Source organism: Pieris napi, chromosome Z (genome assembly GCF_905475465.1).
Source record: "Pieris napi chromosome Z, ilPieNapi1.2, whole genome shotgun sequence".
Taxonomy (NCBI): domain Eukaryota; kingdom Metazoa; phylum Arthropoda; class Insecta; order Lepidoptera; family Pieridae; genus Pieris; species Pieris napi.
This window is the reverse complement of record NC_062259.1, coordinates 4,556,993-4,996,553: the sequence shown is the minus strand read 5'-3', so window position 1 is coordinate 4,996,553 and position 439,561 is coordinate 4,556,993. Positions and strand designations below refer to the sequence as shown.

The 439,561-nt window shown below is 33.2% G+C and overlaps 18 protein-coding genes and 4 long non-coding RNA genes across 45 annotated transcripts; 11 read left to right on the top strand and 11 right to left on the bottom strand.

The window, feature by feature from the left end:
- Positions 1–5,632: 5,632 nt before the first annotated feature.
- LOC125062676 (lipase 3-like) lies at positions 5,633–7,091 on the bottom strand. Its single transcript, XM_047668745.1, has one exon. It carries the CDS (start codon positions 7,074–7,076, stop codon positions 5,640–5,642), a length of 1,437 nt encoding a protein of 478 aa, XP_047524701.1. The 5' UTR covers positions 7,077–7,091; the 3' UTR covers positions 5,633–5,639.
- Positions 7,092–14,288: 7,197 nt separating this feature from the next.
- LOC125062878 (ATP synthase subunit beta, mitochondrial-like) lies at positions 14,289–16,520 on the top strand. Its single transcript, XM_047669107.1, has one exon. It carries the CDS (start codon positions 14,377–14,379, stop codon positions 16,111–16,113), a length of 1,737 nt encoding a protein of 578 aa, XP_047525063.1. The 5' UTR covers positions 14,289–14,376; the 3' UTR covers positions 16,114–16,520.
- Positions 16,521–19,379: 2,859 nt separating this feature from the next.
- LOC125062605 lies at positions 19,380–30,269 on the top strand. Its single transcript, XM_047668639.1, has 7 exons — positions 19,380–19,567; positions 24,362–24,523; positions 26,682–26,862; positions 27,234–27,485; positions 28,568–28,642; positions 28,877–28,992; positions 29,943–30,269. Exons 1-7 carry the CDS (start codon positions 19,400–19,402, stop codon positions 30,120–30,122), a joined length of 1,134 nt encoding a protein of 377 aa, XP_047524595.1. The 5' UTR covers positions 19,380–19,399; the 3' UTR covers positions 30,123–30,269.
- A 4,707-nt stretch (positions 30,270–34,976) lies between these two features.
- Positions 34,977–58,318, bottom strand: LOC125062814 (V-type proton ATPase 116 kDa subunit a 1-like). Of its 2 annotated transcripts, XM_047668982.1 has the most exons (15): positions 58,094–58,318; positions 57,391–57,567; positions 55,282–55,442; positions 54,809–54,974; positions 52,297–52,473; positions 51,340–51,552; positions 49,873–50,023; positions 48,233–48,394; positions 47,731–47,939; positions 44,709–44,818; positions 43,893–44,017; positions 38,664–38,899; positions 38,231–38,438; positions 36,421–36,595; positions 34,980–35,249 (listed from the first exon to the last, which is right to left on the bottom strand). In XM_047668982.1, the coding sequence occupies exons 1-15, from the start codon at positions 58,208–58,210 to the stop codon at positions 35,114–35,116; spliced, it is 2,523 nt and encodes an 840-aa protein (XP_047524938.1). In that variant the 5' UTR covers positions 58,211–58,318; the 3' UTR covers positions 34,980–35,113. The 2 variants fall into 2 exon arrangements, with proteins under 2 accessions (XP_047524939.1, XP_047524938.1); XM_047668983.1 differs by lacking the exons at positions 38,231–38,438; positions 38,664–38,899 and having other exon boundaries at positions 34,977–35,249.
- Positions 58,319–60,894: 2,576 nt separating this feature from the next.
- On the top strand, positions 60,895–69,218 carry LOC125062402. The gene is made up of 3 exons (XM_047668303.1): positions 60,895–61,025; positions 62,007–62,293; positions 68,601–69,218. Exons 2-3 carry the CDS (start codon positions 62,015–62,017, stop codon positions 69,090–69,092), a joined length of 771 nt encoding a protein of 256 aa, XP_047524259.1. The 5' UTR covers positions 60,895–61,025; positions 62,007–62,014; the 3' UTR covers positions 69,093–69,218.
- Positions 69,219–78,922: 9,704 nt separating this feature from the next.
- LOC125062675 (flightin) lies at positions 78,923–79,967 on the top strand. Its single transcript, XM_047668744.1, has 3 exons — positions 78,923–79,084; positions 79,157–79,375; positions 79,456–79,967. The coding sequence occupies exons 2-3, from the start codon at positions 79,176–79,178 to the stop codon at positions 79,760–79,762; spliced, it is 507 nt and encodes a 168-aa protein (XP_047524700.1). The 5' UTR covers positions 78,923–79,084; positions 79,157–79,175; the 3' UTR covers positions 79,763–79,967.
- A 6,676-nt stretch (positions 79,968–86,643) lies between these two features.
- LOC125062783 lies at positions 86,644–91,337 on the top strand. The gene is made up of 3 exons (XR_007119329.1): positions 86,644–86,800; positions 90,234–90,405; positions 90,733–91,337. It is a non-coding gene; the product is annotated as an uncharacterized LOC125062783 (long non-coding RNA).
- A 5,850-nt stretch (positions 91,338–97,187) lies between these two features.
- Positions 97,188–99,090, top strand: LOC125062483 (protein TRACHEARY ELEMENT DIFFERENTIATION-RELATED 7A-like). Its single transcript, XM_047668464.1, has 2 exons — positions 97,188–97,281; positions 98,110–99,090. Exons 1-2 carry the CDS (start codon positions 97,264–97,266, stop codon positions 98,722–98,724), a joined length of 633 nt encoding a protein of 210 aa, XP_047524420.1. The 5' UTR covers positions 97,188–97,263; the 3' UTR covers positions 98,725–99,090.
- Positions 99,091–101,982: 2,892 nt separating this feature from the next.
- On the bottom strand, positions 101,983–117,250 carry LOC125062482 (protein grindelwald). The gene is made up of 5 exons (XM_047668462.1): positions 117,104–117,250; positions 110,131–110,339; positions 106,940–107,005; positions 105,545–105,678; positions 101,983–105,430 (listed from the first exon to the last, which is right to left on the bottom strand). The coding sequence occupies exons 2-5, from the start codon at positions 110,330–110,332 to the stop codon at positions 105,125–105,127; spliced, it is 708 nt and encodes a 235-aa protein (XP_047524418.1). The 5' UTR covers positions 110,333–110,339; positions 117,104–117,250; the 3' UTR covers positions 101,983–105,124.
- Positions 117,251–119,638: 2,388 nt separating this feature from the next.
- LOC125062481 (period circadian protein) lies at positions 119,639–150,465 on the bottom strand. Of its 7 annotated transcripts, XM_047668456.1 has the most exons (28): positions 150,357–150,463; positions 150,039–150,168; positions 148,311–148,422; positions 147,694–147,777; positions 145,265–145,422; positions 143,994–144,085; positions 143,537–143,593; positions 143,165–143,296; positions 140,385–140,460; positions 139,757–139,975; positions 138,272–138,500; positions 137,708–137,819; positions 136,892–137,005; positions 135,766–135,915; positions 134,795–134,928; positions 133,893–133,985; positions 133,215–133,358; positions 132,332–132,509; positions 131,876–132,011; positions 131,406–131,498; positions 131,159–131,260; positions 130,807–131,036; positions 127,625–127,762; positions 126,859–127,011; positions 125,440–125,565; positions 123,707–123,808; positions 122,370–122,513; positions 119,639–121,113 (listed from the first exon to the last, which is right to left on the bottom strand). In XM_047668456.1, exons 2-28 carry the CDS (start codon positions 150,067–150,069, stop codon positions 121,015–121,017), a joined length of 3,438 nt encoding a protein of 1,145 aa, XP_047524412.1. In that variant the 5' UTR covers positions 150,070–150,168; positions 150,357–150,463; the 3' UTR covers positions 119,639–121,014. The 7 variants fall into 7 exon arrangements, with proteins under 7 accessions (XP_047524412.1, XP_047524415.1, XP_047524411.1 ...); XM_047668459.1 differs by lacking the exon at positions 150,039–150,168 and having other exon boundaries at positions 150,357–150,465; XM_047668455.1 differs by having other exon boundaries at positions 150,039–150,440.
- A 1,937-nt stretch (positions 150,466–152,402) lies between these two features.
- On the bottom strand, positions 152,403–152,948 carry LOC125062541 (keratinocyte proline-rich protein-like). Its single transcript, XM_047668544.1, has one exon. The coding sequence runs from the start codon at positions 152,946–152,948 to the stop codon at positions 152,403–152,405; it is 546 nt and encodes a 181-aa protein (XP_047524500.1).
- Positions 152,949–154,745: 1,797 nt separating this feature from the next.
- On the bottom strand, positions 154,746–158,425 carry LOC125062548. Its single transcript, XR_007119290.1, has 3 exons — positions 157,715–158,425; positions 156,449–156,616; positions 154,746–154,935 (listed from the first exon to the last, which is right to left on the bottom strand). It is a non-coding gene; the product is annotated as an uncharacterized LOC125062548 (long non-coding RNA).
- A 6,636-nt stretch (positions 158,426–165,061) lies between these two features.
- LOC125062465 lies at positions 165,062–244,145 on the bottom strand. 2 transcript variants are annotated; one of them, XM_047668429.1, is made up of 17 exons: positions 243,604–244,145; positions 221,249–221,392; positions 198,288–198,353; positions 194,599–194,735; positions 192,322–192,512; positions 191,909–192,037; positions 190,507–190,627; positions 182,762–183,040; positions 180,431–180,629; positions 178,296–178,424; positions 177,374–177,608; positions 174,113–174,295; positions 173,457–173,653; positions 173,022–173,155; positions 172,258–172,344; positions 169,659–169,826; positions 165,062–169,325 (listed from the first exon to the last, which is right to left on the bottom strand). In XM_047668429.1, the coding sequence occupies exons 1-16, from the start codon at positions 244,076–244,078 to the stop codon at positions 169,671–169,673; spliced, it is 2,862 nt and encodes a 953-aa protein (XP_047524385.1). In that variant the 5' UTR covers positions 244,079–244,145; the 3' UTR covers positions 165,062–169,325; positions 169,659–169,670. The 2 variants fall into 2 exon arrangements, with proteins under 2 accessions (XP_047524385.1, XP_047524386.1); XM_047668430.1 differs by having other exon boundaries at positions 180,437–180,629; positions 243,604–244,144.
- Positions 244,146–250,734: 6,589 nt separating this feature from the next.
- LOC125062469 (RING finger and SPRY domain-containing protein 1-like) lies at positions 250,735–267,267 on the top strand. 2 transcript variants are annotated; one of them, XM_047668438.1, is made up of 11 exons: positions 250,735–250,846; positions 251,095–251,152; positions 251,225–251,406; positions 252,559–252,739; positions 254,540–254,710; positions 255,174–255,381; positions 256,844–257,103; positions 258,351–258,565; positions 260,519–260,663; positions 262,444–262,559; positions 264,260–267,267. In XM_047668438.1, the coding sequence occupies exons 3-11, from the start codon at positions 251,228–251,230 to the stop codon at positions 264,345–264,347; spliced, it is 1,563 nt and encodes a 520-aa protein (XP_047524394.1). In that variant the 5' UTR covers positions 250,735–250,846; positions 251,095–251,152; positions 251,225–251,227; the 3' UTR covers positions 264,348–267,267. The 2 variants fall into 2 exon arrangements, with proteins under 2 accessions (XP_047524394.1, XP_047524393.1); XM_047668437.1 differs by having other exon boundaries at positions 250,736–250,846; positions 258,348–258,565.
- Positions 267,268–271,462: 4,195 nt separating this feature from the next.
- LOC125062699 lies at positions 271,463–292,186 on the bottom strand. 2 transcript variants are annotated; one of them, XR_007119311.1, is made up of 6 exons: positions 291,924–292,186; positions 287,478–287,556; positions 285,030–285,095; positions 284,833–284,910; positions 284,512–284,577; positions 271,463–274,265 (listed from the first exon to the last, which is right to left on the bottom strand). It is a non-coding gene; the product is annotated as an uncharacterized LOC125062699 (long non-coding RNA). The 2 variants fall into 2 exon arrangements; XR_007119310.1 differs by having other exon boundaries at positions 271,463–271,536; positions 291,924–292,183.
- Positions 292,187–303,899: 11,713 nt separating this feature from the next.
- On the top strand, positions 303,900–304,528 carry LOC125062701. Its single transcript, XR_007119312.1, has 2 exons — positions 303,900–304,238; positions 304,324–304,528. It is a non-coding gene; the product is annotated as an uncharacterized LOC125062701 (long non-coding RNA).
- Positions 304,529–307,780: 3,252 nt separating this feature from the next.
- LOC125062698 (flotillin-1) lies at positions 307,781–336,117 on the top strand. Of its 3 annotated transcripts, XM_047668775.1 has the most exons (12): positions 307,781–307,919; positions 308,007–308,143; positions 320,746–320,912; positions 321,310–321,489; positions 321,587–321,670; positions 324,285–324,503; positions 325,272–325,432; positions 326,342–326,450; positions 326,620–326,745; positions 330,156–330,326; positions 335,110–335,213; positions 335,475–336,117. In XM_047668775.1, the coding sequence occupies exons 1-11, from the start codon at positions 307,894–307,896 to the stop codon at positions 335,176–335,178; spliced, it is 1,449 nt and encodes a 482-aa protein (XP_047524731.1). In that variant the 5' UTR covers positions 307,781–307,893; the 3' UTR covers positions 335,179–335,213; positions 335,475–336,117. The 3 variants fall into 3 exon arrangements, with proteins under 3 accessions (XP_047524731.1, XP_047524732.1, XP_047524733.1); XM_047668776.1 differs by lacking the exon at positions 335,110–335,213 and having other exon boundaries at positions 307,783–307,919; XM_047668777.1 differs by lacking the exons at positions 307,781–307,919; positions 308,007–308,143 and adding an exon at positions 319,332–319,548.
- A 1,346-nt stretch (positions 336,118–337,463) lies between these two features.
- LOC125062697 (sulfhydryl oxidase 1-like) lies at positions 337,464–342,549 on the bottom strand. 5 transcript variants are annotated; one of them, XM_047668772.1, is made up of 3 exons: positions 340,687–342,549; positions 339,646–339,689; positions 337,464–337,630 (listed from the first exon to the last, which is right to left on the bottom strand). In XM_047668772.1, exons 1-2 carry the CDS (start codon positions 342,372–342,374, stop codon positions 339,656–339,658), a joined length of 1,722 nt encoding a protein of 573 aa, XP_047524728.1. In that variant the 5' UTR covers positions 342,375–342,549; the 3' UTR covers positions 337,464–337,630; positions 339,646–339,655. The 5 variants fall into 5 exon arrangements, 3 of the variants coding, with proteins under 3 accessions (XP_047524728.1, XP_047524729.1, XP_047524730.1); XM_047668773.1 differs by having other exon boundaries at positions 339,651–339,689; XR_007119308.1 differs by having other exon boundaries at positions 339,646–342,549.
- Positions 342,550–345,272: 2,723 nt separating this feature from the next.
- Positions 345,273–350,005, bottom strand: LOC125062449 (palmitoyltransferase ZDHHC16). 4 transcript variants are annotated; one of them, XM_047668387.1, is made up of 5 exons: positions 349,831–350,005; positions 349,029–349,176; positions 348,759–348,950; positions 347,844–348,099; positions 345,273–347,415 (listed from the first exon to the last, which is right to left on the bottom strand). In XM_047668387.1, exons 1-5 carry the CDS (start codon positions 349,881–349,883, stop codon positions 346,919–346,921), a joined length of 1,146 nt encoding a protein of 381 aa, XP_047524343.1. In that variant the 5' UTR covers positions 349,884–350,005; the 3' UTR covers positions 345,273–346,918. The 4 variants fall into 4 exon arrangements, with proteins under 4 accessions (XP_047524343.1, XP_047524344.1, XP_047524345.1 ...); XM_047668388.1 differs by lacking the exon at positions 349,831–350,005 and adding an exon at positions 349,573–349,818; XM_047668389.1 differs by lacking the exon at positions 349,831–350,005 and adding an exon at positions 349,672–349,808.
- Positions 350,006–350,226: 221 nt separating this feature from the next.
- Positions 350,227–364,577, top strand: LOC125062448 (E3 ubiquitin-protein ligase UHRF1-like). Its single transcript, XM_047668386.1, has 16 exons — positions 350,227–350,555; positions 350,896–351,058; positions 351,454–351,742; positions 351,966–352,106; positions 352,520–352,722; positions 352,903–353,003; positions 353,683–353,881; positions 355,638–355,726; positions 356,549–356,633; positions 357,633–357,759; positions 358,116–358,265; positions 358,842–358,980; positions 360,603–360,867; positions 361,541–361,713; positions 362,997–363,095; positions 363,425–364,577. The coding sequence occupies exons 1-16, from the start codon at positions 350,406–350,408 to the stop codon at positions 363,572–363,574; spliced, it is 2,523 nt and encodes an 840-aa protein (XP_047524342.1). The 5' UTR covers positions 350,227–350,405; the 3' UTR covers positions 363,575–364,577.
- An 858-nt stretch (positions 364,578–365,435) lies between these two features.
- LOC125062400 (proton-coupled amino acid transporter-like protein CG1139) lies at positions 365,436–411,841 on the bottom strand. Its single transcript, XM_047668301.1, has 8 exons — positions 411,690–411,841; positions 377,324–377,400; positions 374,178–374,306; positions 370,951–371,223; positions 369,775–370,135; positions 369,246–369,427; positions 368,237–368,412; positions 365,436–367,987 (listed from the first exon to the last, which is right to left on the bottom strand). The coding sequence occupies exons 1-8, from the start codon at positions 411,756–411,758 to the stop codon at positions 367,668–367,670; spliced, it is 1,587 nt and encodes a 528-aa protein (XP_047524257.1). The 5' UTR covers positions 411,759–411,841; the 3' UTR covers positions 365,436–367,667.
- A 16,004-nt stretch (positions 411,842–427,845) lies between these two features.
- Positions 427,846–435,224, top strand: LOC125062740 (protein angel homolog 2-like). 5 transcript variants are annotated; one of them, XM_047668843.1, is made up of 11 exons: positions 427,846–428,005; positions 429,288–429,668; positions 429,836–429,966; positions 430,143–430,291; positions 430,460–430,621; positions 430,871–431,085; positions 431,830–431,919; positions 433,084–433,210; positions 433,723–433,928; positions 434,747–434,954; positions 434,989–435,222. In XM_047668843.1, exons 2-10 carry the CDS (start codon positions 429,403–429,405, stop codon positions 434,892–434,894), a joined length of 1,494 nt encoding a protein of 497 aa, XP_047524799.1. In that variant the 5' UTR covers positions 427,846–428,005; positions 429,288–429,402; the 3' UTR covers positions 434,895–434,954; positions 434,989–435,222. The 5 variants fall into 5 exon arrangements, with proteins under 5 accessions (XP_047524799.1, XP_047524800.1, XP_047524797.1 ...); XM_047668841.1 differs by having other exon boundaries at positions 427,848–428,005; positions 430,137–430,291; positions 434,989–435,217; XM_047668846.1 differs by having other exon boundaries at positions 427,850–428,005; positions 429,613–429,668; positions 430,137–430,291; positions 434,989–435,211.
- The last annotated feature ends 4,337 nt before the right edge of the window (positions 435,225–439,561 follow it).

Here is a 439,561-nt window from a genome sequence, read left to right as displayed (position 1 = left end):
AGACTACTAGAATTGAGTACTACCGTTTATATGAAAGTAATCATACAGACAATATATTATCAAAACATGCATGTTTTGGTTCACACATTATACCACTTATACTTACTTATTAATTGTGATTCATGAACCTTAATATTAGTTTTTAGTACTTTCATTTTAGATTGTAGTTTATTAACTTCTTGCAGTTTATGCTTAGTATTTAGTTCTCCATACTAGGGACGCCTGGATGAGATCGCTAGCATCATTTATCATTTATGTTGCGTGTTTATATATGTACTATTAATAAATAAAACATAAATATTTGTAGTGTCAGAATGCTAAATCAAAGCAGAAAGAATTTAATTATGTATAAGATTTTATTAACTATAAACATATCTATTTGTTTTATATACTATAGTTATCATTAAATTAAACTATGGATTCACCTTCGATAAAATAGTAAATTTAAATTTAATATTGTATTTAATATCCTAAGTAATGTACAGTTAAATTGAAATTAAATTTTACAAGTGTTTTTAAACGTACAACTTGTTAATTGGAACTAACACACTTTTCACTATAGTTTTGAACGGCGCTTAGTGTGACATGTCGTTTTAACGGATCCTGCCATGAAGCGGCCTCGCGGGAAATCATTGTGTATGTCCAACATACAAAGCCAACATAGGTACATGCTCTTACGGTGTCCTCTGTTAGGAAATTCACACTGCACTTTTTAGGTATAGTTAATAATACCTGCTATATTTTTATATAGTAATTCCGGGGCAGTCCTGCCTAAAATGAAATGAGGGTGTGAGAAATCACTTTTGTTTAATACCGTATGGTTTATACGTGGTACAAAACTTTTAAGTTTATTAATATCATTCCTAGTTGACATCGTATCAGCAGTGGAAGTAAAAATATATAATGGTACAGATACATCATTTAGTGGATATTCAGGTGGGGAGGACAAGCCATAGGCCCTGGAATTATTTTCGATTCCATAATCAAACATTTCAAAACGATTAGATTGTATCATTTGAAAATAATGAATAAGTGTCTTCTCTGAACCTCCTGACGTTGAATTGACTAAAAGTTCGTCCATCCTTGACATCACAGTCATGCCGTATTTTAAACAAAGTAGAGAATTCGACAATAATACTTTGTTTCCTTTGCAATATTTTTCTGTAATGCCTTTCAATGATTCATCTTCTTTCAATAGTTCTTCTTGGTTTCTCCCGATGAGCATTGTTGAATTGTAATTTTGGTGATAAACGTCTGACATATCTTTTAGTGGTCCCTTGATGTCATTCATGAATACTAGAGGCGCCAAGAGGACTGCACTTTTTATCATTTTATTATATTCGGGTAATAGAGAAAGTAAAACAAGTAATGAAGTACCACTAAGCGAGTAACCCAGAAATGCAATGTCAGCATGTTCCGATTTGGTATCATACAAATATTCCAAAATAGCACGGAGATCATACACACCGATTTCATGAAAAGTGAAATCCCAAAATTCTGCTGAATTGACACTTCTAGAAATGTGTTCTTTGGAAAATTGATTTCCTCTGGAATTAGCTAACCAAACTTCCAACCCAGATTCCAAAAGTATAAATGGTAGCGAGTCTTTAGGACCAAGAAGCAGCCAGTCCATAGAACAACCAAATAAACCATGATGTAATAAAACTATTCTCCTTTTAATACCAAAGGAATTCGGGACCCTTGATGTGAGCTTATGTATTTTTAAAATATATCCATCAGCAGTCAACACTTTATGGGTTTCTATCTGGTAACCATAAGATGCAATAGCAGATCGAAAAGCCATCACAATAACACCGTCCGATACTTTGCTTACTTGTCCTTGTTCAGTCATATTATCTTTGAATACTTTTTCGAAGAAATTAGTAATGGCTGATTTTAATTTACGCCCCTCTACTTTGAGTGGAGATAGTGTTTCGTTAACAAACATTTTAACTTTTCACGTTTGTGCAGAAATTTTTTGTAAAGTTTTTGATTGACTTAAAGGCTGCGTTATTCTCGTAAACGAAATTAAAGCATATAATGAATAGATATAAGGTTTTGACGTTCATGACTAAAGCAATGTAACAATGATAACAGATAACATAAGATCAAGTTTATATATCGACATGTATTAATAATTTTTATTCAACAAACTTTGTTCTTGAGCGTAATGTATATACAATATTAGATCATACGTTTTAAATATTGGACTAAAATTATCGATACATTATACGTGGCTCAAGTATTGTTGTAACTTATTAGCACTCAAATATACAAATAATCTAAATAACGGCTAAGTCACCAATAAAATTGTACCAGATTTATAAAACCACACAGGCGATATCTTTTGGTGAAGGTTTTTGATTCTTATATTTAAATCATACTATGCCAATTTAACCCATTCAACAGATCAAATAAAATTTATGTTTTCAAAAACTCAAAATGGTCCAAATAACGGTTATATATCCTACTCGTCGCCGATTACAAGTAATAAAAAAATATATACTAATTCCTTCGTACAAGTGTTGAATAAGATTTTGTCTTCCCTACATAGAGTCCTCGCTTGGCTTTAGTCACTGTATATCTAGCTATTGTCGAGAAATTGGAACTAAAAATAAAAATGACAATTCAGTTGCGTCACAAGTTAGGTATGGGTACTGGGCGCTGATTGCATCTCGTTCTTTGAACACTTTCTTTCATAGACAAGTTGATTATCAGACTGGACACATGCGTAGATTTTTTGATCTAAGATATAAAATCGAATACGCGCGGAATATAATTATCGCTAAGTCTTAACTCTAAGTCTCACTGGTTTCCTCACGATGTTTACGTTCAACGTATGAGAAAGTGTTGACGCCCATAGAAATCCATTAATGGGTTGAGAGAGAAAAATAGTTTAATTTACATGCCGTGTTATAAAAATGAATTGCTTAAAATTGTGAAAAATTGAATGATATTCTAACATTAGCATCAAAATACGGTACGATCGTACCTGTTTCGTTAAATTAAAAAGTTTCCGAATAAACAATGTGGCTTGGTTAATGTGCCCAGACCAGAACAAAGACGAATTTGTTTTGCAAATTGCCTCGGATTTTATTTGTTGTTTTTTTTCTAAGCACTCTACGGCGGGTCAGCATCTTTTTGATGATTTCAAATAGATCTTAACAAACATTTTTTTATATATAACAAAATTTAGTGATTACGTAATTTGATAATGTTTTGAGCGTTTAAAATTTTAAAACTGTTTTCCTGGATTACGTCGATAAAATGTTGTCGAACACTAATAGTATATTTGCAATTACTGCCTATTTTAGTCCGATTACAAGCATTTTAATATCATTAGAATGCTCAGTGAGATACAGATACATACAGATTATGTTTATTATATTTGTTCGAAAACAGTTAATGAAACAACGTAATATACAAGTAAACTAAGCATTCACATAGCACGGTTATAGCTAAATACTCAACCTACTCTTTTCATCGCCGTGTAACCACAACTTGACGGAAAGAGACGTAGGAGTAGTTTAAAAAAGATGCAGTTATGATATTTTAGTTTTAATGAATACGTAGGTAAACATCCAGCCGTGCGAAAGGTCGTTAGTACGTTAATTGCTTAGAAAAAAAGTTCATTATTACCCAATTAATACTTAAGAATCCTAGGCTAAACTTAGAACTGCGAGGCGTGCAAAAGGTCGAAGGTAAAACTTTCGTTGGGTGTAAATATTAATACATCGATGTAACGGATATTAAGTTATCGAAATATCGTTTTAAGTAGGTAATAGTTTGCGTATCAATTAAAGTTTTATTTGCAAGTGCAAAACTCGCGTCGTAGATTCGTATTAAATTATATTTGATGTAGTATTGCATTTTGTGTTCGTCAAGTGGAAACGTAGCAACAACAAAGTTCAAAAGAACTTTACGTAAAAGTGACTTTCAAGATACGTCAATTTGTTAAAAATTGTCGTCAGGAATTCGAATTTTCACATCCGCTTGAAACTTATAATTGATATAGGAACTCGAACATCACACATTCGAAAATATTACTAGCATTTTGTTAAGAAACATATTTAAATCACCAATTTACATCCAATAAACTTGTAGTTACTGAGGCAGAAGTATAGTACCTAGATAAATACTTACATTTCTATTGCTCACATAATCAATATTAGTAAATAATGCAAATACCAATTGAAATATTATATATAGCTTTTAAAGCGCATTAGTTACTGCATCTGTTTAATTTTATAGGTAGTGGTCCTTCTGTGCCTACCACTCATCATTAAAAATATTAAAATGGTACACGGTAGGTACATCTTACGGATGATAGTCGACACTGCTCCGACATCTCCGCAGGGCTCTGTACCTGATAGTTTTTGTTTAACTACTTTTTTCTTATTTTTACTAATTCTACTAACATAGATCTTAAGAAACTATTGTTACTAACTTACTAATCAATCAATGGACTGTATTTGTCTGATTAATAAAAAAATATATTTTTATTATTATTACTTCATAGTTCGGATGAGGACCTGCAGCTGAGTTTCATCATAGGACCAACAATATACGAAATACCGGCCGTACCCATCACCTCGACGTCCGTCGTTCCACACCTGAGCGTTTTATCGAGGACTTCTTGCCACACACTGAATGCTTTTTAATTTAGTTTTTAAAAGATAGCACTAATTATTAAAAGGCCGGAAACGCACTTTCGAGCCTTTTGGCAATGTATCGCTCAGCATCAGGTGAGCCTCGTGCCCTGTTCGTTAAAGTTTTTTTCGAATCATATATGAAAGTTATCTGACGCAAGGCAAGGATTGCTTTAGGACAACTGTGTTGAGGAAAACAGTCCCTTCTTATCGACACAATTAAAATATTATAATGATAGGAAACAAAAAAATAAAACTATACTATTTTCATAAGTTCGAAGACATGAATGAATCACACGTTCAACCAATACTACAAACGAAGCATTGGCTGGTTTATGAATTATATAAATACCTAATAATTTGTTTTGAAAAATCATCTTAAACTTCCAATTTACAACATTATAAGCGCGTAATAATAATATATTCCCGATAGACATGCACAAAGGAACTTAAATACAGTTCAGTTCACTTCAACAGTTCTTAGCTTATATTAGCAGCCTCTGATTTATTCCGTTCATTTTTATCATATTAAATTACTTGATAACGTCAGCTCTGAGATCAGATTTATCCTAAGAGCTTTGATAGGAAATTATCCGTGCAAGTTTGCCTGAAACATACGCATCTAAAAGTTTTCTCATCTTTCGAGATTACTAATAAAAATGAAGACGTTTCCTATATTAATCTGATCTTTAATTAAAGTTGGGTTATGGTTAAATAGTTTAGCTTGCCTAATATGATGAATGCATGTCTATAGGCTGTAATTAATGTACAAAGGCCTTTTTTATGCTTTTAAAAACTGTTTTCCTAAAATATTTCTACTTGAATGAAAAGCATTTATGGAGTATATTAACTGTGAAAAATATAATAAGATGTTTATGATAATATGATATGGAATTTAAACAATTGCTATTTATTATTAATGGGATAATTAAAGAATAAATTATAAATCAATTTGTTTTATTTATTTTAAATAAATAGCACTTACAAATATCACACTTCATTGATTCGTGTTGTGTTAAAATATAAACCTGTTGTTAAAAAGTCTACCACTTTGCTGAATACTAACTCAGCTGCATTGTGTCCCCATATAAAATCTGTATGATTTAAATTCTTGTCGTGGATCACATAGTGATCTATAGGTTTCTGTATGCTGAAATACAGTCTTAAAACATCTGCCACTGTTGCTAGCGTATCATCGGTTGAGGATATTAAAGCGATAGGCACTGATATTTGACTCAAAGGATACTCTTCAGTTTCATAATTAAACTTGTGAAATTTACCGGTTTTTATCAACTGCGCATAATGTAGTACTGTGTTAGTTGAACCACCAGCAGGAACATGATACATCAATCTCGCTAGAAAACTTCTATCTAAATATTCTGTGTCGCTTGGTATCGCTCCTGTGAAGAAAAATAATGGATTGCAACAGAATAGTTCAGGGCCTTGACAATATTTACTAGAAATCCAGTGTGGAACTTTCCTCTTCGGTATGAATTCTCCATTTCCCAGTAGTTTTAATAAATGCAAAGGTGGATTAAAGGCCATCGCTCGAAGTATTCGAAGAGGTCCCTCTGTATTTGACAAAAACGCTAGTGGAGCTAAAAATATTGCTAGTTTAAAACTGCTACTATACTGTGGCAACGAAGACAGTAATACTAAAAATGCCGACGCGCCCATAGAATAGCCAATATAATTGATTTTGCTACTCGTATTTTTAACAGTTTTCATATATTCTATAACAGCTGGTAAATCATAATACCCCATTTCGTGCCATGAAAATTTCCAGAAGTCTGTACTATCTACTTGTTTGGACGTGTGCCCGCGAGAGTAATAGTTCCCTCTAGCGTTGGCCATCCAAACATCGTATCCAAGGTTAGACAGTATATACGGTAGAGAATCTTCTGAACCTAGTAAAATCCAATCAGCTGAGCTACCCAATAAACCGTGGTGAAGCAACACTGTTTCATTGTTACAATAACTTTTGTCTCCATCTCTTCGACATGGCGAAACTAAGCGATGTAAAGTTAAAAAATAGCCATCCTTCGTCAAAACAATGTGTGATTCAATGCGCTTTCCGTGAAGTGTCGCCAGCTGCGGGGTCGACATTAAAGCAGTTGGATCAGATTTCAAAGTTAAATATTCAGGCGATTCTGTCTCACTTTCAGCCGCCATTTCGTCGACGAAATCACTGAACGCCTTGTTAGTTCTTGACTTTCTGTAATTAGTTAGGGACAAATCGTTTTCCTTTTTATTAATCATGTCGGGGAAAAAAAAATCCTTCATTTTCACACGAAACGATTTAAACGCTACTTTTATTGAATGTGAAAATTGATTCATTTTGTCACTAATTACGTCGATAATAGCATATGAATTAACGCAATGATTGTGGTAAAATAGAAGGATTGCAGACACTAGAATAAGCTTCATTTTAGTACTGTACGTGCGAAGGCCTCGGTTAATACTACAATCTAAATTTGGTTATGCCTATGACATCATATAAAGGTGATGTAACTATTGTATAATTTCTAAAACAATAGAAGATAACTAATGAAATATGTTTACATTGTTCAATTACTATTACAAAATTGTTTAATAAACTATTGAAATTAAACGATCAGTGAGAAAACTCCACTATCAAAAGTTTGTATGCCAATTATCCAAGCGTAATACGAAAAATATTAACATCGCATCTCGCAGTTATTCGGAGTGAGGTGCTACGGATGTTCAGAAGTTTATTTTTTAACGACGTAAACAATTTAAATCTAATGCAATATGCAAGTGGAGGTGAGTCAACCTTCCTATTGCACCCTCTCTCAGCAATATCGTTAAAAATTTATAATGAAAATAAGTAAGATTCGTCCTTTTCGAGTAACATACCTATTATACGCATACATTTTGCCGTTTATGCTTTACATAAAGCGAATATAGCAAAATCAAATTTATTCATATAGTTAACACCAAGTATGCTTATGGACGTCAACAGAAATAAAACAGTAATTGCAGTTGAATTTACTAATTTTAATTAACAATGTGTAATATAAATATAATAATAAATATAAATAGTCAATGGTGATTTTCAACAACTGAATGTAAGTGATTGGTCAATTGATACCTTCTCATGGTAGGTTAATAAATATAAATAACTTTCAATGGTATTAAAGACCGTGTAACTCAAAACAAATTAACCATACTATAAGAAAATATGGGCCAGTATACCTTATCAAGCATAATACTATTTTATGTAAGACTTGTCTAAATCTTAAATAAATTGCTTAAGTAACTGTTAATAGTCGCTTGTGAGACATAAGAAAATATATAGGGCTATTTAAGGAAGTAGCAAAAAGGTTAGTCGACATCAAAGGAGACCGAAGAGCTGGCAGCTACCGGACAAAGAGTTAGTCTAGATATTTAAATGGGAACGCTGCTAGTATCTTCGGAACCTTGCCTAAAGGTACTCCTTTTAATAATATATTTTTTAGTTAGTAATTGTTTTTGTTATATTAATTTATGTTAGCTGCATAGCAATTAACATTTCATTATTAGGTATATTGGCTTATATACGACTAAAGTTTATGTATTACTCTATAGCGGTCATGCGGAAATGGAATAATACACCAATAACACTCCATACATTGAGTTTGGAAGCAAGTGAAATTGGGCGGATTTACCTACGAACACGGCTCATATAAAATGCACCACAGCACCTTTTGCCTCCTATCTCGCTCCCTGTTTCCCCCCATTTATAAATGATTCCAGCTCAATTCCACCGACGTCCGCCGTTATATTGTTTGACTTTTTGACCACTGTCCGTGTTTTTCTATTATTTAATATAAAAATTACTTTTAGCTTTAATTGATGTGTTGACAAGGGACACCCAGAACTCGGCGGTATTTTAAATGTAAACGTCTGAACAAATATTTATTTGATAAAATCTGAGACCCAGACCTAAAAAAAGGTTGTACCGCTACTTTTATGTATTTAATAACTTCGTCTTCGTTTATATATTTTCTGGAGTTCAGAGTAATTTTTTTAAAAGTAAATGTATCAAATGTGTGTAAATATAAAAATATCTTACCACCATATGCTAACCGACATTAGCGCTAAGCCCTTTGAACTACGCATGTCAACATATTCCCTTTCTAAACTGATCTGAATCTAAATAATAAAATCCTATATCAATAAGTGATCCAATTAGGTACTCATAAATAGTCATCTGAGGAAACTCTATTTGTTTTCTCAATACCCTAAGTACAGGCTCTGTCGTACAATAAATTATATGTTATATTAAAGCTGCTTGCCAAGCTTCTAAATATATACGATTATCTAAATGCTACGCAGATTCACCCTTCATTGAAATCTGGTATCAGCCTTGCGATTCTGTAACTCACTTTTCGAACTCTCACAGCGGTTTTCACACGGCGGTCGCGCTCAAATCAATCGTAAAGCAGTCATAGTCGCTTCGAAAAGTGAGTTACAGAATCGCAAAGCAGGATCAGACCATAAACCATAAATTTTGCTACAATTTTTTTTCACACAAAAACACAATATATATAATTTATTTGTTTGCACCGACTATTGACAGTTATACAACATAAAGATAACAAAATAAAAGAAACAACAACAATAAATGTTTTAAAGAAGTATAGTAACTCTTCTAATATTTTACTCACAAATTTATATTCTATTTTTTAATAAAGCACGCCAAACACGGCGAACAATTTCATCGTTCTATTAATTACCGGTACACACCCGTATAAAACGTCTATTGTATCTAGATTTTTTAAAAGTAATAAAACCGTATTTTACATGAAGTCCCGGGCTTGGTTCATATTAAAAATTCCATATGATTTTTACGTACTAATAAGTGAAGGTAAGACATTTTTTTATTTATTTCCCACGCAACGTCAAAAGATTTTATATTAAAAGGAAAATGTTGCCATGTTATTAGTATTTTATTTTCGTCCTGTTGTAGATATCAAATAACTTCCCTAATGTTGGATTTAATTAAAACAGCACCATTGAGAATTTAATTTAATTAGCGTCAAATTTTAGGGATCACCTCCCTTGTTTTTATTCGTATCGAGTCTTTTAAGAATATCTCTTAGCTAATGGAGTAAAAAAAGTAATTTACAATAATTAAACCAAGTTCAAATACCGGTCACCATCACTTAGGTATACTATATATATATACCCTGCAGGTATACGTGGATAAAAAACTACTGATGATGATACTTTAATAAAACTTTTACTGTTCTATAAGCTGGAATATACCAGAATCATCTCGATTTTTCTCGATCACTTTTAGTTTCCGAACAAATTGTGGACTATTTGTGTCGCATGATCATAACGTTCATAAAACTTTTTTGTCTGTTTTGATAAATTAAGATGGTAAATAAAATCTCCAGTCGAAAATAAAATAAAATGAACTACCGAGATTCGTTAAGTATGCACCCCTGATATCCTTTTGAACCTTTGTGTCAGACAAAGAAGGCTAAATGTGTACACATTTCTACTTCGGTTTCGGGCAAGCCTTCAGTGCCTGGCATCTGCAACGATTGTTAGCTTTTGAAGTGCTGGTGTCTTTTCTGCTGTTATCTTTCACCGTACGAGCTAATAAAGTTGAGTGTCAATATATAGTCAAATCGCAATAAAGCAAAAATAGTTATATATATATATATATATATATATTTTCATACATATATTTTATTATAAATTGTCTAAATATAGTTAAAGCTTGACTAACAAAAATAAAAGTTTGATTAAAATAATAATCAACATTCTCATTCCGTTTTCAATCAAACTTTTAGAGCGGCTCTGGAAGTTTCGTTTGAATCCACTACACGATGTATCCTATAAAACTATATAAATGAGTACTTCTGACACCACACAATAACAAGTAATTTGAATTTTCGAGTATAATGTAAAATCATGATATTAAAACATGCAACTTTGGTTAAAATAACAAATTTATATTTTTTTCTGTATGTGATCGAGCTAATTTTATGTGTGGGAATTATGATATGCAATTTCTTATTTTTATTGATAATTGCATTAATTTATGTACATAATAATAATAAATAATAAAAACTTTATTTATGACAAAAGGGTTGTGACGAGCTACATACTTTTATTATTTTAATCTCTGTTTAAACATTTAATCTATAAGTTTTATTCTTATAGATTGAATGTTTGTTTTATATGGTAATATAATTTGAGTGTCATGTATTTTAATTTATTACTAGATGCCTCCGCGAACTTTATGACGCCTTAATATGTTTTTACTTAGCCTACAAATAAAAACTATATTTTTTATAATTAGAAATGGAAAGGAATAAAGCAAAAAAATACTTCAATTGGTCCAGCCGACTTCGAGGTTTGCGCATCATAACGGCGTTGGTATGTGACGACCCCATCGCCCACTGGTGCAGTGAGAGAGATTCCCGGAGCCCACCCCCATCCCCAAGAAATATAAAGGTGCGAAAAAAAAGAAACTACCTACGAGGGTACCACTCGCGGTGGAGAATCCCCCGCCGGGCATACTCCATCGGGACGCTTAGCACGATGCACCGGCTGCCCTTCGTATTCTGGGAGGGGCAATTCTGCGCTCTTTCACCAACACAGGTCAAAATTGCAATTTGTGCCGCGGGCGGGAGTTTGCGTGTACGTCAGAGAGGATATCTGTTCTCGTCGCCTCGGGACGCTTGAATAAAAGGACCTATCCAACCGATGACTGCGCGTAAACGGTTGCCATCCAAGATTCTACGCGTGCCTGTTGATGATGATGAAATTAACCGGCTCATAGAATACATCAAAACGCCTAAAGATTCCCTGCTCGTAAAGGTTACTCGCTCGACCGCTGAAATCGAGATACTTGGCGATTTTAACGCCCACCATGCCGACTGGCTCGGCTCTAAAACCACTGATCATGCAGAAAAATCAAATTAAAAAAAAAACAAAAATTACAAAATACCATACGTATCACCTCGTACACCCGTACCACCACGCGTGCACCACCACTATTTAGAACCAGCTGCCGAAGTATTTCAACCAATTTGACTTAGGGGCCTTCACAAAAAGAGCGCACCAATTCTTAAAATGCCGGCAACGCATTTGCGAACCTCCTATGTGCTAGCGAGTTTATTTGAGTGTCTATGTGCGGTGGTATCACTTAACATCAGGTGAGCCTCCTGCCCGTTTTCCTCCTTTTACAGATTTCATTCTCATTCACATTTCGAAACGAGATGACAATGTTTTAACACCATATCAGGTTAAAAAAAGGAAAATAATTGAATAACATGAAATAATGAGATAGAAGATCTATCTGTAAAAAACACTATGCGCATAAGCCTAATAAACGCATCTATGCAAAAAAAATATTGAAAATATGTACCTTCATTTGGAGTAAGTTCAAAAGAGTGGGAAAAGCATTCGCATTCTACCCTACATTCTGTATATAACACGGATGAGATAACAAATCACTACATAGTATAAAACAAAGTCGCTTTCTCTGTCCCTATATCCCTATGTATGCGGATTTTGATGCGGTTTTTTTTAATAGATAGAGTGATTGAAGAGAAAGGTTTATATGTATAATAACATCCATTATATATAATAGTGGAGAAATACTGTTATTTTTGAGGTTTCCAATGTGATGTCGTAAATAATTACATTTTTTCCGCTTACCATTGCAAACGCAGGCTGAACCCTAGGAGATTTATCAAAATAATGTACTAAGTATTGTACACATTGAAAAGGTCTACAGAAAACTGCCCGATGTATGTCTAACTCTTATGGATATCCCACAATATTTTTTTTTGTCATTTACTGTTTACGACAAATAATGGCTAATTTTCGAAGCGATTTTAACCAATATAGCATTAACCCTCATACAATTAAACACCATAAATACACTGTTGATTTAATATATGGCCCTTTACAGTATATGATTTAAATGAATATTTTCGAAGTTATTACAGATTAAAAAATTGCGGGACGTAGCCTTTGCGGCGGTACCGGCCGGCGCGGCCGGGCGGCGGGAGCGTGCCTATTAATAGCGTAAATATTATATTCTTCTCCGCTCCGAACAGAATAAGTAATAATAATATCGGATAAGTTATCCAATAACAATAAATATATTAAATAATTTTACGAATGCAAACGCCATCTGTTGACAAAATTACGCACCATTTTTACATGGAATTCGTATCAGTTCAAGAAATTCCTATTTTGAAGTGAATGAGGAGATGCATAACCAGGCTTTAATCTTGATCGAAGACATGTGTTACCTCATCAAGAAATGTTGTATATCAGAAAGTGATTTAACATGCAGTATCGCAATATTGGCGCTAGAGAGAAGAGGCCTAATGTGTAAAACTGTCATTCTTCTTTCGCAATCGGAAGCAACAGAACATTTCTGTATTTCCAAAAAAAAGTTGTATTAATGAAATCCTAAATTAATTTTTACTAAAGTTAACACGATATTATACGACTGTTAGGCGGAACGAAGTTAGCCGGGTCAGCTAGTATCATAAAATACGGCGGTGACGAATCAACGTATCCAAACAACTTACCTCAATAGTCAATATCCAACGCAAGCTGGTTAGAGTTGGCATACTATTATCAAAATATTTTCTCCTAATTAATTATTATATAATATTAGTTTAAGTTAGTTTAGTTTAGAAAAATTATATACAAAAGCTAATTATATGAGTAATAATTCCACAGTAATACGAAACATACGATGCCTAAATAATAATAATAATACTTTATTAATTTAAGGAGATAATGTATACATTTCTGTATCTGGAGGTTAAATACCAAACAAATTTGCTCTCGCATCATAATTTGGGGTGAATATTAAAAATAATACTAAGCACAGGGCCCGTCATGTAATTAGATCGACACGACCAGCCAAATTAGTTAGTAAAATATGCATAACGTTGTAAAGCTTTCTTTGACTTAATATTAGTGACGCTTAAATATTCAAAAGGATTAAAAAGATTAAGGAGCAGGTTTAATTTAAATAATACTATGCAAATTGTTTGCAAATAAATTCGTTTAACATTAGAACTTATTTTAAAAATGGAAATAATTTAAACGAAGAATGTCTTATTTTATGAAGAGTATTATTTTTTTAAAGAATATTGTATTAACTAAATATATTTCAAATTTATTTGCTAAATTCATGTCGTAATGGGCACTGTATTAATATATTTACACTGTATATGTAGTGTGGACTGTTTCCGCACCTAAGTGCTCAGTCTGTCCGTTATAATATATTAATTAACCAGTATTCATTGTATAACAAATATTGCATCAATAAATTTGAAATTAGACTGTTTGCTTCAGGTGTAGTATATTTGTGTCTTATAGAACACGCTCACACCCCTCAACCCTCGACCACGAAATGGCGTGCTCATAAAAAATTAAAGGTAAGAACAAACTATTGACCCGTTTTGCTCGCTGCGCTCCCATTGGTCCAGTCTCAACCTATAATATAGCTATAATCAGAATAATCAAGTCCAGGAAATTCAAGGAATGTTTTTGTAATATGATTTTTTCTATTCATAATGGAAACTTTTACAAAGTCGATAAAGTAATTCGATAACAAATAAACATCAAAACACTAATGACATATTTTGTCACTTTTGTGAATCGAAGTAAATATTAATACAACCTATTTTTCTTACATTGGCTCGATTTAAAACTCGAAACGTGCGTGGAAAAAATGTTTAATTCACAACGACTATATTATCTTCGAAATATTAATAAACGATTTAAGTCCAAATCAACAAAAGACAGCGTGAAAAATTCACAAATAATATCAAACAAATCCACAAAAATCAAGTATGTAAGTGCCAACGATGTGAACAATTTAAAACTATCAAATAAATCCAAAGGGTTTGCCAAAATAGGTGCATGTGTCTATTTAAATATTCCAAATGCAAAATATGGCACAGATAGTTCAAAAGCAGAAAAACCAAGCTCAAAAGCAGAAAAAACAAGTTCAAAGGCAGCAAAACCAGCCGGTGGTCCTCCAAAAGCAGCAGGAGCAGGTGCAAAGGGTAAAATAATTGCTGTTATTGGTGCTGTCGTTGATGTTAAATTTGATAAAGACTTACCACCAATATTAAATGCCCTTGAAGTACCTGGTCGGACACCAAAACTAATTTTAGAAGTAGCACAACATCTCGGTGAAAGTACGTGTCGTACTATAGCTATGGACGGAACAGAAGGTCTGGTACGTGGTCAACCAGTTGTAGATACTGGAGCTCCTATTACAATTCCTGTTGGTGAGCCCACGCTTGGTAGGATTATTAATGTTATAGGAGAACCGATTGATGAACGAGGGCCAATAGAAACGGATAAGTTTGCTCCAATTCATGCCGATGCACCCCCTTTCGTTGAAATGTCTGTGGAGCAAGAAATTCTTGTCACTGGCATCAAGGTCGTTGATTTACTGGCTCCCTACGTAAAAGGGGGTAAGATTGGATTATTTGGAGGTGCTGGTGTTGGAAAAACGGTTTTAATTATGGAACTCATCAATAATGTGGCCAAAGCTCATGGTGGCTTTTCTGTATTCGCAGGAGTCGGTGAACGTACAAGAGAGGGTAATGATTTATATAATGAAATGAAAGTTGGTGGTGTTATCAAAGAAGACTACAAGACTTCCAAAGTAGCTTTAGTATATGGGCAAATGAATGAGCCACCTGGAGCTCGAGCCCGCGTTGCTTTAACAGGTCTAACTTTAGCAGAACACTTTAGAGACAAAGAAGGTCAAGATGTATTATTATTCATAGACAATATTTTTAGATTTACTCAAGCAGGATCAGAAGTGTCGGCTTTACTTGGTCGTATTCCGTCTGCCGTAGGATATCAGCCAACATTAGCTACAGATATGGGTACAATGCAAGAAAGAATTACGACCACCACTACTGGTTCTATTACAAGTGTGCAAGCAGTATACGTTCCAGCTGACGATCTGACTGATCCTGCTCCGGCCACCACATTTGCCCACCTAGACGCCACAACGGTACTCTCAAGAGCGATTGCTGAGTTGGGAGTATATCCTGCTGTAGATCCCTTAGATTCAACATCCAGAGTGATGGATCCTAATATTATAGGCGCCGAACATTATGGTGTAGCAAGAGGTGTTCAGAAAATATTACAAGATTATAAATCTCTGCAAGATATTATTGCAATTCTGGGAATGGACGAGTTGTCAGAGGACGATAAATTGACAGTGGCGCGTGCACGTAAAATTCAACGTTTCTTATCACAGCCTTTTCAAGTAGCTGAGGTATTTACAGGTCATGTTGGTAAAATGGTTAAATTAGAAGAGACAATAAAAGGGTTCAAGAGAATTTTAGCTGGGGAATTGGACAACATACCAGAAGCTGCTTTTTATATGGTAGGTACAATCGAAGATGTTATAGCAAAGTCACAGTCATTGGCAAAGTCCTAAATTGACTTTGATTGAATTGATTCATTGAACTTTGCCCAAGAAAGTATTTGTATTTTAATAGTATAATTAAATTATTTGTTATGACTATTGTATATTTTATCGTATAAAAATATTCTCAATTTTCGCGTTAGAGAAATGAAACTCGCTTATTCCAAGAATCCAATGTTTTATTAAATGTAAATCGTTTCAGTAGTGGGAGCATAAAATCAAATCAAATGAAAAGGTCACTGCTATATTAAATTTGGATTAAGATTAAAATACGTTATTAAAGAGTTACCCTCCCACAAACAAATATTACATTTCTCATACTAAAAGTAACGGACATTTGATCGGTACATAATAGCTCTTTATTTCTTTCCTCCTCTCCCTCACGAGATATTTTATGTTTCAATATCTGCGTGGACTTATTAATTTGAGCCTGAGGGGTCCATTCCACCCTAACAGCAGTGTTTTATACATATAAAATCGATACGGTGTTTTTCTTTTTATTACCTGCACATCTATAGATATATATTCCTTGTCTTGCATTTATTTAAACACAAAATTAACTACTAATGTGTCTCTTTTTTGTATTTCTTTCAATTAACGATTCATAATAATTACAGAATTTAATTATTAAGTTGCTGGATTTATTATGTAATTTATATTGTCCTACTGGCTTCAGCGTGCGACTCTCATCCCTGAGGCCGTAGGTTCGATACCCGGCTGTGCACCAATGGGCTTTCTATGTACCTACTCATTTAATATTCGCTCGAACGGTGAAGGAAAACATTGCAAAGAAACCGGCTTGCCTTAGACCAAAAACGTCGACGGCGTGCGTCAGGCACGAGGCTGATCACCTACTTGCCTATTATATTGACAAATGATTTTGAAACAGAGTCAGAAATCTGAGGCCCATATCTAAAAAGATTGTAGCGCCAGTGATTTATTTTATATTGGTTTAAGGTGACTTATGATATTTTTTTCATTATTTGTAAACCGCGTGAGTAGTTCCGTCATCTTAAATCCAGGGAAATATTGGGTTACACACATTTTTTATTGTTTTACACGTTTTGTTTTTCCAGAAATTCGATCCCGTGCATTTAGGAAATAATATTACTTTTATTAGTGATTCAATACGTTAAAACGCTGCAGGTCATAATATTTCATATTCAGGTAAAATTTAACACAATATATACAATACAATAATTCAATACAACCTTTTGGTCGCAGAGCCAGCGCAGTGAGTGAGGTGAAATTCAATAAAATACTATTAAAATTAATACCGGCACTTTAATCGCATTTCTACGGATCCATTACATTAAAGATCCGAATAGTATACAGACTGTTTAGAGGGGTTGACCTGTTAGGCTAGCGACACACAAGTCGACCAAAAGTTGCGCAACAATAGGCATACTTATTAATCTCAGCACAAATAAAATAAGTAAATTAATATAATACTACTTTACTTTAAGTTAGTTAAGATAATAGCAACTACACAACAGTGGAGCTATCCAAGAGAACAATAGACACATTATTGTATTTGTTTTAATATTTTTTAAGCCGCTTGGCGAGCAGTTCCAACCGGTCTTATTTTCTGACTTAAATGCCAGATTAGACATCCAAAGTTCTCGTGCTTAGTAAGCCAATTTTATGGAAGATATTTCAATAATCGAAGAGCTAATATAGCAAAATTAAGATCGCGAGGAATGAAAAATTAATCTTGAAATCTTATCGCATTGGAAATTACAGAGTACTAGCGCTGCTCGGGAACATTTTTATGAGTTTTTAATTTAATAAAATCCTATTAAATTTATTTAAACAAGTGTAAATTAAACTAACAAGTAAAATATTATGTTTTCTTTGTACGTGTATGCAACTCTTAAGCGATATTTTGTCATGGCTACCGAACAAATGATATGTGTATTTAATTAAATGTTGTGTGCACGTGTTTCTTGAACATAATATTATGTTTTGGTGTTAGTAGGCTTATGTTTAAAGTAACATAAATTTAAAAAAAAAACATTGTTTTTTGGCGTATACTGTTCGGTAATAAGTGTTTCAGGTGGCTGATTGGAACAAGTGAAGAAGAAAACAATTCTAGGAGGTAGGTAGGCTGCTTTGACACCTTTACTTTGTAACTTTATACTTTATGCCACGAGCCTTGCCAACAATGAAATTGACAGGGTTTAGTATGAAAATAGATTACTCCCACGCGAAGCTCACTAGAATTGTGACGTTAATGTGTACCGCCTACCGACACTTCATTTACACTTTGCTTATAGCCTGGAAACAATACAAATTCTGAAATTTGTCTATTTCATAAATATTGATTCACGAGACCACAACCTAGATTACTTTTATTAATTTGAATTGTTCTTTATATAATCATGTGGCAGATTATATACATTAATCTCATATCAGTTAAAATTATCTTTGAACAAATAAAATCTTCAAAAAAGCGTCAATAATCCAAGTACATAACATAGCTAGAGTATAGGTAACCAACGAAGGTTGACGTATAGGGCAATAGTAAGAAATGAAGAATGCGGGAAACTGTGTACCATTACGCTAACACGCTTTCATATTCCTTTTATAATTGACATATCTATTTAGTAAATCCCAAACAGTTGATTCTTATTTAAAACTAGCTGACCCGGCGAACTTCGTACCTAGCCTAACAGTCAATGAATGTCGTGTTACTTTTTAGCTGAACTAATTAAGGCTTTGATGAACGTAAAACAATGATACAAAATAATATATTTATATAGATAGAAACAAAAAAGTATTTTATTATGATGGATGATGATGAAAACATACATACAGAATGAGAATAAAAAAATAAAAAATAAAGAAAAATCATAGACAATCATAGAATAATCATAGGCTCAGCAACCAGGCCATAAGCTCCAAAATGCACAAACCGTGCCAGAGCCATAAAGGAAGAAAAAAAAAAGCTCAAAAAAAAAAAAAGTTGTTACACTATTTGACAGGATTGGACAACAAATGTTTGACATGTAATAAACAAATCAGCATCTATTGAAATGATTAAGTATTCATTACACATATCTAGTTTTCATAGTTTTTATGACTATTCTGCTATTCGGGACGGAAACAAATCCAACAAATCAAAAACCATGGCAATCGGTCCAGCCGTTCTCGAGTTATAAGTGTTGTAACAAACACGACTTTCTTTTATATGTATAAGATATTCGTTTGCGATTTCATACAGGCACAAAAAAATCAACCTGACATTTAGATGTCACGTTTTTATAGTGACGTAACTTATCAAATATTTTGGACAAAAATGTCTTTAAGAAAGGTAATGAAGGGTGTACCCTTGGACCCGCTGCCGGCTAAAGGGATTCTATATAGAGATGAAGATGCGCTTACCACCTGCCAACGAGAGTGTGTGGCCCGGCTTGGTAACACCCTTCAATTGGAGCAAGAGTCGTATCTTTCCAGACATCCAGAGGTATTGATTTGATAATTTAGCTTTGGTTTTAGCAGACTTCCTTATGGTCCATCAAGCAATTTTGTGTAATTTATATATAAATATTTTCTAACCATGACTTTTTTGATTAACGATATGGAATCTCTTTGATAATGAAATTGGAAATGTACTCTGAAAGATTGAAAGTACTCATACAAAAGCGTCATTTTCGTTCATACAAATTAAAACATTAAATTTTCCACTTGTCATAAATCATAATACTGTTTATGACTATTATGATTATTCGAAACAAATCTTTTTTGGATTACGTATAGTGTCTCGCTCTATTCTATATATCTATATATATATAAATGTTATGTTGGTTTGTGTACGCTTCAAAAACTCAAAAAGTTCTGCACCGATCGAGCTGAAATTTTTGCATGATATATAATCCGCATCAAGGATTGGTTTTATCTTTTTTTTATTTTTTCATTTTCTTTCCACAAGTATTGCAAAATAAAACTTATATGAAATGTATTCTTTGTTTTGTTTCTCATTCATTCAATCACATTGTGCCACAGCGAAGCGTGGTGGGGTACAGCTAGTATTTTATATTAAACTAACTTATCTATATAACTTTCGTATTACCAACTTAACACGAACTCTAAATATAATAGCAACAACCTTTTTTGTGAACTGCTACACCACTGGAAATTTCCACCTATTGATACTATACATCTTCGACCAGTCTCCATTATATGGTAACACCCCGCTTACTATAAAATTTCAATCGTGCCCTCCATGTACCTTTCAACCTCTCGGCCCGTACCATACAGTAGGGCTGTACACTGTACAGTAGGGCTTCAAGGCACCGAAGGTAGTAGTCGCCTAATAAGTATGCATGGCTACGCGGCCCTTCGATAGAAATAACCTATTTAAAAGAGAAATAATTGTTATTTCTGTAAACATTGTGCTTTAGTTTCCCATATCACATTTTTATCTCTTGTAAAGTAAACCTGCCAATCTCATGATAAAATTTCACTGTCTAATGGTTTCATAAATTATCTGTAATGGTTACAATAAACATAAGTTTGAAAACAACAACTTTGAACTTGCGGTTTAGCATGCGATTCCCTGATAATCGTGCGTTTGAACCTGGGTGCACCATTATTTTTCAAGTAGCTAGTTATGATAACATCGTAAGAATAGCAGTCTAAAAACCAAAATCTATAAAGTGTGACACTGATTTCCATCCGCCTTGACCGGGGAAGGGGTGGACCTTTACTTCGTACTTCGCTCACTCCAGTGAGCTTCCGTCCTGCCATTAAGGCGATTGACCACCCAGCGACGGCCCAAGCCGAGGTCCGAGTTTCGCAGGAGACACCCTTGCGCAACATGAAAGTGATACATGAAATATTACAATTGATTAAATCATCAAACGCGATCAAGGGCTAATTGACTATAGAAATAGCATTATGCTAATTAGGAATTTAGTACGCTTAATTGCATGACGTATGCGAACTACTAGTGCTAATATAATATTTAATACTATTTATTGTATTCACTTAGTGGCCAATTAGCAGGATTAATAAATGAATGCATGCTGAACTCTAAATTGTATCAACCTTCATTTAACTAATTTCAATAATTGATTTCTTTGGTCAATTATTTCAAAAAGTGTTTTTTGTTTTATAATTCGTGAGTATAAAGCTCAGAAGTTATTATGAAATAAAGATTAGTGATATCTAAAATATAAGAGAAGTAGGGAAGGGGATGACGGGTCTGGGCGTTACTGCATACGATTTTTTGCATTTTCTGAGAAGATTTACTATTGTAATATATATATATATATTTTTACCATAGGAAAGTAGAGATTTCAACGAACTGAAAGCACACCAACTTTTTGAAAAAAGCTGAAATTTTGACGTCAGAATTTTCGATTGAAAATTAGGGTGTTTTTTCGATATTAATTCAAAATAAGGTGAAAAAATAAATATTTTTAATCAAATAAATTACAGTATATTTGGGACATACTTAATAAGGTAAGTTTTCACCAAATTTCGTTTAAAAAAATAAATTTTTGTAAAAGATAGAAATAAAAAACCAAAAAGTTGGTTTTTTGAATTTTTCACATAAATTTTGAGGTTATGTGAAAAATGTGTGAATACAAAAGTTTTAGATCTTTTTATTACCTACAACTTTGCCCTTTAGTTTTCTTCGATAGGACTTTTAGTTTTGCCGGAAATCGAGATAAACCGTTTTTTTACCCTTAAAACTCCCCCCCCTGCCCCTTCCCGACCTCAGATCGACCGTAATTTATTTTTCCTTTAATTTTGATCATATTCCCCTGCTTTTCTAATGAGTTTCATCCTACTGTAATTTTTTTTGGTTTCAAAAATTATCGGCACTGGTCTATAACGTCAATTTGTTCATCAAAGAGAGGTGTGGTCCTTTGAAACTGATATTTGCATGTTATGAATGATATCGTAGGCTTTGCACTGGTTGTCCATTTTGATCTATTTTAAATGTTGTTGAAATACAAATACTACGTACAGTATTGATTCTATTTGATGCTGGCTTCGTGTAATACTGAATTTACCTGCAGTGAAATGACATGTTTATTTTATATCCAGCCTTAGTTATGGTACTATTAGTTTTTTATTTAACAGGAGGCAAATGGGCAGGAGGCTCACCTGATTTTAAGTGATACCACTGCCCATGGACACTCTCGATGGCAGAGAGCCCGTGATTGCTTCCCAGCTTTATAGGATCTTTGTAACCTTGTTTAACATAGAAAAATAGTTTATCAATTGGATTTCGGAGTTACAAGATCTTTAAAAGGAACACAAAATTATATTTCTTTGTGGCATAATTTTTGGATAAAAAATAATTTAACCAACTTCAGAAAATATAAAATAACTACGTTTGATTTGAATCGATCTTATATAATAAGAAAATAAACATTAACTTCGACGATCAAGGTACATAGGCTTACTAAAAATACACCTAATTTACGCCAAGACGAGAAGAGTGAAGTATGGTGACGTTTGGGAGAGAGCGTACATTTAATTGTTTGCGAGCGTCAAGAGTTTTGCGTGTTTTATACAATACTAGTGACCCGCCCCGGCTTCGAACGGGTGCAATGCTGATACTAAATTCAAAGTGCTATAGGGAGAACCGCGGCCTCCCACGCACTATTAATAGGCACGCTACCGCAATTTTTAAATATGTAATATCTTCGAAAATATTAATTAAAATATTATGCTGTTAAAGGCCAAATAGATCTATATTAAATAAACTATGTATTTAAGGTATATAATTGGATAAGGATTAATGCTGTATTGGTTAAAATCGCTTCGAAAATTAGCCATTATTTGTCGTAAAAAGTAAATGACAAAAAAAAGTTATTGTGGGATATCCATAAGAGATAGACATATGAAGTTTTCTGTAGACCTTTTCAATGTGTACAATACTTAGGTAGTACATTATTTTGATAAATCTCCTAGGCCTGCGTTTGCAATGTAAGCGGAAAAATTGTAATTATTTACGATATCACATTAGAAACCTCAAAAATAACAGTATTTCTCCGCTATTTAATGGATGTTATACATATAAACGTTCCTCCTTTTATCCTGTGTGTTCTTTTTTATGTTGTATAACTGTAAATAGTCTTTGCAAACAAGTAAATTTTATTTAATAAAGTTATTAATATTAATGTTTAAAAAAATGGAAGAAGTAATAATGATTCTTTAATGCTTAGTCTCGATTAGGTAATTTATATACCAAAAATTAAGCTCTTCTCTAAAACAATATTGATAAGTACGATGCAATAGAGACAATTTACAAAGTTAAGAGCGTTCAAATCAAATTATTTAAAAGATTTGTACTTATAACCCGGGATAATGTAATATTTAAAAATTATACACAAGTAATTGGGGTAAATGCTTTTTTAAGCTACTTAATTAATAAATATTCAAGTTTTACAAAATAAAATTATAAAAATACTGTTCCAGTATAATTATTTTGCACCTACCATAAATATATATCGAGACACAAACATAATGAATCTAAAACAACTTTATATTTATCACACATGTATTCTTGTAAAAAAATTTATAACAAGTTCTCTCCACACTAGTTTAGCTTTCTCTAAACCGCCACGTGTACGAAGTATGCGTCGAACGAGTTATCTTGCATTACCTAAAGTACCTACGTACGAACTACGGCAAAAAAATGTTTACCTACGAAGGCGCACAGCTGTATAATAAACTACCCACAGATATAAAAAATATTACTTCTATCAATTCATTCAAATCGAAGCTAAGTGAATATGTTAAACAAAATTACTTTTAAATTCATTTCTTATAATTACTTTTAATTCATATTTCTTTGTTTACTTTTATTTTTAAATTTATTGCATGTACGGCTATATTTTATTGTGATTATTTTAAGAACGACTACAATGTTATGTTATCTAGAGTATTATTCTCATGTAAGTGACATTTTTGTCTTTTTTGAGAAATAAAGTCTTTAAACCTAAGCATAAGGTAATTGCGAATTTCATGAAGACGCTAAATTTTTTACATGCCTTGAAATTTTTTATTACTTTCTGTGCGGAAAGAGGTGTGATGCAAACCTATATAATTCTTATTAGAGCTTCATTGAGCAAAATCGTATGAAGTATCAATATGATTACTGTCGCACTAAATAAAGGTAATTTAGCACTTGCTACCTCAATTCTCACGACAGTTCTCTTTCCGCAAAGACACTTCTCCTGTGAGTACGAGTAGTTGTTGCCTTAAACACATATTTATTGAATATACGATATCCAAACAGATACCGGCAATACTAGAGACGTTTGTTAGTAAAATGACCAGAGAAAACAAGCGGAAAGGTATTTTAAAGGAAGCAGCGGAATATTTTACGAAACCAATAGAAGAACTTGAATCTGAGATCAAAGAACACCTCAACATTTCGGAGGGAAGTTCTTTCATTAAGGTGTGTATGAAAATTATTTCTACTAATCTCAAAATACTGTATAAATAAAACGATAATATAACTAATTGATTACATTAAATTACAAAAATATAACTTATATATTTAACAGGTATCATAGATTTCAGACCAAGGCCTGCCTATTTATTAAGTAAGGTAGTCTTAAAATTTTTGTTATCAAAAAACTACGCACTTCATGGCTGGACATTTATTTTATGGCTAGAAATAAATAGTAAAAGCTTGTAAAGGGTATTGATAGTAATAACATTAAGAACTGTAAAGCCTGTATAAGGTCAAGTGACAATAGAATTGGCATATCAAAGGTTTCTGTAGAATGTCAGCTCTCTCGGTTCTCGTTAAGTACATAAGACGCTTAATAGCTAGAGTAGACATCAAACGTTTTCTGACGTCCAGTATATTCAATAGACGAAGGAAATGCAACCCCAATTAATTGCTAGTACAGGTTGTAAAGGTAACTTTGAAGTGAATTCTATGGAATTGCAATAGTCAAGTTCTGCAGCAATTTAAAATAGTATCAATTGAATAGTATTTAATTCGTTTATAGGGATTCATTGCTTTTTTACGAATTTTCTGTAAAATGGGAACGGTTAATATTGAGTCCGGCCGAGTGCTAGATTGCGCTCGCTAGCTAGTTTTTGTGAGGATCACTTCAGTGTGCTCTTCAGTTATTGCACCTAGTTCTATTGAAGTAGTGTTTCGGTGAATATTATCAATTTTTTTTTTATTTCAGGTAAAAAATTATGATGACTTGGAAAATAAGTGAATCTATAATAATTTGTTAAAATAGTCTAAGTGTAACTTTAAGAACAGCAGCAGCAAGTTCTAGGTCCTTCTGGAACTTTATCTGACTCCCCAAAGCCCGAGAGGCTTCTCATGACTTTAGTCGAGACTATTTATTTATTTCCTACCTTTACAGTAATTAACAGTTAATACTAATCTATATATATAAAAAGAAAATGGTGTTCGTTTGGGGCTCTTTTTTAATTCCAACGTTCCTTCATTTTTTTATTTCTGTTTTACTTTTATGAAAATTTTTCCCGCTAATAAAAACAAAAGAGGCTTCCTAGAACCGCAAAACGTCAACATCTGTTAAAAACTCGATTTTCGAAATATTTCAATTTTCTTAGCGGGAAGTTAAAAAGAAGAATAATAAAAATATGAAAAAAAAAAATTAATGAAACATAAAATTTATTTTAATTCGTCCAGCAAAGCGGGCGCGAAACGGCTAGTACAATATAAAAGTAATTTATATAAAAATTCATCTTCATCATAATATAAACAAAACAAGAAAACATAAAATCTTAACCTTTTTTTATAACTAATTATAAATAATACAATTCTTGTGAATTCAGCCAGTGTGCTACTAAATATATTCGTCTCACATGCAATAATATTCAGGGTGCGCAAGACACGCGTAAATGGCGCTTCACTGAATAAATTCGTACGCGCTCGAGGCACTGCAAGCAATTGCGACCGCTTACCACACAGAGTTTGATTATTTGGCACACGCAGCTCTCCGACATTTCCGAATTATACATTCTACCTCTAAGGACATTAAAAAAGTATAATATCATAGTAAGGTCCCTCCTTACCTCTAACTTGTTGTATCCTACCATACCCAAGACGGACAAAGTTGGATACATGGGTAAAATGGGTAAACTCCAAACAATCACATGTAAATGTATCTCGTAAAGTTCTTTTGAATACGCTTGTTTGTTTAAATTTGTTTTTTCTTTTTGAGGCGAAGAGCTCTCGACAAATGTGTACAGATGCACAAGATTTTTGTGGGAAGCTTTGATTTGTTTTGTTATACAAGCTACTTTACCAATCTGTGTGACATCTAGAACTTTTTGCAATGGCCGTGGGTTTGATATTAGCCGTTTAATGTAATAAGTCAATAAATCCATCAAAAGAGCTTTTAACGATACATTTAGTTAAGCTTTTATCTTGATGGAATTACCAAATTAAAACTTTTTTGTAAGCTTCTATGACATTTCAACGTCGCAACTGTTATTTATAAAAATATAAATAACTTATTAAACTAAGCTATTTTCACTAAAGCGCTGAATATGCTCTATACATTACAAGATAAAAACCACATAACAGAAATTAATGAGTAAATTAGTTTTATATATTCCAGAAAGACGCTAACCAATTCAAATATAACGATTTAAAGCTGATAGATGATATACAGAAGATTATCAATATAAATTATCCCGGAGAACCGTTCAGAATTCTAACACCAGACGCCTCCACAATTAATACGGCATCGTCATCTTTTGTATCCATTGCTACTTCAGACACCACGTTACCAACTCCAGGTATCATGTAAATTAAAAAAAAAAATATTTTTTTAGGTATTTATTTATTTTTTAAACATAGAACACAGATTGAACTCTTATTGGTTATGCTGTTTTATAATATAAGCTTAAAATAATTTATATTATTATAGTATCCTGATTGATTCAGACACAGCCCAATCTACTTTAAAAAATCAAGACACAAAAATATACCTGTTTCTTGCCTCGTTAAGTGGATTATCTCTCATTTTGGAATAATTGTTCTGTATCTTCAGAAGTGCGTGCTTCTAACTTCTAAGCCTTACTTTTCTGTTAAGTCCGATAAATAAACAAACAGTGGTTCGTAGTGATATTTTTCGTCAGTCAGTTGTCGATTTACATTTTATTTTCAGAGCCGATACCAACCCCGGAGCCAACACTTTCAGAAACATTATTTTCCTTGGTGTCTAATACCGTTGATAAAGCAATATTTCTTCACGTTGACGAACCAGCCCTACGCTACGATACGGCTTATGTAGAACTGAAGAAAGCTGTCGAAGAAGCTATGGAAGTACCTGTTATTGAAATCAAGGAAGATATTGCTGAGTTATATTATAATTCATATAAAATGTTTGAGCTAAATATCATGGAGAAGGAACGTATCAGTGAGATTTATTGGATTCTTTTTATATCTATCAACCCAACACACTTTATGAAATTTTTTCGTATCTTTGACTTTTTACATAATCATATTATTTTATTATATTAATTCATTATTAAGTATTTAGCTTGAGAACATTATCAAGGGTGGTGATGGGTTAGCCATCTATCAGTTTGGTAATTTAAAAAGAAGAGAATCATGTAACTTGTAAGTTTTAAAACTGTCAGATGTCCTGAAGATATATATTATTATAAGGGTGGACTTGTTGGGTGAAGATGTTGCAACTTATAGACAGGGTTATTGGTAATTCGATTTATTCCTGTTAAGAGGTGGTAGGGGTGTAAACAATGTGATGTGTGTGTGTTACGTATAAACGGTATTAATAATATCGTTTTAAATGTCGCATTATTAAGTTTGGACGGATAATTGTTGTTTATTAGTTATAAATAACCAGCATTAAATCCTCTTTGAACCAGATGAGAAATTAAATTTAAAATAATAATTATTTTCATGAATGTTTGATGTTGAATTTTTGACTTATTAAAAAAGCTAAAACTCTTGATAACTCAAAAATGGTGCATTGTCGCATGTGGGGCTTAAAATTATCACAAATACTTTTTAGCACCTCCTAACGTATGTCGAATTACCAAAATAATTACATATAAAGTCGCATTTATCTTGGAGATATTTAAAAAGCTTATCTTGGGCAAAACAATTAAATTAAACATATTATATATTTTTTCTCTGAAGACCTTAAAATAAGTGAGCTAATAGCTCTTTATACAGTAAATACAACATTTATTAACTTTTATGCACCACCCTTAGCCGATATTTATATTAAGATGATAGTTTCTAGAGGAAAGAAGAAAAATAATTGCCAACCTCCTTTTTTATGATTTCTATATTTGAACTATAATGTTATATAACTGTCACATTCGAATAAAGAGAAAATTTGCCAAATAAGTAGATACTATTTAAAACACGTAGTTAGACGTTCATAAAAAAGGACACAAATACGTTAGCAGTTTCCATCTCTCGCTCAAAGTATAACCTCGTGGTATAAATAATAAATACTGGTTTATTCAGCCGCTGAAATCGCCTGGGAGAAAAGAATGCGCAAGAAATTGAAGAGAACACTTAGGCGTCAGAATAATTTTAAAGGTTATTAATTTTCCTGTCAGTGTTATTTGTCAAGAACTGTATTATATATTTATAACAAGTAAAATATTAAAATGTCGCCGGAAATTATTTAAATGTATTTGGCTAATTAAATCTAATGATAACGACCATTTTTACTGTCGGTAATATTGAAAAAGATATGTTTTGTAACTTTTTTTCTATGATTTGCTATAAAAAGCTGCTTTTCTTTCGTGAATAATATTTGATTTTATCAAGGGTATGAGACTCCGCCTACACCAAAAAGTGTCCTTTCATCGCACGAGAGTTACAAAAAGCCGCCACCGCGTCCGTGTGTTTGTCATCCACAATTCGCTTATAACCGTTACCCGAAGGTATATTAAAATACTTGTCAATGTAGAGAATTATATTCTTTAAGAAACTTGATGGCTGAATATCTACATTCAATACGCAATATCGATGTTCATCCATCCATGTAACCTTTTGAGATATTTATCTGGAAGTTATTCGATAAAATATTTTTATTAATTTTGATATATGTAGAAAATCGACTAGAGCAGTACTAGCGGCCTGACTCGGCTTCGCACAGCTTGGATTTTTTTGTATTTTGGGAAATAACCTTTTTACTTAAGGTTCTTTAATTACATTATTAGATTCTAATAATAAAAGAATTAAAATCGGTTTAGTAGTTTTTGAGTTTAATTGTTTGTACCAATGTATGTATGTATAATATAGTATACTACATATATAGAATTTCGCCATTATGTTAACACAATCTGAGAGAAAGAGACGAAAGATAACTTGTGTTAAAAGAGTTTAATTAGGTCTCTTTTACTCTGATAAGGAAAACGATTTGAGTGAAAGAGACAAACGAAAACCGTGAAATAAGACGGAAGTAGTTTACGAATAAAGTGTTAAAAAAATTACACATCTATTTTTGAAACACTTAAGAGTATCATGTAAAAAAGAGATACCGGCGAAGCAATGGAAGAAGTATTGACAATGTGAACTGTCGTGGATTATATTTTTTTATGGGTGCTATTAATACGGTACGGTTTTAGGCCAAAAATCAGCAGCTTGTGTCAGGTACATTAGGCCTCAGGTAGCCTGATCTGAAAAAGGAATTATCAAGAAAGACATATACGAATATACTGTCAAGATCAAGGGTGATAGCGCCTTGTTTACGTGTTGTGAAAGGGCGGGAATCGTTTTCGTCGAGAACTCCGAATAATATATATTTAGCGTAGTAATGGTATAAAAAAGTAATAAAACAAACAATTGAATTGTGATATCTATAAATAAATGTTAATATTGTGGTTTTCAGGATCGCTTTGGAATATATCTGCCAAGACAGGCAGGTTATAGTGAGGGCAATATCACGGTAACACCAGCCGTTTCTATAGAGAGTCTTGATGAAATTGCGGACACTAAGTCAATAGTGAGTAAGAAGTCCGCAGTTTCGGCTAAAAGTACAGTCAGTAAGAAAACTACTTTTAAGGAGTGACGCAAGTACTAAAAGACGTAGCGGCTGTGTATTGGCTTTAACATATATTATTTCTATAAAAGAAGTTATAGCTTATCTTTAATGTTGTGATTTGGCCTTTTCTTTTTATATGTTTGTTTGAATAATATTAAAACGCATGTCTGCAAAGTCGTTTTTTTATATTTTTATATATGTTAGCTTGTTAAATATACATTTCAAATAAATTTTAATTCGGTATCAAGGGAGGACTTCAGATTGACATGTAGTTTGTGATATTATTGGAATTGGAGGACATTTGTTTGTATGACTGTCGACAAATTTACGGGAAACTACATCCTCTTTAATTTAAATAAGGTAAATTCTTAAAAAAAAACAGTTAAGTTTAATTTGTACGAGTATTAATATTTTATCAGATGTGGCTATCCACGCGTATAATTTAGTTTAAAAGTTGACAGGTATTTGGAAGTTGGTTAATTTTTCGAAATTGATTTTATGCTTAAATAATTCTAAATGTTATCAGAAACTGTAAACTCGTTCGGTAATTAATTTTGAATAATTTAATTACATTAAGTTATATCAGCTACTTAATTGAACAAAGTGTTCACAGGAAAAACATTTGTTGGTTAGCAATAATTTACACGCCCTTGCTCTTAGCTAATAAGAAACCATAAAACCTGAGAAATACATCTCAATTAAATCCTTGAAAAAGTTTCACGCATTTAAAAGGATTTTTACATTGACTTGAATTTGGTGGTATTAATTGTTTCATCGCCTACTTGTTTACTTTGCCAAACATGTAACTTCTTTTTTAATAAAAAAAACGTGTGGCACTCGGGGACTGCCGCGGTAAAGCTATTGCATAACATTTTTTATCAACTTATGCAGTTATAATTATTTACTTATTTTTTATTTATGCAGTATTTGTTTTTCTTAGATATTAATTCAAGTTTTTTCTTTGATATTATTTCAATCTACCACTCTACCAGACTCAGACTAAAACGCCTATATAGTCTGTCTCACTTTAACGCGTACCGGCTGCACCGGCCGCGCTCACGCTACGTCACCGATCTCGTCAGAGAGATAGGAATGCGCAGTATACGTTCTGTCCCACTCTAACGCGTATTTGCCGCACCTATATTACGTCATCGTATGTTAGGTTTTTTTCGTTACGGAATTTCTTGATTTGGTCGCCGCGCTCAAAGCCCGCAATGAAATCTATGCAATAGCTTATATATATATAATATTATATAAAAATGCGTCAGACTTATTCAACTGAACCGTTCTTAACCTCTAAACATTATTCAAACATCGTGCGCCTCTCAATAATAATTGTCACAATAATTAATTCAGACAGATATTCACTACATTTTAAATTAAAAATAATAATCATAGTAATTGTAACTTAATGAAACATACTAAATCAAATGATTATCTTATGTTTTAATAGCTCCGAATTTGTTTAAATATGATGTTTTTTTTTCATAGAAGAGTGGGCAAACGGGCGGGAGGCTCATCTCATGTTAAGTGATACCGTCGCCCATGGTCACTCTCAATACCTGGGGGCTCGCGAGTGCGTTGCCGTCCTTTTGAACACAACGCTAGCTTTATCAGAGAAAAAAAATATACACAGTGTATTGCTAGGTTATTATTGGTGGGTGGCTGCTTATGTTACGCATTCGGATATTGAATGAAACCTTGCAATACTTAAGGCTTTGCCTTTAATATTAATCAGTTTAAAGGTGTCTTTCTGCCTTCCAAGCTGTAATCGTGTTTCCACGGGAATCGAATCTAGAGTACTCGGGGAACCACTAGCAAAAAGGTTTTTTAAATTAAATGTTGCTATAAAAATATTTTATTTTATAGATTAGAATGTTTCAAATATTCTCTCTCTCTCTCTCTCATAAGTAATCTCTTCACATATTTTTTTTTCTTCAAAAGTTATTCAAATACTATAGGTAAACACTGCATATAACGGCGATAATTATAAAAACCCTAACAATGAAAAGAAGAAATGAAAATAATAATCTGCTTAGCAAATCGCTTAGAATTTTTCTCTGTCTCCTCTAAGCCGTATTGTCTGGCGTATAATTCTTTCGTAAGTTATTTACATGGAAGACAAAGGTTTTGCAAAAAACAAAAACCGTTTAAAGAAGTTTATTTTCATTTAACTTATTATTATTCTCTTAAACATGTCACTAACATGAGAAAAACAAGAAGATAAAAAGTAATAATGTATCATGCCGCCGTCATCCACTAAAAACCTTCACAGGCGTGTTCGGAACTGGTATTACTAGTGGTACTACTATTTCCCATAGCTCTGAAAGCTGTTATGAAGCTCCGAATAAGTTATATTTGTGCGATATTCGATGTACAAGTGGAAGTGAAGTTATATGTAAGGCTCGCGTAAGTTGTGTAAGCTAACGTTAGTTAAGTTACAATATAAAATCAAAATTACATCGTGAAACAAATATCCAACTGTCCGTGGTTTATAAAAACATCGGAGATTCATGAGCACCTCAAAATCAGGACTGTCAAAGAGGAGATCAAGACCTGGATGGAGTATGAAATACAGAAAAAGGCTAGAAATGCATCCTAATAAGCTTGCCACGCATCTAACCATACCGGACCTAATAAATAGGCTTAAAAGGCGACAAATCCTAAGTCTTGATAGACACGGTTGAAAGAGAGGAGCAGTCTCGATGGAGATTTTGCTCTGAACGCCTAACAGCTCTCAACATATCTGCTCATAGTCTAGCTGACTGATTGCAAGATAAAGACTTATATAAAAAAATAGTTATATATATATATTTTTGTTAATAATTAGAAGCATAAACCAAAATATGTTAGCAATCATTACACACTTGAAGCCAAAATGAGCCATAGTTTTTCCCACACTCATAAATTGTAATATAACATTCTCGTTTCCGATAATGTCCAATAAGTGTCACTTAGATTTAAGAACTCTCAATAAGTCAAGTTAATCCAGCGTCGCAACCCCCCTACCCCTAATTTTATTTAAGTTTAAGCTCATGTTTTAAACGATTATAGCCAGCTGACACCCAGCTTCAAACAAAGAGTTTCAGTTAATATATATTTGAACATCCTTATAACAACCGCCACCGAACTCAAGTGATTGGTTATTTTTTAAGTATGTTGGTTATTTGTGCGACTACTTACAGTAGGGCCAATTTAATAGATCACATTTGTCATCTGTCAGCTATCTGTCACCTGTCTTATAGCTGTCTGACAGCTGTCTTATATATTTTAGTCTTATAACTTATGGCCACATTACCTGCGTAAAACATCGATTTACACTTCAAACATTAAATGTTCCATTAAAAAAAAATATTTTTTATTTTTGGTAAAACAGGAGATAAATCTTGTGAAGAAAGGGTTCGATAATCATGAAAGAATGGTTTATAACAAATCAATTTTAGTTAAGTCCTGTAAGTAACTCAATGGACACTTCCTAAATTTACATTTACTGCCCGTTCTCAAATCAAGAACGTAGAACGGACGAGATCTGTTAATAAACCCTCCGTCACTCTTTTGAATCTCCAAGATTTTTCTACAAAATATTTGTAACCGCCTTTAACCATTACATAATGCTCTTCATGTAAAGTTTATGTTGTTATATTTATATGTTATTATATTATGAAAAATTAATAAATATGAACCAACCCGTAACAACGAGTACGACGTATGGCCAGCCATTGGTTTCTGATGATACGATCTTGCGTATCTATCAATTATTAATTAAGGATAAGGCTAAGCGCGCACGGGTTACTTTTGTCACCGTCACATTAAAGTTTTTGTCATTGTGAGGTCATGTTTCTAAAGCGGATTCCGCTCACGAAGGGTGATAGTGACAAAACTGTGTGTGTGTGCGCGCGCGCGTGTCTGTCTCTCTCTCTGTGTGTGTATGTGTGGGCGAGTAATATTACTTTTCTCTTCCAATGCTTTAATTTTCAAATTCATGTCAAGTTGTCTTTCAGTTTTTTATCTGTGCTGGTCTCTTTTCCAATTCTTCAATAATGTCATTATCAATATCGTCTTCCTGGATATTCACGATCTGTGTAGATGATGACGCCATTTTGCGAGCATCAAAGTCAAGAATCGGAAGACAAATGCGAACAAACGACGCTGAGACGACAAAATCATCACTCGTGCGCGCACTGCTATGAAAATCGAGCAAATTTTTTCGAAAATTTGTTTAAAATAAACGAGAGATCATAAAAGTAAAGTAAAATGTTGTTTTGACCGGCTTGTCATGAGCATTGCCGAACCCGGTCAACTTTGGAGCGCTGTAACAGCGATTCCAAGTAACGAAATTTAAAAAAATTATAGACGCATATCTTCAGAAATAGATCCTCGACAAAATTGTTCTGACATAATTTATTGATAATTTAAAAAGAAAAAAGTTATTAAGCAAAATAGGAAATTACTTAAAACTTATTGAATTTTGAATTTATGATAAAAATTCACACAGACTTAATTGTAGGCAAAGTGATTTGCTACAAAATATGTCTTTACAATTTTCTTGTACGATAGATATTAGATAGTTTACGAGATATAGCCAAAAACGTATTTTCATCCCTTTTTCTAAGATGGCGGCCGGGGGACATGGGCGCCAAACCCACGAAAAACCTATAATTTATTTACCGATAATTTTGATCGGATATGCATAACATGAAAACTAATTAGTTTTACACTGTTTTATTCAGAGTATAAATTTATTTATTTCTGGTAAATTATATTTACTCTGTGATGAACAGAGATTGGTTTTACATATTTCCAACAACAGGGTAGATATCTTAAGGTCAATAATTAAATTAAGAATCAGATAATTGTTTTTATTCGTTAAAAGTTAACTTCAAATAAATCTAATTAATATTTCATAAAGCTTTTAAAATAGGCTTATTATAAAAGAAAACTAAAATGTATTTTATTATAATCTTAACGTAAACATAAAATAATGACTTCCTTAAAACTCCTAGGACAAACTAGGGCACTTAATATTCAGTTTTCGCTCTCCTCTTACAAATGCCTTCTTTGTCATCTTTAGCATCGCCAGATAATATGGAACGAAAGTTAAAAGGCTTAAAAGGATAGCCTCCACCATGGTAAAACTTGCTCATAAATTCAACCCTGGAATAATATTTCATTACAAAACTTACATTGGTATTTTCATGGAACAATAGGAAAATCTAATGATGGCTTAGTATCAGATTGGGAAACGGGACTTAACACGAACTATGATTTTCGCATTCAATACTGGTTTTTACATAGAAATTAATACATAAAGATCTAAGTATAGAGAATAATTTATAATGGAACTAATTTGATAGAATAAATGTTATTACAGTACGCCACCGTCACTTAGAATAAAATATATTTTATAATATACTAGGGGTGTTCAATAAGAAGTGATAATGAGTTTGACGCAATTATTTTTTATTAAATATTAATTTAGTTTAAACTTTGTATCTGTTTTTTTATAAATTTTAAAGGGGATTTTATCCCCTTTAAATTAACTTTTTCCTGATTCTGTAACGCAGCGACTACTTCGTCATCATAATTTAATTTATGACCCCAAGTTCCTTAAGCCGCGGAAATAATATCACTAGGAGCTTGTTCTGGAGAATATGGAACGATGTTGGAATGTCTTCTATTTAAAGAAAAACAAAAGAGAATATTTTGTTTTTATTATTTTAATCTAATGTCTGCCTGCCTGCCAGCATTTTTTTTCAAAGAAGGTATCGCATTATTACTATTTGTTGAACACCCCTTATCTTTCAGGATATAATATAAATTTACTCCCATATTAATAAAAATAAATCAGTCTTATTGCGCCGTCTTAACTGAAGTACTCATTTGTCTTGTCGGTGTTTACACAATTTGATAGAAAGATACGAAAGAGCACTTAGATAAAAGAGTGCAATTAAACTCATTTAGTTTTTATGAATAAGGTTTATTCTATTTTTTTCTTGTTTAGTAACAGTTTCCTTATGAAAGATGGATGAAAAAGACCATAAAGCAAATGGAGCAAAAGTCGATCAAAAATGCGATGGAAGGACGACCTTTCAAAGGCTTTTTTCAGCCAGGTCAGCCGACCTAAAGCTTACTTCAGGTGGTCCGTGCAAGAAAAATATGGCATTCCTTGGAAGAGGCCTAAACTCGTACAGATATTTATTACTAAATTTTTTTTACTAAATTTTAACCAATAATTGAAAGATCTAAATATGTATAACAAATAACCAAATGTATATACAAATTTTTCATATACAGTTCATTTTATTTATTTATATATCTTACTAACCAGTGCAGCCTGAGTGTGTGAAGAAAAGCCGATAAACCTTCCATGATTACCAAAATTGACAACGTGAATACAGCCCAGATAGCAAATATGAAAAATATTTTTATCGGACCCATAGAACTTGTATCGCGAAGTGCTAATTTTGCGAAAATCATCACCCACAGCATTTCTGATAGTTCTGAAAAAAATTGAATTATCTTTTACTAAGGAGGTCTCACAAAAATCTATTTTTAAAAACCAGAAAAATCTATGCATACAATTTATTAAAAAAATATTACAATTTAAAACTGGTTTTTTAGCTTTCATTTTCTACTATTTTTACCAAACTATTTATAAATTACACATTATTATACACCTATTTTAAATCACCAAAGCGTCATTAATTTATAATATGTGCTCGTTACTGTTTAGCCTGATGAAGCTGATAGCCTAGCTGGATCTTTTGTTTAATTTGAAAGAGAAACATAATACTCGATACTCTGCCCGGTTTCATACAAAAGTCTCTCTTAGTCAGAGGAAATAATTTTTACTTCATTTTCTGTGTAAAACAGACTAATTGGTATTTTTGAAAAGAAAATGTTCATTTACGTAGAAGCCTCTAATTTGAAGACTTATGATCAATTAATAGCTTTCTGCACTTCGTTAGGTAAATATTTTACTTGGCAGCAATGTATTTTTAAATGTTTTTTGTCTTGTGTATTACGAGTTAATTGAATTAAACAATAAACTACAAGCTCCCTCCTTATCAAAATGCCAAATCGTAAAATGACTGCTTTACGACTGATTTGAGCGCGACCGCCGCTGTGAAAACCGCTGTGGGAGTTCGAGAAGTGAGTTACAGAATCGCAAGGCTGTTGTCAGTTAGGGTTTCAATTGTGCCATGACATTTTAGGATTATTCATAATTTATGTTTTGTTTTGTGTTTTGTTTAATATCTACTATATAAAAATAAGTCGGGTTTTCCTTCCTGACGCTATAACTCCAGAACGCACGAACCGATTTCCACGGTTTTGCATTCGTTGGAAAGGTCTCGGGCTCCGTGAGGTTTATAGCAAAGAAAATTCACGGGATCACCAAACGAAATGTTACATAAAACGAAGCCACCTGGTGGCGAAACGGAGTTCGCCGAGTTTGCTAGTTAATTATGTAATTCATGACATAATAACAGTGGTGGTTACGACACATTTGCACCAATTAATTTTTCTGTGTGTTGTTTGAAACACTTGCCTAAGTTAAACTTCGAAAGGAAACCGGCATGTCAATATTCATAGTTTGCACATAAAAAAGTACTACCATATACGTCTTAGGTAGTTTATATAATTGAATTTTTTAATAAACTAGTCTAACGTTTTATAATAAGGAATCATGTGTCACCTATAGTTGTATAACTAAGTTCAGTGAAAATAATAATTATAATCATTACTGCCATTTGTTTTGTTGGTTTTAGGGTTTAAGCATTTCCGATATAATAAATATTTGTATGAGATATAGTCAAAATGGCGCTAAACCTTCACACCATGCGCTTTTGGACTGGTTTGAGATCGCGTACTGACATAATATGTAAAACCACATTTACACTCAGCCCTGTTGGAAGGGGAAGTGAGCAGCGTGCGTATTCAAATAGATCACTCGTGCTCATGCCTACATAGCCATGCTGCGAGTCTTTCGGTAAAGAGCTGAGTATAAAAACTCACTGGCGAATTTTATATTGCTTGCAACTTTTATTTTATATAATTTTATATTGTTTGGGAAAATGAGACAGCATGCGCATATATTGTTTCGTAGGCGTCATATGAATGTAAATTTAACTCACGTTCGTGGGCTAATGACAACGCCCATAGACGCAGATATGAGGCGGTATGCGAGATTGTACTAAGAACAAACTCAATTGTATGAACAGCTTGATGTATCATCAATTCTCCAAAAGAAGTTGAATACTTCTCAATCTCATCTAGAATTGATTGTTCTTCTTTTTTATCGGAATCAATGCGTTGGTATTTTCGAAAGTTGCTTATTTTCTTCTACAAAAAAATATTGTTTGTTTTTAATTATGTTAAATATCAAAGTGGTATAACCGTAATTAAATTATTTAATTAACTTATTTTAGATAAAAAAATTAAGGATTAAACAACCTTAAAAGGAACTTTTATCATATTTAAAATTTTGACTAGGAATTTAGGAGTTACAGATAAGACAACATCAAATAGAATCATATATACAGATAGTATAGTAGCTTAAAAACTAACCAGTGCTTCTTCTTTTCTCTTCTTGTTGTATCTATTAAGGTATACTGGGGATCCAAACAGCAAAATAGGAACACAAACCAAGGAAACCAAAACAAGAATGGACTGTAATCCTTCCTGGCCCTCAAACATATAAGCATCACAATCTTCCTCTACAGGCTTTGAAGTCGATGCAAGCACCATATCGATAAACAATATAAGGATAAGTGGAGCACAACCTGCACCAGTTTTTAAGTCGGCTGGAATGAGAAGAAGTTTTTAATTTAAACGCCTATCAACTTTTTTAACAGTATTTACTGATGAACCAAATTTACCGTCGAGACCCCCCAAAACTTAACTAACATCAGAGCCCATTGACAGATAAGATGGCGGACGTTAATAATCAGCGCTTTAGTTTTATTTGTTGATGAGATAAGTTTGATTATTTTTAAATGGACTTGATTTAAAATGTAATGCCTCCGTGGAGGCCTGACAATTATTATATTTATGTTACGGAAGGTTACCATTCACCATGCCTACTGCTGATTGAGGACAAATCTATTTTTTTTATTATTATGAACTATCAATTACTTAAGATGTCATGTCTAGCATGGTGTAATGGTCGCAGCTTCTTACAAACATTGTGTAAAAAAACTTGGCGATTAAAAAGGGTAGTGGTTTTGTACAACAAGCCTTCCATCCAAGCCTGTTTATAAGACAGAGAAGTGTATCGGTTGGAAGTTTACTGCCTACCAGAAATGAGGAGAAGGAACCACAAAGCTCTCAAGAAGTAGCCTGCGATACCAACTTGCCTGAATGGCAAACGGCTCCAGTAAATAGAAAGCCGAATAAAAAAAGGAAACTCTCAAATCAGTCCCCCGAAAGTGTAGCTACTTCGAACATGTTCGATGGACTAACTCTCGTTGAAGAACCTACCCAAACTAAAGGAAAGAAGCCCAGCAATTCACCTCCAATCATACTATATGGAATCCAAGATGTCAATAAACTGACGGAATTTCTCGAAACTGCAACTGAAAAAACCACATTCAAGTTTAAGATAGTAAACAAAACACAAATAAGAATTATTAGTGAAGATATAGATGTTTACAAAAAACTTATTATAGCTGTAAGAGAGAAGGGTCTCATTGGTCATACATTCAACCGAAAAGAAGACAGAAACTACAGACTGATAGTAAGAAACTTGCACCACACTACTCCACTTCATGTTATAAAAGCTGAATTTGAGAAAACGGGAAACATAGTAGTTGGAGAGATTATCAATGCCAGATTTGGGCCTGATAAAAAACCTACCTCAACTTTCTTTGTAAACCTGCAACCTAGTCAGCATAATAAAGCAGCTAAGGAAATCAGACATATTTTCCACCAAATTTTTACTATAGAAGACCCAAAAAAGAGGACCATTATAGTTCAGAGTCAAAGATGCCAGCAGTATGGTGATAGAAACAAGTGGGCTAGGTCTAAACTCGAAAAAGCAAATGCCTTTTCTAACCATCTGGCTAAGGTATTTGTCCCAAATGAAGCCACTCCTGGGTCGGATGAGGCAGAAATAGATGACATTCTCCAGCAGGATTTCCAATTGCATTTGCCCTTGAAGATAGTAACACCAAGGGAGGTCCAAAGAACCATACAACAAATGGAGAATAGGAAGGCACCAGGTTTTGACCTCATTGACAAAAAGGTTCTCTCCGAATTACCTCGTAAGGCTTTAACTTACTTGACGACCCTATTCAACCGGATTATAAGTGCTGGATACTTTCCAGCGCTGTGGAAGGTCTCTCAGGTGATTATGGTCCATAAGCCCGGGAAATCGCCACATGACGTCTCATCTTACCGACCTATAAGTCTTCTCCCGATCGTCTCTAAAGTACTGGACAAGGTACTACTACGACGGCTCTCGCAAGCTATGCATGAAAATTCTATAATTCCAGATCACCAATTCGGGTTTAGAGCTCAACACGGCACTACCGAACAAACTCACAGGGTGTGTAAATTCATAAGCATTCATAAGCAATAGCCTTGAGCTAAAAGAGTACTGCTCCTCAGCTTTTCTGGACGTTTTACAAGCATTCGATCGGGTTTGGCACAAGGGGCTCTTATGCAAGATCAAGTCACTTCTGCCTCATACTTTCTATGGAATCCTAGAGTCTTAAATCACCGATAGAATATTCCAAGTGCAAGAGATGGATTGTACATCAGGTTTTCATGATATACTTGCAGGGGTACCTCAAGGCTCTGTACTTGGCCCAGTGCTGTACACCATATTTACCTCAGATCTACCGCGTACCTCTGAAGTCAACATTGCAACCTATGCAGACGATACGGCAATCCTAGCTTCGAGTAAACAACCCGAAGAAGCCACGTTAAAGCTGCAGCGAAGCCTCAATGAAATAAGCAACTGGTTCGATAGGTGGAGAATTAGGGTGAACACTAGCAAATCAGTACAAGTGACATTCACTCTGCGAAGAAAGACATGCCCCCCTGTAAACCTAGGAGGAAAGGAACTGCCCCAGAGTGACACAGTTAAATATCTTGGACTGCACTTGGATCGTAGATTGACATGGCAAAAACACATCGAAACAAAACGGCGTGAGATCAACATTAAATATAAGAGGCTGTACTGGTTACTGGGTAGAAACTCGAAATTGTCCATCGACAACAAACTCCTTATCTACAATTCAGTTATAAAACCCGTGTGGACCTACGGGATACAATTGTGGGGAGCTACATGTGACTCTAACAAAACTAAAATTCAAAGAACACAAAACTACATCCTTAAACAAATAAGCAACGCGCCTTGGTTCATAAGAAACGCCGAAGTACATGAACACCTGGGCATACCTACAGTCAAGGAGGAAATAAAAGTATACGCTCAGAAGTACAAGACTAGGCTGGAAAATCATTCTAACCATCTAGCTGTTCAACTCACCCTACCGGAGTATATAAACCGACTCAAAAGACGAAGAACCCTGGAGCTCAGCAGCATTGACTGAGCAATATTATTATGATAGATATTGTATTGTCTTTGATTAACATGACGGAGTAGCCATGGGTTCTCCAGTGTCACCTATAGTCGCTGACATCTTCATGGAGGACTTTGAGGAGAGAGCTCTGGCCAATGCCCCGGTTAAACCTCGACTGTACAAGAGATATGTCGATGACACATTTGTAGTACTCCCCAATGACAAAATATCTGCATTTCTAGCACATTTAAATTCAATACACAAGAACATTAAATTTACTGTTGAACAAGAAAACAACAACCGTCTGCCCTTTTTAGACATTTTAATTATACGCAAAGCAGATGGCACACTAGGTCACACAATACACAGGAAGGCAACCCACACAGATAGGTACCTCAATGGTGAATCCCACCACCACCCTTCACAACTGCTTTCAGTCGGTAAATGTTTGTTTCAGAGAGCCCAACGTCTTTGTGATGATGCCCACCTCGAGGAGGAACTACAGCATGTCAAACAGGTGCTACACCGAAACAAGCTGCGCATCCCCCGGCTGCATCACAAAAACAAAAACAAGACACAAACAGTTCCCCGCCAGCCAGCCTACTTGCCATATGTAAAGGGAGTTACAGATAGAATTAGCCGGATCCTAAAACGAGCTTCTATTCATACAATTTTCAAGCCGCACAAGAAGATTCAGCAATTCCTAAGACCAATCAAAAGTAACACCCCATTGCAAGATGCAGGTATATACAAACTGGATTGCGACTGTGGCCTGTCTTACATAGGGCAAACTAAACGCAATATGTCCAGCAGACTCAAAGAACACATTGCAGACATAAGACATAGACGACACACAAAATCAGCAGTCTGTGAACACATACTAGATAGGCCTAATCACTACATACGCTTTGACCAACCGAAAGTACTTGCGAAAGAGAAAAGATTCTTCCCAAGATTGGTACGCGAAGCCATTGAAATCAAAAAACACCCCAATTTCAATAGAGAAGACGGCCTAAAATTGTCAAACACCTGGGATCCAATAATATCCAAATTAAAATCTCAAAAAGAAACACAATCCGCGAAAATAGAGGACACCGTGAGCCATTTTTGCCAAAACCCTCCATCTTTTAGTCGATACCAACTCCGGGGCAATAAATACAGATAATTCAACTTTCTCTGCAGCTGTGATACTTTTTGACATTCAACATCTTTTGTCTTCAGTCACCGTGACCACGCACGCTGTAAAGCACGCGAAACGTCGGATAAATTTAAAATTATGTTAAATAGTTGTAAATTTATAATAATACATAACTTCAATCCGGTCAAAATAGTGTTTTATTCAAATGATAGATATTCCTAATGAGGAATATCTCCACCCGCAAATCATCCTACAACTCATCTGCTCATAGTCAGAAGACTGATTGCACGATGCGCTCTATTTAAAAAAAAAAAAAGGGTAGTGGAGAGTTTATTCCCAGTTTTACTACGCCCTTGATTTGAGAACTGTTGAGTTAATGTAAAATAAAGCATTTAATATGTATTTATTTACTAACGTTCATTTATTCATATAAATAAATATTTATTTAATTACCGTACGTAGAATTTTTTGTAAGCACAATCCTAATATTGTATTGAAAAGAAATTATGAACATAACTATAAGAGTAGGTAAATCAGACTGTGTCATTTCCCTCACCGGCGTCTCGGGAAATGCAGCTGACGTCTTATACATAACGTCTCGTGAACTATAACTGTAGGTATACTACAATACTTTGAAAATGTTTAACCTGTATTGGGTTTTGTAACTTACCCTTAGTACCTAAATTCAAAAGCCTAAAAATCTGTTGGAAAAGGGAATGGATCCAACAGTTTGATTGTTGTATTGAAATTTTATATAAAATAGATGCGTGTATTCAGTTCTAATTAGAATCTATAAAGTGAAACGAGAAAGAAAAAAATGTGAAATAACATCGTAAATGCTATTACATATTTCCGTCCCATGTTGATACCAACTTTTAAAATAAAGTATTCAAGTATTTTTATAACACCTTGAATGATTTTTAGCTGTAACTCGGCGTTAACTTTTCTAACACATTTCATTCTACAATCTTAAGTAAACGCGTAGTAGACGTTAACGGAACCAACGTGTTGCCGGATTTAAATTTCGAAACCTCCAGGCTCCAATGCAATATTGGTTGCAAACTCTCTTTAGTTATTTTCAAAAGTGCGTAGAAAAGCCACCTTTCAGGGTAACGTATAAGCTAATTGACTTACTTGTTTTTCCGCTGTATAAGAACCACTTCATATACATCAGAATAACCAACCATAAAAAGAGACCACACAAAAATAACATCTGCGGTATGAACTCCAAATAAATTGCATAGTGCCGTTTGAAATAGCTGAAACACCATATATGAATAAAAATCTATCATATTGACAGACAGGCAAACATTTATGAAAATATTTTTAGTTACATTCACACTATATGCAAGCAAATACGTAAAATCAAAATAAGAGCGATCAGAATATATTATATTTAGAAATCCTAAAGCAACATATGTATGTTTAATAATTGAATAATACGAGAAAAATATGACATTCAAAATCATTTATAACTTTGATTTACATGAATAACTTTAGTAGGTATATAGAAATGAAATTGAATATGAGACAAATACAAAAGAAAGGACATTTAGTAGCAAGAAAAAATATTTGGAATACCGATAGACTAAAGATGCTCTTTATCTATTTTATACTGTGTAAGCTATTGTGTGTAAGCTTTTCAATAATTTTTGTGCTTAATTAAACGTAGCAAGTAAAAAGAAAACGATACTAAGTAACGTACTTAATCAATTAGTAACTGTTTAAGATTATGAAGAAAAATATATGTACTTCATTTAATTCATTTTTCACATTATATAATAATCATGATTGTGAGCAGCGTAAAGTTGGTGTCCTCTTTCTTTTGAGAACTCCAACATGTATTAATGTCAATTGAGTCAACGGTACTTACTCGTAATATACAAATAATTGTGCCCGTCAACATTCCTTGGGGCAGCAACGCAAAATATGCAATAAATAAATACTTACAGATGGTTAAAAAGACTCAGCGATAAACCAAATATCATATGGACAATTCCTATTATAATAGACAGTTTCATCTTGAGTGAGTTCAAAGCCATAATTTTATTTTTTGCCAGCTGAAAAAAATATACAGGCTATCATACACTATAATTGTATATTTTGATTACTTACAACTAATTATGTGCATTCATAAATTATAATAATGTATACTAGCGCGAACGGAAAGAGAACAGTCGCAGGATTCGTCGTCGCCACAGCTCTATGTTGACAATAGCAGCTATCATCTTGTTATATATAAAAAAGTATTGAAACTATATAGTATAAGATCCCGCTATACAACGACCTTCACCGAGATGCTTATTTAATGAAACTTATTTTATATTTAATTTAATATGTCAATAAATATAATCCATTTGGGTTGCCTAGCAAATTTCAGTCCAGAGTATGTTTAATTAATATTTAAAAAAAAAATTTTTTTTTATAATTTGCATGTAGTAAATTTTTTTAACTTTTTTCAATCAATATTTTTAATCAGGGTAGTATTATATATGTATCACTATAACCTTCTTTTATACTAAAGATGTATATATACTTTAGTGTCACATAAAAAATATACACATAAATAATTAATTGATTAAAAACAACCTAACTTTTGCATATTCTATGGGCTTCATACTTTCGATTGGTATAGAATTTATCTAATAATCATACCGGTGAAATGTTTAAAAAAATATATTTTTTTTAAATTAATTAAAAATACTCTGGACTGAAATTTGCTAGGCAACCCATATGGATTATATTTATTGACATATTAAATTATATATAAAATAAGTTTCATTAAATAAGCATCTCGGTGAAGGTCGTTGTATAGCGGGATCTTAGACCAATAAGTTCGCAAATGGCGCTACGAGTTCCCTTTCCTCTAGTCTGTGCTATATGCACAAATGTATTTTGTGTGTCGAATTGTCGATCTATCAATTTGACGTATCAGTGTCACTGCATCGCTGAAACGAACTTGAAATCTTGTAGAGTAAGATCCCAGAGCGATAAGACACAACTTATTTTCTAAAGCATAGAACCTTCGGTTCTAAGTAGTCTCTCGTGTACTTTTTAATACCTGTACGCTTGTGGAGTTGGCTCGGTGACACCTGCGCAGGTACCAGATGAGAAAGGTAACTAAAAATCAGAGTTACTTAAGTTAAATTTTAATGACTGATTTTTATATATATTATGTAGAATATTACTCTGAAGTAATATCAAAAAAGTCAGACGCTTTCCATGGGCCAGAACTTTTGTCAGACGCTTTAAAGCTCTACAAAAATAAATGAACTTAATTTATTTTTCTGATATTTTTCTTATAAATGTCTGATTTAAGAAAGGTAAACAAAGGCCATTTAATATAATGATGAAGAAACATGAATATCAGCGAGCTTTTATGCGATTCGGAGATCCAGAGTCGTTCACCGATCGAAACTTACAACAAGATATTTTCAACCAAATACAAAAATTTATGTGTGAAATTTATAATGTTTCTGGTATTATTGACGTTGATGCTGCCCGGCTTCAGCTGTTTTTAAATAATTACACTGTTTCTGATATTAACGAAGAATTTAATCAAAAACATTTAAAAAATTTCGATGCAAGCAATTTACCACCATGCAAAACTGAGTTATTTCAACAATTTCTCCGAGCTAATTATATTACCAGCATATGGAATAATGCAAATGAAAAACGACCGTCTACTTTTACTCCTGAAAACGATGGATGGACGTTTGAAGAGAACCAATATCATTTTTATTGGTTTGATGGTGACCAATTACCAGGACTCGTTAGCGAATCACTTCAAGAATCAGGTACCGTACTTTGATTTCTAGTTTACAATGTATTTATATTTGGCGTTCTATATTTTTTAATTTTTTGTCTTTTTGTTTTTACAGAAGATGCTACCAGCAACAATAATATAACTAGTGATGATGAGGATGATGACTTGAGTGGACAGTATCGTGATGTACTTAATGATGAAAATTCAAATGATTATTATGACAATGATGAAGATGATTAAGAGACAATCAAAGTATTTCATTATTTCATCATAATTAATTATTTTTATACTAAAATTATTACAATTGATATCCTTTTTTAAATAAAATAAAAATTATTCTTTTTGAAAGACAATTGCTCCGAAAAAATTCATTTTTCCCTTTATATCTGTAATATATATAATTACTTTTAAAATGATTATTATTTTAATTAAAATTTTTATCTCATTTAAATAGATATGCAAAAATATGAAATTGAAAGCAGTAAGTATTTTTCAAATATTAAGGTATTTTACTCTGAAACGCATGTATACTGCTCTCGCGCTCATACTCATAGTTGAGTAATTTTTGTGTTTAGGGGATGTTTTGTCATTACAATTTGTCTGACTGATTAAAAATAACTTTGTAATATTTATTTGAATAACATATATAAAAATCAGACATTTAAAACTAAATTAAGTTCATTTATTTTTTGTAGAGCTTTAAAGCGTCTGACAAAAGTTCTGGCCCATGGAAAGCGTCTGACTTTTTTGATATTACTTCAGAGTAATATTCTACAAAATATATACAAAAATCAGTCATTAAAATTTAACTTAAGTAACACTGATTTTTAGTTACCTTTCTCACCTGGTACCTACGCAGGTGTCACCGAGCCAACTCCACAAACGTACAGGTATTAAAAAGTACACGAGAGACTACTTAGAACCGAAGGTTCTATGCTTTAGAAAATAAGTTGTGTCTTATGGCTCTGGGATCTTGGACTATTGAGTTTAGTAAAATAGCGATAATAATAAAACAAATACGCATTTAAAGCATTTAAAGTTTCTTTTTAAATGTCTAGTCAACCAAAAACAATTATACATTTTATTTTTGCACAGAGATATACAAAAGTAAATCCCTTTATGTTAATTCTCAACGTCAACCAATCTATTCATAAATATTTTCCGACAACTTCGTCAGTATAATCGTATAAAGCTACTTCAATGTACCTTCCAAATGGGATCCACACCAAAGATATATGGGCTATTAGTCTCAAAAACTGGGTTTAGAGTAATATATTGATTTTTCTCTATTTCCTCGCGCGTAAATGTATTCTTCCAGTAAGGCGTCATTAAAGTGATAGGTTTCGAGAAATACTCGTTGTATAGAAAACCAGTGAAGAGCGTGAACACACCCATTAGCAGAATTACATACCGGCCTGAAACAAAAAACGACCACTCATGTTATACCTGCTCAAGTGGGAGTAATCGGGATTTTCTTGTAATCTATGTATATTGCAATTCTCTACGTATTTTTCTGGAAAAGCCTTTTATAAATATCCAATTGTTTTTAAGAATGATAGGTAAATATTTCATCGTTTAAATAATTTATATTTACTAACTATTAAAATGGCATATGCCTAATTACAATTGTAGTTTCATTTTTGCTAATTAATTCTAGTTACATTTGTTTTAGCATTTCATTTAAAAACCTCAAGAATCTAATACTTACCGCCGAAAAAAATATTCCAAATTTCATTAGTAGACGGCTTTCCTAAAAACTTTTTTTCGGATTTAACCATCCACGCGCCAAATGCAAGTAGGATCATACCGTGACAAACATCCCCAAACATCACAGAGAAGAGGAACGGGAACGTTATAACAGTGTATAGTCCTGAATAAAGAAAAATACTTTTAAATGTAATTGCAGTGTTAGCCAATTAAGCTTGCTATTCTGGCTGTGTCCCCGGCTGTGGACAATGAATATTTCTGTCTAGGTTCACAATTAATAATCTATGCAGCGTAGAAAAAATAGTGAAACAAGTATTTATAAGACCCAAAAATTAAAAACGTGTGTCAGGCCTGGAAGGCAGAACACGTACAACTTGCTATAAAATCAGAATTATCTGCTAGACGGATGCAGGGGGATAAATCTTCTAAATATATAATAATCTATAAAGATTGATTAGATTTTGGTTGCATGTCCAAGATTCTGCATCGCGCCTATTTAATGCTGGCCATACACACTACGGTCTACCGGAGAGGTAATCTGTGCAGGTATGCCTTCGCAGGTCAACCGAACAATGGTAGCGTTATTAAATGAATTGAAATTTGAACCAGAAGATTTTAAAAACTATCTTCGAATTGACGGGAAAACATACCTTAAATTACTTGAAATGGTTACTCCTATAATAAAAAAAGAAGACACAGTTATGAGAAATAGTATTTCTAAATCAAACTTAAAACAAAAGTAATAAATGTAGATACATTGCCGATTACTACCGGTCGCCTGCGCAGGTTCAAAAACCTGCACAGGTCTATTCCCACACACATTCCGGTCTACCTGCGCAGGCATACCTGCACAGGTGGACCTCTCCGGCAGACCGTAGGGTGTATGGCCGGCATAAGGACCTCTCGAAAACACTTCAGTCCATTACACAAGACGCAAAATTAATATAAGATTTACAAGATATTAAAGTATATATTTGTTTAAAAGAACGGGTTTTGGTTACGAATATGCTTTTCGTAAGAATGATATTAAATTCCCTCGTTTTTATCAATAAACTCCAAGATTACAGTAACAGTAATATTTTTTGAAATACAAATTATGTGAACGTTTGCATATGGTGATATCACTATGAAACTATGACTATATCATAATATATTTGTTTTTAATAATTTAATTAATGTTATTATTATTAATTACGTAATATGTCATATGAACCATCGTGTAATGGTTGCAGCTCCTTACAAACGTTGTGTAAAAAAAATGGCGATTAAAAAGAAGAGTGGCGGAGATTTTATTGCCAGTTCTTCTCTTCCGTTCTACCCTTGATTTGACAACTGGCAGTAAATGTAAAATTAGAAGCAATAATATGTATTTCTTTACTGACAAGTCATAAGTGTACATTATGTTACCTATATGATTAAATGATTTTTTACTTTACTTTTACTTTATCACTATGACTGATAAACCGTGTCCGTGGAACCACAGTGTCCAAGCTTCCTTTGTATTAGAATATTCGAAGGACTGTCATATATACTTGATAGCCAATCTTTCTGTCGTTCCTTCAGACCTGAGTAGAGCCAAATCTCTGCCTTCCCGAAGTTATGACATTCTATTTTTTCTGCGTTTTTAAATAGATTTTTTACCTGGATTAAGCTCTCCATACGTAGAATCACCGTAGGCATTAATAAGTGCTTGAAAACCTCTTGTAAATTTGTTCGTTCGGTGATAAGTTGGAGGAGTCAGTGATGTTTCTATTTTTGATATAAATGAAGGAACGTTTGATTCCATTTCTTCCTGTAAATTTAATTATTTCTATAAAACCAGAATAAAACTTCTCCTTTTAGTACGGCGCCATTTATCGGCTCCCATATTAGTAACTAGCAACTCACGCAAATTGATGATAGTATTCTTAAATATTCTATTAAATTACCACTAATCACAAAGAACTTAAAATTAAAACGCTTTTGACTAGATCTATGGAAACTACTTAATATTTTAAAATCTATCACTGACAAATATAAAAAAATTAAAAACTCTACTCTACTCTTATCTATTATTTAAACTACGTCCTAATTCATAAAAATTAAATCAGTACCGTTTTAACTGAAGTACTCATCCCTTCATGATAGCAATAAAACAATTTGACAATTTAAAAGAGTACTTGAAGACATATTTAATTTTTATAAGGGGGTTATACAGTAGCACTATACCGCTGTGAGGCTTGAACTATTAAAGAAGACATGCCTTACATCGACAAGATGTCAAATTCAAATTCAAAAATCTTTATTCAATAACAAGTTACATTTTTAACAGATATTGGAGCCCCTGAACTAAGTCTAGGGAGACCTGTACATCAGGGTACTCCGCTCTTCCAATAGTATACCGAAATAGTAACTTAACAATTTTTGAAACAAAAATACTATACTATAATGAAAAACAAAAATCTAAGACTAATTAGAAAACTAAATATATAGGTTTACATTCGTACGCACCAGAATCTTAAGGAAGGGATGGATGGGATGGGAGGGTGGTAGTGTAAAATAGTGTAAATACTGTAAATAGTGATTTGTGCTTGTTGTTGTTGTTGTAAAAATTCAAAAACAAATGAAAGGATCCTTTAACGAATTGGTATAACACGAAAGTTATTAATACAACACGGAAAATCGCATATCTGGGATACGTTTTGCGTTATCATAGATACGACTTGTTGCAGCTCACATCCGGCGAGGAACTGTTACGTTAACAATTTAATCTTGTCTAGCGCAAGATTAAGTTGTTACCGGACAAACTTTAGTCATAAAGTGGCACCTAAAGAAGATAGTTAAATTACGTTCAAACTAACGTTAGCGCTATAACGTCATGTACTAAATTAAAGATTGAATGATTTTTGTTTCCAATATAGATGATATCCGCGTGCTTTACTATCGCTTGTCGAAAATTGTTGTCAAAATCATTTATTCATTTAGGTAACAAAATGTATACTTATGAACGTGAAACAGAAATACATATTAAATGGTAAATGCTTCTAATTTATCTAATTTTAATTATATGATCTAATTTTATATTATCGGTACTAAAACGGACTTTTCAATAAGTAGTATCATAAATACCGAGCAGGTTTCCAGTACTTCTTTTACAATGGGCAAATCTAAATCAGGGACCCAACATTGACCAATAAGACACCTTCTTGTAATATCAAGAGTAAACATATTCATAGTATGATATATCGCCTTCGCTTTTTTTATTTGAGCTATCCACGTACTATATTGTTTTGCAATTGTCACTAACGCTTTACATCGATGATATTTTGTCTTTCTAATAACCTTAAAATATATAATAAATTTAAGAGCAGCACCACCCTAGTGGCTTGAACTCGATTTTTTCAACCTTCGCAAATAACAGTTGCGCATAATGAAAATATCGTGTTAAAATCTGCATGCCTGAGATCACCTACCTGTCTATAAAGAAAAATACAGTATTACAATTATCATAAAATCTCGTATGACTGCACTGTAAAAGCGATACCAATTTCCAATTAGTGTCTCGTTAATTGCCCAATAAACCAAATATATCGAAGTGCTGATTGCCGATTGTACTTATAGTTATGACGTCACTAACAGCTAAAACCAATGGAAATGTATTTTTTTTCATTCTGCTGCACTGATGCCGTAAACTTATAATAACGTGGTAACCTTTCGGTAATCAGGATCTAAGTTACGGGGTAATTATGATGTGCTATAAGAAATAGGTCACATTCGTATAGACTACTAACGAATACTAACACTAACTGGCCAAGAATTATCTAATTATATATATACTTTTATTAACTGCTTAAACACCTAATTGAAAACTATAACCGTACTAACTAGCTTTGCTTAAAAAATATTCGTAGCAACCATCGTCATTTGGAACTTTCGAAAGCTCAAGTTAATGTAGATCTTACCTACTATTTAAATCAAAAGCAAAATTCAATTCATAATGAACAATTGTTTCTTGAATAATTATTACACATCTATTTTAAATTTCTCAGTTTGACATAATAGAAAATTAAAATTAAAATAATTTACTTTTTCTAAGTCTCCAATGCGAACGTCAAGTTTATGAAGCATATCCATCCTCTCGTCAATTGTCTCTGGGCAGGAGTAGACGTTAACTCTGAATCCATTGCATACTTTTTCCATGCGGCTACTCAAAGCTTCGCCTTGAAAGACTGCTAAAAAAGCTACCTTACGTAGCTCTTGACCCTGTCCATATTTAATTATTTTAGGAATCTAACAGGTATATTCAGTATTGTTAATTATATATATACATGAACATACTTATTACTTCGTGTATTCTATTATCTACTATATAAAAATAAGTCGGGTTTTCCTTCCTGACGCTATAACTCCAGAACGCACGAACCGATTTCCACGGTTTTGCATTCGTTGGAAAGGTCTCGGTCTCCGTGAGGTTTATAGCAAAGAAAATTCAGGAAAAATTTCAACAGAAAAGTGGGATCACCAAACGAAATGTTACATAAAACGAAGCCATCTGGTGGCGAAACGGAGTTCGCCGGGTTTGCTAGTTGATTATAAATGTTAATTATTAGTAATACTTAATAACGCACCAAAAGTTGCAGAGACTGCAATGAAGCTTACAAAATATACTCGTGATAGGTGCGTTTAGAGCGCAGAGTGGGCTGTGCACACTCTAGATCGTTAGACTATAGTTGGACAATGTTTACCCACTCTTGGATGTTAGGTTGACAATTAGAAATTCTGAAGATACCTTAGAAAATACACACAGGCCTAGCGCCCCGAAATAATCCGCCACTTTTGCTGATATTAATATGTTTTAAGGTGGAGCAGACCGCTTGAACGAACTTATTGAAACTAATATTCACTGCAACTTAGGTAACATTTAATGGCAAGATGCCCAAGCGTGTTTGCGATTTGTGTGTGATTTCCTAAACTTATTTATTTTTCTGTTACATGTATTTGTGTCAATACAAATACAACAGCTATGTAACACAAATATCTAAAGGCATCATCTACAAATATGACATTTTTTATTTCTAAAAAGACAGATGACATCAAATATTTCCCAGCTAGGAAGTTTTTATTAAAATATTCAACTGTCGTTTAAGTATTTTTCCCAAACAATTCACTGAACTTCCTCAAGTATTTCAAGAACAAAATTAGCCAAATCGGTCCAGCCATTCTTGAGCTTTTGTGACGTTTATCTCGCACAATAACAGTATGTCATTTATATATATAAATATACATTACAATAAATTCATAAATACGATACTATGAAATTTGTTATCATCATACAGACACTTTGTAAATATGGTAACATACTCGGTGGCATAGTAAGTAGTAACTAATGAACGCAATACTACAACGTATCATTGTTATGACGTGGTGTAAATTCTGGATTTGATTCTTTACGAAACAATACTTTTTGGGTTGGTAATACGTAGATGTATCCGTCCCATACTCTACAAAAGTTCTACGGACTTAAAAACTTTCATCGCCCCTATTATTTAGCCGACGAGACCTACGGTCATTAGGACCGGAGGACTGGAGATATATTTCAATTTTGGATCTCGAATATATCTCCAGTTCTTTAAAATTTCCATCCTCCATAGAATCCAAATTTCGTAGTTTCTCTTTTCAGCTTTACTTGCTTTACTTTTACAGAACTCAAATACAAGATTATAAACATTAAATAATAATGTACAGTAAACTTGTATAAAATCTATTTAATATCTGCAAGCCATCATCGCTACGTCGTTATTATGTTTGTGTGAGGTCAGACACAATCACGACGCATGTAACGAATCCTATCGAGTTACAATCCATTAAGTCGTGTCGACAGCAATGTATGTAACCCTTATTGTTATACATTTACTATATTATTTAGAATAGAAAGGATTTATTTATGTAAAAGTGTAATAAAATTTTATAGAATTAAGGTTATAAATCGGGTTGAATTTGTATTTGAAACTGCCAAATAGTTCAGATTTAACAAGTTACATTTTATAAATAAAATTCTTGGAATAGTCAACAGTTCATCGTAAATTGTATCTGACTATAAGGACACACATGTACCTGTTTTGGCACATGTGTGTCCTAATTAGTTAAATTATATTGGTTTTACCGTCCCAAGTTTATGATCCTCCCCTATGCATGTGAAAATACAATTTGCATAATGCTACTAATATTATATATAGTATTTTGTATATTACTAAAATAGCACTCAAGAATTCATGAAAAAAAATCAAAATCAGTTCAGTTCTTTGTGACATTGCAACCACCAAATTCTAGTAATCTACGCTATTATTATAATTTAATTACGACCTATTTCATTATGAGTATGGCAATACATACATAATATTTTGATTTCACTTTATATTAACGTAAAGTTTTTTTTCTTCTAATTGAGACGAATCTCAAATAGTCTGAGTGTCAATGTATGCATTTTAAATATAGAATTTTTTGTTTTTTTCTTGTTTTCTATGTCATGTGTTCTCTGTAAGTGTTTGTATGTGTTTCGTTAATGTGCCTTTTAAAATAAAATAAAATAAAACATTACAGTCTGTGGATCTTGCAGGAAGGCATCGTCAGCAGCTTGTCGATAATAAATATTTCCTCGGGAAACTCTCCACAACATCATTTCAAAAGGAAAGCACCTGCTCCTTTGAACCACACCGCACATAACTGTGAGGTGACCGGCGGATCCGTCACCTGCTGATGAGGCCCTAACAAATACACGTTATATTTTATAACACCTTTGTTTATGATGGATGTTTTCTAGATTTTTTCAATATTTCCTACATGCCCACATTTTTTAAAGCTTGAAAGTTTTTTAAAGCTTTAAAGTTCATTAATATAATACAAACCATGTTATTGTGATTCTAAAAATGATTACAACAAATACAACTATGTTTCTTTTTGCACTCTGAATTTCACTGAAACGCGGCACGCGGTTAATCTAGTTCGATGAATAAATTACTGACAATTATTTTCATAACTATATTCATTCTAAGTACCCACTAAAATACTTACTTTCCAAACAACGATTCAGAAGTGAGCTCGGTATCACCAAGTAAATTTCCAATATGCGTTAAAACATAATACATCTCGCTTAATTCCAAATAATTCTTAAGAAGAGCCACTTGGTTGTCAGACAAATCCTGCACTTCACTCTCCCATTTTTCTAGCAAATTCTAAAATTCAATCATTCTTTAAACAATAATAGTTATTCGTAACCTCAAGGTACGTTAGGCTTTATACTAAAATAGATTTACAGGCAAACAAATCCAATTTTCTAAGAAACATAATCAACTTCATGCGGTTTTTACATTTCTTGTAGAAAAGTGTTTGAAAAATTGAAGATAAGAATCAAGAGAAATGTGTTGATAAGTTACTGTTTAAATTCAATATGACAGATTGTAATTATTTTGATATCGTACTTCAATGGAGGCAAATTGAAAAATTAAAAATGAGAATAATTGTAATAATCAGAATCATCAGTAGCTTCTCTGATACTTAGTGTATTTAGTTGTACTTACCCGCCCCGATATAGCTTATGCAGTGTCATATTATTTAAGTCAATTCAATAATGGTAATAATTATGTGTTAAAGAGCTTTATGACAAAAGAGCATTGAGATATTTAAAAAAAACACTAAAAATATTGAACGAGAAAAATTGTCTTGGAGTTGTAGTAAGTAAAAATGCATTGCGCATTCTAGCACAGAAGCCGAATGTATAAATTTCAGAGCATTCTTGCAAACATTACCAATAAATTTATAAGATTATAAATTATAGCGACAGACATGAAAGCAAAAACTATAACTTAACCTTGTTTTTCATAATAAAACAAAGCATATCAATGTCAGAACCCATTATTCTAGGGAACATTGTTAGTGTTCATTCTTTGTGTACATCATGCCTGCAGAGTTGTTAAGAGCTTAGGCACTGTAAAACATAAACATTTGAATGCTTTAGGAATTGTTAAGGTACAATTTTTGTTTAAGTAAATTTCTGTACCGTTATCAAGCAGTCTCTATTTTACAGTACCGCCACCTGTTTCATTCTATTCTGTATATCTTATAATAAACACCACATGACAATTGTTCCATTACCAATAACAATTATTGTAAGAAGAATTATATAATTTTTTTAAATTGCATATTTCATTTATTATTTCTATTTCTTTTTATTTTTAATGTATTATTACATTTATTGAATTGAAACTTCTTTAGGCGCATGAGGGTAATTTTTTTACGGATGAAACGCATTAATAATAATATTAACGTCACGAAGATGTGCAGCGTTTCTGTCGAAGAAAAGGGAGAGAACGATTGAGATCGATTGAGAGAGAGTGAGAAGGGCGAATTACCTTATAGAAATTCTATTTTTTAAATTAAAATTTCGTAAAGAGAATTTATGAAATATTAGTATTTTATATTTTATGCAAAATAATTTATTGAAATCTCAAATGACAAATTGTAAATTAAAATGCCACGTGTTTTTATTATCGAAGAAATAAATTAAAAAAGTTAAATTTATTGTTTGTATTATTTTTCGACACTTTTAATATTTTAATGACAATTAAGTTCATTAAATTCCTAACATATCTTCCTTTTCCCCTTCCTCTAAGTCTCGGAAATCTAAAGTTTCAGGTTTGTATAAATATGAACAAGATTTAAGATTTCCCTTCTGACTATTACTCTGTCAATCTACTATTTTTTTTTAAATAATTCTGATGTTCTTCTAACACACACTTGTTATTGATGCACACGCATGAATTGTGTTTTTTTGTATGTTCTCTGGGAGTGTCTGTATGTGTTTCGTTAGTGTGCCTTATAAAATAAATAAAGTTCCAGTTACGTCTGATGCGAAGCCACGCACGTTTTTCATTTTATTATAATTCATATTGGCAACTATGTACTCTTATAAACGTCAATATTTAAAAAAGTAAGGTCTAATTTTACATTTACTACCAGTTACCAAATCGCGGACGAGCAACGGTGGACAAAAACTGGCAAAAATCCCCCACAAGTATAGTGGTGGATGATATAATAATCTTGCTTAAGTAATCATATAATCGTACTTGAGTAGCGAAGTCACCCTTCATTACAAAATTCGTCCTAATCTATCTGTATACATACATCAAGGGACTTCATTTCGTTCAATGGCAGTGCCTGTGGCTCCACTTCCAATGGGGGAATATCGATGTTATCCTTCATCATCTCTCCTTGCATATATATTAGTTTACGTTCCATTTCGACGCAGCCACATAGCTCCATTATGTAACTCCGGTTAAAGGCTTTGACATCCGGTGTCATCTACATAAAGTGTTAACTATTGTCATAGGGGCCTCATAGCCTAGCGGTCTTATTAAGTGGCAGCTAGATGAGGGGTACCAGGTTCGATTCCCGGTTCGAGGACAAGTTTTAATTTAAATTTGTTCTCGGCCTTTGGGAGGGTTGTGCGTTACCGGGCGAGTACCTAAACCGTACATGGAGGACACGGTCGAATTTCTAAAGACAAGCACGAATTATAAAAAATCCTATACTTGACGCTGGCTAATGCACAAATCGTGCCAGAGCCATAAAAAAATTAAAAAAACTATTGTCATTGAAATATGATTTAGTAAATTCTAAAAATATACTTATAAAAAACGTAATTTAGATTTTATTTTCAAAATTTTGAATGTATGGTGAATTTATTGCTACGTAATCCCTAATTAAAATGGTTTATAAAATATAAATGACCAGTCGCGCGATGCCGGGTCAGATCTCTAGTAATAAATAATTTATCAGTTATATCTATAGAAATGCCAATCAAAAGTATTTTTAAATTATAACTTACGTCGAGAAATTGAACGTTTCCCGTTTCTCCCAATCGAGATAATACCTCGAACGCGCATTCTGGCTGAATAAATATTTCACACAAAGACATAAGATCGCTCCTTAGCATACAACCCATTTTTATTATCTAATTGAATTGATGATGATGATATTAATTTATGCCATATGGGAAAGGCAAAGGACTCATTGAATTGATATTAAGATATATTTTGTTAAAAAATTTTCAAACGTCAACTTTGATTATACTTTTTAAATTCAAAAAAGGTTTTATATTTATTAGAAGCGTACTTCGACTTTTGTTTTAATATTGCTGAGGGTATATCTGTGTAATCTGAATATTTTGAATCACAATCCAAATATCTGGTTTAGAGTGTAATTCTTATAACGTTCCTATTAACATCACATAATTTCAAGCCAAGCCAAGTCAGAGTGTGATTATGTGTGTCAGCTTTAAATTCCCTCATCAGCATTTATTATACAAAAATAAGCATTACAAACACACAGAAAAACCTAATTATCCGCTTGAATTTATTATGTTGTGCTTAAAGTAATACATAATACATATATAATTTATTTCATCCGTCATTCACCTTGATCTACCGTGATTGCGTGTTGAAGTGTGCGCTCCTATGATGCTATACTTCTTTTATTTACTTTGTTTTATCGAATAATCCAATGCATGTAGAGCAAGATGTAATTGTTACATCTCCTTACAGAACAAAATATTTTGCTATTTAAAGTGGTATTTTTAAGACTAGCGATAAATATAATGACATTTGATTTTTTGATGTTATAAAGTGAAAAAAATATTTGGGAGTCTAGAAAAATGCCAAGATCCTAAGATCATAAAAAAATTTCCTCGTTTTTCCCAAGATTATGGAATCCTGGGAATCAAAAATCAAAAACACCTGAGGTCATAATCAACCGTCTCGCCTTTGTTATTGTTAATTGCATTAACACGTGTGCCATTTTTCATTCTTAGATTACATTGCCTGTAGGAAATTTTGGTCTCAGTTACTAAACGCACCACCGTCACCTATCGTGTATTATCAGTCGTAAACAAACTTTGAAACTGTCAAGATGGCCAGTAAAAGAAAATCGTTATGTATTATGTATATGTGTTTAGAATAATTTACCCATTGATAGTAATAAAATTAGAAATTATTGTAATTGGTAAAATTTGTTTTTTTTTTTTGTCTACTGTCTCGTCCCTATAACGAAAAAAATGCTTGGTCCCTTGAAATTCGTTAAAAAGAGTTTACCCTGTATATATGTAAATAATACCTAAAGTAAAAACGTCTTATTTAATAGTATTAAAAAATATTTTGCATGCTATTGCTTGCTATATCATAGAACATAATTTCTGGAAGCTTCTCGTTCTAGAAGTATTTTAGACATAACTTGCTTAGTCACACAGTCAAAGCTTATATCAAAGTTAAACCTTCTTGATACTGAAATTGCAAGTTTAGAACTTCTGTTTGCTTTAACGGTAGTTGAACCAAAATTTAATTAAGTTTATTCAACAGGTGAGGTTATGACTAACAGCTTTTATATTGAGATTAAAATATGGCTGTTTACATGGAGTTTAAATTAGACTATGTAAGTAAAATTATAAATTTCATCTATTAAAAACGATATTAAATATTTAACCCATAGATCATACAAATGCTTAGTCGAGTTTTCTCGATTGGTTCTAAATATGTAGAACAAAAGCACTATTTATGGCGATTATTGTTAATTGTGTTTACGCTGTGATATAGGCAAAGAAATTTCCAGTATAAAAAACTCCCAATGTCGCCACTCATCTCTTCGAAGACATTCTCCTTAAAGCCTCAGCTAGAATCGGAATACTGGGCGTTGACATATCGAATGACGTTCAGTTTCGTGGTAATTCGGAAGGGAAGGCTTAATTAGCCTTTAAGAAGCTTGGTGTGCTCAGCAAGGCGAGAAGGTTCTTTACTCCAGACCATCGCTTGCACCTCTATAAAGCGCATATTCGGCCCCACATTGAGTATTTTTCTTAACACTGCGCGGAAACTCCTTTCGCTTTTCCATATTCAACGAAGAGCGAATCGTTAACGACCAGTCACTATTCGTGCGGTCTGGTCCCTGGGCTTGCGTCTAGATCTGGGCACATTCAGAGGAGTTGTAAATCCCCTACAATTCCTCTGAATGTGTCAATTATTAAAAAAATATTAATAGGTTTAAGTAATTGCGGTTATAAATTATCAGACAGATTCTTAGTATATTTCAAAATAGATGTTAAAAGTAAGAAGGTTTCCAAGAAAGCACCTTCCCTTTTGTGAAGGATAAATTCAATATTATTCTGTTGCGTCAGGAAACCCAATATGTATTCGTGCTATTTTCATGCTAAATACGGCACAGAGGCAAACTAACAACTGGAATATCAGTTTCAGTGAAATCACTGCATAAAATCTTAACTAAACCTCAAGGGATATTTTTTCGTTTGCTAATGCATTAGTGCCATTTAAATTGAGAAATTTTGGATTTCACTGGAAGCGGATTTGTTCGCGCTAGTTTAAAGTCAAAATGTAACTTGATTTGTGTTTGTATGTGTAATGTGTATGTGGGGTAATTGAAATGATAATACATTAATATTATCTAATCAGTAGTAGCTTCACGTGTAGCGTAAAATGCGTGTATGAATTGGATCAGTCGACATATATAAAGGAAATCTACGACCTACATTTGTGTAACAAAAATTTGTTAAAACTTGACATGTGATTTCCGAATGCCATGACGCACGCGTCTGCGCATATTGGTTTTTCGAGTAGTAAAGCATTCGGAACAAAAGTCAGTATATTTTGGTGTTGCTCACGGTTAAACATAGTATCGCCCACGCACATTGCCTGTCCCCACATCGCCTGAACTTTCAGTTCCATCTTACATCTCGCGGCACAAAGACGCAACAGGTTAGTTACTTTTCTCCTACTTTTTCGGCAATTGCGATTAACTATATGCTGCGCGATTATCCGTTTACATTTAATCAATCGTGTTCCAAATTCAAAAATATTAAGATAAATCTATATTTAACTTTACTGGTGTACTTTCCATAAGTACATAACAATAATTTAGTTCAGACAAAAACCGGGTTTCGATACTAAAAATATCCTCGTATCAAATGTTTGCGATATCTATTTTGAAATTGTACCAGTGTACGCTGCTCGCGTAGTTCGAGATGACTCAAAGGATGATAATCTATTGTATTTACTTTCATGTCTCATAATAATCATACCTTAAATTTGAATAGTTGAAACTTTGAATATTGTGCGGTCGTTTACATTCATAAGCTGATTTTGAATGAAGCGTTAGTTATTCTCCAGGAATAGTGTGTAGGCGTTGTTTTCGTATTTTGGAATGTGTATTCATTTAAACACATGATAAACATTAACGTTATATTGTGTATTACGTTGTCGTGTTTAATGTGTTTTTATTAGTCGTTTACGAGTTTTGCAAAACATCTCTTTTATAGACAACGAAGAATAACGTGTAATGTATATATTTAATACGAGTACAATCTGATACTCTGCTAGTTCTTGCTACGGTTATTACATATCTATAGACAACTTGTCAAATTTCAATTCTACTTCACATCTAAACAACGAAATTGAAATGCCAAGCTCTCAAAATCGGTAACATCCTTGAATGGAATAGAACACTCACGTATGACCGAGTGGAAATATTTGCATTTGACATTTTTTTAATAGTTAAATTTAGTAATAATTTAAGTTTTATCACGGTAGCGATAAAATTGGATTTTCCAAAAACTCTGAATGAATTTAATTCATTGAAACAAAATATTTGCTGGACTGATGCTATTTACAAAATCTTAACGTGATTTACTAAATAAAACATTCCGAAAAAGCTATTCTATTATACTTCGTTTTTTTCAGTTGTAAAAATGAGTCGTGTTGGTAGAACTAGGCGCACACGTGTCTATGACTGTAATTATAACAAGGGAGAGAGTTACTACCGACCCGTGCTGGATCGTTTGGACGGAAAAGTCCCCGTAGCAAAGGAACCTGAGAGGGATCAAATCAAATCTGATGTCGAAAACCGCATCAGGACAGCTCTGGATGACATCGACACCCCAGCTGAAAACTTATTTGACTCAAGAGGTGGTCGTGTTCAGCGTGGAAGACCTCTATCGTCTGCTTTGGAAGACGACCTGACTGACGATGTAAGAATATTCATTTAAACTTACCAAAAACAATGAAATTCCTTAATATTAGTGACGAACGAACTTTTTTTTATTAATTAACGATATTTTCATTAGGATTTATGCCACATTAAAATCAATATAATATATGTTATAATATTTTAGTTTTAACTAACTAACGCATCGGTAAAGGTCTATCATAATACAATTTTCCTTTTAAATGTGTAATTATAATTTATGTTAAAGATTTCTCGTAATAGATTCAAATATGGCTGTACACGATTAGGTTTCGATTACACTTAACCAGCTTTGGGATATAGAAACAAAGCTGATGGATATGATTTTTCAAAAGATTTACGATGAACTCCGTTTTTTTTAAAAAAGTACCATCTAATATAGGAAGACTGTTTTACTGGTGTAAAACTTATATCATATACGAGTAGATATAATAGGTTGTGTCTCGCTATTTACCGACCGGGCACATACATACACACATATATTGTATTGTTTCCTTTATGGAAAAGTGGAAAAGGTATTTTTATTCCAAAGTAGGAGTTTATTAATAATCCACAGCTTTTTTTAAAAGATTTTATTTAAAATAAAAATATAGCTAAAATGGCTAAAACCAAATATACAAAGAACATAATGTACTAATAATTTACTTGTTGGGGTGTGTGTGGAAATTTGAAATACGTGGTGTATTAGTGTGTGCGTTTTTAGATGATCATTGATCATAAAATTCATACGATTTGCTTATTTCCTTTGTAAATACGCGTTTGGAGATAACATGGAAAACGTCGAGGCTCGATTACTCGAATAATAAATCATTAAATATATAAATAAATATAAAACAAAAATCAGTAACTAATTAAACAATAAATTAAAACAAGCTTTTAAATTTAAATAATAAATTTATGTAGTTTTTAGTTGTATGCTTTCTATTTTCTGTTGCGGTCTGTAACGTATTAAAATGTTATATTTTAAATAGTCAATATTGCAATATTTGTAAGCGATCGAATTATCAGCATGGAGCGTGTCCTGGTTTTGTTTTTTCATTCGTCCAATACTCCAAAACTCAATCACTAATTATGATTTTCCCATCAAATAAACTGATCGAAATTTGGCAGCACTCCTGTCATCTTGAAATAGTTGACTGACATTTAAAAGCACTCTGTTCAAATGGAAATTGAATTTGCGTTGGGATATTAATTACAAAAATAGTTTTTGTTTGTTTAAAAATTGTTTTTATTAGGCTGTTTGCTTGGTTAAGAAGTGTTAGCTATTTGTGCCTTTGGGCGTAATTGTTATTTGCTCATACGGTGAAAAAAAACATCGTGAGGTAGCCAATACGCTTTGGAATATCGACAGCGTGCAACAGGCAGAAAGGGTTTATCCATTCTTGAAGGGTATTTTACATAATCAATATAAACAAATCAATCCAAGATGACCTATGACAAGGCCGTTAAGTCATTCACGCCCAAAATTAATAATGTATCCTTAATCTAAGATTATAACCAATCTTGGTTTGTATCCTATCTAAAAATCGATCTCCAATCTGCATGCCAATATAACAAATCTGCTATCCGATTGTTTATTCGACGAAAGATTTCAAGCTATCTTTTGCGTGATCCTTCCCTCACTATAGATTTTTGGATTAGCATGATTGTAATACCAAGCTTAGATGGAAAAAATTGGATTAGGATTGATTAAAAATTTCGGCCCTCAAATTCCGAGCGCAAGAGGAATGATTTGAGTTACGGCAAAACTACATCAGGTAATAAAGATTGCAGCCCCGATTACAATATTGATTTTAAATACCGCGTGATCTCAGGGTTCTGACAGCAGCTTTCGTCTATTGAAAGAACTATCACTATCACTATTGTTAGTTATAGAGAACCGTTCCAGAACGTCGAGCTTCCACTTGTCCCCTTATATATTAAAAACGCCTTCACAGATATAAAAGCGTTTTAAATTATTAAGTCGTTATGAGAACTTTTCAGCAGTCGTGGTAGCGAGAGACATGAAACGTCGATCATTTCACTTGAGTATTATTTCATTGTTTGTATTGCGTAAAACAAAGACGATTTATGTAGGTATAACAGATACAATAATGTAAACTAAAATAAAATAACTCTATTCCCAATTAGGACATTCGGCTTCAAATAAGGTTGATAAAAACGTTTATTTTGCTTATTATTATTTTTTATATTTATTCGCTTCTCAGTAAAACAAAGATACGATAAATCCAATACATACATTCTTTTATAAATAAACAATAAGAAATGAACAATTTCTAGAATTCGTTAGTAAACAACAAATGCTTTAGTACCTACTTTATTACACAAATCAAATTTTATATATAATTGAAAATTAATTTGACTATTAAAATCATTTCTCATAGCTTATGAATATGAAATATTTGAAAAAGAATTGGTCATTCGTGAAAACCCTTTGAAACTAAATATCAGTCAATAATAATTGGTGCGCTATCGCGTATGAAAAGGTGATATCAATTAAGTTAAACCACAACATGTGCATAGCTTACAAGTGTAGTTCGTATTTGGTTAGTTCAAACAAACACAGTCTGCTACAACGTGACTCAATAACATTATTTAAATGAAAGCAGATGAGTTTATTACGAAGCCCCTGGTTATTTTGTACATTCAATATGTGGGGTTATTTGGTTTTGAAACCAATAAAACCTTTATTGATTCACTGACCATTCAGCTATGAATAACTACCTTATTTACGTAAGCCTGAAATTAACCGTTGCTCAATTGGAATCGGGTATTTATATTTTTGCCAAGTATATAAAGCTTGATGTTAGTGCAATTCTCAACGGTAAGATCTCATGAAATCGGTAAAAATCATATTGCCGAATGTCTTGACTCAAGTAGGTTATCGTAAATATGCATTGATATACAAAATACTTACTACTTAATAGATGTTGTATGTATTTAAAATAAGCAGACGATGTTAAGAACTCCTTATTAGCTATTACGGTCTTCCCACCGTAAGGTCAAGACAACTTATACTTATAACATTTTTTCGATTGGATTTATTTAAGTACAAAAACACTCTTTTGTGCCTACCATAAGTACTACAATAATGGTTTCGGTGATCGAATCTAGCACTTTCACACTGAATTTTCTAATTTACAACACATTAAACAACCACATAATTAGTCATAAGATAAAATGACGAAACTAATTATTATACTGCATTGATTTTGAGTTTTTAATAAACTGGAACGGCGATTGCAATGCAAAGTGCAATCAGGGAATGTAATACAAGTGAAATTCTATTAACATGGAATGGGTTTGTATATTGGAGCTCTCGTAGTTGTATCTAAATGTCGGTTTAATACAAACAAATTATCTTGTCTTACGTTATAAAAATAACATGTTACGATGTCAAAGCAAGATTGTTGTATAAATGTTCAGAAAACACAACGATATTCAGTTACCAAATTATAATGAGTATTTAGTTCACTGCACATGCAAACTTTAATTAAGGCAAATAATTTATTTCATAAAATTGATATTCCTAGAAAGTTCGGTTAGTACATTGAACGTTAACAATTCTACGAACACTATTAAGCGCAAATTAATAATGTACGTAGAATTACACCGATACAAAAAACTTTTTGTTTGATTAAATTTGACATTATTGGTATACTGCTATAAGTCAACTACTGTTACTAAAATAATAAAAGCCTAAAAAACGAACGAATCAATAAACTCAAGGGTCTTAAAATATTGTGGAATTCGATCCTGAAAATATCGAGGCGAAAAAATCTGATCGGAATAATATTTAGTAAAATATTTTCTAGGCACTAATAGGATTACTAACACGTGTATGTGGTACCCGTCTACACAAGTACGTAGGTAGTGAATAACATCTTTAAATATCTATGCATAATATGGGATCTTTTTACTCAAAACTTTTTGAGCGATATGTATTTACATGTGTTCATATTATAAGGGACCGGTCTTTGTTACCTGTCCGTTTGCATCTCTTTGAAACACTCAGTTCCAGTGTCAATGAAGTACTTCAAAGTTACTCTGTGAAAAGTGTTGTTGAATTTTATTTATTTCCTCTGCGTTTTATAAATAGAACTATATTATGTGTAAAGCAAACGTAATTGCAGCAACCCACATATAAATTATTTTTAACACATGATTGAATTATTCAATGCGCATGTAGTGCTGGAAATAGATGTGATTTGAAAATACATTTTTATTTTAGTGTCAACAAATGGAAAAAGAATAATAAATCGAAATCTAATAATGGTTATAATCTTTTTCCTGAGTATCGGGTCTGGATAAAGTCTTTCTTTAGACCCACTGAATCTATAGTAGGGATATAATTTTTTTTATTATGGTTTGTTTCACATTAGTACATCCAGAAGACTATTTGTATAGACGTTTTGTGGTCATAATAAAAAACACTTAATAGTTATCTTATGATGATAAACTAATATTTTATATTACATTAGTAGAATAAATTAATGCACTGTTTTACGTTATTGTATCTTTTGGTTGGTTAAACTAAAATAGTGTTAACTGCTAAATTTGTTAGAAAATATGATTTTTTTTACTTTTAATATACCATTTAACAAATTCACCGTTGTACTGCCTACATGTATGTTATATATGTTTGTTTAATAATGTTGGCTATTTGTTACCGTCCAACTAATTTGTGGTACACGTGAATTGCGATTAATGGCCGTAACAAATATGTCTCTTTTTAATTGAAATGATTCAATCCTTTAATTCAGTTGATTGATATCAAAATGATTAATTACTAAAAAAAAAAGGCTGTTGATCACCATCCAAATTAGTTCGTTCCTCGGGATACTTATCTATTACTTATCGTTAAGTGGCGGCCTCCTCCGATTACTTCTATGTAACTAAGAAAACACTTAAATTAATGTATTACACTTTAAAATTAATTTTTGTTTAAATATTTAATAAGTAAGTAGATATAATTAACATCACAATAATTTATGGCTCTCGTTTTCTAGAGATATAGGACTAGGAGATCAACCATAATTTCTGTATTAACGGAGTCGAACTTTACTAAATCCTTCGACTATGTTCAGTTACAAAACCGACCCTACTCTAAATTGATGATTGCGTCAGTGAAAAAGGTTTTTCATATCTAGTTTTTCATTGCTTTCACTTTACAAATATAAAGATATATAAAAATCAGTGATGCTAAACTCTCTTTTTTTCCTTTCTTTCTTTACTTTTTTTAAACTGTAAGTCGTTTACGATATATGACTTACCGTACGTGTTGAGTGTTAATTGCGCATACGATAAATCTTAGATTTTTTAACTCGGTGGAACATGGTAAAGGTTTTAAGGATTTCATACCAAGACTGTTGCATGCAAAATGTTGAATAAGACCGAATATGTTCATCTGCTTCAATCTAAAAAGTATTGGACGCATTACTCGCGACCATTTCATAGTATTTTATTTCAATCAAACTTTAATAGCGCATAAAGTAAGAAACAAGTTTTGATTAATAATCCACTTAGTAATTATTTATAAAAGAAGTACTGAGTTACTAAACGCCAAGTTCCTTTTATGAAGATCTACTCGTATATAAAGTTATGTTTCATCTGCATTTGGAAAGGGTCTTCAGCGGAATACATACAATTATATTATCAACAAGGTACATTTAACAAATAGTTGAAGGAAACCGTCTGGACGTTTAAATGGTCGACTGGTTCACTTAAATCGTTTAAAGTTTTACAAGGTAAAAAGATTCTCCACGAAGGTAGAATAATTGTTTAATGTGGGCCTACATACGGAAGAAACAGTTGTATTCTAAATTTGTCTATTAATTTTTCTCTATAAACAACCGTAATAAATAACAAGATAATAATAAAGATATAGCACGTTTCTTCTCTTATGATACGATCATTCACTTTGTTATAGGATAATTTTTTAATGCAAACTGTACGACATGTTCTAATCAATCCATCATGTACCATAAAAAACTACATTGAATTTAATATTCTTACTTGACGTAAAGGTGTAAATTAAATACTGGTGCGTATTCTTGTTACCTCAGTAAGCTTCACGAACAATTTAATCTGGATTCCTTCGCGTGATTGATGGTCAGTTGTATGTGACACGGGCGTCCGTTGGTTGATCTTTAACAATTGGACGATAAAATTAACTATCTCATGCAAGGCACACTCACCTACATATCGTACGCATCAAGCCAAATAGAAATAGAACAGGAAAAACTTACATATTCCAAACTATTTGAATATGTGTATCGTAAACGTAATAATCTTGATACTCTTTATTACAGATCACTGAATCGCTAAAACGTCTCCGCGCGAGTAAGAAGGTATCTCGATTCTCCGATGATATTGATTTTGAGAGCAACGTATCAAACCTGGAAAATCGCATAAAAACCAACTTTATTACGGACAAGATCCTTGAAACTGTTGGTATTGGTCAAAGTGAGGTATCTAACGCAAGAAGAGCTCTGAAAGAGAATGAAGATCGCACAGAGAAACGCATAGCGCGTAGAATTAACGAAGAGAACTCACTGACTAAGTGGACAGCGTTGAAGGACGTAGATGAGGAATCCGCTGCCGTACAAAGGGCCAAAGCCACCAGGGCGCGTCTAACTGATCTAGAGGATGAAATGTCGGAACTGAGCGAGCGAACCGCGGCTAGAGAGAAACGTGCCGCTCGCCTTAGAGCCCTCGTCGCAGACACCGAAGCTGACACAACTGTAGCCGCTTCAAAAATTACGATCCGAGCTGAACGAGAGAAGAAACAAGTCACCTTTTAAGAGGAGTCATAGATTCGTAGCGATCAGATCTTAGAAGACTTAAAGATAAGCAATTTTTTATGCATTTCTCAATTCTGTCGGTCTCTATTATATATGTTGTGTTATAAAATAAAAATATACTTATTCTGTTGGTTTTATTACAAGATTAGTATTATTTTAGCTGTAGTAATTTAGATACTTTATATGACATTTAATTATTGGCTCTTCTTCCTTCTGTATACTAACTATTAAGGTTTTCGTAAGATTTATTTTAAAAAAAGTTCAATTGTTGCAATATTACTATTTCATGTTTATGTTTTTTATATGATTTAACTTTTACAAAAAAATGGCAAATTATTTAATTCGTTTGTGTCATTAATGAACTCAAATTACTTAAACTTACCGCCTCAGGGTTTCGCTATTTAATATTTAATAAGGTCGTCCAATTTCAATTTTCTGCGAATCAATTTATTGAAGTACTTTAATGGTTTCGAAGGAAGCCCAGTAGGTAAGACAGTAACAGATATAGAAGTGTTTTTGCTCCATGACCAATATAGTATATTTATGTAATGTTCATTTACTTACACCGGTTGTGCAGCGACCCAAATTAATCTGTGGCCTGTGACACTAGAAAACGCCACCTTTGCTGATCATCCGCTACCACTTGCCAATCGTTCACGACGTCTTTCGAGTCGGTATGTGATGTGCATTTTAATTATTTTCACATAACAAAAATGCTTCAAAATAAAAGCGTTATTCATCAATAGTATTTCATTTTAAACAAAATTGCCAATATACTCTCCACAAACATGGATGTAATAATTTTATTTCCAATATACAAATATACAATACTGTATATTATTATGATGTAGATTAAGAGTATTGCATAATATGAAAAAAAAATGCACTTTATTTCTACTGTACTTGATATACATAAATATATATTTTATTACATTGCTCGCAAGTGCGTTGCCGGCCTTTCAAGAATTGGTACGCTCTTGTCTTGACGGGCCCTAAGTTGAATTGGTTCGGAAATACTTCAGTGGGCAGCTGGTTCCACATGATGATGGGTGGCAAAAACTGCCTTAAGAAACGTTTACTATACAAGAATAAGAGTGGAAAGTTAGCGTCAGCGGTTTCACAGGTTAAAAGATATTGGACATACCCGAGTCATACTTTGCGCATAACTTCGAGTCTGAATCTCTTATCCTTAATTCGATTCACCTGCGTGAAATTTATACTTATTTATATACAGTAGCAGTAATGCAATTTTTACATAATATTATTAACCTACATAATAGGTAATGAATATTGTAAAATATACTATATATTTATGAAGTAGGAGGTACGTACATTTATATATATAGTTTGCATACCGCGGGGCATATCTAACAACATAATCAAAGATTAATTAAAATATTCTCTTTCATTATGAATACAATGTAAAAATGCCAATTGCAGATTGCCTCTGTAATTAACTATTACCTGTGTTGTATGTTATTCCTATGCTTCGCGATATCTTATATCTACAAAGTATAAAACAAAAATGAATTCCCCGTCTGTAATGTTAGATCCTTTTATGTGTGTATTGTACGTCAACATATACACATAGTTATTAGAGAGGAAATATATACGTATATAAATTTCTATGATATAAAAAATTTTTGCTTCTCGCCTTGTTGTGTCCAGAAGTGTTGATGATTCAAAACTTAGCGCTAAGAATGACTCCTGTATGGATTATTCAATACGTTTCTGGCGCACGTTTGGGCAAATTAACGGTACGCTAAATCAAGCAGAAATAAATTCAACAAAATAAACAATTTCGTCAAATACAGTTTTACTTATTTGTCCAATGTAAATACTAATAACTCATATGAGAGTTCGCAAAATTAATATCCGGTTTTTCCAGGTACTGAAACTGCAATTAATAAAATGTATTCGAATATTATGTTTTCAATCCTTGATTAAAATTTTAATTACAGCTTTTCTATAAACTACGCTTGAAATTTAAATAAGGCAAATTTATTCCAACAACGCATGTAGCGTATGGCTTCTTTAACTCTACTATGACTGATAAGGTATGGGGGCCAGGAGACTTGGCGCTAAGTAGACTTCCGCATGTAAAAAAATTATTTCAATATATGTATCTTTTACCTTTAATTCCCAATATCTATGTAAAATGTATACATATGTATTTATATGTACGTTCAGTAGCAGTTAAGTTCAATTAATTAGACGTAGAGTGTTTCAAATTTACGTAAATAATAATATGTATTATAAAGGTTAAAGTCGAAAGTATTCCTCAAATATTTATTGTCTTAAGAAGAAACATAATTGAAGTCGGAACTTAATAAGCAGAAATAAATCTTCCCTCTAGCAAGGCATAAAAAATATAACTAAAATCCGAAATGAGACATCTAGTGGCACGAACAGAAAGTTGCATACGATCAAAATAAAAATCTATCGAACAGAATTAGTTTCAGATTTCAAGCATGACAAGAGATGGCGTTATTTTCAAATTTCGAATTTCAGTCAAATGTTCAACGCTCAATAGCAAATTATGTTTGAGTTGGTAATAAGAGGTATAATAAAAGCGCTGAAACTTTAAGACGTTCCCATCAAGATTACAAGGCAGTACACGAATCGAAACAATGAACGAGCGAAGGCGTTCGTTAAGGCTTTCATTAAAAGTTTCACTTGTGAAATAATTCGAGCATGTTGATAGGTAACGTACATATAATGTTATATTTTTAATATGGTAATCAATACTTACGAGACTTGAATTTTTCAGGAAATACTTTTCTATTTGCGTGGAGGAATAATATAGGTGTCTCAAGAACTGAAATAAATATGTCAAACAACACCATCAGTTAATACATTACTATCAAATATAAGATAATAAATGTTTACAAAATCTATCTATAGATAGACAGTGGAGATGTATATACCAATTAATAAAAAAAAGGAGATTGACTTTATGGTCCTATTTAATTCTAGCGTGACTAGAACTAACCAAACCTAAATCATTGCTAAAAGTATTGGTTAATTATTTGACTTATTAATAAAATTATTAATATGCCTGAATGAAGCTGTTTTATGAACCTGAGTTTCTTACAGGCCGCTTCAGCACATACGAGCCCAACTTTCTTTCAACTAATGAAAACAAACCAACAGAGGCGAATTATGCGATGGGAAATATGCTCCAACTAGAAATCGAGCAAACTATTAAAAACTACTGTCTACCACATTTATTTTAAGTTGTATAATACCTTGTGAATTGGCGCGTAAAGCGAGGCAATCAGATTGAAGCCAAATACATCAATATTTTTGTTTCAGTGACACCGATCAGCTGACAGACTATTGTTGTTCATAATCATTAAAACTCTAGGAACACATTGCATACATCTGAGAATTCGCACACAACTAAATATTGTTCTTTATAATATGAGACTTTTTGTGTAATATATATCTTTCAAAATCGTTGGATAGATTAGCTTCTACCTTTTTTTCGCTTTGTAAGATTCTGAAAACCATTTTACCGGATTATTTTTCCGACCCAAATATCGGCCAATAGAATTGCACCATTCGACGTCACGTGGTACAACCTACATGGAATACCATGTAATATAATAATACTGATAATTTTTTGTGAAAATTTTCTCTGGTCGTTGCTTCAAGAAAAGTATTAAGTACTTAGTTGTTTTATTCATTATGAAATTCTTATTTGTTAACTGTACATTTCGTCTCATGGTGCAATTCTATTGGCCGACATTTGGGTCGGAAAAATAATCCCGTATTATAAGTGATAAATCTATAAACGCTTGGACCAACGGAACGACGTATCATGTGTGACAGCACGTGTTGGTATAGAATAGTTGACCATTGATCACAATGAAATAGGACGCCATCGCGTCGTAATCTTTCGGCTTACAACCTCGAACAACGTGGTTTAGAAGCTACTGTCTAGCACTTACAGATGGTGGTATTGGACTAAGTACTTTAGGAATAAAGTAACTAGAAAGGTAATAAATTGAAATTACATTTCTAGGGCTTTTCAATTATGTCCATTTTATAGGGTATTACAGATTTACTTGAATACATATTTCTTTGATTATATTTCTAAGAATTCGGCATTATATTTTAGCTTTAATAGAACTCAAAATCTAATTGATATGCTTAGAAACCTGATATAAAGTAATACCCTGATGAAATACTTAAAGAATTTTCGATAGAAACTGCTGAAGCCATTCAATATAGGTACATCATTTATTAATCTGTAATTCACGGCAAACATTTTTGGAATTGAAAATACCTATTTCGTTTTAACTTGTTGCTAATGCGAAATAGGTATTCTCAATGCTTGAAGTGTAAACTATATGCGTCTATTCATCGAGAACAACATACATGTACATGAAGTACATGAAGTGAGTCTCATAGATCCGCCTTTGAGCCAGGTATACAATATACACTATACAATTTTAGGTGAAAAGGAATGTGTTTGAATTTAATAGTACATGTGTTACGCTTTATTTGTACCATATTTACTATTAATAATACTAATTTACGACTTATGTGTGTTAGAATTAGCGTTTGAACCCCGGCTGTGTACCAATGGATTTCTGCGTGCGGTATTTCACTTAATTATACGCTAAAGGAAATCTGGACTGGCGTATTTTGAACCAAAATCTCGATGCCTAAAGAAAACCACATCACTGAGGTCAACCAACAAGGATTACATATAAATAAAAAATTAATCACAGTATTGAATCGCGTACATATTTGATAGCGTATATTTCAATAATAATATTTTTGTTATTATATTGAGAAAACCCTACAACAGTTTACCTCATGGTCGGATCGTGAATTTGTGGGGCTCTGGGTAATAGACGCTTTTGTAAAAAAAATCGACCGAAAACAAGCGCCGGGGATAGATTCATCATTCCATTCGATAGACCTTTTGATTGTTTTTTTTTTAATCTTCAGATTTTTTTTTAATTTAATTAATAACCATAAAAATTATTTTATTTTATTGTTAGGGTTTACAGTGGGGACTGGGGGCACTCTGTACCCCCGGGGCCCTGGGCTGCAGCCCAGATTTTGGCAATGAAAATTCGAAAACAAAAGTGATCCTATTTCACATACCTACCACGTTCAAGTAGATTAATACAATCGAATTAAGGTTTCCCTAATGAATTCTTATTATGTTATTACTTATTACTATAATAAAAAACAAAAATAATCCTGATCCGATGTTTGCTTTTTAGCCGGCATACTTCATAATTCAAGTTAAATACATACAAATTTTTAATAAATGTTATCAATCGGCGTTTAATTGCTTGCGTTATTCAGACACTAAGTAATGAGTTATCAGTGTTTATGTACTAAGTTATTAGTTAAGTTTTAACAGTTGTGAGAATGGAATGCTGCAGCAGCAGGGATTTCCGAAATTAATTGATGGATTACGCATAATGTGAATGTAAATTCATTCGAACGCACATTTAGCGTGTAACTAGTTCCAAGAATGCATCTAAATTACTCATCGAACACATATAATTTGTACGTTAGTGAAATTTCCCGCTGTCATAATTTGTATTAGAAATGTGTGAATATTATTTGAACCTCACTATATAATAAATATTGAGCAGAACAGTGTTGGTATAGTGGCTTCAGCGTGCGTCTCTCATCCCTGAGGTCGTAGGTTCAATTCCCGGCTGTGCTTTGGACTTTCTTTCTATGTGCGCATTTAACATTCGCTGGAACGGTGAAGGAAAACATCGTGAGGAAACCGACATAACTTAGACCCAAAAAGTCGAGGGCGTGTGTCAGGCACTGGAAGCTGATCACCGACCTATTAGATTGGTAAATGCTTATGTAAAAAAAAAAAAATCTGAGGCCCAGACCTAGAAAGGCTGTAGCGCCACTCATTTTTATTTAATTAATATACTGCATCTTTTAAGGTCGACTTCAAACTTAATTGTTTTTACAACTGAAAGTATTGCAACTGACAGGCGTGAAGAGCCAGGTTGTTCAGTTTAAAGAATATATATTTTTTCATTTCTTGGGTTAGAAATACTTACTTATATTTATTTTACTTTTTTTACGTGAATTACAATCTATCCTTTACAATAATCATGGCTAATAAGTAATATTATGTTGACTTAATTTTCTACAACACTAGAGAATAGCTACTAAGCTACTAAACTAAGGTAATCTTTATTGACAGTCTTAGTGTTCTAAATTTTTTGACACTATGTTCGTGTGTCCAAGATACCGCACTTGTACTTATATTCGCTTTACTATTCACTACACTAGTTTTATTAACTCAAAAGGTATAGTTCTCTTTATGCGTCTTGTTTCTGTTGTATCATGAAGTTGGATTGCCTCAGCATGGTTATGTAGCCTTATTAAGTAAGCTAAGCAAACAGTTTCACCGGATTTAGGACTATTTATAAAGGTTATTGATAGACGCTTACATAATCACCACTTTGGAATTTTTTGCATTTAAAATTATATTCAAATCTGACCTACAAATTTGTCACAGCTTTTTTTAGACTTATGGCTGCATGCTATATAGTGGGTGATGCAAGCTTTGGTGATAAATAACGACTGACTGATAAATTCATTTTTATAAAACGGGGGCAAACGGCCAAGAGAATTACCTAAATTATTTTACCCCGTCACCAATGGACGGTCACTCTGCCAGAATGATTTCAATTGCGTCGTAGGTCATTTAGAATCGAGCAGATATTATTTCACCATATTTGGGTAGTGTACTACAGCGAACATAGCATTTAAATCACTTTGTTTTAATGTATATTTTCTCGAGATATGAAACAATTTCCTTCGGGCGAAATGCATTTACTTGGCTTCTGAGTAAATTGACTGATTGGTTCTTCCTTCCGAGTCGGCCATCTTGGAAATCCCTTAGACTGTAAAAACTTTTTCCATTTAATTATAACATAAATTTATATCTTCAGTAGTGATTCTTTCGACTAAAGTTTTTAGGTTTTGTTATGGTTATGACACAAAATAATAATGACAGGAATTAGCTAGAAAGTACCGGAGACTTGGCTAAATTGTATTAATTTTAATTAAACTTACTTACTAATTCAGTAAGATTACACTCAGTAAATTCTCTTTTAATGGGTTGGTAGGGTTTAAAGGCCGATTATATACTTGCTGAAAACCATATTTAATGCAACAAACGTATCCGTGAACTTTTTTCGGAATTCTATTATGAAGGTCGATAAAAAATATGATCTATTCGAAATTATTTTTAGATAAATAGTAGGTACTTTGGAAAGCGAGAAGCAATGTTATTGAAGTAAATAAAATAATGCTATAAAATTTAGCAAGTTTAAAATAGTGAGCAGCTGTAATCCATGAGTGACGGTAAACGTGTCAGACGCATCGCTTGTGCCAAAAAGAAAATAAATTTTCCGACATTTTAATGTAATTTACTTAACCGCTGAATCATTTCCTTAATCTGGTTTTAAACTTGTCGGGAGTTGCGTGGGCTCTTGTGTCGTTATCTAATACTAGACATTTATTTTAGTATCTCAAATATAATTATCAAAGTCTGACAATTGTAAAGGAAATGCTACAAGCATTTCGGACACTGTTACAGGGACAAAAACATTTCAAATTTATTCGAGTGTTTAGTTTTTTTTTATTATTTACATGTACTTTTTAGTAATATTAATTTTATATCCTTGATATCATAAATAAATTAAAAAGGCTTTTTATTTATTTATTAAATAAGGATAGGCTAGTCGGTGGTGCACTTCGAATACCGACGTCTCCACGAATCGACTCTCTCAAAAAACCTATAGTAAACTTTAGATATAAAGAGAAATGCGATGTTCTCATAAAGAATGAAGTTAATTCAATTTATTATAATATAACATAGATATATGCTATACCGTTCATTTATGTACTTCAATTACATTCGGGTACTTCAATATGAGGACATAACTTGTGTCCTTTCATGGGCGGATCCATGTTGCTCATGACTCCCTGGAGCCTAGATAGTGTCTTGCAATCACCAGCCTTTATGTATATATAAATTAAAACTTTCGTACATACATTAAAAAAACCACACATATGTTAATTCTGGATTCCGCACTTTTGTTGGTTTTGAAGAAAGTGGTTAAAGATGAAAGAGCCCGTCACCCATGAAAGAGAAAATATAGATTTATTATATTTTACATCACTATATTAAAGAAAAATCGCTAGTGCGCTTTTGCTGTTGTGTTTTTAACGGTAAATTAATTATCGTAAACAAATACTATTTTTTACTATATTTACAAAGCATGTATTATATACCTTCACCTGCATCAGACAAATTCAGTTAGAATCGCGTAGATTTAAAAATGCCCGATGGTGATAACACCATTTTAAATTACAGTTTTTCTCGTTTTTTGCATTTAATCCCTGACGCAACCATAGCAAAATTAAATTTAGGACTGCTTAAATCTTAATAGAGTGAAAAAACTGCAGTAGCGATGTGTTTTTGATTAAAATAGATTTTTTTTTAAATTAGATTATGCGTCTTTAAGAATAGCTTGTTACCGCCGCCATGACTTATTTAAGTAACGTATGATACATCAACCAAGGACTATTTTAATTTGGGGAAACCTTGATAAGGGAACTCAATAATATTATTGCAATAAAGTGATTATAAATAAAATAGACACCCAAAAGTGTCTGGTTATGAGTCCGCGTTTTGGGATACTATTCTCATTCAATTAATAGGTTAACCTGAGTTGGTATTGGAGTTGCAAACGTTATTTCCGTAAAATATTGCATACCCGAGGCTGCACTCGGAGAATTAAGCGTTTTGAAATGCCCTGACCTGATCCTATTGTGTTCGCTTCCCTAACATCGCCTTCATTTAATACAGCTACTGGATTTATTATACATTAAGCAAATTAACGTCGAGAGGATTACAAGAGAATATTGTAAACTTGAAATTTTTTTCTCAATAGCACCTCCAACATAGCGGATGAACAGAAATTCCCTCTGTACACAAAGCGATTTTTGTGCGAATAGTACGTGACAAACAAATACCGTACATGTTTAATTACTTTTTGTTTTGTTTGATTTCGATACATGAACATGCTTTATGATATGAAATATAATTAGCCACCTTACTTACTTGATCTATGAGATAGCCTGGATGTCATTTAAATATTTTGCCCGCTAACTGAAGAAAATATAGTTGAATCAGACGCTGTCCCATTCCGGTTATTTTAAAATTTTACTTTTAGCAAATTACAATTTTCTTTCACTTCAAACAGATATTTTTTCAAATCATTTATATATATGTTTATTTATTTATTTAATTAATATCTATTATATTGTCTCATAGGATCTCGTTCTACGCAAGTAAATCCCGTAAAGACAAGATACAATTTTATACCAGGTGTGGAAACTGACATATTGTCTCACACCTTTCATTTTATAAACTGGCAGTATTGCTGACCATGTTTATGACATTTATGGGTTCACAATAGATGATTAATCCTAACTAATCCGCCTCTGTCGTTTAATTAACGAACACCTGCTGAACTCATACATGACGTGAGTCTATTGTGTAACTTAAAAATAGACAAGAGCACAAATTACGAATTGAAACTGTTATTTAAAATCTCGACAAAACCTGGCTCTTTTCCACCCGTTTTTCGAAAGAATATGTTTTAGAATACACTAATCGTGACTTCTATTATGACAAAATGAGTGTCAATTGACAAGTATTTTTCTAATTTTCCACGTCCGAATACATGAAAGTGAGAAATGAAAATTGGCACAACAATTAGCGTGAAAATTTTTGATGAACGGCTGTGTATTGACAGAACATCATTGGCAAACGATAGGAGCGTGCCAATGCTAGCAGCGCTTGCGACAGCCAGGTGGGGTCGAAGGGAGATATATCGAGAGGCTGCCGAAGTTCCTAGGGGACGGCACCAGTCGCAAACGAACGATAGACCAGTTCACACGCTTTTTTAAATAAGGTGGGATTAGTGTCATGATAAGAGTGATTAATTTATAAAGTGAATTGATAATAATATGCAGTGAATTTTTAGTTTTTAAGAGCCAGTCAAGATGTGGGATGACGTTGTAGAAGAAGAAACAAAGGCTGCGCCTGCCGCTGATGCAGCCCCAGCTGAGGGTGCAGCACCCACCGAAGGTGCTGCTCCTGCAGAAGGAGCCCCCGCAGATGGTGCTCCTGTAGCTGATACCCCGGCACCTCAGAAGCCTGAAGATGACAAACCTAAGAGACTTGTCTGTAAACATTGGGTCAGGTAAATGGATTTTTGTTCAGTACGCTTTTAACATTTTAAATTTAAGGCATATTTTTAATTGGATCTATTTCTTGTCACAGGCCGAAGTTTTCCACATACAACTATCTCTACGAATACCAAAAGAATTACTACGATGACCTGATTACCTATATAGATAAGCGTAATAGGGGCCTGCCCGTGGAGAGGCCAAAGCCCCAGACATGGGGTGAACGGGCCCTCCGCTCTTATTACTCCCAAAGCTACAACTACGACGTCGCCAGATCAACAAAACAGGACAGATATCTTCTCCAGCACATTTCTGTTGGAGCAAAGTTCCACCGAGCTCACACCAAGTCCCTTATCTCTAGGAAGTATTCTAACCTCGGGTTTAACACAGTTTCTATCTAGCTTCGCTAATACAACACCGCTTAACGTTGCTTCGCGGACCCTAGTACGATCCTATCGTGACCTTAATATTAATTTTACAGGATTTCGTTATCGTGATTCAACAAGCCGTTAAAAGCGATTCTACATTAAGTTCAAAAAAGTCCGCTATTTCCACTCTGTCAATATCTGTTGATTATGGAGAAGACAATAAATGCTAACTTATAAATGTATTTTTCTTTGCTTGCGTTACGACTGACATAGCTTGTATATTTTTATGCGCAGCGATTTTATTGAAAATGCAAAGCGATGTCAGTTGTTTCAGTCAGGAATCTGTATAAGTAAGAAAACAAACATATACTATAACTTTTATAATAGGGTTACAAACAGCAAAGTATTCCGTGGGGCTTTGCTTACTTATTTGTATCATAACGACATATATTTTACACCTTAGTCATATTATCAGCGCTAATACTAAAGACAGTAACCCTGGTAATGAATAATTGAGACAAGCCATCTTTGAGCCAAGTTTGCTCTCAATTAAATAATTACTTTTAATTAATTATTGAATTGATGATGTCTGTCAGGTACGAACAGGATTGACTATCTATCATAATGTTAATATGTTTTATTACACAGTAGTAGGCGTGAGAGTTTTTTAATGTATTAAACGTTTAATAATTTTGCTTAGTGTTTTCAAATATCATTAGTTCGCTGTTGTTTACTTGTTTTTAAATATTCACAAAATTATTGTCATTACGATATCAGAATTGTTCATTTGGTAAATAAAACTATTTCAATTGGCCTTTTTCTTTCTAATATAACTTTAAAAAACAATTTCAGATCATAAATCCATATCACCACAAATATTAATTACTCAGAAATGTATTTGCTTATATTAGTAAAACTGCATTGAACAGTTGAACGTATTAATGATGAAAGTTTATTTTGATGATGATTAAGAGACCATATTTCGTGCCTCGTTACTATAACAATTAAAAAGCACTTAGATTATATCTTCTTAAATATAACGTGGCCAACATGCTATATGTTTCAATGTCGCGATAACTAAAATAACTTATCTTTGACAGTTCAGTGAATGTAATCGTTTGGATGTTGGCCAAAATGCTAGGCTACCTAGCAGGTACAATCGGCAATCAGCCAAATTGTGCATAATTAAATGTTACAATGACTAAGGGACCCTCGACATAGTTTACAAATATATGGTAAAAATAGAAATCGCGAAGTTTGTTTAGAAACCAATTATATTAATCTATCCTTTAAATTTTGTGTCGTTTATTAAATATTGTGTAGAGTGTAGACCCATAAATTTACAAAATTTAATATAAATTTATTTATTCCGAAAAAAACATATCCTTTAAAAAAAATCACACACAAAATAAAAGCTAACAGTAAATTAACGAGGAAACACAAGCTAAAAAACATTCATTAAATGAAAAAAATATTGAAATTATAATAGGCGCTAACAAATAGTACAACTTTTGTCAGTTCACTCAACGGACGATAAAAATGTGTAACCTATGTAATACGTTTACTGACGCAATATAAAATATAATATGTACCCATTCTAGAAGGTTAGTCCAAGCTGTGGGCACATGAAGTAACGGCGGGCGATGTCGCCTACAGACGTACCCATTAGGCGCATTGAGGCACATTGTCCTAGCCATGTAACAATATCTTTATGGCAGTATGAATTTATTCTAATTCATTAAAAAAAAATCCTGATTTACGGGAAATATTACATTTTTTTCCGTTATACTTAGCGCTCAGTCTCATCTCAAAATCTTAACCTCTCCCCTTTTTAGGCGGTCTTGGGAGAAATTTGGCAGTGGATGAACGTGTAATCAAAGTTTTTTTGTTATTCCATCACTGAATGAAATATGAAATAAACGATTGTATGGACCCTGTCATTTAATTAAATTATACTAAAATTAGAAGAATGTACCCGTAATTTCATATTCAAGGCACATTTGCAATGAAATAGTATCTCATTACAAAGAAGAAAATTAATTGGCATCATGTATTAGAATGCAATAAATAATAATGATTTATCATGACATAGGTATTTAGCCGAAAATTAGTGTCAATACACAACTACGCGCATCCATAACAAGTCATTCGTGTGACTTTGATTTTATAATGAACTTAAACACGCGGCATCGTTCGCTATAGTAAGCTTGACAACGTAGTTTTTTAGCCTCCGGCTCTCAGTCTTGCAGTTGCCATTTCAAACCCTAAGGGGCAATTAATTTTACTTTCTAATTTAAAAAACTTAGTCAAGAATTATATATTTTAACTTTATAGGGACTTTATATATAGTGTACGTTAACGTAAGTAAACTATACGTATATACATATATACTTATGAATACGTTATTATGTAAAATATTGAAAGATTTTAATTAATTTTATAGGTGAAATATTGCTTAATATAAAGTGAAGTAAATGTAATATTGTGTTCTTGTATAATCGTATATGTTTTAATTGTATTTTTTAATATCTATTTTTTTTGTGAAACTTATGTTTTCATTAATTGCCACACATTTTAGATGTAAGATTTTGTAAAATAATTAGTAGATTTAGTACTGCGTGTGATGTCGTAAGCTTAATAACAAAGTAAATGCTATATAGAATATGAGAAAACTATACAGTCTACTGCTCGTGTAAAACCCGCTATAAGATATATAGTCACATGCGAGCAGTTCACTAGTATTTAAAATTAAAATAAATAAAGGCACCCTTTTTAGGTCTGGGCCTAAGATTTCTGTATCTGTTTCTGTTTTGTTTGAAAGTACCGTATGGTTTGTCCGATTGCTGACAAATTTTGCTATGCAGAGGATAGCACCATCAACACATCTGGATCTAAAGTGGATGAGAACTCGTTCCAACACCGTACGACCCGTACGAATTTAAAATTTCATCAGCATCACCTTGATGGCTGGAAGTCCTCCATAATCCGCTCCACAAGACACTTTCTTTTGCGAACTAGCGAACCGGTGGGGATGAGGTGGGGGTGAACCTATGAGATACGACCTCCAACTGATCAAAGAGTGTACTCCTCCCTGAAACGCCAGCAACGCACACACTAAAAATGGGAATCCATTGGCTGCGAAGACTGCCATTTTTGGGCGTCCCGTAGGCTATTTTGCCCCCACCTATTATTTAAAAAATAATAAAGCCGACCTCAGAGATGCGAGTTGCACGCTAAAGCCACTAGGCCGACACTGCTTTTACACCCTTAGTATATATGAATTAAAAAAGTAAAATTAACTTTTAAATGCACATTACGTAGAAAAATATTGTGTGGTAGAGAAAAAGAGCGTTATAATATGATATATAACATATCCTAAAAATATTATATTTGTGTTTGTATCATTTTATATGTCACCAAATTCCAGGAAAATATACTCTATTTTATAGGAAACTTTCATACAACGTACGAAAATATCCTATACTGAAAAACAACCACTACAATAATATCCAGTTACATAGCGACACTCTTGTAATGAAAATTAAAAAAAAATGTGTGCGTGTACAAGGTGTACACACGTAAGAAGTGAAACTTCTTTATGAAGTTATTTTTCGAAAAATGATCTACTATATTATGCAACTTTACAGAAATTGGTTAAATAAAGTTAAATTAGATAAAGTTTAACAAAAGGCTTTTATTATCATAGACATGAATACAAATACAATTATTTCATTTTAACTTATTACTGTACTACTATGTAGTACTAAGATTATTACAGAATTTCATTAATTGTAATAGAATTATTAGTATTACTATCATTGTTATCGTTATTATATATTTTTGTTACTAATGGCTTCGAATCTCTTCGGATCAACCGTGGTAGGGACATGAAAAAGATGGCGCGTAACCGAAAAATGTGACAAATGTGTGTACATTTTTTTCCAACGCTGATAAAGAAGTTTGACTTCAAAAAGCAACATGGCTCGTAACCTGCTACAAAATTTCTCCCATACGTCGATAAAGAAGTTTCACTTCAAAAGATGGCGCGTAACGGAAAAATGTGACGCGTAACGAAAAAATGTTACACTAAATTTTTTTCCAACCCCGATAAAGAAGTTTCACTTCAATACATGTTAAATTTTATGAAAATCTAAATATGCTTCGCACTTATCGCTCAAATCGATTGTAACGCGATATTGTATAGCCAACAGCCTTCATGGTTAAATAAACATATACTATTCAATTCGAACGTAATAATTATAACATTAGTATGTATTTCTCTGTTACTTGTTTTAATTGACAGGTACAGTAAATGACATGTTTAGAAATTAGTGCGTCAGACTTTGCTTTAATGTTAGATGATGAATTGAATATCCGTCTGAGAAGTGTTCTAGAGATTGAAAGGTGTATATTTAATCGGTTGTGAACGTCATATGTATAACATCTGACGTTCAAAGCAAGGAAATGAAGCTTTAGAATATTTTAAAGCAGCCCTGCGATTCTGTAACTCACTTTTCGAACTCACACAGCGGTTTTCGCATCGGCGGTCGCTCTCAAATCAGTCGTGAAGCAGTCATTTTATGATTTGGAATTCTGATAAACAATAAAATACAAGCTCCCACCTTTTCAGAATGGCCGTTATCTAAGGGCCGTAATGTAGCGTTGGGTGACGTCACCCATACGTTGTCTATAATTAACATCGGAGTAGGTTTCCTTGAGAACGTTGAGTATCACCGTAACGTCAAATTGCGGTGCTGCCATTTGCATGACGGTCGTCATAGCGTCATAACGGCACCGCTTTTCTAGGAAAACGTAGCTTTAGTTCAACGTATTTCGCGTGTAGCGGTGCCCATATTTAATTAATACAATGAGTGGAAACGTGACTTGGACGAGCGAAAATGATAGTTTTTTTTGCATTATGTTAAAAAGTAAAGACGGCCGTTATTAACAACTGTAAACTGACGGCCGTTAGTTAACGGTACCGCTAACATCACCGCACCGCACCGCACCGTTTTAGTTTAAGAATCGATAATTTCTATTTCACTTCATGACCAAATTGTGAATCAAAATCGAATAATAATTTTATTTCATGGTGTATATAACCATTGTTAAAAGGCCGGCCATAGGCTTATCACTTAAAATCAGATGAGCCTCCATCCAGTTAGCCGCCTCTTCCGGTAAATGAAAACAAAACTGTTGTTTGATTTTAGTATTAACCTTTGTGAACTAGATAATTACTGACGAATTGGATCAAATATTTAGATTTCCATTTTACTTTAAACCACGGCGTAATCCAGCCTTGTACCAGAATTAAAGAGTTAAAATTAATTGTTACAAAATAGACTGCTACAGAAACTATCGCTAGACTCCTAATTATTGAGGAAAATGACTTTATGTCTCTCTGTTTACTGTCCAAAGCCGAACCATTTAGTAAAAGAAGAATGTTTCCAGAAGCCAATAAATAGTATGAATCTGTTAAAAGTAATTTATTTCTTAAGTTAATGGTGCAGGAAGCATCATCAGTGTCCTGTCCTTGGCTATATACTGAGCCGCAGGCTACGTCAATCGTACATTATTCCCGTTAACGAATCAGTATCTGTAAACAAGTTGTATAATATGTCGACGTGACAAAACGTTTATTTTTGAATGTATCCTCATTCTAGGTGATTATTCTCTCGGCCAAAGAAACAATTGTTAACTCTTTCGCCAATTGGAAACAGTCGAGATTGTGTGACAGTTATAAATTGAAATACATAAATATTCTAGTCAGAGTGCTGGGAAGCGCCAAAATGATTGACTGGTACATTCAAGATACGAGTTCTGTGTACCTTCAAATTACGAATCCATGCGTATACCTTTGCACATTTCTTCGAGTCTCTTTTTTTTGGGCAGTTGATAAGAAAAAGGTAATTGTTCTAATTAATATCTATAATTTTGGCTCTTCAGTCAGTATGAGGATCGCAATGAGAATAGACTGCAATTATTTTTATGTCATATTATATTTACGCTGAGATAGATTAAATTAGATTTTACTGATTGTAATAAGAGGTTATTTCTACATATAAAGCTTACGTTTATGATTATGAGTATAATTTAATATTAGATAATGTGTAATGTTGATATACGAAATAAATAACATTATTATTTATTTCCAACACAAATATTCAGTATTTAAAATATTATTAACCGTACCATATTCTTAACATAAAAATGTATAAAAGAAAATAAAACAAATTTAAAAAGTTTGTTCCCTGTGGCAGTGTACCTTTAATGCTGGCAGTAATTCCTCGCTGTATTACGATACTTATTCATTGAGCTAGGAAAGCACCAGCTCCACCGGGGTCACCAGTTTTATCTACCAGGCGCACAACTTAAATCTTTAATGAGCGCCTTGAACCCCACGGCCCAAGAGTTTCTACTCTAAAGGGATCATAATCAAAGTTGGAGGATTTATATTGGATTTATCTTAATATATATAAATCTCGTGTCACAATGTTTGTCCTCAATGGACTCCTAAACTACCGAACCGATATCAATCAAATTTGCACACCGTGTGTAGTTTGATCCAACTTAAAAGATAGGGTAGTTTAAATCTCAAATTATAGTCGCAATATTATTTTATTGCAAAATATTTGTTTATTATTTGATACAATTCTAACAGATGGCGCTGTGTTATAAGTATCAACGTTTCACATAAGCTGTCATCTACCTTTAACATAAGTTCTCCTACCGTTTCCCTTGAATAGTTTACTACTATGTAATATAACAAAAACCTTAGCCACAGCAACGCTTGGCCGAGTCTGCTAGTTTATTTATAAATATAAAAACCCAGTGCGTACAAACTTTAGGGTTTTAAATGAAAAATATTTACTCGTAAATAAAGTAGTAAAACAATGCATAAAATATGAAAATAAAACGCTTAGTGTATAATAATAATGTTCCAGCATAATATTTTAAGCATTCTGTGTTACGGCCAATATTTTATATCAACAATTCAGTTTTACATTAATACGGAAAACGAAACAACACTCGATGGACAAAGTTTTATTAAAAATATTATTAATGGGAAAGGTAAAACTATTTTAAAATCGAAATAATATCTATATATATATAAATGAAACCCGTTTTCCGTTGTCACGACATAACATGAAAACGGCTTGACCGATTTGTCTGATTCTTTTTTTATAATATTCCTTGAAGTACGAGGATGGTTCTTTCGGAGAGAAAAATTTAAAAAAATTGAGTGAAAAAGTCTAAAAACAACACTTTTCTATATCCCCATACAAAATATTCGTAATAATATTTAACCGCAATTTGAACTTTAATACCATATCATAAAGTTCAAGTGTTAGTGGAGGGGTTCCGGGAAGGTAAATTTTTATTTTTTGACATAATGTATTTGTTGTATTATCAACTTTTTTTTTATCTTACTAGCTAGACCGGTGTCCTGAATAGCAGAATAAGTTTTAAAAAAAAATAAAGAAGGCGTCGACTGTTAGGCGGTACGATGTTCGCCAGGCCAGCTAGTTTAATATAAATACATAAAGAATTTCACTAAATGAGTGTCACAAATCTGTGACATTCATAAAAGTATACAAAAACTTTTACTTGATTGCACAATTGCACATACACAACTGCTATAAATGAGAGCAACCCAAGTGTTCTCCAAGAACTCGGGTACTTAGGGGATATGTGCGACGACGAAGGCCAAGGTTGTTTGCGATACCAAGAGCTAGAACCAGTCTGTTGCACAGATCCCCGCTAACAATGGTAGGGGAGCCCAAGAGGGGATTTCGGGATTTACTAAAGCGCGGCAGATTAATATATAGGGGGATACCTTGTACCCGGCTAAGTACCTCCACAAAATATGAGGCCCATATATAAGGCCGCACGTGAAGGAGACAGGATCAGTTTAGTAAAAAAAAATTGACCATCAGAAATTCCCGAGCGCGTCAGATTAAGGTAGGGTGAGTTAATTACATCCTAAAAAGTGTATATTCCACTAATCTGACAATTTGAGAGTGACGGAAAAAAAGGGGAGGGCAACAAAGTTGTAAAAAAAAAACGTCATCTCGACATTCTCGAGCGTAGCTAATTTTTTTTTTATTTTGAAGGAAATAATTCAAGAATAATGAAAAATATATAATCTGACGATTTCCGCAAGCCGAAATAACAAAAATTCGTCGATAAAGTTAAATGCGTGCAGCTGCGTGATGCCTACATTTCCTTAAACCGATCGGAATCTACTAAACGGCGTTCTAAATATTTCCCTCAAAATTACATTTCCTGTGAATTTGAACCGATTTGGACCGATAGATTTTGAGAAATTTTGAAAAATCTTAAAAAAATAAGAAATATTTTTTTTAAAGTGGTTTCTTTATCGATCAACTTCCAAAACTAATCCGCCTTTGAGCTTGAAAAACCACGTCGATCGCCACCAAGCTGGTCAAAAGCGGTTGATTCGTTCGAGAGATATCGTACACGAAAGAAACCCGAAAAAGTGTTTTTTCGGGATTACTCCGAAATTTGTGGTTCGATCAATTAAAATTTCAAAGTGACTTATGAGGATGATAAAACTGCGTCGAATGCCGCCAACCGCGTGAAAATTGCTTGATCCATTCAAAAGTTATTGCGGTTTGAAAATTCCAAAAATAGTGTTCTATGAAACTTCTATCAGACTTTCGAGCTGGGAGAGCTCAAATGCATAGAAATGTTATTTCTTTGAACTCAGCGAGCTCAAAATATCAATTTTAAGCGCCCAGGAATGGAATTAGCGGGAAGTTGCAGGGATGGCCCTTTAGGTGAACCGTTTTTCTATTTTTTTTTTGGCAGATCAGGCGAATCCCTCTAGATAATCGTCAGATTATGAGACAGTACGTTTAGAACATAAAGATGAACCACATATATCTTAATCTGACGCGCTTGAGTATTTCAAAATTGCGTTTTTTTTTTGCAAATTAAGAAAATGGCTATGGGTTTGCGTCCCATCGAAATCGTCAGATTAGTGAATGAGAGCTTTTTTTTGGTGCACTTAACACTCCCTTAGAAAATCTGACGCGCTCGATAAAAAATTTTTTTTTTTAATTTTCAACCCTTAAATACAACCACCCGCATCATGCAAACGATCAGATTAACATACGTACATTATTAAAAATACGTAGGGCATAGATGCTATCAATATCTGACGCGCTCGAGGATGTCCATGCAACAGTTTTTTTTTACATATTTAACTATCTATAGCCGCTTCCCCCACCGATGAAAAGGAATTTATCATATAACATTTTTTTCTTCTTTTTATCTAAGCTTTGCATCCCAATAGGTCTCTACCACGCTCGAGTAAATCCCCATTTAGCATCGTGGGCTCCCCTACCACAATGACGTTGCGCTTACTGAATGCTGACTCCGACACTATCGACATCTTTATGTGTTTGCAGAGTGACTTCAAAGAAACGATATTATGTGTCTTATTATATTTCATTTTCGACATTATCGTATCGGTTTAGTACTGTAAGAATAGTGTGTGTATTTTTAGTATTTTAAAGTAACTATAGGATTGTATAACATTATCCGGTAGAAAATAATACGACTCACATACTCATCATAGAAATCTAGATAAAATTATGACGCTTGGATGTAAAACTTGTAGATCCAACTACTTCCAAGGGCGTATTATTCTTCACTGCGCCTTATAAAATCTGCGCTGGAGGCTGTAAAAATGAACAAAACTTTCATATGGTATTTCCACTATATGTAGGAAAATCTGCAAATAAGAGATATAAAGAGATATATTCGAGGGACTATAAGAATATTTATTCAGGCCGCTCTGAAGCGCCGTTCAAGAAGTCGACTACCAGGAAAATATGGACGCTACCCTCCGAGTGTCCTAATATTACATCTACAGCTAAGAGTAAAGAGGCCACCTCAGATTATCTTAGTGAAGAATTCGATGTGAAACCTCCTTCCGTCAGACCAGACTGTCCCGTCAGAATAAGTAGAGTCCATTTTGGTAGGACGTCAAAAGTTATGAGTATTTTTAAAAGACATAAATATTAGTTTCTTCAAGGATTTCGTAATTAAAATGTATTGAAAGATACCAATAAAATATTTTATTAATATTGATTATTTATACATCCTTATATTACAAACTTATGTGTGTGTCAATAGGAATAGGTGTATTGTCTTTGATTTACATAACCTTTACACATTTAAAGAAAAAAGTTTGTAACCGGATTGAAGTTATGTATTATTATAAATTTACAACTATTTAAAATTATGTTAAATAGTTATAAATTCTTCTCAAACTTCAATCCGGTTAAAAAGTTTTTTCTTTAAAGGAATAGATGTATTAATTTGTTGGTAAGCTTAATGACACACCGGAATAGTGATTCAACTGAAATTAATAATGTACTGTGCGTAATAAATATCAAAGTCTTTAGATATCCATCCAAACCTCTCCTCTCAAATGTGAATGAATCATTATTTTCATTTAGATTTTATATTTTAGATTCATATGCTATCAGTGATATTTATCTCTGGTACTTTGGCGAATGTTTCTCTTAGAAGAGGCGTCTCCATGACCACTGTAGGAGTAACAAGAAGCGGTTTTATTCGTAGACATGGAACTAATATGGATTTGGATCATGATCTTCTAGAATGCAAATGTCCACCAAATAATGGTACATAAAAAATATGAATTTATATTTGTCCTATAAAATATCGAATTAATTTAAGCGCAAGCTTCGTTTGATAAATTCATGTGGTTTGTGGATTCAATGGTGGAAATTCATGTGTAGTAAACAAAGCTGTTTGTGCTAAATTGTTCGCATAACTAAATAATGTAATGCACCAATAAATTGAACACGGTGTGATAAACTATAAAAATTAAATGGTAGGTAAAACAAGTTCTGCCCATGGGACAATAATTCATATACTAATAAATTGTCTCTTAGTAAATTATTCCGATGAATGTATAATATATCTGTTTTAACGTTTTCTAATTCTAGAGTGCAAGATAGAGTATAAATTAGACAAAAATGCCTTACATCTTCAACATCTACGTGGTATAGTAAAGGATCATGACCTCCGAAGGTTTTATAAAGAAAACAACGAGTCAATCGTTGTAAGACGAAGACGCAATAGTGGTAATACGTGTTGCTGTCCAATAGTAGTAGCAAAAGTACCAGCTTTTATAACGGAAAAAAGGTTTAAGGATGTCATAAAACGTTTTGAAAATAATAAAATCTCAGAGTCTAAATGAATAAATTACTTTATTAAATATGCTGTGTAGACGAAAGGCGAAACCATGCGTTTGATTGCATTTAGACCAACGGACAAAATATCACGCGTGTTGTGAACACTGTTGACCTAGTGGCTTCAGCGTACAACTCTCATCCTTGAGGTCGTAGGTTCGATCCCCGGCTGTGCACAAATGGACCTTCTGTCTTTATGTGCATTTAACATTCTCTCGAACGCTGAAGGAAACCGGCTTGCCTTAGACCCAAAAAGTCAACGGCATGTGTTAAGCACAGAAAGCTGATCACCTACTTGCCTATTGGAATGACAAATTATAATTAAACAGATACAGGAGACCCAGATTGTAGCCCCACTAGTTTTTATATTGTCTACGCGTTGGACTAAAAATTTGGACAAATTACAATCAATGATGCCGTCTTTTGTTTCAAAGCATTATATATTAAAAAAAACAGTTGAACATCAATTTGGTTTGCCATTAAAAGCTCCAGTATAAAATAATACTGCAAAGACATTTTTTTTATTATTTGTAAATATTCACTTGTCTGATAAATGTCATCCCATAACGTTGTTTCCATTGCATAAAGCTTAACCAGTATTTCCGTTTGTAATACTCGCTGGAATTCAAAATACTAAAATGCTCCTGAAGAATCTTTTTAATAAGTTATTAAACTCGAGATGTACTGCTCGAGGTTTGCACTCATCAACAAGCACTGCATCCATTAAATTTATTTACGTTTAAATATTTTATTAACAAATTTAAGTAGTACTTAACTAAGAGCGTCAAATTAGCTTGAGGAGAGAACAGTTTCATACTTTGAATTCGGAACATCCACCTAAGTACTTAGTCATCAAACTCAAGTCTTCTCCTTCTAAGACTTTTTCCGATACTTATGACAGCCTAATAAAGAGTAACAAACTCTCTCCCTATATTATAAAAACAAATATGCACTATATGAAAATAGTACCAAAAGTACCAGCATATAAAATGAAAAAAAAAATGTTCAAGAAATAATTTAAAAACTTAGATTAAGTAGTTGCGAAACTAAGCGATTTAATTTCCCTTTATGCTGCACCTGATTTAAGAAAAGAACGTACCAATTTTTAAAACGGTATTGGGACAGTCTGCTCTATAAAAAACGCCAAAACCTCGATCGTGTGCCGTGTATAAAGTTGAATATGGGTTCAAAGTTCTTTTCGTGCATTGTACAGAATTTAACATTTCACGCGAGTTTTATGTAAAAAATTCAAGCATCGTCAAAAGGAACGTACACGAGAATACATTTTATGGACAAGTAACTCGTATTTACATACATTTCCAGAAATTTTACCACTAGAACGTTAAGGATGAAATGCAATAACGACATTGCACAGAGATACAGACGTGACATTTAATGAACATTGCTAGAAAACTATTTTAATAAAAGTGAATACAAATTGATTCAACTTAGCTCAGTGGGTTAGTTGTATACTGAAGAATGTTTATAGAAATACCATCTAAGTAGATTCATGACAATATTAACAGAATGATTAGGATCTACAATTCCGAAAACCAACTATTTTCTTAAGTTTACCACTTTATTCTTAACAACTATCAATAATATTTCAACCGAATTGTTCCCGTCTCTTTCTGAAATTGTGATTACAAAAAATCATTTATTCAAAACGGACATAAGTATGAAAATTTAAATATACAGTAAACTATGCCTTGGAAAGGGAAATGCGCTCATCATCACCACATGGCAATGGTGATGATTTAAACTTGATGAAAATATTTTTTTTCTAAATCAGCGTTGTTAAGTAATCTTTCATTTGAAACATTGTTATTTTTTAAAGAGTTGTTCGTTTTAGTCCGAGAGTAACTAATTCGATTCTATCGAAATAATTATCAGATCCGAAGGCATGCACAAAGAATCATTAACCTACTTATAATTATAAGTTCATACGTCTACAAACTATAACTAGAGTTTGTTTTGAAGTAATTCAAAGAAATTGCTTTCTTTTTATTAATCTTTATCGTATGACATGCATCTTTTGTGCCTACCACTCGAAACATTATGCCCGCTTTCGACTGCGTAAGTGTTGAGCGAGAAATAGTTGACCGGCAGAACGGAGTTAGAACGCCGGATGTCGAAACTAGGAAGCCAAGACGATGATACCCAAGTCTATGACTATAAAATAGAATCAGTCTAAATAGAACTATGTACTATATCTATTGATATTGAGAAAGAGTTGAAAGTCTACGCCGATGAGTAAAACTAATGATGGTAATTCATAATAGAAAGACCTTTGGTCGAACTATGATTATTAGGGCTAATTTTATTTATATGGTTAATACAGGAAGTAAGTGAACAATAGCCACATATCCGATAAAAAATGGAAATTTTAATAGCAAATAAAACTTAACAGTAATATTTATATTGTTCGTGTGTTACTCAAAATATTACCTCAAACGCAATTGTTTTGATATAAAAATATTCGAATGAAAATGAATTTCATTTTACGATGCGCTGTGTTATTTTGTATGATCAGAGAAAGTATAAACACAGGGAAAGACTCTAAAGGTAAATATTGATTGACAAAGGTTAAAAAAAGTTAATGAATCGAATTATGTTCAAAATCAAAACAAAAGTATATAGTTATAGTATATAGTTGGATTCGTTTAAACATAGCTCCTTCATCCATGATTGCGGTGACGAAATATTCGACTGCAAATTGATTGTGTATTAAAAGTATATTAGAAATTTGTTTAATAATAACTAGCTTAGCTAATTAAAAATTACTCTACCAAAAAGTGACCCTGTATTACAAGTTTTGGCGCATTTAATAGGGATTCTGAAAAGTTATTACACATGGCCATGAGTCGTTCTAATATCTTTCTAGGACGAAAAAACAACAGTAAGGTTGTCAGTGCTAGAAAATTAAATACTCGTATTAATGTTCGTTACATTAATATATAATTTTCTTAATAGAAGTGTATGTATGTATGTAGCGAAATATTATTTGTTGGAAAGATATGAGAATTGTATTTGTAATACTAATAAACAACATATTTTCAGTCCTTCGTATTCTTTATAATTATGCAAAATTGTATCCTTTGAGACAAAAGAATTTCATAGTTCTAATTATATTTAAATGACATATTTGTGAAATAATTTTATAAAATATTCTTTGTAAATTATTGTTTTATTATAAACATGATAACACTATTTCTACTGAATAATAAAATTATGAAAAATGTTTTTCAGGTTTTATATCAAAACTACAGAGAATGTTTTAAACTATTAGAATAACTATAATTATTTTAATTTCAGAAGATTGCACTAATAGGCCGCCGATGATTCTTGTTCCTGTTTTCATTAAACTATACAGATACCCACAATTGTTGAATAGAACAAACAAACGGGTATCCAAACGAAACCATATTTAAATTACTTTTGGATAAAATTATATTATAAAGATTTAAGGAAATTTCTCATTAAAATTATTTAGAAAATAAAGGGCTTCAGTGAGATTACTTTCCTGTTATCTGTAAATTACGCGTTATAATTCTTAGTAAGCAGCCTCAAAAAATGTATTCAGACTCAGTAGGGGTGCAATTAAAATAAAATCAAGATCCTCTTATTTACTTCAAGGTGACACATAATATATGACACTTATATCAAAGTATTTTTTCTATGTCCTTGTAATTAAAATGATGCTAATCCGTTCGTCGTTGATTTTTATCCAGACTAAGTGCGCCAAGGTTTTACGTGAAATTCAATATAAGTAACTTATTTTTTTAAATAGCGGATTGTGTTAAAAAGTTTTTACTACATACTTTTTTACTTAAAAAAAAAATTCTTCTAGTATATCTGTGTGGTAACCACATGAGTCCTTTAAGTATTTTACATCATATTAGAACAAATTGATTAAGTGAGCTATTGAGGAGGTTGTGTTACTGTTATATAGACTATAGTATATTTATATATAGTGTGGTGAAGGGTATGAACCCTAAGTATGGAAGAAATCATAAACCAAAACTTTACTTAACTAAAAGAACCAAATCTCTTTTATTTATGAAAATAAATCCTCCGGGATCAGGTAAATTAAAATCTGAAAATAGCATTCCATCTATACGACATGGTGAAGTTTAAAATATATTATAATTTAATGATATATAAATTTATAAAAAAATATAGTAATATTCACTTACTACATAAACTAAAAATATACTCAAGGACGGCCCTAGAGTAAAAAAGTTCCACCAATACAGCTACTGATAATACACAACGATTAAACGTTCACAAACCTGCACGAATACGCTTTGTGTTACTTTAGCGGAAGGTAATTTAAATCTAAGGTAAAATCATTGAAAAAATTTAAAATATTTCCCTTCTATCTCTTGTCACTTTCTTCTATAACCCTTTAGTTTCAGATCTTTATCGTGTAATAATTCTCTATAACCGTAGACTAAATTTATCTTATATTTCAGTATGTTCGTAAAAATCATCACGTTGCTGTGGCTTTTCAAAATAAAACGCGCCTCAATTGCTGGCGTGACATACATGGATGATTTTGATTTCGAACAGAGGTACAGAAACTTGCACGAGTGTGACCCATTTTATTGGCATCCGTTGCATTTGCCAGAAGAATGTGCGGATATGTTCGCAAAATTGATACGCTCGAGAATAAAGACACCCTACCGTATCGTCACCGAAAAGGAACCTTTTATAGAATACGAGCGGTTTTACAATTCCCAATTTGATTATAATACTCTACCAGTCGTAGACCATTCTCTACCAGACGATTACGGTGTGGTATATCCTATGGAAACTGTGCAACTTTATAAAAGACCGCGAAATCCAATGGATAAATTATTGGATATGCTTAAGCGGGATGTACAAAATATACCAAGTGCTGCTAGAATAGCCACTATACCCTACTTTGGCGGTGTTGCATTGTACAAGCAGCCTGTATCATGGAAGACTGAGGCTATGATCAAGCAGCTATCGCAAGCGTATGCGAAAGCAGCTTATAATAAATAGTATAATCATACATTAACTATATAATAATAAAATTTGATAAAGTAGACTTGACTGTAATTTTTATATATATATACGTTATATGTTTCGGTATATTTTTTTTAAATAAATATTCTGGTGTATATTTTGTTTTTAATTATATTCCGCTATTTTGATGTTCCATGAAACTCAAAACAAATAAATTTTAACGATTAATATATTATCACATTTGTTTTTATATATCGTATATCTTCAAATCCTTATTAGTAAACTAGGTTAGACTTAAATTACTTATTAGTCTTAAGTTAGATTGTAATGTTCCATGATGTCTTAGTAAAGACACATGTAAAAAAAAAGTACTATAACGAAAAAATAAATAAAATAAATAATAATAATAATAATATAAATTACCGAAGTACTGTTGTTTAACTGTTTTTTTTTTGTATTTATTGATTAACGTCATATTATGTCTAATGCATATTGTATATGTCTGAAATCTCAAAACAGTGCTGCCCTGCTATTCTGTAACTCACTTTTAGTCATTTGGCATTCTGATAAATATTAAACTACAAGCTCCCACCTTTTTAGAATGCCAAATCATAAAATGACTGCTTCACGACTGATTTGAGAGCGACCGCCGATGCGAAAACCGCTGTGTGAGTTCGAAAAGTGAGATACAGAATCGCAAGGCTGATATTAGAAGTAACAAAATCAACATGCTTACTAACGACTGAATCAATCGAAATTTATTAATCGTCAACACTTAACTCTTTAAATTATTTAATATTCGACTCTCAATGCCAGAGGGCTCGCGAGTGCGTTACCAGCCTTTTAAGACCCTAATTGCTACACTCTTTTCCTGAAGGACCCTTAGTCGAAATGATTCAGAAATAGAGACTGAGAGTAGGCAGCTAGTTTAAACTTAACCATAAATACCATATCAACATATAATAATAAAACAACAGTTCTCAACTTAGATTAACTTATTAACGGTTAGAATATTAGAATCGAAAACATGATCAAAGCAAAACAATAAAGAGAGTCAGCACGTGGTCCTAGCTTAAAATAAATGTTTAAGCAGCTTCATTTCCATGGTTATCCATCAAAATAGAAATAAAGCCAAAAAAATGCGTATTTTCTCCTCCTATTGTTCGCTGAAAACAATGACCAACCTTATTGTACATACAAAAACGTCCTGCCATTGTTAAGAAGGACACAGTGAGAAATTTCAGTTAAAAATTACAGCCTCGATCAAACTTCGTCCAATTCATTCAGAGCAACATGTTTATTATATTGAAGGTGCTTTTTATTTAATTTTTTATTTGGCAATGTATGTACTTGAGGTCGCAGACAAGCTCGTAAATTAAAAAAAATATTGAAATGAACTAAAAACTAAAAATGTACGTTTTTCTTAATGTGTCTACGCATTAAAACGATGTAAAGGAAAGTACTCGACAAAACAAAGATCTGAACTAAAATGGAGCAGTTTTTAATATCCCGTAGTATATTTTACGTTGCATGTTGTAACCGTTTTTGCAATCAAATTTACTTAAAGATAATAATAATTTGATTTAATGAAGTTGTTAATCATTGATTAGAAAACTGTAATAAGAATAGTGCTTCGTTGTAGCTGGGCTAATTGCGTATTTTAATTAATATTGAATGTAGAAAATAACTTGTTCCGTTACATTCAGCGGCTTTTAATTAAAGTCTTGGAGATTTTTAATAATTCAATTTTAAATGGTACTACTTTGAAGGTTATAATTAAACGCAAATAGCATTCATAAAACTCTAACTGCCCTGCGATTCTGTAACTCACTTTTCGAACTCACACAGCGGTTTTCGCATCGGCGGTCGCTCTGAAATCAGTCGTGAAGCAGTCATTTTATGATTTGGCATTCTGAAAAGGTGGGAGCTTGTAGTTTATTGTTTATCAGAATGCCAAATCATAAAATGACTGCTTCACGACTGATTTCAGAGCGACCGCCGATGCGAAAACCGCTGTGTGAGTTCGAAAAGTGAGTTACAGAATCGCAGGGCTGATGCTTAAAATCATTTAAACCAGAGGCAATATGACAGTTTTGCTTTGGTAAAATAACATTGTTTAATAACTCTAATACATTACAGGTAATAATCATATCATTGCTGAACTCTCTCACTGAAGGATCCATTGATGGAAAGAGCTACTTGGATTCGTTAGCCGTGAAGCGTTTTAAAGAAAAACCTGGTGAAGACCCCTGCAATCCTCTTTATTGGTATCCGAGAAACATTCCAGAGTATTGTCAATACCGAGCCCCAAATAAACCCGATATAAAACTTCCTATACAGGTACCTCTGCCCGTTCCTTTGCCTCTTGTGCCTCCCATGCCTGTTCCGTTGCCCATTCCCCCTTTGCCTTACGGTGTACCTATAGTGCCTAGTAATCCAATGATACCCATTGTTCCAAATCTATACTACCCACCGATTCCAAGCCATTCCGCTCCATTCTATCCGCAGCCTCAAGCTGGAATGGTGCCCGGTATTTCTGGAATCGTTTCAAGAGATGGAGGTATAAACATACTACCATTCTCCGACGCCTATGCTGACATGTTGGAAAAACACAAAAACAACATGATAAGGCGAAAATTAGAAAGATTACTGGACCGATTTGACGAATATCCAAACCGTGGAACATATAGACGATTGAAAAAATACAGGCAAGCACTTTATTATGATTTAAAAAAAACTACATGTATTGTTTAATTTTACGTTTAATTCCATAAACAGTTACAAAATGTTCGTGGGGCAGAAATGTACATGATGCGTTTCGTCTTTTGTTTTTACATTCTCGCCCCCGAGGCCTATAAATACAAGATTATGAAGTACTTAAGTTTAAATGTAATGAGTTATGACTAATAAAAATCCATATGACAGATTATATTTCGGTTTTCTATGAAAGCCTGCTAAAACTTAACATATTAACTAGTATTTAAGCAATTAAAAACAAATTTAAATTAACTTATATCTAAAGTTACAATTCTTATCTCTCCAGATTTTTTATTAATTACTCTTAAACTAATGGACGGATTTCCTGAGGGCTCCATAAATATACATCTTATTCAAACTAGTTTTTAATCTACTCTAAATAAAGTACGTACTACGTACGAAGTAATTCGGTGACTTAAAATACAAATCGTTTAAAAAAATTATACTAATGTGTCTTTATATAAACATTTATCAAGAACAATAAAATAATCAATCAATCAATCTTAAAAGTATCTCAATCATCAAAATAAACAAAACCAATGTCACAAATTACCAAGGTATTATAAAATGTAATTAAATTTGAAATTAAATTAAGCCTCTTATTCATGTATAATTAAACCCTCTGACCAATAGATGCCTCTTTACTTAAAGATTAAACAGTATTTAAATATATGTTTCAATAATAAGCCGATATCAGCGTTGAGAGAGGATGTAAAATTTTAAAATAACCTATTGAGTGACAAAATGGCGGATGTATATGATCAATCAAACATTTAGACTAATTATTTTTTATATTGACGTAAAATTACTGATACAATTAATGAAGTTATGATAAAAAATATAGTAAGTTATTGTTGAGTTGATCAGAAATTTGGATCAATGGTTCATTTGAAGTGTTTTAATAACTAGTTAAATATTTTTATTGGTTAGGGGGTTTCGATTCGGGAGTCATAGCGTTAATTATTTAAACACATATACACAACACACTTTTAACATAATACACTGCACTATATTAACTATACCTTTGCCTGTTCTTATGAGAAACATGTGCATTTTAGTTAAAACAGTGTAATTTTATAAGTAATTTCTTTAGTTTTTATGAATGATGGTATTATAAAATCTAAATTATTTAATATAATATCCTTAATTATTAAGTACCATATTGCCATGGAGTGTATACTACAACCTATAATACCCTTATTACTAAGATACTGTTCTAGATAATCATTATATTCGCACCCAACCTCCGCTAGAAATAATTTTTTTTTAGGCCTACGCTACAATTTATTGATACATCATAAAAGTCTAAAATGTGTAAAACCGTTCTCTTCTCTGATGTTGAAGTGAAATATTTAGAATGGTTGAATGCGCTACTATCGTTAATACTTCATAAAAATGTTTTATTTGCTCATTATTTAGCTCATAATAAAAGTGTTTGAGACAAATCTTTGACCTTACTGAACTTGGTCTGTTTATTTAAGATGGAGGTTAGATATGTATCAAATGGTTGTTTAGCTTGTATATTACTATATACATGTACAATTTATACATATAAAACACAAATCGTAAATATTTCGCTAACTGCTATCAAATCCAGAATTAATCGTTGTATTTCAGCCTATCTAACATATTTAACGTCTACCAAGTTTTAAACACGGGGTACTTTAACGAAGATCCTACAATATGTTATATTGATCTATGTTAGACTGCCTTTTCTATAGTAGATTACCATTAGCATAACGCACTCGATAGGAAAAACATTGTATAAAGTCAAACAAATGAATAAAGTCTATAAACACATGAAGTGCCTCATTTCCGACAAATTTAATTACTTGATTGCATTTGCAATGACGCGTTATATTTTTGTGTATAAAAGTAATTTACTCCGCAATGCTCGCCACGACGAAGCCATCCAATCGGCGACTGAACCAAATTTAATTTAAAACCACAACATTAAAATCGAATATACTGAGGGCAATCGATACGTTTAATTACATAAATGTTGTTTTAAATTACGAGCTTACTCGATTATATAACGTTCGTTCGTAACGCATATTATGTATAAAAACGGCAGAAGAAAGCTTATTTTTATTGCTACTTCCGAAGAAATTGTAACGATGAATTATTTAAAATTCTCAAAGACCGTTATGGATATTGTTAATTGAATGTCTACTTCACATGTACTTTTATGAACAAGCTAGAATTTGATAATAAACCCTTGATATTAAGAGAGTTCCTCAAATTTTATAGCTGTACTCCATAAGATTCAGAAACAAGACATAGTGCTAACTTCGTTATGTCAAAATCCAATCCGTTATGACACACGGCAGTACCATTTAGCACAAAGTCTCGTTTCTGAATGTCATCCTAAATCATTTTTGTTTTTAATTGCGCAGTAATATAGTATAACTGTTATATAAACCATTCTAAAGATAACTTAGAAAAAGGTGCGCGTCAGATTTATTCAGCAAAAAAATATAATTAATTTATAAATGTACAGTTTTTTAAATGCAAGCGCAACCGTAGAACTAGCCTTCGGCGTTCAACAGATACTTTGCTGTATGAAAAGGTCAGAGATAATTGAAATAATGTTTTTATAATACCTTTGTTATTACTGTCTACTCAGGGTTAAAACTAATTTGAGCTTTATTCTTTAGACGGGTGATATTACAAAGGACTTAAGGAAGCAATTTTCCAGATACAAAGTTATATAAGTTATAAGTTATTATTAAGAATAAAAAGTTAGTAGTTTCAACAATTATTTTGACACAATATTAAAGATTTGTCTCAAACACTTTAATGGTTAACATAAAATAGGACTCCGTCTAATATTTGTAATGGTTAGGATAGTGTTAGCAGATATATATTAAACAGGTACTCTTTAAGTTTCATCACCGATTCCGACTTTATTTTAAAGCTTTAACGCGAAATCTAGTTTTATTGATCTTCATCAAAATTCGGTACTGAGGCTCAATTTAAAAGTCAGAATCGCTGTCACTGCTGGAAGGCGTACCTGTACTATTTCATCACCTACTGACTAAAGATTGATCTTTATAAAAAAAAATTGATTGATGATCAAAAGTTGTAAACGATTAACATAGTTAAGACTTATCATTTATTTTTTAAATCTAATTGTGATCATTGTAGTGTTTGGATACTTACTTGTATATATTTTTTGAGCTATTTTATTTCTCTCGTGCCTAGTTCTTAAACGTCTAAATACGATTTCCTACCTACCAAAGTGGACTAATTCTAAAAAAAGTTAGAATGCTAATAAAATGTCATTGAACTTACACTATTGGAATGTTTCGTATGGACGGTTCGTATTAAAACCGTTAAATATATTAATTAAAACTTATGCGATCATAAACTATAACTAAAGAAAATATATTTATTTGCTTGATGACATAGTGTTATAACATGTCTCCAGTTGAATCAGAAATAGGGGTAGATATAAATTTTAGAGTAAAACTTAAACCGACAAATTTAAAAATATGATGATAAGTTAACATTGATACACCTATACATAATATAGTTGTATAACAGACCATATATCAAGCAAATAAATCAAAATTCGGGCCAAATCGATGTTACAATTATATCAAAAGAATTTTAATAATCTTACCTATCGAATTTCTCATTGATATAAAACCAATTTAACTAATATTATATTTAAAAAAATAGAACCAAAATTAAAATACATTCGTGATCAACGACTTCAATAAATTTCTGTTTTAAAAAATACTGCGTCATTAAAATATATAGAACCTTAAAATAACTATGTATCTTATAATATTTTGATTATATCATAACATAATTACATTTTTAACCCGGCCCGAATGTAAACCAATTTGACTCTTCATACACACACATTCAACAAGACATCACTACATATACACAACGAGGCTAATGTCAGGAGACAACTTTAAATACGATTCTCATGTGTGAAAGTCTTTTGTCTACGTAACTTAGCCTCAGGATAAAAGTCCAGACTTACCGCGTTGACTCCTTGACATACGGAATTCATAGTTCTCAGTAAGTCTCGACTTCTCTTACCCTAAGACAAGACCTTCATACAACAACGAAACGATACAAATCAATTGCAATATGTTATATATAAATCGGATTTATTACCGAAAATGTAAATATAATTTATTCAGGTATTTATGAAAGGTATACGTGAAAACTAACAACTTTTTGTAGTGTTTCCGTTTATGGATTTTACGATTTGTATTTATTTTTGAATTTTTTGTATTACAGTAATAAAAAGAACATAAATTCTGATACAACAATTTTACAAAGTTTCAGATGAATACAGATATGCACAAATAAGACATAGACAACACAAGACAACACTTCTCCCAAATAAAAATCTACCGTTTCCTTCTATATTATATTTGTGTCAAACTCGACAATATTTTACAGCATAGAAAATTATGTGACTTAAGTAGATAGTGCTGAGTATTGACTCTATGGATACGTTTTTATAACAAAACTTCTGTTGAAGTATACGTTTGCTAGCTACAGTAAAATTTTAAACACCCATGGATTATTCTATGAAAAAACACCAATTGTAAACAAATTAAAACTTAGGTAGTTACATACATCTCATTATTATGTAAAACATTATGTTTTACATAAATTATTAATACAATATATAAATACAAACAAAATAAATAAAAAGATTACACTTACACACAAAGTACTATTGAAAATGAAAAAATAATCTACTGTACGACGTTACCGCCTCCGTAACATATGTCACGGGTTATTCCAGTTTTCCATATCATAGAAAATACTATAATATCACTTACAACTAATAAGATTAAAAACGTAAACCATAGAGCAGACACTCAATTAAAATTGCCTAATGTTTTGAATATTTAAATCAATCCTTGTATTTTGACGCCAATGTAGTAATGCCTAAATATACTTATTACAAATTAAAACGATATGCGGAATGTGTTCCTAATAGTGGTGACGTGAAAACACCAAATAACTAATTCCCCATTTATCATGAGTTTATTTTTGTATGTTGAAATAGATTACATTAGGTTATTAGTTAAATAAACAGATCGTTTCATTTAATTAATTCGCTGGCAATTTTCCGAAATCCAAAACACCCGTCATTGAACGCATAAGTAACATAATTATTGCTGTTCGAATACACGATATTAGAAATTCTGCATATTACAAGCATTCAAATATTATTGTAATTATCTTAATTTTAGTTTAATTAACACAAGAAATTATTATCCTATTGAAGTTGTTAATCTGAATTGATTCACCACTCAAATAGGAATTTTATTCAAATCTATATACATAATTTGAATTAACTTTAATTAAAAAACTCTTACCGATAAGAGTAAGACTCATGAGATGTTATGTTAAAAATGCTAATATTTTTTCTTAATTTATAATAAAAATAAATTGTGTAAGGTTTGATTAAATTCTCAGTTAATTAGATTGGAACATATTTTTACACTGCTTTGCCTAAAGCACTTCTTACTTTCTAACAAATAGCGTTTACTTTATTTTAGTCAAAAAGTTTTTTGTGCTCTACTTCAAACTGTATTCGAAAGATTTAATTTTTTTATGTACAAAATGTAAAACATATCATAATAATTATCAAAATTGTTATTTTATATAAGATTTAATATATAATGTTTAAGTTACATGTTATTTATTATATTATTATACAATTGTAGATACAATGGCCGATCAATATCGGCAATTTTGTTTTTCTGAATACTTAATTACTATTTCCAAAAAGTTAATTTACGAGTGCAAAACCAATAATAGTTTACAATTTCATAGCAAATTAGACACATATTGTTAACATTGTAAACTTTATTCGCTAAATTGAAATGTGATTAAATTATATGTTCACGCGAACCGCGATAACCTAAATTTATACCGAATATATTCACAATAAATACCTTTTTACGTTTGTCAGTGTAAGTAAGTTGTAAGTGTACGGGTGTAATTTTCATCTTCAAATAAAAGTACCTTTTAAATAATCAATATTAATTAGAAAGACATCTTTAGTTGTATCCATAATCAAAGGGAGAATTCCGAGAAAGCAACTGAAGCTTGAAAAACGCCATTAAAATCCTATCTGATTTGATTAATTCTTGGTATTACTTAAGAAACATTTCATCTACAATACTCCAGATGAAATCGAAATGACTAATCAAATTTACTTAGATAAAGTATCTCACAAAACAAATAATTACCGAAGAGCTTTTTCCAACGAGTTTCGTAATTCGATAATTACAAGGTCACTACCGAGATTCTAAAATTATTTCTTTTTTGAAATCTATTACACACGAACTAGATAATTCACTGACTCTCATCATAATCTGTCCATAGATTCAGCAAAGCTTACGGTCGGTCTTCAGAATTTGTGGGTCGCTGCTTGCTCGGGTGGGGTTACATTCATGCCCATATTATCGTACGAGAAGTCAAGGGTGGTGTCTTCCGCCGGGTGTCTATTGCTCACCGCTGTACTCATGGTCTTCGGAGTCGTAGCACCCAGACTCTTATCGGTCTGAGTTCTAGCGTCCAAGTCTCTTACGTTCAAAGGTTGTCGTTTCGGAGGCTCAGGATTTCGTATTTCCAATTTCAAGTCTGGTTTCGGTTTCGGCATTTCTGCGTGTGGATTATGGTGTGTTAAGTCAGTTGGGTATTGCTTGACGCGATTCTGAAAATAAAAGTCATACATTTGTGATGTTATTTACACTTTAATCTAGATATCACCTGAATAAAAGTTAATAAGACGAGTAAAATATAACTTTTATACGTAGTTCGTTCTTACCTTAGAAGGCTGTAGTTTTTGCTTTATGTGTCTCCACGAAAGACGACCTCGGCAAATTATAATAAGAACCAGCAGCAGCATAGCCAATGCAACACAGCTTACAATTAAAGCAGTTTGCGCCTGTCGTTGCACACCTAGGAAAATAAATTATATTATTATCTTATTAGTTAACATAACATGCAAACCGTTACATTATAATAATAGCAAAATTAATATTGCCATTTTAAACCTGGCGCCATCTTTGGGTTGGAAATAGAAGTTCTATGAAATGAGTCGTTCGCCTACCGATTACGGTAGTTTAGATACTGGACTAAAACCTATTGTCCTTTGACGGCTTTAGGTTTTTAGTAACCATAGTTTAAGAGATAAATACGCACATTACAAAAACATACATTACAATAACTTTTGCATATGCTAATTAATTAAAAAAGTGTGTTTCAATGCTATATATACGAAAGAAATAGTGATGGAAAAATTAATCTAGAAATGTATTAGAACAAACTTGCTAAATAGTAGCAACAACCACAGATTCAAGATATTAACTCACATCTCAGAAAAACGTTAGAAAATAATAAAAGAGAAGGTGAAATGGTAGAGATAAAAATAGTCGGTCTAAATTTTGAGTTTAGATCAAAGGTGACGTCGTCGCGGCTAAACCGATCTATATAAGAAACAAAAATTCGCTGTTGGACAAAGCAAGCAAAAAAAATAAATTAAATTCGCAACATTCGTAAATGTTAATTCAACAAATCGCTATAGCTAAAAAATTGCGTGGGCTAACATAGTAACATAAAAATTTAAACCGGCTCATTGCCGGTAGACTGTGATGTGATCAGTTTCATTACTACTACTGCCGAAAAGTTCAAATTGTCCCGTAATTGCCGTAATGGCGGGGCTAAATACATTTTTGAATCACATGCTATACACATTCTGTAGAAATTTAGTTCTGGGACTAAATGCTGGTTTTCTCCACTCCAAAAACAAAATCCAAACCAAAAAATTCACTCACGCTCTCTTCGTTTATCGCATATATGCATCGCCAATTGATATTATTTTATGAATAAACTATAATTAATTTGAAGAACATTACATTTTCAGGGCTTTAATTAAAACCTTTATTCACGTATCAGCAGTAATTATCAGTAAAACATATGACAAAGACCATCAAATGTCACCAGTAATTAAAATCTTCCGAACATGTAACACGAAAATTATAATCAAATTGCTGCAAATTTTAGCAAGTTGGCGAATAAATTTGAAAGGAATTCTAGCAAACAAAGCTATGTTAATATGTATTGGTAGACATTAGTAAAGGTCCATATTGTTATTTTAATTATTTTCTGCAGAATTCAATTCAATTTTGCAGAAGTATGATAACAATTTAAAAATACATACCGTTCATGTCAGAAGGTGGAGAGGCGGTCTCACTCCGTCGCATGTACCGCAAATCCAGGAGGTATCCTTAAAAATCAACATATTTCTATTACTTTTTATTCATTAACTGATAATGTATATTTTATACTGTAGTGCTCTGCAAAATGCATCTTAATGCAATGCAGTAAAGTCTGTTATATTATGTCTATTTTATCTTATCTAAATTGGTTATGGCTCAGGTTGCTTAGTTAAACATGTTGCACGGATATTTAAAGAGTAAACTACCTCTTAAGCCTGGTATCACGTTCCGGGGTTGGTTGGAAAAATAACAAACCGGACCGTTTTTTCGATGAGGCTAATTTAGGGTTTCAACCCCAAATTGTGTAAAAATAAATTCGATACATGTTTATTATAAACAAGCTGCCCCGCGATCTTCGTTTCGCCTTCATAGGATTTTTTTACTTAGGCTACTACCATTTAAGCAGGTAGGTACTAACTAGAGATTGTCCGCTTTTCCAGAATTAAAAACCTAAGTACTAAATAAAATTTGAATTTATTTTGTATTTTTCTCTTCATAAAAACCTTTCTCAGAGGAACATTAATGAATTCGAGGAATAAATTTAAAAAAATACACGAATTGGTCCAGCCGTCTTCAAATTTTGCGCTCAGCATTATTTGCGATACATATAAACTTCTATAAATTTAATATATTTATTGCACCGGGTAAGAGTGTAGAGCTGGAGAGATGATGATTTTAGGATGTGCGTTCGAATCACGATTTAACGTGTCTATGTGTGAATTTAACACATGCACACATTGCCATTAGTAAAAAATTAATGAAATAGACACAGAAATCTAAGGGCCAAACTAAGAGTTGTAGCGCCATTAGTTCCACAACCAGCTCTAAGGTGCATTTGAAAAATTGCCTTTAAACTTCAAGTAAGCTCAATTAGCAATAAATAATTACAATCTTTAGATAGTAAGATTTCCATTAAAACACGATAGCGTTACCCAACAGGTCGGTATGACACGTATAAATCATTAAAATAGAGTTGGCAAAGAAGTCTTATAAGAAATACTTTACCTACTATTCGCTGTAATTTTTACGAAGCAACAACGTGCGAAGTATAGTATAGGCCCTCTGTCCTTCGAAGTTTTATTTCTCAGAAAAATAACGGAAAAATAAATTGTGGTGCTTCATTTTATTTTATATTATCGTCAGGCACTCGTTTTATGACGTTGTTCCAAATAATTATGACAGTAATAATTGACACGGCTCAATAGAGTTCAGATGAAATTACATTTCGTCGTAATTGGGCGTAACGTACCGGAACGCATGTTTGACTTCACCTTACGTACAGGTGTTAATTGTTCACAGAATTAAAAAAATATTATTAATTGATTCATTATAAGTTCATATATTACTTGTTGGCATAAGTTTCAGTTTTCTGAGCTTACGTATCCATATATTATACCAGCTTACCAGGTATCTTATTAGAATTAATAAATGAATAATAGTGTTGATATATGAAATCAATTAAACTACTTATAAAAATATTATACTGATGCTATTACGCTATTATGTTTAAACTAGCGAGTTCAAACATATTATAGCGTACTGGAATGTAGCAATATTTTCTACGTATACAGTTTCATTGTGCCAAACCCACACAACAAAAGAACTGCTTATATGTATCATGTGCATGTGCGAGTAAAAACCTGCCCCCAGCAGACCATGACGGCCACAGGTACTCTGAACCCTTACCAATGAGCCGTTTCTGTCGGTACGCTTACCTTGCATTCTTTGATTTTATTCGTTTTTCATCGCTGTTCTACAACGTTACACAGTCAGAGATAGCAAAATTGGCACCTATTAATCTTGGTTTCTACACTCTCACTTTTAAACCGCTTATTTGATTCAATAGTAAAATATTTTAAACACTAAAGTACCTAAGTAAATTATAGATTTAAATGTGTATTTTAAATTTAGAATTTAACATTCATACCTATCAAAATTTTCGAAAAAGCTATAAAAAATTTCATGCCTCCAAAACTCATTTAAAACGAATTCCCCGCCAAGGTATTTAATAATAAATATTCCAGAGACTAAAAATTCTTTGAAAATGGTAAAATAATCCCGTTAAAATCACGTTGCCGTCTTAACCTTTAAATGTGTTTTAGTAAATATGAAGGACTTTTTAAGGTTAGTAAATTGAGCAAATATGAAAAGAATCATAAATGTTTACTTTTGTTATAAATAAGCCTTAGAATTTAATATCGTACGTTAAAATTTGAATTCAACGAGAAAATAACTTGAAGTATTTGACCTGAAATGCATTCCTACTTGAGAACGAAAGAGATGTGTATATTATTAGAATGAGACAAATTCAACGTAGGCGGCATGCGAAGCTTGTGGTCACAGAACCTGTTACTAATTAAATAGAAAAGATAAATACAACCTTAAGTTATAAGGGATTAAGTTCATTATCGCGTGTCTATCGCATCCATTTATTAATATTAATGTAGATAAATATTAGTCATCCTTTTACCTCCTAGCTTAAATATCCGGTCCTTTCGTGAAAAGTCGTTAAGTCTTGTTCGCGTAACGTAATTAACATTATGCGAACTATATATCTTTAGGTTCTAGTGTAAAAACCTTATAAATATTGTTAGCCGTTCTTTTGGGTTGATAGAGTACTCAGTATTTTATATGTATGTTCTCGTTTTCTATAAAACAAACGTTATTCGTTTCTTGAATAAGTCCTCATTTTTCTGCCAATGATATCTCCAAACACATATTTCAACTGATGTCAAAAAAAATTAACTGTTTTTTTTACTTTAGTATTGCTTCATAGCCCCTCTTTCTATGAACAGATCTCGATTATTAAGGTGTTAAATGCTCTTAATATTTATTTATAATATTAAGTATTACTTTTAAATATGTCTGCTGTGACATCATATGATATGTCATCTATAAAGAAACCATAGAGAACAGCTAAATAATAACATATTTAACATTATTTCCCTTTTTTTTATTTAACATTAAACTCTCTCCTACTTTAATAAACACATTATAACAATAAAACTTCAAACTTCGTCTAAACTTGCGAGAATCAGTGTTATATCGTAAATTTATTTAAGCTTGCTACGGCTGCAATGTGATACATAGAATTTTTTACGGTTTTATAATTAAATAATCTATTTAACCATACCTTGACATTCCTTGATGCAAAGTCCAGAGTCGGAGTTGTGGTGCGTTTTGTTGCAAACAATTTCGCATGGTGCACATCTATTGGTTTCCGGTGAGCAATATTCGTCAAACTGACAAGTGAGCTGCCCGCAACGGATGCCATCAAGCGTGAGTTGCGCTGACGCTGCACCGGCCATCGCGAGCATGCAAGCCAATTGTGCCATTTTAACACTGAAAACCAATGCTCTATTAATTAGTATAGTGTAAGTAGTTGCATAGTTTTCAGCTACTATATATATAGGAGATTTTTTCAATGTGTGTCTTTCGTCCCGTTCTTATATGTTTCGCATAGTCATGATAGCACATGCAAGCTTTGTGTCTTCTAGTACTATGTTTTATTTTAATTGTCTTTATTTGTTTATTAGAGTCTGGAATGAGATGTATAGGACGACAAATTAAAGACTTTTACCCTAAAAGGGGTACAAAAACTTAAAATCTACCTTAAAACTTTTAGAACTTATACTAGTAACATAACTAATACTCTAACCAATTGTTGTATAGATTTATTAATAAAGCTTTAATAATATAATTAACATTGTGTTTTATTAGCCCCAATAAATAAATAATGTTACACGAAATGTGAAAAATAGGAAAGATGGACGTAAGGAATGGACTGCAATTTAGTTCACCTAATTTTCCTAATATATATGTATCATAATCATATAGGTAACATAATGATTAATAAACTTCATTAAAAAAACAAATGATTTTAATTTTACATGTAGACACGTTTCTCAAGTCAAGAGTAGAACGGATTAAAATAATTGACAAGAAATTCTCAAAACAAGTTTTATTATTTACAAGATCCTTGTACGTAGCGGACCATGCGGACCATGGTGTAATGGTTCCATTACGCATCCCATATAAAATATTGCGTGAGATATTTCGTCTTGAAAAACAAACAAGTCAATATATATGTCAATATATAATCGAAGTGTAGCGTACTATCCACGGAGGTAGTTATCGCTCTCTTAGTCCACTCAATATTGAATGAAACTCCGTATTTCCCTTGGGTGAAGCTGATGTTTCACGTCTTTGTTTTAATCATCGCAAAGGCGTATGAACTCACAAGAGTACACCACCGGACACACGCTACAAATAATTATTATTTTTATTTGATTTTCTATTTCTAAAAGTTTCCTAGACTCTAAGGCTAAAACACACGATTCCCAGCTCTGAGGCCAAGTGCCAGGATGGTTGTGAAGAATCAACCACGTCTTAGACCCAAAAATCTGTGTCAGGTTTAGAACCTATCTATAAAGAGAAAATAATCAAAGAAACAGTAGTACGCACTCGCGAGCCCACAGGCGTTGAGAGTGTCCATGGGCGGCGGTATCACTTAACATCAGGTGAGCCTTCTGCCCGTTTGCCCCCATTAAAAAAAAATCTGTGAGTTGTGACCCCAAATAGGATTGAAACGTCACTGGATCATAAGTACCTATAGTGTTTTAGAGCAAGTGAACACAGTTAATAAAACATATATATTTTAAGCGTGCGTGGATATTTATGTTGGAATAAAATATACATAATCTTATAAAAAAACCTGTTTTATAATCTAAAATAACTCCAATCACATTTCGTTCTATTTGTACGTAGTAATGTGTATAACTGTAAATGCATTTATAAATATAGTATTGAATGCTTTGAGCTAATTTATTGTGTAAACAGTGTTAAAACCGCAGCTTTACGTAGTCTATATTAAATCTAGGTACCCCGTCTAGGTTGAAATAAAACCCCCAACGATCGTGACTACTCGTGTTTTTACGGGCTTGAACATTTTCTTGGGTTTCACTCTGCAACACTGCTTAATTCCAGGACTTAGTATACTTTGAATTTTATAGTATCCAGATTTTTTCGAAGTAATTTATAAATAATTTTTCACAAGACTACGTCCATGTGAGATAATTTGCTTTTGTAGTTGTGTACATCTGTATAACTGGGAGTAGCCAAAATACTAACCAAACCGCTTGTTTTATAAGTAACTAGTAGACTCGGCCAAGCGTTGCTGTGGCTAAGATTTTTGCTATATTACATAGTAGTAAACTATTCAAGAGAAACGGCAGGAGAACACCAACCCACCATGTTTTTTTGGTGGTTATGCCATAAAATTATAGCTTATGTGAAACGTTGGTACTTTCAACACAGCGCCATCTGTTAGAATTGTGACTATCAAATAATAAACAAATATTTTGCAATAAAATAATATTGCGGGTATAAATTGAAATGTAAGCTATCCTATCTTTTAAGTTGGATCAAACTACACACGGTGTGCAAATTTGATTGATATCGGTTCGGTAGTTTAGGAGTCCATAGCGGACAAACAACATGACACGTAATTTATATATATTAAGATTTACACGACTTGCGTAATAAGTTGAACTAACTAAAACATTGGGTATTTAAATATGTCCAAAATATAATTAAATTAAAAAAAGCCTAGCTCAAATAGTCTAGAACTAATTAGCTTAATATATATTTAAAGCCGTATTTTAATACTTCACGGACCTGTCAGCTTGTTTGACTAAGCGCCATGTCACTACACAGTATGAGTCATGCTTGAAGTAACATGCAGAGATCACAGGTAGACGCAGGGAATGGCGAGGTATTTTTTTCAAAATAGAGACGACAGGTTCATATTTGTCTTACAACAAAGGGGTCCCTGGTCCCGAAACTTTCTCACCGTTCCTTTTTTGACGACACACCCAACTTTTGAAAATAGAATACGCTTTGTCAAATGACGTAATTGTAATAAAGTAATAAATTGCTATTCGTAAAAAATATTAAATAGGAACCGGAGAGCAAATGTTTTTGTCTTGTGATGACTCATGTTTGGCTAACAGCAAAAGTGGAATTTTAAGATTTCACGCACGAACACGTAGTGATAATATATAATAGATTTTTAAAGACCTAATATATGAAAAATATATGACGTTGCATAGGTTAATTGGATTTTTTTTAATATATTCTACTCTTTGGAGGTTAAATTTGCTGAAGGTTACTTACCAAGTACAAATTTCCTGATAAAACCGCTATTGATGATGGCACTTAACAAACGTATTTAAAAAACAATATTTTTCACGGAGGGAACATTAATTCGAACGAAATTATATTCTTAATCATAATTGAAAGCTGGAGCATAGCGCTAGGATCTTTTGTAGGTTCAACTGGTTGCCTAGCAACGGATTCAACTAAACTATAAAATCGTAATAATAACGCTTATCGGATTTATTCAAATGTATTTCTCTCTTTCTCTTTTAAGGTTCATTATTAAACCTTACCTTCTATTATTAGCATTAAGTAATTTTATATTATATTAATTTAGGAAATTGGAATAGGCTCATATTCTAATTGAAAGCTAAGAAGGTATTTCACAGCCCTATTCGTCCTTTGTAGGAAGGGGATTGAGGTTGTTCCCATAGCGGGGTAAGTCGTAGCTTAGTCGCGCCGATCTTTAAAAAGAATCGATTTAGTATAGGTAGAACGTAGATGTAGAACGTCTATAACAAAAATCAGGTAAATTCATATATTATTGTGAAGTAGGAACTGTCAGAAAGTAGAACAAGACAGGAAATGATAAAAGTTTCTCGTTCGGGCAAGAGATATTTTGGAGCGCATTTAGAAATTCGAAATAACTAAACATACGACACTGATGTTAAAGACACGAATGAAACGCATTTACCTCAAATAGATGTTACTATAACCATATAGACCTTGAATCAAGGCACATGCATGATGCAATATAAATACCTAGATTAGGATGGCCAAACATATTTCAATTAAGGTATGGTTAATGTACCAAGCAGGTGTGACGATCAAAGTGTTGTTATAAGTGAAATTGGGTCTTTGTTGCCACTTATCATAGACTGCATATTGTTTATATAAATTTTTAGATAAGATTATGGGAGTTCTTACTTTTGTCTCGTTGACATACACTTTTCTTGGAAACCATAGTCAAATAATATTAAGTAATATCTTAGTATGCCGTCTCTTTAGTTGCTTACATATACATATGTTTTTAACCCTGAGGTTGACGCCTCATCTTTTTTTTTATGGCTCTGGCACGATTTGTGCATTAGCCAGCGTCAAGTATAGGATTTTTATAATTCGTGCTTGTCTTTAGAAATTCGACCGTGTCCTCCATGTACGGTTAAAGCACTCGCCCGGTACCGCACAACCCTCCCAAAGGCCGAGAACAAATTTAAATTAAATTAAAACTTGCCCTCGAACCGGGAATCGAACCCGGTACCCCTCACCTAGCTGCCACTTAATAAGACCGCTAGGCTATGAGGCCCCCAACGCCTCATTTTATCGATAATAATTGTTTGTGATTGAAATGTTCAGAAAGCTAACCACCTACATGTCTGTGAAGTGAAACGACGAATAAAACATAAACTAAAATGTTTGAACATCTGCCATTCGCCCCATGGGGCACTTGTAAGACTTCCTACAAAAAGTTACTTTAACAATGTGAAATGAGATTTGAGGATGACACACGAAGGAAAACAGAACAAGAGGCTAATATAATATTGTGAATGATAGTCACATATTTTATTGTTTTCCTTTCATTAGTATGCAAGTGACGCAACGTTGGTCCAAAGCTACAAGACTGCCTCTACCGTTCAATGTGTGTTCAAAATCGTGCAGTTACAAACTGGTTTTGTTCTGAACTCATTCCAGTCTGAATTGTTTTTACAATTGTTAGTATATACTATATCTTTTTTAGAAACATACATCTATTAAGGTTATTATATACATCATACGAGTACACTCTAAATCACAGTGGAAGCTAATATGAGTACAATGTACTTGGTAAATCAATTTAGGCGTGAAGTCTTAAAATTTTCGCGTTCGCCGGATGCAATAGAAATACACCATTCTGTACCGGATATTGTACCGTGTGAGGCAGTATTACGTTGTTTATGTGTATCGGAATTGTAAGATACCCACTTTCACGTTAACAATTGAATGGTCGGTTAATGTTTGTTTATAATTTTGTTTTGAAAATAGAATTGATAAGATTTTCGCTATTTGTTTATCAATACGGAATAATTAGAAGCAACAAATGAAGGTAGTTAATATTAATTAAATCCATGAATAAGGCTTTATTGACAACTAGAGTCAGGTATTTCATAAACAATTCAATTTCTCTGAACTCTATAAAGGTCCTCTGCTCTTAATTAATGAAAATTAATGTTTTCCTGATAAAACGCCCACGGATAATTTTTAAATGAAAAGATTTGTATATTTGTAATGAATAAACTAAAAATTTCTGGAGCTATTTCCAAATTTCGTTCACCCAAATTACCCAAGTAACACATATATTTATTTCCAAAATATTTTAAAATCTGAATATCTAGACAATCAGATGGCAGAAAATTTGCTATGTTGGGCCTAATTTTTATATTTCTTATCACTTTCTGTTAATAACTTTTTGTATTATATTTACAGCAAATTTTAGGAAAGCGCCTCTTAAATTTGTTCCACGTTTCTTATTTACAGTTTGTTTCTGGTGTGTTTAATCGTTTAATTTTTTCAGTGTTGTACCTTACGTAGCCATACATTGGACAGTCAATCAGGACATGCAATATCGCCTCTTCAGCTGCATTGTTGTAAGGACAGGCTGCGTTTTGTTTAACTTTAAGTCTGTGAAAATACGATGAAAATCCACCCAGACCTGTCAATATCTGTGTTACCAGACGGGATGGTTCTATTTCTTTTACTAATGGATACGCTGCAGCTACACTTGGTAGCAATGACTTAGTTATTGCAGCTGTATACTTTATATATTTGCTTTTTTCACACTTCAATATACAAATATTTTTTCTTTCTTTAAAACAGATTACTTGGAAACTATTGCTGTGTTTGTGAAACTATTCACATTTAATGGTTACGTTTTTCCGTGAACGTTCTCAATATGGAAAACTCTTAATAAAGTACTGTTCGCTTGAAATCACTCTAAATAATATTGCATACATTGTTCTAACATTCAACACATTACACTTAAGCAACCTGTTTACAGACACTCCTTATCAGTGTCATTAAAACCCATCTGTCATTACGAATAACAGGTAGGTACTTTAGTAATTACGACGCATGTGTTAATGAGCAATTATAGTAGGTAATTATATGTTCAATAGAACTTTACACAAAATTTCTCAATATATTAATATTTAACCGCGTGGATTTCGTTCCGATTTTGTGATATCTTCATCAATAGTTTGTTCTGAGGCGCTAGATATTAATCTAATGTTCGGTATTGTTTCGTATTTTTTAAATCATAAAACACAAACAAAATAAAAGTAATGATGTACAGCTCCTTAATAAATATTTAAAAAAAAATTATGCAACAGTTGCCCCCAGTTACATATGTATAAAAAAAACACGAGCAGGTGGCTCATCAGCGGCAGCAGAGGGCTCGCAAGTGCGTATAATAATACAAATATGAAGGCAGGAATCATAGCAGGAGAATTACTCCAATCCACAAACCACGAAAATAGTGATTATCTGTATTTAAAGAAATTTTAACGGACAGGAAAGATAGGCGTCACCTGTATGTTATATGTTGTTATATATATATAACAATACAATTTGGGAATTATCTTCACACTGCGCACTTTTGACTAAGCCTTGAAGGTTTATAAGCTACGCTTCATTTAGTCATCGGAAAAATATGTTGGGAAAAACTGTTAGATTAATCACACTTCGCTAAGCAAATGATCACGTGATCCGATCTTATGATTATGAAACGTCCGTGGATATGGAAAATGAAAATCCGAAATTTGTACCTACCTGTATTACGTTGCAAAAGGCTGTATTTTTTCTAGATAATGAGGTATTGTTTGAGACGATAAGCACGAAGGTTTAATCATCGTATGTATATTAACAATATAGTACTTATATATTATATTTGTTTTAATATGTAATATAATACTTACACTAGTTGGTTGTCATGTCGGTATCAAAACGAAACACACGCACTAAGGTCACTTTCTAAAAAATACTTGAATATCGAAGCCTTTAACAGCCTCGATGAATACGCGCGGAGGTGGGAAACGGAATGCGACTCTTGCGCAGGTAACATTGCCGTCGTATTGGTTCTACGTTGGTGTGCGTGAATGTTGTTACATTGTTTACGGGGCCTTTAATGCGTATGTGTGGTCACATCACGTATTAAACAGAAAATTACTGCATTTTTATGTGATGATTAATACAAATAGAAAAAACTAAAAGTTTAAAATAAAAACCATTCCGTCTGGTACTAAATTGTATAAACTTATTAAAATTTCATCCAAGAAATGGTTTAAATATAACGCCTGATTCTTTTAATATAAAAATTAATTTTGTGGTAAACAAATAATTTAAGGAATGGTTAAGGTGGAATTGTGTGAATATTTAGGTACAAATATTATAAAATAGTAACTATAACAGAATTAAACCAGTCCAAGAGATCTCAAGGAGACGGAATATACATTATAAAGTTAGTAGTTCACCAACTGTTTGCGTTTCGGGAAAGGTCTTTTACATACATATGTAGATATGTTATAATATATAATTAGATATTTTAGGAAAAACGTTCCACAATCTAAGATCTTTATCGGCAACTCCAGTTTAAAATAAAATGTAAACTGGAGTCTTATAAATCCTTTATAAATCTCACAATATATATTTTTTCCTATTGTAATTATTTTTAGGTCAAATTATCAGGCACTAAGTTCGATTTTGTAATAAAGAAAAACATTATAAATTTTTGAATACATCTCTTAGTGAAAATGTATGACACATTTCAATTTATTTACTAATTTTTTATTTCATTTAAGGATATGTTACATGTGCTATTTATAGTCCTGACAAAATCGTGGTTTCATGAAATCAATCCGTTCATTCAGCTTCCCCGGTCTACCAATTGCAATACTAAATAAGAATAATTTTCCATCAGGCGTATCTTTTATGCTCCGAAATAATTCGTGAAATAATTACAAAAATGTCACATTCGAAAAAATACTAATTAAATATAGTATAATAAAAATGTAAATCAAAGTACCAATAGATACAATAATAATACTTGTAATACCTATATAGTTATTATTATTATTGAAATTATAAAAAATTGGTTGGAAACTTAGATCTTTATGAAAACGACTACAATGAGAAATAAATTGTAATCGTGATATATTCTCTGATGTATAAATATTCAAATAAATTGACAACAATATGATCAACTTAATCTAAAAAACTGATTCAATGCGTATTACTTTAATTGAAAAAAAAGTGCGTTGTAGGCAACAAAGTACACATGTCAGAAGTGAAACTTCTTTGGCAAACTAATTTTTAACTCTTGTTCATATTTATACAAATCTAAAACTTTTCCGAGACTTAGAGGGAAGGAAAAAGGAAGATATGTTAGGAATTCAAGGAATTTAATTGTCATGAAAATATTAAAATACTAATATTTCATAAATTCTCTTTACGAAATTTTAAAAATAGAATTTCTATTAGGTAATTTCAACCTTCTCACTCTCTCTCAATCGGTCTCTCCCTTTTCTTCGACAAAAATGCTGCCCATCTTCGTGATGCTCCGTAAGTTTAACCCTCTAATGCGTCTAAAGAATATTCACTTTAAAAAAAGTTAGCCATAATTGTTGCACATTTGGATATCTTAATAAGCTCTTAAACTTCTGGTATAAATTTAATGAATTTTTGTTTTCAAGTGGATTTGAGAATGCTTAAGATTTACAGTTAGGAGATCTTTTTATTATTTTTAAGTTTGACAATGTTGTCTATCTGTCCACGTCGTTCGGGTCCGTAACTACTAACAAACCTGACTATCGTAAGGAAAAAATAATGGTGTAGTTTGTGATTGGTACTTCTAGAAGTTTATAAAATAAAAAAGACACATGAAATTATTATTTTTATTCATATTTCTTCAACATTAAATTATATTTATAATAAAGTAGTGTACACTGATAAGTACACAATCTGACTACGACTGTATACAATTTAAAATTTTACACATAAATTTACAGATACCTTTAAATAATTTTCCACAAACATAAAAAGTACGATATAAAATTAAAAAAATCTAAAAATACAATAACGAATACCAGAACATTTTATAAATTATCAAACGTAAAATATATTTTAATTCAACATTTAAATATATCATTAAAAGTTATAGGCTATATGACAATATGAAAAATAAAGTGTTATTGAGATCTGAACAACAACGGCTTCAAAAGCGTTATGGAGTAAAATGTCTTGAAAATAATCATTGATTTATCAAAAAAACCCATAATTAAAGATTTTAAAAACCTGTATTGTTTCTAAAACCTTGTCAAATAGAGTAGTGCCGTTATAATAGTGTATTAACAGATTAATAACTAAAAAATATATTTCATACAAACCAAAACAATTAAATTAATGTGAATTTAGTAACATTTTATCATTATTATTAACAGAATTATATGTTATGTATAAAATATATTTGATTCATATCACCTTTGTATATAAATAATTTGACTTTGTTCCTATTATTAAATAAAATATATCTGATTTTATGTAAATATGTAATATATTTTTTCATAAAAATATATAAGCTCCCATACTTTAATCATTCACTTCTCACGTTTTCGACATTACATAGGTAGCCTATTCGCTTTAGACGAAAAACATATTTTAATATTATTTCTATGTATATGGTATCTATCTATGTCCGATCAATATTTACCTAACCTAACCTAACTAAGCGGAAAATACAAAATGTATGAATAAGAATTTTAATTGGAATCGGATCTGCGTTCGTCTAAAGTGAATAATATTAATTAAAATACTCTGGACTGAAATTTGCTAGGCAACCCATATGGATTATATTTATTGACATATTAAATTAAATATAAAATACGTTTCATTAAATAAGCATCTCGGTGAAGGTCGTTATATATCGGGATCTTAGACCATCTAAACAATTCATTTCCGAGATGGAGCAAAGACCAAATATCTGGTAGAATCTTTTATTTTGTATAATCTATATTATGTTTAATATACTATCATAAGTTTAATTTTAGACATCAATTAGTACTAACAAAAGAAATAACCTTTGTACTATATTTTATCACTACATTCTTGACGTAGTGAAAGAGTTTTCATTTTAGTCGATCATTATACGATTGTATTAATTATACGCCCAGTTTCCGGAAGGTGTTCTGATTGCTGTTTATTCAGAAGTCAAAACACGAACCACCGAAACTTTATTTAGGCTAAAATTAACTAACTAAAACCGTTAAACGGTTAAAATCTTTAAATTTTATATATAATTTTGGTGGTAGTGACAGGTTTCGCCTCAATAAAATTGAGATAAAATTCTCATCCTAACAAGACAGCATCTATATACGATTTTGAAAGATAATTATATAATAATATATTGTTCGTTAAATAACGGCATTTATAAAACATTAGGTTTATATCCTTACATCACTATAAACGATAACGTTGTCCAATTGAAGTGTTCTGAAAAGAGACCTTTGAATCACGCACTGAGTTCGTCAGTAACGTACAACGTGCGAATACGTTGATACGAATTCCATACTTTAAAACATATATTCCATTGATTTAACTGAATCAAACAGTGTTTAATGTTTAGGTCGAGCATGGTCACGGTTGCATGTATTAGGCGTTTTTTTTTTTGTGTTTTTTTTAAAGTTGCATTAATTTCTCGAATATGTTTACCTTCACGTATACGGCATCAATGGGCACAGTTTTAGAGACTTCATTGGATAACGTGTTACAATTAGACATTTTGAGTACTTATTTCCTTAATATCTAGACTTGAGAAATTTAGGGTTCAGACGTATTATGATGTGGGACTCGCTGCTTCATCTGGAGATGGAAGAGGTGCATCCTCTTCGTATATCATGACCAGCTTGCTATATTCACGTTTACGTCGGCGCACCTGAGAATTTTTTGACATACAAGCATATTTATTAAAACTGAGAAGAGCAGTGTGTTCTGTTATATGATAAAGTAGCCCGATGAACTCATCCAGCTACTTTATCACTGGATTTAGCGTGCGATCAGCCCCGCAAGAAGACCTATCTAACACTTTTAGAGTGAAGGAAAACGCCATTCAAATCGTTTATGTCAGACGACTAATCAGCTATTAGTCTATTAAGACATAATGATGTTCATCTAGTAGTAGCATTCAAATGTTATGATTAAAAATAATGTTTTTATTGTTCTTTCAATCGTTCATATACAATTTTTGAGTTATATTCTATTAAGAAATATTAAATTAATGAGGTTGCTTATCTTATCAAACGATTGAATCATCTTAATATATTATATAAATTACGTGTCACGTTGTTTGTCCGCTATGGACTCCTAAACCAACGTTCCACATTAAAGCTACAATTTAATGGCATAACAACTAAAAAAGCATGGTGGTCCCCATGACTGGTGTTCTCCTACCGTTTCCCTTGAATAGTTTACTACTATGTAATATAACAACAACCTTAGCCACAGCAATGCTTGGCCGAGTCTACTAATATTATATAAACATGGAAACACTACGTTGAACTACGGGCGTTTGAAGAAATAGAAAAAATAAGTAAACAAAACTACAGCACACACACAATGTTTTTGTCGGTATTTAAACAAAAAAGTTGTACCTTATATTAAACTGTGTTGGCATACTATAAGGTGGGCTGAAAAGTTTGAAGGCTAACGCATAGATAGCGCTACTAGTACTAAATTAATATGATTTTTAGTTCGCCTTTCCTTCAAAAGACACGTGTATAAATTTGACAACTGTCGTACTATTTGTGAGATATAGTATTTTGAGTGAAGGAACTATATTTGTGTAAAAAAATGGATAAAAAGGAATTTCGTGTGTTATTAAAGCATTGTTTTTTGGCGAAATAAACCTGGACCAGCAAAATCAACAGTTGAGCCTTCTCAACTTTTTTATTATTTTTAGCAAACCACTTGGTTAATGAAGCCTATTTTGAGGATAGAGACAAATTGTACTACAGAAATTATATCTAAAAATTGTATGAGCTATATAATCGTTATATCGCTCTTGTAACTATATCGAATAATCAAATCAAATTCTATTTAAAAAAATAAACCCTACAAAATTTTCAGCCCACCTGTGTTAAACAAGGTACCAATATACCACATAAAAAAAATATATAGGTAAAAGAATTTTACCTGTACTTTAGTCTTTCGAACGAAGTTATCTTCGCCAGAGCTGCTTGAACTCGTAATGCCTTCCTCTAAAGTCAGCCTTGTCTCAACACCCTCAAGCTGAAGATCTATATATAACTGCCCCAATTGGTCGTTCACTAATGAAGGCTGAAAAATGAGAAATCCCTTTTAATTGAAGAATTTAAAAGAAGCCTACCGATTCTAAAAGGGCCGAACACGCATTCGCACGCTGGCAGAGTGAGTGTCCAAGGGGCGCGATGTACGTTAGGTGATCCTTCAGCTCTAAGTATATAGAACGTTTGCTTCTGCCCTTAAGTAAGCAAGAAGCTGGTGGCTCTATATATTCTAAGAGAAGGTTATCCCTCCTGGACTATTGATGATCGAATCGGAACCATTCTTGAAGATCAGGTTTCGAAGAAGTCATTTAGCAGATAAGGATCTTATTGACTTGCGTGTTTTTCCCACGAGAATGTAAGTGCGTGCTTTTATTTAATCCTAATGCTGATAGAGGACAAATCTTAGTTTTTATTATTATTAATTAACTATTCAATACTTAAGATGTCATGTTGAACATGGTAATGGTTGCAGCTCCTTACAAACATTGTGTAAAACAAAAATTCCTAATTTAGGCTGAAAATGGTAAAGAACAAAAAATACTGGTATTATTGTGAAAAAGCGTGGGGCACTCTGTGCCATATTTTTCGTCTATCGAGCAACCCAAGCAATTATTTTTCACTTTTTAGTTTGATGTGCTTTAAAAGCGTGTGTTCTAGTTTTTTTAAACTATTATTTATTTTTTAGTTAAATTGTTTTTATTTTTTTTCTTCGGATTATTGCTTTGTCATCGATCTTTGACAGGTGCGCAAAGTTTGAATTAAATCTGTCCGTTAAAAGTGGGTCAAAATCGAGTCCGAAGGAGTCGGATACATACAGGTGAAGCTAATATAAAGCGTGTAAAAACTTGGCGTTTAAAGAGTGGCGGAGAGTTTATTGCCAGTTCTTCTCTCCCGTTCTACGCCCTTGATTTGAGAACTGGCAGTAAATGTAAAATTAGAAACATTTAGTATTTAATATGTTTAGTGACTTTAGTGACTAAATGAATAAATGATGTTGACTTTGAGTTTGATACAAATTTTAAATAATTTATGATTTTCAGATAAAACAATTTCGCGTCGAATTTCTAACATCCTTCTGCTGTTTAATAACAGATTTTTCTATTAAAAACCGGTGAAACAAGGCCGTGTCACATGATTTTCATGAGAATTTTTTGATCATAAGTAATTTTTATACTTGAAGCTTTTCATCGAAGCGCAATAGTCAATACAATATACAATAATTACCTGTTCTATAGTTTGCAATAGCTCTTGGTCACGTGACAGCACTTCATTGATATTTTTAGGTAGCATTTGGTATTGGTAAATAAGTTCAGACGTCACACACACCTAAATCAAACAACAAGTTATAATTTTTAAACAGATAAGTATTTTAAAGAAAAACATTAATTTTCTTTAAAAAAAAACTATACTAGCTTTTTAAAAAAACACAATTGCAATATACCAATTAAGTCAAGTAGGGCAAAACAATGCACGTACATATGTGCAACAAATACTGTCAAAAATATATTAATTTTATACATATACATAGCGGACCCGACAGACTTCGTCCTGTCAAAAAGATTTGTAATGTGGCAGTTTTTTGTTCCTACGTATTTAATAGTCGTGGCTAAAAATTCTCCTGAACAGAACCGTCACACTTAAAGGCAATTTTAGTGCTGAATGGGCTGTTCGACCACCTTCAAGCAAAGTTGCTGTGATTCCCGACGAAGCGAGTGCAAGTTTGACAATTGTTGATTTTCCATTGTCTGCTGTCAATCGGCGACGATAAAATGGATAACCGTCATTACCAGTAATTGTTTCCAATATTAATGTCCGTGGATATCGTTTTGAAGATTTACCATCCATCATATACGGTGAATTTTGATGGGACCACGTATCATGTTTTTGATAACTAACTTATGCCATCCTATCCGGATCTACTTGAACATTAGGGATTTCAGCTGATATCACTGCATTAACTTCATTTGGCCTTATCTTTTCAACCAACCAAATCAAAATGTGTGCATGTGGCAATCCTCGTTTCTGCCACTCCACAGAATACATCCAGCAGCGTGTCTCACCAAACACGTAATGTATTACGATGAAATCCATTATGATTTCAACTTTTGTCTAAAGACTCTGGCTGTAATATCATAACGATCAATGGGTGATTGGCCAGGGAATAACTCCTGCTTGATTTCTATCCATTGCGGATTAAATGTGATGAACAAATCTGCTGTACCATAATGACGAACATACGACATGCCTTGCCTTTCAAGTTGTACTAAAGCACTCTCCTAAACCCTAAGATAATGTAAATCGGCCTTTAAGCATATTCGTGCATATGCCGAGCTTCCGATGCTTGCTGGAAGAATAGTCATCCGACCGACAATCTGTGCATTTCCATCAGTATTAATCGCATCTCGAAGGTGAATATACTCTTCAGATCGGAGTTTGGTCTGATTCTGACTGATGTAATAACGTGAACACTGATACATTCTATCTTGCGTGCCGAAAGTAATTCATAAGAAACCCGAGTTTCGGAACGCGACATTAAACTCATCCAACGATGTATTCTGTGCTCCAACGCACACACGCACACTGTTTTGATAGATATGATCTTTGATGTAAGGAACACACCTACATTGCTTAGACAACAGTGATTGCTTGTAATTTAATATGAACTTAATACAATAGCAATAAAGCTCAAATTGACTACGTTTTAGTTAGAAAACATTTGTATGGGAAAAAGAAAAGGGCTGTTTTTAGGGTTTTCCCGGCAATTATTCGAATTTTTCTCGCCGTAAAAACCATCTTTGAACTTCAACGAACATTTAAAAAAAAGAATTGGCCAAATTGGTCCAGGCGTTGTTGAGTTATGCGCTTACCAACACATTTTGCGATTCATTTTTATATTATAAATATATAGAGATACATGATTTTTGCTGTCGCAAAATGCATTTTAAATGTAGACTTACTTTCTCCATCCAGGGAGGGTCCATCTTTCGTCTAGACGTCTTAGAAGCACCTTTAGTCTTATCAAAGGAACTGGATGCGCCTGTCCAAAGCTGAAACAACAATGGACTATTTGACGAGATAGTTAACTATCTCGTCAAACGGTTTTAAAAACCGGTTTAAAAGTTTATGTATGAGTGATACAGAACCTATACAATTTTTTATGTTTGAAGTTATACTTCTTTAGGCGCGTTATGAAAAATTGATTAGATTGAAATTTTACGATGCGCGCGCACCGTGACACAAAATTAACAGAATGAAGTTGCCCCGGAAGATGCTACGGCATTGGACATAATTTAAAAACAACATTTGAATAATAATAGAATTTATGTTACATTTAATGTAACAATTAATGTAAAATTAAATAAATAATAATAAATATTTATTTATTTAATTTTTCAAATGTAGACTGAACTTTATTGACTATAATGACTCCTTTTCCAATCTTTGATAATTTAATTGTAATTAATTATTTGCATGCAATCAAATACTATTTGTACTCGTAATAATGCCAAAGTAGTATAACTTCTTACGCGCGTACATAAGTACACACACCCTTTTTTTTATTATGTTTGGGAGCGTTCAAGTAATACGTCACGCAATTTTTGGGGATTATTGACCAATGTACGCGCCGTAACGTTTTTCGTTCGTCGTGTACGTCGCCTGTCAGTTTCAGCTGCCTGGTTCACGATGGTTCTTAAGGCATTCTGGTTGACGATGTCGTATAACACCGAAAAGCAGCGAGGAAAGGTGTAACTGGCGACGGGCGCTCTTTAGTTGTTACGCATTATTTTTGTATAGTGGATCGTGCTCTCTTGAAAGGAACTTTTTTTTATAGAACCGGAGAATACTAGCAAGGGGCTCATCTGATGTTAAGTGACATCCTCAATGTAACAGGGCTGCTTTACTCTCCTTTTAATTAGATCGCTCTTTTCTATAAGGACCCTAAGTTGAATTGGTTAGGAAATGCTTAATTAATAAATTTTCCATAAGTTTTTGACGTGATAAAGTCTTTAAAATCGTTTTAGTCGGGTGACATGTTCAGAAACTTGTGTCACACCAAAACCTCACGAGCGCGATCGCAGGTATAACGAGAGAGAGACGGACCGATCTCCCGTCTCATCTCGAGCGCTTGTCATTTACACCCGAAATTTATCATCAAAAGTGTGAATAAAACGATAGATGTAATTTAAAATTTGAAAAAATTGTTATCTTCATTAATTCCTTACTTCCCAAAAACTTATATCACCAATAAGACGTTATCACGTAAACATCTCGATCGTAAACCTACTTTACAAACAACCAATATTTTTTTTTTTTTAATATAAATGTTTACAATAGGATACATATGTAATGTAATGTATTTTTATTTGTCGACATACCTTTTTAACATCACTGTCTTCTGCACTTCCCGATTCGCTCTTAAAGAAGTTGGAATAGAACGAAGAATAGCTCGATTCCTCATCAGTTTTGTCAACTGTATCTTCGCTGTTTGTCACTCTTGTCTTTATTTTGCTTTCGCTGGTTTTTGTACTCTGTAAATATCAATAGCACGTGAAAAGATGGACCTGCCGTTTATTTTCATATAAAATATGTGTGATTGAGAATTATTGAATTATCAACCGCTCAAACACTATAATACTCGAAGGCGAAAGTAAGAAACTCATACATATCTTACATAAATATTAATCTCCATACGAGAGAACCTAAAGTTATGTATACAAATGTGTAATTTCGTGTGATTACAGTCTTTTACTAAATATTACTTTTTTATCTAAGTACTACGCTTATCATGAAAGCTTCGTATCACAAAGATTAAACAAAGTCTCACGTTATCACTACATAGTATAAAACAAGTCGCTTTCTCTGTCCCTATATCCCTATGTATGCCTTAATCTTTAAAACTACGCAACGGATTTTGATGCGATTTTTTTAAATATATAGACTGATTGAAGAGGTTTATATGTATATATGAATAACATTCATAAAATATTGGAGAAATACTGTTATTTTTTGAGGTTTCTAATGTGATGTCGTAAATGATTACATTTTTGCCGCTTATATTGCAAACGCAGGCTGAACCCTACGAGATTTATCAAAATGATATACCAAGTACACATTAAAAAATTGAAGTCTTGAGAAACATACCAGCAGGGAAACAGCGGCTGATGAACGACTATCACCACTTCCTTCTTTCTTTGATTGAGTCAGTTTTCCTCCCCGTTCCTCTTTCAATACTGCTGTAGTGATCGACTTACTCTTCGTTGGAAAAGTGAGTTTACAAGCCTGCGAATTATTGCAATCATGAATACATTTCGCAACCAGCACACACAGGCCAAATTAATGGCCATCGACACAATTATACATTTTATATATTTTAATTTATGATCCCACACAAGAATAGCAATTATTGTATTTCCCATTTCGGTAAATTTAAGTTCAAATTCAGTGCGTTGTTGACGATTCATAAGTGTACTGGTTTACCTATATGAATAAAGATATTTTTGAGTTTGAGTTTGTTTTGTTTTTGTTTTTATAAGCAAAACAACTCTATATGGTGTTCGATTACAAAAGAAATGTACACAAATTAAGCATTGCTAAGAAGAGCGCTGTTCGTTAGCTACGAAACTGCATTCAGGATAAACAAAATCAAATAATTGAAAGTATGCGGAATAGGCAAACAAAATTTATACTTCCCTTTTATAAGTTCTCTCTACTCGCTAAATACTTATACGAATTAATCGACAGATATAATTTTCATATATTATCTGCAGTACTGTCTTAAATACTCATATTACTTAGGTAACAATTTTTTGGGACATACATTACAAATGTATACCAATATTGTCTAAATAATAAATACTAATTTAAAATTGTTTCCCATATTGCAGTTTTACCGGTAACATGAATAAAAAAGCACAATATCCAAAGTGTCTGCAAATATCAATCATTGAATTGTATTAACTATATTCATAATACATACGCAATACCTCTATTACATACATTATTTTAATAACACCGGAGCAACCAACCGATTGATCCTAACGGGTTAGCTGTTTTAGAAAAGATTTGGCAGGGTTGTTAATGTAAATTTCTATCAATGCCGATCAAAATATTTCAAAGGCATTGCAATAGCAATCATTAACTAAAAAAAACTAATCCTTCAAACGGGGTCGTGAAATTACGTATGTATAAATATTGACGTCAACATAAAATAATTCGTGCTAATTTTACTTTTACACATTAGACATAATAATAACGTTGGAATAGATACGAAAACTAATTTTTAATACAGTTGCTCAAAAAGTGGCGTATTGCAGGGACGTATAGCGTTCGGGATGTGGCCTATTACACACTCGTGCTTTTTCTTTACTATTTCCGAACTCGTGCGTTCTCTTTCCCAACTGTCAAAATAATGTCTATTAAAAAGAAAAAACCAACCACGAAGTTTTTACTAAAAAAAATCATAGAAGTGTGTATGATTCATGCATATATTTCTTTAAAGAAGCTACTAATTTGTTTAAATATCAGATTTAATGATTTGATTCAATGAGTTAGGTTGGGTTTCATTTCATTTCATCTGTTTAAATTTCATTTTCATTTCATATCAATAAAAAAATTCTACTGAAGATTTGGCTGTATGGGCATAGTTCCCTTTGCCTACCCAGAATGGGTGTAAACAAAAAAAAAACTCTGATTATATTCTTTTACGGTTGGCCCCATTTTCCAAAATTGTTCTTGCGAGTGTAGTTGTTTGTTTGAATTAACACCACCGGAACTCAGTATAATTGCACAAAATGCTTCGGAGAACATTTTACCGGAATAGTCAAAAAGTCTACATACGACGAATTTATTACGTGGAGAGAAGAGAAAAAAGGAAATAGTTTTTCAGAAAATGTTATGTTGGCATACTTCTACGAACTCTCAGAAAAATTAAAACCTTCTACGTAAAGTATGCTGAAAATAAGGAACAACGTGGATATAAGTGAATACCCAAAACTAAAAGCTTTCTCAATCAGACGGTTTTACAACTAAAAAGTCGAAAATATTAACATCGAATGAAGTGGAAAGGTTTTTGAACGAAGCTTCCGATGATCGTTATTTAGCCACAAAGGTAATTTATTAATAAATACTTATATTTTTCTTTAGTATTCAGTTTACGAAATCGCAAAATACAGTCAATATATTATTTAAAAAAATATTAATCAAATCCCTTTTTTTTGTAGGTTGCGCTGATTTTTGGCGTTGTTGGAGCTTGCCGCAGAGAGGAGTTAGCCAATATTACTTTAAAAGATATTGAAGCCCATGGAAAAATGCTACTAATCAAGATTCCGAATACAAAAAATAAGATACCGAGAAGCTTTGTTGTTGAAGGAGATTTTCTTAGAATAGTGCAAAAATTTATGAATCAGCGGTCCCAAAAAGCAAAAACCGACCGTTTTTTCCAAAATTATCAAAAAGGAAAGTGTACAGCTCAAGCAATCGGGATAAACAAATTTGGTAATATCCCAAAAGAAATAGCTACGTTTCTTGGTCTGCCGGATGCTGAGTATTATACTGGGCACAGCTTCAGGAGGACCTCTGCTACATTATTGGCGGATTCAGGAGCCAATTTGACGTCCTTAAACCGACTAGGAGGTTGGAAGTCAGACAAAGTTGCAGAAGGCTATATTGCTGATTCATTAAACAACAAACTAGAAACTGGGGAAAAAATCACACAATCCATTAATTTAAAGTCCAGTCCGTCTCCTTCACATGACAATACTGAAGAGAACGTTCGTCCATCTACCTTCGTTAATAATGATAATTCATCAGATCCAATTCCATCAACTAGCAAACGCCATTGTATAACACCTTTGACAAGCATACATGAACAATCATACGAAATTAATAATAGTTTGTCTCAAACAGTAAATATGCAACCTAAAACTTCCCCAGTTAGTATAAAAAACTGTACCAATTTCAATGTATATGTGAATTATAACTTTTATAAGAAATAAATGATTAGTTAGTTGAGTTTATTGTGTTTTTATTATTTTATTAAATTGCTTAATTTTTTCGCAACTGTATTAAAAATAGTCGTTCAGTACACGTGCGGAACCATCATTGCAACTTGTTCCGACTGTCAACCCTCACCTTCGGCTGCGCCTCGGCTCGGGTAGACATTTGTCGGAACTCTTTGCAATGACAAGCTTTCCGCACTCGTAATGAAATATACTATTCTGTTTAGCTCTGGGATTAGTCTTAAAACTATTTCACGCGCGTACACGTTTTCAACCTCAATGTGTTACAACCCCATTTGAACGAGTGACACACGAAATATTTCTCACCTCCTGATAAGTGGTGTTTGGCAGTTTTAGGGAATGCATTGTCGCTGTATCAAAGTTTTGTGTCATAAAATCTTGCTGCATCTGTTGCATTTGTTGCATTTGATGCATGTGCTGCATTTGTTGCATATGCTGAATCTGTTGCATGTTCTGCATCTGTTGCATTTGTGGGTTTACCGCCGGAAATAATAACGGGGTACTATAAATCGGCTGACCATACATTACACAAGGCACTGTAAATAATACATATCCTCTAAAGTCTAAATCTACATAGTGTAACAACCAACAAGATTTAAAAGAATATTTCTCCTATGAAAGAAACGATTTAAAAAGAGTAAAAAAAAATTACACTTACCAGCAAATGCCTGATTGACGGTGTTTTGATTAGGTTTGTTTATCGTTCCGTCCCCTGACAATTGCTGTGGCGTTGCAGGCACGTAGCAAACGGGAACCATACCTGATATTTTTTAAATTTTAATAAATTAAAAAATTTAAGTTGTAATAATATTATTCTTCACGTTACACCCCACCGGCTACTCGAACAATCTGTCTATTCCACCCTCAATATCAAAATTCAATGTTCTCCGAAGCCTAATATTTACCTGTAACTGCAGGGTTCACTAAAGACATCGGTTGAGGAATACCAAGGAAGAAGTTATCCATGTTGTTCACAGCGGGGATCATTGGAGCAGATACTGGAAAAACCAAATAATTATCTCAAGTAAAAAAAATCAGTGGCGCTACAACCTTTCTTTTTGGGTCTGGGCCTCAGATTTATGTATCTGTTTTATGATTTGTAAATCTATTAGATTTACACATCTTAGACTTATAAATCTCAAGTACCTGTCTATTAAAAAAACTTTTTAAGTCAAGTTTTATTATTATCGACATCGAAACATTGCAAACCCAATTTGCCCCCTGGCTCTACAGATACATTGAAAGATCAGGCATCAGACTCTCTTTCGAAAGCCATACATAGATAAAATATGACTAAAAACATAGTAAGCATATTGTAACATGGAAAATTAGAAAGAGACAATTTTAATTTTTTTTCAGTATATTTAAAACTTACTAGTGGTATTGTTCTGCGAGGTTGAAGGCCGAACGTCGTCCGTATTGTCGTGCCGTCTTGGCAACTTCACAGTAGCACACCTCTGCTTGATGTTAGCAATATCTGATTGCTTGGACGAACGCTTCAGGCCAATAGACTGGAAAATGTTACTTGTTGTTAACATGTTAAGATATCATTAATATTAATAATAATCTTTATTTATTTCTCACAAAAACTTAGCACATAAACAAGTGACAGTTATATACTATATAACATTAATATATAACATATCATAAAAACGTCTTGTAAATTATATAATTTTATACAAAGTAACACACACGGGCAATGTGGTCCTTTAAAATTAAGCACTTTAAGACGCAGTCGTAAATTGTATAAACGCATAGCAAAGTAATTTCTTTAAGTTGAATACACATGTTTAGCTTAGAGATATAATACATTTGTTAAAGCTTTAATTACCTCGGAATCAACAGTAGATATCCTAGCAGATGTGGAGAAGAAAGATGCATTACAACGCGCAAGATGTTCCTTCTTCTTGAGCCTGGATTCCTTCGAAGACTTTTTTTTTTCATCTTTGTTTAATAATTTGATCTGCTTATGAATCTTCATTAACTCTTTCTCCATAATCGAGTTATGCCTAGAAATAATATTAAATTCAGTTTTTATTTATGTCGGATACTTAACTTTACTCAGGGTATATAAGTAGTAACAATAAATTACATCCAAATCATTACATAGCATTAGCAGATCTGGATGACATTAAATAATGGTATATGTAAAGAAATTGTATCTCTTTACTTCCTTTTACACAAGCCTGTACGTCTGTCAACTGTGGAAGTTAAGATTGACACATGACGATCTCATTATGTCACAGATCCTATAAAATAACAAGTCAAATTAGTTCTAAACTAACGGTTTTACTAGTCGTTAATTTGTAGATCTATAAATAATGTGTAATCGAATAAACCACAAGTATTACCGGATTTAAACTGATTAGACTTTCAAGTTGTTAATTTATGAGCTCTGTGGCATAATGACAATGGAATCTGACAGTAACAACAAATTTAGATGATTAATATTAAAACTAAACACGGCTTTGTATAAAATGGTCTGATCCTGGATAAAACATCGATTGTGGAACCGTAACATCGTATCAATCTTTAGTCAAGAGCTAAAGATGGATCTAACGTATTCGATGAGAAGCTACCTTCTTGATTCTTCTTAATTGTCAGCGGGAATAACTGATTTCTACTAATTTAAATTGTCAAACATTTAGAATTATTAGGAACAATTTGCTCGAAGGATTTCATGAAATTGTACAAATACAATTTCAAAAACTTACTTGTTTAAAGCAGTCTCTGTCAATCTGATAGATGTGTAGTTTCCCAGGGTGACAGGAGTAGTAGTATTTGACAAATGGGCTGCACTCGAATCGCACGAACTGGTCATATCACCAGAATCTACCAGATCCCGTGGCGAAATTATCCTGAAATTTTATCTTTTATGACGCTTACCTTCTTTACATACAGAAGAAAATCTAACTCTTAATATCTGCCTCTATGGTTTTTTGACTTTTTGAATATTTAATTTTATACGGGCAAAGAACACATCTAGGTTATACATATTTTTTTATCATATACCATGCATCAATTACCTATTTCAAACTATAATATGTTGGTCATTTCAGAAATAAGCTTTAGTTTACTTTTGTAAATCTTTGTATTGCGTAGTCAAAATAAAATAGTTTTTAAGGATTTGACAATTAATGTCATGTGAATAAAATCACCTTTTAAAATAATGAACAAATTAAATTTTACGTAACTTTAATGAAGGCAATAATTTGCCTTGCTTTTCCTTGAAGATTATTCAAATGTAAAAAGTATTACTCTACATGAAAAGTCCAACTAAACCATATCGTTCATGTATCTTTTGTCTGACAGATATGATTTATAAGTCAAAAGTTTGAATATAAATATTTGGTTGCATATATATATAACATAGTAATAAATAAAATTATCACCCGACAGAGTTAGACTTTCTTTCAGACGACGACTGGTCCACTCCAGAATCTAAATTTCCATATTCTGAGTAAGGTAAATAGCTGTCAAAGTACCTTGAAACAAAATAAATATAATTATATATACAAATATATGTCCAAGTGGGTATAAGTATGTTATCTAAAGCTGGCGGCTTCAACACATGTACACTTTGTGCTTGTGTAGTGTCTGTGAATAAGCGCGAGACGTGATGTCAAATTGAAATACATCATGAAAAGACTGTCCGTCTCTCTCGCGCTCGGTCAAGCTTATGAGTATAAAAGAGACAGTTATTGTTTTTCTTTTGCTATTGTTTATGTTGATCTTTACTGTACATGTTGATCTTTTTTCAAACATTACCAGGGCAATCTCGTGAAATGGTGCACAATGATTTTAATTATTTTAAGCATCTTGATAAAAACAGTTTAATGAAAAAATGTTATATTTAATTTGCCATCAGATGCGACCGGGGTTTCTAAGAGGAGTATTGAAAGAATAGTTAGTGAAGTAAAAGTGAAGTGTGTTGAGCTAGATGGAGCTTATGTCGAAAAATGAAAAACTATTTACACAAACTACTCTTTTACGTTCTTGGTCGGGCTTAGAACTTTTGGATCCACCCTCGTATGCACATAATATTTATATGTATTTGACCCATTTTTATTTATTTACAACCCACCCAACCTTACTAAAACCAGAATAGACTAAAATATATAGCTTGGAAAAAAAGTTATATTTTTAAACATACTGTATAGTGAAATTGCATTAGTGTTAGTACTGTGAACGCGCCAGCTTTCGATAACCGACCTATACAAACCCACATGGATTAACTAAAATGGTAAATAATAATGCAAATAATATGTAATAAAAATATTTTGACTTGACTGACCTTTGTAATGTGTGGCTGTAATTAAGTTGCTTGTAACTTATTTGTGTTTCAGCACTAGACTTGCTATCTTGATAATCGCGATGAGGAGAAATTCCGCCAAGCATTACGGAATCACGCTCCTGAACTGAAAAGTCCTGTCAAAAATATAAAAAATCAGTTAGTAACTAGCTATGCCCGTTTCGTCCTTTATTTGACGTGTCCAGTATCATGATATTTTTTTAATAAGCAAAATGTTTTTTGCCTATTAAGGAAATTATCACGACACAGCATTGGTACCAATCTGTAATCGGAATGCCCGAGGCTCAGGCTGAATCAGGCCTCAGTCTAGTCCGATTACGCAGTCCAGGAACTACGCCAACACTGCTTAGAATTCAATTATTTTCGGTAGTTTCTTAGTTTTGCGAGATGAATTAAACTGTTCAGTAGTAACATTTGTCAGATATTCACATTTTTTATATAAAAAACGCGAGCGCACTCGAACCTGTATGACTTAAGCTTAGGTTTCCTAGAAAATCGGTGCCGTTATCTAGCGTAATAGCATTGGGTGACGTCACCCATACGTTGTCTATAAATAACATCGGAGTAGGTTTCCTAGAGAACGTTGAGTGTCACCGTAACGTCAAATAGCAGTGCTGGCATTTGCATGACGGCCGTCATAGCGGTGATAAACATTAGTTCAACGTTTTTCGCGTGTAGCGGTGCCCATATTTAATTAATACAATGAGCGAAAACGTGACTTGGACGGGCGAAAATTATGTTTTTTTGCATTGTGTTAAAAAGTAAATATGGCCGTTATACGGTTGTTACCGTAAAATGACGGCCGTTAGTAAACGGCACCTCTTTTCTAGGAAACCTAAGCTTTAGCTTCAGGTGAGCATCCTGCCCGTTTAAACCTGTTCTATATTACTATAAAAACATATTTTTTATCATACAACTCATGATGTTGTCCTTTTCTTTCACATAGTACTTACATAACAGGCGCTATCAGGCTCCTTAATATCAACACAGATGTCTTCGTCGTTCGTTGGGGCTTCGTCTATTAGACCTTCCATGAACGAGGCTAAATCTTGGCAGCGTTTGGTCATTTGTTGCTTTGCTGCTTCCGCTGGCTTTGTTAATATCTAAACAAAAACGCATCAATAAGGCATCAGTTATAATTTTTATAAGCATACTTATATGGTTTATAGTGATTGAAGGAAAACACGCGTCGTACAAACGAAAACACAGTTTTTATTATAGACTAGCTGGCCTGGCGAACATCGTACCGCCTAACAGTCGATTCTTTATTTTTTTTAAATACTTATTCTGCTATTCGGGACACCGGTCTAGCTTGTAAGATAAAAAAAGAAAGTTGATAAGACAACAAATCAGTATGTCAAAAAATAAAAATTTACCTTCCCGGAACCCCTCCACTAACACTTGAAATTCATGATATGGTATTATAGTTCAAATTGACTTTTAAGTATTATTACGAATATATTTATATGTATAGCACTAGGGTCTCTTTACACTTGCCATGCTGGTATTTCTCGGGTAGAAATCAAAAAATACTGGAAAAAATTTGTGTTTTAAGACGAAACTAAGCTAAGCGGGGTATCGGACTTGGGTCCAACTTAACCCCAAGAAAACACAAGTTAGCGCAAATTCCGCTAAAAAATCACCCTTCGTCGCAACTCCTCTCTTCGAAGAAACTCTACTTATTTGGAAGCAAAGGCTATAAATAAGTATCCAAGGAGCGTGGTGTGAGCGATGGTACTTCACTTCCATCGCTTCCAACTGTATAAAGCATTTATTCAGCTCCACAACTACCCGCTTTCTGCGCGGCTTGATTCCTTGGCGATACGAAGAAAAGTGTGTTCGGACCTGCAGAGTTTCATCTTTGAAGGTCAAGAGAATACGAAATTCTATCCGTCTTACTACGGCGTCCGTGGTTCCACAACTGAGCGTTATTAAGGCCTTTTTTGCCGGCAACGCACTTGAGAGCGACTTCTGGCAGTATGTGTCCAAGGGCAGCGGTATCACTCAGTTGAGCCTCCTGTCTATTTGCCCCGTGTTCTATAAAAACATATAAATATATATTTTTTTAATTTTTCTTACCTTATTCATGACCTTAACTATGCTTTCTCTCATGGCTTGAGCTTTGGCCTTATCATCTTCAGATAATTTCATAGGCTTTTCAGCACATTGAAATACATCAGGATTAGTTGGGCCCTGAAAATATTATTCCTATGTTTAAAGAGTTGCAATTGTCGTTTACTTTACCATAATAAAGTTTATTTACAATAATAAATCTTACACTGTTTACTAAGCATCAGTAACTGCGTCGGAACTCTACTTGCTAGCCTTTTAACGTCAAATAATAAGAGCGATAGTGATACGTATTTGTACCCGATTTCGATTTCTTTTAATATGCGTAAGGTAACTCAGTACAAAAACTCATGGTATAGCCAAAGCGCCAATTTACTGTTCAGAAGCACTGCATCGAATATCAAACTAACCATAATGATCTCAACTCTAAAGTAAATTATGCCGGAATCGCTATCGCTGTTGGCAGTAGTCTACTAGGCCACAGCATAAATAAAACAGGAGATGGGTACTTTCCGACTAGATTTTTACGATTGGCTATATATAATACCGAATCATTTGGATAATCTATGTTGAATATTAATGAAATCATGAAGGTATTATAGTAATTGGCTAAGGTGAACTAAATCGCAATACATTACTATTTAATTCTAATTGAAATCGCATTTTCCTTTATTTTCCTTTAAATTCAAATTTTATTTTGATTTGTACGTTCTGGAAAAAATAAAGTAAAGCTCTCCAATTAGCGTATGCTTTTACCAGTGTTGCTATATGAAAAAAAATTTATAATTTGTTAATCGCGTAATCATATAAATCATTTTGACTTACTTCAATCAGCGTATGTTTTCCAATAATGAATTCCAATTTTCTTGACCACGGGTTTATAAATGACGACCACTCGGTCTCGAGTTTAACATAGTCACCATTTTGAGTCATCATTCTGTAAACAATTACAAGAGAAAACACTGTAATAATACGAGAATATTGATTCAAAATAAATGGACACTTAGTAGTAATAAGGTAAAATTAAATAATAGTATTTGTATTCATGTCTATGATAATAAAAGCCTTTTGTTAAACTTTATCTAATTTAACTTTGTTAGTAGATCATTTTTCGAAAAATAAGGTCATAAAGAAGTTTCACTTCTTACGTGTGTACACTTGTACACGCACACATTTTTTATTTTGTAACCAATAAATTTATATTATTTATAAATGTTTTATATATTTTTATTACGATAAGATAGAAGAAACAAACAAACGGTGGCCACAATTTGTAGACCTTTTTGCAAATACGGCAGTTAAAATATACATATAAAAATTAAACTATAGAACTGTTAGTTATCTTACTTTGGGCCAATATGAAAGATTTAACGGAGATATCATTTATACCTGTATGGTTTAGATTTCGTCACACCACCCTCCTTAACAATAGTTTCGTACACTTGTCTTAAATATGCAAGATCGTGTGGATGGTATAGATGAAGTGCATCCATATTTAATATATCTTGAGGTGAATATCCCAAGTACGGAACAGATTCAGGATCTATGTACTTTATATCTCCATTTGCCGCGTGTCTTATAACGAACGGTACAGGTTTCGGTACAATTTCGTTTGGAACTGAAACAATTACGAAAACTGTGAATCATAGAACTAATTACAGGAATGTAATTACAAACCGTTTACGACGACATCGATAAGAACAACATACTGGTTATATTGACCAAAATAAAAGGTCCCGGCTAAATTCTATTGTATTAGGTACTTAACAAAGTCATCGGCTGTTACGACTATCGGTTTTTACGACCAAATATGTGTAGTCCCTTCGATGTCCTTATAACAGATTTTGACTGAGTTCCATAATTCACAGTTCGGTATTTTAAGGTAAGATTCCACCAGTGTGCTATACTGCGGCACAGTGTTGCACAGCGTACGATACAAATGTTTGATTTGGTCGACTCACTCAAGCGAACAATAAAAAATTATACGCGAATATTTTGGCAAAGTTCGCACACAACTGTGCACTTGTGTGCGCGCACACGGTATAAGTAGTAGACTCATGTCTATGCGTAGTGCGTGCACTATGCCAACTAATTTTTTGAATGATCAGGAATTTATTACAAAGCACACCGTGTTCCTGCCCGTCCATATTAGCAACTGTCGGCAGAAAATCTTCCAGTGAACTAGTATGCACTGTGGGCTCACAAAAGTTACACACAGCATTGCCGGTGGAGACAGAAGACAAACGCGATACTCCCTTAGTACGTGTTTTGAACAATGTGGTGCACGCTATTTTGATGGAATTTTACCTTTAGTTAAGTCGCCGTTTTTGGGTAAAACTGGTTTGACCAGACTAGACCACTTTAAGACTAATAATAATGCAGAAGCGCTACAACTAATTAATGTTTAAAGAACTTTATTTCTCATTCCAAAAATGTATTTTTATACGAGTATACATGAGAAACTTAATACATATATTAATATGTATATACGAAAGAGATACACGTCGCCATCAGCCGTCCCAATGTAATATTACGAATTTAAGACGGTAATTTATATGTATGTAGAGAGTTGTTGATTTTTTATAAATTAAGATACAGGTGCTATAAACATATAGTTGTTGAATCATAATTTTGGTTTCTTGGTAGATTTTATTAGCCTGTATTAGAAATTGTCTAAATAGTGCCTTTATAAATTTATTTAATAGTGTTTGTATGTTAGAAATTACAAGACACGATGTCGAATTTGGGTGTCAAACGGTTTCCGATATTAACATTACCGTATGAGCTAATGTTATTTACATATAGAATGGAAAATCAATTGGCACAGCCGGGTTAGAACGCTGTAATTTCCCTAAGTTAAATAACAAACAGTACCTTTAAAAGCTGGAAAGAACGGAGTTGCCTGCACAAGTAAATACATAACCTCGCCATCCTCATCACTTATATTTCTGAAGGATAGTTTAAGTAAGAACGGCATAAAGGAAACAATTCGAGCCTTTACACCGAATCCAACTCCCAGCCCACGGTATAGGCGAATCCGACACACCATAGTGGAAAGTGTGCTACTTTTCGAAAACGAAAGTTTTATATTATCTGAAATTGACAAAAGGTCAATAAATTTTCATTAGTACATAAGAGTATTTCATTAGTAAAAAGACAATATAATTATTATTCTACTTAAGAAGTATAACTTTAAAAGATTTTTACGTAGTTTAAGCTTTAGATTTAACAAATAATTTACTAGAATTATTATATTTTCTTTTTTAATTTTTTTTTTAATTTATTTTATTTTCTTGAACAACAATAATTCAAAATCGCAAATTAAATGCTAGTGAAACTGTAAGAATCATGTACTAAAAAAATATTTTTTATCAAAGGTTCGAAATGAAATTTATTTTAATGTAAGGCAATACATACACAGCAATGCAAAGACGGACACCAAGCACGGAATAAATAAATAAATAAATAATGGCACAATTTATTATATTATAATAAAAGTTACCTTTGTGATGAGTACGATGTACAATTTTTGGGATAGCAACACCGTTCGTTATTTGTGATGCGAAGGTGTTCCGGTCCTGAAAACGAATATTATCGATTTGAACATCCTGTCAGTGGTTTACGTTTAAATAAAATACTATACTTATACACTGCGATGAAAAAATATATTCAACTCGACTATAAATAAGTACTATTTATTTCGCTAACATAAATCTATATATATAAAAGAAAAATGGTCTTCGTTTGAGGCTCCTTCACGCCTAAACCACTGATCGTATCGACATGAAACTACCACCATTCGATGCGAAATTTATTTATTACGTTCCTTCATTTTTTTATTGCTGTTTTACTTTTATGAAAATTTATCCATACGGACTTCACCGCGGAAACATTCGGGGAGGCTTCCTAGAACCTCTAAACGTCAACATCTGTTAAAAACTCGATTTTCGAAATATTTCAATTTTCTTAGCGGGAAGTTAAAAAGAAGAATAATAAAAATATGAAAAAAAATAAAATATGAAACATAAAATTTATTTTAATTCGTCGTAGGGGATCGCTAGAAAGCGATAAGTGTGTTCTGTTTCACTATGTGAAGTATTTCCGAACCAATTCGACTTAGGGTCCTTCAAGAAAGAGCGTACCAATTCTTAAGACTCGCGAGTCCTCTCATAAAGTTTCCATGGACGATCCCTTGAACATCAGACGAGTATCCTGCCCGCTTGCCCCGTTCTATTAATATAAAGTGTTCTGTGTGTTTTGTATGCAAAACTAACTATGCAGTGCAAAAGTCCTTCAGACATATACGACCCCGAATGCTGATTATTGAGCCTGACCAACGCAGATGATATTAATAAAACTCATCTCTTATAGACCGATGGGACGTATTCGACGCGATACCTGTATCAGCACGTATATACGTGCGTATCAATACACAGTGTATCGTTGAAGCACGCAATTATACTTCGCAAACTTCCTTACTTAGACGAGCGAGCTACTTTTTAAATGTTCTTGTAAGAAAAAACAACAGCATGTACAGGTGAAAAAATATACAAAATAATTTAAAATAAAAAACTTAGACTGCAACAATTAACGAGACAATTAAAAAGTGGCAATGTTGGAACAAAAAATCGCTAGAGTTATTTTACTCAACACAGATGAAGCCACTTACAGCGACTATCAACCAAAAGCATATACACGACATTGCTAAATTCTTGGTTATAAACTTTCTGTTTGTGCAAAAACATTTCATTGTATTAGTCCCTTTTGTGGCTTGTTCACGTTTTTACTTGAAAAAACTTTCAACTTTCCGTCTCAGAGTATAATCAAATTCTCTTTTAGAAAACGTGCCTGAGAAGTTGTCGCAATGCTTTCCTTGAAGTTTAAACCTTGGTATTTAACTTTTTATAAGGATTGTTATACACTGGCATTTGCGTACCTACTTATACAAAATAAGAAACTTTTTTTTTCTCATCAGCAGGCAAAGAATCACACACCTAAAGGCGCTCTTACCATAATATTAAAAAAAAAAAAAAAAAAAAAGGCGCTCTTAACCGCTCATACAGCTAACGCACGTGTTGGTCGCGATAGGTATCGCAAACGTAATCGCTCACGCTCCCGCTTTCGCAACAGGAATTAATTTTGGTACGTAAACGTTTCGTTACGCAACAGAATGATTAAAATTTTCCATTTCACCGCAGAGCAACTCGAACAGTCTACTAAGCATTTCGTTAATACTCTGTGATCCACCTATGTCAGCTTGACTACGTCATATCGCTTCACAATAGCTTTGTGCAGTTAAGAAAGAGTTTGATGAGATGTTGAGATTTGGACAGCTAGACCATCAAGCAGTCCATTATCCTCTACACTTTACATTGTGCCGAAAACACCTATCGCCAATGAGGTGATTATGTCGCAGCCAACTAGCTTAATTAGCCGTACAATCAACAGCCTATACTCTTAACTAAACGGCGCCGTTTACCTAGCGGCCTGAAAGATGTTCAGCCAGTTGATCAAACAGCTAGGCAAATGCAGTCGATCGATGACGTCAATATAGTGTCGGCAAACCACAACTTTGTGTTTTCCAAAGTTTCATGAAAAACAACAAGTACAATTGAAGAGTGTAGTCACAATAATAATGTGAATTTAGCAGTGATTTTGAATGAATGAATGAATTTTATGTCATATGTTTAATCTTTTTCATTTCTGCCAAATAATATCGTACGCATGGTCTAAGCATTAGCCAGCCAGTTAATTACATTATGTAACAAACGCTACGGCTGAATATCTTTCAGGCTACTACGGCTAATAAAGCTCGTTGGCTTCGATAATTACATTGCAATTTGAATAATTGAATGCTCACACTATTTTGGACCGTCATATAGGAGATTTTTCCCAAAATCTTTACGGATATTTTAGTTTTCAGTACCCTAGTCTTGTTAAACCCTATCAATTAATTCTACTTAACGATGTTTGAAAAACTGCGATTATTCCACACTTCCGACTATGAATTATGTACGCAGTGTACGACACATGTTAGAAGCTCAACATGTGACCCTAGACCCTAGTAGTAAATACATACTCCACGGTATCAACCTCCTTTATAGACTTTTGTAAGAAGAATATTTGGATCGGTAACACGACGCTTAATATGAATATGATAACAAGATCTAAAGTGCTCAAACATGTATGATTATATTCAATAGTCTCAATTTTTTATTGATGGAATTCAATGATGATTAATCCGTCATCCATGTCACGTTAATAAAGCAATTATCAACTCACCCTAGGATGTACGAAGTCAATGAAGGACCGTCCAATCCACATATCCCTTGGATAACCCAATGTGTTTGTGAGGGAATTTGTTGTGTACATAACCACTCCGTCTTGCATAGATATCACACACGAAAACCCATCCTAGAACAATAAAACATACATCACATTTAAACCAGATTATTACAAATGTTTAAAGTTTCACTGTAATTTTAATTTACAATAGATCACTCTTTGTTGCGTTCTAAAAGAAAAAGGATTTTGATTTATAAATTAAATAACAAATGGGCAATATAGTACGAAGTAATATACGTTTAGAATAAATGAAATGAAATATGGGCAGGGAAACTAAACTTTAGGTATAAGTAAGAATAAAGTACTTACATTATTGGTCAACAACGTCTTTACTGGTGTTTGTACCGGGATATTGCACAAACTTGTCTAAAAAATTTAAATCATTAGCACCTAATACAAAAAAGATAGAGGCCATATTATTGGACACTTTTCAATGGAACCGATTTTAACATAACTTTTTTATTATAATTAAAGCTAGACCTGAAGTCTGAGAGTATGGTTTGAGATCTTGATATATGTGAATATACATTCGTGCCTACTATTTAACACGAACTGTCAACAGTGTTAATGATCGAGAGTTCAGTACATGTATTATAACTACATTGATGTCGGAAAAATTATGCTCAAAATCAATGCCGTGTGTCAGACTTAGAAGGCTGATCACCTATTTGCCTATTTAAAAAAAGATATCTAGAAAACAGACATAGAAAGACTGAGTGAAAGACACTGAGACGGAAACGAATAGTTGTAATCTTAGTTTAGTTACCTTATCCTTTGAACTACTTTTGTCTATAGTCGATTGGTCATTAATTTCAACTTGTAATAAGTCATTTTTCTGCACGCCAGGTGAGCTAGCATCTGCATGAACATATTGAAGACAGGATATTAAACATTTTTTTTTTATGTTTATTTTAATAAAATCATTTGATTTATAACAGTAAGGGTCACTTGCATTAGAATTAATTTTAATTATCTACACGGTTTAAATATATATATACCACTTAGGGTTAATGACCCTAATAGTGTTTATAATTACAAGATGCACACTTAGCGACTTGGGATACCAGTGTTGTCTCGAATGACAAGCTGCATTCTAATGGTCTAAGATCCCGCTGCAGGATTGGTGTGCTCATCGACTATTTGTTTACAACCAAATTTTTATGTTTATTTATAATTAAGAGAATATATATTTACTAGGGTGCCTATCAAAATTTGGCCGCCATTATTTTTAATTGATTTTTGGCAAAAAATTTCGTTCATTTATTTTTTAAATAAAATAACGTCTACATTACGGTAATTAATATGAAGATTCTAAAAAATCGAAACACGTTATAAGCCTGCGTTAATAGATTTTTTAATATCAGAAGAATATTTATATGAAAGTAATGTTCTCAGTTTTCAATGTAATTGATATGTCAGAAAATCTATAATAAAACTACGCTGCCAAATTTTAGAGGGACTGCAAGTTCCTCTTCAAACAATTGAGAATGTTTTTAAGTCAGAGCAAACCGATTCAAACAAATAAAATTCTTGGATCAGATATTTTGTATTCTAACTTGGTCGCCCGTCAGCAATCTACAGAAATTGTTATACCTATCGTTTAACCGGAATTAATGAAACAAATTATATTGTTTTTGTAAATGGATGTATTGGGCCTGGGTTTATTATCTTTCCAAGATATTGTAAACCTACATAGCGTTATATATAATTAAATAAGTCTTCATAAAGCATAACATGTATGTTCATCGACCGCTGTTTCAAGCGAGTGCCCTTAAAATTATTTAAACAACTTTTGTACGGTTTAAAATCCTACTCTAATTGAGCTTTTCTAAAAGTTAATTTATTTAACTCATTAAACCAAATAAATGTGGTAAATGATTTTATAAATTTAAAAAAATACGTCATGAAAATAGAACTTACAAAAATTAAGTAGATTAATTTAGAGCAAAAAAACCATTTTAATGTAAAAAAAATCTGTGTCCTAATACAAATTTGAGTAATTAAAAATATTAAATAGTAATTATCGAAGTTACGCACCATCATCATTACTTTGTTTTTCAATTGGTTTAATTTCAGGTTCTGGATCCGGTACTATCTGGTTTTCTTCTTGGATCGCTACAGAATCAATTTCTAGTTGCTTCTTCTTTTTCTTTACCTTACAACGTATATCTGGAGCTTGGCTTACGTTATTGCTACTGTTAAATAAAAAAGATATTCATGAGTTAAGAAATATTTTGTCTTTATAACAGTTTTATTTCACAAGTTCATGCAGTATTTTGTGCACGAGCTACCTTTATTAAGGTCGTGTAATCAAATTCTTTGTATGGAAAAGCATAAAACTATAGCCATGAGAACGCACGTAAAGACGCAAATAGTATGCTACGGTCACTAAAATCATTACGGATGGAGCACTTTATTTTAAATATTCTTGCATTTATCAATAAGATTTCATACCATTTCTTAACTTTACGGAATAGAAATTACTATTATAAATTATCAATGTCTTATTTCATCCATTTTTCTTTTAAAATTAAATCAACATTCGGGCAATCGGTAATGTCTAGATATAAATAGACCATCGCAACCATTTGGGTACGAATATGAAATAATCAGCAGTGGGTGGCTAAAATGCTTTCTGACAAACGAGGCTGATAAATTCGCAAAACTTTTTGGGTTTGTTATAATAATATCTTGACCGATTGTTGCTCGATTCTTAACTATGGACAACGCTTCACTATTTATAGAACCCGGAAACAAAAGAACAGTTCATGACTTGGGAAAGACCGACCAACTCCAAAGAAATTTATGGCGATAGCATCCGCCAGTCAGATCATGACCTGTTTTTTCTGTAACCAGTGGTGGTAATGATTTAATACCTTAATCGTGGAGCCTTTATTAGCCATAGCCTTTGTACGCAGAACAAATAAGCTGGGTGAGAAAATACGCAACGGCGAGGCAAACTCGCTAAAGTTGTCTTGTTTCACTAAGATAACGCACGAGTTCAAGGTTGCAATTCCATTTAAGCTGGCTTCGAATTGATGGAACATCCGTCTAAGGATTTCTATCTATTTCCGTGATTAAAGGATCTCGCGGGCCATAAAATTGAAGATTAGAAATTGTGGGCGAAGGTACGGTCGCAAATCCGAAACCAATAATATAGAAAATATCCGCCAATTATTACAATATACAGTAATCATAGGCATAATATATATATGATGACAGGCATAAGACCATAGTTACACACAGCACGTAGACACTGAAACGGATATAAACAATAATTTATTTATTGCATCAGAAAAAAGGTGACCCTTTGAGTCCGTAGAAATTCATCTGTTTCCAGTACCAGTTGAATCTGGTCACGTGCAAGGAAGAGCTATAACCGTCCCACGCAAACTTTATAGTCACGTTTTATCCTAACAGCGTTCACGTTGTTCAAGCATCACGTTGATAAAATATATTTTCGAAAATCGCACAAGTATTAATTATTAAGAAAAGTTTAGCACTTCATACGTAATACTATATATATGGTCTTTTTTCAAAAGCTCTATTTCAAACTATCTTATCTAAAATATATGACAATTTAGGTAAACATAAATGATACAAAAAAATAAAAACTAATCTGGCCATTTTTTTTTTCAATTTTTTTATTATTTTGAATGTGGAACACAAAATTTCTTTAAATTTTGGGCCATTTCACATATTTTTTACAATACGGAATGGTAGTCCATTGCAATGGGCTGGACATTTTTTAGAGGACACAATTTAATTTATGGGACATGTAGGGGGAGGGGTCAATACAAGCTTAAACCCAAGATTGTGAAGTTGGAGCCCTTGTACCCTGGCCGCCATCATGGAAAAAGGGGCGAAAATACGTTTTTGGCTATATGTCCTAAACAATCCATCGTACAAAAAAATTGTAAAGACATATTTTGTAGCAAATTGCTTTGCCTACAATTATGTTTGTCTGACTTTTTATCATAAATCTAAAATTAAAAAAGTTACAAGTGAAAAAGTAAAAAAAACCCATTAGGAAGAAAAAAAATCTTATCGCGAGAAATGAAGATTCCCGCTCGGACTCTATCGCGTATTATACAAGACCTGAAGCTCGGTGCTTATCGTCGATATACAGGAGATGCCCTACTAAAATTGAAAAGAAGAAGAGAGTGGAACAATCAAAACGCCTTCCGTCGCGATACGCAGTAGAAATATCGTCTTTACCGATGAAAATATTTTCACGATTGAAGAACACTACAATAAGCAAAATGATTAAGTGGGCGCTCACAGTTAGATTCAGCGAAATTTGTCGACAAACACGCTTACACAAATAACGAAATGAACGAAACGAAATGAAGTTGGAAGCCCAAACAGATCAAACATTATAATTTACATACAGAACAGACTGATGACGTCCTGTATTGAAGTTATTTGAAAATAAATTTGAACTGATAGGTAAATTAAGTACGCACCTGTATCCTGAAGTGGAGGGTTTTCCACCATATCCACTACTGCCGCTGGAATGACTTCCTGAATGCGTCGACTGTGAGCTTCGGCTAAAAAGTTTTATTCATTAGTTTAGTAATAAATTAGTAAGTTTTATTCCTGGGCCACATTCGATCTCGGGCGAACGAACCGTTGGCATTTTAGCCTCTATCACTTTTCTTTGTAACTTCCAATAACGGCACGGATCCCAATATTGAGTTTTTATTTCGTGCGATCCCAAGGTTACGAGATAAGCGGATAGGGATATTGAGAAAACTACATCCCATCCATCTTGCAAACAAAACTTCAGTATTGATATCGCTATTGGAAGTTCTGTAATTTCGTACGGACAATACAAAAACAATGAACGCCGCATATACCTTATTTTTTAATGTCTCTCCAATATACTGAGAGATTTTAAAGAACGGAGTTTTAAAACAATACAATAACTATAATTTCCGTAGAATCGGCTCTCAATTTACTGGTATCTTTAACACAGAATACCGCAACATAAAAATACATTACCAATAATTATCATTTAAGTACATCTTATTTATTTATTTCACATCATTATTCTATCTTAACAGTTAATACTAATTCTTACCTTCTTGCCTGACTGTTACTGCAACTGTTAGAGTAAGCCGAATCGGAAACCTTCGCATTGTTTTCCGAGTCATCAATGTTATCCATATCTTTGTTAACTTTACTCTCCGACACTATAAATATAAAAGATAAAACAATTTCAATACACTTATTTATATGCTTTACAATCGCGCAGAGGTTACCCCGACGTAACCTACGTACATATTTGTAAGTTTCCGTCGAGACGTTTGTGGTAGCAAAATGTACGTATAATTGTTATATTATACCCACGTTGAAGTGCTTATCTAGCCGTATTCAGGTGCGTTGACTATAAGTAAACGGCTGAACGGTTTTACCTACAGACTGGGTTATGTTATGTGTGTTTTATATAACTTTGTAGCAGTTTATATGTCAAAATGTCTATTTGCAAAATATTTTTTCAATGAGTTGTCCTTTACCAGTTTTAAATTTTAAAACTGTATTGTTTCGTTTAAGAGTTCCATGTTACGACTATGGAAGTAAATTATCACTTTAATGTATGAGGGACAGGGTAAACCAACCAAAGTTAAGTAAATATATGGAGTTACACTTCATATGACATTGGTAATAAGTCTTGTACTAATTTCGGTTTTAATTCCTTGAATCAAATATCAAATTTATACATTTAAGTTTATACTACACTCGCAAAAGCAATTCGCAATAAAACAACTGCAGTATGCAATGTAGTTCTCTTCAATATTACAAAAATCACATTTTGATCAGAGACCACAGATTCAGAATCTATAGAAAACAATTCAATGAAACAAAACAATGTTATTCTGTAGGAAATCTCACCGCCTTACCATGAAATATTTTTCTCAGGCTAAACATATTTTACCTAATATTATGTAAAAGTAAAAAAACTCAGCATTGAGAAGACTGGTTTACTGTTAATATTGTATACTTTACTAAATCTACATCCAGATTCAACTATAATTAATGTATTTATTTACATTTAAAAAACCACAGGACGCACAGCTCACATTAAACTTTATCAATAATATTAGTACGAAGAAGATTATATGGCAACTGTTGCTGAAGATTAGTTACACAAGCAACAATGCAAAACAATATTATTTTCAGATTTGAAGGCACCAGATGCCCTGTACTTGAAAATACAAAATATATGCGGACCCCTTTGTTTATTGTCCATAGGAACATTATATTGCCTTTAATTTTTTAAACTTCGGTGTTTAAATTAACAGGTTACAGACTTGGTTTTTTACAGGCAGGTGCTTTTAGTTCCAACATACAATGTAGGTCAGATGTATAGTGTAGCATTTAATCCCTAAGTATTCAGTTTAAACAGACTATGGTTTAGCCAGACATTCTGAGTTTAATTCCAGAAAATCAATTGTTTTACACAAGGAAACACAGAAGGCTGATGCATTTATTGATCATAAACAAATTAAAAAATTGTCTATCGCAAGTTCTATTGGTCAAAGTCAAAATGTTTATTAATGTCAACATTTGTATACTTCTGAAAGTCAAAAAAACCTTGCATATAATTATTCTCTTCATACAAAAATCACATACACAAGGATGATTGATTATATTATTATAATCCATGATTATATATTAGTATAATCCATGATTTGTAAAATCTAACAGAATATCCTATACCTAAATATATAGTATAGGTTTTTAAGAACTATAAAGTGGCTAGAATAATTTAACTGCATATTTTACTGACGACAAGATAAAAACTTACCTTTTATCATGTTAAAAGCCATGTTTTCCATTGTTTCCTCTACTTTAGCAATGGGAAGAGATTTAAATAGTTATTCAATGTTATTATTCTTCTTATTACCACTCTCATAATAAGTAATATGTTTCAGATACTAAGAAGATTTAATAGTTCAATATAAAATATTTCAATTTATCGTATTATTAAAAAAATCTTAAATCTTAGTTCATCCCCGTAGGCAAATAAAAAAAACATGCACTATGGAACACTTTAACTCTCGTTTTTTATTTTTACACTGCGCAATTAAAAAACACCAAATTATTTTTTATAAACTGAACTTACATTTTTTGGTAAATTTATATTAAATTATATTCATCCAACGAGATGTGGAACCTGAATAAGTAAACTCACTCTTTTGCTGAGCCTATTTGTCAGTTTGCGTAGTGATGTTCTAGGTAAATTGAAAATTCATCATTTACGATTTTAGAAGTGGCGCTTGAATCGAATAACGAATTATCGATCAAGTATATATAAAAGGTAATTAGCGTGAGTGCGCTTTTATAACATATAAGTACTAAATTATGACAAATGCCATAAAATGGGGACTTTCTTCATAAGGGAATCCGTATGGTATACCTTTGAGTCTAAGTTTGCACATTGAAAACTAAAAAGTTATTTTTTGATAATAAACATGTAAAAAGCAAAATTCCCTTTTTCATAACGAGTTAGTATAAAATATCATGATTACAAAATTAACCGCCATAACAATTGTAATCTAAAATTATAAGTAATACAAACCGATTGCCGTACAATCGAATAAAGTTCAGTGTAAGATTATTCAGACATCACTACGGTTCACGCTCAGACGCACGTGAACACGTGCTGTGAAAGAGAAAGCATGATAACTGCATCACTTTTTTAAGAATATTCACGTGTTGGTCGCAACTTTGCAAGTACTTATATTGCGATCATCGATGACAAACATTTGGGAACTAAGAATCAACTTGGTAAAATAAGGATATTTCTTTTAAATAAATATATTAAATTTTACAATTTGTATATTATTAATGTATCATATATGACAATGCAAAAACACTACGCACTGTACGTGAAAGTGGAAATTTCCATGTTAATTAACTGTTAATATTTTTGATGTTTGTTTTTATTTATTCTTACAAATATAATGATATCAACTATAGCTTCCCGCTTCTCTTAGATGAATGCAAGAATTTTCTAATAGAAATCGACAACATTCCATTTACTCGGCTCCTACGCTGCATGAGTTATAAAGTTTTCTACTAGATTATCGAAAATACTTTTCCCAAAAAATACGATACATACACGAATCTTATAAGTAAGCGAAAGATGCGCATAGGAATATCGAGGCAAAATAACACAATACACAATGTTTTAGGGGCGTTCAAGTATTATGCAACGAATTTTGGGAAAGGACAGGATCTTGAAAAACGTTTGTTTTTGTTTGAAATACACGTGACGTAACACTGTTTTTAATAATCTTAACGTGATTAAAACAATAACAATTTTTGAATTCCATAACTTATTAGATCATATCTCAGACTGCGCAAGGTTGGTGGCAGTGGGGTCTAGAAAAACCGGTAATTGGGTTAATATTTATCCTTCGCAATACTTCGCACTGGAACCCTTTCGCACCCTGAATCACTTTGAATTGCCATCAACTTTCGCTTAAGCGTGCCCATATGTAGTCCCCATAAGTGTCCCTGTGGCTTTGAAGCAGCTTTGGCCACCTTGGATTTCATTGCCAAAAGAGTGCAGCTCGTTTTTCTCGCCACGCCGCGCTAATCGACAGCATATATAGCAGCAGCTCCCTTGCCTCCGTCAATGTTCCAACTATTTTGGAGCCCCATCTTACCTCCCACAGACAAGAAAAAAAACCTTCGTGGCCGTAAAGCAGCTCTATTCAAATAGATAATAAGCTAAAATATATACTGACGGACTCATAAACTGCATCAATCTTCAGGATTACTTTGAAATTATTTTTTTAATAAACTTTTTAGATTAAATTATATAAATATGGAGTAAAACAAATGAATATAGCCGGGAAAAGAAAATTTACTCGTAGTATCAGATTTGCGTGTTGTTTAAAATTGATTCTTATTGATTTTTTTTACTTTTGACAATTGAATTATTGTTACTAGCAGAATTGTACCTATAATTATTTAAACTTCAATCATCTTTGGCACTAACTTAAGCAATTATAATTGACCTATTCTTTTATTGATATTTGTATTTTAATTTATTATAATTGACAGCGAAAATAAAACGGCAGAGTGACAGCACACTTGTTCTTTATTTGTTACGTCTTCCAAAAAGTAGGTTTTAATATGGCTGGCTTTGGCTTATATAGGCTCATCCCCTCCAAGTGGCTGGCATTTGCGGTTGGCAGGCATGGCGGTTGGCTGGAGGGTTGGTCAACATGGCATGGCTTGGCTTTGGCATTGGCATTGGCATTGGCATTGGCATTGGCATTGGCATTGGCATTGGCATTGGCATTGGCATTGGCATTGGCATTGGCATTGGCATTGGCATTGGCATTGGCATTGGCATTGGCATTGGCATTGGCATTGGCATTGGCATTGGCATTGGCATTGGCATTGGCATTGGCATTGGCATTGGCATTGGCATTGGCATTGGCATTGGCATTGGCATTGGCATTGGCATTGGCATTGGCATTGGCATTGGCATTGGCATTGGCATTGGCATTGGCATTGGCATTGGCATTGGCATTGGCATTGGCATTGGCATTGGCATTGGCATTGGCATTGGCATTGGCATTGGCATTGGCATTGGCATTGGCATTGGCATTGGCATTGGCATTGGCATTGGCATTGGCATTGGCATTGGCATTGGCATTGGCATTGGCATTGGCATTGGCATTGGCATTGGCATTGGCATTGGCTATGGCATTGGCTATGGCTTTGGCTTTGGCTTTGGCTATGGCTTTGGCTTTGGCTTTTGCTTTTGCTTTGGCTTGGCTTTGGCTTGGCTTTGGCTTTGGCTTTGGCTTTGGCTTGGCTTTGGCTTGGCTCTGGCTTGGCTCTGGCTTGGCTCTGGCTTGGCTTTGGCTTGGCTTTGGCTTGGCTTTAGCTTGGCTTTGGCTTGGCTTTGGCTTGGCTTTGGCTTGGCTCTGGCTTGGCTCTGGCTTGGCTCTGGCTTGGCTCTGGCTTGGCTCTGGCTTGGCTCTGGCTTGGCTCTGGCTTGGCTCTGGCTTGGCTCTGGCTTGGCTCTGGCTTGGCTCTGGCTTGGCTCTGGCTTGGCTCTGGCTTGGCTCTGGCTTGGCTCTGGCTTGGCTCTGGCTTGGCTCTGGCTTGGCTCTGGCTTGGCTCTGGCTTGGCTCTGGCTTGGCTCTGGCTTGGCTCTGGCTTGGCTCTGGCTTGGCTCTGGCTTGGCTCTGGCTTGGCTCTGGCTTGGCTCTGGCTTGGCTCTGGCTTGGCTCTGGCTTGGCTCTGGCTTGGCTCTGGCTTGGCTCTGGCTTGGCTCTGGCTTGGCTCTGGCTTGGCTCTGGCTTGGCTCTGGCTTGGCTTTGGCTTGGCTTTGGCTTGGCTTTGGCTTGGCTTTGGCTTGGCTTTGGCTTGGCTTTGGCTTGGCTTTGGCTTGGCTTTGGCTTGGCTTGGCAGGATGTGACTGGCGACGTCACGTCCGTTACACTCGGCCATCCTGAAACAGTTGTTCCCGTGGGAACAACAACTTCAATTAGCTCTCTAATAAATCAATCAGATCTTCGGTTTCAAGTTGCTCATCTGAACTGCTGGCACTATCAGATACAGTAATAATGCTTTTATAGGGTCTTAACGAATCGGCAGATACTAATCCAGTAAAACTCTTATATCCACGTAAAGTGTTAACCCTTTAGGTGTACTTCTCATTTGGTACCTATCATTGCCCACTACCTTAGTTACGACATAAAGACCGGAATACAAGTCGTCAAGTTTAGTGTTAACTTTGGATGCGCTACAAGTCGGTGTTTGTCGCCATAGGACAAAATCACCCTGCTTATAGATGTGAGCAGATTTTCGCTTTTTGTCAAAGTAACGTTTCATTGTAGAACTCGCTTTTAGTATCCTATCAGATGCTTTCTTTCGACGCGACTCTACTGGTTCAGATACACGCCCGGGAACCGCAACATCACATACTGATCTACCGGTCCGAACAAACATCAAATCGTAAGGTTTGTAAATGGTGTTATTATCAATTGTGTTGTTAATTCCCCAAATTATGTCGGGCAAAGAGTTAGCCCAATTGCTAGAGGCTTCACTGGGGTCTGTGGCTCGTAATGCATCCAGTATTATCTTATTTGTACGTTCCTCTTGACCGATAGAACGCGGACAAGCGAGAGTATGTCTTAATTGTTTATAGTTCGAAAACTTCTTAAAGTTACTCGTGAACGCCTTTCCGTGATCGGTGACTATGTGATCAGAGAAGGAAAATAAACGAAATATTCTTCGTAGTACTCGAATATTTTAACCTATTGTCGTTCAAGGTTTTACGATAGAGCCTATCATCAATAATTTCGAAATTATTTTATATCCGCCGGTATTATCTTTTAATTGACTAACGATTGCGCTCAACTATCGTCCTGACATTGCACCGTATAAAACAAATCCGCCACTTCTAGACGATTCATGTTCATAGCATCAACCGGATGTCTACTAAGCGCATCTACATGTTTCATGAATCATGTTTCATCAATTATTGGTTTGTCTCTTAGGCTTCACTGATATTTTTTGAACACAATACAACTTTCATGATGAATTTACAAAGCCGTATCAAACTATTACAAATTTCGAAGGACAACAAAACTCAACGATTATTCTTTGTTGTAGATCTTCGATATCATGTATTTATCCATGCCCCATCTTGTTCAGGTGTGTATTCCAAATACCTAAAAAGCAATGGAAATCATTTAGATTTTAGTTCATAATTTAATTTTATTCATGGGATTGATTGAAGGAAAACTAATTAAAAGTGCACATTTGTGCAGGAAATCCTAGGTTCGATTCCGGCGAAACATTATTGGTTTCGTGATGGAAGAAGGGTACTTGTTTTTTATTTAACAGAATATACAGGGTGGCCAAAAAGTCGTGGATCAAACGCAAATAGGGGATAGATGAGGTCATTAGCGGCAAAAAATTGTTCTACGGGTGGTCTCTAAGGTCAACCCCTGCAGAGTTATGATTTATTTTGGTTTTTATATGAAAATTGACTTTTTTTACTAATTCTTATTAAAATTCGAAAAAATCTACATCCTGTATCTTTTTCATAATATCCACTAGATTGATACTGATGAGTTCTTGCGTTAGACATACTATTTATAGTTGTTTATTGAGTGTATTGAAGATAATATTTTTGAAGAAGAAGATATTCCAAAACTTGTAATACAGGGATACTTTTCGGTGGTGTAATTTTTTTTCACAGTAAAGAAAAATTTATGATTTGAAAAAATGTTATGTCGTATCACTTAATATTATCTTGAAAACACTCAATAAACAACTATACATAGTATGTCTAACGCAATAACTCATCAGTACAAGTCGTCGGAAATATCTGCGAACCTGGCTTAATGACGTCATACAAACTGGAGAGATAGCAAAAAAATTGAAGATGTAAAAATAAAAAATATTTTATTTGTGTACTTATTTTTATTGATACTCGTACCTACTTGAAATTTACAAATACTTATTATTTACATTATTTAAAATTCTAATTATTTACAAATTTACAAATAATACAAAGAAAAAGTAGAGAGGAAGAGAAAGTGGCGAAACTATTCTAGAAAAGCCTCGACACCAGACATGGTAGCGCTGTCGTTTTCGTCATCTTCTATATTATCACTCAAAATGTTGTCTTCGGTTTCGCTGTCACTGTCTTCTCCTCCTAATGAAATAAATTGAAAATAAATTATTAAACGGCGATTGCGTTGGCAACGGTACTGGATAGGCGAAAACGGGGCGGGGTGCGGGGAAGCGCCAGGGGAAGCGCATTCCAGCGAGGTTCCCAGATATTTCCGACGGCTTGTACCAATCTAGTGGATATTATGAGAAAGATACAGGATGTAGATATTTTCGAATTTTAAGAAGAATTAGTAAAAAAAAAGTCAATTTTCATATAAAAACCAAAATAAATCATAACTCTGCAGGGGTTGACCTTAGAGACCTCCCGTAGAACAAATTTTTGCCGCTGATGACTTCATCTATCCCCTATTTGCATTTGATCCACGACTTTTTGGCCACCCTGTATATGTACCTACAGATTTTAGCCGTAGAAGTGTGTATCTATGAGTGTTTACATTCATCTTATTAAAACGCGTTATTTATATACTATGAGCGATTTGGATTTGGTAATGTTCGTCAAAAAAAGAATTGTCTCTTCTAGAAGTGGTATACGGTTTGTTTTACCTAATCCTTATATCAGACGTTCATAGCATAGTATATGGGATTCGGAGGGACAGTCATTGGTGAAGTTGTGTCTGCTATTGCATTTGTCCCAGATGGGGCCCCTTCTGGTGCACCCCGAGCCGCTCTAGATGGCGATCCCGGTGCTGGTTGGTACATTGGAGGCGCCACCTGAAATGATTTATTAAAATTTTAAATATCTTGCCTCTTATACAAAGATAGTCTAAAGAAAACATTTTTAACTGGATTGAAGTTATGTTTTATTATAAATTTACAATTATTTTACATAATTTTAAATTTAACCAATGTTTCGCATGCTTTACAGCGTGCGTGGTCACGGTGACTGAAGACAAAAGATGTTGAATGTCAAAAAGTATCACAGCTGTAGAAAAAGTTGTATTATCTTTATTTATTTCCCCTATTCCTCCCAATTCCCATTCCATCCCAATTTTTATTAGGAACACATGCGTCACAAGGCGAAATGCGAATACAGTCGGATAAACAAAGCGTTAATTGTATAAACATAACAACGCATCAGAATACACTACCAAAAAAATCCTCGATTTGTATTGTGACGCAGATTCGGAAGACTTTGATAGCATTTTAATGCCAAACGAATTTTAAGTGATAAAAATAATGTGCAATGTTTACAGACGATAGGTAGGTATATCACTTAAAGCGAACACCATATTGTTCAAAAGAGAAAATATTGCGTATTGTTTTTCCTCTTTGACGGAAAATATGCTTGTTTGCATGTGTCTCTATCATTTAAACATTATTTTCTTCTTTCGAAATGTTGGCGCGTTCATCACACTCGAAATGGACGAGGGCCTAGCTGAGGTCTGTGCCTTATGTCGAACATTTAATTTGATTAGTTTTTTTTCAATTTAATAAACACAAGTTTACAAGATTTAAACTATAAATCATTTGCAACATATTACTGTTGACGTTTCATATGATTTTTAAAGTATTTTTAGCCATTTTCCTGACTGGTACGATAATTTTGATCCATATACGATAATTTCACGGCCCTAGTACGATAACTGCCTGGCTTCAGGTTGTTGTTAACACTGCTCTTCAGTCACCGTGACCACGCACGCAGTAAAGCACGCGAAACGTCGGTGAAATTTAAAATTATGTAAAATAATTGTAAAGGTGTAAAGGTTATGTCAATAAAAGACATAGTCATTTCTTTGCGAAGTTCGACTGGTAAAAAGTATTACAACAAGGAAGAATTGTATTTCCATATATGCTAACTAATTTATGTACCTACTAATACGTTTCAAAAAACATTTCTTTTGTTGATTTATATCACGCACAGCCCTTAATTTTCGTTTAATTAAATATATGTTTTAGAGAATGTGGAGGCACTTATAAACATTACAAGATTAAAAAACATTACGATTTCAATTTAAACTGCCAATTAAAATTTAAATCATGGCTTGGCCATTGAGAGCCTTTCGTTCGAGCTCATTGAAAAATTAAGTACCACGCTCCATTAATATTCGTTACTAACTATAACCAAATCTTTGACACCCAATCGTTATTGATTTTTCGCTTTTACACATTATCCATCAGCTACTCAAGGCACTCTAGTAATATTCATCGTAACTAATATAGTTATGAAACAGGTAAGGCTATTTTCCCTTAAAAACTTTTACGCCATCTATGATCAGCGGTCTAAACTGCAAGAATCTATAATACCGATACAGGACCAAATGTATGCAAAATGTTGAATCTGAATTCAGGCAATATAGATGACGTTAGGTGTTCAAGGAAGTCTATCAAGTTTACAGACGAGAAAAGTTTGAACTTGTTTCGAGTTCTTAATTTAGGCTCACGCGGACGGAAGGACATGTGCCATTGCTTACAATGCGCCGTCGCGGCCACGTGTAGAAAACTTTTATTTCTTGTTGCTTAAGCACTAACTGGAAGTCGAAGTTTTACTTTTGATTTCGACATTAAATGTGTACATTAAAGAAACCAAATAAATACTTCGTGAGTTTGGTATAAATTTCGTAAGTTGTTTGTATTATTTTATGAATTCAAAAAATTTGGAAGTTTCTCTAGAAAATCGGAACTAATTAAAAAAATCACAATTTAAAGCTGCAATATAAACATTGAACATGTTTCATTGTTGTTTATAGGTTTTTCTATTAATTTATAATTATTCTATAATATTGGGTTTTATTCTAGCATGCAATCTAATTATAGGTGTACACAACATTGACTCTAATAAATGATAGCGGACAGAGTTTACTTAAGTATTTGTATCTTTAAACATAAATAAATTGAAACGTGGAAAATATTACATGACTTATGGCTGAGATGACTGAATTTTCTTCTTAAAACTAGGAAGTGAATCATAATACACGTCGAGACTATGTCTACAATTACATTGGTTAAAATTCCTAAGTATTCTACTGAGGGGCGCATGTTTACCTAGATTGGTTACGGACTGTGGAACGACAAAAGTATCAGTCTGTCTTCTTCTTGCGTTGATTCTAGGCACTACGAAGTAAATCTTTTTTAAAATATCTGGACAAATAATCGTGCCGTGCATCAATTTGTACAAAAACACCAGGTCCACAATCATACGACGATCCTCGAGAGTTTGCAAATTGAACTTCTGTAATCGATCAACATAATCACTTCTGCCCTGCGATTCTGTAACTCACTTTTCGAACTCACACAGCGGTTTTCGCATCGGCGGTCGCTCTCAAATCAGTCGTGAAGCAGTCATTTTATGATTTGGCATTCTGAAAAGGTGGGAGCTTGTAGTTTATTGTTTATCAGAATGCCAAATCCTCTATATAATGGCTTTTAAATTATATATTTTGACCAAGGTAGACATACTGGTCAACATATTCTATATTTCTACTGTTGACGGTTATACTGTATTTTATGCCATTTGTCATTATGCATGTTTTTTCAGGGTTCATTTCCAGTCCACACTCTCTATTTGTGTCTTCTAGGGATTGAAGCATGTATTGTATTGCTTTTCAGTTATTAAAACAATGTCATCTGCGAACCGAAGATGGCTTAAATTTTCGCCATTGATATTTACTCCCAACCGTGACCAATCCAGCTTTCTGAAGATAAATTCCAGAAGTGCGGTGAATAAATTGGGCGACACGGGGTCGCCCTGCCGAACACCCCTTTTCAGTTGAAACATGTTGCCTTATTCTTCTCCAACTTGACTGTGGCTTTACTTCTTTGGTAGGTATATCTTTTCTAGTAAGTTAACATATTTATTTTGTATTCCTTGTTCCCGTAGAGCTAACCAGAGTTTGTTATGTAAGATTGTGTCAAAGGCTTTGGAGTAGTCCACATAGGCTATATACACTGTCTTTTTATACTCCATGTATTTTTCAATGACTTGTCTAAGTGTAAATATATAATCTAGCGTTGAATATTTACTTCTAAAACCAGCTTGTTCTCTTGGTTGTTGGAACTCCAGCTCCTTCTTCATTCTGATAAGGATGATATTTGTAAAAAGTTTGTAAGTAGATTGCAATAAGCTTATAGGTCGATAATTATTGAAGTTCATTGGGTCTCCCTTTTTATATAGTAATGTTATTACAGATGTTTCCCACTGCTTAGGTATTTTTTCGTGTTTTAAAATTTCATTGAACAGTTCGGTGAGAGGTGATGTTAGAGGTTCTACTATTGCTTTAATTATATCATTAGTTATGTTGTCATCTCCTGGGCTTTTTGCAGATTTAAGTTTCATTATGGCATGCCTGATTTCACTTTCCAGTAGGAAAGGGATCTCTTCATTTTTATAACATTGTAATATGTCATTATTACCAAGTCAGTGGTATTAGGCCTAATGAAACCGAGCATCTGAAATGATTTCGCTATAATTATTTCGTGATGACGACTAAAACTGAGAGCACTATCCAGCGTCACACCAAGGTCTCGTATACGATCAACCTCCTCAAGAGCATGCAAAGCAAGAAGATTGGAATAAGTTTTTATTCCTAGTAATATGAAATAAATGTAAATATTTCTTTAAGAATACAGAATTTTTTTATTATTCTTTGTAAGAATTGCTCTAAATATTTACATTCATATTTTTTATTAGGATCCCAATTACGTATAAATCTTGATTTCCTCCGGAGAAGTAGAAAATATCATATTCTTTTATTTCTTCCCTCTTTTTTCTATATCGTAGCGACCGATACAGTCCCATTTGATAAATCGTATAGCTTCTTCCAGTTCTTCTAGCCTAGTTTCTTTCATAAGCGTTCTACAGTTTAATGTCGGCAAGGTACTGTATATTATTCTTATTTTTTTTTGGTTTAGGGGGTTGTGGTAGAGGTAATTAGTAGGTAAATCGTATTATAGACATGCTAAGAAATGTAAGTTAAATTATATGTTAAATTCCTAAACAGAAATAAGCTTAGCTTTCGTAAAACTTCCTTCAGTTTATACTTAATCCCATTTAAACATACATCGTGCCGAGTTAATCTCAGTTTGACAAGTAAGTACCAATTATTCACATAACGTATAAGCTTCTACCTGAAACTTAACGATTATACCAAAACTCATTTATTTAGGAAATACTTGAAAAAATCCACTATTTTTTACATAATGACCAAAAAAGCCGCATTTATTATTTAGAGCCCATATGTTTTATCATCGGTAAAATAAATGAAATTCCATAATAACAGATCAATTATTTGTAGGGATTCATTTATATTGCAATAATCTAGGCTTTATAAAGGGTTTAACATGTTAATTATCTTCTCCGAATAGCATATCATCTGTTTGCCTCCACCAGGCTGGGGAGCGGGTACAGTTCTGTATCGCGCCGGCGCAGGGCATAAAGTCTGTTATTAAAAGATAGTGTTCAGATTTGATATCTTTTAGAGTTTGATATTAATTATATGCGGGAAACTTTTAATTCTAATTTAGGCGCATTAAACGCTGTGCAATTCTTTATAAAAAAATGTGTGCTTGTACTAGGTGTGCACACGTAAGATGTGAAACTTCTTTATGACCTTTTATTAATGACTTCGAATCTCTTCGGATCAACCGTGGTAGGGACAAGAAAAAGATGGCGCGTAACCGAAAACTGTGACGATAAATTTTTTTCCAACACCGATAAAGCAGTTTCACTTCAAAAAGCAACATGGCGCGTAACCGAAAAACGTGACGATTTGCTACAAAATTTCTCCCATACGTCGATAAAGAAGCTTCACTTCAAAAATACAATAATTAATGCTGGGTTATATCTAGCATCGATACATTTAGTTAATGCTTACTTGTAACTGCAAAGGAATAATGAAAAAAAATAAATAATAAAATAATATATAATAAAGGTATAATGTGCCCGATGGGGTTGAGTAGCGACGGGTTGCGACTGAGCTGACACAGGTTGAGGCGTACTGGCTCCGCTACGGGTTTGATGCTGATAGTAGGAATGCATGCGGCCATCTATAAGGGAAATTAAGTTATTTCACATCGGAAAAAAATTCTTAAAAAATATTTGATGCCAATGGCATAATCTATATTTTTTTAGCTTTGTGTTTCTCTCAATTCTTTCAATTTCAAAACAATCAATCTTATATATGTTAACGTAAAATTGTAAATACCGTTAGATTGTAATCTATCTCGCGAGATTATAAACTGTCGAAAGATTGTGAACTCAAGGTACTGCTTACAATTTAATGTATTATTATTCGGTAGATTATAATCTATCGAAGTGAAATCGTCAAATTGTGAAACGGTACGCACCTCGCGCGCTGATTGGTCGGCTTTATAGTAGACCGTTATATGTCCATAGAGTTAGGAATGAAACAAGGGTATCGGTCAAATAAAATAAATGCACTTCAAAAATTAGTATTTATTACTTAGTAGGTAATCAATTATTCTGACATCACCTGATAAAAAAAAATATATCAAAATAAAAAAATCAGAAACGTAACAATATTTTCTCTTCAAACACAAATTAAAATTGAAAAATTAATGAAATTTTCTTAACGTTTAGAAAAAAACGATCACAAAATAAAATCAATATTAAAAAAAAAAACAAATCGAAAACATGAAATGTTTTTGAAAACATAACAAAATTGTCTATTATATAAAAAAATAAGAAAGTAAATTGCACCAATAAAAATGTTCAATTATTGTTGCACGTCAACGAGTTGTGGCACCTGGAGTTACAAAGAACAGCTTTATTTTTATTTTTTTGCAATTACATTTTTTACTATTTTCATTATGCCCGCTGTAATAGTTTTGTAACTCTATGGTAAATTCTTCCTTATTAACAATACCTAATATTTCTGAGTTTTGTTGATCGACAGGCTCAATATCCGACATTGTTAATACGAGATCACAAAGGTTCACGCGAATAAAAAATATTAAAACACGGAAAATTTATGTAATTTAGACTATGTTTGGAGACCAACACTAACTTAATTAGGGGAGACCGGGTACAAAAGTAACACTTTGTACTTCACACTTGATTTGTGGCTAGGTTTTAATATTGTCATTAAATTAATATAACCATATATAAATTCAGTTTATGTTCTTTACACTACCAGCTCGATTTATTTGACAATGGTGTGTTTTATATGAATAACAAAGAGTCAAAAAAAACGTCGTGGAATAATGTCAGTAATAAAAAGGAGTTTTGATTACTGACATTATTCCACGAATTAATTGGTGGTCAAATATGCATGAGTTCAAAAATAGTGTGTAAACTAATAAAAATATATCAAGCTACTTACGAGTATATACAAAAAAGTTCCTACAAAGTACACATGTCAGAAGAATGCCATGAAACTTCTATGGTAAACTATTTTTTTATTTCTTGTTCAAATTTATACAAATCTTAAACTTTAGATTTCCGAGATTTAGAGGGAGGGAAAAATAAAGATATGTTACGGCCTGGCCACGGGGATCGGCGGTGCCAACGGCTAGGCGGGAGGCGAGGCACCAGTCACGTTCGCCGCCGCGACCAGTAAGGAAGTTCGACAGCGAAATGTCTTTATCGAAATCATCTTGATATTGCTTGGACAGTAATAGCTTTTGGTTCAAGACCTAATATTTGGAAGAGATTAAAACTATAACAATATCTAAATTCCATAACTTATTAGATCATATCTCAGACTGCGCAAGGTTGGTGGCAGTGGGGTCTAGAAAAGCCGGTAATTGGGTTAATATTTATCCTTCGCAATATTTCGCACTGGAACCCTTTCGCACCCTGAATTACTTTGAATTGCCATCAACTTTCGCTTAAGCGTGCCCATAATATGTAGTCCCCATAAGTGTCCCTGTGGCTTTGAAGCAGCTTTGGCCACCTTGAATTCAATTGCCAAAAGAGTGCAGCTCGTTTTTCTCGCCACGCCGCGCTCATCGACAGCATTTATAGCAGCAGCTCCCTTGCCTTCGTCAATGTTCCAACTATTTTGGAGCCCCATCTTACGGTGCAAAGTTGTCTGTAGCTCACAGACAAACTCGCTTAAGATTTGCGCGTGATCACCTAAATTGAACAGATGAGTAATGGGCCTCCGTAGTGTTCACAAACGAGTGTAGGACATGTTTAAATGATGCAGATGGTCGCAGAAGAGTCTATCGTCGACGTGGGGAGTGATATGCTCAAAGTTGCATTGAGGAGCGTGTTCCTTTTGGAGATGGTTCTTGCATGGTTTGGGGTGGCATATCGATGAACGGGCGAACAGAACTTGTGTTCATATACATGGTCGGACAAAACGGTAGTAGAAGGAGTTTGTCTGCACAACGCTACATAACAGAGATCTTAGAAGATCACGTGGTGCCTTACATGAGATTTATAGGCTAAAATTTTACTTTAATGCAGGATAATGCCCGGCCGCACGCTGCTGCACAAGTTCGAAAATATTGCGAAGAGGTTGGGGTACGTACAATGAATTCATTGTAAGTACGTACAACCTCCTCTGGCCAATTGGCCAGATCTTAATCCCATTGAGCATCTTTGAGACAATTTAAAAAGAGCTGTATATGCGAGTAATCCTATGCCTACGACAGTGGCAGAACAGCACTTTCAGGAGAATGGGACAATATTCCGCAAGATGTTTTAATAACCCTCATCAAACCTATGCGGAACCGATTAGAATCCTTAATAAGGGCACGTGGAGGTAATACTTATTAAAATATTAAAAAAACCCTTGCATAAAGCTTGTGTCTATTGTTAAAACCAATTTTCAATTTTCTTCAACCAATACATATCTTATTATTATTAATTAACTATTAAGTACTTAAGATGTCATGTGGAGCATGGTGTAATGGTTGCAGCTCCTTACAAACATTGTGTAAACCAAAAAAAATTGGCAATAAAAAATAGTGGCGGAGAGTTTATTGCCAGTTCTTGTCTAGGAAGACTACGTCCTACGTCCCTTGATTTGAGAACTGGCAGTAAATGTTAAATTAGAAGCATTTAATATGTATTACTTTTTTGACGTTCATAAGTGAACATTGAGTTACCTATGAAGAAATGATTTTGATTTGATTTGATTAAACATATATGTAAATCAATAAAAGCACTGTTAGCCGTTGCAGTACTTCAGTTGTTGTTTAATTAGGACAAGGAGCACCTCTTTCTGAATGTTCACCAATAAAAGCGCAGTGTACAATAATTGTGTATTTATTTAAAATCTATCTGCTTACAGAAAGTCAACGTAAAATAAAAGTTTATTACTAAACGAGTCCGTTGAATGAGTCACACGTCACTTACAATTTAACTAAACCAAATCTAGTATCATTCACTAATGGTCACATTATGTCCATTTCCTATTACATAATAATCACTTATTACTACAAAGCAAATACACGATAAATATTCAAAATAATCTTCGATATAGTAATATTATCGTACTAACACAAAACATATTTATTTCTATTAATTGAAAGAATATAACGTTGAAACATTTTAACTTTGAAACTATTACCCTCTTGAATGCGTTTAAACTACTCGTAATAACTTACTTGACTCAGAATTTATAGAAGTTTAGGATAAAATTTTGTTATGGGGAATTTCTGATAACAATAAATTGAGGACAATGTAAGTGGTATTCACTAAGAAACGGTTAAAACGCATTTCTTCAAAATAGTATCTCAAACTATGTATTATTGGTCAAGATGTTTATGTAACGTCGATCTAAACTTTTTGAAAGTTAAAAATTTTAATGGAACACGTCCATTATCTTTATTCACTAAATTTTGTCATATTTTTAATTCTGTCACAAACAGTGGAATATGTATACATTTATATAATTTTAAAAATGCGTAATAGACAACTAGATACTTATTTAAGTTATCTACTCTCACAAAATCTTTACTACTCAATATTATACATAATATAAAACTTTTATACAAGATCCCGCAGTAATCAATGCCGAATCCAGGCTTTTATTTCCTGTTATTTGACCCTTTAGGGTCAAAATTATACACTTTAATGCCCTTATATAAGTCATTGTATAAGCTGTATTGCCACACTGACTAAATGCTCCAAATACAGCCACAATATATCACACAATAATTGGATAAAATGTTTAAAAGTACACATCTTTTACATTAAGCAAATATACAAGAGTCAAATATACTGGCATTTCGAACAAAGTAACAAAAAACGAACCTATTTGGATAACAATAATATAAAGACACTCTAACAATAGCTTATTTAAAAAAATTTATTGTTTCTCTCCTTACATCTTTGTAATTACCTACTATAGCACTACATGTTAAGCTTAATGTTTATAAGAAGTATTCACCAAGAGAGGTAATCCAGCAGCAGCAACACACAACAATACACAGTAACAAGAAAAAGGTCAAGACGATGTGCGCCGATATACTCACAATTTGTTATTTATACTTCGAACATTCTAAGAATGCTAATAAAATAATAGACAGGTCGCAGTCACCACATAAGCCTATCTGTCCCGTGTGGGTGGAATGTGAGAGCGATTCCGATCAAGGTACAATGAAAAATGGTTATATAAAACCAGTATCAACAACGTTTGGATCTCTTTAACATTAGTGTATATATATGAACTATTTACTAAAGTATATTTATCAACTGTGAGCATGTTTTCGGGCACGAGATTGTTTGCACCTCGTTATCTTCTGTTACATTGTACACAACACACAAGCGGCAATGGACGATTATAAACGTCGTTGTTATGTTTTTGTTTAACCTTCTATATATTTAACACCGAAGATAATAGTAATAACACAGAACATTTAATAAATGATTATCATATCATTTAAAAAGCTTAAAATATGTAAAACTGAGTATTTTTTTTAACTTACGTAATCTAAAATAAAATAAGCCATTAGGAAAACTATCCGATCTGCATGTTATCTCCTAATACGGCTCTAATACGGTACGGTACGGCTCTGGTACGCGGCTGAATAAGAAGTGTTTTAGCTACGTTTAGGCAATGGGCTTTTTGACAGGATTTTAAAACCATTTCAGATTATTCATTGGTGACTATGAAACCTATATAATGATATATTTTTTAATTCTGTTAAGTATTGGCTTTAAACATTCATAACTTCTAGGAACGACGCCATTGCACAAGACCCTAAGACGTTTATAAAGATGACTCTTAATTACACTTTATTTTTCTTACTGCCAAATAGTACATTCGTCACAAGCATATGACATTTTTAACCTTTTATTTAATGTTCTGTGATGATTGGTCGTTCAAAATACATTTCTGGGTTTCGTATTTTTGTTCAATTAATTTCTTAAATGTCTATCAATTTCTCAGTAAAACCTATAGTCTAATGTAATCTAAATTCACCGTAGCTTCAGGCTTCTTGAACAAGCTCAGTCTTTATTATTTTATAGCGATGTTTTCTTGGCAAAGGCTTGTTAACAAAATAATCCTAAAACTTTAAAACAACACATTGGGAATATCCGCTTATCTATGTTTGTATTGTTATATTATTGAATATTTTAAATTATTTATCATAAGTAATTAAATATTCTTAACTGTTGTAAATTCTTTTGCCAAGCTAACGTGATGGGAAGAAGCCATGTCGAAATAACGATCAGATGGACGGACCCCGCTCCTACCAGCTACGGTGAGTAAAGCAATGAAACGAAACTTACATCTACACCTTTTTGATTTCTAGAAATCAAAAACAAATATTTCACACAAGCATTTACGAAAAAATTTCAAAATGCCTATATTTATACGTACATAATATTATTTACAGCACAAATTAAAATTCGAAATCTACTCACGCAAATAAAACGTAATTAACAATAAACCTTGATTTGGCCTTATAGTCCGGTCAATTTGGACATCCAAGGTTACAATAATTCGCACTTGGCTGAATATTGGTAGGATTGCTCAATACACTATTATAAAGGAAATGTGAAAAGTCCTCATCGATCCGGCACGTGCAAAAAAATTTACTCAGCCAAGTGCGAATTATTGTAACCTTACCCCTATTTTTTTGTCTAATTTGACCGGATTACTAGAATTGAATTACTATCAAAGACTTTAATTGTCTTCGACACTACTTAATCACCTGACATATCGTAAGACATTCATAACTGCGTAATTACGTCTTAGCATCCAAAATATAAAATGCTTCAAGCGAACTAGCAACGTTTATCTTTAGACAAACAATAACATTTAGGAATGTATGATAAAGATTTAAAGTTAAAAACAATAATTCTAGACTACTATAGACGTCTAAGACTCTTAAAATGAATAAGTTTAAAGGTGATCGCCACCTGCTTTTAACACCATATGACTCTTGCCAATATTTTAAAGCAATAAGAAAATGTTCAGTATAATCACATCAATTACATTTTCACAATTTGTTTAAAACACACAGCATTCCTAACACGAACTGAAAACAGAAGTATATGCTTTGTAGAACGTTCGTAAAATAATGGTGAGGATTAAAAGAAATTATAATAAATAATAAGTATATTAACAGCTATATTTTAAATTATCCTTTCAAGCTACGTTACCATGTGCGTTCTCATATAAACAAAAACATAAATAATTCAACATTTAACTAGTACTAACAACTTCATAGGCCGACATTAATGTATACCTATAATTATTTAAACTTCAATCATCTTTGGCACTAACTTAAGCAATATTTAAATTAAAATGTCAGTAGACATTTTGCATAACATTAACAATCATATAATTAGGCCTCATATAATTAAAAATGGTGGGAATTAATGTTTATCTAACATAAAGAAATAGGAATATTAAACTAAAACATGATATCTGGCAATGTCTTTGAGAACAAAAATTGGCAACCTTTATATTATTATATCTTGTCCATCGTGTGTTGAAAGGTCAAGTAAAAATAATTCAAATTAATACAAAAACTAAAGCAATTTCATTGCCTTTGGCGATACATATAGTAGTAATAACTAGGTATTTTTAACCATACTTTAATTAAATCGATAATAGAAATATAATTTTGTCCTGTAATTCGTTTGAAAAATATATCTCATTTAATATTCTATAAAGCTAGTTAAGATCTGTGGAATTTAAAAATAATATCCTAGAAATAACAACGTTAACGCCAATACGATAACAATAGAAATGAATCTGCTAATATAACTGGAGTTACTTTTATATGTTAATTTAATATATGGTAACTTTACATGATAGTAAATATATTTTCCTGAAAATTAATTTAGGAAAAAAAATATAATTAAATTATTGGTTTGTCTCTTAGGCTTCATTGATATTTTTTGAACACAATACAACTTTCATGCTCTTTACAAAGCCGTATCAAACTATTACAAATTTCGAAGGACAACAAAACTCAACGATTATTCTTTGTTGTAGATCTTCGATATCATGTATTTATCCATGCCCCATCTTGTTCAGGTGTGTATTCCAAATACCTAAAAAGCAATGGAAATCATTTAGATTTTAGTTCATAATTTTATTTTATTCATGGGATTGATTGAAGGAAAACTAATTAAAAGTGCACATTTGTGCAGGAAATCCTAGGTTCGATTCCGGCGAAACATTATTGGTTTCGTGATGGAAGAAGCGTACTTGTTTTTTATTTAACAGAATATATGTACAGATTTTAGCCGTAGAAGTGTGTATTTATGAGTGTTTACATTCATCTTATTAAAACGCGTTATTTATATACTATGAGCGTTTTGGATTTGGTAATGTTCGTCAAAAAAAAATTGTCTCTTCTAGAAGTGGTATACGGTTTTTTTTACCTAATCCTTATATCAGACGTTCATAGCATAGTATATGGGATTCGGAGGGACAGTCATTGGCGAAGTTGTGTTTGCTTTTGCATTTGTCCCAGATGGGGCCCCTTCTGGTGCACCCCGAGCCGCTCTAGATGGCGATCCCGGTGCCGGTTGGTACATTGGAGGCGCCACCTGAAATGATTTATTAAAATTTTAAATATCTTGCCTCTTATGCAAAGATAGTCTAAAGAAAACATTTTTAACTGGATTGAAGTTATGTTTTATTATAAATTTACAATTATTTTACATAATTTTAAATTTAACCAATGTTTCGCATGCTTTACAGCATGCGTGGTCACGGTGACTGAAGACAAAAGATGTTGAATGTCAAAAAGTATCACAGCTGTAGAAAAAGTTGTATTATCTTTATTTATTTCCCCTATTCCTCCCAATTCCCATTCCATCCCAATTTTTATTAGGAACACATGCGTCACAAGGCGAAATGCGAATACAGTCGGATAAACAAAGCGTTAATTGTATAAACATAACAACGCATCAGAATGCACTACCAAAAAAATCCTCGATTTGTATTGTGACGCAGATTCGGAAGACTTTGATAGCATTTTAATGCCAAACGAATTTTAAGTGATAAAAATAATGTGCAATGTTTACAGATGATACGTAGGTATATCACTTAAAGCGAACACCATATTGTTCAAAAGAGAAAATATTGCGTATTGTTGTTCCTCTTTGACGGAAAATATGCTTGTTTTCATGTGTCTCTATCCTTTAACATTATTTTCTTCTTTATAAATTCGAAATGTTGGCGCGTTCATCACACTCGAAATGGACGAGGGCCCAGCTGAGGTCTGTGCCTTATGTCGAACATTTAATTTGATTAGTTTTTTCCAATTTAATAAACACAAGTTTACAAGATTTAAACTATAAATAATTTGCAACATATTACTGTCACGTTTCATATGATTTTTAAAGTATTTTTAGCCATTTTCCTGACTGGTACGATAATTTTGATCCATATACGATAATTTCACGGCCCTAGTACGATAACTGCCTGGCTTCAGGTTGTTGTGAACACTGCTCTTCAGTCACCGTGACCACGCACGCTGTAAAGCACGCGAAACGTCGGTGAAATTTTAAAATTATGTAAAATTATAGCAAATTTATAATATATATATATATATAACACATAACTTCAATTCGGGTTAAAAGTGTTATTTTTAAATGTGTAAAGTTTATGTTAATAAAAGACAATACAAAGATAGTCTAATTGCGAAGTTCGACTGGTAAAAAGTATTACAACAAGGAAGAATTGTATTTCCGTATATATGCTAATTTATGTACCTACTAATACGTTATCACAAAACATTTCTTTTGTTGATTTATATTACGCACAGCCCTTAATTTTCGTTTAATTAAATATTAAATGTTTTAGAGAATGTGGAGGCAGTTATAAACCTTACAAGATGTAAAAACATTACGATTTCAATTTAAACTGCGTTTTAAAATTTAAATCAAGTTGGCTTGGCCAATGAGAGCCTTTCGTTCGAGCTCATTGAAAAATTAAGTAACACGCACAGGTAATATTCGTTACTAACTATAACCAAATCTTTGACACCCAATCGTTATTGATTTTTCGCTTTTACACATCCATCAGCTACTCAAGGCACTCTAGTAATATTCATCGTAACTAATATAGTTACGAAACAGGTAAGGCTATTTTCCCTTAAAAAGTTTTACGCCATCTATGATCAGCGCTCTAAACTGCAAGAATCTATAATACCGATACAGGACGAAATGTATGCAAAATGTTGAAACTGCATTCAGGCAATATAGATGACGTTAGGTGTTCAGGTATAGACTTCTATCAAGTATTGACGAGAGAAGTTTGAACTTGTTTCGAGTTCTTAATTTAGGCTCACGTGGACGGAAGGACATGTGCCATTGCTTACAATGCGCCGTCGCGGCCACGTGATGAGAAAACTTTTATTTCCTGTTGCTTAAGTACTAACTGGAAGTCGAAGTTTTACTTTTGATTTCGACATAAAATGTGTACATTAAAGGAACCAAATAATTGTTCGAGAGTTTCGTATTAATTTCGTAAGTTGTTTGTATTATTTTATAAATTCTAAAAATTTGGATGTTTCTCTTGAAAATCGGACAGTTTATACTTAATCCCATTTAAACATACATCGTGCCGAGTTAATATCAGACAAGTAAGTACCAATTATTCACATAATGCATAAGCTTCTACCTGAAACTTAACTATTATACCGGAACGCATTTATTTAGGAAATACTTGAAAAAAAAATTTTTTTACATAATGACCAAAAAAGCCGCATTTATTATTTAGAGCCCATGTTTTATCATCACTAAAATAAATGAAATTCCATCCCTACAGATCAATTCATTTATGTTGCAATGATCTAGGCTTTATAAAGGGTGTAACTATGTAGTGGACGAGTCATGCAGATGCGGCTGTCTAAAATAAAAGTCTCGAAAGAGCTTTGGATCTGTAGCCCCACATACGCGTTCTCGAGGCCCACACAAACTTCACTGTTAGTAGCTCGTAAATTGTTAATATAATACATATCATGTTAATTACCTTCTCCGAATAGCATATCATCTGTTTGCCTCCACCAGGCTGGGGAGCGGGTACGGTTCTGTATCGCGCCGGCGCAGGGCATAAAGTCTGTTATTAAAAGATAGTGTTCAGATATCTTTATAATTTATTTTAATTTATATCTTTTAGAGTTTGATATTAAGTATATGCGGGAAACTTTTAATTCTGATTTAGGCGCATGAAACGCTGTGCAATTCTTTATTAAAAAATATGGTTGCGTGTACTAGGTGTGCACACGTAAGAAGTGAAACTTCTTTATGACCTTATTTTTCGAAAAATGATCTACTATATGGAACTTTACAGAAATTGGTTAAATAATGTTAAATTAGATAAAGTTTAACAAAAGGCTTTTATTATCATAGAGATGAATACAAATACAATTATTTCACTTTACCTTATTACTACTAAGATTATTACAGAATTTCATTAATTGTAATAGAAGTATTACTATCATTGTTATCGTTATTTTATATTTTTGTTATAAATGGCTTCGAATCTCTTCGGATCAACCGTGGTAGGGACAAGAAAAAGATGGCGCGTAACCGAAAACTGTGACGGTAAATTTTTTTCCAACGCCGATAAAGAAGTTTGACGTTTGACTTCAAAAAGCAACATGGCACGTAACCGAAAATCGTGCCGATTTGCTACAAAATTTCTCCCATACGTCGATAAAGAAGCTTCACTTCAAAAATACAATAATTAATGCTGGGTTATATCTAGCATCGATACATTTAGTTAATGCTTACTTGTAACTGCAAAGGATGGGTATAATGTGCCCGATGGGGTTGAGTAGCGACGGGTTGCGACTGAGCTGACACAGGTTGAGGCGTACTGGCTCCGCTACGGGTTTGTTGCTGATAGTAGGAATGCATGCGGCCATCTAAATGGGAAATTAGGTTATATCACATCGGAAAAAAATCATAAAAAATATTTGATGCCAATGGCATAATCTATATTTTATTAGCTTTGTGTTTCCGTCTATTCTTTTACTATTTTTATAAATATCCAAAATCAAACAATCAATCTTATATATACAATTATCTTCAAATAAAATACACAATAATTGTGTTTAGGTGATCAACCTCAATCGTAAATTAATAAAGCTATTGAATATTCTTACTCATTCTATTATATTATTTATCGAAAAAACGTTGAAAACAATAATTAATTAAGAAACTCACAGTCATTAGCGGTCCATTGTTGGGCGTAGTCATGTTGGTAATGATAATGGTTGCTATATGGCACGTAGAGTAGCTGATGATGACTTCTGATAGGCGGCGGTGACTCTGGCCTTCGACATCGAGAGGCAGACCGCACAGGCGAAGCTTGTTCTGAACTCGTTTGAGAACTATAAAGTTCCTGACTACTATCCGAGCAACTGGGAATAGAATTCAATAGAAGAGTTCATAAAAGCGAAGGTTGGAGAAATGTCTCTATATTGTGCATAGTTCTCCAACTTTTATTTGCTTCAGTTATATTTTATTTATCAAGTTTCTAGCGGGTGAATTTAGTATACCTTGTACGATTGAAAATGCTTTTAGTATATAGTCAGTGATATATTTGGAAGGTACTTAAATTTCTTTTTATATTAAAAGTGACTTGCCGGCCCCTTTACTTATTGATTAGCTGAGAAATTAAAACCCAGAATTTGACAATTCAATATATCAACCGACAATTTTAGTTTGATTACTCTAATCTTTTTAAATTTAATGTTTACGCACAGATAACTATAATACTTGCATAATACTTTAATGCGTAGCCCATTGCTTGATATTGGACTGTCTATCAAAAGTTCTTAAGTCCTAAAATTATGATTGTTAGGTTATCATGAACTTACCCAATATTAGCGTAAAGCGAGCAATTATTTCTGTACATATTGTCTTGCTGTTGACGATGCTGTTGGTAATGTGTGTACGAGGCCATGCTTTGAGCGTGTGCGTAGCATGCGTCTGTGTGTTGCTGTGGAACTGGAGTAGAGTTGCACTGACGGGCTGTGACATAATCTGAAGATTTTGTAGACCTGAAATGTGTATAAGTATAGTTTTCATTCTCTCTCTCTCTCTCTCTCTCTCTCTCTCTCTCTCTCTCTCTTTATCTCAGGGGAGACTCCAAGGGGTTCAGACAACTCACGAACAAATAATGGCTCCTGTCGTGTTTCTGAGATTGGACGCGTTTGCTCCTTGCTTTCTTTTACGATCTCTCCTCTCAGCAGATTTCAATAATGCTACAGGTCCGTTTCACAATATTGTTTCTTAATACTATCTAATATCGAATTTAATCTATGACTATAATTCAAATATATGACGATGATGAATGTTTATATTGATAAAATATGATAATGATGATGTCATAACACCTACGCAAGTGAGGGGCTAACGCACTTGAGGTTAAATACTGAGGGTTCTGTTTGCGGCAAAATCATTGTTTTTGGTTAGTTGGCCCAGCTTGATTACGTACTTTTATAAATATTAAAGCTACAGATGTAGAAATTTCAAAACAACAATAATACAGATTTTTGACGTGATAACGTCTTTAAAATCGTTTTAGTCGGGTGACATGTTCAGAAACTTGTGTCACACCAAAACCTCACGAGCGCGATCGCAGGTATAACTAGAGAGAGACGGACCGATCTCCCGTCTCATCTCGAGCGCTGCCAGTCATTCCGTGAATGTATGAAGAAAAATGTATATCATAGTCGAATAAGTAAACTTGTCATTTTACACCCGAAATTTATCATCAAAAGTGTGAATAAAACGATAGATGTAATTTAAAATTTGAAAAAATTGTTATCTTCATTAATTCCTTACTTCCCAAAAACTTATATCACCAATAAGACGTTATCACGTAAACATCTCGATCGTAAACCTACTTTACAAACAACCAATATTTAGCTTTTTTAAAGCTTTTATTCTATTGTAATGTAGCTTATTTAAGCTAATTAACAGTTATAATCTTCTTATATTATCAATACTAAAGAACGTATTTAAATAAATATTACGAGTGGACAATATTTATCCTCAATATTCGTGGAATATAAAGTAATAAAAAGGATATTTATTGGTGGTCAAATATTTATGCATGAGTTCAGAAACTGTGTAAACTAAGAAAAATATATCAAGCTATTTACGAGTATATACAAAAAATGCGTGCGTACAAAGTACACATGTCAGAAGTGAAACTTCTATGGCAAACTATTTTTTTATTTCTTGTTCATATTTATACAAATCTAAAACTTTAGATTTCCGAGTTTTAGAGGGAGGGAAAAATGAAGATATGTCAGTAATTTCATGAATTTGATTGTCATTATAATATTAAAAGTGTTGAAAATTAATACAAATTATAAATTTAATTTTTTAAATTTCTCTCTTCGATAGTAAAAACGCTTGGCATTTTCGCTCGCTCTCTCCCTTTTCTTTGACAAAAACGCTGCACATCTTCGTGCTGCTAATATTATTATTTTTGCATTTCATCCGTAAAAAATTTACCCTCATGCGCCTAAAGAAGTTTCACTTCAAATACCAAGGCCCATTGTAACTTTGAGTATTGCAATTCACTAATAGAAATGAATATAATATTAATTTTGTATTCATTGTATTATTTCCATAATTATATAATATAATACTATTACGCGGTACAAAGTTCGCCAGATCAGTATAACATAAACGTCTAGTATGTTTATTATATTTAAAGTCCACTCACATATATATTTTAAGAAGTGTTGTACAAACCTAAGACTAATGTTATAAAAGAAAGATTAATATTTCGAACAATATCTACGATAAATAACGAAGCACTGCAAATTGTTATAGAAGATTAGGGATCCAATCAGAATTCTCGTTAGTACGAGTATACGGGTACGTTGTAATACGTGAATGCAAACGCCAACCAATTAACTCGGCATTAACACGTTCAATACACGGGGGAATTAATTATAGATCGCGGATGGCAACAGTGACAGAAGAATTAGTGGAACTTAAAAACTAAACCCAAATAAAAATCGAACAAGATAGGTTCAGTTTTCAAAATTTGGTACTAAGGGTCTGTTTCACAATGTATGGATAAAGTACCAAATAGCAACACATACATTATTTGTAAGATAAATTGTGCTATTTGACACTTCATCGGACTCATAGCTTATGATGGACTTTATGTGACCAATAGCGCTATCTGACAGTCGTGAAACGCAACATTTGGAACTTATGTAGAACTTATCCGTACATTGTGAAACAGACCCTAAATAGAGAAATCATAATTGACTTGAGAGGCAGAGGCGTCAATATTTTTTTTATCCGTCAGCAAAAACATTTGCCCGCGTTCCATTATTACTGAATATTCAAATTGAATTTACTAGAGAATAACATAAGACGCTAAAGAGCTTTAAGAGCACTAAGCTACGACTAAAACCAATTAAACTTTTACTTAACTCTACGAACTTTCAATAAATATAAGCCTTTAACGACTATAACATAAATAAAGCCGTTTCAGTGATCCTCTGAACTTATTTTTTATTTAATTTGGTGACAATGACCAGACTTGAACCGTCTAGACACTACAACTAAAATAATCTTAGCTGAAAGTATTTGGATTTTTATTTAATACGAATTGATAGTTTTTAAAGTCCTTTTTATTTTGTGGTATAAAGCCATGAACTTTCGATACTGATGGATTTAATTTTATAATGTTACTTTGTTGGTTTCGTCTTGATGTTATGTTATGTTTTTTTTAGCCGTTTTTACATTTCTCTCTCCCTAAAACCAAAGGAATAAATTTAAAATTTTAATGAATTTGTGCAACTCAACGGAACACATTTTGGGATTAAATTTTATTTAGATAGATCTGCTTTCTTTAAACAATAAAATAATATTGATATGGAGTAAATATTGTTCTTGCGATACTGACTTATAGTTTTAGGCTAGTGGCCAATATATGAATAACAATTATTTGATTATACTATATATTATAGCTTTATTACGTAATTTTTTGTATCATTTTTAAAGCTTATTTACGTTTATTCATTTCACGTGCCTTTTTTTCTATTGTCATCCTGAGCGTACGTTTAGAATTGAATCATAGACAACAGCATGTGATGGGTACTTACCAATTTGTATTAACACTAGCTCTGCTTTGCGGTCGCGAGTTGAGATTTGCTTCAGAGTAATATGGCCAAGCGTAATTCGCACTTGTAGTGCGTTGACAGGCGTGAGTCGGCATTTGCATTGGAGTCGAGCTTGGTGTAGGCTGCAATTCATTCTGCATCTGCTGCAAAATATCATCCGAAGCGCCTAACTGCTGCTTTACTGCTATGCCTCTTACAGCTGGCCGACGATGGAAACCTAAGAAGTATATTTTATTACCAACTTGCTTAGGATAGTTATTGTTAGCTTTCTTTACTCTTGTCTCTCTATCTTCTTTGAAACCATATTAAAACACGTTCTTTAAGTTCAAACCTACAAATGGCGATATTCGTAATAATAGCTAGAGATGGTATCACTTTATCATGGGATCATATTTAAAAATTTGGCAATCGTGTGAAGTATATATATATATATATATACACACATACTGTATTATAGTGTATTTGTACTTCGTTGCCGCGAACTACTTTAATATTCTTCTGCGATTTTTTCAACGTTGCATCTTGTAGTTAATAAATAAATCAATGGCGCTACAACTTTTTTAAGTCTGGGCCTCATATTTCTGTATCTGTTTCATGATCATTTGGTAATCTAATAGGCAAGTAGGTAATCAGCCTTCTATGCCTGACGCACGCCGTTGATTTTTTGGGTCTAAGGCAAGCCGGTTTCCTCTCGATGCTTTCCTTCACCGTTCGAGCGAATTTTAAATGCGCACATAGAAAGAAAGTCCATTGGTGCACAGCAGGGGATCGAACCTACGACCTCAGGGATGAGAGTCGCATGCTGAAGCCACTAGGCCAACACTGCATCATGTAGTTAAAAAGTAGAAAATACATTGGCAATGAACCTAGTCTTAAATTACAATGTGTAAGCGGAATAACTTACCATAATCATCATGCTCATCATCACTGCTGACCGGCTGCGAATCTTGGCCGTATCGTTGGCGTAATCTCTCTGTCCTAGGAGCTGATGCCCTGGCGAACGCTGCCAAGCTATCATCATTCTCTGTAGCACCTATGAAAAGGTGTAATTGAATTTTAAATGAAAAAAAAATTTACAATTGAATATACATGCCCACGCATTGTAATTAAATGAAATTTTAAATCCATACGTTATTTTATCTAACGTTTCTAAACCTGATTGAGTGTTTGTTATTTAAATTAATATTTTATTACAAAGTTTTTTTTTTATATTGTTAAAAAGATTTTGGATCGATCTAATTACACATATCTAATAAATTTATTATTGGAAGTTCAAAAGTTCGCTACATATTTGGTAAATTATAGCTACGAATCACACTGTCAAATTAAACACCTGGCGAGAGTCTAATCCTGAATCCTAATTTAATTTTTATTAAAAATTCCGTCTACTAAACTATTTTTATTTCTAAATATAAAAATGCTTCTTTTTTTTCTTTATATTTTTTCACATAGCATCGTGTTAGTATAAAGACGGTTAACACTTGATATTTCATTATATGTTTTGCCAGGGCGCAATTTTTATTTTTTCTTATTAACTTTCAAAAATAATGAAACAAAAATTGATTGTTACTCGAGAAATAAATTTTTACTGTCTTGTTTTAGATTATGTGCGATTATGTATGAATGTTTGAACTAAAAACTAAATGAAAACAGTCATATAAATTATAATGCTGTAAATTGTTATTGTGGAGTGAAACAAAGACAGGCCAGGGCCGATGAGGCTGGTTTTCCACGCTGGATGCACTGGTGGGGCCGAGGGCCGATGTAAAAGTCGAAAGTCTTATGGGACTTTAAGTCAAGTCAGTATAAGGTTATTAAAAACTTTAATGACGTTGTGGTTTATGACATTTTCCTTGTAATGTAAAGGGAGGGCAAAACTTGCTGAGTTTCTTGCCCGTTCTTCTCAGAACAAGGCCTCCTGGTAGTTTTGCGAATGGATGGCGTAGTCCTGCTCTTTCGTGAATTTTGTAAGCGTTGTTGACATTCATAAGCATGCTCTAAGAAGCATCTAAATTGAATAAACGTATTTTGATTTGATTTGTTTGATTTGATTTATATTGCTTTTCGTATATAGAAATGATGAGATTAAAATATATATTATGTATATGAGATATATACATTTTCAAACAAAAGTCGATAGGTCGACCTGGCGTAGGTTTCAAAAAATATATGTATAAAATAAAAAAACAGAATTTTCTTAATTTAAAATTAATCAATGTTATGTATTTATCATTATTATTTTAATGACATTTCCTTATCTATTTTAGGTAAATAAACCTAGTTTGTTGATAACAACAAGTTGACAAACTCTATTTAACGTCCTAAATTATATCATATCTATATATCTATGTATTGATAGCTATTGTATATATACACACTACCTATCACTACCTATGTAACTCAACAATATTTATTGTTGAAATCTAATGTATTATTACGAAACGATAATAAATATCATTGTAAAGAAACGTATAATCCTATAAATGCGAAATAAAATGAGTAAAACACCTTTCAATTCACGCCATGTTATCATAAATTAATAAAATAAAATAAACAGGGGAACTTTATAATTACATCTCCGTCGGTTTGCGGAGAAATTTAATACCAGTATTTACCGCAGTACGCGAGATATTTCCGCGAACTATGCTTTTTCAGTTCAAATAATACAGAGCTTCCGCGAAATATTCAAAAGTAATTTACTATATTAATATTTAACAATCATATTTGAACATTTTATTGGTAGTTAAAGGTATTCATATAAAAGCAACGAATAATTGTGAAATGAGAAATATTTTTTGAAATATGCTTTATATTAATACTCGCCGCAATCATTCGGTTGCATAATATAACCTCTGTCGATGAATAAAATAAATATAACCTAGATATAGGAAATGTACTACATAACATATTCCCATACTCACCAAATATTAAAATGAAAAGGGCGTAATCATTTAAGTTTACTATACATTTTATGTTTTTTTTGGTTTATTATCAAATGAACTATTTCTCAATATATTGCTATTTATAAAGAGGCAGTACATTTACCAGGTGTGCCCGCGATGACATCTGGTGCTGGAGCATCATTGATCTCACGCAGGTCCACCTCAGTGTTTGCGGAAGCAGTAGTGCGATCTCCTGGTGCCACGTAGTAGAATCCTTCGTGATGACCTGTATTTCCCACACAGGCCGTAAGAGGAGCAAGCGTTGACAGGAATTGCCTACGCGGTTCCGGTCGAGGCTAAAGGAGAAAACAGATCGAAAGTCAAAAAGTCAAAATCATTTAATCAATGTACACTTATGAACGTCAAATGACAAGAAATGTATATGAAATGCTTCTAACTTTACATTTAGTGTCAGTTCTCAAATCAAGGGCGTAAAACGGAAGAGAAGAACTGGCAATAAACGCTCCGCCACTCTTTTTTTTAATCGCCATGTTTTTTTTACACAACGTTTGTAAGGAGCTGCAACCATTACACCATGTTCTACATGATATCATAAGTAAATAATAATGATATCATAAATTAAAAACAAAGACTTGTCCTCTATCAGCAGGAGGCATGGTGAAATAGGAGCACGCACTTACATTCTCGTGGGAACAAAACACAGATCTTTCTAATTAAACCGAATTTGCTTAAGGTCAATTTGATGGACTTTTCTATTCAACGGTTACATATTCAAAAGAGATTTCTTTTACTTACTTAACTCGTATTTGGCATAACTTTAGATATGAAAAGAGTTTATCTTTTGTAGAGGGCGCTACAATCTCTGATGATTAAGAATAATTTTGACGGATGTAAAGGCCGATTTACATTATCTTAGTGTTTAGGAGAGTATTTTAGTACAACTTGAAAGGCAAGTTTTTTAGTGCTTTAGTGCGTTGCGAGTGAACGTTTACAATATTTCTTCCAGTAGAGTATCATTACAGCGCCACAATGAACGCGCAACGACGTCGGCAAATACGCTCTATTCTACGCAAAATACTAACTGTAGTTATGGAACAAATAGAAGACGAGATTTTATTCGAAATAAATAAACTAAATATAAATAATAAATAAAATAGCTTCTCTTAAGGCAGTGTATGCTGAATGCCTAGCCTGTTTGTTTTTGTATAAATAGTTTTTAACGTTCCACAAACATTCGTGAACAACATATTCAGACACAAATTTGATAGTTGTATCTTCCGACCATTTAGCCATCTTTAAAAATCAAAAAACACGTACGCGTTTCACGGCACTTATGCACTCTCCTAAAGATTTTACTAAATTACGTGTTTACACACAACGAGGGAAGAACTCGGGGGGTGCGCGGGCGCGGGAGGGGTATCACTTGAAACAAAAATAAAAAGCGATTCTATTTTGATTCAACTTGAAAGTCAAGTAGAACCGTACTAAAGCAAGTAGCGTTTACATGTTTCAACTAAAGTACTATCCTAAAGCACTCTCCTAAACACTAAGATAATGTAAATCGGCCTTTACAGCGAGCACCAATTTAAAGTGGCGTGAAATGGCAAAGGGTTCACCGCGGACCATTCTTGCAACCTATATAGCTAGCGATTCAGGCCTCTTTTCACTTTGATTAGTGATTAGTGCAGGTATGTAGTGCAAATTAGTAAAGGTAAATAGTAAATTCAGTTTTCTGTAGTAGCTGTCAATCAGCATGTATGGACGAACATCGAGAAGCGCGCTTGCAATTGGAAGAAGAACTGAAAGAAGTATTAAACGCGGAAGAAGTTTTGGAAGCTGAACTTGCAAGACCAAGAAAAGTATGGGTTCGAAAATTGATTAATATTAGACCCATTCATGGCGCAAGCTACCAACTCTTTAAGGAATTGGCTGCTACGACGGAATATTACTTTGCTTTCAGGTGACCGAAGAGTACTGCTGACTGTCCTGACGTGTTGGCAGGCACGCTGCGAGTGAGGGGGAAGGGAGGGCGCTCGCAGTTCACTCGCAAAAAAATAGAACACGCTTCTAAACACTTTACTACGCAGAAAACTAATCACCTGCGCTAATCAATCGCAGTACACACTTGTTTTCTCCTGATCACTAATTACCTGCACTAATCAATAATCAAAGTGAAGACAGGCCTTGACAAAACGTTTAGTCATAATTTAACAAATCGGCTTCTATATACCTTGAAGATATGAATAGAGACAGTAAAATAATAAGCTGAAATGTTATAGTCGTATTATTCTGTAGTATGGAAACTCAGTTTATTCCTTCCTTCCTCCAGTTGCGTTAATAAGTTGTTCAATTTGTTAGTGAATACACATGTATTACATTAGATTGAATACATTATATATTATTATTAATATATACTAGTCAGCCAAGAATATACACATAATTTAGATCATATTTTATAAAGATATACCTTGTGTGGTTCTTGATGAACGTCTCCCAAATCTGGCGGTCGGTGACGCGTGGGCGGAGCCGACAAAGTCGACGAGGAAGAACTGGATGAACCGCTGCCGAACGCTTTCTCATTGCTCTTGTCGACACCGTTGAACGACTTGTCGCTGGATTTGTCACTGCTGCTTGAGAATTTGTCGACACTGGCTCCAGCTGGTGATGATCGTTGTTCCTCCGCTTCATCTTCGACATCGCAAGTTAGCAATCGTATCCTTTCAGAGAGTGACGTCCCTTCTTGCTGCTAATGATAAAACAAACGATAGAATCATACGAAATTGTCTACCTAAGATGTTATTACTTATTTATTCACAAAAAAACCTACAGTATCCTTACCAATAACCAATAAGATAATCTCGAAAAAGTAAGTATAATAAAATACACAATATCGTTAATGAATTCACTCAGTGTAAATATAAAGATGTCGATAGTGCTGGAGACAGCATTCAGATACATAATTAATCGTCTTGGAAATCTTACAGCTCAAATCCATATAGAATTTTATATTTATTTTCCTCTTAGTTGAAATAAAATGCTATTGATTATGCATACAACTGATATATTTTGTCTTTTAGTTCTGTTACTTGTTATAGAAAAACTTCAAGCAGTTCCAAATTCGCGATAAGTATCATTTATTTAAGAAAATGGTATTTACATTTAAAAATAGATCGCGTAACACTGGTAATAAATAACTAGAGCAAAGCATTTTTAGAGCAGGTCGAGTTGGATTTACTCCCACGTGCTTTCCAATAGGTGTGTATCAAAGATAACATTTCAATGAGTTGCAATTCTACACCAGCAAAATCTATGTCAGTTTTATAAAGTAGTATTGAGTACAAAGACATTCGATGAATATACAGGCATCGTTGAAAAAGGTTACCAACATGGAGCTTTCTTCAATAAAAAACAAAACTAAGAAATGCATAATTATTTCTTCTCAACGTGATTCTATCTTAGTAAGTATTTTACTTTCATGTTGAGTCCTCGGTAATGACATAAGCTTATTACTTGAATCATTATTGTAGAAATACACCTTCTTCATCTTATCTTCCTTAAAGATTTTAGCAAATTTTTAAAATTAATAATGTATTTAATATTCAATTCTGGAAAAAGTCACAAATTTTAACAGTTTATTCGCGTGTAGCGAGCGGTAACGAGAGACATCTCTTATTACTTAAAATTTGAAGGCAAAAATATTTTCTTGAAATAATATACAATTTTAAATGTGCGAAACTTTTCGTTTAGCCCTACGATGAATATAATTATTAGATTTTTAGATTAAACTTCACCAACAATAAACATTATTTTCTTTATTGTATACCACTTCTTATTAAACTATCTACATGAATAAAAAAATTGAAAGGATTCCCTTCACTAATATATATATATATATATATATTTACGGATCATAAGTATACAGACTACGTCACATAATTAAATTTCATTTAATTAACTGATATCGACTTTTATACGTTCATAACGTACCCGATTTTTTTGACGAGTCCTTTGTGTAACATACACATGTCGATTTACGAGATCAAGAAATGTTACTTTCCTCAGAATGTACTTCATTCTACGAGACAGTATAAATTTCCCATAAAATTTGTGCACATCTAGGATTCTAACGTACTATCTTAATGGTCAATATATTAAAATTGGAATGTTAAATAAAAAAATAATAGATACATTTAGTTATTTGCTATTTAGGTAAGTTTGAGATATATTTGCTTTAACGTTTTCAATTTAGAAATTTTAAATAATAGCTCAGTGGTGGTATACGTATAAAATGAAGAATCGTTTATTAAACCTAAACATAACAATCAAACATTTAAACTTAACCTAGAGCTGGGGCGGCCGCAGAGTAGGCGAAAAATAATAAACGGCTCAAATATAAGAGTCTTTCCTCAACTTCGATTTTGCTCCGTTTGGAGTAGAGACTCTTGGGCCGTGGGGTTCAAGTGCACAGGCGCTAATGAAACATTTAAGTTGGCGCCAGGTAGATAGTACCGTTGACCCTATAGTTGGTGCTTTCCTCGCTCAACGAATAAGTATGGCAACACAGAGGGGAAATGCTGCCAGCGTTAAAGGTACACTGGCACAGGGACCAAACTTTTTAAATTTATTTTTATTCATTACTAGCTGGCCTGGCGAACATCGTACCGCCTAACAGTCGATTCTTTATTTTTTTAAATACATATTCTGCTACTCGTACATTATGTCAAAAAATAAAAATTTACCTTCCCGGAAGCCCTCCACTAACACTTGAACTTTATGATATGGTATTAAAGTTCAAATTGCCTTTTAAGTAACATAACGAATATTTTGTATGGGAATATAGAAAAGTGTTGTTTTAAACCTTTTAACCCAATTTTTTTAAGTTTTCTCTCCGTAAGAACCATCCTCGTAATTCAAGGAATATTATACAAAAAAAAAACAGACAAATCGGTCAAGCCGTTTTTATGTTATGTCGTGACAACGGAAAACGGGTTTCATTTTTATATATATAGATTTGTGTTATTACTATGTAATTTATGTAATTGGAAGTACTGTATTCATATAATTATTTAAAATATCTCACAACCTTGAGTAAAAATGGTACATTGTATAGAGACCATTTGATTCTAGAGGTTTTTACTGAGAATCGTTTGTCAAAGGACGGAACAACACTTATCTGCAAAGTGGCGCATTTATACATCCTTTCATCGGTGAAGCCCGAGTAAAGAACTAACTTTATTAGGTCAGGTTGTTAAAACTTTTTGCATGAGAATTTACTCATTAAATACACGTTAGTTTGGATCTAGTACTAGAAACTTCATTAGTTAAAAAATTTACCCAACAAAAAATAGCAATGACGACCTTTGCCCTCGAAATTATTTCTGTGTTTTTTTACTTAATACTTCTTCTGTGCATATCAGCCATTGATACCTAGGTCTCAGTGTAAGAGTTAACGAACTTTGACTACCGTGTGCCAGAATCCCCGTCACCGCCCATGGTTTCATCATAATATTTCCCCATGACAGAGAATAATCCAGTGCGGTTCGAACTCACAGCCATTTGGCTAACAAACCACACTGCTCAATTGACACAATGATACAATACTATTCTACAAACTATAAATATATATTTTTTTAAAGTAAAAAAAATACTGTTTTGATGTAATTAAGTAACACTCATGGTGGATGGACCGTATGATAAAGACACGGACTGCAAGAAGGCTCGATAGCTGCCGCAATGCCAACCTTTTAGGAATTTTCACACTCTTTAAGAAACCCAAGTCGGATGGGTTCGGAAATACATAGCTCCAGATACCGGTAGTGCGCAGCAAGATTTGTCTTATAAAGTTAGTAAAATTTACTAAAGCTTTGCTATTTTTATCAGAATATGTAATATAATTTTAAATGTCTTGTTCCCATTTCTGACATAACTTATGTGCGCATTTTTCTTGAGTTCATAAGTGACAGTACTGACTGTTTTATTTGTTACGACTTTTCTAGCTATGATATTTTATAACTGGTTGGTAATATGTTTATAATATAGATATAGTCTAGTGGTTGCCTGGAAGAGATCGCAAAGCGATAAGGCTGCCAGTTGCCATCCAATTTATTTAATGATGTCAATTGTATAATATATCCCTACATACAACGAAGTGTGAATAAATAAATAAAAATAGTAGATAGAATAGTTTAATTTTAATTTTCTACTGCCCATGCTTTAGAAGACCTTTTAAGTAATTTTTAAGGTGCTATTAATTAATTAAGGAGAGAATTTGACGGAGCTGTTTCAGTTTGTTACAACAAGATCTTGACGGATTGTTGATTCGCTGACATGACTTAAACATGGCTACACCATTTTGACCCAGAAAAGGAAAAAACAATTCCTGAAGAGGGCGTCCTTAAACTCGGAATAAATTTAAGACATTTTCATCCCCCAGTACGATCATAGCCTGTTTTTTCTGAGACAACTAAGAGGTTGTAATGATCGATTACCCTTAACATAGAAGCACTATTATGGGGACTTTGCACGCAGGATAAATAAGAAAGTTGTGTGAGGAAATACGCAAGCAACAGCCTGGCAAATACACTAAAGTTTTTGTTTCAAGATAACGCCCACGCGCAAAACTTCAGAGTTGCGATTGCTGCCATTCAAGAAGCAGGCTTCAAATTTATGGAACATTCTCCACACTCCCACACTCACCTAGCTCCTAGTGATTTCTATCTATTTACACGTTTTAAGGGACATCTGGGGCCATCGATTTGAAAATAGCAGGCAGCAGTGTCGCCGCGATATATGACTTTAAGGGATCAGGAAAAAAATTACAATAGGAATTTTAGCTTTAGAAAAAAGATATACAAAGCGTACAAACATTTATATTGAACAGTCCTGGTAATGGAATAAAATGAACGTCCATTTTAAAGAGACCACAAACCCGTGTAAAATAAATATCAAAAGCCCGAAGGTGCGAAACTGGCAATATAAGCGGATTCTCTCTATAGCTGTTCCACCAACATGTATTTATTCGGAAACGTACACAGTTATCCTTTTCCAATAAAGTGTACAATAAGCAAAGTACTGTGGTATTAAAAGGAAAGTGTATTTATATTTTGTCATCCTTTGTGGATTATTATTCATGAAAATATTACTTCTCCGTGGTTATTACACGCATTTATCCTGGAAATAACTTTATTAGTAATGTCTATCGTAACAAAATGATGTTCGGATTAATTAAAAATGAGTAAATTAACATTTTAATTTTGTACAAAGCCTCCGATTTTCGATAAATTCATTAAAAATTTCGTAATTTCATTTCATTATACGAAATATTTTAATTAAAATAGCAATATGTTATTATGATGAATGAAAAGGTATTTTAATGAAAACGAGCTTTGGGAATTTTTTGTAATATTGGTCAACAGTAAAAAGTCTCCATAGCTTACTGGTGACGTTCATTTTAAGTTTAAGTTTCACAGAAGAACTAACTATTGTCTCGGCTAAGAAGCCATTGTAGGCTGATCATCTAGTTTTTTCTTTGTGACAATAAATATACAGAAAACAAGTTCAACCCCATAGTGGGTATTGAGGTCTTATTATACCATCTTTGGCGGGAAATTTTGTCTTACTATATTTAAAAAAAATATGTTTAATTCATATTTCATGAACAGTACATAATATTTAATTTTAATGACATTTTTCATTGAAAGCTTATTGATATCATATAAAATATTGTCATATTATGTGTTCAATAAAAAGTGATAATGGTAGAAATATGTAGAAATCTTTAGGATCTAGATCCGGTGACCTCCATATTCATAATTCATATCTTCCATCAATTCGAGCCCAGCTTCGTGAATAGCAGCCATCACAACTCTGGACTTTAGAGTTAGCCGGGCTGTTGATTGCGTATTTCCTCACGTAACATTATTATTTGTCTTGCGTTCAAAGTCCCCGTAATAGTGGCTCCATGATTAAGGGTTTCGATTACCAAGAGGTGGCTATCTGATTACACTATGGACGCTTCCTACAGAAATCATCATTTCTTCTACTATAAAACAATAAAAAAAAACGTGTGGCACTCGGGGACTGCCGCGGTAAATCTATTGCATAGCATTTTTTATAAACTTATGCAATATAATTATTTATTTATTTTATGCAGTATTTTTTTTCTTTGATATTAATTCAAGATTTTTCTTAGATACTAATTCAATCCACCACTCTACCAGACTCAGACTAACACGCCTATCCGATCACGCTAAACCGATGTGAGACGCAGTATGCGTTCTGTCCCGCTCTAACGCGTATTGGCCGCACCTATATTACGTCATCGTGTGTTAGGTTTATTTCGTTACGGAATTTAATGATTCGGTCGCCGCGCTCAAAGCCCGCGATAAAATCTATGCAATAGCTTAAAATTGTTTAAATCATTTGTTCAGTCACTACCGCCCCACTATGTAGGGCTTTCCGTGCGGCGTCAGCGTTAATGGAAGTTCTTCCTGGAAAGAATCTATCAACGCGCAACCGTAGAATATGGAGGAGCATAAAACCCTAATTTTACTCTCAAGCCTTGATTTACCAGCTCCAAAGTAAAATTGTTCAAGCAGAATTTTTTGTAACCGCGCGATCTTAAATTTTATCCATTTTTAAGAACACGTTCCAACACGACACGGACAAAGTTTTTTTTATAATTCAAAAGAAATAACTTCTCTTTATAGGACCCGATTAAACAAAAAAAAACACACTTAGAAACCGAAACAAAGTAAAATAAATTAGAATAAAGTTAAATTGTTTATATAAAGGATCATAATAAAAACCTATTATCTCGGAATATTAGTATTTATCAACGGCACTTAATGCAATGAAAAAGTTTTGTCAAATAATCTCAAATTTTATGACATGATAAGAAATTAAGTTTATAATGAGAATTTCGTGCTATAAAAGACTTAATTTTCTATGACGAAAGAGCGGATCACTTTAAATAAAGTTTAATAGACACTTGCAAGACTTCCAATATTTCAAGTGCGTTGCCGGACTTTTAAGAGATGATCTTGTCTTAATAATCTAAATGTTAGATTCCTCAAAAGATAGTACAAAAACGTTTAATTTTTTTCTATCATGAGATCTAGATTTAATCGAAGATTTTTTATTGTATATACTCTAAATGGACGTGTCCGCTGTCTTGAACAGCTTCAAGTATTAGACAAAGAAATATCGCAACGTGTTTTTTCTCGTAGTTAACAGTAGTAACTTAGTGTTATTATTCGAAATACAATTATTATTAGAAACACCATCGAATGACAGGTACGAACGAATGATAATTTGTAGATGCAGATTAATAAAATATTATTTTGCTTACTATATTGCTAAAGTTAACAGCGGATTTATGTCAGTCAAATGTCGGAGACACGAAACAACATAGTTTGAAATTATGTCAACTAAAAGCTATTTTATTCCACGTTATAATTAATGTGTTTATATGATAGAGAAATTTGTATTTATATTGTTCAAGACTACGTTTAGGTCGAGTGAATTAATTACCCATTATATTATATAGTGCGAATAATAAGCTACGTAGGCGATTTTCCACGAATCTTTTCTCTATTCATATCGCGTTCATAAAGTAAAACATTGTTCGTTTTATGAATTGCTTGTAGCAACGGAAACAATATTGATATGATATAATACAGTATTTCCACACAAATATTGGTTTAAATATTTGCCATTCAGCTAGCGTATATAGAAATACAGCCCAAAACATTTTATTCCGTTTCACTACGGAGAATCAAAGCTAACCGTGTATTTCGAATTTAATTTTCATGAATTTCTCGTCACACGTATGTTTTGTTTACTCTTTTTAATGTTAAAAGATAAATTCATGCTAACTGTTACAAAATATTGCTGTTAATGATTTTAATACGCTTTTGAAAATACATTATATGAATCTTTTCACTGACATGACTGAATTACGACTCGTATTTAACTTAAAACTGCAAATTGAAGTTAAAAACTGAGAGTCTAGGATGGCTATACATATATGCTCATCATTTGCGTCGTTAATCAGTTATTTTATATAATATAACTGTAACAGAACTTATTTTTTTATTTAGTAGCAATAAAGGCATGTTAAAACAGTATCGTATTGTCACCAACAAATTGTATACAGTTTCAACGCAATATCTAAGTAATTTTTTATGGCGCCGGCATACCGCTTAAATTTACCTTTGGCTGTTGCTTTTTCCTCGTTTCAGTTCGGAGAAGTGAACACCTGATAGCATTTCTTTCAGCTACTCGTCGTACAGCGGCATCTTCCGCCTTCGGTCTTACGCCAGCGTCCCAAGCTCTGTAAAGAAATACAGATACTCTTACAAAGAAAAATAACTAAGAAAATGTTCATAATTTAAGTATAAATCTTCGTTATAGTTCTCATATGCTATCAGTAGGGCAATTCACATGCGTTAAATAGCAGCAATTGCAGCGAAGTCTCGTGAGAAATATGAGATTTAGTATTCACTTAAAATATGTAATGCTTAATGCTTAAAAATATATCATAGAATTAAATTGAATAGGCAGTCTAAGCGGTATGAAATATACTTTACAACCTTTCCTCAACCCTACCAAACATACATAAACGTACGTATTATACGCTAAATAGTAAACTAAATTATGTAATTTCACTTTAAATAAAAATCTTTGATAACAAGTGATTTTAAATTTTAAATTTAAATAAAAAAGTTATTTTTTTATAATAATAATAATAATAATAATAGTAATAATTTATTTATTGCAAGAATATGTTACAAAATGTTACGGTGATACAATCGTAAGTCGTTCGCATATTCTGCCACACACGATGGCGCGCAAATTTGTCTTATAGTACAATACCGATGTGACTATTTTTACTCTTAATTATAAACGAACTGTTTTTCAGACGGAAATAGTCCTATCAATACTTTGATAACATTTAAAAACATATGCGGGAATATAGAAATCTCTAGCGAATATTTCTTAAATATATTAATACTGATCTAAAAACTGTAAATAATACCAATTAAAATTTATACAATTTATACACAACTTGTTTAGCTTCCCTCACTAAACACTGGCACATAAATTATCGTTTCATTTTATACTCAAATTGTTAGCTGTTTGTATAATAAAACAAATAATCGAGAGCGCTTTTAAAACATTAAGTATTGAATGTAATTCGAAACAAATTAACATTGCTATCATACAGAACTGCTTCATTTATATAAGCCTATTACATGATTTAAAATAACGAATGTTTTTTAATTGATTTTGAACAGAATATTTTTTATTTACTGTATTCTACTATAAATTACTATTTTTTTTTTAATTACTAAGAGAAGATATGTATTTTGATTGTTACAAACAAATAAACCCAAATACTGAAATACTATTAGACGAATTTAGAAAATGCTACATTATCCCTGACGATATATTTATTTCAAAGATATAAAAAATGTTCAAGACACTTTACGTTCACGTTAATACGAGTAGCTAGTCATTGATGAATTGAAAAAGCGGCTGTAAAAATCAAGTCATTCTTAATTCGAAATCCAAAACAAAATAATTGAACTTATCTAATGATAAGCCAACTTACCGTAACGTTTCTGATGTGATTAACTGTGGTTCTATTGCGGGTGGTGGAGGTCGATTACTGGTAAACAGTTGTTGTACCGCAGAATTTGACTTCGACGCATTCGCTGTTAGTATGAGCGGAGTATCCAATCTGAAAACATCTTCTATTTCAGTACAATGTAAATATAACGAGAAACGGAACTATATTCTATAGTTCACTGGTGCTCTGTTAAAGCATTTTTGGCTTCAAAATAATGTTTTAATGTTCCTAGCAGAGTAGATTTAATTAAAAAATATTTGGTATAACGAAAAAAAATCTTAGAAATTCAATATTGATGTCCTAACAACAAAAGAAGACATTTTATAGAATACATCGTTTAGGACGTTGAAGTGACCTTAAATAAATTATCAAATCTGAGCATCTCTTAGACTCACCTATGCGTAGAGGGGATTTCCCTTTGTGTTTCCCTTTGTATTTCATCCAAGTTTTGTGTTTGCTGACCCGTAGTTGTGTTTTTATTTTTCTCCTCATCCTCCGCTTCTTTTGCTCGTTCAACGAATCGTACCGATCTGGGTGTGACAGACCCGTCTTCGTCGCTGGCTGTTGTTGACCGCTGATCGTCGTTCTATTAAAAGAAATCTCTTTAAATATAGGATACAAATAATGGTTCTACCATATAGACTGTATGTCAATGATAACGCATATAAGTTCAGTGGTTGTACGTGAGAGATTTGTTAATTTATCAGAAGGCGATGCCATATACATATGGCATCGCCTTCTGATAATGATGATAAATCTGATTAATGTACTAAGTCCTGATAGAGTGTATATTTATGGCGAAATTAATTAACCTGATTATATCTGTATCTTATTTGATACTTGCTTTTATCCAGCTGTTCCCTTTTTGCTGACATCTACTTAAGTTATTAAGACGCTTTTGGAAAGCTATAGTGTTATTAAGTTTACATGATGGTCTCAAGGTCAAGGTCTAAATACTCACTGAGCAACATTACTTAGAATAACACATAAAAAGGATGAGTAGCCTTCGGCGAACAAGAAAAGAAATTGGATTTAAAATAAATCCATCGTCTTATTCGTAGAATTCTAAGGATATTGAGAAATTTACTATGTCTCTCTATTAAGTTGAATACAGAATAAATTGTAAAAGAAAATGGCCCGCGATCCCAGCTTTGTAGCATTAAGTTATTCTCGGAGTCGTAAACAGTTCTATTGAAACGATGTTAACGATATTTGTTTCTTAAGACACTGGGATCACTACTTTGATCTTTGATTTTATTTATTCGTTTATTTATAGGTGTTACTACTTACAAGTTACTTTTAGTGAATGTTATACATTGAACTGAAATAGTTAATTAAGTTTAATTCGATACAAAATATAAATTAAATGGCTTGTTCTCAGCGTAAAACAATCGCTAGAACTCGGCCGAGTTGTGGCCAAACTCTTTAGATTTATTATCGTGTTATTTTTATATTTATATAGGTTTAAATATAACTAGAGTTATTAGTTTAGAGTGGGATAAAGGCCAAACACTCGAATAGACGCCATGCTTATGAGGTTGGCGGGTTCTTTCATGGGGTACATGTTACACGCAGTCGATCGCTGCAAGACTTACAAATTATGCTATCAACACAAATAAAAAAGCACTAAAATCTTTGCTCTTTCCTTTTTTGGAAAATTAATTAGGTGTATTTGTCGCAGCCAACTAGCTTAATATGCCTTTCAATTAACAGCCTAGCCTCGTAACTAAAGAGCACCGTTTAACTAAAGCCTGGAAGATATTTAGCCAGTTGATCAAACAGCGACGCAAATGACTTGTATCGATGACATTTCATTACTTGCCTCGCCTGTTGCCTGTTAATTTAAATTCAGTCCCACGTTCTACCACTCTCAAACTTGAAACGAAATTCTTCACACTGTCAATTTGGCGTCGGCAATCCGTAACTTCGATGAAACAACAAGTACACTGGAAGAGTGTAGTTACAATAATAATGTGAATTTAGCTGTGACTGCAATTTACTCAAGCAATTTAATTTTTAAAGAAATATATTTTCGTCAGATGTTTCATATCTTTATTCCACTCTATCGTACAAATGGCCTATGCATTAGCCAGCCGGTTTATTAAATGTTGTTACAAACGCTACGGCTGAAATTCTTTCAGGCCGCTAGTTAAACGGTGCTGTTTAGTTCAAAGGCTAGGCTGTTAATTAAACGGCTTATTAAGCTAGTTGGCTGCGACATATATATGGTAGCTACCATAAATAATAAAATAAATCAGTGGCGCTACAACCTCTTTAGATCTTGGCCTCAGATTTATAAATCTGTTTCATGATCATTTTTAAATCTAATAGGCTAGTAGGTGATCAGCCTCCAGTGCCTGACACAAGCCGTCGACTTTTTGGGTCTAAGACATGTCGGTTTCCTCACGATGTTTTCTTTCACCGTTCGAGCAAATGTTAAATGCGCACATAGAAAGAAAGTCCATTGGTGCACAGCCGGGGTTCGAACTTACGACCTCCGGTATGTGTGACTCTGAAGCCACTAGACCAACAATGTTTATGGTAGCTAGCATAGCTTAATTTTTATTTATCTCCATATTTATCGGCAAAATAGCAGGGATCGACATTACGCGAAGTAACATATAAAAGCATTGGAAATGTCCAGATCCTATTAAATTTAATCGAATCATTACCTGTTCACTGCCCTCCTTGTCATTGTCCAAGGATTTCCAGAGCCTCCCGCCCTTCAAAATTCCCGCACGTCGTTGTCGTAGCGGTGAACTCTCTAGCGACAATCGTCCTTCAGTATCAGCCGTGTCACTTTCTTCACCTAAACAACGTATAGCCACATTAAGTAATCATGTAAATGTGGTAGGCGACGTGCGACGTTTTTCCAGGTTTTTTAAATCGGCCAAATAATCTTATGCCAAATAAAACGGCCGACTTACGGCCAAAACCAATATGCAATATCAATCCAATTTTAGCTGTCATAGACTGACAATTCAATCCATTTCTAAAGAAAAGCATGCCAATATTCAATACATGGACTGAGATACCAATCTAATTATTCAACCAATCGTTCAGAGGGCGGATAAGAGATTGAAGATTGCCCTCTGTATGAAAATGAATGTTTACTCATGCCAACAACCTATCTGTCCATTTTGACAGTTGCTTCTATTGGCCAAATCAATCTCGGATTGCTATCGGTGAAACTCGTATGATTTGGGTTTGGGATTGCGACCTAACTTAATATTCATTGGGAAAATTTATTCTTCTTCGTCATCTTCCAGTTCTAGTGATAGTGATTTGGAAGTTTAAATGCAATTATCCGATTGGGATAGTAATTCTGAAGCTGGAAGAAGACAACGTACTTCTGTGAGAAGACATAAGAAGACAAGAATTTATTATATCCAGAGCCTGAATGACGCCGAATTCACATTTAGATTTAGGTTAACAAAAGAAGCTTTGGAGACACTTTTACACAAAGTGATGTCTATATATGACTTCTTGCAGGTTTCATCTTTTCATCAACTTTTGTAAAAAAAAATTAAATATTAGCTACAACTAAAAATATTTGTTACTATAGATACTACCTACTAACTCCACTTCAAAACCTCAAGACTCCAGCAGAACATCTTTATAACGAATCTCAAATACGAAGCAGAAATGTGGTGGAAAGGACATAATATGGTGTTTGGAAAAAATCGGTTCCCCAAAATCGGTTTGTCAAAAAAGGTTTTGCTTCAAGTATCTCGTGTACAAGCCGTGATAGTGGCATGTGCAGTGTTGCACAATATTGCTATTGATATGCGAGATGAACATTTTGAACTACTGCAACAAGTAGATGAACAAGCTGATGATATTGATCAAAGCGCAATTGACAACGTGGGAAATGCAAGTGTGCGAAGTAATATTATAAGTGATTATTTTGCTTTATTACTATAATATTTTATAAATTACAACATTTTTGAGATAAATTAAATAAAAATTCAATGCTTTTATTTAAATAAAAATACAAATTTTTAATACAATACATCCTCGCTCCAGGCACAAAATCTATTATTTTTCTAATTTATTTAACAATATATTTTTTTCTATGGCCCATAATTCTCTTTTATGCTCTCTTTCTTCCTCTTCAAATGCCCATTGCTTTCTCTTATTTAGAAGCTCTTCCTTTCAATTGACTTTCATTTCCTTCGACAGACAACAATATCATGTCTTTGACTTTTTCCTCGATAGGAGGTAAGAGGAGTAGCAGCACTAGGGCCACCTCCTGTACGATATGTTTCAGCATGTATCAAGGCAGACTTTTTTCTTGTAGCCCTCTTTAAGCTTTAGCACTGCGAAAGTTTACCCCACTTGTGCTATTAAACAGCGCCTCCAGCGTCTTTCAGCACCGCTCTTTCTCCTGCCAGGTGACTGAGTCACTCTTTTTATTTTCTAATATATTTTTATGGTCAGCAACAAGCGAAGTTAGAAGGTCAACTTCTTCCCGGCTGAAATTGACGCTTCTTTCACGTTTTTGCGTAGACATTTTTTTAAGTTAAAGAACCAACCTCGAATCACAAAAACAACATACACAAACTACTCAGAGAAAATTTATATTTGTAATAATATGTACTAAAATACTCAATAACCTAACAAACAAAAATACCATATGACAATGACAGCCCGTTTCATTACAAGTAATATTAAATGACCAACAAAAAGGTTAAGGTTCTATGTTTTTCTATAGAATTTTGTAACTTTATTTGTTCGTAACAAAAAAACAAACAAAACGTTGCATAGCTATTTGCTACTTTATCCATACATTGTGAAACAGACCCTAAGTCTTACTTATTTTATTTCGTTCCAAAAACAGCGAACTTTTGGTATGCTTGAACACAACATATTGCATTGAACGAAACGCGGTCGAGAGGCAAGGATCACGCAAAAGATTGCTGTCAATCTTTTGTCAAATAAACAATCGGATAGCAGAAATGTTTATTGGCATGCAGATTGGAGATCGGTCTTTAGATATGAATCAGTCCAAGATTGGTTATAATCATAGATTGATGATACATTATTAATTTTGGCCGTTAGAGCTGACTAAGCTTTGGTTTCCTAGAAAAGCGGTGCCGTTATCTAACGGCCGTAATGTAACGTTGGGTGAAGTTACCCATACGTTGTCTATAACAAACATCGGAGTAGGTTTTCTAGAGAACGTTGAGTGTAAACATAACGTCAAATAGCGGTGCTGTCATTTGCATGATGGCCGTCAAAGCGGTGATAAACATTATTTCAACGTTTTTCGCGTGTAGCGGTGCCCATATTTAATTAATACAATGAGTGGAAACGTGACTTGGACGAGCGAAAATGATTGTTTGGCCATTAGCTAACGGCACCGCTTTTCCAGGAAACCTAAGCTTAACAACCGTAAAATGACGGCCGTTAGTTAACGGCACCGCTTTTCTAGGAAACCTAAGCTTAAACAACGCTACATTGCGCTATTAACAGTTACAGTAAATATAACCTTTATAAAGGGTACAAGCTCCAATAATCATATATTTTTATTTATCTTTCATCCAATGATGATAAATAGATGAAAGAAGTTAAATATCGAGAGCGCATTATGCACAGAAGTACTTAATACAATCAGTCACCAACTTGCCTTGGAGTATTATCAATAGCTTCTCGTAAATTACGACTAGCGCTAATCTAATATCAATAAAGTAGTTTTATTAATACTGTAGAGTGTGATAATGAATTGGTATTTTAAAATTTAATAATTTATTTAATGTGGGTTTATTTAAAGGACTAAAAAATATATGGAAGAAATACTGAAATTGCAATGGGTAGACATGGAATGAGAATAAAGGTAAAATTGGCCAAAAATTATAACCGAGTGGTCCTAATAGGCAGAGATGCAATTAAAGACAAGTCGCGATGGGAGAATGACATAAGAAGGACTACAAGGTTAAGAATGGTTAAGAGTAGCGTGGATGTGATCAAATGGCGACATTTGTAAGAGCTTTTTGCCAAGTGGCATACTGTTAGTTGTGATAATAATATAAATATATCCATATTTTATTTATTTCATTAAATTCCATGACTCATATGAGATAATCAGCGTGATATTTTATTATTTATTTACGGTTCGCTGGAAATCAAAATTAGCACTTCCGCTAGGCTTTATGTCGTGTGCGTTAATCGACTAATTTAATAACCACTAAGTTAATAAGTACTCGCTAGGTACATCGAATTAATTTCAAATTTGTTCATAGCTTTCAGATCATAGCCACGCTGAGTGATACATACAGAACATATAATATTGTTCTCTCAATATATTTTTCAGTAGCTGCATTCACAAACTAGAACAATGTTAAAAAATATATGTACTCACTCGTTAGGGGCGCCGTTTGCACCTCGGGCTGAATCTCATCTATGCATATAATATCTGGAGCGCATTCTGAAACAACAGCTCTAAGTCAAAATCACACATGAAGTATTCGCATAAATTAAGCTTACAAGTTCTTGTATGTATTTTACCCGAGTGACGTGGGTAAAGACAAATAGACAGACAGAACTCTCGATACTCTTTGCTCCTACAGTTTTTTTTTCCAAAATCACTCCTAAATATCTAAGATATCTTATAAAAGTAATTCTGGAAATACATCTTTATTCACTACTGCGAAGGCTTGTAACTAGTAAATAAATAATAGAAGTTACTGCAAATATGTGAATAAAACATTTTACTTTAAAATCATGTCGTATCTTAATTAGCTTCATAAACACATGTTAGCAGGTTTCATCGCATTCAAGTTGTTCTATTAGAATTGGTTTTTGAAAACAACCCGAGATCTCGAAGATACCGGGATCTCGAGAGATTGTAATTCTTCATCCCACGAGATCTCGAATCAACGATCTAGACTGCATTCCCTACTCTAAGCATCACCACCATGTATTTCCTAACCAAATAAATAATGACCAAAGGAATTACCAGCCTTCAACTTACTTCAGTCGATGTGAGATTATAAAAAGAAGGGAGATTATTTTTCCCAAAACTCTAATCTGACTTGACTTGACTAGCAGAATATTATCTAATATAGGTGTCAATTATATGAATAATAAAAAGTGGGCCTCGACATGGTAAATAAAAAAAAGGAACAAAGCAATATCAAAGTTCAAATTAGCTCTTGAATTTGCTGAAGACAGATATTTCCTCTAATATTGAGCGGATAAACTGAGCATTCGTGTTTCTAATTGCGGTAATCTGATATTATCTGTTATTATATTTGTGCTATAGGTGGTGATGAGATCGGAGACGGCAATTTGCTAATGAATTCATGTAAAATAGGAGTAAAATAAGCATTCCTCAATATTTGTATTTTATGTGGTACCAACATATTAATAATAATAATAATTAATTTCCAAGAATATGGTACACAAATGTTATACCTAAAGTTCGCATATTCTGCCGCACATAATGGCGTGCAAAATTGTCAAGGGTAGAATAGAAGTTACAATTATTTAAAATATATTATTACGTTATCAAATGAATATTAATTATAATGTTACACGCAAATAATCATAAACAAAATAACACATTTTTCCCAAAAGTAGTGCTTTAAGTCGATTTTCAAAAACTCTAGTAGAAAGAACTTTGAATATTTTTGGTAAATTATTATAAACCCTGATTAATATGTTAAGCTTAATTAAATTAAACAGTAATTGATAATAGATAACACACATGATATGAACACAGTAGATAATTCAAAAATAGTGAAGTACCTAGTAAAACTGATCGGATGATAAAAATTTATACAATATGTCAAATTGTAAAACTGTATATTTTATTGGCAAAAATTTAAAGTAAAATTTTCACGTTAGTTCAACGAAATGCGAACGTTGTAATTGTGAACTATTTTTTCCAGTCGAGTACGTTCGCCGTTATTGAAAATCTTGAAAAACTTGAAATTATATATACTCGTATGTTAGAGTAAAATAAAGTTATAAATGTTTTATACTTTATACAAAGCTAATAAGATGACCGCCGGCTTCTATATTTTAAGTTATAGTATTAATTGTTAGCCGTAGTAGTATTTTTCTATTAAGCGGCTTTCTGTATTTATTATATTATTTATTTATTTTGAGCGCTTTTCTTGATTACGATTGGCCATCTATAGTCCAATCGCACATCCGCGACCGATCCGTCGTTCCTTTTGATGAATCATAATAAAACGAAGCAAGTCTTTCCGTCATTACCCTTTCGTGGGCGGTCACATTACCGCTCGCCTAGTTTTGCAGTCCAAGAGAGCACAGTATAAACTCAGTTCAGATTACTACTTCTGATGGACAGATTTGGCTATGGCGACCACATGACCCTTTAAACCCATTATATTTGCCGGGTATGGCATGTGGTTTGGGAACGTAGCATAACGGGTGGACACACGCGATAAATATTAATATAGGTATGTTAAATATTAATACAGCACCCCTGTATTAATATTTAATCTCCTTTATCCTCCCTAGATTCTGACAGTATATTACTATCTGCCGATTGTGGCAGACATACAGTTGTCAAATAGATAGAAAAAATCGTGAAATAAAATGATTTGGGGTTTAGAAATGTTTTACCAATCAAAGCAAAGTAGTAAAGTAAAACAGCGCAATCATACGCGTCATTGAAGACAATAGTAAAAGATGTAGAAGGTCTCGTGAGTGACAACGCGTCAGCTAGACAAGTACTTCTATCGAAATCGTATAAACCAGACACCTAGTGATAATATTTTTGTAGTGCAACAACTTGCATGCAACTTTTTGGGCAATAAATATAAATATATATTTTTTTTATATTTAATACACATACATGAAAACAAAAATACGTACGACTTAAAAATGCGCTAGGTCTTTTTATAATAGTCTGGTATTGCTAACAAATAAACCTATTAAATTAAAAAAAAATTAACATGTACCACGTAATAATTGTTTTCTAGTTACCCACGACACAGGGCCTCCCTAGTGTGGGGACTAGCGATATATGAATTCTGTCACAAACCCTTTTGTCATAAATAAAGTTTTTATTATTTATTATTATAAATTAAAGTTCCTCGGTGTGACCGAGGAACTTTAATTTATTAGTAAGGCAATCGAGTCGAGGCAATTTTTTAGTACCAGTACTAAAAAAATGTGATGTATAACGATGTAACAATTTCAATCATCATACTGTTTAGCATGATAACATCTGGGACTGGCAATACGCTGACAGATAAATAATAAATAATAAATTCAGTAAGTAAAAATTGAGACTTGACTAATTAACATTATTAGAAGTAGTAATTAATAGATTATTAAAGTATTGTTAGGTATAAAAAAGAGAATCATTATCAACGTTATCTTTTTATGTTAACACATAACTGTTTAATCTACAATATCCATTAAAGCGCTTACTAATAAAAGAAAAACAAAGCAACAGCGATATTGTTCTGATGAGGTGCCATTAATCTGCGATGGCCAGAGGGAATTTAATCTCCGTACAAGAGCTTTTGTCACGTTATCCATTTGAAATCAATAGTGCTACAGAAAATTGTAGCAGTTATTACGTAGACCGTTACATCGTAGCACCCTGTAGCACTTAAAAATACATGCATGTTTATCACAATACCATTGACAAATTTATACCGAATATATACTATAGCGTTATATATCTTTTATCAACTGATAAAAGTTAATTTTATATAAATACTAAACTTACTTATTATTTATTCAATTGATATATTAAATCAATCATGCTACTTTACATAAAAACTTTTCGAGGAAATGTTTTTTAATTTATTTATATATACACACAAGAACACAATCCTGTCCTAACAGGTGAGCCTAAATCAACAAGCATACATAACAAACAAAAAATATCAGAATTTAATTAGGAAAAACAAGCTAAATAATTACATAGTAAAAAATTAACTACTATATGCACAAACATTGTGTTGTTACTACATACTTTATATCGCTCAAATTAAATTACTATATCAGAAATAGCAAATTGTCAATCTAAAACGCCACAGAAACTAGGATGCACTGATTTGCGGAAAAGCTTTATTCAAACGTTTTATTGAATAAATATATACAAAAAGGTCCTTTAAATCATTAGACCCAATTGTGATCCTTGAAGATTGGAATTTGCGAATTGCCTTTCCGGCTACTGAGCTGAGATGAAGAAAGGCTTAAATTCATGTTGTCTGATTTTTTTTGACTGGGCTACATCCCAATCACTCGAATCTATCCAGGAGAAACCGCAGAAATACTTCAAATTTTATACACACTTCAAGCGTATTGTATATTTTCTAAAATGAAGATCACAGATAGCCTACGTCTCCTACATAGTACACCTGCATGTATTATAGTGCATTTTAAAGAAGATTATCTATTTCTTAGCGTTTAAAAGTAATTATAAATTATCATACGATGTATAAATTTTTAGAAAAAAAAAGTCGTAATAATAGTATCTTTATAAGCAAATACAAACCTAAATCTAGAATTGTACTGTTAATTATCTTTAGTAACATTCTTATATGTTTCTGCATTAGATAAAACTAATAATATTATATTACTTCGGTCACCAACTATCTAGGGCGGTCTAGTTAAGAAATTAATTAAAACCTACTTTTACCTTTTATTGTAGTTTCTTTCGTTTTATAAAGTACGGCCTGATATTTAGTAGTACTGGTACGAAGTGATTTGTTTTTTTTTGACTGGACTTTAGAATTAATACCGTGCAGTAAGCAATTTCACGTTTTTATTAGCTATGTATTTACGTTTATTTGCCTTCGATGGCTTTTCAGGTCTAATAAGCGTGGTTTTACTGGAATTTTAAATTAATCCACACTGTTAGCGCTAAAATACTTTTTTTAATCGATTAAAAATTATGTTGAAGACGATTTTAATTTAAAATTACAAGCTGATTGTCCTTAATTTTTTTTTATTTATCGAAAATTGCCTATATTTTTTTATGTTTTCTTCTAAGTCATGTTTTCATTCTAACTATTTACTGCGTGCTATGTTTGCTTAAATTCCGTTTTTATTATTATTTCAACTAGCTGTACTAAAAATCAAACAAATGCCAAAATATCCAATATCCAGCCCATAAACTAGCAACAACGAGAGGTTGGCATACCAACATAATATAACAAAGAGTTAACTCGGCCACCCCGACTTTGTGGCGTCAATCAGTTGCCTTGCATCGGATCAATGAGTTTAAATACAGAGCCTCTATTCACTACAGAACAATGTGCGATAAATGTAGAAGGTATATTGGGTATCTGTAAATGACACGCTCTTATTATTTTCATGAAATAAAATATTCCTTGCCGAAGTTATTATCAGTAGCTTATCTCTTTTGAGTCAACTTGAATTTGCTTTCTTTTCCTTAATCTCTCGTTCTCTCAGTGGATGTGTTTGACACGATAAACATTAACGTAATATATACGTATATATTAAATATCTATCGAGAAACTAAATTAATCTTTTAGGCTAATAAGTATATGCATTTTCGAGGTCTTTATCACAAAACAAAACTTATGTAAGTTTTAATCAATGACCGGATTTTAATCACCTTCGCACAATTGTGGTTATAAACGAAATATATAATATATGGAAGCGACCACGAAGTAATATTTAAATTGCGAACTACGACCGCATGTACGAACTTTTCAAGAAATTCTCAGCTTCTAATTCAATTATTCTGAATATCCCAGGACTAGCGTATAACTTTATTGTCTTCATGGAAGCACTCTCTAAGGCGGTTCAGGCATTGCATTATTCATGATTCCATGTGTGCTACTTATATTGCATTAAATAGTACTCTTTAGATGTTTGAGTGTGGGTGTTTATATCCACAGAGAGCCATTTATTCGAATGTAAGTTTTTTTTTTAAGTATAGGACTGTTAAGTGGATTTCGAGATTTAATTCAGCAGGGGTATTTAGAAGCTCCGAGGCTTGATACCTATAAAAATAATGATTTTATACTCAATAGAATAGTAAAAAAAAACAACCAAATAAAATCTTATCATTTCAAGATGGTGACGGTCACACGGACATTTCTAACGCCCAATTACATTTGTTTTACACTATAACAACCTTTTGATAATAAAACAATTTTTTACCGGATTTAAGTTGTGTATTTATAATGATTTTTCATAATATTAGATTTTACCGACGTTTCGCGTGCTTTACAGCGTGCGTGGTCACGGTGACTGAAGACAAAAGGTGTTGAATGTCAAAAAGTGTCACAGCTGTAGAAAAAGTTGTATTATCTGTATTTATTTCCCCGGAGTTGGTATCGACTAAAAGATGGTGACTGAGAATGGCTCACGGTGTCCTCTATTTTCGCGGATTGTTTATCTTGAGATTTAAAGGACGCGAAACGTCGGTTAAATTTAAAATAATGTAAATTAATAATTGTTTTATTATCAAATGTGTGAAAGTTATGTCAATAAAAGACAATACTATATAACAATCTTGTTAAAATTCGTTTATAGCCAAACTTTTACCCACCTTTGAGCATTAGCTTGTGCCGTTATTCATCGGTGTGTCAATTTTGCACGTAGAAAGAAAAATGTATTGCTATGCAGTCGATTTTTGAAAGCAACACTTAGGATTGAGATTTCAATCATGTCGGCACTATTAAATAATATCGATAACTAAAAATTTGGTACCGGATTGAATCCTGAAATTACATACAAACAGAACGTAGAATAATCTGAATAGCGTAATCAGGGATGTAACATCGTTTGCGGACATTCATTGAATTATGTTACGTCGCGGTCGTTGACCTCATTGGAATATACAGGTATGGGCATTGATTTGATTGGATATTGTAATTTTTTATTTGTTACCATAATTATCCAATCATAAATCCATGAGTGCCAATTTACTTGAGTAATTTATTAACTCTATACCAAAATAACTTTAGTCTTCATTCTGTTGGCGCTGTGATGACTAATACAAAAACAAGCGAACGATGTTTAGCGTTCAGGTTTGGTTAATGCGCATTCAGTTTCGATAAAAAACAAATATAAGGTTCAAAAATTTGCTAACCTACATAGTAATAATAGTAATTCAATTTTTGTAATGTCATTAAGTTTGGTCCCTGTGGCAAACTACCACTACCAAGTAGCACTACCTATGCTATCGTGTCATAGCATTTTGTCCCAGTATTGTGATATCTATTTGTTGAGCGAGGAAAGCACCAGCTCTAGGGTCACCGGTACTATCTATCGCGCGACCTTACATCTTTAATTAGTACTTGTGACCAAGAGAAAAAATAATTTACGCGCGTTTGTGTCATCATATTTGTAGAAAATCATTTTAATTCATCCAGCTCATCGTCAACAAACGTTGATTGCTAAGAGTTGTTCGGATTAATACCTGCAGCTGAGTTTCGTCATCGGACGACGAGGCAGAGTACGAAATTCCACCCGTATCACCTCGACGTCCGCCGTTCCTCAACTGAGCGTTTTTCAAGGCAGTTTTTGCCGCACACCACCACTTTGTGGAACCAGTTGCCCACTGAAGTATTTCCGAACCAATTCGACATAGGGTCCTTCAAGAAAAGAGCGTAGCAATTCTTGAAAGACCGGCAACGCACTCGCGAGCCCTCTGGCATTGAGAGTTTTGCATGGGCGGCGGTATCACTTAACATCAGGTGAGCCTCCTGCCCGTTTGTCCCCTGTTCTATAAAAAAAAAATTAGGTACGCTTCTTTTAAAAAAAAATAGATCGTAATATTTAACATAGATTCTTTAGGTAGCAACCGTGCTATTAAATACGAAAGTATTTCTACAATTACTTTCAGTAAGTTTGTATAATATTTGTGTATGTAAATTGCGCTAAGCGACTTAGTTAGCGAGTTGTTGTTACACGTGTTTGCATTTTGCACTCGGCATTATATTCATACAGGGAATACTAATTTGAAATAGTCAATCCTAAACTCTAATTAACATATAATTGCGTTTGTACTATGTTTAATATGTGTACAATACATAGTATTCTATTACTCAGTTTAACATTAATAAAAAAATTAGAAATAAATTATTTTTGAATATGGAAATTTTGTTCAGTAATTTCACAGAGAAGTGACATTTTTTTTAAGCCTGAAATAAACTGTCCTTTACAGACTGTCCATTTACATAGTATGGCTACTTTTTATTATTACCGCTTTCCAGCAAAATGTGGTTTCGTTGTGCTAAAAAGTGACACATAAGTACTTTAGTTAGAATGGTGCAATAGATAGACTTATTTTATGATGAGGGGTAAAGTGTTATTTTTTATTACGCCCTTCGTTCGTCATTTTTGTACAAGTAGGTAATATAAAAAATCTAGAATAAATGTGTTACAGTGACAATGTTTATGAAGATTCATCAAATTTAGTCAAATATTTACAATTAAGATATTTAACTTTTTTAAGAACTCAATTAATAAAATTGCTTTTAATTTTATTACGACCCCACTAATTACTTATCGTAAGACGGAGGATAATTTCTCGGTTTCCTAATTTTATTATATTGATAATAATCTATATATGTATATATAAATGTTATGTTGGTTTGTGTACGCTTCAAAAACTCAAAATGTTCTGCACCGATCGAGCTCAAATTGTAATTTTTTTTTCTTTTTTTTTCCACAAGTGTTGCAAAATGAAACTTATATGAAATGTGCCACAGCGAAGCGTGACAAAATAAATAATTTCTTTTATTTAGAGGTTTCAAAATAGCTTTATTTAAGGCATTATCTTTAAAAGTGAACTTCATTTCTCGTACTACAAAAAGGTTTTATAAATATATTAGAAAATAAAACATTGTTATTTAAATTGAATGGTGATATTATATCACTATAAGCTATTTATTTATTTTAAAGTTGTTAAGTCTTAGTATAAATTCATAAATTGCAGTTGATATGCATTGTAATTTTATTTTTTATTTAGAAAAATATTTTCAATCGAGCGGTATTAATATTTTTTATTTTACAATGAGTAGGGACAGTTTAATTGACTGATGTTCTACTACTACGTAATCAAATTCGTGTGCATTAGTGCCCGTACGTAAGCAGTATTTGGGATAACAGATTATTGTCTTTAACACACAGCCGTGTCTCACACAAAGGGAGCCTTTGTGTACAGGCGTCTACGTCCGACAGATTAAGCTTGTTTAATGTTGATAACGTTTCACTAACCAAAATCCGTCATTCAGTGATTGGCTCATGAATATGCAGATCCAGCACACGTGCTGAAATCCATTATACTTAGCACACTTGATAAGGATGTTTGAAATAATTTCCTCTAGAAAACAAAAAGCTCTTCTGGTGAGAGCTACAATCCGATATGGGTCTTGGCCTCAGTTACATTTGTTTTTTAAATGAGTAATTTTTTTTTTTCTTTGAGGTTCGTATTTTATTTTATTGTCTATTTTTTCTGATTTTGTAATCTGTCCACGTTGTGCATACTTGTAATTGATGTGTCTGCATGTTCTGCTTTTTTGTGTAGTATTTTACCTGTAAGTGTCTCTGTCTGTGTGTGCTTTATGAATATAAAAATTAGCGTTTTTTTCTTTTATGAGCGAGTAGGTGATCAGAATCTATGCCTGACATTTTTGCCCAGCACACATGGTGAAACGCAACTGCAACGAAACTGCAACTACTAGTTACTTTTGAGTTTCATTTGAGTTTATGCCATAGATACCTTTGAGAGACAACACACGTCGCAACTAGTTTGAAACCGGTTTGAAACGCGTTGCAGATCAGTTGCTTTGAAACCAGCGTGCAGGAAACTCGTGTCGGATTTGGTTCTGTCTGGTCTCAAAATCGGAATGATTGTGACTAATTTCATCATATTTAGGTTGCGGCGTGTGTGGAAAACGTTTGAAACTGGTTTCAAACCTATAATTTCAAAAGGGTTTCGTTGCAGTTGCATTTCACCATGTGTGCTGGGCCTAAGTGTTAAGGCTAATTGCGCACATTAAATTCACGACCTCAGAAAGTCGCACGCTTAAGCCAAAGCCTAAAAAAAATAAGCTTCAGCTTTTGCTTTGAGTTTATAAATCTCCAATTCGATTAGAGTATAGAAGTCAGAATAAAGCAGTAATCGTATAAACAGCCGAATGGCTTTCAGTATAACGCTATCGAATAAAAAATAAAAGTATTAGCAAACCAGAGCTATTGCTTTCCCTCAACGAATAAGTATCTTACACAGCAAGGAAATGCTGCCAGCATTAAAGGTACACTGCCACAGGAACCAGACTTTTTAAAATTCTATTCGACATTTTTTTATTATTATTACTATGGTTAAGAATATTGTAAATACTGTATATTCTAAGGATTCTAGCCTAGTGCGTATAATTTTCAATGGGACTTTATTTCATTTTAGATGCTCAAAAACTTTTTCGTTCTCAAACGTCAAAGGAACAGAATTTCGGCATAGGAGACTGGTTATCTTTTTGCCATGAAAACAGTTGCAAAAATGTTGAAAACCCGTGCAGCGCCATGTATGTTCTACCAAATAAGAGTTTTTTTTATATTGAGTTACTAATAAACCTAGGAAAATTTCATATCGCGTACTAATAACTTTGCGTAGTAATAACTGAATTTAATTGCAGTTTAAATCTGTTGCTACAAGCTATAATTAGGAGAGTTAAGGTCTGAATAGGTACTGATTAAATGTATTCTTAATTGGATTATTGAATTTTACTTTATTAATTTAAATTAATTATTTTAGTAGTCTGTTGTGTAGAGCTAAATCTAATCACTGAAATGTGAATAAATATGTCGTTGACTTGTAATAAGATTTATATCATGTAGCCGTGCTCAAAGTCGATTCTTCCAGAGTTTTTTGACGTTTAATGACGACGACAATTAATGTAACTCCAATGGGGCCCACACATAGAGACTCTTTCGAATAGGCTGAGCTCTGCAGCATATGCAGTAAAGAAAATCCGACAGTTTACTGATGAGGACACGGCTAAAATTGTGTATCATAGCTACTTTCATAGCGTTATGTCGTACGGCATTTTACTGTGGGGTGCTGCTGCAGAGGTTCAATCCATATTTGTGCTGCAGAAGCGGGCTGTTCGGGGTATTTGTTGTGTTTCTCCGAGGGAGTCGGTATGGAATAAGTTTAAGGAATTAAATATTATGACACTATCTGGTCAATATATTCTTGAAGCCTTGTTGTATGTCCAAAAAAATATAAACGATTTTAAAACAAATGGTGACTTTCACCAGTATAATACGCGAAATAGAACTAATTTGAGTGTACGACCAACCAGGCTCCAAAAGATAAACCACTCCTTATATGGAAATTGTATTCGTTTTTACAACAAACTCCCAAGCGAAATTAGAGAATTATCACTAAATAAATTCAAAGCCCTCGTTAAACGAAAATTAATCAACAAAGCTTTTTATAAATTTGAGGACTACTTAAATGATCCTAATCCTTGGGATTGAATTGCTCCAGTTCAAACAATTTGTATGACAATACTTGGCGATTAAAAAGAGTGGCGGAAAGTTTCTTGCCAGTTCTTCTTACCCGCTCTACGCCCTTGACTTGCGAATTGGTAGTAAATGTAAATTTACGATTAATTTAACTTGACGATTCAAAAGTGTACTTGGTTACCCACTTGAATAAAGATATTTTGAGTTTGAGTTTGTATATTTATTTTTTTGACGTTCATAAGTGTACTTTGTGTTACATGAATAAATGATTTTGACTTTGACTTGACTTTAATCTTATAACGTACTCAGTTTCCTTAAAGCGGTCGATAACTATTCGGGCAATATCGTATCTAAGTTCCAAGTTACAAACTCCATCTAAGTTATCGCCCACGTAATTCGATAACTGAGTAAGAATAGACACTCATGGCTAACAACCTATTCACCTGAGTATGCAAGACCTAAAAACATCGCTTTGAACAAAATAATCTGTACCGAGGCATACTGGCATAGTTCTAATGGGGAAAACAAAAGCCTGTAAAAACTTCCCGACCATTTTACATAGAGCCCCATGTTTCCCATGATACGCGTCCTAAAACAGCTACGAGCGGTATATTAGCGGGGGGCAGGGCGTGCCTCCCATAACTGGCAGATGAAAATTTGTGATAGAGGAGCTTGGCGACTTGCCAATTTTTATACGCCATCGCCATGTTTTCATATTAGACATATTTGCGTCCTATATTAGGGATTGCAAATTATTGGAGGCATTAAACGGCGACTTAATGTTATTTTACAGTCCGTGGAACGACGGATTGTAAAATAAAAAGTACCGTCAAACATTATACAAAGCATTATGTTAAGCAAGATAAATACAGTGATTCAGCCTAATCTTATTTGAATTTGCCTTAGTATTTCTAAAAAATAAGGAACGTTAAAGTTACGATAAGGAACGTTAGGCGATTAAAATAAAATGTGCTTATTGTAGATATCTTTTAGCAGGCATATTGTTTAAGTGGTTTGAATGAATCTCAAGCCGTCGTTTGTTTAAATTCACAAAAAACACCTAAATATATTTTGAGTACTACCAAATTCATACAAGATAAACAAGAAGGGTATTATTTGCAACATACAATACAACATCATATAGATTTAAAGATCCAAACCCAGGGTAAACCTAAAAATAAATTAAGGATCACTTATGTTAAACATGTAGCAAAACAAATATAAGTCAAAATATAATAGCATTTGTGGTACTACAATCTTTTTTACTATATCATCCTATCAAGGTTACAATAAATGTAAAATACAAGGTACTTATCCACGTTTATTTGTGACCCAGTTATTTTGGTCAAGGGCATCCCCTATCACGACCCACCCTTCGTAACAGGAATATATTTGTAAGTAGGCGGCAAGCGGTAATTATACCTAGCCCAGTTATAGCACAATCTATAAAAAAATTTACGCAGCCCTTTTCTTTTTATTATAGTAGTTTATGCAACTGTCACATTATAGAGGGTATTAAAATATGAGTGTAGTTTTTTAGTTTCAAAATAAGACTACACGAGTGTTTAATACCTAATTATATGCAGTTGCATACACTACTTTATTTAATCTCTTCATTTAAAAATTTATTTAAGTTTTCAGCTGAAAATGTCTTGGCTTTCTTCCCTTTATATCCTTGTGATTTACGGTTCAGAAATGATAAGTAAGTGATATTTGGTAATATTAATTTCGTTGTAAATACTCAGTGTACTTTTAATCATAGAATATTTAGACCATAAGTACGAACACTTAAAGTTATCCGATAACTCTTGAAAGTAGGTCTAACAAAACGTTTTCGGAAAATGAGTAAGCCTTTTCAAACTTAAACTCAATGTATCTTTATTCATATAGGTAGGTAAACACAGTACACTTATGAATCGTCAAAAAGAAGTTAAATTAATTGTAAATTTACATTTACTACCAGTTCGCAAGTCAAGGGTGTAGAGCGGGTAAGAAGAACTGGCAAGAAATGGCTTTTCGCCACTCTTTTTAATCGCCAAGTATTGTCATACAAATTGTTTGAACTGGAGCAAATCAATCCCAAGGATTAGGATAATTTAAGTGTTAGTCAAATTTATAAAAAGATTTATTGTTTAGTTTTCGTTTAACGAGGGCTTTGAATTTATTTATATATTAATTTGTTGTAAAAACGAATACAATTTCCATATAAGGAAGGAAGTCATAAAGTCTTGGTAACACACAACGTACGCTTTTCTTGATTTTTCTGGCAAAAGATTATTCGTCAGTTTCGTAGCTGTTTCTAGAATGTCAGGTGGAGTTAAATTTTCATCAGTATCGTCGGTGTTGCTTGACATTTTTGCTACTAAAGTTTTATCCAACAAAATATTACTCTAATTCGTATGTATGAAATTGCGCCAAAATGGAAAAAGTCTGTTATTGGTCTATTGGCTTGGAAACAGCGCATTGCGCGCGCAACGCGCTCACCACAGATATAAATGTGTACTTAAATTTAATTAAAACCTCCTTGGTCGGGACACATTGTACTTTAATATTAAAAAATTGTTTTACAGCATTGTTTTTTTCTTATTATACATTAAAGAGTAATAAAATAATATAAAAAACACAATAAAACAGCGTGTGAGATAAAATTAAATTATTACATTTTGTAGTGTAATAAATTTAAAAAAATAACAAAAATATGTAAAAGCAAAAAATCTGCAACCAATTTGATTTTGTCCAGGCTCTATGATTGTCCTATGGAGCATAATAACCAAAATAGTGAACCATAACTAGAATAATCTCTCAATATCCGTAGCGCCTAATTCAAAGTGAATCTCACTGGAGTGAGCGAAGCGAAAAAGGGTGAATTTAACAGCCCCACGAATCTGAGTTGTAGCCCTAGCGCATGTATCATAATATATATATATATATATATATATATATATATATATATATATATAATAAGAATAAGAATAAGAATAATTTTTATTTTCTCCCAAAAACAATAAGGTAACAATTGAATTGAAAAGGTATTGGGAGACTGGTTTCCAAACTAGGCAAGAACCTGTGATATGGATAACGCAGAGGGGTCTGCCTTATGACACCTTAGGCAACAGACGGCACCCTTTAAATTGGATCAGATGTTCAGGGTACTGGCGGGATTCCATGGAGTCCACTATATGAAATCATCTTTCCTTTATGATAAGTGATTTAGAAAGATGTCTAGAGAATTATGTTTTTATTATCCATTAGGAATTAAAAGTATTATATAAGAGTGTATAGCCGCACTACAAGTTAACAATTAAGCTATGTCGAGTGGACGATTAATCTATATAAATAAAAATGAATCGCAAGAGATTTTGCTAAGCGCAAAAATCTTTTTTTTGGGAGAGATAAATTGGAAAAAAAAATTTAGTAATTAGGTTTTTATTCCTGAAGAGCAAACAGTCTCTATGGAGTAGCATAGTAAAATGTTCCATATGTTGGTATTATAAATACGAGTATACACTTTATATAAGGAAAGTAGCAAGCGATAATAAGCTCTACCCCTTGACTTGCGAACTGGTAGTAAATGTAAATTTACGATTAATTTAACTTGACGATTCAAAAGTGTACTTGGTTACCCACTTGAATAAAGATATTTTGAGTTTGAGTTTGAGTTAATCCACTGAAATACATTTCTATATTCCGATTAGATATAATATAACATAGTCATTTGAGTGTCTGGTCTGCGATTGGGGCAAATATGATCATTTCATAATTGCTTTTGGGTGTCGTCAATCCAAACTTATTTCGGCGGGTTATCAAATTTACAACTTCTGTTAGATATAAGTTAAATATTTTAAAATATTCGGCTTTAAATGACTTCTGTAGAAATCATATTCATATCAAATCAATATTTATTTAATCATATTGGTAACTGTGTACACTCATGAAAGTCAATATTAATAAAATGAAAATATAAATTTATATTTATCAGTTCCCAAATCAAGAATATGTAGTGTGTGTATTTAAATAAAATAAAATATTTATTAAAATGAAAGGGCAATATTGGTGAAAATTAAATAGTTCTGATGAATGGTGTATTTATTTGGATCAAGATTAGTATAAAGTTTTAAAAAAACATAGCTATGATACTAAAGTTTTGCGTTACTTTAACCATTGACTTTGTAATTGATGCCTCGTTTCTGTCCGTTTTAGCTCAATGTTAAAAAAACATCGAACGATTATTGATGAGAAGGCATTTTCAATAAACGTGAATGAATCTATGGAGAACAGCCAGTACATCATAATCCTATTCACACATAATTCCTAACTTATAAGACGTTGATCAAGAACGGTAAGTCTTATAATTTGTTGTTAATTTATAACGGTAACCTAGGAAGTGTTTCTAACAAACTTTTAATTAAAGTCGAGCGTTCGTAGTTTCTAGAACGTTTGGCTTCAAGGTGCTATAACATTGTTTTACAAACATTAATTTTCTTCAAAAGCTGTATAGAATTTGCATGAACAATTTTAATTGTTTACAGACTTAAACAATATTCACTGAAGAGCAAAATGAAATATCATATAACAAACAACAGGAATCTCATTCGAAACTATGCAAAACTAAATTTTTTATTTTGTACAATGAGAACTCATTACCACATTTAGTCTGCGTAACATGTCTTTGAATTTTCAAATTTAGAACTTGTGCATTTTCACAACCGTCCAAATATGTACAACAAATTAGTTTAATGTATATTATGAATTTGGGCCTAGTTTTTAATTTCGCCAACAATAGCGAATATAAGTTCTGTGTTAAGTTTTTGAGTACATATTATTTCTTCCGATCAAAATTGCTATTCAACACTTTTATATACATATTTTACTAAAAACATTATTGTGCATATTCTTGTTGTAATATAAAATATTTATTAAAATCAAAGGGCAATATTGGTGAAATCCAAATAGTTGTGATAAATGGTGTATTTATTTGGATAAATATTAATAAAATGTTTAAAAAAACATAGACATGATACCAAAGTTTTGCGCTATTTTAACCATTGACTTTGTAATCGATGCCTCGCTCCTGTCCGTTGTTACTCGATGTTTTCTAGCTAGAGAAAACTCTATCTACACAAAAATAACTTTTAAATTCTAACCAGTTATTTTTGTGTTAATAAATAAATGTGAATAGAATAAATAAATACAATTACGCTGGCTACTCTTTGCGTGTTGTTCGTGATTGCCTGACAGTATGGAAAATAAATCCGTTTTAGGAGCCAAAAATTTGGGTGTCGTAAAGCAGGTATTTATTTCTTCAACACTTACAGCAGTTGACCTGATAGACGTTGGCCTTGAATATTCAAATTAATTATAATTGATGGATGCCGTCTGAGGCATCTCGCTGCGCATAAACTCACGATGTTAAGAGGGGGAGGTTACAGTTTCCTGCGTGATTTCCTTAATGTTTCTTTTAATAAAAGCTTTCTTATAATAAATAACTCAATAAAAGCTAAATGAAATATATGAATTCGTTTCCAAGTGATCACATCAACAATAACATCGCAAGGAAAGCGTGTCTTCCCACGTAACGTCGTAACGTATACTGAAATCACGATCGGCTCTTTATACAATAAAAATATCTTAACGTGTTTAATCTGTTCTCAGTAAATAACAAAATTCATTGAATGAACGATTTTATTGCGAGGAAAATATTTCTCGGAAATGTTCTCTGTTGCTTACACTCAAGTAATTGGCTAACCGCTTCAAGTTAAGTACATACTTGTTTTGTAATTAGTTATATAATATTAAAGAAATACTTCAAGACCTTTTTTTATCTAGAAGGCCTATCTTAATTTGTCATTAAGACCTTAAGTTAAGCGCTATATAGGTTTTTAATTGTTTGGTTCTTATTATTACAACAACGACACAACAACGGAAATTTTACCTACATTAATATTGTGTGGGGCCAAAATCAATAAACGTCAGCTAAGAAATTGTGTAAATAAACTAAATAATGAAACTGCGCCTCTGTATTGTTTATCATTATTCTAATACCTGATTGCCGAATTTATGATAAAGTTTTTTACATGCAAATACATAATATAAAGATGCGAACAACTCGATATTTTTACAAACCGCCCATCGATTGCAGGAAGGGCATTCTGTGATCACTCTATTAGATTTTTGGGCTATGTTTCGTAATTTGAAGTCTTTTCTTTTGTGATCCTATGATAATGTTTGTCTGTGTAGACTTATTGATTAGAAACATTGGTATGATATCAGCATTATGTTTGTGCACGCAGTCCCACCTATTATCGAGGACACGCATTGGTAACAAAATTTATAACTTCTATCCTGTTTTTTGTTATATGTGGCCTTGTTGGTGCGCTTTTTATTAATAAATAAGTGGTTTTTTTTAATTAAATCCTCGTGCGTGGTTAAATTTTTACTATTTTATTTTACAACAATGATCTGTCTATGTACCAGCTTTTTATACAACGTGTTTTAAATTCACATTTATTTTTCTATTTAAAGGATATCAACGCCAGTATATTAACGTAAAAGTATAAGGAAACGTTAATAATTAAGAAACCCATAGTAACATACAAACAAATTGAGGTAAAATCAGTCAATAAATTTAACACCCTTGCAAATTCATTCGAACTAGACATCTATGAAAATCGGCAACGCCGCGCATTGGCGTGCAGTTCGGTGGGATCAAAAGAATACCTACAACCGGAACGTAAATATTATAGCTAAGTTCACTTGTGTCATCATAACAATTAAGATTAATATGATACGATTGTTTACGTTTTAGATGTACTGTAAGAATAAATCTCAAGTATATCTAATGTGTACCGTGTAGCCTATGATAAATGTATCTTTGTAAAACATTGAATAGGTTTACGTTTGATTAAATTGAGTTAACTCACGTTATTAAACTAAATGTAAAATCCATACACGACGTAGCATCATATGACTTTCTGAATAAGCGCCGGGCGGCGCGCGACAAGCTATGATCTATGAGTAGAGCTGTCGGCGACATCAAATAATTTTGTGCGTTGTTGAAATTAGTTTTAATAGTATAACCTATGACAAATGAGTCGATCTAGTTTATGTCGCATATACGACGATTATTTTGTGTATGGAAAATAGTAAGATATGAATATATAAGTAAAATAGTAAGGTAAGATTTAAGAAACTTAGGCTGTTTCCAAGGTTTTTACTTTTTTTGCGGCACGGTTAACGGATAACTTTATTATTAGTAGTTTATTATTAGTGATGTCTAAGAAAATTCTATTTTTTGTTAGCAAATATTAATTTACATTTATTTGTACCAATAGTTAATTGGTGTTTCTACCCCAAAGTTCTTAAGCTACAACCACGATTATCACATCACTTATTAATTCATATTGGATTTTTACAAATAACAACTTCTTTATTCGTCAGACTTAAGTTTAATACGGGCGCATAAGGAATAGGGACCTGCGCATGGACAAATTACGTAACCAGTTTCGGTCACATGTCCATTCTTATAGGTACAAATTGAGATCCTAGAAAATTAGGATACTCTGCTAGGACAAGCATGCAACAGTTTACATTACCATAATTAATAAACATAAATATTATTTATTAAAAATTATAACTCTGAAAAATTACCAGCAGTGTGTAGCTGAACTTTGGAATGCTTTTCGTATCATGCTCTTTTCGATTTCCGGAGATTAAATGCTTCGGGTTGGTACAGATCAGAAATCCTAGATAATAACGGAAATTAGTCCGCTCGCGAATGCTAAAAATGATTAAATTCATCTAATGACATAAATTTATATAACGCTGAAAAATTTCAAAGGAATGGTTCACATCGATTTTTTTTAAATACATAACAATTGCATCTTTGACTTGCCATGTAATCCACAACATAAATATAGAAATTTAAGAGGCTTTACTGCTACGTAACTGATGCTAATGCGATTACGACGTTAGAAAAGTTATATCATCGATAGTCGGACAAGTCGGACTTAGATCGCTGCTTATACATCTATGCAATTATTTTTCTACCTCGATTTACCTTAATACTTGCGCGTTCTTCCCAAAATAATATAAGCGAGCATTTCACCGTGCCTAGCTGATAGTAGAGAAACTTGTTCTTACGTAAAAATAATTTAGTGATTTCAAACAGTGACGGAGACTTTATTGCCTCTACGCCCTTAATTTGAGAACAGCCCTGCGATTCTGTAACTCACTTTTCGAACTCACACAGCGGTTTTCGCATCGGCGGTCGCTCTCAAATCAGTCGTGAAGCAGTCATTTTATGATTTGGCATTCTAATAAACAATAAACTACAAGCACCCACCTTTTCAGAATCGCAGGGCTGGCTACTGTAAAGTAAATTTAAAATTAAATTTTGTTTTGATTGTTAACGCAAATGAAATTTATTTTAATATAAACTAACCGCGAGCGACGTTCTAAAAGTATGATTCTTGGCGAGTGTAATTGAGTACAATCCGATGCCGTGAAAGGTAGCTTAGAAAATCTTTTACCTTTTCTCGGGGCGTAAGTGGGAAGCCTCTTCTAGGAAAACCTCTTCTAAGCTGATTTATAGACGACATAATGTATTCTCTTTATTTAAGTCTTAGAGAGGAAAATTTATTTAAAATAGTGTTTCCGTTTTTCATTAAAATAACTTTGTATTACTAGGTACAGTTATTTTTACTACAGTTAATCGTTAATTACAATTTTTTGTTAACTGTCAGATTATTAGTTGTGTGTTTCGCTGAGGACTCGGTAATGGAAGACAAAGGGACAAATGTAAAAGTAATTATTATATATTAATAGCCTACGTCATTTTTAGCGAACAGTTTAACTTTTATTACGGAATAGTTACTTATATGTATGGGTTTTTAGCTCTCTTTAAGATTCTCTTATCTGTGGTTGATATTTATGAAATCGTCTTAATAGACAATATATTGAATATTAATGGCATTGTTAAAATTGATCTCCATAAAGTATAGAACTTTAGAAGTAAAATGTCAAAACCCCATTGTCATTGGCAAGGTCTATTGAAAAACTTTTCCAATTAAACAAAGAAAAATGTGATTTTTATGTTTTTAAATTCATTATGCCTGGACCTTTATCAAGTTCCGTATCTGATTTCTTATTACTTAATACGAAACAGTATTATTGTTATTAAAAAATAAAATAAATAAATCAGTGGCGCTACAACCTTGTGCGCTTCACATTTCTGAATCTGTTTCATGATCGCTTGTCTTATAGGCATGTAGGTGATCAGTTCCTGACACTCGCCGTCGACTTTTTGGGTCTAAGGCAAGCCGGGTTTTCTCACGATATTCTCCTTCACCGTTCGAGCGAATGTTAAATGCGCACATGTCCATTGGTGCACAGCCGAGATCGAACCTACGACCTCAGGGATGAGAATTGCACGCTGAAGCCGCTAAGCCAACACTGCTCTAATTATTGTGATTATTGATAATAATATTATCCATACTACGCCCTTATTTTTAATAACGCCACTCTATAAACCTGTGCGAATGTTTCAAGTTAAATTTTAAATCGATAAAGGTAAATAGTATACGCAGTTTGTTTAGTCAAACCTCTGTCCTTTGTGGTGAATTGCAGTTGCGAGCCGCAGTTAATTAATTTGTTACTGGCAGCCACGAACTTGTTTCTCTTTTTCCTTTAAACGTTCGTGTCACCTACATTCACTGAGTAAATTGCTAGTCGTTTGAAGTTTTTTTTTTGCTTTCAACTGGCCAGTTTTTCCGATCTGTTTTAAACGTATGCGTTAAAAATGGACAGATTTTGATCAAACAATTTTTTGATGCCCTGTAATGAAAACCACAAATAAGAAATTTTCAAACTTTCACAATTTTTTTGCGGTTAGAATTTTTTTGAAGTTATACTTCTGTAGGCGCGTTATGAAAAATTGATGAGAGTGAAATTTTACGATGCGCACCGTGACACAAAATTAACAGAATGAAGTTGCCCACGGAAGATGCTACGGAATTGGACATAATTTAAAAACAACATTCGAATAATAATAGAATTTATGTTAGACTTAATGTAAGAGAATAATAATAAATATTTATTTATTTAATTTTTCAAATGTAAACTGAACTTTATTGACTATAATGACTCCTTTTCCAGTCTTTGATTATTTAATTGTAATTAATTATTTTCATGGAATCAAAAACTATTTTTAATAATGCCAAAGAAGTATAACTTCTTACGCGCGTACATAAGTACACGCACCCTTTTTTTTAATAAAGAGTTATGAATAATGTTGCAGTACAATGTTAGTTAGATGGGTGTCATGTCTTCTATATACGCGATTCTCCTATAAAAATACATGATCTGGCTGTTTTCATACATAATGGTCAAACTCGGAAAGTCCTTTACAAACTCCCCTATAATAATTAATGATCACTTTATTTAATGGAAGTCAACGTGTTACAGTTTTCATTTAGGTTTAATAAAAGAACATTTATTTGTCTTTTCATGGATATCTTTGGTTAAAATTTTATAAAACGTACGTTTCCCTGCAAATACTGCACATTTCAGCGGAAACGGTAAAAGGTGTCGCACGATTCTTGAAAGCATCTAGCGTCAGATTGTGATAACGTTAAATTGTATTATTGTTGAAATTTATTGACGCGACGACAACCTGTTACTGACAGAAATATAATATTTCAACAATTTTCACTGCGAAGGAATGAAAGAAAGTTGGAAGAGTTCGATTATTGAATTTCGAAATCTAATTATTTATTTTATTGTTGGTCACACTGTTCGTACTTAAGAATAACAACTAACAGTTAAAACAATGACGTTAATAGAACTGCAATAAGGAAGATTTAAAAGGGTTTTGGACAATATGTCCATATCTAAATGTTAACAAATCACTGGTATACGAAAGGCAGGAGCTCACCTGGTGGTTTGTAATACCGGCGCTACTCACATTGTCAGACAAGAAGAAACCAAAGTCAAATTGGTTCAGAAATACTTCAATGGGCAGCTAGTACCACATAGCGATGGTGCGCGGTAACTGCCTTAAAAACGCTCAGTTGTTGAACGACGGATTTCGAGGTAATACGGGTGGAATTTCGTATAAACGTCCTATGATGAAACATTTGCGTGAGGACAGAGTGCAATTAGACTTTGGTCTTGTATACGTATTTAGCTATATACCTCTTTAGATGTTTTATACAATATAATACCTTTGAACATGTCTTAGTTCATTCCTTAACATGTTTACCAAAGGAATACTCTGAACAGGTATCACAGTCACATTCACCTGATTTCCAGTCTAGTGATTCCATTCCCATTGAAACTGCGTTCACAACCTTAATAGTTTCCCTTTCAAAGTTGCAAGTAGTACATACAAACATAGTAAGTGTTTAAATTGCAAATGAAAGGTATTTGAATAGTTGAAAACAACATGTGGAACCTCCATGAAATCGTTAGAAGAGATTTAAATGAACTATTTAAAGAGAATTAATTAGGTTACTTAGCTTTATAACATTTGATTACAAGACAGACCTTATCATATATATTTTTTCATTTGACTTTAAATTAGATTCGATGTTCATTTGAGTTAGTTATCTTAAAATACCTACGCGCACTTATGTAATACATATTGTACATATTCTTATTTATGTTTCTTTACTGCAAATAAATTTTACACGATATTTTTATATTATATAGCTTATTTTCTAATAATTTAATAACACTGTGTACATAACTTAAATTCTGATTTTTTCGATGCACTAATATGACACTGGGGTCAAATGAAAATGAAAAGAGCAGCAATTAAAATAACAGTATAAAAAGTAGTAATCCATAAGTTTGTGTACAATAAAGTATATTAGGAAAACATACCTTCAATGGGTGTAGTTTGTTGACTAGAGTTGATCCTTGGTCTTTCTTCGCCAGCAGCTATGTGCTTGCCCGTGCGTCGGGCTATTGGCCTTAATTCTCGGTCTACATCGCTACCCTCTTCCTCTTCGTAGTTATGTTCCAGCCCTAAAGAAATATAATTCGTATTAAATATTTAAACATCATCCATACATTTAGAAATGTTTGTACGAATTTATGTTATATGTAGTGATACAAAATTATTAAAATAATCACGTTTACAGAGTCATCCATTGAATTAACTGTAATAATTATTATTTAAATAACACAGCAGCTCAGTTAAAATGTAATGAACGATTTTAAGAAACATTTGGAAAACATCTTTCTGCTAAATGACTTAGGCAACCGCCATCGCTTAATATCAGGTTAAGATTCAAGATTCAGAGTCGGGACTTAGCCCAAACTATGTCTCAACTATGTCTAAACTATGTCTCTATGTCAAAATGCAATCCGTTTGTGACATTCGTGAGTTATACTTAACGCTAAGACTTGCTTAAAAAACAGAGGTAAAAAGTAACAGTCGCAAACGCTGTCTATTTAAAAAAAATGCGTGCGTACAAATAACACATGTCAGAAGTTAAACTTCTTTGTAAATTAATTATTACTAAGGTAAATGCCTCAATAGATGATCATGTACCAGTATATGATCACTCCATGTCTTTGTATATCTATATTCACACTGTTTACACACTATATATGTACGTGCTAATGATAATATAATTAAATAAAAAACTACAAGACGTTATGCGACCGAATTGCCATCTAATATGTAACTAATAAGCGAATACATCATTCAATAGCGTGTATTTTTTCTCGATCTCCCTTACTCTCTCTCAATCTTTCTCACTATAGCTCTCTCCCACCTCTCGCTCCATGGTACTGTGCGCTATGCGACGTTCACTCTATCTCACTCTCTCTCTCGATCTTTCTCACTTGCTTGCTCCCTACTCTCGCTCCATGGCTATTTGCTTCATGCTACGTTCGCCCTGTCTCACTCAATCGCTCTCTCCCTTTTCTTCTACAAAAACACTGCACATCTTCGTGATGCTAATGTTATTATTTTTGCGTTTCATTCGTGAAACATTATACCCTCATGCGTCAAGCGTCACTTCAAAAATGGCCTCAATTAAAGATTATAAAAATCCGTCTTTACCTACATAGTTAACGAAGTAAAATTACTCCGACTAATCGTTCCTCGTCGTAATTAATACGAACTTGTCTTAGCTGCAAGTCAATTATGATATTCAATATTATTACGCCTGTTATTGATAGGAGGATAAGATGAGGAGCGAAGTTAATTAAAGTTTTATGAGATTCTATTCAATGATTCGGGTAATTATATTAGATTCGTATACTGAGATCGAAATAATATAGTAAAGGAGAAATATGAGGTGGCCTTTCATACAACATTTTTACCCTAAAAGGTATGCAATTTGTAGGTATAATTCAGTAATTGTACACTAATTATAACTCTTGAAAATCGCTTTAATATAAATATATGTACCATATAATTATTTTATCGATTGATCGTGGTTAGAATAATATAAAAAAGGTTTTATTGAGTTAATCTGTAGCAGCAAACTATCTGTTAATCGCACTAATCGCAAGTTCCTGTATCTCACACCGGCGGCTAATTCAGTAACGCCGTTTAACAAGTAAATTGTGAAAACAGCGATATTTCCATTTAAATTTAAAATTGTATTGGTATCATATTACTGTGACTATTAGTATCATTTTTTTTATAAAAGAATTTTATATTACCACGGTTCGTTTTTCACAGTTCCTAGTCAAATGATATAGGCAAAATATCTGTAAATTCTATGTTATTAGCGCGTTTCTCTGAGAACTATCCTTTGTAACTTAAAAAAAATAACCAGTCAATCATTATAGTTCACATTTTCATTGTAATTTCGCACTAACAAAGGATCTATTTAATTCATTGCAATATTTTATGTGTAAACATATCGAAATATAACAAAAAAAACTATTCGTATGCCCAAGGAATTGTATTTTATTACTTTTTCAACGAAGTACTTTCAAAAACAACTTTGGGCGTTGGCTGCAATTAAAAAAAAATTCTGAATGCAATTTAGACTATATTATATGTTAGAACCGCCAACGTATTATCAGCAAATTATTAATTTACCGTGTTCAACAATGCGTTGCGCTATCGAATTGCGGATAAACCAATAATATTAATATCATGTATTCAATATATGTTCGTTCCATTAATACCTGTAATACTTAGTACAACCAGTAATAATCGCTAACGTAATATGTTTGCGACATATATTTCTTACCAAAATATGCCTGCTGTTTCACATGCGCAAAATAAATATACTTTACAAAGAGTATTTATATATTAGTTATTTTATTTATCTATCTTTAAATCCCTATTAATCTACATCTCTACAGTAACATTTACAGTGTTCGTGATCGAAACCTTTGGCGGTTCAAACATCGATTTACAATATCCACGTTCCAAATTCAAATCACTTTTATTACATACTGTTTGACGGAACCTACTACTCGTATATTACTAGTGGCTTCAGTATGCGACTCTCATCCCTGCGGTCGTAGATTCGAAACCCGGCTGTGAACCAGTGGGCTTTTTCTCTCTGTGCACACTTGACACTCGCTCGTACGGTAGGAAAGCATCGTGAGTAAACCGACATCGCTTAGACCAAAAAAAACAAATGATCTGAGGCACAGACCTTAAAGGTGCCTGTTAGTTCTATTTAAAACTATACGATTGTTATGTAAGTTACATTGATTCTGAAATATCGGAACAAAAAAAGTAGTATTCAAAACAAATTTGTATTTTAAAGTGGTTGTTTAGTGTTAACACAATAAAATTTATTCAATAACAGGAGTTAAGTGCGCGTAACAATTTAGCCTTGGAATTATTTAGAACAAGCCACCGCTTAGGGTTGACGTTTATATGTCAATCTTCGGCATTTTGTAATTTCAAATAAGTCTTAGGTGTTTATTACCACATCGTTCCGTACTATGAACAATGAACATGTCAGGCAATGAAAAAATAGATTGAATAAACACTGAGTTAAAGTAACAATTAGGTGAACGTAAAATCTGCATATTACTATTTTTATAAAAATATTTAGTATATAATAAGTGTGCAATATATAATTCTCATAAAGTAATCTTAAAAACCAAGTGAGTATATTTAATTATTTATGATTAGATTAAGACAGAAAGTACCAGTACTAAAATTAATTAATTGTTATTAAATTTATCATTAACAATTGCCATTCTATCTGTTTTTTTTTGTAATGTGTCATGTGTGTTTGCATGTTCTGTGTTCTTCAGTGCAATATTTTCTATCTTGTATGAATATTGATAGTGTGTTTTATTAATAAATTAATATTTCAATTGGTGAATAATAGTAGAATGACAACCCTAACATTGTGTCTGATGAACAATAATTGCCGGCTGTCACTTGTATTCTATGAGATAATTGCTTCGTTAACACATAATTTTACATTTTATAAAAAAATGTGCACATTAAAACATATTATAGTACTTATTTATAATTGATTATGATACTTATTTATTTAGAACTAAGTATTATTGTTATCCTTAATATATAACTTAATACTTTATATTGGCTTAGTATTTAAGCGTGCGATTTTAGAATGAAATTAAATAAATAAATTATTATCCATTTGTGCGTAGTGAACGTGTGGTTAGGGTAGAGACACGCTTAGCCACTAGGAAAGGCCTTACGCATACCTACCGCAACTGCCTTGTGGTGGAATGTAGAACTTGCTTCTGTGCAAACCCACTAAAACCCCACGGCGCTACCAGCATTCGCCCGAGGCAAGACTCGGTAATAGACCTTTAAACAGCAAAGACCATATTCTATTCACCCTGGTTTGTAGAGCTGGGGAAGGTCAGCATCCCTTCATTTGGATGCATGGACCCCTGTACCCCACTGAAGCGTCGTTGCACGATTACAACGATTGACGCGGTAGAGCGGCGATGCGGATGAGCTGTGGAATCGACCTCCCTGGCCCTCTCCGCCTCATGTTTTTGGCGCATGACGACCTTGCAAAATCTCTAAAGATTTCTCACTGTCTGCGCTTGTAACCTCTACTAAGATATACTGCTATAACATACCTATACTATTGATGCAAAATGTCAAGAAAACAAAATCATATCAGTCTCTAACATAATGTAACTTTACGATATTCGATGATAACTTAACACGGTCATTACTAGATGTTAGCTTTGTAGAAAGTAATGATTAAATGTTGATCTCTTTTTCTTTTAATATGTAACAGTCCCTCGCTCAGGAATTTCTATGCCATTCACGGCTATTCATGCTCTAGATATTAATAATCTATAGTAATAGTAAAGTCCTGTAAGACCTGAAGGGACAAATATAAGGCGAATGGACACAATACTTTATTGTTATTGTTACCCGAATACCTAAATTTAAAAATACGTCTCGTCGTAGGTCTGTCTAGCTTAGAGTCTCGTATATGACAATGAGAAGTTATTTTATTTTATTTATGCTCTCAAACATTACAAACGAGAACAATCAAACACTTCTGAACAATGTACATGTGAAAATGGCTAGAGAACTTACAAACCAGGTGCAGCGCTAATCGACCAGAGATATCGCGGCACACAAATTCGCTTAGACTCTTTGTATCGAAGAATAAATAAGTCTGCCAAGTGTCCGCGAATATATTAAAAATAATATAAATTCAATTAAGTAGCAATATAATAAAGCGAAAAAAAATAGTATATAATCAAGAATACAAGGTTGCTAAAACGTCTAGGCGAAAAGTCTCAATGGTGTTGCTGAAAATGTCCAACGAATAATCTATCATCATAGTTATCCTGCGATCTTAACAACTGTATTTTAATTAATACTATATCAGTAGGTGACTGCTCGAAATGTGCCGAACAAATAAATTGAAAGCAACTTTGAAGGTTACCTTTGACGTTCTTTGGCTATCAAAGCTTTACCGAAGCTGACACAGATAAAGAGAAAGAAATAGTTAATCATGACGAAGATTACAAAGCTGTCTTTATTTTTATTTCTAGATTGACGGGTATCTTTATGATTTGTCTATGAATAAACTAAGTTTAGTTCGCATTGCCACACTTGGGATAAAACTAAGCTTACAAGAAAAGAGATCCAATTTGATGCTTTTTCATACATCTGTGTCTTGCGTTGCCGAACAAATCAACAAGTCGAAATAGTTTTAATTTATCCTAACAATCATTCGCATCTTATACAATAAATATAATACGGGCTACAGTGAATTCTTTTTAGATAATTTTTATTTTTATGATTTAGATTTAACCAGATAAAATTCACGTATTATAGTTATTGTATAACGGACCAAAGAAAAGTGAATGTAACTAATAATACACTATTTTTATTATATACCATACATATGAAGCCCATATTTTGATTACGCTGTAGAGTTAGAAACTTATATGAAATTTCATTCTTTAAAATTTTTATTTCGACTACATAACAGCCATGAGAGCGAGACAGCGCATGTATTACGCATCTCACTATGCTAATTTGAAAGCAGCGTCGATTTCGTGAAGGGAATCCAATGGGCTTCCATAATGTGCGCGCGCAGCCGTCCCATATACCCGACCTGTCCGATGGTATCGCCAACTTGGCAATTTGGCTGTCTACTTGTCTACAAACTTACTATAGGTCTTTATAATAAAACTTAAACTCTAGTTCATGAACATTATGTCAAAATGTTACGAGTAACAAAGTGTACGGTAATAAGTAGTTTGTAAGTAGTCTTTTTACGTTAACTTGCTACACCCCGTAGGATTATTATAAGCGTACTGAAACTGAAGAATTTCCGTGCTGTAAGCGCCTAGATCGCTTTCATAGACATGAAGCTTAATCCTACATTTGTGTTTAAGTCATTTCGTCTGTTAAACTGTGATTGGTTAGGCGGTATATTTAAACATATGTATATATAACACTACTGACATGCTAAGATAGATGAAATAATTTATCTTAATTAATAAATAAAGAAAATTATAGTTATACTAGCTGACCTGGCAAACGTCGTTTTGCCACGTATATCATTTATAACAAAAAATAGGGGGTGAAAATTAGACAACCCGTATGTATTTTTTAATGCTGTATCATAAAAAAATAACAAAAATTGTTTTTTCTAAACATTAAAAAAATTAAATTTAGGGGTGGACTACCCTTAACATTTAGGGGGATGAAAAATAGATTTTGTCCGATTCTCAGACCTACCCAATATGCACAAAAAATTTCATGAGAATCGGTCAAGCCGTTTCGGAGGAGTTTAACTACAAACACCGCGACACGAGAATTTTATATATTAGATTTTTTGTACAAAGATGTTAAACTTCAAGACGAACATCGCTTAAAGTTCAAAAAAGAGAACTTCAAAGCCTATACAATAAAACACAAAATGAAAAGAAATTAATTAAGATATTTATTTCGAGTTTTCAAATTAATTTTTATTAAAAATAAGCGAGGAAGTATAATGTCGGGTGCCAGGCTCTTAAGTCAGCGTAATTCATTCAGTTTCATAAGAAAATTACAATCTAATAAAAGAAGTCAGGAATTAATAGGAGCTGTCGTTCAAAATCTTTGCAATAAAATAAAAAATAATTGAAAATTTAATTTCCGCATTAATCCACCGCTCAGCGAGACGGCCTAAGTACTTTTAAACACACTCTTAGTAGTGATGTACACGTACAGTCCATTTCCATCTCGGATATTAAAACAGCCTATCCTTACACTTCTTAAAATTAATTACGTTTACGTTTGACTTTTATAAATCAATATTTTTATTTACAGACTAAAATATAGGATGTGTTTACTATAAAAAGTGAATTGCCATAATCTCAGAGCAGCAGTTTGGAGCTGACTATTTTATAGTTCAAACAATTACTTAGCCAGTCGTGATATCACCTTGGCCTGCATCAGCTACCAAATGGAATACAATGAAACGCAAGTATGAAAAATTACTGAAACCGAACCCTGGCTTAAGGGCAAGAAGACTAGCATAACTAAAGATATCTTGACGTGTGACTTATGATAACTCCACTTATGTCACACGCCACATCTATGCTAGTTTTAGTGTGAGCATGAAGAGATTAATAGCAGATAATAAATGAAGCAGTGTCGGCCTAGTAGCTTCAGTGTGCGACTCTCATCCCTGAGGTCATAGGTTCGATCCCCGGCTGTGTACCAATGGACTTTCTTTCTATGTGCGCATTTAACATTAGCTCGAACGGTGTAGGAAAACATCGTGAGGAAACCGACATGTCTTAGACCCAAAAAGTCGACGTCGTGTGTCAGTCACTGGAGGCTGATAACTTTCTTGCCTATTAGATTTAAAAATGATCTTGAAACAGATTCAGAAATCTGAGGCCCAGACCTAGATGTTGTAGCGCCACTGATTTATTAATTTTTTTAAAAGATTAATACTTAAACAGGATTAAAAGTATAAGTTCATTTCCATAATTCTTCAGTCCTGTTTTATTCATATAAAATAAAAATATTTTTCAGACCGATATTCCTTATAACAATTGCTTGTTAACTGAAATACCTGCAATGCAGTGAATCTTTTGAACGCACTGCACTGACTGTGCCCCGTGGAGAAAAATTAAGTTTTGCTATTTTAGATTTCGCTTTTGTTTTCGTTTCATTTAATCCAGTGCATTGTGCATGCAATTTTGTAAGATAAATTAGATTTCTATTTACGTATATTACGTTACCAATTACATAATGACTATAGGACGAAAAGTAGCGTTGTACCTAACTTTTACTAAAATTTTGTATTTAAGATTTACAAAAAAATCGCGGTTGCATGAACACAAAGACAATAATTACGAAACACTAAAACTAGCATAACTAAAGATGTCTTTAAGTGTGGAATTAAAAATGTGTTAAGTATGTACAGTATCTTAATGTGGAGGATTAATGTCAAAATATTAGAAACAAGATGGCCGCCTTTCAACCGTATGCCGTGTCATGTCAAGATGTATTTCGAGAATCTACAACTAAAAACGACAATTGGTATACAGCATCACTTGTGGAACACTCGTGATTGAGTCGACATAACGCACGGATCGATATAAGGAACATATTAATCTTATTGGTTTAATGATTCAACTATGGGACCAAAAATAACAAATTCACATAAGTATAACAGGAAATATTTCAATGGGGAGTGGAATTGCCGCGCCCCGGATGGGAATGGAAAGCTGTCAATCCTGCGCCGGATCTGTCCCGCTCGTGGCAGACAATTACATCCCTTATACACTACAACATTTTCCGCGTAAATGACTTTAGTCGATCTGTCAATAAAGGTTAGGTGCTGTGTCTGAATCGCTCTGGTGGGTGAAACTGTTAAGCGAAAAACGCTGTCACATTGGTCAACGGCATATCTAGTCCTAACACCTAGGTAACACTGAAAATTTTTAGAAAATGAAAAACGGCTTAATGTAGAAAGTTGCCAATACTTTTATTGTTTGTCGAAGTAATCTCCGTTCCTCCCTACACATCGTCGCATTCGATGGAACCACTGAGAAAAGCAGTGGGCCCATTATTCCTTAGGAGTCTCTTCTATGGCATTTTCGTACGCTTTCACTGCATCTCCAGCGCTCGTAAAGCGAATACCTCGAATTTTACCTTTAATTTTGGGTTCGTAGCAATATATAAAAATATATTTAAAAATAAATAAAATATTTAAATATATTATATATTTCATCACCTGTGACGAAGTCAAATACAGCATTTGAGTCACCGCCGTTCAACTTATCTAACATTTGGCGACACCAGTCCGTGTGAAGGTGTTTCTGGTCGTCGGTTAAAGTATGGGGAATGCATCTGGTACAAAGCTTCCTGACGCCTAAATGTTCGTCTAATATTTTTTTACTCATACCAATGCCTCTATTATGCGATGTTATCTTCAGTAGTCGCTGTTAAAGGACGTCCCGGATCATCATTGAGATTGCTACGTCGACGCTTAAACTCGTTAAACCAATTGTAAATAGTGGCACAAAATAAGGCTTCATAAAGAAATACTAATTGCAGCCTATCATAGCTTTGTTGTTGACATCAACCGAAATCATTGACCGAAAATTTTCTCGCGTTAGGTTCATTTTCACGTGTAACAAGAGTTTTAAATTTGCCGCCAATTCACAAAAACAAATGAATGCAATATATTAAATTAGGTTACCAAGAGTTCTAAAATTGAAATTAAAAAAAAAATCATAAGCAATGTTTCTAACTGGCCAATTCTAAACATTTTCAGTGTTACCCACGTAGTAGATACGCAAACTGATATGTCGTGTTATTCCGTCATTTTGAACAATCACAATTGAACACAACGCTTCGCCTGGAGAACTTTACGTATAATGCCCCAATCGAACAATATGGTGTTGGAGAACAAAGAATATATGATAGGAGAGTGAAATACTTTTCAAATTCTATTCTCTTATTAGTACTTGTTCATCTAACATTATTTTCATTCCGATTTCATATCAAACATTCCATTGAGTTTGTATTGAAATATTTGATTAATTGAATACCAGTCAAATGCTAACCCGACGGATGATGCTGCAATGAAATTTTGATGCCTTTGTTGATACATGCATACAGTTATTTCATTAAATTATTCCGTTGTATTAATTGATGTGTTATGTGCTAATTGGCACTACGGAGACCGAAACGATTGATCTTAGATATAATATTATTATACTGACAAATACGTGTTTTCGTAGACATAAATATTTGTAACTTTAAAACCCTCGCTCTAAGTAAGGAATATTCCCGGGTTTGCAACATTTTTCATTGACGCAACGTTCCTATTGGTTGTTGCCTGATTTTATATAGACTTCCTCCAAACCCAAAAGTTCGAAGCATAAGTTCCTAAGATTTATTTATTTATTTCCTATTTTTACAGTAACTAATACAATAGAAAGGTATTAATATAAAAATAAACTAAACACAATATAAAAAAAACAAGTAAAAACTTAAAACCTAAACCTTTTTATAACTACTTATAAATAATGCAATTCTTGTGAATTCAGCCAGTGTGAAACTAAATATATCCGTCTCACAAGCAATGATATTTAGGGTGCGCAAGACACGCGTAAATGGTGCTTCTCTGAGTAAATTTGTATGTGCCCGAGGCATTGCGACCGCTTACCACGCCGAGTGGTTATTCGGCACACGCAGCCCCAGTCTCTCCCACATTTCCGCATTATATATTTTACCTCTAAGGACCTGTAACTTGTTGTTTCCTACCATCACCAAGATAGTGCGTTGTCACAAAAACTATTTTACTTTACAATATTGCTATAGATTTGTTAGGTTTGCGATTTCCATATTTAATTGAATTCATATACGTATAATTTTACCAGCGCCAGGTGAAATTATGCATTCATTATATAATATCAAAATTCATTTATTCATAGTTACTGTAACTATGTCTAGTGTCTACCTATAAAAAGCGAATCAAGGGCATATAGCGGGAGAGAACAACTGGCAAGACACTCTCCGCAACTCTTCTTAATCGATTTTTTATATAATATATCCAGATGTAGATGTATCTGGATATTTACTTTGTCGGCGAATAATACCTGCCTGCATTCAATTGAATCGGAAGTTATTCGTAAAACATTTTCTTTGATAAACAATTTTAAACTACTGATTCGCTGGTGGGTATATATTTGAATAATAATATACGAGTAACTCAAGTAGCGTTTAAATCAATATATATATATAAAACGACGAGTTTAACGACGCTGAAACTAAGTTTAATTTGGAATAAGACTACTAAACCCCTATTTCGCCCTCGCCTCGATGAAAAGAGATTATTTTAAACCATGTAACAAAACCAATATTGTTGTTATGGCGCGTCTAAACGGGCCATGTTTTGCTGCAATTGATGGCTGCACTGTTGACAACTAATTGTCCGGCCATTAGAAAAATATTTTAATGCAGCTGATGGCCGAACAATCTATGGCTGGGCCATGTGTTGCAATATTTCTGCAATAGTATGGCCCATGATGCAGACTCCTAAACGGGCTACATAAACCGGCAACAATGGCTGACGAAATCACACTTGTCGCAGCAGCTTATATTGTTTTAAAAAAGAAACAGAAAAAGAAGAGATTGTGGATTCGACCTTACTTATATAGGCGTGAAACTGTAGACAATTTGAGTCTAGAAATAAGTCTTGATAATAAATTATTCAAGAACTAGAATGTCAAAAGCTGTAATTTTTACGTAGTAATCTAACGTCAAATACAGCTGATCGCAAAACACAGAATATAGCAACAGGCACACTTCACTCATAGCAAACGTCATGTCGCGTAGAAAAGGATACACTGTGCCATAACAAAGAGAGTGACTGAAACAACAATAGAACTGGCTGTGCAATATTGCAGTTGAATTCGATAGCCTAGCGATCGTCCGGCCACGCATCGGGGCAATATCGGCCATATGTGGCTATACAAAACATGTTTGGCTATATGGCCGGGACATTACTGCAATATTGCATAGTGTGGCTGCTATTGTTTGCAATGTTGCCGGCCACAGTGTTGCAGCCATCAATTGCAGCAAAACATGGCCCGTTTAGACGCGCCATTATGAATGTGCGTGACATATTGAATAAATAATGGCGCCGTTGTTTATTTTCGGTTTATGTTTATTTTCACTGCTGATCTGATAAGCGTGAAATTTTGATTATTTAAATGACCCATACAACTGCCGCTTTGAAATCAATGCCAATTAAAAAGAACACGCTAGATTGGGTAGTATATGTATTGCAAAAATGCAACTTGACTGGAGTCGGCTTTATACGGTAAACACATTCTTCTATACACAAAACACAATCTGGGAAAATCTCTCGTTGAACGAATTCAATTTCAATTTTTCTCAGAGAATATTCTGCAATTTCTAAGACATTATTCGATTCAATGTATTATGATTTATTGTATACCGATTCCTCTTTGTCAAAATGCGTCGCAGGTATTTATTTGCATAAATATCTATGCAAATAAATACCTAATATAATTTTGGAACATATCTACATAATTTCTTATTTTCGTTGAAAAATAAAAATGACTTTATTTGATTATTTATTGACGCCCTATTTATTACAACACAAAACATATTTTTGTTTCCGTCCCATACTAATTATTAAAATTAATAAATACATCTTAATCTTAATCGAAGTTAACAGTTAACAGTTAATCAGAAAACCCTTCATGCTGGCAGCCTTCCTCACTATTTTGCCTGCTTATATGCTGTACGAGGTGAGCATAAGCTTAGGGGTCACCATAAATCTTTAATTAGCGCCTGTGCACTGGCATCCCTTGGGGCGAGTCTATTCCAAAGGGAAGAAAATCGAAGTTGGACCGTTGTCTTTTTATATAAAGAATATACAATTCCAACTGGAATTAATAATATCAATAACTTATGTATTGTACAGTTCGAATTGTATTTTCATAAATAATAAAAACAATTTTCGGTCAATGAAAAATAAAGAGAAGAAAAATTTGAGTTACGTATTAATATTTTTTTAATTATATTGTAATATATGTATACTTAAGAAGATTGTCAATAAATTTAAATTATTAGTAATAAACTAATGCTTAATCGAATACGTTATCCGATATTTACGTGATAGCCACTCCGAGTGTATCTGCAGATCATGTATTAATCGGTGTAACCCATCAACAAGACATGGGGCATATATAAGCGTCCGATTCATAGATACGTCAATAAATACTGAGCACTGAACAGCGTTCAAGGCACACGTCATAGATTTTCATTGCGGGAATAGCAAGAATTTTATTTAGTGAATAGCACTGATTGCACGCTTAAGCTAACAACGCTCATAGACAATTTGTCAATATATCGGTGCATAGTTTACGAAGTGAGCACGTGTACTCTAGACTGCGAGTACGTTACCCTAGCGTGACTCCTGACGGTCACCTTATGTTACAGAGGGCAGTGACCTCAAACCTAAATGTCCTAGGACTAGACTAGACGGTGTCTACTTTTATAGCACTTCTTTTAATGAAATTTTAATTCTTCCTTTGTGAGAGATATTAGTGGAGCGTATTATGAAATTCGTAACGTAATAGCTTAGTTACGAAGATGAAATTTTATAGCGTAATGTGTAATCATGGTTATGTATTCTTAAATATAAATAAACCGGTGCCAGCTAACACACATACCCCATGACACATGTTACAAATATATGTTACAAAATTTGGAACAATATCTTAGGATTGGAAAATGATGGCGAGGGTGAGATACAAATAGAAGTATGGCGTGATCAAATTGGAGGTACTTTTTCCAATAGGGTTATATTGACATGTCACGCGTGACTACTGTCGAACTAAATACATAATATTATTCAGTTTTTATTGACATTTCATCATGGAAAGACTTACGCCTCAACAACGTTTACAAATCGTATAATTATATTACGAAAATGGACGCTCTGTGAAAAGTGTTTATATAGTGCGCTCAGGCCAATTTATGGTGTACATAATCGTCCTACCGACGGCATACCATCGGCAAACTTGCGAATAATTTAACATAATTGGATGATACTCGACCGATTAGACCACGTACAGCCCGAACTGTAGAGAATATTGCGGCTGTAAAAAAGAGTTTTGCCGAAGACCCGGAAGAATCGATTCGGCGCCGATCTCAACAATTTGGCCTATCTTAAGGCACTACTGGGGCGATTTTACGAAAAGATCTTGGTTTGAAAGCGTATAAAATACAGCTAGTCCAAGAATTGAAGCCGGCTGATCTTCCAAAGAGTCATAATTTCAGTCGTAGGGCTCTTGGAAAACTCGCCGAAGATCCGTATTTTGGGACCCAAATTTTGTCCAGCGATGAGGGCCATTTTTGGCTTTATTAAGCTACGTAAATAAGCAAAATTGCTATATTTGGGATGAAGAGCAATCCGAAGCCATTTTGCCAGCCAGAACTGCCATTACATCCATTGAAAACAATCGTTTGGTGCGACTTATGGGCTGGAGGAATCATTGTCCCATATTTCTTCAAAGTCGAGGCTGGCGCCAATGTAACTGTGAATGGGTAACGCTATCGCGCCATGATAAACGGCTTTTTGATGTATGTAAAGTCTAAATGTTTTGTGGATAAAGCAGCTACTATTGAGGCATTGGAAGCCAACATGACTGAAGTTATTAGCGGGATACCGACCGAAGTCCTCGAACGAGTCATTCAAAATCGGTGTTTACGGACGAATTAAAGCGCAGTTGAGACAAACATTTGACAGGAATAACATTTAAAAAATAAATGTAGTGCATGGTTCCACCCAAAAAAAAAATTGCCTTATCAATTTAAATTTTCGTTGTTTTATTTCAATTTAAAATCCTATACCTCTTAATTGATCACCCATTATTTGGAGGCCTTCACTCCATCGGAAGTCGTCTACTAGTGTTAAACATAGTGACATGGAATTAATCCTTACTATGTAGTATTCCAATACATGCTTATTTTTTATTTGTTTTATGTGATAATTTCTGATCCTTAATTATTTCCAAATATCGAACCCCAACGTAACAATTTTGCCGACAAGCACTCGCATCATATTTGTTATAGATATTTTTAATAAACAATACCAAATGATATGAAATGTTTATCAACTTACATTGTATCTAACATATCAGAATCGACATTATCTTCGCCATACACTAATTACTTAGTTGAATTGGTTCACACCTTGAATAATAGCAATACAAATACCGATATTGTATTATTACCAATTCGATGATCCATAAGTATTTTTCAGTGCCTATACACTTGGCCACTCTAGTGATTTATACAAGTTTCAAAGTACCATATGAGTAGAGCATAATTTTCTTAACGTAATGGGCTTGCCTCGATCTGTAGCATTGTTTCTGTACGTCGGAAATGTGCCTCAATAATGCACTCCTTTGATACAGACTTTATCTCCTTTGGCAGTTGTAGCAATACTATTCTTAGAAGTGGGGCAGATAGCGTTGTCGGCAATTTAAAATACATGGATATATTGCTGCACTTATTTTTATTATTGTTTTTGCACCTATCTATATAAATATTATAAAGAGGAAACCTTTGTATTTTTATATGTATGTTTGAAATGTTTTCACACAAAATCTACTGGACCGTTTTAAAAGAAACATGAAATTATTTTGCTGCCACAAAACAAAACTACGTAAAATATTGTGTATAGGGAAGTTTTAAGACACTGAAGTTCTAGAAATAACTCTCTTCTCTAATATTATAGAAGAAAGTTTTTTTTTTTTTATCAGTTTATAATAATCAAGCTAAAATTTCCTGGACGGATAAAAAAAACTATTTCATTACCTACTTCAAATCAAGAATTTTTCAATACCTGTAGAGTATTTTTAAATTTACTTATGTCGGACCGTCTACGTAAATGATGTTACGAATTTAAAAATGTATTAGATATATTATATTCGTTGTAAAGTTAAATATGTACATTGATTAGATTATGAATGTATGTGTCTAAAAATTTGAAGAAAGTAAAATCATTGGCTCTACAACTTCTTTAGGTCTTGGCCTCAGATTTCGGAATCTGTTTATGATCATTTTTAAATTTAATAGGCAAGTAGGTGATCAGCCTCCAGTGCCTGACACACGCCGTCGACTTTCTGGGTCTAAGACAGGTCGGTTTCTTCACGATGTTTTCCTTCACCGTTCGAGCAAATGTTAAATGCGCACATAGAAAGAATGTCCATTGGTGCACAGCCGGGCATCGAACCTACGACCTCAGGTATGAGAGTCGCACGCTGAAGCCACTAGGCCAACACTGCTCTAAGAAAAACTAAGTAAAATAAAACTTTTGTGTTAACAAAAATATATCCGACTTAGTAGAATAACATTAAAAAACTGTAAAAATGACTACTACTACGGTACCGCTTTGTATGCATTCGAAGCTGTTTGTAAGTAGATATTCGTAGCACTGAGGCTTAACTTCCAGATCGCTTGGTACATAAATTCAAGATTGAACACAATATGCTTGCCAGTATGAAAAATAAAATGTTTGAGAGAAATATAAAACGTAGCTTTAAAAAGAATTATGGTGTATACATATGATTATTTGCAAACCTGATATGGCTGGTTTTGCGGTTATTTTACTGGCTGGTTGGCTATGGTTGGCTATGGCTTATGGCTGGTTTTGCGGGGAGTTTTAAGGGTAAAAAACGGTTTATCTCGATTTCCGGCAAAACTAAAAGTCCTATCGAAGAAAATTAAATGGCAAAGTTGTAGGTAATAAATAGATCTAAAACTTTTGTATTCTCACATTTTTCACATAACCTCAAAATTTATGTGAAAAATTCAAAAAACCAACTTTTTGGTTTTTTATTTCTATCTTTTACAAAAATTTATTTTTTTAAACGAAATTTGGTGTAAACTTACCTTATTATGTCCCAAATATACTGTAATTGATGAAAGGGGATGACGGGTCTGGGCGTTACTGCATACGATTTTTTGCATTTTCTGAGAAGATTTACTATGGTAATATATATATATTTTTTTACCATAGAAAAGTAGAGATTTCAACGAACTGAAAGCACACCAACTTTTTGAACAAAGCTGAAATTTTGACGTCAGAATTTTCGATTGAAAATTAGGGTGTTTTTTCGATATTAATTCAAAATAAGGTGAAATAATAAATATTTTTAATCAAATAAATTACAGTATATTTGGGACATAATAAGGTAAGTTTTCATCAAATTTCGTTTAAAAAAATAAATTTTTGTAAAAGATAGAAATAAAAAACCAAAAAGTTGGTTTTTTGAATTTTTCACATAAATTTTGAGGTTATGTGAAAAATGTGTGAATACAAAAGTTTTAGATCTATTTATTACCTACAACTTTGCCATTTAATTTTCTTCGATAGGACTTTTAGTTTTGCCGGAAATCGAGATAAACCGTTTTTTACCCTTAAAACTCCCCCCCTACCCCTTCCCGACCTCAGATCGACCGTAATTTATTTTTCCTTTCATTTTGATCATATTCCCCTGCTTTTCTAATGGGTTTCATCCTACTGTAATTTTTTTTGGTTTCAAAAATTATCGGCACTGGTCTATCAGTCACAAGACGACGAAGTAGCCTGCTTGTAAATAATATCTTCGCCTAAATAATCCTAATACTATCCTGGAGTTTAATTTCATCGGAAACTGGTTTTGGTGGAAATAAAATATAACATAGTGTATGATAATAAATACGTTTAGGGGCGATTGCTTACGTGTTTATGGTCCGTCATAGAGAATAAAGCAACGCCATTTTGCCTAGAGAAGCGTTTTGGCGGGTTTATTAAAATAATGTTTAATTTGAATTTTTAAAGCCAGTACTTAGGGTATATTGTCGCTAATAAATACTCTGCAATGGTTTTAAAAATCTTTTCATATTGCTGTGTATTGTGTATAAAAGTACGTCGCACTAATTCAATTAGATTCTAAAATCTCAGAAGTAAAGATTCTTGGGACATCCAAAGTGGCATGTAGCAACATCCAACTGACATATTTGACGTCTGACGTTTACAACAGTTTCATATTTGATATGTAAAAGAATGATTATGGAGATTCTTGCCTCGCAGATATTTGTCTTTTGGTAGAACCTTTTTTTTTTACTTTTGAATAGTAACTTAGAAATCTGACAATTCAAAAGTGATAAATTGAAGGGGCTGGTATTGTACCAGCCCCTTATTTCTGAGATTTTAGAATCTAATTGAATTAGTGCGACGTAATTTTATGAACGTTATAATATATATATTTTTTTATTTGTTATATGTATGTTTTTGTATAAGTTAATAAAGTTTAAATAAATACTACATTTTTATGTTTCCGTAAAATTAAAATAAATTCACAAGTTATATTTTCGTATGAAATGAAAATAATTAATAAAACGTTAACGTTAACGTCCTTACCTTATTATAAATTTATAGTATTGTCTAGTTGTAACTTGTTTTAATTTAGGACCTTACATTGTAAACATTTACTTAAAATCTCATTAATTTTATATTGCTACGAAATGTCAATATGGTTGTGAAATACAGTTCACGTAATTTATTTCAGGCGACATTTTAAATTTGTGGCATCACAATATTCGTTTGTTTAGGTATTATGAGAGTTAAATTTGCCGCGTAGCTTCCGAAATCCGTTGACTAGCTCGAACTAGATCGGGGATTAGTGCTTGTTAGTCTGCAATTACGAATTTTACCCACACTTAGAGTGTCAGTAATTTCGCATTCGGGTATAATATTTTATTACAGCCTTATAACAATGCTGTTAAACTGAAAGATTATTTTGAAAATATCACTTGTTGACCATGTTATGATAATATAGATTGAAATACGTAATAATCGAGTATGTAACTTATGATTTCTGAGATTTTTTTAAATCTAATTGAATTACTGCGACGTAATTTTATGAATGGCTTTAATTCGTCAATATTTAAAATTTTACATCCTGGTTTTATCATGCATTCTTTAGACTGAGTTTGGAACTCAAACAATAAATTTTAAAGGTTTTGAACAAGAAAAAACAGATACGCATCGGCATGCTAAGAATGTAGACAATAAGTAGACTGATCTTCAAATTAATGAATATATTTTTTTTCGAACCACTCCGAAAGGGATTGGTCTGCAACGATTCGAAATGCTATTCGTTGAAAACGGTCAAGTGGAAGGAGCTGGTACTGGGCAGCTTCGGCTCAGAGGTGAGAACAGTACTTCATGTGGGTCCGAATATACGCTTTATAATATACGAAGTATCGTCTTGCCTGTCCGAGAACACCAAGCTTCTTGGAGGCTTGTTATATGTACTAAACCTTTCCCTCCAAATGACCACGAAACTGAGTCATTCGATATGGCAACGCAGGCTGAGGCTTTAAGAAGAGCATTTCAGAAAAGAGGAGTGGGTGTTTTTTAGCGGAAAACGCCCAGACACAAGTTTGTTGCGGTACTAATCGACAGTTGTCAGTTGCCCGAGAAATACCTGCGTGGAACTTAAAGAGTATCCCCAGTGCTGTCGTCCGCGTAATATACAAGACCTTTTATAAGCTTTCTATTTTAAATGCAATGCTTAACATTGTAAATGTCAATTCTATCATATTTACAGAATCCATTGTTATAAACGTCAATACATATACAATTTATTATAAATCGCGCTCTGCATTGAAATATTCATGAATAACTTGCTACGAGAGTTCGGCAATTTTAAATTCTCATATTATGTTGAATAAAAATGTAGGGCATTTTTTGTTCATTTACACGCACTTGAATCTTTTTACTTTTTTTAAAGTATCAAAAAGATTCAAGTGCTTACTATAAAAATACTTAGGTATTAGATACTTAGGTAATCTGTGTTAATTGTATAATTGCTTATTTTGTCTCCTAACATTGGGTGGCTGTTTATCACATAATGTACCATTCATTATGTGATAAACATAAAATGTTACGGATATTTTTTTGCGAGTCACAAGGCTAGCGACAAATGGCCGTATGGAAACGCATCATTTTCAAACTCTAGTGTTTTATATTACTTTAATTCGAATGTATACATATAACTGGGATATAGCCTGAATATCGAACAGAGGAGAACAACAGTTAACGCAAGTGAGATCCTAAGATATTTCAAATGTGTGGTTTAAAGGGCTGTCCTAATGTGCTGAATATATACTGATAATTAATTTTTGGTTTAATTTGAAATAAAAGATTGCAGAAAGATTTTAAATTTATAATATCAGGGTGGCCCTGTATTATACTTGGTATTAAGTGATTTAATCTTAGTTTACGTTTTCTCTCCTAATAAAGTTTAGTAATTTTTTTTTCTCTTTATAATCCGGTCAAATTAGACTAAAAAATAGGGGTAAGGTTACAATAATTCGCACTTGGCTGAATATTGGTAGGATTGCTCAATACACTATTATAAAGGAAATGTGAAAAGTCCTCATCGATCCGGCACGTGCAAAAAAATTTACTCCGGGTCAAAGATCACAAAAATGGGTTTTTCGCGATTTTCAGCAAAATTGTAAGTTTTATCATAAAATTAGTTTAGATAAAAATTGTAGATCAGATAATTATCTATAAAAAATGTCACAATACTTTTTTCCTAAGAGCCACCGTTTTTGAGATGATTGAGTGTATTGAGCAATTCTACCAATATTCAGCCAAGTGCGAATTATTGTAACCTTGGATGTCTAAATTGACCGGACTATTATAATAGGCGCTGGAGATACGAGTATACTTAGATATTAAGGAGGCGACTCAGTGTTACTTTATTTCCTTTTTCTATGGCAGAAGTAAATAAGATTCTTCTTTTAATTTCGGTAAAAGTAAAAGGCTTTTATTAAGTGTAATTTAGTCAAATAACATTTTCAATTTCGTTGGTCGGCGAACCGTATAGACAATTTGTAGAAGATAGTATGACCAAGGCAAATATTATTCTTATAGTGTCATCTCCTTTCGAAGGTTGGCCATCATAATGGCTTGGTAATTATGAATGCTGCTCTTCTGACTTGTTGCTTTGGCCAAACCATTACCTGAGATTCTTCAACCAAGACGTGCGTCTCTGGCCAGGTCGCCAGGTCTCCTTCTACCTTCCAGTTTTACTTGAAGGAGCTCGTATTGTTTGGTGTTACGTAAGACGTGTCCAAAATATTTAAGCCTCCTTTTCTTAACCGTCATAAGCAGTTCTTTGTTATTCTTAATTGCGTCCTGCACGGCACTATTTCGTATGTGTTCTATAGGCATATGAAATATCTTGCATACTTTTGAATAAACCTATTTATGAATATTTCTTTGTATTGGCTAAGTATAAGATGAGCATAACTATTAATAACTTCGACCACTATTATATATAATTTATTATTATTATTAATTATACATGAATTTTTTATTTTTGTTATATGTATGTTTTTGTATAAGTTAATAAAGTGTAAATAAATAAATAAAAATAAATACTAAAGTATACTACATTTTTGTGTTTCCGTAATATTAAAATAAATTCATAAGTTATAATTTCGTATGAAATGAAAATAATTAATAAAACGTTAACGTCCTCTTATTATAAATTTGTAATATTGTCTAGTTGTCATTTGTGTTAATTTAGTACCTTACTTTGTAAACATTTACTTAAAATCTCATTAATTTTATATTGCTACGAAATGTCAATATGTAAATCACAGGTTGTGAAATACAGTTCACGTAGTTTATTTTAGGCGCAATCATTTTATAGATGTATTTTATATTTATAAAATTAATATTGTTTGTTAATTATTCGAGATTTTTTTCTTTAGAACGGTTCGTTTTAGTATACATTTATTGTTATATGGAAAGACTGCTAGCTTCGTTTGTTAAAGTATTATGTGAGTTAAATTTGCCGCGTAGCTTCCAAAATACGTTGACGAGCTCGAACTACATCAGGGCTTAATGCTTGTTAGTCTGCAATTACGGTTTAATTTTACCCACACTGAGTGTCAGTAATTTCTCACGTGGCTATAAAATTTTAATACAGCCTCATAACAATACTGTTAAACTGAAAGATTATTTTAAAAATATCACTTGTGGACCATGTTTTGATAATATAGATTGTAATACGTAAGAATCGTGGTATGTAACTTATGAGTTTTATTTAAATAGAATATTATATTTCTTAATTAAGGATATATAAACGAGGACCTTATAACTTTAAAAGCGTATGGTTTTATTTAATGATATTAATAATAAACTCAGGATTACTTCAGTATAATTTAAAGTTTATAAAGATATATGTATTGTAGGTGTGGTAATGAATTAGGTCTGTAGAGTGACGGAGGTCAATTGCTTTGTCTGGCCTTGAAAAAAAAGAAATGCGAATGTCACATCATTACCATAACGATAAGGTTTTGCACTTTATTTTTATTATACTAATCGCTTGGCTCGTATACAGTAAAAAACGCTAGCCTATTTAAAAGACTAAAAATGTTCGCAAAGCATTACGTCATGCATACAGTCGCGAAAGCATTGTATAAGATATGTTTCTAACGAGTAGATATATTAAATGTACTTGAACTTGAATAACTAAAACAATACGTATGAAATTAAAACATCTCCGTAATGATATAAATATTTGTTAGGCTGCCTTCGTTAATACATTATTATATGTAAAGGCATCGAAGACAGCTACTTGATGTTGACATGAGGATGTGATACTTGAGAAGCATGTTACGGGTGAGCAATTACGTCCTTGTCAGGCATATTAAGAGGAAGGTGACTCACCCAGAGGCTGGTGGATCGTATGTGCATCGCAGTCAGCGCAAACTGACGATCGCATCATCCTCTCCCTCTGCAGCCGTCGCAGGAGCTGAAGGTGCTGCGGGGTGAAAACCGTCCCCGATCTCTCTCCGACCAAAACAACATCACCCGCTTCCCACCAAGCCTGCTCGCGCAAAGTCCCATCCCGGTTAAATAGCCCCATATCTTTGTACCCTTCTGGTGGACTGAGGGCACCAGGCTCAGGCTCCTGATAGCGCTCGCACGCCCCGCACCCTGAGCATTCATCGCCTTCACCCTCATCAGAATATCCACATTCATCACGGACAACAATAATGTAATCCGCCTCAAAAAATTCATTAGCAGTCTCATCGAAGACAACTCTATGCTTTTTTGATTTAGTCCCCTTTTTAAGTGATGATTTTAAATTTTCGTGATCCTTGTTGTGCCGCGTGTCACGAGCGGCGCGTTCGCCGCGCATCGTCGCGTGTGTTTACGACGCGAGAGGTCGGCGGAATGCCGGAGAGCCGAGAGCCAAGTCTAAGAGCGACAGCGATTGTTGTGCCGAATGTTAACGACGACTGCAGCGCTCCGCCCGCCTATCGATCTAGCGTTTTCTCAACGCAACACTGACTTGAAACCACACCCGATACACCATGAGTCCATGCTGTAAACCGAGCCACGACGAACCACATTGTCAAGTTGTTTCAGTAGCTTGACGTTTGAGTCACATAAACAAATTCAAGTTTCTGTCAAAAAGTCTCTGTAATAGTTGTTTTGGGAATTAATACAGATTAATTCCTGTAATGTACAGACAATTCGCCGAAAAGCTATATATATCGTATAAAATCTTTCTGAAACAAAACTTGGTCGACGAGAGTGGCAAAAAGTTAATTGACTAACTTTCTACTGAAGTTAGTCACTATTCATTTAAAAAAAAGTCTGCAATGTGTGAAAAATAATAATATTATGTTTTAGGATAAATAAATGAAAGTGTGATTGGAATATGTGCACAGCAGGAATATTACGATGAAAATTGGTTAAGCTCTTAGAAGGAAACTTACATTTTCCTCTTCTACCAACCTATTTACCACCATTTGATTAAGGTAACGAAACTCATATATATAAAAATTGTAATACCTTAACTAGTAACTACAATAATATATAATATTATAATCATTGTGTTCCAGAAATCTATAACAAAATCCTTTTTTGAAGTGACGGAAGACGAGAAAGGATTAATTAACTTGCCAGTGTAAGGAGCCATAACGACTCATTGGATTTTTATGCAGTTTACACATTGATTACCAGCCCCAATTGCACATATCGAATACCTCAAAGTAAGGAAAAACAAATATCAAAGCGAAGTTTATTACCGTATGGTTATGGTTAACAAATTACTAGTTATATTGAATTGAATAAAAAAGATAGATTGTCTCGCGGTAGTCTAAATAATTATTAAATTTAGATCAATATACATTGCTATAATTTCTTGTAATTTCTAATTCTAAAATCTATATTTAAAGAGTTTGTCGAAGATGCGATCTATCTTTGTTAATATTTGTAATGTTATAAATCTTTGATGTATTCGATACTCAGCGTTATATTTACAATATATGCCAATTATTATTTGCCATAAATAAAACACTTTTAGAATCAGTTTGAGAGTGTTATTGTGTTCTCGTATTTGTGTTATATGATACACTACGGTTAAATGTTTTAATGGATTTGGCTAAAAGTTGAAATGCAATTCGAGGAAAACTAAATCTCTGACAACCAGTATGTTAGTGCAAATGGGGATTGAGTAGAACTCAAAATTTATTACCAACCAAGTGAGCTCAGCCATGCCAGACTTTGACGGTGTTCATGTGGTAGAAACAGCTGTCGATGACAGAGTTGATTACGTATTTCCATTGCTTCCAAAGATCGTAAATATGATTCAGTGGCGCCTAACCAAATATGTGAGCAATATCACACACACGATCGGATTCGGGATTGACAAAGATTAAGAAGCTGTCCAGGCGTGAAGTAATTCCACACTTTGAGAAGGATTTCCTCACCTCACCAAAAAACTACAGCCAGTCCGAATTGTTAATAGCTGCTAATGAAAAAGCAATCTTGCGTTTTGGATGCTTTAGACCGCACCACAATTGTGGCTCTTCAGTTTCTTATTTCTTGAAGGGTTTTTCTGTGCGAGTTCCCGCCAGCAGCTGGGTTTCAGTTGCAGCAAGTCCTCTGTCGATCCAGCGTTACCAGAGCTTTACCGGCCACTTGGCTGGTTCAGGTATGCTTTCTTCATTGTCACTGATTACTCCTACTAGCCCGAAGAAGAGATACTACTGTAGACATTAGTACATTAGAAATGTAGCATTTGCTCAAGCAACTAAAGCAGAAATTAGGGTCAATTCGATAACCTGAATATGATCTATGAACCTGAATAGACCCTAATTTCTTCCTCCTAAACCAGCCAAGTGGCCGATAAGCCGGCCCAGGTACCGCTGAAACGACAGAGGACTTGCTGCAACTGAAATCCAGCTGCTGGCGAGAAGTGGAACAGGACAGGAAGCCGTGGAAAATTCCAGTTTTGGAGGTTAAGGCACTCTTTCGTCGCAAAGCCAGAAGAATGAGTGTGCCATAACTGTAATGACGTTGTAAAAGCACTTGATGACTTAGGACAGAAAACTATAGCTACAACTTTTGTTGTTGCAGGCAAAATGTACACTTAAGCCATCATATAGTGCCATACCTCACGGAGACGCCATGGCGACGTGGCCAGCGACGTTACCATGACTACATCTGGCGTCCCTGCGTCGCCAGACTGAGTCGCCAAATCACGTCGCCAATGCATTCTGTTTCGACTCAAAAATTTAAATCAATAAAATAATAATTATTATTTTATTTTATCCTTTTAAATCAAATTTTAAACTCATTTTTTATGTAAAATATAGATAATTAGGAGAGCAGGAGCCTTACTAACAATTTCTTTCAGGATAACTAAGTAAAAAACGTCATTAAGATACTATGAAAAAGCAAAAAAAATGCTACGGTGTGCTAATTCGGCAACTGGTTGGCGACTGAGTGAGTGACGGAGCATACAAACACGTGCAAACAACTGGCGACGTCGCCAGGTATGCAGCGTCGCCAGTCACCGCCTGCGGAGCGGTCGAATCTGGCTTCGCTGGCTACTTGGCGACGTCGCCAGTCGGTCGCCAGGTGAGTTAGCCGGCATACATCTAAATAAGAACAGTTGGCGGCGTGAAGTCGCCATGGCGTCCTGGTATAGCACTATATAAAGTAAGACGAAAAGGTTTTGATTAAAATATATATATTTAAGTTATAACTGTAAATTATAAATAGTTTTAACTCGTTAAGATCAGCTCACAACTTTTTAAAATTATAAATTAGAATCTGCTTTATTAAAGTCAGCTTATACTTGTATTTTAGTCGCATATTATTTATAATAAACAAATCTATACATTTCGTTTCAGATCCATTTTCTTATTCATATAATGGACGTACGATAAGAGAAAAGAAAGGTTATGGAAAGGTCAAAGCTCATGAACAATTAGTAGGTATACAAGCTATAAATTATTTTTCTTTTTAGTACCGTCACGTGCCCGTCAATAAGAGAGGTGGGCGTACCATTAGTGCCCTGCCACTCAGCCTGGCGTCTCTGCTTCGCCAGACTGAGTCGCCAAATCGCGTCGCCAATGCATTCAATTCTGTCTCGACCAGGATAAGGATAAGGCTTGTAGTTTATTGTTTATCAGAATGAAATGTAAAATGACTGCTTCACGACTGATTTGAGCGCGACCGCCGCTGCGAAAACCGCTGTGCGAGTTTGAAAAGTGAGTTACAGATTCGCAAGGCAGGATAAAGGTGTTCTTGCAGCCGCGAGATGGGTGCCTGGAAGCATTGAAATCGTAAAAATAACAAATTCAACTTGAACAGCATTACTTGTTCCATAAAAATTTGAGTGGATTTTTTTGAAATTTTCGTTCTTCATTTCTTCATACCACTGCGAAACTTACAAGTTTATAGAACATTTGAAAAAAGAAATATCAAACAATTCTACCTCCCCTAAAAGCTTATCATCAGTTTTCACATTACATATTACAATTCCACCCTCTCCTCGAGCCATCCAACTGGAAGTTGTATGAAAAATTGAATACTGATTTAATGCACGTGTCAATTTATTACAAATCAATTTTCAGCTCGATAGCACCAGAACAACACCTAATTTGCATTTGCATGGCTGTCCGTATATCCGTCTGTATTTCGGCAATTTTTTCACTACCCCAAACTTCAACATTGGAAAACTAACCCCATCACCGTACTAAGTTTCTGATCGAATGCAAAAGTGCAATACATTCCCCCCCACATCTATAGTATCGTGATACGAAACTTGGAGATGGAGATCGGGAGACCAATTTCCCGTTCACCCATTGTCTGCCCGACCAAATAGAAGACACTTTGAAGAATTTCAGCCATAAGGGTCCACAAACGGAGATTTTAGCCAAGTGTAGCGGTAAACTTGTTTTTGGGTTTTTTGGATAACAACTTCCACTCCATCAAAATGCCAACCGTTCTTGACCAATTTGACCTTGGCCGCAATTCGATGCCGCTAGGTGTCGTAGAGCTAGATTCAGTCAGCGTCGTGACTTAGCGGTAGGTAATTACTCCCGTTTAAGAAAAACATATTGGATTTGACACTGGTAGTCAGTCATACTTAGCGTTAGGTCTCGACTCTAAATCTTACACTGATTAACTTAATTTCTAGATATAATAAGCTATAAAATAATGGCTTTTAACGTGAGTCGTACTTGATGGTAAAATGAAAAAACTTCCAACAACTATATTTTTTGTGACTTAACCGCAATTCAAATTATATGTATAATATAAAATGTATATGTATAATGTATAAATCATCTTATCTAGTAGTAGTGGTCTTATCGAATAAGTTTCGTGAGTTATGCCGGCCATACACACTACGGTCTACCGGAGAGGTAATCTGTGCAGGTATGCCTGCGCAGGTCAACCGAATAATGGTAGCGTGTATGGGGACTTTCCGGTGTATCGGAATTCGGAGCGGTCTTCAGTTCTCTTTGCGATGACATCGAATGTGGACGATGACACGCTGGCGTTGCTAGGTCTTGCTTTAATTTTGAAGAAAAATGATACGAAAACCAAGCGAAGAAAGTGGTGTAAGCATTGGTTATTGAAAAGGAAAACATATAGTCATATTAATTTATTAAATGAATTGAAATTTGAACTATTATTATTACTTTTTACCGATTACTATCTTAACAACCTGCGCAGGCGACCGGAGTAGGTACACGCAACACGCACAGGTACACCTTACGGTGTCACTAGAAAGAATCGATTTTCGATCTTGCGCCCCACACACATTCCGGTCTACCTGCGCAGGTATACCTGCACAGGTGGACCTCTCCGGTAGACCATAGTGTGTATGGCCGGCATTAGGTTTCCACTACTATTACTGTACAATAAGTAACACATTCTGGAATATAGAATTAGCCAAAATTTCATAATCAGACCGCGCAATGTTTTATTGTTTAGGGAAGCCGGTCATTGGCTTAATGCTTATCGTTTGCCAAACACTGGCACCCTTTTAAGACCTTAATCACTTCACATTGCCGTCAGCCTTCGCTTAGGAGTACCCATATGTACTCCTTATAAGTGTCCCTGTGGCATTAAAGTAAGTAGTCTTAGACACCATTACCTCCATTGCCAAAAGAGTGCAGGTCACACATCATACGCCATTGACCGCTCTCTTACCTCCGTCAATGTTACAGCAATTTTGGAGCTAGCTAGAGAAGATGGCCAGCGGCCTGTTAGGACGGGCAATGGTATGGGATGCTACTTACCTCCAACTTCGCAAAGTTTTGTTTCCTGTGGAGTAGAGACTCTTGGGCCGTGGGGTTCAAGTGCACAGGCGCTAATTAAAGATTTAAGTTGGCGCCTGGTAGATAATACAGGGGACCCAAGAGCTGGTGCTTTCCTCGCTCTACGAATAATTAGTATCGCAATAAAGAGAGGAAATGCTGCCAGCGTTAAAGGTACATGCCATAGGGACAAAAAAATTTAAATTTGTTGTAATCAATTACTAATAAAAATTATTGATTTTAAATTATTATTATAACTATGTAGGTTGAGAAAATTTAAAATACTGTATAATTATCAGAGAAGCACTTGTGACTATTTAACAACGCTTTTATTTGAACATACAACTTATGTGCCACCAATCGCTATAACGCTAAACAATTATGTATTAGATAATAATTATGATTCGTAGATTTATTTAATAACATAAAAGAAAAACTGTTGAATAGAGTTGCTACTTGTCTGGGTCTAGCGTACTTACAATACCAACAACCAATACCATAAAGTAATTTAATACCTAATATTAATTTAAGTAAAATTGTGTTTAACATAATATATTTTGCGATAAAATGATATGGTCTAAGATCCCGCTATACAACGACCTTCACCGAGATGCTTATTTAATGAAACTTATTTTATATATAATTTAATATGTCAATAAATATAATCCATATGGGTTGCCTAGCAAATTTCAGTCCAGAGTATTTTTAATTAATTTAAAAAAAAAAAATTTTTTTAAACATTTCACCGGTATGATTATTAGATAAATTCTATACCAATCGAAAGTATGAAGCCCATAGAATATGCAAAAGTTAGGTTGTTTTTAATCAATTAATTATTTATGTGACACTAAAGTATATATACATCTTTAGTATAAAAGAAGGTTTTAGTGATACATATATAATACTACCCTGATTAAAAATATTGATTGAAAAAAGTTCAAAAAATTTACTACATGCAAATTATAAAAAAAAAAATTTTTTTTAATATTAATTAAATATATTCTGGACTGAAATTTGCTAGGCAACCCATATGGATTATATTTATTGACATATTAAATTAAATATAAAATAAGTTTCATTAAATAAGCATCTCGGTGAAGGTCGTTGTATAGCGGGATCTTATACTAATATAAGGTTTTGAAATCTTTACGTTTGTCTAAATAACCTAGCGACTAAAAGATTTAGTCTGTGTACTTAGTCTGTGATTTCTATAAAATCTTTGGTTGGTCTTTATTCTTTACTCTGTGGCGTGTTGGATTGAGTTGAAACAAATTGAAAGCGAGAGTAATAAAAATTCGTATCTTCGCACTTCGCAGTGTGATTTGTGTTTAAGTTTACAGAAGGTAACTAATTGGAAATAGATATTGAACTCATCCACATATTTTTAAGATCTTAATTATAAATATATCTCGCATACGCTACTTCTCTTAAAGCAATAAAAGCATTAAAACTGATAACATAAATTAATGATTCCTTGTTTCGTTAAACCACAATTTCTTAAATCGTTATTATTATTTAACTACGGGTATTCTAAATTATGTTGTACTTTAAATCCCAATGTGTCCAGCTATTGTTTGTTTTTATTCAACAGCTGCGACGAAGATATTACAATGGTGTGACTCCTGCAGAAACATAAACGAAAAACATCAGTAAGATTCTATCTGTATAATTTTCATATTGTCATTAAGTATATTTTTTCTAAGACTTTAATAAAATTATAGATTATGGGTGACTGCTGCTGTAAGAATTCTGTGCCAGATGTGTTTACATATGCACCATCCTCTGCTACTCAGAGTGCTAATTCACCATATGAGAATAGGCAAAGGACTCCTAAAGTGGATCCTAATCTTGTTGATCAGCTAGTTCTTGAAATGTTAACAGTAGCTGCTTCAAGAGTGGATACGTAAGTACTTAATGATATTTAAGATTGTTTATTGATTTCATCTTGTGTGTTAGAATACATAATTTTAATGTGAGGTGTTACTATACAATATTTTTTGATGTTAATGTGTCAAGTAATTTTGTTATTTACTTTTTGATATATTAGAGAATGAACAGTGAATATTCATGTAGTTTGGTGTGATATACAGCTATGCGAGGCATTTTCAGCTTTGCATTTATTTATTGAAATTGGTCCTAAAAAAATACATGAGCATTTATTAATAAGCTCTATATATATAAGTTTCAAATGTATCCTGAAACAGCCAGTGTGCTAATGAAGTGAAATATTATGCATTTTTAACACTTACTGTTTCAACAATTTATATCTAGACAAATTAGAGCGAATTACATTGCAATGGTCTATGTGATATTGTATATGTGTGCATTGCAAATTTCATTTCTACTTCTCCTTCTTTTGTTATTTAAAAACTTATTTCCAAGGGCATTTTTCTTAACAAACTTGTAAGTGATTCTGACCTTTTTGGAATACATTATTGGTATAATAGCAACCTTGGCTCAGTTGGCCTCGGTTTATTATACATGTTTTACCTGAATATCTTGGGTTTCATGCATGAAAATATGCTACACATAAAGCTGAATACCTACTATAAAAATAGAAGTATATTTCTATGGCTCTTACTCATTAGAGTTAATATATTGCTGTGATAATGCATTTTAATTTTTTATGTTGTTTTGTTATGTTGCAAGCTAATTTTTTCTGTTGCAATTATTATTGATTTGATATTGATTGAGCAGTGTTGGCCTAGTGGCTTCAGCGATTTACTCTCATACCTGAGGTCGTAAGTTCGATCCCTGGCTGTTCACCAATGCACTTTCTTTCTATGTGCGCATTTAACAATTGCTCGAATGGTGAGGGAAAACATCATGAGGAAACCGACATGTCTTAGACCCACTGGAGGCTGTTCACTTACTTGCCTATTAGATTTAAATATGATCATGAAACAGATTTAGAAATCTGAGGCCAGAGGTTGTAGCGCCACTGATTTATTTATTTTAATTATTATTGATGCTGAATTTACGGATGGACATTAAGAAAGCCTTAAATTTTAGTTTGGAACTTAATTAGTAAAACTATATATATTATTTTTTTCAGTGATGAAGAATCACCGGTGTCACTTGTGAAGTTACATCTAATAGCAGATAAAGAGGAAGGATGGATTCAGATGATTACATCAATGGTTAATGTGATCCCTATAGAAAACCCATTTGGCCCAACAGCAATTTCAATTTTATTGGATGCTTGTCCATTACCATCCCGGGAAACTGTTATTAAAGTGAGTATTTTACTTATAGCTTTTTATTTTACTTTTTATAACAACTTTTGAATTATCAGTGAAATAGACATGTGTCTACATTCACTAATAACAGTGCATTTACACAACAACAACAATGTTTGTTTGAAGTAATAGGTGCCGGATTTATTCTCTAGTAATAATAAGAGATGTTTAATGTAATATATAATAAACTTACAAACATTTTTTATTTTTGTAGTAAAGGACAATATATTTTTTCATTCCAAACTCCATATGGAAGTTTCATACTATGCGCTGTCCACGGCCTTGGCTTTACGGACGAACTGTCGCTGTATTTGCCTCGGGTTTTGGGACAGGATGAAGTCTTTCTTTACGTGCTACCCTTGGGTACCTATATGCTTTTTGTCAGATGCAGATTTTTTTCGTGCAGATTTCTCCACATTCCGTTGCTGACTCTATCGCCGAAGTTGTTCTACAGGGCATGGAACTCTTTATTCCATTTTCTGCTGTCGAAATCGGTGGAAACAGCGTCGAAAGCGAGAAAGCATGGGCGGAAGCGGTGACATCTGGTGATGCAAATACCAGCGAACTTAAAAAGCATATAACCTCCGACTCCATCAAACAAGAGATTGTTGGGGCAAAGTATGAGCACATTGCCAGATTTGACGAGAGATTGGCTCACCCCCCTTCGGGGACTCGAGCCACTCGGTCACTCGCCAAAGGTGTCCAAATGAATTTCTGTCAGCACTCCATTCCACCCCTGCACATAGAGGATGACTCGCTGGCCCATACCGCGAAGGAGAAATTCAACCTTTTCGGCTGTTTCTTCGCGTCCAACTCGACTTTGGATGACCAAGGGAGGGCACCACCGCCGATGCCACAAATAATAATCCGGCAATGTGCTATTCACAAAACTCTATCTTCCTGGGCATTCATAAGTCCGCTGGGCCTGATGTCATTCCTTCAGTTGTGTTGCGTACTTGTGCTCCTGATTTGGCTCCGGTCCTAACGCGCCTATTCCGGTACCTGTACAGTGTACACGCTTGGCACTGTCCCGAAGTACTGGATGACCGCATCAATACATCGGATCCCTAAAAAAGGCCTATCGCCCTATAGCTATAACCTCCTTGTTCTCCAACATAATGGAAACCAACATTTAGAAAGCCACCAGCTGATTAGACATTGTCAGTACAACTTTCGTCGTAATCGCTCACCTTCTTGTATACCTTACAGATGGGCTGAAGCAATTGTGTCCTCCCCCTTAGCGCGCTCGCTAGCGGTTAGTTTGGATAAAGTAAAAGCCTTCGATCGCGTGCGGTACAAAGCGCTTCTCTCGAAGCTTTCAGAAATTAAGCAACTGGATCTTTAGATTTCTGACCGACCGGAGCTTCAAGGTCGTCACTGACGGAGCATGTTCCGCATCCCCGATCTTTTTTCTTCTGTTATCAATGACATGCAACAACGTTGCACCATTCATTGCTATGCAGGATGGAGGATAGCGTTGGGGATACTCTTTACACTAACCGTGCAGATATTTCTCAGGTAGTTGTCGATCGGTACCGGAACAAACTGATGTCGATTAAATCTACCATGGAGAGTGTTCAGAGAAGTTGTGCGGACCTGCAGCTGAGTTCCATCATCGCACGTCGAGGCAGTTCGGTTTATGGATCTTTAAGAAAAGAGCATACCAATTATTAACAGGCCGGCAACGCACTCGAAAGTCACTCAACATTTGATGAGCCTCTCGCCCGTTTTCCACCTGTTCTACAAAAAAATTAATTATTAAGAACCTTAGATGTATGTATGAAATTATTTTTACAGGTGACGGAGCTCTTTGGCTTGTCGAGTGAAAGAGCTAAACAGGGCGAAATTAATGTTAGAGTAGATCGTAATATATGTATTGTACTTGGGTCTCTTGCTGAAAAATTGGTTGGACCTAACAGTATAGCGATGCTCACTGAAAAGACCTTGGATTATCTCTTTACCTTCCTTGTAAGTTGACACCTACATATATCAGACCTCTCTTTCTCTTCTCACAAGAAAGCTTGTACGGCAGCAGTAACAAATTATGGTTGAAATTTCAATGTTCCCTGCACCTACAACCTGTGAGTGCAACTTTTTCTTTGATTATTACCTATCTTACAAACATAGGTGATCAGCTGTGACTGACACATATCGGTATTTGGATCAAGGAAATTCCGGATCCCTCACGACGTTTTCTTCCAACTTCAAGTGTGAAAAAAAAACTAAGTGTATAGCACGAATTCACACGCGTAAACCGATTTACACTGCATACAATTATTATCTATCAATAGTTATTATTATCCAACGTTATCTCTCTTATTCATTATACTGTCAACAGTAGCGCTGTATATTATTGTATTGTAAGAAATTGTCATTTTTATTTCTTAGCTAATGAATTAGGACTAATATTAATTATTTTCCTAATGTACAGGTCGACCACAGAGAACCGTGTCTTTGTCTGTTTGCTTTAATAGCATTGGAGAAATTTGCTCACACTATGGAGAACAAAATAGTGATCAAGGATAGGTTGGAGAAATATGGAGAGAATCCTTTGTTACTTCTAGAAAAATTTGCTGATAGTGAAGATAATATATGGCGACAAGTAGGATTCTGTGCTAGTTGGTCCTTAGATAATCTATGTAAGTTTGAAAAATATATTAATATTTTGTATTAATTTCGTATTCCTACAGCTAACATAAATTATAATAAACATATAGCCAAAGTTAGATTATATACAAAAAGGTTCAAATATTTACTAAAGAAAAATCAATAAAAATGATTAAATATGTAATACCTAATGCGGCCTTGTCTTTGTGGGGTGTGCTAATGATGCAGGTGATTTAGCGCTATGGATATTTTTAATATAATACTCCTTTTAAGCATTTACCGCGATATTCTAAACAAAAATATGTATGTAATAATTTTTTTACTAACCTATATAAGTAGGTCGTAGGCATTGATATACAAAAAATCCAAGATGCACACTCAACGTCAAAAAAACGTCCTCAAAAAATGGGCGCAACATTCTAAATTGTGCGCTCATTTCAAATAGTCTCGCGTCTAATAAGTGGAGTCGATGTTATTTATTTGTGTTTTTTTTATAAATAAATTTATGTACTTTTGAACTTTTTTGTGTGTAGTTTTTGACAAATATATTTACGCTATATAAAGTGTAGGTCAGGAGGTAGCCAATTTAAAATATTTTTTTAATTTAAAGAAAAAACTTTTTAACCGAATTAAAGTTATGTATTATTATAAATTTACAACTATTTAACATCCAACACCTTTTGTCTTCAGTCACCGTGACCACGCACGCTGTAAAGCACCCGAAAAGTCGGATAAATTTAAAATTATGTTAAATAGTTGTAAATAAAAAAGTCATGTTCGACTCCACTCAATACCTTGTCCTACCGACCACGGTCGGTCGTAAAATTTTATTGCTTTAAGCACGTATACACTACGTTGTAATAACAACTTTAAGCAATTCGCGTAAGGTTGATTTTGCAATAATATATGCTTGTAACATATACTATTATAGACATACTGTTATAGAAAGGGACAGAAATAGTGTTTCGGGACACTTTCGAGCGTTACTTTTATTCGAGACTGTGCATCTTGGGTTTTTTGTATATCAATGGTCGTAGGTTACATCTATTTAAATATGTATTAAAACGTCTTATACACATTACATTAATCTGTTGCATTTTCTGTTGTCAAGCAATACTTGAACACAAAGAAATATTCATGCTCATTGTACCTAATTGGCCACAAAGTAAACATTGTACCAATTTCAAGGTTCAGGTAGGTGTTTTTTTTTGTTATAATATTAAATGGCGTATAAAGGATATTTTTTATATTTTAAAATGAAAAAGATAGTGTTGAGTTTTAAATTGAATACCTTCCAAACAGGCGGCAACGATGATTCAAAAGTTCGAAGCTAAAATACTTCAGCAGAATACATTCAAAAACAGCTTTGAACGAATCCGTGCGTAAAAGGCTATATTTATTTCCGAAAAAAAATAAAATAAATAACTGCCCGTGCAGGACTCTGTTTATTTATTGTTACTAAACATTTATATCATTGAATATTATCTATTACAGTTGTGATAGAAGGCAGGAAGCTTTCATACGAGGTGGTAGATATGAAAGATATTAATGCGATATTAAATTGCCAAGATGTAAGTGAGTATTTACAAATATCGCCCAATGGCTTAGAGGCAAGATGTGATTCGTACTCCTTTGAAAGTGTTCGCTGTACATTCCAAGTTGATGATGGATGCTGGTACTACGAAGCGACGGTTGTCACACCTGGAGTCATGCAAATTGGATGGGCAACGAAGAATAGTCATTTTTTGAGTGACGTAAGTTTTTATATTTTTATTTGCTTGCTGATACAAACTATAAAAAACTATACCATCAATTTGGCGATTAAAAATTGTGGCCAGGGAACTGGTAGTAAGTGTAAATAGATCTTCCTTTGTTTTTAAGTATTAACATACATATTGGTAATATGAATTATTGTCCTGTTTTAACCAAGAGGCGTTGAATGCGTATCGCGTTCATAACATAGCACACATAACATATCAAGTGTCTAAAAATATACAACTATATTATAATATGTGTGTTGCCTTTAGAATTGGTATGCCCTTTTTTTAATGACTTCATATTGGTTCGGAACCTTGAAATGGTAAAAAAGCCTTGTAACAATAAAAATTTAATTTAATCCATATAGTCTTTAATTTAGACGAAACTGCAGAAAAAAGAATTTGTTTAGCTAAAACTGACCCTTATTGTATTTTAATGATTATCTTAGACTATATAATAAATCTATTAATCAACAATATTATGGTCGAATATGGTCAAACCGCGAAATATTACCACGGCTAGTTGCAGGCTCAAACTTTTAAGGTACTTTTTTTGGTAAAAACCAAATTATTGCCATATCTACTTTGACATTTCTATAATTTAAAATGTAGGGAATCTCTTAGAGATAAATTCAAGGTTATTAATATACTTACCTTTCCCTCGCAATATATTTATGAAAATTTTATGTATGTATACAAAAATAGTGATAAGTTTACTAGAATAGAACATACGCACAATGTTAATACACACGGAACAAACGCAGGCTGCAATTTCCCCGTACTAGACTTTCTAAAGTTAGTAATTCTTTTTTGGGGAAAGGGATACTCTTCTTTAATAAAATCCCAGAGGCTCTTTTATCTCTGCCTTGCAATAAATTTAAGAAATGTATTAAAGAAAAGCTGTGTAAAAAGGCTTACTATAAAGTCAACGATTATCTAGTTGATAAAAGGGCCTGGGACTAGTGCTAATAAAGCTACCTCTAATTAATTTGCGATATTTGTTTTAAAATAAGTGTTGTTTGATGATTTGCTATTTTAAAAGAGTACCGAGAGTTTTTTACGCCGGCTTTTTCTCTCGGCCTACACCCTCTGTCTTCTTTGCCGATGAGTAGGGATGCCTACAAATTCAAATTTAATGACGTGGAATAAGTGATACATGTATTTTATGTTCCAAAATAAACATATTTTATATTATTTTACAGTTTTTAATTCCCATATATAGTGATGTAAAAATGTTTCAGGAGGGATTTGGTATCGGTGATGATTTGTATTCAATATCATACGATGGCTGCCGCGAGCTGGTGTGGTATAACGCCCGACCGACGTCCATTACAGCAGTAAAGCCTTGGGCACCTGGTGACGTGTTGGGCTGTCTCATTGACTTGACTACGAAGGAGATCATATTTTCAATGAATGGGCAAAGGTTGCCTACATATAACGAGATATTTGAAGCTACTAAGTAAGTGCTAATCTTTATATATATAATTCTTCTGTGAGTGTGTATGTCACTGAACTTCTCTCAAACGACTGGACCGATTTTGATGAAATTTTTTGTGTGTGTTCAAGGGGATCTGGGAATGGTTTAGATTCACAAATCAGCCCGCCAGATGGCGCTGCAGTCGGTACTTTTGACTTTGCTTTACTAATTGCTTGAAATATCATGCAGGACGTCTGTCGGGTCCACTAGTAGAAATATAAGTATCTCATATCAACTTTTTTAAACGATGCAAAACGTTTTAGAAAAGTGAAACAACAATATTTAGAATTGCAGGCCTTTGTATCTTTGATCCCGTAAAGATAAACTCATACAAATTATTATTCAATACTATTGAATAACAAATTGTATGGGTTTATTTATCTATTGAATCAGTAGATAATGGATAAACAAGTACATCTTGTGCATAGCATAGGTCAATTGTCAATAGTCAAGATCTTGCAATTGTAAGAAATAATAGGTTTGCAGTGAATTGTTATTATAGGATTGTTATTAAAAAAGATAACGGATTTAAAACGCTACATCTAAAATATCTCACGTGCGTTTATTTAATGTTAAGTATAAGTAATCGTTTTTATAAGTTTTTTTTATTTCTGCGGAATTTCCAAAATACTATAACTATTGTATGTTTTTGAATTAATAATAATAAGCATGTGTTTCATCCACATGATAATTGAATAGGGTGCGCGATCGTGCTTTGTCCTTTATATATATATGTTAACGTAAAATAGTAAACACCGTTAGATTGTAATCTGTCTCGCGAGATTATAAACTGTCGAAAGATTGTGAACCTCAGCGTACTGCTTACAATTTAACGTATTATTATTCGGTAGATTGTAGTACACTAACTTAGTTATCATTCAAACGTCTTTGGTCAATTACAGATTAATTTTACTTCCCAACAATTTCATATAACTACCGAATAATAACACGTTAATTTGTAAGCAGTTCGTTGAGGTTCACAATCTTTCGACAGTTTACAATCTCGCGAGATATATTACAATCTAACGGTATTTACAATTTTACGATGACATATACACCAATACACCTTAATACCTTTTCGGTCTTGGCCACAGAGTTCTGTATCTGTTTCGTAATCATTTCTAATAGACAAGTAAAGTCCTTTTCATGAAAGAAGTCCCCCAGACGCAGCGCTGTACTCGCGTGAGATAATTTTGCCAATTATGAGTAAAAAATTACCTATTTTCCATTTAGCATATGTAATTTATCAAATAATACTATTTCCTGCATACATCGATGAAACAATATAAGCTTAAATTGTATTATATAGCAAAAAGAAAAATATTTAATACTTACAGAGTTATAATATCTTTAGTTATTTGGACTTATTGCATTGCATCCTATGTGTGGGTTGGTAGACATTTTGATAAAAATGACCATTTACCTATATTTACTATATTTCTGTTATGTAAAAAGTATATTTTTATTTAGATAGATATTTTAGTAGATGGAAATATTCGGTCCAATATCCATAAGGCCGTAATTTTCTAAATATTTATCCTCTAAATGTTCAACATGCGTGCACTGAGCTGTCCAATTTTCCGCCGTAATAGACTCAAAGGCCTCTTCAGTTAATTTTACAATTTCTTTTGGATCTTTTAGCATTGTAATTTTTAAAATGCACTAAGCTAGTCAAAAACTCACAAACGAACTTGATAACATCGACGAACGACAACATGGCCAACCTGTCAAATTTAGTTCCAAAAATCACCGCGGGACTCCTTTCATGAAAAGGACTTTAGGTGATCAACCTGCCTGACACACCGTCGACGTTGTGGGTGTTATCAGAATTATTTCTGTGAATAATTACTTACCGGAAATGATACAACCAAATGAATATCGGGGTTAGAAAATGTAAATAAAACTAGATTCTAATTACCCAAATATGTTTTTCAGATATGGTTTCTTTGCCGCTGCTAGCTTCATGGCTTACCAACAATGTAAATTCAACTTCGGGAAGGAACCATTCAAGTTTGCGCCAGAAGACAGAATATTCGCTACTTTCAATGACTTTGGACAACTTACAGATGAACAAAAGAAGGTGAATATTAAAGATACTAAGATTTTTAGATAACGAATGATCGTTATCTAAAATGACGTGATCATGAGATTCAAGAAATTATTTTGAGTATTTTATCGTTTGGTCTATAAAAGCTTAAATTGTTGAGAAGTGTGTCCCATACGTCAATTTTAAATTACGTGCGTAATTTTTTTTTTTCGTGGGAAAATGCTTTACGCATACCCTCCCGCGGCACGGTTGACCTGGTGGGGCAGGGTTATGTGGTACTTGCTGTTGTGCATACCCACTAAAACACCACGGCACCACCAGCAATCTCCCGGGGCAAGACACGGTAACAGCGTAGCCTTATCCGCATCCAGCCACGCGATCAGCTGTTAATATCACGGTCCTCTACGGCCACGAATGATGTGAAATGGACCTTAGCACAGCAAGGGCCTTTCACATCGGCCAATTCACCCTGTTTTATAAAGCTGGGGGAGGCCGGGTACAATGCTTGCAGGGATGCGTCAGCATCCCTTCTTTAACTCTTGACTAATTGACCTAATGTCCTATAACCCCTAGATGGGGCAGAGGGCGTACCCAGTATGTCTCAATCGCGTTCGATATTGAGCCTCGTATTTCACCTCGCTTCAAGTCTTTCCGGCTCTCTTCGCCTCATCTGCAACTGAACGACGCCAGGTTTTCTTGGGACGGCCACGCTTCCGCTTTCCTCGCGGATTCCAATCAAGTGCCTGCTTGGAGATAAGGTGCCTGATTGGAATCTCTTCGGAGTGTATGGCCTATCCATTTCCACTTGCGTCGTCGATCTGCTAATTGGGGTTTCTCGGCAGCGCTCCCAAAGTTGCTCGTTAGAGATATTTTGAGATCAGTAGACACCCAGAATACGTCGAAGACAGCGGTTGACGAAGACTTGGAGTTGGTGGGAGACGACTTTCGTGATTACACTTATGAATGTCAAATAAGTATTATACATTAAATGCTTTTAATTTTACATTTACTGCCAGTTCTCAAATCAAGGGCGTAGAACGGAAGAGAAGAACTGGCAATTCTCCGCCACTCTTTTTAATTGATTAAGTGACTCTACTCCCGTAATCATCAATTTTATTTTACACGTTTTATATTATTATAAGTTTTCTGTCCTCATGTGAATTTTCGTAATGATTTGACTATTTAGATTTAAAAAAAAAAAAACTTAAACTAAGACCTAAATTATCAGACTTATCAGAATGATCACTGATTGTGAATCAAATAAACTGAACCGAATAATACGTGAAATCATTAAACGCAATTTTACAATTAATTAAATAAAAATAGCCTTGTAAAAATGTTTAACATTAGTATGTACCTCTGACGGAGTCAAGGTCTCCACAAAATATTTCCACTTGTCATCCTCACCACCATTTTCCAATGCTTATCCGCTATCTCTTTTATTCCACCATACATTTTAATGTTTGGTTGAGATGTTCTAAATATATAATAATATATACTTTTAACGTAATAGAATTTATGTTACACTTAATGTAAGAGAATAATAATAAATATTTATTTATTTAATTTTTCAAATGTAAACTGAACTTTATTGACTATAATGACTCCTTTTCCAATCTTTGATTATTTAATTGTAATTAATTATTTGCATGCAATCAAAAACTTTTTTAATAATGCCAAAGAAGTATAACTTCTTACGCGCGTACATAAGTACACGCACCCTTTTTTTTTCAATTTTACACTTTGTTCGAAAATATAAAATTTAAAACATTCTTAAACAGTACACAAAATTTTGAAACAATGTATTCTGCAGGTTATTCCCAGGCGGTTATACTTAGAGCGTCTACGCCACTCCAGCGTAAAGGAAGACTCTTGCACGCTATGCTACGACGACACGGCATGTTGTGTACTAGAACCGTGCGGTCACAGGTTAGTACGACCATATATTGCTCTCTCTATCCACAGCGTGTTAAAAGAAAGAGATAGGGGATAAAGTCATACTCAGTTTTATGAATGAATATTTTCTTATGAATGGTATGGCTATTGTTTTGTTTATGCTGTTCATTTAAATGGAATTCCTAATATGTACGGGACCTAAATTATTGTTTTATTCTACAAGATGAAACAATATAAAAGACTAAATATATATATTTTATTACAAGGAAAACTCTAAACTGAACGGACATTTTATGAATAACCTTATGTCATTGCATAAGAATAGTCATTCAATGTCATTAGATATTGTCAAATATTTTTGTTGTATGAAGTTTGCACAGCTACAAAGTCACAGAGCTCGCTGACTAGGTATTTTATTGTACTATGTGCTAGTATTTTTATATTAAGTGTAGTTTTATGAATGAGCTTGTCACATGGTGCGCTTGGCCCGCAAGGTCACTCCCTTAAATGAAGGAAAGCATTACGCAACAGAAATACATGTTATTGCAATGTTTCGAACAGTTAATTAGAGGATTCTCGCTCCCAGCTCAAAAAAATCCATAAGAAGGATATAGTTTCGCGATGGCAATTACTTGTCCAAGTAGAAAAGTAGAAATGCTAAGTTAAACGCCTTTCTGCTCTCGGACCGTCGAACAAATTTCTTACGTTGAGGGTAGGTACACTGCAGCTCAGTGTAGCGCTGCCCGAGAATTGGAGGTTTAGAGCCATATTACCTGAAAATTTGGAAAATTAATTATATCCCCACAAAGTACTAAATTCTGTAATTGCAATTCGTGTGAAAAGGTAAACATGGTTTTTCTTTGTTGAAAATCTAAAATTTCAACCACTCCTAAAAATGCCCTTAGTTTCTGATCAGTTAAACCCCCACATCACTGCTCCACCTATCACTTGTTATATGGACAATGGAAACCAGAGGTCCAGACAAATTTTCAAGTTATACAGGTATTACTTTAATTCCCTATTTCGATCCCTTACAGTTTAGACAGGCCGTTGGCCTCTTCAGGGAAGCAAATGGACGATTTCCTAAGTTTTACTACGTTCAAAACCATATTTACAATTTTAAGCATAGTGCCGGTTATTCCAAACAATTCAGTTTATGTAAAATTAAAAAATGCAACCGTTACACTACCGCCCTCCATCACTGCACTAACCAAGTAATTTTAGCGCGATTTTAGGCAAGTATCCCATAAAATCTGTGACTTTTTTTCTCTACTCGATTTCGGAGTACCTATACCAAAACGTTAAAAACATCCCCCTGACCTCCTCTCTCTCGAAATAAAAGGCCATGAATGACGTGGTAATTAGTTTAAAATAGTATTTTGTTCATTTCAATATATTGCTTATTTATGTCTGAGTGGTTTGGAAGAAAGTGCTCGTAGCAGTAAGATTTACATCATCTACATTCTCTACTTTCTATTTCTACCAGCCCTGTGATTCTGTAACTCACTTTTCGAACTCACACAGCGGTTTTCGCATCGGCGATCGCTCTCAAATCAGTCGTGAAGCAGTCATTTTATGATTTGGAGAGGTGGGAGCTTGTAATCTATTGTTTATCAGACACAGAATTTAAAGAAAGGTTACAGAATCGCAGGGCTGTTCTTAAAACTCAATTATGAGTTGACATGATTCTGAATAAACCTAAACTAAACATTTTTTTTGTTTACTGTTCTCAGGGGATTCTGCTCGGTATGTACGTCCATGCTACGCGACTGCCCGATGTGCCGTGGCGAAATCCTGAACATACGACGCGAGGCCATCTGACCTGATGTTCGTGACGTCATCGATGACGTCACCGATTCGGACTCTGATTCGCCGTTCGATTTCAAGACGGCTCACTTTACCGCACGTGATTCGCATAATTCGTCGCTTGTATCCGTCTCTCCTATGCCTTCTTTGAGAGATCAAGATATCATTAATGGTAATTTTTAATTTAATTATAATATATAAATGCTTATAGTCACATTATTGTATTTCTGTTTAAAATTAATAATTTCAGACGTTATTTAAAATGATATGTTACAATTCATAGTCATCTAGTAGTAAAATAGGATTAAGCCCCCAGTGGCCTCTACTAACTTATCAATTTAGTACATCGAAATTAGGAGGTCACAAGGTTTTTCTTACTCTTGAATGAAAATAATTCTCTTAGTCTTTTCATTGAACCTTCGAGGTGAAGGTTGTAGGATATCCCATAAGGACCTTATAATGATGTTTCAATCAATCGGTATAATTTTTGATTTTTTAATACATTGCTTCTCCGATTGGACGTTATTCAATGTAAAGAGGTTTTTGTAATTTAACATAGGTTCAAATACCATGATTGCATGTGCACCAATGGAATTACCATATCCACAAAATCAGATCGAAACTTGAGAATAGCTAATATTGCTTGATCTAAGCGTCTCGCGTTTTTCGTCTCTGTGCCAGCCTCGGATTGGCGCCCATACCAAGCCTAAGAGCAAGTTATGTTCCCAGTCTCAAATCTGTCTCCGTCTCTGCCTCTGATCTCCCGTCTCTGCCTCCGATCTCGCGACCCTGCCTCTGATCTCCCGTCTCTACCTCCGATCTCGCGACCCTGCCTCTTATCTCCCGTCTCTGCCTCGAATTTTTGTATCCAATCTCCTATCTCTGTCGCTAATCCTGCGTCTGTTTCCGGTATCGCATCTTTGTCTATGCCCGAAAATGTCAGAGTACTGAGTGAACTTGAAAAACGAACAAAACAATGACCGTCTTTCACTTAAAACGGCTTTAACTATTCTAAGCATTTATTTACAATTACTAACAATTGTATTTCTAGTTATTATTTTTAGGTTTTGGTTTAAGATCTATTAAGATTTGTTATGTTTTGTGAAACTTTAGACTCTAAAGTTTAGAATTAAGCTCTGGACTACAATGATGACAATTATTTGTAAGCTGTTTAGTACGCATCACACCGGTTTTACCATATAAGTTCTAAAATAGTCATTTCTCAAAAAGTCTGAAACATTAAATCAAGACAGTGTACCTGTCTATTTAAAAATGTTGACTATTTTATATTTCACTAGTAGTATAGGGTATTCACGACGTCATCTATCACAGAATATTATTATAGAATATTGTTACGAGATCGAATTTCTTAAAAACTAATTTCGGTCCAGACAAGTATCCCAGTTTGGAAATACGTAAGTTATAAAATTTTCCTAGTCATTAGAGCTTGATGTTGTGACAACGGTACATGTAAATTTATAATACTTTAATTCTATTAAGTATAAGCAGCTTATGGATTAAATTAAATAAGCGATATTTTTCTTAATCTGTAAAACCTTTATACGTAGACAATTTGTGTAGGTTTTCATAGAAATTTAAGGATATTTTCACAATTTATGTATCCTTAACTAAACTATGTCTTGACACTTTACAGATTGGTACTCTGTAACTTGGAATTATCCTGATTTAATATTCAGTGTTAACAATTCGTTCCCGATGCGGCAGTTATTGAGAAACTATCGATATAGTATACAAAATCGTCGATAAGTTACAGAGAACCGATTAGTTTTCTGCTGGGGATCAAACACTGAATCGCATTCTAATTAATGTATTATTAAACACTATCAAAGTCTATTCTCTTATGAAAACTTGATGACTCTAATTGCACTCTGACTCTTTCGTCTCTTTCTGTCACATTGCGTTAACGCTGTGATGAAATGAGAGATGAGTAGTAAGTCAAAACGCTGCAATTTACTGATTAATTTTCATTAATCGCCTATATTCATAGGCAATCACCTAAGTCGTAGCTCTGTTAGGAGCTCAGTGTTAAATGTCCTAGAATCTCTTAATTAAGCTAATACGTTATGAATGTGTTAAACAATACTATTTTTGTAAATTACACGTACCCTATTGTACATTTATTTTATCACTTATAAACAATCTTCATTGAATTAAAACGCTAATAAAAATTATTCATGTTAGAATTAAGTGGTGCGTTTTAATACAAAGAAAATATTGGTTTGAACTGTAAGATATTTAAAGGTTTTTTTGAAGAAGGTATTTAATACAAAAATTTAATATTTTCCGGCGAACTGCGTCGGTGAAATTTATTGCCTTAGTTTTTTTAAATTCTAATATATAAATCTTAAAATCCAATTTGGAATTAGCCTTTTCAAATAATCAATTTGTTAAGTTAAATTTATGTTGAGTACACATATAGTTGTATATATATTTGTACATACGTATTCCATAAACGTCACTATGGAAATTGACCCTTCTATAAATAAATTTCATTCTCTTATATACGTACATACATATAGTCTGTTATAGTATATATATTATATGTGTTCCATAGACAAATTATTCGTAACTGGCTAAATTTCAAAAAAAATGTTGCACTCTTTAAAAACCATTACAGATTATTCATTAGTGACTAAAGTTAAGTATTAACTTTAAAATTCTAATAATTCAATCATCATTTCAAGAATACACCAAAACGCTTCTATGATGAACTGTCCTCATTAACTGAGTTTAATTTCGTCGTAATACACTCGACGTGTTTAATTATCGTTTTTAAATTATACAAATCAAGGGGTCTCCAACGAAATTAAACTCCAAGACAGTATAAGAATTTGACAGGTGAAGACAGCATGACATTTAATGGTTCGTTATAAACGTGACTGTCGTATCTCTAATTAAAAATCAATCTCAACTCCTCAAGTAATTTTACTTCATAAAGTTTTACGCCCGAACCCATTAACCAATCGATCCATAATCCACCATCTGAGATAGAAAACTTAATCTTAATGTTGTAACAAGTGTGCCAATAACCAATCGACGGAGTGTAATAGCCATCTGTCGATACTACTAACTATCCATGGGAAGTCGTATCGGTGTCTGTGGATAGACATGTGAAAATGACAGTTGACGAAAGCTCGATTTCAACAGTTAATTATTTTAACTTACACCAGTTTTTTTAATAATCAAAAAAACTGTTTGTTATATTTCAAACATACACATGTATATTTTAATGTTATATGTACGGTTTTATGTACTTTATTTGGTTTACATTGATTATCAAATATGAGTGAAACCTCGGTAAAATGGAACGACAAAGAGCATTTTATCCGTCGCCAAAAATGGATTGTCTTCGTAGGGTTTGGTTATTGGGATGCCGATAGGAGATCGATGGACTGTCACGGTCTGATTGAAAACAACCTGAGATTGTGGATTGATTATTGGGTTCGGCCGTTAAAAGCCATGTTTTGTACAGATAGACTCCAAATAACACTTTTTTTGTTCATTCACTCAAATAGCCTCTCCTACTATAGATACAGGTTATAGTTAAAGTGTAGCGAAAATATGAAAAGTTTTCCAATTTGAGTGCAAATTTTTTGACAATGACAGATAGCCGATACTCGCACGATGCATTGCATAATGATGATAGACAGTATTGTCATATGGAAACAGAAATGTCTGGTTAATCCATCAATTACCTTTCTCGTCTGCCAGTCTTAATTTGGTAGATGAATTATCGAAATTATTTTGATACTGTATTTTGAGCCGTGGCGTAGCGTGCTCCTCTAACCAATGTTTGTTTTTCTATTTGCGTAATTAACACTCGCACGTACAGTAAATAATACGTGTTGCTCTCTTACATGATGCATTTAAACATATTTTTTTACTATACTTTTATAATTGAAACGGAATCTGTCCAATAAAAATATAAAGCCAAATATTTTTCAAACTTATCCATAATATACGTACTTTTAATAGATACTTGAAGAAATGTCACCCATGATAATTTTTTATTATTAAGCAAACTTTAATACTTTTGGTTTGTAATATATCTGCCATGTCAATTGTTCAAAATATTTTTGTCTACTGTGTAAATAAACATTGATGTTATATATCTGCGTCTATTGTAAAAAAGTAATAAAACTTTTATGAAAATAATGATTTTTTTTATTATATCTCTTCAACTATTATTAGCTCTTTGAATAAAGTGATAACCGCCGCCGATGGACGCCTGCAACAGCGGGGGGCTAGCGGGTATGCTGCCGATATTTCAGGGAGTGGTACCTACTATTATTTCTTTTAAGAGTATAGGTTTGAAAGTACCTCTACTGCCAGCGAATTCCACAGAGGTAAAGCGCGGCAGAAAGTGCCAAGGGGCTGTTCATTAATCACGTGATGTTTTTTTAACATTTCTTAAACCCTCTCTCCCCTATGGTAATACGTGGTGAGGTTTCATGAAGCCACTCGGCGTCATCACGTGCACTACGCAGCGAATCTCTCTCGATCTTTTTTTAAGCCACTTTTCGGTTTAGAAATCACGCGTTTGACGAAAAAATAAGTACACGTGATATCTTACTATACCACCCCTCCCCCTTGTGATATTTCGTGATTTTTGCCATACCAGTCCCCCCCCCCCTTTTTAAACCTCACGTGATGGACAGCCCCTTAATACTAATTTTTAACTTACTTATTGTTGATGATAAAATATATTAAAAATTCGAAATGTAGAATTAATTATTAGCTATTTGGCTAACGAACATGACATGTCTGGGGCTAGAGTCTGGCTAATGAAAGAAGATAATTAAATTATTTGAAATCTTTCGGATGGCAACACAGAATGTCATTGAATTTCTTAGCTTAGTATGATTTATTGTCTTGATACTTTATGCAATTACTCATTTTTATTTCTATTATATATTTTTTCCGTATAGTTAACAGATATAATAGCCTAAACTTTGTTTTATTGATTTTTTGGATTCTGATTTTGATTATTCCGAATAAAGTTGTGTGTTATAATAAATATAGTTTTAGTTTTCCATGCAATGCCAATAGTCATTTTAAGTATCAATAGTAAAAGACTAAATACGTATATATTTAATTTCATAGAAATACAGTTACTATCAATGTAATAAATAATAAAATAAAATCACGTATCAAGTACGTTTAATCCACAAAATATATCAAACTTTTAGGGATACCATAGTAAAAAATTTTGAATTTGCCGCGCTTTTTCGTTATATTCTTTCATTAGCCAGACTCTAAATCCTGATTAACGAAATTGTTTCGGGAAGCTAAGCTAAAATCTCATTACCTTCTTTTTTCAAATATATGACTGGCATGCTTATAAGTGACGTGGCCAGCGACGTCGCCAAGTACCCAGCGTAGCCAGAGTCGACCGCTCCGCATGCGGCGGATTTTATTATAATTTTATTGATCATTTAATTAAAATTTATTTTTGATTTTGATTTTTGAATCGAGACAGAACTGAATGCATTGGAGACGCGTTGTGGCGACTGTCTGGCGACGCAGAGACGCCTGTCGTAGCCATGGTAACGTCGCTGGCCACGTTGCCATGGCGTCCCGGTGAGGGAGGGCACTTATAGCAATATATACTGTATTATTGTTATATACCATTTGAACCCTGACGTCGGGCTCAATATTATGAGGGTTCGTATAATAGATTCATTTTCGTCAAATTGCGTCATTATCACGCGTCTCTGGTCTCTGCAAGTATTTGAGCATCCTTCTAGAACAGGTTCCACAGCATGGGATGCAGTTTTAAAATATACACGCTTAGTTTACAATACGATCAACATATGTTATTGTTTTAAAATTAGTGTTGTTTGATGATGTGTCCGAGTGTTTTTTACGCCGGCTTTTTCTCTCGACCCTCTGTCTTCTTTGCCGATGAGTAGTGATGCCTACAGATTCAAATTTAATGACGTGGAATAAGTGATACCTGTATCTTATGTTCCATAATAAACATTTTTTATTTTTATTAATATATTTTGTTTCGGAAACTCAATGATTGATAACATGCATTTGCCCATAAGAAAAAAAATATCAATAAAAGGCTTTTGGAGTGAAAAGCAAAAACTTTTTAAAGTTTTGTTAAGTTACTATTTCGGTATACCATTGGAAGAGCGGAGTACCCTGATGTACAGGTCTCCCTAGACTTAGTTCAGGGGCTCCAATATCTGCTAATAATGTATTTTTTTTAATTAAAGATTCCCCGTTATTTCAAGAAAATTAGTAATCTAATTATATATTTCTTATGTTTCTCGAAATCTGGAACCTCCTCCTAAAAATGCAGCAAGCTCGACTTTAGTCTATATAGGCTTCCTTTCCGATGTAATAAAAGTTTTCTTAAACATCTAAACTATTTTACTACAACATCTATGATCTACTATAATAAAGGCTCAAAATATTTATGTATTTTTATTATTTATTCCATAAAGCCAATTGGTTCATTTTTATTCAATTTCAAACGAGGAGAGTCGAGAGACTAGACCATGTTATTTAAGTATATAAATAAATAACTAATTAATATGGACTTAGCATTTTTACTTCAGGAATGTACTGTGTCCACATTTTGGTGGTCGCTCACATTTTATTTGTCAACCTTGAGTTATCATTACAAGACACGAAATGCTCTCCTTATATTTGCGAATTACATGATCTGTCTAAGAGATGTAACTTGTTTAGTGCTTACGGTACTTTTTATTAAGATTAAGCAGAAAGCTGTTGAATATCACGAGTAATTAGTGAAGTCTTATTACTTAAATAAAAGCATAAATACAAACGTTTTCATAAATGCAAAGTCTTTTGAAGAACCGAACTCCTATAAAAATTGTGCATAAAATCCATTGATTTATTTTACAAAGGAATATTCGGTTTTACATTCTCTAGTGCTTTCGTTAATTGTCCCTATATTGGTTTTGTGAAAATAACTTCGAATGTAAAGAGACAAAGAAGATTTTTCTGGATTTAATTAAATACATGAGAATCAAAGGATTCTCTGGTGATTTGTTTTATTTTAGTATCATTGTGTTTCTGGCATTAATCAATTTATATTGAAGTGGCACCTCGTTAGAAGGAATAAAATTCATTTATAAATTCAATTTGTATATTTTGTAGTAAACAAAACATTTACACGCTGTCTTCGTTTGATCGCCACATCTGGGACCTGTAAATTAGACATATATCGTATATAAAAACTTCATAAAAAATGTGATAAACACAGTTTATTTTTCCATTCAAAGCGTTACAAATATTCTTCATGTTCTGCGAAGTGTGGCGATAGAGAAGTCAACAAAGCTGGCTGTGATATGTGGATTCAGATAACATGTCACAACCCCTTTGTTTGCGTCTCCATCACCAATAAAAACTCCGTTGGTTTAGATGTATGGCGCTTGTCGCTCATCAAAGCTGGCTGTGATATGATTATAAACATATAACAACCACTTTGTGAGAAACACGCACCGCATACCAGAGTCTGGAGTGTTTCTTCTCTTGCTATCAACGGTGTACTATCTCGCAGCCCAACTCGTCAAAAGTGGCTGTGATATGGCACACGCATTTCACAACCATTTTGGCGAATAGGCCACTGACTACTCGCTGAAACTGCGGCATGATTCATAATGACATCGGTCTCAATAAACCGACCACATCAAAGTGGCTGTGATATGAAGACGAAGACATTTCACAGACGCTTTGACCGGCTAGGCTCGAGAAATGTTTCGTGATGGGTTCGTGTGGTGTCAAGGTGGAGTCGTGCTCATCAAAGCTGGCTGTGATAGTTACTTTGTGATCTATGACAAACCGGCTTCGATGCCACGGCTACGCACCTAATCTTCTTGTTCTGTGGATAAATAACACTGTATTCATTCCGTGCATGCAATATATCTATGTAACAGTAGACAAATATCTATAATTATGGAAATTGTTTAAAATTGATGTCGTATGTGCAGGAGACATTAGGTACTTAAGATAAAAATGTTACCAGCTAAATGTAATTATAAATATTAATATATGAAATGTGTTGATTTTATAGGAATTCAAATCAAACTCCCTCGAGTCCGTATGATAACAATGTAAATTAAAATAAATGCAGACGCGTCTGAAATAACATAGTTTTGAATATAAATTAAATAAAAAACACTTATCCCTTCACATTTGCTATAATCTTAAGGCCTCTGACAATAGTAGGTAGGTAATATTTAAACCCGAATATTTATCAAACAACGCGTTCCAACCACCGATGTACATTTTAGCTACTACTTTATACGTTAAATACAGTAACTGACGCAATAAAAACAGCAATGGCTTGTAGGGAAATGTAATAAATACGCGTGTAGGATTCCAGCCTTCGCCTTTTGCCTCAGGTCAATGCCCTTGTCATTGACTCACTGCGTAGAAAGCGCGCGATCCGAGCATCGTATGTGATTAAACAAGATACATCTGAAATTTGATTAGCATAGGTCTGGCTTATTACATTTTACATGACTGCTTCTTTAATAAAGAGCATTTTTGCGCTAAAAATAAACTTGACGAAGGATTTTAAAATTATCATATGGAAAATTTACGACAAATTGTACCTACTCAATATAAATAAAGTAAAAACTATTAACATGTACACATAACAAATATATACACATATATTAGCTTTAAACAATCACAACAATCAGTCAAAAATTCGTACCATAAATTAATAAGCACAATATACTGCAAATTGTAGATTGGGACGAAGAGCCTAATAAATTACTGACGAATGAGTAAGAATGGTAACAAGTAATACACGTATAACATACAGTCCACACATCTTTACGACTAAGCCAGTGTATGCAAAACAACACTTTTCGAAGTGTTTTTTAAACCACATCGCTTCACCGAACAGTTAATATGTTAGATTTAAACGAACGCAAAGCTCTCTTCAAACTGTAATACTTGACTGCAGTTTTCCTATATAACTGAAGTCGTTTTTGTTTTAATATGACCGCGGGTGTAATGAAAAAGTGTAGTGTGAACAGTGAACACACAGTTACAAAGGACGATGGAACGTCTTTATATAATTGCATTTTTTATTCTTTTTTAATAGTTTGCCTATCTCCCATCTTTAAAGCGAAAAGTGACAGTAATAGTTTATTGGTCACGTCTATACTCTTTATAGCAGTTCTGCAAAAAACATAACGATGTATTTATATATCATTAGGGTTCTTACTACGATACTACTCTTTTATCTACCTACTTCTATACATACAAAGTTTAAAACATTCCTTAGACTTAACTAAAGCTGAGCTCAAACGTGACATATGAAAAAAAAATATATACATATAAAAAGCAAAGGAACCTTCCGGTAGCAACTATCTTCCGGCGGAGAGGTGCTCACTCCGCATGAAAGACAAGGTAGTGAGAATTGGTGATGTACTGGACATCTCGCCACCCATGTCTTTCAAACGGCTGAGAGCAATTCTTCATGTCTTCTTTGGTTGGCTGGAAAGTATGAAGGTATACTGTTCCTTCAACGTCTAACCCGAAGGCCCCGGTGGCTGATGATGTTAGCATTTTTGCTCAGCGGTCCGAAACACTTCGTTAGCGCGAATCGGGGTATGACGTCATCGTAGTTTAGGAAGCCACTGATTATACCCATAGGTGTCAGTACAGTAGTACCCATTGTCGATCGTATTGTTGTAATAGCTATGTTGTGGGTAATCCTTGTCGGTACAAGTAGTACCACTAGTTTGCTTGAGATTACCTTGAGTCGATACTGCGTTCGCGGTGGATCGGAACTGATCTGTATCTCAAGTAAATCGGAGTGATGAAGTGTGGTGGTAAATGTGGCTGAGGACCAGGCATACGGGCTCGTTGCATTGTGGATATTCCCGTTGAAGCCGAAAAGCTCTGGCTGGATTAATGCTGAAGGAAGCAGTGATAACCCTATACTTCCCGGTTTAAAGAACAAAAGGAGGATCCAAAATATTGATAAGGCAAGTAGGTAACTAGTGACAATTGTTGTTTTGTTAATCAAGCCTGAAGCGCGATACACATTGAGCCCGCCGGGCCGCCGACATACGTGGCAACTTTTTGTCGGCGGTCTAGTTGGCGGTTTCACTTATTACAAGTCGGAAAATTTGGTGGGCGGCATGTCGGCCGCGTGTCGATAAAGGGTGTTGCCGGGCAACTGAGCGCAGGCGTACCCAAGCTACCAACATGTCGGCGGGTAACACGCGCAGGCGCATGTTTCCGAAATGATTCTTTTCATGGTGGCTGTACACACTCGGCGAGAGCTTCCCGCCGGGAGTCTCGACCGAGAGGACCGAGAGAAGAGCGCAGCCTGTACACACTCGTTACGTTAATTGTATCTATTTAAAACACCGTTAATAATGGACGTGGCAACCGCTGCTGCTGTTTGTCTTTGTGCAATGAGTTATTATAATATTCTTCACGTTAACCATTAAAAAAAATACGAAGCCATGGCGAAGAAGAAGATGGTCACTATACACCGCAACAGAAATTGGTAATTAGGATCATAAAGTTTTAATATTATCCAAAATTTAATGATTGAACGAGTGTGTACAGGTCGCTCTCGTTTTACTCGCGAGACCCTTTGACTCGCGCGCAAAAACCGACAGGCGACCGAGAGAGGCGAGACCAACTGCGAGGAAGCGAGGCGAGACGAGAGCTCAACTGTACACTCTCGCACTCGGCCTGTCTCGGGGTGTCTCGACGAGTGTGTACAGCCACCATCGTACCTACAGGCCGCCGGGTTGTGTCGCCGGACTTTGTCGGCGGCCCGGCGGGCTCAGTTTGTATTGCGCTTGAGACTCCATGAGCATAAATAAGTGAGATGCTTGTCAGTCGGGCCTGACAAGATTAAAATTACTTATATTTTAAACATTAAACAAGAAAATATTAGTTCAATACATCTTGAACAGAATCATATTTTTTTAGAATAATAATATTACTTTTATGAAATAAATAAAGTTCAATCTCTAAAATAAACTAAAAATACCTACTTGATATATTGTGCGGTATTGAAAATATTTGTTTACAACAAAATAATAATTATTTGTTATTACAGATAATAAATTGCCAAACTGTAATTTTTTTTTAAATTGTATATTATATTATAAATAAATTTTCGTCTGTAGGCAACAATATTAAAATAATAAAGTTACATATTTAAAAATCAACAACATTGAATGTATGTAAAATATTTCCTACCGTTATTTTTGTGAATAAAAATTGATAATTACATCTAAGCACTAGAAGTTTATTTACAATACATATAGTGTCATACAGTAAATAAATGTAATACAAAATTCTTAATATCCAATTATATTAATAATGTAATATTATTCATTAGCATAGTCACAATTTTAAATAAATCTTGATATGCGAATTTGCAAAGTACCTACATTAAGGAATATGATAAAAAATAGTTTGTAACATTAATAAAATAAAACGAACAAAGTTTACTAGTTCTAGTTGAGGATTTCATAAAAAAACTGCAAACAAATCATTCTACGCGTCATAAGAAATTATATACATATGTATATATATTAATTCAAGGGTTTTAAGTTAGCAATTTAATAGTGTGTTACTTGCCTCCTTCACTTGGCATGGAACAATTATTACAACTATCAATGTTAAGTACAAACTAGAATAAGATCGGTAAATAAATAGTGTATTTATTTAGAATTACTGACTTGAATTACTGTTACTGTGAAATGCTTAAATAAAGCACTGATATTATTTTATCTTAGTGTATCCAGAATTTCACAGTATCAGTCATATGAGTAAATATAAACGTGGGGTTGATCTTTGATAAACAAAACAGTTAGTACTCCTAAGTCAAACGCTCTGATACAATTTTCCATACGTCTCACTCCATAAATAGTAGATAACTTGATGTAATCAGAATAAACGTGCTATGTGTATTCACAGATTTATTCAACATCCATACAATAGCATTATCTGTACGGTCTTGTTCCCACAAACCGAATAGAAAAGAGACAGATGCATCACAGGCCATTCAATAACAATCAGCCGTCTAGGTGGCGCCGCAAACTGCATGCTTCCTCTCACCCCAGCACCACCCCTGCGCTTCACAAGTGACGTCACACATTCACACATCATAATATACGGCTCGTGAGTATCAGTTGTATTAACAGGAAGTAAAAATAAAACAAATAAGTTACGATGGCGTATTAATGCACGTACAATTTGTTACGGTTGTTTACTACGGTTGGTATTTCTACTACGTTCGTAATGAATTGTTTTGCCGTTCATTTACAGATTAAGAGATGTATTGTAGAACTAAATTAAATAGAATATCGTGTAGTCGTCCGTCGTCCGTCCGCCGTCGTAGCTGATATGATTATTGAATTAATTAACAGCAATTAATTTAATGAACTCTGTACTCTCGTTCTATCTACCGTTTACGACGACACCGTTTTGAACAACATACCGGTTATATTGACCAAAATCAAAGGTCCCGGCTGAATTCTGTTGTATTAGGTACTTAATAACAACGTCATCGTCTGTTACGACTATCGGTTTTTACGAACAAATATGAGATGTCCCTTCGATGTCGTTATCGTTCGGAGGTTGCAACAGAATCGACAATCGAACAAAGACTACTGTTAATTAGCCCAGTACTTCGTATTAATCAAATAACTGCGTCAAATTTATTTATTCAAAGCATTTCTATGGTGAATTCCGTTTGATTTATTTCGTCACAAATCCAACAAACCTATGGCTATGCTTCACGGGCGTTGCCAAAGAAGCGAACATATTTTATAAAGAAAGTGTATATAATATGTTTGCACTTGCTTTATACAACTCACTTTTCCTATCTTTACCCAAGTCAACTGGCCCCTAAGCCAATTGGTTGGCGACGCCCTTGCTTTGCGTACTTTAACGCACAACGGAATAATTTATTCATTTCATTTAATATTGAAGATATTAAAAAAGACTCTAAGTCAATGGAAGAAGGTTGAGTATTAAATTAGCCGATAATGCAAAATCAAATCAATACCTCAGGGCAATTATGTGATAACACTCTGAACGTAAATAATAATAGTATATAAATTGTTGGCCTAGTCAACAGTCATGTTTATCAATAAATAATATTTACACATTTACGTCAATTATAATAATACTAAAATAAACACAAGTATCTTTGTTGATAAATCAAAATTAATGTTTTGTTATTGCGTTTTGTTTTTGTATACAATATTGTATTAAATTTGCGAATACCAATCCATCGGTCTATATAAAACAACGTACAAAAGTACTTAGTGAACTATAATAGTATTTAGTAGTCGAGTTAGTAGATTTCTCTCTTCTCTTGTTTTAATTTTAGTAAGTCACTTGTCTACTTCTTAGAGAGGAAAGATTGTATATAACAGTTATTTATTTTTAAAAATACATACTTGCAAAATTACGTTACAAAATGGAAGTATTAGGTAGTAAAAAGTAGCTGTTCACAGGTTTTGGACAAGAAAACGAAATACCAAAAACAAATTATAAGAATGCATATACGTTATACCATAACAAACTATAACGGGAGTCTTTATTAAATACTAGCTGACCCGGCGAACGTACTGCCTAACAGTCAATCTCAAACTCAACGTCACAATGTACCTTGATTTGTTGTATATTTTAGACAAAATAATATTCTGTACGCACGCATATGTACATATTTGGAAACCATATGTCAACCCTTCTTCATCACTGACATAATTCTACATATATTGTTGATATATCATGCCAATTCGAAAGCTTTATTTAAATACGTAATTTAATTTGATTTTGCCATTGAACATTAAATGTTTGACAGTTACGAAACCCACGAACATTTTGTATTGGAAATTATATTTTACTTCATTTTATTAGTGCTATTCGGGATGGAAACAAATACAACAAATCAAAAACCGTGACAATCGGTCCAGTCATTCGTAAGTTATAAGTATTCGAACAAACCCGACTTTGTTATAAGATTAATGCTTAAGTATTGGGTCCCAATATTGTCCAACTGAATAGAAAGACGCTTTCATTGTTTGAAATGTTAAAAATCTTTTTTGTCTCACATTTTACTTGAAATTTATGAAGCGTGCTTAAACTTATTTGAAAGAGAGAAACATTAAAATACTAGTTAACATAATAACTAAATAAAACTGAAAAAAAAAGGAATATTTTTAATCCTTTTCAGCTAAACTCTTCTCTTCTAGTAATCACATCACTTATTTGACCTAAGTATAAATTTTCAAAGGAACGAAATATTCAAATAGCTATTAACCATGGCAACCTACGAAAAAGTCACCAAGCTGATACAAGTATTGGTTTTATTAATATATATCAAGTGTGAGAATGAGTCTGGTGCAGTGCTGTCCCATAGGAAATTTTGTCTCCACGGCGCTCGTTATCTATTGTATGTAAAAGTATCATTTAAGTGCAACTAATAATTGAACTAACAACTCTTAATCCTGCAACTGTAGGTTGACTTATATGGAACAAGTTTATTAAAAATATACGCAAATATAGGTATTTATTCTTAAATGTCATTGCCGCAAATGCAGCTGCAAAACAAGGCTGAGACATATATATTTTATTGAACTGAAGCAGCTTCAATCATGTATTATTCGTCGAAACTATTTGATATTCACTTAAACGCTGCTTTCATTTGAATTAAGCTTCGATTCTACTAATTGAATAAAGCGTTAATAGATTTACTGCGCATTTGGCTTATCGGCAATGAATCAAGCGATTAATTAGTTAACCAATAATATTAATAACTGATAACACCATTTGCTCACTCAGCTAATACGCTATTGCTTAATGAGTTTACTCAAAGTCTAATCCTAAGATTCAATAAGCTTAGCGCTAAGTATGACTCCCGTTTGTCAAAAACGTATTGGATTTTGATATAAGGGAATGACAGTTCAAGACTCGTCGGAAAAATAAATCGGAAAACCTTCCATGCATGCATATTAGCTACCCCTGCTATATTTAAATTATCCCCCTAGACTCCACGTCTGCGTTTAACTTCCTTCCGCCTCAATCATCGTTAACAATGACAGCTACACTGAAAATAGCTTTATCTATTTTCTTTTTCTGTCTGTGATATAATTTTATACAGGTATTTTTTGGTACTTTTAGTTTAAAACATCTCTCACGACTAGAAATTTAATAGATTTTCAAAATGTGCTTGTCTTAGAGCACTACTAAATACATTCGCGATTAAGCATAAGTTAAATTTATAGTAAAACTAATTAAAGAATGAAATTGCTATTAATATTAATCTGACTTGAGCATAGTGTATCACGCCACTGCATTGTTATTATTTTTCCACTTAGGAATCTTGATTTGTTTTAAAGCTATTATTTTGAAATTGACACACTTTTCATCATCAAATACAACCACGTTTTAACTGGCTTTACTTTCAGCATCTATATTGGATGCATTATGCCTTACGTCACATGACAAGAGCAAGACGTGAGAAAGTGACAAGAATCCACTACCGTATCGCAGCCACGAGATGGTAAAAGGTGTACGAGGGAAAACCACAGGGGAAACTGTATGGTCTAGATTTGCCTGTGACAGAAATAAATAGAAAGAGCTAGAAGAGACTTACGTGTCCCAAGACGCACTTTAGACCGAATATTTTGTTTTGTATAGTGCACAATGTTGTATGGGCACAGAAATAGAAGGCATACTTTAATATGAATAGGGAAAGTTGTTTTCGTGAGGCACAAGTAAAGGTTACACCCGTTACTTAAAGCTACTCATGTGACATGAATAAATGGACAAAAGAGGCCTTAAATATATTGTTATCATTGTTTTCAATATATTTTAGGTCCTTTTTTTTTTAATTAATACTATTACACATAATATCCACGTAGGCACCCAGCATAATTTAATGTAATTTGTAATAATAACGGATATGTTTAGTGAAAAGTAATAAATATTAGGTACCTTACAAGATCATTTATTATATAACGACTATTTAAATAATACATTGAATAATAAAAAAATAACATATTGAAAAAAATTGTGAAACAGAATCATGAATATGTATGAAATACCCGCGAGATTCAATAATAATAAATACATATATCAAAAACTTATAGAATTTGAGAATTTCGTGGTTTATTCGCGTGTAAGGATAGAAGGCCGATTGGCTATTAAGGGAAATAAATGATCACAAAACGTATACAGACATCTGAGCCCAGACCTACAAGGCTGTAGCGCCACTGCCTTTTCTTTTGTTTATTTTGAGTAATCTTCAGGATTTACTTAAGTAACCGTGACCTCTTAATGCACGTCTCTGTGTACCGCCGTTATATTTCATTTCAGATATCAATTAATGTAAGAACATAGCGTCACTGTAGAATGATAACCTCGTATGTCAAAAAAAACATTTATTAGACTCCTATGCCATTTAACTGGTATAATCATGAGGTAAGGACATATTTATTTTATTAATAAATAAGTCATTTTTACCATCTAAAACTATAGACAAATGCACGTAATATTTTAACGAACATTGACGAAATGAAACATTTTCGTGTTCTGTAATTTTTGGTTCTCTGGACATACGAGGTTATCATTCTACAGCGACGATAGTTTACACTTAACTGTCCTTGTACACAAGTTCGGAAGAATATGTAGTATTAAATTGATTCAACCTGAAAGATAAGTGACAGTATCACAATTTCAGTACGTTTTTGACATACGGGTGACACATTTAACTCTGCCCCGACTCTTCTATTCGGATATTAACAACATGATATAATGCTAATTTTATTACATTAACGTCAAGAGTAAATTTTCATATAAATTCTTGTCCGTTATAAAATGCAAGTTGTAACCTAATTTAATACAAATAACGTTTAAAATTTTCAATGGCGTTTAAGACTTTGAATTGTAATACCTAAACTAAGTATTAATTATTTGCAAGAGGCATAAATTATATCAATGGTTTATGAAAATAATAATATGTAAGTTAATTTTTTACCATCCCATAATATCTTCGTTTATAAATGCATATTTCCTTTTTAAGATAAGTGTTTCCACACACAAATGATAGACATGTAGAACTATCCAATCCAACGAAAATTGTAAATAACAGGGAATTTTCCCATATTCTCGTTAGCATATTTCAGGTTTCGATATGGAAATCCTGTCAAGGGCTCAAGCTGTCAAAACGTATCCGCTGTGTAGTGAATAAACGAAGTGAATAATTAAATCAAAATGAATTTATGAAACAGCCATTTTGATGAGAATACTCACGTAAAAGCGTAAACAGCTTATAGTTTTTTTTAATACTAGCTACTAAATTGAAACATCACTGGAAATATAACAAGAATTTACATTCTAGCATATACGTGTTGGTATATACTTCGACAATAGAATAAACAAACTAAAACTCAGTTGGCGAGTGCGCGTTATATTTATATTTTATATTAATATTGTAAATTACGTGCGTTAAAATATGACAAATTAGAATAATTAAAAATCGTAATATTTTTACGTTGTTATTATTTATATATTTCTACTATAACACCTCAAGTTTACCATCTAGAAATTGTTTGGTTCAATTGGCTACTAAACAATGCAGTATGTAGGTAAGCAGAGTTGTTAACCAAAGTATGATGCCGTCTAGATATCGCATCCCTAAATGACCCTAGTTAAAAATTACATACATTTAAAATAATATGCTACGGGTACCGAACAAGATTTTATTATCGCTATTAAATAAACATTATTTTAAAATAATGGCGAATACGGGGAATGGCGTCTCCACAAAACGTAACAATTGTTTTTAAAAATAAATATTGATGAAACGGCCAACTTTGATTTTGTTTCCTTGGGAGTAGAAACACAGGCGCGCTGGTGCTTTCCTCGCTCAACGAAAAGTATTTCAAAGAGTAAGTATCGGATATTCTGTTATTTTTAGGGTCTGTTTCACAATGTATGAATAAAGTACCATATAGGTATAGGAATATAATAATATACTTCATCGGACTCATAACTTATGATGGACTTTGTGACGAATAGCGCTATCTGACAGTCGTGAAACGCAACAATAGTGTTTCTCCTACCAATTAGTAATAAATAGCTCATTTAGAACTTATGTAGAACCTCTCCGTACATTGTGAAACAGACCCTTAATATATTGATGATGGTTTTTTATGTACTGGATAGAAAGACAGTAACCACGCCATGGTTTTATATACGTAGTTTCATCAAACATCACATCACATCTCCAAATTTATTATACTAAAATCACATTTGGAGATTAAAAAGAAGGAGATTCAAAAATCACAAGTCTTTTGTAGCGACGCGTATGGAATATTGATTTGAAAAGTCTTTACAATAGCTTTTAGGAAGGCTTTTAGAAAAATTGATGCATTGCTGATGTTCAGATATAGCGCCGAGACTTTTTAATTACGATAATGTTTATGCTGAAAACATATCTATATACGGTTTAACAACTTATATACATACATATACGTATATAACACCTAAACTATACAAAAAATCGAATGTACACTATACTATACTTTATATAAGAAGAATTTTTAATTATTTCAATTTTAAATTGTACATTTTTTTAAGTTTCAGAGACAATGTCAGTTGCAGTTCCTTCCAATTTCCTTGTAAGCTAAAAAGACTAATGTCAATTCTTCTCGATCCTTATTATCGAATTAGATTATACGCCCTAGATTTGGGATCTGTAAGTTGTAAATTTGGCTGTAAGTTTTTTGTAATATTGACGTTCAAAAGTACATGGTTTGGATAAAATCGATTAATATGTACTGAATACGAATAGAATACGAAATACTTGTTGAGCTCTAGTTGAGCACCGGTCTGGATATCTATCTATCGTTCCATATAATATCATTAACCTTAAAGACTTTGTTTAGATGGAGGTTTTAATGTAGTTACTAAACGAAATATTGATAAGCGCTTACTTAATAGAGTCTGTTCTGTGATAACTATGTTATTCAGTTTTAAATAACCTTTCTGACACCTATTGGCTACGTTAATCGTTATAGTCAGAATCGGAATGGTAACAAAGTTAAAATATAGACATCTCTAGTCGAATCATAGACACTCATTGTCTTTCCGGTTGGCCAATCACAATCAAACGACAGAACCAAATTCCTACGTCTTTTGTTTGATATTCTCAAACTCCTTAATAAAGTCCCCTTTAGTATAAACTTGGAGTATGCATTGAAGTATTATATTTATGGAATTTTGTTCGTAATTTGTTGAACTATTCAAAAGTGAATGTACTTTTGAGTTACCGTTGTTCAGTTCCGAATACGGAGGTGCACATATTGTCATACAAAAACAATGACAATCGTTTAAAGAAGTCTGTCAGGTATTTGTATGTCTCGTACTTTGTAAAGGGTTTTTCATGCCTAAACATTTTGTCATTGACGATAGACGAATGTAGACTATACCTATACATTTATCTATTGATGGTGACTGAGTTTTATGAAAAGCGTTCCACGTGTATTGGTAAAGCGAAAGCTTGTGAAAGAATTTTTGTATATATGATTTAAATATAGATAGAGATTTGAGATAAAAAAATATTTAATAGTTGACTGTATAGCAACTAAAAATATAGAAAAAATTTTCTGGCTTGGTATAAATAGTAATATTACTAAAGTATATATTTATTAATATAATAATAATGGATTACATTACAAGCAAACAAGAACGTAATACAAAAGAGATATCAAATTATACCCAAACGATCAACACGATTACAAAATCATTAACATAAATTATAATCTATTTCGAATACATTTTTAACAAATCAATATTAAATTCATTAAATCAATACAAATTATTAAATACAAAACGCAGCAGCAGGTTTAATAAAAAAAAGTGTAGATAAAAACATAAATGCCTTATAAAAAAATGGAGAAATTTGGTGTATCAATTCATATTTATTACGGAAAATTTCCTTTGTAACTCCGTTCAAGACTAACCTTGATATATGTGGTAACCATATAAATGTTTTATTGAAAATCGGAATCGATAGTGATAGAATAGTGTTGCGCAATCACCTCATCAAAAATTAAAACAATAACCTTGTAGAAATCAATTTCCAAACTTCTCCATTTTTAATAATTCAACCTACCTGTATTTGTGCCCTGTTGTTAACTTGCGGCACCAATCATCTTGTTTGCTCGCCTCCCAGCAGCTGCTGCCAAAATTATTTACGAAATCTATTCAATACTTCCTTTTAAACGCTTCGCTTCGATCGCAGAGCTGGGTTCTAAGTGGTAATTATCTTTTACATATTCAAGAATTTACACGAAAATTTGATAAGAAACACTTAGATTAACATATAACAATTGCAACAGCAGCATTCGCTCAATATACACATTAACAACACAGTAGCAACGCAAACTAAAGAACTTAAAATATATAAATTAATAAGAAATCAAGTCTAAATTACCTGGTTATAGATGGAGGTTGCAGTGAAAAATGCTGAACATCGGAGCTTTGAATTGATTTCCTTGCAGTATAGTACTATCTGAAACAATGAAAATAAAGGTTACACGTGTTCTTTTTATTTTATTTTTCTTAAATAATCGCTCAGCTTAGATTAAGTCATATGCATCGCATAGCATGAGAGAAATTATTGAAACTTACCGATATTCACCCGGAGTGCTTAGGTGACACTTAGTCACTTCACTGTCACTTCAAGTTGCCCGATACCTGTAGCAGAAATTATATTATTAAGATAAAAATTTACGTGATATACAACAATGAGTTGTAAACCTCTAATTCGTAGTTGTCAATTATTTTATGAGAGAATAAAATTGCAAACAAGAATTCTGCATCAAATGTCAAATCTTATACATCTCTCCCATTGTCAGTTATATATAATAATTATAATGTATGAGATACACACTATTAAATGACACTAAGTTCGTCTACATTATTGTAACCTTTAAATGTATAACGATGAATTGCTCACGTGATAGCTATGATCTGGCCTATAGTATTGATTTTGCGTATCAAGTATTGTTATAACAACCTTAAGATTGTTATGACAACAACTACAGCTTCTTAACTGATAATAATAAACAAAAATTTTAATAATGATAAGACTCAATTAATTCTCCTCCATATTCTTCCCTCTTGTTGAAAAGCTTAAGGGATTGAGAAATCGATCGGCTAACGCGTGCGCGTTGCGAACATTAGGAATTTGATACCAATTCGACCATCTTGTCGCTATTCGATTGCTCAAATAAAACCATTGTCAACATATTAAAACATCGTATAACTTATGCTAAGCTACTTTTCGATATAATCCAATCGTCTATATGAAAATTCAATAACAATATCATGCTTGTTGTGAACACAAAAGTTCAAGTTCATAACTTAATACCTAAATCAGATGTTCGCGCGAACACCTGATCCTAGGTATTAAACGCAGTTAGGTATAGCTACAAGCGCCCTGACCTCGGATAAAGCTAACGGATTGGAGTTCAACGCCTCGTCTTGTTTTTTCTTAACATTGAAAGCGACGCGTCAGTCTCATCGGTTTATAGTCACATTGTATGTTTTAAATGGAATTTAAAAATACGAATCAAATCGATTACAGTATGCATACATTATTAAATATATTACAGTTTTACGCACACTTTTATTGATAATGTATTTAAAAACAATGTAATTAGCGCAATCAATTCGTCAATATACAGATGCACTTTCTTTGAAGCGTTGCTAACCTTGTCCGTGTTTTGGTAGATTGCACTTATCTATTACGTATTGAGCGATAGTTGACCTCAATGCGACGACTTTGATAATGAAAACGTGCATGGACGGCCAATATTATCTCCGAAATAACATATTATTTTTACATTGTGTATCATTGATGGAATCGTTACTCATAATAGTTCAAAATAATCAGACACCAACACAAATTTATGGCAACCTTTATAAGGTCAAAATTCAATTTAGCTAAGATCACTAAGTATATGATTTTGTAAAAAAGTTTTGTGAAGATAACGATGTATATATAGCGGAAAGCGAATGGAGAAAGAAAGCCATGTACAGCCATATTTGGAAAAAGGAGGCCTTGAAGGGGTTCCGTTCAACGGCACTGAAGGAAGCCAGGATATTAGTATAACAAGAATACAAATGACTATAACAATTCTAAGCTGTATATTCTGTTTTCAAAATTAATGGAATTTAAACGGGTTTTTATTTATTTATTTAAACAATTTTGTGCCTAAAGATTTATAAACTAATTAAACTATGTTTGTTAAAATAGTAAAAACCCAAATAATTTTACCTGTTACAAACAATAATACACCCCACTTAAAAGTGTAACCCCATAACCCAATGGAGCACGCAGACTACACAATACACATTGATATTTTACACTCTAGCCAAGCTTGCTCAACAGTTGGGGCATTGTTTACGTCATTCAATATTATTAAATGATATCAACCACAAGCTTCGTTCTTATCATTTGTCTAACAATTTATTGCCATAATCAAACAGTCACTAAAATGTGTTAGAAGTCAATATTTAATATCTTAAATCTCTTATAAATCTCAACCATTAAGCCAAAGTTTTACAGTATTTTTAGATTAGTTAATGAGATAAATATAAATAAAAGATTAATATAACACCAATTCTAATATAATGTTTGTGAAATTAAAAAAAAACTTTAACCTTTAAAAAAGGTAAATTTCGTCTCGATATTTTCGTTAAAACCAAATATTTGTTATCTATAAATCGTAGATGTTAATGTATTGTTTAAAAAATGCGTTGCTACGCGGTTCAGACGCAGATACTGAGCCTCGGGCAAATAGGTACGTTGGCAATCACCCAAAGATTATAAACAGCAGCGGACGCCAACGTACAAGCGTTATTATACGCAGTATTAACAACGCAAAAAACATTTCTAAGGAAACAGATATTTCGTTCTTCATATCCAATAAACGGTATAAAAAAACGTATAATGTAGGTATTAACCGTTAATTTATACAGTTTAAATTCTAGTTAACACGTAAAGCTATAAAAATTAAGTATGTATTTGTATTAAAACTTATAATCAAAGCTTCAAGCCAAAAATCTTCTTACCTCAAATTGCTATCACTCAAGCAGGGTGCCATGATGCGCCCAAAATCCCTGCGATACTACTCCACGGAGTCCTTCGGGTCTGAAACGAGTTAACATTATGTATCAGTCTGCGAATATAATAAAGAATGTTTGGAAGGCACCATACGATTGTGCAACTATCAAAGAGCTTTTGTTCGCTAAGAGCCTTCGAGGTAAAAGCTTTGACCGTACACAGTTCAAAGTTACTTCAATTACATTAGGGGCTTCAAAGCTTAAAATTTAAAATACATTTTATAAAGTTTCCGTGCCTATAACATAACCAACTATAATATAATTACTTATTATTAAAAGAAGATTTGACGTTTCATTTATTTACTGGATGACCACGCGCTAACACTGCATATGAAATTGTTGCACAAATTCAAGATTTTTTGTGGATTTTAGGGGATGATGTGAAGTGAACGACTACCTGAGCCCCGGACCGGTTTTAAACAGATGCTCTATGAGTTTTTACGGCAAAAAGTTTATAGTGCCCAATCCCACAACTTTGTTCTAGAAAATTACGACTTCATGTAATATTGTTAACACGATATTTTCGAGCTAGCTACTTTCACACAATCAAACGTGGGTGTGTAAATGGGTAGTTAGTAAGAATTCTCGCGGCACTTTATGTCACGTTGTATTGGTAATCTCATTGTGAATCTTACAAACTGGTGCTTTTTGCGCAGCGACGAGTAAATTTTTCTATATGAAATAGATCATAGATGTACCCTATTGCGTGCAGCGTCGCTCTACTGCTTGCAGCGGAAGTGTAGCGTGGCTACGTGAGTTTTTTGAGGACCTCACATCCGCATCATTAAAATGCACAATTCTCTCGTGTTTCTCTCAATATTTTCGATATTTACGCTTGCACTGTTTAATAGTAGAATATTTAAACCACAATATAAACCGGTTATATAAACAACAATGTGTTTAAGACCGTGACAATTGGAATACGAATAGACTCCGTGTGAACATTTCTCCACCACTCATTACTAACATAACCTATAATCACAATATGAAGTAGATGTCACATTAACTACGGCTATTTAATTTGTATAATGCCGCAGTTTTTAATTATGTACTAGAGACTATAGTTGATGCAGTTTACACGAGGTATGCAAAACCGACTGTTAAGGAATATAGGTATTTCGATAGAAAATCTCTGTTGAATTAATTTTTCATTGTTATCATTCAATCGTTGAACCAATTTAATACTTGTCAAGCTTGATTTTTATTTCTATCACTTATTGATTGACCACTCATTGGTATGCAATGGTTTGGCATCGTTTTTATCCTATGATCCTTGGAAAATCAAAAGTTAAATTAATTTTTCGTTATCTTAATTCGCTACATTATAATAATTCTTATATTTTATGCACAACACAAAGAAATCACGCGAAAATACATTCGCTCTTTCGCCCTTGATTGCTTACAACTTCGTTCACCTTATTCTTGAATCACATTGACAACCTTGTACTTTCTCAGCTTTATTCAAAGTTCTACGTAATAACATCATCTCTGGATAAGATTATTATGTGATGCTACAGTACTATAAAACTAATAGTACTTATAAATGGTATATTTAAATGAAATCATTTTATTCCAAGTCACGTACAATACCACTTCACGTTTAACCATTGTTACGGACAGAGGACTTGGCTCCTTAGTCTTATAAAATAAATCAATTAAAAATTAAATCTTCTTTTCTAATGGGCTAGCATTGTTTTGTAACCATAATTATTTTACTATTGTTTATGTTTTGATAGGTTTATTTTTAGAATGAATATGTCGATTTCAATATTATTAATACATATATTTTAAATGAAAGAATACCAACGATATATTATTTAAGAACCAATATTGCACTGAAATGTCATGTGAATGTTGTTAATTCAGGTTTTCTCTAGATACAAGGCGGAAGAGTTATTTATCACTTCGTACTCATATCCAATGTTTTGTAGATTATAAATTTATATGTAAACAAAACCGATATCGTATCTTAGTGCAAAATCAACAGAAATTGTTTATTTGCGAGCGTTATGAAAAGTAAAAACTTTATAAGAAAAATAAGAGGTCACTAATAAAAACAATTTTTTTCTTCTTTTGGCATTATTTATATGTAAGTTATTCGACATTATCACGCAAAAAATTAAATTTTTCAATAACATGTATGACTCCAAATACCCTTTTAAAAGAATTTATTTATACTTTTTAAAATTATATTTGTTGTAAAAGACTATTTGGTAATTGTATTTATTAAACAATTAAACTGAATTAAGTTCAAGCAATGCACTTCACTTTTGCAGCTAACTCGACAATTATGGGGTTGTGACACACATACTCATTCCCCTACATACACGACTGTAACGGAACGAACACCGTTATAATCGGTACCGTTTAAACAGTATGTTCCCATCTTTAAACATTACTATGCCTAATTGTATTATTTTAAGACAGCTAAAGCTATACTAATTTCCAGAAGACAAAAACTTTCGCTAAGGCTAAATATTGTACGAATCGAAAGTTAGGAACTTGGTGGCATTTTACCATTCCGCAAAAAATATGCGCGAGAGGAAAATTCAAGAGGAAAGCTATCGCTTCATTGGTATGTTTGCGTGTAAAATCTATATCGTTACACCCCATTTCACAGCTGGCCTTTCAATAACACAAGTATGGCAATTGAATTGAAAACACTGATTTTCACCACCGGATGTCCTTAAATATTATCCTACATATAAATACGTATACTATGCAAATAATTTCGTAGTAATTTTGGTAACAATTTTTTGTGTACATCACGAGCAAACAATTTTATCAGTGCCGATACGACGCCATTAGTGAATGAGAGGAATTGATAACGACTTGTCCGTTGGAATGCGCACGCTGTTCAAAGGGATATATAATGCGTAGATGGCGCCACTTATACCACATGACTCCTCTTGTATACATTAATTGATAAGAATAGTATATTGGTTGCACATTATCTTCCTTAATAAGTTCGATTTTCAGAGAAAGTCGGCGTCAAATGTAATGCAGATATAACAATGCTCACTATGCCACTCTCATAACTCACTGTTGTAACATGTGTTACCAAAAACAAAATGATAATTAACAGCGTAATAAAAAAAAACAGAATAATAACATTAAGCGATAACTAAATGTCAATATTAAACGCGGATTTTATTGGATCTCGAGAGGCCCAGTGAGGAGATCTGGTCATTGGCACGCAAGTCGCGAGGACTTCGGCCACGCCATCTCGTGGCTATAACTGACCTAACACTAGACGCACCTTAACCGCAATCAAGGGTAGTATACACCTGGCGGTCGAAGCCGAGCCGACGCTATTTTTTGTACGGTAAAGTTAGCTATATGACTACAAGTTTATTTTAATAGTGAATGCGCAGATGGCGCGAGCGCAGGGACTAAACCCGCAGCGGGCACTTAATTGTGCACCCAATGTTAATATACACAGAGCATTGAGCGTTGCACCACTCCCTGGCCCCGAGTTGTAAACAAACCAGGCGAGGGCAATGGCTGCCTGCCACTCCCCGCGCTCGCCGGCCGCCGTGCCGACGACGACGCCATTCAACCGGGAAGTTCACGCTTTATTTTTAGCATTTCACGAAACGAGCAACGCCGCACTAACGGAGCTTGCACGGACGCTCAGTCTTAACGGTGGCATCTACTTCTAGTAATAGTAAGCTTCCAGTGCGAATTTTATTATATGCAACGTTTAGTAAACCGGGTAGGAATATTATTGACACATGTATCGTAAGCTCTATGTAACTATGAATACAATATTAAAACTATTATCTCACCCAAAACATTGGGTTATTATATTTTTAGTGAAGGTAGTAAATAAATAACAAGTTATTGAAAATTTTAATTGCATTAGCAACAATTGCCTAGTTTTACTTTTAGTTTAGTTTACACACAGGTCAATAGCCTTTGCCTGTAACGAGATAAGTTTCACTTAGAACTTTCTTACGACTCAAAATGGTGAAATGGTTGCGACCGTTACGTTCAAACAACGGCATTGACATTGGACAGATAATAATGGATAAGCGAGGCGCGGCTAGGCCAAGAGCGTGGTACCGTTTCCGGGAATTGTCGTCTTCGGCAATGTTGGCGCTGACGGTTATGGTAGCGGCAGTGGACAGGCCTGAGAGTCAATGACCTGAACAACAGAAGGGCGCGGGAGGGTGCGCGCGCACGCAGTCATGCCCCGCCTTTATTTATTACGCTACGCGCGGCGCGTTCGACGCCAGCAACGCGCCACGGGGCGGAGGCCGCATTCCAGGCAGCCAGCCGCGGCCCCGAACCGTGATCCAAGCATGCTGCTAAAATAACATGCCCGAACCATACACAGATCGACAGACGTCAGCGTCGAGTCACACTCTAAAATAAGTCAAGAAAATTACTCACTTTCAGGAACGATGCGAGCACGTGCGTTAACCTCATGCACCACTGCCACATAATATGTCTTTCAGCATCACGAAATTCACTGTCCATGTTGAAAATAATTATTAAATTATTTTAAATATAGCGGTCGCGCGACAAAAATTATTATGATCGACACGAGAAGTTCACATGGCGCGCGGGAAGTGTCGTTCCGAATGGATAGAACACGCGTCGTCTTCGATAGCAGTATGACGCATCAGTGAACGCGCGGCGCGACCGTACGTGTGCGCAAGCAGAAGGGCGATGCGGGGAGAGGCTCCCCTCGCCCCGTAGCAGGCACCGTGCTGCCCCCTACCACCGGGCTCATCGACCGCGCTCGCCCTTACCGCGCCACGGCCTACCGTAGGTACTCCGTACTCCCATACCGCTTGTCTTAAGGTTGTCAGACCTTTTCAGACCCTGAGCCTGCATAGTTTGGTATATGGAGCCTGTTAAATATTTTTTAAAGCAAAAAAATTAATAATTCGTATTCACATTCATAAAACTGCCACACATCTATAAAATCTGCCATTTGAATATACCTCCAACATTCGTCGACAAATTTTAACCTGCATTACTTAATACGTCAAAATTTGTTGGTACTTAAATATTTTGTTAAAATAAACTTTACGTTCAACCCTATTCGGTCCTATTTTAGAAAAGTATGCCTATAACAAAAGCCTACGTAATTTTAAATTGCTAACACTGGCCGATATTTTATTATTTGTCAGTAAAATTCAATATTCTTAAACGAATCCAAAAGATAAACACAATTGTCAATCAAATACATTCGTAATAAAGAATAACAAAAAACACAGCAAGTCAAGAATGAATCACACCACACAAAATAAATGAACATCTCACCAGTAGTGCACACCTTAGAAAGCTCCAACATTTTTGCGGATTCAATGAACTACTTTTTTTGTCAGACATCGCTCGCTGGAGTAAATCGCATTGTATTAAACAAACACGCGATAATGACACCTAATGTCTTTATTTAAGTCTAAATAGTAATTACGAGTTGGCGTTTGAAATCAAAAGTGCTTTAGAGTTTGTAATTAAATGGTTAGACATGTAAACAATGAATATAGAACCAAGAATAATAATTAAATTTTGGTTTGGAAAACGGGACGCTCTCCTAATGATAAGAGATTCCGGCCTGAGGGCGCGGACCTACTTGGTTTTATTTTAAAATCAACTGTAATATTTAGCTTATTTAAGTTCGCGCCTGGTTGATAGTACCGGTGACCCCAGAGCTGGTGCTTTCCTCGATCAACGAATAAGTATCGCAATACAGCGAGGAAATTCCCCCAGCATGAAAGATACACTGCCAATGGGACTTAAATTTTTAATTTTGTTTGAATTTTCAATTTCAGTAGTGTTGGCTTAGTAGCTTCAGCGTACGACGCTCATCCCTCAGGTAGTACGAACCCCTACTGCAGACTTTTTTTTCTATTTTAACAATCGCTCGTGCGGTGAAGAAAAACATCGTGAGGAAACCGGCATGAGGGTAAGATTCTTGAAATACGTCTAAGTCTTAGTTTGCGCCTCTCTCACTCTCTCCCCCTAGACCCAACAGTCGACGCCGTGTGTCAGGAACAGAATTCCGATCACCTACACCTGCTAGTAGGTTATTAGAAAACAAAACCACGAAACACAACGAAATGACGACTCATTGGTCTAGTGGTTAGTACCCCTAACTGCGAATCCATGGGTCCCGGGTTCGATCCCCGGCTGAGTCGAACATCGATGTGATGAGCATTTGGTGTTGTTCTTAGGTCTTGGGTGTTTAAATATGTATTTATATGTATATCTATCTATAATATGTATGTATATCCGTTGCCTAGTACCCATAACACAAGCTTCACCAGCTTAGCATGGGACTAGGTCAATTGGTGTGAATTGTCTTTAAAAAAAAAAAAAAAAAAAAAAAAAAAAAATCTGAGGCAAATACCGGGGGTTGTGGCGCCACGATTTTTTCTACATTCCTATATAAATACAGCTATTTTTACTGACTAAAAACAAGTCCGTTCGTCGTTTAAGGAAAGCTAATAAAACATATAATAGCGACCAACATCCTTCATTACATACGAAAAACGAAGAACTGGACAAAAACAATAATAAATAAAGGCGCTCCACGTCACAACAATTAAAATTATGCACTTTCAACATAAGATCCCTATCATCCAAAACAAGACAAGAGAAATAGAAATGACGAAGGGAGGATACGAAATTCCACCCGTATCACTTCGACGTCCGTCGTTCCACAACTGAGCGTTTTTTAAGGCAGTTTTTGCCGCGCACCACCGCTATGTGGAAACAGATGCCCACTGAAGTATTTCCGAAATAATTCGACTTAGGGGCGTTCAAGAGAGTACCAATTCTTAAAAGGCTGGCAACGCACTCCCGAGCCCTCTGGGATTGAGAGTGACCTGCCCCTGTTCATTAAAAAAAAAACATAAAAATCTTTAAGCCTTAACGTCACATATACAAATCAAAGCAACTTAGCGGTGTAAACAAACTCTTAAACAGCTTCTAATCAAGTCTTAGTATTTCCATTTAAAATGTTGAAGAATTAAACCGGTTTTTTAAAATGAATATTTGGTTTGTTATCGTACAACTCGTACCTAAAGGAATGTGGTCTGTTTGAAAATCTTAATTTACAAAGATGAGGTCAACGTGCACATTACGAGGTCCCATATTTTAATGTTTTGAAAAGGGGTGTGTACAAGCAGTATATGGAATCGTGTACGAATAAGGACATATATAATAATCATCTGTATGTATTTCAATGAAAAACCTTCGATCAACAATGTATTGGTGAAGTTCGAACGAAACAGTAAATAAGTTGTTTTTGCCATTTCATGTTAAAATTGTTATTCTTGTTTATTGTATAATTTTGCACGTTTATACTTCGGGTTTAGGGTTGCCAACTGTTATATATAAATATATGTATATATATGAAATATACGTATCTCATCTTTAAGTACAATAAAAAAATCATTTAATTGTACTTAAAGATGAGACATTTCTTTAGGGCATATTTTGGTGTACTAGAAGCAAACAATTTAACTGCATAATATTAATTTTAAACATTATTCCATGTAAATCCAATTTGTGTGTATGTACTATTAATCGAGTCCAGTATTGTGTTATTTATTTTTAGTTGTGTTACTCATACTTTTTTTTAAATCTTTTCTGTGAAACAGAAGTATTCTTACTTCTATAATTAAACTGGTATATATATATTTTACATAATATCTTGTATTTGTGATGTGTCTGTCATGTTTCCTTGTTGATAAATAAATAGATTATTCTGTTTGAACCAACAAAAACACATGTCGAATCGATAAGCTCCTACTTGGGTTCGGAGTCGATTAAAAATGTTGGCGGTACTTATCGGTGAGGTACACTATATATAAGGTGAAAATAAATAAATAATATTTATTCATACATATATTTATTAGAGCAGTGTTGCCCTAGTGGCTTTAGAGAGCGACTCTCATACGTGAGGTCTTAGGTTCGATACCCGGCTGTGAACCAATGGACTTTCTATGTGCGCATTTAACATTTGCTTAAACGGTGAATAAAAACATCGTGAGGAAACCGACATGTCTTAGACCCAAAAAGTCGACGACATATTGTGTCAAGCACTGGAGGCTGATCACCTACTTGCCTATCAGATTTAAAAATGATCATAAAACAGATTCAAAAATCTGAAGCCAAGAGGTTGTAGCGCCACTGATTTATTAATATATTTATTATTTATATAGTACCGCTGACCCCCGAAAGGCTTTCCTCGCTTAACGAATAACTAATAAGTATCGCAATACAGCGAAGAAATACCGCCAGGATTAAAGGTACGCCGCCACAGGGACCGAACCTTTAAAATTTGTTTAAATTTTCTATTTATAAATTTTTAAATACCTACTAATATATAGGTTAATAATATTGTAAATACTAAAAATTACTTTTACATCTTTCAATTTTTTATATGCAAGGTGTGACAACAATTAAAAATAACTTAACATAACTAATAATGAATTATTGACATCATAATAATTAATATGACATATGGCTGACTGTGCAGTAATAATAACAAAATCTTTTTTGCATATAAACGATTTATTATTATAATAATTTTCCATATCTGACTGTACATATAACTAAAATATAAAGAGGAAATATAACATAAACTAAAATATATGATTAAAAGGAGTCCCTTTAGGCAAGGTTCCGAAGATACTGGCAGCGTTCCCCCTTTGAATCGCTAGACTAATTCTTTGTCCGAGGTAGCTGCCAGATTTTCGGTCTCCTGTGATGTCGACTAACCTTTTTGAAATTTCTTTGAAAAGCCTTAAAGCGCTAGGACCCTACGGACCAAGGGTATCGACACCGAAAACATAGAAAGACACATTTTCCATATTATCATGTTACAATTAATTTAACTTCTCTATGACGTTCATAAGTGTACTGTTTACGTATATGAATAAGGATATTTTGACTTTGAGTTTATTAAAACAATATAACGATTATATTGGCACAAGCATTTGCTTGGGGACACGGAGACCATTGTCAGTGCTGAGTCACTGTCGGAGCCCGCGCAACTATTTCGCATGAACGAGTAGGCGTACGTCTACTCAGTTTATATTGCACTTACCTCACTGATAACAATACCTGAAGAATTTACAACATTCACTGACTTTTTTATTCTATTTATTTGATCATCATTGATAGACCAACGATCAAGTTATAATGAACGAAAAAGAATAATAAAAAAGACACTTTAATTCCATACTAAAAATAATTACAAATCAGATGGGTGTTAGTCTACGTTAGTTTTGCAGTACCAGTTTTGTTGCCTCCTCCTGAACTTTCCATTTGGATCTGGTCATTGCTTTCTCCATCCATTTCTCCTCAGAAACCATTGCGTCAGCCCATCTCTTCTCCACATCAGTAAAGTCCGGTGGGTGGCTTCGGCGGTCGATAAAAATATAGAAGAAAGTATTTTCTTAAAGTGTAAAACAAGAAAATGAAGCCACACGTTAGGCGCCAATGTTACCTTGTTGATTTTGTTAATAATTTCAACTAAGATAGTACCACAAAAAATCACGAGAACATTTTGGGACTGTTGTGGATCTCGTAGTAGGGCTCTTACATGTAAGACTCAGTACCCTTTTTTTCAACGACGTCAAGGCGTGGCTTTTGTTTGACACCTGATCGAAGAAATCAATCAGATATGGGCATTTCCACTTTATTGTTTACGCTAGACCAGAAGTCCATACCTATATGCTCAGGCATTATTTATTATGTTTAATAATATAATAACACTTCGCATCCTTTGTTGTATTCCTCTCTGACACATTGCTGTTTTATTCATGACTTTGATATTGTGAGTCCATGTTTGGCAACCGTATGTTAAACATGGAATAACACAATACATTTCAAATAAATGCATCTTTACGTAGAGGTCATCAAGCTAACCGAGGAAGTCAACTCAAAATGTGTTTACAATTGTACATTGTGTCTATAATGGTTTTAAAATAAAACCGACATGAACATGACCTCAACCTAAATTCCCAAGCAACATGTTTTTCCGAAATGCTAAGACTTTATTGGAAGTTTTTTAAGAGTTTGATCTCTTGCCTTGGGGGCTTGAAGTCGTTTTCACATTTAATTATTCTTATAACAATAGACGGTCCTATTTTTAGACCTTAAAAAGAATTGTATCATGTTTTTATATGAAGGAGTTCGCTTTTTATGCTGTAATTTGTACATGGCAGACGCTAAACTACTTTATGGCAGATAGAGAGAGAGATATTATCAATTCTAGTCTCCTCAACTTCGTCACTCTTTTATAATTACACTTCAGGTCTAATAGGTTACCGAACTACTACGGGAGCTGTATCTTAAAATACCTAATATCTGTCACCTAATGTTAGTCTTCACAAATCACAATAGAACACTTTTACCTTCTGACACCTCGAACATAATGAGATCAATTTGACGCTTACACAAAAGATATTCGAACAATGTAATAAGCCGTATTATGACACATGGATTAAAGATAGTGCTTTCTACCCTTGATACGATGTCATTTCTATATAAAATAATGTCAACCATGGTTATAAATACTATACTAACTTAAGCCACGAGAACATACGATGTCTTATAAAGACATCGTATGTTCTCGTTTCCGTTTAGTTCCAAACTCTGGCTGAATTCTCTACTTGAGAACTTCTTTTTTACTATCATTAGACAATTGAATTTTCATTGCTTTGTGCCTCGACTGAACACTATGTCGGTGACCTCTTTATAATTAAGAACAGCTATTAACTACGATCAAGAGATTGATATTACTCCGCAAATTGGTGTTCAAATAACACCAGGGATATCTGATGTATACGTATAATGCATTTGAAGGCATATTTTAAAAATTGTATAATCGATAATATACTTTAAAATTAAAGTGTACATTGGGAAACATTAAAGTATTTTAAAATACTCTAGTTCATTAGACGCTTATTACAAGTTATGGAGAAAATCAGCTCATGAAAAAGACAAGTGGAAACAACAAGGAGAAGCCTATGTCACAAGACAACCTGACCAACTGGCTGCTAATAACTACTGTGCTATAAACAATATATAGAATATAGATAGTTAAAATTTATGTTATCACTTACGTTAATTATGTAAATGTATATATTTGTCTTAAATAGGCTTTTATTATTATTGTTTACAAGCTACAGGTGGAAACAATCTCAATTAAATGTTTACGATTTTATCTTTTCCTTGAAGGAAACAAAGAAAAACAACTAGTTTAATTCAATTGTTATAAAAAGGCAGGCGGAACTGAAACTAACCTTACCAATTATAAACTACCTACTGAATAAAAAAGAGGCCGGAGAAGATAATTTTATTCAATATTAATGATCGAGCCGTTAGAAATCAATTCAAATCCTTGTTATACCCATCATGTACTAAATTAAATAAACTAACTACGATACTAATATTGCCGTTTTTAACTTTTTACGAAGTATAAAGGTGCAAAAGCGTTACCTTTTGTTGCTACGAATTCCTGCAGTCGTTTCGCAGAAGGGCGATCATATATTTTTCAAGTCAATCGAATGAAAAAAGAGCCGCAGACCCATACTAATGTGATGCTAACCATCACACCTGTCACATATTAATTTAAATACGGCACTTTAGCAACATCGGAAAAGGCTAGTCGTGGGTAACGGTGTACGAAAGTAAGCCATCGTATGAGACCTACATTCATATTGTTACTTTTTTCACGTCTCGTCTCGTCACGTAGGAAAAAAATTATTTAATTGTAAAGAAATCATGAATCGCTAAGTTAAGCTGAAGTGATTTTTTCATATTTAAGATTATTACGTAGGTTGAAACGTAATTGAAAACCGATTCACAATTTCGTTTATTTCAATTTTAATTTATCTTACACTCTTACCGTACATGGTAATTATAATAATTAAAAATATATACATAGCAATCATAAATTTAAAAAAGTTTGTTCTCTATGTCAGGTTACGTTTGAAGTTGGCAGCATTTCGTCGGACCAGGCGCCAACTTTTATCTTTAATTAACTCCTGTGCACTTAAACCCCACGGCCCAACTGTCTCTACTCCAAAGGGAACAAAAACGAAGTTGAAGGGCAGACTCCTATATTTTTGCCGTTTTTCCGCCTGCTTACGAGCTCAGACGTGTGTGATTATGTCAATTAAACCTGAGTAGGGAGACTTTGAGTGTTTTCATTGCATGAACTAAATGTTATCTAGATCTCCGTGTGTACTATTGGATATATATCGAATAGAATATATGCACGATTAATTACATACATCTAAAAGTTCGTGTGGCAGGGCCGATTTTTATGGGTTTTATATATTTGGTAGGTAGAGGAATAGATCTTAAAGTATTTTGCAACCCTCTATGTATAAACGATGTCCAATCTTTTGTTCCAATTTTTTGTTTTTGGAAACAAAACCAAAATTTTCAGACAAAACTGTTGGGGCCAGTTAATAATATACAAAAGTCTAAGTAGTATAAATAGATTTTCAGTACATTTAATTTAAGTTTAAGTTATCTTTAGAGCTGTGCTGGTCCAGTGAATCCTAGGCCAATGTATTTTTCTATGTACGATATAAACACTGCTCTCACACTGAGTAATAATTAAATAAGCGTCACTACGTAGAGCTTGCAACGTGTTATTCTGGTTCACGTAAACCAATTAATTCCCACGATCCATTAATGGGGTGATGCTGTGATTTTCTGTTATTTCAACTTTTTGCGGTATTGATTTTACAAATATATTTTAGAAAGTTTATTTTACCACACACTGAGAAATATTTATTTCTTTGATATTTTAACGTAATAGTACTGTGTTTCACTGTCCAGATATTAACACCAAGCCGACCCAATTATTTCATCGATTCACGTATTCGATAAACTATTCACAACAATACACATACGAATACTATATAATATATATACGAATTGTATTTATTAATAAGTGAAAAATATAAAGCGATACTTAGCGGTCGCTGAGTGTTATTCACGTATGTAAATACTAATACATAGATAATTTATAAACACAATTTATTTCCAACACGCAAATAGACAGTTAATTTATTTTTAATTGTTGTCAAAACTTATTGTCCAAATAGTTTCCCACGCTATATAAAGGCATCTTGCCTTTAAAACATGTTATAGTATGTATTTACAATATTCTTAACATACATAGTAATACTAGTTATAATTAAAATTGATAAATAGAAAATTAAAACAATTTTAAAAAGTTTGATCCCTGTGTGTGTGCCTTTAATGCTGGCAGCATTTGCTCGCTGTATTTTGATACTTATTCGTTGAGCAAGGAAAGCACCAGCTCTGGGTTCACCAGTACTATCTACCAGGCGCCAACTTCAATCTTTAATTAGCGCCTTAGCACTTGAACGGCCCAAGAGTCTCTACTCCAAATACAAAAAACAAAATTGGAGGAAAGAATTCTATATTTGAATAGTTTATTGTTTTCCACTGCTCTGCGGCTGTTGCTACCCGAGGATGGTGATACGGGGATAACGTGTCCAGACAAGTAGAATACCATACCAAAGCCTGTCCCATCCTCCAAGGAATGAAACAATCCCCATCCGGCCGTTTGCCATCGTCTCTAGATTTTCTTAAGATTCAAATTAAGTAGGGGAAGGTTAATAGAGTATATGCGTAAAGATTACCGTCATATGATTTCAGGCAGCTGTGCCTGTACAAGCCAATTCTGTATATTTTGCTCATTCAGGCTTTCTTAGGTTTATAAACGTGGCAATTTACTAAATCGCCGGAGTAACGCCCCGAGAGTAAAGCCAGACGCAGGTACTCCCTAAAGCATTAATAGCATTTAATTATTTCGCATTAATGTATTATTTTGTTGTTCTTCAGCGGTAAATAATAAGTGAAAATTATTTAAAGCTGGATGCTTTAAATTTGACCCAGGAACAATTAGAAAATCTCACAGCAAGAGGCAACTGATATCACGCTTATCAAAAGAAGGAAGCGCTGAGCATCAATTATCAAAGTATGCAGCGGGTCCACAAGCCTTTATATAGGAGCATAGGACAATCTACGGCAAAAAAACCATTTCAGAGTTTCATTATAAGAGTGTCTACTACACCCTTATAATATGTAGGTTAATTACTAGTAGTAGGATCTTCGCCATGCTACAGACTTCAGGCGTCACACGGAATAGCAGGAAGTGGGACGCAATTGAAATCGTAAGTCCATTGTTTTTGAGCACTATAATTCTTATATTTACTTCATATCATTTGATCGTAAATATTAAGCATTTTATTGAGAATATTATTGAACATTTATTAAGTTCCATAATCTTGTTTACTGAGAATATTGTGCGTCATAATACGTAATTTATCGAACATTTATCACCCATTGTCATTAAGGGTTTATTAATAACTATTTACTGCGCATATTACTTAGCATGATAAAGAGATTTCATCCCAAGGTTTCTTCTCGGTAATCCAAGAGTAATTCTAAAAAAACTATCAGTTGCATTCCGAGCAAGCAGCTTTACATAGGTACATATTTTATTAGCATGTCGGAACTAGTTAATGTATCCTCGCACCCGATAAATGGGATCTTGAGGAAGAAGCAATAGAGTATCGTTGGAATTTCTAAAACCCATCACGAAATAGATGCTCATCTTGCAGGCGTACTCATATTTTCTGCATAATTATTACGAACAAAGAGTTGTATACATCCAACAAAGAAGAGAGCTCAAATTACAGCCCCTCGCAGTATATAGTATATATATGTAGTTACTTCATGTAATTCCAAAAAATCATGATATGCTTTGGAAACAGCCAATAATCAAACTCAGCAGGATTTAATTGCGAAACTAAAGCAACCTACATTAAAAATTAACATCAGTAACAAACACTGTCACCACATTTTGACATTTTGTCAATTATGCAAGTTGCAATTGTTTACTGAAAATTTAAATTATTATTCTATGCAAAAAGAGCAGTGTTGGCGAGGTGTGAGACTCTCATCCCTGAGGTCGTAGGTTCGATCCCCGGCTGTGCACCAATAGGCTTCTTATGTGCGCATTTAACATTCGAACGTACGGTGAAAGCGGCATGCCTAAGACCCAAAAGGTCGTCGGGGTGTGTCAGGCACAGGAGGCTGATCACCCACTTGCGTATATTGTATTGTATTCTAAGCAAGGTATACGTCTAAGCTAATTAGAATAATTACTCGTCTATGGGCTATTGCAAAGAAGTTTTATAAGGAAAGGGAAGTTTCCAGAAGCACAATTATCCATAACAGTAAAGAGCAGTGCAACTTATCATAGCAAAACTTGATAAGTTACACAAGTTTAGACAGCATGGCGTGTCAAAGTGTCATATCTGGGGAAGGAGAAACTTCACAGCATACAGGTCAAAATATATTGTCATGCTTCTCAACTCATAGTAATTATACAATTAATGCATTATGAAGATTTTTTTTTGTTAATTGCCTAACGAAACTTTTAGCAGATATTCCGACATATGTCAAGCATTTATTTAAGAGACCCCGAATTCAATAGAAGCAGTCAGATATAAATATTACAAATGATCATGGGAGGAATTTTAAGAGGAGAGAATTTCTGGTAACCCATTGCGCAGAAAACGGAACGTAATTAGTAGTGGGAACTTAATTAGTGGTTATTGAGGGGGAAGGTTAAAGTTAGTGTAACGTGATTATCAGAAGCAGGAAATACTTACAACCAAAGAAGAAAATTGAAGATAAGGAAAATTACCAATTAGGAAAATTACTAATTTTCCTTATCTTCATCATTTCTTATAAGAATAATAAAAATATAAATCAAAGGTTCGTATTAGGCCTTTCACTTCATAACCAATTCAAGCATTGATTCAAACAGAGAAAGTTAATATTAGTATTATTTTTCAGGACATAGGTATAAGAAATAGATAATATAAAATAATTATAGCAGATTTTAACGTGGAACAGAAGAGGTTGCATGGAAATTACATGTTTTGCTTATGAATAACGAAACCTAAACAGCAAGCATAAATGAAATAGTAGAAATTACAAAGAAAAGTAGGTAACCATACAATGAAATTTACAGAACGGTCAAGGGGGAGAAACGAAATTAAAATTTTCGACTTCCCTTCAGAAAGGATGCTGACGTTTTTTGTAACAGGGGAAGGTTTCAAAGCGTTATCGTTTCAGACTCACTGATTCAGGATCGCATAAAAGCATTATACTGCAATCAGATTCAGTTATTTTTTTCATAGAACAGTTATTTTGAGTGTTTCTGTGTGTATGTTTTGTTAGTAATAAATGTTATGTCCATGTATATGTCTAAACGGGCAGAAGGCTCACCTGGTGTTAAGTGCCGCCGCCCATGGACACTCTCAATGCCAGAGGGCTCACGAGTGCGTTGCTCAGTTGTGGAACGACGGACGTCGAGGTGATACGGGTGGAATTTCGTATTCTACCTAGACGTCCGATGATGAAACTATTATAGTTATATGCAATCCAATGAGTCAAATATGAGTAAGCGGAAGAAAAGGAAAAAGCAGCATACAAAATTCTTTAATAAAAAACTCTCAAAGCATCGTTACGTATATTTAATTACAGATATATGCGAAACCTAAATTTATTTAGATTCATTATGTAAAAACGGGATATCAGCAAAATATCATATGTCGAGTGGAATAACCTATTGTAAAAAGTGAACTACAAAGCAAATTATGTAACTATCAAATAACCGAGGTAATATAACAATTACATTTAGCATAGGTCATGGTTGAATTCACCAAAACACTCATGTCTTTTTCTGCTTATATTTGTGCCTTAGTTCTCTGAAAGCGCTCAAGACAATTAGTGGAATGCTACAGTTGTCATCAAACGGGTGTTGGGGTCGTCTGTTCAGCAGACTTCAGAGGGCTGTAGTGGCAAGACAGGGCACCGGTGAAGTAAAAGTGTTGCCATAATATTACAGACTCTAAAGCATTTCGGAAATATAGGCTTTTAAGAATATATTGAATCTTCGTGTAAACATTTTCATCATGCTCATGTTTGTTTTGCATTTTACCCACTCAGGCTTTCTTAATTTTATATGCGTAGTAATTACTTATAGCGTTAATGTTACGCTTCGTGAGTATAGCGAGACTGTCTTTAGCATGTTATAAGCATAGCATTGTATTTAATACATATAATAAATATAGTAACAATACGATACAGCATACAAAAATACATACAACTCTTTTCAATAAATCCCTATTTTTATTATAGTAGATAGTTATATTTATTGAACTAAAAAAATGTTTCCTAGATACACATGGCATACATGGCAAAACAACGTTTGCCGTGTCAGCTAGTAGGTACGTGTAGGTACATATATATTATTATATACGTGAGCAATAAATATAGATCGAAAATAATATCCTGTATTTAGCATCCCGACTCATTAACCGTACAGTACAAATACCGTTTTTCCGTTATCTTGTAATTTATAAATTTACGCGTAAAAGAATTATACCGTCTAGACTTTAGTTTGCATAACCGCACAAAGTTAAAGCGATATCGGTAAATAGCGGTGAGAGTAAAAACAAACATTATAATAAATATACATTTTCAATACGAATATATATTGAATAAAGACCAAATGTGTAGGAGTGCGATATGAATGGGTCGAATTTAATTTAATCTAGGTGGGCTGCCGCGTAGGAGTATTCAAGCCGCTATTTTTGTACCCATAATATCATACTTATAAAGCCTTATTTTATATCTAACAGTTCTATTAAACAATTTTAAAAAAACTTATGTTCATTTGAATAAAACACTATTTTGTTTTTACACAACAATAAGCCTAAGGGTGGTATGTCCATACATATATGTGTATACGCACTTGCAACTATGCGGGAGATATACATTGAAACTCATTCAACTTTGAATTAAAATGGTTATACGCAGTTATGAGAACCACTTTGAGCGTCCTAACTGGTCCTGCAGCATTCTTCAGCGCTACTAAATGAGTGAGCCTATCCTTGGATAAAACATTGGAACAAACGATGCCAAAATTATGGATTTAGTATACAAAAGTGGTAAGTACTTCACAGCTGTGCTCTAGTCTTTAATGAATATATTATTTCCAATATTGTATATCGTTTTTTAATTATAGCTTACATTCTGAACTCGTATTTAATTTCCTAGTAAGATCACAACTTGTTTATAACCTACTTGTCTGGTACTAATTATTTTATTATTAGAAATGATTTAATGGGCGAGATTGAGTGTAGGCGTTCATAATAAGTTGAAAAGGATTCCCGATCTTTCAAAGCCTGCTTGAATAAATTGGTACTTTTCTGCCTCGTTATTTTAGTCAGGTGAAGGACGCAGCCGTGTGTGGGAGTCGACTCTCTTTCAGGGGCTTTTCTACTCCTACACGCAACCAGAGATTATTATATCTATGTGTATCTAGCATAGTCATAGTGTGTACTAATAATAATATAGCGGCGCTACGCTGTATGGATCGTGTCCTCTGATTGTATTCGTTTTATTGAACACTTTGATTTTATAGACATATAATCAGCTTAGATTAAAAAAAATACCTTCACTGTAGAAGCAAGTATTGATGCGCACATTGATGCAACGCAATTTTAAAGCACGATCTCAGGGTTAAACAACGCACGCCAAAGCCCAACCGTGACCGTAGTGTGGCCTTCATGAGACTTAAATTATTACTATTTATTTCACTGTTTCCTTTTCAGTGGTAAAGGAATCGATTAACTTTAGGGCTGCCTATACCACGTGTAAATAAAGTAATATTAGGTATTTAGAAACATAATGCTGATAGAAATGTGCTTCTTTCGGGAGAAGGTTTTCTCCCCGCCCCCAAGCAACACTCGGCCCATTAAGTCCTTGTTTGTAATATTCAGTTTAACAAATTTTATTGTTTTTAGTACAATAGCAAAGTTTAATTCCCATTCTTTAAAATATATACTCACAAAATCCATATGTTAAATTATTGTTTTTATAGTGCCCGAAAGTGAACAGAAAGAAAGGAAAATTTTTCCATTGGAAATTCTCAAGGATGTTGAATTACAATTACCAATTGCAATTCAACAGAGTGCTTAAGTAGATTAAATCCTATGTGATTTGCGTGCAGGGTTCCTAGAATTAAGTGATTTTCAATAATATGTAATAAGTTAATGATCTTGTGCCGAAACAGCTATATAAAGCTAGTTAGGTGCTGTCATTGTCTATGTTCAATTCCCCGTCATGTTGTTTTATGTGCTAAAAAAATACATTTCACTTATTTACACATCGAACATCCTAGTAAATCGTTTCCATGTTTCATTTTTGAAACAAAGAACTATCTCTTTTATTGATACAGTTGAATAACGATAGAAATCACAGATTGGTTCAAAACCGAAAATTCCAATTTGTTAGGAATTTCGCTCCCGTTTTTCTTTATTGGAATATCTTAAAATATTACAAAGCTGAAAACACTCTATCAAAAACACTTACGTAGAATTAATTTGTACTCGAAGCGCAAAAGCCGTTAAGAGACTTATAAGCTTACTTCAGAAGTATTTCTTAGAATCATTTTAATCAGCATCTCAAAATACTGTAAGCTGTTATCATAATATTTCTCAAGACTAAGGCGATTACGAAAAAGTGGATGTTAAATTTGCTGAAAATTATAAGAACATATTTTAATAAACAATCTTATAACTTTAATACAAACAGAAGCTGCGAGAACTATTGGAAACAATAAACCGATAACGACCTGTACTGCGTATAGCGTTTATTAAAAAAAAGTTGAGGCGTAGTAGGATCTGACCTTGCATGATGTTTACGTTGCGCCGCTCGGTGCATCCGAAGGCAGCGCGTCAGGGTCGCGCATTGCACCGTGTGGGACACCAACTACATAAGCATACATACAAGCTATGTTGCTTTATCAACTTTGTGGTACAACTCGAGTATGCAGGACGCCGCGATGCCGAGCTCGCCGCGTCCGGTTGCCATCGGTTTGATCAGGAATGCCAGTGACCCCAAATTTCCATAGTTAAAGTTTTTGCGAATTGGTCAAACATTTATCACACTTTGGTCTCGGCTCTCATTTATTTAATCCTGTGACGTGAATGGAGACCTGTTGCCCTGTCGGCAGATTTACATATTGTTTGCAATAGTCTGCCTGCTAAGCGGATAAATTTCTTTATCTGCCTTGTTTTAGGCTTCATTGTTGTGTGTGTTCTTGGTAAGATAAATAATATAATTATTTAAGATCCAGGAAATGTTTGATTAATTTGATATTTTTATGGGACAGGAGGCAAACGAGCAGAGCACTTTGAATAAAGAATGAACCGCCGCCCATGGGCACCTATGCCTGGAGACTAACGGGTGTGGCGGCTTTGAGCGAATGCTACTTTTGCACACAAAGCAGTGGTACGTGGCTGAAAGTTGCTTAAAAACACACTAATAAGGTGATAAGGAATCGAATCTCGAATTTTACCTCGATGTCCAATGATACAGGTCCAAACAATTTATCAGAGCACTCCCCATGATACATGGGGTAGATAATACTGAGGGAGCCAACATCTCTACGCAAACGCCATGCCTACAACTCCATAGCAAAATCCTACCAAAAAAATGCTTGAGAATTAAAAGAGGTTCGTTTTTAAAAACATTAATTTAAACTAAAATACATAGTTTTAAATTGTGAAAAGAGCCAATCTTGTTATGCACGGACGACGAACGTGGATTATGTTGAGTGCAATCCGCGGAACGATTCTGCACAAATTTTACATTATTTGACAATGTTTTACTGAATCCATTATTCATTGCACTATTAGTGAACTGCTTCAAGTGTAGGGCTTAGTCTGGTTTTAGTCGACATTAATAGGATAAATGAAATTACATGTATATAGACTTTATTAATGAACCAAACGCTTTTTAGCTGAGTGGGGGCGGTGATTCTTCGAACAATATTAAATCGGTTTAATTGTATAACTAATATTACCTGTTTCATAAATATGTAAGAACTAAGAAGGTAGGTTTGTACTTTTGAAATGATAACGAATTCTGGTCGAGTTGTGTACATATATATGAATTATCGGAATTATTACGAAAATTCATTCGTAATGTACGAGAGAAGTTTAGATGTCGCACAAGCTCTGTTGCCTGTTGCTTTCGCTAACTAATTAATTTGTCATGACACTAAAATTATATGGTTAGTAGTTGTATTACCGTCTAAAAGTCTACCGAATAAATCATTTGCGCTAAATAGATTATTATATCGTATACAGCGTCCACTGCCACCAAAAAAATCTAATTTGTTTCAATTTATAATTTTTATTCTTTATTGCTATAATCAATACTACGTAGTAATGTTGTTTATGTACTTTTTGTACTTTACCCTCTGTAGGTGTTTCTTTTATTATTGTTCTATATTAGGGTTGCCTGGAAGAAATCGCTTGTTAGCGAGAAGGCCCCCCGTTGTCTAACTTATGTACTGCTTTTTATGTATATTTGTGTTAGAAATAAATATTAGTTCTTATATTACTATTTTGGTTAAACGTGTTAATTCTCAATCTTGTCGTGCGTTCGAACTTATCAAGCACATGTCTTGTCTGTGTGTCTGTCAATTACAACTGCATTGTTTTTATTAGATATGTGACTCAAAGGTAGTGATTAATTTAATCATCCGAACAACATAGCCGTTATAAAAAAAGTATTTTATCAAAAATAAATATTCTCATGGCGATAAATACCATGAATTAATGACCAGAATAGTGAGGATAATCGACATATTGTGATAACGAATTTCAACCCCTGATCCAAACAGAGGGGAGAATAATAGGTTGACTTATACGTTTTCATGTTCATGTACGTCTGTCTGTCATCGAAATGGATAGAGCCGGTTTGTTGTCTGTTGATTGTTTGCAACCTGTGTTTGATGTGAAAATGAAAACCTAATTATAACGTCGAAATTGTATTCTATAAATGCTATATTAATTGTTTACAGTCATTGTAAACTGTGTGCAAAGTGTGTTAGACATTTTATCATTTTATAGAACAATGCCACTGCAACTAAAGCGTAAAGTCGGCTCCTCATGGAGTACTTTCCTCCGGGTAGTAGCTCACCAGTACCAGCATCTTCTGCCAACATTTGACGAAGACCTGCTTGAACCGTCCAAGACCAGTAGCTGCTTCTTCTTTTGGCACTTACCATTAAGAGTGTTTTGAGGAGTCATAAAACAAAATGCCGGCTCTGCACTGTGGCAGTGCCATTGTTCTATAAAAATGTAATTATTACTAATAACTGTAACTTCAATTTCAATACGAATAAAACCTTACAACGATGTTCTATAAGACAGTGAGGACACAATCACTAATTATTTATTAAGACACTGAGGTAAAACCCCATAGGGGCTGAAGTACTGGCTGGTTTTCCCTTATTTTGTATGAAATGATGTCTACAAATTTTCAACTGCTCAATAAAATAAAAACGAATACCGTAATGCATTAATACTACTATAGAGTTGTTAAGCCTACGAAAATTTAATATTTTACACGATGCCGATGTAAAATAACATTGTTTAATTAAATTATGTCATGATGCGACAGCTATTTTCACTGAGGCATAATGGACTGCGTAATTATTTCGGATAATGGAATTTGTTGGTGTATGGCAAAAATTCGCCCAATAATACTGGTAATAATTACCAAAATTTATATATTTTTCATTGTATAAATAATTTCTGTTGTCCGCGATAAAGCCTGGATTTTATAAATGTATAGGTTGGTCTTTGATGGGGGAAATGGAAATGTGAATGCCTTTTTGTGAGCTGAAACGTTGAATACATTTGGTAGAACACGAACGCATAGCACGGTCAAACCAATTGTTGCATTTTGAGAAAGTATTTTGCTTAATTTATTTCAGGTGTATCGGTGTTTGATATTATAAGGTACATTAAAATTCCATATAAAGAAGACGAATAAAATAAGGACATCTACGTTCCATAGAGATACCGAAACGGTCGCGGAATGCGGCGCACTTAATTTTTCTAACGGACTGCGGATCGAAACGCGCGCGTCGCCGCCGCTAGAGCCATGTACATGTAGTACGCTGTACCATGGGGGAGCGGGCGCAGGGGAATCGGCTGTAGTACGACGGCCCGCGCTTCTCGTAAAGGAAGCGACCCTGGCGCGGTCATTGCTCGCCGCGGCCGCATTCCTCGCCCCCACTCCTCATCCCTCCACGGCGCCTGCCCATCAATGAACGGCGTGCGCGCAACCGCCGCCGCGCCGCGACATTTCTTTCGTCCTGTCTCATTCGCGCAACGATCCTTTTAATCCTTCTCTAACAAACGTCACATATTTATCTAATAGTTACACTATTCTCATGATCGATGACACAAATATAGCAAACACATATAAATACTGTGAATAGTTATACATTAACCGTTTTCGTACACTATCACTTCAATGGTAATTAACTATATATTACTAAGGAAAACTCACAGATTATCAATTACATTTTAAGCCGTTATTATATTATATTATCCTTATATTTCTAGTCTAATATCGGCCAAACGTTAGACACACACACAATCGATATTAAAACAGAGGATGAGGAGGCAAATATAAATAAATCGTTGATAATGGTTTACGGGAATCTTCGAAACGTTCACTGTATCTTGTCCAACGGCTTTGCACTCAGTGGCGCGGTCAATGCACGGCAAAGTGCTGGACTTACAGGTTGGACATGGGGCATTGGAATCCACGGGGGGCAAAAAAAGAAACACAGGGCTGGGCGATTCTACACTACGAACGGAAATACAACCACGTCCAATCGATTTTCGTGATTTGAAATAAAATGCAAATATGTTCCGAATTCCGAGAATTTTTTACAGTTACCTTTTTTTAGTTAAAATTTATTAAGCAAACTAATCAGGTCAATGTCTACAGGACCTTTTATGTTTGAAAATATCTGTTTACAAACATACATAATTTTATTCTTCTGGATCATATTTAAAAAGAAAATGTCATGTCAATTAGTTATAATTTGTTATAACCGGTGATCGTAAGGAATTCTAAGTATTTGCATTGGTATTTAAATATTCATACAAACTCTCTTTCAAACGTAATGGCGATGATGTGAACGAGTACTACAAACCACGCGACACACAGAAATTTAGATAAATTATTAAGTTGTACGTCTTGACATAAGTTCACCTACTTTTAGGCTCACAGTTAAAGTTTTCCAAAGCACCTATAGAGATAATCTGTCAAAGAATTCAATACACGCGGAACTATTGAAGCCGCCCCTCGCTTAAAACAAGTGAAAGAAAGAATCGGGCGCCTTTCTGTGAATCCCTTTCTCGTTTGCCGCGTTCTCGGAAGAAAGGCACCAACTTTTTAGGCCGAATTTTTATTACAATGATGCAACTGCGCTTCATAAGAAGTCCTTTGACGATTCTTAATTTATTTAGCGTCGAACACATTGTGTCAGTGAACCCTATAAACCTGTCTCACGACTCCTGCGACTCTGAAGAAAGAGTCGCATAAGAATTGTTTATTAAAACTTTCTTCTTAAATTATGTATTTAATGTGTTAGCGCTATGAGATGTTGTACTGTGGTTTCTCTAGTTTTTTCTAGGAAACTAATTAATTTGCCGTATTTATTATGTAGGTGTAAGAGAATATTATGACGCTCACATCACGTCTACCTCAAACAAAGGGTTGTTTTCCAACTGATCAAAATCGCTTAAGGCATCTTAAAATAATACCGCAGTCATATTAAAATTGGGAAGGTTCGTTCACATTGATTGAACAACAATAGAAATTGGATATTATTAATTCAGTATCAATTAAAGTATAAAAGTTGTTTGTACTTAATAGCTCATGTGTGGTTCCGGATCAGTGTCAATGACCGAGCTCCGTCGGAAATAGATACTCCCTTCAACTGTTCCGGTGTTCAGTCTTCATTACACACATTAAACTTAGATCCTTAATCGTAATAACAATACAATTCAAACATTGAGACTCCGGTTCCCATTGGTCCTTCCACAAGTTATCTTCGCTTTTCTTATTCAAATTCCTTGGTCTAGACCAGCCCTGCGATTCTGTAACTCACTTTTCGAACTCAGACAGCGGTTTTCGCATCGGCGGTCGCTCTCAAATCAGTCGTGAAGCAGTCATTTTATGATTTGGCATTCTAATAAACAATTAACTACAAGCAAGAATGCAAATCATAAAATGACTGCTTCACGACTGATTTGAGAGCGACCGCCGATGCGAAAACCGCTGTGTGAGTTCGAAAAGTGAGTTACAGAATCGCAGGGCAGGGGTCTCCAAACTTCGGCCCGAGGGCCACATCTGGCCGACGGACAGATTTTGTCCGGCCCGCGGAGAGCTAGCATACATGAAAAATCCTTTTAAAGAACATATTTTTATAGCAAATTAAATTTAGTTTACTGAAGTATTCTAATTTTATGTTGAATAATTATCTACATTGATATGGTCATGGGCTAACTACTCATAACATTGTTGTAGGCTTATTATTATTGTTTTTGTGATAAAAACATAACTTATAACAAGCATAATGACATATGGTTTAGGCCCTCGGAACTTACTGGAGTAATCAGTATGGCCCTAAGGCTGGAAAGTTTGGAGACCCCTGGTCTAGACGATAGGTTATTGGCTTATAAATCAACCTTATAATAAATATAAAATGAAGGAAATTAATTTTCTTGCATTTTTAAGGGTTTTGGTTCCCGGTAATAGCCCGTACCTAATAAAATAAAAACGAGTTCATTAAGAAGCTCGCAAAGTCTTTTTCAATTAGCATAGAAAATTGAAATTGAAATTGAGAAAAAATATTTCTAGATATTGAGTTTCAATAAATTGAAATTCATTGAATGAAATGAAATGTTTATATTTTTGAAATTTCATATATTTTATTGTAATTTTATGATAAATGACGGAAGATGATTAAATAAAATACTCACTCATCAATATATATTATTATTATGTTATATTTACGTACAATTACGAATAGGAGTATAAAGCTATGAAACCTAACGCTTTTCCATTGTTACTTAAAGGAACTAATTAAATTACTAGAACTTTCAAGAGTTTTGAGTCTTTCAACAATGTAATGAGATGTTCATTGTTATCCTTCAGATTTTACAAAGTTTACTCTTTGGAGAAACGCAATTATCGAACGTCAAACTAATAATCTGACCATATATGAATATTTTAACGGTATCTGAGACAAAAGTAAAGTTTAAAGGCATACATGACTAAGAGCGAGGCCAGAGACGAGCGCTCGAAGGCTAAAAACACTTGGTGCCTTCTGCGTGTCATAGTATTCGATTGAAACGCGGTCGTGTAGTTCCGTGTGAAGGTGGGTTGATCTCTCCGGCGGCATTTCGATGCACATCCGGGCCGGTCGATACGTAGAACGACTTGCGCGCTAACACCGCGTCCCTCGTCGCCCCGCACTACAATCGCGGCCCCTCACGTCTTAGACCCCTCCACGACGGCTCACATCGATTCATGGCTTCGATAATTTCACTAAATTGCCGAGAGCATTTATTGTCAATCTGCTAAAAGTCTCGAGGCAGGTGTACACATTCCGACTAACCGCCTTGCACCTTCAACTTTTAAATCGACAATTTATTGTATGCAGTTGCAGGCTCAATTTAATAATATTTATTATACAATAATTACTAAGTGTTTTTTATAATATTAATGACACAATTAATTGTTCTGAAAACCATACAAGCCATTGCTAATTAAGTAATTATAGGCCTATTCGATAACTACCGTAAATTTGTACCGATTTGATTACATGAACGAAAGGTAATCCTACTCATTGCAATAGGAATTTATTTCAACGGCGGAGTTGCTTGGTTCATTCAGTCTGAAATGAAAGTACTGGATTCTGTTATACGGCGAAACAATTATTATGATTAACCTTGAGGACCTGAGGATTAAACCATCAGTGAAATGGTCGGTGATGTAATTGCACTGACAAAATTAAATATATATTTTTGATTTCGAATGACTGCATATTAAATATATCAGCAAAAGAGACAATCCCTACAGGACCAAATTCAACTTATCTCATTAGTGACAATCACTGTGTTAATAAACATTGGAATACAATATTTTAGCAAGTGGAATACATTTAACAGAAATTACAAAGAAAAAAAAAAGAAATCGCCCAAGATAAAAGATATTTAAAATTTTAGTTAGAAATCAGTCGTAATGGAGAAGTAGTATGAACAAAAAATACAATTAATCTAACAAAGAAAAAAATATTTGTTTATGTCCATATTTATAACCCAAGTTCCATATAAACTAGACCCGATAGCGACGGTTTGTTGATTTCTCTATAGACCCGGCTGGAATACTCGGTAGAAATTATATCTGTTTTTTTCTTAACCCGAGCTTCGGGACTTCATATGAGACTGGTATTGATTTACTAAATATAGACTTCATTTCTCAAAGGCTTTTGACGACGCAGACACCATCTTTTAAACATAATGACATTAATCGCTCTGTAATTGCGTCGTACGTGAGTATGATAATAGGGTTTCAGAGGTAAACAGATAACTAAAGACGCAATGTAGAAGAGAAAGATACGATTTATGATTGTTCATTAAATCATCATCTATAAAGTATAGACTATCAGACCATGCAACTTGCAACTTTTATCGTAAGTATTTGTTCTTTTACAAACGAGACGCGAATCAAAAGCTAACCTTTACTAAAATACTACCTCTCATTGCTATTGAACGATGGGTTGTTTTAATATCGACTATATTGATTTGGGAAATGTCAAGACACAAACAATACCTCATTTTAGTTTATTTGTTTATTTTAGTACACGTAGCGCCATCTAGTTTGTATAGGCGTAACTACTTCGTGTAGTTCAACTTTAATGTGAACCTGAGCATTTACGTTGGACTATTAGAGAGTTTCTGTAAAATTGATAACTTCATAATATGGCCGATGAAATGTTTTGATACGAAATTGGTTGTAATTAAAAACTTAAACTGACCATTTCACTGCGACAAGCCTGGCCGGATCTACGCATGTTTTATTAGTGTTTAGCGATGGTAATGGTAACTGGCTCAAATAAAAAAATACAATTGTGTGGTATACATTTTGTTTGTCAAGAATATATACATAAATAAATAAAAAATATATTGTGTTAAAAACCCGGAACAAATACTGCTTTTCGAGAGATTCCGTTGTAGCTGCGTTAAAGACAAAAAGTTATCAATATACTATATCATTTTATTATAACCCATCTACGAAATGTAAAACTTCTAAACAACGTTTGCCACGGCATATTATTTATATCTGTAATCGTAAGAGAATAGAATGGAGGAGAAAACGAAAAGCTAATTGCAGATGTCGCTATCATCGCTTGACCCACAACAATACGCTGTCAGTTTTCAGAAATTTTTACGTAAATCTTAGGTATGATTTAGTAAATCTTAAAAGGTGTTTACAAGTAAAAACTACTGAATAATGTATTCGACATGGACTCTTCCATAATTAAAAGTAGAGTTGAGGTCCCGGGGCGGTTCTTTAAAAGGAAGAAAGGCAGATCTTGTCACGAAGTAATCACATTGGATATTTTTCAAAATTCATTGAAATTTTTTATGAGGATAGGGATGAAGAATTTTATCAATCACTAGCAAACTCGGCGAACTCCGTTTCGCCACCAGATGGCTTCGTTTTATGTAACATTTCGTTTGGTGATCCCGCTTTTCTGTTGAAATTTTTCCTGAATTATCTTTGCTATAAACCTCACGGAGCCCGAGACCTTTCCAACGAATGCAAAACCGGTGGAAATGGAAATCGGTTCGTGCGTTCTGGAGTTATAGCGTCAGGAAGGAAAACCCGACTTATTTTTATATAGTAGATATGTTAAAAGTTTTGAACAAATTTTATGTGGAATATTTTAAAATGGCCTTTCATAATAATTAATATATTTATAACAATTAGTAAGAAACAATAAAACCCAGTAATTACTTTGGACTTTTATTTTACAATCCCTTCTTTAAAATTACGTAGCATAACACAATTGAATCCACGGTCAGCCATTATTGCATCTTTTTCATCAATAACAGCTAAAAGGGAACTTCTTTCAGTTATTTGACAGTCACCGGTAGGTAGAGCCTGCATATCCATATGAACAAAACGATATGAGATGAACTGAAAAAACGCCACCAGATGTAGCGCCCACCAATAATTTTACCACCTATTCACAGCTATCACTCTGGTAGCTAGATGATATTGCTTAAATAAATCTGGCATATAATAATCAACCAGTAAGCGACTAGGCCTAATATCTATTTTTCAATAATTCATAAACAAATTTTACCCATGTAACAAATATATTCCCAACAGCCCCTCTACAGGTTTGCATAAACTACTTTTAAATTATGATGAATTAGGGATGTGAAAAAATAATCGATTTTTTCAAACGTAAAAATCGATTTTTTACGCGATTTTTATATTTAAAATAATCGATTATTAATCGATTATTTTTATAATTGAAAATCAATCATAATCGATTTTTTATCTGCCACTTCCCGACATTATGTCTGGTCTTTTATAACCCGGACCTCGAACTATTAGGGATATTCGATACACAACGATGTTTACAATGCGATACTTTGAAGATGTATTGATATACTCGATACATTGATGTTTTTTTGTAAAACATCAAAAGGATGATAAAAGCAGTTTATTTTATAAAAACTCAAGTTGGAACGGAACACTATAATTTAAAAGTAAAATAAATTTATTCAGCAGCACAAGACTACATACCTACAATTAAAAAGACAACAAAAATACTGCAATGTGCTACTGAAAAGGAATACACTCAGCATTCATCAAAATCTATCAAAACGAGATTAAGTCAATTTCGATTATTCTTAAACGTTAATTTGTTTATAATATCTATTGTTTATTTTTAATTTAAAAAACCAAGAAAAATAAAATATTTAGGGTGTTTATTTTGAAATTTATTTAAAAAATTGGAAAAAATCGATTAATAAAAAAAATCGATTATTTTTTTAAGAAAAATCCATTATTTATTAATCGATTATTCATGCTAAAAAAATAATCGATTAATAAAAAAATCGATTTTTTTATGCAGAATGTCACATCCCTATGATGAATCAATAAGCATAGAACAAAAAAGCATAGAAACCGCAATAAAGTTTCAAGCGAAGCGGCTATCATCTATGATGGCCATAGAAAATAATGCGTAAAAAAATAGGTAAGACAATGTCAATTGTCGTGTTTTATCAGAAAAAATATATATCAAACAGCTGTTGAATTATAGTATAAAGAATATGTATGTCTTAATCGAAATAAAATAGATTAAGCAAATAAAACTGACATATTATAAGATTTTTTATTGAATCATTTATTTATATATAACACTTTAATGTTTTCTTTATTTGATTGTTTTCCTAATCTGTTTGATTAGAAAATCCTTGGTCTTGTTTAAATTTATTTATTATGAGAATTTTGCGATAAGAAAGTTGATAGAAGATTTAACAGGTGATTGTTTTTTTAAATGTAATAGGAGGCAATACCGCCGCCAATGGTCACTTACATTGCCAGAAGGCTCGCGAGTGCGTTGCCGGCCTTTTAAGACTTGGTTCGCTCTTTTCTTAAAGTACCCTAAGTAGAATTGGTTCGGAAATACTTGTGGGCAGTGGGCAGTACTACCAGTGGGCAGCTGGTTCCACATAGTGGTGGTGCGCGGCAGTAATTGCCTAAAGAATCGCTCAGTTATGGAATGACGGACGTCAAGGTGATACGGATGGTATTTTGTCAAGGGATCAAGCTGCACCATAAGTAACTGGTCGTTGACGATTCGATTCGCTCTTCCTTGAATACGGTCAAGCAGAAGGAACTGGTACTGGGGAACTCCCGCTCATGGGTGAGAACAGTACTCCATGTAGGGCGGAATTTGCGCTTTATAAGAGTTGCAAGTGGTGGCCCGCAGTGAAGTACCACCTCACCCTGCTGAGCACACCAAGCTTCTTACAGACTAATTTAGCCTTTCCTTCCAAATGACCGCGAAACTGAACGTCATTCAATGTCAACGCCCTGTATTCCAATGCTATCTCAGGCTTCAAGGAGAGAGGAGTAGCGAGTTTTTAGCGGTTTTGAGAGAAATCTAGTATGGTTAAAAGTGGTTTTCATTTTACATCTATCTTTGGCCGTGTATTAAGAAGGGTTACTCCTTAGTTTAGCTAACTTGTAAGTTGTAGCCAACTCGAAAAGCTAGGGCTATCCGCTATAATCACTGCGATGACGTCATAATCTGAATGCCGTAACCAAGTTATACCTAAACGGTCGAGGATCCTCCCTCGAGAGCAGTACTTTCATTCTTACACATACAATATTTTTTAACAGTAATGTCTTATGTATTTAAATAATTATTATATTTTATGCAAACAATAACAATGTCGTGCGTAAAATCCTGTCATTATAATATTATCAACTGATATTGTTATATTAATGGATTAGGATCAGAAAAACGCAGTTTATTTAATTGTATTAAAAGGACCACTAACAAAAACGGACAAGTGTAAATAAGGTGACTCATTCACCCAAGTGTTATTTAACGTTTAGACCCAAAATAATAGGTTACTTACTTTTTACACAGTTCTACGGTTTAGTTTTTATTCTATGATAAACACCAAGGCCAATAATTGTTATCTGTCCAAATAGTCATACTTCATACTATGATATATATGTCAATACAAAACAGTTTACTATGTCAATTGTCATCCATCATTTTTTCGATTGGCGTTTCGGGTGTCCGAACTCCGAATCCAATGTTCCCAGTCCCCACCATTGCTATTTTAGGCCGCTTTTTGATTATTTGATTTATGTTTGATTTCAATAATTAGTGTACTTTAGTTTTTTTTAGAGATTTGTTAAATTGAATTGAATATATTTAAACCATCGAACATGACCTGGGGATTTGTGACTTGTGGTCCTAATGAAGCGCTTGTTGTTTCGGGTAAGTTTATCTTTACCTAGCCCAATATCCTGGGCGGTATATAATTTGCGGTACTCTAATACAGCTATTGTTTGCTCTATTTTTATATTATCATAGTAAACATTGATACATTTACGATTTAATTGAACTAATTCAGTTTATAGATATTACTGTTATATATGAGCTGTGCGAATTTTCGCGTGATTTTCCTTGTATGAGTCGTAGGTAATGTTATACTTTTACGTCCAACATATATATTGTCTGCTTCGGGTTAACTATTTTTATATATTTGTAACACTTGTTTTGTTCGTCTGTTGTGGAAAATACTTTTTGTTTATACATACACATATATGGACATAGTTATAAATACAACAGTAATTTAAATAATTCAACCTTATCAACAAATTCTGGTCTTGGTAAGTGGTGTCACTTAATAAGAACATAACAACGACTCATAAGACTCTTTGACTAGATAAGTACCAGATAACACTGTCTTATGACAGTAGCAGGGCAGTATATTAAAAATAACATCTCATGGACAAAGCAAACATTATTACATTTGGGTATAGAAATGGGAAAGAAGTAGGTACTCTTAATTTTCTATGCTTCATTATTATAAACATGACTTGTACAACATATCTACTATATTATACATAAGAAAAGTAGATATATTTAACAAAAAAAAACTGTAGACGCTGCAATACTAAAAGTAATTTATCTAATAAAATATGTAAAAAAATAAATTTCACTAAATAAAGGGTAGTAGTACATGCAGCTTTCTTTTAGATGACTTCTCATTTCAACTATTCCTTTTATGGTTTATTTGATAATACACAATTTCTATAAACCCGAGGTCCTTTGATTTAAAACTAGCATTTTATTGGTATCTTTAAAGATGTGCCTTATCTAAATGGCATCTGCTTGCCCTTAAAGAAAAACAATTTAATACAAATATAAGTCATGGTAAGTTAGTGAGTAAGGAGGTTGTATTTAAAATACTACTCATTAATCATCTTAAATGCTTCATTTCAATGCCTTAACTGCGAATTATTATAATTAACCTCAGAGTTGCGATTTGTTTCTAACATAATATATATCAATTTTAATTTTTATTAATTTTTAACAATTCATTTATAAAGGATGCTTTGCATTTAAATTAGTTCATATTTGATATGCTGAGAGGTGTGGTATGTGTTAATAACCTTATCTTTTACTTAGGATGCTGTTATTCCAAGCCCCTTTTGGTACCGGGTGGTCGAGCATTTGTCTGGCCAGCTATTCAACGTGTACAAAGAATATCTCTTAACACAATGACCCTGCAAGTAGAGTCTCCAACAGTTTATACAATTCAGGGTGTGCCTATATCTGTGACTGGCATCGCACAGGTAATCATTTTACATTAGTCATCGCTATTATTGTTCTGACCTTAATTATGTTAATGGTCCGCAAAGGACAATGTCGTAGGCTAGACAGATGTTTTAGATTATTTTTTAATCCTATAAAAATATTTATATGTAATAATCCCCCATATTGTATATATTGTGTTATTAAATTTAATAGATTGCATACTTTCTGAGCAATAGTAAAATCAATGTATAGTGTAAAGATTATATATAGATCTAAAAAAATTAATATTTACATTGCTAGTAATCAAAATCAGGCTCAAACTATTTTTAACTGACAATTTTGTTGAACTTAGCCATAGGTAGAACTTGTCATTCTAAAAAAAATTTCAGGTTGTTCGTTTATAAGGTTTTTAATTTTTTATTCTTATAATTACAGGTTAAGATCCAAGGTCAGAATGCTGAGATGCTTCTATCTGCCTGTGAGCAGTTCTTGGGTAAATCAGAGCAAGAAATTCAACATATAGCCCTTGTGACTCTAGAAGGTCATCAGCGTGCTATTATGGGGTCAATGACAGTAGAAGAAATTTATAAGGATAGAAAAATATTTTCAAAAAAAGTATGTTTTGTATGGTCAGCGTATTTATTGTAAACTTTGTTTTTTTTTTAATTTCCTCTATATTATGAATGTTTAATGTGTTTTTAATTTATTTAAGGTCTTTGAAGTTGCCTCCAGTGATCTTATAAACATGGGTATAACTGTTGTCTCCTATACTCTTAAAGACATAAGAGATGAAGAGGTATGTTAACATTATATTACAATAAAAAAATCGATTAAAAAAGAGTCCCTTAAGCGGGCCATAGACGGACCGCATGTTGCAGTCAAGACCGACTGCAATATGCGGTTTGCTCAGGAACTGCTCGAGCGGTCCGTGTATTGGGTATATGAATTTAGTATGGAAACTGCAGATTTTTGCGTCCGCATATTGCAGTTGATCTTGACTGCAATATGCGGTCCGTTTATGGCCCGCTTACGTCACCTCTAGTCACACACAATTTCTGAAATTTGGTTCAATTAGAATTATAAAGGTTCTTAGTATGACATAGGAGCTTTTTTTTCAACTGGCTTCAAAAAGCTTGGACGTCATACCTAATAACAATACATATCAATTTATATTTCTTTCATTAGACAGTATAGATTACTGTACATTACTGCCGATTTTAAGTTTAAAGATTTTGAAGTCTGATTTTTCAACATATCAATTTGTTTATATCATTAGCAAAGCAAAATCGTTCAAGGCAAATAGCATGCCTGCATCTTAAAATTTAGTAGATTTTATAATAATCATAATAGCCATTTACTCGTCATATTTATTCTTTTAACATGGCATGGCATGGCAGGAGGCGAAGGTATGCTACTTTATAAATTAGCGTGGTGCTTGTAGAAATTGGCTCAGTAGTATTTAAGAAGGCTTGTCTTAGGTTTTATGCTTGATTTAATTAAAGTAGAATTTTAAAAAAATCTTCACAATAGACAAACGAGTTTGTTGGTAAGACAATAAATAAAATACGGAACAACATATAAAGTAGATGCTTTGTAGTAAATGGCGTCATGCATGCATATAATTGAAAAATAAAAAAAATGTATGCGTGTACTAGTGTACACACGTAAGATGTGAAACTTCTTTATGACCTTATTTTTCGAAAAATGATCTACTATATGCAACTTTACAGAAATTGGTTTAATAAAGTTAAATTAGATAAAGTTTAACAAAAGGCTTTTATTGTCATTGACATGAATACAAATACAATTATTTGATTTTAACTTATTACTACTAAGATTATTACAGAATTTTATTAATTGTAATAGAATTATTACTATCATTGTTATCGTTATTATATATTTTTGTTATTAATGGCTTCGAAACTCTTCGGATCAACCGTGGTAGAAACAAGAAAAAGATGCGCGTAACCGAAAAACGTGACGATTTGCTACAAAATTTCTCCCATACGTCGATAAAGAAGTTTTACTTCAAAAAATATTTCTCTTGTATGTCTCTAAATCTATAACATTTTTGACAAACGAGTCATGTATGTGGACTAAAATCCTACAAGTAACATATAAAGATTATCTTCAATAGTAAGTGTGGTACAATAAAGAATTTCAGTGGTAGCCCTGGTGCTTCTGATGAGTACGTTAACGTAGTACGTACGTAGTACGTCTGGTACGTACCAGTCTGTTCTGTACCTGCTCTTACGTTACTCCAGTCTCCAGTGTATGGACCTAAGTGAACTTATGTGTGCATTAGGTTGGTCCTTATTCCTAAGAAAAATTTTTTTTCATTAATTTCGCAGGGCACCACGTTATTTGGTAATACATATACCATAAAAAAGTGTTTCAGTATTTTTTTTTAAATTTTTAAATGACATTTAGAGGTCGCTACCAAGGTTTGAATTTTAAATAAATAAAAAAGGTAACAATGCTTTCTATATTACAATATACTTTAATATATTGTTATCGTTTAATGGGTTACTGTACAATGGGTGTGTACTGTGCATACACTCATGTGAACATGACAACAATAATTGGATATAATGATAAGATCTTATATGTAGACAAATAACCTTTGATAAGTATTCGTTGTTGACGAATTTGGAATACACAGATTCAAATTCAAATTAAGGCTTTATACAATTCACTATTGGAAATATTTCTACAAAATCGTTGCATTTATAAACGATATTTGGACTACAATTATAAACAAACCCCTTAGTATAAGATCCCGATATACAACGACCTTCACCGAGATGCTTATTTAATGAAACGTATTTTATATTTAATTTAATATGTCAATAAATATAATCTACCTATATGGGTTGCCTAGCAAATTTCAGTCTATACTTTAGTGTCACATAAAAAATATACACATAAATAATTAATTGATTAAAAACAACCTAACGTTTGCATATTCTATGGGCTTCATACTTTCGATTGGTATAGAATTTTACTAATAATCATACCGGTGAAATGTTTAAAAAAATATTTTTTTTTAAATATTAATTAAAATACTCTGGACTGAAATTTGCTAGGCAACCCATATGGATTATATTTATTGACATATTAAATTAAATATAAAATACGTTTCATTAAATAAGCATCTCGGTGAAGGTCGTTGTATATCGGGATCTTAGACCACCTGAACAGAAGCGCCCGATAACGTCATTTTAGTAACGTAAAAAAAACATTGGTAAATGTCCTAATTAAAAAAACAATTGTAATTTCGTAGAATTTACGTACCGTTGTTTTTTACAATAGAGAAAAATATCTGAATAAGATAAAATGTATTTTTAAGTCCTGCATTTGGACAGTTCTGTTGTTTAAATGTAGTGCAATAATATTGTTATTATTTTTAGGGATACCTAAAGGCACTAGGTATGGCGCGTACAGCAGAAGTGAAAAGGGATGCTCGAATTGGAGAGGCTGAAGCTCATGCTGAAGCCAGAATAAAGGAGGCAATGGCTGAAGAACAAAGAATGGCAGCGAGATTCCTAAACGACGCCGAAATATCGAAAGCGCAACGAGATTTCGAATTGAAAAAGGCCGCTTATGATGTAGAAGTTCAAACCATAAAGGTATTCAATGTTTGTTTTGGTGGAATTGAATGTTTAAGTAACTATTTAGGCTTCATGTACGTATGTTTGTCAACAAATTTGTCAGAACTGAAAGTTGTGATACTTTTATGATTTAAATTTAGGTAAATTCCAAATTAGAGAACGGTTCAAGTTTTACCCAAATAGGTTCAGTAATCGTTAGTCATCAGATATGACATTTAGAAGAAAAGAAAAATCTTTTCAAAAATGTTATTCTACGTTTGTAGAAAAAACGACACTCACGATAGAAAAAACTAAAATGTTGACTATAGCTAACTTTAGGGTGTCGGTTTTTGTGACGGTGTGCGCGCGCATCGTAAAAATTTACTTCCATTGTTTTTCCCTAACGCGCCAAAAGAAGTGTAACATAAAAAGTCAGAAAAGTTCTTCGTCTGAAGTTGGTCACTTTTTATAATCAATGTCAATCAATATTTCAATACATTTCTACACTAATATTGTAAACAGGAAATATTTGTTTGAATTGAATAGTCTTTAAAACTATTGGACCTATTTGTAAAGTTCTTTCAACATTATAATCCTACATTATCCCTAATAGAATATTTTTCAAAGTTTTATCTACTAAAAAGTCTAAATATTATATATTTAATAAAATAAATATCCAACTAGTATTATACATTTACCAACCCACTATCCATAGGTTATTGAATACGTTTTTTTTTCTTAAATATTGGCATGAAACAGATCTACTATATACATATATTATATTTTTTTATTGTATTACCATTTCAGGCTGAAGCGGAAATGGCGTACGAGTTGCAAGCGGCGAAAACGAAGCAACGTATTAAAGAGGAACAAATGCAAATAGCGGTTGTCGAACGTACCCAAGAGATCAATGTTCAGAAATGGGAAGTTCAACGGCGTGAGAGAGAGTTGGAGGCGACTGTTCGCAAGTGAGTTTTTTAAGGAACTCTAGCGTAACTAGTATTTTTTGCATATCGATTTGAAAAAAATCCAAAATCCACTTTTTATCAGATTTGGTTAAATATCACGGCTACATTAAAAAAAATTCCATGTGTGTGTGAGTTTTCTAGAAAACTGTGTAATTTTATGTTATTATTTTTATTTTGTTTCAAAACAAACCCTTTAGTTTGCTTGTATACCAATATTTTATAATAACAGAATATAGGTATGACAAAAACTAACATGATTATATTATTTTGAAATGGCTGCCCTGTAAAGTTTACTATTTGTCAGATCCGTCACTATTATACGACTATGACGATATATCACACAACATTTCAAACGCTTTGCCTTTCGGGCTGTAATTTAACTGTAGATTACTTATCTAGTACTGGAGTGTGTGTTTTTGGGAGACTTATTTGTGTATTACATAAGATTATTATGTAATTATTTGTGGTTACAAGCGCGTGTGCTACATTTTATAAGTGTATGTATGTGTCTAAAAATTTCTCGAACTAAAGTAATATTACTTAGGAAGTCTAAGTTTCATCAAAATCAATTCAGTGATTTTTGAGCTTCCAAGCGCGTGTGCTATCTAAGTCTATGTATGTGTCAAAAAATTTCTCAGACTAAAGTTTATCACTAAAGTTATATTACTTAGGAAGTCTAAGTTTCATCAAAATCAGTTCAGTAATTTTTGAGCTTCCAAGCGCGTGTACTATTTAAGTCTATGTATGTGTCCAAAAATTTCTCGGACTAAAGTTAGTACTTACAAAGTCCAAGTTTCATCAAAATCAGTTCAGTAATTTTTGAGATCCACGCATTTTACATTTATAGATTTTTCGCGAGTGCTTTTAAGCAATCATGTTTGAGAAATCGTTTAATGATTTTTCTTATAGACCAGCGGAGGCAGAAAAGTTCCGTTTGGAGAAGATCGCCGAAGCTCACCGGCTGAAGACTGTTCTCGAAGCGGAGGCTGAAGCGGAGGCGGTCAAAGTTCGCGGAGAGGTAAGTTCCAAAAAATAAACCGTCGTAAGGGTTCTAATATATTGGACAAAATCCATAGAAAGTGTTCACTTCAGTTTATATAGACTATGGTAATCAATATCTCCTGCTGCCATAGCTCCCTTGAGAATGTTGCTATACGTATAATTATAATATATATAATTTTTGACAGGCCGAAGCGTACGCTATTAAAGCCAAGGCAGTGGCCGATGCCGAACAAATGGCGAAGAAAGCAGATGCTTGGGATGAATATGGGTCCGCTGCGATGATCGATATGATGCTGGACACTTTGCCAAGGGTAACATATCTATTTGACTTTTCAGAACAGATTGCTAGGCATAAGTCCAATTTTTTAAAATCATGTGTTTAAAGTTTATTGGCTTTTAAAATGGACTTTTAACTTAACTAAAGTTGTAAGCATGCGCCTCTCAACCATGAGGTCGTGTGTTCAAAACGCTGTGCACCAATGGACGTTTATGTGCGAATTAAACATAGGTTGTACTTATACTCTGATTTTTAAATTCAGAGAATTCTGACAGCTATCATTTTTTGACATGTCAGAGATGACAAACCTTTTTGGCCGGGCAGATTTAAAATTTCAATACGAGTCTGAACAGAGACTATACATACATTTTATTTTTTAGTGAATATATCCATTTTATTAAGTGCTCCACATCAAAAGTGGTTTTACGGCGATTGATAATTCCATCCCACAAACAATAAAAAACGCAAAAGATAAGATAACATTTCACATAAAATTTAGTAAAACCTGGAATTAGTAGGCAGTGATGCCAGCTGAAGAATAAAATAAAGTAATAAAGTTAATTCGATATATTGTTCGTGATATTGAAATATTAGTTATTTTTATATTAGGTCACTTGAGTAAGTAAATATTTAGATTAACCTTTTTGTAGGTAAAACAAAAAAATACGTAGCATTTTATTTTGTATTGCCCTCTAATGTGTCAAATTTTTCCCTTTTTCGGTGGAGTTTTTTTTTTACTAGCAACACTGATAAAATGTCAGAACTCTACGAATGAAATATCAGAGTATAAAGGGCGCGAGAAACCGGTATTAGACCCAAATTCGACATGTGTCTGGCACAGAAGGCTGATACTTACTTGCTTTTTTAAGAAAAAAAAAATACGAAACAGATACACGAAACCTGAGGCTACGACCTAGGTTGGACTTAATTTGGACATATAACGCGGCCAAGCAGCCATTGTGTATGTAACCATACATCGTAAAGACGTAACGTATGGTACGTCTTTCCGATTTAGGTTTTGCTTAACTTTACTAGTCTATATCGATTAATTAGTATATGATATTAGTTTGAAATTTTAATAATAAACAACAATGCTTCAATTGAGCCGCGTGCGGTTTCTGATTATTTATGTATACAGTGGTACCTCGATATACGAGTGTTTTGAGATACGAGCAGCCGAGCGAGCGATATTTTGTTTTTTTTATAGAACAGGGAGCAAACGGGCAGGAGGCTCACCTGATGTTAATTGATACCGCCGCCGATGGACACTCTCAATGCCAAAGGGCATTACGTAACGCAATTTTTGGAGATTATTGACCTCCCCCCATGTAACTCGCCGTAACGTTTTTCAGTACCCAAGTATAGTAAAACGTTTTGTGACCACCTAGTGACTCTTTAGTTACTATTATGTGGTGTAAGTCAAAAAAATATTAACAATAACGCGTAATTTAATCCCCACCCCGCATCGTAACGTTTTACAAAATATGGAGCCATAGGGTTAGGCTATAGTCTTTTGAAACTAAAAATACATCAAAACCATCTACGATCGCTTGCTCACTGCTGAGCGTGGTTTTGGCAGATTACTGCACTGCTGCTTTATTTCTGATGCTATCCCACTCCGTCCCCTTGATCTCTTTTCCTCCATTTACCCGGTTACTATTCTAGTTTTTCAAGGTTTCTGAGCAATGTGGTCAAAATATTAAAGCACATAGAGACAAATGCTTGAAAGACTTCGTAGACCAACTCAAACAATTGTATATAAATAGATAGATATGAATATTTTGTAGTAGTATCTAAATTTGTTCACTATAATTAGTGCTTGCTTCTATTTCGCCATTCCCAATTCTCATTTTAAAATGTAAAATCAATCTAAAATAAATTTCAGTTTAATTTCACGATTTACTCCATTACGTTTCGATCAAATTGTTTGTTATTTGTAAAACAAAATAGTACCTAATTGAAAGGCGTGGCGAAGTTTCTTTATGAACTGGCCGTAAATTAAAGTAGTTTAATTTATTTTTGACGTTCATGCTAGATGCAAACTATTTTGATGTTGACTATATGTTTACCCGATGGGTTTTAAAAGCTTTGAAATTTGCCTACCAAAGTATTTGCTTTGCTAAGAACCAAGTGTAAAAGTTTATTTTACCACTGATCCCCTAAGCTGTTGAATTTCATATATTCGGTCTAAATTAGATAATAAATAGTTAGTTAATAGTTTTATATTTATGAAGCGATATTAACTTAGACTTTGACAAAATGTTAATTATAACTGATTTGTCACTGATCATTAAATAAAATTTAATTTGAAAGAAAAATATCTTTTACAGAGTGGATTTTAATATTCTCAACTATGTATAGCCAATCACTATTATACACACCATGTCACTGATAAAGGCAAAACTATTTAATTTAATCGACAAGGTTGTTCTTATCTTCAATTTTTTTTTAAATGTTTTGTCATCTTTAACATCTTTACACGTGTACTAAACATTTTAACTACAACTTTGTATCTTTAGACATGCCGGTTTTTTTTACTAATAATTAAAAATAATGTTTTAATGGCACACGGGGAAAACATGGTGTTTGCATTGCCTCAGAGTTAAGAATGCTTAAGGGAGCAGTAAAACGTTTCGTGACCAACTAGTGACTCTAGTTACTATTATGTGGTGTAAGTCGAAAAAAATATTAACAATAACGCGTAATTTAATCCCCGCCCCGCATTGTAACGTTACACAAAAGGACCCCCCCCCCCAAAATACGTTACGTAATACTTGAACGCAGGGGAACTCGGTAAAACTAAAATCTCGGAACACACAAAAATAACAATAAAAACTGAAACCCTTTAACAGACAGCATTTATCCTTATCAGAAATCTCACAAACTATTAATATGTTGTCTAGAGACATATATTATCTCTTTTTGCAAGAGATAGCTCTGCAAAACTTTCAGAAGTGGAAGGGATCAATTTCAGGAGAAATTTATAATATAAATTTTTTAAATTTTACAGTATTATATAATGAAATCATAATATGTTACATTAGAAAACCACTAAGATTTGTGATAAGCTAACCTACACATCCTAGGAATTGCAGTGGCAGTTTCTGCGGAAGGGAATAAAATAAATACATTCTTATCATGCATACATTTTAATATCGACACTTAGGTATACCAATTTCCATTAATCGTATAACGTATAATTAGTTTTCTCCTATCTATAAATTGAATAAAAGTAAATAATAATATGTATGTAATAATAATAAAGCCACTTAAATTCTACACTATAAAAAAAAAATTTGTTAGACACTTAGTCTATGTTAGTTATTCTTATTTCCATTACGTCGTGTTCTGCTGCTTCTGCAGTATCGATCCCTTTTGGGTAAAGACCTCCTCCTGAACTATCTATTTGGAATCAATAAAGGTAATGAGGTTCTTTCTTTTCAGGTTGCTGCTGAAGTCGCCGCTCCATTATCTCAAGCGCGTAAAGTTACAATGGTCTCCTGCGGTGACGGTGAAGTTGGGGCTGCTAAATTAACAGGCGAAGTACTGAGCATTGTCCAAAGCATCCCGGACCTTGTCAAAGGCGTCACAGGTGTTGATATCTCCAAGATAAAGGTGAGTTTAAAATATAAAAACATTGTCTCAAGTGAAATATCTTGTTATAGAAAAAATATCCCCAAAATCGCACACTTTCCTATACCTATTTGTGAACCATGCAGTAGTTTTTAAGTATATCAAGTTGATTTTACGCTTTCATGAAAAGAGAATATTGCTTGATTTGGATTGTTTTAGTTTTTATGAAAACGTAACATAGTGGAATCTCTATAACTGGAATAAATTATTTTATAAAAAAAGTTTTCGTCTTAACAAGAACTTCGGGACATCGATTTAAGTGCTGAAATTTCGACTTACAGAGGCGCGATTTCTAAGTTGATTTTTGAATGTATTCATTCATATATGTATTATCAATATTTCGTAGGGAAATAACATTTTTTTCGAGTTACAAAGTCTAAATAATTTGAGAGATCGCGTATAAAGGGGTTGTGCGGAAGGGAATGGCAATTTTTTTCGACTTACTGGGGATTTCGACTTAACGAGGTTCGAGTTATAGAGATTCCACTGTATAACATGTGGTTATGGGTCATATTATTCTAAAGACTAACTCTATACTGTACGTAGAGAATGCTAAGAGTCCCGTATTTGAACAACATACTGAATTTTGACATACAACCTAGAACATTCTACCTTAATCTCTCTGAATTATATCCCAATATTAGACAGTTCCAGACACAGCGCACGCACGCTTATAACATCTCTCAGCCACACAAATACACTCTCACGCACGCACACACACCCATTCACATACTCACGCAAACTTAAGATCTTACACGATTTTTGCATCATGCACGGAATAGTTGTAATCTTGTCAATCAAAATAATAATTAATCTAAATCACAGGGGCCCCCTAGTGTGGGGTTACAAAATTGATCTGACGCTAGTCGCAATGCAATAATTGGTATAACTACAGTCTCCATCTGCCACATTGTGTTTACGCTGTGATGAAAAGAGATAGATGGGTGTTATAACGGTGCAAATTGATAAATTTTCTAGTCACCTTAGTACAGAGTCATATGGATGGAATAGCTATTCGTATTTATTTCATTAATGTCTATGAAAATCTGTAAAGACAACACTTCAGATCCCATTTCATACATATTGAAAATTTTACAAAAAATTACATTTAAAATTACATATACTTAATTTATAAAAAAATCATTTGAATACAAGATTTGACTGAAACACATTGCTTTGTTATAAGGTGTAATGCAAAATATTTTTTTGCCTTTGAAATTTTATGCTAAAACTGGTAACGCCGGTTTGACTCACAATTGTATTTAATTTTGCTATGTTTATACTAGCGTTGCAGTAATTATACAAAAATAAAATTGTATAAACAAATATACGTATTAATCACGATTTGTATTAACAGTACCTACCTTAATTCTGTAATAATGTTACAAAGGTAGAATCGTTTTAGGTTTTGTATACTGCATCACAGTACATACATGCGTATCCATTATGACATCCAAATATATACGTATACTAGCAGACCGGCCAAACGTTGCTGTGGCTAAGGTTTTTGTTATATTACATAGTAGTAAACTATTCAAGAGAAACGGTAGGAGAACACCAGTCATGGGGACCACCTTCCTGTATTGGTGGTTATGCCATTAAATTGTATCTTATGTGAAACGTTAGTACTTTCAACGCAGCGCCATCTGTTAGATTTGTGACTATTAAATAATAAAAAAATATTTTGCAATAAAATAATATTGCGAGTATAAATTGTAAGCTATCCTATCTTTTAAGTTAGATCAAACTACACCCGGTATGCAAATTTGATTGATATCGGTTCGGTAGTTTAGGAGCCCATAGCGTACAAACAACGTGACACGTAATTTATATATATTAAGATGTATCGTATGTTCTCATATAACTCGAATGCGGAGTGATAGTAATTATCTCAGATCGTAGGTCATCTTTATCGTATAAACGTTAAAACAATTTGTATTTTTTCCAGAATAATTACAAAATTAATAGTAGAACGATCATTCGCTAATCTTTGTGCAAACTTCATAATCTATGCAGCTAAAATTGAGCATTTATCAAACTATCGCATTCATAAGTAGGATATAAGTTTTTATTTAAAAAAAAAATATTGTAAAAACTCCTACTGTCTGTTGCGGTAGTACTGAAGAGGTTTTGTGGTTGTACGAGGTAATCTGTGGAACTACTGAACTGACTTTAATGAAGTTCACCAATAGAAAGCTTCGTTATGAGTGTCATAGGCAACTAACAAAATGAAAATACTTTTTCGTGGTAGTCGTGGTAGACGAACGAACGAAAACGTTTATTATCAATGCTTGAATGGTTGAGATTAATTTCAATGATGGGAAATGATGTCCAGCATGATCCTACAAAAAAGTCAAAGCGACAGTATATGTCTAATTTTAATAATTAATATGACAAAACCACGATTAACGGTTCAGCTATGTTTCTATTTTCCCGAAGAGATAGACCAGGAATCTCCACTTGCTAAGGTCCTGAAATAATTGTCTCGCTTCACCCAATTTCATGACATTCATTACTTTTGACCTGTCCTTTCTTTAGTAAGTCCTCGATTTGGTCCAGTTTCTATACCTATCCAAAATACTACTATAGATAACTAATCATAGTGGCAACGATCGTAGATTTTTCTATGAAACAGAAAGCTGTAATGCTCTAGAAAACTTGCCTAGAGTACTGAAAATTTAATAGATGACACACCTCATCAAAATTCAATAACGTACAAGGTTACGGTTGACTACTTTTTCGAAATTAGATATTGCTAATTGCTTAAATTTTTTTCCATTTAGTTTACATTTATTGTAATATGACAGTTGATTTTACGATTATTTTTCACTAAGAAACCATTGTGTATAATAAAAAAATTCTTCTCAAAGAAAATTGAACGTGTTACAATGTTACGTCATTGTCCCTTTTACCTATCAAACGCCCATGATTCCCGAAAAATCTAAAGGTTCCATAGGTAAATGTCAAAAAGCATAACCGCTGCTAGTATTATCTTTACAGTAACATTTAAAACGAAAATTAAAGACTTAAAATGTATAGAAATGTTTTTTTTACAAGAAAATGTGAAATTGCTACCATATTGCCTAAAAAAATTGCTCAATGCCGTCAGAAAACCTTATCATTTTACGTATGGAATTTGAATGTTAACTATCTCGGCAAACACAAGTAGTAGAGATATTTATCGAGTATTATTTAGCTTACAAGCTTGATAACATATTGAATATGTTGTAGATAGTGTTTTTAATTTGTTTTTACAATCTACATTTTTATTATATGTAAACCTAAAACTTATCAGTTTTGAAGTTGGCACTTTTTAAATTGACTTTTTTTCTAATTTAAGTAATATTAAAAAAAAATGTTTATAGCACGATTCATCATTTTACCCGCCTTTGGGCAATTGGAAATAGACGTATATTTTAATTCTCAGAACAAATTTCGCCTATCAACATGAGGTCCATATTTTGTTGTACGTAAAATGTTTCTGCTCTCAAAATGATCTAATTATCTTATCTGCTTTTCGTGTGTTAGTGTACAATTTCCCTTGCTCTTGTCATAATATTCTTAACCTACTTTGTTTTAATTGGATTGCTTTAGATATTTTTACCTCGTAACATTACCTTTAAAATCATTATTATCATACGCACTTACAATCTTGATGGTGGAAACCGGATACGGATGCGTACATAATAAAAAATTGGTGTGTGTTGTGTGTTATGGTTCCAGCTCTATATTATATATATCTCATATATATGGTTACAGCCTTTTATATAAAACTAAAATTTTATATAAAAATAACCTAAGAATAGATCGTATAGGTATTGTTTGAAAGCATGATTTCAAGTTTCCATTCAACTTGTATACTGAATAGTAAATAAAACACGACATTATCAGTGACGTGAGTCAATTTGTATTGCTTTTCATTCCTAGGTATACAAGATAGCATTTACGTGTTTATGTACAACCTTAACTATATTTTCTCTTAGGTGTTTGTTTTTAGCCGGTTCACATATTATGTGACTGCGATATTGTGACTCAAAAGCCGCTTAATTGATCACGGTTCTGAATATTAGAATAATTTTATAATTGATCTTTTAGTACGTAGTTTTCTTGAGATGTTAAAATCAGAACATACATTAAAAGAATGCAAATAGATCCGTTGTTTTAAACAGAGCTAATGTATATTTTAGTTCGTTGGTAAACATAAACGCTTTGACTAATGACACTACGTGTTGTTATTACATGGCAGGTTAATTGTGTTATATAGATCAACTAACAAATGAACAATGATATTTAGAAGCATTTATAGATATTTTTAGATCCAATCATCTTATTCATAAAAAACAAATGCATATGCCACTAGTTTAACACGAAACACACACATCCAACGCAAAGCTAGTTGCCAGCCAGATTCCGTAGAACAAAAAAGGGTACATCTAACATTTAAGTCATAGTTTTGATTTTTTTTACTTTAGTTTGTCTATTGCAAAGGTGCATGTGTGCAAAAATTTTATTTAAGACTGTAGTTTATTGTCATCTATAATTATATATATTTATTATTGAACTTACTTGTACATTCATGCTGATGGTGCTAATTCTGACATTGTCTAAAATAAACAAAATCTCGATTAATATCATAGTAATTGTGTTACGTCGTAACATATATACATAACGAGATTCTATCATCAGAAATAGCAACACCCAATAATAAGGTCATCAATGTAGATTTTTCACCTTGTTTGTGACTAACACTTTGCATTGGGATTAGGGTATTACGGAGCCGACGCCGGTCCCCACGCCAACGGCTCGAGGTGACTCGGCGCGGAAAGCGCGATAACTTGAATTGGTCACAATTAGATAATGGTCGTCGAGGTAACTAATACTCTTGTAACGATTTGAGAGAGGAATAATAGAGCATTGTGTTTTGCAACTTCAACGGAATCAATTCCATATTTGAGTACATTAAATCGTTATTATCATTCTTCTCTCAGTCCATCATTGCTTATTTCATTGTGTTAAATGTTCTAAATTTAATCTATCACACTAATTATGGGCATGCTTACTGTGTAAAGAAACTTTTTACCAAGGTCAACTGTTATTTATTTATGATTAATCATGAATTTTTGTCCTCAGGGTCTCGGCTCCGTTTAAACAATTAGTGGTAAAGAGTGTTCAAGCTTGAATAAATGTATTGCAATATTCTATACTTAACTTCCAACGATTCAAGTGCTACTTCTACTCTGTACAAACAAATCTATTTTATAGTTAGATTTGATTATTGTGTCGATGTTTTATGAATTATCTAAGTTCTGTATGACTATGAGTACAAAAGGGCCAGGAATGCGAACTCGGTGGGTGATGGGTGGAACGAATAGTTAAAGGGTGAAAAAAATTCGACCAATCGCCTAATGTTCTCGGTAGTTTACAAATGACTGTTATACTAATGAAAATACCTATATTTTTTTATTTAGCTGTCGTTAGGATATTTAAGACTATTTGGTGTTCAAATGAGGCAGTGTAGAAATTCTTATGGTAACTTAGCGTGTTTGTAGACGTTATTTTTTAAATTTTTCTAACGAGATTGATATTGTATACTAAATTCATTTAAGTCATAGCTGTACAAATATTAGCATAAGCGCTGGTTCATACTTGAACCTAGACCTTACTAAGTGAGGATAAGTCATGGTCGAATCGATGTTAGAACCCAAAGCTGTGTATTCCGTCTGAATGAAGAACGTTTTTCCCTTGCCCTTACATTTTGTAACAGATGTTTTTTTTATGACCAGAATCACTCTTGCTAACCAAAAGACTTATTCTGTTATGTCTAAGTTATGTTGGTTAAGATGCTAAGTTACAATAGTAAGCAAGCAAAGTGAGGTATACTGGTATAGTATAAAGTTATATAATCGCTAAATAGTATATCATTAACTGAAGAACATACGTTTTAATTAACGCGCTAGAAGCCCGAATAATAGAATGACTTGTTGAATAGCACAATGACTTATTTTAGATTATAGTAGGTTCATGTAAAACTGATAGCCTAACTGTGTGAACTAGCGCTAAATTAATCTTCAATAGTCAACTTTAAGGTTGCTGAATTACTAAAATCATCGCATAAGGCAATAAAATCTATGAATGAACTTTAGAATATTGAAAATTTACAAATAACTTCGAGTCTCGCCGGGGCATAACGTGTCAATATCATTTGTATCGCACAATAAATCTTATTTACATAATAATATTGACACAGCATTTATCGAGTTTCATACGTAAGTAAGTTACGTCTTAATTGTCGACTATTACAACTGTATTTAGTTTTTAGCAATGTAAGATATCTATTTTAAATAGATTTCGGCAGCAAAATTACTACTACTGACTTTTTGTCGTGTGTGTGTTCTTCATTCTCAAAACGTCGGCTATAAGATTTTTCTAAGTGTATTAGTTGACTAAGAAAGCCCTTTTTATTTATATCATACATGATAAATGTATATTTTTTGTTACTGTGTTACTTCTAAATTTCTTTAAATATATTTTGTATATTTACTGATGCATTTAGTAAATGTATTAATATTTGGGTTACTAAAATTGTTGTCCGGTGCCATATTGTATACCTAATTTATTTGTTTTTATTATTTAAGCAGATTTTATAGACTTAAGTTGCAGTATGAATATATTAATAACACAGGTTTAAAAGAGCTGTTATATGTGAATCTCATTTGGAAAAGTATCTTCAAACTACCGCCTCAAGTGTATTATTTTGAGATTTATTTAAAAAAGATTTTTAGAGTGTATTCTTATTCATCTTAACACACCTGTTAGCATTAATATTTTCAACTAAGAGCGTGGTTACCACCGATTGTAATTATTTTATTTATACAAAGAATGTATGAGTTATTAAATTCCATTGAATTATTGGCTTTAACAGCCAACTTATTTGAGGAAAATAATGACTTCATATCACATTCCTCATTCCGAATAATTTAGAATATCGCACTGAGTGGCACAAGTTGTGTGTTTTCACATTTTTATGCATGTGTATTGACGTGATTTCTATTCGTATTATATTCAGAAAATATATTTATTTTGTTTTATTTACCATTTTAATTTAAATGAAATTCAATGATAATTTAATTACTTTAATTACATTTATATCGATATCATTTTCTCTTAACTTGTAATTGACAAAACTAAAATTAATTAACAATCATTATATTAAGGATTCACTGGATGAATGTTGGTAAAAGACTTCTTAAAGTTCATAATGTTCATCGGTCCGTCATGCCATTAACCTGAAAAAATAACTAGTTAGTATTCATTAAAATAAAAATTGTGATTTATCTAATAGGTAATAAAATATAATATAGAAAAAGCCGAGTTAGTCTAGTGGTTTTGTTAGAGCCAGTCTAATACGATGTCGGACTTCGAACCCTGGCTCCAAGCACAAAATTAAAAGTTACTTTCCTAATTGATAAGTATTATAAATTTAGATTTTGAGACAAGGGCGAGAATGTGAGAAATAAAAAGTATATTACTACCAAGGCAAGACGCAATCAACCAAATAACTCGACATGCACGATATAAATGATGATATTAAATAGACAATCGAAACATGAACGAAAAATTTCGATAACCAAAACAAAATCTTAAAATAAACCACCCAGAGGGAAAAGAACTCGCGACGGAAAAGCTACTTATTTTTGAAACCGAGAACAAAAAAAATGGGACCAGGAAAACAATGATTGTGGAAGTAATAGACTTAAATGTCGTGCAACGATAGCATCGAATACGTGTGGAAGATTGGGAAAAAAGCAACGATGGGCCGAAATAAAAATCTTTAAACAAAAGACTAAATTTGAATCAATACTCTGTTCTATGTGAAAGATTTTCCTTTAACAAACTCAATAAATTGCAAAAAGAGTTAATACGGAAGGAGAAAAAGGAAGACTAGCGATTCTTGAAAAATCAAAACTCCTACCCTGAAAGGACCTGGAAAAAAGAAGAGAATCGATAGAAGCCAATCGTGACACGAATAAACTTAGAAAAAACACAAATAAAATATTTAAAAAGTTTAACAAATTGCCACTTCGGGGTAGTGTTTCTAATTAATACGATATTTAAAACAAATATTAATAATTCTAAAATTTGATACTTCATATGTATCAATTATACAAGAACGAAACATTATGTCTTTTATGAGCATATCGAAGAAGGACAAAAGACAACTATGAGAAGTCTATCAGTATCGTAAAACTAGGAAGACTTGGGCCAAAAATCTGTTTTAGGACCGAGAAAGGAGTTAACACAGACATTCCTTACCCCAAGATACATAATATAGCGTTTCTCCGAAATATTAAGACCTACATTTGTCGAAAAAAAAAAGAATACGCCAGCTAATGCGCTCGAGATATTTGAATAAGTAAACGTAACTGAGGACGTATAGAGGATGTCAAAAAAATACTACAACAAACGAGATCTAAATGCTACCAGCAATATAATAGGACTTCAAACATATGCTATTATAAGGAACAGCCACGAAGTATGTAGACAGCTATACTTATCTTGGGAAACAAGTTTCATTTGAGAAAATAAGGCACGAGGAGAACTCGGCTCGAACTTAAAGAAAATTCACAAGAGTAAGCTTCCACTTTAACTGAAAAAGGTGGTGGTAGATTCGTGCCTTTGGCATAAACTTGTCTTTCCAGTACAAAAGTTTAAGCCAAAATACGTTCGTGCTAACGTACGATAGAAAGAAGTATTCTTGGAATTAAACTGAGTGACGAACAGAGAAGTGAAAGTCATCCGCGGAAAAAGAAAAATAAACGCTGAGAAACATGCACTACAACTCAAATGTAAATGGACAGGGAGGATTTGCCCATCGGCAGAGAAACAAGGCCATCGAGATTAAAAGGGTAGCTAGCAAAAAAATTATGCTTACGGCAAAAGATAAAATAGGGTAGATAAATTTGGGGGAGGCCTTCTCTCGGACGGTGGCCGCATCTTAGAATAACAACCTTCTTTTTGTAAACTAGATATTGATAAATAAAGACTTATTATTATTATAAAAACACACAGTACAAAATAATTATTGTAATAAGTGTAGAACAAAAGCATATAGCTACAAAAGCAATTAATTTAATAAACAATGCAAGCTGATAATCACATATGAATAATTAACACTATATTCAGTAAATGTAATTATAATAAAACAGTAACATAGCTTAACGAACGACTTATTCCAGTTTTAAACCGTAAAATTAACAATTAACCACACTGCCCGCCACCGATTAATAAGATCAAAACTGACCTTACTTTATTTATAGGAAGTTTCTCCAGACGTGATGAAGTAAACTGCGTAAAGAATTATTTTTTAATGTAACAAAACCAAAACGGAAGTTATATGAAATGAAATGAACATTGCATTTGGTAATAAATGGGAGAAATGAAATCTAGATGATATGTTAAAATCACATTTATCATGGGGACTTGATAATCTATTATGATTATGGTTTTTTTAATATGACTTATTAAAATAAATTGCGTTTCATAAGTAAGAAAGAGCACGTAAATATTCTATTAAAATATATTATAACATTTTACCTTAATAATCTAATAAAAAATTTATATCTAAAAAAAACATCTATATAAGAATATTTTCAAAAATGTCTTGTCAATAATATTTCTTTATTTTATAATATAAAATTAATAAAAAAAAAATTATCAATGTATGCAAAATCACACATTTGATGCATCAAAACCAGTTAGTTGTATATTATAAAAATGCCTTTTATGGAATGTTTTTTGGTGTACACTATTAATTGTATCTTTATATCCGAGTATTTCAAGGAGCTAATGTTTTATTACTTGAGCAATTTTCAAAATGTATAAATGAACTATTTTTACTTAGACATATATATATATATATATGTGTGTAGAACAACATAAAGAATGATATAATTGCTATTATGCTAAATTAACAAACAAGAATACTTGATAGCAAATCTCTATTCTATAATATATATTTTTTAAATAATATATATATATATAGCTTTATTACATTAATCCTATATAAATTAAAACAACAGCATACTATTAGGGTGAATGATGCTTTTAAAATCTTCATCATAATTATCTTACTTAAATGTTTTGTAAATTTAAAACTACAATTAATACAGAGAGCACCCATTATACAAATTGTTGTATTGGTTTGAATATGATCAAAATTATTTCAAAACAATAGCTAGTTTATACTTTACCCCAGGCATGTTTATAGCGACGTGTTCTAAAAAACCTTTTCGAAAGTAAAAACTTAATAGCTAAAATAAGTATAAAAAAAGAAAATATGTACAGAAGGCTTAGCATTCCAATATCCAGACTGGAAAGTGGGCTCTGTGCAGTTGCTGCAGATCTTGCTTTTCGTAGGTCTCTTATGTTGTCAGCATCATACACTTTTTGCAGATATTTATAAACTTCTGGTAAATTCCAAGCACCACGAGCGAGTCTACATTTTGGACAATTGTCAACACTGGGATATTGTATCTTCGGATGTTTTGAATCTTCAGTTACATCACCAGCCAGTCTTAAATTAACCTCATTGTGTGCAATCCAGAGCCAGAGGACAGCTTTGTCATTTTCTGTAATTTGAAATATTTTGTTCTTTTCTGCCATTGCTTGGAAATGTTGGGAACATTCAGTGCAACCAAAGAAATGCTTTACATAGCCATGCATGGCACTAAGTACTCTAGGCCCTTGTGAACCAGGCTTCTGAGCAGCATTTACAGTTAGAGTATGAAACAAAATCCACAGGCCACATGTGTACCCTCTGTACTGTGGCTGGCTGCCTTTACATCCAATATAGTCTAAATTGCTTGAATATACAGGCTCATGAGCAGCTTCACGGCTTTTGACTAATTGATAAACTTCACTACCACTCCATTCATTTTTTGAAGCTAAAGCATTATGTAAGTCAGTTAAATACTCTTTCAGGTTTTTTCTTGCAGGGAATGACACAATAAGAACATTTAGGTAATTTAACAGAGCTTGTAAAACTTCACCACTCAACATTTTATGCCTCAATATTTCTGTATGTAAACTGGTTTTTAATGTCCTTTCTAAGTCTGAATAATAAACAATATCAGATTCTGCAGTAGAAGTTTCAGAAAATATAAAACTATCGGAATTGTCTTCTACCACTTTGCTTCTTACAGGAAAAACAAAGTCATTAGATTTTAAAAATGTGTTAACAGCTTTAAGAAGATTCTGCTTTGTAGGATTCTTTGGAGTGAGCCGAGTGACTTCTGAAGTTGATTTAACAGCAACTAGACCAGGATATTGAGTGACACTTGCAATTGTAGCTAACTCACTGTTTTCATATACCCGACGAACATTAATGTTTTTATAGTCATTAATATCAAGGGCAAGTTCTGAACCAACTGTTGAATTTTCACTTTCGAATACAAGGAAAGTATAAACAACATTAGCGGAAACAGTATTTAAAGCTGCAGCATAAGAACCATATGCAGCAATACCTAGATTAGGTGCAAATAGTAATCGACCTACATTTTGCTCAGATCGCATTTTCATGATTAATTGAGCTTTTAATTTTTTTACTGTGTCTGCAAACATAAAATTGTCCCCAACAAAAGCATTACCAATAACATATTTTTCATGTAAATATCGGAGCGATGGGTAGGCCATGACTTCAAATTGTCTACAGATTTCATTGTTTTCTTCAACTGAGCAATCAATAACCGCTAATTTTATAATATTTTCCCATGGGGCAATTTCTGCAGCTAAGCTCTTAAATTTTGGTGCAAATGCCCGGCAATGTCCACAATAGCTGTTATAAAATTGAACTAAATAGGCATTTCGTTGGCCATAAATTTTTTTGTTGAAATTTAAGTTTGTTAATATTGTAACTTGGTCTGCCTTGCTATAAAGTCCTTGGTGGTCAACATCGTCGTCCCGTAAAACGGCACCGTTACTTAAAATTATAAAAAAAAATGCACAATATGTAATAAGACACCACGAGTACATTTTTGTTCCCCAATCACTACATAAGTATTTTATCACTTGGAACGCGCTTTCACAATAATAACTTATCGAAGACGTTTCTTTATTAACAAGGTTGTAGAAGATACTATTTGTAATTTGTGAAGATAAATTTTACTATTTGGTGTTTACGTCATTTCGTTTTCCTAAATTTATTGACAATTGATAAATCAGATAGACAAATGGCAATTCAGAGAGTGACAACAGACCAAGTACAGGGAAAGATGATGAAATGATACTTTTTAATTTAATGGATGAAATCGCCCACTTATTATTTTATTTTTAAATCATCCATTATTAGAACATTAAAGTAAGCAACTAAATCAGTTTCTTTAATAATAAAACTGCATTCTCGTAGTACATTATAGTTAGTACTTAGTATATGATATTTATTATTTGGCAAAAAATAATGTGTCAAAATTATTGATAGAGGTGACATTCTTTTAGTGTATTCTTTAGATTGTCTTTTCATCGTTTTAGTCGTCAGAACTATCGAAACTTAAACATGAATTAAAAAATTACTGAAGGCAACCTCTCCTACGCTCTCTGTGGACTTTACCAATTGAGCACCCTAATTCAACGCGATTAATATTCCATCATGGCGGCATATACTTAACTTGACAAAAATGGTCCCAACAATTACGCGAATACCAGATGTGGATGATCACAAACCATATTTATCGGACCTTTTGCTAACCCCACTTCCAGAAACTACCAAGTCACCGTCGACCGTCCTTTGGGTTCGTCGGATCATTGCGTCGTCCGGAGTAAATACTGTGCCAACTAGACAAGGGTCCACCGTGGCCCCGCTTTTTGGGATGTTTCCGTATTTGGCACTATAGGTCAGCAGATTTGGACAGGCTGCGATCTTTCTTTGCATCCTACCTTTAGGGGCCTATAATCTGTAAGCTTTTCGGCTGTTGCCATCCAGCTGCCGTTACTGACTATGTAAACAAAGTAGAAGTGACTTCGTAAGTAGACATTGAACCTTTGATCCTTTCTTTTAAGTTCAAGTCCATCAGGTTGAAACTTTGTCTTCGTGTTGAAGCTTTCAGATCAATATTTCATGGTTAACACCATCAAAAGCCTTTATTAGGTATACTTAAGATACTTGTCTATGAAAAATAAAAATGATCAATGAAACGTATGCAATTTAAGGCCAAGGCTATTATTGAGCCTCGGGTATACCATATGTGACTGATTCAAGGCGACTTTGTGAATTTCCTCTTTTGACAATTAGGCGAGGCTTTTTTTTGAGGTTAATAAATTAATAATGTCAATATACTAATAGCAAACCTGATTTCTACTCTTCTAATTCACACAAAGTGTATATATACATACATTAATTACAAGGCGTGTAGAGCCGGCTCATAAGACACAAAAAGGCGCTCATACAGAAAATGTCATGAAATACTTAATGTGTCAATATTTGAGGTCATGTGCCAATCAGAAACATTATATTCCGTGAATTGAACCGTGCTTTGTACTTTGCCTGGTGGGAGTCGAGATCCAAAAATGCATATATGTACCTGGGTTATAAAATAGATTAACTTAATTAGATTAAATTAATTTTAAAAGATAGTTTGGGTTAATAACGACCGGTGTATGTCCAAGCAATGAGATAACTCTTTATTTAAAAGGAATGTAACATTCCTGAACATGCACAACCTTACCTACTGCAATGTATGTGAAATGTTTTGAAGTTATACTTCTTTAGGCGCGTTATGAAAAATTTATGAGAGTGAAATTTTACGATGCGCGCGCACCGTGACACAAAATTATCAGTATGAAGTTGCCCACTAACGAATTATTTTTAAACCAGCCGAGCGTGCGCGAGCGAGATGGGAATAAGACAATCTACAAGTAAAAAGAAATAGAATATGCGTGAAGTTAGCAGCTATGCCAAGAATTTTGAATGACCATAATGACCTTTGTAGTACCTTTTAAACGAATAAAGGAGTTTTAATTATTTTTTCAAAGAAATTTAGCAATGCTTTTTCACAAAGACCTATTGTTACTTAGTTAAAAGGTTATAAAACATACCTAGTTATTAAATTGAATTAATAATATAATAAATTATTATTATTATTAATAATTAGTAATTGAATAATATACTAAATATTATTAAATTATTAACGTTAAATATTTATAATTAATTATTTAATATTTAAACAAAATAAAGAAAGCCAAAGAAGTATAACTTCTTACGCGCGTACATAAGTACACGCACCCTTTTTTTTAAATTATTATAAGCCTTTTGTTTCTTACCTACTGTTGCACGTTTTGTAATGTTTACTATTAATTTATAAGCTAGCTTAATGTAGTATATTTTCTTATGTAAGTCAATGTTGTAATTTTCTTTATGAGAGATAATCTTAAACCGTTATTTATCGTTAAGATGAGATTAAAATGCATGAAGCCAAGAGCACTCTTTAACTCTCAACAGCCTAGCCATTGCGATTTTAACTTTAAGCGATACCGATTATAGCTGGAAATTACAGTATCGGTGCGGACCCACGCGACCATATGAATTTATTCTTTGTATATAAGTACAATGTATCAATAGTGGATTATATTACACGAAAAAAAACTTATTAATGCTGTTGCGCCATAATATATGCCATATTTTTTTTTGCTTAAAAGGCCGGCAAGGCACTCGCGAACCTCTGGCTATTAGGGTTTTCCATGGGCGGCGGTATCATTCATCAGGTGAGCCTCCTGCCTGTTTACCCCTGTAAAAAAATTATGGATTGGTACGTCAATCTGTAATAATATTGTCTTTCAACACTTATCACATATAACAGACATTAAAAGTAGATATCGAATGTAGTTTATGAATATTTATTCCCCTAAAACGTTAAGTTTAAAAATAATAATGCGAAATGTTCTTTAATTAATATATTATTTATATTTACAACTTAATACAATTGAAATACAATAAACAACATTTTGTCAATACTTTACTCACATTTTATATTGAAAACAACATATTTGCACGAATATTTACGAGAGTTGATACTTAAATTATTAAAACAAAAATTATGTAATAATTAAATATGCAACCAATATGTAAACTTATTCGTATTATCAGATTTTATAAGTCGGTTAAAAAGACGAACACAATGTAAGAATAGATTCGAATTTAAACAAACTTGAGGAATAATACTGACTAGATTCAATGTGTTGGAATGTTAGAAATATGAACTCATTAGAGCAAATGTGGAATTAACTACATACTCTTACTCTTATTTATACAAAATAAGTCTAATTGCACCGTTTTAACTGCTATCTCTTTTCACCACAGCGCATACACATTATGACAAAAAGAGACGAAAAAGTAGTTTAGTTAAAACAGTTCAATCAGACTGATGTAGTATTATGAATAAGCGGGTTTAGCTTTGTAGCTAATGATTGTTCATTACAACACATATGCGATTAGATACATAGTATTTCTCTAGAAATATACTTATGTAAAGTCTGGTTTAAAGACTGCGCTACAATGCTACTTCTTACCATACAAAATACTTTAACATTAAAGCGACTACGAAGGTCATCATTTATATATAATGACTAGATTAAAAACATAATATGACAGTAACAGTTAATAATTGCAATAATTACTTACAATGATAAATACATGTTAACTCCTACAATTCGCTATAAATTGACTGCCCTGGCTTACTGACGGGAGTACCCAAATCCAGTCACGGATGCCAGGGCGTTGGCATCATCCTTTCTGGCCGTATGAATGAAGGAGTATGTGTATGAATATGTGGGTCTAAGACTCCCCTGAATCAGGATGAAAGTGGCACGACACGACGTTTTATTAATGGTATATATGCACCAACAAACGCAGGTGCGGTCAGCGCCCAAAGTGAGAGAGAAGAGAGTTTGGGATTATGTCAGACATACTATGTGCAAAGTTAAGGGGAAATTATGAAAGGATTAATAGGTTAGAGATAATGGCCGTGGCCGCTGCCTACCGCTTGGGGAAAATTAAAAAATTGTTTATATAAAATTTAACTAAAGTATGAGTTATAATATCAAATATACTTAACACATCCATAAAAACTAAAGCAGTCTAATTGCACTCTTTATGCCGTATAACACTGTGCGGAAAAGAGACTTATTAATATATTATCTTATTCGATAAGAGGATTAAACTACAAATTCCCAAGTTTAACCTCATTCTCGAAAACTGGACTAAGTCGTGGAATGTCGAACCATTCAATGAATTCCATTGATACTACATGTATATTATATCTTATTAGACTATTGATTCTATTTATCATTACTGTCTACCACAATAAACTGATCTACATTGCATTTAACATCAACAGCACTTACTGGGAAATATGGGGCACATTTTTTTAATATTTCTGGTGAATATACGATTAATAAGAATTAATCCTAAGCTTTTATTAAATTAATTATTAGAGCCTTGACTACAATGGTTGATAATTTAAGTAACTTAATCTTAAATTTAAGTTTAACTAATAAAAAGTATAATACATAAATCCAAAATGCTCTTAGGGCCAGTCTTCTATGCCATTATTAATCATATGCCATGTACGGCCATTGCCTGTGGGCGCGTGTCTTGATGGGAATAGTACATGTAAAAGCGTCCTACCTTGTGTTAAACCGAGAAATATCTTCCAGTTTTTTCTTCTACCAAAGTTGTATGGATTCCTAAATGTAGAGGATCTTCTCTCCATTGCTGCATTAATATGTGACTCCACACTAGTTTCACCTCTACTTATGTGTTTACCATGCATGGAAACCAGACTTCCGAGTGCCAAAAGAACAGAAAGACAGGTGATAGCCATAAATACTATAGCTTTCCGCTTCCAGGGATCAGCTGATATGAGATTTAACTGCGTGATCTCTGGCGTGGGTAGAATATGTTCACGAGGAAAGTTGATGGAATCATATTCAGGAATATCTTTAACTGGGACGAGAACACCACTTTTATTCAGTTTTAATGGATGACCAAATAAATCAGGCTCATCTTTGATTGGCGTAGAATCTGGAATGAATGTAATTTTTTTTAAGACTGATAGAAGAGATACATGGGCCTCATTGCTAACTTCCACTTACATTTCCTTAGAGAATTTACTCTGTGAGACAAGTCAAAATACAGTCATTTATAGAAACTCACAGACGCATACATATAATATATAGAATATCTATATATCATGAAACATAGAATGTAGACATGTTATTGTAAAGTATTATGGTAAACATATTAAGCATCTTGTCATAGTAAGTTCAGAGGCAAGTTCTCAAACACATACTGTTCTGACAAGCTTAGAAATTCCTTTAATCAATTAAGTTCTGGTGAATTCTTGCTAAGACTTAGTATAGACAGAGTATAACGGCAAGTGGCAACACAAACTTATCTTTTTTGATGTATTCTAAATTCTATATAAATATATTTCTTCTAATTATACTCACCTCCATCATACACCCAAAGTACTTGATAGCCAATCTCTATTCCAAATATAATTAGAAAACAAATTCCAGCAACCATATATACCATATACAAGTAAAAATATCTGGCATTATAATATCCCACACAGTTATTAAGCCAAGGGCAGTGGTGATCCATGGCAAGTATGCATCTATCACACACTGAACAGTGATGTGTCCGTGGTGGTTTTGGTGATATACATTTCTTACATATACTTGCAGCCTCAATCAATATAGCACCCTGAAAGTAAATGATATAACCTCTTTATGTAATTGTAAGATGTGAATTACTAACGTCAAAACAAATAAAAAAACTCCACTCCCTGGCCCAAATTATTTCGTAAATAAAAATCAATCCAGTTCAATGATTTAATATGTTAAAACAAAAACTAAGGAATTTTTTTTGTTAACAATGTCTATTGTGGCCTCTTTTTTGTGGAGTAGGCCCATGCCTGTAATCCCGATAGCCCTCCCCTAAATACGGCCCTACCTTAAAGGTAACAAGGTTTGTTCACAACAAAGGTAAATTTGACTAAAATTATACGTAGGGGTAAGGCATCAACTTGTGTTAAAAAGTTAAAAAACAACCTGTATCATTGTTATTGATGTTTCAAAGGTCATTTAAGCATACTGTTCTGCTATAAATATGAGAGTTCTACCATAATATTATTAAATTGGGTAGGTATTTTTCTAAATATTTAAATAATCTGCAGTGAATGCTAATAATATAAAAATAATGATTACATAGACTGTTCACCTACTGGCCGAAAATAAATTTTCAACACATTCATGTGACTACTAACTTCAATTAATTATTTGAACAAAAAGGTTTATTTGTTAATACATAGTCTTAGGACAATTATTTTGTATTATTTGAGTGACCCATTTTAAACAACTTACATGAGGAGGGTAGCCTGGTGGTGTACTCACACCCATATAATAGTGAAACACAATATTCAGTAACAGCCAATTACCAAAAATTACTAGAAATACTGTAAAGTATGGGTTCTTGTGCCACCAATATGGTAAGCCAATCCAATATGCTATGCCAACAACTGCTGTTGTGAGAATTGTCACACTAAATACAAATACCTGAAATTTCAATAATTTGTCAAAAACTCTCCAACTCCAAATGACCTTCCAACCAAAGCATAAAAAAATTATTATTACCCTTCCTAAATAACCAGCAAAATTATCGACAAACCAGAATACTGGTTCTAACAAGCAATCAATTGCATAGTTAAAACTCATATGATCATTGTAAGTAAGAGACTGAATAGTTAAAATGATTTGTGCAGTCTTCCATTTTATATATTCCCTGGAAATTAAAAAAAAGTTATCATAAATAGCAAACTAGTGAATATAAAGTTTCACTATTTTAAGTTAAGTTTTATTGTGTTAAACACAATAAATGCACAGGAAATAATAATTCAAATAGTAGAATTAATGGAGCTTTTGGTCATAAATTTGACAGCTTAGTAACTTATATAACTGAAAACTTTCTGAACTTAAAAAATAAACAATGCAACTTCAGGATGGTCTACAAGTCCAGGAGAAAATCTAACTATGGTAGGTCTCAGGTATCATGAGAATAAGTATAGTATTTTAGTCAGTACACCCTTAAATAAGTGGAAACTTGAGCCTATGTTGAAACATTTTATTACATCCACTAACATAAATTGAAAAAATTGTAGGCTGTATCTGTACCACCTACTTGAAAATGATTTTGCTTTAAGGTCAATATCCTTAACAGGATTTTCATATGTAGAAATAAATATATATTTAAACGAAAAGCTGGATCTTGCAACACAACCTTGAATTGTTCTTTAAACATATTGGTAAAGGTTCAAAATAGTTTATAGACTAATCCTATACACTCTTAACCAACCAAGAAAACTTTAATATTATAAAACTACTCTCGAGTCTCAGCAACGAGTGCCGCTAGACACGCCAGAAAACTATACTTATGTACCAAGCAAGTGTCCACAACTCCTTCCAATTAAACCGACAGCGTATTGTAACCATTTTTTATATAAAGGAATGGATTTGTAATATTTATAAATAATCTAAAAATGTGTGAAAATATTTAAATAGGCTTTTAAATCGTATTTTACAAAATTGGTAATTTTGTAAGTGGAAAACGCAAATGTCAATTGTCATTGCGAAATTAAGAATCATGTTCCGTTCTATGCAATTAACATAGATGTTAACTTTCTTATTTAAATGTAACTCAATATTTTATTAATAATTCAGACTCCTAGTAATTCATTTCCTATTGTATCCTGAAAAAAAACTTTATACCAATTTTTAACTTTAAAAAGTAGATAGATAGAATTGATACATGCAATTTTGACATTGACATAGCGTAGATAATGCATCAATTATTGAGATATTTAAATTATTGGCTGAATTATATTCCACCTTTCTTCGGAGTTAAACTTTGGTTAAACTGTTAGAATTTCAGGTAGTAGGAGGCCATATTTGTTTACGTTTTGTCATTTGTGCCAATTTAAAAAAAACGGGCACAATTCATTATTCCTTGGTAAAATGCATGTCAGAGTAAGATTTTTTGGGAAACCTGACACAATTGTTGTTGTAGAATCTAAACTAACGAAGATAGAACAGTTTCGGCGTATCATAAAAGAAAAGTTTGGCGTTGAACCCAAATCTCAACGTTTATTCTATGGAGGGAAAGTTGTAAGTACTTTTATAACTTTTATTGCAAATTTAAATGCTTCTATAATTAGTGGTACACTCTCAGGCTACCTGTCTTATTTATTTGAAATGTTTTATCACAGGAATCTAGAGAACGTCATAACCACAAAGCTATCATGGCCATGGAACTATAATTAATTGAATATTCAATGTTTATGGCCACCTATGTTACACAGCTTTTAACAATAAATAGGCTATTTAAGTTCTACCAAATTTACCATTCTCGTGCTAAGACAAAGCTTAACAATTTACTGAGAGCTGATAATTTGTTATGTTGATACAGGCTTAAACACAGCTTATATATATTATTATGTACTTTTAGCTTGAAAATGGATACACATTCCATGACTATAATATCAAACTTAATGATGTTGTCCAATTGATGGTGAAATGTCCAGAAGAAAATGTACAAAATGAAGAAATAAAAGAGGAACTCAAACTCACTGTACCCAAAGAGTCTGAAGAAAAGAAAGTTGAATACAAAGGTATTTAAGTCCATTTTATCATTCTATACATCATATCTGAAATTCTTTGTTATATAAGCCATATAAAGAATATATTAAGAGCTTGCTAAATGTGAACTTATGATTTAACGTAAATTAAACAGATAAGAACAATAGTCCACATAGTGTGGACACTAGGTTTAGGTACATCTTTGTATGTAGGTATGCATCTCCTCCATTCTCTTCCAACTCGACAATCATCTTTTGCATCCATTTGTATGTGATTGTAATTTTACTGCAATTTTTTTACAACAAAACCTTATATAATGTTTTTTTTACCCTCATTCTAAATTACATCCACATCCTAAATAATCAACATTTAACAGTATTGGTGTATTTCAATAATTGTTAGCTAAATGTTACTTGTCACTTTACAGATGTTACCAGCACATTGTTTGAAGTTGGTGATTTAGTTGATGTACGAACCAGAGATGAGGGTTCATGGTTTGAAGCAAAAATTATAAGAATAGTGCTAGACCCTAATGTTGCAGACATTCCCAGAGATACTTGTGAATATGATAAAAATGATGTTGAGAACCAGCCTCCAGGAAACAGTAAAAAGAAAGGAATTGAAAAGTTTTTTGCCAAACAGATGAAAGATAAGTTCAAAACTAATATTATAGGGCAAGAAGAGCATTTACTATTTCAAGTACATTTTGAAGAGTTGTAAGTATTGTTGTGTTAATGTTTATTATTTTAGATAAGAGGCCATATGTGACATGTATACCAATTTCAATGCTCTCCTGACAACAGAAACATGAACATTTAGCACCAAGTATTATTTCCATGTGTCAAATAGAGTTTTGACATCATAGTTCTGAATTTTAATATAGAATACACATAAACTAAAATATTTAAAATTCTCCTAATATGTGTAAAAATATTTTAGTGAGGATGATTCAGATCAGTTTTGTAAGTTAAAAGAAATTAGGCCAAGAGCACGGAATAGTATTGATATCAAAGATGTGAAACCTGGATGGATGGTTATGATCAACCACAACATTAACAAATCATCAGAAAAAGGCTTTTGGTAATATATTTTAAATAAATTTATTATTTTCTTTCTTTGTCTATGATATATTACTTATACTTAGCATAATATCAAAATAGTGAAATAATATTTAAAAAGTACTGCTTTTGTAGCTCAATTACCAGCCTCTATTGCATTATGGTTTAATTTTTACAAGCAACTTGAAGAAAATGAAGTTATTACATTGTATATATGTGATATTGTTTGGTTTAGATAATATTTGTTTGTATATTATCTGCAAATTTCTTGAAAACTATTCCAACTAGTGGGATAGTCCAAATTTAATCAAAATCGATTTAGTTGTTTTTGAACCAAGTAAGTATAGAAATTAAATCATGTTTCGAATTTGAGGTAGGTTTAGATTTCTAAATTATTTCTATATTGTCAGCTTTTATTGTTTTAATACTTTTCAGGTATGATTTTAAAGTGGAGGAAGTAAAGAAAGTTAGAAGAGGTTATGAACTAGTGGGAACACTATATCTTGGTCAAGATGCGATACCTCAAAATGACACCAAAGTCCCCATTCATGATAAAATATTTGCAATAGAAGAAATTGTTCCACTAGCGAAACGATCTGAAGAGTACAAGAAGTTGATTTCTAACCCTCCTGAGCCAAGTTAGTGACATTTAAATGAAAAACCATTTTTTGATATTTCATGAATAATTTTGACAACTTTTATTTAAAAAAAAATGTAATTTAAAGGGATTTTAAAGTTATGTTAACCAAATTCAAAAAGTGAAGATCAAATTGATGTCTTTGTTTTGTCTTTTAGTAATAATTAATGTATGTATTTAGGAACGAAACCTTTAAGGTGCACAGCGTGTCGTGATGATGAGGATGTAAATTGTAAGGAATGTGGCTGTTATATCTGCTATGGAAAGGAATCACCTGATGAGGTACTTACTATAGATTTGATATTCAGTAGCGCGTATAGGGTTGTACCCTATATGGGTCTTTGCTTTAGCCTTGCCTGACTAGCAGTGCGAGTGTCCATGGGCGGCGCTATCACTTAACATCAGGTGAGCCTACTGCCCGTTTGCCTCCTTTCACATAAAAAAACCCAGGGAGTCTTAAAAGACATGCAACGCACTTGCGTACTTCTAACAGTGTGTCCATGGGTGGTATTACTTAACACCTTACTTAGCCTCATATAAGAGAAAAAAAAATAGATTTTTGTGTTTAAGTAATAGTCACAATATTTGTTTTAATTGGAAAATTGAAATAGTTAAGTCACTTTTAAACCACCAACACTGCTTATTGAAATGCATTATGATAAAATAGCTTTAATTTGCTAATATTAGTAAATAGTGTTTCTTAATATTTTTTTACAATCAGGCAGTTACGGAAAAAATAATTTGTGAAAACAATTGCAATTCCAGCAGTAAGTTGTAATAAACTCAAGGAAGCTAACAATCCAAAATTGTTTTTGTTTTTAATATCTCATAGGAGTTTAATTATTTATTAATTTAAATAAATTCATAATTTTTTACACAAAATAGTGTATTTTTAATCAACTTACTAATAGCCAATTTTATAATTAAACATATTACAATTACTGCGCGTATGATTTTCCAGATTATCCTCTGCGACGAGTGTAACTACGGTTTCCATATGAAGTGCTTGGATCCACCTCTAAAGGAACTGCCCGAAGAAGACTGGTACTGCCCTTCTTGTAAGAGAGATACAAACGAAGTGGTTGCTCCAGGTGCAGCAAAGCAAATCAAAAAGAATTCCAAAAGTAATAGAGACTGGGGCAGAGGCATGGCATGCGTTGGTAAGTTTTTTTTTAAATTTAATCAAAGCGTTCGCGGCGATACATTACATACATTAAACCAAGACCACGCAATGGGACCTTGCGTTTCCATTTTTATATACATCGGAATCATAGGTTAAGAGTCCTTAAAGCGTCGGCAACGCACTTGCGCTTGTTCCCTGTTAAATAATCATAAAAAACCTAACCTAATTCCACAATCAATGCACTGTATAAAGAAAAAAATTATTTTGGGATTTTTCAAATTAGCAAATTCTTAATAAAATCGAAATGAAAAGCTGGTTTTGTAATAATAAACTTAAAATAGCTGAGAAAATGACAACGAACTTGCACGAAGTTACAGATTACTGATGCAGGTCTCGTCTTTATTATTTATTCCTATCCAACATAAGCTGTTGCAGCGGCTTTACTCGCGTACATAAAAGCGAATTCCAAAAATTCTTTAACGTTAATATTTACGTATAATGTATCAACTATTTAAGCGTACGCTGTGCGATGTATATGTATAATAAATAAATAAAGTAAAATAAAAATCTTACTTTATTCTTAATTATCAATATTTATTATTATATTTGAATAAAATAAAATAAATTAATCCTTAAAGTCAAGTCAAAAACAACTAAAGAGTTGTAAGGACATCTTCACGAGTAAAGGCCTCCAGACCACTCCATTTTTCTCTATAGAATTGGTAAGGACAAGTATTTTTAAATTATATATATATATATATATTATCTACGGGAATCACAATGCATTTGTTATATGCCGTAATTGGTAGCGGAGTTATCCAAAACATATATCCAGTTTTATATTAATAATATTTATTTATTTTGTTTTAGCATGGTACTTCCTGAATTGAAGTTATATAGTTGTAGATGTACAATTGCGACTGCATTTCTATTTCTCATGTGTATACTATAAATAGTCGAGCAGTGTTAGCCTAGTGGCTTCAGCGTGCGACTCTCATGCCTGAGTTCGTAGGTTCGACCCCGGCTGTGCACCAACGGACTTTCTTTCTATTTTTTTATTGCGCATTTAACATTTGCTCGAACAGTGAAGGAATACATCGTGAGGAAACCGACATGTCTTAGACCCAATCAGTCGACGGCGTGTGTCAGGCATTGGAGGCTGATCACCTACTTGCCTATTAAATTCAAAAATGATCATGATCAAACATATTCAGAAATCTGAGGCCGAGACCTAAAGAGGTTGTAGCGCCACTGATTTATTTATTTTATACTATAAATAGCATAAATATATATTTCTATTTTTTGCTTTGCGTGGCCTTTGCTATTTAAAAATATAATGTTAGGGATATAGGGCAGACACATTATCTACGTTTTCTTCATAATTCAGATCAGACGCCCTGAGCTATACATTGTAAACTGTACTATATAAAAAAGGATGTTTTTAGTAACCCTTTTGCAAAACTTGGCTTCGTATAATTTTAATTGTGTCGATATTTTATACGGCTTTACATAGCATGTGATTATAAATTATTATATAAAGCTCGCTTGCGACTGCTGCTAATTGAAATAATGACAACAGCGAATTTATAAATTATACATATGAATATATTATTTCTTAAGTCCCACTAGGGGTCTCGCATAATCTAATTTTAACCCACTAAAATCGAAAACTTATCTATGACATGCATTGCTCAGTTGCTCTATATATATGTGATGGAGTGAAGACCAAACATCCACCCAGAATGTTGTATCGATACTTTTTAATATTTCATACATAATTAAATATTTTTCAGGCAAAACAAGAACCTGTGCTATGCCTGCTAATCACTTTGGTCCGATTCCTGGTATCGAAGTCGGAATGTGTTGGAGATTTAGGATTCAGGTTTGTTCATGATTTAAATATTAATATTGTGAGAGTATAAGGCACTATACAGTTGGTTAACGATTCGTGATTTTTATTTGAGTAGTGTAAGATAAAACTTAGCCGGGTGACTGCGTACCTAAGTTGACATCCGGAGGGACAAGGTTGACAAGGATGTCAAACTTAGGTTTCTATTGTTTATGTATAATTTTTTAAAAATATTAACAATCTGTGTATCTCTAAACATTAATTTGTTGATCTTAATCTAATAAAGCGAATTTACTATAATCGCTGTAAACCTTCAAACCTTTACCATAAGTGCCCGATTTCTGCCATTACTATTACATTTAAATTTCTATTAGGTCTTCCTGGAAGAGATCGCTTAGGCTGTTTTTATATTTTGTTTATCCTTTGAATATTGTGCGATAAAGTGTGGAAAAATGAAAACTAATGATAAATTTGTTTTAATAATGCTTTTTGTTTGCGTAATAAATTAAAGATGTGAAATAAAAAATAAATACAAAATGTAGACGTTTTTAGAAAACTTAAAACCGAAATAGTTAAAACTAACAAATATCCGATTCCAAAGACCTGTCAAGTGAACTAACAAGTTATTACAATAGTAATGCACCGATTTTAATGATATTGAGACTGTTCGATACGTTGAATTGTAGCGATATAGAACAAGAATGATCTAGATATGATTTTTAGTTTTGAGAAATTTATAGACTACATTTTAGAATTATAGTATACACACAGACAAATATAATCATATTCCAACAATACATACATGCCATACTGATAACCTCCTTTTTTTGAAGTAGCTTAAAAACTTGATTTTAGCTTTCAGAGTCTGGGGTACATAGACCACCAGTGTCCGGTATCCATGGCCGAGATGTTGAAGGCGCTTACAGTATTGTCCTTGGAGGTAATTTTTTTTTGCTAGTTCTTTTTCATTGTCATGCTAACTGTACTCATAGACATTGTCAAAAAGCAGAGTATATTATTTACATTGAATCCATATTTAAAAAATATTAAAATAGGTCGCTCACAGCCTAAGGGAAACGAAAAGGGCAATAAGAATAAAACGCATTAGACAAGCTAAATTATTTTTGTTTATGTAGCTAATAAATAGGTAGGTTAAGTGTAATAATAACAAACGATTGCATCTTAGATGCGATTAATTTTGGTTGTCAAATTTGCACCGGGTACTTATTCTAATCCATAAAAAATATTTGGCACACATTATACAAAGCCTTATAAAAAGGATCTAATATTTAAATGTTTCAATAAAAAGTTTTATATAATTATTCGAATTGTTTTATCAATGTTAATTTAAAACTAATTTTATTCATTATTAGGTTACATGTAATCAGTTCGAGACAACAAAATATTAAACTCAATTATATCTCAATATATATAAATTACGCTTGTCGTTGTTTGTCCGCTGTGGACTCCTAAACTACTAAACCGATTTCAATCAAATTTTCACACCATGTGCAGTTTGATCTAACTTAAAAGATAGTATCGCTTACACATATATATAATAATTCTACTGTACGTGTGTATGTCACTGAACTCCTCTTAAACGGCTGCACCGATTTGAATGATTTTTTTTGTATGCCTTTGGGTGGAGCCCTGGGTGGTTTAGATTCACAAATCAACCTGGCAGATGACGCTGCAGTCGGTATCTTCATACTTTCTTTAATAACCTGATTAGGTTGCGGTTACTAGGTCGCTTGTATACTTGGGTACTGAAAAACGTTACGGCGAGTTACATGGGGGGGGGGGGGGGGCCAATAATCTCCAAAAATTGCGTTACGTAATACTTGAACGCTTCGTTATCTGTTGGGTCTGCTAGTTGATATATATTTCTCAAGACTAAAAAATCATTGGGCTCATCATAATAATTATGTACGAATCTTAGGTGGATATGAGGACGATTATGACAATGGCTATGAATTCACATACACTGGCAGCGGTGGTAGAGATTTGTCAGGCAATAAGCGCACTGCAGAACAATCCTGTGATCAAACACTTACCAGGGAGAATAAGTAAGTTTTATTTAATTAAATTAAAGTAAATTTAATTAAAGAAAGTAATTTTTTTTTAAATATATATTTCAGCGTTTGATGGTTGATATCTGAATATCTGATTTGACAAAATTAATAAGTTTTGCCCTTTATAAAAGCTGTTGAGTCTAACCGAATCTTACACTTACAATTATTATATATTTTTTTTATACACAAAATAATGTTGATTTTATAATGTTTTATAATATTTCATTTTTAAATATTGTTTATTTGATCGCGTTTAACTCTGAACTACAGACTAGAATTAAATATTTATTTCTGAATAGACCATTACATAATGAATAACACCGCAGTTTTTCATATATTAATTTGTATAGGGCGCTAGCACGTAACTGTGCAGTGAAAGTGATAAGCGAAAGTGGTGGTGACGCGGGTGATGACTGGAAACAAGGCAAGCCTGTCCGTGTTGTCAGGTCTTACAAGATGATGAAACATTTTCCCAAATATGCGCCAAAGGAAGGCATACGGTAAAACTTTGTTGTTTACTGGATATAGTCTAAAATTACAAGAGCCTACACTTGGCGCCATGACTACAAACATCTCTTACGTTTGCCGTGATTTATGAATGACTAGATGAAAACCCGGCTTCGCTCGGGTGAAATTTGACTCATAATACACATCTAGGTGCAAAATGTAGGTAGATATTTCTGTAGTCATCGGTTCTCAAAGAATTTCTATATATATAAAAGAAAGTCGTGTTTGTTACAACACTTATAACTCGAGAACGGCTGGACCGATTGCCATGGTTTTTGATTTGTTGGATTAATAATTATAGATTTGTGTGCTATTTTGTTAATTATTGCTATATTAGTCTTTTTTGTGTTGTGTAAATGTTAATAGTCGGTGCTGGTCGTTTTTAAAGTTGTAACAGAAGTAAAGATACAACCATAAAGGTTGTAAGAAATCAGTAGATGAATAGGTAATAATTTCCATGTCAAAACCATATTTTTCTTCAAAAGGCCATCATTTTCTGTCAAAGGGTTGTAGAGCCGTAGTTTTTTAAATAAAATAAATATGAAGACGAAGTGAATACAATATTTCAGTTATGACGGAATATACAAGGTTGTCAAATATTACCCGGAAAAAGGACTTTCAGGGTATCAGGTGTGGAAATATTTACTTCGTAGAGACGACCCTAATCCCGCCCCTTGGGAAGCTGGCGCAAATCAATATCCTATTATCGTAAGTATTACAAAATTAGGGACCTTAAAAAGTGTACCAAATTCTACAAGTACGGCGACGCAGTCGCGAGCCTACTGGCAATATGAGTATGTATTGCTTTACATCAGATATGTCCAACTTATTTTAAACTATCTTGCTGATCACTATATACTAATCTTAATATATATAAATTACGTGTCACGTTGTTTGTCCGCGATGGACTCCTAAACTACCGAACCGATATCAATCAAATTTGCACACCGTGTGTAGTTTGATCCAACTTAAAAGATAGGATAGCTTACATCTCAATTTATACCAGCAATATTATTATATTGAAAGATATTTGTTTATTATTTGATAGTCACAATTCTAACAGATGGCGCTCTGTTGAAAATACGTTTCACATAAGCTACAATTTAATGGCATAACCATCAAAAAAGCATGGTGGTCCCAATGGCCGGTGTTATCCTGCCGTTTCCCTTGAATAGTTTGCTACTATGTAACAAAAACCTTAGTCACAGCAACGCTTGGCCGGTCTGCTAGTTACATAATATAATTAATTTACTCACTAATTTATTACGCTAATGTGAAGGAAAGAAGATTAAAAAAACACTTCAATAAATGCATTTTACTATAATTAAGTTAATTTGAGTTTAAATACATTTCGTATCACATTTATACCTTGAATAGCTGTGCTGAATTTGACATATAATTAAAAATGAGGAATTCAGGAAACGCGTTATAAAAATCGGGTAGTGATTTTCATATCCAATCATTATTCATATTGGAACACTTATGTATCAAATTAAATAAAATCAAAATAATTTATTCATTTAGGTAACATAATATACACTTATGAACGTCAAAAAAGAAATACTTAAAAATGCTTCTATTTTTACGTTGAACGGAAGAGAAGAACTGGCAATAAACTCTCCGCCACTCTTTTTCATCGTCAAGTTTGTGCATTTGTTTTGCACAATGTTTGTAACTGCTGCAATTATTACACCATGTTCCATGTGACATCTTAAGTAATTAATATTTAATTAATAATAATCAAATAAATTAAAAACAAAGATGTGTCCTCTATAAGCATGGTGAAATAGGGGCACGCACTTACATTCTCATGGGAAAAACACGCAACCCACTCATGAAATAAATTTAGTAAAGGTGCCCAAATCAAGGGCGTAGACTGGGAAAGAAACTCTCCGTCATTCTAATTAACTAGTATTTTTTTTTATGCAAGGAACTGAATCAACTCCACCATTATTTGGGAGCATTCTTGAATTAATTCGCCGATTATGATGTCAGTATAAAATAAGATACCTATAATATATGTATATGTAACGCTTTAGTCTATGAAAGAAATGCACTCTAATTATTAAGGGGAATTATAATCGATATATCATACGAAATAGACGTGTTTACTTGATTCCCTACACCGAATCTTATATGGCGACCCTGCCAGCAATAGTAATAGTGAGTCCCGTGTTGATAGTTCCAAAGAAAAAAATCCAAAATATGGTGTTTATTTATAGATTACAGAAAATTAAATAATTGCCTAAAAGATTAAAATTAAAATCCGCCACCCCTGAAACGCTGTTGACAGAAATTTTAACTTGGCTTTAATTTACCTATTTTTACAGTATCCAGATGGTTATCTTGAAGCAGAAGCCGAGAAAAAGGCACTTAAGGAAAAATCCAAAAAGGGTAAACCCAAGAAAAGAACCAAAGAAAATGACTCTTCAGATTCTGACTCTCCTCGTCCGACTAAAAAACGTAAAGTTAAAGAAAATGTTACAACAAAAAGAACATTAAAAGAAAATAATTGTCTTAAAGAAGAGGAAAGGAAAACGAAAAAAGTCAGAACCTCCGACTCGGAGTCAAAAGAAGGAGACAAAAGTGCTTCAGGTAAGTTACACATAGTTATCATAAAATATATATTATATTGCTTCATTGGTTCGACTGTAGGTTAGTAAGTCTCGGATTCGTTTACCGGGGAACGAACGGATATCAGCGAGTCATCAGAGAATGGATACTTTAAAGAAAACAATTGTTTTAGAGTCGGTCAGCATAGAAGTCAGACAACCCAAAGTTTAAAATAATACGTGTTACAAAACTACTAATTGGTCGAGTAGTTAGGTTTGAATGTAAATCATGAGATCATTTTGATTCCCGGGGAAAAAAATGTTTTTAAAAAAGTTTGAAAGTTGGCGCTGTTTGAACAACCGTCTCCGATAATCATTCCGTTATTTTCAAGTAGAAAACAACTAATGAACTTTTACAATCCTACAATTTGCCTTCCTATCAAAGAACCGGTATTTTCTAGTTATTTCTTTTTGTTCAGACCACTTTGAACCTGTAAACAAACAGAAATGTCCCATGCCACATTGTTTAATTATACAGAGCCTTCCAACAAGGCTACCTGATGGTAACCCGAAAGGTCAAAATGCTTTTTCATTAATTAGGAATTTTAAATGTAACTATAAGTTATTGTTAATAATGAATAATGAAATCAAAAGTAATTAAGAATATTTTAAAGACAATTTTATAGTATTTTAATACTGGAAATTTGTTTTTTCAGTGCCATCGAGCCCAAAAATACCAGACATATTCAAAAAAGCTGCCAGAAGTCCGAAATCCAAGGAAAATGCAACCGGCCTGACTTCTGAAGAATTGGCTGTCATTAAATCTGACTCTTTGAATACCAAATTGTGGAACGAATGTGTTGACATATACAAAGAACATGGAAAGAAGGTAGGGTTTTATTTACTCTAATTTTAGGTGATTTTTAACTGATACAAAGGCGAATTTATTTCATACAAAAGAAAATTTATTTAACTGCAAACATTATTTTATTACTATATTTTTATTAAGGTATTATTGGAGACTTCATAACCTACATATAGGCGATGTTATATAACAAAAATACATAGTAAAGGTTGTATAACAACTATTCATTACATTTTGAGAATCTGATTAAAAATCGCCTATTTCACAGTGCCTTGCTGATAAAGGTGAAACGTTCGATTTTTTTATTAATAACTTTTGATTAAATTTTTTACTCATAAAACTGAATTATATCACTCTTAATTTACTGTGTTTTGGAACTCCTTACCTCTTGATATCAGACGAGGTCAACTTTAAGAAGCTTCTTTATGTGTATTTGTCTTCTACCTTGTAGTTACTTATATATGACTAATTAATAAAAATATATTTTTTTTAAATATAAAAATTAATACAATAATTAATCTTAGGGAGATTCTCATTTACCTTTTTATTAATATAATTTTTATTAGATTTTAGTTAAGTTTTAATTGGTATATTTCTAGTGTTAGAGAGCGTTCAAGTATTACGTAACGAAATTTGAGGGGGAGGGGGTCCTTTTGTAAAACGTTACGTGCGGGGCGGGGATTGAATTACGCGTTATTGTTAATATTATTTTCGACTTTCCAGTACTTTACTCCGCATAATTTTTAGGTATAAAGAGGTGGTGTCACGAAACGTTTTACTATTGGGTACAGAAAAACGTTACGGCGCGTTATGTGGGGGGCTCAAGAATCTCCAAAAATTGCGTGACGTAATACTTGAACGCTCCCTTACATGTAATTTTATGTTTGACTTTAATTTAATTAGGCACTTCTTGTAATTAATACTCAGTAGGTGTTTAATCTTAATTTTTCCATACTAGCCTGTAAGAAATCGCTTAATAGCGAATAGGCCGTCCGTTGCCTTATAAGTTATGTAACCTGTTTTTTTATATGAATATTTAAGTTAACGAAGTATAAATAAATAAATAACTGCTTTAAATTGAGCAAGATTTAATGGTTTAGTTGTAAAAATAGGCCCAGTTCTCGTCCGTTGTAAGACCTTGATTTGAGAACCGGCGGTAAAGCTTTCGAGTTTCTTACTGACGTTCATAAGCAAAGTTACTTAATATATATTAATAAATTAAATTTATCTTTGATTATATTATTTTTAAAAACGAAGTTGGGTGATAGGGAGGTGGTTGACCCCAGAAAATATTTTTTTTTTTTCAGGAGTTTATAGAACACGTAACTCAAGTGTTTTTGTGCATCATTTGTCAAGACGTCACCGTTTCACCTGTTACCACTCCATGTCTACACAACTTTTGTATGGTAAGTTAATATCTGCATTATATAATAGAAGAAAGAATCGAAAACATTGACGGTATATAGACACGATATCTCAAAAACTACTATTTGTTGATAAAACTTACTGTTTTCTAAGTTGGAATGTATCTTTAAAAATTACATACATACACTTACTATTGACCATATGATTGAAACTTTAAATAGCTTCTCGTCATATCACATACAGGTCAATGATAACCTCTTTTTGTTCAGCACTTTCATAGAACACAATTTTTTTACATATTTTAATTAATTTTTGATAAAAAAAATTCGTCTCATAGGCATTTAAATTATATAATGTTTTACTATTTTAGGCTTGTTTAAAGCTGGCTTTTAAATCGACGGATTGTCAGCAGTGTCCATGCTGTAGGCACAACTTGTCCAAAATGGAACTAACTCCAAACGAAAATCTTAAAACTGCACTTCGGACCATTCTTGCCGGCTATGATGCCGGTAAGAAATAGTTGATTTTTTTCTTGCAGTGAAGTCTCTATTTTATATTTGACATTTTGAATATTATTTTTTAATACAAATTTGACATTTAATTTAATATCTGCTTATGTGTGCGTTTGTAAGAGATAGCCTATGTGGCTTTGTCTCTGTCTGTAACGTTTGTTGTTTATGTCATTCGTTATTCCATCTATGTTCGTGACACTGCAATCTTTGGTAATTTGAATAATTATTTATTTCTGGATAATACAATGTTTTTGATTTATTTTATGAAGTATTAGAATTGGATAGAGGTTTCACTGTGTGTTTTTTATTACGATGATTTTTTTTTGTTATAATTTTTTGGTATTATAATTTTTTTGTGTTATAATTTTTTGGTATTATAAGTATTAAGCATTAAGTGAAGGCGTATGAACTACCTCTACGATCTGTGCTATATTTTAAGTAGAGCTTTAAGCACAGACTTTGTTTAGCTGTATTATTAATTTTTATTGATAACATTGACGATTCTTCAATGAGAGTTGACATAAAAAAAGCTGTAAAATTTTACCCTTTTGGACCCTTTCCGATAAAAATGAATATACCGGGACTAAAATAAATGGCTTTGGTTGCCATAAATACCATTCTTTATGGAAATTACGTCCATTGCCTCAGTAACAAATGTTATGTCAACCCATACAAAAGCACAAACATTTTAATTCCCATTCATCGTTTGTTCAATTTAATAACGGGAAAGCAGAAAATTCTATGAAATATTATTTTTCTAGTTCAAAGATACTTAATTATTGTATATTTGTTTTGTTCGAAATGTTTTTGTTAGTCTTTTGCCGTAATTGGTTTTCGGTTAAATGTTTAAATCGATGTATCTTTGTATTTGATTAAAACGTTTGATTGATTGTATGATTTATTGTGATATTCATTCCGTATCTGATGATGATTATGTATGATTTTGTTTAGATTATGTGTTCACAATTATTACAATACTTCACAATTATTATATTTAATTTGATAATTAAAGTGCTGTTTTTATTTTCTTTACCCACGTAAATATTTATATTCCCTTATTTTCTATTTCAACAGTAACTTAATAGTAATGCAATAGAAAAGTTATTAAGCCAAAAAATTAACTAAAATAATTAAAACATAAAACCTTTTTATAACAAATGATCAGTAATGCTATTCAGTTATAATACCACAAGAGCTTCAAAATTATCGGGTATTTCCCGATAGGTTCGTTAACAATTAATATAGTCTAGTCTAGTTTGCAGGGAACCTTGAGGGAAATGCCCGATAATTTTGAAGCTCGTGTGGTATTCGGGGGATTATTTTTCCGACCCAAATGTCGGCAAATAGAATTGCACCATGAGACGAAATGTACAGTTAACAAATAAGAATTTCATAATGAATAAAACAACTACTTAATACTTTTCTTGAAGCAACGACCAGAGAAAATTTTCACAAAAAATTATCAGTATAATACCATGTAGGTTGTACCACGTGACGTCGAATGGTGCAATTCTATTGGCCGATATTTGGGTCGGAAAAATAATCATTTAAATTGACCAGTGCAAATAAATAAATCTGTCTCACTAGCAATAATATTGAGGGTATATGAATTACTATATAAGATTTAAGTGTGATAATTTTTTTATATTATATTTATAAAGAAAACTTTATATTTGAAAATCCCCGGATTCTCAACTGCACCGAAGATGCTACAAGCACTTTAGACGCGCAAATCATATTTATTGTGTATTGTTGGTTGGTACCTCACCGAGGTCCCTGGGTTCTATTTGGTGAAATATTTTTTTTATAAATGATTAAATTATTGAGTCTGCGACAAGGAATGTTTTAACGAAATGAAATAATGCAACGTTTGTTTTCAGAAACTTTTATTCTTTATCATATCTTCTGAGCACATAATCACCGACGTGTAAAACACATCATAACTACAACGTATATATCCTACTCATATAATTATCATCATCACAGATATATCCGACATGACCGGATAAAACAAATGTATTGAATTCTACTTAGCAAGCAAATATCGCTAGACTACATTAGAAATGCAATCAATCTTATATCCTAACAGGCAAAATGGCAAAAATCATAACATTTGGTCAGTATCAACACGATACTTCTTTTGTAAAAACCGATGATTCCATAACGATGTAAAACAAATTCTTTGCTGACTGAGCTTGGTAGGCATTGAATTGTCCTGTTATTTCGTATCATGAACTAATTAAAAGTTAAAATTCAAGTGGTTCAAGGAGCTTAAGCAAAACGGTGATGCGATTGTAAAGTTTAAAAAAATACCAAAACTCAGAACGACGTTGACCTGCCCGGAACTTGGCTGGTATAAGCAAAGTTTATAGTAAGCTCTTCGAAGGCCATTTTTTGTGTTTTTACGAGATTGAAGCTTTATATACATAGATATTATGTATATATATAGCAATTGGTAATGCCAACTAAACGACCATGTCCGAGGCAAAAAACAAAGAAAGTGGGAAATGAGGTCATTCTAGAAACCATATAATTATACATTAAATACTGATATCCGGCCATGAGACGGTAACAATTTTGGTAAGGTACCTAATATATGTAACCAAAAATATAACGAATTTTAATCCGTAACCTGCTAGTCGCAAGTAGACTTATACTAAACAAAATGCCACACCACAAATCTCACTTGCATAGGATAAAATAATGCTTAAAACTAAACAACCTATGTTGTACCTTTTTTAATCTTAGTTGCTAGGTAAAGTACAACAAAGTATTATATAGAATAATTTTATTATACTATCAATATTATTCTATATAATTTGGTGATTTTAATTGTCTCATCGTTATCTTTACTTCCAAGTGGTTGTTTAGTGACCTTGCGTCGGCTGCAAAATAGCTGTCTTGTCATTAAGACAACCTATAACTTAAACTTAATATTTTAATATATTGCAAATATAAACATTTGAAATATCTGTTTCTAATATCGTTGCGACCATACTGTCTGCCAAAACGCCCTTTCGTTAAGGCTTTTTTATTCTAAATACTTAGTTTATAATATAAATTTATTTATATAAGTATGGAACATCGTAGCTAAGTCGGATCCTTAAAACTAAGTTGGTAAAGTGCATTTTTATCATTAAATATTGTACTAAGTTTCTTACAGTATACTTGCGTGAATGAAAAATAAAACAGTGCAAATAAGTACACAATACTTATACATTTCACATTTTTTGCTTGAATATTGATTAAATTATATTCGTTCAAATGACGGCTTAAAGGTGCACCCGCACTATAGGGACACTGCAGCAAAGAGGCGCAGCGCGTCAGCGTCTGACTAAATAATAAGTGAAGAGCTAATCAGAATCTAAGGCAGAAAACTGGAATAAAATTAAAATCTGTCTACTTGGGTGCATGATATTCCAAATTCAGTTATAAAGAAGGCGAAATTAGGCTTTTTCTAACTTCATTCAAAATTTTTAATTCGGGATATTTACTGTCAAAAGAAATTGATGTTTCTTCGTCCATCCTGACGTATCGTTAGCCCGCGAGGTTATCATGTAAATTGACTGTCCAGCAAGTCACTCTGTCGCAGTAGCGGAGAGGCGCGGCAAAATATTCTTCAAGTAAATGCCGCGCCCCTCTGCTGCAGTGTCGCTATAGTGCGGTTTGACCTTAAATCACTAGTAAAAAATAAGCTGTACTTATTGTGGTCATCATTATATTTCGACTTTAGAAGTAAGGAGCACATAATTAAGGTTTATATATATACAAAAATTTACTCTTAAAAAACAAGCAACAAATGAATACTGTTCACTTTAAAATAAACTTTATCATATGTTACATAACACTACTCGTATATAAAAATATTCATTTATAGCGAATTCATATATGCACAAATAATACTTTATTAATATTTGTTCAACAATAGTTATCTGATCATAATGACCAAACAATAAAATATAATGAGAAACCGTTAAAAATCTTACAACAAAAATATAAGAGCCTAAAATATTGTCTAAGAACATTGTTCAATACGCTAGGGTACGTAGGAGTACGAACGCATTGCACTTGGATGGTTCATACTGATGGTACAATCAAAATCTATGGCATAACACCTAACGTGTTATTGAGTATAGTAGCTTCAGTTATTGCTGCGGTGGCATTTAACACGTGGTGGGCGGAGAACTTTCTAATTATACCATCCAAGGAAGTCCAAGTGCCTACTACAAGTCCCAAGGCGCCAAACAGTACAACGATGACGTTCTTGACCATCATGCGAATTCTTTCCGAGTCCGAAACGTAGTACCAATAAGTGCAGCTTTGAATGATGGCGGGGAAGGCAAGACCCAGAGCAGACAGGCATAGCGCTCCGAAGAGGGATATGAACAGATCCAATTCGGGGACAGCTGCCGCTATACCAACTAGAAGAAAAATATGGTTTAGTGAGTCAAGAAATATATTTTCATTACTACTATTAGATATTTTTAATTAGAAACCAAAATGCCCTAAGTATCTCATATATCGAGAAAAAAATGTCAGATTAAGCGCGTCGTGTTTTGTTTTCTGGATGTTCAATTTGTTCTCCATATCAGTTCACGGCTGGGATTATCCTACGATATGAGATGCTATATCTAGAATAGAGGACACGACGAATCAATTATCACACTTACATGTAATAAGAACAATGGAGGTCCGGACGACGTACTCCCAGATAATACGATGGGAGCTGTTGTGTAGCCTGGTACCAATGTACTCGTTCCACACGATATCAATAGCCACGTAACAGGCAAGACCGTGGGTAATGAAGATTGCGAAAGCCAGAAGTCCTTGAACTACACTCGCGAGTCTGAAAATAAATGATTATATACGTATAGTCCATACGTATTGTCCACAGGGAAATCCATTTTGTAAAATGTTATTTCTTCCGCTTTCTTCGTAATACAATATTTAAATTGTTAAGGGCTCAAAATGAACTTCTCTAACGGTTAGCGCTGAGAGAGAAATAAAAAATGACTATTATAACTCGGTAAATATACCTTGTCTATCACACTTCTGACGCGCTTCCCCTGATCGTACTCCTACTAGCAAGTTACTAATTAGTAAAGTGTCCATATTTAAAGATCTTAGACTATTCGTGTTTGTACCCTTCTATGACAAATAAAGAAGTCTTGTTACAACCGTTTAGATTTCTACAGAACAATTCGATTCGATATATTATATAAAATGTAGCTGATTTGTAGGTCTTATATATAATTGATTCCTATATTTTCAAAAACCGCAGTCGTTACATACCTGACTGATTCTGTATATTACATAATTTTTGTTAGCTGTACAATAACTTAAATTAATTGTTTTTATGCATCGTAATTTATAGAATTTAATAAAATTTAAATTAACTTTCAAAGTTTCCTATAGTGACATTATCAAAGAACAAATCTGTAAAGTTTCATAACCATGACTTTAATAAAAAATATTTTATTCAAACAAAAAGCAACAAATCAAAATATTTAAATGAGATTTCACAAAATTCTTCTTTTTGAATTATGCCTTCAAGGGTGATTTTACTAACGATGTGAATGTGATTTGTCTCTGATATTCAGAAGTACTTATATGGGCTAATTTGTTTTGTGTTTCTCATTAAGCTGGTAAAAATAAATCATTTATTACAGATTTACTTACAACTCAGTATCGGAGGGTAAGTTAAGTGTGATACTGCCAGCTGCGGCATCTCCATACTTTAGGTAACCGAAAAGTCCCATCCCCACGTACAAGACGATAATGGTTATCATCGCCCGGTTCAACACTCCGAAGGAACCCACGAAGTCTTTTGGGGTCTTCATTTCATTTTCCAGCGGAAGAATCTGTGTAAATACCATTCTTATGTGAAACACAATCAATGTTTTGAGGCAAATAAGGGCGGTAATCACATCATAAATTGCGTTATTTAAGTAGTATTTTGTCATATAAAGAGACACTTGATAAACATGAACACATAACACAATGTCATACACATTAACATACGTGTACATAAAAATATGTGTTTAACTTTATCTAAATTTATTTAAAAAGTATATACACAAATTGTCTATGGTTTGCGCGACATTAAACAAAAGAAACAGCAAAAAAGTGTTGTTTTTGGAGATAAACATTCAGTTAAAAAGGCGTTTATTTAAAATTTAACTGAATGCTTTTAAAATCATTAACTCACCACACCAATAGCCTCTAAAGCGAAGAGAACAGTTCCAAAGAAAAGCGGGAAATTTGCGAGTTTTCCCGCAGGAGCCTTCCCTTCCAATGTTGGAGCTTCCCTGAATAGGTAGTAGAGGATAATTGCGAAGCCGACGATGGTGACCACGTTCGCGAACCCAGAGAATGGAGCCAAGTACTTAAGATCCCGAACCCAGTTGATGAGGACCAAAGGAAGGAGGATCCACAGCATCACCTCTACGACAGTAACGTTTAATTCAAAGTACTGTGTCAACACATACTGAATGTTCTCCGAGACGAATACCACGTAGACACAACAGGTTCCAATCTGATAGATGAGCAGGAACACGTTCACCACGTGACTGTAAAAGAGTAAAGAATGGTCTTTTTAAATTCTTATAGTACTTAGTTCTTAAATTGTCTACACGGTTTGTTCGTCTAGAGAATGGTGTATCTTCGGTACAACATTCAGGGCTTGATTAATTAAGGACTTCACGTATATGCCACATATGAACGCGGATTTCGAGATATATTACGATTCCAGATAAGTATAAAATATCCTTTTAAGTTCCTTATAAGGTGTTAAATTATTTCAAATTATTTTTCTGCGACGTAGAAATTATTATATCTTGGGTTTTACAAAAATGAATTATTAATAATATTGTGGTTAGAATTGAACGTATTTGCTAATTCATTCTTTAAAAATGTGTCGAGTAATAATTTTAAATAATGTCATACACACACAGGAAAATAATATAAATGCCTAGGTCATTGTAAATTTATACATTGTAAAGGTAATGCAATGTAAGTATTTAAAAAATATACATAACAACATATTTTTACATTCAAAACAGTAACTGTAAGCTATATCCACTTGTGTATTATTATATATTGTATAATTGATGACTCAAAAGTGCTTTGTAAAATGTCAAGGAACTTTCCAAATTTTATGAAATTCTTCGACATTATTTTATTCCTAACTTGGTAACTTGTTTGATAAATAAAGAATTGAATTCTTCATGACACAACAACAGATAAATGTACAATATTTTTATTTTCGTATAATAAAATGTTTATTTAACTTAAAAACGTCGCTCGCACTTAATCTTGTTTTGACTGTACTGTATTAAAAATGTTATTTAAATAGCGAAGAATTCTTATAAGTTCGGTAACTTACGCAGCATACGGCGCGCAAGCTTTGCACCAGTCTGGTCCCTCAGAAAGCGCGGCCTCAGCTACAGCAGTGTACGTCATCGAAGGCACTTTCCGCCGCTTGCACATCACATAACAGGAGTCCAAGAGGACGTGTATGCAGTATGAACATAGAACACCAATTACAATGGTACCGATTGAGCCCACGACGTATCCGGCATTGGAAAACGCGTGAGGCATCGCTAAAATACCAGTACCCAAACTGCCTTTGAGCAAGTGCAATAAGGTTTCTATATTCCTGAAACAAAATTAAGCAATTATTTCTTAGCCCCAAACCGATTTGAAAAAATATTTCACTATTAAAAACTTTGATAATGTTATCAAAATGTGAATAAGTGTCAGTTAAATTATCCAGCCGACTTTTACGTTTTATTTATATTTTCAATAAGCATAAAAACATAATTAGATTTGCCTCCCATTTGATCCGTGTCTAATAAATAGGACCGAGACTTCCACAATTTTCCGTCCAACACAAATAGAATATATTTTTCATAGATAGGGACACCCTACACCCAACGGTTTTAAATATAATCAACCGCTACATATTGTAACTTATATATTTAAAAAAAATCTTCAAATAAGTATTTTTAGTTCTGTTATAACATAGTTGGCTTGCTGCTGCTAAATGTGGTTGACAAATTACTTTATATATTAGTATATTTACTGTAAATATAACTAATTAGAAATGATTTCATGAAAGGAAACAGTGGCGCTACAGCCTTTAAGGTGATCATTTATTTTTCTTAATGGTATGTAACAGCCTTCTGTGCCTGACACGTGTCGAATTTTTCTACGGTTCTAAGGCATGCCGCTTCCTTCACGATGTTCGAGTGTTATTTTTTGCGAGTGTTATTTTCCATAGAAAAGTCTATCTAAAAATATTCTCAAGCGTAACCTAAATGCAGTATGTAGTATTATATTGAATCAAATTCGATACGCGATTGATTGATTTATAGAAACAGTTTCATAAACTGACACAATCCGTACCAATTAATTGGCGTGATTTCCTGTACTATTTTGTATTGCTATTAAATTGTGACGTAAAGGTTGCATTTATGAGATAATTGGGCAACATTCCTTGACGCACAACGTTAACGAACAAAATATTTTGAGTCGTCACGCGTCAATTGAAAAAGAATGCGCAAGATCGCTTAAATATTACCGAGATCTAAAAATATTTTTCATTTATCAGCTCTCGTTTGATGGAATTTTGTTGTTCAATGCAATTCCTGGTTCACATATATTTAAAAAAAAATATGTATACCGAAATATTGATCCAACCAATTTCCTACAGGTTATGTTGTACCTCTATTCTTATCGAAATTAATTTATAAAAGTTATCTGATATATGATTCTCACAGTATTAAGTAAAATAATGATTATTTAAAAAATATTGTTCGTTTATTGAAGTTTTAAATTTTTTTTATAAAGATTACAATTTACTTTTAAGCGCTAGAGATTGAACCGCGTTATTTTGTTAATATAATACTACTAATCAACAAAATATTAACAAAGGTAAATAGATGTTTGGTCTCTTCACAATATTGTAAATGAAAAATGCAATTTAAATACATCTTGTGTACAACAAGTGTATAATGTGATCCAAAAATCTATTTTTCTCTTTGGCTTCTACGGGATCACTTTATATAGAGCAATCATCCGTATATAGGTAGAACCTGATACGCATATGAATCACATATATCTACGTTTTATGATACTATGTTTTTAAAACAATGTTCTGCAAAAATTTCCCAGTAAGGGCATGTTGGGAATTTAAAATAGAACACTTTAAACCGTGTGTGATTTATGTACAGGAAAAAATATCAAGTTACGTAGGTTAAAAATCTATGTATTTTAAAGATTTTAAAAATATTTAGATTTTAAGATTCACAGGCAGATTTTAAATATTCTTTAACTGTAGAAAAACTTGAATAAATTGCGACATTATGATAAAAATATTTGGCATCCGCAACCCGCTTGGCCAGCGTGGAACATGGACCTTCAGGAATTTGCATTGTGCTGTTATTGCCATAATAAAATAAATGGGATGAAAAACATTTGTTTCACGAAAGACCACCAAAGAATCTCAACCTATTTTCTATGTTTACATATCACATTGAAGTAAGAACCCGCGTTACTCCAAGCATTAAGATAGCTGTATTATTCCTTAAGAAGAAGGAGATAATAAATATGAAATTTTTGGTTTAGTTTTGTTTGTATATAACTTTTCCTGTAATGAGAAGCTCAAATACATTATTTGCAATAGATAATAGGACAAACCAGTTTCGCAACAACCGATTTCTGGTTTAGAGTCAACTGAGCCGAAGACTACTGGAGAGGACCATTTTATCGTCGTAAATTTTGGGTCTATCACAAGTGCCTTTTGCACAAGCTAGTTTCCTTCAATAAGGAGAGCACATGTAAACAAATTTTGCAATCAATATCTTAAATTCAAAGAGTAGAAGTTGTATGAAGTCTGCCAGATTTGAAATTTGTAATAGGAAATGATAGAAATACGTTATTTATAAGTTGCACATACGCATTGCATAGGCCGTCTACGTAATAAAATGTTGTGAGAATATAAAAGCAGTTTCCTTGTGTTTGATAGTCCAGGAAGAGGAAGGATCTTCGAGGCTCTTTTATCATATAACTGTCATATTGAGGAAAACACACATCCTTACTTCTACGCAGCATTCATTTTTTTAATCGACCATCTTAATCACTCTTGTCAACGTGACCTAACTTTGAAATAATGTATGTTTTTATGAAATAATTCTTAAATGGTTGATTAAAACAAATTTGAATGCGGTGTTATGTTTAAACTGTATTCTGTTCATTAAGACATACAAACACTTGTGTAATAGATTTTGTTCATCCCTCCGATCTCTTAGCAAAAACTAATTTGGACCGCCACATCAATCTGTAGAGCAGTATTGGCCTAGTGGCTTCAGCGTGCGACTCTCATCCCTGAGGTCGTAGGTTTGATGCCCGGCTGTACACTAAAGGACTTTCTTTCTACGGTGAAGGAAAACATTGTCTTAGTCCCAAAAAGGCAACGGGCAGGCATAGGAGGCTGATCACCTACTTGTCTATTAGATTGACAACTGATCATGAGACAGATTCAGAAATTTGAGGCCTAGACCTAAAAAGGTTATCTGTATAACATTGCCAAGTATATTATTGTATACTTACGTGGTGGGATGATCAACAACTCGGTTGTCGTATGGCTCATATTCTTCAACTTCTTGGTTCATCTCATTCAAGTTGACAAGGAATATGCCCTTATCTGAGCCTTTCTTCTCATCTTTGACCGGGGACAGGCTGGAATAAATTTGTCAGTTAATTATCCAATGTACTGAATTGTTAATTCGAGAAAAAAGGTTTTATATAATACACAGATTCATGATTTTTTCCTGTGACTGCGAGATTAACAGACAATATATATCAGAGTCTTTCACACCGTAGCACGATTCTTTACTTCTTCTCGTTTGCTTGAAACATACCCCTTATTGAACATTTTTGTTGGCCCTATACGAAAGTGGTGACAAGATCTCAAATCGCATGAACATTTTGATAACACATTCAGTAGTAATAAAGTTTTATAAACTATAAAATTGAATTCTTTATCCGCTCTGAAGCTTTTAAAAGAGATAACATGACCACGAAACAGTCATAGCTTTAAACCCTTAACATTCATAGGGTTGTTTTTAATAACCTAATGCATTGTACCGTAGGAACGTAACCATAATTTTAAACATATTTCTGTTATGTCTACTCAACAATAAAAATTCTATATTTAAGTTAGTTCAGTTAAAAATATAACAATGTACGTACCCCAACTGTTATGTGTAATACTTACAAAATAAATTCATTATACAAAACCTTATAAAAAGAAATATAAGTTCTCGCAAGCACCGGGGGTTTGTCAATAAACTTTTAGGTTAGCCAGAAATCACAATAATTGTTTAATCACAAACACGACTTTGATAACTGAATTATTAAAGTCAAACCACCTATGCACTTACTTGTTCATGTTGGTGTATCGCTAAGGAACATATTGATTTATTTAGTAAAACACCGCGCTCGGTACGACGAAAAGACCTTGAATTTGCATTTTGGCTTGTGCAGTTTACTGGATTGATTTGCTGTTAACATTCGTACAAGCCTACTTACTGAGATACACATTTTTAGTCAAAGAAAGCATTACATATGTAGATCAACAACTCCAAATTTTATACCTATAAAGTCTCTGTGTGATAGAGGTTAGAATGGACATGTTTAATAACTTTTAGAATGATTTACTTCACAAATGACAAATGTTTAAGATTGTATGCAGTTTTTTGTGTTACTAACAGAGGGTTTTCTTAGTCTACCTGATTTTGAACGAATACTTAGACCAGTGGGACTACAACTAGTCTTGCCCCAGACTTCGTTGTTTTCTTAGACGGTCAATTGTTATTATTTTATAAATATCGTGAATTTATTTAAAAAGAAAAATCTACACATGTGTATCATCTACTAATTAGTACTTGCCGAGTATAAGATAACCTTAAATTATTTGAAATGTTATCTTCTTTTAAAATTCATTATAAATGGAACAATTGAAAATAATCAATTGTTAATGGAATTCTTATTAAACACAATCAGGCAGAATACTAAACGTGCTAATTAAAAATTCAAAAGAAACAGCTTATCTTTTCTTTTGTAAACTCGTTACACGAGGCAACTGACACCTACCTATGTAAAGATCCATAATCATTTATATGTAAAAATTTTATGTGACTTTAAGATTTAACTAAAGAACGCGATAAAACTGCAAGGAAGGGTTTGCGTCAAAGGAACTCATTGCTATAGATTACTTTTTTACTAAGACTGTATCTAGGATATAATACCATGTATAGTGAATTTGTTTAGTATTTATTGAAAGTATTAGCGATATCACGACCTCAAGCAAAGTAGGGATTTTGGACAGGTATAGCCCATAAATAATGATACAATAAGTAATTAAGTTATGACGTCCAAAGCTTGCCATATACGATATTAAGATAAAATCTTTATTGGTTTCTTGAGGTTGGCACTTACAAGTCCTCGTTTATATTGGTCCTTACATATGACATTTACGTTTTGTCGAAATGGCCACTTTGACCTCAAACATCTCCTCTTTGGTTTGCAATTCCAAATTAAATTTTTACAGCTATTTGTATTTCGAAAACATTTCAATTTCCCGTTTTAATTTATTTCTTTGCGTCACTCTAAAAAACGGAAAACATGAAATATCGCGTTATTAACGAGTATGAGTTCACCGTGGCACCAGTGCCACAGAAACGGCTCGAAGGATTAATGCAATATATTATAAAAAAATTACTCCGAAAAAGTTACTTGTGAGCGTTTGGTGAACTAGTGCCGGAGTCGTTCACTATAACTTTCTTAAATCTGGCCGGATTACGGCAGATGTCTACTGTCAGCAACTGCAAACCATGATGGAAAGCTAGCTGCTAAGCAACCAATGCTGGTCAATTGAGCAATTGCTCTAGGCCACTGCTGCTTCACGACAACGCTAGGCCACACACTGCACAACAGACTGCTACCAAATTAGAGGTGCTTTAATTGGAATGTCTAAGACCTCCACCCTACTCCCCGGACCTTGCTCCAACAGATTACTATTTTTTTCGAAATTTGGATAACTTCTTGCAATGTAAAAAACTCTGATGGGGCAGTCGAAAGCGCCTTTAAAGATTTTATTGATTTCCGTGCGATTGGTTTTAGTAAAGGGATCAATGAGCTACCTGATGGCAAAAGTGCATTGATAGCAATGGTACATACTTTGATTATATAACTTAGTTATATTACCGCGCGATCCCAAGGTTGAAACATCAGCGCCATAATATAACTACATGAAAAATGCATAGAAAGACGTCGGGATTGGTTTCACTATTACTATTGGAAGTAGCAGAGTACCTTCCTTGATTCTTTAATAAATATAATTTATGCTAATTAATACAGGTTAAATAAATAAACCAACCGTGTTTGATAAACTGGTATCATCGAACACAGTTGTTTAATATAGTATTAGATCAGTGACTAACTAAAATTTAACTTTTTATTATTATTTAGATATCAATTTATAGACAAAACTTAACTAACCTAACAAACAAAACCTTAGAAACAAAATGGACGATAGTTTCGAAGTGTTGAAGAGAACTTTTGGTGTCGCTTATTATACATATTCTATTAAAGTTATTGACCTCTAGTGAAGTTATTTTCTCGCTGCATTAACAATGTTTCTTATATCTTTTCCCGACCTATATCCTGTGCATTGGACTGATTATTATAATTACCTTTGAGGAAGGCAGTCAGGCTCAAACGTCGGATTGACTTTAGAGCCGCTGCGTCTCCGGGACCATTCTTCCGCCTCCTGCAACAAATCAGCAACTTTAGGTCATATTCCAATCACCATTAATTATAGTTACATAAAAAAATACTATATTCATACTAAAATTAACCAAGTAGAGTTAAAAAACCACCATAATTTGAACCTGTTTATCTGATAAGGAGGTATGTATCCATTACTTTTCTCTCTCCTTTGATATTAACGGGGTGAAAACATCAAATAATGTTTATGGAGGTTGTTAAGGTTGTAAAGTAAGAATAAGAAAGTAGGTTAGTAAGAATCTCAGCAGGTAAATCTCTATAAAATTACGTGGTACGAAAACTTATATGCTACTGATAATAACATACTGCTACATAGCTGCCCCCGCGAATTTCGTTTCCCCTTAATATGATTTTTTATATAGCCAACCTTTTTAGTAGCTACATACCAAATGGAACATTTTATTATGTTACCCAATAGGGATTGTTCGGTAAAACTAAATTTTCCCTTTTTTTTCTATTTTGTCGCTACATAAAAACCTTTGTCAGATTATAAGGAATAAATAAAAAAGAGAGTGAATAAATAAGAAATTACTCGAAATACCCGAATTGTCTTCGAGTTTTACGCTTAGCAACATATTTTGCGATTTATTTTTATTTATATAAGATAAGATATATTATATAATGATTAGCTCCCTATTATAAATTTATTTAACGTAAGTTGAATGTCAATAACCGAATCTTAAAATTCTTTCCTCCGTCTAACAAAGACAAGGTTTTAGATACCCTTGTTAATGATCTTTATCAGAACTTATTTAAATTATTTATTACCCATTAAAACAATTAAACCTGAATCAAAACCGGTCATAGAAACGAAATAATCTATTTGCAGCTAACATATTTTGAATCATAAAACAGGTCCACAGATAGGGCTTTATAGCTTTTAAGAACATTTTACATCGAAAATAAAGGGTATACGGCCACGACAAGCAAAACCATAAACTTGGGTATTATTTTTCGCTCTATAGTACTAATATTAATAACTCTTTAAAACTAATCTTGCACATAGCTTTATATCATCATCATGATTTCAGAGCGAATCATTTCGTCGCTATTTTGGTCTCATTGAGTTATAGAATCGCTAAACGCCCACTCGACACAATTCACATGGCAATGACACCAACAATATAAGCAGTCTTCACATTTAATCTCTACATCTACACTTATATTATGAAGTGGAATGATTTTGTTTGTATTGTGTAAATTTGAAAACAACCAAATACTGTCCCACAGCAAGTTGCTATATTTTATAAGTGGGTATGTTAATAACAAAAAAACAATAATTAAAATATATTATTAAAAGGCAAGGCCTTTAGGCAAGGTTCCGCAGATACTGGGAGCGTTCCCCCATTGAATAGCTAGACTAAATCTTTGTCCGAAGTAGCTGCGGTCTCCTGTGATGTCGACTAACCTTTTCGCTATTTCATTAAAAAGCCTTATAGCAGCACCCTCCTAGTCTCGACACCGAATGGGACAAAATCATATTCGGAGCCTTATCCCCTGTATTTGCATACTTTATAAATTAGAGATCCAATATAAAAAATGTAATTTTCATTTTGGAGTCTCTCGTTTAAGACGTTGATAATAAAAAAAACATGACTTTATAATTCTGTATCCTCTGATTTATAGGCATATCGGATTTTCACACTACGTTTCTCTTCTCCGTATAAATAAGTGATAAGAATATAAGCATATCAGGCTTGAGGGGCGCTCGTTCAAGCCAACACTGCTCTTAAAGATTGCTGCTGTCAAAATCCATAGACGTGTGTAATATCTGGTGGGTAATGTGGTATATAAAGAGTGAAAGCATATGTATAGGTTTTTTACGCACATGGACACCGCTAAGGAATTTCAATTTCTATATCAACTTAGTACTAAACGTACTAAACGCGTGTTATTTTCCACACACTAAATTTGATTTGTATTTTACGTAGATAATTAATAACAATAATTGTAAAATTTCAGACAATTCCTGGCTTTCAGCTGGGCAGAGACAAGTTTAAACTCGCAGCGGAGTAAGTGAGTGTGATGTTCGGATAACATTAAAAGAAAAAAAGTATTTTTGTCTGATCTTTGACAAACTTCGACATCGAAAAGCGTTGTTACAGTTCCTGAAGTTGGATTCGAGTCAAAAGTAAAACCATGGGTAACAATTAAGGGAGAAAGATGAGCTACTAGCTTCTAACTGCGCAAGATTAGCACTTCAAGTAACCATTTTCCCTTTTTTAGGTCTAGAACCGCGCCCTCGATTGGTATCGTCGTGATTCTTAAAATATTTGTCCTCACGACGTAGTGTGGAAGATAAAGTTTATTTATTCTAAATAACAAAAGCGATAAAAGTATTAATTGTTTGTATTGTTATGTGTATTTTGGAAATGAATGAATTGTTTACTTGTGTGTGTTGTGTTCTACACATAAAATATATATGGATACATTACAACTATACATTATATTCGTGTAACTCTTACTGTATTTGCAGCACACGCCAAGATGGCCCACCAAAGGGTGATATGTGTTTTTTTCTCATTATAAAGGCTATGGTGTTATCTTCATGTATTTGCTATATTTATTGTACAGTTTGATATCTATAAATCCGTGTAGTTTTCGTGTGAAAGAGAGACATCTACCTGAAAGGTTTATAATAAATACACGGTGGCCAAAAAGTCGTGGATCAAACGCAAATAGGGGATAGATGAGGTCATCAGCTGCAAAAAATTGTTCTACGGGAGGTCTCTAAGCTCAACGCCTGCAGAGTTATAATTTATTTTACGTTTTTATAAGAAAATTGATGTTTTTACTAATTCTTATTAAAATTTGAAAATATCTACATCCTGTATATTTTTCATAATATCCACAAGATTGGTACTGATGAGTTCTTGCGTTAGACATACTATTTATAGTTGTTTATTAAGTGTAGTGAAGATAATATTAAGTTATAAGATAAAAAAAATATTCAAATCATAACTTTTTGTTTACTTCGGACCCTACTGTGAAAAAAAAATATACTATAAGTTTTGGCGCATTTCATAGGGATTCTGAAAAGGTATTACACATGGCCATAAGTCGCTCTAATATATTTTAACACATAGCAATTCAAAGAAATACTTTTATCGCTTCTGTTATTTAAAATAAATATACCTACTTTATATTTCACACTATGTCGTGAGGACAAATATTTTATATATATTATATATATATCCCACATCCCATCCGTGTTTAGATTTCTTAAACAGATATTAACGTCAAATGTAAAATACATAAATAATTTAGCAAATTTATATTTGACCAAACCCATCACGATTTTGCGTGTTTACATCGGTGGTGTGAAATATCGCACAAATATATATTTTGGAAAATGGCATTATATATTTCTTAGAAGTTGTTTGTTGGAAACGTGAAATAGTAATTTGAGACACGAATTCAAATTACATATTTACATAAACGTTTGTGTGAATTGACTAAAATTTATTTCAAATATCATTTATAATGAATATCTATAGATATTAGTCATGTTTTTCTGAATATTCTAAGACGGAAATAAACAAGGACCAAAAAGAGATTTGTACAAAGAAGTACACACTTTTCGTTATGTTTTAATACGTAATGTTTGATTAAAATTTAAACATTTAAACACGTGTTTATTATAGAATTTTGAATCGATGTTTCGAGCGAGTGACACGTCCAGTTATGTAATAAATTTTCGTTACATTTGTAAATTTTTAATTAAATTGATCCTTATAAAGTTATAAGAATATTGAAAACGTGGTCTGTGGGGTAAAGCAGAATTGGGTGGACTATATAAGTCGAATGGACATACACGTTGTATTATAATATATATTAAGTATTTATCGTTTAAAAGTTTAAAACCATGTAAAGCCTCTAGATCTAGAATGATCTGAATGATAATGAATTGATGACTTAATCATACGCTAATGATTTAAATCTACATTACTTGACGTACATTTAAATAACATTTACCTTTATTAAATTAAAAATATATTTAAAATATTTCTAAGCGTTCTACTTGGTTAGTTTTTGTCAAAATAATGAGATAGTATTTATTCTGAAACTAGTGATGGTGTGATTAAATAATAATTACCTATTTAATATTTATTTAAAGAGGTTTGTCGCTATGATGGACAGAGGTCGTCGACTTTTGAGTGTAAGACATGCCATGTTAGATGTTTTCCTTCACCGCACCAGCGAGGATAAATATGCACTTAAAATGAAAAATGCAGCCATGATTTGAAAGGACCTTTAGGGGCACGGTCAGGCCACTTGGATCCACACTCCACAAATAGGCTAACATGAATCCGCTACATCACAGGACACCACTAATATATAGACTACAAGAAAGTATTTTTTATGGGGAAGGCACTGTCGGTTAACTCATACGCTGTGGTTTTATCAACCTTTTTAATAGAATCTAATAATAAACCCTCTATTAACAAGACAAACAATATCACAAAACATGAAAAAAAAAAACAAGGATGTAACGTTGTTATTGCTAAAAGCAGACAAACCAGATTTAAATAATCTAAGCAATAAAAAAACAATATTGAACTTTAAGCAACATTAATATAAAAATAAATGCACAGGTATAAACCCGAAAAAGGTTTATATAACACTCAGAGTAATAATACTCTTTGTAACGATGATTTACGATTTCAATCCTTAAAACTTAGCATATTCAAGTGACTTTCATTAAATCGCTGTCGTGAAAGAAAAAAATAAATTAACGAATATTATTATTGCATACGTTTGTTGTAAAATACGCGCTCTATACATTTTGAGACATCTAAATGTAAAGAAAACCTGTTTCAATTTAACAAATACATCCTTATGCACGTTGAAGTAAATATGTATTGTAGTATATTTATAGTAAATTGAATTAAGCCCCTCTTGGCCTCAATTTTCTTGCAGCGATGGTAACGAAGGACATCCTGCAATGCAAAAGTACAATTCAGATTGAGACTAGATCCTTGAGATCCAATAAAAAATTGTTGGAGAAAAAATAACTTATATAACCAATCTTTACAATGGTTATTCACAAAATGTTATTGTGAATTAGTCGCTATCGTGAAGATTAAGTCGTTTTAAGTCAAAATGAAGGTATAATTTAGTTAAGTATTCTGGCAACAATTTATACATTTCGACGTTCATGAGTGTACAAAAAAAACTAAACAAATACACCTGTTGATTTGAGTTTAATAAAGCCAGCGGTGCCTCTCAAGGTTGGTCATAGATTTCTGAGTCTCTTCCCTGATTCCGTTTCATTCAAAGAATAAGGAGCCTTTACGTAATAGCTACACTTTATCTTAGTGTGATAAATATACATTTCGACGTTCATGAGTGTATAAAAAATATATATGTTGATTTGATTTTAACAAATAATAGGGGCCTCTGAAGGTTAGCCTTAGATTTCTGAGTCTCTTTCCTTTACTTTAAAGAATAAGGCAAATAGGTGTTCAGCTTCTGCGACACTTCTATTATGTTATCGCATTTGCTTCCTCTGTTTTTTCCTACCCTCTAAATTCAATCCGTCCTGGATTTTGTATTTTTTTCCTAGAACAGACTCACGACAATTTTTGTAAATTTTTTGACAAGACAGTTTAATTACTGTTGAGCTCTTGGCTTGTAGTAGTAGCAAAACGCTGGCTTAACATTTAGTTCTTAAAGGCAAGTTCCATACATATTACAAAAGATTTTATATTTTTTTTTTTTCATTTCTTCTTATCTATTTTCGTCTAAATGTCTGCTTAGAATTAGGTTAAAAAGTATTTACACGCTGTATTAATGAAAAGAAAGAACAAGCAAACATTGTCGTTCAATATTACCGAGCCAAAAAGATAAAGATACCAAAACATTTGCATTATTGGTATGATTACATACGTCATCATGTTTTAATGTCTGTGCCAAAATAAACTTGCGAGGACGTGAACATTCTAATATATGCTCGAATAGTCATGGCCTTTGAATTAAATACGTAATAATTTGTTTTGAAAGTTTTCAATACATTGCATTAATTAATAAAAGTACTCAGGATTAAACAAAGTGTCAGTTACTGTCTCCTTGTTTGCGATAAGCTTTGCTAAAAACAACAATAATTTGCCGGCTAAAACTACTATTTCAAACTGATGATAGACTTCACTATTTTCCAATACAGAAAATCGGAAATGTAAAGTTGCGGACGGACTCTTGGGGTAAGTTTGGGAATATTAAAAAACGTTATGAATTCTTCAGGGGTCATAGCGCTAATCTTTGATTCTGAAAGCTACCGTTTCATGTACATATAACGTAATTTTACTGTTTTATGTTTACAGATCTTGTAGTAGACTATTGACTGACTATGACTAGTGTTGCCCAAATGCAAGACCAAGACGATACTTAAGCCAGTCTTGGTCTTGCAGCAAGAGTCTTGCGAATACCTATTAAATACCAAATATAAGAAGTAAAAAATATAATGTAATTTTCTTACGGATAAATTTCAAAGTAATTCAGTGTAAATGTGTAATTAAAATTTAAGTTAATATATAACAATAGATAACGGGCTATAGACAAATGAGGCAGATATTTTTATGTCCTTGCATTCTCTTCTAACATAGGAAATAGTCAAGTTATAGTAAACGCGATGTTTTTATTTATACACTTTGTATAATGTATATAGACCGCTAGGTATTGTCATTGACAAAAGAGATTGTTTACAAATTATATTAACTATATATTATCATTCGTAAGAAATCTTTGAGTATTATAAACGCCGCAAACACCAAATTTTAACTGTAATCAATTATTAAAGTTCATTCGCTTGAACGGTGAAGGAAAACATCGCGAGGAAACCGGCTTGCCTTAGATCCAAAAAGTCGACGGCGTGTGTCAGGCACAGAAGGCTGACCACCTACTTGCCTATAAGATTGGAAAATAATCATCAAACAGATATAGAAATCTTAGGCCCAGACCTAGTAGGTACTGGTAGTGTAGTGCCAATGATTTATTTTATTTTAATTATTAAAGACAAAAAGTCTTAATAAAGACAATAGTTACACATTACAAACTATTGATTACGAAATATGATCTACATAGCTTACATCGCGGCGCTAGTGTCTCTATCGGCCTACTAAGTTTTGAGTTAGACTGTAATGCACGGCGCAAGAGTCTCAACGCTTGAGTTAGTAAAATTTTCCTGCTTTATCAATATCTAATTACGCTCAAAATTTTAACCCCAATTATGTTGCAGTTTCCTTTTTTTCGACATTTTTTTAAAATATAGCTTGTACTATAACATTTTATAAGGTTAAGAGGCATCTTTTTGGGTTTTCTGTAATATAAAAAGTTTTTAAAAGAAATAGGTAGTAGTGTAGTGTTTAATTATCTAGAAAAAAATTAATATAAAAAAAAACATTTTATACCTATGAGCGTCAGGGCGAGATATACTCGTAAAACTGTGACCTCCGTACGACAAAATCCAATACTACTATAAAAAAGACGGCACGGGGCACCGCACCCACTAGTGTCCATGGGCTGCGGTAAGTGCCTTTTATACATGTTCCGTATGCTTTTTGGCAAAACAATTTCTACAAAACAATATTACAATTATTAAAAAGCAGTCATCTTAAACGTACGGGGGTCAGAGATAGCGCTAACTCTCGTTGCTGAACCTTATTCTAAAAGCCTTCTTTGAATCCGTATAAGACGGATTATTAATCAGAAAAAAGTATAAAGGTTTATATAAGTACTACGCGTCTTCACCTGCGTCATTTTGTCATAAACTCCATTATTGAAAAAAAATTTAAAGCAGAATAACTTTTTCTAGATAGAGTTTCTGAGAAACATTATTTACGATGTATCCTCAGAGACAGATATACCTAAATAAAAATATAAAATTAATACCCATTAAAAATAGGTCCCGTTTATTTTACTATTCGTTTAGGATGAACAAAATTCAAAACCCTCTGTAATATTAAAATGAAGTCACCGAAAGGAAATCATACTGGGTCTGGGTCAAATAATCACTAGGTTTAATTTGGTGTTAAAATTACTCGGCCTACAAAGACTTTGTAATTTTCCACGTTTTCGTGTGATGGTCAAAGCGTTTACAATTGTTTTAAAGTGTTTACTCTGTATTTTCGAAATCACTCGACATTGTTTGAAATAGTTATCTTACATAGAAAAATACTTTTCGAGTGTTTAAATATTTGAAATATTTGTATCTTGACTTGTTTATTACAGAATACTTCATTCATGATTACAAGATTGTGTATAAACATTATTATTTTTCTTAAAATGATAATGTTTATATTCTAATTAGTGATATACATTTATTTGACTGAAAATTACAACTTACTTTAACTTACAAGTAAAAACTTTTTTGGCACGATTTTTTTAAAAAGTCTAGTGGTTAGTACCCCTGACTGCAAATCCATGGGTCCCGGGTTCGATCCCCGGCTGAGACGAACATCGATGTGATGAGCATTTGGTGTTGTGCTTAGGTCTTGGGTGTTTAAATATGTATTTATATGTCTATCTATCTATAATATGTATGTATATCCGTTGCCTAGTACCCATAACACAAGCTTCACCAGCTTAGCATGGGCCTAGGTCAATTGGTGTGAATTGTCTTTAAAAAAAAAACTTGTTGCATTATGCTACATATATAAATGTATGTTGTTCTACAACACGTGTTTCTCCATAAAAAAAACATTGGCACCTCTACTTCCTCAGATTTCTGTATCTGTTTTATGATTTTTTTATTAAAAGGCGTGATCAGTCTTCAGTGCCTGACATACGCCGTCGATTTGTTGGGTTTAATAAATGCCAATTTCCTCACAAATTGTATTGTCGAGATTTGAACGCACGAACACATGAGAGATACTTTTAATTTTTCATTCACAAGACAATCCGTTCTGAGTAAAATTCCTATATTTATTACGATTTGGAGCCAATCCAAGTCTGGCATTTGGTATTTTGTAACAATAATGTCGAGCAATGTCATTCATGAAAATTCACTATAATTAGATTATCTGCAGTAAGCCCTTAAAGCAAGTTTCCAGATAACAACCAGGACAATCTCCAATGTGTTGCGGTTAGGAATATACGTAATCAATGACTATAAAAAGCCAAAGATGCTAATCTTAATTTTAAAAAATTTGAAGGTTGTCACAAATAATTTGCATAAATTAATTGCTACATGACTAATATCTAGTATTTTCGATTTCATTATTTAAAATAATTTTACAGTTTCTTCACTCACACAAACTTTTCATCATTTCACCATTGATTTTACATATACAATTGTCAACGCCTATAAATCATTTATTTTCTATTGGATTTTTACTTTACATGATGATTACGTCATACTAAGATTTATCTGCAGGATGTAGATTGAGATTTAATTGTCTATTATACTGTCACTTTACCCGTACAATACCAGCATAATGTAAATGTGATCGTTGCGATAAGTTAATTCAAAGCGTTTAACATGACGCTATAATTTATAAATCTCTGAGACTGAACATAGAAAATAATACCAGACATGATCAACCGCTTCAACAACTTCCATACTTAATTCGATGCGTAATGTAATTAGTATATTAGAAAGGTTGATTAAAACCAGCACAGCGTACAGGCACTGGCAGTGTATCGTCAGTGCCCCGTCTTGCGACCCTCAAGAACAAATGGGTACTCACGTCCCCGTAAGCATATTACAATTGTAGTCTATGGTCTTGTCCTGTGGTGTAGTGGTTCGATGAAGGAACAAATACGTGGTTTACTGTGTGTTAATTACTTTATATTGTAAAAAAAATTATAATGCAATGAATATTTGCAATGTATAATTAAAATGATTATGTTTTGTTTTATTTCTACTGTTCTCTAGCCTTTTCAAGCTACTAAACACTAATAGTCTAACATAAAATACTTATTCTTTTACTTAAATTAAAGTCCACTCACTAGTGTTGTTTTAATAAACCTTCACAGGTACACATAGGTTTAGGCGTCCATGCGTCGAGTTGTCTCTCTCACTAAAATATGGCGAGGAGGCCGATGGGTAGCTATTCGTCATACTCGTGAACTCGATTTTAAGTTTTTGGCACTTTAGCAGAAAAAACTTTGATTCCGCAGATATAACTAAGTTATTACCGCGTAAATAAAGGCGCAAGATAGTCATGTATCGCCTGTGATGGTTGGACCTAATGGTGACGCGTCCACACTCTACAAGCAGCAAAAAAAAGAAAACTTTTGTCTACAATAAGATTAGGATAATCTTGTCAGCTAGTAACAAGTAGAGATGCATAACAATAATAGTTAATCAATCGACTAACGCGCTTAACTTAACATATTTCCTGGACCGCAAATACCATTTGCGAAGATTTGAAATGACTTAGACTAAACTGTGTATTAAGCGTTCGCCAATCACAGCTGAAACTGGTGTAAACTGGGTTCCATTCACAAAGTCAATAGGGCTACCAGTGGCTATTAAATTATAGTACTCTAAATCCGAAATACCTAAACGCCATTGTTAACTGATACCTACTTCTAGTTGATTTATTCTGCTTAAGGTCGTATCCCTGAAATATCCGCGATTTTTTACGTTCTTATAACTTGTTAAGTATTTATTACTTAACAATTCTATTAATATGATTTATTTATAAGTTCTAAAACAACGTGTGTGCATAAAATTATATGTACAAGAATTTATGACGTCGCAAATTTTACACACATACACATCAATTTTATTGGATAATAAAAAGCTAGCAAGGAAAAAATTAAACACCCAACCACAAAATAAAAAACCAAAAAATTATAATTAAAAAAGAAATAATAACGAAAACTAAATAGTAACTTAAACCTCTTTAAGAGTATGATTAACATAAGTTGGAAGATTGATTGACATTGTCAGCGTCTAGCTTTACTCTGTGTTATATGTATTGGATCCTGGACTTTAAGGAACAAACTTAAGCAAGAATAACGGAAATAGTTATGAAAGTAGTGGCAACCCTGTCAAGCAGTAGATCGCAGCGGTCGGTGGCCGGTGGTCCATTCCGCAACGTGCTACCCATTTGCATAATCGTGGAAATTGCAAATATTAGATAAATGAGTGCGCTGTATAGGGCTACCACGAACATCTTCCTTTAGTTGAGGTTAAATCTTAAAAAATATTTTCTTAAACTGCAGATTGTCTTATTCATGCGTCACACCATTCACATTTTTTAAAGCTGTTTTGTAAAAACTTTCTTTTTAAATCATACAATAGTCTGACGTCAAACTCATAAAAAATTGTTTTTATGTAATACGTAGCGTAAGATATAAATCCAAATGTTGAATTAGGGTAAGTTCATTTTCTTATATCTGACTCATGTCAATACATATTAACCTAATAGAATGTCGTAAATTAATATTGTAGTTCAACTGAACTTTTCATAAAAAAAAATGCTGTTAATCTCCACTACTTAGATAGCATTAAGAACGTTATTATTATCATAAGTAGTCAATTAAACCACTATACCACCATTGCTCAATTATTAACTTAAAAGGTCTTATTTCAATTTAGAGCTTTTCATGTCTTATGTTTCCCAGTATGTATTACTTACTGGGAAACCTAAGACTTAATCATTGAAACAATTGTGATCAAAAATAACGTCCTCGCAAATGGCAAGTATTTTTAAATCTTTTAACTATGCTTTTAGAGTTAATTGCGTAGCTTCTCATAATTTTGTTTGGCCAATGTCACTGCCAATATTGAGTTGAATTCGAATACGTAAATATTTTGGCTTTGCATACTCCCTCGTGGGGCACCACGTTTCTAACATCTGCTGTTTTATGTTACAAATGACATGGTATTTACGTCGATAAACTTGCCATTAGTTCTTCTGCTTTAATGATCTAGTAGCATATTCTACTAGAACTGATAGTATAAGATCCCGCTATACAACGACCTTCACCGAAATGCTTATTTAATGAAACTTATTTTATATTTAATTTAATATGTCAATAAATATAATCCATATGGGTTGCCTAGCAAATTTCAGTCCAGAGTATGTTTAATTAATATTTAAAAAAAAATTTTTTTTTTATAATTTGCATGTAGTAAATTTTTTGAACTTTTTTCAATCAATATTTTTAATCAGGGTAGTATTATATATGTATCACTATAAACTTCTTTTATACTAAAGATGTATATATACTTTAGTGTCACATAAAAAATATACACATAAATAATTAATTGATTAAAAACAACCTAACGTTTGCATATTCTGTGGGCTTCATACTTTCGATTGGTATAGAATTTATCTAATAATCATACCGGTGAAATGATTAAAAAAATATTTTTTTTTTAAATTAATTAAACATACTCTGGACTGAAATTTGCTAGGCAACCCATATGGATTACATTTATTGACATATTAAATTATATATAAAATAAGTTTAATTAAATAAGCATCTCGGTGAAGGTCGTTCTATAGCGGGATCTTAGACCATGACGTTAAGATAAATTTTTCCACTGATCATCATGTAGCATCTTCCATCATTGAATGAGAGGAAGAATAGAGAGTGCACTCTTATCTCTAAGAACACTGAGCTGAACCGAACGTGGTAAGTCATCAGATAAGTCTCCGTAGTCCATTGCCTGGAGAATATTATTTGTATTGCCATATACAGTTGGTATATATAGCATAACAATATCGTCAATAGTGTCTTCCATATCACAAACACGCAACGTGATCTGTTAATGTTAACGTTTAGACGTATAAACTGTGTAATTGTGTGTAATTTATTTCAAATACAAAATAAAAACGAACTTGAAGCAAAATATTTATACTTATCTATGGTCAAGTTACATAATATATAAACATACCATTTATCAGAACGAAGACAACCTAAACAGTAACATTTGTTTTAAATCTATTCATTTGAATCTACTCCCCTTTAATTGGCTTCTTCCCGGGGAACTATTTTACGACCGTCATCTTTCCTAAAAGAAAACACAATATAGGTGAAAATGTTACAGTTTTTGGGCACACAGCTACTTAACACTACATAATTTTTTAATATGTACTTCGATGGTGAAACAAAACAAAACTCTTAAAGATGTCATTTATACTCAATTCGAAAGTCCTGTCAAAAGAACATTTATAAATTTTGGCGGTTTTAATGTTTAAATATACGGCTTACGATAAAACGCTTAATATAGATAGTTATTTTTAGAAAGATTTCGGTTTCATGACGATTGTGAAACAGAAATAACCAAAAAGTTTTTGCGAATATTTTCGAATAATATAAGTCGAAAATTGGCATATATAAAAAAGTATTACAGGTTTTTTTTCAGATTTTTTACATATTCCGCCAATTTTAGTTGTGGCTTCTACTGAGATACGTAAACTGGAGGCTTGGCGCCAAACAGACGCCACAAGGTGGATTGACCATCTGCCAACTTCTGAAAACTGTCACATTATAATTGATGATTTCATTTTCCATTATTTAACATTCCTATGCGAATTGTAATGCGCTTCATATTTTCAGGATAGTACAGTATAGTAAAATGTTATATAATTCTTTTATTTTAGCAATGCTTGATAAAAAAAAATTATGGAACAGAGTTGGAGACAATGTGTGTCACACGGCCGAATTATTGCGGGATCAGATAGCTATATTATGTGCATCACGGTAGAACCACCGAGGGTTAGTATAGAAATACTTCTTACTAGATTTTTGCAATAGAATATTAGATTTTCCACCTCGCCCGAGATTACCTGATGAACTGGAATCAAACAAGCAAAACGTACAGAGATATTGTACGCACTTATAACTTTCTTTTATATTATATAATGTGGCAATGTCACAAATAATTTTATCATACCACGCACCCACGTTAAACTGTTCTTTTTATATGGTGTCGTCAACATTCGAAGGTTATTACTTTGATTACTGAAGCCGCGCTTCTCAACAATCTTCAATGCTTTGACCGAAACATTGCTGACGATTAATCCCATATATATTTAAAATACATGTGGAAATATAATATAGTTCTAGCAATAATATATATAATTGGTTCTAGGAAATGCACTCTTAGTAGTAGGAAGATTTTATAGAATCGATATCAATATCAAATCAATGCTTCAATGAAAGATCAGTCCGTGAGTTATAAAGAACGTGTTGTTGGCGTATCATTAGGAAAAATTATCTCCATTGCTCCTCATTGACACAAGATAATAAGTTAAATCGCACAAAGTATACACAAGATTTTAACTTACGAAACACGTGGGTTCATTTCCGGCGAAACAACAATTGTTTTTGTAGAAAAAAGGCTCTTCTTTCAGCCCTTAATTATCAGATAACTCTTATACAAGCATTATACTTATGGTGCAACGAAAAAGTCTAGCTGCTGTTATTTCGCCTAAACTTCTTCCTTTTTTCTTCTTACTCTTCTGCACTACATTCTCTTTTAAGTTTTAAGCTTGTGTAACATACCTTGAATGTATGAGTAGGTTGTTTGCAAAATTAGTAACAAATCAAAGTAGCTAATTAGTCAATGTTGCATGTGATCAGCATGTGAATGTACTGGCATCAGTACTTGGGAACATTGATACGTCATGAGATATGGTGAACGCCAAACATAACACAACATACATTATAGTAAGAGGAATTTCATTGGTACTTTGCCAATGTTATTTCCACAAATTCAGTATACGCTGATTAATCATTTGTGTCAATAAAACAGGTATTTCCGCCCTTGTATTAAATATAAAATAATTTATCGGACGTAGTAGGAAGATGTTGTGAGAAATCCCGTATAGGTCTCAAAAATAAACTTGTCAGGCACGACTGATCACCTAATTGTATATAAAACAGAAATGATCAAGAAATAGATGCAATTTGAAGTCAAATAGGTTTTATTTATCATTTTAAGTTGTCATTGACGACAACTTTTTTATAATTAATAAAAAAATCCACTTAATTTATGAAACACAAAAAATAAACAAACCAAGTATTAAATCAAAATGTAAAGATCGTACAGAAATTGTATTGATACAGATGGTAATAAAATTGAATTTTTAATATATTACTCACCATTTCTTTTGTTATTCTTTACATAAATTACCTGAGACGATAATGAAATAAGACCTATCTATATAGGATGTAAATGATAGAATTATCTTTGTTGGTATAGAGTTAGAGGCAACAATATTATAGTTTTTTATAGGAAATCTGCGAACTTAGGCAAGTGGTACCCAACCAGTAAACCGTGAAACTCTCTACCCCGGGTAGCATGTTCAAATCCGGTTTTGTACCAACATTTCGTTTATCATTTGCTCGTACGGCCAAGAAGAATATTGCGAGAGAGGCAAAAAGGACGTGGGCCAGGCACAGAAAGCCTGAAGTGTTTGATGACATAATAAAAATATTTTAAAATTATCACTTAAAGAGACATAAATATTAAATAGGCAAATTTCTGGGTCCCGCATGCAAATGTTGGAATCACAGAAAATCTCCATCACTTGAAACCTTCATGCTGGAACATTATTTGTAATTTCTTAAATAGTCATTTTCTTTATACAATTCAAGGAAACTGAAAGAAGAGTGAAATATAGATCACTATGTGGAAATTTATTATATGATTATGACAGATATGAAAAAGCTGAATCTATTTTGCGCTTCGATTTTACGATACCAGACCAATGGGTCCAAGTAAGTATATAATTAGTAAAGTGTGAATACCTCATATACCAGGGGTAACTAAATCTAAATATGCCATAGTGCAAAGTGGCACTACGAGTGGATAATTCATGTCGAGTGACCATAATTATCTTGACTAGCCAGGCGTAAAAAGCTTGATTAACTACTCTCCAACTAATATACCTCTATGGTCTTTACTATCGAATTGAAAGCCAAACAAAGAAATAGCCTGAATATTTAAATTATTTTATAACCTTTTTTAGTTTTGATAAAACGAAAGTGGTTCTGAATCACTTTAAGGTTGTATTTCGTTCGTCGTTTCAGCGTGACTACATCGACGTGAGAGGTCTTATATCCACTGGTGATTGCGGACATAGGCCTTTCCCCTTCTCCGCCAGATGTCCTGGTGTGGGTGGAGCGAAGGCGTTGAATGCAAAGCGCGAGAACTGGTTGTAATGAAAATTAAAGAATTCTTAAAGATATAATATCTTGAAGATAAAATAATCTTTAAGAACGTCCATAAAAGAAGGATAAGCCTTGAAGCTAGACAAGTATCAATAGATATAGGGCAGATAAAATAGTGGAGTTTTCAGACCCCATTTTGCAAGGTAACTGAGATGTGACGCTTAAAAAATGTTACCGAAACATACTTTAAATCTTTTACTATAGCTGCATTTCGATCGTTGAACGTTGGTTATTATTTGACATTTAGTACGAGTCCTTGAGGAACTGTCGAAACTGGTTGTGAAGTCGCTTTCGCATTGCGGATTGTTTTTATAACCTACAAGAATCGCGTTCACTAGGGACAAACCGGATAGTCTCTAGTTATTGGGTGATCTTGGACACCAGCGCGTGACTCCTCTTGAAACCCTCGTTAAAAGTGCAACATATGTTGGCTGATATACTTATTTCTCTTAAATTCAGTTATTGTATGATGTCATTCCACAAAGAAGAGCTTTCTAAGTTACTTTGTGCCGCACACCAATACTTTGTGGAACCAGCTGCCCGTCGAAGTATTAAACGTGACTGCGTGACGTGTGTAAGGGCCGATTTACATTATCTTAGTGTTTAGGAGAGTGCTTTAGTACAACTTGAAAGGCAAGTTCTTTAGCGTAGCGTTTACTAAAGCAAGTAGCGTTTACATGTTTCAACTAAAGTACTATCCTAAACACTAAGATAATGTAAATCGGCCTTAACTCCTTAAGAACGCATTCGCGAGCCGTGAATATGGCGCTCGTTCGAATTATTACTATTAGGAATTTTATTTTTGCAATAATAATGTGAACACGTGGCATATACGTACGGTTTCATACTTACTTATCCGTTAAAAACATATCATACTAGTTAAAGGTAAAAATATCGAGTTCAAAACGAATGCAGTTTAAATAATAAATATAAAGATTTTTAACCAAATTAAAAAAACTCAATTGTGTATATTAATCTAAAAAGTATAAGTATTTATATCTATAAATTTTAAGTTACAATTTTGAATTAAGGAGATTGTGATTAAAATTAAGAAATACAAAATATGACGTATTCTCAAATATTCTTTAAACAGCGCATTAATTTTTACGGGTGGTACGTTTTTCAGCGTGCGACTCTCATCCCTGAGGTCGTAGGTTCGATCCCCGTTTGTGTACCAATGGACTTTCTTTCTATGTGCGCGTTTAACATTGCTCGAACGGTGAAGGAAAACATCGTAAGGAAACCGGCTTGCCTTAAACCCAAAAATTCGACGGCGTGTGTCAGTCACAAGAGGCTGATCACTATTCACCGACCCTATTAAATTTACAAATAATCATGAAACTGATTCAGAAATCTGAGGCCCAGACCTAATATTTGTAACCAACTTTAAAAATCATGGTTTTTAGGTTACCGAAGAAGTCTTTTGCTTTGATTTAGAAATTATTTTCATGTCCGAGAGCGAGACCACGCTCACAAAAATGTATCATTAAATTATTGCAGTAAATTTGCACACCGATAAATACTATGATCTTCCTCTTAGGCGAATATCCATTAAGAGGAAAGCAAAAATTTTCCACGATGGAACCGGTCTCTCCCGCCGACCGGTCTGCTGGTGTTACCATCAGGGTTGCCACTTGTGAAAATAATTGTCAGAAACTGTCCATAGACTAATAGTTAATGATGTTTTGTGAATGTTCTTGTATATTTAATATATTCTATTTGAGTAGCCTGTTAGTTATTTCGACTATGATTTGCGTGTTGTTCCCACGAGAATGTAAGTGCTTGCTGTTATTTCACCATGCATCCTGCTGATGGAGGACAAATCTTTGTTTTAAATATATTCTATTATTAATAATTACTTAAGGAGTCATGTGGAACATGATGTAATGGTTGCAGCTCCTTACAAACATTGTGTAAAAAAAAACTTGGCGATTAAAAAGAGTGGCGGAGAGTTATTGTTCTTCTCTTCCGTTCTACGCCTATATACCTTTAAAATATGGATGTGTTGCTTACTCAGGTAGCATAGGGGGTTAAACATTACATTTAAGAATTAGTCTCTGTCTTCAGAGAACGCAGTCGTGCACCTTTCCGATACAAAATACATACTTAGTTCAAGCTGTTTTCTGTAATTAATTGCTTCATTCAATACGAACATATACATTTTTAAATATGTAAGGCCACCAATACAAATGTAATGAATATATTATTATTAAAAATTCCGTGTTGACAACCATAAATGCACCACGTGGAGTAAATGTAAACACTAAACAGGTCACCAACCAAGCTCATACTGTGTATTTCATTTAATTCGCAGTTTACGTAAAGTAATTAAGCGAAAAGTAGGTTTTTCACCACCGAGACGCGCTGTCTCAGAATATTATGTAAAATTCCATTACTTATTTAGAATTACATTATGGCAACATTTTATTTGAAGCTACTAAATAATTTTATGTGTGGTATCAAAAGATTAAAATTAAGTTTGATTAAAAAATAATCCATGTAGTAAAGACATTATTTTTTATAGTACAGGGGGCAAACGCTCAGGAGGCCCATCTGATGTTCAGTAATATCGCCGTCCATTGACACTCTTAGTGCAAGAGGGCTTTGTCGGCGTTTCAGAATTGGTACGGTCATAGTCTAAAGATACTCTTAGATACTCTTGTAAGGATTTCTTCCAGATATTTTAAAACTATGATGCAATAAAAAGAACCAATGACAACTACAACCTTTTAAGGTTTAGATTGATTTTTGTATCTTATTCGAGATCATTTGTTGTTTCTAATAGGCAAATAGATGTTCTTTCTGTGGCTGACTCACGCTTTGTTTTTTCTTTTTCAACGTATCTAAGGCATGCCGGTTTCCTCACGAAGTTTTCCTTCACTGTACGAAGTCACTAAGCCAACACTGCTCTTGAAATGATACAATTATACCAATACTGAATAGTGAGAAATGAGACAAATTGTTTATTTGGTTTACAATATAGGTTTGTAACCAGACTTAGTATATTTCGCATATATAAAAATGAAAATAATTTCCTTCTGCGCTCCGTGCCGAGATGAAGTTCTGAAAGTATCTTCAGACTTGAACGTATGACTCGCAATTGTTTTAGAATCTATCTGATGTTTGTTTAGTAAAACCATGCTGTCATGTTCTTATTTAATATTAATTTATGATTGTAATAAAATTGTCCTATTGGAAGTATCATATACACTAAATATACAAAAACCGGTATGTATAAATAAATTAAATGACGTGTTTATTAATCACTTCCAATAGCTTTAGCGATGCGAACGTTGTTAAACTCTATAGCAATATATAGTACTGATCTTCCTACCTTTTAAAAGTCGATAATTAAATCAGGAAAACGGGAGATAGGTACAGATTACCGAAGCTGATTTTGAATTATGTTTACCGGCTCAGTTTAAATCACGATTAGTAAATATTATATATGTTAATTTAACACAATTTATAAGTTCACAAAATGTGCGGATTTTTCCTTAAAATATTTAATTACAAATATTTGTTTGGTATTGTTAGGAATTTATGCTCGAATTTTCAGCTGTGGGTACTGTGTAAATACTCACGTTTCAGTAGATTATAAAACACAAAGGGCTCACAAGGTTATTAAAGATATACATATGTTTAAAATTAACTAAAGAAGAAAAGCGAGGACCTAAAATCCGGAAGTTGAATATTTAAGTTTTATTCCAAATTAATTTTAAATCTGAAGGTAAAATTATAATTTACTAGTGTGCCACATATTTGTGTCAAAATATTGTACGACTTATAAAAATTTGTAAACAGACCAAAGAGATCTCATACTACAGCTATGAAACACAAATCTCTGAAGTCTTAGCAATCTTCACAATGTATGGATAAAGTACCAAATAGCTATGCAACACATAAATTATTTGGAAGATAAATTGTGCTATTTGACACTTCATCGGACTCATAACTTTTGATGGAATTTATGTGACGAATAGCGCTATCTGACAGTCGTGAAACGCAACGATAGTGTTTATCCTACCAATAAGTAATAAATAGCTAATTTAGAACTTATCCGTACATTGTGAAACAGACCCTTAAACATATAAATAAATGACAACCAAATGACAATTTGTTATTTCTAAAAACAAAAGACATCAAATATTTCCCTAGTTAGGAAAAGTTTTATTTGCAAAATTAAATTGTCCTTTTTAGTATTTTTCTTTACTTATTATTACTTCCCTGAACTTCCACAAATATTTCAAGATCATAATTAGCCAAATCGCTCCAGCCATTCTCAAGTTTTACGAGACAAAAGAGAATATATGTAGATGATATTCTGGTGGTATTAAGCTTCCTAATAATGACAATTAACAATTAACGGTGTAAATGTGTTAACTTGATACAATTATAAATCGAGGCAAAGTAAAATATGTTTTTCTTATTCATATTGAGTATTTCCATTATGCTTTTTACGATCTATTCATTAATATTCAGATTGCGTTAAGGTAATATGCCCATATTTGTCGTAAAAACAACTTACTGATTTTAAAATCCGGATTGAACCGGTCGACTCTGTGGAGGAACTGAGGGTAGGGACCTCTTGGAAACATTTAAGATACAATTTATTTTAGATATTAAGATTTGTAATATTAAGTATTATTTGTTGTTTTAAATGTTAAATTTCAGTTTTCTTTATATAGTTTTGTCTATTGATGTGCTTATTTGTTTTATTTTTCGTATACAATATTGTTTATCTATGTAATCTGTTTTGGCTTTCTGTACTGTCTAAAGTGTTTGTTTTATAATACTATGTTTGTTAGCTGTAAGATTACGTATAATTAAATAAATAAAAAAAATATTAATGACACATTATAATAATATTTTGATGTCAATGAATTTGCTAGTGAGGTTGCGCGTGTATTCGAATTCGATTTCCGGTGGAATAATAAATTTATTTAGTTACGGGACAATTATCTTTAAATTTAATTATAATAAAGTAATAACTAAGTAATACATATATCTTTTTAAAGAAAATTGACAAAGTGCTCATTTACACCGTTAATCAGAGTACACAGTCAATATTGACCCTTATGATATTGAGTTATTATGTAATGAAGTTCTTGAGTCGCTTGTATCTTTAAACCGTGGGTTTGTCAGTAAAACGGTTATTCCTGTCCACGTATCCGATGGCTGGTACAGTCGCGTATTATATTCACTCTAATATTTCAGATTCTTCTTCTATATATGCTATAATAATCACTTTAGCACATATTATTATTTATATTAATTCGTTTTTGGAATTTAATAAAACGAATCCTTCAAAAATCTAAGAAAATGAATTTTTAATAATTAATTGTGCTAAAAATCGAATGTACGCATCTAAATAAATGTAACGAATAATATTAAAAGATTAACATGAAAAAAACATTGTATTAATTACATTTTAACGATTCTATGATAAGACGTGTTATATATAATTCAAATTATTAATTGTTAGCTTTAATTATTCTTCTTTAACCGTGGTATTTAATTAGTAAATTTCGTGCGTGACTGTACTCGTGGAAATTGAATTTAACCTTCAGACGCTTGGCCAGGAGCGCGGAAGTCTGGATCGGTTAGTGGGTCATCAGCAACGTCACGGCAGATGAACTAGAACTGGTTTTAAAATGCACCGATATTTTAAAATTTCATTTTAAAAGTAGCTTGTTTTCTTTGTAGCACTATAATTTTATGAAATCATATCCCTAAGATATAAGAAGCAACCCAATTCAATTGCCTTTAAGCAACTATTCATGCTACCAACTTGTTCCAAATTCAGTGGTTTATGAATTTCCACCTACACATAAAAAGAAGAGAGCAATATAGATAGACCTATAAATTATGAATATGTACCACAAAAAAATACTTAAAATCTTTGTCCAAAAAATAAAATTGATTAAGCAAAACAAGAAAAATAAATCTTCTGTTGCGCTACAAGCGTTGGTCTTGTCCGATTTCTGTATTTGTTTCGTGATCTTTTTTTTTTTCTAAAAGGCAAGTTGATGATCAACCCTCTGTAAACACACGCCGTCGACTTTTTCGACCAAAGGCGTGCCGGATTCCTTACGTTTTTCTCCTTCACCGTACGAGCGAGTATGTAATGCGCACATAAAAAGTCCATTGGTCCACCGCCGGGGTTCGAACTTACGACCTCACATGAGAGTCACACATTCAAGCAGTGGGTTTGGCGTGGCCTAGTGAGGCCAAAACTGCACTATATTTTCTATAGACATTTGTAAAAGCATATCGCAGTTTTTCTTAGGCTTATGACTGTTGCATATTGTGTATTTTTGTTTTTATATCTGTATTTTTTTAATGAAAAATTTTAGAATAGTAAAAAAATATAACAAACATGGCTTGGTTGTCTGTAATTTAACTTCATAATTTATTAAGTAAAATAAGATAGAGACATAGAGTACTATATACCAAATATAACGTAAGAAAAACTAGTGTAAACAATTTTTTTACCACCGGAAATCAAACTGGCTTAAATACAAACAATAACCACAAATGACGCCTTTATTTATTTCAGGTAAGAACCTGTATAATTGTAGTACAATTTTTCGTAAAAAATTTCAACACAATAAATAAACTGTTAATTGATTTCAAAATTCAAATTTATTTCAATGGAACGATTATTAAAATAATATATTTAAAAATTGTCGAGAATTTTTTCTTCTACAAAACTACTTTTAATGTGAACGATATTAACATGTATGCCTACAAAAACATCAGAAACTTTAAATTAAAAATTATCCTTTGAGGTACTTCCCCTAGGTGGACATTTATCATTTCACAGTTGAGTTCGGAATTAAATATTTTAATGTATGCGTCAATAATAAAAATAAGCTGTATGGAAAAATACCACGTTTTTGGTGTAAAATTAATTATATTTAAATGTCAATTACTTTTTATACCAACCATTTGAATAGTATTTACAGACATAATTAATAAATTATTTAAATTGCGAATGAAGTCATTACCGTCTAATAAATTGTGTTCGAGAATTGGGAGAATATTGAATAGGGTTTTAGTTGAATAAAGGTCTTGATGATTATTATAAAGCGTGTAAAGTTCTCCAGAAAGAGTCAGCCATGCTTATCTCATGAGATTCTGGAGATACATTTCAACATCTTCTAATAGCGCCATCACAATTCGGGTTTTGACGACCAACATGGCTACTTTACCATTGCCGAGGATTCATCTTTTCCATAGATTTCATTACAAGTTGGCACAGATGTTCGACATAATGGCGGTATCACGAAATTAGGTGCATTGCTGACGCTCTTATCGGAAGGAACGGGATACGTGGGATATCTTTACTAAAAAGGACGCATGTGCCTACTGACTAGTGGTGAAGTTCACCTTTCGCTACAGCTGGGGAGGTAGATCGACTTTCTGTGATATCGGACATTTCTTGAAGGCTATCTTAGCTCCAGACTGACTGCTGAGAGAGTGTTGTACATAATACCTGTTTAACTCTCTTCAGGAGAACTTAGTACTGAAGTGACTCTCGGTATTGAGGTTAGAAAACATTAGGTATATGAATGTGACTCCTAAGAAATAGACTCACACTAGGAAATACCAGTATATATTGCTATTAGACAGTTAGTTCCATTGTTAACAATTTTAATTATTATTATTACATACCTCATGACGTTTGCAAGCAATCCATTACTTTTACGCTACGTCTAGAATTATATATAGTACTTTAACTGATTATGTAAGCGATAATAGTATAAAAAATACTAAATATTAATTTCGACTTATACTGAAGGAATAATTTTGGTTAGAACACGTTCCTATTTCTCAATAATAAACTCATAAACAGCGCACCTTATTAAACCGTAACAGTATTTAATATTTTAATAACTCTATATTTGTGATTTAAAATGTCATTATATTTAAATTGAATTTGTTTATCAAGAGATATTACTAGATTTGTGACACGTGGTTTGATTCATGAAATCTAAAAGTAATGAAAAGTTAATGACATTCCGAACATGGTAGTGAATTGGTCGCGTCACTTGCAATTCAATGAGCACCTTTTGTGGAAAATCCGGATTCACTGATTTCCGACAATTAACTCGAGGTTCCGTTTGTGATAACCCAGATTAGCAAATGTATTTGCTTTCGAAGACAATCTTTATATGAGGAACGAAACGCTCAAGGTATAAAGATATATTATAAAAATAAAATAAAACAATAACGTTTCATACTTCCATAAATGTTAATAAAATAATAAAATCTTATATATAAGGATTTGTTGGTTTAGCAACATTTCGTGGCTAGTCTTACTAATAATTAATGGGGAAAGTGGAAAAAGATTGACAAGGACGGTGATATCCGTGTATTGGACGCTCTTGAGTTATAAATATAATATATATTGCCAGTTCTTCTCTTCCGTTCTACGCCCTTGATTTGAGAACTGGCAGTAAATGTAAAATTAGAACTGTATGTATTTATTTTTTGATGTTCATAAGTGTACATTGTGTTACCTATATATGAATAAATGAATTTGAGTTTAATGTATTTTTTCATCAAATCTTTATAGTGCAAACAAGAGCTAATCACACACTAAGAAAAAAAATAAGTCACTCTACAGTAAAAATAGTTCTAAGAAAATAATAAATATAATAAGATTACTGATTAATACATATATATTATATAATGTAAACATTAAAATTTTCAATGCTTCGTAGAAAAAGTAGTAGTGATTGCGTCTCATAGGGCTGACCTTGGCTGGATATAAATTGTATTTATGGCTAGTAAATAAATATTTTATTTAATTTCTTGTATTCATAATATAATCTTCAATACAAGAAAATTCTGGTGCTCATTCCACGTGATAAATTTGAGTAAGCAACAGACATGCTGTTTACCAAAGTTAAGTTGATTTTGCAACTTTAATAATTGTCATGGTATAGTTTTTTTTTTCTAACATTTATAAATTTATTTCAATTCGGTTTAGCAGATATTCTTGACATTAGTGCGTTCAAGCGACAAAACAAATGGTTGCGTTTTTAAAATTTATATTTTCGTTATTGAGAGATTTGGTTATACGGAGGGACGAGCAAAAAAAACAAAACAAAATCAACCAATTACAAAAATTTCTAATTTTATTACCATCAATAGGTAAATTATTCTAAGCACATATTCTGTTAACTTTGTCTGACGTTATACACGATAGGCGACGATGGTGCGTTTAGTAACTGAGACCAAAATTTCCTACAGGCAATGTTATCTAAGACTAATGGTACACGTGTTATTGCAACAATGTGTCATACTCGTGAACGGGTGCTACTTGTGGTGACTGGTCGTACTTGAATTCGTCTATGCGGTGATGTTAATTATTTAGACTATGTGTTTGCGTGTTGTTCCCACGAGAATGTAAGTGCGTGCTCCTATTTCACCATGTCTCCTGCTGATAGAGGACAAGTCTTTGTTTTTTTTTTTAATTTATGTTATTATTATTAATTACTTAATATGTCATGTGGAACATGGTGTAATGGTTGCAGCTCCTTACAAAGGTTGTGTAAAAAAAATGGCGACTAAAAAGTGTGGCGGAGAGTTTATTGCCAGTTCTTCCCTTCCGTTCTACGCCCTTGATTTGAGAATAATTATGACCTCAGGTGTCTTACTTAGAAATTTTGACACCTCAATAGCTTAGTTTTGTAAGCTGATTATAAAAATAATTACACTTAAGTATGTTGTTGATATCTAAATATGAAAATATTTCTTCGTAATAGAGAAGTACTGTTGCATTATAAAGAGGTAAGTATGGGTTTCATGTTAAACCAAACAAATTTTACTAAATTTCTGATATAGAGAGTTTTGCGTCAAAACCAATGACGTTATAAAGATTTTACACTGTATTTCAATATTATATATGTGTTTTATTATTTATAGCTTAATAATTTTAGCTTTAATGTTTATAATTTTATTAATTAGTAATATGTTTTTGTACCATAGCCTGGTTGAGGGTACGGCCGATACAAGCGATAATTTAGATTAACCTCTTAAAAACCTGTCACTGTTTATTGTTTATTAACAAAATCGTATGCTATCGACCTTAAAATGCAATGTAAAAAACAGCGGTTAACTATAATTGCATGAGTCACATTCTTGTTTTTTTCCAAACGTGTTACTTCCAAATCACAAAGCGCTTTAAATACATAACTCAATTCTTACCCTAATTTAGCATCTTCCATTTTTACGTCGAATACTCAACGGTCGCGGTTATTTCAATATAATTGCTATATTGTTAGTTGCTTTGCTGTTTTATTTTGACACAGAACATATTGTAAATAGTTTTTATATTTATTAAATGTGAATTTTACGATCAAGTTCTTTCATAGAGTGGGGAGTGCGCTGTATTTACTGTTTATCTTGTTAATAACGAAACAAGTGACTGTTGCGTACGTCCGGATTCGAAGTCGGCGTCCTTCACAAGCCTCATACTCCTATCGTGTACAACTATGTTGTCTACATATGTCCGCTATAGCGAGGCGAATAGCGAGGGAAATGGGCACGGTATATCGTGAATTAAATTATGATAAACGTGTTGTTCTAAGTGACTTCATACCATGAGCCATCGCGAGAACGCAAGGACTAACTTTACATAATCACAGCGCTCAAAGAAAAATCTACTAACATTTCAATCAGAGAATTGTATACTCTTAATGATGCTTGACTTTTCTCCGAATGGTTAAGAAATCCATGCGGAAAGAGAGCTGGCGTGGTGGTCGTACGGACTGATATAACCCTATATTCATTTCTTACCAAACATTTAATACAATTTCTTTCATATTATCAAGATTACTGTCGAACTACGTAAAAGTAATAACAACAGAACAAAAAATAAATGATTTCCTTCGTGAAGTGTATAGTGTCTCTTTAAGATGTAGAGAATATTTTATTTTATTTTATACAAAACAAATAACATAATACATAAAAATTGTATGGGATGCAACGGGCGCTATCGCTAACAATCGATCTCTTCCAGGCAACCATAGTAAGGGAAAAGCTAAAAAAATAAATACGGTGGATAAAGTGCAAGACGTGCTTAACCAAATCTTATGAAAAAATATTATAGAACCTTTATCTAAAATACATAATAAAATATATTAATAAAACAAACTAAAAAGCTAATCTCACGGATTCATGCATTGCGATGCAACACAGAAGAATAAGAACACAAGAATTAGATACAACACTAGAATAGGATATGGTCAAGAAATGTTATTCTAAAATAAATACTAATTATAGAATCAACAGAAAGTAGTTCAACCGTTAAATCTCATAATCGATTGTTCCATTCGTTACACTAACATTTATTTTTATTAAACGGTCTAATATGTTTTTAAATTTGAATCTCGGGAGAATGACTTTGTAACTTCTAAAAACAATCGACGTTTTATTTTTCAATATCCGCAATATTGGAATGGCGCGGTATCACAACTAAATCTTCGGGATCCCTTCATATTCATCGAGTCAGTAAAGCTCGAGTTTCAAAACAAATTATTATTTCATTAAGTGTGTGTAGAGGATGCGTAAACTCAGGACCAAGACCTTTTAAAGGTTGTTTTATAGATAAATAGATAAGAAATGAAATGAAAATGTTTATTTGTATCTCAAATTTTACATACATGAGTTGAGACAGCCTCCGTAAGTAGTCAGAGACACTTGTGTTGGGGTTGGCTCGCTACTTCCCTTATTTATACAATATTGAGACAGTTGTTAGAAAAGAATACAAAACAAACCCAGCTAAGAAGCAAAGCCGGTAAAAAATTAAATAAAATGAAATGTAATTCTCATAGATAAGCCTTGTTGTCTTAATGCAAATCGATTGCTGTCTGAGATATTTGCCTGGGTTTTTCTTCCATCGCACGAGGAAGAACTCGCATATTCAGGGTCAATTATCGCTATTCACTAAGCTAACAATGTAATATATAGATAGTGATACATTTTTTATGAAATTATTACAGGCTAGGTCTGAATATATCGTAAACATATTTTTATAAACCTAACGGTGGCCAACCACTTTTTTTAAATTAATATGTATATAATATATATAATTTTTACACGTCTACCACCAACCACCATTTATTTATAGTGATATTACTACAGTGATAATCTGTGTACATAAAAAAGTCCTCAAGAACAAATTACGTGACATAGAAAACATTGCCTTGGACTGAATTGGACCTGTATTATTGTCATTACTTAACATTTAAAATTAGGTACATAATTAATCGATAGATTGTAGAAAATGCATGAAATTGTTAATTCTTTCGGAATTTTTGTAAAAAAAATGTTAATATACTAGACTTATTTATGATTTAATTTCATTTTGAGTTGGTACGATAAATCCAAATCGTTAGTGTAATCTTTATCTGCGTTTTTCTTGTGGAGTTTTATTACCCATACGCATTTTATTAAGCAAGTCGGTAATCTCTGTCTGACATCCATTTTGTATGTATTTTTGTGTTTTACATAAGGTAAGTCTCATTATACAATAAATAAACAAATAATCTTTCCCTAAATCTCGCCGGTTAACTCGCGATATTTTCCTGTAGCTAAATGTCAATTGCGCACATAGACAATATCCATGAATTTCAAACTTGAGATTTCAAGGTTAAAAAACCAGTAAGTTGCTGCTCTGTGCTTAGAGAAGTATAAAGGGATCCGTTGTTACGCTATTTGCACTTTATAAAACACTAAATACAATTATATATCGTATTAGGATATAAATCAATTTATTACTTATTTTAATTAAACCAATTTAAATTATAAGGTACATGGGTAAGTTGTATGCTACATACATTGTTCGGATTGCGTGTTAATGAATGAAGGTCGATCGCGTTCCTGAATGAACGACATTGCTTAAATCATTCTTCAATCAATCATTGAACAATGAGTGTTAGGAATTCTATTTTGGACTTTGTTTGTTGACAGTAGATCTTTAAGATACCTGTCTCTTAACACAGCCCAGTTCCTAGAGTGTCATATTATAATAATAATAACAGCCATATTTGTTTTGACGACTGGAAAATATTTCTCTTAAGATTTAACGACTTCAAAGAAAGAGGAGATTATGACCTCTACGGGTTTATGCTCTAATGAACGAGTCAGTTCAGCCATGACAAACCTCGTTGATTTTATGGAGAAGTATTTTTACTAGAATTCTTTGCTAGAAATGAATACACGCACGCAGCAAATATTTGCAGGTATTTCCCATATATTCTGTCTGAACCAGAAAACATCGCAATATCGTTTATAACTGGAAAAGATTTAAGAAACTTAGGATTTAGTTTTACGCTAATTTTCTAAGCTAAAACTGACTTCAACTTTAATAAATTCCTTTACAAAGTATCGACTCGTATTGCAAAGTATTAAAAACAATATTTACGAAGCCCTATGGGATCTATTTAGCACAAATCAGTTTTATTTGACACCTTGAGCCACGGATGGAGGAGCTAAGCTGAAAGAAAATTTCACCTTCAATTGACAACCTCTCCCTTCAATTTTTTTGAAGTCGGTTGATAATTTATATGCAAGATTCTATCAGGAAATTAAAATAAATATGCGACAGATAGAATTCAACGTCACAGCAGGAGACAATCAATTACACTAGCAAGGTCAAGTACAGAACTTATAGTTAATAGAACTGTTATTGAGCTTTGAACAATTGCGTAAGAATAAATTATTAAGTTTAATTATTATATAATATGTGTAGGAAGTACAAAGCTTTGAATCTGTTATTGTTGGATACGAAATTACAACCGTATCTCTTCGTACGTCCGTCGTTCCACAACTGAACGATTTGTAAGGCAGTTATTGCCGCGCACCACCACTGAAGAAGAGTGATGATTGATGATGAATTAGGGGCCTTCAATAAAATACCGGACCTATTATTAAGGCCAGCAACGCATCGCGAACCCACTGGCATTGAGACTGTCAGATTTCCCCCATTCTATAAAAAAATCATCCATGGTTTTCTAGTCCTTTATGTCATAATTAAACTGCCGTAACGCTTACCCTAGTGTGAATTAACATTGTGCACTTCAATAATTATATTTTTTTTGTCTAAAAGTTCCTTTTTAATAAGGATACGCAAAAGCCCATCACATTTGATTTTGATACAGATATGTATATTTTTGCGAAATAAGTCATAGCTCCAAATTACAATATGTGCACATTATGTACAGGCGAGCGAAGCCGGTACAGAATTGCGATTCTGTAACTCACTTTTCGAACTCTCACACACTGTGAGTTACAGAATCGCAAGGCAGACCGAAGAAACCTATGAAAACGTCGTTGCCTACAATTATATTTTCTACCAATGTTCATTTAAGATAGATAAAAGAGGTAATTAAAAATTACATATACCTAATAACAGTTGTGTGACAGTTCTAATTACATGAGTAAGGAAATAATTTCGATCAATCAATTTCATTTAATCATTCATTCCGTTGTTATTGTCAGATACATATTATATACTGTATAGTCTTACAACACATGTCATCTTTATATTAAGCTTTTCATATATTATATTAGAGAAATAGAAAATAATTTTAATTTTGTAATATGAACTATCGCCGTGCAAAAAATTCGCTACGCAAGTAAAATCAATTCAATATATAATAAGGTGTAATAAAAAACCTGTCGAATCGAAGTTATATATCACAAAACTAGCCCGCAACTTTGGTTGTTTACGATATCGGTTCAAATATGCTTCGAAATTAGGTATTTGTAGCTCAAATAACTTATAAAAGAATGTGAAATCAAGTATTAAAATCACTGCAGTAAGGCTTAATATATATTTTATCTTAAGATATGTCAAAGTACTAAGGTCTGTTACGTAGATAAGGGATGAAAGATTGCATGGAAATCAGTCATTTTGTAATGCCATGAAATGTTATACATCTGGTTATAAATTGACAAAATAAAGGTTTTTAATAATGTCGATGTAAAGAAGAAAACCAAGTTCCCTATATCATATGATAATTAGTTGAAAGTCTTTAATATTTTAACAATTGTATAAGAGAAATCGTAAACCTCCAAAGGGGCTGCCAAAAATGATGGCTTCAAGTTATGCCCAAAACCTCTTGACAAATTGACCACAGAAGCGATGTACCAACATTAATATACCATTAAAAATACAGGTTTTATACCACAGATAAATCGCAATGCATAATGGCGCAATAGTTTTGCAAAGGTACGTCAAACATATGTGTAGATCACCTAATTATGATGGTTATACGAATTTATGTATTTTACACGGAATCTGTTAATTAGTTACGAAGATCATAGGTTTTTATAACTTGTATAGAATTCAGGTATTTTCGAACTGTTAGCTACTTCCCAATTCTATAATTAGCATATAAACTAAATATGTAACTTAGAGCTGTTGTTTTTAGTCGAGAGAACTGTGACTCCGGTATGTCAAAAACGTAATGACATTCGGGAACCATCCTTAGCGCTAAGAACCGATACACCTGGATTAATTAAAATTATGTACCCTTATAAATTTGTTTTATTTAACAATTTTTAATTATCATTGCTATTTAGGTTAAGAATATTGTAAATACTATATATTTGTGTAAAAATGACTTGTTATTTAAAAAAAAATCTTCAATGGATTAGTCAATTTTTTTACCCGTCAGACGTATACTTATCAGACGGTAAGATAAATAAGTGGAATTCAGAAATATGTCTGTCCAATTCACCTGGTAAGGTTAGGTTAGGTTAGCTACTTTAATATTGAGTCAGACAAGAATTGTACATAGGTAGCCTTGGAGCACCGTGGAGGCTTGGATTATTACCAAGGATAAACACTTAACAGCATGGGATGGGTGCCAAACATATTAGAAGACCATGAAATGCTATAGTTTTCGATAACGTGAAAGGCAATTTTTGGATTTATCTCATTGAATGGTGGTAGATACTGTGTAATTTAAGAATATATAAATTATATAAAATTTATATAACTCATGATTTGACAAAACTACTTTCTAAATTTAAATTTAAACAGTACAGCCCTGCGATTCTGTAACTCACTTTTTGAACTCACACAGTGGTTTTCGCATCGGCGGTCGCTCTGAAATCAGTCGTGAAGCAGTCATTTTATGATTTGTTATTCTAATAAACAATAAACTACAAGCTCCCACCTTTTCAGCCAAATCATAAAATGACTGCTTCACGACTGATTTGACAGCGACCGCCGATCCGAAAACCGCTGTGTGAGTTCGAAAAGTGAGTTACAGAATCGCAGGGCTCTTCAAGTAAGAACCCTTCTATTACATCTATGACAGTTTATCTATTATTTTATAAAGTCAGAAAATTTATATTGACACTAAAATAATGCACATTAATTAATGGTTAATTAATAACCTAATTAGTCTAACGCCAAGAAATCTAGTCGGCCGTGACATGGTCATTATGCGTTCTACCATTTTCATAATTTAATGTCAAATTAAATAATAAACTTGTTTCTATTTATGTGCTTTGTGTTATGAAAATAGGATTTTATAAGGTATTCATAGTTGTTAATATTTAAATATGTACCGTGTAGAAATTGTGAAACTATATCCTATATTGTATGAGAATTCACCGAATATTAAGAATAAAAACATCCTTAGCTTAGATTTAAAAACACAATTAATACTTATTTAGAGAGCATTGTTGGCCCAGTGGCTTCAGCGTGCGACTCTCATCATTGTGGTCGTGGGTTCCATCCCCGGCTGTGCGCCAATGGGCTTTCTTTCTATGTGCGCATTTAACATTCGATCGAACGGTGAAGGAAAGCATCGTGAGGAAACCGGCTTGCCTTTGACTAAAAAAAGTCGTAGGCGTGTGTCAGGCACAGGAGGCTGATCACTTGCCTGAGGCCCTGACCTAAAAAGGTTGTAGCGCGACTGATTTATTGTTTTACTTATTTAGAAGTTTGTGTCCCGTATGCCGTAATCAGTAGACTCTTGGGGAATGGGGCAGACATATTTCTACGCCTATTACATTAAGTGTTTTAAAGGCGAAACCACTAATTTAATTGCGGCCCCTACTCCTGAGCTTGCGAGACAGATTAGACATTATCGGATATATAGATATCCAAATAACCAAGTTAGTGGTAGATTTATTTAGGCTATCGTTTCTATATAAATAACGAGTCGTAGGAAATAACGATTGGTATTGTGTATACGACTGGACATTTCTTATCTATCATATAGCAGATATACGTAAAAAGGTCTACAAACATTGAAATACACTTATAGGTCATTTAAACCTACTCATAAATTTAACTAATATTTCCTGTTAGAACGGAAAATTACTTCAATATTGGAATTCCATCATAAACAGCGCATCATTTATTACTATATTGTATTACATTATTTATGCTTAAACCAGCAAATTGCATTTACATTTTATATATTTATATTTTATATCAAAATTGTTCTGCGGATAAATAAATGTTTGTGAAACATCGTATTTGTTTTATTTTTACAGAGTGAATAATTTAATTGAAAGTAATTTTATATTTTTCCTTATAACGAAGTGTTTATAGCGTACTCTGGTAAACGTGTCTTGGATCGCAGATCGGAGATATTTCCTTCCTTTCCTTCACCATACGAGTAAGTGTACACATACAGAGAAAATTCTCTCTAACCCTTAACACACGCACGTTCTTAGACTTGAAAATCGCGTTCTATATAAAATTCTTTAAATAAATTTTTGGTTTTTATAAAAAAAAACTTAAATACTACGAATACTTTCTTTACTTAATACACAATTACATCGTCAATTAACTTTCGCATATTATTTATTTTTATAATATTTAGAAAACAGTAATATAAAACTAAAGAACCTTCAATAAAAATATTTTAAAAATTCTTGTCACATACAATCGAATCAGGTTCCTCTGACTTAAACAGGGATGCAGTCAAATATCCGCAGTACGTCCCTATATTAGTCTGGCATTAACCGGGAATCCAAACTGAGTATTGACATCGTATTTCGGTGTAGTTTATTTATGTCCGACCATGAAACCGTCTCTGCCGGATTGCGCTCGAAATACCTTTGCGTCAATTAAAAAAAAAGTAGAATTATTCCTACCTGTTTATTTTGTCTGGAGGGCGTCAGCCCCACTTGGGAGCCCATTTCGGCGAAAATATTCTTCGGCATGGTGCACAAAAACACACGCGATTTTCAAACACTAAACGCGGTGCGCGGGCAACGCGCAGATCGGCAAATGATGCCGCGCGGGAGATTGCGCAGTTTTAATAAAGCTGTTTGTGACGTCACGCCAGCGCCTTCGGACCATTCAGGTATCTGTTTACTAACACTTAATCTCCTGAACCTTCGGAAGCCCTGGTGACGACCACTGAAGGGAAGTTTTGCGTAACCGAGTCTTACATGTTCAAGAAGACGAAAAAAATATTCAAAAATGAACACCAAAAAGGTCGCAAATGTTGACAGCCTCATAAAATCTTGAATACTCCTACGTCATAATAATTCAGGAATGCCAATCCAATCGGGGGTGTTTAAACACTGGCCTGGTCTCGCAATCGTGTCCAATATCTGCACCATCTAGGTTTACGAAGTTGTATTTTCTACAACGAGGTTAATTATCCAATTATTAATGACTGTACTGTAACTGAATGTATGTACCTAAAATAAGTAATATTATTAAACTTGTATAGTACTACCGCCGAAGATGGGAAAGTACTTCAAAATATCAAAAAAAATTAGTAAAAATATTTAAATAAATATTTATATATTTAAATAGATAACATAAGCACTTATGAAAATCAGTAGAAAAAAATTCTATTGCTAATTCTCAAATCAAGGGAACGGACAACAAGTACTGGCAGTATTTGGCGTATGGAAGCGCACTTATCGATGTGTGTAAGAGACAGTGGGATGCTTTGCTAACATACTGTACAAAGATTAAGAGATTAGAGATTACTTAGTATTTTAGGCTGTGTGAATTAATCCTTCGAGCAGTCTCTGCAGCACTGGTGCCGTGGTGGAAATTTCCGTGGTGCCGTGGTGGAAACGCTATATTTCCATTTTATAAACAGATGAGATGAATCATGGTTTTCGAAAAAAAATGCACGAGTAAATAGCTGTAAACAATTGAATTAGGAATACCTAACCAAAGAGGAGATATTTGAGGTCAAAGTGGCCAGTACGACCAAACGTCAATTTCATATGTAAGGACCTAATATGTTATAGCGAACCTGCATCTTACAATTTATTATAGGTATGTTTAGTGTCTAGTCCGTTTTTGGCTTTTGTGAATAATATTGTTTAGATATTGTATAATAAATCGCTGAAGGATTACTGATAAACAAATAAATAAATGAGCAAATAAACCTCAATTGAAATCATAAAATGTCACAGGGAATTACGTTCTAAATGAAATACTTGTTAAATAATATTGATCATGTAAATTAAAAACAGCTACGCAAATCATAAATAACTTTTGGACGTTCAGCTTTTTTTTCTATATTTCTCTGTGTAATATGATACGTGGCCCCATAATCGTTAAGTTCATGAATTCGCCATTTCACATATAATATAAAGAGTCTTAGGGTCTGTTTCGCAATGTATGGATAAAGTACCAAATAGCTATGCAACACATAAATTATTTGGAAGATAAATAATGCTATTTGACATTCATCGGACTCATAACTTATGATGGACTTTATGTGACGAATAGCGCTATCTGACAGTCGTGAAACGCAACAATAGTGTTTTTCGTACCAATAAGTAATAAATAGCTAATTTGGAACTTATGTAGAACTTTTCCGTACATTGTGAAACAGACCCTTAGAATTACATAACTAATCGTAAGTTGTACAGAATTTATTTATTTAGCTTAGAAACAGAGAACCCCTTTCGTACCGACCAAGGTTCTACTATTCCTAGGATGTGTTAGCCAATAAAATTTTCCCCTGTAATTAAATCGTTACACCTCTCTTACCCAGTTTCGCAGAGCCGTCTTTTAATTTTGCAATAAGCGTTATTATTTATATTTCGCTCACTGTTATAATTAGATATTTGTCGTTTTTAAGTATTATATTTTAGTAATCGTTATTACGTTATTTATTCATGCTGTGTTTCCCTCTTAATATTTATTTATTTATTTTATTCCATATCATTATTCTATCTTTACAGTTATTACTGATTCGATAGAACGACACAATATTACCCACACCAATTAACCTAGATAAAAAACATTAAAAAAATATATTTATAAACCTAAATCTTATAACTAATAATATAGGAAGCAACTCTTGTGAACTCAGCCAGTGTACAAACAAATAGGTCTACCTTAACAAAAATTATATGTAATATAATTATATATTCTTTGTTGTATTCTATTTCTAATATGTGCAATTAGTTTTTTATTTTTGTTTGTGTCTAGATAGATCTGGCTAATCATGGCCAGCAGATCAAGCGACGCAAGTGGAAATGGATAGACCATACACTCCAAATAGATTCTAATTATATCTCCTAGCAGGTGCTTGATTGGAACCGGTAAGGAAAGCGGAAACATGGCCGTCCCAAGCAAACATGGCGGCGTACAGCTTCAGATGCGACAAAGAGAGCCGGAAACACATAGAGCGATGTGAAATAGGCTCAAGACCGAACGTGATGGAGAGTCACTGTGGATGCCCTCTGTCCCAAGTCCAGATCGAATATTTTACCGCAATGACCATAGGTAAACCTATTTTCAAATAAATAACTAGCTGACCCGGCAAATTTTGTTTTTTTTTATTATTTTTTTATTAGTGAAACTTTTTTCGAGGATATGTCCAATATGTCTATTTATTTTATGTTTACATTTATTTTTATTTTTTCTATATAGTGATGTATCTGTTTAGTTTCCAATAAATAAATAAATAAAAATAAATAAATAAATATTATTTCTAGGAAACATTTTTTTAGTTCAATAAAAAGGGATAGAGGGGTGAAAATTAAGAGTTACGTATGTATTTTCGTACGCTGTATCATGAAAAATTAAAAACAAAATTTTTTATCGAAAAAACAAAAATAAAAATTTAGGGGTTTAAAAGATACATAGTATCCGATTTTCAGACTTACAGAATATGCTTAAAACATTTCATAAGAGTCAGGCGAGCCGTTTCGGAGGAGTTTGGGAACGAACATTGTGACACGTGAATTTTATATATTAGATTAAACATAAATGCAAAAACGATTATACAAATACCAAACTAAGTGACAACTAACATAAATCTCCATCCGATCTACTGAGAACAAAAGCATTTAGTATTTTAGATTGGAGAAAATGAATTATGCAAAAACAGTATGTCCAAATTTGTTACTTGATATCTTTATTGACTCTTAACAATAATAAGCATAACAATACTTTTCATATATGTTTTACCATTCAAATATGTTGATTGCCGACCCGCCCCTTCAACGGACGAGCACCCTACTCTAGTAAACCTAGAAATATTATACACCTTCCTCATGAATCATTCTAGAGGTATTAACCGCAACAAATTCTGTGTATTAGTTTCTGAGTTAAGCGTAAACAGACAGACAAATGACGCGATGGAGGACTTGCTTATATATAACATAAAAGAGATATTTTTACGAGAACTTAATCAAATATCTCTCATTTTTAAGGCAGCGTTGGTAAGAAACGTTTTCGTTCGACGGTTTTTTCTCCGAGTTACTTTAGGAACCCGACTACCACGAAAAAGTCTTTAAACTTTTCAGGTTAATATACGTATACATGCTACTCACAAATTACGTGGCTCTTTTGATAAAAGAATTAGTGTTAGATATTTAGTGTTAGAGGTACACCAAATGAAAACCGAAATAGTATTCACTGTCTTTATTGTCCTCTGACTTACATGCCGGTTTTAGGGCGACTAGTTGATCCACGTGCAAGTGAAATTACGAAATAATGATACGTAGACAATATTACAAATGGAATTACGAAATTTCTATATAGACAATAATTACACCTCTACACATATATAGATTATTGACCCCTTTTTATTCCACAAGTTGTGCCTGAGCCACTCATTATCCTCCCAGCCATTTAAACGTATAAATCAGCCCCTAGAACAATAGAGGAATGCGAAAATCGAAAGAACTTTCCAAAGGCAGGTCTACAAAAAAATTGTTTTTAGATTTCCGATAACCAAAGCCTACACGAGTTCTATACGTAAATGGTCTTATTAATGACTTGTTTAATATAAATGAAAACAGACGCCAGAGTGGGTAGTGCAATAAGAAATACACCAATAACTCAAATTAGTAATACGTCGAACTGACGTAGGGAAATGACGACAATAGTCTAACTGTTGCATGCACATAACAATAGAATAATTATTTATGAAATATAGGGTAAAAGCCGACATTGCAAAGAATACGTTGATTTAATTCAGTTTCAGCGGAAAACCCCATGTATTTGTATATCTCACTAAATCGCAATTGATTAATAGCATTAGCGATCCCGACTGAATTAAGTTTTTGGCCACGTGCTCACGGTGTCCTCTATTTCGTCTTCGTCTCTTCGTATTGAGCCATTTCTGCCAAAACCCTCCATCTTTTAGTCGATACCAACTCCGGGGAAATAAATACAGATTATACAACTTTTTCTACAGCTGTGATACTTTTTGACATTCAACACCTTTTGTCTTCAGTCACCGTGACCACGCACGCTGTAAAGCACGCGAAACTTCGGAAAAATTTAAAATTATGTAAAATAATTGTAAATTTATAACAATACATAACTTCAATCCGGTAAAAAAGTGTTTTCTTTAAATGTGTAAAAGTTATGTCAATAAAAGACAATACTACATAATAATTAATTAATTTTACACATCGGCACTACGAATACTTCGAAAACTATATCGAAATTGTTTAGACGAACGTTGGAATGTCGCTATTAGAAGTTATGGAGTAAAGGCGCAGGCGCACGCAGTAAGTAAATTGTGCAAATTTAGCGCGCAACAAATTAATGAAGCCATTTTTTTAAAAACATTAAAAACTAAGTAAATATATGTTTGCGCTTATTTTATTCTACGAAGGATAATTTATAACCTTAACCTAAAGTTTTGTGTTCAACGCTAAGTTAGTACGCCGATAAGCGTCATTTTTATATCTATGCGCAATAACCACTTATCTAATAGTACGATAAATTAAAACATCAAACTTGTTTCTTAGTTAATATTGAGTACATATTTTGTCAGGCGCAAATGTCCAGACCAGTTGTGGTAGTCAAATTTTTTTTATAAAGTAGACTACCGCAGGCTCCAAACTGTAGGAGGGGACGGTAGGGGTATAAATCTAAATGGGGGTTCGGAAACGACCCCTTAGCCACCGTCTGTTATGTTAAAAATATTAAACAAACGCAGATTTCAGCGTCATTTTGAGACCATTTAGTTTTGACTAAATTGTCTAATGCATCAGAATTAGAAGAATAATTGAACAACTATGTAATGTAACGGATACTATTACAATTATATATACATTTAAGGTTTGCTATGGTCTACGTACCCAATAATCTTCTATAAGTCGAACGTAATCAGATCTGGGTTTCTTCAAATTTAGTTTCACAGGCTGCCTCATTTTCCTATTCAAACAACACACTTTCCTTCGACGAAAACAAAACTGACGGCACGTAATATTGTAGAGATTACAATTTCACTATAATATTTACAATATCGGGGAGTTCCGTATATATACGATATATGTGTTCCGCATATTTACTCCAGGCGCACACGTAATGTGTACTACATAAATTCAAAATTTTCATATTTAAAAGTATCAATGAATCGTTTGGTGATAGTAATATCACCGGGCTATGTCAATGAGCACATAACGGATTGGCTGAAAAATTCGTAGTTATATAGAATTGTTTTATTTTGATAATATTTTATTTGATTATTGTAAGGTTGTCTTTGACAGCGAAACCACGATTATTGCGGTCATACAATAGCTGAATACCATTTTTATAGTTACAATTTGTATTTAGGCTTAAAATGGGCTTCAGTTTTGGCGATTACCTCTTCATCAGCGCAATATCCAGCGAGAATTCCTTGACGTCTGAGAACAGAATGACGTCGCTAGGGGACAAATCGATTTGTAGTAATTTGATATCATGAGGTAGCCATTGACAGTAATTAAGCGTGTTAAATTATTTTTTGTTATATACGTTATTTGCCTTTTAAAACATACACGTTTCAAAGATATAAAAGTATTGACCGCGGGAAGAGATTAAAAAAAAAATCTTAACAGATTTTTCATTAGATTCAGGATTAGATAGTAAGTAATACTTCTGGAAATGATTTTTAACTTCATTGCTGCTACTAATGCTAATTGAACAGGGTTTATCGTCTTTACGGCAAAGTCAATACCGTCTTCACCATAAGGGCACACGGGGCCCGTGCCCAGGGCCCCCATTCTCAGGGGGCCCCGAAGCACCACAATTATTCTCAAAATATTTTTGTCGTGCACATTACACTTTTTTCACAAATCAGTAATCTTATCAGAAGGCATATACTACGCCATTATTTCGATAATTGCGCCTATTCCTACTGTACTAATTAATAAGCATATAATAGAAGACTCAACAGAAATCTCGAAAGAAACCGTTATCGTAATCGTAACGAAAAAACATAATACATAACATGACATAATATATCATACTGTATTTGATGACCTTAAATGGTCATACTTAGTAAATTTATTTTTTATTATAATAAGCTTTTTTTAACTTTCCAAAAGGGCCCCAAATTTTTGTGTGCCTAATGGCCCCAGCCTAGTTCAAGACGGCCCTGGAAAGAAAACAGTGTTGGAAAGCACAGAAGGCATCTTATTTACCAACAAGACGGTACACCAATTCACCTTCAATGCGTCAGATAATAAATAGAAGCCAGAACAACATCACATCCACAGTTCTTGTAGCTTCCTAAGTGCTTTTGACTTTTATATTAAAGTATTAAAACACTTACAGAGGAATCCTAAGAAAATAATTCAAATCGTTATTTATTATATGTACGATTATAAAGATAATGACGTCTTATTGATATTATATCTTTTTATTGAAGTGGAAGTACGACTTCGATGACAAAGATAACATCGGTTATGATTAAATAAATTTCTTAGCCAGATCTTTTTACCTGATCATTATATATATATACAGGATACTCGATACAATATAAAGATCTATTCATATAGGTAACACAATGTATAGGTAAAAAAGTTATTCAAGAAAATGTTTTTAATTTTACAATTACAGTTCTCAAATCAAGAACAGACGAGAAGTAGCATTAAACTCTGCCAGTCTTCTTTTTGATCCAGTATTTTTTTACAAAATATATTGAAGGACCATGCTTCACAAGAAATGTAATTCATCATTTTCTTTCTTAAAAAAAAAAAACAGTGGCGCTGTATCATTTTCGGTCTGGCCCGTAGAACTGTTTTGTGATTTCCTATTCTAAAAGGCAAAAGGTGTTCAACCTTCTGTGCCTGACACACGCCACGCCACGCGTATTATTGAATTTTCGGAAAAATGTTTTGACATACAACACCGAAGTAAATAAATCTCATGGATTTCTAAGAAATTAGTGAAATAGATGATAAAGCGTACTACCGAAATTTAATAGAAATAGTTTTTGGTTTAAATTTAACACGAACAAATCCGCGGCGGTGACCAAATGTAGTACTATATTTAATTTTCCAATAGTAGGTCAAACACCTAGGAGATTTAATAATGAAAATCGCAATCTCTACAGTCTGTCTCATAAGGTCGAGGCGATTTAAATTGTTACAAAGAGATCAATAGCCTCAATTTGATCCCTAAACAAAACAATGACCTTAACCTCGAGAGGGTTCATGGCACAGTGAAGAACAGATGAGATTGCAACACTTGCGCGAACGCAGCGCCAGAATAACTCGAAGCAGCGCGCACCAGTGTTAACCGGTCAGCTTGTTGTCTAGGTTGCTGGGGCAAATGGGAACGGGATGGCGATATTGATAGCGAAAGCATGTTTATTATAGGACATAAAGAGTCTATTTAAATAGGAAAATTTGTTTTAAGGTTAAAAACGGTTGGTGCCTTAAATTTAATCCTATGAATCTCTGTTCTTTCTGATGAAGTTGGTAGCAACAGACATCGTCGTTTTTTTTAGTTTCGTCCCGGTTCCCTAACGTATGTTTCTCCACCATATGAAAAAGTAAAATTCAATTATTCATATAGGATAAATCATACCGACCCGTTGTTATGGTTCTACTGGCTCAGACTTAACGAAAACAAATTACAATTAGCAACCAATATTTTTAAGTTATTGGTCGTGGAATCACATTTATTACTAAGCTCTATGAGTCTTTAATTCCAACCCACAAAAATACAGTATTTACAATTTTATTAACCAACATAGTAATAATAATAATAATTAAAAAATAATCGATAGAAAATTACAACAAATTTAAAAAGTTGGTCCTTGTGGCAGTGTACCTTTAACGCTGGTAGGATTTCCTCGCTGTATTGCGATACTTATTCGTTGAGCGAAGTAAGCACTAGCTCTGGGGTCATCGGTACTATCTACCAGGCGCTAACTTAAACTATAAGTTTAAAATACTGCTTGAAAATCAACTTGTTTGTTTTTTTTTAAATAACATTTTTATAATATAAGTCATATTAACAAAAGGAATAATAAATTATGTGTTACCATTTCTATAGATTATGTTTTACTAATTATCTAAATAACGAATTATTTTGAGAAATCACTTCCCGCTTATACTGATACTGCACAGATTCTATTAGATACTACTACTACGATGATACTTATATAATTGGCATGTTTGTTGTCATCTAAGAATAATTTATACTCGAACAATATTATTGTTACGTCCTACCAACCTTTGTATTATTTAAATGAACAGGGAAGTTTTTAATAAAACAATGCACTTACGTAGCTGTGGCAGATTTAAAAATTTTCAAGGTATAGGCTGTGAAGTTTGCCGCCCTTACCTCCTAATGGCCTAGTTTATTTTTACAATCCAAAAATATCGTTGAAATTGCGCGTAAAATAATTTTCGGGTCTGATTGTATCCGAAGACAGTAGACACAGATTTCGATTACTGGTTGGGGGCGAACTATATCTTACTCTAGAATATTCAAGTTTTCTTCTCCGAATGTACAATTACAAGTGAGAGATGAAAGTCGTTGTTTTCTTTTTACCTCACTCACATCTTTTTGATTTCTATGAGGTAGGAAAGGGTCCCAAATTTGCCGCCTAAGGCTCCAGGCTACTCACAGCCTACTCAGCCGGCTGGTAAATACGCCACAGTTCCGTAGAATTTAAGAAATAGCTTTGTTTTTCTAATTTTACAGGGGGCAAAGGGACAGGAGGCTCATCTGATATTAAGTGGATATTGCCGGCCATTTAAAATTTTTGTAAGATCTTTTCTTAAAGGACCCTAAGTCGAATTGGTTCGGAAATACTACGTACACTGGGCAGCTGGTTCGATTTAGTAGTGGTGCGCGGCGAAAACTGCTTTAAAAACATTCAGTTGTGTAAAAAACTTGTACTTTATACGTTGTTCTACATTAATTATATCTAACTATTGTGGTAGTATAACTGTACGTAAAACGACTAAATATAAAGATTATTTCATGGAAAGTAATTAAAAATATCATTCTTTTCTTCAATTTTGTTCCCTTCGGCCGTGGGGTTTACCGTTTAAGTGCATAGGCGCTAATTAAAGATTAAAATTGGCGGTCGTTACCTCGCTCAACGAATAAATATCGCAATACAGCGAGGAAATGCTGCCAGCATTAAAAGTACACTGCCACAGGGACTGATATATGCATTTTTAATTATTATTATGTAGGTTAAGATTACAAACAAGTCCTGACATATAGTAGTATCCAAATAATCCAAAGATTCCAAAAGAAAGTGCTGAGGGGAATAGTCAATGCCCCCTGGTACATTCGCAATAGCGACCTCGATCAGGACTTTAATGTAGAGGTCACCACAATCATGTGAAAGTCGAGGCTATTCAACTCCTTGATACCACAGGCCTAATGAGAAAAGGACAATACCATTTGAACTAATACTTTCTTATGTTAAGAATCCTTATTAGTAAGTTTAGGTTAGACTTAAATTACTTATTAGTCTTAAGTTAGACTAGATCGTAATGTTCCATGGTGTCTTAGTAAAGACACATGTATAACAAAAAATAGGTCAAGATTGTAAATAATCAGATTAGAGTTAAAGTTCCTCAATTCACGTTCTGATATATAAAAAAACCCCATTCTAAACCGTTTTGTTTTTGAAAGCGACCTGATTAAATACTTCTAGATCAAATCTCCGATCTTTGATTCTTTCTAACGATGATTATCTTCTCATAAATGTTAGTGTTTGCAAATTTAAAAAAAAACATATATGAATATGTGCGATACTATTAATTTTCGCGTTATTTTATCTAGCTTAGAGACTAGGACTCGAAATTCCGCGTTTGCATTAGAATTTTCGATATACTGTAGGCTCTTAGAATGGGGGATGTGTCATCACCAATTTTTAAACGATGTTACAAAATATCCTTTCTTGCAGGATCACTCAATATTGACAGATTTTGTATAAAAGCGATTAAAATTTTCCTGGTATATGAATAAAGTTGACAAACCTTATTCATAAAACCGGCAACTGTGACTGTGTGACTCCACCTTAAATTCTAGATAGGCCCTAACTTTGGAACTACCTTTACTTATTGAATTCGAAATACAAAGTACAGTAATAAACAGTATGTATCAATGCAGCCGTTATAACTCATAGTAATTGGGCATAATGAAGCGGTGTGATTGAAGCCAAGGTGACAGGATATAGGGCGACAACAGGAAACTGCTGATTGGAGCGTCTCGTACGATACTCAATCGCCAAATTACTCTAGTATTAAGGAAGTTGAGGCGCTGAAAATATAGCATTGTAAGCGATTCTTCCTGCTTAGTATCTCGAAATACTACGTTGGCACACCGCTTGTTAAACATTATCAGTTACATCGAATTATTAGTCGAATATTACAAAAGTACTAGCTATTTCTTACGTATCTAAACAATCAATTAATCAAAATACGTTTATTCAGTTTAGATGCGTCTTACAAAATTCGCGAAAGAGCAAGACTACGCCATCCGTTCGCAAAACTACCAGGAGGCCTTGTTCTGAGAAGAACGGGCAGGAAACTCAGCAAGTTTTACCCTCCCTCTACATTTATTATTCAAAGGAAAAATGTCATAAACATTAAAGTCATTAAAGTTACATAAGTAAAAAAAAAAAATCTGTTCTGTGATTTACCACATTCACCATTACACACATATTCATGCTTTCAAATGACATCGTTCGGAGCAACAGAAATAGTTCGAAATACTAATGCAAATGGTCAAGAATAAAATTCTACATTCAAAATCAGAGGCCAAGTTTATCATAAAATGGGCTCATTGCTGCCAATGCCAAACGAATCACATACATTTTTACAGATCTACTTTATGAGAGGCGAGGATTCCGGAAAAATGTTTGGTGTTTTGTGATTTTTATATGCGCTCACAGCGGTCCATGCCTCTTTCACTCATATACCACATCCTTACACACTTACAATAAGTTAGTAATTGTTTTTCTACACTAGAAATTCCCTAGAAATAATTCATATAGCAAAACAACGTTTGCCGGGTCAGCTAGTTTATTTATAAAAGCTTGCCAACGCTCGGCACTCTGAGACATTGGTACAGGAGAAATAAAATACAATTTTTAATGCACTTATAGGCAAACATAATAATATAAAAGCAGACGTCATGGATACGGAATTGAAGGTATTCCTGAAAAGCAAATACATACAGTAAAGACAGGAAAACAATAGTCCAATTTACTTAAACGATATATTTTCGAATATTAAAGGTGTGGTGGCAATAAGGCCTATTAGAACAAATAAAAGAATTGTGATTTTTAAACAAAAGTTCATATGGAATGAATGGCAAACGGCGCTGCTCTATTTGTTCCGACAAAACATTATTATAACCTTTTAACAGCGCTGTTTAACTAGCGGCCTGAAATATATTCAGCCGTAGCGTTTATAATACCATTGAGCGGCTTATTAAGGTAGTTGGCTGCGATAGATACGAGTACATCTACTATATAAAAATAAGTCGGGTTTTCCTTCCTGACGCTATAACTCCAGAACGAACGAACCGATTTCCACGGTTTTGCATTCGTTGGAAAGGTCTCGGGCTCCGTGAGTTTATAGCAAGAAAATTCAGGAAAAATTTCAACAGAAAAGCGGGATCACCAAACGAAATGTTACATAAAACGAAGCCATCTGGTGGCGAAACGGAGTTCGCCGGGTTTGCTAGTATTCTCATAAAACACTCTCTCTGTTCAATTTAATGTTCAAACTATTATCATAAAATAATCTACAAATTATAAAGAGCGTCAAAATCAAACGTTCGTTATTCATGGACAAGTGAAATATTGGAAGTTAGTGAAAGGTCCCGCCATCACCTGTGATTTGTTAAAAAAGTGTGTGTGTGTCGGGACAATTTATAGTGCAAGTGAAACATTTTGAAAAACAATTTTAAGTAAAAATAGATTTTTGTTCGCGATTTTTATATTTCAAATAATCGATTAATAATAATCGATTGATAATCGATTTTTTATTAATCGATTTTTCAGGCGAAGAAAACAATCGATTAATAAAAAAAAATATTTTTTTATGCAGAATGTCACATCCCTAGACCATGATCTGTCTAAAGAATTAGATACATATAAAGTGCCCTGTAAACGATCAAATTTGCTTGACAAATATGTTTGTCAAACTTCACGTTTTCATCAAACAATAGCGTAAACGATCAAACCAAATATCAATCAAATTTGTTAAATTTCTAGTAGATTCTGGTTTCTCCTTTTGTGACGTGACGTCGCCGTGCCGAGCGCGAAAATTTATTTAATAAATAAAATAAAAAGCCTTTTATTTCTTGCTAAAAGATATACAAAATAACAAATGTTTACTAAAAAAAAAAAAAAACACGATAAACAGATATGAAAAGCAACATAAATTCTTTGTTATTAGTAATATTGACACTCATATTGTCATTGAGCGTAGCGTCCTCCATGATGTCAATACAACGAGTGAAATTTTGTTTCAAACTCGACATCAATCCAGATTTTCATCAAACACGACAAACACGTAGAATGTTTGACAAACGCGTCAAACACAGCAGTACACTATCAAATAATTTGACAAACACGTAAAATTTGACAAACAATTTGATCGTTTACAGGGCACTTTAGAGTCCTTTTCATGAAATGTGAAAAAAGTCCCACGGTGATTTTTGGAAATAAATTTGACAGGTCGGCCATGTTGTCGTTCGTCGATGTTACCAAGTTCGTTTGTTGTGGTAGACTTTTGTGAGTTTTTAACTAGCTTAGTGCATTTTAAAGATTGTTTAAAAGAATCAAGGTGTTTTAGGGTATGTTCCGATATACACTGCGAGTACTGTATAGTGCTCCCACTGTTCAAAAATTCGTTCCGCTATGGATGCCAGTATACAGCCGCAGCGTCCTAGGGAAATATATGACGTCACAAATCCCCGCTATATTTCTACTGCATGCACTGGCGTTTTCGAGGTAAGGTACTCGCAGTGCTTTGATCACGTGATCAATCAAAACCACTTGAATGCCTAACGGCTGATATAACTTACAGTTTAATAACAAACATTTAAAATTCTAAGTTACTTTCTTTGTAGTATTAATTCAATTGACAGTTAATATTAATATAGATTTTTTTTAATGCGATAATACTCCAATAATAGTTTTTCTTGTTGAATTGAAAAACTTTGATGCACTCATTTGAAAACTGTGTCGAAAAACGAAGCTGACTAGTATACTGGACTGCGTTCCGTTTTAAATTGTAACCAGTATAGCTGGCTATAGAGAAACGGTTTCACAGTATACTAAATTGACGGTACTCTGTACAGTGGTCGCAGTGTATATCGGAACATACCCTTAATAACACAACAATGTTCGGAAGAGAGTCGCCACCATAACAGGTACATTTTAGAGTTGACATATAATAATTTTTTGCTGTATTGGTGGGAGTTTTATGATATAAATTCTTTTGCGACAAAATTAAACAAATACATAACGTGATGAAACTAGGTAACTAAAATTAAAACATATATTACATAAGCATTATAAACTTAAAGTTACTTTTATTTTTAATTGTTCATTATTTAATTGCAGGTGTGTCAGAGTTTTCTCTGAGATTTACAAAAGAAGGTATAACAGCGAAATATACTTTGAAAAAAATTGTCACCATTGAAGAATCGCCCGCATCCGAAAAAGTATCAATATGAAAAAGAATAATTATATCTACGGCTAGTGATACTGAAACAGAATCTGATTGTTTCCATCCACTCTTCAGACAGTAATGTTCCTATGGCCGCTGATCACAATTATTCAATAAAACTCTGAATAAAAAATTGTAATGCTTTTAATGCTTATATACCCTATTTTCTTATCTGTTCCCTGTAAGTAGAACACCGCTTATATAAGTAAATAAAAATATACTTTTTACATAACAGAAATATTGTTGCATCGAAGTATGCAGAAAATAGTATTATATTTTGATAAATTACATAATATGCTAAATGTAAAATAGGTAAATTTTTTACTCATAAATGGCAACATTTTGTCGCGCGATTACAGCGCTGCGTCTGGGGGACTTCTTTCATGAAAAGGATTCTACAATCTACATACATAATTACAGCAGATAGCTAAATGGTTACCCATTAATAAACTTGATGAAATATTGTATAAATGAAGATTTAATTAAATGGATCTAATAAGTTACATATTACAAAAAATAATCATACTTGCAAAATAATTTGCACTAAGAGGACTATTAATGTGCGTTTTCCAATTACAGCACTAGAGCGCATTATGCGGCATAATGCTCTACGTTGAATGTTCCAACTACAGCAACGCTTCGCACAATTGAGCACTCCCAAAACGAATACTCTCGCGTGCTTGTCGTAATAAATACCAACACAGTGACAGAAAATTGACCAGTGTTTTTCTTTAAGTTGGCATTTATCGAAATTTTCGTTAGTAAATATTATTTATTGTTGATTATTTTTCCGACCCAAATATCGGCCAATAGAATTGCACCATTCGACGTCACGTGGTACAACCTACATGGTATTATACTGATAATTTTTTGTGAAAATTTTCTCTGGTCGTTGCTTCAAGAAAAGTATTAAGTAGTTGTTTTATTCATTATGAAATTCTTATTTGTTAACTGTACATTTCGTCTCATGGTGCAATTCTATTGGCCGACATTTGGGTCGGAAAAATAATCACCCGAATACCACACGAGCTTCAAAATTATCTAGCATTTCTCTCAAGGTTCCCTGCAAACAAATATAGTCGTCATGACGACTATATTTGTTTGCAACGAACCTATCGGGAAATACCCGATAATTTTGAAGCTCTTGTGGTATTATAAGTGAAAAAATTGTTTCGTCGTAAATTTTGAAAATAATTAAAGTTATTTCAAACTGCTAAAAAAAATAAATATAAGTATGGATGAAGGTATAAATAGTTACTTTTTTTATATTCCACATTTAAAATATGAATACAATTTTATTTTAAAATTCGGATCTGTAAACAAATTTATTTTACAGGATTATACTCTTGTAAACATTGCAATGGTTTTGAAAAAGTATATAATTTTTTTTGAAATCACTTTTTTTATTTTTTAAATTTAAAAAAAATTGCTCAAAACGTAAATGATGTAAACTTCTTACATGAAACTATATACTTTACTGTTAATTTAGCTTGTTAAAACCTTATATTCTTTAAAGGTTTTCTCTTATTTCAGTAAAAAAAATGTTAATGAAATAATTTGATTATTAAAATAAGCGTAAAAAGTTTTCAACCAATTATTATTGTTAACCACATTATTTATACATTAATGAGGTTGCTAACTCTATTCAGAACATTTTTTTTTTCAACACTGACTTAGCGCACTCTGCTGATGCATTTGAAAGCTAATTCACGTTCCAATTAAGCTTCAGCATTATGCGGCATTGTGCGGCACTGAGTCGCATAATGCTCTGTAATTGGAAAACGCACTGTATTCATTACTCATATACATAGATACTCTGTAGTCTGTAGTTGACGTCTGACGGTAGTTACTGCTCTGGCTTGACTTAAAGGTTGCGTTTCGTTACCACTTACCAGGCCATGAAATCTTAAAAAACTGCTCTATCCAGTTTCGACTTTCGGATCTGTTAACATAATATTAAATATTAATATTCTACCTTTTAGGCATTTGAGTAGAGTATTACTCACTGCCGACGTTGCTTTCAGTATCTGCCCCTATTATCGGTATGTAAATGAAAACGTTAAATGATGAATATATGGTATTTTGTATTTCAGTGATAAACGATGTATGAGAGATGGTATGGGGTTTCTTAATTTATCTTGTAGTTATATTATAGTTGGTTTGTGGCTCAAGCTAGACGGCAGTGATGCATTGTTATGCTTATATTAGTTCTACAGTCTACTACTGTACCTTTGAGAGAAACATTTGTAGTCATTAGCTTTAACTTCGTACTACTTGGAACAAAAGCACTTGAATTAACTTTTTTAGAAAACTAAACTTCTCACTTTGCTCTCATTCAATTGTATCATATCATGATTGACTTTTGACTACTTGGTTATAACTTATTAAGTGTAATTTATGTTTGCTTGCTCTTATATGCATATAAGAGTTTATTAATAACAAGAACTAAGAGTAATCTATGATTATTATATTTATAACCTGAACTAAATCTCAACATTAACTTAAATAAATAAAAGAAGATCCTTTCCAATCAAAATTCTTGTTTTTTTACTATTTATATGGTATAATAAGGCATTATTTGAGGTAAAAAATCTCCTCAACTGTCTCCGACAAAATGACAACATCATTCTGATAAGCCCAAAACTTTACCATCTAGTTTGTACAAAAAAGAACATCAGTCCCTATTGTGTTGAGATGCATTTAGTAAACCAAAGGTCTCTTTAAACTGACACAAACCCTGGCCGTATTGGAAATGCTCTTTTCTACAGTGACTACACAAGTCTTGAAATTAGAAAACCAGAGAATATATGTTGGTATCTCTAAGACTTATACAGTCACAACAGATTTTTGGGCCCAGAATAGACCTTATAATATTGGCCAATCATATAGTCTATATAACTAATTTTACTCAATATTGACTTATGTGATCACAATCCAAATCAACATAACCAATTCTGGTTTACCAACTATTTGACTGACTATAAGACTCCCTCTAAAAGTGAAACTCTCAATATATCCAGTTCTATTAGTTATAAACTGATCATAGCATATTAGAATATGTACTAAGTAGTGACTAATTATAATAATGTTTAAGTATCTTATTAAATATTGTAGGTTTTATTCTTAAAATAAGTCGGGTGAAACAACAGTACAACTAGTATTAACTATATGTACTCTTTCAATTGTATGTTTTATACACTTCATTGAAGCTTATAGATATCAGTCAGTAGTGGGCCATGTAATAGGAAATACCCAAAAGTTATTAGTAAATGTTTATTAAATATATTTTGTAAATATATAACATAGTTCATTTTTACTTTACAGCTTTCCCGTACTTGAACATAAATTCCATGTGATCCACAGTAAAGAGTTGTAGATACATATGTTAAGATTGTATAGTAATAATTCTTTGTTATTATGATCTACTTGTATTAAAGATATGCTGAAATTGACACAGAGGTTTTGGAAACATACTAACTTTGCATGTAATTTGCATTATAATAGAATAAATTTAAAAGATTATCATCTCCTTACTTTAACAAGTAGATATCATATTCTGAATAGTAGTGTTTTGAGAAATCCCTTTATAATTAATTGTTCATGGGGTAGGTTCCTGGCTAGTATTACAAAAGGTAGTAAATACTTCCAGAGGTCTGATAACAAGGAAGACAAAATGGCGGAGGGGACTGGAGAGGTCCCTGTTTGGTAAGTTCTACACTAAAAATTGATATGCATATTTATATATATTATTTACAATCTACAGATTTTTTTTTTCTCCGGCTTGGAATTCATATCTTAATTCCTTAAAGGCTTAACGAACTCATATTGGTTGATAGTATTAAGATCCAATATGATAAAGTATATCATTTCAGGACACCTTACCAATCTGATGACGGCATCATTCTTATTTCTTCAAGTTCGTCAACTTGTTCGGATGATCTTGATGATTATAGTCAAAAGCATGAGTATCAATGTTGGGAATCTGATAATGTAACTTCTGGGTGTAAGTCATAAATTTAGTTTGTAGCTTCTATTCAAACTTTGTTTTGAGGCACTTATACTGCTACGATTTCAAAATATGTTTATACTATAAAGGAACAGTCTGAAGTCTCACGATAGTTGACCTTGAACCCGATCTTGCCTTCTTTAAAATTATTCATTTTAATTGGGTAGTTTCAGATTCGTTTCGAGTTCTCTCCTACAACGTGTTAGCTCAAAACTTGCTCGAGTGTCATCCTTATTTATACAAAGACTGTACACCAACAAATTTAATATGGGAGGAAAGATTTTCAAAAATCTACAATCAAATAATAAATGCTAATCCTGACGTAAGTTACATATAAAGTACAGGCAATTTTATTTAAATTAAAGGTGTTTTTCAACCTTATCATTTATACACTAAAAAAAACAAATATTTATCACATATCTTTTTCATCAATTAGAATGATTACCCAGAGGTTTCTCAAGGCTGTTCTTACAAAGAAAGTAACTTTCAGATTATATGTTTGCAAGAAGTGGAGGAAGCACGTTTAACCGACTTTACATCTAAATTGGAGACGATAGGATTTAAGACGTTTTTTAAGAAAAAAAAGATTAAGCAAGATGGCTGTGCTATTTTCTTTCGTAGTTCGAAATTTGAAATGATAGATAGCTTAACGGTAAGTGAACATCAGTACGTTGTAATCAGTTTATTTTTAATATCTAAACTTTGAGATTTTCAATTAAACGAAACGTGAAAACAATTACACGTTGTATATGTCCCACTACTGGCCATAGGCCTCCTCTCTTGGGCGAGAGGGAATGGTCTGTAGTCTCGGAGACTTCACAGTCACCCATAGAGCATAATATCATATGGCATTTTGCCCTGCCACCCCACTGTTACTCCACTGAGAGAAGGTGTATTACAGGTGGAGTTTCACCAACCTAATTTGCCGATACTTAACCGTGACAATGTGGCCTGTTTGGCTAAATTAAAGCTACGAGATAAACCAGACTCTATGCCTATAGTTGTTGTAACAACACATTTATTGTACAACCCTCGACGCATGGATGTCCGTTTGGCACAAATAAGATTATTATTGGCCGAAATCGACAGATTTGCATACTACAATACAGGCCGGAAGTAAGTTTATTAATGATAAGACGACTACGGACGCTAAAAAGCAAAATGTACAAGTTTTTTTTTAACCCTTATATTTTGAAAGAAATATCGAAAACTCAACAATCCCTTATTTATTCGTTTATACTAATGTCTCTTTTTATCGCAGCATAAACATAATTTGATAGTAAGAGATAAAATATCTTTATAGGTAATTTTGCAATTAGACCAATTTAGTTTTATTGAATCGGGTTTCGTTTGTTATTTCACTCATTAAAGTTAAATGTTTTTCTCGTCAAATATATTATTTTTTATTTTGATGTTATAATAATTATTTTTTAAGCATTTCGTATGTATGTATGCATTAATTTCTTTGATAATTTTTATTATTTATATACAGGTTATCAGCCTACAGTGCCTTGTGGTTTCTGGGTTCATGACATGGGTGAACCTCACCGTTGCAGCAACCACAGATTTAGAATTGCTTAGGCCACTGGGCCAATACCTTTTTATTTTGTTATGTGATAACCGTCGCCCATGGACCATGGAACTGAACTGCAACTGTGGGCGTCAGCAGATGTGTTGCCGACCTTTTTGGAAATGGTACGCTCCTTTCTTGAAGGCCTCTAAGTCGTATCGGTTTGAAAATACCTCTACTGGCAGCTGGTTCCAAAGAGTTCCTTAAAAAGCGCTGTGTTGTGGAAAAAACTGCTGCTGATGAACTGTAAATATATTTTGAAATATTTATATATCGCAATATTATTTCAGCCGCGGTCACTGGCCAATTATTTTGACAGGAGATTTCAATTCTCAGCCCAACAGTCAGGTTGTACGGCTGATACGTGAGGGATACATTAGGTAGAGATTTTCCTTCTAAAAATATAAAAACCTATTTTAATCTTTGATGGCTTTCTAAGTTGACAGTGACTAATACATAAGTTTTAAATATACGTAATGTAATGAATTCCAAGTAGTGTAGTTTTGAAAAAAAACCAAGTGTATAAAAAAAAATGAAAAAATGTATGTAAAAATTAAAAAAAAAAATCATTTAAGTTTAGCTACTTTTCATACTAGTTTACTAATACGAATATTTAACATAAGCACCAACACAACAATCTCTCGTAAAGGGAAGACTTATATCCACTTATCACTGTTTAGCACTTAACACTTAGCACTAATTCAAATGGCTTTTCAACCTTCTTATTAGACCTAAAAGAAATCCACAAGAACTTATTAGGTCTTAGCCTCAGATTTCCGTATCTTTTTTTTTCTAAAGGGCAAGTAGTAGCCCTCTCTTCCACGCCGTCGTCTAATGAAGTCGTTGGATTCCGGTTTCCTTACGATGTTTTCCTTCACTGAATGAGCTAGTTTTAAATGCGCAAAAACAGAAGTTGGAGCTTGAACCTACGACCTCAAGCATGAGAGGTTTAAATTTATTTGTAGTTTTCTCAAGTATGTGTGAAACATAACAAAATTGAATTGAATGATTTTTTTGCCTTTTTGCTGTTGTCCCTACATTTCTGTTTTTTTTTTTAATTTGGTAATTCTTACGTTCGATTATTGTGTATGTGTGTAAAATTTGTAATAAAAGTTTTCTCGTAATTGCATCCCCTTTGTAACTTATACATAAATTAATAAATTGTTTTAAGAGTATAATATAGTAAATAATTGTAATTTAATTGAGTAATCGGTCGGGGCCGTGCCTTTGGTTTGCCTATTTAAGTAAACGCTGACTAGGGCCAATAAACATATTGGACCTTGTTATTTAGCGACCATTTCGCAACATAGAATTACACATGCATGTTGTACCGTGATTTCACTCCATGAAACCTCATTTTTAATTACTGTGCATACCTTACTGCAATTTGATAAGATTTTTTTTAATTACTGGTTGTGGCTTTGGTAATTGGTCCCTACCGCAATGAGACGACTAAATGAGTACTACACCTGAAAGTGTCGATGATTTACTTCGATATAAACCTTTGGATATGAAACATTTATTGAGATATATTTGCTTTACAGCGACCCGACCGTGAACGAGGACCAATCGGATTGGAGGAACATTAACGTAACTAATCACTGTGAACACCTACCCTTACATATGAACAGACTTTCGGAGAACCTAGCGTCTGATTTCAGCATAACACTAGTAATACTTCTATATTTATTTTTATCGATAGAGAACGCGACTTTAAATCATTTGACACTTATTACTTATTTCTTATGACTATACTTATTAAGTTCAATCACACTGAAACAAAAAAAAAACGGTGTGGGGCTCAGATTTCTGTATCAAAAAAGCGTTGCTAAGCACATATCTTTAAATGGGTAATTACTAAGTAAAATTTAAAATTTGTAGTTTTCTTCTGTATTTTGGAAGTGTACAACCGTAATTGTTATATATTTTAGAATACATAGATTTTAACTGAAAAATGGAAATGTTTATATACAATATAGTGTACTTCAAGCAATAAATAATAAAAAAATAGAGAGGTGATCAGCCATCTGTGCCTGATACACGCCTGTGCGGCGCACGCGCATTATAAACGAGTGCGCCGCACAGCCGAACCTACTCAGAAAGCCTCTAGGAAACAATTATACATACATATTTCTTAACTAAAATTAAATTCTTTACATAAAAGTAAATATTGTATTTTTTAGATTCATAATTCGGATTACGGGGAAAGTAATCTATCTGAAGATGAAATGTATAGTAAAAGGGTCCAATTTGAGGAAATGTTCACAGGAATGACATTGAAACATTCTTTAAAATTTTCAAGCGTATATGATCACGTAAAGAAAAATGGTAAAAGGGAGGGTACAACTTTCCAAAATAGTTGGGTGACTGTAGATTATATATTTTACAGGTGAGCCATATAATATTGATTATTATACTTATTATTAATTTATAATACACATAATATAATAATGCCTTAATAATCTTGGCCTCAGATTGAATCAGCGTCTTTGATCAATTTTATTTTAAAGACAAGTAGGTGATCAGCTGACACTTGTTATCGACGTTTGGGTTTGAGGCATGCCTTCACCGTAGGAGCCATGCTTATTACATATAATAAAAAAAAAATCCATTTGTGCAAAGCCGTGATTCGAATTCACTGTCTCAGAGATGAGGGTCGCACGCCACTGCTCCAATTATGCAGAGTTTTCAAATCAGTTGCGTGTCATCAGTCAATCTTTGTTTGTTCATTATACTGGCGGTGGAATATTTTACAAATATTTATTTAATCACAGAAATACATACTATCTCATTTACTAACTAATCACTATCACTAATACATATATTTCTCTTTAGAGCGAAAACATATTACTTGAATTGATTTAACCTAGGATAGGCAACAATGGTAAGCTAACAAACTAAAGGTGCGCGGGAATCCAATTTTCTAACTCGTCGAATTCGCCACATTCCTTAAAAACTCCTTACAATAATAATAATAATTTATTTGCAAGAATATGGTACAAACATGTTATTGTGGTACAATCTAAAGTTCGCATTTACATTTATTTTTTACAATCATTTATTTTACATACATTTTTTTTCTTTCCTCAAGCAATACATACTAAATACTGAGAGTATTTAGTGTATGCACACGGACATTGCACCTATAATCTCACAAAACTCTGTACCTTAAAAAACATCATTTAATGAAATATTTATATGTTCCAGTAATTTACTGAAATTAGAGGAACGTCTAAGTCTCCCTTCAGTGTCGGATGCAAGAAAAATGGGCCCGCTACCTAACGACAGCTGTGGGTCCGACCACATACCGCTAGCCGCCATGTTTACCTTGCGTAATTTGTCTATGCCTTCATAAAGGCCCGCAACCTAGGTTTTATTAACTTGAGTTATTAATACTTAGACATGTAATATAGTATTTTATGAACTAGTTACAAAAGTAATGCAATATCGTGTTAGACGATATTTTTTTGTGGAAAATACTCTCGGGAAAGTAGTACTATTTTAATAAAATAATGTTTAATCTGTTAATGTTTTTAAAAGTTTATTGTATAATTTATATTTCACCTTTTAAGTCTAAAAAGGAAAATTAAGATGGTGTAATATATATTAATAAAATATATATAATAATGAATGGTGAAGCGATAACAAATATATACAAAATGTTTTCAAATATGATTAAATATTTAACTTCTTATGTATGTATTGCCCCATTATCAGTTAGATGAAAATAATAATAAACTAAATTTTCCTTATTAGTCGACCTACCGACCCATTGCATCAAATCATCTTTCCAATTTGTTTTTTTTGTAAGAAAAAAATTGGAAATATAGAAAATAATATGTAGAAATGTACAATTATTTTCATTAAATTTGTTTTTCAGACCCTTAAACGTAGCAGGCAATAGAATCAATAAAAAATTATTTATATATAAAGTGTGTTTGTTATGTAATTCGCCTTAAGTATTATCTGTTTTATTGTTTTAAAACGATAGTTAATATTTTAGAAAGCCTTTTATTTAACTTTTGTGAAATATAATAATTAAAATTCTTTGGAGTCTTTCCTTTCTCGACAAGACAGACGTAGTTAATATTTTTAATAAAAGATAATGTCATAGGTTTGTATGAATAATAATTATTAGTATAACGATATCGACAAAATTTAGTAATATCTTGATGATATTTTAATTATATTTCTACTTGGGAACAGTCCAAGTTTTATACAATTTTAGAATAATTTATTTAATTATATTATTAAACATATTTTTTATGGTTTGTTGGTTACACCTATGGCCTTCCTACCATAACACAGTTGTTGTAAAGTTAAACCAGTATGGAGAGGGGCTGACAGCGTATTACTATTTGTAATTTTAGCAATTCTATTGTATTTTATTTTATAACTAAGTAATAAATAAATAATTACATAACCTTATTGATTTCAAATACCTGTCCATATGTTAAATTATTAGTTCTAGTTGGCCATGGGTGATGGGCCTAACGGCCTAATATTCTAAGTTTTTGTTACTATTACGCCGGGTGATAGTGACACAAAATAGTGGGTACCAAAATAGTGGGTAATCATTTGTACCATTATGGCGGTTCTTCAGGGGTCTTATTACGAAATGAAAAGAAGATAAATGATGGTCATAGCGCTGGTACCGGCGGCCCAAGCGCGAGGGCGTTAGTTGAACTCGTCTGATTAATTACGACTTTCAAACGATTTGTTTCACAAAAATTCTAGTATTTCCCGATAGTCCATACTAGTGACTTACAGCTCGCCATACCGACGCGAATGCGTTGATTAAAATAAAATTCAACCATTTGTACCAGGCTAATTTTTGCACAGTTAATCATCGTCGTGCAGTTATTTACGAAAATCACCATGCCATAGTTTTCGGACGGTTCCAAATGGCCGCCATACCGCCGAAAATCTGAAAATCCAATAGGCCGTGAAGGTCCTGAAAAACAGCAACCAAGTGATTTGTAACTAATTGCGATTCAGTGTCATAACGAACTAAAAAAATCCAATAGCTGTAACTAATGTCGTCTCTGCCAAAAGAGATACAAACTATGGGTGCTATCACTAAGCCTTGATTTCAGGCTTTTGTATGTGTTTCGTGAAGGTTTTTTTTGGTTTTCTTAAGCTATGTAGTAAATTTTTAGGTCTAAGGCATGCCGGTTTCCTCACGATGTTCTCGACAGAAATCAAGAAAGAAATAGATAGATAAACTAAGCTTATGATTAAAAGTAGATTGTGATCTATTATCATTACCTGTCGGTACTCAAACACTAATTGTACTCACGTACTACGTTACATATTTATCATACATACCTATGGGATGGATTTTTATTTATTTACACAAATTTCGAAAAGAAAGTCTAATTGGTTGCAACTTGTACAGTTAAAGTTATTCGTTGTATAAAGAAACAAATGAATCTGAAGGTTTTCCATGGAAATTCACACGTGAAAGCGACCTTTAGAGCCCCCGCAAACTATAAACTTATTTGCCGATAGTTTGATCGGATGCACACCAAACAAATAATCGGCCCACTACTCCAACATAATGTTCTACAAACTTTTTGGTTTGAAGTGGTCTCATAAGTTCGTAGTAATGTACATAAATACGACAGGTAATAAAAATATTGCTTTTATACAACAGAGCCCAAAGCTCATAAAGAGAAATCGGAGGATTGGGTGTGTATTAGGTAGCAGATTAAACAAAATCTGTTTTTTTTTAATGGACAAATTGACATGATGCATTCCAATTTGCTAGATTACTCGGAAATATTTTTTCGTCTCCTCCATCTTCCGCGACATATTTATTAATGGTCTAAGATCCCGCTATACAACGACCTTCACCGAGATGCTTATTTAATGAAACTTATTTTATATATAATTTAATATGTCAATAAATATAATCCATATGGGTTGCCTAGCAAATTTTAGTCCAGAGTATGTTTAATTAATTTAAAAAAAATATATTTTTTGAAACATTTCACCGGTATGATTATTAGATAAATTCTATACCAATCGAAAGTATGAAGCCCATAGAATATGCAAACGTTAGGTTGTTTTTAATCAATTAATTATTTATGTGTATATTTTTTATGTGACACTAAAGTATATATACATCTTTAGTATAAAAGAAGGTTATAGTGATACATATATAATACTACCCTGATTAAAAATATTGATTGAAAAAAGTTCAAAAAAGTTACTACATGCAAATTATAAAAAATAATTTTTTTTTTAATATTAATTAAACATACTCTGGACTGAAATTTGCTAGGCAACCCATATGGATTATATTTATTGACATATTAAATTAAATATAAAATGAGTTTCATTAAATAAGCATCTCGGTGAAGGTCGTTGTTTAGCGGGATCTTATACTATAAGCAGTTAGCCCATAGTTCAGTTTGACTACAATTTAACTTATTAAACTGAGTAAGTTTTGTAGCGACATCTTCAATCTGGGGCTATAAGAATCCAGGCTGAGGGCAAGACTGGATGTATATTTACTTAATCGACATTGAAGTAGTTGTAGCTACAGATTGTAGATGGCGCTATAATTAAATTGTACATCAATTTGAATTTTGTTGTTAATCGGTGTTAATATTGGTCGTAAAAAGGAATAAAAATTAAACATCAATTACACTTTATTGAATAATTTATACAATATTGGATTTACAACACATAATGAGTAAATTAAGATGACAGCTGTAGAAACATAATATGAAGCTAAAAGTTTAAAGGTTCGGTAGGCTTACATATATATTTAAAACTTTAAATGAAATTACACCTGTAGTAAGTATAAATAAAACTTTGATCAGGCGTTCCTCCAAGACATTATTTCATAATACATCATTATAAGAAGCATAGTTATATGTATGTTTGTATACGACTGTCTTAACAAGTGAAAATAAATGATAAACTTTGGTTAATAGACTAGAAGGGTAGGATTCAGGTGGGAGGCGTGATGCCAACTTAGTTTTCTCCCCAAATTTAGGAGAATCTAGACGTCCAGGGGTTTTTTAGAGGGTACATTCATATACGAAGTACTTTTTTAAGATTTTTTATAAACGCACGATTCTATACAATTTATTTATTATGTAGGTAGCCCCGAACAAACTAACCCATATATAAACTCCAAGCGTGGCAATAACTAAAATATAACAAGCTATAACACTCAAATATCGAAATAAAAGCGAATTTATACTACTTGAATGTATTTTTAATGCATATTAAAAATTACATCTCAAACCGAGTGTACAACAAACGCTCTATTCTTAAAGTTGGTCCTATGGGGAACATTCTGTAGAAGTTGGCAACACTGGACTTTATAGACATAGTTCGCGCTAAGTCTGGATCTGAATCTTTATCCTTGAAAACCGTTTCTGTTATTATTACTAAACCAAAGCTTTGGTTAAATAATAATTATTAATATTACATTTGATGATTAAGGGAGGAATAACTTTCCTTGTCTTTCGAGTATTCAAAACAAACTTGACTAATTACATTTTATATAGGTAATATATATTTGAAAATCACTACCGAACCTGGTGATATTGTTATCGCAATGAGCATTTTACCTATACTTCAAAGGTTTTTAATAAAGCTAATGAATATATTTAAATTATTAAATCAACTTTCATTGTCGAACTTAATTCAGTAATCGGTTACGGTAAGAAATAAACTATAATTTTAATACAGTGGGGTGATTGAAAAAGTCAGTAATATCCACGCAGAAAATGCTGCAGACATCAGTGACTTAGGTACTGCAAATTTTTTTGAGCATTTGCAGGTGAACTTAACACAATAATTGTGAAATTTACAATCATAGAAATCATTCTGGCTATGGAAGTAGTCACCACAATATTTAATTGTAGTAGTGCGTAGCCGATTCTGATCTCTTATGCCCGCCTTCCACGGCGAGCGGAACGGACCCATTACGGACTCCGCTATACTCGTAACGATAATTTTCATACATTTTCATTTTCATTTCTGTGGGAAACTCGGTCAACT

Coding starts and splice junctions, on each gene's coding strand:
- LOC125062675 (XM_047668744.1), top strand. CDS start 79,176: ATGTGGGATGACGTTGTAGAAGAAGAAACAAAGGCTGCGCCTGCCGCT. Junction 79,376..79,455: donor GTCTGTAAACATTGGGTCAG/GTAAATGGATTT, acceptor TTCTTGTCACAG/GCCGAAGTTTTCCACATACA.
- LOC125062448 (XM_047668386.1), top strand. CDS start 350,406: ATGCATGTCAGAGTAAGATTTTTTGGGAAACCTGACACAATTGTTGTT. Junction 356,634..357,632: donor TTACAGTATTGTCCTTGGAG/GTAATTTTTTTT, acceptor TACGAATCTTAG/GTGGATATGAGGACGATTAT. Junction 358,981..360,602: donor CAAATCAATATCCTATTATC/GTAAGTATTACA, acceptor CTATTTTTACAG/TATCCAGATGGTTATCTTGA.
- LOC125062814 (XM_047668982.1), bottom strand. CDS start 58,210: ATGGGTTGTATGCTAAGGAGCGATCTTATGTCTTTGTGTGAAATATTT. Junction 52,474..54,808: donor TCCTGCAAGATCCACAGACT/GTAATGTTTTAT, acceptor AAATATGGACAG/GGTCAAGAGCTACGTAAGGT. Junction 48,395..49,872: donor GTATGGAGAGCTTAATCCAG/GTAAAAAATCTA, acceptor TTCTTTATTCAG/GACTATACACTGTTATAACG.
- LOC125062449 (XM_047668387.1), bottom strand. CDS start 349,883: ATGGTTACAATACGCTGTCGGTTTAATTGGAAGGAGTTGTGGACACTT. Junction 348,100..348,758: donor CACCAGGCTACCCTCCTCAT/GTAAGTTGTTTA, acceptor ATTTACTTTCAG/GGTGCTATATTGATTGAGGC. Junction 347,416..347,843: donor ACTTTGGGTGTATGATGGAG/GTGAGTATAATT, acceptor CATTCATTCCAG/ATTCTACGCCAATCAAAGAT.
- LOC125062469 (XM_047668437.1), top strand. CDS start 251,228: ATGGGTGACTGCTGCTGTAAGAATTCTGTGCCAGATGTGTTTACATAT. Junction 251,407..252,558: donor GCTGCTTCAAGAGTGGATAC/GTAAGTACTTAA, acceptor TATTTTTTTCAG/TGATGAAGAATCACCGGTGT. Junction 252,740..254,539: donor CCCGGGAAACTGTTATTAAA/GTGAGTATTTTA, acceptor TTATTTTTACAG/GTGACGGAGCTCTTTGGCTT.
- LOC125062697 (XM_047668772.1), bottom strand. CDS start 342,374: ATGTACTCGTGGTGTCTTATTACATATTGTGCATTTTTTTTTATAATT. Junction 339,690..340,686: donor ATTGGAATGCTAAGCCTTCT/GTACATATTTTC, acceptor TTCTTTACGCAG/TTTACTTCATCACGTCTGGA.
- LOC125062481 (XM_047668456.1), bottom strand. CDS start 150,069: ATGGAAAACATGGCTTTTAACATGATAAAAG. Junction 135,916..136,891: donor TAGTTAAGGTCATGAATAAG/GTAAGAAAAATT, acceptor GTTTTTGTTTAG/ATATTAACAAAGCCAGCGGA. Junction 133,359..133,892: donor AGAAAGTCTAACTCTGTCGG/GTGATAATTTTA, acceptor ATAAAATTTCAG/GATAATTTCGCCACGGGATC.
- LOC125062878 (XM_047669107.1), top strand. CDS start 14,377: ATGTTTAATTCACAACGACTATATTATCTTCGAAATATTAATAAACGA.
- LOC125062676 (XM_047668745.1), bottom strand. CDS start 7,076: ATGAAGCTTATTCTAGTGTCTGCAATCCTTCTATTTTACCACAATCAT.
- LOC125062698 (XM_047668775.1), top strand. CDS start 307,894: ATGCTACTTTTGCACACAAAGCAGTG. Junction 320,913..321,309: donor CTGTGACTGGCATCGCACAG/GTAATCATTTTA, acceptor TTATAATTACAG/GTTAAGATCCAAGGTCAGAA. Junction 324,504..325,271: donor TAGAAGTTCAAACCATAAAG/GTATTCAATGTT, acceptor TTACCATTTCAG/GCTGAAGCGGAAATGGCGTA.
- LOC125062605 (XM_047668639.1), top strand. CDS start 19,400: ATGTCTTTAAGAAAGGTAATGAAGGGTGTACCCTTGGACCCGCTGCCG. Junction 26,863..27,233: donor CACCACGTTACCAACTCCAG/GTATCATGTAAA, acceptor TTTTATTTTCAG/AGCCGATACCAACCCCGGAG. Junction 28,993..29,942: donor CTTATAACCGTTACCCGAAG/GTATATTAAAAT, acceptor TGTGGTTTTCAG/GATCGCTTTGGAATATATCT.
- LOC125062402 (XM_047668303.1), top strand. CDS start 62,015: ATGAGTCGTGTTGGTAGAACTAGGCGCACACGTGTCTATGACTGTAAT. Junction 62,294..68,600: donor AAGACGACCTGACTGACGAT/GTAAGAATATTC, acceptor TCTTTATTACAG/ATCACTGAATCGCTAAAACG.
- LOC125062482 (XM_047668462.1), bottom strand. CDS start 110,332: ATGGCACAATTGGCTTGCATGCTCGCGATGGCCGGTGCAGCGTCAGCG. Junction 107,006..110,130: donor TTGCATCAAGGAATGTCAAG/GTATGGTTAAAT, acceptor TTGATTTTTAAG/GATACCTCCTGGATTTGCGG. Junction 105,431..105,544: donor AAAAACTACAGCCTTCTAAG/GTAAGAACGAAC, acceptor TTTTATTTTCAG/AATCGCGTCAAGCAATACCC.
- LOC125062541 (XM_047668544.1), bottom strand. CDS start 152,948: ATGCCAATGCCAATGCCAATGCCAATGCCAATGCCAATGCCAATGCCA.
- LOC125062400 (XM_047668301.1), bottom strand. CDS start 411,758: ATGCCGAAGAATATTTTCGCCGAAATGGGCTCCCAAGTGGGGCTGACG. Junction 369,428..369,774: donor CTTTAGAGGCTATTGGTGTG/GTGAGTTAATGA, acceptor GTATTTACACAG/ATTCTTCCGCTGGAAAATGA. Junction 367,988..368,236: donor CTCCATTGTTCTTATTACAT/GTAAGTGTGATA, acceptor TTTTTCTTCTAG/TTGGTATAGCGGCAGCTGTC.
- LOC125062740 (XM_047668841.1), top strand. CDS start 429,403: ATGCTGAAATTGACACAGAGGTTTTGGAAACATACTAACTTTGCATGT. Junction 430,622..430,870: donor AAATGATAGATAGCTTAACG/GTAAGTGAACAT, acceptor GGTGTATTACAG/GTGGAGTTTCACCAACCTAA. Junction 433,211..433,722: donor CTGATTTCAGCATAACACTA/GTAATACTTCTA, acceptor TGTATTTTTTAG/ATTCATAATTCGGATTACGG.
- LOC125062465 (XM_047668429.1), bottom strand. CDS start 244,078: ATGCGCGGCGAACGCGCCGCTCGTGACACGCGGCACAACAAGGATCAC. Junction 172,345..173,021: donor CCCATCCTTTGCAGTTACAA/GTAAGCATTAAC, acceptor TTTTAATAACAG/ACTTTATGCCCTGCGCCGGC. Junction 169,827..172,257: donor TGATATGCTATTCGGAGAAG/GTAATTAACATG, acceptor AAATCATTTCAG/GTGGCGCCTCCAATGTACCA.